Raw genomic sequence first — 421,996 nt, 5'->3', positions numbered from 1 at the left:
GGGAGCTCAGACACTCTTCAGAGGCCCGAGAGTAAGCCAGGGCAGGGTTTTTCCAGGGAAGGATGGCTGGGCTAACTGGAGGAGAGTGGATTGAAGAGGATGGACCGGGGGGCAGGGGGTTGGTGGGAGGGCCCCCTGATTACTCGTGTTGCTTTCTTCACTCTCTCGGAGAGTGCATCTTGAGGGCCTGCTCGTCTCTCACCACGCATCAGCTGGTCAGCCCCTCCTGGGGCTGGGCACTGGCTCAGGAGCGAGCTGCAAAGCGCAGGCCTGCACTCCACAAAGCTTCCTTTGTGATGAACCCGGGTCGCAGGGGCATGGTGCTCTGCTGCCCTCTAGCGAGGGCTGGGTATGCGCCCTGCGGGGCCCAGCCGGCTGCTAAGGTCCCTGCAGGCCTTCCATCTGTCCTATCCTCAATCGCGTCAGGAGAAGTGGAGACTTACTGCTCCTGAGGAAGGAATGCAGTCTGCAGACAAAAACAGGGTGAAGAGGAGAGGGGGTACACAGAGGAACTCAGCCCTAGCTGTGGGAACAGGGAGCACCGTGGTCAATGGGGGTGCCGCTGGCTGGGAGCCCAGTTTAACAGCTTTAGTTTCCTGGAATGAATAAGCCCAGACTCCGAAGGATGGAAGCGTGGTAATAGTGATGATGGTGGTGGTCACGGTAGAGATTTTGATGATGCTGGTGACAGTGGTTGCAGTGACCAAATGACTATGGCGTCTGCTGGTTACATAGGTATTGGTGGTGATGGTTGAGTTTTGGTAATGGTGGTGATGGCGTTATGGTGATAGTGGTGGTAATGATGAGGATGATGGAAGTAGAAACAGTGGTGGTGGTGATGAAGGAGGTGGCTAAACAGCTACTATGAACAGTCTCATATATGTCTTTTTTTCTTTTCTTTTTTCTTTTTTTAGACTGGATCTCACTCTGTTGCCTAGGCTGGAGTGCGGTGGTACCATCTCGGTTCACGGCAGCCTCAACGTCTGGGCTCAAGTGGTCTTCCCACTTCAGCCTCCTCACCCAGCTAATTTTTGTAATTTTTGTAGAGATGGGGTTTCACCGTGTTGCCCAGGCTGGTCTTGAACTCCTGGCTCAAGTGATCCTCCTGCCTCAGCCACCAAAAGTGCCGGGATTACAGATGAGAAGCACCATGCCCAGTCTCATATATGTCTTTTGTTGGATATTTGAACTCATTTCTCTTAGGCAGAGACCTAAGTGGAATTGCTAGATCATGGGATAGGGATTTGTTTAGCTTTAGTAGATACTGCAAAATTGTTTTCTGAAAATGGTTCACAAACAGTACTGCCTGTCTTTTTAATTGTATTCATTTCATTCTGGTATGTGTGTACTTGTATCTCACTATGGTTTTCATTTAATTTCCCTGGTGACTAATTATGTTGGGCAATTTTCATATGTTTATTAAATATTTGGATATCATATTTTGCAAAATGCCAGTTCAAATCTTTTGGTCAGTTTTAAGTTGAGTTGTTAGTCTTTTTCTTACTGGCTTGTAGAAGCTCTGTATATATTCTGGATAGAAGTCCTTTGTCAGATATGTGTATTGCAAATAACTTTTCCCAGTCTGGTTTGCTTTTTTACCTCTTAAATGCAATCTTCTGATGAACAGTTTTTCATTTCAATGTGGTCCAATACATCAATAGTTTTTATGTTTAGTGCTTTTTTGTGACTTGTTTAGGAAACTTTTGTCTACTGTCAATGTCAGGAAGATATTATCTAGATTTTCTTCTAAATGTAGATCCATCATTAATTTTAAATTAATATTGTGAATGATGTAAGGTATGAAATCAAGGATTTTTTTCTTTCCCTAAATGGATATCCAATTAATCCAGCCCAATTGATTGAAAAGAACAATATTCTCACAACTGAGGGCAGCGCTTCCTTTGTCATAAATCAAGTGATGCATATGGATGGATGCGTTGCTGGAGGCTGTTCTGTTCCATTTGCTGGTCTTTGCACCAATACCACACTGTCTTGATTATTGTAGCTTTACATTAAGTCTTGGTATCTGGTAGTATAAGTCCTCCAACTTTGCTCTTCTCCATTATTATCTTGGCTATTGTAGTCTTTCGCATTTTCATATAAATTTTAGAATCAGCTTGTCAATTTTCATTTTTAAAAGTTCCTGCTGGGATATTGATTGGGACTGCATTGAATCTACATATGTCAGTTGCAGAAAAGTAACATCTTCACAATACTCTATCTTCTAATTCATAAACATAGTAATTATCTCCTTTTATTCAGGTCTTCCTAAATAACAGCAATGTTTTGCTATTTTCACATTTTATTTCAAATGCCTTTTATTAAATTTATCTCTAAGACATTGTGTTTTTTGATGCTGCTCTAAATGTTAAAATTTTAATTTCCAATTGTGTATTTTATATGTAATTAGCAAGTAATATATAATATATGCATATTGACATTGTATCAGAGACTTTGGAGATTCTTAAGAATTTTCTATATACCTATACATCTGTGTATGTATGTATGCTGTGAAAAATGACAGTCTTATTAACTTAATTCTTTCTTTCCAGTTTCTACATACATTGCTGCCTTACTGTACTAGGATGATGGTAAGAGAAGAGGAAGTTATTTTTATTATTAAATATGATGTTACCTGTAAGCTTTTTTTGGTAAAGAACCTTTATTCAATTAATAAATTTCCATCGTATTTCTAGTTTGTTGAAAGCTTTTATTTTTATCATAAGCAAGTGTTAAATTTTACCAAATGTCTTTTCTGTATTTATTGAGATGACCATTTGATTTTCTCCTTTATTCTATCAATGTGTTGAATTACACTGATTGACTTTCAAATGTTCAAGCAACTTTTGAGTTACTGGACTAAATCCACATGTATTACGCATTTTCTGTATTGCTGAAATGATTGGCCAGTAATTATTTGGAATCTTAACAATTGTGCTCAGGAGAACTAATGGCCGGCAGTTTTCTTTTCTTATTATGTCATTGTAAGGATCAGATATCAGGGTTAGGCTGGCCTCATTTTTTTAAAAATGAATTTGGAAATTCTCCCTCTGGCTCTGTTGATGACATTTTGTCTAAGATTCATTTCATTACTTCCTTAAGTGTTTGGAAGATTCCCCGGTGAAGCCATCCATGCTAAGTGTTTCCTTTGCGGGGAGGTTTTTAATTACAAATTCAACTTGTTTAACAGATATAAAACGATTCAGATATCCTACTCTTTTCTCTTATGCATTTTAGGAGATTGAGATTTTTAAGTGATTTGTTCATGAATTCACAAACATGGTCAAGTTCAGGTTTATTGACATAAAGTTACTCATAATATCCTCTTATTATTCTTTTAATATCTGTAGGATCGGTAGGAAAGTCCCTTTTTTATTTCTGATATTTGTACTTGGCATTTTCTCTTTTTATTTTCTTTCTTAGTTTGTTAAGCATTTATACAAGTTATTGATCTCATCAAAGAAACAAGTTTTGGCTATTGTATGTCAGCTATGGGTTTCATTCATTTCTGCTATTAGCTGCATAATTTCTTTCCCTCTTTGTTTAGGTGTAATGTGCTATTCTTTTTCTGGTTTTCTAAGATGGAAACTTCAGTGACTGATTTTTCAATCTTTTTTTTCTTTTCTAATATAAGCAGAGCTTATGCATTTCTTCTCAGCGTTGCTTAACTACATAGTTTACTTCCCTTATTGTTAATTTCAAAATATTTTCTAATAACCATCATGATTTATTCTTTGATCCAGAGGTCATTTAGAAGTATTTTTGTTGGATTTCCAATTATTTGGCAGCGGGGGAGGGGGGCGGATTTTCTAGTTACCTTTCCCTCACTGATTCTAGGTTGATTCCTCTATGGTCAGAGAACATACTCAATATTATTTCGATCACTCGAAATTGTTGAGGCTGGCTTTACAGCCCAACATCTATTTTGGAAAATGTTTCATGTGCATTTGAACGTGTATTCTGCAATTATTGGGTATAGTATTTTGTCTATGTCATTTAGATCAAGTTGGGTAACAGTGTTGTTCAAATCTTCTATATTTTTACTAAATTTTTACCTGTTGTTCTTTAGTTACAGAGAAAGTTAGGTTGAGATTAGCATCTATGGTGGTGAATTTGTCTATTCCTTCTGGCAGTTCAGTTATTAGATGAATACAATTTAAGATTATTATGTCTTCCTGTTGAATCACATAATATAATAAAATGCTTCGCAGTGTCTCTATTGATGCTTCTTGCATTAGAGTCCATTTCGTCTGATGTTAATGTGGCTGTACTGCTTTCTTTTGGTTAGGGCTGGTGTGATATAACTTTCTATTCTTTCATTTTCAATTGTTTCTTTTCTTAAATTTGAAGTTGGCTTTCATTTTTTTCAATATAGAAACATTTTGTTTCTTGTATCCAGTCTGACAATGTTTGTCTTTTATTTGAAGTGTCCAGCCCATGTACAATTAATATACTTGCTGATATAATTGGGTTTAATTGTATCTTGTTATTTGTTTCTTATTTGTTCCATTTATTCTTTGTGACTTTCTTTCTTTCTTTGTTTTTTTTTTTTTTTTTTTTTTTTTTTTTTTGAGATGGGGTCTTACTCTGTTGCTCAGGCTGGAGTGCAGTGGCACGATCACGGCTCACTGCAGCCTTGACCTGGGCTCAGGCGATCCTCCCACCTCAGCCTCCCAAGTAGCTGGGACTACAGTCCTGTGCCACCATACTCAGCTGATTTTTGTATTTTTTGTAGAGATGGCTTTTTTCCATGTTGCCCAGGCTGCTCTTGAACTCCTGGGCTCAAGCAATCCACCTGTCTCAGCCTCCCAAAATGCTAGGATTACAGGTGTGAGCTACCGTACCCGACATCTTTGTGACTTTATATCTCATTTTTTGTCTTCTTTTGAATCAGTCAAGTAGTTTTAATTCATTTTTCTCTATTAGCTTCTTAGTTTTAACTCTTGTTTTTGTGATAGTTACCTTAAAGATGTCACTATACATCCCTGAACTACTACAGTCTACCTTAAGTTAGTACTTTTATCACTTCCCAAACAATTGAAGAACCAATGCTACAATTCTATGGTTTAACTCCATTCACTCCACTTATCCTTTATTCTAGTGTAATGTCTGTTTGCTTCTATATATATTATAATGGTAGCAAAAAGTTAGTGTTACTTTCTTTTAAACAGTCAAAATGATTCTTTTTTTTTGAGACAAAGCCTTACTCTGTCACCCGGACTGGAGTACAGTGGCATGATCTCGGCCCACAGCAACCTCCACCACCTGGGTTCAAGTAATTCTCCCGCCTCAGCCTCCCTAGTAGCTGGTATTCCAGGCGCCCACCACCATGCCCGGCTAATTTTTGTATTTTTAGTAGAGACAGGGTTTCACCATGTTGGCCAGACTGATCTTGAACTCCTGACCCCAGGTGATCCACCCCCCTCAGCCTCCCAAAGTGCTGGGATTACAGGCATGAGCCACCGTGCCTGGCCTCAAAATGATTTTATATACATCCTATATTTATTCTTTCTCATGCTCTTTATTTTTTCCTTGAGCTCTATCTCATTCAACATATAAAAATTTCCTTCAGTATTTCTTGTAGTGATGATCAACTGGAGGTGAATTTCTCAGCTTCTGTTTGTTCAAAAATGTCTATTTTACCTACATTTGTGAAGGATACTTTTGCTAGACATATAATTCCAGGTTGATTTTTGTTTTTTAATCTCAGCATTTTAAAGATACACTGTCTATTGTCTGTTGGCATCCATAGTTTCTATTCAAAAGTAGTTGTCAGTCTTCTTATTGCTACTTTGAAGGCTATGGTTTTTTCCCTAAGGCTGCTTTTATGGTTTCTTCTTTGTCTTTGGTTTTCAGCAGCTTAAGATGTGCTAGATATTTCTTTATATTTAATCTTTAAAGTGGGCTACAAGGTTGCACATAACCAGGCTCCTATTAACTTTATAATCTTTTTCTTTTTTTTTTTTTTTTTTGAGATGGAGTCTTGCTTTGTCACCCAGGCTGGAGTGCAGTGGTGCCATCTTGACTCACTGCAACTTCTGACTCCCAGGTTCAAGTGGTTCTTCTGACTCAGCCTCCTGAGTAGCTGGGATTACAGGCCTGTGCCACCATGCCTGGCTAATTTTGTATTTTTAGTAGAGACAGGATTTCACCACGTTGGTCAGGCTGGTCTCAAACTCCTGATCTCGTGATTTGCCCACTTCGGCCTCCCAAAGTGTTGGGATTATAGGCATGAGCCACTGCACCCAGCCACCTTTATGATCTTTTGTCTCCCACTCTTCCCTTGCTAACTGTGTTCCAACCACCCTGGCCTTCTTCCATTCCTTGAACACACACTGGTCATACTCCACCTCAGGACCTTTGCATCGGACAATTCTTCTGCCTAGGATAATCTTCCCCCAAATATTTGCATGACTAACTCACATTCGTCCTTGAAGTCTTTCCTCAAAAGTCACCTTCTCAATGAGGTATTCCATGACTATACTATATAAACAACAACCTGTTCGCCATCGCCAACACTGAGTGATACTATTTCCGTAGCACTTTTCAGCTTTTAACATACTATGTAAGTTATTTATATGCTTATTTTTATTATCTGCCTTTCCCACCTCACTAGAGGGTAAGCTCCATAAGGGCAAGAATTTTTATCTGTTTTGTTCACTAATGTATGCATCTCAAGTGCCTAGAAACCTGCCTGACACCTAGAGGAGGCTTAATAAAAACTTGCTCATGACTGTTCAATTTAAGGGTAGCAGATGTTTGCACTCACTGTTAGAGAACAGAACCAGGACTTTGCTCCTGCATTTGTGATTCAAAGGACATCAAATCATGTACACATTCTGACCCAGGTTGGGAAGCCTGGTGCACAAGCCCCCACTGACCAGCATGCAACATATCCCCTGTTTCTGCACTTTTATCAAAATCCTTTCAAGGTTGGGCATGGTGGCTCATGCCTGTAATCCCAGCACTTTGGGAGGTTGAGGTGGGTGGATCACCTGAGGTCAAGAGTTTGAGACCAGCCTGGCCAACATGGTGAAACCCTCCCTGTCTTTACTAAAAATACTAAAGTTAGCTGGGCGTAGTGGTGAGTACCTATAATCCCAGCTACTTGGGAGGCTGAGGCAGGAGAATCACTTGGATCCAGAAGGTGGAGGTTGCAGTGAGCCAGGATCGCAACATTGCATTCCAGCCTGGGTGATAAGAGAGAAACTGCATCTCCAAAACAAAACAAAACAAAACAAAAAAAACAAAAATCCCTTCAGCGTGGCTCATCTCAGTCCAGCCTGAGGAGGGCCAGCAATCTGACTAAACCAATGCACACTAAGATGCTAGTGATTGATAGTCTTTAACACTTTCAACAGCTTTTAAAGGAGCACCTTGTTCATTTACTGGGTTTACTCCTGACAAAAGCAACTTGCCATAGCAAGCAGCATCAGGATGTACAGCTCATAGTTCTGGGTTTAAACTCTCAGTTCTGCCATTTGTTGTTTTCTCCTTAGATAACTTTCCCTGCCTTTCGCTGTTTAGTTCAGTTTTTTTTCCTCTGAAAAACAGGGATAGTAATTTTTGTCTTATCCACCTCAAGGACTCAAAAAATAGATTAAGGAACTTCAGAGTTGAAAGGGAACTTAGAGATCATCTAGGAATTTTTATTTTTGTTTTTAGGTAATTATTTACAACTTTCACTTTCAATGACACATCTCATTGAAATCTCAGAACAACTATGTCAAATAGGAGAGAAGTCATTAATCTCTTTTTACAGGAAGGAAACAAGAGAAGCCAAGACTGTGGCAAGTTAGTGGCAGAGCTGGGGGCAGTGGTTATTAGTTCTACAGAACTTTCCCTGTGGCCCCTGCTAGAGGGTCCTATAACCAAAAGGTCAAATGGCTCTTTCTTATACATCTCCATTGCCTGGGGAGCTCACTGCCATCCAAGACAGCCCATTCTCCAGCAGGGTGGCTTTGATAGTTGGCTGTAATTTGTGGTGGTATAGAATGTGTCACATTGAGAAAAAGTGATTTTTAGGGCTTTCACCCTAATGTGTGTTTGGGGGCCGGAGAGTTTGCAGAAATATTCAGAGAACATACAAAGACAGCCAGAATGACAATAATAATAACAATGCCAACCTGATGGTGTCACATCCCTGTTTATAACCCTTCAATGGCTTCCTGGTTCCCTGAAGAGTGAGTCCAGACTCCTTGATGTGCCCACCATAAGCTAGATCCAGCCTCAAACTACCTCTCCATGCCACACTCATCTCCCCACCCCACCCTGGCCATCCTGACTCCTGTTTGCTTTGCCTGGAATACCCTCACCTCCTCCCCACCCCCACTGGCTCCTACAGGCCTCTGTACTCCCCCTAAAGGCCCTACACGCTGCTGGGTTGTACTTATCCATCTCCCCAGACACACTGTGAGCTGGGAAGGGTCAGGGGCTGCATGGGGTTCCTCTGCCCTGGTGCCCAGCATGGAGACTGGTACAGAATAAGTGATTGCCCCATCCCTGCACATTCACAGACATCTCTGCTGTTCTCATAAGCCAGACCAGGAGAGGGTTAAACAATCATGCTGGCCTAGGATTAACTTTGGCATTAGAGAGGCAGGTGCCCCAGTGTTTTACCAGATGCTTGGAAACCTGTTCTCAGGTCAGCTCAGAGATTCAATCCAGCCAGGTCGTCCCTAGAGCTGACTGAGACCTGTGCCACTCCTTGGGCCCTGAGCTGAGCTGCTGGGGGTGGGAGTGGGGGGTATGTGGAGAGGGTGGGAAAAGCTTGGTCCTGTGCAGGCTAGCTCTGTGGCCTTGGTTGAGTCCTTCCTATCTGCTTAGGTATCCCCAACTGGGCACAAAGGAGGCCGGTCTGGGTGGTCCCACGGGTTCCTCTTGTGAGGACTGGCCAAGAGCAAGGGATCCTCAGACTCCAGAACCCCCTAGCTAGGGGTCCCCTAGCTTGGGAGAGACTTTCTCCACCGCAGGGGTGAGGAAGGGTAAATCTTTAACGAGCTAGCCCTGGGCAGCTGGAGTCTTTCCGGATGGATGGCTGCCTGGGATGGGGGATGGGGTGGGAATGCAAGATGTGTGTAGACAGTCCCAGTGTTGTGGAGAAGGGAGGGTATTGGTGGGGGGTAAATAAAGGAGACGCGGGCGGAGCTAACTCCGTGTGCAGAGCAGGACATGGAAGAACGCGGGTCACCCGACGGGTAAGCAGATCTTCAGACAGGTTCGAGGAGTCCTGAACAGCCGCTAGGTGCAGGTATGATAAGTCGCATTGCTGCCCACAGGGATCTCGCGCGGAGCCTGGAGCAAGGGCCAGAGGGGCCGGAAACGCCCATCCAGGTGGTGCTCAGGTGGGTATAAATTGGCTAGGAGGCACCTGGGCGAGACAAGGATCGAGGAAGACATCAGGATGTACCATCTGCCCTTCTGTCGGACCCCAGGGTACGTCCCATGAGCGCGGCCGAGCTGCGTCGAGGGCAGCAGAGCGTGCTGCACTGCTCAGGGACCCGGACTCTGCAGGTGAGGAACCCCTCTCTCTATCTCCCCAATAAAAAATCCCGGGGACGCCAGATCCCTTCCCCCAGGCAACTTTGCCCTAGGCCCCGCGCTCCCCCGGAGTGGTCCTCTCCCAGGTGCCCCGCCCTCCCCAGAGTGCCCCTCCCTTCCAGGATGCCCAGCCCTCCGCCAGGGTGCGCCGCGCCAACCCCTGCGAGTGCCCCGCCCCTTCTGAGTGCCCGCCCACCCAAGGTGCCCGCCCCCCCCAGAATGCCCCGCCCCTCCAGGGTGTCCTACCCTCCCCAGAATGCCCCGGCCCTAGTGAGTGTCCCCCACCCCACCCCCAACCCAGGGTGCTCGCCCACCGAGTGCCTCACCGAGCGCCCTACCCTTCTCCAGGGTGCCCCGCCCTCCTCCAGAGTGCCCCGCCCTCCTCCCGCGTGCCCCGCCCTCCTCCACGGTGCCCCGCCCCTCCAGGGTGCCCCGCCCTCCTCCAGAGTGCCCCGCTCCTCCGCCCCACCCGCGCCAGGTGAGTCCTCCAGGCGGGGGTCCAGAAGTGGCGTTCCGCTTCGGTGCGGTGCTAGACGCGGCGCGCACGCAGGAGGACGTGTTCCGGGCGTGCGGCGTGCGGCGCCTGGGGGAGCTGGCGCTGCGCGGGTGAGTGAAGCTTCGCCTCCGCTCCGCGCCGGGCCTGGCGGGGCCCCGAAGCACCCCCAGCCCCCACCCCGGGTAGCCGCCGGAGTCCAGCCACGCCCTTGCCGCCCGCAGTTTCTCCTGCACTGTTTTCACCTTTGGCCAGACGGGCTCTGGGAAGACCTACACCCTGACTGGACCCCCTCCCCAGGTGAGCGAGCGCCGGCGGCGCCCCCGCGGGGCGGGGCTGGGTGGGCTGGAAGCCCTGGGGAGCCGCAGGCGGCGCAGACTCCCAGAGGGAAGGGGCTGGGACGACGCCGCCTGACCCGCTTGTTTGCAGACGAGGACGCTGAGGACCAAAGAGAAGGGACTTGCCCAATTTGGAGCATTTGGGCTTCAACTTTGGCCCCTTCCTAGCTCTCAGTTTTCTCATCTGTAAAATGGAAGTGACAGTACCGACTATGAATTAAATGAGCCATTGTTTGGGAACTTGGCACGTTTCCCGGCGCACGGTATCATACATGCGCTACAGAGGGTAGTTATTACTGTGGAGATGACGATGGCTCAGCTGGTTTTGCCCCTAGGGGGAGGGGGTGCCTGTACCCCCCAGCCTGGCTGGCATCATGCAGAGGACCTTCGCCTGGCTGTTGGACCGCGTGCAGCACCTGGGTGCCCCTGTCACCCTTCGCGCCTCTTATCTGGAGATCTACAATGAGCAGGTAAGGGAATGAGAGGAATAGAAAGACAGCCCATGAGGAAACGGAGCGCTTCTTTCCAGGGAGCCTGGATCAAAGGACAGAAGAGGCGGTGGGGACTGTTGTCAGTAAGATCTGGGGATGGGTGGACTCAGAAAGATCCCCTTCCCTCACCCTCCTCCCTCCCCTCCCAGGTTCGGGACTTGCTGAGCCTGGGGTCTCCCCGGCCCCTCCCTGTTCGCTGGAACAAGACTCGGGGCTTCTATGTGGAGCAGCTGCGGGTGGTGGAATTTGGGAGTCTGGAGGCCCTGATGGAACTTTTGCAAACGGGTGTGTGCTGACAGCGGGGAGTTTTGCGGGTAGGGGTGCCCATTCCTCAGTTGTTCACTGAGTGTGGACTTGGGGCCCAGACTGCAGCTGCAGCTTCAGAAATGATTCCTGGGGGAGGTGGGGAAGGACCAGTAAACCACAATTCAAAGGCATGGCCCAAGGGCCTCCCCGCACTGCCAACAAGGCCTGCTAATTCTGCCTTCCAAACTCCTTTCACACCCTCTCCTCTCTAGCCCAGGGCCTCGGCCTCCGCCAGGACTCATTCTTGCTCCCTGGTGGTCTCTGCACCTCAAGGCTCTCCCCTGCCCATCCATTCTCCTCTATGCTGCAAACCCCATCTCTCTTTGCCTCCAGACCCTCCACCCTTCCAGGGCCCTGAGGATCAAGGTCATACCTCTTAGCCTAGCCTAAAGGCCCTTTCAGCCTCATTCTTTTTTTTAAATCAAGTATTTATTGGGCACCCCTCCTTTGGCAGGCACTGGAGATGCTGACTGTGGATTCTGGCCCCAGCACTGTGCCACACCTCTCAGCTGATCTCCTGCCTCAGTTTCTCCCCTTCCTTTCACGAAGCAGTGGGAGAGATGTTTATAAAATGCAAATCTGACTGTCATTCTTCTGCTCAGTTTTCTCTATCCTCCATCCACCCATCTCTGCTAGAGCAGGGCCCAACATCCCATCGTTCCCTGAACAACACCCACTCTGTTGCCTCCCTGCCTTTGCATGAGGCTGACCCTTCCGCCAGGATTCCTTTGCTCCTTTTTCTTCATTGATGATGACCTGTTCTTCCTACCAGGTCCAGCTCCTGATGTTTTTCCCTTCCAGGTCTCAGCCGTCGAAGGAACTCAGCCCACACCCTGAACCAGGCCTCCAGCCGAAGCCATGCCCTGCTCACCCTTTACATCAGCCGTCAAACTGTGAGTGCTCCAGCCTGGGAAGGTGCTTACCCGGGGCCACCAAGCAAGGGTCTGTATCTGGACATATAAACCAACTTGGGTGTGCATGGGGGTTAATAATGGAAACTCTTGGTCCCATAACCTTGTGGCTTTGATGGGGACGGTCCCTCCCAAGTCCCCATGAAGCTCTGATCCCTCAGGCCCAGCAGATGCCTTCTGTGGACCCTGGGGAGCCCCCTGTTGGTGGGAAGCTGTGCTTTGTGGACCTGGCAGGCAGTGAGAAGGTAGCAGCCACGGGATCCCGTGGGGAGCTGATGCTTGAGGCTAACAGCATCAACCGAAGCCTGCTGGCCCTGGGTGAGACCTGGGGGCCACCGGTGTGATTTCCTGTCTCTCCTCTGTGCCTGGCTCACAGCTCTCCACAGTGGGGGATACCAGAGGAGTTGTAGTAAATAGAAGAGGGTTAAAGAGCTGCGATCCAGGAACCAAAGGCCCCATTCTGGCCCCAGCTCTGCTGTTGACTTCTCCCTTCGTAAAACACTGCTTATGAATGTATAAACTCTAAGGGTGTATAAAGTTCCATGCTAATTTGGGAAATAGAACCACTCAACTGCAGAAGATGAACCCTCAGAGACATTTGGCATGTCCCTTGTGCAGTTGGGAAGACTGAGGCCTAGTAAGGGGAAGGGACTTGAGCTTTCTCCCCAACCCCACCCCAGGGTATTGGACCTGGAGATCCTCAGGGGCTGTGCCCTCAGTATTCCTCTGTGGCATGCATGTGAGATGCCCGCGAAACTCCTTTGTGTACAATCCATTTGTTAGAAGTTTCCTTCTGAGTGCCTGAGTACCAGGCACTTTGCTGGGCATTGAGGGTCAGGGTATACAGGGCCTTCTCTGCCCTCAAAGAGTCCCAGTCTGGTGGTGGAGACCAATCTGACTGAGTCATGAGATCATGTGGAAAGATGGGTTTTTAGGGCAACACAGGCCTGGGTGGAGAGCCCAACTCTGCAGCATCCCAGCCTGATGGCCCTAGGCAAGTGATGTAACCTTCCTAACTCTTGCTCTCCCTCCCCAGGTCACTGCATCTCCCTGCTGCTGGACCCACAGCGGAAGCAGAGCCACATCCCTTTCCGGGACAGCAAGCTCACCAAGTTGCTGGCAGACTCACTGGGAGGGCGCGGGGTCACCCTCATGGTACTTAAGCGGGGCCTGGCAGGGAAGGTTGGGTCTTGAGGAAGGGGCCCTCAGAGAGGAGCGCTCAGGGGGAGTGCACTCCCCAGGTGGCCTGCGTGTCCCCCTCAGCCCAGTGCCTTCCTGAGACTCTCAGCACCCTGCGATATGCAAGCCGAGCTCAGCGGGTCACCACCCGACCACAGGCCCCCAAGGTGAGTATAGGCAGGCACAAGCTGAGGGACAGGCGTGGAGATGCTGGGGGATCAGGCAGGAGTTGGAGCCTGAGTCCCTTGATTGAAGTCTTGGACTGGGTCAAAGTTGGGATTAGGGTTGGAATCCTGGAATCGGTATCATGGTTGTATAGGATGGGGTCAGGGTCCCAGCCAGGGTCATGCCAGGTTTAGGGCAGGTCTAGGGTTGGAGTTTGAGTTGGGATATGATTCAGGGTCTAGCTCAGTTAGTATCATGGTTAAGTGGGAGTTGATGTGGGGCCTAATGTGGGGTCTCGTTTGGAACCATTATCTGGCCCAAGGTTTGGACAGAACTGAGTTTGGGATTGGACTCACAGCTGAGTCCAGCTCAGAGTGGGGCCCTCCAGGACAGTGCACTTAGGACAAGGTGCCCCTTCCAGGCAGATACAGCCTTGTGCCAAGATGCAAGGCTGACGAATGAAGCATGGGCTGGATTTTAGGCCCCAGTTACTTCCCACACCCGGAAGTTCTTGTGCAGTGCACGACTTATACAACCATAAAGGTGGCTCTGGGCCTCTTTCCCTACAGTCTCCTGTGGCAAAGCAGCCCCAGCGTTTGGAGACAGAGATGCTGCAGCTCCAGGAGGAGAACCGTCGCCTGCAGTTCCAGCTGGACCAAATGGACTGCAAGGGTATGGGCTTCCTGGAGGCAGAGTAGGATGGGGATAGGGTCTGGGGCTCCTGTGGATCCACCACCTCCTGCTTCCCTGCAGCCTCAGGGCTCAGTGGAGCCCGGGTGGCCTGGGCCCAGCGGAACCTGTACGGGATGCTACAGGAGTTCATGCTAGAGAATGAGAGGCTCAGGTAGGGCACAGCCCACAGCCAGAGGGATGCTGCTCCCCACCCATCACTGCTAGGCTGCTTCTGGCAAACTGCCTCCTCTCCCTGCCCCTGGCTCCCTTATGTCCCCACCTGCTTCCTGAACTGGTGCTATGCTGCAATGAGGAGGAGCTGACTGATGCCCCACCCCAGCCCCATTTCCTACCCCTTCCTGGCTTGTGATCTCCCCTAGGAAAGAAAAGAGCCAGCTGCAGAATAGCCGAGACCTGGCCCAGAATGAGCAGCGCATCCTGGCCCAGCAGGTCCATGCACTAGAGAGGTAAGCAGAGCCACCAGCTTGGAGCCAGGCCTCTGGACAGAGGGCAGCTGGGAAAAGGGATGGCTTAATGAACTGCTTGAGGCTGGCCTCTGGATTCAGACCAACTAGGTTCAGTTTCCAGCTCTGCCACCTACTAGCTGTGTCACCTGGGGCAAGTCATTTAACTTCTCACTGCCTGGGTTTCCTCTTCTGTAAGATGGGGTTCATCGTCGTGCCTACTTATAGGCTTGTTTTAAAAATCAGAGAGAATAAGTTAACATGTAAAACTTTGAGAATGGGGCCCGGTACCTGGTACGGGATCCAGGAGTATTAGCTGGGAAGGGGATTTGAAAGCCAGCTTGGTGGTAGGGTTGGAGGCTGCAGGCATAGACCCTGCTGTTCTTTCTAGGCGTCTCCTCTCTGCCTGCTACCATCACCAGCAGGGTCCTGGCCTGACCCCACCGTGTCCCTGCTTGATGGCCCCAGCTCCCCCTTGCCATGTGAGTCTCACGGCCCAGCCTGGAGGGGTGACAAGTAGGGATGTCATGGAGCCTCTGACGCACCTTTTTGCAGGCACTGCCACCCCTCTACTCCTGCCCCTGCTGCCACATCTGCCCACTGTGTCGAGTGCCCCTGGCCCACTGGGCCTGCCTGCCAGGGGAGCACCACCTGCCCCAGGTAGGAAAGGCCATGGTGGGAGTGAGGGAAGGCTGGGAGAACTGGAGACCTTGATCCAGGAGTCATCAATCCAGAGCCCCAGGGATTCCAGGGCTGCAGGCTAGATCATGGGGAGTGAATGGCTGGCCTAGGGCTCCCTCTGCCCTGGTTTGAAATAGCTGTTTGCCTCACCCTCCCCCCTCCTCACCCTGCCCTGTCAGGGCCAGGAATTCATTCTGTCATTCACTTATTCATTCACTCACATATCTACTCACTTATGGATTTACTGAATCATACATTCACTTACTCCTTCAGTAACTCCCCAAGCTCCTTGCTTTATACCAGCCTCTCTTCTGGGCTCTGAGGAGTCAGAAATAGACCAGACGTGGTTCCTGCTCTCAGGAGGCTTCTAGTCTCAGGAGAGGACGGTAGAAGAACCATCTGCTGCACACAGAAGGCGACCAAGACCCCACCCCTTTATGCCATCCTGACATTCTTGGTACCTTGTGGGGTAGGCATGGTGGGGTGTCATGGCTAGCACCAGGTAGGTGGGACACAGAGAGGCAGGACTGAGGTCACCCAGAGTGGACTCTGGTCTTTCCTACAGGTGTTGGACCCTGAGGCCTCAGGTGGCAGGCCCCCATCTGCCCGGCCCCCACCCTGGGCACCCCCATGCAGCCCTGGCTCTGCCAAGTGCCCAAGAGAGAGGTGGGTCTCTCCTGGGGCACTGAGGTCAGAGAGGGGTGGTCTGGGGAACTCAAAGGCTCACCTCCCATCTCCCAACTCACCCTGGCCCAGGAGTCACAGTGACTGGACTCAGACCCGAGTCCTGGCAGAGATGTTGACGGAGGAGGAGGTGGTACCTTCTGCACCTCCCCTGCCTGTGAGGCCCCCGAAGACATCACCAGGGCTCAGAGGTGAAGAAGGGAGAGAGGGAGGGGCCCCTAATGTTCTCTGTGATCTTGGGGTAGAACCCACCCTCTCCAGGCCTCAGTCTTATCTCTGAAATGGGGTGGGTGTTGAGAGGTGGCTTCTAAGATCTTTCTACTTCCCAAACTTGGAATTCTCTTTTTAGGAGCATCTGCGTGCCCAGATGTATGTTGGAGCCCATGGTGTATGGGGGTGGGGTGGGGGGAAGGGTGGAGGGTACCTACCCCCTGAGGCTTCTCCAGAGGGTGTTGGGACCCAGATGGACCTGGGTGAGGAAGGGCCCTGGAGAGGGCAGGCCTCGAGTCTCACTGCTCCTTAGGTGGGGCCGGGGTTCCAAACCTGGCCCAGAGACTGGAGGCCCTCAGAGACCAGATTGGCAGCTCCCTGCGACGTGGCCGCAGCCAGCCACCCTGCAGTGAGGGCGCACGGAGCCCAGGCCAAGTCCTCCCTCCCCATTGAAGGCCAAGTGGGAACCCAGGAGACTGCTGTGTGACCTCAGACTGGGCTCCACACTCTTGGGCTTCAGTCTGCCCATCTGCTGAATGGAGACAGCAGCTGCTACTCCACCTGCAGCTGGGCTAGGGGCGGGGACTGGGGGTGCTATTTAGGGGAACAAGGGGATTCAGGAGAAACCAGGCAGCAGGGGATGAAATACATGAATAAAGAGAGGCATCAGCTCCAAGTCTGGTTGGTTCTATCCTCTGGGGTTATCAGTTATTTCCCCGTGGGAAATTAGAGGGAGGAAGGGCTAGGACTCTTGGCACAGATGTGTGTCCCCTTCCAGTCTGGAATATCCCAAGCTTCCATCTCCCATCTCCTTTCATGGTTTTTTGTTTTGTTTTGTTTTGTTTTTTTGAGACGGAGTCTAGCTTTGTCACCAGGCTGGAGTGCAGTGATGCAATCTCAGCTCACTGCAACCTCCGCCTCCTGGGTTCAAGCGATTCTCCTGCCTCAGCCGCCCAAGTAGCTGGGATTACAGGCACACGCCACCACGCCCAGCTAATTTTTGTATTTTTTTTTTTTTTTTTAGTAGAGATGGGGTTTCACTATGTTACCCAGGATGGTCTCGATCTCCTGACCTTGTGATCCACCTGCCTCGGCCTCCCAAAGTGCTGGGATTCTAGGCGTGAGCCAGCCTCCTTTCACATATTATACAAGTTTTGATTAAGCAACTGCTATATGCCATTGGGTAGGCGGTGGGGGAGTTGAATGGCAAGCATCTCCATGAAGGAGGCATGAGGGAAACTGATTTGGCCTGGAGCACAGGGAGATGGGTGGTCAAGGGGCTCACTCTGTGTCACTATGGGTCCTGGCGCTGGTGGGGATCAGGAGGCCTGGCTTCTTGTGCCACAGATCTACGCTAGGACTCTGGGCAAGTCCTGTTCCCTCTCTGGACCACTCTGGTTTTCAGTCAATTAAGTGGGGGACACAGTTTCCTTCCCACTGAGTTCTAGTGAGGGTCAAGGCTGTGAGCAATATCTGATTCATGGCATAAGTGCCCAGTAAAATGCTGTATTAGTCTGTTCTCAGCACTGCTGTAAAGAACTACCTGAGACTGGGGCATTTATGAAGAAAAGTGGTTTGACTCACAGCCCTGCAGTCTGTATAGGAAGCATGACTGGGAGGCCTCAGGAAACTTACAATCATGGCAGAAGGGCGAAGGGGAAGCAAGCACATCTTACCATGGCGGAGCAGGAGAGAGAGAGAATGAAGGGGGAAGTGCTACACACTTTCAAACAACCAGATCTCGTGAAAACTCACTACCATAAGAACAGTAAGGGGGAAATCTTCCCCCATGATCCAATCACCTCCCACCAGGTCCCTCCCCCAATATTAGAGATTATAATTCAACATGAGATTTGGGTGGGGACACAGAGCCAAACCATATCAGATACAGTGGGTCTGTGGTTATGGAGAAGTCCAGTATGACATGAGGAATTACGGGAAGCAGAGAGAGGACCCATTATAGAAAGAGCTATGAGGCTAACCTAACTCTTCACTTATAGTTAGGGAAACAGACCCACATCATTTATTCATTTGTTCATTCATTCATTCAACAAACAACACTGATGGCTGGGTGCCTGTAATCCCAACACTTTGGGAGGCCAAGGTAGGAGGATTGCTTGAGCCCAGGAGTTCAGGACCAGGCTGGGAAACAGTAAGATCCTGTCTCTACAAAAAATAAAAAATTAGCTGGGCATGGCGGCACACACCTATAGTCCCAGCTACTCAGGGGGCTGAGGCAGATCACTTGAAAACAAGTGGCTGAGGCTGCAGTGAGCCATGATCACACCACTGCACTCCAGCCTTGAAAAACAACAAAGCAAAAACACTGGCATCAACTGCAAATCAAGCTAAAAGGTGACAATGGAGACAAGGGCCAAGGTGGCTTTTCCAGGGAGCTCAGAGTCTGGTGGGGGACAGACAGGCATTTACAACCTCACAGGGGCTGGGGGAAGCCCAAGGGACTGTGGAGGCACAAAGGAAGGTCACTTGATCAGTGATCATTGAGGGGGTCAGAGAAGGTTTCCCAAGGAGGCCATGACTAAGGCTTGTAGGAAGGTAGACAGCATTGGGTTCAAGGGAAGGTGGAGGGGCTGTGGACACAAAGGCTACAGACCCCTGAGGTTCCAGAGCTTGTCGGGGCCAGGAAGTGCAGGGCCTTCCAGGTCACAGCCAGAGTTTGGGCTTGTGCCAAGGGCAGAGGGGAGCCATGGAAGGGTCTTAAGGCATCACCAGCCTAGATTCGTATTTAGGTCACGCTGGCCACCTGTGGGAGGTGGCCTGACTGGCAAGGATGAGCTGGAGTTGGGGGACTATAAAGAGACCAGCACAGAGGAGATGAGACACCTCAGCCAGTAGTACCTGAGCTGGGCCTTGGGCTGGGCATCCCCTCAGACCCATGCCCTGGACTTAGGCAAGGTCCGGGCAGGCCAGCCTTAGCCACAGGCTTGGGGAGCCCTTGGGAGGCAGCAGACTGAGGCCAGAGGACCAGTCAGGGAGCAGCTGGGGTTGCTGGAGGGAGGTCACAGCCATCATCTGGAACAGAACTCAGACTGGCCACTGTGCTCCTCAGACCTGGCCTGAGGAAATCAGGATCCCTTTACCCCACCACACTCCCCGGCGCAGGACCAAGCAAGGAAAGACTCAGTGCTCTCCTTCCCATCATTCTGGAAACTAGCTTTGGGAATGTGCCCCCTTTTTCCCAGTGGCATGAGGACCCAAAGATAAGAGCAAGGTGTCTCAAGGATGCTTGAGTGTGCTGTGTGACTTGGGGCAGGCTGCTGGGCCTCTCTGGGTCTCCCCCACTGCAGGTCCTTGGCTCCTGAGTCTATGCAGGGCTGGTTCCTGAAGCTGGGACTGGTGGGGTCCATTGCGGTTGGAGCCCCCGTGGGCAGGAATTGTTAGACCACACTTGTGACTGGACATTAGAGGTTTTCAACAGTGGTGGCTTCCTGGAAGGCCAGAATCTGTGGAGGCAGAGCCCAGGGACAGAAGGTGACAGCCAGATACCACAGGCAACTGGACCAGGCAGAGCAGGCTGTGGTTAAGCCACAGACGGAGCCACCCAAGCTCAAACCCATGAGTGATCCTGGGCTAGTGACTCAACTGCTCTGAGCCCAAGTCACTTATACCCAGAATGAACGCAATAAGAGTACCCCCTTACAAAACTGTCTTGCGAATGAAATTCCCTGACACGTGGAAAGAGTGGAGCATGTAGCTTTGCCAGTTGCAGACAGTTTCGCCAAAAGCAACCTTTAGTCAACATGACGATTTGATGGAATTGACAATCAGGTTAAAAAAAATTCATTCAATATATATTGATCAGAATTATTTAGAACAGAGCCTGGCACGTGGTTAGTGCTAAATACATGCTAGTTGTCGTTGCTGTTATTATTATTCATGGATGCTTTCAGTGCAAACATTCTATGAGAACCTGCTTTCTATGGGCTAGCACTGAATAAAGCATAGGACTTTTACCCTCATGGAACACAGACAATAAACGAGAAAGAGGGCAAAATACGTGGCATGTCAGATGGTGATAATGCTATGGAGTAAAATAGAGCAGGAGAGTAGAGCTCTGTCAGGGCAGGGGTGCAGTCCTAAGCAGGGAGTTCCGTCGGAGGTGATGTTTGTACAGAGACCTGAACAGGGAGGTTGAGCCTGATGAGTGCCCTAAAGCCTTTATTTTCTAATATTGGTAATTTCAATGCCACGTTAGCTTGGGTGGCTCTGCAGGTTCCTGCCTGGGCTCCTCCCCACTCCCCAGAACCCTTATTTCACTGCATTGTGGGCTTGCTTGCTGGGAGGTCCTCAGCCCCAGGCAGGGGAGGCCCTGGCACCAAGCATGAGAGTGTGAGAGCTTTCCTTAATCGCCTTGGGAGGATGGAGGGGGACCACCCAGGGGGACCCTGGCCTCACTGGTTCATTCATGTTTGGATGATTCCCGCTGGAGCCAGCCACGATTTTCCAGTTTCCTGGTTCCAGTTCACACTCCAGCTCGGCAAAACCCCACATCCTTTTCCAGAGAGAGTCGTAGGACTCGAGGAGACTGGCCTTCACTACCCTTGTCTCATAAGTCATGCATCCATCTCTCAGTCAGTGACATAGTTTGGCTGTGTCCCCACCCAAATCTCATCTTGAATTGTAGCTCCTATAATTCCTTTGTATTGTGGGAGGGACCTGGTGGGAGGTAATTGAATCATGGGGCTGGGGTTTTTCCCGTGTTGTTCTCGTGATAGTGAATAAGTCTCACAAGATCTGATGGTTTTATAAAGGGCAGTTTCCCTGCACATGCTCTCTTGCCTGTCACCACGTAAGACGGGCCTTTGCTTCTTATTCACCTTTTGCCATGATTGTGAGACCTCCCCAGCCATGTGGAACTGTGAGTCCATTAAACCTCTTTTTCTTTATAAATCACTCAGTCCTGGGTATGTCTTTATTAGCAGCATGAGAACAGACTAATACAGTCAGCATCCTCCCTCTAGAACTGCCATAATTCTAGGATCCCTAAACCCTGAGGGAATTCCAAAGGATCCCAGTAATGTATCAAGACCCTTCAAATTCATTTGGTACTTACCGAGAACTTGTGGACTCAGAAGGACACTTCTGGAGCCCTGCAATCTACAGGCCTTCTGCAGATTGCTGGAACCTGGGGGCAGTTCTCTAGACCCCGAAACATGGTAGTAGTTCTCAAGAACTGTCAAAAGAAAGTCTCTGCTACTTCGGAACATTAGAATTGGGGGAAGCTCTTGGAAATCCTGAGACACTACAGGAATTTTCCAGGATTCCAAACCCCTAGAAGATCTTTCTGAAATTTTAAAACACTGTAGACAAGTCGGGAGGGATTCTCTGGAATCTTTGGCTGGGCAGGGATGTAGTGGGTAAGGGACATTCACCAGAGTTCTGAAGGCCACCCATGGGTTTCTAGAGTGCTGGCTGCCCAGATCCTTGGTTGAGTTTTCCAGATCCTTGGGGATCCCAACTCTCAGCCCCCTCTCATTGCACGATGAGGAGCATGGCAGAAAGCGTTGCAGTTGGATGGCACAAGCTTCTAGAAGAGCACTCCTGTGGACACTTGTACATAAAAGGCTGTGAGGCCTTGTCTGGGGGGCCAACTCCCAGATGGACCCCAAAACTTGGAGTCGTTATGAGAGTTTGTGAAGACCCTCTTGCCAAGAACATCCTGTTGCTTCAGCCATACCAGCCTTCTCTCAGCATCCCAAATGGGCCTGCTTTCCCTCCCACAAGGTCTTTCTTCTCTTTGCCTAATGACACATTTGCTCCAAATTCATATTCATTTCCAGCCCGTTTCTGATAGGATTCAGCCCCTTCATGGCATATTCTGTGTCCTCTTCAATGTCCTTTTTCCATTTCTATCTTCTTGTTTAGCATCCAGCGACTCATCTTCCTTTATTTTAGGCAAACAAGCATGGCAGGGCAGGTCGGGCAAGTAGGCGTGGTCTTGTTATGAACCACAGACTGGAAGCTACTGGAACTTGTAGATGGGTTAGTGCTGGGGTTGGAGACCATGACTGGAATCTGGAGACCTGGGTTCAAAGCCTGCCTTGACACAGACCTCTTGTGTATGTCAGACAAGTCCCTGGCTGTCACTGGCATCTACACGGGCCGGCAAAGAAGACCTTTGAGAGGACTTTTTTGAAAGTTGGGCAGACGTGTCTTTCTCAAGAACCCTCATCCAGTGTGTGGCTCTCCTGATTATCACATGTTCACCAAGCCCCTACTTGGAGGCCAGGCCGCCTCTGCTGGATACAAGTGACAGCAGCCTGACCCTGGGCCACTGCCCTCTTCTCAAGAAGCTTCCAACCAAGTGGGGGAAAGGACAAGCAAAGTGACAATCAGGAGGCAAGGGAACAAATAATAGCAATTAGCAAGTTTCTCTGGTGCCAGGCACTGCTCCCAGCGCTTGCCATGTGTTAGCTCGCTCATTTCTCACAACTCTGAGAAGTAGGTACTGTCAGTATTGTCATGTTGCAGTGAGGAAACCAAGGCAGGAAGGGCCTCAGAACTTGCCCAAGGTCACGCAGCCAGTGGGTGGCAGAAGCGGGATTTGAACCTGGCTGGCCTCAACCACCATGCCAGGTGCCACCCAGTGGGACCACAGAGGAAGGACAGGTAGAGGATCAGCTTCTGTCCAACTTAGGAACCCCTGAGGATAGTTGGGGTGCCTTCCTAGAGACATTGTTCTCCACCAAAGCCCGGCACGATCCAGCAAGGCCAGACCACGCAGAGGCACTTTGACGAGGCAGAGGAAGGGACTTTCTCAACCTCCCCGCCGGTGGTGGATCCTTCACCACCCCAATACCAAAGGGATTCTCTAAAAACTACCCGGTGCCTGAGCTGGAATCTAGACAATTAGAAGTGCAGCCCTGCAGCCCAGTCTTTCTCCATGGGGCAGGGCCCTGGGTGGAGGCAGGACATCTCTGTGGTCTCCAGGCTACAGAACTTTGGGCAAACCCTCTCCCTTTCTCACCCTCTGTCTGCCCAACATACCAGCTGTGGGAGGCTGGGCAAAAGAGTGAATCTCTTTGAACCCCAGTTTCCTCCTCTGTAAAGTGGGGATAAAATTGGTTTACCCTATGAGGAGTTAATACATGCTCACAGGGGATGATGTGAGAACTAGAAGTGAATTCGTATAAACTGTTCAGAACAGAGCCTGGCACATGGTTAGTGCTAAATAAATGCTAGTTGTTATTGCTGTTATTATTACTAACGGATGCTTTCAGCACAAACATTCTATCATTACTTGCGGGGGAGGAATTGTGTCAACTTCTGGACTCTCATTACTACAGACTCATGAACTTGTTGACATCCAGCTCGGCTGGCTCCTTCCTCCAGGGAGACCCTCCTAACACAGATTCTTCCAGGGAAAGGAGTGGAAAGAAGTACTCTGTCGCCCAAGGGCAAGAGCCAGGGAAGAGTTCCCACTGCCCTTCCAAGGCAACTGATTCAGAGAAATCCATTTGTCTTCACTGAAGAAAGGCCGGTGGGAATTTCCAGAGAGCTCAGCTTGCCTCGTGGTTTCAGGAAAGAGCAATTTTAGTCCTTCCAGAGATGCTGGGTTGCATCAACTCGGTCAGCCAGGAGTTGGGGCAGGTTCCTGGAGGTCCTGCTTCAATGGACAATAAGATTGGCCTGCAACAAGCAGGAATATGCCTGCGTCCCCTTCCTGGACACAGACAAGGCCTTTGGAAGTTTATTCTTTGGTAACCCTTTCCTCAGGGGTGCAAAAGGAGCTAGATCCTGGGCCACAAGCTCTGTCCCCAGGGCGCTCTGATCTCAAAGACACTCTGAGCTCCAAAGATTATAAGGGCAGGAGTGCTTCTCCAGGCTAAGCCACCCACTCCTGCAATCAGGAACCTGGATTGACAACATCTAAGGGCACCCCGACCCAGGGCCAACGTTTATTATTGACTAAGCTCTCTCCAAGGAGCAAGGACATGACATGCTTCTCATCATTTAATTCTCATACACCGCTATGAGCTCTTATTAACCCCATTTAACAGAAGAGAAAGAAAGGTGAAGTCACTTAGCTAAGATCAAACAGGCAGGAAAGGGTTGCAGTCATGACTAGAACCCAGGTCTGTCTGGATATAAAGTTCAGCAGCTTAATCATCACAGCATGTTGGACAATGCCTTGGGTGTACTCCAGGCCATAATACACAGACAAACTCAAATTTGATGACTCGAAGACAAGCCACCACAGAGCAAGGGGTCTTTGCTTTATAAATTTTGCCATTGAGAGCCCAGTCATTCCTTCCTTTGCTCATTCATTGGACATAAGGTTAAGGGGTTTTGGATGTGGTGAGTCCAATTTCCCAGTCTCCCTCAGCTGTCTTCTGCGTGGGTGGTCCTTCTTGGGATCCGACCTAAATCTCCCCCATGGTTCTGAGTAAGTCAGTCAGCACTGTTGGCTGAGCGCCTATTATGCACCCAGCACAGTGCTGGGCCCCAAGGAGGGAGAGAAGGTCTGGACTTGATATAGCAGACGCTGAGGTGACCCTTGGCTGGGGAAGGGAGAAATAGGCCTGACTTCGGCTGTGAAGAGTCCAATGAAGGGAGACTCATCAGCTCCAAGTGTCTAAAGAACGTGGCCTAAGATCTAGCCAAGAGACAAGAGATAGGGTCAGCAGAGTGCCTTAAGTGTTAACAGAGACAGATCTTGGTTTGAATTTAATGTCTGGGTGACCTTCAACGCATGATCACCTGATGTCTTAGCTTCAGTTTCCCTACCTGCAAAATAGGGCTACCAGCATAATAAGATTATTTTTTTCTTCAACTTTTTTTTTAAGTTCTGAGGTACATGTGCAGATCTGCAGGTTTGCCACATAGGTAAACAGGCACAATGATTGTTTGCTGCACAGATATACCCATCACCTAGGTATTAAGCCCAGCATCCATTAGCTCTTCTTCCTGATCCTCTCCCTCCCCACCACCCCACAAAAAGATCCTTTTTTTTTTTTTTTGAGATGGAGTTTCACTCTTGTTGCCCAGACTGGAGTGCAATGGAGTGATCTTGGCTCACTGCAACCTCCGCCTCCTGGGTTGAAATGATTCTTCTGCCTCAGGCTCCCGAGTAGCTGGGATTACAGTCGTGCGCGACCACGCCCAGCTAATTTTGTATTTTTAGTAGAGATGGGAGTTTCACTATGTTGGCCAGGCTGGTCTCCAACTCCTGACCTCAGGTGATCCGCCCCCTTCAGCCTCCCAAAGTGCTGGGATTACAGGCCTGAGCCACTCCACTCCAAAAAGATTCTTAATAGAGGATTTAGAACGACATGCTCTTGTAGTGCTCTGCGTGGACTTGGCAGACAGTAAGAACTTAGTACAGTTATAGTAGCCTTCGTGGTCTGCAACAACTGCACCCAATTCTGGTTCCCCAGCAAAACTATTTTTTTTAAGGGCCCCAACCAAGCATCAAGCTCTCTAGCAGGGTAGGGATGGGCAAGGTAGACGCTAAATGTTTTACACTCACCAGGGGATTTTAAGTAGGCTTGGGGCAAGGAAGCCTGGACACGAGCCCGCATTGTAGCTCTTTGAGCCTTTGCTCCTGGCCTCTGTCTCCATCTGTACAGAACAATCTGTGAGCAAACTCCGGTGGTTCTTTCGGGAAGTTCTCTGCTGCCCCCTGGTGGACAAGGGAAGTTCACACCTTAGTGCAGTTGCAGCTATGTATGGAGTCCTTAGCTGGAGCACATGCGGTACCAAGCGCCCATGATGACAGGGGTCCTACGTATCTACACACTTGGGGTGCATTTTCACAAGTGACCCTCATTCAGTTATTATGTCAGCTCTGAAGCCATGGAGGGAAATGACTGCCCCATTGTCCCGCAGCAAGCCACAAGGACTAGGACTCAAGTCTCTGGGTGGACTTGCTCTTTGGGTTGGAGGTGTAGGGATGAGTAACAATGCCTAGAAATCACAGGGCAGTGAGAACACCCCTCCACATCACCAGTCATGGAGTTATGGGTGCTGTGCACCTCCAGCTATGCCATGAGGACCCTGAGTGGACAGGCTGTGGCACGAGGCCATGGAAATTGAGCAAGGTCAGACATTGGAGGCAAGGCCTCCTGTCACGGAGAAAGTCACCTTATCATTCCACCATTGGCAGAGGAGGACTCAAAGGTTGACCACACCCTCTGGTCTGACTCCCAGTCAATGTCCCTGATGTCCCTGTGGGTCCAGTCACTGGGTCCTAGTGCCCTGGCCCGGCCCCTTCCTTCTTCCTGGAAAATCTCCTAAGGAGTTGCTTTCCTGGGTCTCCAGCTTACGTTACCTCCTGATTGATCTCTCCCGATTACTAATCTGGTTGACCTTGACTTCTGAAAACCCACCAGTGCCCCTGTGCACTCCCAAGCAACACCCCTTGGGACGGCAACACGATCCCACCTACTGGACCTCAGCCACCTCCCCAGCCTCACTCTCACCACTCCCTTCTGTCCCCAAGCTCCAGACCTGTGGATTTATTTGTATTTTTTGGATAAAAATAAAAATAATTTTCTATTTTCTTCCCTAAGCCTTTGCAATTGCTGTTCCCTGTGCATGGAACCCACTCCCCTCCCCCATGCACCCATCCCACTGCACTGTTGTCTAGCTCACTCCTACTCTTGGAGTCTGACTCCCCTGTCCCGGCCTCTGCTTCCCTGATCACTGCAGCAACCATCCTGTCTTATCACCTTCTCACCTCGTCTGTTCCCCAACCCCAGGCCTCAAGGGAGCTCTGGGAGGCCTGTCATATGCCCATCCTGTCCTCAGCACCAAGCATGGAGTGTGTATTTGGCAAAAGAACAAGTAGACACAAGAATAAATGATGAGGGGAGAGCCTGGGTGCCACAGTCAGGCCTATCTGGCCCCGACTCGGCCACACACTGGGTGACCTTGACCAAGTCCCATCCCCTCCCTGAGCCCCAGTATGTGCATCTGAAAATCGAGGCCTCTATTCCACATTGCACTGGGTACCCCTGAGGCTCTGAGGCCTCCTGTGAGGGGCAAGACCCTCCCCCACAACCAAATGGTTTCAGAACCTAGCAATTCCCATGGACTCTTAGACCCCTGGGCCCCCTAGGAGGGCAGGGACCCCAGAGCCTCCATCCTCCCACCCCAGCAGCCAGAAGGGGAGGAGGGGGCAGCAGCTGTCTGACCACTGTTGGTCTTGCAACTTGTGTCCCCAGGTTAATTTTTAAAAAGCAGTCAAAAGTCCAAGTGGCCCTTGGCAGCATTTACTCTCTCTGTTTGCTCTGGTTAATAATCTCAGGAGCACAAACATTCCTGGAGGCAGGAGAAGAAATCAACATCCTGGACTTATCCTCTGGGCCTCTCCCCACCCCCAGGAGAGGCTGTGCAACTGAATGAACAGCCCTGTCCAAGAGAGGCTAGGACTGGGGCTTCTCCACCCCTGCGCGTCTCAGGCTTCCCATCTGGACCATGGGGTTGATAACTGTAGTCACGCAGGCCCAACATGAAGGTCAGCGAGCCATCTTGGTGCACTGTAAGCGGGCTTAGTAGGATGATTTTATTCCTATTAATGATTCATTGTTATTTATTTATTCTTATACCAGGCCTGCCTCCTCCAATGGCAGACACCCCTGAGCCACCACACAGGTAAGGCAGTGGACAGTTTACAGTTCACTTCCTCACACATTGTCTCTCTTGGCCTCTTGACAGACAGAACAAGAACTGTTTTCTTCCGTTCACAGATACGGAAAGTGGTCTTTAGCGAGGGAAAGCCACCTCCAATATCATGCAGAACAAGGAGAAGTTGGGGGCTACCACCTCCTCATTACCATCATTAACTAAAACATCAAAGATTGAGAAACTTTGTGAACACAAGGAACACGAAGATAACTGTCCCAGAAAGCTAAACCAAGACAGTAACTGTGCTTAAACTTACATCATGGCTTTGAGCTTCCTAGCAGCCAAAGCAAGAAGGGAATATAATCACTGGCCAAGGTTAGGGTGACGGAGCAAAGGAAACACATTTATGAATAGAAGCACACTTGTTCTGGATACCAGTGAAAGAGGGATGTACTGACTGAATCTTACAGAAGGGACATGATACACCATTTGTTTCTGCACTGACTACATGGGGGAATCCTTTGATTCTCACATAAGCAGGGGTCTTAATCTTGGGACTGCCTGCCCGAAGGGGTCATTCCCAGCTCTAACAGAGAGGTGGCTGAGAGTATGGAATGTTCCATGCCAAGAGCAGGGAGGAAGTAAGGACAGTAGATTTAACCACTGGAGAAGGGAAATTCATAGAGAGGCCTTTGGTATTGCTGGCAAGAGTGTGAGCTCACAGACAACGGACCTGGGTTTTAAAAAATTCTCATTTAAAATCTTAAATTTAGGCTGAGCGCAGTGGCTTACGCCTGTAATCCCAGCACTTTGGGAGGCTGAGGTGAGAGGATCACCTGAGGTCAGGAGTTAGAGACCAGTCTGGCCAATATGGTGAAACGCTGTCTCTACTAAAAATACAAAAATTAGCCAGGCATGGTGGTGGGCACCTGTAATCTCAGCTACTCGGGAGGCTGAGGCACAAGAATCACTTCAGCCCAGAATGTGGAGGTTGCAGTGAGCCGAGATCGCACCACTGCACTCCAGCCTGGGCGACAAGAGTGAAACTCCGTCTCAAAATAATAAATAAATAAATAAAACCTTAAGTTTAATAACTACTGTATTAGTTTCCTAGGGCTGCTAGGAAATGTGTCTTCTCTCAGCACTGGAGGTCAGACACCTGAGACCAAATTTTCAGCAGAGCCATGTTCCCTTTGAAGATTCTGGGGAAAAGTCCTTCCTTGCCTTTTGCTAGCTTTTGGTGGCTGCCATCAATCCTTGGTGATTTTTGACGTGTCACTGCATCCCTCCCATCTCTGCCTTCGGCGTCACGCCACATCTTCCCCGTGCTTCTCTCTGTGTCCCTGTGTCTGAGTCTCCCTCACCATTCTCTTATAAAGATACCGGTCATTGGATTTAAAACCCCTGTCATCCAGTTCAACCTCATCTAACTAATCACATCTGCAAATCAGGTTCATTCTGCGGTTCGGGGTGCACATGGATTCTGGAGGGGGCACTGTTCAACCCACCACAAACACTCAGCTCTTACTCTATGCTGGGTACTGTCCTAGCGCATTGCAGGTGCTCACTCAACAATGCTAGGAGCTAGGAACTATTATTATCCCCATTTACAGATGAGGAAACCAAGGCACTGAAAGGTAAAGTGACTTGCCCAAGGTCACACAGCAGTGAGTGCCACTGTAGGCTGCCTGGCTCCCACGTCCATGGTCTCTACCACGCCTTTCCCAGCTACTCCACTCCCGGCTGAGGGATTCTGGGCAAGTCACTTCACTTCTTGGAGACTCAACTCCTCTGCCTGTAAAGGGGACAAATAGCACCTACTTCGTAAGCTTGTTGTGGGGATTTACTGGACACCTGTGGCACGTGTAAAGTGCCTGGTACACAGCCAGCACATAGCAGGTGCTCAGTGAACGGAAGCTCGTAACAGTCATCATTGTTAATGTCTCTATTATTTGCAAAGGCTAGGGCAAGCCTGGGGGCTGGAGAAGGAACTCTGGAGACAGGATACCTGGGTTCTGGTCTTGGCTCTGCCCATAGACTTCCCTGAGGTCTCTGGCAAGTCACTTCCTCTCCTTGGGCCTCAGTTTTTTCCTGTGAGAAATGGGCCCAATCAGGCTTGACCTGCTGGCTCACAGAGCTGTGAGGTCCAGATGGCATGACTCAGCAGAAAGGCCAGGTCGCTCCCCATCCTCGCATGCCCTCTGTGGGGGACTTTTGGGGGGCGGAGCCCAATCCTGGTGCTCCAGGGCCCTATTGTGCTTGGCCAATGCCTCTTCTGAAGCAGCCATCCCGGCCTCTTGGTACTGCTGACCCCAGCCAGGCTACAGGGATCGATTGGAGCTGTCCTTGGGGCTGTAATTGGCCCCAGCTGAGCAGGGCAAACACTGAGGTCAACTACAAGCCACAGGCCCCTTCCCCAGCCTCAGTTCACAGCTGCCCTGTTGCAGGGAGGCGGTGGCCCTTCTGTTGCTAGACCGAGCCTGTGGGATATACCAAGGCAGAGGAGCCCATAGCCATGAGGAGCCTCGGGGCCCTGCTCTTGCTGCTGAGCGCCTGCCTGGCGGTGAGCGCTGGCCCTGTGCCAACGCCGCCCGACAACATCCAAGTGCAGGAAAACTTCAATATCTCTCGGGTAAGGCTGCCGCTCTCTGTGGTAGGGTGGATGTGGTGATGGGGAGTCCAGGCAGATGGGCCCTGCTGGGCAAGTGCGGCCTGTCTCGGGGTCTCAGGCTTCCACTCAGATCATCTGGGATTATGGGATCCTTTGAAGGTACAGCTCTATCCCCTGCCATTCCGTGGGTCTCTTGGCTGACATTCTATGAGTCAAACATCCTCACCTTCTGCACTGTCCTCGTGGGCTCCAAGGGGAACCCTTGTGTTAATGGGAACCTGCTCCAGAGAAGGCTTTGTCCTGCCTGCCACTGCCCTGCAGCCCCCGTGCAGACACCTAGCTTTGCCCAGACCTCCCAGCCCTTCCTTCTCTAATGACTCCCCTCTCTCTGTGGCATCTTTCCCTTAGCTCTTCCTGTGTCCCCTGCCCACATCCTGGCCTGACTGTGGACAGACACCTGGGGTGGCACAGCGTGGGCATGTGGCCAGCAGCTTTTGGGTTGGGCATGTGGGGCTTATGGGAAGAGGTGAAGCAGGACAGAGATTAGGGTTGGGAGACATTCAGAGGCTTGGGCACAAGGAGAGACCTGGACTGGGGCAGGACACTCTCCTGTGAGTGTGGAGTGCCAGAGCTGCCTTCCAGCCCCCACTCTGCCCTAAATCCCGGGGTGGCTTTGAGAATACCCTTGCCCACCTGGGGCTGTCTCCATGTCTGTATGAAGGGTCTCAGAACCTTCTAGCTGTGGTGTCATGTGGGTTTTGTTTACTTTTAGGGACAAGGAAAGGTCGTGGCAGAGGGGCAATGAGGAGCAGGTCCCTGTGGCAGTCTGGGACGCAAAGGGTGTGGGGCACATTGGCCTGTTCCGTAGGAGCCTGAGGGCTCCTTCAGCTGTCCCGTGCACTTTCAGGAGGAAGAGGAAGCAGGCCTATCCTGAATGACCCCATCATGTTCATTATACTTTTGAAATAATTCCTAACATGGGGCTGTGGGCTGCCTTGCAAGGTGGGGAGCACCCCATCATTGGAGGAGTAAAAGACAGGACTCCAGCTCTTGGGGAGCAGTGGTTGATGGAGCTATGGACAGATCCCACATCTTGAGAGAGTTAGCCCTTCTGCAGGGCAGGTTGGGACCCCAGCCGCACACCTGCTTCCTGGGTTCGCTGTGATGCCTGAAACGCCACTCTTAGGGATCTGGCCTCCCTTGAAGGTGTGTGGCCTCTGATTAGTTGTAAGACATTATCCCTTAAAAGGATAAGTCATTTTGAGGAGAAGGAGGAGGAAGAGGAGGAGGTGGAGGGTGGGGAGCAGATGTCAGCCAGGTCTGCTTTGAGGTCTGAGACTGATGCAGACCCCCAGAGCTCACCTGCCTCCTAGATCTATGGGAAGTGGTACAACCTGGCCATCGGTTCCACCTGCCCCTGGCTGAAGAAGATCATGGACAGGATGACAGTGAGCACGCTGGTGCTGGGAGAGGGCGCTACAGAGGCGGAGATCAGCATGACCAGCACTCGTTGGCGGTGAGCACTAGGGTGGGGCTGGAAAGCTGAGAGAGACCCAGAGACCCACAACCTTCCCAGCCCCGTCCATCCTGGGAAGTTGCAGATCTCTGCTTCCAGTCAGGACCTTCCCGCTGAACCCCAGATCCCTCTACGCTCCTCCACCAGGACGGCCCTTTTCAGGTGTCCTATCTATTCCTCGAGGGCAGTGTCCCAGCACTGTGCCTGTTCTGCAAACTGCTCCTCCCCCTTGGGCATTCCTTAGCCCAGTGTGGGTACTTCAGCCCCCCAGGGACCCAACCTGGGAACTGGGCTCCTCTCTCCCCTGTCACCCATCATCAAGTCCTGCCCATTCTCCTCCTAAATCCCCCCCAACCTGTTCACTTCTCCCCTCTCCACTGCCACCATCCTGGTCCAAGCCACCTCCCTTTCTTTCCTGGTTGTCTGCCACAACCTCTCTACTCTTTCCTCACCTCTGACCTCCACCCTTCCACCCCATCCCCTCTTCACCCAGTAACCAGAAAGACCTTTTGAAAACTCACATCTGCTCGAGACCCTTCCATGACTCCCCAATGCCCTGGGAGTAAGATTCAAACTCTTGATGTGGCTTTCCAGGACCCTCCCAGCACCCAGAACTCCTGCCACACACTCTGCTATGTACTCTGAGTCCTACTCACGTGAACCTGCTTTCAGTTCTGGAACTCTCACGCCTCCAGGTCCTTGCACCTGATGTCCCTTTTACTGGGAGCACCTCTCCTCATTTCCCTGGGCTAATTAGTTCCTGTGGATTCTTCAGAACTCAGGTTTCATGTCACCTCCTCCAGGAAGCCCTCCCAGACACCCAGGTTCAGGTTACATGCCCTTCTTTGTGCCCGAAGAGGACCTCACACTTACCCCCATGTGGTACTTCTCACACTGATTGCATCTGCCTCTCACCTGCCTGCCTGACCCACGCAATTGCAAGCTCCAGGAACCCCAGGGAATGGGGTCTGTCTTGCTCTCTCATGTATCCCTGCCATGTAGCACAGGGCTTGCCACATAGGTGCTGCCCAATAAATATCCATTGGATAAATAGTGCTCATTGTAACAATAATAGCTAATTCGTATATAGTGCTTCCTCCAAGTTCTTTACATATGTGTCAGTTGACCCTCACACTAACCATGTGAGGTAGAAACTATCATGATCCCCATTTTATAAATGAGAAAACTGGGGCAAGAGAGACACAGAACAATACATGGATGACTGTAGGAATTCATCACTCCAGCTCCTCCTGCCTCAGTATAATGTGTAGATTTGATTAAGGAAGGCGGCATTAGTGCTGGCTTTGCCAGGAGGATGGCATGGATTTGTCTCTTCTTCTTTGTCCCTCCATCATATGGAAAATGGGGGTCTCTCAGGGCTAGTGTGAGGATTAAACAAGACATTTGGAAATGTTCATTTCCGAATTAAAAAGCAAACAAAAACACACAAACAAAAAAACCCCAAAACCAAGGCATTTGGAAAGAGCCCTGCAGGAGGGTTGAGTGTCAGGACCATGATCTCTACCAGGAGTGACCTTCCTTTTGATTTGTTCATTTCTAGGAAAGGTGTCTGTGAGGAGACGTCTGGAGCTTATGAGAAAACAGATACTGATGGGAAGTTTCTCTATCACAAATCCAGTAAGTGGAGTGGAAAGAGACACATGCATTCTCTCCTTTGCTTGAAAATACCTTGATGTCCTCAGCTCCCTCTGCCTCTGTAACCTTTCCTCCCATTTAGCTGAGATGTCATCTAGCCTTCCCCCAAACAACTCCTCCTCTTCCTCCTCCTCCTTCTCCTCCTCTCCTCCTCCCCTTCCCTCTCTCCTTCCCTGCCCCCACCCAGTGCCCATGCCCAGAGTAGGGTGATGGTGCTGATTTCGCCAGTCTTCATGTCTTCTTAGGCACCTGCTATCAGCTGATAAAAATTTACTAAGCATCTACCACGTACAGTGTGCATGATGCTAAGTGAGAGAGGGATTTGGACATTAATTTATTTGTTAGTTCAGAAAATGTTTATTGAATATGCTCTATGTGCCAAACAATTGTGTTACGGCTGAATATATGAATGTTTGGCTAGATAGATGGATGAATGAACAAATGATTGGTGACTGAATATATGTAAGGATAAATGAGTCAAAGAGTCAGTTACCTAATAGGTAAATTGATGGAGTGATAGGGGAAAGAAGGAAGGAAGGGAGAATTGATGTATGGAGAGGATAGATGGATTGAGTGATGGTGGATGAATTAATGTGAGTACATGGAGGAGATAGATGGGTGGATAGGGAGAGATTGAATATGGATGAATTGATAAATGGAGATATGGAAGGCATGGGTGGATAGATGGATGGATGAGGAGATGATGTGTGAGTAAACAGGTGACGGACCTCCAGCTAGAAGAGTCTACTGACCACTGATCCCTTTGGTCTGCCTGCACCTCCCATGCAGAATGGAACATAACCATGGAGTCCTATGTGGTCCACACCAACTATGATGAGTATGCCATTTTCCTGACCAAGAAATTCAGCCGCCATCATGGACCCACCATTACTGCCAAGCTCTACGGTAAAGGCTCATTACTAGATGTGCCCATTGGAGTTAAGGGTGGGAGGACATTGATTTATGGACAGTGGAGTGGGTAAGCACAGGGAGTTTTGCTTTTTCCTTCTGACAAAACTCCAATTTGGAGAAAGGTACAATCACTGAGTCTCCCTGGAGGAGGTGAAATTCTCTCTTTTTGATCTCTAAAATTCCAGGCCCAGAGAATTACAGAGCCTCCAGGCCCTTAAAAGAACCAGTGGGGACTGGGGGCTGTGGCTCACACCTGTAATCCCAACACTTTGAGAGGCCAAGGCAAGAGGATTGCTTGAGGCCAGGAGTTTGAGACCACCTTGGGCAATATACTGAGACAGCATCTCTACAAAAAATTAAAGAATTAGCTGGGCATAGTGCATGTGTGCTTGCAGTCCCAGCTACTCAGGAAGCTTAGGCAGGAGGGTCACTTGAGCCCAGGAGTATGAGGCTACAATGAGCCATGATTGTGCCACTGCATTTCAGCCTGGGCAACAGAGCAAGACCCTGTCTCAAAAAAAAAAAAAAAAAAAAAACAGGGATTGAGACCATCCTGGCTATTGAGACCATCCTGGCTAACATGGTGAAACCCCGTCTCTACTGAAAATACAAAACATTAGCTGGGCGTGGTGGCAGGTGCCTGAAGTCCCAGCTACTCAGGAGGCTGAGGCAGGAGAATGGCGGGAACCCGGGAGGCAGAGCTTGCAGTGAGCTGAGATCACGCCACTGCACTCCAGCCTAGGCGACAGAGTGAGACTCCGTCTCAAAAAAAAAAAAAAGGGGAAGAGTCCTTTGTGGGGACTCAGGAGACCTGGGTGGGAACCTGGGAGAGACCCCTCTTCCTCTTGGGAGCCTGTCTTTCCTTCAGTGTATCAAATAGATTAAACTGCATCAATAGTTTTCAAATTTTCCCTAAGTGAAAATCACTGGGCAAAATCATTTCAGGCCCTTCCACTCCAAGCACCTGGTGGTTCTAGGCGTCTCCTCTGCTTCCTCCTTGCAGGGCGGGCGCCGCAGCTGAGGGAAACTCTCCTGCAGGACTTCAGAGTGGTTGCCCAGGGTGTGGGCATCCCTGAGGACTCCATCTTCACCATGGCTGACCGAGGTACATAGCACCCCTCCGCCTCAAATTCCTGTCCCCTCTTCGTCCCTTGTGGGCGCCAGAGACCATCCCAGCCCCTGGGTCCTTACTATAACCCTCTGAGATAAAAAGGCGCCACAGCCTCCCCTCCATAGTGAATCAGGAAGCCAGTGGATTTGCTCCAAGTCTCACAGCTTATTCCTAGCAGAGCTTAGACTAGAACCCATTCAGTGTTCATTCTACTGCCATGTGTCTCAGGGAGGTTGTAGCCAGAATCCACAGATACCTCTTAGGAGGCAAAAGAGTTTTGGGATTAAGAAAGTGGGCTCAGGAATCAGAGTGTTACGGGATCTTTGGGGCATTGCTTTTCTGGCTGGAAACCTCTGTGGCCAGTGGTGCCTTTGCCTGAGTTTTGCTTGGGCCTGCTGGGCTTGTTCCACCCACTTGGCCTGGTAGACCGTGCTTGGCTCATGCTACTGGCCTGGATCCCACACCTCCAAGGGAGACTGCAACTCAGGCATGAAGCGGCAAGGGATGTGTGAGTGAGGGTGGGGTCCAGCCACTGCAGTCAAACATACTGGCTGCTGCCATGGGGTGGGCAGCTCCAGGTGCTGGCATGGTGCCAGCACTCTGTAAGGGTATGGCTGGACCAGGTGCACCACAAGCAGATTTCCCAGCTGGCGCCAGGGAATGGAGTGGTGCTTGGAAGCTCGGAGATGCCAAGAACTGCAGGGCCCCAAAGAGGGAGTTACAGTCCTGGCTGGTGGAGCTCCCAGGTCTGGGCTCCCCAAAGGGCTGCAGCTTTTCTCTCCTTCTCTTCACCTGCAATGTGGTGAGCAAAGGGCATGTTTCAGCCCTGTTTGTGTTACAGTTAGCCTTGCCATTTTGTGGGTCCCAAGTTCTTGTCCTGTGACCAGAAAGAATGAGGTACACAGACAAATGTAGGGTGAGCGAGATGAAGGGGAGCTTTACTGAGCAATAGAACAGCTTGGAGGGGACCTGCAGTGGGCAGCTCCTTTCTGCAGCCAGGGTGTTCTGATGAGTGTTCAGCTCCTAGCAGAGAGGAGACCCTGGAATGGGAAGCTCCTTTCTGCAGGCAGGTCATCTGCTGAGGCTGCAGCTCTCAGCAGAGAGGAGGCCCTAGAGTGTGTGTCTCCTCTCTGCAGGCAAGTCATCCCATTGTCTCCCCTTGTCTCTCTGTCCTCTGTTCGAATCTGGCTGAGTCTGGGGTTTTTATGGGTGCTCTGTACGCAAGTTTGTACTGACTGGCCCATGGGCGGCCATGGGTAGGCCCAGGGAAAAGCACCCCAACTTCCCCATCTGGTTCACAGGACTGGTGGCCCAGGCCCCAGGCTTCAGGCCCTCCCCAGCTTGAAAGTGGGGCTTCACTGGGGACCAGCCTCCTTCCACTCAGGAGCCTGTCAGCCTCCTGCTGCTATTCATGGCACCCAGGCTGTTCATGCCAAGGGGCGCCTGCAGGCCAGTGTCAGGCTGCCATCAGCCCCCACTCGGCCTCCCTTCCACGCTTGTTGGCACCCAAAGTCTGGAGGGGGCTGAGGCAGCTGGGAGCTGGCACGTCAGCACTGCCCTGAGCATGTGCATACCTGTCCAGGCTGCAACAGCACCCTGGCTCAGCCCTGATCTTGCTCCAAAATAAAGCAGGCACCAACAGCAGAGAGAAGCCAGGCAGTGGGAGCAGGCATCCTAGAGTCTGTGGTGGGCAGGGGACCTTCCTGGGCCCTGAGAGTGCAGAAATGCCTGGGTCCACAGCCACAGCAGGGCGGCTGCTGCTGCACCTGGGGAGCTCCTATCCCACCAATTCAGAAGGGGCAGGGCTCCCACTTGTGCCCAGCTCCCACCAGCTCAATGGGGTGTGCAGCCCCAGCCACACCCCTTTGCAGCCTGAGGCAGGGGCTGTGGGCCCTTGCTGGGCCCAGGCTGGTGTCTGGGGCTGGGGTGACATCGTGGCAAGCTCCCTCCATGGCCCCAGCACTCAGGGGTGGCCTGAGGCTCCCCTTGCCTGGCTCGCAGCCCTGCCCAAGGGGTGCTTCCAGGAATGGATTGCAGGCCCCAGGCCCAGCCATCCAGAGTATCAGGCTTGACAGTCACCCCAATGTGGGGTGGACCCTGGGGACATGGCCCCTGGTGGCTTCACACACAGCCTCCTCCCAAGGCACAGGAACCTGGTGCCCTTAGTGGGGTGGGCCTGGTGGCCATGCCACTGGCTGGGTCCCTGAAGCGGACGCCACTCCCATTTCCCACCCCAGGGTCCCAAGGCTACGCCCCAGCTCCACGCCCCAGGCCCAGCCCCATGCTCTGTGTGCAAGTGCAGCACTGCCCTGGGCCCAGCTCTGCCTCAGGGGCCCTCTCTGCCCAACTGTATTGCTCCCCTGCTGGCAGGTGACTCAGCCCAGCCCCATCGTGACGGCCGCCAGGGTGGCAGGCTCCAGGGGCTCCCAGAGGTGGGCTCCGGGGGCTGTCAGCCTCCTCCCCATGACCTCTCCGCAGTGATGGTGGGCGAGGATGGCAAGGTGGAGCCAGAGTGTGGAGCAACAGAGGCTCTGGGCCTGGGAGTGGGGTCTACCTGGCTGCATAAGGATGGGGGTGGCACAGTTGCCTGCCTCAGGGGTGGGAGCCACAGGGGTCCCAGCTCCACCACTGCCACTTCCGCAGTCACTGCTACCACCAGTGCTCGTGCCTCCCCACTGCAGCCAGTGTGATGGCCGCGGCCACTCCGGATGGCCCACTGCTGCCATCAAGAGCACCTGGGTTCGAACTGAGCTGTGTGGCCTCTGGCTAGTCAACTTCTCAGAGCCTCATTTCCCTCCTCTGTAAATTGGGCATAATAACACCTTCCTTAGAAGTTGCTGTAAAAGGCAATGCAATAAAACCATTAAGTACAATAGCACTGTGCTCATAAATGCTCAGTCAGTGTTAGCTATTGCTATTCTTTCCATGATGCTGATAAAATGATGCTAGTGGGGTGGGGTGGAGTGGATAGATGGTAATGATGGTGCAGCCACCAGTCTCTTGCTTTTCCAGTGAATGGCCTTGAGCAAGCCACACAGGCAGGACCATTCATGAAGTGGACTAAGGCACGACAAGTTCCCAGCACGATGCTCACCAAAGATACAAATCCGGGTCTAGGATGGCCCCTGGGCCTGGTCCTGTTATTCACTCCTCTCTCCTGCTCTGTGACCTAGGTGAATGTGTCCCTGGGGAGCAGGAACCAGAGCCCATCTTAATCCCGGTGAGTGCCTCATCCCCCGACCCCATCCCACCCCATCCCACCCCACTCTGCCCCAGGCACGCTGCACACTTGATCCTGCTGCGGGGGGAGGCAGAGTCATGGGGAGGGGGTGAGAGAAGGCAGCGATGGCCATGAGTGTTGAAGTCAGACTCACTGGGGCTCCATCTTGATTCTGCCACCTGGACTAGTTGCCAATCCATCTGGACCTCACTTGTCTCATCTTCAAAACAGGATAATCACAATTACCTTCTGGGCTTGTGGCAGAATTTAATGACATATAGAAAAGTTCTTAGCACAGTGCCTAAAAGCATCTAAAAGAAGTAAAACACTCAATAATGAAATAACAATCCTCAATAATGAAATAATGATATTCAGCATGAAAAGAAATCAATTGATTTCCCTAAAAATCAGCAAACCTGAGAACAAGCAGCTTCTCAAGCCTTCTCTTTTCCTATGTTGCCTTCTGATTTTGGGGCTTTCCTATGCTTCTCTTTTATTTTCTTGCATTTTGCCACATCAGTTACACTTTCTTCATTCTCTTGTCTCTGATTATTTGGAAAATTATATATCCTATTCTACTAATGTATGTATGTATGTACATGGGTATATATCTGTGTGTGTATATATATATGTGTATATATATAAATATATGTGATATTTATTTGGAAAAATATTCTTGAAAATTGCGAAACTATAAACCCCCCACAAAAGACAAAATGTCCTTGTTCCTATGTAGAATTAACAGTTAACACATTAGATATTTGCTCCTATATTTTAAAAGAAAATGACCATTGATCTTACAAAACTAATAAATGGTCATTATAAAGAATTAGAGGAACACAGAAAAGTATAAAGGTAAGTAAAGGTTTTTTTTTTTTTTTTTTTTTTTTAATCTCACCACCTCAAAACTATCAGCAGTCACACAGTTTCTGGAATCTTGCCACACATATGGATAAAAGGACTTATAGAAAAAAGGACAAATGGATGATCAAATTTAGATATACTGTTATTAAATGGGATTATATTACAAGTGCTATTTCTAATTTTTAAAAGCATTAATTGTGGTTTTACTTGAATTTTTTTTTTTTTAATTGAGACAGAGTCCCACTCTGTCACCCAGGCTGGAGTGCAGCTGCATGATCTTGGCTCACTTCAACCTCCGCCTCCCGGGTTCAAGTGATTCTCTTGCCTCAGCCTCCTGAGTAGCTGGGATTACAGGTGCCCACTACCACGCTTGGCTAATTTTTGTATTTTTTTTTTCAGTAGAGACAGAGTTTTGCCATGTTGGCCAGGCTGGTCTTGAACTCCTGACCTCAGAAGATCTACCCGCTTTGGTCTCCCAAAGTGCTGGGATTACAGGCGTGAGTCACTGTGCCTGGACTTTTGATTTTTTTTTTGTTTAAAGAAACTGAAGTGGACTTCTTGATCTTCAAATGAATATTTAGTCATGAGAGGATTTATGTCCTAAAGATTCTTCTAAAGTCAAGGTTGTGAAAAGACATTTAAGAGGCTGCCATCACTGTATATTTTTAAAGAGTATATTTATTATCTCCGTGACTTGAAAGACAGACAGGAGCACTCCCTTTGAGAGTGAAACTCTGTGGCAACTCTTCGAAAATTTCTTTTGTCTTTTAAATTGTCTAGATCGATACCATTCCCGTCTTCTCTGTCTCCATAATCCCATCTTTTAGAAGTAGTTCTATACTTTAGTGGATTCTGTTCTTACCTGTAGTGAATATAACCACAGCTTCTCCGTTCCCGAGTTATTTATTTCTATTATTCTCTTAATTAGTGCCATTTCTTTGCCAGGTGGTGTTTTTGAGGAGGGTTCATGGGTGTTTCAGTCCATGAATTCTCCCATGTTTGAGAAGGTCAGTCAGTTTCCTTCATATTTGATGCCATTTTGCTTGGGTGCAACAGTCTTGGGTCGCGTGTTCCTTCCCTTAGAACTTTGTATATGTTACTCCATTGTTCTCAAGCGCCGATTATTGCTATGAAAAAGCCCGAGACCCGTGTGATATTTCTTCTCTTTGTAGGCAATTTATTTCTTCTGTTCAGATGCCTGGGAAAACTTTATCATTAAAATCAACATCTTAACAAAACCTGTCTTGATGTTGAAAATTCTATTTAAAAATTTATTGGGGGTTGGGTGCAGTGGCTCATTCCTGTAATCTCAGCACTTTGGGAAGGTGAGGCAGAAGGATCACGTGAGGCCAGGAGTTTGAGACCAGTCTGGGCCACATAGTGAGATTCCATCTCTACAAAAAGTGTGTTTGTTTGTTTGTTTGTTTTAAATTAGCCAGCTCAGTGGGTGGCACTTGTAGTCCCAGCAAATCGGGAGGCTGAGGAGGAAGTATTGCTTGAGCCCAGGAGTTCTAGGTTACAGTGAGCTATGATTGTGCCACTGCACTCTAGCCTGGGCAACAGTGAGACCTTGTCTCTATTTAAAATATACATCCTGAGCCAGGCATAGTGGCTCACACCTGTAATCCCAGCACTTTGGGAGGTGAGGCGGGCAGATCAAGAGGTCAGGAGATCGAGACCATCCTGGCCAACATGGTGAAACCCCATCTCTACTAAAAATGCAAAAATTAGCTGGGTGTGGTGGCTGAGGCCTGTAGTCCCAGCTACTTGGAAGGCTGAGGCAGTAGAATCACTTGAACCCGGGAGGCAGAGGTTGCAGTGAGCCGTGATCGCGCCATTGCACTCCAGCCTGGGTGACAGGGCAAGACTCTGTCTCAAAATAATAATAATAATAATAACAACACATCCTGGAATTCAATGTTCTCTTTTCATATACAGATTACATTTCTTCTGTGTTTGAGGGAAATCTCTCTTGATATCATTGAGTTTATCTTCCTTCCTTTTGTTGGGTTTTGCTACCTCGGGAACACTTGTTCTCTCATCCAGGAGCATCTTTGCCTTCCACATCTATTAGTTTCTTCCCAGTCGCTTTCATCTCTTTGTCGTTTCCATCTGCATTCACTGGGATTATCACTAGTCTCTCTCCTATGACATTCATTGCATTTTTAGCAGTCATTCCTTTGTGCAGACCGTCATTTCATTCTGTTCCTTGCTATTTCTATTTCTAATTTATTTGCTGGTTCTGAATTATGTTGTTTTGGTTCTCAATTTGTTTCTGTAGGCTTGGATTTTCTCTTTTCATCTTATTCTGTTGTTTTTGCTCATGCGTATAATCCCAGCATTCTGCGGGGCTGAGGCAGTAAGACTGCTTGAGGCCAGGAGTTCAAGACCAGCCTGGGCAACATAGCAAGACCCCATCTCTACACACACACACACACACACACACACACACACACACGTGCACATAAATGCATGTTCTGATTAAGTAATTCTATAGCTTGAAGGCATTGAGGAATTTCCTTCTGTTTCTTGAGTTCTGTTTTCTTCTGGTATCACAGGTTGGGTTCCCCAGGACCAACACCTGTAGGGGAGAAGACATGAAGGCAGGATAGGGCAGAGGAAGCAGTCCAGCTGTGATGCAGTTACAATGCCTCAGCCAACACTACAGGGACCTCTGACATTTCAGAGACGTCCCAAGATGCTGCAAAGGGGCTGAGCCCTAATACCCCTGTGTTGATCAGTCTGGGAGGTGCGCATGACCTTGGGTAAGATGGCTCCTTTAGCTGCCACAGTCCCCAAAAGGGGCTGACCCCTGGGGGCTGTCTGACAGTAGCACTGCCAGCGACTGAGAAAGTACATCCATTGCTGAGGGAAATCCAGGTAGTTTATTAAGGTGTCCACCACAGCTGGGCTCTTTCTCTTATTCAGGTTATTTATTTTTTTATTCACTTCTGAGGTGGGTTTGGGTAGTTTCTGTACCATTTATCTTCATCTTGCTTCTTCTTCGTCAGCTTTATCCAGACTTTCTGTTTGTTCTGGTACAATGGGAGGTGTCATTTACTCCTTGGTCCTCTTCCCATCAAATTTGAGCCCAATCCCACCTCCCCCTAGCCCCATCCTACTTTAGTGTAAGATCTGGGTGTTTTATGTTCATCAACTTTTGTAAAGTCCAAGGGAATGGTGAGGGTGGGGGTGGGGGTGGGGTAATGAACTGCCCCGAGGTGCACATGCGGGTCTGAATACTGTCTGTGTGTTTCCGGGGGCTGCCGTAACAGAGAACCACAAGCTGGGGATTTAAACAACACAGATTTGCTGTCTCACAGTTCTGGAAGCCAGAAGTCCAAGATCAAGTTGTTGGTAGGGTTGGTTCCTTCTGTGGGCTTCGAGAAAGAATCTGTGCCGTGTCTCTCCCATGGCCTCTGGTGGTTTGCTGGCAGTCTCTGGTGTTCCTTGGCTTGTTAAAAACATCATCCCAATTCCCACCTTTATCTTCACAGGGAGTTCTCTATGTGTGCGAATCACCCGTTTATAAGGACACCACTCATATTGGATTAGGGTCCACCCTAATAACCTCATCTTAATTAATTGCATCTGAACAATCTGATTTCCAAATAAGGTCACATTCTGAGGTTCTGGGGGGTTAGGACCCCAGTATATGAATTTTGGGGGTCACAGTTCAATCCATAACATCCTTCCTCTGCTTCTGTTTGGAAGGACTGCTGAATGTTCTGGATGGGGCTCATTATCCCTAGGTGGGCTGGTGTGATATAATCCATCCTACGACAACATGTCCTGGAGCACTCAATTGTATAGCCCTGGAACTTTTACTACCATTCCTCCCATTCTGTGAACTCCATTTTTGCTTTTTACTCCTTTCTCTCCAAAAGGCATGTTCACTACTCCTCTGTCAGGAAAGGAAAGGGATGGGGTGCCCCTCAGTTTTCTCCTTCTGGATTTAGAAGTATTAGGAAGAATAATAAATCTGATGACATACCAGGCCTGGAGGTTGCAGGGCACAGCTGAGCCATTCTATTCGGTTCCAAAATGTCTTGTGTTTTTTTCCTTGGTTGCCAGTTTTAAAGTTTTTGGCTTTAAGTTGGGATCCTTTCCTTGAGTGACACTGATGACAATTTGGGGGCTGGGGCTATGCTTTTAAACTCATTTTTTTTTTTGCTAAATGTTAGGTATTGGGGGGAGAACTCTAGAGGAGAGTTTCAATCTGCTCTTTTAATCCAGATGTCAACTAAATCTGTATTTCTTTATCAATGTCAAGAATAAAACCAAAGCTAATGACTCCCCTTGCAAAAGAGTGAAATACAGCACACTTCTATTTCCCGTTTCTCACCATGTTCATCCTTTCAGATTTTTCCCCATACCTGTTTTTGTGGATATGATCTGAAATTGTTTACATTTTCTACCTTTATTTTTTTTAAAAAAAATTGTTTCTAAATATTCCCAGTAAATCACATAACCATGTTAGCAATTATTTATTGTAAAACTCTATATTTTATTGGCTTTATACCTTATCATTATTTCTTTGACATTACATCTTTAATTTCTGGCATTTAGATTCCCTTCTTAATTGGTGGGACTATTTCTACAAATAATTTTTTCAGGAAAGATACATGGGTGGCAAATGTCTGAATCCTTGCAAGGCTGAGAATGTCTTTCTGTGGTTATATCATACGGCCAGTGGCTTGGATGAGTGAAGGATCCCTGGGTTACAACCTTTTCCCTCTTAAAACCTTCAGATATTGCTCTGGGACTTCTGTCGTTAAATGCTGTCACTTACTCTGAGGGCCACCAGGCTCTTTATTCTTTGTCCCTAGGAATGTCCAAGAAGGAGCTCTTCCCTAATTTTGCCTGATTCCCTTTTTCCCTATAATTGGGCAACTCAAATCTTTCTTTAACTCAAAAAGTTTTCTTCTATTATTTCTGTATTGATTTTCTCTCCTGGAAATCCTATTATGTGGATTTATTTCCTGTAGCATGGAAACTGCACTTTATCATCTCTATGGTGTGGTTAAATTCAACATCATTTTAATGTTCAACAATTTTCTACTTTCACATATTCATTTCCATCACTGTTGGCTCCTGTTATATGGATGTATGTCATCTTTTTTTTGTTGTTTTTTTGGATGCATGTCATCTTGAATTTCAGGGAAGGTTTAAGTGTTCTTCTGTTTCTTACTGCCATCAACCTGAATTCCAGAAGATCCAGAATATCTCCCATTTAGTAAGGGTATTTCTTCATCCCAACCCAATTCTGGCAGCTGCAGTATTTAACTTGTCCCACGATTTTTCTCCATTTCTCTATCCTCATCAAGGAAAGCCTATATGCCACCAGCTTAAGACTGGTCTGGAAGACAGTGAAAGTCCCTGACAGTTTTCACAGTGTTTTGTTGCCCCTGAAAAGGAGATGGGAAATTTTGAGATTACTACAGCTACCTTCTCAAGTTCCAGGTCTCACCTGTGGGCAGGGCTGCTCATCTCTTCTATAATTGCCCTGGGATCCTGCCTCAAGGACTCTACACCCAGAGGCCCTCTTGGCAGCTTTGGCAGCCTGCCCTGCTCTGCAGTCCCCACCACCACAGCAAGGAGTTAGGATCAGTTTCAGGGTCCCTTCTTTCTCTCTGGATTTTTTTTTTTTTCTGCAAGCAGCTAATGATGATCTGGTCAGCCCTTCCTGTAAACCAGTTGCACCTGTGCTCTGTTGTGCAACAATGCCTTCACATCTTTAGTGTGAGGGTGCTGCTCTCCCCTGGTTTCCAACTCTGGGAGGTACCTTTTCATTACTATATTCCTTTAGGCACTTCAACTGGGAGTTGGATATGGGGCTATTGTCATACCTCATGGTTTTAAATTTCATTTCAGACCAGAAATCTGTCCTCTGATGCCTGTTCAGGAATTCAGGTTGACACTTTTGGGAAAACAGTCTCCTTTAACCAGTCTAAGAGCTGTGTTCCTACCTACCCTGATTCCCAAAGCAAGTTGTTCATTTATATATTCCAGGGGTACAGGAAAGCAATAGCGGCAAGGAGTCTGCAACTGCTTCTTCTCTTTCTCTCCCCCGCAGAGAGTCCGGAGGGCTGTGCTACCCCAAGAAGAGGAAGGATCAGGGGGTGGGCAACTGGTAACTGAAGTCACCAAGAAAGAAGGTAATGAACACCTGCCTTTTCACCCCCTCTGCCATACTCCAGAAAGGAAGGGCCCACAGTTGGCTCACCCTGGCTACTCTTATCAGTGCAGTCTCTTTATCTGTTAGAGACTCAAGGGCTGGACTGAGAAAAGGCAAATCAAGTACTCTGCACTCTGCCAGGGGTTGTGGGGGCAGAGAGAAGAGCATGAGGCATCGTCCTGGGCTTGAGAACTGTCAACTCCATGATGAGAAGCTGGTTCTTGCCCTGTCTGTATGACTGTGTGGCCTCCTAGCCTTGGTTTCCTCATCCATATTATGGGATAATAGCCTGTGGGGCTAAACATCAGGGCTCTTGTAGGAGGAAGTCGGGGAGGGACATGTGAATGCTTTGTGTAGTTGACAGTGTCCATGACATAACAACTTCCTCTCCAACTCGATCAGCAAACAAACACTGAACCCTGCTCCGCCCCAGGCCCTGTGCTGGGCACTAGGGTCACACAGACCACTTGTGTCATTTTGGAACTTCTGGTCTAGTGGGGAAGGCATCCAAGGGAGTAGGTGATGGGCCCAAAAGGAAGGGTCAGCTAAAGGGCAGGGGGAGCTGAGACGTTGGAGGGGTGAGGGGATCAGGAGGACTTCATGGATAAAGGGGAATTCACACTGTGTCCAGGCATCCAGGTAAAGTTTTATGGAGGGTGGCATTCCAGGGAGCAAGGAACAGTGGGAGCAAAGGCAGGGTGGGTGGGACTTGGTGAAAAGGTCAGGCTGGCCAGTGTGGGTGCTGGTACATATGTCATCAACTACTATTACAGAGTTTTGGGGCAGGCAAGACCAATACAGGGGGACAGTGGGCCTGTGGTTCACTGGTAACTCCCCATGACATGGAGTGGAATGGGCATTGGTTTTGGAGACAGGGTTTTGAATCTTAGCTCTATGTGACCCCGGCCAAGTTACTTCACCTCTCTGAGAGTCAGTTTGCTTATCTAAAAAGAATTGATAATCCTTTTAGTGAAAATTAAATGAGATGGCGCATATCAAGTGCCCAGCCTGATAATGGGTACACAGTCAACACTTGGTCAGTGCTGCTGGTCTGCCCCTCCCTAGATTCCTGCCAGCTGGGCTACTCGGCCGGTCCCTGCATGGGAATGACCAGCAGGTATTTCTATAATGGTACATCCATGGCCTGTGAGACTTTCCAGTACGGCGGCTGCATGGGCAACGGTAACAACTTCGTCACAGAAAAGGAGTGTCTGCAGACCTGCCGAACTGTGGGTGAGTGCGGGTCCCCACCCCTGTGCGCTCTGCACCCTCAAGACCCTGTCCCTCCAGTAAACCACCTGCGAATTGAAAAGGTAGCTAACAGAGGGCATTCCAGTGGTAGAACTCCAGGCGGTTTCCTGAAATCTTAGGAATTCCACCTTTGGATGTGGAGGACCTCGGGCAAATCATTTTCTTCCTGTGGGCCCCAGTTTCCCCATCTGTCAACGAGGGATGAGGTGTTCTAGATGAGCAGGGCCCTCTGGCTCAGCAGTCTCATGTATGTCTGATCAGCAGTCACAAGGGTTTCTCAAGTTCCATGCCTCTCTCCACTCCACAGCGGCCTGCAATCTCCCCATAGTCCGGGGCCCCTGCCGAGCCTTCATCCAGCTCTGGGCATTTGATGCTGTCAAGGGGAAGTGCGTCCTCTTCCCCTACGGGGGCTGCCAGGGCAACGGGAACAAGTTCTACTCAGAGAAGGAGTGCAGAGAGTACTGCGGTGTCCCTGGTGATGGTAGGCAGCCCTGCAGGGTGCCAGGCTGGGCCGAGGGGCTGTTGGAGTCGAGGTGGGAGAGCCCTGGGAGGAGTAGGGGTCTGGAGAGCTGAGTTCTGGACTCTGTACCTGGTAAGCAGCCCATCTACTCTCTGAAATGGGGCTGAGCCTGGGGCCTTACCCCAGCTGGAATTGGGCCTTGGGGAGTTATTAGCCAGGCACTGGCAGAGGGTATGCAGGGCTGACTGAGGAGTGGGGCAGAGCTGGGTTCTAATTTTGCACCTGCAACGTTGAGCAAGTGCCAATCTGAGTGTCAGTATTCTCTTGTAAAATGGGACAAAGCACCTGCCTCCCAGCCTTCCCAGTACCTGACGCGGAGTTAGTACTCAGCTAACAGCAACTGCTCCTAATAATAACGACAACGATACAATGGTAACAGTAATAGCATTCCAGGGAAGAGCAACCATTGAAGATGTCTGTGCCTTGATTTTCCCACTGGAAAATGGCACCTGCGGTAAACCAGAAGAGGAAAAAAAAATCTGATCATTTCATGGAATACCCTTTGGAGATAAATGATTCAGCAAGCAGAGGTTTCTGGCCCCAGGCGACAGCTGCTTTCCCTTCCCTGAGTGTCCCTGCCTACGGACCCCTCCCTGAGTCTCTCTGTGTCCACAGGTGATGAGGAGCTGCTGCGCTTCTCCAACTGACAACTGGCCGGTCTGCAAGTCAGAGGATGGCCAGTGTCTGTCCCGGGGTCCTGTGGCAGGCAGCGCCAAGCAACCTGGGTCCAAATAAAAACTAAATTGTAAACTCCTGAAATTCTGTGTCCTCATTGTTCATTGTCATCACAAGTGTAACTAACAGGGTGGCGGAGGGGAGAAAAAGCCAGGGTGGGGCCATATGCAACCCCAGCTTTCCCCAGAAGTGAAAACTGCGTTGGAAACATAATAGAACTATCTTCAGTACATGACGTTGGCTATGCAAATTTTGAAACAAATCAAAGTTCTATTTACAATAGTGTAAAATGGGATTATTTTGTTTTGTTGTAATAAGGCTAGGAAAGAAAGGAAGACACTCTGGGGACTTGTCTCTGGGAGAGGTTTGGTGGGTCATCAGTGACCCAGGCTCAGAAGAAATGATTGATTGTGCCCTGCTGTGCCCAAGGAGCTCAGGGCAGACAGCCCACAAATGCCTGAAATAATTCCCCTGTCCTTTGCTGTACAAAACATCTCCCCAGGGTTTTACTTCAGCTGCAGCCATATCCCCAGAACCAGCTGACCGGAGCTGGAAAGCCTCAGCTGTTTCTCTGCATGGCCCTGGGGAGCCCATCCCCTGGGACCTTCCCCTGGGCCTTTGTCCTGGAAGGAGAGTGCTCACTGGCCTTCACATTGTGTCCAGTGCAACTGCTGGGCCCTGGCCCAGGGCCAGAAGCCCTTGATTTGGGCTGGCTTCTCCTCACCCTTGGGAAAGGGAGTAGGTGGGCTGTCTAGAGCAGCTCAGGACAAACTTGGCCCAAGAACACAACTCCAGGATACTCCAGTGTAGACACACAGGCTTTACAAACGTCTGATTTATAAATATCTCTTGCTAACTGCATCCACCCACAGCCCCGATGGCTGCTGTGGCTGTGGAGGGATTGGAGGCCCCAGCTTTGTGTGTTCTGAAGTGGAGAGCTGACGCTGGCAGAAGAAACCCAGGCGGGGCCCTACCTCCTCTTCTCTGTGGGTGACCAGCGTCCTAAGGGCCGGTGGCTAGTTCAGTCCTGGGTTCGCCCCTTGTGCCCTTAGCTCATTGGCTTGAGGGACCAGGCAGGCAGGAAGGAGGGATTCCATACTTCTGGTTGAGGGGATGAACCTGGAGACAAGGATTTGAGGATTGAAAGCTTTGCAGTCCCCTGGGTCAGACACATCAAGACCCTCCCTTTGTCTCCCCCAACATCCAAAGTGTGGGGCTTACAGGTTCCAACAGAGAAGACTGCCCTGAGGGACAGCATCTGTGGTCACGGCCTGGACTTTCTGGGCAGAAGCAGGTGGGGTCAGGTGCAGGGAGACAGGCAATTGTCCAGGAGAAGTGAGAGGCCCTCCGGCCTGGGACTAACAAAGGTCCTCCCATCCTGTGTCCACATCCTGTTCCTTCCACACGTGCCTCCCATACCAGGGCCAGCCAGCCACGGCAGTTTGAAGGGGCCATGTTGAAGAGTGATATTTTGAAGTGACTTGAACTGAAAGATAAAATGTTTAAATTGGAGGGTGTGAGCTGCAGGTGTACAGGCCAGCTTCAGCTGGTGGAAGGAAACGTTGCTCACGAGGTATTTTTTTAAATTTTATTTTTTTGAGACAAGGTCTCGCTCTGTCACCCAGGCTGCAGTGCAGTGCCATGATCTTGGCTCCCTGAATCCTTGACTTCCTGGGCTCAAGCGATCCTCCCACCTCGGCCTCCTGAGTAGCTGGGACTACAGGCGCGTGCCACCATGCCTGGCTAATTTTTGTATTTTTGTTGTTGAGACGGGGTTTCACCATGTTGCCTGGGCTGGTCTTGAACTCCTGAGCTTAAGCGATCCTCCCATCTTGGCTTCACAAAGTCTTGGGATTACAGACATGAGCCACCACGCCTGGCCGAGGTATTTTTTCACAGCTCTGAATTCGTCACTCGAAAACTGAGTTTCCACATAAAAATCTGGGTTTCTCAGTTCTCTTAAAAATAATTGGCATCCTGATGCCAACGATGAGCTGGGGCTTAGCAGAGATGCCCCCCCCCTCCCCCCCACCGGAAGGGCCTCACCTTGTGTAACCAGCTCTGCTCACCGACCTGCCTGGTCCAGGGGCATTTGACTCTGTGACACTTGCTATAACTTTTCACTAAAAATAAATTTAAAAATCAATGCACCCTAGCTTTTAAACCCCAGGGGTCGGATGGGGGAGCGGCACCTTGTGACCCCGAGTCTGAGGAATTCACAATGCTCACCTCAGAAGGTGCCAGGAATCTTTCTCCGCACAGTGGACACACTTACCTTGACGATTCACTCCATTCTTAAATAGTCTCACCTCAAATTTCTCTTTCAAAGGTGCTGGGCACACTCATTTATTTCCATTACAAAATAAATGTAGCTGCAGCTGCTTAATAAAGAAACATCTTTCCCCCCCCCCTTTTGAAAGCATTTTTTTTCAATCCAGAGGCTGCTCCTTCAGCTGTGAGGGCTCCCGGGCCATGCCCTGGCCTTATTTGACTGCAATGTTCAAGAGTGTGGAGGAGGATTCCTTCGGCCACAGCAGGACTCCTGACTTCATTGTAGGCTACATAGAAACTCCTCTATTAAACTTCAATCATCGGCTCAGAACATCCACACAGTTCTCTTAGCATGAAACTCCTAAGGCAGGATGGTTTTGAGGGCAGGGCTGGTGCTCCAATGGGCTCTTTGTGCTGTTACACGTGCGGTTTGATGGAATTTTTCCAGGTGATCAAGTAACACATCCTCTACTTTGAAGCAGAGTTGCCCACACCTGGTAAAGATGGTGTCAAGCCAGGGCCTGGGGTGTCTGTCACTCACTCACCTTGATGGCAGGATGGCGGCTTCACCTCTTAAGGGGCTGTTCTAACAGTGGGCCCACTAGGAGGAGTGGTCACCCCCTCCTGCTCAGGCCCCAGCTTGCCTGCTGGTCTCTCTTCTCCCTTGACTGGCCTTTGGTTTGCTTCTATTCCAGAAGAACATTGGTGTCTGCACATCTGAACGGCATCAGGCTTGGTGAGCCCACCAGGGCTGGCCTCTAGCAGCTCATGGTGGAGGGCGCTGATTTCTAATTTGTTCAGAGTCCCTCATGCCATCAGGAATTTGGCAAAAGCCATGGACACTCTTCCCCAGCACATGGATGATACATACAACAGTTATAACACACACACACCATTTAGGGGGCCAAAGCCACTAGGTAAAGGGGCACAGGAGCCTCGCGATGACCGCAGGGCAGGGCCAACCTGCACATACGCCTGAGGCATTAGACCTGGAGGATGGAGACTAAATCCATCCCTTCCTCCATGGGACAATGCTCCACAAGCCCAGGAGGGTCACATCTTCCTCGACCATGTCCCTCCCTCATTTATCAAACACTGGCTGAGCCAGGTCTGGTGCAAGAGATGAGCTGCGAGCTCACAGGTAAGTCACTGATACCACCATCACCACAGTTAAGTCAACGATGCCAGCATCACACAGTGTCCCGCTGGGATGGATGTGTGCTGTCACCCCAGGTGCCCTGTCTCTGGCCCATCTCCACTCACCTGGGCCCTGCAGGTGCTCTGCTCCTAACTGGACAGTATGGCCCATCCTCAAACCCAAGAAAAAAAACACCATACGCTGCATCTTCCTAAAGGTTGTTTTATTGTAAAACCATAAATACAACACTGACATGAAATCATTTAAGCAACTGATCCTCTCTAACTGTTAAAAGTTATCTTTTTGCCTTGGCATCAACCAACTGGGAAATAGTGCTGCAAGAATTCGGGGGGCAGGGGAGGTACTGAATCCCGGGCTGGGGCTTTTGGCGACTTAAAGAACCGAGTGGAACCTTCCTCTTCTCCCTGGGAATGTTCCACTTTTGGACAAGAACAGACAGGTAAAAACAGCAACATTAAACAGCTCAGTTTTAAATTTTATTACTTTGTAAAAATCTTTTTTTCTGTTCCTTTCCTCCATTTGACATCAGTAAATGTTTTGAACATCATGAAACTGATTTGGCTGTAAATGGAGAAACGGCACCAAAACAAAGTGAAACAAAAACCCAAAGGACAAACAGAAAACCCTAAATAAACCCTCAAGTTTGGTCTCGGGGGTTTACATATCACAAGAACCGTCAACTCAACCCCCATGCAATGTGACTCCCTGGAGAGCTGTTGGATCCACACCGATACAGGAGACCGCACACAACATCTTTTGTTAATTAACACAGCAAGTGTGACAATAGGTAACTTTTTTTTTTTTTAAATACAGTACATGGTACACAGGGTCCCCAAGATGGCCCTGCCTAAACCCCTCGTGAAGACTTGAGCCAAGCACCGGCTGTTTATAAAAATATTGTGTTGCTACAAAAGTATAAATTAATGCTACCGGTATTAAGAAATATTAAACACATAAAACTTATAAGGATTAAGAAAAATATTCATTAATACCTGTAGAAAACTCTGGCCTAAAAAAGATATTTTTTTTGTGTTTGTTTTTTTGTAAATTTTTTTTGTATTTTTTTTTTTTTAAGATGACTTGAGTTTCTTGCACTCAAAGAGAGAGACACAGTCAGATGTGTCTATGGTATTGCCTAGAACGTCTTAACTACTGAGAAAGGATGCGGGGGTGCACGCACGTGGTTACTGAGTGGGGGGTGGGGAGGAGGGCACCAAGGCTTTCTCAAGATTTACCTGATGTGAACGACTCACTGGCGTGAAGTTGTGGGGAAAAGAAAAAGGCAGGATCAGAAAACAACTGAAAATAATTTACGCTTCTTAAAAAATATCTCTGCTTCGGGTGGTTGTACAAAATGATTTCCTGATGCTTGGGATCTGAATGGCCCTGGACGAGCTGCCTGGGCCAGCCCTGCCGTGCGGCCCTCGCTCTCTCCTGGCTGGCGAGGCCCAGCCCCGGGTCAGTCCATGAGCTCGTTTCACCGCGTAGGATGCCGCCCACCCTGGCTGGGCGGGAGGGAAGGTCCTAGGCGGAGACCGGCTGGCACCTGGGTTATGGCAGGAGCCCCTCCTTCCGGCTGGTCTCAGACCTCATCATCTGTGCCAACCTGGAATTCAGGAAGCGCCACAGGAATCCCAGGCCCCTGAGGTTGCGGACAAGGCTGGGCTGTGCCCCTTTAAGGAATTTTGGTTTGAAGAGTCAAGGTGCCCCATGGGACGCACGGTTGGGCAGGGCCCTCGTGGGTCGTGATGCTAACACCCAAATGCAAACCTAGCAAATCCTTCTCTGTACAAGAATTGACTCTTTAAAGCGACACCCGTGGTGGGTGGGCGGGGGGGTGGGGGGGGAAGGGACGGGGCATGAATATGTCAAACAGTGACCTGACAATCTTCACCCTCATTAAAGTGGGAGTGGGCGCCTCTTCCACAGAAACCACTGGGCTCCTTTGGTGAAAGCCAGGGCTCCCCCGACCACAATCCTCAAACCCAAATGAGAGAGGAAGAAAAGCAACTACTACAACAAAATCCCCCAGAAAACCCTGAAAAGGCAAAACCAGGAGGGGAACGTTAAGAGGGAAAACACTGTATCATTGGTTCACCATAACTGGCCTAGCAAACATTAGCCACAGTGAAAGGGAGGGGCTTCCTCCTTCCCAGTTCTTCCACTGGCCCAGCTGGACACGGGGGCTGGAGCAGGGCTGGCGGGGACAGGAGCTCCCACCTACTACTGGCTCCACGGGATAGCCGGACCTTACTTAGTCTCTTGTTCTGTCTAAATCATCGGCCTTGTTAGGAGCCCTCCTTAAGATGCATCCCAGAGATAGAGGCATTGCCGCTGTTGCCAAGGCGAGGGCAAAGCTATGAACTTCGGGCGGCTCACTGGGACACCTCCTCTTCCAGCATATCCATCGTGATGACAAGATGAGGGGAGTGTCCCCAATGGAGCCATCTCACAGGCTGTTCCAGCCACATCCCATCTTCATTTCAAACCTTCCCAATGACCCTGTGGCCCCCAGAGAGCATGTGCTATATTCCTAACATCTCTCCAGAAGCCCACTCTTCAAGGAGTCCAGCTCAAGTCCAGGGGAAGCAGGTGGCCTTGCTCAAATATAGGGGACTCCTAAAGGCAGAGGTTCAGCTTCAGTGGAAACACGCCTTGTAGATTTTTTCTCTGGTGTTTCTTTAAAAGTGCAGGAGATAAAGGGTCAAACTGAAAGAGATGTCTCTTCCCAGCCTGCACACCTGGTGGCTTCCTTGAATCCTGGAGACTCACAGCTTCTCATCTGTGTCACTGCACTGCTCTCCTGTCCTTGCCAGGAAACCCTGGTACCCTTTTTCCAGCCAAAAACCAATCCTCAGATGTCAAGTGTGAAGCTGCCAAGCAGGATGGTGGCAAAGCTTCCTCACTGGTGATGCGGCAGGTGGCCTCTGTGCAGCGAACCTCCAGAGATGAAGTGCAGGCAGTTTTGCTCAGGTGGCATGTGTTTTGTTTCCTGGTTACTAAATGCCATTAGAGGGAGGCCTGGCTGGCTGAGCCAGGAATCGGGAAGTGGAGAACTGTGCCAGAACAAAGGCATCCACCCGTGGCCCAGATGGTACCAATGCTCTTGGTGGACCTGAGATTCCTTGGGCTACTCCACTCCGAGGGACAACCCTCAACGCTGCAGTTCTTGGCTTGGGCTTTGTTGGTGAAGCAACTGACCTCAGATGAGGGAGAAAAACTTGCCAGGTGGAGGTGTGTTTTCTTCACCTCCCCTTTTGGGTCCATGTATGTCAAAACAAAGGCCATTTCTGTCCTGGGGACCACATGGCTCAAGGTGAGTAGTCTCCACATCAGCAGGCCACCACCTTAGGCTGCTGAGAATATGGTAGAAACGGCCCAAATTCCTGGTCCCAGATCCCCCAAAGGCTTGTGATGGAAAGACCTACAGTGGACCCAGAACTGGGAGGCAGACGACAAAATCCTTCCAGATGTGAAGGTCAGGCTGGACACCAGGAGATGAACTGGAAGAGCCTGTCTCAATCCTTTGGCTGAACTAGAATTTGGTGAGGTGGATATTGTTGGAGATAAAGGGGCCAGTGGCTGGACCTGTGAGATCTTTGGGTTTTATTAAGCTGTTAGTTGCAGCAGGATTTGCACTCTGAGAACAGCCTGTCTGAGAAGAGGGCACCTTGGTACAGCCTTTCCTGTTGGTGACACCAGTTTCCGGAGGGAACCAGAGGTTGCAAGAAACAATCATCTGCTATCTTGTTATCTAACTGGACAAGGCAGCCCCAGAGGACAGCTTTCTGAGTACCCAGTGGCATTCACATCAAACCTGCAGAGGCAAGCCAACCCCTAAGTATTGAATTGAGGTGGAAAAGAAGTGAAAGGGAGGTAACAACCTAAGATCAAATCTCTTCCTGGAGGACAGACATCCCATGCTTCAAAGAGAAGAATGCTGAGTGCTCTAAATGCACATCTGGGCTTAGTCCGATGGCTTTCCAAGAAAGTGAAATGCCTATTTTCTAATCAACTGGCCCAATAATGGGGCATCACCAGCACAACTTTGCTCCAAGTAGAGGGAGGATGGGCTCCCAGGCTCTGCTCTCACCTACCACACAAAGTAGGCAGCTCCTATCCTTGTGTGGGTCAAAGTGCCGGTCACTGTCCCTTCCCCAGCAGTCAAGCAACGCTAGAGGGACCTTTTGCTGTAGCATCTGTCAATCATCAGTGATGCTGAGGCCACCTTCCAGAATGCCTCCAAAGGCCCAACTGACATCATAAAGTCTGCTGATGTTTCTTCCCATATTCCCTAGGAAGTGACATGAGGTTCCTGTCTGGATTTCTCCCTGTTCCTGCTCCAGTGTGGATGGCGGCTCTTCTCTGATAAGTGGGCTCAGTCCCCCAGTTGGAAATGTTGTGGAGGTAATACCTAGAACTTCTCCAGGAGAGGAAATGGCATGGTAGTTCCTGAGACCACAGTTTGCTGGAGCAAATGTGGAAATGGCCCACTTTGATCCATTTCAGTGTGTCCAAGTTTCAAGGGGAGAGCTGGGTGAGTTCTCATGAGGCAAAGTGTGCAGGCTTGGCCCCCAAACACTATGTTCCAGGTCCATGATCCTAAGCCTTCATGAGGTTTGCAATCAACTTTACTCCCTGCTCCTGTCATGGACCCAGGGGGAGAGGGCTGTGGTACAGTGCTTTTTGTAGTCGAGGTATCTCACAGTTGAGTGATGCTTTATTATTGGGAAGGGGTGGAGTTGACTTAGCCAACCCCAGGATGACAGAAGGTGCCTTTGCAAACAGCCTCCCGCCATGATGGCCATTCTCAGCTTGAAGCCTTAGTGTAACCACCCCATCCCACGGCTAAGGGTCACCAGGGGAGTGAGACCACCAGCACTTCATTCACTGAGAGGTGTGGTGGGGGTGGAGTGCTGATTTGTGACAGAACCGCCTCTTGTGAAGGGAATGGGGTGTCACCCTTGGCATCCGAACTGTGTGTGTAGAACCTAATTTGCTCACAGCTGGGGGAACAGGAGAGAAAAGCCTGAAGACATCTTTCACAGCATCGAGTCGAACATGGCCAAACACCATCCCACCCTCGGAACATCAACTGTTGGGGCCACAAGGCACCATGCTCACTGCCGTCCTGGAAGTCGGAGGTGTGAGTGAGGACCCCGAGGGCTGTGGGCAGCAGAGCTCCTGGAAGCCTCAGGGTCCTGGGAAGTGAGGAGAGGCTGTGGCAGGTCTGAGGTGTGGTGGATGTGACTATGGGCTGACTTCGGAGTCGCTGTGGACTGCCAGGGTCCGGGAGGGGGTGAGTAGTGTGATGCACACTGGGTACCACGCACAGCGGACCAGGAGGGCAGCTCTGGCGCTTACATTCAGAACTCCCAAACCACTGCTTCCCCTACGGCCACCAAACCCCGCAGCTGTGGAACCCGTGAATCCTCCCCAACGCCTGGTCTCCAAATAGCACAGCCAAGAACCTGGTCTTGGCCGTTCGAATATGTGAAAACTGAACTGTACAGGGAAGGCCAAGAAAGACTGTAGGATACTGAGTACACCACAGAGATGAGCTAGTTTACAGTGTGACTTGAGGAACAAAAGGGGCAAGTAAAAAAACAAAACTCCAAAACATAAGTTATAGACATTCAGTGCCTCCTAGCAGAGTCTAAATCAAATCTGAAGAAACAAAATGAACCCCCAAACAAGGTAAAAATTGCTAAAATGTTAGGGAGAGAAATTATTAGGGAGTGGAGACAGTATCTATACTTCTCTGAAAAATGTCTTTTTCTCCTCTCTTATATTAAAAAGCAAAATGTCAGCTTTATACTCTTTAAGTCTCCTTTCCTGATTTGGGGAGATAGATAGGTGTGTTTCTAAGGCGGCTGCCCCGGGACACCCAAGGGGTATCTCAAAGGCAGCAGCTCAATGCCCTGAAGGTGAACAAGAAACAAAGTCCAGTGCAGAAACCGTCCATCTGATGCAGTGTGGAGAGTCCACAGCAGAGCAGCCGAGTGTGTGGGGGGGTGCACAATGGGATCAGGAGGGTAGGAGGGCTGGAAGAGGGTCAAAGAGGGAAAAGGAGGACCGGGGTGAAGGACAGAGAGCGTCAAGTCACTTCAGATCTCAGCTGCCTGAACATTTCACAACATCAGCTTTCTGCCAATCTGCACACCTGAAAGCGGAGTCTTCTAAAGCCCCCTTACTGAGAAAAGGAGGTGAAACATCTCCCTCTTTCCCAATCGCTCAGCTTTCCTGACACGCCCAGTTCAATGCACACCCGTCCAAGCACAGGCGTATGTACACGCACCAGGGTCGTGTGTGTGTGTGTGTGTGTGTGTGTGTGTGTGCGTGTGTGCAAAGTTTCTCTGGCCATGGAGATGAGCACAGAGACCCCCCCACACCCCCACAACCACAGCACGTGTTCAGACACGTGCACACACGTGTGGCTGTGTACATACACGCACACACACACATATAAAAAAAGCACTTAAGTTTCCAGGGGGCATTTATAATGAGGTCCACAGTGTTTAGAACTTAAATTCCTTTTCTTTGTGACAGTGTTGTGTGGTTTTTTTCTAATGTTATCTTCTCTTTTTCTTTTTTTTTCCCCCGAAGTCAAGTCTTAAAGCATGTTGGATTTCAGAAACATGAGTTTATTCATATCTTCTGGACTGAGCAGCCGCCTCCGTTTGATTAGAAGCGCTTGTTCACACATATTTACACACCCGCTTCTGGCGCCCACGGCCGGAACCGCCAGGAGCCAGAAGGCGAGCTTGGCGAGTTTTGTGTGCTTTTGGGTAACGCACGACCAGTACTGGAAGAGATCAGGGGTAGCCTGGAAGAGGGGCTCCTGCAGGTAATCGTACACTTCATTTTTGCCTAGCCGATCATCTTCCTGAGCTGCGGGGTTCTCGACGGCAGCAGAGCGGGGCTTCTTGGCAGCGGGCTCGAAGTCGGCCTCCTCGGCCCAGGACTCCTTCACCTCGTTGATGAGCTCACAGACCTTGCCGATGATCTCCTCGTGCTGGTAGGGTGGCACAGGCCGCAGCTTCTGCTGCGGGTCCAGGATCATGGCCACCTTGTGGGCCGGGTGCACCTTGAAGTTCTCCTTGAGCGCCTCCAGGAAGAGGTGGCAGAGCTTGCTGACAGTGCCTGCGTCGTTGGCCTTGGCCGTGAACAGCTTCTCCAGCCTGACGTAGGTGGGCAGCACCAGCTGCAGGGTGGGCTGGCTCTCGTTGCTCAGCTCGATGACTGCCTGCTTCACCGGCGTCAGGATGGCCGCCAGGTTGCTGAGCAGGTGCTTGTTGAGGCTCTGGATGAGGTTCATCTTCTTGGCCCGGCTGTAGAACTCGCAGATCTGCTCATAGCGCTCATGCACCAGCAACAGTGAGTCCGTCACCGAGTTCCAGCAGGGTGGTGGAGACGTCTCCTCCAGCGACCCGAAGGTCTCCTTGGCCAGGCCCGTGGAGCCCGCCAGGTCCTCGCACACGTTGAGCAGCTCGATGACCTCGTGCATGCTGCGGGCCTGCAGTGTCCGCTTGCTCAGCACGCTCTGCACCACCGAGTTCAAGGCACAGGCTGAGCAGCGAAGGCACATGCCGGCCTTGGAGAAGGCGGACGTGCTCACCCGGCAATCCGTCACGTACACTGTCCTGATCTCCGACATCACGAACTCCGACAGCACGTTCTGCACCCAGTGGTGCACAAGGTCACCGCTGTCGCGAATGTCCGCACCCTTCACACCAAGCACATAGCTCTTGATGTGGTTGCCCTCGGCCTGGTAGGCTGTGAGGATGTAGCAGGAGTCAGGGCCAACACTCTGGGAGTGGCAGGTGACACCGATGCCTAGGCAGGCATTGCTGCCCAAGGCACAGGTCACTTTCACCTTCACCTGGTTGTACATGCGTGGCAGGTGCTTCAGCGCCAGCGTGTTGAAGTTGCCCAGGATTTCAGTGACCGAGAAGGCCCCATAGCGGGCACCACTGTCTACTAAGGTCTGGGCCAACTTCAGGAACTCCTTCCCGCTGACCACGCTCAGTGCACCCAGGTCGGCACACATGACCCTCAACAGCCGCTCTGCGATGTTCTGCCGCTCCTTTTCGGGGATCATGCTGTTGGGTGTTAAACCACTGGTAGTGGCTGGCAGAGGACACAAAGACAGATGGGATTAATTCTGGCATTCAAGGCTGCTTGGAGTGGCAGTAGCCTAACACTCTAAACATCTAGTATTGGGAATGGCAAATATATTTCCTCTTGCACACACATGGGTGGTGCTGGCTGCCTTTAATATATGATGGTCTCACAGGGATAAAGTTCTATGATTGATTAGTAAGGCCTGCCATGAGCATGGGAATAGAATGTAGTGGTATGTATGCAACATAATTGCGGTCTATGTCATTCCCCTAGATCTTTGAAGCCAACTAGTCTAATTTCTTCCTCAATACAGGAATCTCCTCTAATATGGGAATCTTCAGGAAATAAGATACATGGGATCATCATGTCAGGAAAGAGCAACCAGCAGAAATTGTGGAGAGGTGGGTTCTAGTTCTGATTCTGCCACAAATTGGTGCTTTCTGACCACAAAAAAAGTCACCTCCTCTCCCTGGGCCTCCTTCTGCCCATCCCCTGAGTTAAGAACTCCTGCAAATAAGGTCTTAGGTGTAAAAGTGCTTTGGAAACTATCATGCATCATCTTACAACATCACAGGAAGCACAAATGGTGGGAATGGGGGGCAGAGAGGAACAACTGGAGCATAAGGGGACCCTCAGGTCCAGCCCTGCTTGGGGAGACCTACTGTTATTGGCACTGTTCCTCTGGGCCTGAGGTTTCCACTTCTCTTCTACAACAGCAGGTGGCGATCGGGACTGGTTGGAGGCAATGTTGTTTTCATTGTCAGCTGTGGGCACAAAGGGGACAGTGTGTTACCTGGAAGGGTAAGAGGCCTGTTGAGGAACGAGATGAGAACTAGAGTGTGGTGGGTAACAGCAGAATGTGGCCATTGGGACTCAGGCCTGGGTTAAAATCCTGGCTCCTCCTTAGACAACTATCTATGCTTGCAAAGCCTCATTTTCATCATTTAGAAAAACTAAGGTAATCATATGGACATTACACTATTGCTGGTAAGACTAACAAGAGCTAATCCAGGAAGAGCTGAGCACAGTGTGTGGTATGGAGCAAACTCTCTGGAAATGGGAAGCACTGGATCCCAAGCCTGGCTGGGAACCCCACACCTACTCCCTGCACACAACCACAGAGTTCTAGCTGATATGGAGGGAAGGGAGGGAGTACCAGCTACACCCCCCAAGTGGCCAAAAACTCCTCATACTCTCTCACTTTCGCAAAGTTTGCATTTTTTAAGTATATTTACTAGAAATTTTATGAAATGAACAAAACAAAACCAAAGCCATGTGTGACACAAAGTACCAAATTATCAAACCCCTCACTGTAAGACATGGAAACTGAAGCTCGGATATAAGAAAAGATTTGCCCAAGATCACAGAGAAAACAGCAGCAGGGCTGGACATAATCCCAGGTTCCCAGTTCCTGGATGTGTCCTCCACATACTTCTCTAGTTTTTTGTTAATTGCACATATGCAGTGGTATCCAGTTATAAGTAATTGGTATATGCCTATTCTCCTGGATGCATGGTTACTCCTTGACATGTTTATGGGATCATTTCTAAATAGGAAATGGTCTGAGTCACATTCTTGTCACTACCCATGGCCACATGCACTTCTATCATATACGATATATCACAGCTTGCTTAACCACACTCCCAAGTCCTAGGTTTCTGGCTCTGCTGTTTTCAATATTACTGTTCTGCTATGAACCTGGCTGCCTAATTGTGATCCTGTGATGTAATAATCCAGCAACATAGATAAAGGATTCCATACCATGACCAAGTGGGATTTACTCCAGGAATATAGTTGATTAAACATACACAAATAAATGTAATACACCACGCTAATAGAGTAAAAGACAAAAATCACATGGTCATCTCAATAGATGCGGAAAAAGCATTTGACAAAATCTAACACCTTTTTCATGATAAAAACACTCAATAAACTAGGAATCGAAGGGAAGTTTTCCAACCTAATAAAGAGCATCTACCAGAACCCCCACAGCGAACATCATGCTTAATGATGAAACACTGAAAGCTTTCTCCCTAAGATCAGGAACAAGGTAAGAATGTTCACTCTCACTCTCATTTCTTCTATTCAACATGTAGAGTCATGTTGGACATATATTCTGAGAAATGTGTTGTTAGGAGATTTTGTCATTGTGCAAACATCATAAAGTGTACTTACACAAACCTAGATGGTATATCCTATTATACACCTAGGCTATACGGTATAGCCTACTGCTTCTAGGCTACAAACCTGTACAGTGCGTTACTGTACTGAATACTTCAGGCAACTGTACCACAATGGTAAATATTTGTGTATCTGAACATAAAAAAGGTATAGTAAAGATAGGATATTATAGTTTTATGGGACCACTGTCATATATGCAGTCCATCATGTACATCATGTGGTGCATGACTGTATTAGAAGTTCTAGCTAGACGATTAGGTAAAAAAAGAAAAACATCCAGATTGGAATGGAAGAAGTAAAATGATCTCTAACTGCAGATGACATGATTGTGTATATAGAAAATCTTATGGAATCCACATACATACAAAACAATTAGAAGTAATAAATTCAGCGAGGGTGCAGGATACAAGATCAATATATAAAACAAAATGGCATTTTTCCATACTAGTGATAAACATTCCAAAAGTTAAGAAAACAATTCCATTTATAATAGCTTTGAAAATAATTACTTACCATTAAATTTTAAAGTGTAAGAATTAAACACTGAAAACTAAAAACACTGTTGAAAGAACTCAAATAAGACCTAAGTAAATGAAAAGATATTCCATGTTCATGGACTGGAAGACTTACTGTTAAAATATTAAGTCTTTCAGTCCATGAACATGGAATGTCCCAACTCATCTAGATTAAACACAATCCTTATCAAAATCCATATTGTTGTTGTTTTTCTGCAAAAACTGACAAGCTGATCCTGAAATTCATATGGAAATGCAAGAGATACAGAATAGCCAAAACAATTTAGAAAAAGGACAACGTTGGAGGAATATACTTCCTGATTTCCAAACTACTACAAAGCTATAGTAATTAAGACAGTGTAATACTGGCACAGGACGGACATATAGATCAAAGGAATACAACTGGAAATATAGAAATAAGCACCTACATTTATGGTCAACTGAGTTTTGACAAGGTTATCAGGACAATTCAATGGGGGAAAATAATAGTCTTTTCAACAAATGGTGCTGGGACAACTAGATACCCACATGTAAAAGAATGAAATTGGACTCCCGCCTCACACACATATAAAAATAAACTCAAAATGGAATACAGACCTAAACGTAAGAGCTAAAAGTATAAAATTCTTAGAGTTTTATAAGGAAACATATGAACTGATTAAGTCTTTGTGAACTTGGGTTAGGCAGTGGTTTCCTGACACCACTGCCTGGATATGACACCAAAAGCACAGAAAAAAATAGATGAATGGACTTCAAAATTAAAAACTTTCATACTTTGAAGGACATCAAGAAAGTAAAAAGACAACCGACAGAATGGGAAAGATATTTGCAAATAATCTATCTATAGGGATCTTGTATCTAGAGTATATAAAGAACTCTCACAACTCAATCATAAAAGGATCCAAAAAAAACCAATTAAAAATGGGCAAAGGCTGTTCACTGATGATATGATTATATACCTAGAAAACCCTAAAGACTTGTCCAAAAAGCTCCTAGAACTGATTAATGAATTCAGTAAAGTTTCAGGATACAAAATCAATGTACACAAATCAGTAGCACTGCTATACATCAACAGTGACCAAGCTGAGAACTAAATCAAGAATTCAACCCCTTTTACAAAAGTTGCCAAAAAACTGCCCCACCAAAAAAACAAAAACAAAAAAACAAACAAAAAAAACAACTTAGGAATATGCTTAATTAAGGAGGTGAAAGACCTCTACAGGGAAAACTGCAAAACGCTGCTGAAAGAAATCATAGATGACACAAACAAATGGAAACACATCCCGTGCTCATGGATGGGTAGAATCAATATTGTGAAAATGACCATACTGCCAACAGCATCTACAAATTCAATGCGATTCCCATCAAAACAACATCATTATTCTTCACAGAACTAGAAAAAACAATCCTAAAATTTATATGGTACCAAAAAAGAGCTTGCATAGCCAAAGCAAAGCTAAGAAAAAAGAACAAATCTGGGGGCAACACATTACCGGACTTCGAACTATACTACAAGGCTATATTCACCAAAATAGCATAGTACTGGCATAAAAATAGGCACATAGACCAATAGAACAGACTAGAGAATCCAGAAATAAACCCAAATACAGCCAAATGATCTTCAACAAAGCAAACAAAAACATAAAGTGGGGAAAGGACACCCTATTCAACAAATGGTGCGGGATAATTGGCTAGCCACATGTGGAAGAATAAAACTGGATCCTCATCTCTCACCTTACACAAAAAATCAACTCAAGATGGATCAAAGACTTAAATCTAAGGCCTGAAACCATAAAAATTCTAGAAGATAACATCAGAAAAACACTTCTAGACATTAGCTTAGGCAAAGAACTCATGACCAAGAACACCAAAGCAAATGCACCAAAAACAAAGAGATAGATGGGACTTAAACACAAAAGCTTCAGCACAGCAAAAGAAATAATCAGCAGAGTAAACAGATAACCCATAGAGTGGGATAAAATCTTTGCAAACTATGCATCTGACAAAGGACTAATATCCAGAATCTATGAAGAACTCAAACAAATCAGCAAGAACAAAATAAACAATCCCATCAAAAAGTGGCCTAAGGACATGAATAGACAAATCTCAAAAGAAGATATACAAATGACCAACAAACATATGAAAAAATGCTCAACATCACTAATGATCAGGGAAATGCAAATCAAAGCCACAGTGCCATACCACCTTACTCCTGCAAGAATGGCCATAATTTAAAAATCAAAAAATAATAGATGTTGGCATGGATGTGGTGGAAAGGGAATACTTTTACACTGCTGGTGGGAATGTGAACTAGCACAACCACTATGGAAAACAGCGTGGAGGTTCCTTAAAGACCTAAAAGTAGATCTACCACTTGATCCAGCAATCCCATTACTAGGTATATCTTTCTTTGGAGAAATGTCTATTCAGATCCTTTGCCAATGTGGTCAATGAGCACATGAACAGATGCTCAACATTATTAGCTGTCAGAAAAATGTAAATCAAAACCACAATGAAATGCCATTTCACATGCACTAGGATGGCTATTACCAAGAAGGAAGATGATAAAAGGTGTAGACAGGGATATGGAGAAATTAGAATCCTCATACACTGTTGGTAGAAATGTAAAAATGATGCAGCCACTTTAGGAAACAATCTGGCAATTCCTCACAGGATTAAACAGAATTACCTTACAGCTCAGAATCTCCACTTCCAGGTATATACCCAAAAGAGTTAAAAACATGTGTCTACACATATACATGACTTGTACATGAATGTTCATAGCAGCGTTATTCATAATAGCCCCGAACTGGAGATCTAAATGACCATCAGTTGGTGAATGGATAAACAAATTGTGATATATCTAGATAATGAAATACAACTCAGCAAAATAAAGGAATTATTGATAACACAGAACATGGACAAACCTCAAAAGTATGTTAAGTGAAAGAAGTTAGACACAAGAGGCTAAATACCGTAGAACTCCATATATAATAAAATCCACTAAAGGCAAAACTACAATGAAAGAAAGCAGGTGTTACCTGCCAGTGGCTAGGGTAGGAGAAAGGGAATGACTGCAAAGGGGCATGAAGGAACTTTCTGGGTTGATGGTAATATTATTTTTATATTTTAGAGATAGGGTCTTGCTCTGTCGCCCAGGCTGGAGTGCAGTGGCACCATCATAGCTCACTGCAGCCTCAACCTCCCAGGCTCAAGTGATCCTCCACCTGAGCCTCCTAAGTAGCTGGGACTACAGGGGCGTGCTACCATGCATGGCTTATTTTTAATTTTTTTGTAGAGACAGAGTATTGCTGTGGTGACCAGGGCTGGTCTCAAACTCCTGGCCTCAAACAATCCTCCTGCCTCAGCTTCCCAAAGTGTTGGGATTACAGGTGTGAACCACTGCACCTGCTCTAAATTTTTTTAATTTTAATTTTATTTTTTTAGACACAGGGTCATGCTATGTTGTCCCTGTCCAGGGACTGGTCTCAAATTCCTGGCCTCAAGCAATCCTCCCTCCTTAGCTTCCCAAAGTGTTGGGATTACAGGCATGAGCCACCAAGCCCAGCCACTGTTATGTATTTTTATTGTGATGGTAGTTAAACAACAGCACACATTTGTCCAAACCAATCAAACTGTACTCTTCAAATTGGTAAATTTTATTTGTCTAGTAAATTATATCTCTGTAAGTCATATTTTAAAATAAACTGTAAAGAAACCTATTAAGTTGGTAACAGCGATTAGCTTTGAATAGTGAAATTATGGTCGATTCTTTACTTTCTAACCTCTCTGCATTTTCCCAATGCAGAGAATGCATTTATTTTCATAGACAGACTTTACATTCACAAAGGGGAAACACAATTTCCAATGAAAACAAATAGCCTTGGTATTTCTAGGAATCCAACTTACAAGGGATGTGAAGGACCTCTTCAAGGAGAACTACAAATCACTGCTCAAGGAAATAAAAGAGGATACAAACAAATGGAAGAACATTCCATGCTCATGGATAGGAAGAATCAATATTGTGAAAATGGCCATACTGCCCAAAGTAATTTATAGATTCAATGCCATCCCCATCAAGCTACCGATGACTTTCTTCACAGAATTGGAAAAAACTACTTTAAAGTTTATATAGAACCAAAAAAGAGCCCGCATTGCCAAGACAATCCTAAGGCAAAAGAACAAAGCTGGAGGCCTCACACTACCTGACTTCAAACTATACTACAAGGCTACAGTAACCAAAACAGCATGGTACTGGCACCAAAACAGAGATATAGACCAATGGAACAGAACAGAGCCCTCAGAAATAATACCACACATCTACAACCATCCGATCTTTGACAAACCTGACAAAAACAAGAAATGGGGAAAGGATTCCCTATTTAATAAATGGTGCTGGGAAAACTGGCTAGCCATATGTAGAAAGCTGAAACTGGATCCCTTCCTTACACCTTATACAAAAATTAATTCAAGATGGGTTAAAGACTTAAATGTTAGACCTAAAACTATAAAAACCCTAGAAGGAAACCTAGGCAATACCATTCAGGACATAGGCATGGGCAAGGACTTCATGTCTAAAACACCAAAAGCAATGGCAACAAAAGCCAAAATTGACAAATGGCATCTAATTAAACTAAAGAGCTTCTGCACAGCAAAAGAAACTACCATCAGAGTGAATAGGCAACCTACAGAATGGGAGAAAATTTTTGCAATCTACTCATCTGACGAAGGGCTAATATCCAGAATCTACAAAGAACTCAAACAAACTTACAAGAAAAAAAACAACCCCATCAAAAAGGGGGCGAAGGATATGAACAGACACTTCTCAAAAGAAGACATTTATGCAACCAACAGACACATGAAAAAATGCTCATCATCACTGGCCATCAGAGAAATGCAAATCAAAACCACAATGAGATACCATCTCACACCAGTTAGAATGGCAATTATTAAAAAGTCAGGAAACAACAGGTGCTGGAGAGGATGTGGAGAAATAGGAACACTTTTACACTGTTGGTGGGACTGTAAACTAGTTCAACCATTGTGGAAGACAGTGTGGCGATTCCTCAAGGATCTAGAACTAGAAACACCATTTGACCCAGCCATCCCATTACTGGGTATATACCCAAAGGATTATAAATCATGCTGCTATAAAGACACATGCACACGTATGTTTATTGCGGCACTATTCACAATAGCAAAGACTTGGAACCAACCCAAATGTCCATCAATGATAGACTGGATTAAGAAAATGTGGCACATATACACCATGGAATACTATGCAGCCATAAAAAAGGATGAGTTCATGTCCTTTGTAGGGACATGGATGAAGCTGGAAACCATCATTCTCAGCAAACTATCACAAAGACAAAAAACCAAACACCGCATGTTCTCACTCATAGGTGGGAATTGAACAATGAGAACACTTGGACACAGGAAGGGGAACATCACACACCGGGGCCGGTTGTGGGGTGGGGGGAGGATAGCATTAGGAGATATACCTAATGTAAATGACGAGTTAATGGGTGCAGCACACCAACCTGGCACATGTATACATATGTAACAAACCTGCATGTTGTGCACGTGTACCCTAGAACTTAAAGTACAATAAAAAAAAAAAAAAGAAAGAAAACAAGTAGCCTTTCTTACTTTCTCTACTACAGTACAGAGATGTGAAAACCCTGGATATGAACCCAGTTCTGCGATGGTGTGACACTGAATTGGCTACTTCAACTCTCTGGGTCTCAGTTTTCTCTCTTCCATCCAAAGTGCTAGGGCAGGGTAAGCTGCAGGAATGATTCTTATTCTCTGCCCTTCCATAGGACTTAGAATTGAGATTCTTCAACTTGTATTAAATAACAATGTATAATATTGGTTGATTTAAGACTTTTTCTTCTCCATATGCCACAGGTACCACTCCCAATACAAATGAGTTAAAAGCTCTGTGAAAGGCTTGATTTATAGCTTGAGATGAAAATAAGGTTTCCTCGGTGTGGCTATCCTGTGTGTCCTCCCCCCTCCCCCACATGTACATTTGTAAAGGGCTGGATGCGAAGCTGGAATAAAGGTTGCTTCCCAGAGAGAGACCACTGCAGGCAGGAGAAAGCAGGTATTTCTGACAGGGATGGAAAAAGAGGCATCTGCTGTTGTTGGGTCTTAGAATGTGCCATGGCCCTTGATACTCTACATCCGTCATCTCTGGAACCCTCAACCCAGCCCTGCTGAGAATACCAATAAACCCACTTCACAGACAGAAAAACTGAGGTCCAGGGAGGTAAAGTGGCTCAAAGGGGTTAGAAACCAGGTGTGGTGCTAGGCATGGTGGCTCACGCCTGTAATCCCAGCACTTTGCGGGGCTGAGGTGGGCGGATCACTTGAGGCCAGGAGTTCAAGGCCAGCCTGGCCAACGTGGTGAAACCCTGTCTCTACTAAAAGTACAAAACTTAGCTGAGCATGGTGGTGTATGCCTGTAATCCCAGCTACTAGGGAGGCTGAGGCACAAGAATCGCTTGAGCCCAGAAGGTGGAAGTTGCAGGTATACAGCTGAGATTGTGCCACTGCACTCCAGCCTGGGCGACAGATCGAGACTCTGTCTCAAAGGAAAAAAAAAAAAAAAAAAACAAACAAGAAAGAAAGAAAGAAACCAGGTGTGGTCACCTCCAAAATCCTAAACCCATGAGCTGCCAGCTTGCTTGCTGTCTGGAAAGTCTCCCAATCCCTCTTAGCTGCGGTCCTCCTGGCTGTACTTTAACGCGGAGGCTGAAAGAGATGACCTCTGAGAGGGCTTCCATCTCTGCTAACCTTCCATCAGGGTCTACCTGAGGCTGCACAGGGTGGATGTTGAGAGCATGGGCTCTGGAGTTCACTGCGAGAACTGGAATCCTATCTATAGCCTGCCACAGTGACTGCATAGCCTTGGACAAGTTACTTAACCAGTTTGTGCCTCCGTTTCGTTAGCTATGAAGTGGAACTGTTATGGGCACTTAACTCTGAGGGTTGTTCCGAGAATTAAATAAGTGAATATATGTAAAAGTCTTAGAACAAGGCCTGGCGCCACGTAAAAGCTCAAATGCTATTGGATACTTTTTTTAGGAGCTGTGCAACTTTGGGCCAGTGATTATGTTCTCTGAGCCTCGGTTTCATCATCTGCATAATGGGGATGAAAACGTCAACTACCTAATCAGGAAGATCTGATGAAATAACCTGCGTAAAGCTCTCAGTGCCACAAGTGACGCATAGAAAGCACTCACAAAATTGTAGCTATCTTTGGTATTATTACTGCCAAAGCATGCTTCTCCAACGTCACCAAGGCACGCCAGGTTTTCCTACAGCACAGAAAGGAAGTTTATTAGCGGGAATTACCCTGTGCCATTCAGCAGCTCCATAATGAGATTGGTGTTATTCAAGGCTGATCCTCCTTATCGTCGGCGCTGTGAACTGCGCAGCTCATGATGCTTAATTTCTCTCTATGGAGCCAAGCCTTTAATCCCGATTCAGTGTGGCTGGGATTCAGCCTGGCTTTGCGCTGGATGGCCGGCCAGGCATTCTCTGGCTGCGCTGAACCAGAACAAAGCAGCCCACGGCTCCACTCCGAAAACAAGTCAAGATGCTTGGGAGAGGTGGGGCCACCTCAAAGCTCAGACCTGATTTGCATTTTAATGGCCTCCAGGGATGGGAAAGCACTGGCACCCAGGCTCTTCCCTAATCACAGCTCAGCTTCCAGAAGCTGGCAGGGCGCAGGCAGAGTGCCGAGGATTCAGAGGAGGAGTGCAGAAGGCTGTGCTGTGGGAGTCTCAGGACCAAGCGATATGTTCAGGCAGTGGTTCCCAAGCAGCCTGCCAACTGCTGTCCCTAGCCCGAGGATCCTGCTTCCCCATGGGGTCTAAACACCTTGAGCTGGCATTCAAGGCCTTCCCTGGTGAGGCACAGCTGACAGCAAAGGAAAGCAGGGGGCGGGAAGCGTGGTGTGGGGAAGGGGATTTTCAGGCCCTTGCTTTAGAGATGGAGACACAGCTTCCTGCAGGAGGTCACACAGCACCCAGACACACCAGTTAGAGCAGGTCTCCGAGGCAAGTGCCTTGGCTGCCACTCCAGAGCTCTGTCCTGATTTTAAGTTCATTAGAAATAAATAATAGGCTCCCCAAAAAGATCATCTGATTTCATGCCTAATATACAGCAGATACCCAATTAATATATGCTGGATGGATGAATGAATGATAGAGACTACGCTAACAGAACAGTACTTAGCCTAAAAGAGATTCTAGTCCTGTAATACTCTATGCCAGTCAGGCCAGACCTGGGAGATGATGTGAAAGATTTGTACAATAACAATAACAGGTGAAATAACAGCAGCTACCAATTACTGAGCACCATTATGTCAGGCACGTCTCACCCATTATTTCTAATGCCTCTAGAGAATTCCTCTGGGGAAAGGGGTGGAGGGACAGCTAACTGCCTCCCCAGACTCACGTTTCCCTTTGCAGAGTGGCCAACTGTCCCGGGACAGTGGCTCTGGACACGCTTCCACCCATGGGTTCAGGCTGGTCATGTGGCTAATTCTCCACACTGGAATTTGAGCATTTACAGGTGTCACTTGTGGTCTGAAATGGTAAAGAAGTGTGCTTGCCCCATAGTCTCTCTCCCCATCCACAAAGAGAGAGGATGCTGAAGATCTAGAGGAGGACGGAGCCAATAGAAAAAAGAGCCTTGATCCCTGAATCACCATGTGGAAGCCACCCAACTAGATCATGTGCATTGGGCTATAATGTGGGTGAGAAGTAAATGGTCTGTATGTTTAACCACTGAGAATTTGGAATTATTTACTTATTCCAGCACATACTGTCTCCCTGAGACTTGTGTTATGCCGTGGTGAAATGTAATAAAAAGGCTGCCTAGAGAGCAGATGACTGCACCTGTAGCTCTAGAGCAGTGGTTCTCAAAGGGCGGTCCCTGAACCAGTAGCATCAGCACTGTCTTAAGACTTACCAGAAATGCAAATCCTAGTCCCCACCTCTGCAGACCTACAGAATCAGAAATTCACAATGGAGCCTAGAAATCTGTGCTCAAGCAAGCCCTCCTGGTAATTCTGATGTGTCCTCAGGTTTGGGCGCAACTGCATTCTGGGACATAGGGTGTTAGTGAATGAGACTCTGCTCTGAGGTGGGCCTTAGCCCAGCTTGCCTTGGGCTGCATGTCTCTCCATCCCCACCTTCTGTCTCTGCTCACCTTGATCTCAAACCATGTTCCATTTCCACCTGCACATTTCGCTTCCAGGCTAGCTCCTACTTGGCCTTTAGGACCAGCCAAGAGGCCACCACCTCCAGGAAGTCTCTTCAACTCTGTCCCACCTCTCCGTGTTCCCACAGAGCCTGTGCTGCCTCCCCACCGCCCCCACCTGCAGAGCACAGACCAGCCTGTGTTAATAACTGACTGACTGGGGCTCCCTGCAAGCAGGTTCCATGTCCTGTGACCATTTTCCAGGAAAGAGCGGCCTTCTCCAGGGGCCTCAGGTCAGGCCCTAACCATCTCTTCAATTTGCAGGAACTGAGGAAGGAGAGGGGGAGAGAAGCCGTATCCTACTTACCTGCATGGGACTGCATGTGCTCCAACAGGTTGTTGTAGAACTGGAACTGGATCCCACAGGCGCCGCAGGTGTAGGGTTCTGGAGGGAGAAATGCGGCAGCCACGTGAGGGGTGGAACCGACGCAGACACCTTCTGCTGGGCTGCAGGCAGCTTTGCAAGTGGGAACCCAAACACACACCGGGTCTCTGTGCTCAGGGCTCCGGGCCCAGCCTGCCTGCCTCCCCCGTCACTAGACCCATGAGGGAGAAGCTGGGTGAAGGAATGATGGAGAGAGGAAGCCATGCAGAGAGAGACCATTAGCTCAATTGAGCAGCTATTTATTGAGTGCTTACTGCGTGCCAGCCACTGTTCGGCGCACTTGAGATGGGGGTAGGGAGGACAACATCAACATCAACAGACCAACGGCCCTCTTGGGGCAGAGACTGAGTCTCAGGGTGTCACAGCCCCAGCTCTCTCTCTGGAACCACATGAGGTCACTATTTGCCAAGTGAACAAATGAATGAATGTATGAATGAATAAAAACCAAGGTAACAGACATAAGGAAAACAAGAAGGAAAAGGGTAAGAAGTGGAAAAAGCCACAGAGAAGCAGGAGGAAGTGGGGATCTGATGCGGAAAGGGAGGAGAGGGAGGGAGGAGTGAGGGAGGGCACGCGTAGGAACAGGCACAAGGGGTGCAGGGGCCTGGATCACTCAGCTCTCTACTCTTAGCACTCACGTCAGTGCCTGGCAGAGAAGAGGGAGGAGGAGAGAAGGAAGAGGGAGAAGGACAGAAGGAAGAGGAAAAAGAAAGAGGGGTGGGAAGAAGAGCAAGGAAAAGAAGAAAAAGACGGCTGCGATGGGGCTCGGAAGAGGTGTCCTGAGGCTGCCCGACGACCGTGAATGGGAAGGCCTGAGCTCCTGCCAGGGCTGGGGCAGCAGAGCCAAGGCTGCTGCTGGTCAGGGCTCTGCCCCACCCCGTCCAAACTGCTCCACCCGCCCAGGGCTGGACCTCGGCCTGCCTCCACCAGCTGCCGGGTCTGCCCGGGAGGGCAGCCCAAGGCCCATCTCACACAGCCTGGAGGCTCCAGGAGCACGTGGCTGGCTGAGTTCCTTCCCTGCCCTGCCTTGCCCTCTCCAGCCCCCCAACGGGACCATCACTTACTCTGTAGGAGAGGGAAAGGGTTGGAAATCAGGGGACTTGCAGTTTCTGCAAAAGAGAAACAGTTTAGCCATCTCTTCTAGTTCTGCTGTTCTGTGCTGATAGTCATAATTTTTATTCTTAATAACCAGTGAGCCAGATGGGGCTTTCAGAGGAGTGGGGAGCATCCGAGAGGAAGGCTCACAATCTGGGGTGGGGTTGCAGGGAGGCTTGACACAGAGGCCATGCCTTTCAGAGGATCAAGGTTTACTGTGGGTGCTGGGGCCACCAGGCAGGGCAAGACAAGTCACTGCCATCCCTCCGGGACACCCTACACTCTGAAAGAGTGAGGACACATGAGTACTGGTGAGAAGACATCCTTGCATGGCAGCTCACTTCAGGACAGGGAGCTGGCAGCTACTTCTAGGTTCTGGCACCAGGGTGGGGATGTTTGGTACCAAACACCAGAGCAGCCACCAAGAGCGGCTGTGCTTTGGAGGGCTCCTGCTGGCTGGCATCTCTCCCTCACTTCCTGGCACTGCCAGAGGTTGGCAAGCCTCAAACGCAGCAGGCAGCACAGCGGGGCCAGATGGTCTAGATGGGGAATCCTGGCTCCACCACTTATAATCTGGGGGACCTAGGGCAGCAATCCACCTCTCCTGAGCCTCAGTTTCCCACTCCAAAAAGTGGGGATAACAATAACATTGACCCCCATGGGGCTGTGGAAAGGAGGAAGACAGATAAGACATATAAAGCTCTGAACACATGCCAGGCACACAGTAAGCGCTCAATCAATGGTGGCTGCCAACAGCAGCAGCAGCAGCAGCAGTGCTTGCGCTATCGTTCCCGATTGTGAATATTAGCTCTGGGGGCAGGGGACGCATGGGGGTGCAGCATGGCTTGGCTGGGAGCACAGGGCACATCTGGAGACCTCGGTTCCAGCCCGGCGCTACTACTTATTCCTGTGTGGCCTTGGGCAAGTCACTCCATCCCTTTCAGGCCCACCTCTTGGAGAGGTTGGGTGGATTACGTTGTTCAAAACCTCATTCCCTTCCGCAAAGCAGTCATCAAATCACTTGGTTTACTTAAAAAATAAAAATGACCAACTATCACCACCAAAAAACCCTAACACCTGAGTATGTAATCTGTGCCAGGGACTCACTGAATGTTCACAACCACCACGGGGCTGTGTGTGTTCATCAAGCCACTTTACAGCAGAGGAGGAATTCAGAGACTAGCCTAAGTCACCAGCTAGTAAGTGGTGGAGCTGGGGTTCATATGTGAGTAACAGCCCGAAGTGGAGCTCCTGTTACTAGGCAGATGCCTCCACACTCAAGTCTGCGCTCCTGGCTGTCTCAGAGGGTCCCCGACAGTTGTGATGTGTTCGTCACCTGTCCACACCCAGGCAGTAGTGCCCAGCCCAGTGCCTGGCACAGGCTGACACCTAATATGTAGTGAATTAAATTTCAACCATGCAAGAAAGTGAGTGGGTGCCTTCCCCTAATGTAACCACAATGTGAGAATTCCTCTCCCCTCCTGCCCTGCCTCTCAGGGTACAGAACAGCTTGCTGTGCCCTGCTCGGACAGAGGCTGCTGGTGACCAGCCAGGCACCCCCCAGGCTGACCCCGGGTCTGGTGGGAGAGGCCCCTTGGCTGCTGCTCTGGACATTCTAGGGCTCTGCCGCGGTCCTGGAAGAGGCAGGCGTCAGGGGGCGCCAGAGACCACCTAGAGCCTCAGTTTAAACCCACTTGAGCAGGTAGGGGCTGGAAGGGAATCTTCGTTCCAGTGGCTCCAGGGCCAAAATGAGACCAGAACTTGGAGCCTCTGGCTCTCACAGCTCTCTCTCTCTCTCTCTCTCTCTCTCTCTCTTTTTGAGACAGAGTCTCGCTCTGTCACCCAGGCTGGAGTGCAGTGGTGCAATCTTGGCTCATTCCAACCTCTGCCTCCTGGGTTCAAGTGATTCTCCTGCCTCAGCCTCCTGAGTAACTGGGACTACAGCTACTGTATTTTTAGTAGAGATGGGATTTCACCATGTTGGCCAGGTTGGTCTCGAACTCCTGACCTCAAGTGACCCACCCACCTTGGCCTCCCAAAGTGCTGGGATTACAGGTGTGAGCCACGGCGCCCGGCCTCTTAGAGCTCTCTCAACTGCACTTCCTTTGCTTCTCCTGTAAAGAAACTGGCTGAGACATCTACCCTAAAAACATAGCAGTGGCTCTCTCAGGCCCAATCATCTGGGGTCAGCTGAGTTGATGCCGCAGGCTATGGGGAGGGGTGTTGCTCTCTCCATGGGGGAGACAGAGAGGAGGCATTGTCCACTGATGCCCAAGGCTCAGAGGAATGTCCCTGGAAGAAAAGGCCCCTCCTGCCTCTGTGGTCTCCCTCTAATTCCCTGCTCCCAGCCTCCTCCCAACAAGATCCATAATGCACCACAAAGACCCCAGCCCACAGGATGCTGCCGCGGCTGCCAGGGGGGAGCGGGCGAAGCTGGCAGCTACCGCACAGGATGGCTGTCAAGGGGCACACTCACCGCTGGAGTTCTGCGAACTGCTGTTCGTCTCTTCAAAGTGGTTTTGTGCTTTGCCTTCTACTCTCCGACTGAAAGCGCTTTCTGCTGGGTGGGGGACAGGAGAGAGAAAGAAAACAATGGTGATTGGTCAGCACTAGGTCTCAAGGGAGGGGTAGGCTGGGTGAAGGCCAAGGACTCTGCTGGGCCAACTAGCTCTCGTGAGGGCTCCAGGACCTCAAGCCAGATCTCCCCAGGACCCTCTGAGTGGCCTAGTCCCTTGGCAGGGCCCCAAGAGACCCTCCTGGCAGGGCCCAGGAGGCCCAGGCACGGGGGCCGGGGGAGTGACATGCCCAAAAACACAAAGATGAAATCCAGCAGGAGAGCAGATGGCAAATGGGCCTGAGTCTCCCATCTTTGGCTCCTGGAGAGCCACAACCGTGACAGCAAATCATTGGATCTACCGCCCACCACTCCCTGTCAGATTCTGCTGCCACGGGCCCCACCGAAGTGCATAGATGATGACAGCATGTTTTCTGGTGATTCCAGCTCCATCAGCTAGGTGGTCCCTGGTGACAGGGAGGGTATCCTGCAACAGATGGCGTGACAGGGAGAGCAGGGGTAGCCCCACACCCCCAGAGGCCAAACCCAGGCAAAGTCTGGTCAGTTGTTCCCCCAGCGGAAGGGATGGGTTCCCCCTGAGTGACTACTGGGGTGTCTCTGCTTACAGGCTGCCATCTACCTGAGGGGCCCACCCTCTTCCAAGTGCTCTCTGGAAACCCTGCAATGCAGAGATAGGGTCCAACCAGGTGGAAAACCATGAATTTTTATCCCCCACCCCCACCTGCAGAAGGTATTGAAACAGATGATCCGAGCTGGAAGACAGCCCAGCTTTTCCAAGGTGCTCTAGGCATGAGGGGGATGCCGGACGATCCCAGAGATAAAGACCTCAGGGAACCAGTCAATTTGGGATGTGCAGCTGACCCAGTGCATTTCTTAAGGAGAAACAATTTGCCCAAAGATATCAAAGGCTCCGCAAAGTCTGCCCGCAAACAGACCCATTTAGATTTACTTAACCTGGCCTTCCCCAAACATAAGAGGGGTTCCCACAGAACCCCATTTTTAAAACATTAGATTCTGAAATATCTCACAAAATTGGTGATCTTGAGAATGCACTTTGGGAAATGCCACTCTCACCTGGTCCACCCTGCTCCGGAAGAGCAAGTGCTTAGTTTGTGGGTGCCAGGGTTGCGGATGGTCATGGGGACAATGGGAAAGGAAGCCAGAGGCAGTGCCTGCAGACCCTGCCCAATTCCCACCTCCCCCCGACCCCTGTCATCCCACTGTAACAACGTCTCCTGACACAGGCTCCTTCCTGCAGAGGCTGCAGCTAACATTACAAGGACAACCCTCCCTTCAAAATGTGCCTGTGAAATGCCTGGGCTGAGAGTCCCAGGGAGCATCTACAAATTGGCACAGAAGGCCCCTCTGTTCTCGGTCTAGGGAAAGGGGTGGGGGTGGGGGGCTCTCATTCGCTGAGCACCTCCTATGTACCAGGCACTGGACCAGATACTTTACATCCAAGTTCCCTCTAATTCTCCCAAAAGCCCTGTGAGGGCTGCACTGTCATTCCCATTTCACAGGTGAAAAAACAGAGGAAAGAGTGAGATTGTCAAGTTACTGGGGTTGGATGTACTCCTAACCCTCCAAGACGGCAGAATCAGACTTCACTTTAGGGGGAGGTGCTTCCTTTTGAAAAAGGCCTTGTGTGGAGAAGTGACTGCCTACTCCATCTTCATCCTTGTGTACGTTGGGTGACTGGTACTCATCTATGGAGGACTTCTGACCAGCATGCTGGTAAACTTACCACAATTGAGGCTGCAAACTCTTACACTGCTCAGCTGATAATGCACATTTTGAATAGCTTTCCTTGCCACAAGTACCTCTGGCTGAAAAATCAACATGCAGCACCAGAGGTGAAATCCCATACAGGGACGTGCCCATACACACATGAAGGGCCACTTATTCCAGGACCAGGAGGTGACTGACAGTTTCTTCCTCAACCACATACTATCTTATCTCCCATGCAGGCTCCTGCTCCCAACCGGATGCCCTCTGACCTGCTCAGCTGGTGAATCCAGAGGTGACCCCTACCCACAAGTCTTCCAAGGCACATGAAGGCAGCCTGAGGCCTGTCCCATAGCTTGCTGAATGCCTACTCAGAGACACTGAAGCTGGAGACCGGCCACGTACCACACCCTGTGGGCCGCCCTCTGCAGAAACCGCAGGCATAAAAACTCCCAGCCACAAAGTGCAAGAGAGAAAGCAAGATTTGAAAGCCACGATTCCATGATTTAGTGGAGCCGATATCTATCACCAATGAGACCGTGATGACCAATTTGCTTCTAACTAATTTATGCTACTGTTGAAAAACACAACGGCTACTGGCTTTTCTCAACACGGTACCTGAAAAACCATGACCTTCAAACCTTCAAGGCTGACTGACTACTCTCCTTTTGGGAGATCTAAGCACAATAAACATATCTTCGAAGAATCACGCCCTTGCCCAAAATTAGCCTCCTGAACTGAGGAGTAAAGGAAAGCACGGCTTAATCACTCGGCTGGGTTGTCAGTCACCGAATGAACCAAGTGGATCCTTTACCTGAGTTCTCACCTTGATCATCTATTTATTTAAGAAATGGCTTTGGTCTCCTGAGGACAACTGAAGGGCCCGCGGTCCCAGAGGCACCACATCATCACTCTGCCCTACAACCCACAAGTCCCGGCAGGTGGCCCAGGGCTGGTTCCATCCAAACGTGAATCTAAGAATTCCTGACTGCTGGTCCTCAGCACACAGTGTGTCTGGCCAGTTTTTCTGGAGGAAATAACTTCTCGGAACTTTTTATTGTCTGTTTACCCCTCTGGAGCCAGAGTCCTTTGCAGTGTGAACTGAGGAAATGGTGGCATCCACTGATTTCCTGCTGGGCCTGTATCTCATGGAGGAGTTTCACGGGTAGTGCTACAGAGGGGGAGGGCAAGAGACCAGAGATCTAGGTCAACCATCCGGCTTATCCTGCTTTGTTCAGAGCAGATCCTTGTTGAAATGACTTTTTTTTTTAAATTAAGTTTTCTGAAAGGTGGGAGATGCAAACTCATGCCAACAGGGTCCAGGCAGGCAACAGAAACAGATGAACTGGGTTGGATGTAAGACAGACAACAGTGTGATCACAATGAGAAATGACACCTGCCACATGGCCATTGTGTTGGGGAGGCAGTAAGGCGTGGTGAGGATGTGGAAAAGTGGAGAGCACACACTCTACTCAAGGAGGCAGCCAATCGTTGTCCTGTAGGAAAGTGGGTCCAGGACTGCCAGGTTTGACTTTTCAATGTCAGGTAGAAATCAAAAGTTTTACATAAAATTTGATGTTCAGAAGCTGGCAATTAACTAAAAAATTTTTTAAACCTTGTGAAGAATGTCAAAACAGGCCCCTCAGGCCATGATTTGGGAAAAAATATTCTACTACTTAAAAAAAAAAGTTTGCAAACCTCCTTGTACAACCCTCTGATTTAAGGTGAGAAGACTTGGCTCAGAAATGTGAGGTGGCTTGTCATGGTCACAGAGCCAGCCAGAGGCAGAGCTGGGACTCAGATTTGTCCCAGATCACTACGGGACTGCCACTCTTGCTCTTGCAAGGCAACAACAACCCCAGGCACAGCTGTGGCAGGTGGTGAGAAGGGCAGTGGGGGAGAAAGTGTGGGGGTCACATAGGCCATTGGTACCTGCGGTTGCCTTGCTCGCCGGAGATCCCGAATTTGGAGTGCGGAACGTCTGGGTTTGGGTGGCTGGAGGGGTGCGGTGTAAGAGGGTGGCACATCGGACCACGGAGGCCGGAGCTTTTTTCCCCGACTGGTTCGTCTGGGTCTTCGCTGCCACGAAGCGTGGAGATGGGGAGACCTCTGGATGTGAACACTCAGAGCCCGTGTCTGGATCATCCGGTGGCTCCCACCCGGGGGCAGTACCTGAGAGGGTCACGCTCTCAGTCCCCGAGGGCCCTCCCAGCCGGCAGAGTGAGTGGCCTCTCGGGCCACCAGCCCCACATTCCAGGGTTGGGACTGTCTCTGTCCAACCTCTTCTTGTGCCACAGAGAACAAGGATTCTCACTTAACTCAGAGCCAGAGAAAGTCCAGGAGTCTGGAACCTTCTGTCAGCTCACGCTTAGTTATCTGGAGGCCACCAACCAGCCCACTGTGTAGGTCACCCATAACCCTTGACCAGCCCAGTCTCTGGACTGACTGGCTCTTAGGGCATCTGAATTGGTTAACCCAGGCCCAAGTGCATCTTCTAGAATGTTGGTTTCTAAGCTCCTTTTCCTTTAAAGGAAGGCTGGCTTGGAAGTTACAATAGGAAGTAGACAGGCAGGGACATGCCGGGGCTGGGGGTGAGGCAGAGGGGCCTGATAGTCCCTCCAAGGTTTTAGGGCAAGGGGCTCTGTGGTGCCTTGTGGGCACTGACTGGGAACTGTTGCTCTCATGGGACACCTGACGCTTTAATTGAAATAAGTGTAGCAGTTCCTGGATGCTGTCTGGGGAACCCTGCATCACCATTACCCAGGCCCCCTGCCTCCCTCACCTGAAAAGTCCGTAGAAGCTGGAGTCACTGAGAACCGGGGGCTGGCTCTCCAGCAGTTTCCACCTCTGGTGGTCTTGGGAGAGCATCAGTTGGCCTCCTTCACCCTCCCCTGAACCCTTAGCAGTGGTGGCCAGCCCCTGAACCTGGCCACACTTCCACACTTCAACCTGGCCTCATTCTCATGAATGAGACTCAGAGATCATGCAAAATCCACAACTCTCCCTGAGGGCAGGAAGGGGGCTAGGCAGCAAGAGGAAGCAGGGGCCCTTTGGTACCGACCAGAGGCTCACAGAACCCCCGAGAATTAGTAACACCAGAGGGTACTGTCTTGACTCAGTGCCTGGCCACAGCCCTGACCTGCCTAGCGAAGGACCTGGCTGTTGCTCCCCTGGCCCAGGCAGGTGGAGGCAGGCCCCATTATCTCCCTGCTCCTAAGACAGCGTCCGTCCTGGGCACTGTATGCAGAGCCTAAATGAAAGGGCCCCCTGGCCCGCCACCTCTGCTCATTCCTGGCACAGAAGGCGAAGCTCAGCCCAAAGAAGCAGGATGCAGGGCCTTGTCCAAGGTCACAGAGGAACTGAGTGGCAAAAAGAAAAAGCCACTCTATGGTCCTTCATTTACCACACTGGTGCATGGGGTGAGCTGTGAGGACTGGGGCTGCCCATTCTCCCCCGTGGAGGGTCACCCACTCCTCGCCTACAGTGGTGGCCACGTGCTGGGAGCAGGGAGTTCTTTAGTCATGCCCCACTTAAACAAGCCCTCATCTGTCCGCCCCAGCCCCAGAAACAAATCCCAAGGCCTCAGTCTGCGGAAAACACTTGTGTCCCTTGTGACCTGAGCTGCCACTCTTGGGACTCTCCCTTCCTGAATCAGGAACTGAGAAGTCTTGGGTGGCAAAGGACACTTGTATACCTACTCTCCTGCTCTCTGTCTCTCTTTCTGAGCCGAGGGCCTCAGAGGCCCCTGAGTCCCACCAGGTGATTGCTTGTCTCATAATTTCCAATTTTTTTTTTTAACCCACAGAATGAACCGACACATTCAATGTTGCAATAGGCACCCAGAGTCCATTTCTAATATCACTGCTGGCTTCCTGTGTGAGGCAGAGTTTGGGGACCACAGCTGGTTATTCACTGTAATGGAACCAGCCTTGAGTCTGGAGTGAGGCAAATCCACCTCTGAAGCCCAGCTCTGTAACCCTCGGCCTCCACAATCTTGGAGACTATACCTCCCCTCTCTCGGCCTTTGTTTTCCCCCCTCGACTCCACCAACACTGGGATGACCCTCTCCACATAGCAAGTCTCACGGGGACTTTATGGGAATCCAAGAAAGTCTCAGAAGCATCCTGAATGATAAACTGCTCTTCAAATGTAAGTATCTATTACTGGTATTTTTCAGAGATTAAAAAAACCCAAGGCCCAAAGGCTTATTCTGGCCACAGACATAATAAGTTTGTTGATGGCAACACACAAAGTTAGTGCTGAGATGAGACAGGGCTCAAGTCTGCCGGCTGTGCAAGGAGGCCTTTGGCACAAGGCCGTGCACTCCTCTGCTCTCCATGGCAGTGACCCACACAGGAACAGAGTTTCTGAGCAACAGCCTGATCAAGCTGCTTTCCCTCTGAGGCTTCAGGCTCCATCCTTGCAGAATGACTCTAGGAGCCCCGTTGGATCAGCCCGTTACAGAGTCTACAATTCCTGCTGTAAAGATCCTGGCATTCTGAGGCACACAGCCCCCTCTTTCCCTGTGGCAGGGAGCTCAGGAACATGCATAAAGCACATGGTATCATAGGCCTGAGGGCATCACCTGTGTGCTCTGACCACCCCGCTTGGGACCGCTCCCCTCTCCAGCTTCCTCACAGGCCATTGAGCTCCTTGCCTTCTCATATCCTACAATATCCTTTCTCTTTCAAGCTCATAGCCTTTGTGCATGCTATTCCCTCTGCCTCGAACATTCTTCCCTCAAACTTTTGACTGTTGGTCCTACACACTGTACTTAAAAATCTCTTCCTTAGGGAGTCTGCCTCCCCCAAAACTCCCCATCTGGGACCATTTATTTGTCAGTCCCCTCTTGCCTTCCCTTTCAAGGACTGATCACCATCAGTAATGATACACAGTATGACCTTTGAACAATGGCTCTCTCCCCATTAGCGTGTATGCTCCAAGAGAGCAGGAACTCTGCCAGCCTTGCCCGCCATGCACAGAGTGTTTGGCACGTTCCCTGAAACACAGTGCTCAAGAGACATTGTGGAATCCATGTATCAATGCGTGAGCGGCCAGGAAATTTAAAGTCAGAACTGCTGAAGAAGAGCACATCAAAGATGGGATCCCAATGAGGGCACATAATGGTACCATGAAGCTATCTGACATGTTATCCTCCCAGTGGTCCCAAAGGTATAAGGCAGATGGGGCTACTCAAGCTCAGAGAGGTATGGCTATCAATTCTGGGTCACAGGGTGGGTTGGGCTGGGCCAGGATCAATGTCCCAGGCTCCTGACTCATTCTACTTAACAGTGTGCTCCCTCTGTTGACCTCACAGGGAACACTGTCATGCTGGAATTCCTACCTGAGCTCTTCCTGAGAAAGCATGAAAGAGTCTCAGACAGACTGGCTGACTTCCCCTGTAGGAAACACACATGCAGTATCTACACACAAGAGATATCTAAAAAATAACAGAGCACTGTGGTCTCCTTTCCAGAAAGCTGAAAATTTAACTGGACCAAAAAAATTTAGAGAATGCATGGAGCAAAGAAATTTAGAGAATGCAAGGATTCAAGAAAAGCAACCACACAATCAAGGGAGTGGAGAGGCCAGGGGGTTTCCCCGAAACTTCCACGAGGTAGAGGAGGATGAAACTGCATTGGAGGCAAATGGAATCACGTGCTCAAGGGCTGGAGGTGGAGATGAATGGGAGATGGGATGCAAGAGGAGTCAACCTGGGAACCCCTCCTCGTGAATCTTCATCTTAGAAAGAGAACTGGGGAACTCACACTTCTGGCCATGACGGAGTAACTGATACAAGACTAGCTTCCTGCCATATTCAACTATAAAGCTGGACAAAGGTGGTGCAGAACTGTGATTCAGGAGAGAAAACATGATGTGAGCCCCATGGTCACTCTAGCTCTCTGCTTGGGGAGCCCCTCTGGACCAGGGCAGAGAGAGGTGGAGCCCAAACATCTCAGTGAACAAAGGAGACAGTGATCTGAGTTCAGGGCTTTTGAGGTGGCTAGAATTTGCACGGCAAATTAACAAAGAAGAGAGAATTCTGCAACAAAAAGAACTCCAGAAATGTGCATATGGGCCCCCTTGAAATCTGGCTGAATACCAAACTATATTTGTGCAGATGAGTCTCCGCAAAGCCTAGCAAAAAAACAGCTAATGGGGGATGGGGGTGGGGGGGCTGTGTAGTGAGTGAAGATTCAAAAGTCACACAAGAGTAGGAGATATTTTGGAGTTCCCCCTAGCCAGAGAGGCGAGACCTTGCTCAATACTTCAGGCATTCAGCTAAGAAACGGCCAGAAAGGCCATGCCTTAGAAGAGCTGTTCTAACCCCAGAATAAGAACTATTCTAGACCTGTCCTAACACAGCTTAAAAACCAGCTTTTGAAGTATTGAGTTGATTTGGAAGTAATTAACTACCTGCCAGAACAAAACTCTTTTCAAAGGAAGACAAAATCAAGTCAACAACACAGCATTCCCAGGATGCAGCACGGAAGAAACAATTATTTTCCAGGCAACACAGGAAAATGTGACCAGTAATCAAGAGAAAAACCAATTAACAGAAACATACAGAAATGACAAGGAAAGATGAAAAATAATGAAGAGAAATAAAAATTATAAAAAGAAACCAAATGAAACTTAGATGAAAAATATGATAGCTGAAATAAAAAGTTCACTTAATGGATTTTTCTAATAAAGCAGATTAGACACCACAGAAGAGAAGATCAGTGAACTTGAAGACAGGGCAATAGAATCTATTCAAACCGAAGCACAGAAGGAAAACAAGGCTGAAAAAATGAACAGAGCTTCAGTTATCTGTAAACATTATTGATTATCAAATATCTATGTAATTAAAGTCTCAACAAGAGAGAAAAGAGAGATTAGGAAAGAAAAATATTTGAAGAAATACTGGCTGAGAATTTTCCAAATTTGATGAAAAATGTACACTCATGATCCAAGAAGCTCAATGAATCTCAAACAGGATAAACACAAATAATGAAATTGCTAAAAACTATTAACCCAAGAAATACTTAAAAGCATCCAGAGAAAAAATATACACTAAATATAGATGAATAACAATCAGAATGATCTCTGACTTTTCATCAGAAACAACTTAAGCCAGAAGACAAAGGAATGACATTTTTAAACATAAAAAAATTTATCAGCCTAGAATTCTATATCCAGAAAAAAAATCCTTCAAAAAAATATGTGAAATAAAAACATCTTCAGCTTAGAGAATCTTTCACCAATAGACCTACAATATAAGAAATGTTAAAGGAAGTTCTTCAAGAATTAAAGAAAATGATAATTGATGGAATTCAGATGTATACGAAGGAAAGAAAAGCAAACAAAATGGAAAATAAGTAAATATAAAAGGCATTTTCTAATTTCTCAGTTACTTTAACAAATTACTGTTTAAAGCTAAAAGAGTAATTGTTGGGTTTATAACACACATAGGCATAAATGTATGATAAAAATAGCACAAAGAACAGGAGGGCAGTAAATGGGAAGTATGCCATTGTAAAGCTTTTATATTATATGTAATGTGTTATGATATAAATTCGTGGTGGACTGTAACATATGAAACATGTATATTATAAATCATAGAGAAACCACTAAAGAAAAAGAGTTATGGCTAGAAAGCTAAGAGGCATTTTTAAAAAATACTTGATTAATACTAAAGAAGGCACGAAAATAAGAAAAAGATGAACAAGAACAAATGGGACAAATAGAAAAAATGCAAGATAGTAAACTTAAATCTAACCATATTAATATAGTATATTAAATGTAAATGAATTAAACATTTCAATTAAAAGGCAGGGATTACCAGACTGGATAAAGAAAGGCATAAGAACCAACTATATATACATACTTCAAATACAAAGATAAAGGTAGATTAAAATAAAATGATGAAAAGAGATATACTATGCAAATACTAATCCTAAGAAAGCTGTCATGGCTTACAGTAACAGACAAAGGAAATTTCGGGACAACAGGCATTACCAGAGATATAGAATGGCATTGCACTACTTTATAAAGGGTCAATTCATCAAGGCATAATGATGCTAACTGTGTGTACCTAATAACAAAGGTTCGAATTACATAAATTGAAGACTGACAAACCTAAAAGGGGAAATAGACAAATCCACCATTAGAGTTGAGAATTTTGATGCTTCTCTCTCAGAACTTGGTAAGACAAACTAATTAAAAAAGAAAGTGGGAAAGAGTATAGAGATTTGAACAGCATTATCAACCAACTTGGCCTAACTGACAATACGAGATGCCTTTTTTTTTTTTTTTTTTTTGGTCAAGTGGACATGAAACCGCAGCAGAAGAGACCATAAGGTAGGTCATAAAACTTATCTCAATGAATTTTGAAGACTGGAAAATACAGAATATGTTCTCTGACCACAATGGAATTAAGTTAGAAGTCAATAGCAACAAAAAATCTGGATAATTCCCAAATATTTGGAAATGGAATATATTTCTAAATAATCCTTCCTACAAAGAAAACTTCAGGCTCAAAAGCTTAACTGTTGAATTGTATAGAATACTTACATAAAATAATACCAATTCTATATAAACTCTTCAGAAAATTGAAGAGGAGGGAGTACTCTTCCCAATTCTATGAGGCCTGCAATACTCTGATACCCAACGAGACGAGAACATTACAAGAAAAGAAAATTGTACTGCTGGTTGGAATGTAAAATGGCACAACTACTTTGGAAAACAACATGGCTGTTGTTAAAAGTTAAACAACCATCTACCATATGATCCAGTCATTCCATTCTTAGGTAATTACCCAAGAGAAATAAAAGCATTTTTCCTTACAAAGGCTTGTACACAAATGTTCATAACTGCTTTATTTGTATTAGCTCCAGAACTCTAGCCAGAAATACTCTAAATATCCACCCATAAATGAACAAAGTAATTGTGGCATGTATATCTGGAAATGGAATACTACTCATCATCAGTTAAAAGAGAATGAACTACTGATACATGTAAGCATAGATGAATCTCAAAATAATTATGCAGAGTGAAAGAAGCCAGACCTCTCCCTTCAAAAATATATACTTACATACTGTAAGATTCCATATATGTAAAATTCTAGGAAACGCAAACTAATTTACAGTAATAGGAAGCAGATTAGTGTTTGCCTCGGGATGGGGAAGTGGTAAGCAAATTACAAAAGGGCATGAGAAAACTGTTGGGGGTGATGGGTATGTTAATTAGATTGTGGTGACCGTTTCATGGGTGCATGCATAGGTCAAAACTTATCAAACTGTACACTTTAAATAACAGGCACTTTATTATATGACAATATACTTCAATCAATATTTAAAAACTTCACCAGAAATATTCATTTTCTTAATTATGACCTTCATTAACACACCACTGATTAAATATAGGCATTCTGCTAATCCTAGGACTGTATTTCCCTGCCCTTGAGGAGACAGTTTTGGGAGTGATATCAAAAGGAAGTAAAATCCTGAAGAATTTTAGATAGAAGTGAGAGGAAAACATGTTCTTAAAAACAAATTACTCTATAAACTAACCTTGGATCGTTAAGTAATTTAGATGCCTAAGCAAGAACTTGATTGTGGGGTTATTCCACAATGTATACATATGAAATAATCAAGTTATACAACTTAAATATACCCTATTAAGAAAAAACAGAAGCTTCAAAGAAGGAAGTCATTTTATCTGGCAAAGAATAATCATCCCCAGGTTGTAACTTTCTTCAGTTCATTTTACAGTTTGACTTTCTGATATTCTTAACGTGTTTTAATAAAGTATAGGAATGGTGAATTTTTTTTAAGTCTATGTAATTCACCAGTACTAACAAAAGAGAATATAAGAATCCACAGAATCACCTCAAAAGATGGAGGAAAAAAACATGCAACATCAATTTATAAGAAAAACTTTTAATAAACTATAAATAAGAGGTAACTTATTCAACTGATAATGGGCATCTATAAAAACCTACTTTAGCTAACACAATGCTTAACAATAAAAAACTGAACTCTATGATTGGGAACATGGCAAAAAATATTCACTAATTTCTTCTATTCAACATTGTACTGGAGGGACCTAACCAGAATAGTGAGGAAGAAAAAAAATAAAAAGAATACAGATTGGAAGGAAAGAAATAAAGCTGTCTTTATTTGTGGATGACATCAATATGCAAAAGAAAATCCAAAAAAATCTAAAAAAATCTATTAGAACTAATAAGTAAATTTAGCTAATTTGCAATACACAAATTCAATACACAAAGATTGATTTTTTTATAGGCAATAGCAACAGACAATTGGAAAATTAAATTTAAAAGTCATGGTAGTGTCACAAACCATAAAATACTTGGAGATATGGAATGAAATATGTGCAAGACTTCTCTGAAAAGTACAAACTGCTCCTGAGAGAAACTAAACAAGCCCTAAATACTTGGGGAAATATACCATGTTCATGGATTGGGAGACCCAATATTATTGTAATGATGATTCTCCCCAAATTGATCTACAGATTCAATAGAATCCCAAACAAACTCCAAGTTGCATTTTTTTGGTAGAAATTAGAGAAGACTCTAACATGAATATGGAAGAATAAAGTTTCTAGAATAGCCAAATAGTCTTAAAAAATAACAATGCTGAAAAACTAAGAGCAGCTGATTTGAGACTTACTAGAGAGCTATAAGTAAAATCATGTGGAATAGGCATAAAGATAAACAAACAGGCCAACGGAAGAGAAAAATACTTACACATTCAAATAACTTTCCACAAAAGTACCAGTGCAATGCAATAGGGAAAGATAATCTTTTCAACACATGATGTTGTAACAACCAGGTATCTGTATGGAATAAAATGAGTCTCAACTCATACCTCACATCATTTGAAAAGTTAAGTTGAAATATATCACAGACATAAATGAAAAAGCTAAAATTACAAGGCTTCTAAAAGATAATAAAACAGGGTATCTTTACCATTTTGAGGTAGGCAAGGATATCCTTGAGGTAGAACCCAAAAAGCACTAACAATAGAAAAAAATGATAAACTGGACTTCATCAAAATGAAAGACATCTGTTCATCAAATGATGCTGTATGAAAATCAACTGGCATGCCAGAGACTAGGAGAAAAATCCACAGTACATGTATCTGGCAAAGAACCCAGGCCTACTGGAATATAGAAAGAACTCCTACAACTTAATAATAAAAAAGACAAACAGCCCAACCAAATAAATGGGCAGAAGACCTAAAGAGACAATTTCCAAAGTAAAATATGTAAGTGGCCAATAAGTAAATATAAAGATGTTCAACGTCATTAGTTATCAGGAAAATACAAATTAACACCACAGTGAGACTCCACTATCCCCTCACTAGAATAGCTGAATTAAACAGACCAATACCATCGAATGTTGGCAAGAACATGGAGCAAGTGGAACTCACAGGCACAGCTGGCAGGAGTGAAAGATGCTATGGTCATTTTGGAAAATGGTTTGTCACTTATTAAAAAGTTAAACATACTATTCCCCATGACCCAGTCATTCTACTCCTTGGTATTTATCCAAAGAAATGAACACATATGCCCACAAAATCCTCATATAAGCATTTTCATAGCAGCTTTATTTATAATAGCCTAAAGCTGGAAACAACCCAAATTAACAGGTAAATGGCTAACAAACGGTATTTTCATACAATAGAACATTGCTCAGAAGTAAAAAAGAATGAACAACTGATACATATGAGAATATGATAAAATATGAATCTTAAAAACATTCTGCTGAGCAAAAGAAGTCAGACATAAAAGAATATAGATTCTATGACACTAATTCTAAGAAATTCTTCCACAGTCAGTCTATGTCCTTATGGACACTCACCAGACCCAGAGTCTCAAGTCCCAGCCATGGATACCACCTGATGAAGCCCTCAAGTCCAGCCCCTGCCTCCACAAGAAGTCCATTGGCACACAAATCTCTAACACCAGAGGCCACTGCAGGAGCTATCTCTTGGACAGCCTTGGATAAATAATTCTCTCTTGAATCTAGGCTAAATCTCTCATGCTGTATTTTAAACACAGATGATCCCTGAGTCCCCAGACTTCAGTAGGTAACAGAGAGATTAATTCAACAAGCAGATACAGGAAGAAAGAAAGAGAGTTCATAATAGAAAGCAAAAGAAAGTGAGGAACACAGAAAGAAAAGTAGACAGCCCTTCAGGAGAGATGCACCAGGCTGTCAGGGAAAAACTTAGGGTGGAAGAGACACACCCCTTTCTGCTTTACCATCTGACATGGGATGTAGGATAGCTTCATGGTTGAGTGTGGGCCTGGAGCCTGCCTGCCGGAATTCAAAGCCAAGCTCCCCATCTTACTAACTCCATGGCCTTACTCAACTTGTCCCAGGAAGCACTGAAGATAGTCTCCAAAGGCTGAACTCAAGGTTATAGTCTGGCCTTGTAGCTAACACCTCACTGAAAGTGCATTCTGGGTAGCATCCAGCCTGGGCACCAGGGAGCAGGGCAGTTGCTGCTTCACTGGAGAACAAACATGGCTGCCCTGTACCTGCTTATGGAAAGCTGGATCTCCAGAGGGGCACAGGCCATGGTGTTCAAGCCCGACCACAGCCCTGCTGCCTGGGCATCAGCACCACAAGTGGGTCAACTGGACAGTCGGTGCCTACCCAGTGGAATCCTGCATCCTCTCTCTCCACACAAGATCTGGCTCTATGGCGGGTACTGAATGACCTATATAGCCCAGGCTGGGAAGTGGAATGGATTCTTCTAGTGGGGCCATAGCAGGTACCTCATGTCAGAGATGTCTATAATCCAGATCCTGGGCTGAAAAGACCTTAAACAGCTTTCACAGATGGGAAAAGAGCCCAGAGAAGGAAAGCAACAGGCACAAGGTCACAGAGCAGTGAGGGGCAAGCAGGGATGAGAATCTCAGCCCAGTGCTCGACCTCAGGACTGGAGTTCTCACCCACGGGAAGACCCCTCAGCCCCTGCCACTCTGCCCAGAGGGGAGGAATTCCTGGGGAAGCTACCTACACCACCCTCCAGGCTCTGAATACTTCTCCCTCCCTATCCAATACCCTTGGTATCCCAACAGCAGGGCTCTAGGAGGGACCTGGGCCTTCCCAGACTATAAGGGGCTTCAGCCCCCAGTGACCTTCTGTAAACCCTCCCTCTCTGTTTGGACCAAAGTCTTCCCATCCACAGAATGGGGAGAGGGATCCCCACAGCTCTGCTGTGAGAAACAAAACCAGCAACACTTCCAAAAACGCTGCTAAACATCCAGCCCTACTGCCCTGAGACTGCACAAGCCCCACCCCTGTCAGACTTTGGTTTCTGCACCTGCACATGAAAGAGAGGGAGGCTGATGGGCCCCCTAGCTCATATACTCGGGGATCTGAGGATGGAGACCCCTCAAATATCCAGAAAAGGAGCTGGGAAATCAGTAAGGTAGGCTCACGGGCACCAGGAGGATGGAAGGTGAGGATGTCACTGTGGGAAGGGCCCTTAGAGCCCCTTCCTTTCCCAGTCAGAGTGGGAGATGGTGGTCCAGGGTCAGGACGCAGCCTGCCCCAGGTCACAAGCAGGCCTGGGACTCAGCTGGGATTAACAGCCAGGGCTTGACTCCCAGCTCAGGGTTCCTGCCACCTCCTTAGCTTCCCACCATCAAGGACCAAGAGGGAGCTTTCCTGTCCAGTTAACCACGCCCCTAGCCCGGGCTCCTTCATGCATCTGTTCAGACTGAAGCTGCATCATGCGGAACTGGCTTTGGGGGTGGAGATTCATAAACCTTGTGATGTAGCGGTACCTAGAAGAGGGCCACAGCAGGACTTGGACAAGTGATGTCCACCCTCCTCACCCCAATCATGTGGGCACAGGACTCTGAGTCCACTAAGGGAGGGCTCGGACTCTGCTCTGGCTTAAGAGGGGGACTTCTCAGCTATGCCGGCCACTGTAGACAGGTGGCCCTGGGTCAGACATAATACCTAAAGACTGACCCAGAACTGAGCTCACCTTGCTTTCACCATTTCCTGGCCAAATTCCAGAGGCCTGGCCAACGGCTGGCCCACCCTGTCCCGGGTCCCCCAACCCCCATCCCTACCGGGAGGAGGTACTCACTGATGGGGGCGTGTAAGGCCACATGCTCCTGGTAGGGAGTGTAGTACTTGTACTGTTTGCCGCAGAATTCACAGGTGTAATTGCCAGTTTCTGTCCAGGAAGGAAACGAAGGTGTAAGAATGTGCAACTGGCCTCCACCAAGAAGCATCAGCGTGCTCCCACCCCCCAAAAAACTCCTCCCCATTCTGGGACCATCAACTAGAATCAATTCTGACTCTGGAGTTAGAAGACCCCTATTCAAATCCCAGCTCAGACATTTCGAGCTGGGTAACCTCGGGCAAGTCTCTTAACCTCTCTGTGCCTCAGTTTTCCTATCTATAAAACGGAGGTCATAATAGGACCACCTTGTAGGATTGCTGTGAGGATTAAATTTAGATGGCAAGTGCTTAGAACAGTACCTGGCACATCGCTCCACCCCAGACCCGGTGCTCAAGAAGTGTGCTGACCTCCAACACCAACCTCTTCGTCAGCCCCTTTGCAAGCCCTGCCCTCTGCAGTGGCCACACCCGGGGTCCCCTCATCTCCAGGACCTTCCCTGCCCCCAAGCACCCCCCACCCACTAGCAGCAGGGGTCACTTCTTCCTCTCAAGTCCCACCCGACTTTATCTTTACCTCTCTTTTGGCACTGCCTAACTTCTTTCTTCTTAAAAATGTCTGATGTAATATTGTTCACTGGGGGAAAATTATAAAATACTGATAAATACAAATACAGAATAAAAACTAAAGAGAAATTTCAATCATCTGTAACCCCCAAACAAAGAGCAGCATCTACCCCCTTGGGGGAGGGTGCCCTGGTCCCCACTCTTCATTCTGTCTCATCTGGGGTGCGCTTCTCTCACTGATAACACCTGTCTGGCTCCTGTGAGCCCTGAATTAGCCAGTCCTGATCAATATCCTCTTTGTAATCTGGTGTATTCAACCGACATTACTTTGTGGACATCTTGCCCAATCAATAAATATTGATCTCTACTGCATCTATTGGCTGCATGGTTCCCACTGGACTTTGGAATTTGCTGAGCCAGTCCCCTACACCAAGGGACATTGAAATTGTTTCAAAATTTTTTCCCTATTAAGAAAAATGCTGTGACTCATGTTTTTATAGAAATTTTTGCACATTCACCCATTAATTTTACACATTATCACAAAATAAAGGCTATTCCATATAATCTTTGCACATTATTTCCTGTGGAAAAATTCAAGAGAGGGAAAGGGTATGTATTTTTAAGGCCTTTGATAATCATAGCACCATCATCCCAACCAGAAAGGTATGAAAATGACTGTTTATGCATACTACAGCCAGCATTAAGTATTATCATCTTCTTACATTCTGCCTATCTGATGAGAAGAACTATATTACACTGATTTTACTTTCCATTTCTTTGATTTCTAAGGAAATTGATTATTTTTCATGTTTAATTAACTATTGTTTTTCTTTTGTGACTTTCCTTTTGTGTTTACAGCCAGCATTTCTACAGGCATATTGACATTTATGAAATGGCTAAACTCTTTGTAGATTAAGGATATCAACATTTTGTTATATGTGTTAAAATTAATTTGTTCTTAATTGGTTTATTAGTCTGTTTATGGTTTTTCTCTCCTGCTATAGAATTTTTAGTAGTTAAATAATTTTTGTAACTGATTCATAAACATTGGAAATGGTAAGTTACTTGCTCTCGGTAGGATTCAGTTATTACATCAACTGTATTAAATATATTATTTAAATTCTATACAACCTTGTTTGTCTACTTGCTCTGTCAAAGACTAAATATTGTGATAAATCTTTCCACTTCACTGTATTTCTAAATTTATTTTGTATATTTGGAAACAATGTTGTTTGATACCTAAAAGCTCATGGGATCAAAATCTTCACTGTGAACTATATTTAGTAACATAAAACTATTTTCCAACACAGTGCTTCTCAAAGTGCGGTCCCTGGACCAGCAACATCAGTATCACCTGGGAACCTGTTAGAAATCCAAATTCTTAGGACTCACCTAAGACCTACTGAAAAAAAAATTCTAGGTGTTGTGTCCTGCAATCCATGTTTTAACAAGCCCTCCAGAAAATTCTGATGTGTGGGAAAGCTTGCTGTAACATTTAATTATTCCGTTTTATTAGTTTGTCTGGCATAAATAATTTGATAATTTGTCAGACCCTGATCTATTTGTTTACATGTACCTGAAGACATGTCCCTATATTTTCTCGTACTGTCATTCATTAAACAGGTACTGTGCTAAGTGCTGGCACAAAATGCTAAGCAAAAACAGGCAAAGTTCTTGCCTTCAAGGAGTTTACAGTCTAACAAAAGGAGATCAAAAAATCAAAGAAACACTCAGACAAATTTAAAACTCCATCCACAGTAAGTGCTCTCAAGGAGACATATGCAGTGCTATAAAAACCCATGATAGGGAATTTAATCTAGTTCTGGAAGTAGGAAAGAGAAGCTCAAGTGCAGAGTAAAGATAAGGAATTAACCTTGTCTCTAATACACCATTAATAACTGGATTATTTTAAATCAACCTCACAAGCTTTGCCTTCTAATAAAGGAGATTATGCCATTTGCTTTTATTGCTATAATTGATTTGGTTTTACAAGTCTTGTTCATGCTCCACCTTTTCTGATTGCTGCCTTAATTCCCACTTGTTTGATATATGAACTCTATATTTTTCCATTATTCTCTGATATTCCATTATTTTCCAATTTTCTCTATTGTTTTAGACAATTAGACAGTATATAAGATATATTTCTCTAATTGTTAATAGTCAAGTGGGAAATAGCATTTTTCTGTCTATCACCATGGAGAAAGATAGTTTAAACCAGTGTTTCTCAAACTTTAGCATGTCAAAGAATCATCTGGAAAGACTGTTACAACATAGCTTGCTGGAGAAATTCTCATCCTGTAGGTCTGGAGTAGGGCCTAAGAATATACATTTCTAATAAGCTTCCAGGAATGCTGCTCTGCTGGTCTGGAGCCACACTATGAATAGGAAGGCTTAACCTACTTTACTGTAAGCCCTCCCCAATTCCTCCTTCCTTTTAAAAAAATAAAACCCTGGCTGGGTGTGGTGGCTCACGCCTGTAATCCCAGCACTTTGGGAGGCCGAGGCAGGTGGATCACAAGGTCAGGAGATCAAGACCATCCTGGCTAACACGGTGAAACCCCGTCTCTACTAAAAATATAAAAAAATTAGCCAGGCGTGGTGGCGGGCGCCTGTAGTCCCAGCTACTTGGGAGGCTGAGGCAGGAGAATGGTGTGAACCCAGGAGGCGGAGCTTGCAGTGAGCCGAGACTGCGCCACTGCACTCCAGCCTGGGCGACAGAGTGAGACTCTGTCTCAAAAAATAAAAAATAAAAAATAAATAAAACCCTCATTTTTAATATTTTAGAATAATCTGCCTTCTGCAATTTTATAATCAGATTTGGAACATTTTAAACTAACTTCTAGTTTATCTTGTTTTACTACTCACAGTTCCTCTTATACTATGAATTTCTCACAATTGAGTCTTTACATGTACTCTACAACTTAGTTCATCAGAGTATATCTTCAAATAATTTTGTGAAGATGGGTACACAGAAAAAAAATACGTTTTTAAGTCCTTGCTTTTCTCTTTACACACAAACCACAATTTGTCTAGATATAAAATTCTTAGATTACAACTTTTTCCCTTCAACACTTATCCATTATCTTCTAAGATTTAGTATTGCAGAGAAGTCTGAGGCAAGTCCACCTTGAATTCATGTATAGGTAACCTACTTTTTTATGCCTGAATGCTTATATAGGTTTTTTTTTTTTCCTATAGTTTTAAAAAGTCACTGAGATCTATGTAGGTACAGGTCTCTTTATATCGAATCTATCTGATACATGATGATTATGCAGATATTAAATCTGCATATACAGGTCTTCCTTTAGCTAAGCAAATTTTTCTTCTATTAGATCTTAGGAGCACTGTTTCTGGCCACTGGTACTATAACATCAATTATCTGAAACCGGCTCCCTGTTCTCCCCATTTATCATATTTTCCTCTCATTATCTTCATCTGTTCAAGTTCATCCTTCACATCACTAATTCCAATTTTGCAGATAAACTCGGCTCTTTACTACATAGAATGTAGGTTTTAATTCTGTTCTTACGTTTTCTGCTTCCCTGAAATCCTTCCTCGTCTCACTCCTCTCTCTTTGCTTTCTTATTCTGTTGCTTTTTCACCATACAACTTCTGGCTCCCTTTTCACAGGGGTCATGCTATGGACTGAACTGTGTCCCCATCCTCAAATTCATATGTTGAAACTCTAACTCCTAATGTGATAGCATGTGGAGATGGGGCCTTTGGGAGGTAGGCAGGGTTAGATGAGGTCATAAGGGTAGGGTCCCCACCATGGGATTAGTGCCCTTATTAGAAGAGAGGCCAGAAAGCTTGCTCTCTCTCTCTTTCACCATCATGTCCAGACATATGGTGACCATCTGCAAGCCAGGAGGAGAGCCCTCAACAGAAACCCGCCATGCTGGCACCCTGATCTCAGGCTTTCCAGCTTCCAGAACTGTAAGAGATAAATTGTTCAGACCACCCCGTCTGTAATATTTTGTTGTGGCAGCCTAAGTGGATGTGTAAGGTCATATTTTCTTACATGAGATGGAGGTTGTCAAACAGAATGGTCTTCTAGATTTTGTGGTAGATCATTTTCAGGTGTTCTCTTCTCTGAGTCTCTTAAATTCTCTTTTTCTTGTTATGTGGAATTTACATAGTTCTCTCTTTTTTTTTTTTTTAACTATTCAAGTGACTCTTCCTTATTCAGGCATAAAAATCAAGTAACCCATACATGACTCCAGACTTACTCTGTTTCAACAGACCACACAAATGAGTTTTCCTTGATTCTCCCTCTGCCCATTATCATGGAAGTAATTCTTGGATATGCAGATGAAGAGCGAGTTAACCCACAAGGCTTCTTGGACCAACTCTCTCTTTTCTAGCAGGATTCTCTGCTCTGTCATTGCCTGGGCTTCTTCCAACCTAAGTACCTAATTCTCTAATGTGCTCAGCTGATGCTGATGTGAAAGGTGTACTTCCCAGCACTCACTCCTGCCAGGGTGTTTCTTCTTCCTCTGACTACAGAGCTTTACTTGGGCAATCAGTCCCTTCAGAACACGTGTGCCTCTACTGGCTAATCGTTTTTCGCGTTCTGTGGCATTGGCCTGCTTATACGTAGCAGGAGCCGAAGAAGCAACGTTTTTGTCTCACAAGGCAGCTCCTGAGTGGCAGCAAGGGATGGTCTCACACCACACCAGCAATCTCAGCTCCATTCAGTCCAGCTGGGAGCACGCTGGCAGCCAGACCCAGTCTGATATTCTCAATGCAATTCTACACTCCTAATAATTTGATTAATTCCTCCCAGGTCCTGGCGTTGGCTGTCTGTCAGACTTAGTTACAGATACAGAGAACACACTTCATCTTGTTCTGCATCTTCCTGGGTAATTAAAGGTACCACTTATTTAATGCTTTGCATGCATGTGTAAGGACTATGCTAATTCTTTTACAAATATAATCTCATCTAAGCCCCATGACAATCCTGAAAGGTGAGTTTTATTGTCATCAGCCCATTTAGAGGTAGAGAAACTATGGATTAGACAGATTAGAAAACTGGTAGGACATCATGCAGCTATTAAGTGTCGAGCTGGGAGTCCTATTTCGGTTGGCTCTAAAACTCTTGCCCTTGACTCTTTCTCAGTAACAGGTCTCCCTACACCTTGGATATGAGCCAGGTGCTTGGTGAGACATTTTGTGTGTGTGTGCTCCAACAGCACTGGAAAATTCAGAGATGTGCTTGTCCGCAACTTATGGGATACTCACAAGGGGTAGGGAGCTAGTAAGCTGGTGACAACAGCATTCAAACCTAAGCCTGTCTGATTTCAAAGCCCATCTTCCTAAGGAAAATGACACGGTTGGAAGAGCAGCAGTACACTGGGACCACTGCCAGATCCTAGATAGATACTCAACGGGGAGGTCACAGATCCTCTGTTCCTGTCCTATATCTGCCTATGAATGTCTGTCATAGTCACCAAACTATGAATTCTTTGGAATTATTTTTTGAGATGGAGTCTTGCTCTGTCACCAGGCTGGAGTGCAGTGGTGCAATCTCGGCTCACTGCAAGCTCTACCTCCTGGGTTCAAGCGATTCTCCTGCCTCAGCCTCCCAAGTAGCTGGGACTACAGGCACATGCCACCACGCCCGGCTAATTTTTGTATTTTAGTGGAGATGGGGTTTCACCATGTTGGCCAGGATGGTCTCAATCTCCTGACCTTGTGATCCACCCGTCTCGGCCTCCCAAAGTGCTAGGATTACAGGCGAGAGCCACCACGCCCAGCCTGAATTCTTTGAATGCTGCAAATATGCCTGATTCACATCTGTGTTTCCCCTGTACCGTCTAACTTCTCGTATTTGAGCACTGAGGGTTTCATCATATTCTTCATCTTTTTTTTTTTTTTTTTTGAGACAGAGTCTCACTCTTGTCACCCAGGCTGGAGTGCAGTGGCACAATCTCAGCTCAATGCAACCTCCACCTCCCGGGTTCAAGTGATTCTCCTGCCTCAGCATCCCAAGTAGCTGGGGCTATAGGTGTGCGTCACCACACCTGGCTAATTTTAGTAGTGACGGGGTTTCGCCATATTGGCCAGGCTGGTCTTGAACTCCTGACCTCAGGTGATCCGCCCATCTTGGCCTCCCAAAGTGCTGGGATTACAGGTGTGAGCCACCGTGCCCGGCCATATTCTTCATCTTTAAGATGATTTTTATGCTCCTGCTTATCGAGTGTTTACTATGCATGTGACAGCACTGTGCTGACCACTTTATAGACATTATCTCATCTTCAGTTTCCTGAATGCTTTCAGAAGAGTTAAGAAGAAAGCAAAGAATCATCCCATGACCACAGACAAGGGATGAGGAAGAAAAAGCATTTGGGGGAGGGGGAGGGAACCCACCCAACCCCTTCCAAGAGCTGGGATCGAGCTCTGCCCTGAGGAACGTATCCAACTTAGTGTTTCAGCTCCTCTGATTTTCCTTCACTCAGATATCCTCATCTGCTTGTTCTGTTTTTGTGTATATTTTTACAAGCTGCCTTAGATCCTTATTGGAAGGAAGCAGAGACCATAAAGGTCTCTTCTTGCTGGGTAGTAAGTGAGGTACAGAAAACAGAGAGATAAATAGCAGGTATGGCAATTCCTGAACAGCTGGAAAGGACAAGTCTCACTCACTTGTGGTCCCACGGCACCTGCCCTGGGCTGGCCACCCAGCCCCTCCCAATCTATCTTCCTCCCAGCAGCAAAATGGGGCTTCCTAAAATGCAAATTGGATCAAGTCCCTTCTCCACTTAGTAAAAACTCTCTGGCTCATTCTCCTGAGGATGCTGCCTGCTGGCATTCAAGGCTCTGTAAGACCTGAAGCCATCATCGATTTTCGGGACCAGCAGGGCTCTCCAGCCTTGGCATGGGATGCTGGGGCTCATCCCCTACCCTCGTCCCCATCTGAAAGCTTCCAGCATTCCCTCAGGCCTCCCACAGCTCCCTGCAAGCTATGTTGGAACTATCTGTTCAATGATCTGCTGTCCCCACCCCCAAGCCCCATCTGAATTACCCAAGGGCAGGACCACATGTGTCCTGTTCTCAGCTGTGTGCCCACAACACTCAATACAAGTTTATCAAAAACAGGCCAGACGTGTGTGGCTCCTGCCCTCAAGGGGTGTCCTGGGACAGAGACAGAGAGTCTGCCTGTGGCTGCCCTGGACAGCTCATTCACTGATAGGCCCCTTCAGGTGACTACGACGTGTTATTTTCCGAGCACCTACTATGTACCAGGCACTGTGCTAACAAGTGGTTCACATCCAGGATCTCATTTAATCCCCCAACAAACCTGTGGGGAAATGTCATCCTCACTCCACAGGTGGGGAGGCTGAGGTTCAGGATGGCTAACAGACCATGAGGACACCAAGCCTGTAAGCAGTAGCGCCAGGACTCAGCCCCAGCCTGGCTGCCTTCACTGTCCTGACCTTGACCCTGTGCTGCCCTGCTGCTCCTCGAAAGCTCCAGTCCTAACACTGACTGGCCCAACTGACAGGTTGGGCACCATTGCTGCAGTTAAGTGATGCCACCCACTGCTACCCCTGCCCTAGCAGTGAGACTGAGCCCTGCCTCCCTTGGCCAGCCCCCACCCAGCCCTTGGCCCCAGAGGGAATCCCGCATACTTGGCCCGATTTTCTGGAATGGCTCCGGGGGCTCCTCCTTCACCTCGTCCGTGGCCACGACACCTTGGTCGAAGGGGTCTGTGGGAGAACACACGGCCCTTAGCACCCTGGTCCCCCAGGTCTCAGGAGCCCAGCCGGGGACAGGGGAGGTGACAAGCAGACACCAAGGACTTACCTGCCCGGTTCTCAGGGGCCCCTTCCACACTAAACACTGCGCCCGGGCAGGAGGCGGCAGCCGCAGAAGGAAAGAAACAAACAGGAGCCCTGTTAGTCCCTGCCCAGAGCTGCCTCTGCCACTGCTCCCAGCCCCTATCCCCATGGGTTTGCCTTGGGGCCCAGGAGGGCTGCCGTGGCCACTGTGGAAGCCCCCCAAAACCAGGACAACACGAGGATACATCCCAACCAGGACACAGCCTGGGCCTCAATCCCTCGTCCTCACTAGGATGGGCACCCATCCATGGTACAGGCAGACAGTTTGCCTGGATCTGTTTCTGATTGCCATCATGGGTTCAAGGGGCCAGGGCAGGAGAAAAGAGGAAGAGATTGGGAGGAGAGAGAAAGACGAGGTGAGAAAAGAGATGGGCCAGTGGTAACAGGTGGTGGGCCTGGTTGTCACAGCTCAAGATGGGCTGAAGGTGTGGGGCTAGACGGGGAACCCCTAAGGCCCTTCCAAGGTCTAAGACCCTCTTTCTAGGATTTTTGAGACTCAAATATGTGTTGGCTAAATGTATTATTCTAATTTCTAATTGTATAATCTAAGATGCTAAAAGGCCATCATTCGTTTTTTAAAACCGGTTTAATTTAATCAGAACATGCAAATGCTCAATATGAAACTACAAAATGACTCGATACGAAATTCCAATATTCTACTGATTTTGACCTATAAAAATGGCAATTTCACTTGGGTTAACCTAAATAGAAGTGTATGTGGAGTATGATGGTGACGTTCCCGCCCCCAGAATCCTCCAGGGCTGGTCATTCCCCTCATGGTTCCAGCTACTGCCTGGCCTTTTTCTGGGTAAGAGGGAGGAGGGAGGCGGGGAGGGCTGGGGGCTGGTGTCTCCAAGGAAGGGCGCCTCTTGGCATGACTCCAGGGAGTGAGGGGCCTGACTCACCATCCACTGCGTGCAGGTCTCGGTGCTCTTGGAAACAGCTGTAGTATTTGTACTTCTTCCCGCAGATATCACATGTGTACCTGAAATTGTCTGCATGGGATGAAAACACACACCTGGTTACCAGGGCTTCAGTCTTGTGGGGTGGGGTTTTTCTGGCCAGATCATCTCAGAAACCAAAGATGAAACTAGCCCAGTCTGGCTAGCGGAGGGAGGAAGCAGTCTCTCATTTTACACATGAGGAAACTGAGGATCAGAAGGGATTTGCCCCAAGGGCACAGCCGGGAGGGCCGGTGATGAGCAGCCTTGGGGACAGCACCCAGGGCTCCTTGCCTCTTGATGCTCATGCCCTACATCACCCCTTCCCTGTGAGTCTGGACTAGACCTGGTAACTGACTTCTAATGAACAGAATGCAGTAAAAGTGACAGAATATCACTTCTGAGGGTAGCTTACAAAAGACTGGGACTTCTGTCTCAAGCATACCTTCTCTGTCCAGGTCACACCTGCTGGCTGCTGGGTTGTGAGCTGCCCCATGAGAGACACAGGTGACCAGGAGCTGAGGGTGGCCTCTGGTGAACAGCCAGTGAGGCCTTCAGTCTAAGAGTGTGGGAAGGACAGAACCCTAGCAGGGTTGTTAAACCTGCTAGCAACCACATGAGTGAGTTTAAAAGCAGTTCTTTCCCCAGTTGAGCCTTGAGATGAGACCACAGCCCTGGCCAAGTCCATGCCTGCAGCCAGGGAAAGACCCAGCGCCAAAGGACCCAGCAAAGCCATATCCAAATTCTTGACCCTAGAAACTGAGGGATAATCAATGCTTGTTGCTTCCAGTCATTAAGTTTTAGGGACATCTGTTACACAGCAATAGGTAACTAACATGAGGTTGGAGTTTGGATGATCCCCTGGGTCTACCCAACATCTGAGGCTGAGGCTGGACACAGGACATTACCCCCTCCACAATGGCACACTCTAACGTTTGCACTGGCACGAACCTCATGTGTGTGTTCCTTGGGCTGATGTAGGGAGGGCCTATCAATCCCATCACCCCAGGCACAGGGAGGCTTGGTGATATGCTCAAGGCTGCCCGGTGTGGGGAGGGGAAGGGAGAGCTAGGATTCAAACATTCACTAACTCCAAGCTAAGGCTGAGTCAGGGCATGTGGCCCTTCTCTGTCTGAATAAGCTGCAAATCAGTACTGGGTTGGGGTACCTCTCTCCTGGTCCCCCTCCTGTCCCTCAGAACCCAAATACAGGATCTGATGCAATCCTCTACCACAAGGTTACGCTGCCAGGTAATTCCGTGGGAAGGTTTCTGGCCCCACCTTCTGAACTTAGGGACACAAATGGCATTAGCCACCTCTCCCTCCCACCACCAGCTTCACCTCTTCGTATTCTCTGAAAATGCCTTAGCAGGTGCCAGAGCCCCAGACACAAACTGGTCCCTGAGCAAGGAGCCACAGGTTCCTTGGAGACATTCTGAGGATGCTGGATACCAGAATCATCCAAGAAAGAGGTGGCAAGGTGTGGGGCAGGAGAGGCTGGTCCTGCTTCCTTGTTTTCCCCCATAATTTGGGGAGCTGGGAAAGGGATGTAGATGAGCTGATTCCTGGGGCCTCTCCCAGGATGGTGGTTCTAGGATTCTGTGCCTGGCCCAGGCTTTAATCCTTTCATGTAGCCAGCAATCAACTTAGACAACTTCCCCATCAGGTCCCGTCCAGACCATGGTCCCCAGTGTCTCTTTTGCAACCCTGCCTTCTGTGCAGGACACCTGCCCAGGAACAGAGACAGAGAAGTCAAGGCCACCTGGGGTCTGGTTCCAGACTGGGCTCTGCCTTGACATTCCTCTCCTAAGCTGACCACTGCTACCCGCCATCTGCCGCCACCTGCCCACTTGCTTGTCTCTACCCAGCCTCCCTGGCCAGCTGGGCCTGACCCCTCACTTCAGGGCCACATCTGTTACCTCCAATAAAACGTGAGCCCCCAGGTTTCTGCTGCTGAGAATACCCCCACCCTGCTCTGACACCGTGACATCTCTTTGACATGGATGGGGAGCCCGCTCCCAGGTCTTCGTCAGTCAGGAAATGATTAGGCCAAGAGGGTTATCCCCAAAAAGGAGAGCAGAATCATTTTTTTGTCAGTGAAAGCACGTTTTCAGAACCGCTGCATTTTCAGACACGAGAGCTCGGTGTCTCTTAGATGCCACTGTGAATCCGTTCAGGGAGGCAGGCTCTGGATTCATGCTGCCTAATCAAACCCAACTCTACCAGGTATAAGTGCGGCAGACCTCAGACATGCTGCCTAACCTCTGCACCTCGGTTTCCTCATCTGTAAAATGGGAATGAGAGGTTCTTCATTTCCTATAGTTATAATAAAGAATAAAGGAACACAAGGGACATCCAATAAATACTTGCCAAATGTAACCTAATACTGTCACAAATATCAATGTGACAGTAGCATGAGGGGCTAATCTTTTATTCCTTAGTGGACAGATGGATGAGTGAATATGTCTGTCTGCTTCTATGTATGACTGTACTATTTTCCTAATAAATAAATGAAAAGTCCTAGAACTGTTAATAGAATGTGTGAGACCTCATTTCATTTCTAGGCCCGCCTCCACTACTCACAACCTGTATGACTCCCTGTCCTCATCTGCAAAATGGGTGGGCTGGACTCAGTCTTCTCAGTTGGGCCCTTTTGGCTCCATGACTCCATGGCCAGGCTTCTGTAAGTGGAGGCCAGGCGTTCTAAGCAGGTGCTGCCAGTCTGGGTCAGGGCAGGGCTGCAGGACTGAGAATAAAATAGCGCGCAATGGCCGCAGGGAGGAAACTCCACAGGGAGGAAGGGAAAAGTGACGGAAGGACTAAAAATACCCCCGCTACAGAGCCGTCAGCAACCAGCAAGCCCGCGGACAACGGAAGCCAGACGGAACACAACAGATCATTGAGGGGCTGCTGGAGAGGCCAGGGGCCCAGAATAGCTGAGGAAGGAAAGATAAATAGGGAAGTTCTTTAAATGTGTGGCTGACCGCAGCCAGTCCATGGGAGCCGGAAAAGAATGGAACTATTGAAGGAGATGGGAGCCAAGGACCAGGCTGAGGCTGGGGCTGGGGCAGGAAAGGCGGGGCTGGAGGGGGAGGGCCCAGCTCCCACCTCCTCCCAGCTGGGGTCCTGTGGCAGGTGTCTAGCTGACCTGGGCCTCAGATTTCTCTCTGGAACATGCCGGCCTCTCCTTTGGCATAAGAATCCAAACGGAGTGGATGAGAAAGTGTCTTAGAAGAAATGCTACTGGGACCCAGGCCAGTTACAATCCTTTTTCAGCCATCGCCATCTCTTCAAACTGCTCTGGTTTGGGGTTTTGTTGGGCAGGGGGTGGTAATGTTTATTTATTATGTTAAGAATCTTTTTTTGTGATGGTGTGGTGTAACAAACCCATAGAACGGGGATTGGCAAGCAACAGTCTGTGGGCCAAATCCTGCCCACCATCTGTTTTGGTAAGGAATTCATTTACATATTATCTCTGTTCCTGGCATGTTCCCACTACAAGGGCAGGGCTGAATACTTGCGACGGAGACGTCTGGGCTATAAAGTCTAAAATACTTACCATCTGGCCCTCTGCAGAAAAATGTTGCTAACCCCTGGTGTAGAACAGTGTACAAATCCTAAGTGCACAGCTTGTTCAACTTCCACAAACTGAAACCACCCAGGTAACCAGCACCCAGCTCAAGAAACAGAACCCTGAAGCCCCTTCCCCAGGGGAACCGCTCTTCTGACTTCTACCGGCAATAATTAGTTTTAGCTGCTTTTGCCCTTTCTCTATGCAGAATCTTAGAGGCTGAACTCTGTTTACGCCTGGCCTCTTTTGCTCACCATTGTTTGTGAGTCATCCATGTTGCTGTGTGTAGCTATAAATTGTTCGTTCTCACTACTTTACAGTAGTCTTTTGTGTCACTAGACTTACTTCTCCATTCAATGAGCTCTGGGCATTTGGGGGCTTCTAGTTTGTTAGGAATGGTGTGCTAAGGACATTCTAGTTTGCATCTTGCAGCAGATATACACCCGTTTCTGTTGGCGACATACCTACACGTGGAACTGTGACTTCTGAAGCTTCAGATTATTGGGTGGGGAGATTCCATCCTAGTCTACACCAGCTTGGCTGCTCACTTACCAGGCGCTTGGGGCCTAGAACTGGAGGGATGGCAAGCAGGGCCTGTGAGCAGCAGTGCTGTCGCAGATGTCAAGGCCCTGTGCCGCCCCAGGTGCTGGGATATGGCACCTCAGGGCAAATCACCAATAAGCAATTAGTGCCCCTGGCTGTGGGGGCTCAGGAGAAAACTCTCCAAAGCAGCATTTCCCAAAAGTCAACTACGGAGCCCCAGAGTCATGAGTCAGAGTCAAAAGAACACAAGGACCCGCATATCCAGGGCACCCATGGGAGATGCACAGCTGTGTCTGTCAATGAAGGGCTGGAAATGTCCACAAGAAACCTGCTCCCCTTAGTGAAACTCAAGGTCTCCCAAAGTTACTTGGCCAGAGAAGTCGTCATGGACAGAACACCCACTAACCTTCCCAGAATGAGCCTGCCATGGAGCACGCTTTGGGAAGGGCTGCTCTGAGGTACCGCATTGCGGTTTTGTAAGGATGGTCTGGCCCCCAAGCTTGGACCCCAGCACTGTGTCTCTCAGAGGCCACCTGGAGCAGTTCTGGGGGAGGGGACAAGCAGCTCCTCTTCATCCCACCCCAAGCCCTCGCCCCTCAGCAGCCCACGAGGAGGAAAAAGTACTCACTGCTTTGGGAGGCTCCCTCCCCTGAGGTGGCTTCGGTGTCTGCAAAGAGAGAGAGAGAGGGATGGGGGTGGGGCTACCGGGCCAATGACAGGGCCAGTGCCAAGTGCAAAAGAGAACATGGAAGCCACAGGGGAAGAGCTCACAGTCCCGCACCGGGCCCCTGATGCCAGCCTCTCCTCCCTGTCTGCCAGGCTCCGGGAGGAACAGACGCCATCCCTCCTGTCTGCAACTCCCAAGCTTGTCATGAGGAACACACACACTGACCTCAGCAAGTGCCCTGTGGGGGCCACTGACACTGAGCAGTGATGAGATGTCCTGGGAGGCGTGAGGCCAGTGGGGAGCAGGGGGTGCCCTTGGGCGCAGGTCTGGTGTGTCCTGCAGAGTCCCCCTCCCACACCTGAGCTGTCCCGCATCAGGAGGCCTCCCTTCTCCTGCCTGGCACCCTGTCCTACTGATGAAAGTAGGAGGAGAATGGGAAAGGCTGGAGCTGTCAGGGCCTCTGGGGTCACCCACGAGGGGCCCAAGTGGGAAACAGGCAGACAGTGGGAGGTGCGGCCCCTGGGCTCTGCCCCAGGGACACTCCTCTCACCTCGGTGCGCCCGCACGTGGGTCTGGAAGCAGTTGTAATACTTGTACTTCTTGCCACAGATTCCGCATTCGTAAGACCCTGGAAAACAGAAGAGGAAAGGACTGGTCACCCAACCTCTGTGACCACAAGGTCCCAGGACCCACAGGCGATGCCTACAAGTGTGGCTAACTCTCTGTCCCAGGGGCAGAGATGGTCCCTGGCAAGGAGGCAGCACCGAGCTAGAAGTCACGAGGCCTGGGTCTAGATCCAGGTTTGCCCTCCACTCTGTGGGTGACCTTGGGCAAGGCACCCCCCCATCTCTGGGCCTCAGTTTCCAAATCTGTAAGATGGAGAAGGTAACTTCTTCAGCTAATTCTCAGCCCTACACCTTGAGGGGAAAAAGGAAATGAATGTTAAAAGTGCTCTGAAAGGAATAAATTGCATCCACATAAGGAAATCATTACTTCAACGCATTACAATAATTTCTAGCAACCCCTTTTCCTTGCCGGAATGGGACAGAGATTAAGACAGACAGACTGAATCAGACACACCTGGGTCCCTGTCCCTGTTCTGTCACTTACCAGCAGCATGACCTTGGTAATTTCCTTAGATGCATGAAGCCTCAGTCTGCTGATCTGCAGAATGGGACCACATGCACCTACCTCGTAGGGGTGGCCATATACTCCCTGTAGGAAGTGCCCAGCCCTACTCTAGACAGGCTCAGCAAGGAGAGGACCGCCCCCCACACCTGCTGAGGAGTTGTCTTGTTCCCTCAGACACACAGAGACCGACATGGTGTAAATGCCTGGCCCCCCCAGCCCCTTGCCAGGCCCTTCTCCCAGGAGCAGGGAGACTGAAATGGCCAAGCTCCTAGTGAGCACTGCAGAGAGGTTAAAAGATGAGCCTGCCCATGTAGAGGTCAGAGCAAAGGCCCATGGTAGGAAGCCAAGAAGAGCCCCTCAGATCCAGCCTGGCAGGGACCCCAGGGGCAGAAACCCTGCCTGCTCCCCATCTAAATCAGCCCTCATGAAGGCCTGATGCCACCTGGGCCCAGGCCTTGCTCTTCCTAACAGAATAGCCAGGGAGCGTGGACAAATGCAGAGGCCCCGGCCCACTCCAGGCTTAGCGATCTAGAGTGGCTGGGGTGGAGACCTGCCTATTCCAAGGTCCCCAGGGAATTCTGGTGCCCAGCATCTGGGGATGGGAGAGGCAGACCTGGGATAAGAGTCTTAACTCTGTCATTTACTGGCTGGGCCTCAATTTCCTCCTGGGAAAAATGCGGATGACTCAAGTGTGTTGGTGTGAAGACTGAGTTTGCATGAAGAGTGTTCCCAGCACAAGACCAGCCCCTCCGTGCAGGTGAAGATCATTAACTCCTACTCCCTTTGTCTTGCCTGGAAGCAGAGGCCCGTTTCCTGAGTGTGTACCTGAGGCATGAAGTGAAGCTGGAAGAGCACTGGATATGGAGTCTGAAGCCTAGTTCAGCTCTGCTATCCCTTAGCTCAGGGGGGTCCAACCTTTTGGTTTTCCTGGGTCACACTGGAAGAAGAATTGTCTTGGGCCACACATAAAATACACTAACGATGGCTAATGAGCTAAAAAAAAAATCACAAAAAGACTTACAATGTTTTAAGAAAATTTATGACTTTGTGTTGGGCCGCATTCAAAGCCATCCTGGTCCACATGCGGTCACGGGCCGTGGGCTGGACAAGTTTGTCTTATCTGTTTGATCTCGGACACATCCTTTTTTTGATCTCGGACACAACCTTTCACTTGTCCGAGCCTCTGTTTCCCCACCTGCAAAACCGGACTCTGATTCCTACAATTCATGACTGAGGTCTGTATCAACGAGGTTCATCATGTGAGTCGGCTGGCACACCACAGGTACTGAGGAACAGGAGCCGGTGCCACTGGTACTACTGTGGGTCACTCCAAGGGCCGCTGTCATCCTAACACCAGCGTGGGATTTAGGAGTCTGTTATTTAGTGGTTTGTATGTGTATTACCCTTGTCACACAGGGAAAAATACAATCACGTGGAGGACAAAGATGAGATTGCATATTTCTTTGTATTTAGCCCTGTGATTGGCACACAGCGAGGGCTCCATAAATCCATGGTGTCTTGCTGTTGTACTCATCTGTCACTGAGTAATAATGCCTCCAACTCTCTTCCTGCTGCCTCCACCCACTCTTCAGCAGTTTCTGCCAATTCCCCTTCAACCAGTGAAGAATTTACGAGTGCCTGCAATGTGCCGGGCACTGAGGCCCCAGCAATGAGCAAGGTGTGCTCCCTGTCCTCCATCTAATAGGAAGCAGACAGGCCAGCTGGCACAGGGACAACGCACGATGATGGCGTTAGGGCAGCAAGTGCAGGGCCTGGGGGCACAGAGGCAGGACCCTGGCCCAACTGCAGTGGGGGGCCCAAGTCAGTGGAGTAGATACTGTTTACAGCCAAGTCAAGGCCTGATTGGCAGGCAGTATGGAGTTCACCCCAAGCTGTGGGAGAGCTGTGGGCACATGCAGCCTTGCCTGCAGGTGTCACCCCACAGAAGGAGTCATGGGGGGCATGATGGCTCCTCAGCCTCTCCTCGGCTGGCTCCTGACCCCCAGTGCAGAGTGAGGCAGCCTGTCTGGCACACGGAGTCTCTGGACTGAGCACTGTGTGCTGGTAGGAGGGACCCTGAGCCTGCCCCTCATGCAGCGTAAAACCCAGGGCCCCGCCTGCGCCTCGCTCAGCCTAAAGCCCAGGGCCCCACCTGCCCCTCGCTCAGCCTAAAACCCAGGGCCCCGCCTGCCCCTAGCTCAGCCTAAAACCCAGGGCCCCGCCTGCCCCTCGATCAGCCTAAAACCCAGGGCCCCGCCTGCCCCTCGCACAGCCTAAAGCCCAGGGCCCCCACCTGCGCCTCGCTCAGCCCGACTCTGGGCTTCAGGTTCCCCTTTGTGATGGGGCCAGGGAGGTGAGAGGTGGGGCATGGGGAGAGTTCACTAGAGGGGCAGCCCTCAGTGCAGTGATGCCAGCAAACCTGGGTGCAAACCCTGGCTCACCACATCCCAGCAGAGGGAGCCCTGGACAAGTCATGGAACCACCCACACCTCAGGTTTCCTCCCTGTAACACTGTACACCCCTCAGGGGAACGGGTTGTGAGGGATAACGTGGTGGCTCCTTAGCACAGGGCCTGGTCCACAGCAGGCACACGATACAGGTCAGCTGCTGTTACTAGCAGCATTTTCCGAAGTTTATTCTTTGGAACCCAACTTCCTGAATGCACCCCAGCAAAAAGAGGACCATGGCCAAGAGTGCATGAGGGAGACCTCGTGGCGTGGCCTGTCCTGGGGAGGCCACTGCACAGGGGCAGCCGCAGGCCCTGCGAAGTCCTGCAGGGAGAGAGGTCAGCTACTGTTTAACCCAGGGTCTCCCAAACACATTTGGCTTGGAACCCTTTTGTCCCCTTGGCCTGTTTCAGAGTTGCGGCCCATAGGAAGTGCTGCCAAAATGCTCTGGACATTCTAGGCGTCCAGATTTCCACATGCTCTATCGTCCCTCCAGTAGTCCAGTACTTCCAGGGTCCCAGTCAGATTTGCTCACATGTAGCCAGGACAGGGGATGAAGAAGGTGGCCCCTCTTGACCCTGAGATGCTAACAGGGGCCTGCTTACTCAGGTCTGTAACTGATGGCTGTGTCCAGCTGTGCCCCCACCCATACTGGCCCCGGATCAGGCACTACCCCTTGGCCATCACGTACCAGATGCATATCTCAATGCTTGGTCAAAAATCCAGGTCCCTGAATACCGGCTTCGCACAGATCCACCGTGGGGGCTGCCTTCGGGCGCTTTTCCATCTGAATTACGTAAGAAATCAGAAAGAGCCCTTAAAGTTGGAGAATGCCTGGAAGGTTAGGGAAGGGGCGAAGTTGGCTGCACTTTGAGAAGCGTGGACAAGATCACACTGCCTACCTCTTCGTTAAAAACCTTGTGCTGGCCAAGGGGCATCCACATGTTCCCCAGGGAGGCTGGCACATGGCAGAATACAGCAGCCATGGGTCAACAGCTCCCTGAATTCAGTTTTGTGTTTTCTCTATATTCTGATTCAACATATGGTTAGAACACACAATTTCTACCCAAAAACCCTCCAGCAAAATCACCCTCCAAGGACATGTGCCCCACGGGTGCAGTGTCCATGCATCCCCCTGGCCTGTGGCCACCACAGACCCAGACTGATGCAGTGGTGCAAGGAGGGCCTTCTTGGGGACTCAGCTCAGGCAGTCCTCAGCCCCGACGCCTGGCTCCCTGCCCAGCACGCTCCCTCTTCTGTTCATCCCAGCCACTTTTTTCCTCTATGAACCATGGCTATCACCATCACCACCTGTCTGGGCTCACTTCATCTGCAATGTTTCCATGCAGACTGACCTCTGCCCCACTGCATGGGTGAGGAAGCAGAGGCTAGGGCAGCTGTGTGCAGCATTTCGCCCAGTTCATGCAGCCAGTTAGTGGGCTCGGGGTCCTGGCTCAGGGGTTTCTCACACCAGCTCAGTTCATCCTCACAATTCCAGCAGGTAAAGGTGATTATTATCCCCATTTTTCAGATGAGGAAAGTGAGGACCAGAGGGGCAACGAATAGCACCAGAGGTCGGTCAGATCTGATTTGCTCCCAAGCCACACAACTAGCTTCTTGGAAAGCACCAGGAAGAAATGGTGCTTGTGGGCTGTGCGCGGTGAATCTCAGCATTTTGGGAGGCCAAGGCAGGCAGATCACTTGAGTTCATGAGTTCAAGACCAGCCTGGGCAACACAGCAAGACCCCCATCTCTACAGAAAACACAAAAATTAGCTGGGCATGGTGGAGCACACCTGTAGTCCCAGCTACTTGGGAGGCTGAGGTGAGAGGAACACTTGAGCCCTGGAGGTCGAGGCTGCAGTGAGCTGTGATTATGCCACTGCACTCCAGCCTGGGCAACAGAGTAAGACCCTATCTCAAAAAAAAGAAAGAAAGAAGAAAAAAGAAGAAGAAGAAAGAAGAGGAAGAAGAAGAAAAAAAAAAGAAAGAGAGAGAGAGAACCTTTACCAGGTCTCATTTCCGTCCACCATCTTCCCAGAAGTCCTCATGAGGCTGGCAACTCAACATCCGTCGCAAGGATGAGCATCAGCTTGGCTAGTGGCTGGCAAGGAACTGGGCTCAAAGTAGGCCTTGGGGATCCAGAGCCATGCTACTGCCACCACCCCAGGTCACCTGCTGGATGTCAGGCAAGCTGTGTGTTCCTTTCAGTCATGGCACTTTCCTTAAATGCTACAGGGCAGCAGAGCCCCCCACTATGTCTGGTGCTGCCACAGGACTCCCCAGAGTGCCCTATTGAGAGCCCTGGGACTGCTCCCAGGGATGGCTGGCAGGGCTTGCCAGCACACAGGAGGCAGGAGCGGACTTTTCCTCTTCCCATTCCTGCTATCACAAGTGATGCAACAGTCGCCATCCCAACTAATCCGAGTTCACAGCTCCCACTGAGCACTTTCCCTAAACACCTGGCTTAGCTCCCTCCCAGAGCATCAGACAGACCAGGCGAGGACAGGGGGTCTAGTTCCTGAAGTCACAGAGGGGGACGCTGGGAAGATGCCTAGGAGAGGATGCAGGCTTCTGAGAAAGAATGTGGGGTAGCAACCCTTTGCACCCAGCCAGGTCTAGAGAAGCTCGGGCACCTTTCACAATACACAAAATGTGACAAGATAGAAATCCAAAGCTGGTGAATGAGAGAAGAAAAACGCAAGGGTAGGGACAGAAGGCTGGTTCCTTACAATGGACAGTCCCATATTTAGCTCAGAGCGTCTCAGGAGCCACTGTTCAGAGAACAAATGTTCAGGAGTGTGTCCAGCCCTCTCTGTTCAAACATGCAACAGGAGCTGGGTCCAGGGCTTGCCGAATGACAGGGGATCTGAACAGGGAAGTCATGGACAAGTGGGTTTCCTGAGGCTCTGGGGCTTGGCCTCAAACCAAATGTCCTCTGGAGCAGGGTCTTCTGAGTGAAGCACAAATCTCCTGGGGGTGTGTGGTGGCTGCCCAAGGGGTAAGTAGGTCCACACAGCCTTAAGAGAATCATCAGCTTCTAAATGTGTTCTTTCCTAAAATCAATGTGCCAGAGAATCTGGCAGGTGGGAGGCCCCACTCGCTGGTTCTTCCCACTCTCACCTTCACCCTTGTGCCACGTTACAAACAAAAGACGATCCTTTCACCCACCCCTAATCCTACCACGGTGCCTGCCCCAAGAGATGAAAACCCTGGGGCTCCAAGCAAAGAGGTGACCCTACAATACTGGTGTCGGGCTCAGAAAGTGAGTGGATCTAATGACCAGGAACAACTCCTTTTTTGAATCGGGTGACTTCCAACTCTCTGCTCTCAACAAAATTAGAGGAGGATATAATGGAGTTGTCAGCGAAGAGACCATTAAAAATATCATCTGATGATAGACCCCTGTGTGATTTCTGGCATACAACTTGGAAGGAATTCAAAGAATTGAGTGACACTGCTAAAACAAAACTCTATCCACTGCCAGCTACTTACATATGTGACTGAGCTTTCTAAGCACTTAGACCTACAAAAACCAAAAGATAGGAATTAAATTAATGTCGAATCTTGTCTCCTTCTAGCAATAAGAAATATTAATTCAGAGATACATGAGCCAATTGAGAAAGAAATGAAGCCCTATCCATTTCATTAAGAGATGCATTTTCAATAATTTTTTACTTTTACATTTACTATTTACCTAAATTTGTTTTTGATGAATTGTATGCTAATAACAACTCAATCTGGAAAAAAAAAATGTTGGAGAATGTAGAGCTTTATGATCCCAGGAAATTTTTTTTTTTTTTAGAAATTTCAATTTCAATTTATGTACATCTTGTTATGGTGATGAGTGTGAAACAGTGATCAATAAAAGACTTTCAAGCATAAAAAATATATTTTACATTAGGATAAAACCCTGTGGGGGCAGTGGACTGGAAATATGAGCTCAAGGAGAAAAAGGAAAGATGTAAAATTTCTGACTGTTAAAGATAGGCTTGTTCATATGTTTTTGAAGTGATGATGGTGGATATCAAATAGTGGTAGTGTTTGGATTCCCTTGGATACATTTTGAAAATTGGTTCACAGTTTTATTTCCAAAATGCCACCTTTTTTTTTTTTTTACACAATATCCTGGAAATTATATCCTTTGCAATGATTTAAACTTTGGATAAAAATGTTAGATGGCAACTCAAACATGTGAAAAAGAATATACAGTTTTCAAAATTCTTTTAGGAGGTATTGAGCAAAAACAAATGTTTGAAAACCTTGGCCTTTTAGGTTCCTGTCACTCTAGAGGTAACCCCAGAGGCATCAATGTCCTGAGGTTCCAGCTAATAGCAGTGGTACTGGTTTTACGTTTTTTGTCCCGTTAAAAACACTTCCATACCTATTACGTCACTCTGCCCCCAACAATTCTACTGGAAAGAGGGGCAGACTTTTATTCTACCTACTGACCATTCAAGACACGGTGGCTTAGAGAAGTTAAGGGGCTTATTCAAGTCCCCACAGTAGGGTAAACCCTGGGCTCTTGACTTACAGCCCAAGGGCCCTTTCTAACAGGGACCCTCTAACCCTTCAGACCCCAAGAGGAAGCGTCAGTAGCAGAGACAGGACGCGCCTGGGAGGGTGGCCAGAACTCCTCCTTTCCGAGTGGCTGCAGCAAAGAGCTGAGTGTTGGTTCTGGCAGGCTCTTGTGTGAGGCCCTGCCAACAACCTATTGAAACAGGAAACGAACTATCAGCTGGCACGATGAAGCAGGACCTGGCACCTACGCTGCCTGGGTCTGTCACAGGCTGAAACCCACGTGGCTGTGTCTGAATGACTGTCAAGCTCTTCTGCTGCTCCTTCCAGCGCCATAGCCTGGCTGCTGCCTCCTGGTTGGAGCTCCTTCCTCCTCTTTTCCTGGCTCTCTGGGCTGCCCTATGTGTGTGAGAACACCTCTGTACCTCGGTCCTGAAAGCTTGCTGCCTAGAAACATCCTTGCAGAATCCAGTCTCCCATCTATCTCATCCTTGACTCCCGCTCCTGCACTTTGTCCAGTGACCCTCCCTGATCACCTATGTCAGGACGGGGAACTCACTCCCTCACAGGCTTATGTCCAGTTACCAAACAGTTCCCATGATCACACGAAGTCCTTCCTTTTACTGAGTTGAAATCCCCTCCTGGAGACTTCTCCGTATTGGCTAGGACACCCTGGAATGTGTCTGCTCCATGCGCACCTTGCAAAATGCTGTAAGTTGTGAATATTTAGATTCCATTATCCCCCTCTTCAGGTCTCCACTATCGGGGAATAACCCAGTTGGTCCCTGTCCCTCATCTGAAGAGGGGTCAAGTCTGGGTCACTCATTCCCTCCACGGTCTCCTGCACTGCTACTGAGGAAACTCAGTTAAGTCTCGGGTCTCTGGGCCCCTACTGCTCTCCCTGGACTCCCTCATTAGTAAACACCTCAGGATTAAGGACCAGTGGTTTCACAGCATAGGAAAGAGTACCCACTGCTTAACAGTACACCTGGACCACCATAATGGGATGCGGGCATCCTTATCTCTCAGAGCCAGGAAATAGTCTAAGGGCTGGATGCTCTCACTGTTGTAAACCCAACTTGCCTTATCTTCATCAAGAAGAATGGCAAGTAGGTTTCCACTTCTAATTTTTCAATTCTAGCTGACTGGCAGAGACCTCTTGGCATACTGTGTTGAGAAGGATTCTGAGGTGCATCATTGGACAATGTACAGTAATCAATTCGCAGTGTCTGCCATGAACATGGGACTGCCATGAACCCGGAGCGAGGCTGGGTGAGCGAAGTCCTCAGGAGGCCCTTGGCACGGCAGGAGCAATGGTAGTGCCTTGTGTTTGCTCCTCCTCCTAGAGGAGCCCCTGAAACCTCAAGTGTGGTCTGCCCTTCCTTCTTGGGGCTGCTGTACAGAGCTGTTCCTGCAGCCTGTCAGATGGGTGCAGGCGTCTGTTAACTTCCTTTCTTTCATTTCTGCTTTTATCCAGCAAAGTTATTAAGTTTAGTATCTATCATCTCTGCTCTTCTTACTATAAAAGGAAGCTCTTGGTCTTGCCCCCAAACCCTGCACCAGCTCCAATGGCAGTGACTTTCTTTCTCGGAGTGAGAGACACCCTTCTCAGCACAGGGAATTCTCTGGGCAGCAGGGAAGCAGCAGCAACCATTGCGAACTTGGCAGCCAGCCTCCTGGGCACTGATGCCCCTCCTGACTCCAGCAGGAGAAGCTGCCAAATGCCATCTGTGTGTCCATGACCCGGGCTCCCCCACGGGAAGTGCCTTGGATGATGTTTGTGTCACTGGGAACATTGTTTGTCTGATGGCTATTAAAGGGCCAGTGTGGACTCGGGGAGGCTCCCTCATGGCGCAGCACTGGGTGACTGAACAGGAACACTCTTCTACTCAGCAACAGAGCCCGTCTCTGAGCCCGGAGCGAGGCTGGGTTAGCGAAGTACTCAGGAGGCCCTGGGCACCACAGCACCCAGCACTCCCCGCCAAGTGCCCCAGGAACACGTTAACTCCCCCATGCCCGGTGACCAGGACAACGAATGCACACTGCAGCAGGGGCTCACTTAAAAGCAAGCTCTAACCAGCACCCCACCCCAGCCAGGTCCCTGGGAGAGCTTTCCCTCCTTCATACACTTTCAGAAGCAGGTAGGAGGTAGGTGTTGTGGTAGGCCCTTCATAACACGAAAGAAAATGTCACCAACTTCCTGGGTGACCCTGGGCAACTCTCATCCTTTCCTCAGGCCTTGTCTGCCCCTCTATAAAATAAGGAGGTCATGGGTACCAAATTGACAGCATGCATAGCTCCACTGCCCACTTCTACATCCAGGGCAGACACCAACAATCAATCATGCCACCCTTTAGAATCCTCAACAGAGAACTCCTTACAGCCAGTAGCAACTGCTTGGACTTAACCCACAAAATCTACTTGCCATCTTGAGATGAGAGGAGTCCAAAAGGTTCAACTCTAACACTGATTTTGTTTTTAAATGCCTTTCTTTCCTGGTGATGAGGCCAAGCCAGCTTCCTCTGAGCCTGACCCTTGGAAGAAAACCCCCATCCCTAGGCAGAAAAGCCTGACTTCCAGCATGCAAGATGAGCTGCCGTGACAGCAGGGAGCACTCTGGCCCTGCTTCCGTAGGGCTACACCATGGCAGCTCCACACGTCCCTTGTCACTGGGGCTTCTACATCTTTTTCACAGGGGTCTGCCCAAAGCAGATTACAAGATCCTCAAAGTCCCTGAATTGGAGGGAAGCAGTACTAGAAGGAACACCAAGGTCCAGACAGGTTTCCCAGTCCAGTTCCCAGGGGAGAAAACTGAAGCCCACTTGGAATCCCTGTCTTCTAATACCTTATCCTGCACCGACTTTATTCCCCATCCCATCGTTTCAATATATCACAATAGCTTACTTCTTAGATGGGAAAAAGCAGAAACAATGACTATCCCTTCCTCTTGAAGAGGCATTTTATACTGTTAATATTAGTAGTACTGAGAATACTAGCTACTTGTTTACTAAGCACAATGTTGAGCACTTCACATACATTATCTCATTGAATACTCAGATAGCCTGATGATTTCATAATTGTAAGAACTGAGACAGACAGGGCCTGAGGTAGCACACCAGTTAAGTCATGGAGCCTGGATTCACTCCCAGTCCAAGGATCCCAGCTCATTCTCCTCAGGCAACACTGTTTCCTTCCACTGCCGCCTTGGATGGCCACGCCCATGAGGTGGCCGGGACAGGGGCCATGCCTCATGTAACACAGGAGGACACTAAGGTACAGTGAGGCCAAGGACCCTGCTGCTGAGCAGCAGCTCAGCTGGAATCAGCATCGGTGGCTGGCATGAGGCTCACGGGTCCTGGGGCTCTCACTGTGCAGGCAGCTGGCCTAAGGAAGATTCCCAGCATTTCCCTGGCCTAGCTGCCCAGAGCTTTCCCCACTGAATCCAGACTGCTGGCTCTATCCCAGGATTCAGATTCAACCATCCTTTCCTGGGCATCTCCTGGTGAAGGGCAGAAACAGCTACTGGGTCTAATGAGTCTTAACACACACAGATACCAAAGAGAGCAAGTGCAGGTCTTCTCCATTAACTAACAAATCCACCAGTGATTAACACAGTCCCTGGCCTCAGGGAGTGAATACTGATGGAGAAACGTCAGCGCAGGCCCCTGAAAAGACTCACTCTCTCATTCCACACTGGCCTAAGTCACTCCTGCGCCTCCCCAAACATTCCTGGTTCACCCCTATTCTGTCACATGGGAGGACGGCATTTCCCAGCCTCTTTGAGGTTGGGTGGGGCCGTGTGACTAGTTCCAACCAATGACTGTGAGCGGAATTAACACCTCTCTCTCTGGCTGCAGCAGTTAATTGCCAGCGTAAGTCTCTCCACAGCGTGCTTTCCCTCTGTCACTTGGCTGGCAGCATTCTACATGACAGCTTTTAGTCTGGGACCAGAGGGGAGCAGAGGTCCCTCTTGACCCACAATGGACGTGTAGTGTGAACAAGAAATAAACTGCTGTGGTTTTGAGCTACTAAGATATCTTGTACCTTTCAGGATCTTTTGTTACTGCAGCATAACCTGGCCCCACCTTGACAGCTGCAGCACCAGTGTCAACATTACCACTCCCAGAAACCAATACTTTGTTTGGTATTACAGAGTGGAAGCAGGGAACATGGAGACATAAATCAGGCAGGTCCTGGAGCCCCAATCTCTAGGGGTTTCCACTTTCATGGAAGAGGCAGGCACAGACAGGGCCCCTCTAATCTAAAAAGAAAGTAGAAAGTGCACCAACTGAGGAGCAGGGTAGAAACAGCCCACTCTCACCAGAAGAGATCAAGGAAGTCTTCTGGGAGGAGGTGGCACTGGAGTTGGCCTCGAAGGATAGGTTGGATTTGGGCAAGTGGAAATGGGGGAAGGCATTCCTGGGAGAGGCAACAGCATACACAAAGTACAGGAAGAGCAGACTACACTGGAATGAAAGGTCTGGGAAGACCAGAAGCAAGAAATGGGGCTAGAAGGTTCAGGTTATGGAGGCTCTTAATGCTCTGGCCTCGACTCTAGAGACAGTAGGGAGTCCCAGGGTATAAGCAGGGGAGCAACATGGTCGGTGTTCTGTTTTGGCCAAGGCCTCCTGGCAGCCAGGGCAGGGGGCAGGCAAGCTGCAAAAGCATGGCTGTTAGCAGGATGCTGCCATGACCCAGGTGGGGCTGAGATGGCCACAACCAGCAGGGAACAGCTGGCAAAGGGAGTTTAAGGATGATTCTCAACAACTGGGAAGAAAAGGCACCAGGACTTGAGTCTAAACTTGCAGAAACGAGGCCATGGTGCCGCATACAGGATGTGCGCCAGGAAGATGGAGGTGCTTGGAAGTCAGTAGGAGGTGAGCCAGAGCTGGACCAGGAAGGCAGCAGAGGCTTGGACAGCAGCAGCACTTCTAAGAACACACTGAGCCTTGGAAACATGGAGTAGGGAGTGGAGGGAAGCAGAAATCTGGAGCCAGACCAGGCAAGGCCTCCACGCCAGGAATGAGGACTTTATGTCACAGACCAGGGGTTGCAAACTTGTGCCCACAGGGACTCTGACCCACAGACATGTTTTGTTTGGCAGATTTCAAAAGGTCAATTGGTTGCAACATTTAAAGCCAAAAGAATTCCCATCAAAATGTTCATTTCTGGCGTGTGATTTGTCCAGAGATGTGGCAACGCTGAGCCGTATCCCCACCCAGCAACCGTCAGTGCAGCAGCTGAGCAGCAGCCGCCCTCCACACACGCGGCGTGCCTTCTCTAACTGGACATGGTCCCCACCACCTGTCCTGTTGGCTCATCTCTATTTATGCTAAATAAACATATTTGTTGGGCCTCATGGGCATTTGAGTCTGTGAACCTGGCAGCAGTGCAGGGGGCCCCTGAGGGGTATCCCTGGTGCATGCTGGAGACCGGAGGGAGAGAAATTGTTGCTAAGATGTGAGTTTCCACAGAGCTCCTCTGGGCCTGGCCCAGGCCAGAAGAGGCAGGGGAAGTGCCATCTGTCACTGATCCAATCCTGATGGGGTACTGCTCTGAGCAGCACCGGCACTGGGATCTCCAGCAGAGAGGCATTTAGGACACCGAGCAGTAAGGGCTGTGGGAGACCCCCCAGGGGTATGGGAGCCCTGAGACAGACAAAGGGATTCACTGGGCCCCCGGAAGGTTCCAGGCATTTGACTTAAACAGGGTATTGATGGATGGATAGGGTTCTGCTGCCCAGCAGAAACAGAAGCGCTCTCCAGCCGGAAACTGCACAAGCAAAGGCAAGTCTAAGAAGCTGAGATCTCTCCCTGAATGCAGAGGGAAGCCAGCAAAGGTTCTCTCAGCCAGGAAGGGGGCAGAGGCGCCAGGCCGCTTTTCCCCAGGACTCTGACTCCATGTTCCCACCCTGGTCTCCACCCTGACCACAGACGCTGGGCACTCACCAAGGGTCTGCTGGTTGCGGACGCCGCCGATCACCACGCAGATCTCGGCAGGCACGTCGCTGGTCCCATCCTTGCTGACCGCCTTCTTCTCCTCCTTGGCCTCGCCCTGCCAGATCACCTCCTGGATGTAGTCATCGGGCAGCTCTGTCTTCACCTTCACCTCCGTCATCGTTCCTTGCTCGGCACTCAGCGAGGCCTCGGCTGGCACTGGCTCTGGGCCCTCCACCTTGGTGCTCTTCTGGCTGCGCTTCAAGCGCTCCCTGGGAAAGAAGAAACTCCGTTCAATACCTTCTTCCTCCAGATCAACACAGGAGCCCACCAGCCCATGGCACCACAGGGACATGCCAGGCTGTGTGCATAGTGAATTCTAGGGCCCCCGGCCCCCTTAGCCTCCCACACAACCCCCACGGCTACCCCTGAGGCTCTTCCAGGGAACCCTGAGGCTTCAAGGAACACAGTTTGAAAACCATTGAGCAAGAAAGCCTCCAACTCCACCCATTTTACAGTTGGGGAAGCTGAGGTCTCAAGAGGTCTAGATGTGCCCAGTTGCCTCACTTGCCACTTATTTGTTTGCACTTATCATAACTGGAGTTACAAGTGACCTAAAAGGGCACCTCCAGCTGGCTGAAATCAGTACTTAGACCTCAGTGTGCATACAGATCAGCTGGGGGGGATCTTGAAAAAAAATGCAGATTCTGGCTCAGCTGTTCTGGGGTAGGGCCTGAGATTCTGCATTTCTTTTCCTTTTTAGAGATGGGTCTCACTATGTTGCGCAGGCAGAACACAAACAAACTCCTGGGCTCAAGCGACCCTCCCACCTCGGCCTCCCGAGTGGTTGGGACTCCAGGCACCATGCCACCATGCCTCACTCAGAGATTCTGCATTTCTAACAAGCTCTCTCAGGTGGGGCCAGGGCTGCTGGGCCTCAAACTACGCTTTGGGCGGTAAGGGTTTCGTGCTTTGATGTACGCGATATCCAGTGCTGTTCCCTTCGTTCCTAGGCAAGAAGGCTTGGGATCTTGTCCAGGCTCTTCCCCGCTCCTGCTTTACAAACGGGAAACTCCAATTCAAAAAGACTCACTAGGTTGAGATGTCATGGAGCCAACACTGTGGCATGGAGGGGGCTCTTTAAACATCGGAAAACATCCTCGAGGTAATGATGTCAGTTCTGAAGAGGGCAGGGCGTGGGTCACTCAACGTCCCTCATGAGGGGGACACTAAGGACTAAAGCAGAGCTGTGACTTGCTCAGGCCAGACATAAAATTGGGGACAGGCCAAGGCAGGAAGCCAGGTCCCTGCCATCCACTCCTGAAGCATCCTCCTTTCAACACAGCTGTCCATGTTATCATCCTAAGGGCCCCACATCCTTCTGACAAGGGAAGCATCCCCATGACTGTTGTCTGTGAGGTGGGGAAGCTGAGGCTTGCACATACTGGGAAATCGAGTCATGTTCCAGGCCCAGAGACACTGCCCTGGCCATGCTAGCCTCTCCACTGTGCCAGAGGAGAGCATGGTCTGTGAATTTCAAGGCCCAGACTCAAAACAGAGAATGCCAGCATTCCAACTGCAGCACAGCAGGGCCACTGGACTGGGACTCAGGGACCCAGGCTCCAGTCCTCCATCTACAATGGGCTTGCTGTGTGGCCTTGGGCAAGACTTTTCTCTTCTTTGGGTTTCAACAGCCCTGTTTATCACAGGAGCATGGGTTTAATCACATCTGCTGTCCTTCCCAGCTTCAGCTTTCATCCAAGGTGGAGAAAGGTTGGGAAACTGAGCAAAGATAGAGAGGGGAGCCCCCAGCTAATGAGGAGAGGACAGAGGAAGGCCATGGGGAGGTGCTATGGACTGAACTATGTGCCCCCAATTCAGATGGTGAAGCCCTAACCCCCAGTGTGACTGGATCTGAAGAAAGGGTCTTTGGGAGGTTAAGTGTGGTTAAATGAGGTCACACTGGAGGGGCCTTCATGAGGGGATTGGTGGCTTTGTAAGAAGGGAAAGAGATTGCTCTCTCCCCCACGTGAGGACACAGTGACAGGGCGACCCTCTACAGCCAGGAGGCAGCCCTCACCAGAACCCAACCGTGCTGGCAACCTAATCACAACCTCCAGCCTCCAGAACTGTGAGAAAATACATTTCTGTTGTTTAATTAAGCCTATGGCATTAGGCATGGCATCCCACAGCATTCTGTTAACAGCAGCCCAAGATGACTCATACAGGAGGCCAGGACTCAGATGGACGGAACACGAGTGCAAGGGCATGCTGGGAAAACCAGTCAGGAGCAAGGGCTATCGCGCCAACCACTTCCTCGCTGTGGGCCTCAAGCCAGCCACCTAACCTCTGAGCCTTGGTTTCGCCGTCTGCAAAATGGAGGTAACAGGGTTGTCATGCAGATTTTAATCAACGAACACATGGAAAGTACTCAGCACAGCGCCTGGCCTGGAACTGCTCTCAAGACATGGTCACCACGACCATTGTTAATAATGACACACTGTTAGAGCTTCTTTGGCACCCAGGGGCGCCTCCTCCTCATGTGTCTGTCCCATCAGGGCCACCAGACACTGTCTGAGCTTTTGCCCTTCTCCACGGTAAGAAAGTGTAAAACTGCATGATTCAATCGCCTCAGAATTCATTTCCTTAATTTACTTAAGAAACACTTAAACAGAGCCTCCTATGTGCCCGGCAGTGTTCTAACATACTAATTCCTTTCATCCTTAGCAATGACTCTAGGAACGAAATCTTGGTATTAGCTCCACTTTACAGTCTAGGAACTGTGGCACTGAGAGGTGAAATAACGTACCCAAAGTCATGTGGGTGGTACGAGGTGGGACGGGGACCTGATGCAGGCAGCCTGGACTGGGAGACAAACTCGCAGAGGGAAGCCTCCTCACCCACAGCCGAGGCTGCCCCACATCACCCACCTTTGACCTTCAGCATCCAGAACAGAGCCAAAACCAAGATGCTCGTGGGTGAGCAGGAGGACAGTAGGTTCCCTGGCTTTCCGGGCTGCTGCCACCTTTGTGGGGGATAATATCATGAGCAAGAGTCCCCCTGGCCCCCCAGAGGGGAGCACGGGCCCGCCTAGCTGCAGGACACCACAAGGCAAAGAAGTCTCAAGTTCTGTGAGGCCTAAGACATAACTAGAACTGGCAGGTCCAGCACGTCACAAGAGGACAGCTGTGGCTTTAGAGAGGGAGGTGATTCCTACTGCTGGCCAACAAGAAAAGGGGATCCCCTGGAGGTGGTGAGCTCCCCGTCAAGAGAAGCACTGGAGCAGACTGGCTGATGGCCTGGCTGGAGTGAAATGGGCCAAGCACCAGACTTGGAAGTTGGATCATCCTAGGGTCAAATCTCAAAACTGCCAGTTGCAGGTTCCTACATAAGTGACTTGACTCCTCCAAGCCTCAGTCTTCACATCCAAACAATGGGGACAAACACGGTACCTACCCCACAGTGCTGTGAGGCAAAACAAAGTAATGTCTACGTAGGACCTAGAACAGTAAGCTCCCAGTGGAGATGTTTCATTGTTATCTACCTTTGTCTTTTTTATGGCGGGCAGGGGAGGGGCATGTGCAGAAGATGCAAGTTTATGTGGCATAGGTGTTTAGCGCATGGGCTGTGGAGTTAGACCAACCAGGGTTTGAATGCCAGCTCTACCACTGTTCAGTAATGGGATACAGGCGGTGAGGGAGTAAGGACTTTGTCTAGTGCTGCAGAGGTGGTCATGCTGATGAAGCTGATAGTGAACGATGTGTATTCACATTCAAGCCGGGGGGTAAAGAAAGCAGCTGACATTCCCATTTCCTAGCTAAGACCTCATGGGTGCTAATGGTCAGGGCCCTGAGGCTCAGTAGGCAAAGAGATGGAAGGAGAGGAAACAGATGGGGCCCCCGGCCCAGAACTCCCTTACCTCGGCTTTCTTCACAGCCAGTGTTCTGAAACTCAGCCCGAGGCCTCAAGAGCACCTGACCATGCCACCTGAAAAGATTCAGTGTCCCTTCCTGCTCTCAAGTCCTCACCACCATCATGGCATCCTGGTAGGGGAAGGGAGGAGCTGTAGGAGCCAGGCAGGCTGGGTGGAACTCTCATCTGCCCACCCCTACACCCTGCAGCCCTGGGCAAGAGACTCCCTTCTCTGAGCCTCTGTTTCCTTGTCTGTTAAAGAAGGACCATGACTCTTGCTAGCTGCAGGGGTGGGCACAGAGTGCATTTCCATGAATGGCAGCTGCCATGATGATGACATTGGTTCATGATGACATCCTCACCTCTGGGAAGCCTTCCTGGCTTGCTTGAGGCAGAGTCAGACTCCCTCTCTGAATGCCACGTCTTCCTTGCACAGGTGACTCTGACAGCCATCCTCCCATTGTGTCCTAATGAACTCATCTTGACTCGCTCGTCCCCTTCCCGAAATTCCAGTGTAGCTTCTAGTTCATTGCCTTGTTTTATTTCCTTTGCAGCCCTGTTACCTGAAAATGCTTTGTACACTGGCTCACCAAACTGCACTTGTCCTAAGAGTAGGTGGGGCCCTCGGGAGTGTTGTGCGCCTCTTATACCCAGCATCCAGTAGGCCTATATTAGGTGCTCCATAAATATGGTATTTGCTGAATGACCAAAAGGATACCTGCCTTCTAGTAAGCAGGCACTGGGACATATGCCTCCTAAGACTCCCCGGGGCCCACTGGAACAGCAGAATATATCCTTGAGATGGGTTTCTAGAATGGATGGTCACCCATTTGCAACAGGGCCAGGCATGAATGCATCACAGGAGAGGCCCTATCCAAAGGCACAGGACGTGTAGCAGAGTCAAAACCAGAACTCGCATCTCCAGACTCCCCATCCTTTGTTCTTTCCACTGAACCACCAGAGTCTCAGGTCACCTGGAGTGCCCTTAACACCTGGAGCTGAGAGTCAGGCACAGGGGAATGTCTTTTTCCCATGAAAAGGCAGCCTCTCCCTAGTTCTTGTACCCACATCTCCCACCCCAAACAAATCAGAGTTCACACTGGCAAATACAGCTGCAGCTGCGTGACCAGCCAGATTCCTGACTGAGTTCACAGAAGATGGGGACCAGTGAGCCACCCTCTATCACCCACGGGCACAACAGCACATAACCATCCACTCCCTTAAACGTGATGCCCCCGAGTCCTTGCCGCGACAAAGGCATGGGCAACTTCCTTCTCTTCCCCTCGCCCCCGACTTCTAGGCTTTAGATTTACAAACCCAAATGTTGCTTTTCTCAAATGCTTTGCATTTAATTAGGTGTCCTAATAACAATGGAATCACATAAGTACTTATATCACTTTGAGTTAGTGGCGCAGCTCCTTCTAACTTCTTTAAAATTTTTTTTTCATATATCATTTTTTAAAATAGAGCTCATTATTTTAATTATATCCATTTAAATGTACAGTGGAGCCCTTGGATATTCTCAGCACGAATCATTAGGTATATTAGTGAAAAAGCACTCGGAATCTATCTACATGCTGACACTCCATAATCTATTCTATTTGTGTCGCTGTAAAATAGATTTATATATAGATAACTACAAAATAGTTGCTCAAGATATGCTATGAATTTTATATTTAACCCGAGTCACACTTCAACATAAAATCCAAAGTCAAACATTAAAAGGATATTTTTCAGTAAGTACCTGCTATCCGTGGTCACCGGTTACTAATTGTGCAAGCTGACCAGGAGAGAAGCCAGACCAAGGGGATCCCTGCCCAAGAAGTTCCCTAAGACAGCTGGCCTTTCTCTAAGGCAATGATTCTCAAAGTATGTTCCTTGAAGGTCTAGGGGTTCCATAGCAATGGCTCTTAGATGCACCCATGAGGCTGGAATGGGGATGGTAGTGTTGAGCAAGGCTCTAAGACTCCCCATCTTCAATACACACAGCTTTGCTTTTTGCCTGATGTATACAGATTTAGGCCTCTTTCTCTCTGTGGTGGGGTGAGCGGTAGCCCCCTAAAAGATATGTCCACATCCTAATCTCCTGATTCTGTGCATATGACCTTATTTGGAAAAAGGGTCTTTGCAGATGTAATTAAGTGAAGGATCTTGAGATTAGGCTCATCCTTGGATTATCTGAGTAGCCCCTAAATGCAGTAAGTGTCCTCATAAGACAAAGGGAGATTTAAGACAGACAGAAGAGAAGTTACAGAGGAGAGAAGGCAATGCGCCCCGAGAGGTAGAGCTGGAATGATGTGGCCACAAGTCGAGGAATGCCGATGGCCACCAGAAGCAGGCAGTGACAAAGATCAGATTTCCCCTGGGGCTTTCAGAGGGAATCTCACTCTTCCAACACCTTCATTTCAGACTTCTGACCCCAAGGAGTGTATAAACTGCTATTGTAGTGAAGCAACAGGAGCAAAAGCAGCCATAGGCAACCAATACATGGTGTAACATGAAATTTGAAGAAACAGCTCCAAAGCAGTGAAGTTTGTAAATTACTATCTTCCACTACCTTTGGTTTTCTTCTGCTTTGTTCCTGCTCAATCCTGCTACTGTGTCTGGCCAGGCCAATGTGCCTGCAGACTCTGCCCGGGGAGGTTTCAGAAACAAACAAATGTCTCTCTCTCTCTCTCTGGGTCTCACCTGACAGTTCTTCACAGAGCTCATGCCCACCTCATCATGCTTGGCATTGACAAGAGCTCCGTGGCCAGATGGGGAAACCAAGGCACAGAACGGGGCCCGGGTCTGTTTTATTCATGTCTATATCCCCAGCCCTAGCACAATGCCTGGCCCACAGAAAGAACTCAGTGCACACAGGTGAAGGAAAGGCATGGCCAAGGTCACACAATTTTTAGTGATGAGCTTAGTCTGAAAACTTTTTGGCTCCTGTTCTGGTACTGTTGTCACTAAAGCTTGCAGCCTAAGACAATGCAACCAAGTAACTTACCAGTGGATCTGAAGCCCAAAGAGATGCCATTTCAGGCATGTCAGAGGAGAGTCCGCCCTGATGCTAGGTGCCTGGGAGTATGGCGGCTTTGTTTCTGGGCACAGTTTCCACATCATTCTGCCAATAATGATGATGCTTAAGAGTTCTACCAAGTCATAGTAGACGTGAGCAATGCTCAGCACCCTGGCCTTCAGTCCTATTTCTGCTGTTGATTCCCTGGGCTGGCTGCCTACCCCAAGACTCAGTTTTCCAATGTGCACAATGAGTGAGCAGGGATCAGAGACATCTAAGGCCCTTACACAGGCCAGAACTTTACCCAGCAAGACATGTGTGTCTCCTTACACAGAGGGGGAGCAAGGCGTACATCTACGTCCCAAGACTCAGCCTGAGGACCCCTGCTCTTCCTCCAAAGGGTGCCATTTACTCTCACACCTCACCCACCTTTAACAATGTTAAGGGTGGAGAAAAAAGCCTCTAATTACAGTGTGTAAATAATGACTTGGTTAACTCCCCCTAGAATAAAACTCCACTCCTTAGGAATGAAGGTGAACTGCTCTCCAGCTGAGCTTAAATACACTCTCCATGAATGCATGCATGCATGGGATGTTAAATGCATTAACACACATCCAGACAGGACTCTGCCCACTGACCAAGTCCTCCAACTCTACCCACTTCCCACTCACTGACTATATGAGTGCAAGTGATTCTTATCTATTTGCTGATATTGGCAGGCCGGCTCCTTGGTAATAACTGTTAAGTCCAATGGGCTGTTGCCTCCACTACTCCACCACAGCTTCTCTTCAAGGTCTCCAGTGGCTGCCACTCTATTCAATCCAGTGGTCCCTTCTCAGTCCCCGTCGGACTCTGCCTCTAGCAGCAGCCTCTAACATGGCCTGCCTCTCCTCCATCCAGCTGGTTGCTCACTTTGCTCTGTGCTCCCCTGGTGGATCTCCGGCCTTCTGGACATTCTTATCTCTTGTGCTGAATCCTCTTCATCACTCCAGCTCTTACAACTTGATATGCCCCAAGGATCAGTTCTAGAACCTATTGTATTTTTATCCACACTCATTTCCTAAGCGATCTCATGGAGACTTGTACTTTTATTTCTTATTTATCTTTTTTAATTTTCATTTTTTAAAGAGAGTCTTTCTATGTTGCCCAGGCTGGTCTTGAACTCCTGGGCTCAAGCGGTCTTCCCACCTCAGCCTTCCAAGTAGCTGGGACTATACAGCTAGACTCTTTAGTTCTAAATATTAACTACATGGTGTTGAATCCCAAATTGTATCTCCAGCTTGGACTGGCCCCCCACCGAACTCCAGACCTGCATAAACCCCCAACTGCTTGAAACCTCCATCTGGATACCTAACAGGCACCTCGTATTTAACAAGTCCAAAACCCTGCTGCTACATCTCTTCTCCCAAGAGAGGAAAACAATTCTGCTTCCTAGCCCAGCACTCTTCTGGCTAAAACCTGCCATCTAAGACAATACAATCAAATAACCACCATCATCTCCACTTCAGCTAACAGTAATTCCAACCTTCCAGCTCCTGCTGCCCAGACTCTAGAACTATCTTTGACTCTTCCTCTTCTGTCACTCCCGACTATGAATATACCAGCAAATCCAGCCAGATCCGCCTTCAAAGTATGTCCAGAATCCAACCATTCCTTACCATACCACGACCACCACTTCAGTTCAAGCCACCCCCCCTTTCTCCTGTCTTGTAAACATCTCACAGCCAATCTCCCTTTCCCCTATACACTGCCCTGGAATCCACACTGGACAGAGCAACCAAGGTCATGTCACTCCTTGGCTGAAACTCATTTATGGTTCCCCAGTATTTACCCACTCGGTGTACTCTGTTACCTCTCTGTCCACTTTACTGTCTGTTTCCTCAACTAGAACGTGAGCTAGAGGACAAGATTTTGTCTCCTTGGTTCATGATACTCAGAGCAGTGGCTGGCACATGGGTGATGGTCAGCAAGAGGCTGTTTACCAAGTGAACCAAGGACCAAGCCCAGGAAAGGTCAATGCCAGCATGGCACTGGAGGCACCTGTAGCCTCTGATCCAGGCAAGACTTTTCTGTGATCAATCCATCAACATCACTGTAACTGTCGATGGTTTTCCTGCTTCACTGAATATTCAGAACTGAAGAATGACTCATTCATCTGGCCTTTATTATAACATAGGTTAGGGATGTTTCACAGAAGCCAATTTTCTGAATAAGTGAAGCTTATTTCTTGAGTGTCAAAGTTATATCTTTATCCTTTCTGATGAACTGATGAAAAATTTCTAAAATGTAACACACTCTTCCCACTTTCTGAAATGCCAAGATACAGCAGCCTGGTAATACCTTGACATTCTCTCTTGAGGGTGCAGGGTCGCCATCATGACCACCAATCAGCATACACTCAGGCCCTAAGGCGACAGGGTGGCTGCTCCCACTAACAGTTCAGGAGCCTTCATTCTCCCACCAGCGGTTCTGGAAACGCTCCTCTTTGCTTCTAACAGGCTCCTGCCCTGTTAGAACTCCAAATCTGCCCTCTAATTAATTCCATATGGTTCTGGAAGATTTCCAGAGACCAGGGCTCTACCCACTGCTTTTTGTATCCTTGTGCTTGGTCCTCTGGCAGGTGTCAGCTAAGGTCTGCTCAATGACACAAACAGAAAATGACCAGACAAAACACACCAGCATGCAGGGTGGAGGTGATGCTGGTGAGGACAGTCATGATGCAAATGGCACAAATAACACAGAGAGTGATGCCAAGGGCAGCTGTGGTGTAATGAGTGCTTATGACATGCTGGGGCGGTGCTCCGGGCCCACACCTACACCATCTCATCCTTCTGTGCAATGCCTGATATGGGATTTTTTGGTTTCTAGATAAGAAAACCAAGGACTGGAGAAACAGAGTGACTTTTCACAGTCTCCCTGCTTCCTAGTGACAGAATCAAAATTCCACCAGGTCTGTCTGACTCCAAAGTCTAGGCTTTTAACCATTTGGATAATTTTTGTTTTCTCTTCTCAAGAGAAAATAATAAAAACACCTGTTGAATGAATGAACACATACATGACTAAATGCCAGAAGTCCCAAGACACAGGGAATATACTCCCTTGTTTTTTGCTGTTTCCTGAGCATACAGACAGAACTGGGCACATTTTAGATGCTAAAAGTCACACCGACATGAAATAAAGGAAAGGAATGAAGGGTCCCACCTCTTCCACAGAGAAAGGCGCCTGGGCTCTGCGCTTGCCACCTGCCTCTCTCTCTCCCTGATGTGTTTTCAAATGCTGCTGTGCTCAAACATGTCCTTCAGACATAAAGAGTCTCCAGCTTTTAGTGACAAGGAGAGAAGCCATCGTGGGAAAAAGGTCATAGCTTCATCACTAGCCTGGGAGAGCTGAGAGAGAGAACATGGAGCAGAACCACAGTGTCCGCAAATGACAGGAGCGAGGCCCATGCCTGGTACTTACTATTCCGCCTAAGTTTCAAATCCTCACATCATCACCTGTTCCTTAATAACCCTCAAAATGATCTGTACTTCCATTTCTGTCATGTATCACTGATATATTTTAATAAATAGTCAAGTAGAAAAGATTAGATTAATAGATTAAAACTATTAACCTATTAAACAACTCTTAACAGTCTAGAAATTCAAAGTAACCTACAATGCATAAATATATCATTAGTTGGAGATAATTCTTAGGCACTTAATTTTCCTCATTGTACGGTGTCAGTCAGCCACAACGTTAGGTAATATTGGAGTTCACAAAGATGGTATATGATTTAAATATTAACAGTAAATTTCCTGGTTAAGTTAAACCTAGACTGGGGGAAAGCAAGAGTCTTGGGCAATCTTGTCAAGTCACAAACTCCAAAATTTAGCAGGGTGGGGTTCAACAGTTAAAGCTGGGAACTTCTTTTGAGGGTGCTGTGGCATGTGGAAGGTTGCCCAGGACGTTAAGGAGAAGCAGTGTTAATGGCATTTTAAACAGACACGCTACCTTCGTTTACCAATGGGTCTGGCAATGGTGCAATTCTGACCAATTAGCAATGTACACTGTTCTCTGAGGGGCCACCTCTCTGTCTCCCAGATAGAATATCCCCAACAGACAGGTATGGAGTAGAGGCCAATGAGGGGCCCATGCTGTCCTGCAGAGACCCACCACCCTGCAAAGACCATCCTGCACACATGAGGTCCTATGCAGACCCCAGAAGTCAGGGAGCTCAACCACTAAAGAGCGAGGCCATCCCTAAGCCCTCACACTGGACGTCTAAACAAAGGATAAACACACTCCCTCTGTTCACCATTACTTCATGCCAAGGCTATGACTTAGCAACTACTCCTTTTTCTAATTCTCCAAGGTCCAACTCCTCTGGCCATCTTCTCCTAGGAATGAAAGGATAAGGAAGCGCCCCAGCAGAACTGTGACCCCTCCACCTTCCTGCCCACGTCGCCAGCTGATGCCCAGTGCTGCCCAGCTGCTGACATAGCTTTGCTATCTCTCCATGGTGCTGTCCCCGTCCTGGCATTACAACTGCCCTCCTCCCCTCCACCCTGCAGTCTCTAGCACTAGGGGCGTGACAACCAACCAGCTCTTGCCCCAACACCCCAGAGTGAGAACTCAGCCCTGGTTTGCTCACTGCCTGGACGCACGCTGCCCTTGGACACACACACAGGACTCTTTTAACTACATGATCCAGTCCTTACAAGGTGCTTGGGGATGACAAAGCAGATGCAGGGATCGTTGCTAGGAGCCATACCCTGTCCACACTAAGGATACTCTGGAAGATTAAAGGATGGATGGATGTAAAGTGCCATATATCTAATAGGAACTCAATGCATATTAGTTAGTTCTTTTCTCCTACCCCTACTAAATACACCAGACAAAATGTGAAAAGTTAGGTTAACCATGAAAAAGATGAGCTCACAGGCTGTCAGTGGAGTACTCATAAATGGAAGTAGAGGAGGAATTTTTAGCTCCTATGAAAACAAAAGGAGTGGGGGACAAGGTCACCCTCCATGCAGCAGTGAGGAGGAGAGACGGGAGACCCACACTGCAGCCAAGTCCACTGCAGGACAGCCAGGCAGGAGTGATCAAGAAGGTGGGTTTGAGGTGTCCCGACACTGTTAACTGTCACACTCCACATGGAGTCTGGAAGGTGCTCCAGCCAAGGGTGAGCATGTTCTCTTTTGTCAGCAGAGCCAGACAGATGGTGAGGTTGTGCAAATTTCCTGGGTTGCCTTCTCAGATCAAGGGCCTCTGTTATTAAAGGCCTCAAGAAGCAACTAGGTCAGGTCCTCCTACTTCGCACTCTCAATATTGTGCTTCAGGACAAGGCAAGATTCTGAACACTCTGAACTAACAGCCACAGGTTCACAAGAAGAACTTTCTTACTTTGCTCAAGAAGCACATGTGGGGGGCATGTGCTGATTGGGAGGACTGAGTTCCCTAGAGACCCCCACCAATTCCCTTTGCTGGACCACCCAAAGTTCAAGTGCCCTTTGGCACAAACAACTCACGGATCTTGATGGACGTGAATTGTGGTTTGCATTTCTGTGGCTGTCTCCAGAGGGCAAACCTAAGACTGTATATGAATTTTCAAGAATCTCTCTTATTTACAGAGCCTAGGTTGAATGGTAAATGGTAACTAATTAAGCAGAGTGAACTCTGCCCACCAAAAAAGCAACCGGCCCCTTTGGAGTAAGTACATGGGCCCCCATTCAACCTGCAATTTAGGATTTTTTTGTGGACAAACTTTGCCCGAATTTTGGTAGGGTGAGAATATTTCTGGAAATACATTTCTAGAAATGAAATCTGAACTCCAGTAACAGGAACATAAATCTAGAGTCAAGATGAAGATACCTCCCAAAACATACCCCGTTCTCAAATAATTCACTCTGCTAATACCATACTGTTCATTGACTAGCACTGGGCTGGCTACAGGTTGAATACTCCTCATCTGAAACACTCAGGGCCAGAAGTATCTGGATTTTTAATTTATTTTTTTCAGTTTTTGGAATATTTCCACTACATGTGCCAGTTCAACATCCCTAATCCAAAACCCAGAAATCTGAAATGCTCCAATAAGCATTTCCTTTGAGCATCATGTTGGTGCTCAAAAAGTTTTGGATTTTGGAGCATTTTGGATTTCTGGATTAGGAATACTCAATCTGTATTGCTGTGAAATTTTGTGCAAAGGAAATTGCGTTGTTTAGGGCTACTTTTATTTTGCTGCTGAAAACCAAAATGGTAAACAAGAAGAAGATATAAATAATTATGCAGCCACACACATGTGGTTATCAGATAAAATGGTCCACCCGTGAAAAATCTTGGCTTAATTAAAGAACAAGACTTAGCTACATTGAAAGCCATTTTACCATCTGGGTGACTCCATATAAGTCTATTCCTCAATTCCCTCTGAACATGAGGGATGCCAATCACTATCTGAAAGGGCTGCTGGGAAGATCAAATAAGACACAAGACACATATTTGGATCATGGTAGGCCTTCAACAAATAAGAGCTCCATCACCGTCATCCCTCCCTCCAGCCCTCTCTCCAATGTCCAGGCTCTACAAGGAATCAATTGCCACCCCATGTTATCTCCTCCTAGGAACCAGAATCCACCATGGTAGTAATAAAAATAAATGTTTACTGAGCACCTGCTTTGAACTAGGAATTGTGCTAAGGGTATATATATTATTACACCTAATCGTCATTGACAACACTATGAAGGAGGTACTAATATAATCCCCAGTTTACAGATGAGGAAGCCAAAATGCAGGAAGGCTAGGTAAGGAGCCCAGGGTCACACAATCAGGCAATGGGCAGGGCCAGAATCTGAATCCAGGCAGTCTGGGCTCTTCCATTCTGCACTAGGCTGCTTGGCCCTTAGCAGGGCTGGAGAGGTGGTGAGGAAGATGCCTGACAGACCAGGCAGGGGGTGCAGGGGGGCATGGAGAATGGGGACCACAGGAGTACAGCTGCTCCACTCTGGGGCCATCCAAGAAACACACAGGAGGCTGTGCATTTTTGGATGCAGGCTACACATAATCCTTTGCTGAACTGAAGTCCTCAGGCCTGAAAAAAAAAATAGCCCTTAAGAAACTCAGCTCTAAGCCTACTGTGTAAGGTCCTGTCTGTCCTGAACCCTTGGCAACACCTATCATCACATCTCATCCTCCTGGCAGCCAGAATGATCCTTTTAAAACCAAATCATATTATGCCACTTCTCTGTTCAAACTCCCCAGTGGCTCCTGATCTCACGCAGAGGAATGGCCAAAGTCCTGACAACGGTCTCCAAGGGCCTCCGTGGCCACACCGGCCTCCTTGCTGCTACTCCAGCTCCAGGGCCTTTGCACCTGTTGTTCTCTCTGCCTGGAATGCACTTCTCCCAAATGACTGCCTGCTTCGGCCCCCACAACTCTTTCAGATCCTTCTTCATGACTCACCTTCCCTGAATGCTCAAATTAGAGAGGCAACACTGTCTCCGGCTCTCCCAATCTCTTCTGCTTTCCCCACCCCCAACACTTGTTACTATCTAACAAGCATATATTTTATGTATTTATTACAGCTGCTCTACTCCCACTACAACATCAGCTCTACAAGGGCAGGGATTCCTGTCTGTTTCATTCACTGCTGTGCCTCCAGCACCCAGGTCAGTGCCAAGCACTTAGCAGGCACTCAGTAAATATTTGTGGAATGCATGGATGAGATTTGATTTTTTCTTATTCTCCTCCCCAATCTCCTTGTCTACAAGATCCTGTTCACTTGTTGGGCAACCTATAACAAAATAATGAGCCCTTTAACCTCTTCTACCCCAGATTTCCTTATCTCTAAAATGAAAGGGCTGGACTAGATTTTCTACAGTCCTTCCAGCTCTGAAAATCCTCAGCTGACAAAAGAAAAATAGATATATTTACATACAATTATTTATTACACCAAGTCTGTAACTGCATTTACTTGATTACAAAAACTGCATTTCCTTCAGAATTTTCCAAACTTAAGGCCCCACAGCCTCCCTGACCCTTAGAATAAGTGGGGTTTGGCTGGAGTTATGCTACATGATTTGTAACCTGCACACCAGATCGACATTAACCTCAAGTGCTGGGATCACTGGTCTTGTAAAATCGACCCAGTTTGGGTTACAGGGAAGTAAACCAAACCACATTCGGTTGTTTCTTAAGATCAGAAACACAACCTCTCCTTGTCCCCCTCAATTTAACACTAATTCCGTAGCAGCCCATGCTGTTGATTTTGGGGTTTAGCCAGAGGCCCTCTGGAGAAATAACATTATGTGTTCCAGGCCAAGAGGAAGGCGCTGGGATGAAAGCGGACCCTGGCGTAGTAGCAGAGTGTGCCATAGCATAGCTGGGGGTAGAAGCCCACGTTGGAGGGCTGGGGGTCCTTCAAGGTCATTCTGCTCAGAGCCGTCTAATCTAATTCTGACTTTGGGGAACTTCAGGCCCTTCATTTCTCCATCTGAAGAAGGATTAAATGAGCTCTAATGCTCTACAAAGTGTCTACCCATCTAAATCCCACCTGGCCGTGGTCAAATCACCAGTGGTGTCAGCTAAGGCCACCACACTGACAATGTTCTCTCTTTTTTTTTGAGACAGAGTCTTACTCTATTGTCCAGGCTGGAGTGCAGTGGCATGATCTTGGCTCACTGCAACCCTGCAACCTCCACCTCCTGGGTTCAAGTGATTCTCCCGCCTCAGCCTCCTGAGTAGCTGGGATTACAGGTGTGTGCCACCATACCTGGCTAATTTTTGTATTTTTTAAGTTGAGACAGGGTTTCGCCATGTTGGCCAGGCTGGTCTCAAACTCCTGACCTCAAGTGATCCGCCCGCCTCGGCCTCCCAAAGTACTGGGGTTACAGGGGTGAGCCACCGCACTGGGCCCAACAACATTCTCTTGACGTTTAACATATAATTCACTTCTCAGACTGAACATCAAGTCACTATGTAAGTAATAGTGTGTTGGTCTTTCAAAGGATTAGTTTTCCTCACAGAGTCTATAAACTTGCCTGTGAGCTCCTCCAGAGTCCCACCTTCTTGATAGGCCTCCAGCCTACAGCACAGTCCCTGGTCCCAAACAGGCTCCTGTAACACGTGTTAACTGATCCCTTCCCACCAAGAAGCAGGAGGGCGTGGTGAGTAAGTGCATCACAGAAGTCAGACTCAGGTAGACTTCCTGGCTCTACTGCCTACCTCCACCTAGGCAGCCTTGGGCCAGTAAACCTCTCTGTGCCTCAGCTTTCTCATCTGTAAAGTGGGAATAATAAGAGTATCTCTCTCATGAGGTTGTTAAAAAGATTACATTAAATTAATAAATAAAGGGTGGGCATGGTGGCTCCTATCTGTAATCCCAGCACTTTGGGAGGCCAAGATGGGTGCATCACTAGAACTCAGGAGTTTGAGACCAGCCTGGGCAACACAGTGAAACCCCAGCTCTACAAAAAGATGCAAAAATTAGCCAGGGGTAGTGCTGCATGCCTGTAGTCCCAGCTACTTGGGAGGCTGAGATGGAAGGATTGCTTGAGCCCAAGAGGTAGAGGATGCAGTGAGCAGAGATTGCACCACTGCACTCCAGCCTGAGCAACAGAATGAGACCCTGTCTCCAAGAAAAGAAAAATTAATAAATTAATACACATAAATCACTTGGCTCAGAGCCTGACAAAGAAATGTTGACCAAATGGTAGTCTTTACTATTAGAAAGTCTGTTTTTACACCTTAAGCCACACACAACCCCAGGTTTGGGTGGCCCTTCCTGATGCATATTCCGGCGCCATGGTAGTAACACAGGGGCTCAGTCACTGAGTATGTGTGATGAAGAGCCTAGGCTAGCAGGGAGAACAAATCAATGTCTCACGTGCCACCCTACCCCTCCTCTGACTGGGCAGGCATCTCCAATCAATCTCAGCATTCTTCCACCAACTACAGCCTTAGGGGGATAATACTCAATTCAGAGATTCAGGCAGCCACCGTGGGAAAACCTGCCTGTTCTTCTCTGGCTACAATTACCAGGCAGAGATACTCGTGTAGGAGAGATTCATGCATTAGAGAGTGAGGGCAGACCGCATTCCCACAGGACTGACGAGGGGTGGGTGGTGCTTTGTCTCTTCATTCACGAAGTACTTCGAACAGTGCCTGCCATGCAGGAGACACTAGAATGTCTGGCTGGGTGAATAAATTAGCACCTAACCAGCCTGAGTTCACAGCATACAGCACTGGGCCTACCAGAGCAGGTGCTTAGTGAAAGTGGGAGGAAAGTGGGAGAGGCTGGCTAGACCCTCACTTGGGCATAGCACTGAGGAGTGGAGAAAGCACCAGCTTTGGCAGGTTCAAGGCCCAACACAGCCACTGACTCATTATACGCCCCTAAGCAGGGCCTTTCCTCCCAAAGGCCTCGATCTCCCCATTGCACAATGACAGGGTGGTCTAGACAAACTTAATGCCCCTTTCAGTCCTGATTTCCTGATCCAAGAAACACTTCCAGGCACCGGTCTGACAACTGCTACTGCCCCGCAGGCCACAACCTCACACATTGTTCTTACACAAATTCCACTCCTAGGGACCCAGGAGAGAAACACAAAACGCTGGGCAGCTGCTGGCTACTTGGGTCACCCCCAATGACCACAGGCCTAAGTGCACCGTCTCTGAGCTCTACCTGCTCCTCTCCCACACTCCCTGTCTCCACATCACTGGCACATCTTCTTCCATCTCATCTAGTGTGCCCATCCCATAAACACGTACTGAGAGCCTGCTAGGGGCCAGGCCCACAGCAGTGAACAAGACAGACATGTTCTCTGCCAATGGAGCTGGCATTCTCAGAGAGACAGAAAAAAAGGAACACAGGGAAGGGAATGAAATAACGAATAATGAAAATGAAATAATTAAAGAGCATAAACAGGCTATGAAGGCCACACACCACATACTGGGGTGCAGGTACCTTGATACGGAGGGTCAGGGAAAGCTTCCCTGAGGGTAGAACTGACTCCAGATCTGAAAGATGAAAGGGCATTCATCATGGGAAGATCAGAGAAAGAACATTCCAGACACAGGGAACAGCAGTTGCAGAAGCTCTCAGGTAGGGGTCAGTTTAGACTAGGGGTTGACAAACTATGGCCATTTATGGGCAAATTTAGGTATCACCATGGCTACTTCAGCATTATACTGGCAGAGTTGAGAAACTGCCACAAAGATCATACAGCCTGCAAAGTGTAAAATATTTGCCACACAATACAGGTCTCTGGGTTACAGAGACCTCCGGCCTGGTATAATGGCCTCTATTCTACTAGCCTCCAATCCACCCAACAAATGGCTGCCAGGGTGGTATTCCTGAAACACTAAGCCGAACACATTACTCTCCTGCTCAGAGAATGTCAATATCTTTCCATGGTTTCTCAAAGTATGTTCCAAGGAACACTTGCTCAATGCAATGAACGTCAAAAAAAAAGGGGTCCCATAGTTAAGAAGTTTGAGAAACATGATTCTCTCTCTCTCTCTCTGGCTCTCTCTTCTCAAGCACACACATTAGCATATTAAAAGATCTGGAAAGTCTCACAGCAAATAAACCTTTTTAATTTTGTTTAACCCACTGTCCTCTAACTTACTGGGCCACAGAAAGAACCTTTTTTTCCTCACACAAAAAAAATCCATTAACATTTTAAAGAACTAGTGTTCCACAGGCTAACAGGCAAATTCTTCTGCTTGGCATTCACAATCTGACCCTCAGCTCTAACAGGTAACCCTAGGATCGATTCTAGATTTTATGTATGTGTTCAGGGGAGCCATCTCTCTTGTCTGTCCCTTACCTTCTTTCTGCCTCCAAAGCCCCAAATACAGGTCATGTGGCCGTTCCAGCCTTGCTCTACCCAACGTAACAGCAGCAACAGCAGCGGCAGCATGGGTGTTAACATTACCAAGTACCTACCTGTGACACCTGTCATGATGTCCACAGCTTGGGCCTGTCTGATATCTCTCCCTTCTTTGGTAAAAACAGTCCAGTTCTCTATTGGGGACCACCCCTCTCCCCTCTCCTGCCATCCTTGAGGGTGAGGAAAGGCCGCCCCCTCTCCACCCTGGCTAATCAGAGTATCCCATCCCCTGCTTTGGCATGACTGGTGAAGAGAGAGGAGCACATGACACTAGCACATAGGCCAATGGATTCTGGACAAGGATGGGACTGGCTGCCCCAGGAGTTAGCCATGCAGCAGCCCAGATGGAATTCCAGCCCAGGTCTTTCTGCCTAGTCTTATGCTTCACTCCTAAGTTCTCAACTTGAGTGGCCAATGGCCAGTTCAGGAATGAACCATCCTTGGATTCTGGTCACAGGTAGCCACATGGAAAATGCTTTCTATGACCTCACATTCTTTGGGGAAGTCTGGATACTTCTTGCCAAGGAGGGCTGGCCTGGACCACCCATCCTTCCAGGGGGAAGATGAGGACCAGAGAGTGGTAACTGTTAGTCATGAAGACCTGAGTCGATGGGTGGACAAGCTGGGGGCGGGAGAGGGAGTGTACCTGCTCGCAGTGCTTTTCCTTCCGGCTGCACTGGCTCCGTCAGCCTGCAAAAGAAACCCAAAACACCTACATCAGCCAAGGCAGAAGATGCAGATTTGACCTGCTGCCACCCCATCAAGCTCCCACTGAATACCAGCCTTCACACTGTGGGGTGAGCTGGCCACAAGCCCCTGTCCCGCTCCTCCAGGCTGGACAAACTTGTGCCCAGTGGTAAGAGGGAGTCAGAACACCTCCCTGCAACCCCATTTGCTTGGCCCTTTAAATCCCACTGAGCACCCACTGCCAACACAAACTCAGCAACTGCACTGCCCTGGGGACTCAGTGAAAAGTAAGTAACCAGCTAAATCTGAGATTGAATTGCACCATTTTTATTTTCAGCTGGGATTTCCAATAAAACAGTAGCTGTAGATTTATTCCTACCAACCAGAGGGAAAAAATCCTATTATGTTAAAATATTCTTTCTCCCAACCCTATGAGCAGAAGGCAAGAGAGTGCCAGTTCTTAATCTCTTTTATTTGGGTGTGGGGGGAGGGGGACATAAAGCTGATCAAATGAAATTTTCAGAAATCATACAATTCTGATTCAGATGCAGAGACTGGGGCCTTGGGCACAGAGGGAGCTACCTGAAGTCTCATGAAAACAAACTCCAGGGGTCCTGACTCCTAGACCAGTGCTCAGGGGGACCTCAATGCAGAGGCTGACAGAGGTTGCAGACCTGGGAACAATACCTAGATCTTCACTACCGCCAGCTGAAGATACATTCCCGAGCTTTGTCAAAACACTTCTAATAAGAATCATAGGATAATACAGGTCTGAAATTCAGGTGCATATGTGTTTCCAAATTCAGAATTTTTCCAATTTTAGAAAGGTAATGTACCGCCCTATGTCTTATATTTTGAAACAACCCTGGCAGAGCCCCCGCTAATCAAACACATTGATATTTCTATTGTAAAACATATGCATAGGTAACCCTACATAGGATAAACGTCAACAAAACAACAATGAGGACTGTCACTAGCCTTTTCTCCCTTCAGGTCAAGTTCTGCTGCCTCATCAGTTATAAAAACTTTTTGAGTTTTTTTGAATTTCAGGATTGCGGATGAAGGACTGAGGACCTGAAATAAAACACCTTTTGATGAGTGCTTACGAGAAGTTGCAAACTGGCAAAATCAGATGGCGGACTTCGATTCAAACAAATCGGCAATGTATAAAAATAAAAGAATTGCACTGAAAAAAGGCGAGATCTCCACCTTCTCTTATTAAACTGGATAACCCCATGATACCTAGTCCTACATGGTGACAGGCAGCTAGAGCTGACATACTTGGCTCTCCACAGCCTCCATCCTCCACTCTTGCCTTATAATCACCCAGCCCGTCTGGTCCCAGCGGGCATCCACACTTGCTCCCCAGGGAGAACTTCCCATTAGGCGCTAGGATGTGGACATTAATGCCTTCTCTCATTTAATCCTCACCATAGGTCCTCCCCCCTCCACCCCATAATATCCCCACTTTACAGGCAAGAACACAGGTCAAAGAATGTATTTATCAAAAGTCCCACAGCTATAAGCTCAGGTCTGGGTCACTCCAAAGTCCAACATCCTCAGTTCTGGAGCATTTTACTTCCCACCGACATTCAGGAGAGCCAATTGGGAAATGGGGTGACATCAAACAGCTCCTGTTTCCCACACAAGGGAAAGGGCAAGGTTAAGGACGAATAGGGAGGGAGAAATGTGAGGTCGGGGAGGAAGAAATTAATGAGCTGCCCATGTATTATTTCAACAGAAGAAACAAGAAAGCAGAAAATGGTTTGCATATCATTTCACTGGGAGCAAAAGAACAGATCAATTACAGCCTCTTTCCAACATCTTGCATTCCTCAAAACTTGTATGCAAAGCAAACAGGCTGAATTTGTTTGAATGTTTGTATCATAAGCAGCAGAAGTGGTACGGGTGGAAATTCTGCCCCAGAGATCTTAAAAAAATGGTTAACTCCCAAATGGATCTCTCGCCTTTCAGACTTAATTCTGTGCGTGTATTTTTAGCTTGTCACACACACTTTTAAAGTTGTCATTTTTGTCCTTTTCCTTCACAATTTCACACAGAGTTGACCAGCTCAAGTGCAGCAAACACGTGACAGAGTGTGGGATAAGAGTCTCTGTTTTCAGCATGCCTAATAATCTCCACCTTTGTTTCTCTTTTATTGAGTGAATGATACTTCAGCTTCGTGTTACTGGTAGCTGCATGCATTTCTGTTTTCCACCCATTTTCATAAAACAAAGAGAAAGTGCTAAAAATATTCAAAGAATTGTCAAATACTTTTGCAGAGACTCAGGTGGTGCTGCTGGGAAACTGGGGCAACTAGAGGAGAGTTCTACCTGGGCAGGGTGTGGGATGTTCAGATGGTGGCAGATGAGAGTTGCTTCATTGGAATATGGATGGACAATGGATTCAGTGGGAGATGTCCAAGACACATGTGTCAGTATCACAGCACCTGGCAATCACAGCGTGTGGGCCTGGCCGAGTCCAGCTACACCATGACGACAGAGCCAAAGTCCACTGTGTTGGGAACACCAACTCCCAGGGTGGAGTTCCATACACGCCAGGCCGGTGTGGTCTGTCCTTACAAATACATCACAGCCATTCCTTCCAAGTGGATTAAGCTGAACCTCTGACATTGCCATGTGCTGAGGCCAAAATGTTCTAACACCAGCAGTTTCATATGATTCAACCTAAACAGCAAACTCATCTGTACCCTGTGCAAACTGACCTGAGTCTCAATTTGAACCGAAGCTTAAGAGAACAGAGTTTAGAGTTAGAACATCGGAGTTCAAGGCCTGGTTTTGCCGTTTTCTAGCTCTGCGATCTTCAGCAAGTCACACGTATTTCCAAGGCCTCGATTTCTCCCTCTGCAAAATGGCAAGATGCTCATCACAGGACCTACTTCACGGGACTGGCTTGGGACTTGAGATAGCTTAAATAAGGTAAAACATGTAATAGCATGTAAAAGTACTTAGTGAGTGCTTGGCTATAATAATGAAAATAATCACTGACAACCCTATAGTTATAGAGGCCACTATTTATTGGGTCTAGGAAACTGAGGCACAGAAAAACAGAATGATATGTATAAGATGAACGAGTCGCAGAGCCAGCCTGGGGTGGACCATGGGTCTTCTGCCTCAAGGCCTTCCCCGAATCCCAAGCTGCAAGTCGGCATCTCATGAGTGGCCACCAGACCACACAGCCCGAAGGCCTTCTCCAACGGTGCAGCCAGAATGACAGTAATGTCACTAAAGTACTAAGCGCAGCCCTGGTATACATAGTCATTACTCAGGTAATGGAAACTCCCACTGCAGCTGCTGTTGTTCCACCATCTTCCGCCACTGGACTGTGTGCTCCTTAAGGATGTAGCTTGTTTCCCTGGCTCTGAGTCTCATTTTGAACCTCAGACAAGCTCGTTCCTTTCTCTGCACCTGAGATTCTCCATAGGTAAAAAATGGGGGCGGAGAAGGAGGTTAAATCAGGTCATCTCCCCCACTCCATGTGGAGTTGACCCAACCTTAAAACCAGACTCCTCTATGACAAATAAAATAAGGAGGACCCCAGTGAGATCCTCCTTCTCACTCTCGTAAAGCTGGGGTGAAGGTGTATCTAAGCCCTCCAGCCCCGAATAAGGGTGCCTGTCCCCTCTTCCCAGCCCCACCCATTCCTTATTCACCAGTTTCCCCTCAGGACCTGGGCAAGGCTATTTTTGGTTTCATTCGACCCTCCTCTTCCCTCCCAAATGAATGTGAAGTTGTTCTTTTCCATTCTCTTATTAAGGGTTTTCTTGGAAAGAAAATATTATTCCAAACCCAGAAATTTTATTTCTAAATTTGTGCAAATGTAAGTTGTAAGACATTAGCTGCATTTCACATTTTGTGCAAATGGCAGAAACAGGCAATTCGTGTGCTCCAGGATGGGGGCTGGCCAACGATTTCGATAAAATAAACCCTTTTTTAATTTAAATGCTAATGCACTGAATTAAAATTTAATAACTGAGGAAATTGAAAAGCCGAGCAGGAATATTGGAAATAAATCCAAGCAGAAACAGCTGAAATTAAAAATTCTAGAGAGTGGGAGGATAGCAGCTAAGCTGTCTTATATGATTACATTTTTTTTTTTTTCAGAATGAAGCAAAAAAAAAAAAAAATCCTATCTCTCGCTGGCTCTAGGGCAGTAAATCCACAGTGCTGTGATTTATTGCTCAATTTTCCTGAGGGAAAAAGGCTTTCTTTCATGCTGAAATATTTCATAAATTTCAAGCCAGCATAAATTCTTAATTTAAAAGTTATGGAGGTCACATTTAGTGCACTGGTACGGTTCCAAAATCTTAAAGGAATAGCAGCAACCAAAAAAAAAAAAAAAAAAAAAAGCAGAAAGGAGGGGTAGAATTTGCTCTTTTCTTTTTTTCCTTTTTTTCATTTTGGTTTTAATTCTCACAAGTTGAAATTTCATTATTAAAGATTCCTCCTGGATGGATAGAACCCAAGCACGTGGGGAACCGCTGTGTGTTTGGAAAAACCTGCTGCAAAAGATGAAGAGATAAAGATTTAATTCAATTATAAAATGGCATTTTTTTTTTTAAGCCACTTGAGGAATTTCTGGTAAAAATTTCCTCCCTTCATTGCCCGGGAAGCGGTGAGGGTGGGGGAGGGTGGCCAATGTAATTGCTTCTCTTAGATCTCCAATCTTTTGTGCTCACTGATATATTCATTTGTTATACAGCTGTTCAGCGGCGGAAAGAATGCTGGGGCGCCCATAATTCTAAGCAAATCAATCAAAAATTAATGATTTGTCATGCTTGCACAATGGAGGAAAAACAGCTCCTTAGGTCCTGGCTGCCTGATCTCGAAGAATGAAATGCCTTTCTTCGATAAGAGAACCGAGCCTGAGGCTCGGGGAGGCTGAGGTGCTGCCACAAATGTGGGGGCCTCACAGTCCCCCTAGCTCTGTGAGGTTAGAAGGGGGCCGCCATCTTGGAGGGGGCATTTCCAAGATGGCGCCTCAGCTAGCCAAGCTCAAGATGGACCTGGCGCAGCACATTTTCACAGTGCTATAATTAGGATTTTGCCTTTTCCTCCCCCACCGCAACTCAAAAATTACTTGGTCTCTAGAGAATTGAATGGCTCCCTCCTCCCCCAGCTAGATTTAATTTGTCCCTGTTCATTGTTTTCCCAACACTGCTGACACGCAGACATCAACCAACTCTACGGGACTGGGACTGGGGCTGCAGTTCCTGAAGCGTCTGTCACCCCCCAGGGTGTGTGCTGCCCCTCCTCCAAAGGCCACATCCCACACATGACCATGTCACCAGCACCCAGCTCAGGGCCTGGCACAGGGCAAATACTCGGCAAATATAGTTGAATCTGTTAATTATGATTGTTTCTCAAAAAAATACTGACAATGAGGTTGCTTAGATGAATGGTGCATTGGCAATCATGCTTGAATGAAATATATCAATTGACCTCAAATAATTAATCATTCCTTTATTCACTCAGCAGATAGTTCTTGGAAACCTACTATGTGGCAAGTACTCTGCTGGGCTCTGGGTGGATGACGTCAAATCCACTAGGGGACAATTTTGAATGCCCAGTGGTCAGTATTTTTCAGGCTTCTCTGCACCCTTATGGAAGGGAAGCATGAACATGAACCCAGAGAGAAATGGGAGTTTCTCTGCATGCTCAAATGCCCTTTGAAGTCTTGTAGCTTACTAATTCTTACCAATACATTTGAATATTACATTCAAACTACCAAATACATACGACACCATAATACATATTTCATATATTTTTATATGTTAGTACAAACATCAACATTGTTTTAAACGACCAGCTGGTACAATTAACCTTGCAGGAAGATATGTGACCTCGGCAGTGGGTGCAACCAAGTGCATTTAACCTGGAGGCCTGCAGGGGGCACTGCGCTTGCAAGAAGCACCCACCAACCCAGGACCTGCCCAGAGGATGATTCTATGTCCCCTAATATTTAGAGGACAGTTGGTCTGAAACAACTCAAGCTTTATTTATATATCTATTTCCTTTCCAAAAGCCAGTGAATCCCCAAAACTTAACATGTAACTTTCTGTCTCCTCCACTGAGGCACAAGACTCAAATAAGGAAAATTCACTCATTCATCCAACAAACATTTATCAAGCTCCTTCTACATGCCAGACATCATTTTAGGCAGTTGGGATATATCTATACCCTTGTGGCAATTACATTCAAGTGGGGGGAGACGCTAACATTAGGCGTAATAAATAAGTAAAACATATAGCATGCTTGAAAGTAATCAGTTCTATGGTGTGTGGGGGAGGCGGGGGAGTCATGAACAGGGAAGGATAGGGTGGTCAGGAATGCTGGGGACAAGGGAGGAGCCACAGGCTGCAATTTTAAGTAGGGTAGTTGGGTAGGCATCATTGGGTGAACACTGTAAGAGGGTGAGAGAGTTGGCCATGTGGTGTCTGGGGCAAAGTGGATGCCAGTGCAAATGACCCCAGGACAGGAGCATGCCTGGTGTGCTTGGCAAACAGCAAGAATGTCAGGATACCTGGGGCAGAGTACATGAGGACAAGAGGAGGAGAGATCATGGGAGGTCAGCTCATGCAGAGCCTTGCAGGCCACCGAAGAGCCTTGGCTTCTACTCTGGAAAGCCACTAGAAGGTTTTGGCAAAGTGACATACTTTGACTTACATTTTAGAAAGATCACTCTGGTTGCTGTGTTGAAAGGAGACCATGAGGCCAGGGGGGAAACAGAAGGCTGGCAGGGCTACGGAGCAGTCCAGGGAAAAGATGATGGTGGCAGGGACTGAAGAGGGTGAGGAAAGGTTGAGTTCTGAATATACTGGTTGGTGCTGGTAAATTAGATGTGGGGTATGACATAAAGAAAGAGTCAAGGAAGATTCCAAAAATCATGGGCCTTAGCACCAAGAAAAATGGAGTTGCATCTCTCCCACACATGAGAATACTAACCATCAGCACAGTACTTTACAGATAAGTTACGCCGAATGAGATCCTCCCAGTAACCCTGCAGGGAAAACACTGTGGTTTAAATATCCCTCTTTGACCAAGAATTAACCAAGCACGTGGAGGGGCTAAGTGACTTATCCAAGGTCATACCACCGCCAGTGGCTTGGCCAAGGTTCACACATCTTCTCACCCCAAGTCCACAGCCATTTCCTCTATATATTTGGCCCTTCCCCTATGGAACCAATGGATAAAACTTAGCCCCAAACCATATGGATGAACTGTTTTTCTGTCTAGCTACAGAGCTCCAACTCAGGCACAGGCAGCTCCAGCATTTATTCACCAGGTGTCCCTAAAAAATGCCATTTAAAAGTGCCAGGGCCAATGCTGAAAAAGTTATAAAGAGCTTTGCAAGTTACAAAGAGGATTCTGTTCCTGGAAACCAAATATATGATAAATTCTCTAATTAGTCCTTGCCTCTTAGATCACATTCAGTGGTATGTATCTAACACATTGTACTTGGTTTTTGTGTTTTCTTTCCCAACTGAACACGGTAACTCAAAGCCACTGACTGCCCTAGGTTCCACGCTTGAGGAGTGGCAAGAGGCTGCCAGAGAAGACCCTGGCCTGAAAGAGCTGGAACTCACATGAGTTTGTGCCATTTTTCCATAAATATTTATGAAGTTCCTATTAGATGTTTGATTCTGGGCAAGGCCTTGGCCGGTGGAGGATACGAAGATGAATCAGACCTGGTTCCTTATTCATTCGCCCAAATACCACTATGTATTATGATGTAAATGCCTACTATGGGCTGGGAACTAAAATAATTACTGGGGACACAACAGCAACAAGAACAGTGAAGGGGACAGGCATTGATGACTTAATGGCTTCAATCAATCAGTTTATAATTACCACCTGAGATACGTGCTCTGAAGGGAAAAGTCTGGGTTCCGTCAGCATCTTTGACAAGAGGATCCAACAGACTTCAGGGTCAGGAAGAGCTTCTATGAAGAGGGATACTGGAATAGGAAGCACAGAGCTCACACTCGACAGGGGGAATAAAACTGTAGATGCAGGTAAAGCTAACACAGGCTGGATGGCAGGGAGCGACATGCACCTCGTGCAGGGCAGTGAAGAAAAGGGCACCACCTTGCCCAGCTGGGAAACCAAGGCCCGTGAACTTCGCTGGGTTGTAGCCTTCTCTGAAGGCTTCACCAATGAAGGAAGGGCCCAACCCACCCAACATGCACAGGCTCACACAAGGAGTTCCTGACTAGACCCCAAGGCCAGAGCCCACGCCTCCCTCTGGACTTGGTAGCTTCCAGCTCTGAAGGGGAAGGAACAATGGTTTGATCTTTCCCCTTTTCATTTGCTGCAGAGTGGCCACAATGCTCCATGGAACAGAAATGTGAAGACCGTCCCCAAACCAGGTCTAGGCATCTTCTCCGCAGGAGGCCCCAGAGACATTGTGATTGACTGGCCAAGTTTCCAACTACAAGGGAAAGCCAGGGAAAATGACCACTTTCTTTACGCCTCTCAGTTATGATACCTTTTATGTCTTTCTCAAGCCCTGGCTCTCTGAGGTCCAGTGTTAAAACATAAATCATTCCTGTCTGGAATGGAACCAGTGTGGGTCTTGTCTGCTTCTTGTGAGTTTCCAGGTACAGGTGGATTCTTCTCTCTCTGATAGGCAGCCATGCAGATTGGATCCAGACCCTAATACAGTCTTCATCATCATCATCGTTGTCTTTGACATCACTGTCAACAGTCAGGAATGAGTAAGTCCTGTAAGTCAGGCTAAGGGAGCTGGAAGCTTATGGACAGACTTGGAAGGCATATGCACCCCAAAAGCAATTGCGAGCTGCAGTATGCAGACTGGAGGTGGTAGCCAGCACAGAGAGCCCACTGTCCCCTTCCAGGGAAGAGATGATGGCGGTTTGGGGAAGGTGGTGGAGGAGAGAAAGCTGCAGGACTGAGAGCTACTGGGAGCAGCACAGATCAACTGAGATAATGTGAGGAAAACACCCAGCAAGACGCCGGCACATATTAGTTGCTCTGTGAACACAGATTTTTGTTGCTGTTGTTGTTTAAATAAACTGCAGCAGCTGTTGAGAAACCTCTGCCAGTCTTAGATTATGTGCAGAGGGCCTCGTTTCCTTCATGCACAGACCTGGGCCCCTGGGAGAGATGGAAGAATAGAAGAATTCACCTCCAAACCTGAGGCCTGAGTCACGACGTTTAAAGGAGAAGGGGGCCGGGCGTGGTGGCTCACGCCTGTAATCCCAGCACTTTGGGAGGCCGAGGCGGGTGGATCACCTGAGGTCAGGAGGTCGAGACCAGCCTGGCCAACATGGCGAAACGCTGTCTCTACTAAAAATACAAAAAATTAGCCAGGCATGGTGGTGGACTCCTGTAATCCCAGCTACTCAGGAAGCTGAGGCAGGAGAATCGCTTGAACTTGGGAGGCGGAGGTTGCAGTGAGCTGAGATCGTGTCACTGCACTCCAACTTGGGCAACGAGAGCAAAACTTCATCTCAAAATAAATAAAAATAAAAAAATAAAGGAAAAGGGGGAAATCCGCAGAGAGGTAAAGGCAGCAGCCTCCCCTGCAGGGCTATGTGGGACTCACCACCCAAGGCACAGTTTCGTTTCCATCCCAGGGTACCAGGTGCCACCACGGCTGGGGCCCTCAGTCTGCACATGAGTCCAACACGTACTATAACAGTTTCTGGTGGATTAATGTGTGTTCATTCTATTCCCCCAGCTGGGCAGGATCAGAAAGTGTTCTAAATGTTGTTTCAAAGAGTGAGGTTTTTCTTAGATCTGGCCCAGTGAGGTGTTGTTTTTATTTTTTAAAACACTTTTTTTTTTTTGAGACAGAGTTTCACTCTTGTTGCCCAGGCTGGAGTGCAATGGCGCAATCTCGGCTCACCGCAACCTCCACCTCCCAGGTTCAAGCAATTCCTGCCTCAGCCTCCTGAGTAGCTTGGATTACAGGCATGCGCCACGACGCCCGGCTAATTTTGTATTTTTAGTAGAGACGAGGTTTCACCATGTTGGTCAGGCTGGTCTCGAACTCCCGATCTCAGGTGATCGGCCTGCCTCGGCCTCCCAAAGTGCTGGGATTTACAGGCATGAGCCACCGCGCCCGGCCTAAAACACTTTTTATGTTGAAGAAATTTCACATTTACAAAAGAGTTTCTCAGGGATAGCAGGGAGCTCCCATATATCCTTCACCTGCCATCAGGGGCTCCAGGCAGGGCAGTAACATGGTCAGAATTCTGTCCTCCGATGGGCTGCTGGTTAGGGCAATGACAGACACCAAGACCAGTTGGGGGTAGATGTCAAAGTCCAGGGAGGGTTGGCTGAGGTCTGAGCTAAGGCAAGGCGAAGCCTGGTCTCCCTCCCAGGGACCAGCAAGCAAAATGCCCCCAGGCTCCAGCAGTACACCAGGAAGAAAGAAGCCAGCAGCAACAACAGGGTAGTGTTTACGGGAATCAGCCTGGGCACAAACGTGTGAATGGGACGCTGGATGCATCATGATCTCTCAGTGCCTCCGTTCCTTTATCTGTAAAATGGGGAGATCCCACTGCCCACCTCACAGAGCCATTGTGAGGATTAAATGAGCTAGTTGTGCTTGGAACAGGGTCTTTCCATCTATGTAGTGCCAGCTAGTATCATCAACTCAACATAAAGGGCTTCAAATGAAGGTAATCCTAGCAATCTAGAAGTGGCCAGCATCCACTGGGCACCTCCCGTGTGCCAGCCCTGGCTCAGGGTACAGCATGCATCATTTCATTTAATGTTCTCAACTACCATAAGAGGTGGGGATGTCACCAGTCCCCATGTGCAGGGGAGGACTTAGAGGCATGCTGGGTCCAGGGACCAGCTGGGAAAGACTCAGCCAGGACTCCAACCCAGATACTCCGAGTCCAAATCCACATTTTCAAATCCTATGCCATCCTGCCTCCAAGGCTGGTGGGGTGACCTTGGAGAGAGTGACTTGCCCCCTTGTCTTTCAGCATGGACACGCTCCTCTGGGTGCATAAATGCTGCTCTGCTTGTTTTCTTTTTTAAAAAGAAATGAATCTCAGTTCTTTCCAGTCACAGTTAATCTCTCAATTTACAAAAGAGTGAGTCATGTGACTGAATTCCACAAAAATTCTCTCTCCAGGTTTATGATTTTACAGAAAACTCTAGGGAAAACCGCCTGGAGCGAGTTAAAACCAGATCAGCCATAAACCATGTCCTGGTACAGCCTCACCAAGCTGAGACTCAGATTACTCATTAAATATGTGATAAATATTCACTTCAGATCAGCAGGAAGTGGGGGTTGGGGGTAAAAAAAAAAAAAAGGAAACTTTTGCTTCATGGAGAGAAAAACCTATTATAAATACAAAGGGTTGCAAACTCCAAATTAGGTGAACCCAGAATTCAGGGACAAGGCTTTAAGTCACCCCCTTAGGTATTTCTATGTATGGCAGTAGGGGAAGAGGCTGTCCTCAAATCTCTTCTAGTGAACCGAAGGCTTCAGCCTCCTTTGATATGGCCAGGGTAATGCTGGCATGTCTGGCATGTCTGGACGGCCTCACCAGGGAGGAGGAACTTTATACTCTAGGAGACCCCTGTTAGCACCAGGTCCTCCTCTGACTTGCTCGAGAGGCAGTCTCTGGCCCTCAGACTACCCATCTGTTCAATGAGGTTGCTGGACTGATGGCCTCTCAGAAACATTCCAACTCTGACATCTGGAGTCAGTCAGGCCTGAGTTCAAATTCTGCCTGGGCTACTTAGTAGCTCGATACATCCTGTCTCTCAGCCTTAGTTTCCTCTGATGTAAAATAGAGATAAAAATCCCCCCATCCCACGGCTGTTGGGTGGATGAAGTGATAGAGAGTCTATAATATTCTCAGCCAGTGCTAACAACACTACATGAGCCACAGATCTGGATGATGTCATTAAGATTACATTGATGGTGGTAAGTAAAATTAATATACTTTTTAAAAAGCCAAACACATTCTGATCTCTCCGGCCGGCGGGATTTATTTGGCACAGTAGTTCCCAGCATAGTATCTACAGGCAGATGGGTTGGGTTCAAGCCCTGGCTCCACCACTTACATACTATGTGTCACTGGGTAAGTCATTTAACCTTTGTGACTCAGTTTCTTCATCTGTCAAATGCAGATAATAACAGTACTGACCTCACAAGGTGACTGAGGACCAAATCAGTTCATAATACATAAAACTCTCAGAACTGCGTCTGACACTTACTAAGCAGTATATAAGTACTACCTATATAAATCATTACTTTTTATAAAATGATTTATTAGTAGTTAACTTTAGCTATAATTACTACCACTTATTAAAATTTGGGCAAGTCTTAATTCTGAAACTTGCTAAGGCTGTCTCACTGCCTAGACGACAGTCTACTCTAACCACCTCTAGGAAGCCTTCCCTGACCACAGGACAACATCCTAGAGCACCAAGAAGGTGCCTGAGCACACCTAAGAACATCGCCACTCTGCAGCCTTGCTCCCCACCAAACTGTAGTTTCCGTGAGGGTGGCCTGCTGTTTTCAGCTTCTCTGTGGCTCCATAGTACCTAGGCCTAAGGATGTGTTACGTCAAGATGAGGCTTCATAAAAGTCAGTCAACTGGTTTAAAACATAAAGGAATTGTAGTTCCAATAGTCAGAGAGCCAGAGTGGTGAATGGGGTCCAAGGAATCATTTCATCTAGTTTAAGAATGGCCTGTTCTAACCATTTAGTAGTGGCTGCCTGGGACCATGTGTTGAGAAAGATTCTGAGGTCACAGCAGAGCTCGGTTAGAAAGAGTGCTGTGATTGATTACTAATGTCTGCAGTGAGTATGGTAAAGTTGGGGATGGAAGCATGCTTGCCCCCTCTAATCTAGTCCAATGCTCTTCTTTTTTTTTTTTTTTTTTTTTTTTTTTTTTGAGACAGAGTTTAACTCTCGTTGCCCAGGCTGGTGTGCAGTGGCACAATTTTGGCTCACTGCAACCTCTGCCTCCCGGGTTCAAGCAATTCTCCTGCCTCAGCCTCCCGAGTAGCTGGGATTACAGGCGTGAGCCACCACTCCCAGCTATTTTTTTGTATTTAGTAGAGATGGGGTTTCACCATGTTGGTCAGGTTGGTCTCGAACTACTGACCTCAGGTGATCCACCCGCTTCGGCCTCCCAAAGTGCTGGGATGCTCCTCTTTTACAGACAGAGAAACTGAGGCCTCCTGACCCCCAAAGCACCCTTCTTCCGGTCACATTTTCATTTGCAAACCTATTCCCACATAGAAGAAAGAAGCTGAGGGCTTTTAAAATATGTAGTAAAAAGAGACATCAAAGAAGAAAGAAGACCAGAGACAGAAGAAATATACATAGAAAAAAATATGTGTAAAGTGCAGGGCTTACTTTTGCTGTGAAAGAGAAATAATTACAGAAGGGCAAAGTAGATGTTCTAAGTAAGACTTTTTTTTTTAAAGAGAGAAAAGTCTGGAACACATGCTCAAACTCAAAGTAGAAATCTTACAAATTCCTATTGCAAAATAACTCCTGGTCAGCCAACCACAATCTCTATAAATATATCACAAGATCAACAGCCCAGGAAAATAGGGGGAGGGGGAGAACAACTGCATGAATTTTTTTCAAAATCAAAATAGTATACGCAAAATAGTTCCTCTCACAGCTGGAAAGGAAGGAATCACTCATATTCCTACAAAATGAGAGGCCCATGAAGAAATGAAAGATTGTAATTCTGCACATCCCAATGGGTGCCTGCTGAGAAATCTAGACAACCAGACTATTTTGAAATTATTCTACAATTCTGTTTTCTTTGCAGTGTGGGGGTGGGGTGTGGAAATCTGGTACCTTGAATTCATTAGGGCAGTCATGAGCTTACAGTGACTTCCACGGGGTGAGTCAGGGTGGCAACAGCCAGTCAAACTCTCTAAGGGGTCTGATTTGGGAATAGCCTTCAGGGTCCAGGATAGACAAAAAAAAAAAAAAAAGAGAAGTCACTCTAGGCCCTTTAAATGGAGGCAATTTAATATAAGGATTTGAGAACACAGGTGATGAGTGAATAGAGAAGGCAAACAGGAGACAGATAGAAAACCAGGCATATCAGCATATGGGAGAGCTGCTGCTACCACCCATAGCCCTGGAGAGATAAAAGGGATGAAATGGTGTTATCAGAAACTGGGGCTGTCCAGCAAGAAGTAAAATTATGGAAAAGGCTGCCCACTGGGAGTGGACCATAGAGGGAAGGGCTGGAGCTAAACAGAAAACACCACCAGAGGGAGAGAATGGGTGAGAAGAAGTACCCCAGGCTTCTCCCTCCCTTTTCACATTCCAGTCTTCCTGATGAGCATCCTACTGGTTAAACTTTTGAAGGCCAGAGAGCAAGAGCACCTAGGAAATGCAATCCCTTGCAATACAGAGCACAGCAGGGAAAAGGAAGGCATGGAACTGAGGTCAAACCAACAGATCAGTTCAGATAGGAAACTCCAGAAGTGCAGGATCCACCTGAAGACACTGCCCTGCAGAGCTAACCAAAGAGTCCACCTGAGTCCAGTCCCCCATTTGGACTCCAGCCTCCTCATCAGCAAGAACTGCCTTGTCTTGAACTGCACCATGCTCTGCACTATCCAGTGGAATCACAGCTTGGAGTTTAAAGAACTCTGGAAGTCTGGGAAATGGATGCCTGGCCACACAGCCCAGTCCCCCAACATGTAGGTTGCTTGGGTATCCTTCTAGCATATTGTAACTCCAGTGTTGCTGAGAGAAGTACGGAAAACTCATCATGTGAAAGGGTAATGCTCTCCTCAACCCCCTGCCCAGAAGACCCAAGCACCCAGTGGACACTCTAGAAGCATCCCTTGACCAGACCTATAGGGATGACGATCAGAGGCTCTGGGGACCACAGTATGACACCAGCTGGGCTAGGGGAAACCCACTCCTAGAGCCCTAGAACTTTCCACATTCAAGGACACTCCAGAGGCACGCAGGACATCTTTGCTCTTTGCTGAACAGTATCATAAAAGGCAAATGCATTCCTACCCCACATAGACTCAACCCCCAGAACCTCTTTGTCCTAGTTGTTGCTAAAGGCTTCATTTAACTACATTCTGCAAAGAAAGGAAGGGCCCTTCCCCTTCCTTTTGGGTTCCATTCCCACCTCCTCCAGGCCACAGGGGCAATCTCCCTCCCCTGTTTTCTTAAAGCACTTATTGCCTGGACTATTCAAAAGATATTGATCAACTGGCTGCTATACTCAGTCATCTTTTTATTACCTGTCTTCACAGCTGGACATCCATCTTTCCCAGGCAGGGGCTGTGCCTCTGGATTCCCCAGTGCCCACCAGACAGCCCAGCACAGAGAGTGTGTCTACATAGCATCCTTAAAGGGGAAGATGACTCAGGTTCCCGGAAGCCTGAGTCTGGAGTGAGGCAGGAATAACATATTCTATCAATCCCCCACATACATTTGTTTAGTGATTTTTTATATCCATTACTTCATTTAATTCTTCACAAGGTAGGAGTCATGATTTCCGTTACAGAGAGGAAGAAGCAGAGGTTAACTGGCTGAAGTGACAAGAACAGAATCAAACTCTCTATATATAACTTTACATAAAGTTTACACTAACAAATACCACATGCACGTATACAATATCCCTAAAAGCACTTGGCCTGGATGGCTCAAAATTGAATGATACTTTCCTCTTTCCTGCTTCGCTTTCCATTATTACCACTTTTGAGGAAAAATTCATTATACTTTCAAATACTCATGCTGTACATCTATAGAGGCAGGTATTAGGATGAGGTGATTTCCTAGGGTTCCATGCTACTCCTGATTGAAGAAGACTGTGACTCTACAAAGACCTGCTTTTAACCATCTCTCCCGAGGATAGGCCTGGGTACACACCCCTTCAATGGGAAGTTCAACACTTAGGGCATCCAAGCTCCACCTGGGAGCCGAACAGGGTGACCTCGAAGTACGTTCACGTACTGAGATTTTCTCTTTCTAAGAGGCTCTTGGGGAAAGTCATCTTTAAGCCGATTGCCTTTTTAATACAGTAGACCCTGGGAGCAGAGTTTTTATATTGCATGTAGTTGCAACCACAATAGATATATGACTGCTAGTATGTATTAAGATACTATTATGTGCCAGCAACTCTAAAAGGCTCATTAAATGTGTCTGATCTCATCCAACATCCTCATTAACTAGAGATTATTCATCTACTTTCCAACAGGGGAAACTGATGTCCTGAGATGTGCCTTGCTGTTTTAGGGAATGGAATTCAATTGAGAATGTTTGTAGGTGAGCAGTCCAACTGCATGGCAAGTCTGGAATGTGAATGTGGGTCAGGCATCCTTAGTAAACCATTTTGTCCTCACCACTTAGTGTGTGGTAGAACATACTACTGTCACTTTCCTGAGACTTCTCAGAGTTCCTAAAACTACCATGATTTTATAGATTAAAAAAATAAGTTTCAGAGAGGTGAAGACATTTATCCAAAATCATACAGCTAGTTAGCAGCAGGGCCTGGACTTGAACCCAAGCTTATCTGGCCCCAAGGCCCATCACTCAACCATCATGCCATCCCTAACTCCCCCAAAAGGGAATGCAATGAGAGGACTATGAGGAGTCAGACTGCACCCCCAAACAAGGAAATACATTCAGAGTCACAGTCAGAGTTAGTCCTGAGGCGGTATGCTTCCCATGAGAGGCTGTCATCAGGGGGTGGACAGACACCCAGTGGGGAAAAAAATCAATCATTTTGAGCAAAAGGACAGATCAGCTACTCAGTGTGCAGGGAAGGGGTGGTAAAAGGTGGTATTCCTTGCCAGGATATTCCAATTCTGGATCCTTCTGGAAGATCCCAGCCCTTCCTAAATGCTTCTTCAAACCAGCCTTAATTATCCAGCTTTTCTCCTCCATATTTAAGGGCCACCATCTTTTAGTGAAATGCTGCGGACCAAATATTTCATTTCCTTTATTCCCCTCTTCCTGGCTTCACAAGTGTAGTAAAAAGTTAATGAATCTATAAATTGCTCACTGGCTTAAAAAAAGAAAAAACAGTTAATGGAAATTTTAATGAAACGCCCCGTCCACATAACTGATGGCAAACCCAGGGCCGGAATACCTGGCACCAAATGGCCCATATGGAGTGCCACGAAAGCCTCAAGGCAGTCACTGAAAGAAAGCGGGGCTCCAAGCTCATCAATGTCTGAATGATGACCAAGTCTCCACCCCAGGCTTTGCGGTGGCAACTTGAGTCCCATCTGCCCAAAGGGAAACGGTGTCAGCACATTCAATCATCAAACTGGGAAACCCAGTTTCTAAGAAAAGGAAAATGGCACAGAACCACACTTGTTCTCCTTAGCCATGAGGTCAAGGTTTGGGACACGACTCCAAGATGGGAAAAGTCATGATAACTGAAAAGCCACTATGTACTCAAGAGGCCCCTCAACATACAACTGCCTGAGTTCTCATCCTCTGGAAATACTAGAGTTAATGGGAGAGGAGTATATATACATATATATATATACATATATATACACACACACACACACACACATATACACACACACATATACACACACATATGTGTACATATGTACACACATATGTGTACATATACACACATATATGTGTACACATACACACATATATGTGTACACATACACACATATATGTATATATACACATATATGTATATATATACACACACACATATATGTGTGTATATATACGTATATATATAGGAAAAAGTGCTCCAAGCCATCCTGGTAAAAGGTCCCTATTCACAAATATTGTTTGGATGCCTATTCTATGTCAAACACTGAACTAGAACCTTTGCCTATTTCTGATATGTCCCCTAAAACACAGCAAGGTAAATATAAATACCCTCCCTTTAATCTGATGAGGAAAGGGAAGCACAGAGAGGTTAAGCGACCACCCCAAAGCCACACAGCTAGTCCAGCCCCATCACAGCAAGTTGTTATTCATGAAAAACCACCTAGGTTTCTTCAAAAGCCCTCCAACTGGCCTTCTAGCCTCCAATCAAGCCCCCTCCCATTCAACAATTTCCACTTGCAGCTCGTTTGGTCTTTGTAAGACACAAGTCTGATCCTGTCCCCCCCTCCCTTCCTCCTTTCCCCTCCCACTCCTCCTCCTCAGAGACATAGTCCCTGCTCTTCTCCAGCCTCAGCTCCCACCGAGGCCACCCTCACAGTAGACAGTCCGGCCACACCAGGGTTCCTGGACCTGCTTCCACACTCACTGCCTGGCCAACTCTCCTCCCCATCTTTTAACTCTCATCCTAGACATCCCTTCCACCAGGGAACCTCTCGAATGTCCCCACACTGCCCTACTCCACTTCCCATCTCACCCTGCCACCTGAGGCCGGGTTGGAGCCCCTCTGATGTCTACTCTTCCCAGCGGTCCCACCATTCAATGATTTGAATGCCTCTTTCCCCAGGCCGAGGGCAGCCTGGAGGCAGAGACCAAGGCTTATTCACAGAGTGCAGGCCTTGCTCAAAAAACAGACTCGGAAAATGCTGAGTATAGGCAGGTGGCGCAAGACGTCTCCCTGTGGCAGCCTCGTCACATAAGCCTGGCTGGGCTCAAACCCCAAGACCAGGTCCAGCTTGCCTGGCTTCCAATCTCCCCAAGACAGACTCACATGGATCATCAACCCATGGTTACTGGCGATGATGGAGTGCTAGCAAGAGCCAGAAGAAATGCTACTTCTTCCAACACCGGCAAGCTGACCACATCTAATAGGGTGAAAGTGGTTGAGACAGGGAGAGACAATGAGAGACACAGCCAGCAGAGCCAGGAACCCAGAGAAGGACAGAGGTGGGGGTGTCAACTAGCACATGCTCAGAAGAGGGGAACAGATACGGTGGTCCTTATGGCATTGGGCAAGCTACAGAGATGCCAGCCTGCCAGCAACCAGGGCTCTCAAAGAAACACACAGGGAAGAAAAATACCTGGAAACCATAACCGCTGCTTTTAGTTTCCAGAGATTTTGAAGCCTCTTTCTCTTTGTTTTTCCTCTAAACCAGTTACAATTAGAATTGAGGGATATAATTACGTTGTTAGTCTAATTGCCTGTTTGAAGCAGGATCTACGGGGGTTTAATGGAAGATTTGAGGGGGGCAGATAAAATAAAAAGTCAGGATAATCACAGAAGAGATGAGGTAGAGACAAGACCTGAACTGCACCAGAGGCCAGGGAATTGCCTCCCGTGCCAACTCCCTCGCCTGGCTGGGCAGGGAACGGCGCTACCAGGTGGCGCGACTTCGCTGGAAATTGATTTTGGAGATGCTGACCTAATTAATCAGGAAACGATCCTAGAAAGGCCCTCAGATTTGGAGGCTTCGCACTATTATTGGCAGTGACACACTTACACATCGGCGGGCAGGATTTTCCCAGGCGGAGCCAGTGTGGTGGCGGCTGACAGAGGTGGACCATGTAGGGCCAGAGACCTGCCCTTCAGTCCGGGAGGGGAGAGAGGAGCGGGGAGCATACAACCCCTGGGGACAGAAATCAGAAGGAGGCAGCTCTGAGCTCAGGATGAAGAGGAACATTCTCCTCCAGGGAAAGAGTCTGACTGAGGTAGTGAGCACCTTGACAACAGAGGCATTTAAGTTGGATGACCCAGTGGTAGGGATGCAGAGGAACCAGCCGTAAGGAAGAACCATACGCCTCCGAGGGACTGTAAGAACAACTCCTGTCTCGGACCACACAGAGGACAGGGGTCTGGAGGGATGGTGGGGGACAAAGGAACTCTTCACATCAGAGGACCATCTCTGCCACCGACCCCTTGAATTACAGGACTTGCACTGTGAACACCCAGCCCTTCATGTGGGACTGCAATGGAAATGCTCCTTCTCTAATTATATCTTTTCAAATGCATGCAGCAATTTGTAATAGCCAGCAGCCACCTCCATGTGGAAGATGTGAAGCTCCAATGCAGAAGTCAGACGCAAGGTGATGTCACGGGCAATTACAGCCATCCCATGGTGCACCAGCCTCACTCTTCCGTCACCCATTTCATCTAATTACAAGATCTGGACTGATGACCGGGAAGACATGCATTCAAGCTTCATCTCTGAAACTTACAGGCTGAGTAAATAGGCAGAGATCAACTGCCCACCGTCCTTGAGTTCCCCCTTTTGGGAAGAAGCGGGAGAACAGATGATCTCATAGCAAACTCCCAGTTTCAAAATGCAGCAAAGCAGGAACCTTCCCCACCAAGCTGGTAAGTGCAGAAATAATGCCATCAACAGATCTGACCCTGGGTATACATCTCATCTGTGGGGTGGGGGGCACTGCTTTCTTCCTGTTATTACCAGCGCTGCCTTCTGTAGCCACCACCACAACATCAGGGACTCCCACTGCTTCAACATCAGGGACTCCCACTGCTTCCCCAACACGGCTGGCTCCTCGCACAATGGCTGGCACATTTTGGGCCCTCAAAAATATGTGGATGGACGAGTGGCACAAAACAGGCACTTAACTGGCAGCTACCAGGCACATCCAGTTAAATAACACATGGCCTTTTAATCCACTAACTTTTGATTAAAAACATCTCAGCTTTACAGGGCCTCCAGAATCTTTCTAGAGCCTTCTAACTCCCATGGCTACAGGCTTCCTCTGATGCAACAACTGCAAAGCTGTGAGGCCCAAAGCCTTGCCCATTCTCTTGAAGGCCCTGATATATTCCACAGAAAAGTGTGAGGATCTGGATTTCCAGAGAAGACTCAGGGGCACGAGGTGGGAAATGTCATCTCTGCTTTCCTGCCCTATTCCGCCTTCTGACTAGCGAGTGCCTAGAAACTTAGAACTGTCATATTCCAGGTCTCAGGGCTGCCTGGGAGGAATCAGTTCTGCCTGGTTTTCTGCGTTTTACCCATCCAGGGTTGACAATGGCGATGGAGTATGCTTGAGGCCCTCAGTACAAAGGGAGTGAAAATTCCACCGCTCCATTTATGAGGTCGCACTGCATGTATGACCCACAGCAGAAAGACTCATTGAAATCCAATAAAGATGAGGGCGGGGGAGGCTGCTCTGTTCCCAGAGAGGCCAACAGCATCTCTTCCATGCAATCTACCCAGCTCTGCCATTGACTGAGGAAAAAACAAGCTGCCATTCTGATGCTCTTTGTCAAGAGTGGCAACATGGCGACCAAAGGGATGGCCTGGACCTCCCCTCTCCCTCCCATTCTTCTAGGCCTGCAACTTAAAAGGACTTCAAAGTCTGAGGCAGCTGTGGTTTTCTTGCACGGAGAAGAGGGGAAGAAAGAGAATAAAAATTTTATTTCCAATAAAACACAACAATAGAGCTGCGGCACTTGTTTTTCTAGTTGAGACTCTTATTGGCTGCTTTCACATTCTAAAAGGCTGGGGGAGACCTCGAACCAGCTCGGAAGCCTCCACACCAGGGCTGGTCTGGCCTCGGGGAAATACAGACAGCCTCATCCCAAGGGGTCTCCCGAAGGCCTGACTCTGAGCTTGTAAAACGCAGGACAGAACTCTCAATTCAGCTCAGTTCAGTTCAACAGTCATTAAGAATCAGAGGCACATGGCTGTAGGAGCTGGAAGGTTCCGGTAGGGGTCTGTGTGTCAGGCCCTGTGCAGGACTTTGGGGACTTCAGTAATAAGATGGACATCTCAAGGAACATGTTAGCAGGAGGACCTGGCTGGTGTCATATGTCATGAGTACATTATAATTATTCCCACCATCACATGTGCTCAGCAGTGTACTAAACACTCTACACGCATGCCTCTTCATGGTAATGCTGTGGAGTAAGTATTCTTATCTCAATTGTCCAGAGGAGGAAACTGAGAATTACTGAGATTAAATATCTTGCTCAGGTGAAGGAGCCCAGGTTCAAATCCAGCTCTGATTCCAAAATCCCCTGGACGATCCCAGCCAACCAGTGTAGAAAGGATTCACTAAAGAGCCCCAAGACAGATTCTTTGTCGAGAGCACCAAATTGCTTCATTCTGCAAACCTTCCCTGAGCCCCTCCTCTGCAGCAGGCTCCGCAAGCTCATGACTTCTGTCAATGGTGGTGCTGGATAACAACAGGCCTCCACTCAGAAGGGGACAGGGGAGATGCTGTCTGTGTCGTCCCCAAAACAGAACACAGATTTAAGAACCAAAGACAGTGAGGAGGAGGCAGGCTTTCCCAGAACCACCTCAAATGGAATGGGCTGCAGGGAACATGTGGGTGAGCCCAACTGGAAACAAGCAAACACCTGTCAGGAATTCTGTAGCAGAGATGGCATCAGGAAGGGTCCTGGGAATAACCAGCCACTAGGCTCCCTTGCAGCTCTGCAAGGACAGATGAGTCCAAGAACATGAGATCCCCAACTTGCCTGCTGCCATTTCCAGCACATAAACACACACACTCCCGTCTACATCCTGCGAGGGGTACTTTCACAGCCCCTCTCAGAGAGGAGGCAAAAGACGCACACAGACACTCACTCTTCAGCGGTGATGCTGATTAACATCGCAGCTTGCCCCCTACCTCGCACTGGTAATTACACGCTGGGTCAGGGCCGAGTCCCTTCCTCTAGGTGCGGTGTCTGCCATCAGGGGCATAAAGGTGGGATGTCTTGAAGGAGTGAAGGGCTGCCTGCCTCTGTGAACTCAAGAGAAGTCCCAGGACTCCCCATTTCCTTGGAAAATAGTTTCTAGACTTGTCACCAATAAATTGCCTGCATCTTTTTTTTTTTTTTTTTTGAAGACTTCCCCCACTTCACTAATTGCATTCACTGCCTTTTTCTCCATAAATTTAATTAACTTGCTATGTGACCTTGGGCTAGGCAAGCCACCGCCCCTCTTTAAACTCAGTTTCCCTCTCCATAAAATGAGAATGGGGCTGTAATTTCTTGAAGCCCCGAAAGCTTTAACACCCCAGGTTTCCGTGAGGGGGCTAAGCCTGTGGCCTTGATATTCCTGGCTGCTTTGGCCCAGGGGGCTCCGCAGAGCGCCAAGACCATCCTGCTCTGAACAGCTCTTGGCCCTGACAGTGGTGCTGGCTCTCAAGGCCTTGCATTATTCTAGAAGAAAAGGCAGGACAGCCTAACTTGGCGAGGTCCTCTTTGTCCCCGATGGAGCCTCAAAGCTCAAATTTGCCTCCAGCATTTCAGCAAAGCCGCCAGTCCCTGGGAGTAGCAGAGACTCCAGATCAGGGACTGGATCAAGAGCATAAGCGTGAGGCTGAAATTGTAATAATAATAACTGACATTTATATCACGCCTTTCATCCCCAAATCCCAAATTAATTAACTTTTTACGAGACATTTTTAAACTAGTGCCATTTAATAAAATTCTATTAGGAAAAGTCTTTTTTTCTCCCCCCAGCCCTATATTTTTATTAACAGCCACCAAAAATATAATTTACAGGCAACCAAAAGCCAGTCAAGGCAGGGACAGGGAGAGGCTGACTCTGCCAACGACAAAGCAGGAGACCCAGGACTGGCCACAGGGGCTGACGCCCTAGCCCCACTGTTAGGGGTCTGGATCCTCTGGAGGTCCCATGGGCCCAGATTACTCTACAAGACTGAATCTCAGCCCTGTGTCATTCATCCCATACTTACTGATCATCTATTTTCTGCAGCCACTATACAGGCTGCCATGGACAAAACGAGTGAACAAAGCAGTCATGGCCCCTGTACTCTTGACATGCAACACCTAATGCAGTAGAGAAATGTCAAGCCAAGATCTCACCAATAAATAGATAACTATCATTGTGTACATGCGGAGAAGGAACACACTCCTCTCTTTCCCCCATGACAGCATCCCACGGGGCAACAATCTAGTCTGGAGTTGGAAGCAAGGACATAAGGAAATGCCTTCCTGAAAAACTGGTATTTAACCTGAAAACATGGTTTGGCTTAAACCAAGCAAAGAGAGATGAGGGAAGGGGGCATAATCCACACAATGGGAACAGCATGTGTGAGGGCTCAGAGGCTGGAAGGTGTTGGGCACGTGGGAGGAAGGAACAGAAGGCCAGCCTGGCAGGACAGAGTGAGGTAGGGAGACAGGGGATGGGGCTGGAAAGGGAACTGGGCTGGTAGATTCACCCTGAGGAGAATGGAGAGCTGATCACGACACGATCAAATGAGTCATTCTCATTAACAGGTTCACAGGTGGCCTGCACACTGCTTCATATCTGCGGAATGTCACTTTTTTATGTGCATCTGTTACAGCCACACTGTCCAACATGGTTGCCACTAGCCCCCTGTGGCTACTGAGCTTTTGAAATGCGGCTAATCCAAACTGAGATGGGCTGTCACGAGGAAAACACACACTGATTTCAAAGACTTTGTAAAAAATCAAAAATGTGTAATACCTTAATAAGAATTTTTATTATAATTACATGTTGAATTGATAACATTTTTGATACAATGGGCTCAATAAAATATGTTATGAAAATTAATTTCACCTGTGTCTTTTTCCTTTTTTAACACGGATATCAGAAAATTTCAAGTTACACATGCGGCTTGCATGACATTTCTATTAGATAACTCTGTGTTATGTATTTAAGAATTTTAAGTATGGCCAGGCACAGTGGCTCATGCCTGTAATCCCAGCACATTGAGAGACAAGGTGGGCAGATCACTAGAGGCCAGGAGTTCAAGACCAGCCTGGCCAACATGGCAAAATCCCGTCTCAATGAAAAATACAAAAAATTTAGCTGGGTGTGGTGGTACACAACTGTAATCCCAGCTACTCGGGAGGCTGAGGCACAAGAATCGCTTGACCTGGGAGGCGGAGTTTGCAGTGAGCCAAGACCATGCCACTGCACTCCAGCCCAGGTAACAGAGCAAGACTCTGTCTCAAAAAAAATAGAAAGAATTTTAAACAAAAGATTTATTTTCATCTACTCTAGGGGGAAGACGAGCATTCATTGACTAGTGTGGCAGAAAAGCCCACATCAAGGGCTCGTTTAGGCCCAAGAGTGTATTTATCTGGCCCTCTCCCCGATCTTCAATAAAGCAGAAAAAGAAGGTAGAAAGAGGGGAAATTCCACATTGGATCAAACCGTGCAGGGCGAGGTGTGAGCAGGGGCAAAGGGAGCCTAATAGTTGTAAGAGGCAATCCAGCCTCAACTATCACCCATCACGTTCCCCATCCAGATTTAGTAAGGAAGGAAAAGGCATTAAAACGAGGAAACCTGAAAACCTAAGCCTCACTTGACTCTTACTCTCTGAATCACAGCAAAGCAAGGTTAGGGGAAGAGCAAAGTTCTCCAAAGTCACCTGCACTCTGTTTCAACACTGAAGTCCAAGCCCTCCACTATCCTGACCACCGGCACAGGGAAGGCTACACAGGGCACAGCCGAGGCCAGGGCAGGGAACCTCAGTCCCCCTCATCCCCTCTGCTTCTCTCTAGTCCCTAAACAGGTTTCATAAACCAATGGCCCGGAGTGGGACTTTCGGGTTTTATAAGACCTTTTTTTTTCAATTAGTGGTCATGATTTGAAATTTTGGGAGGTTTTACATAAAACTTCAGATTTACAGCTTTTCTTAAAAAAAAAAAAATCAGAAGATCTGGCCACACTGGGGCCTGTGTTCTGCCATGGCAACAATCGGTTGTAGCTGAGTGGCAACTGCTTTCCTGAGATGGGATACAGGAGCTCCCCAGCCCCACTGCACGTGGGTCTGCACCCTGCCCAGACACTCCCTAACAGAGCTCAGGATATAGAGCTGCCAAGTGCATCACACGTGGCTCCAGGCTTCTGTACACGCAGTCACTGCTGCCCAGCACTCTCCCTTCTCTTCCCTCTCTCCCCCTTGAGCCTCTCCTCACCCAACAATCTTCTCCCAGCCGCAAGCTTTCCTGACCCTCTGGCTTGCTTAAGCTAGGAGCAGAGTTCGCACTTACCGCAGGCTATCACAATGATCCATTCCCATGCCTGCTCTGAGCCACTGGAGAGCAAGGATGGCATCCTGCTTGTCTTACCAGTGCCAGACAGAAAAAAGATGCTCAAAAACATTTGCTCTGTAAACCACGCCAGGAGGAGTGAAGAGTTGTTGGAAATCACACCCCTACCCTATCTCCTTCCCAGTGGAGTTTCTTCTCTTCCTGGTGATGTTTCCAGATGCACCTGGGACAATCCTCAACTTGATGAAACCAACCCAAAACACTCCTCTAAATAAATTACACTTTCGCCAGTTACCTTAGAGGCTAAAAAAGTCATTAGAAGTTGAAAATTATATGGAGTTTGGGGGTGACTCTGAACCATGTAACCACCTAAATAGCTCTTTCTGTTGAGCAAACAAGCATTTCTTGATTGCCCTTTTTGAACTTGCCAGAGCCTGGTCTTGTTGCTATTAAAATGGAATTTCACAATGGTTCTAAACCAGTTTTTCTCATTTTCCTGAAAGAACTGACTGTCATTCAACCACAAATAAAATCTTTTATAAAACAGCAAATGCAAGGGAGACCTGCCCAGTGAAGTGAGATACAATCATTTCTCCATGTAGGAAAAATGAAGCACTGATTCATCGTCTGCTCCAAAATCACTTCTTGAGCACCTACTGCATGCAGTGCCTGGGGAAACACAGGTGAGCTTACAGCCCAGTAGAGTGGCTATGGATACAGAGAAGACTGGAGGGCATGCCAGATATAGATCAAGCTCAAAGACATCTACCTTTTCATTTACCATATCAAAACAGACTCAGGTAGGCCGCTCTTTCTCTATGGCAAAGTAAAAGCTTCTTTCAACTCCTGCGTCCTACCTTCAACAAAGTCACACTCACCAGAAAGACCAAACACCATGGAAAAAAAGAAGAGAGGGAAGAGGAAGGAAGACTTGAGATTCAGGAGTGAGAAATTATATCCCATGAAGCCACTCCTCTGTGTGAAATTTAAAAAAAAAAAAAAGGAGAACTATTACCTAAAAACCTATCAAGCTCCATCATTTTCAGTGGGGAGATTGAGGCTCAGAGAAGGTCTTACCTTGTCCACCTTCAAAGTCCTGCTCAAAAGCCCACTTCTTCCTCCGTCTCTGATACCCACGAGGAATTACAGAAAAAACAGTTCCCGTATTGACCACTTCCTCCATACCAGACATTGTCCTAAATGTTTTGTCCGTTGTGTCCTATTTCGTCTCCCAACAGCACTATGTGGTAGGAGCTGTTCACCTGCCTTTTCCAGAGGAGGAAAGTGAGTCTGGAGAGGGTTGACCAGCTGTCCAGCTGCACCTGGCATCCTAGGCAATCTGGCTGCCAGCGTCTCATGGTCTCTCTATCCTGAAGACCCAATATTCACTCAGCTCTGCATGGCAGAGAAAAGAACAGTACAAAAGGCTGAAATTTTCATTACAAAAGGTGCAAGTACTAAAGAAGAATAAAACAAGACATCTAGACACATCCTGATAAAAGTTTCCCAACTCCAAAAACAAAGAGGAAATCCTAAATGCTTTCATAGACGAAAAAAATCCCCTAGAGAAGTAAGACTCAGTCTAGTATTAGACTTCTCATCTGCAAGATCAAGAGGCAGAAGACAAGACTGCAGCAGCTACAAGATCCTGAGAAAGGGGACTCTGGATCTAGAATTCAAATGCAAACCAACTCATCACTCAAATGTGAGAAAAAAATAATGGCCTCTTCAGATATGCAGAGACATTCAGGTCACCTGGGCACATTTTCTGAAAAACATTAAGGAAAATAAATCCAAGAAAGAAGACATCAGACAGAATTTTTAAAGAAAGAGAAAGTAACCCAACAAAACAGATTAAGTCTAAACAGTAACTGGAAATAAGAGCTGTGAATCTCAAGGAAGCTCTTACATAACCCCCAAAAACAATGCAGAAAAAGAAGTTTTAAGTTGGAAATAAAATTCCATGTCATATTTACTAAAAACAAACTATGGAAGGAGAATGAGGAAAATGTAAATGCCCTTGGAGGTCAAATATTTGTGGTGGGGGAGGATTCCTTGGGGAAAATTAGAGATTTATTCTTGCCCAAGTTTAAATAAGTTTGTTAAAAACTTAAATGTCAGAAATGAGAAATACAATTATGACTTCCAAATCAATAAGTGCAAGGAATTGGGGAAGGGACAAGCAGAAAGGAGAGGAAGAAAAAGAAGATAAAGAAAGAAAAGAGGGGAATAAAGAAAACTTTGGCAGTTCAATGATAGGCTAGGAAAAAAAATCATGGAAAACCAAAACCAAAATTACGTGGCAGAAAGAAACTGACACTTAAACGAGAAATCACAATAAATATGAACGATATATAAATTCTCCTGTTAAAAGGCAGAATATCACAAATTGGGGGGCACAGGTAGGCCAGGAGCTAAAACAAAAAGAGTCAGAAAGGCTAAAATAAAGGGGATTACAGAGATGCCAGATGTTATCAATGACGAAAGCTGGATGAAGGGTGGGAACTCTCTGCATTGTACTTGCAACTACTTGTGAGTCTTACATTATTTTAAAACAAAAAGTTTTTTTACAAAAATAATGGACAAAACTACACCAGGCATATGTCAATAAAAAGCAGACGTGGTAAAAAACTCCAAGGCAAACAAAATAATTATCAAGAACCACCCCCCCAAAATTTTAACTGACATAAAATTAAACAAAAAGATATATAGTCATGAACTTTTACGTACCCATAAAATACAGAAAACAAAAACTTGAAAATAAAAGGAGAAACAGGAAGAAAAAAATCAGTTACAATAGGAGACTTAAGCATACTTTCCAGAAATGGACAGAACATGAGGATAAAAAACACACAGTAATAAGGGACTTGAAAAACACAATTAACCAGTTTGATGTATTTTTATATGTACTTATAAAACAATACACATCTTTTCAAAAATCCATGGAACAATTACAAACTGATCATGTGACAGGCCACAAAAAAAACCTCAATAACCTTTTTAAAATAAGAAATTATACAGGCCATATTCCCTGACCACAAAGCAATAAAACTAAACAAAAGCCACAAAAAGTTTAACCACTTGGAAATGTAACCTAAAGGTTATTTGGAGGAGTATTTTTTTTTTTGAGAAATTAAAAAGTGCAGACTATTTAAAAATGAACAATGAGAGCACTATATAGCAAAACCCATGGGATATTTCCAAAGCAGTCACTCAAAAAAGAAATGAACTGAGAAGAATAAAATCAAAATAAGCCAAAAGAAAGCAGAAAATGAATAAAAATAAACAGAAGTTAAAGAAATAGAAAACGAAACACTTGATATTAAACATAAGAGCATGTTCTTGGAAATTACTGATAAAATGGCTAATCCCACCTCCTACCATGTGTCTGCCTAAGAAACTAAAAAATAAACTTGAAATATTAAAAAATGAAAAAGTGGCTATGACTACGGAATCAGAGGGAGGGAAGGAGGGAAAGAGGGAAGAAGAAAGGAAGGAAGACTTTATATTAATATATCTTCAATTATACATGAAATAGACCATTTTGTAAATAATAAAAATTACCCAAAATTGACTCAAGAGGAAATAGAAAACAAATAGGCCAATAATTAGAGGAAGAAATTTGAATTATTAAAATACTGGGAATATTTAAATAATTTTACTGTGTCAAATTTTCAATAAGCGAATTATATCTATGTTTTCTAAATCGTGAGGTGTGAGGAGGAGACCATTCCAATTCTTGTTACAAAGCCAACATAATTCTCACATTAGAACTGGGAAAGATAATTTAAAAGAGAAAAGTATGGGTAAATCTTACATAAATATAGATCCAAAATTCCTATATAAATGTTAGCAAATAAAATATGGCACTAAATTACAAAAGTAATGCAACTCCAAAAGACATCATCCTAAGTCTTCTGAGATAGTATGAGGCAAAAACAACAACAACAACAACAAACAAACAACAAACAAAAAAACCACTGATCAATATAATTAGGAATTTCTTTACATCTCCATAAGGGGTATCTCTCAAAAACCTCCCTCAAATATTTAACAATATAATACCAGAACTACTCTAATTGAAGTCAGGAATAACCAAGAATGCCCAATATCACTACCATATTATTTAAATTTATTCTGGTGATGCTAGCTACCCAAGTTGAAGACAAGAAACAAGAAGCATAAATATTGGGAGGGAACAAACCAACATGCCATTAATGGCAGATACAATTGCCTGAAAAAAAAAATCCAAGAGAATCAACTGGAAAACTATTAAAACAAAAGGGAATTTGGCAAAGTAACCAGATACAGGATAAATATTCGCAAGTCAACAGCTTTCCTACATATCAACAATAATCAATCAGAAAATATAATGGGACGGAACGGATGTGGTGGCTCACACCTGTAATCCCAGCACTTCGGGAGGCTGAGGTGGCTGAATCACTTGAGGTCAGGAGTTCAAGACCAGCCTGGCCAACATGATGAAACCCCGTCTCTACTAAAAATACAAAACATTAGCCGGGCATGGTGGTACATGCCTGTAATTCCAGTTACTTGGGAGGCTGAGGCAGAAGAATAGCTTGAACCCAGAAGGCAGAGGTTGCAGTGAGCCAAGACTGCGCCACTGCACCCTAGCCTGGACGATAGAGCTAGACTCCATCTCAAAAAAAAAAAAAAGAAAAAAAGAAAATATAATGGGAGGAGGAATCACATCCTACAAATAACACTACAAAACACTAATAAGCAAACCTATTAAGAAATATGCATGGGTTGGGTGTGGTGGCTCACGCCTATAATCCCAATGCTTTGAGGCAGCCAACAAGGGAGAATCACTTGAAGCCAGGAGTTCAAGACAAAACCAGGCAACATAGTAAGACTCTGTCCTTACAAAACTTTTTTTTTTTTTTAATTAGCCAGGTGTGGTGATGTGTGCCTGTAGCCCCAGCTACTTGGGAGGCTGAGGCAGGAGAATCACTGGAGACCAGGAGTTTGATTGAGGCTGCAGTGAGCTATGATCATGGCACTGCACTCCAGCCTGGGCAACAGAGCAAGACCCTGTCTCAAAAAAAAAAAAAAAAAAAAAACAGGAGCCTGAAGCTTTCCTAAAAACATCAAAGACCTAAAGAGACACATTCCTGCATGGGAAGATATAATATCATAAATATGTCAGTTCTCTCAAAATTAATCTATAAATTCAATGTGATTCCAGTCAAAATCCCGATAGGACTTCTGAGAGACCTTGTGGAGTTGATATAAAGCTCATGTAGAAGAACAGATTTTTAGAGCCCCCTGGTACAAATCTGAAACACTTTTTAAAAGACTAACATATGCCATCACACTAGGAAGGCAAAGTAATAAAAACAACAAAAAAAAGGCACATAATTAGGTAAAACTGATCAATTTAAAAGACTAAAAAGCCCAATGGCAGATCCATGTATATATCAGAATTTAGAAAACTGTGATTGTGTCATTTCAAATCAGTGGGAAAAGGAATAGACTATTCAATAAGTAATACTGTCTCCTCATATGATGCACTGAGAAAGCCACATCACTTCTGGGCATTACTGCACAAAGTGCTTAACCTGAATATAATTGTAAGGAAACATCAGAGAGACCCAAATTGAGGGACAGTGTACAAAATAACTGGCCTGTACTCATAAGAAATGTCAAGGTCAGGAAAGACAAAGACCGAGGAGCTCTCCTAAATTGGAAGAGACGAAAGAGACAGGAAAACAATTTCACTCAGAATCCAGGGTTTTCTTTTCCTATAAAAAACATAGGAATATACAGTGAAATATGAGTAAGGTCTGTAGATTTGCTAAGAGTATTCTGTCAGTGTTAATTTCCTGATAAAGATTGTGGTTATATACGTAAATGTCCTTGTTTGTAGGAAACATTTCTGAAGTATTCAGGGGTAAAGGAGTATCATGCCTTCACTTCTGTCTCAAATGGTTTAGAAAAAGAATTTTATAAAGACAGTGGGGTGGGGGAAAGAGGAGGAGAGAGAGAAAGACACGAAAAAGTAAGTGTGGGAACAGTTAACATTTGAGGAATGTGGGTGAAGGGCAGGTGGGTATTCTTATTCTTAAAACTTCCTGAAATTATGTCGAAATAAGTTTTTCAAAAGGAAAATGTAAATTCTAAGATCTCTTGGGATAGTTATGGTTTCATCCATATATAGCATTATTATAAAACAGATCTGAGAATTATAAACACCAAATTAGATTAGATTGTTGTTACCTCTGGTGAGCGAGGGGAATGAGGTTGGGGAAGGAAGTTTCAACTCCCTCCATCAAGTTTTATAAAGAAAATCAGATATAGTAAAAAAACAAAGAGTTTATCAACAAATAGATAAGAGTGAGACACTTGGAAAAAACACACAAAAAGAAATCCCACATGGATTAAATAGCTAAACAAGAAAAAATGCTAAAAAAATAATAAATAGAGCACATTTTTAAAAATAATGTTGGAATGAAGAGGTATTTAAAAGCATCTTCAAAAAACAGAAAGTAAAACAATGACCAAGAAAATAATACCAGGTTCTGGTATTATTGCCGGGTTCTATTCCAAGCACTTTACATGTTATCTCAGCTGATTCTTATAACCCAGTGATGGTACTATTCTTACTGTAGTACACAGACGAGCTTCAGAGGGGACCTTTGGTCACAGGCCCAAGGCACCTTCCAGTCTCCAAATTCTGCACCAATTCCCAGCCTATGCTGCTCATGGCAGAAGGTCCCCACTCCTGTGCAACTCCTGAACAACAAACTGAAGCAAATAATCTGGGAGCAGACATATTCTAGAAAATTCTAGAAGATTCCCATTCATTCTTTCAACAAATATGTACTACTCGCTAAATAAATTACCTGTTTTTACTAGCACGATAGTGGGCACTTTACTTATTTTATTTAATCCTTATACCACCATCAGGGAGTAGCTTTTTTGTTCCTAGTTTTGAACTGAGGTAACAGGCTCAGATTCTGGGAGTGAGTGGCCCATGGTAACATAACTGGTCAGGCAGCACTGGGTTTTGGACCCAGGTCTGTCTGCCTCTGGAGCCTGGTCTCTGACCACCAAGCTGCACTGCCTTTGGCTTCCCCTGGAGAAGGACAAGGAATCCCAGCCTGTGGCACAGGACATGGAGGCTCGAGCCTATAATCCCAGTGACTTGGGAGGCTGAAGCAGGAGGATCACATGAGCCCAGGATTTCGAGGATGCAGTGAGCTACGACTGCACCACTGCACTCCAGCCTGGATGACAGAGTGAGACCCTATCTCAATAGAGAAAAAAAAGAATCCCAGCCTGTGATCTCAGATGACCCACGCTCCCCACTGGGATAAGCGCATTATCACACTAAAGATGCTGGGAGGAACGGGCCTGATCTCCTGCCCTAGGCCCCAAATCCGCCTTAGGAGCAAGTAAGCAGGCATGTGATCCACTCAAAACTTTCGCCGAGCAGGTCCTGAGTACACAGCACAGGGCAGGGTGCAGGGAGAGACTTCACCCACCCTCAAAGAGTTTGCAGTCCAGACAGTATCCATCATCACACCTAAAGATGGAGCCAATTAAGACTCATTGGGCTCGAAGGAGAAGAGTAGAGGTAAGGAGGCTTCACAGAGTCCCCAAGAGGACTGTTTATTCAGAGGTCAGCCAGCAGGAGGAACAAATTCAAAGTTGCCAATTCCAGCCCTGGGCAGTGCTCATTCTGTGGAGTGACACGACCCGCAACAAGGACACGCTCTGAGCACAGCACATGGTGTTTCCAGGGCCAGGTGGGGTGCAGGTGGTGCTTCCATCACTGCAAATAGCTCTCATCCCAATGTGCCTTTATGGAAGCTCAGAGGGCATCAGCTGTGCCCTCTCTAGGACCAGCCCCTGGGCTGGCAGCTGCGGCTTTACCTCCTGCAATGACACTTTTCACCTTGGTGAGATGCTCCTCTTAGTGAACCCGCTGCAGCTGGCCATGATGTAAAGTGGGGGGCAATGTCCATCTGCTCCCACAGGGGCACTACCCAGAGAGGTCATCAGGAGGGGGCCACTCTAAATGGCATGGTGAGCCTCTCCTTCCTAGGGCCTGGGCCATAAAGCAGCTTCCTGCCAGGTTAGGGGACCCTCGTCGGCAGCCCCATGCCAGCCCAGGGGCTTCAGCCAGGCCACTGAGGTCCCTCTCACCCCTGACCAGCCTTGTGGCCCTGCATTAAATCAGGCCCTGGGTCTTATGCCCCTTGGGCTTGCACCTGGGGACAGCCAGGCTTGTGAGGGACCCTGGGCATGACCTAACCATGCTGAGCCCCACGCCCCTCCTCATCCTGCACGGCTCCTTCATGGAGTTGCTGTAGCAAATGAGCTTAGAAAGCATAAAGGCTGTACAAATAGGATACTCTGGCGGTCCCCAGCCTCTCCATGCTCGGGCCACGGCCAGGCACATCCTCACGCCCAAGGCCTTCCCTGACTCCACACGTCTGCCTCGAGTCACACAGAGTTCCGGAATTAATTTAATCCAGTTTGTATCATTAGCTGTTTCTTCACGATGTGCCTAAAGACCAATGCTTAACCAACAGGCCAGAATGCTCATAACCAACCGGGTACATTTCTCTCAAAGTGCCCTTGGGAGGCTATATTCTCACTCCAACAATCCCATTTTGGGGAACACATTTGCAAATCTCTCTCTAGAAATGAATCTTCCCCATGTAAGGACAGATGTGCTTTGGTGAAAAGAGCGACCAGTCTGTGGTGCTTTCCATAAACCGAACACGGGCTTCAGCGCGTTCCATGTGTTTTGTCCATTTACTCCTCACAATCCACAGAGGAGGTTCGTGTAATTGTCATCTACACTCTGCAGATGAGGAAGAGTCACCTGCCCAAGATCAACCAGTGGGTGGCAGACCTGAGGCTGGGCCTGGGGCACCCCAGAGGGTGAGTATCCCCCTCACCACTCCTTGCCATCTCTACAGCATGGACCCTCTAACTTCCTTCCAAACAGCAGCAGCCTGAAGTCTAAGTCCATCAAGCCCAGCACACCCTCCACCAGACAACCCCTCCCACCAGCCTAGTGGCATCATCTAGACACCGTGTGCCCGTGAGTTGGGCCCCTGGCTCACTGACTTTCCTGCCGCCATTACTTCTGTCTTCAATTTTGGCTATACTAACAACTCATCTGACTCTGATCAATCAGTTCTTGGATCTCCTTTCTTTCAGTCCCCTTTCTCTCCCCTGTCCCCAGCCCACCAGCTCAACCCCTGCTCCCAGGTAACACCCTAGACCTTGTCCTTAGCAATGACACCACCATGCCATGATCTCAATTTCAAGCATCCTGTCTCCTGACTCCCAGACCCTTCCACCAATCCTGGCCCCCACAGGAGCTGCAATCCACCACCCTGTCACCCTTGCCCTGCCATGCCCCTCCCCCACTGCTATCCCTCCCCAGCCAAGACCAAGCCCATCACAATGATTGCCCCTTTGCCTAATCTTTCCATCTTTAGACCTCTCTCTCCTTTTATTCTCTGGCAAAACCCCAAGTCAACTCCTTGCCTACCCCACACTGGAAGAACACACAAAACCATGTGGATTGTCTGACTTTAAATGTGTGACCACAAACCTCCAGTGGGCCCTTAGTACAGCCCAACAATTTCCCTCCTCAATTCATGATCCTAGATGGGCATTTGAGACTTTCGCCTCTCTCCTCAAACCTCAAACAACCTGCTCTCCACTAACAGCTACTTTCCCTGAGAAAATAGAAGCAATCAGGAGAAAACTACTCATCTCCCCACCACCAGATCTAATGCACTCTAAAGTCACTCTTCCTGCGTGCTGCCCCAGTGGAATTGTACTTCTTTCTCTTGGCTTGGACCCGAGGTCACTGAGCTGGCAATTTCCCTGCTCTCCTGCAACATCAGTTTTCCCTTCCCGACCAGAGGCTTTCCACAGCATAGCAACAGACTGTGATGTCAGCACTAGGGAACATGCCCCTAACTCTGTTCCTCTTTAGAGCAAACTCAAAATGCACCTACGCTGACTGGCTCTACCTCAGTTCCCATTCTGTTGATTCCATTCCTCTCAAATTAGCCAGCTCTGCCCCAACAGGACTCCACTGAAGTCATCTTCCCAAAGTCACCAGTGCCCAGTGCTGCCAAACCCAGTGGACATTCCTCAGATCTCATCTTAGCTGACATGCTTGATCTCTCCTTTCTTCCTGGCTTTGAAGACCCCTCTGGCATCTTCCCACCTCGCTGGTTGCTCCTTGGTCCATTGACCGGTTCCTCCTCCTCTCCCCGAGTCTGAGGCTTATTCCCTAGGTGAGCTGTCAAGTCTCACTATTAAATGCCATCTATATGCAGATGATCCAGCAATTTAATATTCAGCCCTGACCACTGCTCGCCTGCGCTCCAGACTTACATCCAACAGCTTACATAACATCAGCACTGGGGCACCTCAGAGGCATCTTAAAATTCACCTAATGGCTCCCATTCCACACCTCCACCCCACTCCCCCTATACCTGGTCCTCAGAGTCTCACCCCATCTAGCAATGGTGCTCCCAATCACCCAGCGCTCAGGCCAATACCTAGACTGGGGTTAGCCTCAATTCCTTCATGCTCCACATCCAAGGAAGCCAGGAAGTCCTGCTGGTCTGACATCGACATTCATTCAACGTAGCCTCTCCTCACTCTCTCTCCACCACCTCTCTACTGTCCTCTCTTCCAAACCAGCATCACATTTCACCTGGGCTCCCTCTAAGTTTCCCAACCAGTCTTCTAATTTCCATTCTTTCCCTCATAGCAGCCAGGGGATCCTCTTAAAATGTAAATTGGATCCTGTCAACACCTCTGCTCAAAACCTTATAAAATCCTCCAACCCCTTCCCAGTGGCCTCCATGACCCTCCGTGACCTGGCTACCCCTGCCTAACCAGCCGCACCCCCTCATCTCCATCTAGCCACTGTGGCCTTTCTACTGCTCATTCCAACCTTTGCACTCACTGTTCCCTCACCTAGAATGCTGTTCCCCACCAATTGCAAGGTTTGCTTCCTCATTTCATGCACGCCTCTGTTTATCAGAGAGGTCTTTCCTGACTCCCAAACTCAAATAGCCCTCCACTCCATTACCTGCCCCTGTCTATCCCAAATCCGTTTCCTTTTTCTTCGCAGCACTTAACAGTATCTGAATTCCATTCATCATTTAGTTGTCAGGGCAGGAGTCTTATCTTATTCACTGCTATATTCCCAATGCCCACAACAGGCCCCAGCCCACAGCAGACGATCTATAAATACATGTTGAATAAATGAATTCACAAATGAATGAATCAATCACTACACTATACAGCCTTCCCTCAGCCCAAGGAGTAGAGAACAGCATTGTCCAACAGGAATAAAATATGAGCCACATATGCAATGTTAAATCTTCTAGTAGACACATTTAAAAAAGTAAAAAGAAACAGTGAAATTAATTTTACTATTGTATTTTTTAAACCGATGTATCAAAATGTTATTTCAACCTATCAATACTGAAATAATTATTAGTGATGTTTTACAATCTTTCATACTAAGTCTTCGGAATGTGGTACGTATTTTACACTTACAGCACATCTCGATTTGGACTAGCCAAGTTTCAAGGGCTCAACAGCCCCATGTGGCTTGTGGCTACTGTATCAGCCCAAATCTAAAACGTGAGCCTGATCTGGTCCTTCCCACACCTAAACCTTCCCCTGACACTTCATCACTCCCAAGATGAAATTCCAACCCAGCCAAGCATTAAACCTGCCCATCTGGAGTCGCAAGCCTCATCTCTCAACACGCCCCTGGTATCCAACACAACTTCAAATCTCTGTGCCCTCCACTCCCTGACTTTGAGCCTGGGGCACATGCTGTCCCTTCTGCCTCAAAGGCTCCTGTCCTATTCATCTGAAGACCTCCTACTCAATCTTCAACACTCCTGCCCCACGCTCCTAAACTGCCATCTCCCCGACACGAGTGTGCTCAGGGCAGGGACCACCTCATGCCTCTATGCTGAGTACACAGCAGGTGTTCCATGCTTATCACTGAATTAGTGACAGAAGGTGGCTCCTTGGCAATCAGGCCATCATTCACTCCCCACTTCTGCCCACTCCACAGCACCTCTCTGCCCTTACTCAACATACCATCCAGAAAAACAGTGAATGGTGTATTCCTGTGTCCAGTCTTTCCTATTTCTTCTATATCTAACTATTCTCCCTGAATTCTATCCTAAAAAAGTAAAACTCCAAGTAAATTTCAGTATTTCCCCCAGTATTCTAATGAAGGGGGAGTAATTATCACACAATTTAATGTAAAAATATTGTCAGGTGCTTATTGGCCTTTACTTCCTTTGCTGCCCCCGAATAAGGCTAAAATCCAGAAAAGAGAAATAGTTTTATGTGAAAAACTGATCCTGTTGGATCATCACAGTCCTGAGCCCAGAAAAGTGACAGTTCAATACCAACACCAGAGGCACCAACAGCTACCACTGTTGCCCCCAGCAGCAATGCCATTGATTCAAAAGAAAGACCACTGCTGAGCGAGGAAGGCAAGGAATCAGAGCCTCCTTCGCTTCTAGGCACCTTCTTGTCAAACTTTAAAGGACAGAAATGTGAGTACGTTACTGCACTGACTACTTCATTCAACAAACATTAATGAGCACTTCATCTTCACGGGGCACCAGGCCACATGCTGGGAAACAGCCTTAAAAATAGAAATTACACCTCTGAGTTTGTTTGCCTAAAATGGCAATAATTTCTTATCCATTCAAGGACAAGCCTGCTTTTTTTGAACAAGTTTAAAAAAAAATAGGCGCCCCCTAAACCTATGAAGTTTCCCATCATGAAGCTCAATGCATATCTACAACTAAACATTTTTAAGGGAATTCAAGTAGTAGAACTGGGACTATGATTTAAACTAACTAGTTTTAAATGTATAAACCCAACATGAAAGTTTTATGAGCAAACAAAGCATGTGCAACGCTTTTCCTGCCCCTAAATGACTTAAGTAACATCTAAGAAAATGAGTAAAAGGTAACCTTGACATACATTTCAGTTTCCCCAAAAAACTTGGGGGAAATTCCAGAAGCGAGGCAATTTCCCCATGTTTTGGCTTCAGAACCTACAGACAACGTGTAACACTAGGTCTCCTTTGCAAACAAGGAGGAATGAATGAGGGCCATTGGTTTATCACAACCTAGGACCACTCCACTCCTCCCAGAACACGTGAAAGCCCTATAGGCCAAGGCTGTTATCAGAGGAAATGCTTTTAAAAACACATTCATCATGGGGGAAAAAGCCAAGATAAACAAGCTCTGAGTTACTGGTTATTCATACAATGTCATGTGATGACTGCTATTTCCACTCTTCTTATTAGAAAGCCATTTTGTTATTTAAAGCAACAATAAAGACAAAGCTGGCATCGGGAAGTACTGCCATGAAACACCAACTCATTCCAAAACCATTTCCTTATCTCGGGTAACAAGTGAACTAAAGGTTATGTTATTGTCACTAAAGCATAGAGTACTGGAAGAGCTTTGGCCTTATCCCCACTATAAAGCTGGGAAAACTGAGGCCCAGAGAGCACATTTCAGACCTGAATTCAGGATTCCCAGCCCAGCTTGGTCCACCCAACATTTGTCCCTGACAAGAGGCAGGGATACTAAGCAAACCACAGCCCTTACTGTATCCCTGTCTCCCAGCTAATTTAAGGGTGCCACAGCCTCCAGCAGAGTTTTGAAATAGGAGAACATCAACACCTACCAGGTGAGGACTTTCAATTTCAGCCCTGATATGTACAGAGCTTGGAAGTCATCACTCCCATCCTTACAACAAGAAAAAAGCTGCAAAAACTGAAAATCAACAAGTTTTCTTAGATATATCAGAGGATTGAGGCCACAGAGCAAACCACCCTGAAATCTGCAGAGACAGTCAACTGCAGAGAAATACAGCTTACCAGGAGCTGCAGTGGCTGGGGCTGGTAACTGGTAGGAACGTTTAAACAGTAACTGACTTAGCTGCTAGAAGCTGAGTATGCACTAGCTTGAGAGTTAAAATCTGGGGTCCAGTCTTAGGGGAGTCATCACATTTTCATAGATTTTAACTCCAGGAGCTTGAACAGGTTCTCATGGTGGAGATTAGACAATAATCCCATTGTCCTTCAGTGAGATGAATGTGGAGTTGGGGGTGGAAAATAACCATTTAAAATACACCAGGGGAAAAGTGATCATTCTGAAATAGCATAGAGTGTGCTGTTCTCCAGAGCAAAGGCCTGCCCTTGAAAGAATCTACCTTACCACAGACTTATCTGACCTAAGGGAAGGACAACTGGACAACTCCAGCCTGTCGAGCCTTCCTATCTCACATAAAGGGAGAAGAAAAGGCTATGAAATTTTTCTGAAGATCACAGCCCAGGGATGCAGGCCCACTTAAAAAATAATAATAATTGAGATTGAATCATGAGAGTATAGACTACTTCCTCTCCCTAATACTTAACCACATCAAAAAGACTCCAATATAATAAGAGTGGATTACAAATGAGACAGCTGCAAGACACAGATTCTATTTAAGAAGGAGTTTCTAGGGAAATCTAAAGACAACAGGAAAAGGGAGAGAAAACAAAAAACAAAGAAAAGAGGAAATTGAAGCTTCTGGCATCTCCAGCTACAGCGAACATTAAACACAGAACAGTTCCTAGCCACATAAACATAAAACTTCACACTAATATCCTCATGACCTCTGTTTCTATTAATAGATACGTCAGGTCTGGCTTTCAACAAAAAAATTACATGGTATTCTAAAAGGCAAGGAAAGAAACACAACCTGAAGAGAGACAGCAGACATCAGAACTGGCTTAGATATGACACAGACTTTGGAACTGTCAGATAAGCAATTGTAAATAACTACGATTAATATGTTTAGGGTTCTAATGGAAAAATTAGACAACATCCAAAAACAGATGGTTAACATAAGCAAAGAGATGGAAACTATAGGAAAGAATGAAACGAAAACACAAGAAATCAGATACACAGCAACAGAAATGGAGAATGCCTTTAATGAGCTCATCAGTAGCTGGATATAGCTGATAAAAAACAAAAATCACTGCATTGGAAGAGTTCAATAGGAACTATCCAAACTGAAGTACAAAGAGATTTTCAAAAAGAGATGATACAAACTTCTGGTTTCCATTCCAACATGTAAAGAGCTTGGAGGCTGTCACTCCATGCCTCGTAACAAGAAAAAAACCTTAACAAACTGAAACTAAACAACTTTTTAGATCCATCAGAGAACTGAGGTCACAGAGCAAACCACTGCCCCTAAAAGTGGAGAGACAGCAAATAAAGAGAATTGCAACTTAAGACAAGCTGATGAACTCGCTTGAAAGACGAAAACTTCCATGAGCTTCACCAGCTTCTCAGAGTTAAGATGGAAGAAAAATCTCCTCATGGTGGGGTAGGGACAAAGTAACATTTTGAAATACCTGCAGAACATACTGTTCTATTCAACAAAAGCCTGCCCTCAAGGGAAACTATTTACTAGGGTCTAACCAAAGTGGGTTTTACCAGGGTCTGATTGATATGGGGGAAGGGAAATGTCCTTCTCCAACCCCTCTAGTTTTCAACACAAGGGAAAGGAAAATATCCAACTCCAGACTCCTCTAGCCTTCCTGTCTCACCTAAGGGGTTAAAGAAAAATTTCACAAGCACATGTAAAGGTCACGACACAGGGGCACAGGCCCACTAAAAGACTGAGAACCAATGAGAGGATTCTAGAACACTACCCCTCGCCCAGTCCTTAGCACCACATCAACAGGACTCCTGTATGCTAATGGGATCACAGCTGAAAGAACTACAAGGATTGGTCACTATTTAAGGAATCTCTAAAGAAACCCAAAGACAACAGGTGAGACAAAAACAAGGACCAGAGAGGAAATTTTAGCCTCTGACACTGACAGCTACAATAAATTGTAAACACAGCCTAATTCCTAGCCTGATAAACATAAAACCTCACACTAAAGGCCTATTTACCTCAGTTCCTTTTACCTAATACATCATGCAAGGCTTTAAACCTCACATTAAAATGCTGATTACCTCTGTACCTACTACTAGATACAACATGTCCAGCTTTCAACAAAAAATTATAAGGCATGTTAAAAGGCAAAAAACTGAACAGCTACAGTAAGAGGCATCAGAACCAGACTCGGATATGACATAGACTTGGGAATTTATTTACTTTTTATTTATTTATTTTTGAGACAGGGTCTCATTCTGTTGCCCAGGCTGGAGTGCAGGGGTGCGATCTCAGCTCATTGTAACATCTGCCTCCCAGGCTCAAGTGATCCTCCCACCTCAGCCTCCTGAGTAGCTGAGACTATAGGCACATGCCACCATACTCAGCTAATTTTTGTATTTTTTGTAAAGACAGGGTTTCACCATGTTGCACAGGCTGGTCTTGAACTCTTGAGCTCAAGCGATCCACCCATCTTGGCCTTCCAAAATGCTGGGATTACAAGCATGAGCTACAGTGCAGATTTGGGAATTTAAAATACCAGTAAAAAATACACAAAGTGCTCTAATGGAAAAGGTGGACAACATGCAAGAACTGCTGATAATATAAGCAGAGAGATGGAAACTAAGAGAGAATCAAAAGAAATTGCTAAAAACAGAAATTTCATAAATAGAAAAAACAGAGAAAAAAGAGTGTAAAAAATAGAGCCAAATATCCAAAAACTGTGAGATAACTACAAAAGGTATAGCATAAATGTAATGGTAATACCAGAAAGAAAAGAAAGAAAAAACAGAAGAAATATTTGAAGTAGCAATGGCTGAGAATTTTCCAAAATTAATGACAGACACAAAACCACAGATCCAGGAAGCTCAGAGAGCACCAAGCAGAACAAAAACCAAAAAAACTGTATCCCAGCGTATCATACTCAAATTGCAGAAAATAAAAGACAAAAAGAAAATATTGAAATATTTTTGCAAAAGGGGTCCAAAAAACCTTACTTATAAGAAGAATAAGGATAAGAATTACATTGGATTTCTCTCCAGAAATCATGCAAGCAAGAAGATAGGTGAAATACTGAAAGTCCTAAAAGAAAAAAAAAAAAAACAACACCAACCTAGAAATCTGATCCAGTGAAATTATCCTACCAACATGAAGGAGAAATAACAAAAAACAAAATTTGAGGGAATTTGTTGCCAGAAGATCTGCCTTGCAGGAAATATTTTTAAAAGTTCTTCAGAGAGAAGGTAAGTAATTTGGGTCAGAAACTCAAACAAACAGAAAGAGAAGGACAGTGTTAAAGAAGGAATAAATAAGAGTAAAATAAAATCTTTTATTTTTCTCATTCTTACCTAACAGATAACAGTTTGTTCAAAATAGTAACACCAACAGGATACTGGATGATTATACCATGTGGATAAATGAAATGAATGACAGCAATGTTATAAGGGAAGGGAGGGAAGAATTGGGACTACTCTGTTATAAGATATGTGGCACTAACCATGAAGCGTCAAAGTGTTACTTGAAAGTGGACTCAGATTAACTGTACATGTATACTGCACACTCTAAGGAAAATCACTATTTTTAAAAAATAATTGATATGTTGAAAGGGAAGAAAATAGAATCATATAAAATGCTGCAGAGAAGGGAGAAAAAGAATGGAAGACAAAAGAAGAAACAAAGAACAAGGGCAACAAATAGAAAACAATTATAAATGTGGTAATATTAATATACCATATCAATCACTTTAAATGTGAATGGTCTAAATGCCAATAAAAAGACAGAGATCATCAGAAAGGATTGAAAAAAAAAAAAAGACCCAACTAACTACATGCTGTCTATAAGAAACTCACTTTAAATATAAAAATGCAGATATATTTGGATTAAAAGTAAAGGTTTGGAGAAAGATATACCATACTAAGACTAATTAAAAAAACCTAGAGTAGCTATATTAATTTCAGACAAAGCAGAAGTCAGAGCAAGGAAAATTATCAGGGATAAAGAGGGGCATTACATAATGATAAAGGGGTCAATTCTCCAAGAAGACATAAGAATCTTTAATGTGTATGTACCTAACACAGAAACAAAATATGTGAAGCAAAAACAGAACTGCAAGGAGAAATAGACAAATCCACCATCAATATCCTCTAGCAACAACTGACAGATCCAGCAAGTAGAAAATCAGTATCTAGTTAAATTAAACAACATCATCAATCAACTGGATCTAATTGACATTATTATAGGGTATTGCATCCAACAACACCACAATACACATTCTTCTCAAGGACACACAGAACATTCACCAAGATAGTCACATTTTAGGCCCAAAAGAGCACCCTAACGAGATTAAAAGAACAGAAACCACACAAAATCTGCTCTAAGATCACAATGGAATTAAACCAGAAATCAATAAGAGAAAGACTGCCAGAAAATTCCAAAATATTTGGAGACTAAATAACACACTTCTAAATAACACACAGGTCAATGCAGAAATCTCAAGAGAAATTAAAAACTATTATGAACTAAGCGAAAATGAAAATACAATTATCAACATTTATGGGAAGCAGCAAGTGCAGTGATTAGAGGAAATTTTATAGCACTGAATGCAATATAAAATCAATAATCTGAGCATCTACCTTAGAAAACTAGAGAAAGAAGAACAATATAAACCAAAGGCAAGCAGAAGAAATCATAAAAATTAGAGCAGAAATCAATGAAATTTAAAACAGGAAATGAGTAGAGAAAATTAATGAAACTAATGGCTCATTATTTGAAAAGATCAATAAAATTGATAAGCCTCTAGCCAGGCTAACCAAGACCAAAAAAAAAAAAAAAGAAGAAGAAGAAGAAGAAGAAGAAGACACAAATTACTAACATCAGAAATCGAACGGGGTCATCACTACTGATCTCATGGACATTAAAAGGATGATCAAAGGAATGTTATATACAACTCCTTGCCCACAAATTTGGTAATTTAGATAAAATGGACCAATTCCTTGAAAGACACAGGCTACCAAAACTCAGATAAGGAGAAACATATCATCTAAAAATGCCTGTATCTATTAATATAAAGGAAACTGAATCCATAATTAATAAACTTTCAAAAAAGAAAGCCCTAAGTCCAAGTGGTGAATTGTACCAAACCCTTAAGGACAAAATGATACCAATTCTCTACAATCTCTTCCATGAAGTAGAAGCAGAGAGAAAACTTCCTAACTCATTCTACGACACTAACATTACTCTAATGCAAGTTTAGCATCCCTAATCCAAACATCTTAAATCCAAAGTGCTCCAAAATCTGAAACTTGTTGACTGCCAAGATGATACTCAAAGGAAATGCTCACTGAAGCATTTCAAATTTTGGATTTTTGGATTAAGGGTGCCCAATCAGTAAATATAATGCAAATATTCCAAAATCTGAAAAGAAGTCTGAAATCCAAAATACTTCAGGTCCCAGGCATTTCAGATAAGGGATACTCAATCTGTACCAAAACCAGATAAAGACATTACAAAAAAGGAAAACTACAGACCAATGTCTCTTCTGAACAAAGGTGGATAAATGATCAACAAAATAGTACAAAATTGAACCTAAAAATGTTTTAAAAAGTGTATGCCCTGACCAAATGGGATTTATTCTTAGAGTTCAAGACTGGTTTACCACTTGAAAATCAATAGTGTAACCCATCACATCAACAGGCTAAAAAAGAATAGTCACAGGATCATATCATAGATGTGCATTTAACAAGATTTGACACTCATTCATAATAAAAACTCTTAGCAAGCTAGGAAAAGAGGGTAACTTCCTCAACTTGATCAAGAACATCTACAAAAAACCTACAGCTAACATCATATTTAACGGAGAGAAACTAAATGTCTTCCCCCTAAGATCGGGAACAAGGCAAAGATGTCCTCTCTCATAATTCCTATTCAATGTCATAGTGGAAGTCGTAGCTAATGCAGTAAGACAAGAAAAGGAAATAAAAGGTATACAGATTGTAAAAACAAAACAAAACAAAAAAAATTTCTTTATTCACAGATAATATGATTGTCCATATAGAAAATCCCAAATAATCCATTTTAAAAACTGGAACTAATAAGTGATTATAGGAAGCTTGCAGGATACTAGAGTCAATTGCTTTCACATATCCCAGCAATGAAGAACTGGGATCTGAAATTAAAAACACAATGCCATTTTTATTAGTGCCAAAAAAATAAAAACGTAGGTATAAATACTTAACAAAACATGTACAGGATATCCACGGAAAACTACAAAACTCTGATGAAAAAAATCAAAGAAGATCTAAATAAATAAAGAGATATTCCATGTTCATGGAGGGAAGACTCCGTATTGTTAAGATTTCATTTCTTTCCAACTTTATCTAAAGATTTGATACAATCCCAATCACAAGTCCAGAAGTTGTTCTGTGCATATCAACAAACTGATTCTAAAGTGTATATACTGAAAGGCAAAAGACCCAGAATAGCCAATACAATCCCAAAGAACAACAATAAAGTTGGAGGATTGACACTACCCAGCTTCGAGACTTACTATAAAGGTACAGTAAACAAGACAGTGTAGTGTTGGTGAAAGAATAAACAAGTAGATCACAATAAACAGAACAGACAGAATAAGCAGAATAGAAAGCCCAAAAATATACCCAAACTAATATAGTCAACTGATATTTGACAAAGGCACAAAGGTAATTCAAAGGAGTAAGGATACTCTTTTCAACAAATGTTGCTGGAACTGGGCATCCGCATGCAAAAAAAAAAAAAAAAAAACAAACCAAAACAAAACCCTCTCCGGCCTGCCCCTGTCTGCCAGTGTACATAACTTAGGACACCAACCACAACCACTTTCTTTGGATAGAAGGTATTGGCCCTCTGGGCAGCTGCCAACTTATCTTCCCTCTGCCCCGTCCAGCCCTCCATTTCATACCTAACCACTCCACAGTGAGATCAAAACTCTCAGAGCCCATGACGACTTTCACTATCAGTTTCAGGCCTTTCCTCAGTCCCATTTCTGTTCCAATTTCTTCTCTTCCTTTTATCTGCATAAATTGTCCCCTGGAGAAATTGTGTTTATTTTTTGTTCCCTGGTTTATCCCCAGGATCACACACAGAGTAGGAGTTCAATAAATACTTCTTGAATGAACAAGCTTTTAAGTTATGTACATGTCATATGTGTTTTCAGTACATACATCAAAGTATCGATACATCAAAAATCAACATCCAAAGTGATTATCTCTGCATGGGAAAGTTATGGGTGATTTTGATTTTTTTATTCCTTTTTGCTCATTGGAACTTCCTAACTGTTCAACAGCGAACATGTATTGCTTTGGATAATACAAATAACAGGAAAAAAAAACCCTCCCTACAACATAAGAAAGGCCAGGTTTATACAAAGGAAGCATCCGAAGTGATGATTCACTTTATAGAAGGCATCTTTTGCTTTGTAGAAAGCTTTGTCATAAAAATATTTTATGTAAGGAGTAGTCAAAAAAAGGATTTGATCTGTGGGACACTTCAGAATGATGAAGTTCAGAAAGTCCCATTTCCCCTGAGAAGAACAGAAGCTGTTCCTTCTTCCTTCTTTCCAGATCATGTTCTGTTTCCCCATCTTCTCAAGGAAGACCACAGCACATTCCCAGCTGGTCAGTTCCAAGCTCAGTGACTCCTAACTCTGTTTGCCTCCGGGGTTTCATCTTCAGATGTGGGTGTTTCGAGACTCTGGAAAACCAGACTGGATTCTCTGCTGGGCCATAACCATGAAGAAGCCTTTCAAGGGACTGGCTAAAGAGAGAACACCCTCAGCCTAACATGTGGATGGCTAAATCAACTCTGAATCTCTGACCTCATGAAAACCCTTCCACTCAGTGAAACCAGACATCATACAGGCAGTCCCCAACAAATGCTACCCTGGGACAGGCTTGCCTGTGTGCTTTGCACTCATTCTCTCTGAAGTCCAGAGCAGAATCTAGGTGCATAACACTGGCCTGATTTTACAGATGGGGAAACGGACCAGAAAGGCGAGATAATTTGCCTAGGAACACCCAGGTATTAGGTGGGAGACACAGGACCCAGGATTCCAGCCTTGGTCTAATGGATGCCAAAGCTGCAAGATAAATGAATACATATGCTCAAGTAACTTTTTAAAATAGCAAAGGTATTCAACATCTGATCTGTGTCAGGTTCTAAGAGACACATGCTGAGCTGGAGCCACCAATAGGTCAGCCATTGCCCCTAACCTGATGGAGCGTGCATGCTAGCAAGGGAAACACACCACACAACTGACTTCCACTTGTGAAATGGGCTACCCAGGTAGCACTGTCACCCTCAGCTAGGTGGGACACAAATGTATGGCTTAGCAAAACTACAACTAGCCACATGGCAAACTGCACAAATCTCCAATGCTAAATCCTATTGATACTATCACAAACTGTCATTGATGTGGCTCTTCCCATGTGCTAGGTACTGTGCTTGCCACTTCATATCCATTCTTTCATTTAATCCTTACCACCACCTTATGATGTAAACTCATTAAAAATTGCGACTCTTGGCCTCGCACAGTGGCTCATGCCTGTAATCTCAACACTTTGGGAGGCCAAGGCAGGCAGATCAGCTGAGGTCAGGAGTTTGAGACCAATCTGGCCAACATGGTGAAACCCTGTCTCTACTAAAAATAAAAAAATTAGCCAGGCATGGTGGCGGGCGCCTGTAATCCCAGCTACGTGGGAGGCCGAGGCAGGACAATCGCTTGAACCTAGAAGGTGGAAGTTCCAATGAACCGAGATCACACCACTGAACTCCAGTCTGGGCAACAGAGTGAGACTATCTCAAAAAAAAAAAAAAAATTGTGACTCTGAAAATAAGTAAAAAATCAAGATCTACTTCTGTGTTACAGTACCTTCTCCCAAGCACTACAGCACACTACATGGACTGCACCCCGCAGGCTCCTCCCCACCATAAATCACCATTAAGGGGTCTCCTAGCCCCTAAAGGGCTCCACGCCAATAGCCTCACTTGAAACAAAAGTGTCAGAGATCAAGCAGGTGACTTCTGCATCGCCATGGCAACTGGCTGAATGAGGCCTGTCAGGAACTTGGGAGTACAAAGGCCCAAGGGAGAATGAACTTGGGATACCTGGGATCTCTTCCAACAGTGATTCCCCACTCTGGACCCAGGAGCTATAGAGGCCCTGACATTCAGGCCAGGGCCCTGGTGCTCCCCAGGTTCAAAGGTCCAACCAGGTGTCAGGCCCCTGTGTAGCCCAGGCTGGACCAGACCCTGGCTGCAGCCTTCAGCATCCCCACCCACGAGGATGGCATAAGAAGGTGAGCCTGGGGTGACGCGAAGGCTGTGCATCAGCTCTGCAGTTGACTGTGATACTTTTACAATGTTCATGACTTCCAGACTCATTAGACTACGAAGAGCCAGTCACTTCCCTTTTTTGGACCTCAGTTTCTCCATCTGCAAACTAGAGGCAACCCTCCTTGCCTGGCCCACTTCCCAGGACCACTGTGTAGAATCAGCAAGAACACAGGAGTCTGTCTGCTCTGCAAATCCAAACCGTGGAATCAAGGTGGCATGGGGACAGTTCCACCTCCTCACGGAGAGGGCTGGCCCCGCCGTTGGAGGACACCAGCAGCAGCCGGCCCAGGGGCCTGCCAGGCCTCTCCTGACTATGAAAAGGCTACCACTCGCCAAGTTCGCTCCTGGCATAACAGCCTGCCAGCACGGATGGCAAGCCCGCCAGCCAGTTTTCCTCCTCAGGGATGCACACACACATACAATTCAACTCATAAATAAAAATCTGATTATCACAGGCTTTCTCAAAGCCAATGTGGCTGAGTTTTAATCTTTTATAAAGAAAAATTCATTAAATATTCAAGCGAGGCCTGTGCATCTCGGGAGACTGCAAGAGGCTCTCAGCAGCCCCCAGCTACAGACACACCAGTGGGGGTCCCAGGACCTCTGCCATCAGCCACCAGAGCATCTCTCCCTGCCGCGGCTGCTGTTCAACCAAGTCATTAGCCACAAGCAGGTCCAGGCTCTGCCAGCCCTGTCTCACTTTCCTGCCAGCCTGCTCCCCTTGGCTGCTCACACTCTTGGCTCTTTCTGCTCTACGAGATGGGGGATGCCCTGGGATCCTTTTCAGACTGGATAAAACTGAAAACAAGCTGAAAGGGACAAAACGTGAGGAGATGAGGGAAAGCCCCTCCCCTCCTAAACTGCTAATTCAGACTAACTAGGGGAGGCTAGTGAGGATATGAATTATGGCCTCTGGAAGGTGGCCACTGAGTCTTCCTTTCCAGTTTTCATTCGTTCATTCACACCAAATTTATTTACTGTGACTCCACAACGTGCCAGACACCATGGGCACTAAGAATACAACAGTGAGTGATACAGACAAAAACCTTTGCTCTGTGCCATGGGGTAAGGGCTGATTCCAGGGCCGGGGTGCAAGATGAGCCTGGTACATCCTGAAGACTCAGAAAGTAAGAAATGCTCAAAGAATGACAGGGACTTGTTCAAAGGACAGAGGAGCTTGCGTGAAGGGGCTGCCACTGGCCAAATCTGGAATGATTTGAGCATCAGAAAAAAAAATAATGATGGTAATTGATTATAACCCATAAAATAGACATCCAGCAGTCTAAATTGATCTAAATAAGCAGGTAAATAAATAAATAAATGGAGGAGAAAGGAGAGATCTTTCTACAGTACAATTCCAATTAATAAATACAGAAGAAATGATGGAAATAGGAAATCACTATTTGGCAAACACCACAGTTATCACTGTTGTAGGCAAGAAGCAACAATAGATGCTAAAATTAGTGGATAGAAAAGCATGATGAAAAATGAGATATTTGCATAGTCTCAAAATATCGCCACACAAAACACTTATTAATGCAAAGAATAAAAGAGTAACTTTACAGAGAAGGAACCTGGCAGACACCACCTTAACTAAGTGTTCAACACTAACATCACCAGTAGTAAGTCATCAATACCCTAGGTCCCCGATGTCATACAGTGAGAAGAAAACAGCATCACTTCTGGGGTATTCTTGCCGGAAATGCATACCCTCCGTCATCCTACAAATGTCTCACAAATCCAGGAGGAGCATTCTATAAAACAACCGGTGGGGACTCTTTAAAGGACTCAAGGGCACAGAATTCAAAGACTGACCAAGGATCTGCCCCTGACTGCTGAAGACTAAAGAGGTAAGACAACTAAGTGCAATGTGGGATCCCGGATCGGCTCCTAGGCCAGAAAAAAGACCATTAATGGGGCCATTGGTGAAATGTGAATAGGTCTACAGGTTAGTTAACAGTATTATATTAATCCAATTTCTTGTGTAAATATTAATTTCATAGTATAATCTGAGCATTATACTATGGGCATAGAAGTTAACATTTGAGGAAGCTAGGTGAAAGTGTATGGAAACTCTTAGTATTTCTAGAGGTTTTTATGAGTCTGAAATCTTTCGAAATCAAAGTTTTTTAAAAAATGTGTTAAGCCCTTCCCTCACAAAACTTACCTTATTGGGAAAGAGAGGTGGGAAGATAGAGAGGAAGTATATACAAATTGTTTTTTAAACAGTAAAATAACCATTAGATGATTACCAGTACTATGAAGAAAAATGAAGCCAAAAAGGAGGATGGAATGGGGAGATGGTATAATTTTAAACAGTACTTAAGAGAAGGCTTGCCAGACACGGTGGCTCACGCCTATAACCCCAGCACTTTAGGAGGCCGGGACAGGTGGATTGCTTGAGCCTAGGAGTTCAAGACCAGCCTGGCCAACATGGCAAAATCCCGCCTCTACAAAAGATTTAAAAAAAAAAAAATAGACGAGTGTGGTGGCACACGCCTGTAGTCCCTCCCTACACGGGAGGCTGAGGTAGGAGGATCAGTTGAGCCCGGGAGGTAGTGAGTACAATGAGTGGAGACTTAGCCACTGCACTGCAGCCTGGGTGACAAAGCCAGACCCCTATCTCACAAAAAAAAAAAAAAAAAAAAAAAAAGGATAGAGAGAAGGCTTGCTAGGCAAAGAAGGATATATCCAGAGGGACGAGCCCAGAAAATAACTAGAAAAGAGCATTCTGGGCAAGGAAACAGCAAGTGCAAAGGCCCTGAGGCTGCAATGTCTGGTGTGACAGAGAAAAAACAAAGTCAGACTGAACTGTGGCAATATCTCAGCTCCATTCCTGCCTTGGTGGGAGCTGGCCACCCCATTCCACCCTCTCCATGCCCCTCTTCCTTCTGAACAAGATGCCAGATTAGCCGCCCAAAGGCTTGGCAGAGTAGCATCTTAGGAAAGATTCAGTCCTCGAGCCAGTAAATAAAGTTTAAATTTCACTTGAACAATCTCTTAAGAAGGTACCATTGCTGGAGACTGTCTTCCCAGTTTTCTAGAAGCCCAATAACCAGTTTGTCCTCCAGAATTGGGACAGAGCAATGTTTTTCTGATTGAGCACCAGACGAAGATGTGTTAAGGGACCATGTTGGGTGAAGGATACACACCTTGCAACACGAGAATCACAGTTAGGTGGGTGACATGTTCTCATTCTGAGAGGGACCAAAAGCTCATCAGTTCTCATCTTCTAGGCACGCTCACACCAGGGTAACTGCCACCTGCATGATTCTTAACTCTCCACGGTTAAGTGCCATGATACTCATTGATCAATCATGTCTCTGCTTCAAAACCTTCAGTGCCCTTCCCTTTCCACGGGACAGCTCCCAACCTAGACTGGTACACTTACCTCTACAACAGAACAACAGTGGGCATTTCCTAACTGCAAGAGAAGCTTATGAGGGGTCAAACTGAAATCAGTTTTAGGCTCTTCTTAAGTTTTTGGCTGAGACCTGTAACCTTATCATCAGGACCACGAAGGCACAAACAGCAAATGAACTCTAGCAGAAAGATGCGGAATCCACCGGTCCAGGCTACATCATCAGCTTGTTTCGTTTTCTGGGCCTGAGCTCATGGCTGTGATTTTTTATTGCAGCCATATAACACGGTCATATTTTCTGCTAGTAAAATTGTCCCTGGGTCATACAATGGAATCAAATTGATCAATATTTCACAGAGCTGTTGCAAAAAAAGCTTTCGGGTGTTCCTGCCCTTCTCTCCAACACTGCAATACACACACACAGTCACACAGACACACACACACACACACACACAGACACACGCGCATGTCTCAGAATGGCCCACCTTTGTCAGCACAAAGAGATAATACTATCTCCTTATATAGCTGCTGCCATAAAGATAAATGTGATAAATACTATAATTATCATTATTCATTCACTCAACGAATATTTAATAAGCATCTACTATGTCTAGCCCTTGCTGGGAACAGAGGACATAGTAATGAATAAAGCAAACACAGGCTGTGCCCTCATGGGGATTATTCATTTCCTTGGTTAGCAAAATTCTCTACCTGGTTTACAGGGTCGTCCACAAGAATAGCTAGTATCTGTCTGTCTGTCTATCTGTCCATCCATCTACCTCTCTCTATCCCTCCCTCCTTTCCTCCTTCCCCCAGAAACCCCACACACACCTTTTATGTCCCACCACTCCCCAAATACTCCCTGCTCAAGTAGACCACCTAATATTTTCAGCTTCCCTCAAAAGGTATTTTTAAGCATCTTGAAATGCCATTTGCATACAAAGCCTTGGCTAATTAGAATCTTTCTACCTTTTCCTTAGAGTCTCGGATGGCTTTATCTTTCCCCTTTACCAATCTCAGCATTAACTACCCACAAGCCTGCACACCTCCTCCAGCTGGTGTCCCTGACCCTCCTCAAGCCACCAGTCTCCCCCCAGTTCCTCCACCCCTTCACCTTGGCATCCACAAAGCTCAAAGGGAACCAACGGCCTGACTTCTCAGGGGCTCATCTAGTCCTTCATCTCATCTTTGACAGTAGCGGATGTCAACAGCAAGAACCACTTCCACTATTTCAGAATCTTCTGCTGAGGTCCACCATACGACAGGCAGGGCAGAAGCTTTGAGTGACACCTGGCTGGTGGCTAGAAAGCAACCTCAGATGCACTCAGTGATGCCGACCATAGCAGGCAGCAAGCTACATGGAGGCCAAACTCCAGCGCCTTGCACAAAGCCTGATGCATAGTAGGTGCTCAATAATGGTCAGTTGCTGCTAAAACTGTTTATCTTTGAAAGTTTTGCTAAGTAAGGTAGAAGATTTTCCCTCTATAGTTAAATGAAGAGAAAATGAGCAATTTTATGCTAACTGTGCCCTTAAAATATTAGAGAAAACTGTTCTTAGACAGGGGTGCAAATTTCAAAGGATCAGGGGCTATGCAGGTAAGTTTCATGAGCCAGTCAGGTTGGAGGCCAGTGCTGGGAAGATGAGGGGGCCAGTCAAGCTCGCTCCTACTGACTGTTACATCCAAGTTGTCAAAACAGGTGGGACATCAGAATTTTTAAAGATGAGCAACTATTGTGGCCAGATGGTGTTTGATCTCTGGTTCAACCTCTGTTTAAACACTCCTCCCTTCCCCTACCCAGCCCTCTCTATCTTGTTACACCCGTTTGGAACAGAAAAGATGTTTTTATAATTAGCATAGTGTTTATATTCCAATGGGAGCATTCAAAAGGCTTAAAAATAGAATGATTCCTTACACACCTTAGAGCTCTTCCCCTGAAGATCTTCTTTACACTAGCATTTTCCCTAGCAAATCTTTTGGAAAGGTCAACTGCAGTTTACAAAATCATAAACCGGCAACTCCGAATGATTGGGATTTTGTTGCATACACTGAGGCAACTTTAAAGTCCCACCCAATGGGTTCTTCTGCTTCAGTGCTTAGTGGCTCTGAGATTAATGGCTCTACAGAGAAGCGCACGTGAGGAGAGCCCCAAGGTGCCTATATCCTGCGTCTTGAAGGCCTGGCTGCCAGAGGGAACCAAAAGAGGCTCTTGGAATTTGGCAGGCCTCTGGGATCCTGGAACAAACATGGACTTTGGTTTAAGGAAACCCGACTTAGAAGACTTAGACACTACCTTGCTAAGGGCCAATTTATCCCATTTACAGAAAGGGTGTTCTCATCACAGAAAGAACCGGGGGAGCAACCGCCTTAAAAAGCAGCTCTCTCCTGGGGTAATAACTCAGTGTTCATGTCTCCTTATATTAGCCAGCAGCATGTTAAATAAAAAGTGTGCTTAGAGGGGGAAAGGGTGGTCCAGGTTGGGGGAGGCTGAATAAACAAAATTCATCTATTTTCTTTGCTGCAGGACTTTTCAGAGCCTTTAAAGACCCAATGGCCACTGTGAATTTCTAAGACACAGTGTGTTCCATTCACAGGTTTATCTAGCCCTCAATTCACCTCCACCTTCCTCTCCCATGTCCCCGTGGAGCATACAGCCTGAGCCACATTTCAGAAGTAAGGGCAACAAGCCTCAACTTCTAAGATTAGGAGAGAAAGGGACTTGCCAAAGATCCACAGCTCATTAAGTCTACCCTCAAACCCAAGACAACAGTCTTTCCACAGCACCCACCCTCCCTCCCTCAAGACCATTGCTGCCTGCCCTACTGGTTTAGCCAAACAAGATCTGACCAAAGATAGACACTGACTGCAGTGTTCAAGAACCAAGGAGTGATATCTGCCAAGTTCCCAAGCCTGGCATAAACTGCTGAAAAGTATGAAGCAACAGCTGGGCCCAGAGCTGCAGGATCTTGGCTCTAAGAGGCCTGCCTTAGTGGTCAGCCAGCAACTGCTTTCATACCTCCAAGGGTAGGGCTGTCGCCCCCTCCTGCAGGTTCCTCACAACTGGATACTGGCTAAAGAACATTGCTAGTGTTTTCTTTCCCGTGACTCCAATGCTGCACATTGCAGGGTTTGTCAGGGGGATGTAGCTTTATGTTAAATCTATCTGCAGAAGAAGGCGGTCAACCGCACAGACTTTGAGGGACAGCAATCCTGAATTCAAATCTCAACTCTACCACTTACCAGTTAACACTGAGATCGCTTCAACCCTGTGAGCCTCAGTATCCTCATCTGTAAAAGGGGGGAATACCACCTCCCTGCGTGTGGGCAGGTGGGCACTGAGTGAGATTCTAGGGGCAGCTTCCCTTCACTCAGCACAGGCGTTAGAGAAAGCAGCTCTTACACGTGGCAGCGGTTCCTGGTGAAATCCACTCTGCTCACTCTCCCGTTTCCAGAGTTTGAACCTCCCTTATAGATCACTTGCCCTGACAGCTGCCCCTGGAAACTGTCCAGATGAACTTGCTGTGAAGGAAGAGCAGAGACCAAGCAGAATGTCTGGAGTAACAGCCGCCTCTGACCTTGGAGGGTTTTCTTGAAGGCCCAAGGTTCCCTGGTACAAAACAGCCCAGGCCAGAAGAGATCAGAAAATCCTCGTAACTGTTGCTAAAGGGATGTTAAAGCGCTGGTCCATCACTTAACTGTACAGATGGGGAAAATGAGGCCAAGGGGGGTGGGATCTGTCTTGGCACCCACAGAGGTCAGTGGCAGCACCAGACAGGGCCTCTGACACCTTCCCATCCCTCCTTTGGTGCATCCCACGACAGGGGAGGAAGACGAGGGGAGGAACTCTAGGAAGGTGATGTGGCATCCCCAACCCTCATCACGTTCCACTGATTTTTTAATAGACTTTAACAATTTACTGACACCAGCAGAGCTTATAAAATAGTTTAATTGAATTAATTAGGCAGTCCCGACTTACTCCTGAGTTCCCCCTTTGGCTCCGGGGAGGCTGTGCCTGCTGCCTGCTTAACCCCTTGCATCCTAGAAAGACTGTCACTCACTCACATTTAAAATGATTCACCATATTCTCTGACAGTTTCTTTCCTAAACTGGCTCTTACCCTGGCCCCACCCATATCCCAGCACTAAGCACACGTCTGCTGCCTGCATCTGCCAGGCCTGAGTTGCTGAAATCCCATCCTAATCCCATCCTAATCAAATTTAAATGGAGGAGATCCCTTTGTGTAGATGAATGCTGCCTTCTCCTGTATGTTCTCAGGGGACAGGGGCAGCAAGAGTGGGATCAGTGCCCCAGCATGGGAGCCACTCACTGGTCTGGCTGGGAAATGGCCACTCCTCACCATTCCTCCAATCTCCTTAGCCTCAACTTCCCTTGAAGCAGAGGCTGGCTCCTGCCACACAAAGTGTGGTCGGTGGCAGTATCAGCACCAGCTGAGAGCTTATTAGAAATGAAGACTCTCAGGCCCCGCCCACACCTGCTGAATCAGAATCTCTGGGGGTGGGGCCCAGCAATCTGTGTTTCAGGCCCTCCTTCGCGTTCTAGGACAAGCTAACACTAAAGAAGTGGTCTGGGTGATCAACAAGACTCCTTCTAGATTGAAAAGTCTGAGAAACAATCTAAAACATGAAAATGAATTCACTTACAAGATATTCTTTTCAGCAATATTTACAATAAGGAAAACCTGTAAATAGCAAAACATCCCCCAAAACAGGCCACTGTTGGGCTGTCGAGGGTACAGCCACCTCATGGAATACCCGCAGTCAAAACCCTCAAGGCTTGCAATAACACTGGGAAACAGGAATCTTATAATGTTGAGCTTTTTTAAAAAAATCAGGAGAGAATTTGTATCCATCCCACCTATTAGTAAAGAAAAAACAATACCGGCCAGGCACGGTGGCTCACGCCTATGATCCCAGCACGTTGGGAGGCCAAGGCGGGCGGATCACCTGAGGTCAGGAGCTCGAGACCATCCTAGATAACACGGTGAAACCCCGTCTCTACTAAAAATACAATAATCAGCTGGGCATCGTGGCAGGTGCCTGTAATCCCAGCTACTCGGGAGGCTAAGACAGGAGAATCGTTTGAACCTGGGAGGCAGAGGTTGCAGTGAGCCGAGATTGCACCATTGTACTCTAGCCTGGGTGACTAGAGTGAAACTCCATCTCAAAAAAACAAAACAAAAACAATACTTGGAAAAAAGCTCAAAATGTCAAAAGTGTCAACATCTGAGTAGGGATCTCTAGGTGATTTTCTTTCTTCCTCATACTTTTCTGTGTTTTCTTTTTCTATAAAGAGCACTTGCTATTTGTTATAACAAAGAAAAACAAACTTGGTTTAATTGTGTTTTAAGACAGTGCTTAGAAAGCAGAAAGTTTCAGGCCGGGCGCGGTGGCTCACTCCTGTGATCCCAGCACTTTGGAAGGCCAAGGCAGGCGGATCACTTGAGGTCAGGAATTCAAGACCAGCCTGGCCAACATGGTGAACCTCCATCTCTACTAAAAATACAAAAAAAATTAGCCAGGCATAGTGGCAGGCACCTGTAATCCCAGCTACTCAGGGGGCTGAGGCAGGAGAATCACTTGGACCTGGGAGGCAGAGGCTGCAATGAGCTGAGATTGTGCCACTGCACTCCAGCCTAGTCGACAGAGCAAGACTCCATCTCAAAAAAAAAAAGAAAAAAAGAAAAAGCAGAAAGTTCCATGCTAACTTGGAATTCATTCAGATATGGGCTAGGCTGGGCTCTGAGCCTCTTGTCAGCTGGGACGGGAAGACGGGCCCTGAGCACAGGTGTGAAGGAAGGACAGGAGAGAGGATGGAGAAAAGGGCTTTCAGATGAACCACTTTAGGAAAGTGATATTGTCCCTGGTAGATAATTGGACAAATTACTGAAGTAAAAATGTAATGGTGGAAGAGGAAACAACCCTGAGGAGCCAGATCCAAGCGAAAGGAAAATAAATGCATGCCCATGAAGACGTCCTTCACAGCAGCCGCGCACACCTGAACACACCTGGCTGGCAGGAACACGCTCGTTATTAGGCCAATAATAAGTCACTGTTTCCAGGAACTTCTAAGCCCCGGAAGCTGATGCTGGGCTGCAGGTCCACCCCAGCTGGCTCGAGCTAAGTGGACTCGGCAGGAATCAATAATTACAGAGTGAAGAGCAGGAACCAGGTGAACAAACACAGACCTGGAATTAGAAGCTGGCTGGTCAGGAGGCTCCCCTACTTAGAGGCCAGAAATGGAGACTCATCCTGCACCCTACTCTCTTTCTGTGGTCTGGGAGGCCATGGCACCAACTGCCTCAGCAGGAGAGACAGCATGAGCAAAGTGGGGAGGTGGAAAATCAAGGTGTATCTAGGAGAGCCATTTAGTATAGCAGGGATAAGGGGCAGCCAGGCGGGGAGTGGTGAGTTCATAAAAATAGGCTAGGCTGGCCGCACTGGCTCATGCCTGTAATCCCAGCACTTCAGGAGGCCAAGGCGGGCAGATCCTGAGGTCAGGAGTTCGAGACCAGCCTGACCAACATGGTGAAATCCCATCTCTATTAAAAATACAAAAATTAGCCGAGCATAGTAACACACGCCTATAATCCCAGCTACTCGGGAGGCTGAGGCAGAAGAATCACTTGAACCCAGGAGGCAGAGGTTGCAGTGAGCTGAGACCGCGCCACCGCACTCCAGCCTGGGTGACAGAGCGAGACTCTGTCTCAAAAAAAAAAAAACAAACAAAAAAGGCTAGGCTGTGAGTATCGGGGAGCGGGATACAGCATGGGAGCATCCGCATGCAAGCACCAGAGGCCAGGAGGCGCTGGACTCGGGAGAAAGGAATGAACATTTCCACCCTGTGGAGCCACCACCCATCCCCAAGCAAGCCCAGGCCCTGAGACGGTGGCACCTTCAAGCTTGGGCTAGCAAGTCCCAGGGAGGAAAGCAAGTCACCACCCTCATTCCCCTCTCCCCAAACCTCAGTGGGCATCACATGACACCCCAAGGTTTCTGGACAGCTGCCCACTGAGCCCTGACAGACCCAAGTTTCCCTAAACAAATCTCAGGAAAAGTCCATCTGCAGCCTCGTAGCACATACAGAGCGCAGCCATGGTCTGAAGCCACCTGATTTTTCCCCTTCCTTATCCACATCTGTGGTCAAAGTCCCAGTCACGATACTCCACCCAGACCCAGGGGGACAGGGACACACAAGGCCTCTAGCCCCCAACCACCAAGCAAGAGCCACAAGTCCCAGAATGACCTGAGCTGCAGGTATCAGGCCGGGACATGCCTCGATCTTCCATTAGCATCACTGCATACAACTGCAACAGGCGACAGGACCATTCCCTCCAACCCATTCCTTTTCCAAATGAGGCACCTCAAGCTCAGAGAGAGAGAGAGTGTCCTTGCTCAGGTCCCACAGCAGCCGAGGGGCAGAGCTGCGCCTCGAACCCCAGACTCCTGGCTCCTATCCCAGCTCAGCAATGACTTGGCCACTAAGGGATTCACCGGCTTTGGGGTATAAATGGCGACTGACCCAGGAACTTACTGAAGCCCCATAGGAGACTAAAAAGGAGGACTAAAACAGAGTCATGAAATCACCGTCCCCAGAAGGGGCCCAAGCAGAGGCAGGAAAGATGATCATTTAGCAAGAATGGCACTTCAGAGATTGAAGGGCAAGACCTGTTTCTTGGAGGGTGAGGGTGGCTGGGGTATGAATGGCCTTGACATTCCATCCTTATTATGGTATCTTGTGATTCTGTGATCCTCACTCCCCAGTGAGGCAGAAGCAGAGCCTGAGAAGGGGCAAGAGATAACTCTGCACAGCGGTCTTCAAACTGGGTTCCTCCAGCTGCCTGAGGGGCCAACCAGAGAGGGGCCAAGCAGATAGGAACCTGCTGCCTCGGGGCTGACTTCCCCATCAGACACAGCACCCAGGGCCCGAGAAACTTTTAGAGACCCACAAAAATGCTTTCATTCCTTTTAAAATCAGAACTTAAAAGATGAACTTTCAGGTCAAAAAAAAATGTATAACATAGAATATTAATATATTCATGTCTACACCAATGCAGTCATACAAAATAATTTTTAATATTTTTGTATGGAGGAAGGAGCCCACGAAGACAAAAGTGCCTAAGGCCCACAAAAGTCATAATATGGTCCTCCCTCCTCCATTTTTTTAAACTGCTTTTATCTATGTATTTAACATCCTGAGCACCTGTGTGAGATTGCATTTATGAAAGAGTTCTTTAGCTAAAAAGGCTTTTGAAATCTCGTAGTGGGTAAAGATGATGTTTTTCTCTATAAATGTTAGGGTCTTAACTTACGAACAAGTGAAATGTGCTGTTACATCAGTCACTGAACTTTCCCAAGCCAAAGGCTCAAGACATGAAGATTCTTTTGACTGCCCGAGCCTCCCAGTTCTCAGGAGCCATCCTGCTGAGGCTCTGGGTGTCACTGTTTCATGGAAATGCAGGCACACTGTGCGTCATCCTTGTTTTTAACATTCCTCCCAATTTAAGTCTTGAGACCCACAAAGCACTAGATGGAAAATAATCATGCTGACCTCTTGAGAAAGGGATCCCACACTGCAGACTCAAGCTCTCACAGTGACACCCCCATGATTCTGAAGGGGGCAGCTCTCATGGGAAGGAGGGGAATCCTAAAATCAGGATAAATCAAACAACCCCATCGGAAGGAAAGAGAGTCCTTGAAAGAAAACCCCAGCTCATTTGAGGACAGTCATCTAACTGTGGCTCTCAACCTTCCGTGTGGAAGCATTGCCTGGGGAGTTGGTTAGACATTCAACTGTACCTCCCAGCGATGCAGAAACACCAGTCTACAGGTGGCCCCAGGGGCCTCTCATGCGGGGGGGTCCTGGACAACCCTCTGGAAAGCGCTTGCCTACTCATGATGAAAGAGGTGGTGTGGAGGTGTCCTCAGCCTGCTGGGCCTGGGTTTCTTGGTTCTGATTATTGGATAAGGATTCAGCAAAAGGGAACAAGATCCAGGAAGCCTCATTGCCTGGGAAAGTCCCTGCCCGGGGTGGCAAGAGAACAGTGAACGGCCAGCAAGTGGGAGGGCAGAATGCCACTGTCAAGCCAGGCGAGGAAAAAACTCACCAGGGCAGGGGCCAAGCAGACCTGTGAACACCATGAACAATTGGAGCTGCAAGGGCCAGAGTGGGTGAGCTTGCTCTAGAGGCCAAAGGGGATACAGTGGACAGTTTTGTTTCTGCCTCCTCAGCATCCCATCTTACAGTACAGAACTATCTCATCCCTTCAGGTCCCCACAACCTAAGTGGTGTCAATGGGCTATCCCCAGCCCCCAACTCCAACAAGAGAATCAAATAACCCAGGGCCATCCAATAATAACAACACACCATCCTCGCACTGTGATCGGCTTAGGGATGAGCCTATGGCCCTCATTGGGCCAATGAGAGCCTTCCTTGGGACTTCCGTTAAAGCCCTTGGAAAAGAGATGCTCTCTTTCCTCCAGGACTACTCCACTGGGGGTGAAAAATAAGCATGGTGCTGCTACAGCCATTTCTGCCACCACTTGGAGAGGGCCTGCCTGAAGAAGTCACCACAAGGAAACAAGAGCTGAGAGATGGAGAAGAGCACATTTCCGATGACATCATCTGCATATGTGGGCCAGCCATGCCTAAAATTGGCTAACCCCTGGACTTTTCAGTAGGCATGCCAATACACGTCCCCTTTTGGATTAAGCAAGTTTGAGATGAGTTTCTGTCACTTAAAACCTAAGGCGTCCTGACTATAATGGATGGTTTGTTGTATAAACTGGCAGGTTTGGTTTAAAGGCAGAAAGAATCCTCACTTTGCTAGGAATTAGCTGCTTAACCTTAAGCAAACCACACCAGCTCTCTCAGTTTCCATTTCATCTCAAACTCTCTAGCTTGTGGTGCAGAATTAAATTACATCACAATGACTCCACGGAGCACTTGGAACATTATGTGGCATTTGTAGGTTCAGTAGATGTCAGGAAAGAAAGCAGCAGTCTAAAGGAAGCCTCCTCCCCAGCCACCCCCACTTGCTAAGGAAATAACAGTCCTACATGATGGCAGTGACTAAAACGACCCTACAACCTGACTATAGCATGGAAGAGCGAAATGCCCATCAGAAACCCTAAGCCAAAGGAGGAACAGCCAGGAGAAGCCCTTTCTTCAGAGCCATAACCTCTGGCATCTTCCCAGCACTTTATGGAGCTCAAAGCAGTTTCATATTCATCATCTATCCCCACAACCCCTGCTAAGAGAATGAGACCCTCAGAAATATAAAACAGCGCAGCCTTGACAAGGGCCAATTTGGTAATATCTTTGAAATGCACAGAGTCTATGACCCCACAATGCCTCTTCTGGTATGCTATCTTCCAAAACTACTCTCATCAATGCAAAATAATACTGATACAAGAAGCACTGGTGGCTTCTAGTCATGACGGAGTAAGAAGGACCAGATTCACCACCCACCTTAAACAACTAAGAAACTGATCGAAATATATCAAACAATGATTTTTAGACACTGGATAACAGGCAACACTGGGCAAAACACCCTAAGAGAGGGAAGCAAACAAGGTGGGTCCTACGATTGTCCCATCTTGCTGCCTGGAGAATGATCAAGCTGCAGGGCAGGGAGGGGAAAACCAAGCAGAGCTCAGAGGTCTCCTGAAGTTGAGGAGGTATGAGTTTAGACTTTGGGAAGAGCAAGGAAGGTGAAACATGCAAGGGAGGGAATCAGAGAAGAGAATCATGCGGAGAATGAGCTGCAATTCTTCAACGGCTTCACCCAAGTGCTGATCAGCGCATGTGTATAAGGAAAGCACCTGAGGCTGGAGAAAGAACCAAGCAGAACCATTCTCAGAGCTCATCCAGGGCTACGAACAGTTCACACTCCCAATAGCCAAAGTGGAGAAATTTCACTTTGACTGTAGACTCCTGGTCTACAGGCTTTTCTATAAAGGGTCACAAAATAAATATTTTAGGTTTTATGGATTGTTGTGGAATGGAAGCAGCCACGGACAGTACACAAAAATGAGCATATCTGTGTTCCAATAAAATTTTATTTACAAAAACAGAAGGCAAGCCTGATTTGCCCCATATTTGGCCTGTAGTTTGCCAAACCCTGCTCTATTCTGAAGGTTGCTCTGGTCTTGCTGAACAAGGCTGAATAGCAAGCCTCAAAGATCAAACAGGCACTTTGGGAGGCAAAGGCAGATCACTTGAGTCAGGAGTTCAAGACCAGCCTGGCTAACATGGTGAAACCCCATCTCTACTAAAAATAAAAAATTAGCCAGGTGTGAGGGCGTGTGCCTCCAATAGGAGGCTGAGGCACAAGAATCGCTTGAACCAGGAGGCAGAGGTTACGGTAAGCCAAGACTATGCCACTGCACTCCAGCCTGGGTGACAGAGCGAGGCAGTCTTGGAAAAAAAAAATCAAACGGTTTCCAAGTAATTTAATGACTGTGATAGGCAGAATAATAGAATAATGCCCTCCCTGTACCCAACAAAGACATGTGCGTCCTAATCCCCAGAACTGTGAAGGTGTTAGGCTACAAGCAGATGCAATTAAGCTTGCTAATCAGATGACTTTGAGATAGAGAGATTATGCTGGATGGTTGGAGTGGGCTCAAGGCAAGGGTCCTTCTAAGTGGAAGAGGGAGGCAGAAGAGAGAGAGCCAGAGAGATGGGCAACGTGAGAAGAACTCTGCCCAATGTTGCTAGCTTTGAAGATGAAGAAGCCATGGGCCAAAGAGTGTAGGTAGCCTCTAAAGGTTGGAAAGGGAAACAGATTCTCCCCTAGGGCTTCTAGAACCTCGGCTGACACCTTGATTTTAATCCAGTGAGGCCCATTTCAGATTTCTGATCTCCAGAATTACAAGACAATAAATTTGTGTTGTTTTAGGCAACTAAGTGTGTGATAATTTGTTAGAGCAGTCAAAGGAAACAAATACAGCTAAGACTTCACCAATAACAGAGCAAAACACAGCACAAAAATACTTAAACCCCAAAACTGCCAGCACTAAAACAATCAGGAATGTAAAATTCAGAATCAAAATTCAGAATCAAAAATTGCTAGGCATGAAAGCAGCAGAAAAATTAACAGGAAGAGATACAAAAATGACATATGATAGACTTTATGGATGTTGAAACAGCCATCATAAATATACTCCATATGTCCAGGAAGGTAGAGGAAAAAAAACATAATCACCTTATAGGGACACAGGAGATATAAAAAGACCCAAACCAAACTTCTAGAGATGAAAAATACAATGCCTGGGATTAAAAAAATACACTGGGTAGTATTAAGAATAGGTTAGAAAAAAAAAAAGAAGAGGTTAGATATTAAAGAAGAAAAGATTGATGAACTTGAAGACAGCAATAATTATTAACAATGAAACAGAAAAATAAAAGATGGAAAAAATAGGGCATCAATGAGCTATGGGACAGATTCAAAAGGCTTAATATACATGCAATTGGAATCCTTGGAAAAAAAAAAAAAAGGAGGGGTGAAGAAGGGGAGAAGAGAAAGATATTTGAAGAAATAATGGCCGAAAGTTTTCTAGTTTGGTGTGAACCCAGAAGCTCAATAAATCCCAAGCAGAAGAAACAGACACATCATTAATCAAACTGCTTAAAATGAGAGATAAGGAGAAAATCCTAAAAGTAGTAAGAAAAAAATTTTGAAGACATTACACACAGAGGAACAAAGAATAACAGCCAACTTTCCATCAGAAACAAGCCAGGAAACAGTGAAGCAACATCTTTAAAGTACTGAAAGAAAGAAAGAAACAAACAAAAAACCCTGTCAACCTCGAATTCTATAGCTAGCAAAAATATCTTTCAAAAACAAAAGCAAAATAAAGACGTACAAAACCAAAAGGAATTCATCAGCAGCAGACCTACATAGGAAGCACTGGTTCTCCGGTTATAACAGCCAGAAAACTGGGAATATCAAAATACCCACCAGAAGACTAGTTACATAAACTATGATAGATGCTTACAATGAAATACTGAGTGTTGATTAAAAAAAAAAAACAGAGGCAGATTTATTGGGGCTAACATAGAATGACCTTGCGAACACCCTATTAAGTGAGAAAAGCTAAGCTGTAAAACAGTATGAATGGCTCCCAGTTGTATCTGTAAATGTATAAGAAAAAGACCTAGGGTGATATACTCCACTGTCACCAGGACTTACACACTGGAAATGGGGCTTAGGAGAATGGAAAGTAATGTCAAGGGGTCTTTTCCATTCTTATTCTTCATTCCACTTATTTCTGTGTCATCTGTATTGTTTTCAAAGAACATGTATTCGCTCATGCATTTCAAGTTAAAAATTGAAAAACCAAAAGAGGTCCTTAGATGGGATTCAAGGCAAGCCCAACAGGCAGTCAAATTCTTTATTGGCAAAGTGATTTTATGACTTACTCAGTTCAGGTCAGGAGTTCAAGACCAGCCTCCATTCCTTTTGCTTCTTTCAAATATTCTCTATTTCATTCTATCCTAAATTCCACACCTGGGTACACATCATAAAAAAGGCCTCCCAGGGGTCCATGTGGAAACATGTACAAGGATGTTCATTGCAGTTTTATTTGGGGTGAGGGGGGACAGTTAAGGCAAATGAGAAGTACACAAGCTAAGGAATTCATCACCAGCAGCCCTACACCACAAGCAGCACTGGTTCTCCAGTTATAATAGCCAGAAAACTAGGAACACCAAAACACCCATCAGAAAGGGGACTGGTTATATAAACTATGGTAGTTCCTTACAATGGGATACTGGGCGTTGATTAAAATGCTCGGAGGTGAATAGGTAAAATGTGGTGGCTGCACCAAGCAGCTGGAAGTAATGTGGACAGATCTCAAAAACAGAGCAGAGGCACAAAAGTGAGAAACAGAATGAGATTCAAACACTGTATTATTTATGTAAATTTTTAAAGCATGCACACAAAACAATAGTGCATGTCTCTAAAAACACATAAACAAAAAGATGCATGTTAAATACATTAGAATAAGCGGCTTGGAGGTAGGGGAGGAGCAGAGAAGTTGGAGAAAATGGGGATAAAAACTAAACAAAGCTAGAAAGGACCCTACACAAGCAAAGATAGCCACACACCCTAAACTGAGCAAAATTAACTTGTGGCACATGACTTTTAAAAGGGAGGGAAAGAAAACAGGTAGCATCTGAGTTCTTACTATGTGCTGAGTGTTTACATGTATTAATTCATTTAATCTTCATAACTAACTCCACATGGGGTTCTCTGAACCAGCCCCTGACCCTGCAATTTACAAAGACGAAACAGAGAGGTTTAGCAAACTGCTCAGAGCCACACAGGGAGGAAGGAGCAGAGGCAAGACTTGAATCCAGGCTGGCGAACTCCGGTGTCTGCACTCTCCACCCTCACGTAGGCAGCTTCTGATTGTTCTTACCCTACTTAGCTGAGAAAATGGAAGCACTGCCATTTCTTCTCAGAATCACAGAAAGTCAGAAAGAGAGTCTGTATTGCACTGCATTGGACCCCTTTATGCAGATGCAAAAACAGGCCCAAAAAGGCATGAAGAGGCACCTCAAGGCCACAGATGCTCAGCGCGATGTCCCCCCCACTGCGACACACTTAGTATCCCAGCTTCAAGACCAGTTAGACACGCAGAGGAAAAACAAAACAAAACAGAAATAGTCCGGAGAACAGGAGTTTGGAATAAAAGACTCAGAGGATTAGGGACCAAGGAGGCAGCAGGAGAGAGAACAAAACTTGCTTGCAGGTTTGGGACCCAGCCACCAGGCCACTTAAGAAGCTGTAAGCCTTAGTTCAGCCACGAAGCAGTGGCGTTTATGAGCTACGAGACCCCGTGATAACCCTGTCCCCTGGCTGGAGCTTCCACTCAGCTAGAATGGGGACTCTGGCCAGGGAACAAGGTCTTTTGCTGGGCCCGGGTTTAGCATGTCCCGGAAAAGCCCATGAGGCCCTGGCACGGGCGCTGATGTATCAGCTAATGTCTCGTTCAAGTTGTCAGCATTTTGTTAGAGCCAATTCAGTGGGTAATTAAGAAAAAAGTTGAGACCAGATGGGGAAGCAGATGCTAGCTCAGCCGCAAGAGCAGTTCCCTGCAAGTGTCTGGCAAAGCACCGGGCTGGCCAAGTCCGCACAGAGAAGGGCGAGAGCAACAGCTGCCTAGACAGGAGACGGGGCAAGGAGATGCCCGTTTTAAATGTTGGAGACGCTGAGGCCCAACGACGCAGGAGAACTTGAGGAAAAGGAGAGATTCTGCCCTGAGGAGAACTGGAGACAAAGTTTAGACCCTCAAGTGCAACAAACGCTCTCTCGCAGCAGCGGGAGAGGACAGTGCTAGGAGACAGGAGCTCGGGTTCGCGGGAGAAGACGGTGCTAGGAGACAGGAGGTCGGGTTTGCGGGAGAGGACGGTGCTAGGAGACAGGAGGTCGGGTTAGCGCGAGAGGACGGTGCTAGGAGACAGGAGGTCGGGTTAGCGCGAGAGGACGGTGCTAGGAGACAGGAGGTCGGGTTTGCGGGAGAGGACGGTGCTAGGAGACAGGAGGTCGGGTTCGCGGGAGAGGACGGTGCTAGGAGACAGGAGGTCGGGTTAGCGCGAGAGGACGGTGCTAGGAGACAGGAGGTCGGGTTTGCGGGAGAGGACGGTGCTAGGAGACAGGAGGTCGGGTTTGCGGGAGAGGACGGTGCTAGGAGACAGGAGGTCGGGTTTGCGGGAGAGGACGGTGCTAGGAGACAGGAGGTCGGGTTTGCGCGAGAGGACGGTGCTAGGAGACAGGAGGTCGGGTTTGCGGGAGAGGACGGTGCTAGGAGACAGCAGGTCGGGTTTGCGGGAGAGGACGGTGCTAGGAGACGGGAGCTCGGGTTCGCGGGAGAGGACGGTGCTAGGAGACGGGAGCTCGGGTTCGCGGGAGAGGACGGTGCTAGGAGACAGGAGCTCGGGTTCTGGCCTCAGCTCTGCCAGGTTCTCTTGGGTTGCTGCCTCACCTCAAAGAAGTCACTTTTCCCCTTCCTCTCTGTGCCTGTTTACTCATCTGTAAGATGAAGGAAAGAATCCCTGTACAGCCCACCCAAAGTAGTGATGAGGTTAACTACTGTGCAAAAAACTGTTAGGGTTAATCGCATTTAAAAGTGGCAGTTTGTCGGCCAGGCATGGTGGCTCACGCCTGTAATCCCAGCACTTTGGGAGGCCGAGGTGGGCAGATCACTTGAAGTCAGGAGTTCGAGAGCAGCCTGGCCAACGTGTTAAAACCCCATCTCTACCAAAAATACAAAAATTAGCCAGGTGTGCTGGTGCACACCTGTAGTTCCAGCCAGCTACTCAGCAAGCTGAGGCACGAGAATCACTTGAACCTGGGAGGCAGAGGTTGCAGTGAGCCGAGATAACACCACTGCACTCCAACCTGGGCAACACAGCAAGACTCGGTCTCAAAAAATAAAAAAATAAAAATAGAAATGGCAGTTTGTCAAAAAATTAAATGCAGAATTACCATATGATCCAGCAATTCCATTTCTAGGTACATACCAAAAAAAAATGAATGCAGAGTCTCAAAGAGCTGTTTGTCCACCCATGTTCATAGCAACATCATTCATAACAGCCAAAAGGTGGAAGCAACTGATATATCCATTAATAGACAAATGAATAAACAAAATGTGGTAGGTACATATGACAGTATTATTCAACCCTTAACAAAGAGGGAACCTGCCATGTGCTACAACACAGATGCACCTTGAGGACATTATGCTGAGTGAAACGAGCCAGCCACAAAAACACAAATGCTGTGTAAGTCCACTTCTATGAGGTACCTAGAGTCATCTAAGTCAGCGGTCCCCAGCCTTTTGGTACCAGGGACCAGTTACTTAGAAGACAGTTTTTCCATGGACAGAGGTGGGGGGAGTGATGGTTTCAGGATGGAACTGTCCCACCTCAGATCACCAGGCATTAGATTCTCCTAAGGAGCGCAACCAAGATCCCTCGTGTGCACAATTCACAATAGGGTTCGCGCTCCTATGAGAATCTAACGGTGTTGCTGATCTGCCAGGAGGCAGAGCTCAGGTAATGCTGGCTTACCTCCTGCTATACAGCCCAGTTCCCAACAGGCCACGGACCTGTACTGGTCTGCAGCCTGGAGGCTGGGGACCCCTGATCTAAGTCACACAGACAGAAAGTGGAATGGAGGCTACCAGGGACTGGGGGAAGGGGAAATGGGGAGTGGCTGTTTAATGGGCATAGAGTTTCAGCCTGGAATAATGAGAAGAGTTCTGGAGATTGGTAGCCCAACAATGTGAATGTACTTCATATTACTGAACTGTACTTTAAAATGGTTAAGATGGTAAATTTAATATGTGTACTTTACAAAAAAAAAAACTAGGGAAAAAAGGTCTTAAAATCTAGAAAAGGAGTCATGCACAAGCCACCTACTGAGGAATTTCCGCTAGATGTTACAGATGTGGGGACAAATCACGGGACATCATGAGGGACCATCTCACAGCCACCCTCCTGGAGACTCTGAGGCAGGCTGGTAAGAGGAAAACCAAGGTGACAGGACCTACAGGGAATGCCAAGAGAAGCTAAGCTACTTCCAGCTAGGGCTTTCAAACCCACCCCACAATCCTACCAGGAAAGAATCTTGAGCATAAACCACTGGGCACTTCCCAGCGCAGCTTCACCAAGCCAAAGGAAAGAACCACATATTGAGGTAACTACAGTCTCAGCCTCACCTCATTAACCCCGGGCTGCTGCATCGCTGATCTATAAATGTGTAACATCTAGCCCTCCTCTTTCCACTCAAGGTTTGAGGAAGCAGTCCCAGCTATTCCAGAGGCTGAGGCAGAAGGATTGCTTGAGGCCAGGAGTTTGAGACCAGCCTGGGCAACATAGCAAGACCCCGCCTCTACAAAAAATTTAAAAATTAGCTGGGCATGGTGGTGCACACCTGTAGTCCCAGCTCCTCAGGAGGCTGAGGCAGGAGGATTGCTTGTGCCCAGGAGTTCAAGGCTGCAGGGAGATATGATCCAGGCTGGGTGACAAGGCAAGACCCCATCTCTTAAAAAAAAAAAAAAAAAACGAAAAATCTGAGGAAGCAGCTACTGACATCATTTTAGGATATAGACCAGGCCAAGCCAAACATGCCAAACACGAGACTTCCCTTATTTTGAATGAATAAATGAGGCAAACAGGGGGAGGGCGAAGGAAACAAAATGGAGTGACAAAAATAGAGTTAAGCATCATGCTCAAGATTGAGAGAAGAAACATACAGAGCACAGTGTTACTCTGGAAAACAGAAAGACATCTAAGACACACTCCTTTGTGTGCTCAGTAAAATTAAAGACAAGAACAGAGTGAAACAGAAAGAGAAGCTCTAGGAATGAAAAGTGCAAGGAATCAAATAACACCATTAAACCAGTTAAGAGGCCAGGCACAGTGGCTCACGCCTGTAATGCCAGCACTTTGGGAGGCTGAGGCGGGTGGATCATCTGAGGTCAGGAGTTCAAGACCAGCCTGCCCAACATGGAAAAATCCTGTCTTTACTAAAAATACAAAAATTAGCTGGGCATGGTGGTGGGCACCTGTAATCCCAGCTACTCGGGAGGCTAATCAGGAGAATTGCTTGAACCTGGGAGGCAGAGGTTGCAGTGAGCCGAGATCGTGCCACCACACTCCAGCCAGCCTGGGCAACAAGGCAAGACTCCGTCTCAAAACAAAACAAAACAAAACAAAAAACGAAATCCAGTATCCAAAGCAGTAAAGGGCAGAACTGTCAGTGCAGAAAACCGAGTAAGTGATGCAAAGGAAAAGCTGGGGAAACACATATAAAACTAAAAAAAATTTAAAGAGATTAAAATAACCAAAAGTAAAGATAATTACGGAAGGCAAACAATAGGGGTATATGGATATATAGAGATAACTACCATTTTAAAAAGATGAGACCAATGGGACATATGGAACAAAACATTTCCTATTATTAAGAAAGAAATCTGTAGACTGAAAGTACATGCCATGTTCCCAGCAACTAATTAAAAGGCATTAAAACATAGAGGCTGGAATAAGCCTCAAATTTCAAGGGTGAAAAAAGAGTGATACAGGCATTCAGGAAGGCTGGGGATGGGAACAGAATTAAGCACAAAAGCAAAATATCGTGTATCCTCGAAATTATCTTCTAAAATATTAATAACATAAGACTACAGAACATCTCTTGAGTACTGAAGGATAAAATGCATAACCCAAAAATGTTATATTTATCCAAACTGCCATTCATATATGAAGGAATCAAAAACATCTTCTTAGTTGTACTAGTACATAGGGGGAAAAACTGTAATTAGATGAAACAAAACACATCAGTTATGATAATAAATATAAACGGGGGTAAGTTCCATATTAAAAAACACAGATCTCAAGACTCTGAGTTTTTAAGTATAAGAAAGCATGATATCCAAAAGAAATACATAGTAGCTATTTTTTAAGTACACAGAACAAGCAAAAGTAAAATAAACATGTAAATCTATACAAGGTAAATTCCAACAATAGAAAGCAGGAAGTGCTTTCATAAAAATCTCTAGAATTAAAGGTAAAAGCAGGAAATGAACTATAAAAATTAGAAAATCCAGAACTGAAAGTAGAAAGCATAAAACAGGTCAAGGAGGGCCTATTTTTACAGATTAAGGGTACAACCCATAATAAAATGTAGCAGGCAGGTATACTTCTGTTAAATGACCTAGTAATAAAATACATAAAGTAAAACATATAAAGCAAATGGTAAAATCAAAAGAAATATTATAATATTAGAAGACATTAACAGGCTCTCAATTTCTTGAAATAATTAGAAAAACTTAATAATATATCTAAGGCCCTATGGGGAATCTGAAAAATACAATTAATAAAGTCAATGATATATAAAAGTGGCTTATGTAATGTGTGAATACAAGCAAAAAATAAATCCTAAAAACAGAAATTACTTCTTTCGCAAGCAGATGAAACATTTCCACAAATTAATATTTAAAAGGAATCCAAAAATTTCAATAAATTACAAAAAGCAAAAACTATTATTGGTAATGTTTCTCATAACAGAATAAACTAAAAATGAATAAAAATAAGCACTTATTGAAAAGGAGTAACACAGAAATTTAAATTATACTTTTAAATAATCGTTAGGCTACACTTACACATCTGTAAGTGACCAAAGATGTACTCAGAGGAAAATTCATTGATTAACCCAGCACTTTTATTACTAAACAGAAAAATAAAGAGCCAAGCTTTCACTCAAGAATTTTTAAAAATCTAAAGAAAGCAGAACGGTGGGCTTACTTACCATAAAAGTATAATAACTTGGAAGTAGTTAGAATTGACAAGTAACTTTAAAAATTTAAGGGGGAAAGAATAAAACAATAGAAATCAACAAAATACTCCCTGAATACCAGTCATTCAACCAAGGAATAAAGAAAAAAAATAATACAACTACAAAAAAAATCAGTTTAGGAAATAGAACCATACAGAGGACATTCTTAAAATAACATTATATTCTGTTCTATGCAAATACAGTTCAAATTCTTGATGAAATGAATACATTTCTCAGAAAATATAAATGGTCAAAACGGGCATGAAAAGAGCAAAAGCCAAAATGTTATTGAAGAAAGGATTACAGTAGAAAATAATTATCTCCAAAAACCTGACAAGACAGAGTTTAATGGCAAGTTATTTTAAACTCTGAAAAGATAATTCCCGTGCAATATAAATCATTCCAAGCAGGGACTACAAATAAACATCTGGCATGCACACTTAAACCCTCATTTCCTACACTCTTACAAAACACTAAATTGTTTACACATGACAAGGCCTCAGAATCCTTCTCAACACAGCAATCTCAGCGACCACTACCAATAAGTACATAATCTTAAATGTATTTATCCTCCATGTTTCAGATCACTGGAAAGCTTTCTAATTTATAACCCCTATACTAGCATAACCCCCTTAAAAAATGACAAAAACAGCACACTAAAAATAAAACTGCAGGGCAATCTCACTAATGGATATAGACACAAAACGCTGCAAATTGGACCCAGGATGCATTAAAAGAATAAAAACACCATAAACAAAATGGGTTCCTTCCAGGATAGTTTAATATTAGAAAATCTATTAATATAATTCATCACATCGGCAGATCAAAGGGAAAAAACCATATGGCCATCTGGGTACATAATAAAAAGGCATTTGTTAAAAATTCATCATCCTTTTACCCCCTCTTATTACTAAATAGCTTTATAGTGGGGGAGGGGAATGATTCAACCTCCATTGCAAAAGAAAAATTCAAATACAGAAAATTGAAAATCACTCCTCTATCGTATCACTCACCTCCATCTTCACAAATTTTAAAAATAAAAAACTCTTAGCAACTCAGAAGGATGCTTAGTGATAAAAAATATACATTTCTGAAACCAAAATAAAATATCATACTTGATTACAAAACGCTAGAATCCTTCTCACTAAGAAAAGAAATAAGATAATACAAGAATACTTGTTATCCCTGTTATTATTCAAATTGTTCCAGGAGGTCTAGTCAATGCATAATATAAGAGAAAAAAGTACAATATTGTAAAAGATGAAGGGAAATGAATATTATTTGCATATGATATTATTGCCTACCTAGAAACCACAAGAAACTGTTGGAACTAAGAAGGTAATACAATAAATTATCCACTAACTTAACAATCACATAAAAATCAGTAGTTTTTCTATGTACCCACATTAATTAGGCAAAATATTCAATGAGGGCAATGATCTCAGTCACAACTGCGGTCAAAAATATCAAATATCTAGGAATAAACTTAAAAATAAGTGCTCAAAACTTATTTGGAAAACTCCAAAACTTGAGTCATATAAAGGAGCGTGAATGAATAAAGAAACAGACCATGTTACCGGGTGGAAAAAACATAATATTGTCCTATCCAAGTCATTTTATAAATTCAAGACATTTACAATTACAAATACAAAGCTAAGTGCAAATGACACTTCCCTCAAGAAGTTGCCTTGGATTCCCTTTACCAAGATTCATCTTTCCCTCCACCACCCTTGACAATCAGTCTGAGAGCGCTGAACTTTCTACAGCACATTCCAGAAGGCTGTGAACAAAATTCATATTGATTCAGCACCTTGGCACCTATTAAGGGTCACTGCCCATAGTTGGCACAAATATGTAATGGTCAGTCAGGTGGATGGATAAATTGAAAAGGTGTTTAAGATTTTGAAAGATGAAGAATCATCCTCCAAATACAAACTATGTTTAAGATTTTGAAAGATGAAGAATCATCCTCCAAATACAAACTATCAGCATAAATGCAGAAAAACTGGTTATTAGAGAATTCTGGCTAATAAAATGTGAGATTTAAAAATAATTTACTGAAAAACTATTATTTGTATAAAAAAATAATGCAAGGATAGATATGAAATTGACAAAATCATCTTGGAGCACTGTGGTATTATGACTCTTTTTTTGCATACATAGTCTAGTTCTCCTCATTGAACATAAACTCCTTTCATAATGATAAGTCAGCAAAGCCTTTTTAAAGAATATACTAAATTTATTTTCCAAATGAACAAAGCTTCCCAAAGCCTAGTATCAATAAATGCCAGAAAATGGGCAGGTGGAAATATGGAAATGTGTTAAACTAATATGTACCCTTAACCCAATAATCTCTCGTTGGGACTGTATCAAAAGGAGATGGTTTTAAAATATCAAAATATTTTTATATATAGAAGATGTTCATTACAGTATAATTTTATAAGTGGAAAATCAGAACCAACCTAAATGTTCAACAATAGAGTATGAGTTAAATAAATTATTTTCATTCTCATCTGTGAATATTATGTAGTCTTGAAAAATGGCTTTGTCATTAGGAAGACAAAGCAGCTTAACAGAGAAGATAGGGGAAGGAAAAGGCAGGAACAAAATTCTTAATACTTTATGACTTAAATAATAAAAATATGCTTACAAAATAACCAGAGGGAAAGGTGTCCAAATTTTAATGGTAAATGTAAGAGGGTTGACATTTATTTAGGATGATCTTTTTATTTTCTGATTTCTCTATAATATCACTAGATTGTTTAAAAATTAACTTATTAAAACAAATATTAGCATGCAACTAACTGCAGCCAGGGAAACATTTCAGATAAGCCACAACTATCATATTCCATCTGATTCAATAAGGTACTTATATAGTCCCTAGGGAAAGATACTGGCACGTCCATAGCATGTTTTGAACAGGACTCCATAGGCTTTGGGGTTGGACAGACTCAGGCTCCAATCTCTGCTCTGCTACTTCCTACAGCAAGTTTCTTAACCTCACTCAACCTCAGTTTCCTTATCTATAATGGCATTGATGCCAGTCTAGCTAACAAGGCGAGTCTGCCCAGTGAAGGAGTCCACCAGAAAGCGGCCCAACTTAGTGAGCACAGCAGGCAGTGCAGTAATTTATCTGCTATTTCGTAAGTCTGCTCTTAAGACATGATTCTAATGTTAACGTTTACTTTAAAGTGATAAACAGTGTGATACCTGTACATCTGTACATCAAGAGAACACAACAGACAGTCCAGAAACAGTCCTAAGTACATAGAAGTTTAACGTAAGATAAAGACAGCATTTCAAATCAGGCAGGAAAAGATGGATCATTCAATTATTGGCGTTATAGCAAGGGCTCACCATTTGGGAAAAAATAGAGCCTGATCCCTATGTCCCTCCTTTAAACCAAATATATTCCAAATAGATAAACCATTTAAGTACAACAAAACCTATATAAAAAAATAGAAGAAATGTATAATTTCTGTAAATGCTTTTCTGCTTGTTTCCAGTTATTTCATATTATTTATAAACCCAATTCTACTGTGACCACTTATGCATATATTGCATGGTATAAAGACATAAATATTTCTTGCATGTTCCTACAAGATAAACTGTTGATGTGTTAGGTTATGGACGTGTTTAACTTTTTTCTTTGACCATCTGAACCATTTTGAAATGTACAATCCAGCAGTGTTAAGTATACAGGCAGCCCTCTGTCTTCATGGGTTCCACATCCATGGATTCAACCAACCTTGGATTAAAATGAACTGCTGCATCCGTACAGAACATGTACAGACTTTTTCCTTGTCATATTCCCTAAATATACAGAACTCACACAGCATTTACATTGTATTAGGTACTATACATAATCTAGAGATAATCTGAAATATAGAGGAGGATGTTCGTAGTTCTATGCAAATACACCATTTGATGGCAGGGACTTGGGCATCCATGGATTTTTATATTGGGGGGGCGGGGCATGGAACCAATCCCCCACGGATACTAAGGGACAACCATGTTCACACTGTCGTGCAACAGATCTCTACAACTTTTTCATTTTACAAAACTGAAACTCTCACCTATTTAACAACTGCCCATTGTCCTTGCACCAGCTGCTGGCAACTACCATTTCACTTTCCATTTCTGCGTTTGACTTCAATTTCTCTTATGAGTGGGATCACACAGCATGTGTCTTTTTGTGACCACCTTATTTCACCAAGCAGAATGTCCTCAAGTTTCATCCATGTTGAAGAATGACAGGATTTCCTCCATTTTTAAGGCTGAATATTCTATCATATATTGTTGATTTGTTAGGTTATGTAAATATTTAACTTGTTTCTCTTACCATCTTAACCATTTTTAAATGTACAATCCAGTAGTGTTAATAACAGAATATTCTTCAGCCTTAAAAATGAAGGCTGAATACATCATATTTTGTTTATCCATTCATCTGTAGATGGACATTTCAGTTGCTTCCACCTTTGGGTATTGCAAATAATGCTGCAATAAACATGGGTGGAAAAACATCTCTTTGAGACCTTGCTTTGAATTTTTAGATATATACCCAGAAATGGAATTGCTGGATCATATGGTAATTCTATGTTTAATATTCTGAAGAAACACCCTACTGTTTTCCATAGCAGCTGCACCAACAGCACACAAGAGTTCCAATTTCTCCACATCCTCACCAACACTTTTTTAAAAAAAATAACAGCCATACTAATGGGTATGAGGTGATATCTCACTGTGGTTTTGAACTGATGAATGATGTTGGGCATCTCTTCATATGCTTACTGGCCATCTGTATATTTCTTCGGAGAAATGTCTATTCAACTTCTTCGCCCATTTTTTAATGGAGTTATTTTTTGTTGTTGTTGATTTATAGGATTTCTTTATATATTCTGGATATTAACCCCTTACCAAATACATATGATTTGCAAATATTTTCTGCCATTCTGTAGGTTGCCTTTTCACTATAAATTCTTAATATGGAGAAGTCTTTTTAAATGTGGCACACATATACACATACACACGAAGAATCCAAAACACACAAATATAAATATTTTTAAAAAGTAAACATTGCATTTAACCACCACTTCCACTAAATAACATCAACTAAGTTTTAAAAAGTCTGGGGAAAAAAATGGAATCTAAATAACAAAGTCAATATCTCCAAAATCCAAAGAGCTTTTCTTTAAAAATGTAAAGGAAAAGACAAACACCGCAAGAGAAAAATGGGCAAAAAGGTTGAACAGGCAATTCATAAAAGAAATGCAAGTAAAACATATCAACCAAAATATAATGCAAGTAAAACATACCAACTAAAATATAAAACTATACCAACAGATATTCAACCCCATTAGTTTGCCCATCAGGCCATCAAAGATATAAAATATAAGCACAAGGTGATGGCCAGGATGTGTAAAATGGGCACTCACAATCTCCTAATAGAAATGTAAACGGATACCACCTGGCTGGGAGACACTTGGCAAGTTCTGTCTACATGTAGAATAAAAATCCACCATGGTCCTGCAGTCAGCTTTCCAAACAGTGATGTTAAGGAGATGATCACACAAGTGAGAAGCTGTACGAAAAAGATGTTTCTCACAGAGTAGGTTATAACAATGACAAATTAGAAATAACCAAAATCTAATCGCACACTGAATTTTGGGCCATGCATACAGTGGAAACACAATGTAGTCAGTAAAATAATAATGAAGACCTATCTACATTTGCTGATGATGAAAAATATATCTATGAATTTAAAAAGAAAAAGACATCAGGCCTCAGAACAGCATGGAATATAATCCCATTTGCGTAAAATCATATGTACTTAAATATGTAGAGATGGCTTGAATAATGCTCATCAAAATGTGAAGGGCGGTTATCTCGGCATTTCAGGTGATTTTTTAAAAAGAATAATCTTCATTTTTTTGTACTGCTTGAATGTTTTTGTAATGAACATGTTATTTTTATAGTCAGGGAAGAAAAACTATTTTCGCTTGGGAAAAAAATGGAAGTGGAGAACTAACTCTTAGTAGACATTTAACACTCAGAAACCAAAAGAGAGCCTGTATCCTATGCAGAGACAGGGTAGTCAGGAAGTCCTGGAGTTCAAGTCCTGACCCTGACATTAGTTGGCTGAATGACCCTGGGCAAGTTATTTAGCTTGTGTCTTGGTTTCTTCCCAGGAAAATAAAGATGATAATTCTAAGTCATGGAGTTGTTTTGAAGATCAAGGGACTAACATTCACTAGGTTCTCAATCAACATTAGTCTCATTCTCCCTCCGAGCTCATTATTGAATGCACATAGCTGTGCCTGGCACACAGGTCCTCAAAATGTGTTAGGTGATTGGGATAGACAGAAGAACAGACAGTCACACAGAAGGACAGACGTCTGAAGGGTGGAAAGATGGAATGGGTGAGTGGGTAGAGAGAGAGATGCATGGAAAGGTAGATAGCTAGTCAGACAGATTGATGGGCACACTGATGGTATGGTGGCCCTTGTTTTCCAAAGATGGCCACATCAAGATATATCCCATCCTACATGCTCAATGTAAAGCTGACACGCCTCCATAGACAGATGGAGTTGATGTCCTGCCCTCTGAATGGCGCACACCTTTGTAACTGCCTCCATCAATACAATGTGGTGAAGTGATGCTGCATGACTTTGGAGGCTAAGTCATAACAGGTGAGGCTGCAGCTGCTTAGTGCTATCTATCTTGGCACATGCATCTTTGCAGCCTCAAGACGCCACGTAAGAAGTCTAGCCATATATGAAGCCTCTATGCTGGAGAGACCACACATGGAGAGGGAGGGAGAGAAAGAGAGAGAGAGAGAGAGAGAGAGAGAGATGGTAGCGGGGAGACAGGGCCAAGGAGATCAGCTGTTCAAGTCTTCAGAATCCTGGCACCAAATATGAGCATGGAGAACCCTTTTAAGATAACTCTGCCTCAGCCACCATATGACCACAACCACAGAAAGACCCTGAGCCAGAACTGACCAACTGAGCCACTGCCAAATTCCTAGCCCACAGAAACCATGAGACAATAAATGATCATTGTTGCGTTAAGCCACTGAATTTTGGGGTGATTTGTTGCACAGCAATAACCGTCTAATACAGACAGTGAGGTGAGTGTATGTGGGTGGGAAGATGAACTGGCGCTGATTGGAGGATTTTTGCATGTGGAACCCTGGCAATCAGCACTATCCTGCACTTAAATCAGACCTTACCTTGTAAATCTCTCTTGTCTGTTCCAAAGGCCTCCTGCTTACCTGGCTATTCCAAGCCTCTCTTACCTCAGCTGTTTATACTTCCAATTGCCCTCTGATTCTCTGATTAACTGCCCTCCTGCCCAAACTAACAGCACATGCCTTCTGAGACAACCTAGTCCAAGCCCTTATTGTACAGTAGGGAAAACTGAGGTCCAAAGAGAGCAAAGAATGTACCCGAGACTGGAAAGCGTCCAGGGCTATTTCTCCTCCAACAGCCTGTGGGCTCCAGGTATCCCTGGGGTTGAATCCTGACTCCACCTCTCACGGCCTGTTACTGTCCCATCAGGGCAGTGAGCGATGCTGCAGGCCCTGACTGGGACATGCCAGAGCTCTTGGCTCCAAGCATACCTTACATCTGTCTGGGCATAAATTTGCATTCTGAATCCGGGAGGCCCCGATTCCAAGTATGTCAAATGTAATTAATTACAGCAAACCTTCTGCAACTGTTTTCAAACGTGGTATTAAAGGCTTTGTGAGCATGGAACACAAAACCCGCTGGTCTGCTGAGGCTCATGGGGAGCTGGGGGCTGAAAGCCAGGGAGTCCCAGACCCAGGCCCCATGAAATGGGGAGAGCAGCTTCCCCAGACGCCATGGCTCAGAACAATCCACCACAGACAAATGGGTAGCCGTGTCTCAAGTCCCAGCCCATCCATCGACTCCACATCCTGGGCAAGTTACTGTGCTTTCCTCAGCTGTACAACGGGAATGGTAAGATTCAACACCTCAAAGTGGTGTTGTGAGCTTAGAATATGGTGGCCACCTAAATTTGAATCCAGCTGCCACTTACCAGCTGTGTAGCCTTGGGCAATTCCTTTCACCTCTGAATTTCCACTCTCTCATATTTAAAAAAAAAACAAACCCTACTTTACAAGGTGACTGTTTTAAATGAGATAATAGATATTGAATGCTTAGTCCAAGGCCAGTCATATAATAAGCACTCAGCAAATGTGCAATGATTGTATTTCAAGGCAGATAAATTCCATTGTGCAAAAATAATGTGAGATAAATAAGAATGCTAAACTTCAGTCCTTGAAAAGTTCCTAATTAAAAAAATAAAATTTTATAAAGCTGAATTTCCAACACATGGCTCAAACTTCCTTTCAAAACATGAAGAGCAGGAGTACTGAATTGGAAAACTACAGACTGCTGCTACCCGCCTGGGCCGCTCACCCACCTCCAGGTCTCTGATCCAGGCTGGAAGTCAAGGGAGATGACTCCCCACCCTGCCAGCTCTGCCCACTATAAAAGGATGCCCTCTGGGTCTTCTAGCAGCCTTCCTTCCCAAATCATTACAGGAAGCAGACACGACTTAGCAAAAGAATGGCTTCCAGTCCCCGCAGGACTCAAAGTCCACAGCCCCCAATGTGACCTGGGTCTCTATGCCCAAACAAGCCCAGAACTGCAACCTGATCCAAAAATACCCCAGTTCAAACTCAAAAACGAATTTGGAATCTTTTGGTAGGCAGAGAAATTGTCAGGGATTATCTTTTAGATTTGTTTTTGCTCATCTTGTTGGATTTGCTTTCTTTCAAAGTGTTCAACTAATGTTTAGGGGAGGGATAAGCAGAGTGGGAAACAACATAATTTTTTCCCTGAATTACTAATCTCTCTCTCTTTCTCTGTCTTATAAACTCTCATTACCTCCTCCATTTCAACCACCTACTTACACTAATGCCTACACCACTACATCACCATCCCATGCCAGGTTCTGAGTCCTACAGTCTGTCTAGGTATCTGATGACGGTGTTGTGTGACCCTGAGCAAGCCACTTGCCCTCTCCGGGGTTCCACTTCCTCTACTATAAAAGGAGCAGGTTGGCTTAGATCAGCACTGTCCAATAGAAATATAATATGAGCCATGGAGGGAATTTCAAATTTCCCTAGTAGCCACATTGTTAAAAAAAAAAAAAAAAAAAAAAAAAAAAGTAGAAAGTAAAAAGAAACCAATGAAATTAGTATTAATAATATATCTTATTTAATCTAATATGTAAAATATCATTTCAACCTGTAGTATTTTCAAATTATTACTTTTATAGTCTTTTTTTTCTACTAAGTCTTTGAAATCTTGTATGGATTAACTACCCACATTTCAACTACTCCTAGCTACATGCAGCTAGTGGATACCAATACATACTGGATGGCACAGGCTTAGATGCTATCTGTTACCCTTATAGCTCTAGACCCCTCTGACAAAACAAAGGCAGGCCTCACAACAAATTCCAACGAAGGCTAGTAGCACCCCAGGGAAGTTTCTCTTCCCTGAGGTCTCATTTCAGACTAGTTTCAGTTTTATTTCAGATCAGTTTCACTTTCTGCTTTTCCAGCATACATTTTAAGAAACACCCACATAAACACAATTAAATGTTTATAGTTATTTTTCCCAGTTGATGAAATTAAGGAAAAAAAAAATTCCCCAACATCCAAAAATGTCTTCGTCTATTCTTTTATTCTTTTTGAGTATTCTAAGTTCCCCGACTACATCTTCTTCGCTTGCAAAAACTCTGAGTCCAAAATAAAACAAAACACAAATTCTCTGCAAACTTTCACCTGACAAAAATTCCCACCCTTAGTCCCCCAATTTTCCACAAAAATGTTGGGACAGGCAGGAATTTGTATGGCACAGGCTCAAAGCTGAGAGGTAAGAATGGCTAGCTCCTCAGATATGCTGTCTTGGACAGTAACACATCCAGTAAGCAAGCCAAAAGCACTTTTGACTTTGAGTGCTACCAGCAAACTGCGAGCCAGGGACTTGCCAAGAGATACTCAGGCCTCCTCCACTTTGCAGGAGCCATTTCCACCCCTGGGGGAGACACCAGGTTTCATTCCTCCCTGGGTCCTCACCCAGGAACAGGGCTGACCCCTGGTAATCAAAGATTCACCCCTGACAAAGGGCTCACTTCACTAGAAAGCAATGTTTTTCCCTGTGTTTTCTATAGCAGACTGGGGGGCCAAGCATCACCTGACTCCATTTATTCGCTTTAGCTTATATAGAAAGCCTCATTCTGCTTTGTCAGCCAAAATATTTATATCACTTTTTTGTCGACTCAATACCATCCTCACCTCAGCCTTCCTCCTTTCCTTTTTAAGAAAGGAGTTGTCGCCAACATGTTTCTCCAGTTCTTTGCTGTTCATGAAGCACTTTCTAGTCCATTAACTCATACGATGCTTTCAAAAAGCCTGGAAGGGTTTAAGGATGGCCTGTCCTCCCACTAAACAGATGAACAAGTAGAGGCTGTGTCGGGGTCCCAGACCCCAAGGCCTTCCAGGGCTAGGCAGGCCACATACATGATTGAAACAGGATGAGGCTGGGGACAGATGCAAACAGGAAAGAATCTGTGAAAGACTCACAAACTCCAAACTTTCTGAACCCTGGGCTGGCAAAAAGATAAAATAACATACAAGAGAAGGGACCCACTCATCTTGTGGCCCTTAGTCTGTGACTCAGTTTACACAACTTACCCAGCATAGCACTAATAATTCGTACTAGTTATAAAAAGTAACGTGTATTTAAAAAGTAACATGTATGTCAAGAGTTTACAAAGCATTTTCAAACTTGTTATCTTATGTCATTCCTGTGAAGAATCATTACCAGCCCATTTCTCAGATGCAGAAATTAAGATACGGAAGGACTAAAGAACTTGTCTGTGGACTTGAAAGTGTGTAAGCAGCAAACCTGTCCCAAACCCAGGTCATCATCCAGGAACCCCAGGGCCTGCCTTGCCCCACTGCCACGTCACTTACACTGCTGAGAGACACCATCCAATCCAGCTGCCTAGCCACAGGCGTCTCCCCTTTGAAACCTGATCACTCCAGGATCAGGCAGAGAAGCAGGTCATCCAGCCCTGCTTTGATGACAACCCCAAGGGTATCTAATTATAACAGGGAAGGGAGGAGTCAGGATTCTCTCGCTATTTCTCAAGACCAAATTAATTTTAATTCCTTTTGATACAGTGTATACACACAGGGCAGGAAAAGCACTGGTTGAGGAGTGAAGAAATCTGAGGCTTTTAGTCCCACTTCCGCTTGTTCACTGAGGTCTTGGGTAAGTCACTCCACCTTCTTCCCAAGGCCTCAGTTTCTCTGTCTCTCTCTCTCTCTCTCTCTCTCTCTCTCTCTCTCTCTGTGTGTTTGTGTCTCGATAAGGAAGGAAAAACTGGCTTCATGTCCCATGGGGTGCGTGTGTGTGTGTGTCGATAAGGAAGGACAAACTGGCTTCATGTCCCATCTAAGCCCAACTGATGGGTAGCATTATATAATACTAAGGACTCTGAGGCCGCTGGCCATACTCAATGGAAAGGACTACCATGGTCAATTAGTGATGTCTGCCACAGGCTAGAGGATGGGGAATGGCAGCATGTATGCTACTTATTTACCATCCTTGGACTAGATGATGCACAAATAACATGCTGCAAGTGAAAAGAACTTTGCCCTTTACAAAACTTTTTTCTTACATCTCTCACAACTTTCACAAGAACCCTATGCATCATCATCTTCAATCATCATCATCAATATATTATCATCTCACCTTTACAGGTAAGGAAAATACGGTGCAAGGAAATGAAGTACTTTGGCAAACACCACAAAATGATTAACTGGTGGAGCAGAGAGGGGAGCCGTGCCTTGGCTCTCCGACTATGCTCTGCTCATTCTACCCTTGGAAATGTCAAACTGGTGCTCCGCTGTTGTCGGGCCAGCTCATGCATGTGGCTGTACTGAAGAGACCCCCCTCCCCCATTTACAGGACTTCACCTCCCTCCCACGGGCTACTTGCCCCTTTTAGAGAGGCCACAGCAAAATTACAAAACCTACACACAGACATGGCAGGAAAGTAGGACTAAGTCAGAGTTCCAGATGTTTCTTCCCAAGGTGAAGTCCTGCCTTCACTGTACAGGGCGGGGGGGGGGGGGGGGGGGGCCAAGCCCAGAGAAAAGTGAGGTAAACAGAGCATGGAGCCCCCACAGGTCATAGTCCTCCCCACCAGGAGGACAACAACACTCAATCCCAAGATGCTTTCAACTGATAGATGCACCATCGATTTTATAACAGCTTTTGGAGAAGAAATAAGAGGGAGAAAAAGTTCACTAGAAGAACAAATCTACTGTAAGGGGCATCCTGATTTCAGAAATATGGAAACGTGGGAATATGAACACTGAGGATCGATGTCTACCTTAACTTAGGATTCTATGCTTGCTTGCTGAAATTGGCCACAAAGTGTTAAAAATGACAGCATTTTATAAAACGTGCTGAAAAAAACTAAGCCAAGAAACAGAAGGTTCTGTTTTCTCCCATAAATTTTCCTTGAATCTTTGACATCTGCAAACCAAAATTCAACCAAAAATGGGGTCACATCACACATTTAGGTGCTTCAAGTTGAAGGAGCCCGTGTGCCTGGATATTCTGCAAACAGGCCCCTGGTGTTCAGTTCCAGGACACCTGGCTAAGAAGACCAGGCATAAATACAGGGCACTGCTATGCCCCATTCACCATACCTGCAAATCAGGCATCTGGGGGTCCCCCATCCACTTTAAAGAAATACTTTATACAAAAGGAGTGAGGAGGGCAGGGGTGAAAGTCATCAGACGAACATTTTAAAAATCCCCCAAGACATGTAAAGGAGCATTTCCCCAACTAAGGATCCCTGTTGGACTTATTATTCCAGGGGAGCCATGGCTTCAGAGCCAGCTGTAAGAAAATGTGCCTCGGGCTCCCTAATAAAACATTGGCTTTGACCAAATGGCCAAGCCCAAATTGGTCATCCACTCTTCACTAGACCCAAAGCCCACTGATCTGAGCTATTTCCAAAAATCAAATGAAGTCATCAAATATTTATGGAGCTGCTGCTCTGCGCCAGACCCTAAAATGAATAACCGGTGATCTCTACCCTCACAGATGTTACAAGTTGGCTGGAGAAGCAGAAATGCAAACAACCAACTCTGACCTGTGGGTCCACATTGTTTGGGAGGTACCATGGGGGCAGAGGGAGAGGAAGCCTACCTGGGGAAATTTGTTGGGGGAGCTCTACAGAAGAAGAAGTGCAGCTGATCTCGAGGAGGGTCTGGTTTCTCACGAAGCAGATATGAATGAGGGAAGGGGCACCAGAGGCAAGGGCCCCAGCATGAGCAGAAGCTCAAAGACATACAGGTCCACCCGCGATTGAGATGTATCCCTTTTAAAGCCTTGCCACAGGCTCAGAAACAAATCCAGAAACATTCCAAGGAGCTAGAGCAGCCCCGGAATGAAAGCATCCAGAATGCTTTAACAAGAAAGTCTCATGGATGGCAGGCTGTTTTAAAGCAACAGCCAAGAGTGTACATTCTCACTTGTCGCCTAACTTTGCCTGCTAACGATAAGCCACCAGGTTTCCAGGACTACCCCAAGTGTTGTCAGTGGGACTTAATCTCCCCAAATGGAGAATCCCTGGCCACTGGGTTGAGTCAACTCACATGCGTCGACCACCTACTCAGGCCCTCAGACCGGCTGAGAGTCTCCACATGTGACCCCTTCATTTAATCCTAAAACAACCCTGCAAGGCTGGGATCATTAACCCTCTTTTCCCAGATGTAGAAGCTGTGGTTCCAGAACCAGAGTGACTTTCCCGAAGTCACACAAAGCTAACCACACCATGAGGCTGGATTTCAAACTCTGGTCTGGCAGACCTCAAACCCAGCTTTCCATTTTCCCAATTGGGGTGGATTCGGAAAATCTCTATGCATCTGACCTAAGGCCTGGCCTGGGGGGATTTCCTGCTGATGCCATGTTTTTGGCTCAGAAATAGATTTCATTGCCAGGCCATCTTTTACCTCTGATCTCCTTCCTCTCCTCAGACCCCAGCCCTGGTCCTGGCCACCTGCTGCCTTTTTGCAACTTCATCCTTCTCTCTGGCAACACTTTATTTAAAATGCACTTCAAAAAGCAACAGCCTCCCGGACTCACACTCCTTGACTTCAACAGCTCACAGGCTGCAACACATCATCCCGGAGTTACTAGCCATCATTTGTCATTTTTAACTACAGCACAGTGGCCTAACCCTGGCAGAAGTCTGCGTTGGGACAAATAAAAGGGAAATGTGGGCTACTCTAGCCAGGAGAGCTATATGGATGGAACTCATCATCACTACAGGCTGAAATGCCTCAGAGCATGTGAGATTCTGATAGGAAGTCTCACCAACAAAACCAAGAGGTCTGAAAGGTGTTGCTACCCTTCTGGGGCCAGCCAGTGATGACGACAACTGGTCCAAACCTGAGCTGTCCAATATAGTAGCCACCAGCCACATGTGGCTGCTGAACAGGTGAAATGTGGCTGGTCAGAATTGAGATGTACTGTAGGAGTAAAATACATTAGATTTCAAAGACTCAATAGCACCCCCGCAAAAGACTGTAACTTGTCACATTAATAATTTTCATATGGATGGCTTGATGAAAGGATAGTATTATGGATATACTGAGTTAAATATGTTAAAATCAATGGCACCCGTTTCTTTTACTTTCCTTAATACACTGTGAGAAAATTAAAAATTATATATGTGGCTCGCAACGGGGGCTTGAATTATATTTCTATTAGCGCTGACCTGACACATTTAAAAGATGAGGAGACTAAGACAGAAATTCTGGGATTTTTAAGGAAGTGCACACACACAAAAATACAGACTGTGTTTTTGTCTGATTAAATTAAATATAGCACAAACACAGACTCTCTAACTCCAGAAAAATTTCTCTGGCAATTTAAACTAAAAGTGGGGAACAAAAGACAAGGACTCCACACACTTTAGATCTCCTCTCCAGCAAGAAGACCTTGCAAAGACGCTGCCTTCAAACTTGTATCTGCCTTTCCATATGTCCTTCCAGACTCATCCAAGGCCAACAAGCTGGGGTATGTGCCTGGGCTGCCCATGTGGCTGAGCTTTCTTCATATGTGGCCCTTGAAGTGGGCTCAACCAGGGCTCAAAATATGTGGCACAGGACACCTAACCCACAGGGTTCACCTAAAAGTTAATTGAGATAATAAATGCAAAAATAAAGTATAAGCAATAAAGTGCAGTATACCTGCAGCACATCATGGCGGTTCAGCTAGTCCAGTACCTTTCAAACTCTTTTGGCCGTGACCCACAGGAGGAAATCTATTTCAAATCACACACATACATCCACAAATATAAATACAAGTTTCATGAGAGGATACTCACCTGTACCCTGTGGTATGCCTCTGCTATTTTTTGTTCCCCTATATTCTAGTCTATTCTTGTTTTTAAAAAATTCTGATTGTGATTCACTAAATTGACTTCACAGGCCACTAATGGCCCATGATTCAAGGTCTCGCCTGGGAATGGTAACTAAGAGGTACACTCTCCACTCTGATTTACAATGCTGTTTGGCCACTGCACCCCTCTCTCTAGAATATGGGAGTCGGGATATGGCCTCAGAATCCTTCTCAACACAGTGATCCAGGCAGCCATAACCAATTCCTTGGAGTTACAATCAGAAATGAAACCTATTTATTATTATCCTTGATCTGATCCCAAGTGTTCATTTTATAAATGCAAAAATTGAGGCTCTGAAGGAAAAAGTGATTTGTCCAAGGTCACACAGCAAGACCTTGTGGGGGCTAGGGCTCCTGAAAAGAGCCACTTCATTTTACATCACCAGAAAGAAGGTACAACTGACCCAAAACATCACAAGAACATGGAAAAAATTCAAAATTTCCTCATGACCATGAGAAGTCGGCTTATATACATCAGTCATATATGGCAAGGAAGTTCTTATCACCCACCAAGGAGAAGACGTAAGGATTCTGAGGTCAGAGGAAGCAGCATGCCAAGAGCTGAGTCAAAAGTGAGAAAAATATTGTATCTGACACTGGAGGAGTTTTAAAACCCAGTTTCTCAAGTGAAACAAGCCATTGGCTGTTTATTTTCTAGGACGAGGGAGAGGTCAGCCTTATACTGACCAGCCATCTTTGTTGCTTTCGTTCTGCAAAAGCAAGAACCCTTGTTCAAGTTCACCTCTGTGCAGAGCTGGAAGTATAAGCAAACCTCTTTTCCTAGCTTGCTCCAAAGTCAAACTATAAAGCAGGCCCTTGAAATTTCAAACCTTGTTAGAAAAAATTAAAAAAAAAAAAAAACCTCCTTAGGCAGAAAAGCAAAACATTAAGTAATAAGAGTCTCCACTGTGAAACTGAATATAAACGATCTTTCGCCAAAATAATTCAGCCCATCATCAAATTACCACCCCCAAGTCCAATTTGCCAGATATTTTGCCCAATAATCTACGAGAATGTGGTGAACAGACAGGAGCTAATAAAAATTAGCTCACATGTCCATTTCTGGTCACACGTCCACCTAAAATAGGAGGTGAGAGAGCCAAGGCCAAGGTCAGATCTCAATCCAGAGAGAGACACCAATAGAAACAAAAGAAAACTGGCCCCGCCCCCAATAGAACCATCATGCACCTCTACTTCCTTTACAACAAACATGATCAGAATAACCAATTTAAAAAAAAAAAAAAAACAGAAAAAAAAAAAAAACAGTTCTACAAAACCAGAAATGATTTTCAACTTCTAGCCATAGACAACAGAACAAAATTTCAGCAGAATGGAATGAAGGAAGCTGAATTGTGTGTCAGGAGATCCAGGCCACACAAAGGGACGTGCTGCAATATTTTTATTCCTTGCACCAGAAATAACCTGTTATCTACAACCCTGACTTTTTCTCAGATGCCCCTACCCCCCTCCACCCCTCCCCAGCCCATCTCTCCTTCATCACTGCTAAACTCAGGCCTTCTGCCTCATGAGGCCTCCAAAGCCCCTTGGAAATTATAAATTCCTTGACCGTCCTACTCATCGGCCTAAATAATTCAACAGAAAAAAATTTTTTTAATTATGCTACTTAAAAAAAAAAAAGCTCATTCCAAATATGTCAGAATGTGACCAGTCAGCCCTGAAGGATTTCGTTACTAAAAAAATAAAATCTCCCAAATGCAATGGCGATGATGGGAAATGTCAAACCTCTGCCATTGTCAAATATATTTCACAGAGATAATATATTTGACTTATTCCACTTAAACATCCAAATTTCCACAAAACAGGGTTGGGAATCTATGGACTGGGGCCACCAGTTTTCCCAAGACCAGCTAGTGGCTGGCAAAAGGAGCAAAGGGTTTCCTTTCTTGCCCCAGGTGACCCACCATCAATTTCCAATCCAAGGTCCCTCCAAGATCCCGCCCTGCAAGTCCTAACAATATGCTGTTTTTGGACAGAAAAATTGTAACTTTTGGGGGATAGGCTCAAAATCCCCAGCAAGTTCAATTAGATACTAATTTATCACAAAACGCTTCATCTTTGGGTGGGTACTTTATTCTCATCTGTCAAATTTCAATTCGGTCAATATTTATTTGCCTTCTTAAATTTTTTTTTCTTTTTTGTTTCACCTTCATGTGATTCATTTTAAGGCCAAAACCTCCACATGAAATATTGTTTGCATATATGCTTTCATATTCCAAAGGCAAACCTTGGGTTTGGCTTTTGTTTGTATTTTGATTATTTTTCCTTTATTTTGTTGCTGCTAAAACCAGCTGAGTTGGTGTTATATCACATTTCTTCAGCAAAGTAAGTGTTCTACCAAGGAAGATGGATAAGAATCAGAATTTTCATCTCCTTTTTGCCCATCCCTCTTTTATCTTTTTCTTGTTAAGTCAGTAAAATTTGTGCATTTTTTTTTTTTGGTCACAAACCCCCCAAAATGATCAAGGCTAATGGATTTTTCCCCCTTTGAAAGTAATCAGGTTTTTGAAAAATAACAAATATTGATAAACTACCAACCCCACATCACAATCAAAGAGGCCTGAAACCAATCTAAATTTTTTTTAAGTAATAAATTTTTCAAATTGGAAGGGTGAACAAGACAGAAAAGGGAAAATTTTCTTCCTTACCAAGGATTCCTCAATCCTTGTCTTCATCAATTGATTCAGTTGCATGTCATAAAAAATGAGCTTCTGTGAATCCACTGTTAGTTTTTTCATAATAATGTTAATTATGCATATCTTATTTTAATGGCGGTCTCTCCTACAAATCTGTGGGCTACTCAATTTGTATAATGTATGAATTTACATTTTTTCCACTTAATATTGCTCAAAAAAGGTTCCTGACATTTTCTGGATAAAACAACAACAAAAAAGAAATGCCTAGACCTTTCAGGAAACAAAATCAGAAAACAGTCTTAATTATTCCATCAAAACAAAAAAAACACACACACACACAAAACCCAACAAATACAGAAAAAAAGAAAGAAAGGATTTCACTGTAACTTTTCTAGTTTCTGTTTTCTTTAGAATCTTAGGATTTAAATGCAGTAAAATGTAAATGCAAAATTAAAAAAAAAAAACTACAATTTTTGGGTGTGTCCAAAGCCAACATTTTAGGTTCTATTTTCTCTTTTAAATCCTTCGTTCGTGGAAATAGAAAAACTTTAAATATTGCCATATAGAGAAATTAGTCTTTTTTTGCCCGCTGAGCTAAACAAGTTCCAAATTACAATGAAGTACAATTTCTAATTGCTTCATAAAGCCAATTCTCTCAGTTTTCCCTAAACTCAACAATTTCCCTCCTTTCTTTATTCCAATTAGTTTTTTTCTCAAACTAAAATGAGTTGGGTACCCAAACTGACTTTGCTTTTAGGAGGTTTTTTGCTTTCTCCCCTCCAAGAACTAAATTCATTCAAATTCCAGCTTAATTTTCATTTACATATTATCTGGATTTGGCTTCAGAAATAAAAATTGTCTCCATGCTTCTGGAAAGATCAAAGTGAAAATTTTCACCCGAAAAAAGAAAAAAAAAGAATCTCTTACCCCTCCACTGCCTGGTAGTGCAAACTTTTGAAAAAATAAGAAATAAAAAATATTTCTTTTCAATTTTAATTTCTTTTTTATTTACAAAATAGTATCCTCTAGGTGGCGTCGTTTTAATGGGAAAAAACTACCGTTTGAAGAAAAATTAGAAAAAAAAAATTGAGAAAGGAAAATATGGCCTAAAAAAAAAGATTGTTGCAAAAATGGGGGACCTGGGGGGAAAGACCTCCCGGGGGGTCATCGGGGACCCCGAGCGCAGAGAGGGTCAGGGGAAAATTGCAAATTTGGGGGGGAGGGGGCAGAGCTGGAAGGGGTTGCATTTTTGCAAAATGTGAATTGTCCAAACTGAAATGGCTGCTCTGTTCTCTCGCCGCTTTGTTTTCTGGGCTCCGGTCCGAGCCCGGGGCCGGAGGGGGCGCTGGGTGGGGGCCCCAAAAGACCCCCTCGTCACCCCCACCCTCCTCGCACCCCGCAGCGCCCGGGGGGGTGCTCTCCGGACCCCGACCCTCCCGATTGCGCCCACAAAAAGCCCGCAAACGTGCCCAGGCACTTTGCATTTTGCAAATCTTGCAATGAAGTGGCGCAGCGCCCCGGGCCCCGGCCCCCCGGGGTCCCCCGCGCGGTGCATGCCCCCGGCCCCCCGTCGTACCTGCGGAGCCGCCGCGCCGCCCGGCTGGTTCATGGGTCCGTGCGGGAGGAGGCGGCCCCGGCGCGTCCTGCTCCTCCCGGGCCGGGCTGCTGGTGCGCGCACAATGCCGCCGCCGCCGCCGCCGCCGCCGCCGCCGCTCCCTCCTCCGCCCGCCCCGCTCAGGCCGGGGGGGCGGGGGCGCTGGGGGCGCGCGGGGGGGGCGCCGGCCCTCGCCCCCACCCCCGGCCCGCACCGGCCGCGCCGCGGCAGCCGCTGCCGCCGAGCCGCCCCTCGCGGGGCCGCCGCCGCCCCCCGCCGCCCTGCCCGCCCCCGGGCCGGCCTCGCCGTGCGGCCCGCGAGCTCGGGGCCTCGGCCTCGGCCTCCGCGCTGCCGGCCTCCGCGTGGCACACAAAGCCGGCCGGTCCAGGGGCGCGCCCGCCCTCCCGTCCGCCAGCCCCAGTGCCGCGGCACACCCGCCCCCCCAAACTTTCCCGCGCCGCGCCCTGCCCTCCCCGCGCCCCCCGCGCCCGCTCCCCGGCTCCCTTCTGCCCTCCCCCAGTCCCCCAGCCCCTCGGAAATGTCATTTTCACGCTGGAAAAAAAGTTCAGGGAGCCGGCTCTCGGCGGAACGCAAGAGGTTAATGGGAACTCTGTACCCCGCTGTACCCCCCCGCCAAAAAAAAACCAGATTGATTTTTGAAATAAAAGTTTTCAAGAGCTGGCTTGCTGGAAGACTGGAAGGCTTATTGGGAATATTCTATTGCCCTGCCACTCCTCCCAAAAAAACTAATGTAATAAAATAAAAGTTTGAAGGACTGGCCCCATGTCCGACAAGAGTGGTTAAGGGGACTCTAGCCCCCCAGCCAGACTGATTTTTAAAATAAATACTTGAGGAGCCGCTTTTATGTGAAATGCCAGTGAAGCGGCTGTTTCTGCCTATCCTTGCCAAATTAAAATATATATATGTATTTCTAAATAAAAGTTTGAAAAACTGGTCCTACAGTAAGACAAGAGGGGTTAAAGGTTAAGGGATATTAGCGCCCCCCACCCCCATATCCCCCAGTTAGGTTGATTTAGAGAAGGAAAATTTGAGAAACTTGCATGTGAAATAAAACGTGAACCAGGATATTTCTTTCCAACACCCCAAAATAGCCAGTTTTTTTGTTGTTGTTATTGTTGTTTTTTTTTTTTTAACTTGAGCAACTGCCTCCTTGTGACTTGGGAAAGTTTAAAAGGGATTTTTTTTTCTATTCTCTTCCCTATTCTCCTAAAAAATCCGATTTTTTAAAAATTGAAAGTATGAAGGACCTGCCCTATTATAGAGACAAGGAGGGATTACTGGATCCATCCTACATCTCCCACAACTGGTTGATTTTTGGAATAAAAATGTTAAGAATTGCTCTTCTATGAGATGCAAGGTGAACAGAAATCCTTCTTTGCCCCTCCCCAAAAGAAAACTGCAAGGGTACTTTTCAAAAATAAAAGCATTGGAAATTAAGAGTAACCAGGTATCTTCTCTCTGCCCCCACCTTCAAAAATCAAATGTTCTTTTTTGTAATGTTTAAAGAACTGGAGCAATATGAGACAGGAAAGGTTACAGAAATGTTTTCCCTACAATCCTCAAAAAAGTTATTTTTAAAATTTTAGGAAACGGAGGCACTGTGTAGAAGACACCTCCTTTCCCTAATAAGTTAAATTGGGAGTTTAGCCCTATATGGGAGACATGAAATTAAGAAACACAACTCTTGCCCCCCTTAACAAACACTCATAACACAAGACGTTAAAAGGAGTCTTCTGGCCGGGAGTGGTGGCTCACGCAAATAATCCTTTTGGGAGGCCAAGGCGGGTAGATCACGAGGTCAGGAATTGGAGACCAGCCTGGCCAACATAGTGAACCCCTTCTCCACTAAATATACAAAAATTAGCCAGGTGTGGTGGCACACACCAGCCAGTAGTCCCAGGTACTCAGGAGGCTGAGGCAGGAGAATTGCTTGAACCCGGGAGGCGGAGGTTGCAGTGAGCCGAGACCACGCCATTGCACTCCAGCCTGGGTGACAGAGTGGGACTCCGTCTCAAAAAAAAAAAAAAAAGAGGAGTCTTCTAACCACTTCCTCCCAGACCCCTAAAAGTTGGAGATTCCTTAAAAATTGAAATTGAAAGTGGCCATTTTTCTCCCCACCAACCTGGTAAGTATGTCCCTGCCAGAGGTTTGGCAGCCTCTGCCCAGGCTGGTGTGCAGCAGGCACCAAGGTGAGTAGGGGCAGCTTGCAGAGCATGGCAGAGTTGGGTCCTGTGAGCCCTGAGCATATGTGCTGGGCAGGCAGCCCCTAGTCCACCTGCCCCTCATCCACCAGGTGGTTGGGGCCTTGTTACCTGGAAAGATGCTCCCAGATTTGATGTCTGTCTGGCTCGATCCTTGTGTGAAGGTTTCTGGGCACCTGCCTCAAGGCCGGGTCCCCGCCTCTGCCTAGTAGAGCCAAGCCTGATCTTAGGCCTTAGAGTAGAAACTAGATCCAAAATGACATGGGGTCTCAGTCACCACAGCTGAAAGCTGTATGGTACCAAGGAAAAACTCCTGCCCTGGGAGTCGGGAAAACTTGATACGATAATTATTCATTTGAGCACTTACTATGTGCCAGGTGCCTTGTATCTAGTAGGACAGACACACACCATGAAGAGGAGAACTATTTGCAGCAGCTCTTCTCAAATGCAAGTGATCCTTGGAATCAGCAGGAGAGCCTATTCAGATTGCTGAGCCCACCCCAGAGTTTTGAATTCATTTGGTCTAGGTTAGGCACCAAGAGTTTGCATTTCTAATGCGTTTCCAGGTGATGCTGATGTTGCTGGTTTAAGGGCCACCTTCTTCAAACCTTTGCAGTACAGTGCCAACAGTGAGGTGCTCAGTGCAGCTCAAGGAAGGGTCCTACCCAGCCCGGGCGTGGGTCAGCGAAGATTCCAGGAGGGTCTTAATTAGATGGAAGTTTCTCTCTAGAGCAGGGATTCTTAAATGGGGACTTTGCATTGGTTTGGGGAACCAAGAACTACTCCTTAACCAAATGTATGTCTGTATGTGCATTTTGGGGGAGAAAATCTGTGGCTTTCACTCAAGAGCATCAGTGACCACCAACCTGAAATAATCCACAGCCTGTCTTCAGGCACCTCTGGCCTATAAAAGCTCATGGTCCTTCTCAGCCTTCTTTTTCTAGAATCACTGCAAGCCCTTTCCGTTTCTTCGCCACCCATGGGTCCCAGGAGCTGGGCCTTCTATCAGCACATCTCGACCATAGAGGCATCTCCTCCCCAGGGGTCTCGGCCTTGAAGAGTGCTTCCTTTCTTCATTCTGTATCAGATGGGCCATGAAGGGTATCCTCAGGGGACAATGGCTGAGCTTGAAGTCTTCCTGACAAAATCCAGCTTATAAATGAACCCACATATTTCCCAAACCACAGCAGAAACTATGCAATCACTCAGAGCTGTGGTTTGTCTCCATTCAGGAATTAACTGAGGGCATACTCACCTTGTGGAACTTTTGGAGTGTCCTGAGGACCTGCCCAAGAAAGTGGCTAGGTACTGTATGAGGTGGCTATGGTCCCATCAGGTGCACTGTGGTCATATCTTAGCCCCCTCACTTTCGAGAGCAATGACACTGTGACCAGTGTGGGGAAGCCAAGAGAAGGGGAGGACCCCTACAAACACCAGGCGAGCTCTGGGCAGAGCTTCAAGGGGGAGGGTGTGTGGGTGGAGGAGCCAACATATTTTGTGATCGCCCAGGGGACAAGACCAGACCTGCTCTATGATGGAGCAGGCTCTGTGATACAGCGTTGGAAAAATGACTGTTGGTCAGGGGTGTGGAAGAACAGATGCTCACATCGGTGGAAGCGTGGTCCGGGAGGGACACCCACAGGCTCTCCCATCTTCTGAGGGTCTGTGGTTCAACTCGGCGTGCCTGAGTTTATCAAATTCTGGAAACTTTTTACTCCTTCCATGCCTAGCCCACTGCCTCCAGGACTAGCATTACTACATCATTTTATGAGCCCAGCCTCTGGCGTCAGTTCCCAGGTTCACTGGCTCTGGTCCTCTTCCCCTGCGGTGTGGTCTCCAGCAGATGGCTCAACTTCTTGCCCCCACTTCTTCATCTTTAAAATGATAGGCCAGGCTCGGTGGCTCACGCCTGTAACCCCAGCACTTTGGGAGGCCAGGGCGGGTGGATCACAAGGTCCGGAGATTGATACCATCCTGGCTAACACGGTGAAACCCCATTTCTACTAAAAATACAAAAATTAGCCAGGTGTGGTGGCACACGCCTGTAGTCCCAGCTACTCAGGAGGCTGAGGCAAGAGAATCGCTTGAACCCGGGAGGCGGAGGTTGCAGTGAGCCAAGATCAAGCCACTGTGCTCCAGCCTGGGCGACAGAGCGAGACTCCATCTCAAAAAATAAAATAAAATAAAATAAAATAAAATAAAATAAAAAGAAATAAAATAAAGTAAAATAAATAAAATGATGCTAACAGTTTTATCTACCTCATGGGGTGCCCTGAGGATTAAATGATGTAATGTGTGAAGTCCTTAGAAAGTGTATTGTGTAGCGAGGTCAGGAGATCAAGACCATCCTGGCTAACACGGTGAAACCCCGTCTCTACTAAAAATATAAAAAAATTAGCCGGGTGCCTGTAGTCCCAGCTACTTGGGAGGATGAGGCAGGAGAATGGCGTGAACCCGGGAGGCGGAGCTTGCAGTGAGCCGAGATCGCGCCACTACACTCCAGCCTGGGCGACAGAGCGAGACTCTGTCTCAAAAAAAAAAAAGAAAGTGTCTCGTGTAGAGAAAGCGCACACGTCGGCAGGTGGAATTTCCGGTGCCCTCACTACCCGGGTGATCCTGGCCTCAGGGCTTCATCTCTGAGCTTTAGTGTCTGTCTTTGAAAAATGGGGATTCTAAAACCTACCAGTCTTATCAATACGCTTTCAGTTGTAACCAATAGAAAAGAAATCACGCTAAACAGACAAAAAATGGAAAATTAGAAGGTGGATCATGGTATCCAAGGGCAGGAAATGAAACAAAGCCTCAAGGGGATTCAGAGCCAGGAACTAGAAAAGTTTCAGGACCTGGGCTTTCTCTCTCCATCACTCTGGGCCACAGATCTCTTGACATCTCAGTCCTAACTTCTCCCTCCTTCCCACTCTCTCTCCGGGTTAGGGGTCGTCTCTGCTTCCCTGGACACGAAGTCAAAATGGTCAGCATACCATCCTCTCAGTGCAGCAAGTACTGACTGGAGTCTCTGCGCTCAATCCAAACTCAGAATAGAGAATGGAGTGAGTCAAGCTTGGCTTAGGTGCCACCAGGAGCTGATCCTCTATGGCCAAAGATGGCAGGGTCACAAAACACATAGAGCCTCTTGAGACCCAGCCTTGAGAGAAGGGACGTGGGGGGCTGAGCAGAACCTTCCAATGTTCCTCTTGGAGGACTGGTGAGGGTTCGCTGAGACTGAGGACGTGATGTGGAGATACACCAAAGTTGCATTTCTTTGTGCTAGAGTCTGGCAACATTTGGAAAACCCAGGAAGTTAAGATGCTGAGGCTTTTTCTAGTAGGTGATGGGCAGATGTCAAACTTGCGTCACAAGCAGGTGGTGGGAGTTGCCTCAGCAGAAGCCTTTGGGTCCCAGACAGAACCTGGGGGCTTGGCTAAGATCTGCTGGGTAGGTCTTGGTGGAGAAGTTGCCTTTATAGAGAAACAGTCGGCTCAAAAGGGCATGGAAAAGAATGAAGGCTAAGACTTCATGAAATGGTGTTTTCTTCCTCAAGCTGAGTTACTTTTCCTTAAGCCTAAAAAACAAGGGAAATGCTCTCTTGTAACAGCCCAGCCAGGGTGACTTGGGCTTTCAAGTCTCTACACAAAGGGGGGGGAAGAAATCACACGATCTGGTCTTAGAAAATTCCTTAGCAATTTATCAAACAAGTTGGCAGCATTTTCTCGTTTGATTGACTATTTCTCCAAAGTGGGCAGAGAAGGGACAGTCACCCCCATTTTAAGGCTCAAGTGTCTTGATCCGGTACAAAATTCCAACTTTTGCTCTGGAATTTTCTTCTTTTCTTCCATTCCTCTACCTCCCCATCCCCGCACAGGGAGAAGTTGGGAAGGAGTTGGGATCAACCAGCAGCAACGTACTTCCTCAAGGAGGGACCTTGCAGGTCATGGTGAAGTCTCCAGAGAAGCAGGTACCTTAGGCCTTGGCAGTCCCCCAGGGAGGTGAGTCCAGGAGCGAAAACGGAGAGAAAGAAGATCCAGGACAAGATACTGGCAAATAGAAAGAAAGAGATCAGGCTGGATGCGGTGGCTCAAGCCTGTAATCCTAGCACTTTGGGAGGCCGAGGCGGGCGGATCATGAGGTCAAGAGATCGAGACCATTCTGGCCAACATGGTGAAACCCCATCTCTACTAAAAGTACAAAAATTAGCTGCGCATGGTGGCGCTCGCCTGTAGTCCCAGCTACTCGGGAGGGTGAGGCAGGAGAATTGCTTGAACCCGGGAGGCGGAGGTTGCAGTGAGCCGAGATCGTGCCACTGCACTCCAGCCTGGCGACAGAGCGAGACTCTGTCTCCAAAAAAAGAAAGAAAGAGATCAAAGTGATCGCCCAGATAAAGAATCAGCATTGAGGCAAAAATCTATGTAGCCTGTCCCAGGAGTCAACAATAAATGCTCCTTATGTTTCATAAACCTGTTCCATGGAACCTGCCAGCCCATGAAGCCTAGAGAAAGCCTGGCATCCTAGTAAAGATCTCATCTAGTCTCTGCACTTAGACCTGTGCAGATTGTAACATTAGCCACTATAAAAACCTCAGTTTTTCTCATCTGTAAAATTGGGCAAAATAAGGTACGTAACACCACAGAGTTATTTAAAGCCTTAATTCATGTTATGCACTCAATGCATGGCAATTATGATTACCATTTCCAGCCCGTATCGACCTCAACATGTATAAGGAAACTCAGGCTCCGGGATGGGATGAGGGTGGAGTCACCTCATTTGAGCAGGGCTAGACAGCCGAGAATGGAGCAAAGTCAGCTTTGAAGGCAGCTTCCCCAAATCCAGTTGGCAGTGCCCCCCACTATGGCAGTAGTCCTGATTTTAATTCAGCTGGATCTCAGAATGGAGATGGGCCCAGGCCATGAGAAAAAAAGAAAAGGAATAAAGATGGCAAGAGCTTGTCCACCTCGTTTCCTCCTTCACCATCTGGTGCTCCCAAAGGAGGCTTTAATAATCCATCCTTTCTGCTGAGAAACACACTTGTGAATGCAATTACAATGTGTCATAGTACAGGGCTCAGGCTCTGTCTGGACTCAGACCCAACTGGGTTCCAATCCCAGTTGAGTCCCTTTCCAGCCGTGTTTTCCTGAGCACATCACACCACTGTCTCTGAGCCCCAGTTTCCTTAACTGTTAAATGGGGATGATAACACAGACGTGCATGTTTTACATGAGGGTTAGAAAAAGCAATAATGTCAGCACACAGTAGGTATCCTAGATAGTCGAGATGATGATATTAATGATGATGATGATCTCAACGGCTTCCATCTGCAAAACTATCCAGTGGGCGGGGCATGTCTGGAATGACAGCTCAGCCATGAAGCCATCCAACTATGTCCCTCAGTTATCTCCATTAGCAGATGAGGGGAGTGAGGCATAGAAAAGTAAAATGGAATGTTTCTTTCACCAGTAATTGGACAAACTGCCAGCATGTGACTCTTGATGGGATGCACCGACAACCAACAGTGCTTACACAGAATTCCTGCCAAAAATGCATAACCCAAATCTAATCATGAGGAAACATCAGACAAATCCAGATCAAGGGACATTCTACAGAACAACTGGCCTGTATTCTGCAAAAATGTCAATGTTATGAAAGACAAAGAAAGACCAAGGAACTGTTTCAAATTAAAGGAGACTAAAGAGATAAGTATGACAACTAAATGCAAAAAGTGATCTTGAACCATTTTTTTTTTTTGGCTCCTGGATCAGAGTGGGAAAAAAATTACTATAAAGGACATTTTGGGGACAATTGGTGAAATTTGAATATAGTTGTATATTAGAGAATAGTATGTATTCATTTTAAATTTCTGGATTGATCATCATTTTCTGGTTGTGTAAAATCTTCTCACTCTTAGAAAGTACACACTTTTGATGGAAAGGCACATGATTATCTGCAACTCTCGAAAAATATATATACATATGTATATGTCTGTATGCATACATATATTATATATATAAGATAAAGCAATTATATGTGACTGAATATGAATTGGCAAATTTGAACAAAGGGTATGCAAAAGGTCTTTGTCCTATTCTTGCAACTGTTCTATAATTTTGAAATTATTTCAAAATAACAAGTTAACAAAAGTGAAATATTTAATATGTTTGAAAAAGCTAGAAGCCTACACTGAAACTATTTTCATTGGAATGGAATCTTTTCATTGTATATTCAACGGAAAAAAATTTGATTCATTGATCAGTGGCTTGTCAACATCAAAATTTGCTGATTATCTTTCTTCGTAACATGAATATGTTCTTTTGTAGCTGTTATTCCCATGAGGTCCAATTTTCCTAGGCAAATTTTATGATCTCAATTTTGTCATGCAGATGTAGGGTCTTCCCATCCATGTTTAGTCAATATTTACTGGACGCAGTGTTAGTCTTTGTGTTTTATTTTCTGTTGCTTATTTCTACCAGGTAAAAGTTATTTTAAGTTTTGCAATTTCCAGTGTTCCCAGTAAGCTGTAATTCTTCAAACAGGTTTTTCCCCCCGTAAAATTAACTTTGTTGTGTATAGTTTAGAGGGATTCTCTAACCCTGGCTAGGCATCTGAATTTCCTGGGAGCTTTTGAAAAGTACAAGTTTTCCAGCTTCTCTTCAATCTCAAGATTCTGATCCAGGCGGAATCTGGATATTTGAAATTTTAAAAGCTCCCTGCCTCTCAGGTTCTGTGGTAGTCACTGGCCCATCACTTGGTGTGGTTACCACCTTGCCTTGTGTTATTGGTTCTTAAACTCTTTGGGCCTTGCTATTCTATTTTAACATTCCATTTTCCCAACTTAACTGTGAGGTCATTGAAGAAAGGGACTAAGCAAATGATTTCTTTCTGGCCAGCACAGCTCTCTACAATTATTAGGTAAGGCAGCAAAACAATATTAGTTGATTGATTGTTGGCGCAACCAAAACTTTGAATAGCAACATCAAGAGAAGGAACTTTAAAGAAAATTGTGAGACCGGGCACGATGGCTCACACCTGTAATCCCAACACTTTGGGAGGTTGAGGTGGGCAGATCACCTGAGGTCAGCAGTTCGAGACCCGCCTGGCCAATGTGGTGAAACCCCGTCTCTACTAAAAATACAAAAAAGTAGCTGGGTGTGGTGGCAGGCGCCTGTCATCCCAGCTACTAGGGAGGCTGAGGCAGGAGAACCCGGGAGGCAGAGGTTGCAGTGAGCCGAGATCGTGCCACTGCACTCCAGCTTGGGCAACAAGAGCGGAACTCTGTCTCGAAATAAAAAAAAAAAATTGTGCAAGAATATATATACATAAAATTTACCATTTTAAACATTGTAAGTGTACAGTTCAGTGATACAAAGTGCATTCACACTGTTGTGTAACCATCACCACTATTCATCTTCATAATTTTTCATCATCCCAAACGGAAATGCTACACCTATTAAACACTAACTTCCCATTCCTCCTACCTGCCCCTCGCAACCACTGTACTACTTTCTATCACTCTATGAATTTGACTATTCTAAGCACTCTCATATAAGGGGAACCACACCATATTTGTCCTTTTGTATCTGGCTCATTTCACTAGCACAGTGAATCTTAAAGATTCATTCATGTTGTAGTGTGTATCAGAATTTCATTCCCTTTTTTTTTTTGAGACGGAGTCTCGCTCTGTCACCCAGGCTGGAGTGCAGTGGCATGATCTCGGCTCACTGCAAGCTCCGCCTCCCGGGTTCACGCCATTCTTCTGCCTCAGCCTCCCGCGTAGCTGGGACTACAGGCGCCTGCCACCATGCCCACCTAATTTTTTGTATTTTTAGTAGAGACAGGGTTTCACCGTTTTAGCCAGGATGGTCTCGATCTCCTGACTTCGTGATCCACCTGCCTCGGCCTCCCAAAGTGCTGGGATTACAGGCGTGAGCCACTGCGCCTGGCAGACTTTCATTCCTTTTTAAGGCTGAATAATATTTCATTGTATGGCTATACCCCATGTCATTTATCCATTCATCCATTGATGGATACTTGGGTTGCTTCTACCTTTTACCTATTGTGAATAATGTTGCTATGAATATTCATGTATAAGTATCTGTTCAGTTCTCTGCTTTCAATTCTTTTGGGTAGATACTCAGAAGTTGAGTTGTGGGATCTTACAGTCATTCTATTTCTAATTTTTTGAGGAATCACCATAACATTTTCTACAGTGGCTAAAGAAAGCCTGTTTTTAAAAGCTGCTTTAAAAGAGGTAGAATGATGATTGATCCTTTCTGAATTTCATGCTAACTCTGTTGAGAAACAAAATCCATACATCTATCTTTAGCAACCTTAAAGAGCCATAAGAAGTTACCCTACCCTCTTTGTTTTGTGGGAAATTGACTGCATTAAAGGCACCGATTCTGCACACCTCCTGGAATCTAGCCCTTTTTGTCATGTGACTTTGCAGTTCTCACTAAAAACATAGACTCTATTTCCCGTTCCTTGAATCCCAGTTTGGCCATGTGACTTTGGACAGTGGGATGTTAGCCAATTTCACATAAGAAGAGACTTTAAAAGTGCTTGTGCAGGTCAAGCACAGTGGCTCACACTTGTAATCTCAACACTTTGAGAGACCAAGGCAAGAGAATTGCTTGAGGCCAGGAGTTCAAGACCAGCCTGGGCAACAGGGTGAGACCCTGTCTCTACAAAAAAATTAAAAATTAGCCAGGCATAGGGGTGCACACCTGTGGTCCCGGCTACTCAGGAGGCTGAGGTGGAAAGATGACTTTAGCCCGAGAGCTTGAGGCTGCAGTGAGCTGTGATCACACCACTGCACTCCAGCCTGGGCGACAGCATGAGACTCCATCTCCAAAAAAATAACCAAATAAAAATAAAAGTGCTTGTGCAACTGAATTTGCACTTGCTCGTGCACTTATGCCTTCACCGTGAGAATACAGTTGGCCTCGTATCCATGGGTTCCACATTTGTAGATTCAACCAACCATGGATTGAAAATATAGTTAGGCCTATGATGTTTGCATCTGTATGGGGCACGTACAGATTTTTTTCTTGTCATTATTCCCTAAACAATATAGAATAACAGCTACTTACATAGCATTACATTGTGTTAGGTATTGTAAGTAATCTGGAAACGATTTAAAATTTACAGGAGGATGTGCATAGGTTATAGGCAAATATGACAACATTTTATATAAGGGCCTTGAGCATCTGTAGATTTTGTTTTCTGTGGAGGTCCTGGAACCAATTCTTCATGAATACCCAGGGACAACTGTATACCCAAGCTAGTCTGCTGGAAGAATAGGAGAGAAAAGTGAAACAGAGTTATTCTAGCTGATCACCACATGTGTGACCCCTTCACCAAGAGCCAGCTACCCCCAGAGAGTGAGAGAGCTCAAAGGAGACTAGAGGAACTATCCAGATTAAATCTCCAACCCACAGACTCAAGAGCTAAGTAAATGCTTATTGTTTTTTGTAACTGAGTTTTGGAGGTGGTTTGTTACACAGCGTTATTGTGGCAATAGATAACTGATACATCTACCCTCTTCCTCTGCGAATATGCTGCATTTTCTGCACCTGTCAAAGGGTGATGAGACAACTAATTTTACTGACTTCCTAGTGCTGGCATGAGAAGTAAATGCCAGAATTGGCCAGGTCTAGCGTCTGGGCAATTATTATCTAAAGGTGGATTTCTCTCTTCCTCCTTGAAAGTTACCCTCTTTTTTAGTTTATTGGGAAAGAGGGCTATAGAGGGCATCTGTTCTCCATTCCCCCTGTTCTGGTGACAGTGTCTCAATTTTTCTTAGAGAAAAAGCCTTCTCTCATGCTCAGTCTATGTGTTCTGGGTGGACTTGCTCTACCCCTGAGTGCCATCAGCAAATGACCCAGGCCAGGCCATTCATATATGCCATTGACTTGGCAAGATGGTCATATGACAGGCCAAGCCAATGAGATCCAGATTTAAGAGTTTGAATGGAAAGTTTTCCTTTCCTTTGAGATGACTGTGAGGATATAGTTTAAGTTTAGGGGAGCCAAACGGTGCCATGTGGAAAGAGCTTGCCTGAATTCAGCTGACACAGAGGAAAGCAGACCCAGCTATGGGAAGACACAGTCCCAATGACATGGTTAGAACCCCTAGATCCAGCCAGACCTGAAGCTGTAGTTCCTTTGAACTTTTTAGTTATGTGAGTCAATCCATATTCTTTTTGCTTGCTTTGTTTTGTTTTGCTTGTGTTAAAATAATTTAAGGAAAGACTCTGTTGCTTGTAACTGAAAAAGTATTTGTCTTGCATTCCTCCTCAGTCACCTTCCTGACTGCATGTTCCTTCTCATAATGGGCTTCTCCACAGTGCTCTTAGCCCCACTGTTGTGAAGAACCACTGTGCTTATCCCTGCTGGATAACACTTGGGATTCCCAAGCTAAGTCCACCTGATAAAGTGACACTACTCCCACACAGCCTGTGGGAACAGATAGAATATTGGCAGATCTAGGCTAACCAGGCATCCTAGTTTGCCCTGGCCAGTTCTGGTTTATGCCTATTGTCTCAGCGTATTTACTAATAGCACCCCTTTCACTATCCATAGTGTCATTGTTTGAGTAATCATTTATATAGTCAACCTTAGCAGGTCATACTTCCTTTTATTGTGTCATCCTTTTATTGTCCACATAAAGTTGACTGGCAGAGAACAAAGATAGCTGGGACAACATCAGCCATTCCACATGCTCCTACAATGTAACCTCGTCTTTCTTCCTCAAGGGCTGCAATCTAATTCTCCTCCACTTGAATTTGGATGGACCTGCAACTGCTTCAACCCATAGACCACTGTGGAAGTGATAAGGATTAACTTCCTAGACTGTGGAAGTCTAGGAAAAGACAATGTTGCTTCCACTTTTTTCATTAGATTGCTCATACTTGGATCCCTGAGCTGTTCTATAAGAATCCAACTTCCCTGAGGCTGCCATGTTGTGAGGAAGCTAAGCCATGTTGAGAGGCCACGTGTAGCCACTCTGATGGGCATCTGTGGCAGAAGGACTCTAAGATGCCCCCCTCCCCTTATCCTCATCTCCTGGTATTCACCCTTGCATAATCCTCTCCTCTTAGTGAGGGTGAGACCGTAACTTGCTTCTAATCAGTGGAATACTGTTAAGGTGAGGGGATGTCCCTTTTGTGACTATGTTACATGAGATTATCCCTCCCATCTGCCTAGTGGACTCTGTCTTGCCACTTTTGATGAAACAAGTGGCCATACATGGGAGTTCCACATGTCAAGGAACTGAGGACAGCCTCTGCCCAACAGGCAACCAGGAACCTTAACCCTCAGTCCAGCAACCCAAAAGGAACTGAATCCTGCCCACAACTATGTAAGTGAGCTTAGAAGCATATCCTTCTCCTGTTGAGCCTGCAATGAAACACTAGCCCTTGATTGCAACCTCATGAGCAGAGTCCTCCCCATCCAAATTGTGGGATAATAAATGTGTATTGTTCTAAATCATCGTGTGTGATAATTTGCTACTAATTAGAGAACTAATTCACAGTCTTAGTCTTTGAGTCCTCCCTGCTAAGGCACTCAGTGAGTGAAGATATTCCAGATCATTCTAGTCCTCAGCTTTTGACTCACCTCCCAGCCATTAAGTCCCCTGGTCCCAAACATTGTGGAGCAGAGACAAGTCAGCTCCTCCACACCCTGTCCAAATTCCTGGCCAAGAATTCAGAAGCATAATAAAATGGTTATTATTTAAAGCCACTATATTTTGGGGTAGTTTTTAAGACAGCTATAAAGAATGAACCAGAGAGTCTCTTTTTTTGTTGTTTTGTATGAAATGGAGTTTCACTCTTGTTGCCCAGGCTGGAGTGCAATGGCGCAGTCTCCATTCACTGCAACCTCTGCCTCCCAGGTTCAAGTGATTCTCCTGCCTCAGTCTCCCGAATAGCTGGGATTACAGGCACCCGCCACCAGGCCCAGGTAATTTTTTTTTTTTTTTTGTATTTTTAGTACAGACAGGGTTTCACCATGTTGGCCAGGCTGGTCTCGAACTCCTGACCTCAGATGATCTGCTCACCTCGGCCTCCCAAAGTGCCGTCTCAATTTAAAACTGTACGTTAAATATGACCTTTTCATGATCCATGACATAAGTGACCCCCCAGTAGCTAACATCACAGCTGGGTCTTCAGGTCCTTCGTGTTCCTTAAGAGCATCCAGGCAGTTTCCATGGACCTTTTGTCAACTCTTGTGCCAAGGGTGTAGTCTTGCCCCTGGTTGCCCACCAACAGTAAATTTCTTAGCAATTTAGAGCTCCTATTAAAGATTTCATGTTATTGCTTACAAGGATTTAATTAAGTTCTAGACAATGGCTACTCCTCTTTCCATTATCTAGGTACATGGGGATGGTTACATTCTTCCAATTTTACTCAATTCAAATCTCTCTACCTTCTACCTGTTCCCAAAAGGCTCTGGTTAAGGACCTATGTCTACTGGGGAGAAGGAGGGGAGGGATGGAGGGAGAAAAGCGTGGTCAGAGAACTCAGCAGGAGGATGGAGGTTAAGCTCTTGTTCAAATCGCACAATCTCATTTTTCTCTCTGGGACAGCAGAGACTCTTATTCAGGAGAAAGGACCTCTCTGCACACACATGTACACACACACACTCCTTGTGCCTTCCCTCCCATAGCAGGACAATGAGATTTTGACTTGTATCTGTTACTTTTAAAAATAATGGAGTCTGGTGCGGTGGCTGATGCCTATAATCCCAATACTTTGGGAGGCCAAGGCGAGTGGATCACCTGAGGTCAGGAGTTGGAGACCAGTCTGGCCAACATGGTGAAACCCCGTCTCTACCAAAAATACAAAAATTAGCTGGGTATGGTGGCATGTGCCTGTAATCCCAGCTACTTGGGAGGCTGAGGCAGGAGAATCACACGAACCCGGGAAATGGAGGTTGCAGTGAGCTGAGATCACTGCCCTCCAGCCTTAGCAACAGAGCGAGACTCTGTCTCAAAATAATAATAATAATAATGCAATACAGTCATGGCTTTGGAGATTCTTCAAAGAAAGAAATATTTTTAGCTGAGTTTTTTCAAGTAGTTGAGGATTACCTCTCTAAGCATCAAAACTTTTATTTCAGTAATTTGGAATGGATATCTTTCTGAAATGTAGTGTACCCTTCCCTGCCTCTTAAAGAATGGATAACATTATTCCCCCTGCCTTTCCTGAAATCTCACATTGAGCACTGCCCCCAAACATATTAAGATGAATTAACTGAGCCCAGGATATTGATACAATAGCATGAGTTTTCAAAAGGAAAACATTGTCTTTCCCCAGATTTTTGAAAGCTATTGACTATGCATTCAGTTCTTCAGAAGTCAATGTTTGACTACATGAAATGAGAAACAGCCCCTCCATGATGCAAATATATCCTTCCTACCAAAAGACAAATGTAATCCAGACGTCCCCCAGTCTTGATCAGCCTGTGGATAGAAATGAGGTCACACTTTATTTATTTATTTAACAAAGACTTACCTAGGGCTTGCACTGAGCCATTCCAAGTGCATTAAGATCAACTGATGTTTGACCAAGATGCGAAGAACACACAATGGGGAAAGGACAGTCTCTTCAACAAATGGTGTCAGGAAAATGGATATCCACATACGTAAGGACATGAGACCCTTATCTCACACCGTATGCAAAAATCAACTCAGAATAGATTAAACATTTAAAAGTAGACCTGAAACTGTAAGACTACTAGAAGAAAACAAGAAACATTCCATGACATTGGTCTGGATAATAATTTTTTGGGGATATGAAACCAAAAGCATAGGCAACAAAAGCAAAAATAGACAAATGGGATGACATCAAACTAAAAGTTCCTTCACAGCAAAGGAAACAATCATCAGAATGATGATAACCTAAAAAATAGGAGAAAATATTTACAAACCAAACATCCAATGAGGGGTTAATACCCCAGATATGTAAGGAACTCAAATAACTCAATAGCTATAAAATAAATAACCCTATTAAAAAATGAGCAAGGGGGCTGGGCACAGTGGCTCACACCTGTAATCCCAGCACTTCGGGAGGCTGAGGCAGGCAGATCACGAGGTCAGGAGATCGAGACCATCCTGGCCAACACAGTGAAAACCCGTCTGTACTAAAAATACAAAAAATTAGCCAGGTGTCGTGGCACGCGCCTGTAGTCCCAGCTACTTGGCAGGCTGAGACAGAAGAATCACTTGAACCTGGGAGGTGGAGGTTGCAATGAGCTGAGATCACGCCACTGCACTCCAGCCTGGGCGCCAGAGCAAGACTCTGTCTCAAAAGAAAAAAAAAGGAAAAAAAAAAAGAGCAAAGGACCTAGGCATTTCTCAAAAGAAGACCCACAAATGGGCAACAGGTCCATGAAAAAATACTCGACATCACTAATCATCAGGGAAATGCAACTTAAAACCAGAATGAGATATCACCTCACATTTATTAGAATGGCTACTATAAAAACAAAAATGAAAGATAAGTGTTGGTGAGAATGTGGAGAAAAAGAAACCCTGGTACACTGTTGGAGGGAATGTAAATCAGTACAGCCATTATGGAAAACAGTATGGAGATTTATCAAAAAATTAATAATAGAACTATCATATGATCTAGCAATCCCACAACTGGACATAGATCCAAAAGAAATGAAATTAGTATGTCAAAGAGGTATCTGCACTTCCATGTTCACTGCTGCATTATCCATAATAACCAGGATATGGAATCAACCTAACTGTCCATCAACAAATGAATGGATAAAGAAAATGTGGTAAGAAAATCACCAAGAGAGTAGATTTTAAGTATTCTCACCACAAAAAAAGCATGTGAGATAATGCATATGTTAAATAGATCAATTTAGCCACTCCACATCATTTCAAAATATCATGCTGTATACCATAAATATATATACATGTTATTAAAAATAAATTGAAAAAAATTTTTAAATCTAATCCTTCTAACAACCTTATGACGTATCTATCTGTTTTACAAGGGAGGAAATGGAGACACAAAAAGGTAAAGTAACTTGCTGAAGAACATGAAGCTCATAAATGAATCTGGGTTTTGGACCCAGGAGCCCAACTCTGGAGCCTGTACTTCTATTTACGTTACTCTGCTGAATCTCACTGATGTGGATCCCCTACCTACACGGTGGAAGTGTTTGAGTCTCCTTAGTGAGGTTCCCTCCTTCTCTGTTTATCACTGTTTCCAGAGTCCCTGGGAGGTCTTGCGCATGGGCAGTGTTCCCTTGGATTCTGCTCTGGAAGGGCAGGTCTGCCACTGCGTATTCTAAGCCACTATCTGTTATCACAACAATGCTATATAACAAACAACCCCAAAACTCAGTGGCTTCAAATAATGAGCAAGAATTTGGTTCACGAGTCCACAGATCTGTTGAAAGGTTCTTTCTGTCTTAGCAGGGCTTGCTTACATATCTGGGCTTAGCTGGTTCTTAGCTAATCTAGTTTGACCGGGACAAGTAGGGCCACTTGATTCTGGTCCACATGTCTCTCAACCTCCAGCAGGCTAGCACAGGCACCTGCACTTGGTAATGGCAGAAGAACAAAAGCAGACAAGCTCAATTGTGCAGACACTTTTCAATCTCTGTTTAAATCACATTTGCTAGCATCCCATTGGTAAAGACAAGTCCCATAGCTGACCCTGAGTCAGATTGGTAGAATACCCACAATGACATGGTATCAGGCATGAATACAGGAAGAGATACAGAACTGGGACCATGAATACATTCAATCTACCACACTCATCACCGATTTTCATTCTTCTCAAAAATATCAGAATAAAATTAAATTTCAAAATAAGAAATCATTTAGATAAAGCTGCCAAGATTCTGTAAATTAAAACTGTGCTCTGAGAGATGGTAATGAACATACCCAAATAAGGGGCAATATAAACCAATGGTTTCTTTATAAAAGGAACACAGCGGCATTCTACTGTATCAGTAGGAAATGAAACTGAGAATTCAGAACTCAGCCTGCTGATGTGTCAGGGAGGCCCCGCATTCTGGTGGCAAAGTGGCAGTCAGCAGGGTAGCCATTGTGTGGGCCTGGTGTCTAAGCAATAACGTTAGCACAGAAGTTACATCAGAGCAGGCCGCCAGCAAAACTGACTCAGTTAGCAACTTCTTAGCATATCAATGTCTCATTTTGTTTCTCTGGCAAAAAGCTCAAATATTGGATTGCCTGATTCAAAACTGACCCCTAGGCAACCTCAGTTTTTCCAGGAGAGTACAGTGAATATCTGTTTATTCCCATTCCTGGAAAGCAGTAACTGTCATTTTCTGGGCTCACACAGCCTGCACATATAGCCTGGTTATAATTCTTTCTCTGAGAAATGGGGGAGCCCTGTTAAGACAGCCAAGCTGGTCTCCAGACTTAGAGATCCATGAGCCATTGCTTCTACCGCATGAATCAGTGGAAATATCAACCTCCCTGAGATGGTAAATGTCAAGACCTGTGGATAAATGTTGAAAAATCAGAAAAGCCTCAGTAGACAGTAAAATTTACCAAAACCAAAAACAAAACACCAAATGAAAAAAAAGGAGCCAAAGATTCTGGAGTACTCTGCTTTTCGTTACAGGGACACCAAGATGTTTATAATGGCAGCTCATTGCCTTAAAATACGACTTCGATGGAGGAACAGGTGATTCAGGGATCCCTGGGCCCCTTCCCAGAGTGTGTTAGAGTTGGGAGGAATCTTTTGAATCCTTTGAATCTGTTTTGAGCATTTGCCATATACCAGGTGCTTCATAAACAATATCTCACTTAACTCCTAAAGAATCCCCTATAAGGTAGAGCTGTATATATCTCCATTTTACACATAAGGAAACTGAGGCACGAAGCTTCAGTGAAGGAAGTTATCCAAGTCATACAGCACATCAATCTAACTCCAGAACTGGAAACTGAGGCACGAAGTTTCTGTGAAGGAAGTTGCCCAAGTCATTCAGGGCATCAGTCTAACTCCAGAACTGGCCCTCTGAGACATGACTCTGTGAAGCTACCCGTTCAGGGGTGCCCTTCAGACACCACCAAGCCCAGTGGCCTTCAAGATTAGGGGGCTTATCCACAGGGTTTACAATTTCCAAGGTAGAGTCACCACACACAGTTTTAAGATACTCCATTTCTAGATTCTCAGCTTCCATGTGTACAATTTCCTAAAACTTACCTGCCTTAGGCCAGGCGTGGTGGCTCATGCCTATAATCCCACACTTCGGGATGGCGAGGCAGGTGGAGCACCTGAACTTAGGAGTTAGAGACCAGCCTGGCCAACATTGTGAAACCCTGTCTCTACTAAAAATACAAAAATTAGCTGGCTGTGATCTCACACCAGTTAGAATGGCAATTATTAAAAAGTCGGGAAACAACAGATGCTAGAGAGGCTGTGGAGAAATAAGAATGCTTTTACACTGTTGGTGGGAGTGTAAATTAATTCAACCATTGTGGAAGACAGTGTGGTGATTCCTCAAGGATCTAGAACCAGAAATACCATTTGACCCAGCAATCCCATTACTGGGTATACACCCAAAGGATTATAAATCATTCCACTATAAAGACACATGCACACGTATGTTTATTGCAGCACTATTTACAATAGCAAGGACTTGGAACCAACCCAAATACCCATCAATGATAGACTGGATAAAGAAAATGTGGCACATATACGCCATGGAATACTACGCAGCCATAAAAAACGATGAGTTCATGTCCTTGGCAGGGACATGGATGAAGCTGGAAGCCATCATTCTCAGCAAAGTAACACAAGAAGAGAAAACCAAACACCGCATGTTCTCACTCATAAGTGGGAGTTGAACAATGAGAACACATGGACACAGGGAGGGGACCACCACACAATGGGACCTGTCAGGGGGTGGGGGCATAGGGGAGGGGTAGCATTAGGACAAATACCTAATGCATGTGGGACTTAAAACCTGGATGACGGGTTAATAGGTGCAGCAAACCACCACCGCACAGGTATACTTATGTAACAAACCTCCACGTTCTGCACATTTATCCCAGAACTTAAAGGAAAAAAAAAAAAAAGGAAAAAAAATAGCAGGGTATGGTGCCACATGCCTGTAATCCCAGCTACTCAGGAGGCTGAGGCAGGAGAATTGCTTGAACCCAGGAGGCAGAGGTTGCAGTGAACCAAGATCGTGCCATTGCACTTCAGCCTGGGTGATAGAGAAAGACTCTGTCTCAAAACATACACACACACACACAAAACAAAAACAAACAAACAAAAAAACTGACCGGCCTGAGAACTCCCATGTGAAGATGTGAACCTGGATTTCCTTTCTCACCTTCCCTTTCTCAGCTACCCTTCTCCCCTTTGATACAGTAAAGGTGTATGTCTTATCCATCCCAAACCTTACCACGAGACATTGCCTGGAGAGGAAAAAAACCTGAGTTGGGGGTGGGGGGAGAGAGAGCACCAAACAGAGGGCTGAGGGCAAATGTTGGAAAGTAAACGTTCTTTTAATCAAGACTCCCCAGACCCTTCCCCAGTCATCTCAGTGAGAGATGAATTCCCATTAATTTTACATTTTCTGTTTAACAATTATCTAAATTTTAATCAGTTGTATCCCAAAATTTATTGCATTGATATCTCAATTCAGAGAAATGTTTAACCCTTAAAGCCTTATTATCCCAGGAAATATAAAAATTCTGAAAATTTTGCCTACAAACATATTTTTGATTTAGACACTATGACATGATGATCCATATGAGACTTACCAGCAGAAAAAAGATATGACATTCCTATAAAATTCTATGGGGGAAGTAGAATGGAAATAATGACTTAAAAGAGGAAGAGGAACATTGTAAAATTTCTAACTGTTAAAGGAGAGTTTGTTCATCAATTTTTCAATGGATGATGGTGGGTATAAAATTACTGTGATATTTAAATTCCATTGGATATATTTAAAGGAGTGATGTTAGCAGTTTAATTTTAAACATTAATATTTACAATACATAGGATGTTACACCCTTTACAACTATTTAAAACCATGAGGAAAAATTTAAAAAATATTTGATTGTGTATTTTTTCAGAATGCGTTCGGTGGCACATGAGCAAAAAACTGTGCAAAGGCCTCTGGTTTTGTCCAACTGCTTTTTTTTTTTTTTTAGATGGAGTCTCACTCTGTCACCCAGGCTAGAGTGCAGTGGCAAGATCTCAGCTCACAGCAACCTCCACCTCCCGTGTTCAAGCGATTCTCCTGCCTCAGCCTCCCGAGTAGCTGGGACTACAAGTGTGTCTCCACACCCGGCTAATTTTTGTAGTTTTAGTAGAGATGGGGTTTCACCATGTTGACCTCAAACTGGTTGGTCTCAAACTCCTGAGCTCAGGTGATCTGCCCACCTCAGCCTCTCAGAATGCTGGGATTATAGGCATGAGCCACTGCGCCTGGCCCAGCTGCTCTTTTTACAGATGAGCCATTTGAAAGTCAGAGAGAAGAAAGGACTTACTCAAGGTCATATGGCAAAATAGTGCCTGAGCTAAGACCAAAGCTGGTCTCAGGACACCCTCTTGGGCCCTCTTCTTTTTTTTTTCTCTCCAAATGCTAGCTTGCTGTATCAGGCTGAGTCTAGCAGTTCCCAGCACTCAAACAGGATGAAAGGTATGCAAGTTCATCAAGTGTTTATTTACAGACCTGAGAGCAGGACTAGGGCAAAGCAACAGAGGCCGATCAAGCACCAAGGACTAGCAACAGTACAAAGCCATTTCCACCCTGGGCCAGAACAGGTAGAGGGAAAGAGCACTTACCTGGACCTGACGAGACCTGTAGCTGTAGGAGAAGGCCCCCAACAGGACCTGTGTCTTTAGGGGAGGCATCAGGGCACTGCCAAACCACGGCTAGCAGCAAGAGAGCTAGGGGAGCAAATCCACAGATCTCTCTCTCCTCCTATGCTGTTTTCCTGCTGGTACCTTCATTGGTCAAATCATCCAGAAGCCAAAGGGCAGGGGAGCTAATTGTTACAGTCCTTAGAGGTCACCTCTTTGGGCACAGAGTAAGGCAGAGAAGGGCAGAGAGTCTAGGGGGCAACCAGAGAATGTCCACCACACATTCCATTTTGAACTTGACATTTGTACTTAAACAAAAAGAATAAGTTTCCCCGTCAAAAAAAATTGCAGCAAAACAAAGAAATCTGCCCCCTAGAAGAATCAGAAAGCCCATATTTATGAAGCAGGAGGAATTTCAGAGCAGTTTGGAAGGATTTTTATTTTTCATTTTGTAACTACGATACACAGATATCTACTTATTTTAATACTATAATATTTTGTCATCTCCTTTCATTGAAAACTGATCATTTTTGCAAAAATTGCCTGATTAAATCCTCACTCATGAATGCTTCAACAGGCTGCTACAAACTACAACTAAAACTCAGGAGTTGAGGGAAAGTCCCTGAGAAAAAGCAATGTTAATGGACACTTTAAACAGAATTATATTATGAAAGATAATAATATAAATTATTCATAGCCATATACTAAAGACAGGTTAATCCAGCTAGAATTCGATTGAAAGAATGTATGCAATTGCCATAATCAAAAATGCTTTCACACTTAAATCACCTTTCTAGGCAACCTGTGTCCATGTTATAGAAAGAGTAGCACCCTCTAGGGGCAGGGAGTGCCAATGGTCTATTGCCCTTTGACTTGGGCTTTTTCCTCATACCAGTAAGGTCATGATGGAGGTGGGGTGGAGGAGGGATGAGGAATATTTTTATCCCCAGTCCTCTTCCAAAAGAAAGCAAGTGGGTGATGCACAAAGACCCTCAGCTGGGAAATGGAAGACCTAGGTTCCTATTCTGGCACAGTCGTTGATTCGTTTTACATTCTTGATTAATGTCCTTCTCTCCAAACTCAAGTTTTCTCTTTGTAAATATTTATCTCCAGTATCTCTTATACTTCAATAGCTTCAGCTCTAAAACTAGAAAAAACAAAAACAGAAACAAAAATGTTATGGAATTGTCCCGGGTACTAGGTAATACTTGTGAAAAAAAACTTTGTAAATTTTCAGATGCTAAAGCAACATAAGGGAGGCCACACGGCATAGTAAGAACACATGACCAGAGTTAGTTAACCTGGGTATAAAATTATAGCCTGAAATTTCAAACTTCTGGCTACGGTCTAGTAAGGAGACCAGCAAATATTTTCCCCAAAAAATACCCATAAAGCTGGACAAAATTGATAAAACAACCCTTTCACTCCTCTTGAAATCAACTAATGGCACACAACAATTCCAGAAGCATTTATGTTTGAAAAACTATTGAACTTTGGGTAAGAACAGTGGAAGTGTGGTGTCTTTACCTGGGGCTGATCCTAACTTCCACCTTCTTCCCAGCTTAGTTGGTGCTGAGATTCTGTCAGGATATGGCAGGTCCATGAGGACAGACAGCTACACTTATTCAATTTGGAGCAATAGGTACCCATATCCAGCAGCACTGGTGAAAGTGATTATCCTGGCATCAAGTGAGGAGGGAGGGCCAATGGCTCTTCTTGTCTGAGATTACAGTCATGGTTAAGGCAAGCATATTCCTGGCTGAGGGTGCGCATATGAGCAGCCGAGACCAAAGAGAGTACAAACTGTATACACAATCCTGGCTGACCCTGAGGCTGGACACATGTGCACAGGAGACCCAGAAGGGCCTAGCTGAAATTAAAATGCTGGAGTCGACTTAACAGTGGCTTAAACTTTGAATCTATTCCCTTACCCACACACAGATTTCAGCACAAGACAGAATCCTTACTTGCTTGAGGCACTTCAGCACAACCTCTGTCCTATCATTAGCTGACTAGTGGGCTACACAGACACAGGGATGAGCCTTAAGAAGTCAGTCTTAAAAAGGAAAACAAGAATTAAAAAAAAATCTGGGCAGAGATATCAGCAGCTCCATATCACTGGGGAGATAGATTTAACTCAGGTAGGTTACTAAACAATGAACAAATTTTAAAAAGAACAAACCTTCGGGGGGGAAATACAGAATCCAGAGTTGCTACAATATATAACTAGAATCCTCAGTTTTCAAAAACACCACCAACAAAAATGAGACATGCAAAGAAAGTATGACTCATGCTAAAGAAAAAGGGGAAATGATAGAAACTCCCTCTGAGTGATTCTAGGTTTATCAGACAGACATCAAAGCAGCTATTTAAATATGTTCAAAGGGCTAAAAAAAATCACATTTAAAAAATTAAAGGAAAGTATGGAAACATTGAATCAACAAATAGACAATCTCAATAAACAGACAGGAATTATTGAAAAGAACCAAAGAGAAATTCTGGAGTTGAAGATATAATAACTGAAATGAGAAATTCATCTAGAGGACTTTAACAGAAGATTCAAGATGGCAAAGGAATGAATCAGTGAACTTGAAGATAAAAATTGAAGAAAAATGAATAGAGCCTTAAAGACTTTTGGGACAACATCAAGTATATCAGCACACATACAATGGTAGTCCCAGAATGAGAGGAGAGAAGAAAAAGGAAGAAAAAATTTGAAGAACTAATGTTAGAGGGGCGGGCGGCCAGCGTGGCTGGGCGTGGCCGGGCGCGGCCGGGCTGCCGGGACCCGGACCCTGGCCTGCGCGCTGTGCGGCTGCCAGCTCTCCTTCCTGCTACAGGTGTACGCGCTGCTGCCCCGCCGCGCCGACGCCTTCCACCCCGGAATCTTCCTCTTCTGCTGCTGAGAGCCGCCGTGCTGTGCCGGCCTGCGAGTTTTTACCAATCAGCTACCCAGGAAAAATGATTTTTCCTCATATAGGCCACCTTCTGAGAATCCTCTCCCAGAAACAGGACAATCAGTGTGTCTCTAACTTGAGTCTGGTGCTCATCTCTGCAGAGTTTGTGGTTGTTTAGGACCCAAAACGTGCTCCAGATGCCACAAAGCGTATTACTGCAGCAAGGAGCATCAAGACCCTAGACCGGAGATTGGCACATAAGCAGGCTTGTACAGAACCAGATCATTTGGACCATATAATTCCAGACCACGACTTCCTTTTTCCAGAATTTGCAGTTGTAGTAGAAACAGAAGATGAAGATTACACCTGAGGTTGTGGAAAAGGAAGATTACTCAGAGATTATAGGGAGCATGGGTGAGGCACTTGAAGAAGAACTGGATTCCATGGCAAAACATGAATCCAGGGAAGATAAAATTTTTCAGAAGTTCAAAACTCAGATAGCCCTTGAACCAGAACAGATTCTCAGATATGGCAGAGGTATTGCCCCCACCTGGATTCTAGTGAAAATATTCCTCAAGAAAAGGATATTCCAGAGAATATCCTTTGTGATGCCAAGAAAATGTTTGAATTCCAGGTTATGCCTCAGCTCCTAAACTACCTGAAGGCTGACAGACTGAGCGAGAGCATTGACTGGGGCATCCTGGCTGTCTTCACCTGGGCTGAGAGCTGCATACCGGCTATACAGAATAATTTGTGTGGAAGCAGGATGTAACAGATACACTGTAAAGGCATCTTAGAGCCTTAAAAAAAGTTAATAATCTTTTATACCTTGCAATTCCATTTCTGGGACGTCATCCTAAGGAAATACTTATACCAAAAATAGAGGTGCAGAGATGTTGAGACATTGCTTACACAGTGTCTTCATATTAGTGAAACAAAAGTGTCCAGTGACAGGGAATTAAATACATTTTGGTACATCCACAGTGGAAGGCTACACAGTCTTAATTATACACACCTATATTGACAATCGAGATACCATTATATGTGGTATTCATGGTATGACCCTATTCTTGTAAAAATATTTGTATATGTATATGTGCACAGAAATAAATCTGCAAAGATGATAAAAAAGAAATAATGGTAGAAAACTCCAACTTCGAGAAAAAAATTAAGATAGCACAGAGGCACAACAAATTTCAAGTAGGATAAATACAAAAAGATCCACATCTAAGCATATCATAGTCAAAGTGTTCAAAGACAAAGAAAATCTTAAAAGCAGAAAGAGAAAAATGATTCACTTTGTACAGGGAAGTACAATACTTTTAATTCCTGATTTTCATCTAAAATAATGAAGACCAAAAGGACATATTAAAAATACTGGGAAAAAAAGGCTGGGCATTGTGGCTCACACCTATAATCCCAGCACTATGGGAGGCCAAGGCCAGCGGATCACAAGGTCAGGAGTTCGACACCAGCCTGACCAACACGGTGAAACCGTCTTCACTAAAAATACAAAAATTAGCCAGGCATGGTGGCTCATGCCTGTAATCCCAGCTACTCAGGAGGCTGAGGCAGGAGAATGACTTGAACCCAGGAGGCAGAGGTTGCAGTGAGCCAAGATCATGCCACTGCACTCCAGCCTGGGCAACGGAGCAAGACTCCGTCTCAAAAAAACAAAACAAAACATAACAAAACAAATATATGAGAAAAAAACTATTAAAGTATTCTATATTAAGCAAAACTGTCCTTCATAAATGAAAGCTAAATAAAGCTATTCCTAGATAAATAATAAATAGGCTGAGAGAATTTGTGGCTAGAAGATCTGCTTTACAAGATGCTACAAACAGTCCTTTGGGCCAAAAGGAATTGACACCAGGTTGTAATTTGAATCCACAGGAAGAAATGAAAACCACCAGAAATAGTAAATACATAAGTTAATTTAAGAGAGTCTTATAATAACCTGTAAATGCTATAAGAAAATATAGCACCATATGGCACTCACGCTATATATTTTTGTTTCTCTTACCTTCTTAAAAAGATAAAAAATTTCATAAAACAATAATATCAACATTATATTATTAGGTTTATAACCTGATAATATATATGTGTGTGTGTGTGTATATAATATATATATGTATACACATATATATACATTATATGTGTATATACATATACATATATAAGTATGTATGTATGTGAATGTGTGTATGTATATACATACATACACATACATAACAGCACAAAGGAGGAAAAGAAGGAATGGGGCTACATAGAAGCAAAGTTTCTATATTTTACTAGAATGGAGTTAGTATTATGAAGTACATAGTGGTAAGTTAACATGCATATTATAATCCTAGAGCTACCAACAAGAAAATAACTAAGAAATAAATAGGTGTTAAATGGTATACAAAAATATTTAATACAAAATGAGAAAGTAAAGAAAAAACAGGATAAAAAGATAGGAGATATATAGAAAAAATATGAAATGACAAATATAAATCCAACCTATCAACAATTACATTAAAAGTGAATAGTCTAATTATCCCAATCAAAAGGAAGACATGGTCAGATTCTATTTTTAAAAAAGCACAATTCAATTGCATGCTCTGTCTAAAAGACACACCTTAGATTCAAAGACACAGATAAGTTAAAATATAGAGGATAGAAAACAGATATGCTGGCCAGGCGCAGTGGCTCATGCCTGTAATCCCAGCACTTTGGGAGGCTGAAGTGGGTGGATCACCTGAGTTCAGGAGTTTGAGACCTGCATGGCCAACATGGAGAAACCCTGTCTCTATAAAAATATAAAAAGTAGCCAGGCATGGTGGTGCATGCCTGTAATCCCAGCTACTTGGGAGGCTAAGGCAGGAGAATCGCTTGAACCCAGGAGACGGAGGTTGGAGGTTGTAGTGAGCCGAGATCACGCCACTGCACTCCAGCCTGGGCAACAGAGTGAGACCCCATCTAAAAAAAAAAAAAAAAAAAAAGGAAGAAAGAAAAGAAAAGAAAAAATATATGCCCTACAAGCAGTGACCAAAAGAGAGCTAGAGTGGCCATAATAACATCACAAAAATAGACTATGAGACAAGAACTAAGCTGGGCATCATGGCATGTACCCATAGTCCTAGCTACTCATGAGGCTGAGGCAGGAGGATCACTCAGGCCCAGGAGTTTGAGGTTACAGTGAGCTATGACCATGCCACTGCACTCCAGCTTGGCCAACAGTGAGACCTTGTATCTAACAACAACAACAACAAATAGTACTACAGACAAAGAGGGATATTTCATAATAATATAAGAGAAAAAACACAAGGAAAATATAGCACTTATATGTGTACCTTATAACACAGGCCCAAAATGCATGAAATAAAAACTAAAGAATTGAAAAGAAAAACACAGTTCAATAACAATAACTGGAGAATACATACCATGCAAGCTCCAGCCTACACACTTGGGAACCCTCACTGCGTCCCCATCTTTTAATCACAGCATAAAACCCCAGCTCAGTCTCCTTTGCTTGCTCTCTTAAGCAGTTTTTTTGGTGGGGAGAAGTGGAGGGGGAGTGGGACCAGTGTGAGAACCTTTCCTGATCTCTCCAGAAAACTTCATTTGGAGAGTAATAAACCTTTTTCTACTCTCTTAGTATGTTATGGCATCATCAGACTCAATCCCCAAACCAAAGTTTGGGTGGCAGGTCCATGCCACATCTGGATTTAATGGACTGAAATCAGAAATTTCAATAATTTGTGTCTAGAGACAGAAATATGGGATTAGGTATATCCTTAAAGTGGCCCTGGGTTTGAGAGTGTTCACAACAGTAGGATTTACACAGCATTATCAACCAACTTGAAGTATTTAATATCTATAGAACACTCGCCCAAGAACAGCAGAATTCACATTCTTTTTGAACACACATGAAACATTTTTCAAGACAGACCACAGAACAAGTCTCAATAAGGTTAAGAGGATTGAAATTATACAAAATATGTTCTCTATCATAATATAATTAAATTAGAAATCAACAATAGAGGAAAATTTAGGAAACTAAACATTTCTAAATAACAAATTGGTTAAAGAAGAAATCACAAAGGCACTTAGAAAATATCTTTAACTTATTGAAAATGAAAGCATAATATACCAAAATTTATGAGATGCAGCTAAAAAAGTGCTTAGAGAGAAATTTAATGCTTTAAATGCCTATAACAGGTATGAAATTGAAGGGAATAAGGGGTGCATTAATAAGGCCTCACATTGTGATTATATCAATAACCTAAACTTTGATCCTACAAAACTAAGAAGAGTAAATAAAAACCAAACAAGCAGGAAAAAAGAAAATAACAAAGATCAGATAAAATGTAACATTTTAAAAGATTAAAAATAGAGAAAATGAAACCAAAATTTGGTTCTTTGAAAAGATCAACAAAATTGACAACCTTTAGCTGGACTGACCAAGAACAAAAGAGAGAAGGCACAGATTACCAAAATCAAGAATGAAAGAGGAGCCATTATTAGAGTCTTAACATAAATAAAAAAGATTATAAAGGAATATTATGAAAACTTTGTGTCAATCATAATGTAACTAAATGAAAAATTTTCCCATGAAGATCAGACCCAGATGACTTCACTGGTGAATTTGATCACATATTAAAGAAATAATATCAATTTTTCATAAACTCTTAAAAATACAGAAGAGAACACTTCCTAGCTCATTCTATAATAATAATATTATCCTGAAACCAAAACCAGACAAAAATATCACAAGAAAACTACAGACTACTATCTCTTATGAATGTACATGCAAAACCCCTCAACAAAATACTAGCAAAGTGAATCCAGCAGCATATTCAAAGGATCATACATCATGACCATATGAGTTTTGTCACAAGAATGCAAGGTTGGTTCAGCATACGAAAAGCAGTTAATGTAATACATCATATTAGTAATATAAAAAGAAAAAAACCCACATAATCATCTCAGTAGACTCGGAAAAAAACAAGACAAAATCCAACAACTAGTATTATTGATAAAATCCCAACAAATTAGGAAAAGAGTGGCATCTATAAAATAGCCATAGCTACCATCATTCTTAATGGTGAAAGACTGAATGCTTTACTGTTAAGATCAAGAACAAGGGAAGGATGTCTGCTTTCATCATTTCTATTCACCATTGTATGGAAGTTTTCACCAATACAATAAGGCAAACAAACAAAACAAACAAAGTCACACAAATTGGAAAGGAAACAGTAAAATTGCCTTTATTCAGAGATGACATGAACCCTTATGTACAAAATCCCTCAAGGAATCCACAGAAAAACTGCTAGCAATGAAAATACAAGAAGAATAGACAAAAATGAATTGTATTTCCTTATGTTAACAACACGCTACTCAGTTAAATTATTCCATTCACAATAAAATAACAAGATAATAAAAAACATTCCAGCCCAGTGCAGTGGTGTGCACCTGTAGTATCAGCTACTTGAAAGGCTGAGGTGCTAGGATGATTTGAGCCCAGGAGCTTGAGACCAGCCTGCACAGCATAGGGAGCTCCTGTCTCTATTTAAAACAAAAAAACATTTCATTCACAATAAAATAAAATAAAGAATAAACTATATTACATTTAACAAATGAAGTGCTAGACATGTATACTAACAACTACAGAACACTGCTAGCAGAAATTAAAGAAGATCTAAATAAACTAAAACACATCCTATGTTCACGGATTGGAAAACTCAGTATTGTCATCATGGCAATTCTCCCAAAATGGATCCATAAACCCATTCTCTTTCTGAGGAATTTGCTTAAATCCTTTGAATCTTCTTCCTCACCTACAAAATGAACACAATAATCTCTTTCTCACAAGGTCATTGTGAGGATTCATTGAGAAAAATATATGTCCAATGATTAGCATGATATCTGGCACAGAGTAAGTGCTGGTTAAATGAGAGGAGAAAGACAGGGATATCTAGATGTTACTTCCAATGGAAACATGAGCTATTTTAGAGAGTTGTCTGCACTTCTGTATTAATTTCTAATTTCACAGAGCTGATGTTAATTTGTGCAACCCAGTTAAAGTTACACCAATTGGCTTAGAAATTTATATCTGAGACAAAGGAATTATTCAAGACCACCATTTTTGTGACATCCATGAAAACTGAGTTCCAGGATGCTAAATTCTTTTGCAGGAATATTCATTTGTTCGACAGCGTCTATTTAGCACTTACTGTGTATCCGAAACTGGAAGTATAGCAGTGAAAAAGAAAATTTTCCATCATGGAGCTTACATTCTGAGAGGGAGATAAATGATAAACAGATAAATAAGCATAAAAACAAACATTGTGCCACATGTCAAAGTGCCATAAGGAAACAAAAAGCAGGGTGAAGACCCAAAGAGACACGAGGTCCTGTTTTGGCCAAAGGGACCAGGTAGATCCTCTCTGAGGGGATGACACTTCATTAGAGACCAGAGAGAAGTGAGGGAACCAACCATGTGATAATAACTATTTTGCCTTTTTAAAAAGTTATATTCTGTGATTACATAAATTTGCAAGATGTGAGATGACAAATCCCTTTCTGACTACTTTTCAGAGGTTATATTATGCTAATTTGCAAGGAGCATTTCCAAGAGGGAAATGTGGCTCGCACAACTTCCCAAACTTTTCTGCCCATGGTACCCTCTATCCCAGAGTGTTTTGCAGAAACACCATTCCACAGGGCAGGAAAACACTGAGCTGGCAACCTCAGAGAATGAGAAACATGCTGATCCTGGCCAGCTGGTGAGGCAGTTTTGTTAGGAGCAGGCACTGGCATTTTAATACCCCAGTGTGCTGTGCTCTGGATCCACAAGCCATACAAGGGTGATGGCAGACTTCCAACCAGAGGCATCTTTTCCCTGAAGAGAAGGGAAGCTTGGCTCTGCCAGCTCTTCTCAGTAAGCCTCTTCAGGGTAGACCAGTGTGTGGTGGCTGAGATGGAATTAGCAAATGTAAAACATGCATCAGAAAACACCAGCCCACCTTCACCACCCACCAATGATGCAAAGACAATTGTGCCAGGGAAACTCATGTCAAGGCAAGAAAATGGAGAAATCTCTTTCCTCCTAGAGGCTAAATTTCTTTTTTAAAGGCCCAATTCTTCCTCAGAGGGAACATGTGCCTTGATGGAAGGCATTTGCCTGGAAAGAAGACTTGGGTCTTGATGGTCATGATGACAGGCTTACTTGGTGACCTTGAGCAAGTCACATCTCCTCTGGGCCTCAGTAGCCTCATCTGTCATATGGGAGTTCTCCAGTCTCACCATGACCCAAGTCTAAGGGCATGGCAAACAGTGATGAGGTCCAGGTGATGTAGTTTGGATGTCCCCTCCAAATATCTTGTTGAATTGTAATCCCCAGTATTGGAGATGGGGCCTGGTGGGAGGTGTTTGGGTAATGCAGGTGGATCCCTCATGGCTTGGTACTGTCCTCACAATAGTGAGTGTGTTCTTATGAGATTTGGTTATTTAAAAGTGTGCGGCACCTCTCTCCCACTCTCTCTCTCTCTCTTGCTCCCCTTCACCTTTCACCATGATTGTAAGCTTCTTGAGGCCTCACCAGAAGCCAAGCAGATGCCCCCACCATGCTTCCTTGAAGCTTGCAGAACCATAAGTCAATTAAACTTCATTTCTTTATAAATGACCCAGCCTCAGAAGTTTTTTTATGGCAACACAAGGACAGCCTAACACACAAGGCAAGGTCCTTCAGTCTCACCAGAGTTAACTCATCTAATACATATCATCATCACCAGAATAAGAACAGCAACAACTAAAGCTCCACTTATTGACCTGAGGCTATGCACTTTACATACATTATTTCATATAATAATCAAAAGTGTTTCATAAGGTGTGCACTTATTAGTCTCAAGTTTACAATCAAAGAAACAGGATCAGAGAGGTGAAGTCAGTTGCTGAAGATGACACAGCTTCTAAGTGACCGAGCCATCATTTGATCCCCAAATTCTGTGCTCTTGGAATACTCTGTCCAAATCCTGGGCTTGCCCTTCCTTGTGAGGGGACCATGCGGAAGGAGAGGGAGGAAGGAATCCAGCTCTTTCTCAGCTTAGGCCAATACCCTGCCACTCTGTACTTCTCACTAATCACTGACAGATGTTTGTCAGTTGCTGGTGGGTGCTGTTTAGGCAGAAAAGCAGGTATTTATTAGGCACAGATGTTCCTCAATGACCGCTTGTTTGAATGTGTGAATGGTATTGGGGAACAGCAGGCAAAATGAAATTTCATCTCAAATTTCCGAGGATTAGCAACAGGTTTACTGCATCTGGCCAAATGCTAGAGCCGCAGATACAAACCAGGTGGGTTCTTGAGCTAGTGGAAGCAAAGTCTGATGACAGACACAGGCCTGTCAGTAGATAATAATGTGGGGTGCTATGTCACTTGGCTGAACAAGGAGCTTGGTGAGGCAGAAGATGGGAGCTGTGAGCTGAGCACGGTCATATTTACCCTTCTTGGTAACACCATTGGACATAAAGGAGAATGGTGGTTGTTCATCCCAGAAATCAATAAAGCCAGAATTAGAAAGGTGACTGGGACATGTGGAGCCCACACTCAGCAGGGACCGGTGTCTGATTCCCTGGCAGAGAGGACCAGAGCCACAGGCCCATGAGATGGGGCAACTCAACCCACAGAACACTCCCTGACTGTCTGGGAGTCTAGGGCACCTCAGATAGCTTTCCTTCCAGCCCGAGGTGGATGCTCGTGGGGCACCTGAGATAGCTTTCCTTCCAGCCCATGGTGGATGCTCGTGGACTCCACCTCTCCAGACACCCAGGCGGGTTGGCAGTCTTCTCTCACTGTACATTTTTACCATTTATATGAGCCAACAACATCAGTCTCCAGGAGACTGAGCCAGTCCTTCTGAGCCCAATTCTCCTCTTCCCCTTTGTATGAAGCCAACAGAGCACACTCCTTTGAAATATTAAGGACCATACTTAATGGGTGGCAACCTAAGCAATATTTAAAATATATATATTATTGTAGAAGTCATTCGTGTCTAAGTGTTGAAAAAATACAGATCAGCAAAAAGAGCGAAAAGTAAAATCATCTTTAAGCTTACCATTAAAGCTGATGAGTGTTAGTATTTTAGTATAAAGCTTGACAAATACTTTCTACGCTTACATATAATACAGATGTATGAGTAATAAGCTTTTAAAAACAATGACATCAAAGTTTATGTGCTGCTTGAAATGATGCTTTTATGAATCAAATTGTATCATGAACTCTTCTCCAAGTAAAATATAACATTTTGTGACAGTATATTTCATATGATTATACCATAACTTTATTATATAGTATATATGCTATGTGATATATAAGAACATAGTATACCTCTTCTTATATGAATATACCAAACCCATGTTTTGTCCATTTATGTCATTTTTGATTTTTTATCGATAGGTAATATTGTAAAAAGTATCTTGAGCATTCATTGTTATAAACATTCCTGAATATTTTCTTAAATATGGAATTACTGCATTAAAGATTATGAATATTTTAAGAACTTGACTAAGTACTTCCAAGTTGTTACTCCACTCCCACCTCAAGCGACTGCTCTAATTGAAACCTTTCTTTCTCCATACTCTAGCCAATAGACGGCATGGTTTTTTCTACTTGTGACCAACATGATGAGTGAAAACTGATATCTTGCTTTTATGTTCATTCTCTAATTATAGCTGAGTTAAGCATCTTTTCTTATGCTTACTGGCTGCCTGTGTTTATTCATAAGTATGCTCCTGTCCACTTTTCTATTGGAATGTTCAAATTTTTCTCATAGATTAGTTTATTTTTTACTTTACTCATTATTTTTATACAACTATTTTATAATGGTTAAAAGAGCCCTTTCTATTTCGAGATTATGTAAATATTCCTCTATATTTTTGTCTAATTGCTCTAAATGTCTCACTGATGTTTATGTCTTTCATGTTACTGGGATTTACTTTGGTGTATGATGTGAGTTAGGCATCCAACTTTCTTTTTTTAAAAATGGCTAGCCAGTTGTACCATCATTTATTGAATAGTTGTTCTTTTTCCTTTGATTTTGAGATGCTGTCCTTATAATATACTGAATTGCTGTACGCCTTGAGTCTTTTGAGGACTTTCTATTCTGTTTTGTTAGTGTCTTCATTTATTCTTGTCTTAGAACTATATTATTTTCATATTGCAAACTTTTAGCACATATTAACATTTAGTAAAGCAGATCCAATACACCCCACCTTATTTTTTTCCAGCTTTTTTCTATTCTTGCATTTTTTAAATAAAATTTAATACCTATATAAATACCTTTAAAATAATTGTATCAAGTATAAAAATAGCAAGATTTTGATAGAGATAGTGTTAACATACAGATTAATTTGAGGAGAGTTCCAATATTGAATCCTTCCATTTAGGATAATAATGTATCTTCTTTTATGTTCCCCAGTTAAGTTCTGTTCTTCACAATGTTATGCATATTTTTATTAAGTTGAAATTATCCTTGCTATATAGAAAAGCTAGTTATAGATGTAGATCTACATATAGCTATTCATATACACATACATTGTTGATATTTTTGCACTACAAATTCTTACTAAATGCTTTGAATATTTTTTCCTTTGATCTTCTTGGCTTTCATAGGTCAATACATCAGCTACGAAGAATGACAATTGTAACTCTCCCTTTTAAATATATACCTCTCAGCAGGGCTGGCATTCTGAGCTATTTACCAGTATGTCTTACCAGTCTTTAAATTTTAAAATACTTTAGCATTAGTTGATAGTATACCAGTAACAGCTAGGTACAGCAAAATCTGTTAATAATATGATAGGGTTTGGATTTGTGTCCATACCCAAATCTCATGTCGAATTGTAATCCTCAATGTTGGAGGAGGGACTTGGTCGGAGGTGATTTGATCATGGGGGCAGATTTCCACCCTTGCTATTCTTGTAATAGAGAGTGAGTTCTCACGAGATCTGGTTGTTTAAAAGTGTGTAGCACCACCCCCTTCACTCTCTCTTCTTCCTGCTCTGGCTGTGTAAGACGTGCCTCCTTCTTCCTTGGCCTTCTGCCATGATTGTAAGTTTCCTGAGGCCTTCCCCAACCATGCTTCCTGTACAGCCTGTGGAACTGTGAGCCAATTAAACCTCTTTTCTCTATAAACTACCCAGTCTCAGGTAGTTCTTTATTGTAATGTGAGAACGAACTAATACGTAATAAATATTCTAATATAAATTTGTCATTCAAGCTAATGGCTGTAGCACATGACAACAACTGCTGATAAATGGGCCTTCCATCGTAGTGACATCAGAACAATTTTCTGCAGCATTCTTCACCAGTTTGGTCCATTTCATAGAAGGCAGTGTGGCTTCATAGGATATGCTTTAGGAAATGCAAGATATTTAGGGAAACGGTTCTCAACATGTAGGTTGATGACCCCTGGGGATATCTTAGACCCTTTCAGGAGTCTGTGACAACGAAACTGTTTTTACAATAATACTAAGACTTATTTGCCTTTTTCACTGTCATTCTTTCATGAGTGTAAGTGGAGTTTTCCAGAGGCTGCAGAGATGTGTGATATCACAACAGATTTAACCCAGATCTGAGAATCCAGCTGACTTCTATTAAGCAACACATTAAAGAGATTTGCAAAAACTACAAAACTTTTCTCACTGTTTTTTTGATTTGGCAGATATAATTATTTTCATTAAAATGTTATTTATGTTAACATCCAATAAGTTTATTGTTGTTATTTTTAACTGAATAAATACAAAAATTTTAAAGTTATGTCTTTATTTCTAATATGGTAAGTATTGATACAACCCACATAAACAAAAGCTCTGTGGGTGTCCTAAGTAATTTTTAACACTGTAAAAGTATTCTGAGACCAAAAAGTTCAAGAAAGACTGCTTTAGGAGAATCCACAATTTATTATTATGCCCAAATCAGGTAATTGCTCCTGCTTCTTAATTGTTTAGTTTTTACTTTGGTTTTATTGTTAGTGTGCTATCATTCTTTGTTTAAATAGTAATTGTGCAGTGTTTTGATGTTTATAAATTCAAGACTTTATAATAAAATATTAAAAATGAAACCCAGATTGAAGATACAGCAGAGTTTGGATAAGTTTCTTAATGTTCTTTTTAAATATTATAAACATGAATCTTCTGACTGTGGAAGAACAAAGAAAAAATGATATTAATAATGAACAATGCTGGGAATAGCTTCTGATAGTGTGCAGAAACCAGAACCTGGCACATCTTTTGATACTGGGTAAGAGATGGTGCAAAATAAAACAAATAATATATATAAGTGGAATGAAAAACAACTGGATTATTTTAGTAAAAATAATACAAGTGGCTTTGTATCACTAGTGTGTGTTATTCAGATGATCAAAGACTGCTCAAAATTTTTATAATTAAAAGTGTTATACTTCCACATTTTGCTGGAATGACAATTATGTTCTGTTAAAACTCATGGCTTAAATAAAGAAAAACTTATCTCATCAATGATAAAATTATAAAAACATAAATCAGTTTCATATAAAAACAAAAACTTCTAAAATAATTTATGAGAATATCAATAAAGCAAATGAAAAACATCTAGGAAATATGATCTGTATGTTTAAAAATAATTGGGCATTCTCAGACATAAAATATTTAATAGAACTTCAAAAAAAGAACAATATCAATATGGGCTTATCATGGCAATCTAAATTATGAACTTGCTTGTTGCAAAAACATTTATCTACTAATATGAGAAAACAACTTTTTGGAAAATGTATAAATCAAGGAAGTAAAATTTCAATTATTGAGGAAGCTTCAAATGTTTCATTTAAAATAGTTTTAATAATTTACTTAAAATGTGAAATTGAAGACTTTGAAGATAATTTAATGGCTTTTGTTGATCTCACGAAGCAGGAAAAAAATAACATCTGAAGTAATTCATCAAAATTTATTGTTGACACATGAGAAAAATGGTTTCAATAAGAAATATTTCCACACAAACTTTATTAGATTTTTGTATAAGCAATGCCTGTGAAAAGCTAGGGAGAAAGTCTACAGTTTTAGCCAAAATTTTAGGAAAATGTCTAAATGTTTTAATGTGGTACTGTCCAATTCACTGAATTCAATTATCCCTGAATGATGCAGTAAATACATACAGCAAGTAAGTAATTATAAGTGTTTTAATGAAGTTTTTATTTATAATCATGCATCAGGAAATGTTTAATAACATATCTGAAGATTTGGGAATTGAAAGAAAGAAACTTAGAATACTTGGGCCATGATGGGCAGCCTATAATGCTATAATTACAAAAGTACTTTGAAAATTATATCAAGTTTATCAGTTTAACAAAATTAGAGTAATAGGAGCAAATATGTAGAAAAAGTACCTATTTAAAAAAGATTTCAGTTGATGTCAATTTAGAAAATAAAATATCAATATCTTCAATTTAATAAAAAGTTTTAATTGTAGCAGGTTAACGCATTAAAAATTAAAAATGTTTGAACATAGAAAGCTAAAGGAAAAGGGAGACTTTATAGAAAGAAAAAACATAATATACCCTTTTAAATAAGTTAAAGAATCAATTCAAAGAGAAAATATTTGACAAGTTATCAGAAATGTATTTGTTGTTTAAAGGCAAAAGTAAAAGAATATGTTTTCGTTTTCTTTATTATTCCTTGCTAAATTGTTTTTAAATTTGTAATTACAATTGCTTTGGCACTCCAAATGGATCAGAAGTAAATTAAAATTGATAAATAATTTTTGTAATTAAAAACAATATTATAGCAAACAATTTTGTGGTTTATTTGGTAATAGAGATTCAAAAACATAAAATCTGAGTATTTTAAAGGCTAGAAAAATTTTAGATTAATTGCTGTAAGTTCAGCAGAAGCCTGAGAGATGAGTCAGCACTATGAACAACATTGTTGACCTTAAAAGATGTGTGATATAATGAACATACGCGTGCATGTATCTTTACAATAGAATAATTTCTATTCCTTTGGGTATATACCCAGGAATGGGATTACTGGGTCAAATGGTATTTCTGCCTCAAGGTCTTTGAGGAATCGCCACACTGTCTTCCACAATGGTTGAACTAATTTACACTCCCACCAACAGTGTAAAAGCATTCCTTTTTCTCCACAATGTCACCAGAATCTGTTATTTTTTGACTTTTAAATAATAGCCATTCTGACTAGTGTGAGATGGTTGCCCATCAATGATAGACTAGATAAAGAAAATGTGGTACATATACACCATGGAATACTATGCAGCCATAAAAAGAAATGAGATCATGTCCTTTGCAGGGACATGGATGGAGGTGGAAGTCATTATCCTCAGCAAACTAACACAGGAACAGAAAAACAAACACCTCATGTTCTCACTCATAAGCGGGAGATGAACAATGAGAACACATGGACGCATTGGGAGGGAACAACACACATTGGGGCCTGTTGGAGTGTGGGGGATGGGAAGAGGGTGAGCATCAGGAAGAATAGCTAATGGATGCTGGGCTTAATACCTAGGTGACAGAATTATCTGTGTAGCAAACCACCATGGCACACATTTACCTATGTAACAAACCTGCACATCCTGCACATGTACCCCTCAACTTAAAATAAAAGTTGGAAAAAAAAGACGCAGGTTTACCAAGTCATCCACTGACCACCAATTAATGATAAATTTTTGGAAGAATTTGATGTGGTTTGTGTGTTAGGTTATAGCTCAGAGAGGAGCATCATTTAATTAGTGATAGCAGTATTGAAAAAAAATTGCACTAGCAATTTTTAAAAATCAACAAATGATTTGGAAATTATGAGAATAATTCGATGAACAATTTTAATTACAACCTCTATTAATGGGCAAGTGATTTTATCACATATTGATATAGATTTTTTTCCTTAAAGAGTAAAAGGGACTGAATTTTAATATTTTTAATGTATGTATTCATTTATATTACTAAACTTCTTGTTAAATATTTTAAATATCACTCATGCTTTTATTAAAGTTTATCACCTAATTGCATTGGCAGCCACTTACATGATGAAGTTAAATAACGCTGATGGTTGGGGGCCTTGTTGTCTTCTCCCTGATTTTAATTATGTTTTTATTTCTTTGCCATTAAGCATAATACTGACATTTGATTTTACGTAATTAAAAATATTAAGGCTGGGTGCATTGGCTCACACCTTTAGTCCCAGCGCTTTGGGAGGCCGAGGCAGGAGGATCACTGGAGGCCAGGAGTTCAATACCAGTTGGGCAACATAGCTATACTCTGTCTCTACAAAACATTAAAAAAAAAAATAGCCAAGAATAGTGGCATGCACCTGTGGTCCCAGCTACTCTGGAGGGTGAGGTGGGAGGATTGCTTGAGCCTAGAAGGCTGCAGTGAGCTATAATCATGCCACTGCACTCCAGCCTGGTCAACAGAATGTTACTCTGTCTCTAAAAAATAAAATAAATAAATAATCAAATTGCATAAGTGTTACCTCTGGTTTAAAGAGTTTTATATGGTTTTCCATTTTGACATATTAATATGATTTATAATATGATTTATAACAGTGAATTTTAATATTGAATTGACCTTCTATTCTTATAATAAGCCCTACTTGATGGTGATGTATTTTTTTAATGTACAGCTGGATTCAATCACCCTTTAATTTTTTAAAATAAATTTTATATCCATAATCCAAAGAATAATTGATTATTAGTTTTCTATGTATGTCTATAAATGTTATCAGACTTGGATTTGAAAGATTCGCCAATGAAATAACATGGACTTGATGTCTTTGATACCATTCTTTGACAATCATCTCAAATTCAGCTCAGGTTTTTAGTTTATGCAGATTTTCAATTTCTTTTTTTTCTCATCTATTATTTATTTATTTATTTTTGTAGTCTATTGCATGTGTTTTTCCTCCCAGCTTCTGTTTCTTTTTTTAGTTAATTTTAGGGAGATAGATTCTTATAAAATAATCTAGTTCATTAAAATGTCCAATATTTCTGCATAGTATTTTTGTAATTTTTGTGTAGTATGCACTTACAAATAACATTTTTTTCTCTAAATCTCAGGTTAAATCTGCTTTATCATTCTGAACAATGTAACTTTTATTGGGATATAATTCATATGCCATAAAATGTACCATTTTAAAGCGGTAAGATGGCAAATTTCATTGGCTGTTGATATATTCACAAGTTTTACAATCATCACCATTATCTAATTCTAGAATGTTTTCATCACTCCTAAAAGAAATCTGGCTCATTAAAGCTACTATTCCCCATTCCCTCTCCCTGCAGCCCCTGGCAAGCACTAATATTTCTGTATCTATGGATTTGTCTATTCTGGACATTTCATATAAATGAAATCATACAATATGTGGCCTTTTGTGTATGGCTTCTTTCACTCAGCATAACATTTTCAATATTCATCCATGTTGTAGCATGTATCAGTATTTAATTCCTTTTTGTGATTGAATAATATTCCATTGCACAGATATGTTACATTTTTTTTCTATCTATTTACCCTTACTGGACATTTTGTTGTTCCCACTTTTTGGCTATTTTGAATAATACTAAACATTCGTGTACAATTTTTTTTGTGTAAACACACTGAATTTTCTTGAAAATACAGCTAAAGGTAATACTGCTGGATCATATTGTAACACTATGTTCACTGTTTTGAGGGACTGCCAAACTGTTTTTCAAAGTGGCTGAACCATTGTATATTCCTTCCAGCAAAGTACGAAGGTTCTAATTCCTCCACATTCTTGCTAACACTTCTTATTGTCTATCTTTCTAATTATGGCTATCCTATAGTGGGTGTGAAGTGTATCTCATAGTTTTTATTTGCATTTCCCTAAAGACTAATAATGTTGGGCATCTTCTCAAGTGCTTATTCACAATTTTTATATCTTATTTGGAGAATTCCTATTTATATTCATTGCCTATGGAGTTATTTTAAATTGGGTAGTCTTTTTATTGTTGAGTTGTAAGAGTTCTGGATACAAGTCACATATCAGATATATGATTATCACATAAATGTTATTTGCAAATATTTTCTCCCACTCTGTGAGCTGTCTTTTCAATTTCTTGATAGTGTCCTTTGAAGCACAAAGATGTTAAATTTTGGTGAAGTCCAAATTATCTAGTTTTCCTTTGCTTGCTTGAATGTTAGGTGTTATATCTAAGAAGCTATTGCTTAATTGAAAATCACAAAGATTTACACTAATATTTTCTTCCAAGAGTTTTGTAGGTTTAGCCTTTATATTTTGTCTTTGATCCATTTTGAGTTAATTTTTGTACACAGTGTGAGGTAGGGATTCAACTTCATTTTTTGCATGTGGAGAGCTAATTATTCCTGTGCCATTTGTTGAAAAGAGTATTCTTTGCCCATTGAATTTTCTTGGCTCTCTTGTTAGAAACCAATTGACCATAGATGAATGGGTTTACTTCTGGACTCTCAATTCTATATCATATATATATATATACATACATATATCCTTATGCCACTACCACACTGTCATGATCATTGTAGCTTTGAAGTCTAAGTTCTGAAGTTGGGAATCATGAGTCCCTAATCTTCATTTCTCTTTTCAAAGTTGTTTTAGATATTCTTAGTCTTTTGAATTTTCATGTGAATTGTAGTATCAGCTTGTCAATTTCTGCAAAAATGAACGGCAGTTGAAGTTTTAATGTAATATCAGAGCCTTTCAAAGCCACTATGAACATCTCATTCCTCAGCTTCTCTTATTTTTTTTTGTTTTGTTTTGTCTATTGCTTGTTCCAACAGAAATCTACACCTCGGGAAACCAAGAAATTAAACAATTGCCTGTCATTGTTTTTGACAAACAGCTCTGGGCTTTTTGCAATGGACCAGCCACTCCATCAGGTCAAATAAATATACCCTTGAACATGAGGTCTTCTAGGGACTCACCAGACAGGTTAAATAATGAAAGTTCAGTGAGAATGAGGCTTTGAAGCAGCTACAGCTGTATTCTCCCTCTGGTAATTATCAGTATGCTAGTTTTCACCACATATGTAGGCTGTTTGTTTTCAAGGCTACTGTAGCATTGAAGAATGGGATATTGGACTGAAGCAATTAAAGCACCACGAAGCTCGATATTCTTAACAACATTCAGCCAGTTTGCTGGGTAAATGCTCCCCACATTGCTACAAGGCTTTAATTTATTTCCATGGTTCTGAAAAAGTTTTCATGAAGAAGATAATTTTTGGAAGTCTTTGCTTGGCCATTTTCCCTAACATCACTCAAAAATGTTAATCTACCTTTCCTTTCTTCTTTTTTTAATTGATTACTTTTACCAGAACTTTGTTTTCTCATGAATTTTTTTTAAATCATATCTAGTAATCCCAGAATTTGGGAGGCTGTGGTAGGCAGATTGTTTGAGCTCAGGAATTCGAGACCAGCCTAGGCAACATGGTGAAACCCCATCTCTACAAAACATAGAAAACTTAGCCAGGCATAGTGGCTTGCACCTGTAGTCTCAGCTACTAGGAGGCTGAGGTGGGAGGATCGCTTGAGTCCAGGAGGCAGAAATTGCAGTGTGCCAAGATTGTGCCACTGCACTCCAGCCTGGGCAACAAAGCGAGACCCTGTCTTTAAAAAAAAAAAGAAAGAAAGAAAGAAAAGAAAAAGAAAGAATTATATTTAGAATTCATTAATTATCTTGCTTTCATTTTTTCCAACGTACTGATTTTAATCTTATTCTTTCCTCCTTTAGCTAAGTTCATTTTATTTTTTTTACTTTTTGAAATAAATGCTTAGTTCCTTTATTTTGATTCTTCTTTGTTTCATAATAAACAACATTAAAATTATGAATTATCCTCTGAGCACTACTTTGGAGTCTCATAAGTCTTGTTACACAGTGTTATCATAATTATTTTCTAGCCTGTATTTGCAGTATGATTTTGCTTTTGACTTAAGCTTATTTATGAGGGCATTTTTAATTTTCCAAGTGATTTTTATTTATTATTTTGCAACACAGTCCTTATTTTACTGCATTGTACTACATTAATGTGTCAATGAAATCTTCCTTTTTAGGATTCATCTTTTCCATGTAACTCATGAAATCATTAATTTTTAAAATGTTCTATGAAAATTTGAGAATAATATATTCATAGACTATCTTGTTTCTCTCTCTCATATGTTGTAACTAAATATATTATTCAGTTCTTCTATTTTCTTATTTGATCTATCAGAGACTGAACATTCTTTAAGCCAACTTTATTGATTTAAACAAAAATTAATTTATATATACATTACATACATTAAAATGTACCAATTTTAAGTGTACATTTCAATTAGTGTGACCCAATCAAAATAGGGAAGATTTCCATCATACCAAAAAGTTCACTGCGCCCTTTACAAGCCAACTCCTCCCAACATCAGACTGAGCAGCAACTTTCCTGTTTCCTGTCACTATAAATTATATTTGCCTTTTTAGAATTTCATATAAAATAAATCATACAGATTGTACTCTTTAGTGCCTGGCTTCTTTGTTTGACACAATATTTTGGGATTGATCCATGTAGCTACTAATATCACTAGTTCATTCCTCTTTGTTGCTAAATTGTGCTTCATTATTGTGGTATACAATTTGTGTATCCACTCATCAGTTGATGAATGTTTGAATTTTTCCAGTTCAGGCTACTATGATTAAAGCTGATATAAATATTTGTGTACAGTCTTTGTGTGATGTACGGTTTCATTTCTATGGGTTGTGTCATAAGTGTATGTCTTAGTCCATTTTTGCTGCTACAGCAGGATATGTGAGACTGGGTTGTTCATAAGCAATAGAACTTTATTTGGTTCACAGTTCTGGAGACTGGGGAGTCCAAGAGCATGGTGCCAGCATCTGATGAGGGCTTTCATGCTGTATGATCCCATGGCAGAAGGCAGAAGGAAGGGCAAGTGAGGGTGAGAGTGTGAGACAGAGAAGGTAAAATTTCCCTTTATAACAACCCACTCTGGCAATGATGAATGCACTCCTGTGATAATTACATTAAGCTATTCATGAAGTCAGAGCACTCATGGCCTAATCAACTCTTACCCTCAAAATGGCAATTAAATTTCAACATGAGTTTTGGGGCCCAGTGTGGTGGCTCATGCCTGTAATCCCATCACTGTGGGAGGCTGAGGCAGGTGGATCACTTCAGGTCAGGAGTTTGAGACCAGCCTGGCCAACATGGTGAAACCCCATCTGTACTAAAAATACAAAAGTTAGCCAGGCATGGTGACATGGACTTGTAATCCCAGCTACTCAGGAGGCTGAGGAACAAGAATCACTTGAACCTGGGAAGGTAGAGGTTGCAGTGAGCCGAGATTGCACCAATGCACTCCAGCCTGAGTGACAGAGTGAGACTCTGTCTCAAAAAAAAAAAAAAAAAAATCAACATGACTTTTGGAGGGGACATTCAAACCATAGCAGCCTATGTTTAACTTTATAAGAAACTGTCAAAATTTTTTTCACAGTGGCTGTACATTTTACATTGTCACCAACAACACAGGCGTTTCAGTGGTTCCCTTCATTACTGATGTGAGTGGTTTAAATTTTGGCCATCAAGGTGAATGTATAATGGCATCTCATTATGCTTTTAATATACATTTCCCAGGCTGATGGTGCTTTCTTATTTTTATTTTATAAATCTTTTTTGTGCAATTATGTTTCAATTTGTGTCATTTAAAAAATTAGGTTGTTTTCCTTTTTATAACTGAGTTTTGAGAGTTTGTTGTTTACTCTTGATACAACTTCCTTATCTGATATACATCTTGTTACCCACATTGGTTTTGAAATCAGACTGATTCCTTCCCCTTTATTCTTCTTTTTCAAAATTGTTTTAATTATTCTAGTTTCTTGGCCTTTTCATATAATTTTTTAAAAATCTTATCTATATCTACAGAAAAATCTTTTAGGGATTTTGATAGAAATTTCATTAAACCTTTATATTAATTTGGGGGGAATTTATATCTTTACTCTTTTGAGTCTCCTAAAATATATGCATGTTATGTCTCTACACTTGTTTGGATCTTTTTTGATTTATTTCATCAGCATTTTTAGTTTTCAGCATACGTATATGTATATGTGTATGTACTGTTAGCTTTATACCTAAGTATATTATTTGTTTTGAACAGTTGTAAGTGGTATTGCATCTTAAATTTTGGTGTCCATGTGTTATTGTATTGAAGTACAATTGATTTTCAAAGTGTATCATATCCTGTGATGTTGCTGAACTCACTAGTTTCAGGATTTTTTTTTAGATTACTTAGTATTTTATACATAAACAATTATGGCATTTATACATAAACAATTATGACATTTATACATAAACAATTATGACATTTGCAACTAGGGACAGTTTTATTTCTTGCTTTATGCTCTGTATCCCTTCTATTTTGTTTTCTTGTCTTATTGCACTGGCTAGACCTTCTTACACTAAGTTGAATAAGAGCAATGAAGCAGATGTCGTTGTTTTTTCCCAGTCTTAGGGAAAAATCATTCAGTCTTTCACCATTAAGTATAATGTTAGCAGCAGATTTTTGTAAATGTGCTTTATCAAGCTGAGGAAGTTTCCCTTTATTTCTATTTTTCTGAAAGTTTTGTCATAAATTAGTGTGGAGTTTTGTCAAGTGATTTTTCTGCCTCACTCAAAAAATTATGTCATTTTTTTCTTTTACCTTTTAATATGGTGGATTATATTGATTGATTGTTAATTATTGAATCAGCTTTGCATCCCTGAAATAAATACCACTTGGTCATAGTGTATAATCCTTTTAATTCATTGCTAAATTCTATGTCCTAATGTATTTTAAGAAATTTTATATCTATATCGATGAGGGATATTGGTCTGTAGTTTTCTTGTTTGTACTGGCTTTTTCTAGCTTTGGTAGAAGAGTAGTACTACTTTCATAAAACACATTTGAAGACTTCCTAGAATCTCCGGAAGAGGTTGTGTTGCATTGGAGTTAATTCTTCTTTGAATGTTTGGTAGAATTTTTGAGTGAAATTATTTGGTCTTGGGGATTTCTTTTGGGGGAGTTTTCAAATTAAAAATTTAATTTCTAATAAATTATAAGATATTAATGTTATCTATTTAATATTGGGTGAGTTGTGGTAGTTGGCATTTTTCAAGAAATTGAGTCAATTTCATCTAAGTTTTCAAACTTACACATATGTAATTGTTTGTAGTACTTCCCTATTGTCCTTTTGATGTTGCAGGATCCGTAGTGATTCCCCATTTTATTACTGATATGAATAAATGTGCCTTCTATTTTTACTTTATTAGTATTACTAGAGGCTTGTCAACTTTATTGATATTTTGAAAGAATGAGTTGTTTCATTTATTTTCTCTATTGTTTTTTGTTTTAAAATTTCATTGATTTGTTTTTATATGTATTATTACCATTCTCCTCTTGTTTTGGGTTTATTTTTACTTTTTTTGGCGGGGAGGGGTGGGGGACAGAGTCTCACTCTGTCACCCAGGCTGGAGTGCAGTGGTACGATCCCGGCTCACTGCAACGTCTGCCTCCCAGGTTCAAGTTATTCTCCTGCCTCAGCCTCCTGACTAGCTGGGACTACGTGCATCACCACACCCAGTTAATTTTTGTGTTTTTAGTAGAGATGGGGTTTCACCATATTGGCCTGGCTGGTCTCAAACTCCTGACCTTGTGATCTGCCTGCCTCGGCCTCCCGAAGTGCTGGGATTACAGGTGTAAGCCACCCCACTCAGCCTTGCTTTTCTTTATCTAGGCTCTTAAGGTGGGAGCTTAGATTATTGATTTGAGACTTGCCTTCTTTTCTTTTCCTTTTTATTTTTAGAGACAGTTTTTGCTGTCACCCAGGCTGGTCTTGAGCTCCTGGGTGAAAGTGACTCTCTCATTCCAACCTCTTGAGTAGCTAGGACTATAGGCATGCACCATTACACACAACTCTTCTGTTTTCTAATGTATGCATTTAGGCTTACAAAGTTCCCTGTCCACATTTCTCTAGTTGTGTTCCAGAGATTTTGATATGTCATATTTTTACTTTCATTCTCATCAACATATTTTTAACTCCGCTTGAGACTTCCTGTCTGACTCATGGATTATTTAGAAGTTAAGTATTGTTTATTTTCCAAGTGTTTGGAGATTTTTCTGCTCTCTTTCTATAATTGATTTCTAGTTTAATTTCATGTGGTTGGAGAACACTCTTTACCATTCCAATCCTTTAAAATCTGTTAATGTTTCTTTTATGACCCAAAATGTGGTCCCTCTTGGTATATGTTCTCTGGGCACTTGAAAAGCATCTGTATTCATCGCTTGTTGAATGGAGTGTTCTATAAATGTTGATTAGATCCTGTTGATTGGTGCTGGTGTTGAGTTCTTCTATGCGCTTGCTGATTTTCTATCTAGTTGTTCTATCAGCTGTTGAAAGAGATGTATTGAAGTCTCCAACTATAATTGTGGATTTTTCCTTTAAATTCTTTAAATTTCCTTTAAATTCAGTTTTTGCTTCATATTTTGCAACTCTGTCTTTTTGCACATATACCTTAAGGATTGCTAAGTCTTCTTTAGGGTTTTAAAATTTTAAATTTAAAAAGTTTTAAAAGTTTATATAATTTTTATTTCTTTAAGGTCCACTTTGTCTGATAATATAGCCATTCCTGGTCTCCTTTGATTAATGTGTGCATGATGTATCTTTTTACATCCTTTTACTTTCAACCTATCTGTATCATTGTATTTGAAATAGGTTTATTGTAGTTGGGTTACGTCTTTTAACCTACTTTGCCAATATCTGTCTGTTAATTGGTGTATTTAGACCATTTACATTTAATTACATTAAATTTAATGTCATTATTGATATTTTAGGGATTGTCTCCCATTTTATTTTTTGTTTTCTGTTGTTCTCTGTTTTTATTTCTCTGTTTTCTACTTTCTACCTTCTGTGGGTTACTTGAACATTCTTTAGAATTCCATTTTTACTTATCTATGGTGTTATCTATACTGTATATCTCCACATAGCTTTTAGTGGATGTTCTAAGTATTAGTAGGTATCTCTACCTATACATATATAAACACACACATATATGTTATATATATATAATCTATAGATACCTAGGTAACACTAAAAAAATAAATTTTTATATGTGTATACATATATATACATATATGTATATGTACAGTTTAATACATAGACACACCACATGAAATTATATATATAAATTTTTATTATATATTTAATGTATTATATTATATGTTATATATTATATATGTTATATATTTTTATATAATATAGAAATATATACATATATTATGTTATATATCTTTATATGTTATTTATAGATATTATTTCTATATATACAAATTTATATATTTCTATATATATTATTTTTATGTATAATACATATATAAAAATTTATATATATAGTTTATATATTTATATTTTACATATGTGTGTATATGTATGTGTGTCTGTATAAATATATATATAAACCTTATCACACTATACTGGTGTTCTTATTTTACCAATTCAACACCTACTTCCCTCTATGTCCCTTTACCTTCCCCTGTTTATAATGTCATTGTCTTACATGTTGCCTCTACATACATTTCAAAGGATATCAGACAGTATTCCAATTTTACTTCAACCTTCAAACAAAATTAGAATATTCAACAGAAGGAAAGTCTATTGTACTTATCCATATTTTTGCTTACTGTGTTCTTTATTCCTTCCTGATATTCCAAGATTGTTTCCATTCTCTTTGTAGATCTTCCTTCAGAGATTCTTTTGAGGGTAGGTTTGCTGGCAACAAATTCTTTTAGTTTTTTCTTCATTTCAGAACGTCTTGATTTATGCTTCATTTCTGAAGGATGTAGGATTCTGAGTTGACATTTCTTTTCTTTGAGCACTTGAAAAATATTGTATCACTTCCTCTGGTTTCCATAGTTTCTAATGAGAAATCCTCTGCCATTCTAATTGTTTTTGCCGCTAGGTAAGGTATCATTTCTCTGTCACAGCTTTCAAGATTTGTTGTTTTGTTTTCTTTTAATTTTCAGAAATTTGACTATGATGTCTCTTGGTATAAATTTTTGGGGATTGTCCTGCTTGTGGTTCAGTAAATCTTCTTGAATCTGTAAACTTATATATTTCGTCGAACTTGAGAGTTGTTTTTAGCCATTTTAAAAAATACTTTTTTCTGTTCTGTCCCCTTTCCCTTCTCTTTCTGGGACTCTGATGACAAAACATTAGACCTTTCGTTAAAGTCCCACACACAGGTCCTTGAGATGTTGTTCATTTGCTTCTTTCAGTCTATTTTCTCTCTTTGTTCAGGTCAGATAAGTTCTATTGTTGCACCTTCTGGTTCACTGATTCTTTCCTCTGTCTTCTTTATCCTGCTCTTGAGCCCACCCATTGAGTCCTTTATTCTGGTTATTGTATTTCTTATTTTTAACATTCCCATTTGATTCTTCTTTATCTCTTATATTTCTTTGCTGAAACTTTCTGTTTTTTTAATTTATTTTATACATGTTTGTAATTGCTCACTGAAGCATTATTATGATGGCTGCCTTGAAATATTTGTCGGATAATTCTAGCAACTCTGCCATCTCAGTGTAGGCATCTATTGATCATGATTTTTCATTCAGCTTGAGATCTTCCTGGATTTGGTATAATGAGTGATTTTTCAAACTAAAACCTGGACATTTTGGGTATTATATTATGAGACTCTGGATGTTACTTAAACTTTCCATTTTACCTGGCTTACTCTGACTCTGCCTGGATATTGCCAGGTGGTGGCAGTAAGTCAAATTCCCCACTCAGCCTCTGTTGACACTCAGGGTGAAAATCTCCTCATTATTGTTGATCTGTTTGGGCATTCTGACTTTCCATCAGGCCTCCACTGATAACTTCCTATCTTGGAGGGTTAGGGGTGCCTTGTTACTCCTCCCCATGTGGCCTCCCTTCACACTATATGAAGTGGTACTTGGTATTGCTGAGTAGTGGTGAAAGTCCTCATTTTTCAATCAGGTTTCTCTGACACCACCCTAGTATAAGAGGGCATCTCATTTACTACGAGGGACGGGTGGAAGTCCTGGTTCCCATATAGTCTCCTTTGATGCTGTGGAGGGTGCCTCTTTACAGCTTAGTAGAGAAAGTTACAACTCAGCTTTCTCTGACACGACCCTGGTGGAAGGATTTGGAGTCTTACTACAGGCTGATGAAGATGGAAGTCTATGCTCTCCACTTGTCCTGCTCTAGACTGTGTTGAAGTGAAGCCATAGATTCTTCCTGTGGTGTTTGGACGCAGTAAAGCAGTCAGTTTCTAATAGGTTTCTGGCCTCCTAGGCTTCCCTCTTTCTGGTCCTTTGGCTAAATAAAGCAGGCTTTTGTTGGTGCCTTTTTTGCTTGCTTCTTGTCTTAACTTGAGTTGCTATAACAAATTACTGTAGACTGAGTGGTTGATATAGTTTCGCTATGTCCCCACCCAAATCTCATCTTGAATTGTAGCTCCCATAATTCCCACATGTTGTGGGAGGGACACAGTGGGAGGTAATTGAATAATGAGGATGAGACTTTCCCATGCTGTTCTTGTGATAATGAATATGTCTCACAAGATCTGATGGTTTTATAAAGGGGAGTTCTCCTGCACAAATTCTCTATTTTCCCTGCCACCACGTAAGATGTGACTTGCTCCTCCTTGCCTTCTGCCATGATTGCAAGGCCTCCTCAGCCATGTAGAATTGTGAGTCAATTAAACCTCTTTCCTTTATAATTATCTAGACTCGGGTATGCCTTTATTAGCAGCATGAGAACAGACTAATACAGTGGTTTAGACAACAAATTTTATTTCTTAAAGTTCTGTAGACTGGAAGTCAGAGATCAAGGTGCCTGCATGGTCAGGTTCTTGGTGAAGGCCCTCTTGCTGGTATACAGATGGCCATCTTCTCATTATATCCTCAAGTATCAGAGAGTGGAGAGAGAAAAGAAAGCTCCTTCATGGTTCTTATAAGGGCACTAATCCCATTCATGAAGGCTCCACCCTTATGACCCAATCACCCCCTAAAGTTTCACTTCCTAATACCATAACAGTTGGAGTTAGGATTTCAATATATGAGTTTTGGGAGGACATGAACATTCAGTCCACAACATTCTGCCCCTAGCTCCTCAAAATTCATGTCCTTCTTGTATGCAAAATGCATTCATTTCAATCTAACAACTCCAAAAGTCTCAACATTTTTTCAGCAGTAAGTCTAAATTCTCATCTAAATATCATCTAAGCTAGATATGGGTGAGATTCAAGGTATGATTCATCCTGAAACAAAATTCCCCAGCTGTGAAACTGTGAAAACAAATGATATGCTTCCAAAATATGATGGTGGAACAGGCATACGATAAACATTTCCAATCTAAAAGGGAAAATTAGTACAGAAAAAATGGGTGACAAGTCCCAAGCAAGCCCAAAACCTATCAAGGCAAACTCCATGAGATCTTAAACTTCAAGAGTAGTCTTCTTTGGCTTGATAATTTGTCTTCCTCACCCACTGTCGTGGCAATGTCACCCCCACAGCTCAGCAGGGCATTGCCCATGTATGTCTCTCTGTGGTGGCCCCACGTATGTCACGGTTCTGCTGTGTGGGGATCATGCCCCCTGAGCTGCTGGGCAGTCCTACCCGCATGGCTTCTGTTGGAGGCCATCTGCCCTGTTGATGATCTCTCAATTGCATTTGGAGTCCTTCTTCTTTTTGAAGGATATTCACATATATTCACAGCCTTCCTTCATTCCATTCCATTTTCTCCATTTCCTTTAGTTCCTGCTGGCAGTGTTTTTACTGGTACAGTCCCATTTCTATTTTTGGCATCTGTTGAGATGGCTGATAAGGTCTGTGGTCTGCATCCACACTAATCTCCTTATTAAATGATTGGCTGGCCCATTTATTGATGTTCTCTTCCAAACATGGTTTCTCATTTTTTGCAATATGGATAGACTGAGAATTTCCCAAATCTTAAGTTCTGGATCTTTTCTGCTTAACAATTCTATCTTCAACTTATTTCTCTCTTCTTGCATTTTACTGTTAGCAGTCAGGAGGCACCATACCACTCCAACACTTTGCTTAGAAATTTTCTTAGCTAAATATCTGGTGTCATCACTTACAATTTCTACCTTCCACAAAACACTAGATTTTAACAAGGATTACATTTTCTCCATTGTTCAATAACGTATTTCTTATTTCCACCTGAGACCTCATAGAATTTCCCTCAACAATCATATTTATACCAATTCTATATGTGATTATTCATGTATTCTCTATAAACCACAGAAGATTTATCTACAGCTCTTCTCTTTTCTTTTTGAGCCCTCAGCAGAATTGCCTTCAAAAGTCCCTTCATGGCAATGTCGGTTTTTTAAGGATGCACCTCAAAATGCTTCCAGCCTCTACCTGTTTCCCAGTTCCAAATCCTTTCACATTTTTCACATTTTTAGATATTTAGTACAGCAGCATCCCAGTTTTCAGTACCAATATTGGTGTTAGAGTTCTTCAGAGAAATAGATACAATAAAATATATAAAGAAATGTATTATAAGATATTGGTGTACATTATTATGCAGGCTGAGAATTCTTATAATCTGCTCTCTGTAAGTTGTAGACCCAGGAAAACCAATGGTGTAGTTGAAAGCCTGAAAACCAGAGAGTGAATGGTACAGATTCCAGCCTGGCCTGAGCTCTGAAAACCATGGTGCCAAGGTCAGGAGAAAATTGATATTCCAGCTCATTCCGTCAGCCAGAGAGTAAATTTAACCTTCTTCCATCTTTTTCTTCTATTTAGGCCCTCAACAGATTGGATTATGCCCACCCATACTGGATAGGGCCCTCTGCTTTACTCAGTTCACCAAGTCAAGTGCTAATCTTTTGCAAATACCCTCACAGACACACCCAGAAATAATGTTTAGTCAGCAACCTGGGTATCCCATAACCTACTCAAGTTGACACACAAAATCAACCATCACACTTTTATTGGTGTTTTCATGTTGCTACGTGATCTAGTACCCAGTGTGGGGTATATGAGGCAAAAAGAAAACCAAGAGAAATTGCTGCCATGTGGTTCTTTGAGTCTGAAGTCCCTTGTCAGTCTGGGACCTTTCAGAGTTCTTTTTATTTTAAAAACATACATTACATCCAGGGTGTCTAGTTGTACTTAATGGGAGCAATAGGGAAATCTACATCTACTCCATCTTCCCAGAGGTGGAATTCCATACTATTGACCTTTGTATATTGACTTTGTCTTCTGCAAATCTGTTACCCATTTATTAGATTTGAAGTGTTTTATTAGATTATTTGTTATGTACCTAATTAAGTCATTTGTGAACAAAGTCAGTTTTACTTCTTCCTTTACAATCTGTATATGTTTATGTATTTTCTTGCCTGATTGATCTGGCTAGAATCTCCAGTACAATGTTGATTAGCAGTGGTGAGAGATATTATTGGTCTTTGATATTAACAGAAAATATTAAAGAAAATATTCCTGTTTCATCATTAAGCATAATATTAACTGTACATTTTATATAGATCCCTTTCGTCAGCTTCTATTTAGGGTTTCTGAGAGCTTTATCATAGACGAATGTTGAATTTTGTCACAGGCTTTTCTGCATATATTGAGATTATCATATGATGTAATCATTTTCTTATCAGCTTAGCTAGAGATTTATAGAGCTTATTGATCTTCTAAAAGAACTTTTTATTTCATTGATTTTCTGTATCATTTTGCTTTTTCTAATTAAGTTCCATTGTGATCTTTATTATTTTCTTTCTACTGTGTACTTTGTTTCATTCTCTCTTCTTTCTAGTTTCTCAAGATGACAGGTTAGATAATGATTTGAGAACTTTCTTCTTTCCTAATAGGCGTTTAATGGTATAAATTTCTAAGTACAGCTTCAGCTGCATCCCACAAATTTTAATATGTCGTGTTTTTATTTTGACTCATTTCAAAATACTTTGTAATTTCCTCTTTTGTTTCTTTTGGGGTTATTTAGAAGTATATTATTTAGATTTCAAATATTTGGCAGTTTTCAAGATATATTTCTGTTATTGGTTCCTAATTTATTTACACTGTGGTCAAAGAGTATACTTTGTATGACTTGAATTCTTTTAAATTGAGATGTCTTTCATGGCCCATAATACGGTCTATTTTGGTAAATATTCTATGTACACTTAAAAAGAACGTATAGTCTGCTATTATTGGGTAGTATGTTTTCTAAGCGTCAAATAGGTCGTGTTGATTGAGAATGCTCTTTGACTCTTCTACATTCTGATTTTTTTGTCTACTTGTTCTGTCCATTGAGAAAGGAGTGTTGAAATCCTCAACTTTGGTTGTTGGTTTGTGTAACTATTGCAGTTGTATTAATTTTTGCTTCATAGGCTTTGAAGCTTTTTTAAAGGAACATAAGCCTTCAGGATTGTTGCATCCTGATGAATTGGCTCCTTTAGTGTTATGAAATGATCCTGTTTATCTCTGGTTATATTCTTTGCTCTCTGCAAAGAATTGAGAAATTTCCAAATCTTTATGGTCTGGGTATTTCTGCTTAACAATTCCATCGTCAATCTATTTCTCTCTTCTTGCATTTTACCATTAGCAGTCAGGAGGAACCACACCACCTCAACACTTTGCTTAGAAATTTTCTCAGTTACATATCCAATGTCATCACTCACAAGTTCCACTTTTCACAGAACATTAGGTTTTAACAAGGATTACCTTTTCTCCATTGTCCAATAACCTATCCCTCATTTCCATCTGAGACTTCATCAGTATCATCTAAAGTCTATTTTGTCTGACTTTAAACATACATTCTAGCTTTATTTTGATTAACATTAGCATGATTTATTGTTTTTGATACTTTAAAAGTATTTGTGTCTTTATATTTAGTGTGGGTGACTTTAAAAAGCATATAGTTGACTATTTTTAAAAAATACAATTTGATAATCTCTTACTTTTAATTGGGGAGTTTAGACAATTTACATTTAATGTTATTGATATGGTTAGGTTTGAATCTATTAGTTTTTTATATGTCTTCTTTTGGTTCTATCTGTTCTTTTTTTACCTTTTCTGTCTACTTCTACCTTCATTTGGATTAACTACGTTTTTAAACGATTCGATTTGATCTCTTTTATGGGATTATTAGTTATATATCTCCTACTTAAGTGATTACTTTAGGGCTTAGAGTATACATCTGTAATTTATCATAGTCTGCCATCAAGTGATAATTTAACACTTCACTACTCTATATACTGTATACTTCCATTTTTCCATCCCCAAACTTTGGGCTAATTTTTATCCTACATTTTATTTCTACATATGTTATAACCCCATTTCATTATTTTTCTTCAAATAGTCAATTATCTTTTGAAGACATTTAAATAGTAAGACATTTATTTATTTAGTTTATTTACCCAGATGGGTGCCTTTTCTGGGGATCTTTATTCCTTTTGTGGATTCACATTTTCATCTAACATCATTTTCTCTTTGTTTTTAAGACTTCCTTTAACATTTTTTGTGCCATGATCTGCAGGTGAACTTGTTCAGCTCTGTGTGTCGGAAGAAGTATTTTGCCTTTGTTTCTGAAAGATATTGGCATTGGATATAAAATTTATGGAGTCCTTTTCTTTCAGTACTTTAAAGATTTTGCTACAATTCTTCCAGCATGGATTGTTTCTAACAAGAATTCCTATGCCATCCTCACCTTTGTTTCTCTGTAAATAATATGTCTGTCTTTTCTAGATGCTTTAGAGAATTTCTCTGTATCACTATTTTTAACCAATTCTATGGTGATCTTGGTGTAGTTCTTTTTCTTATCTTTTGTTATTGTTTCTTGTGTTTGGAGTTTGTTAACTCTTTTAGAACTGTGGGTTTATAGATTTCACTTAGTTTGGAAAACTTTATGCTATTATTTTTTCAAATATGTTTTCTATTCTCTAATACTTTCAAAGACTCCAGTTACACTTGGATTGATTTGCTTGAAGTCTTCTCACAGCTCACTGATGCTCTGTTCATTATTTTCAATCTCTTTTCTCTTTGTATTTCATTTTGGATAGTTTCTATTCTGTCTTCAACTTCACATACAATGTTGAATCTGCTGTTAATTCCAACCATTGTATATTTTATTTCACATATTGTAATTTTCATGTTTAGAAAGTTGATTTGGATCTTTTTTTATATCTATCATGTCTTCACTTCCTCAACCTTCTTCTATTTTCTTGAACATACAAAACACAGTTACAGTAGGGTTTTAATGTTCTTGTCTACTCAAGGGTATCACTTCTGGGTCAGCTTCAATTGATTGAGTTTTCTCATTATAGGCTGTATTTTTCTGCTTCTTTATAAGGCTGATTAATTTTTTTATTTGATGTCAGACTTGCCTGAAGACAGTAATTTTTTTATTAGATGTCAGACTTGCCTGAAGACAGTTGCTTCATATACACTATCCAGTTTTCTAGATGTTTATGATAAGAGATCCCTCTTATTTCAGTTACTCCACTATGGTCAGTAGTGAAAGAGTGGATAAAGCAGTGTTTGTTAAGGCTCTAATGTTTTGTTGCTTTGTGTATTGTAATGTCATGTTATTTAGTGCCCAAAGTTAATGACTAATCATAAATGAGGATTTTATTTTTATCGAAATAATTTAGCCTCATTTTTCCATTAAAACTTTTGGCTTGAATCTAATTTTTATATTAATAATGTCCTTATATTCCTTTTTGCCAAACTAACAGTTACCTTATATGTTTTTGTCCATTTATTTTAAATATTATCATTTTTTGTTCAAGTAGAGTTTGCTTTTAGACTCAGTATGGTAGTCTTTGTCTTTTTATAGAGGTGTTTGATCTGTTTATATTTATTATGATCACTAACATCTTTCTTCTTAATTCTGTCATTTATTTTACGTTTCTTATTTAATTTCCCAATTATTGTTTATATTGTTCATGTATTCCACTTTCTTCCTTCTACTTTTTTAGAAGTTACTTTGGTTGACCCTATTTTTAAAATCAAAATCCTATTAATCTTTGACTCCCATCCATGTTTGACATTTGAAATTTTCATCAGGATGTGTCTAGATGTGACTTTTTAAAATTAATTTTACCTGCTCTTCGTGGGTGTTTTTTCCCTCAGACTGTTATTTCCACTTTCAGATTTACTGTGATGTTTTTGCTCATCTTATTTCATCTCACTATGCTTCTTTCTGAATTCTGGAAGTTTTTTTTTGAACAGACTATTTAAATTATTTATTCAGTGTTCTTCAATGTTTAATATGCTCCCCACTGCCCCTACTGCATTTTAAAATTCTGTAATTATGCTTTCCATCTTAAAGTAAAATTGCCTTATCACACATAATTATCTTTTCAGAAATGCAATATGTTCTGTAATCGCATAGAAAATATAAATTTGATATTAAATTTTTTTCCTTCTGTTTCTGGCATAGGTCTGTTTCGGGGGGAAACTTTTTTTTGGATCCTATATCTGATTTTGCTCCTTCTTTTGTACTGGTAAAATTTTCTCTGGTGACTGTCCTTCTACTTATTCTTTGGAGGCAGAGCTGGATTTGCAGATGAAGTCTATTAGAGAAGGTGCAAGTTCAGATATATTCAAATCAAACATAGAGAAAAAGAGAAGTCTTATGTTTCTGAAGGTTTGGTCGGCCATTCAGAGCATTCAATTTACCGTGTGGTATAGGTCGCAGCCATTTGTCAGGGAAGCTCAGTTCTTTGTGGAATGTGTCTTTTCACCCTCTCTATGTGTAGGTGTGGGCAGACACAGTTCTCCAGGTAATTCTTAGATTTGAGATTAGCTCACCTCTCACTGTTGTGGTTTTTTTTTTTTTAGACAGGGTCTCATTCTGTTGCCCAGCCTGGAGTGCAGTGGTGTAATCTTGGCTCACTGCAACTTCTGCCTCCTGGTGTCAAGCCATCCTCCCACCTCAGCCTCCCAAGTAGCTGGGACTACAGGCACAAGTCACCATGCCCTGCTCATTTTTCTATTTTTTGTAGAGGAGGAGTTTCACCATGTTGCCCAGGCTGGTTCATTGCTTTTTGGCTCACCTCCAATGCCAGTACCTGATCTTAAGTGTCTGGATGAATTCCAAGTTCCAGATGCCAATGGGAATTTAAAAATGTCTTCTCCACCAAAGGGCCCTACAGAGCAGGGACATTCAGGGTTCATTGAAGCATATTTTGCTCTTGTTACTTGGGTTAGCTGGGGACACTACTCTTCTCTAACCAGTCTGACTACCCATCCCAACTTAGTGCACCATCTCTTAGTGCATCTCAGGGAAAAATGGGCAAGTGCTGCAGCCAAGTGCTCTGAGTGTACACCTGTAGCAGTTCCTAAAATCGGTGGGCACGGTGGCTCATGCCTGTAATCCCATCACTTTGGGAGGCCGAGGGTGGCGCATCACCTGAGGTCAGGAGCTTGAGACCAGCCTGGCCAACATGGTGAAACCCTGTCTCTACTAAAAATACAAAAATTAGTCTGGGCATGGTGACATGTGCCTATAGTCCCAGTTACTCAGGAGGCTGAGGCAGGAGAATCTCTCGAACCCGGGAGAGGGAGGTTGCAGTGAGCCAAGATCACGCCACTGCACTCCACCCTGTGTAACAGACCGGGACTCCACCTCAGAAAATAAATAAAATAAAATAAAATAAAATAAAACAAAATAAAATAAAATAAAATAAAATTTTGATTTGTCCTCTCTTGATCACCCTGTGAACCTCCATAGCCATGATCTTCTCAAAGTTTTAGCATTTTCAGGCTTGCTTCTTTCTCCTTCTTAACTGGGTCTTCCTTTACCTTATTCATTTTTCCTCCCATCCATCCATCTGATGTTGATTGAGCCGTGAATATATGTCAAATACTATTCTGGATGCTAGTGATTCAGTGGCAGAAGAAGACATATGGAGCTTGCATTCTAGAGGAGGGTTGCAATGCATGGTGTAAGGATTTTATCTCCCTTAGTCTGAGCTCATCTGTATCACATCACTTTAAAATATCTTTGTATTCCAGCACTGGAATCCTTTGTGAGTTTGAAGGGATTGGTAGGCACAAATCATGACCACAAAGTGTAAGAACCACCCATTCCTCCAAAAAGAGAAAAAACAAACAGAAAGAAATAAAGAAAGGAAGGAAAGAAAAAAGAGAGGAGGGGAGGGAAGGAAACTCAGAGTTCATCACAGGAGTTTCCGGGGCCTTGTCTCAAATAGCTCATGCTTACAATTAGATTAAGTCAGGAGTCCTGGCTTTGAGTTGCAGCCCCATAAGCTATGATCCCTCTGTTTCTCAGACTCTATTACAGTACAATGTCCTCTTCATGCGTAGCATAAAATATAACTTCTTACATAAACATTAAGGAAAACTTTAAGAAAAATTCACCATTCACCACCATTGTTATAGTATTAACTACACAATTTTGTTTTACTTTTTTTACTAAGCATATTATCATTTTCTTATTTTCATGATTTTCATTTTAGTGCCAGCATAGCATTCCATTACGTTGACTCCCAAAATTGTTTAGCTGTCCCCCTGCCCTTTCTTTCAATATTTAGAGGGTTCTGCTTTTACATGAACACAATTCATAAACAGCGTGATGAAGGTCTGCAAGGAGCTTTGCTCCTCAAATTCATTTCATAAGAATGAATTCCCAGAAAAAGGACAATTAGGTCGAAAAGTATTGATGTTTTGGGGCTCCTGTCAGGTATTTTAAGTTACTTTTCAAAAGGACCAGCAATATGGCAATTTTCCTGAAACCTCATCAGCATTAGTTTGCTTTTAAAAATCAGTTTCATACCAATTTGATAATTTGTTAGACAAAAATTGGAACATATTTTATGCCTATTGATTGTCTTTGTGTTGACTGTTTCTGTTCCTTTTCAGTGAATTGTTTGGTCACGTCTTTTGCTCATTTATTTGTTTGGCCTTGGGATGTTCTTAAGTTATTTAATGTAAGCTATTCTTTCAAGATGAAGTATTCTTAACCTTGGGTCCCAGGAGAGGCATAGGGTACTCAACAGTCCTACAAAAGCATATGCGTCATTTATGTGTCTGTGTCTATGTATATGTCTGTCTGTGCCAATGTGAATGTATGTTGTGTGTATGCACATATATGTGTGTGTATGTTCCTGTATATATGTCTGTAGGTAAATGTGAAAGAGTTCTTAACTTTCTTTAGATTCCCAAAAAGGTCAAGTTAAAAAAATAGTTAAGAGCCGCCTATTCAATACAAATCTTCCCCCTACTGTATTATTTTTGCTTTCTATATTTGTGTATGCATGCATTTAACATTTTAACATAGCTTAATTTGTCCATTTTTCTTTTTGTAATTTCTTCCATTTCCTCTATCCTGAGCCTATTATTATTTCTCAGATGAGTTAACACTATAGCATTTCACTTCCACTGGGTTGTCTATGTTTTTCAATCAGTCCTTTCTAAATCTGAAGCTTATTTTTAGATGTAGACCTAAATTAATCTCCCTGCTTATCTACTGTTCAACTTCCCCAACTCCTTTATTACAAGGTATTTCCTTTCCCTATCATTTTGTGACACTCTTTTTATATATGAAGCTCTCTTATGTCACCAAGTCTGTTTCCGGACTTTTGGTTTCATCTAGTTCTCATTTGGCTCTAGTATCATACCATTGCAGTACTGTTCTTTAATGACTTATTTAAGTATTTCTATTATCATTGCTTTTTTAAAGACTATCCTTCACTATTTTAAAAATTTGTTTTTGTGCCTTAGAAACCCCTATCAGTTTTTGTTGTGGTGTTTTGTTGTTGTTGTTGTCATTTGAGACAGGGTCTTGCTCTGTCAGGCTGGACTACAGTGGCATGATCACGGCTCATTGCAGCCTCAACCTCCCAGGTTCAGGTGATCGATCCTCCCACCTCAGCCTCCCAAGTATATGGGACTACAGGTGCACACCAACAAACTGGGTTAATTTTTGTATTTTTTGTAGAGACGAGGTCTCACTATATTGCCCAGTCTGGTCTCAAACTCCTGGGCTCAAGCAATCTGCCCGCCTCAGCCTCCCAAAGTGCTGGGATTACACGCATGAACCACCACCCCCAGCTTCTTTGCTATTTTGACTGTTTTTTCCAAATTATTTTTAAATGCGCTTTTTCAAAATCTTTAAGAAATCCTTTTGTATTGAATTATAAAATTATAATATTTAGACACATTGAGAAACATGTTTTTCCATTATTCAAGTTTTCTATTATGCTTTCCAGGAGAGTTTTGAATTTTTCTGTATGTCATGTTTTTGTCTTAGTATTTCATTATATTTGATTGTGAATTGGATCTCATTTTTAATTTATTTCCTGTCTTTAATTGCATTTATTTAGGAAAGTTATTGATTTTTAAAATATTTATCATGTACCCATGATATAAAGCCAGTTATGAAACTATTGAACCTTTATATTATTGCTAATATTAGTTTACACAAGAACATCAGATTTTTAAAGTCTATGATCATATCATCTGCTTTGATCTTCTGGAGCTTTGTATCATCTGAAGCTTTCTTGCTACCTTTATAATAATTATTCCTATGGTTTATTTTTCGTGTCTTATTACATCAGCCAGAATCATCAATATAATATTAAATAATAATGGTGATACAGAACTTTCTTGTTTTGTTCTCTTTTCTAATGGGAAAATCTCTAATGTTTTTCCATTAAAAAGGATGCTGGCTTGGTTTTAAATAGATCCTTATTATGTTAAGGAAGTGTCATTCTCTTCCTATTTTTAAAAATATTTTGACATCTATTGAAATGCATTTTTTGGCATCCACTAAGATGATCATATGGTTCATATTATTTAATCTATTGATCTTATGTGTTATATTAATAGATACCCTTGTGCTGAACTTGCCTTGCCTTGCCATAGAAACCCTTTGTGGTCATGGTGTTTTAGTCTCTGAGTGTGCGCTGAACACTATTTTCTGGGACTGTGTTCTTAAATGATATTGGATCCTGTTCCCTTTAAAAAAAATTCTGTATCAGGACTTAAAATCAGGACCGTATTTGCCTTGCAAAATGAATAAGCAGATTTTTTTCCCACCATTCTTTTCCTATGTTAAAGAATAATTTATGTAACATTTATGTAACATGAAAATGTAGTGTTCTGTAAAATTTGGAAAGATTTCTCCAGAGACTCTAGGGTGGGTAAAAAAATGTGCTTTTTAGGGGTGGAGAGGGTTGTTCTTTAATAAATTTCTCACTCTTTCAGATTCTTCCTTGCCTGCTGATCTAATCTACATTTCTTGTATTGGTTGTATTATTTTATATTTTTGTAGGCTATCATCTGTTTGATAATTTCCAAAAAATTTGCCATAGAATCATGTTTGATGTTCCTCTCAATATTTCTTAATCTTTTTGATTTGTTGTGATAATCATGCTCTCATTCCTGATTTCATTTGGGTCTCTTCTTGTTTGTATTTGCCAGAGGTTAGTCTCTTTTATTAGCTCTTTCAAAGAAGCAGCGCTTGGTTTTATTTATTGATTCCACTGTTTTTGTGTTTCTTAATTTGTTTATTCCTGTTATTATCTTTCTTTCCTGGCTACTATCTTCCTTGGGGTTTGTGTGTGTGGTGAGGGGAGGGTAGGGAAAACTATCCTTCAAGATCTAAAGCAGTAAGTTTAGTTCATTGGGATTTTTTTGTTTTTCATTTTTAATTTTAAAAGCACCAAGAGCAGAATTTACCTCTGTAAACTAGCTCAGTTCCTTCTTACAGTCTTAAAATGCCATGTTTTGGATCCATTGTCCCTTGGTCCAATGTATTAATGTGGTGTGGACTTGAAGAAGGGTGTAGTGTCAGAGGGATCACTGGGGAATATCTGACCCAATGTGCTCACTTGTAGGAATTCTTTTATGCCACAAGACCCTCCCTGTCCCTAGCCCTTCCTTGTCTTCTGTCCCTTCCATCACCTCAGGTTCCACAGGTGATTGAGTCTTTGTGTTCATGCATTTATAAAGGAGAAATATCTACCCAAAAGACACAGTGGCTGTATTATGGGCCAATTCATTATTAGTGAACAGTTTCAAAAACCTGCAGGGACTCTTGAGTTGTACAGTTAGAATTTAGGGGGTCTGCAAACTTGGATGTGGGCAAAAATGACATCTTTATTTTTCTTAATTTTCACTAATCTCCTAACTGAAATTTAGCATTTTCTTTCACTTTGAATGTAGGCAACAAAACAGTCACATTAGCAATGCTGTGGCGTGCACCAATAAAAATCGCTAGTGCTTTCCTATCACAATTCTGTTGTTACAGATATTTCAAAACATCATTTAAGTTCATCGCTATTTCAAAATTATGTTAGCCATTAGATCTACTGCTAGAGCTTGTTTATTTACTTATATTTTTATTTATTTTTTTTGAGACAGGGTCTTGGTGTGTCAGCCAGGCTGGAGTGCAGTTGCGCGAACACAGCTTACTGCAGCCTCGACCTCCTGGGCTCAAATGATCCTCCTGCCTCAGGCTCTCAAAGTGCTGGGATTAGAGGAATAAGCCACTGAGCCTGATGAGCTTGTTTAATTCACTATTAGGAAACATATCAATTACAATTTTACATAGTTTTAATAATATTGAAAACTACATTTCAATGTAAAATATTTCAATCAAAAATACATATGCACTTAAATATATATGTATTATTTCCATTTAAAAACATTATTCTGAGAAGGGGTATACGGGCATCCGCAGACTGTCACAGAGGTCAATAGCACAAAAAAGGTTAGGAACTCTGCTCTCATGCATGGTTGTAACCAGGCCTTCCTGGACCTCTGTGAGGTTTCATGAAGATTCAAAGACTTTGTTAACTTTTCAAAGAGATCTACGATGCAAAAGGAAGGTGGGGGCGGCCAGGCACAGTGGCTCACACCTGTAATCCCAGCACTTTGGGAGGCCGAGGCGGGCGGATCACCTGAGGTCAGAAGTTTGAGACCAGCCTGGCCAACATGGTGAAACGTTGTCTCTACTAAAAATACAAAAAGTTAGCCATGCATGGTGGCGCGCACCTGTAATTCCAGCTACTCATGAGGCTGAGGCAGGAGAATCACTCGAGCCCAAGAGGCAGAGGTTGCAGTGAGCCGCAATTGTGCCACTGTGCTCCAGCCTGTGTGGTAGGGTTCCTCCTAAATCTGATTTTGAAAATACCGTTGTTATTTTCATTCTTTCTTTCAAAATGGAGTGCCTGCCATGTGCCTTGCACAGACAAAGTCCCTTCCCTTATGGAGCTAACAGGGCAGCAGGCAGTGACCTGGGCCACTCCACTTCCCACCCCTTCCCCCAACCTCTTCAATTAAGTCAGGTTTCTAATAATCAAAAGTAGTCACTTTTATTTCAGATTGGTCTCGTCCCCCCATTTTATAGACAAAATGAGGCATCTCCACGTTTCTGTATCTCCTTTGTCTAAGGCAGAGTGCTTCACTTGCAGTAAGAAAATTATGTATCAGGAAATGGACCTTCTAAAAGGTTGGCTTTCCGTCCCCATGGTTTCATACGAAACCCTGGTATTTGTATAGACCTTTACAAAACTCTGTCACTTACATCATCTCACTTGATCAGCTCCTTGAGGAATCAGTCCCCATCCAACAGAGGAGGAAACTGAGGCTCTGAGATGTTAGGATGACTGTCTCAAGGCCACACTGCCAGTTTATGGAAGAGCTGGGAGTTCAGCTTAGCTCCCCTGACTCCAGTTAATTGCTTTGCCTACTTTGCTACAATGCTTTCTGTAAATGCTAATTTCCTCTAATCACACTGTAACACTATGACTGTGGGAATTTTTCTTCATTTTCCATATTATTTTACTCTTATTTTAAATGGGACACCCAAATATGCTTGAGGCTTTTTTAGGTAATGGAGATGGCATCCACCAATCTTCTGCTTTAACCCAATGTGTCTCTTCTGAGCTCCAGGGAAAATCAGAAAATCTGGAAAATTCTCCCTTTGAGCTATCTTTGTCCACAGTCTCAACCTTTCTAGTACCACTGAAACTTTTCTTTAATTAAAAACAAAACAAAACAAACAAAGCTTGTTGCTCTTCATGGATTTATTCAAAAATTTTAATTGAACACCTACTATGTGCCAGGCACTTTAGCTGTAATAATGTGTTCATTGTAGAAAAATTAGAAACTACACATAAACAACCAGATGTCCACCAACAGTAGAACAGGTAGATACATTGTGGTATAGACATAGAATGTATTACTACACAACATCAAAAAATGCACAAACTGGCCAGGCGAGGTGGCTCACACCTGTAATCCCACCACCTTGGGAGGCTGAGGTGGGCAGATCACCTGAGGTCAGTAGTTCGACACCAGCCTGGTCAATATGGTGAAACCCCGTCTCTACTAAAAATACAAAAATTAGGTGTGGTGGCGTATGCCTGTAGTCCCAGCTACTAAAGGAGGCTGAGGCAGGAGAATCACTTGAACCCAGAAGGTGGAGGTTGCAGTGAGCCGAGATCATGCCATGTACTCCAGCCTGGGCAACAGAGCAAGACTCTATCTCAAAAAAAAAAAAAAATGCACCAACTATAGTCACATGCAACAAAAATGCATTTTAAAACCGTAATGTTAACTTTAAAGATACATACACACCCCCACAAAATACATCCAGTACGATTTCATTTACATACATTTCAAAAATAGGCAAACTCAAACTATTCTTTAGGGATGCCTACTTAGGTAGTAAAACCATGAAAAATAAAAAGAGATGATAGGAAAAAGCTGCCTTCCAGGGAGTGGAAAAGGTTTCGGTGAGAGGCTTCTAAGGATCGCTTCTTGGCCTTTTGGCTAAGATCAAGTGAGAGGCTTCTAAGGAACGGCAATGAGGGTAGTTACATAAATATCCACTTCATCATTAAATGCTACATTTATAGCTCATTCACCCATCTGTGTGTTTTCATCTTTTAAAAAAAAAGTTTAGAAAATCCAGATAAAAATCAGGAGGAAAATAAATTCTGCCCCTGAATGTGAACATTTTGGGCACATTCACCCAGCCACTTCTTTTCTGTGCGTGCCTCGTTTTTATTAACCAAAGTAAAATCTCACTTTAATTTTTATTTTTTCATTTTATTTCCTCATCAAAGATGTTACCCTCCGTCCTGCCCAGAGGCACTTGCACCAGCCTTACACGTGTGCGGGGCTCGGATAGAGGAACTGTCCTTTATCATCATTCAGCCAGTAAAGGGAAATGACATGGACTTCCAGGCAGCTTATTTTGCTGTCAATCTTCCACCTTTGAAATTCTGATAAGAGCATGAGCCTCCTTCTACAATTTACAAAACAACATCTTTGGGCCATTGCCCCATTTTACAGATGGAGGAACTGAGGATCAGAGAGGTAAAGTCACTTTTTACCCAAGGCCATAGAGCAAGCAGCTCACTGGCAGCCTTGGCTTCTACTTCTCCCATCTTGCTGACCCTCCATTTCCCACCCCTGTCCACCCATCCTAATCTAAAAGACCTGTTCTGAGTCCTTGGCCTAAGTAACATGACCCCATCTCCACCTAGTCTTGCTCCTTTCGGGGAGTGTGGTGGCTTTCTTAGGGCCTGAGTCACACAGCCATCACTCAAGGGAGGGAGCAGGATGGCTCCCGGCTCCCAGCAGAACTTATTGCATCATCACTCATGCCTTGCCAAGTCTTATTGCTCCAACATCCCCTAAATGATAAAGTTGGATTCATTAAGTGTAAATTCAATCAAACTTGAAAGAGAGAGAGAAAATAAAAGTGACTTGGAATAAGAGAAATGGAAGCACCCGTAAGCGGTTGTTTCTTTTCCTAGGAGAAGTGGCCTCTGGGCCCTGTGTGTTCAAGGCAGCAGGAGTCAGTGGAGTCAGCAACTTCCCAGGGTGAGGCTGACCCTGAGAGGCAAGTCCTGCCTCTAGCACATGCTGGCTGTGGGACCTAAGACTCAGTTTTCTCATCTGTAGATGGGGGAATATCTACCCTGCGTGACTGCACTGAGGATAAGATGGTATCTTGTGCATCATCAGCTTATAAGAACTTTCCCACTGCTGAAGCAGCGAACTGTAGGAATATACCCAGATAGGGATTCCTGGGCAGCTTGGGGTCGGCTTGTAGATGTGAAGATGGGGGAGAGGAGACGTTGGATCTCAGGATGCAGAATTTGAGTCTCTCACACGTTGTTCCCAGAACTATGAGACTGTGGTGCACAAGGTGAAATGCCTTTTATATCAGGGTGTGTGTGTGTGCATAAAAGCAGAATTAAAAAAAATGTTTACCTGTACTGTGGCAGATACAGAGAGATATGCTAGTATTTTTTAAATTCCTTTTCTCCCCAATTCAACATCCACTAAATTGATTTCATGACCTACTAATGAGGGCCTTGGCCAACGTCACAGAGCAAGCTAGAGGTGAAACGGGTTAGAACTAGATCTCCTGGTCGCTAATCCATCTGCTGCCCATTACCTCCCGCTGGCAGGTGTCCAGCTTTGGTTGAGTTTTGTGTGAGTGCTCATCCCCGTGAGTGAGGGCCAGGAAGCAATGGGGGACTCTAGGTGTGGAGGTCCAATGGCCTGTAAACCCCCCAGGCTGGAGCAGACCTTCCCCCTTCACAGGAAGGTCTAACGTGAGTCTCTGCGCCGCCTAGGAACCTAATAAATAGGGGTTGAATGAAGGGAGACATGCAGAGACCACCCCAACCAGAGTCTGATCCTGCCTCTGCCACTGTGTCGTCGTGGAACCTTGGAAGTGGCACTTCTGCAATCTGAGCTTCACGATGACCTTTACCGGGGTGTGCTGGGGGTTGGGGGCTAAGGTTCTATCCGCCTAATGAGGAAGGGTTAATAGGAAGTTCCTTCTGGGATCCCACAGGCTGCTTTGAAGCACTGCCACCTACTGGTCACTCTCTCTCATTACACCTCGTCACTTGGAAGAGGGCTCTGTTTTCGGAGTATCTCCTAAATGCATGATCCTTTCCATGGTTCAAAATCCACCCATGACAGGCAAGTTCTCTTAATCCTCAGAACAACCGTGAGAGAAAAGCAAGTATTCTTAAATCCATCTTACATATGAGAAAATTGAGGGCCAGAGAGGTTAAGCCACTCACTCAAGGACACACAGGATTTTCACATGGATGCCCAGATTCCCAATCCAGTGCTCCTTCTGCCCATTACAAGTAGCAATCCCCAGCAGGCTGGATTTAGCCACAGGCTTTACCTCCAGCAGGCTAAAGGCTGAAAGAGTGGATTGGAGATGCACATCTTAGACTGGTCAGAGGGAAGTGGGGTGGGGTAGCTTGTTTGGATGTCGCCAAGAAATACTGTCAGGTGCAGCACGTTTCTTACTGGTTAATCAGTGCTGCTTCGGGCACTCCAGAAGACCTAGGTAGAGGACTGATTTCGAGAAATGATGTGGCTAGGAGCAGTGGCTCAAGCGTGTAATCCCAGCACTTTGGGAGGCTGAGGCCAGCGGATCACCTGAAGTCAGGAGTTCGAGACCAGCCTGACCAACATGGTGAAATCCCAGCTCTACTAAAAATACAAAATTAGCTGGGTGTGGTGGCACATACCTGTAATCACAACTACTCAGGAGGTGGAGGCTGCAGTGAGCCAAGATCATGCCACTGCGCTCCAGCCTGGGCAAAAAGAGTGAAACTCCATCTAAAAAAAAATAAGTAAATATTATATGACCATTATGAAGTGCTTGGGGGATGTGACAATAACCAGGCTAACTTGGTCCATGTAGACAGCCAAACTGTCTTGCTTAGATCTGGCAAGACCCTTGCTTAGACCTGTTTTCTTTCACAAAGCAATAAACAAATAGAGATGGAATGGGTGGTGGCTGAGAGGCTGGTTGTAGTGTCCTACTCCAAGGGGTTCAAATTCCATCTCTGCCATCTTACTCGCCCTGTGACCTTGGGCAAATTACTTAAGCCAAGCTTGTCCAACCCCCGGCCCACAGGCTGCACATGGCCCAGGACGGCTCTGAATGCAGCCCAACACAAATTCATAAACTTTCTTAAAACATTATGAGATATTTTTGTGATTTTTTTTTCAGCTCATCAGTTATCGTTAGGGTTAGTGTATTTTATCTGTGGCCCAAGACAATTCTTCTTCTTCCAGTGTGGCCCAGGAAAGCCAAACGGTTGGACACCCCAATAAGCTGCCTATAAAATGGGGATTCTCTGTTTCTTCATCTGTAAAACAAAAACATCCATAATTGTTTCTTGTTGGCTGTTGTATAAATTAAATGGGCTAATATACATAAAGCATTAGAGAGTGCCTGGAACGTGGTAAGCACTTAATAAATATTAAACATTTTTTTAAATAGGAATTGAGAGGAGAAGTCTGAGTTGCACCGACCTGGATTAAAATCCTAATTTTGTCACTGATTCATTTCCCAACCTTGGGCAATCCTCCCCTTTTCTGGGCCTTCCCCACTCAGATGGCTGGAGCATTCTGCTGGGCCATTCTCTGCTCCTTCCTGTTCCTGCTGCATGATGACCATGTCACCATCCGCACCCACATTCAAGGTCAGCGGGGTGGGTAGGTTTGGCTGGTGTGAGGCAGGGTGGGCAAGCTGGGACACATCTGTTCCCTTGGTTAGAATTGCGCTCTTATATTTTTCCCCTTAGAAACTATTTTATGCAGCAAGGTCAAGCGATCAGGACTGCAAATCAATTTAAACAAAGGCGCTGAGACAGATACCCTTGAACTTCAATGACTTAAAATAGCCTCGTTGTCATCCTTAGCCAAACGCTCAGTACCTGAGTTCACTTCACCTGTCATCACCGACTAATAAACCATCCCTTTTGTGGAAACTGATCAGAATGAAGCCTTTGAATCAAAGTGGATGTGAGGCCTGCTTGGATTAATAGAGCTGCATTAGCCCCCTCCCATGTTTCCAGGATGGCTACAGAGGTTGATGCATTCTTAGGGAAATGAATATCTTATTAATATTAGGAAGACCAGACTAGCCATCTTAAGAATGACCCTGGCTGCTCTGTGGGTAGCCAAGTGCAGCACAGCCTTCTTTATGGAATGCCTCAAAGTTCTGCCTTAGAAACCAGGGTGGAATTGCTGAAAAAGGGTTGGTGATGGTGGAGGAGAGGCAGGGGAGTTAGGGAGTTTTTATTTGGAAAGGAAAGAAAACTAAGACTTACTCAGTACTTACTGTGTGCCTCAAACTGTGCCAGGGGCTTTAGACGAAGTAATTCACATCAGCCCCACAATGACTCTGTGTGGTAGGTGTTTGACACTACTTTAAAAAATAAGAGCCTTGCCAGGCGCAGTGGCTCACGCCTGTAATCCCAGCACTTTGGGAGGCTGAGGCAGGCAGATCACCTGAGGTTGGGAGTTCGAGACCAGCCTGACCAACATGGAGAAACCCCGCTTCTACTAAAAATAATCAACCGGGCGTGGTGGCGCATGCCTGTAATCCCAGCTACTCGGGAGGCTGAGGCAGAAGAATCACTTGAACCCAGGAGGCGGAGGTTGCAGTGAGCCGAGATTGCGCCATTGCACTCCAGCCTGGGCAACAAGAGCAAAACTCCTTCTCAAAAAAATAAATAAATAAATAAAAAATAAGAGCCTTATTGAGATATAATGCACATACCATCAATTCACCTTTTTAAAGTGTATAAGTCAGTGGTTTTAGTATATTTGTTTCCGGAGGGCTCAGGAGGGTCCCTGAATGCCAGTGAGACCCCAGCCTCCGCTAGTGTCGAGAAAAATTTCAGGGATAAGTCAGAATGAATCGAAAGGCAAGAAGCTTTTATTGCAAAGGGAAAGTACACACTTAAGAGAGAAGTGCAGGTGGACGTGTGAGAACAAGTCATGAGCAATGGCGTTGGGTTTTTTAATTTTATGGGTGTTTCTTTAATTAGAGGATGGAATAATTATTAGGTATTCTAGAAAACAAGGGAATGTCAGGAACCCCGTTTTCCTCTCCGTTTCTCCCTTATTTGGGTTTGCCCAGAAGAGTTATGCCCATTTTCTCTCCTTTATTTTGTGTTTTCTGTTATCCTGTGGTTTCTTTGCCTAGTTCCTGTTTTAGCTGTTGTCTGGGTTTTTACACCCTCCTGTGACTATCTAGTGCCATTCCTGTCTCATATTCACTAAGTTTTGTTTTTGTTTTTTTTTTTTTTAGAGACGGGTCTTGCTCTGTCACCCAGGCTGGAGTGCAGTGGCACAATCATAGCTCACTGTAACCTCAAACTCCTGGGGTCAAGTGATCCTCCTGCCTCAGCCTCCTGAGTAGCTAGGACTATAGGTATGTGCCACCACACCCGGCTTTTTTTTTTTTTTTTTTTGTATTTTTTTGTAGAGATGGAGTCTTGCTATGTTGCCCATGCTGGTCTTGAACTCCTGGCCTCAAGCCATCCTCCTGCCTTGCCCTCCCAAAGAATTGGGACTGCAGACACGAGCCACAGTGCCTGGCCTGTATAGTCACCAAGTTGTGCAATCATACCATTATCTAATTTCAGGATATTTTCATCACCCATGAAGAAACTTTACATACCTGAACAGTCACTCCCAATTCCCCATTCTCCCAACCCCTGGCTACCGCTAATCCACTTTCTGTCTATATAGAGATTTCAAATCTAGACATTGCATATAAATGGAATCGTATAATATGTGGCCTTTCGTGACTGGTTTCTTTCATATAACATGATGTTTTCAAGGTGTATCCGTGTCGTAGCATGTGATCAGTACTTTATTGCATTTTATGGCTGAATAGTATTCAATCATGTGGATAAAATACGTCTTGCTTTATCCAATGATCAGTCGATGGACATTTGAGGTTTTCCTTTTTTTTTTTTTTTTTTTGTCTATTATGAACAGCGCTGTTATGAACATTTATGGAGATGTTTTTGTGTACACATATGGTTTAAATTCTTTTGAAATGGGGAGTGGAATTGCTGGGTTATGTAGTAACTCTATGCATAGCCTTTTGAAGAACTGTGATACCGTTTTCCAAAGTGACTGCGACATTGTACCTACCGGCAACCAATGAAGCTTCCAATTTCTTCACGTCTTTGCCAATGCCTGTTAATGACCATCTTCTGGACTATGGCCATCCTAGTGGACATGAAGTGCTATCTCCTTGTGGTTTTGATTTGCATTTCCTGAGTGATTAATGATGAATGTCTTTTCACGTACTTATCAGTCATTTGTATATCTTCCATGGAGAAATGCACATTTAAATCTTTTGATATTTGATTATAAATCCAATTTTTAATTATTTGTTTTTTGATTGAATTGTAATATTTCTTTATATATTCTGTATAAAAGTCTCTTATCAGATATATGATTTGTAAATATTTTCTCCCATTCTCTTTATTACTTTCTTGATAGTGCCCTTTTAAGTAAAAATTAGAAGTTTCAAAAAACTAAATGTTTTTAATGTTTGATGAAGTTCAATTTACCCACTTTTTGGTCACTTATGTTTTGGTGCCATATCTAAGAAACCCATTGCCTAGTCCAACCTCCGCCTTCTGGGTTCAAGTGATTCTCCTGCCTCAGCCTCCCGAGTAACTGGGACTACAGGTGTGCACCACCACACCCAGCTAATTTTTTTTTGTATTTTTAGTAGAGACAGGGTTTCACCGTGTTGGCCAGGATGGTCTCCATCTCCTGACCTCGTGATCCCCCTGCCTTGGCCTCCCAAATTGCTGGGACTACAAGCATGAGCCACTGCACCCAGCCCCTTTTAAGAGTTTTATAGTTTTCGCTAGAAGATCTACGATCCTTTTTCAGTTAATTTTTAACTAATTTGTGAGGTAAGGGTCCAACTTCCTTCTTTCACATGTGGATGGCCAATTGTTGCAGTGCCATATATTCAAAAAACTATTCTCTCCCTATTTAATTGTCTCAGCATCCTTGTTGAAAATCAGTTGACCATAGATATATGGGTTTAGTTCTGTACTCTCAAGTCAGTGCCATTGACCCTATGTCTATCCTAGGCCAGTATCACACTGTCTTGATCACTGTAGTTTTGAGAAAGTTTTGAAATCAGAAAGTGTGAGTTCTCCAATTTTGTTTTTCAAGATTGTTTTGGCTATTCTTGGTCCCTTGTACTTCCATGTGAATTTTAGGATCAGCTTATCCATTTCTGAAGAAAATAATTTGGAATTTTGCATGGATGGCACTGAATATGTAGAGCAGGACAAAAAGCAATCATAGAGCAATCTGATGAGTCCTGCCTTCTTAACAATGTGAAATCTTCCATGAACACAGGTTGTCTTTATATTTATTTAGGTCTTTAATTTGTTTCAACAATGTTTTGTAGCTTTTGTGTGCAAGTGTTGCACTTCTTTTGTTAAATTTATTTCTAAGTATTTTATTCCTTTTGAAGCTATTATACATTGAATTGTTTTTCTTAATTTGTTCTCAGATTGTTTATTGCTAGTGTATGGAAATACAATAGACTTTGATATATTACTCTTTTATTCTGCAATATGGTTTTCGATCCTGTTGTAAAGATAGGAAGACAGAGGATCACACAGCGTGCGTGATTAGCTTGGGATGACCTGGCTTTTTGTCCTGCCAATCTCCCTTTCTTTGCAGAACCACTCTTCTCAGCTGCAAGGGAATCCTGCTCAGTCTATGTAGTGAGCTTATTCCGCCTTCTCTCCCTCACCCCAGGGATGAGGTACCACCATCTTTTCCCACCACTGGTGAAATCCTGCTATAGAAAGAAGTCGGCTGGGCGCAGCGGCTCATGCCTGTAATCCCAGCACTTTGGGAGGCCAAGGTGGGCAGGTCACCTGAGGTCAGGAGTTTGATACCAGCCTGGCCAACGTGGTGAAACCCCATCTCTACTAAAAATACGAAAAATTAGCTGGGTGTGTTGGTGGGCGCCTGTAATCCCAGCTACATGGGAGGCTGAGGCAGAAGAATCACTTGAACATGGGAGGTGGAGGTTGCAGTGAGCCAAGATGGCACCACTGCACTCCAGCCTGGGCAACAGAGTGAGAATCCATCTCAAAAAAAAAAAAAAAAAAAGAATGAAGTAAACATAGAAAAAAATCACAATAAGAGCTGAAGCAAGAAAGAGGGGTCTGTCACCATCATTGAGCACCTGGATCCAGCCCTACCTAAAGCTAGTAACTCTAGAGTTTCCGGATACATTAGCTAATATTTCTCTTTAGCTTAAGGTTATTAGAACTGGGTTTCTGTCCCATGAAACCCAAAGAATCCTGATGTATACAGCTAGTAAAGGGCAGAGTGTGAGTTTTAAATCAGGCCTATGTGATTCCAAAGTTGTCCTCACTCCACGGTCCCTGCATGACCCCTTTCTTGTACTCGCACTGGCTGGGTGGATGTTTGAGAGGCTTCAGGGGATAAGTGAAGCTTGCAGCAGGTAAGCAATAGGGAGACTGGGTCTAAGACCCCAAAGATCTGCAGATGTAAGGAAAGATCAGGAAACCGGGTACAAGGCCAACTGAGGTCAAAGGCGGACCCCCAACTCTTACTGCCTGTGGGTCTTGGCCAGTCTCAGTCTCTCTGAGACCTTGTTTCCTGGGTTGGGACACCTTTTTCTGGCTGTGTTTTGGGCCCATTCCAGGCACACAGGCCCTAAAATAATCATGACAGCTCCTGAAATGTACTTGCCCAGTCATCTGTGTAATTCCCAGGAGATCTCTGAGAGCCCAGCAGGGCAGGGATGATCCTGGTCATTGTATAGCTGGGGAAACTGAGGCAAGGCAGTGTTCAGTGACTTATTTAAAGATCCCTAGCTCCTGAAAGACTGCGTGGAACCCAGGTCTCGTGTCTTTGTGTCTAATATTCTCATAGTAAACCAGGGGAGGCAGCAGCGCCTCTTTGGGATTTGCCTGGGGCCTGAGACTTCCCATAATCCAATTAATAAATTGTCCAAGATGGAGGGCCAGCTACCAATTAGTTCTCTTTCCTCCCTGGTGCCTCTTTGAGCTTTGTGGATAGCAACTCCCTGGAAAGGGAAGAGAGGCCCCCACTCTACACTCCCTCCTTGGGAATCAGGGGTCTAGAAATTAGCTGATTCTTGATAAGCCCTAATTATAAATTAGGTCTTATTATCTGTGGCTCCTGAAACTACGCTGGATGAATTAAAACTCTAGGAAAAGGAATATTTCAATTAACCATATGAACTCAGGTAATTGCCTGCCAAGGAAAAGCCCCTTACAGAACAAGTCCTGGGGCAGTTACGAGGACATCAGAAGGGGAAGGCAGGGGCCAAAGCGTGGGTGGTCTGCGTGAGACGGAAGTGAGGAGTGGGCCCCTCCACAGCTGCTGTTTTCTGAGGATAGGGTCTTAGAAGTGGCAGGACTTGGAAATGCATAGTTGCCAGTGGCTCTGTCTGGGGATTGGAGGACCAGAATTGGGGTCCTCTCTCTATTACCTACTGCTCCAGAGACTCTGTGTTTCCTAAACCTTGCAATGGACAGGTCAGATGAGATGATGAAAAAAGGGCCTTATCAGCTGGAAAGTGTGGCAAGCACACCAGATAATTATGGTTCAGTGCAATTAGATGCTTTTTTTTTTGTCTGAGACAGAGTCTTGCTCTGTAGCCCAGGCTAGAGAGCAGTGGCACGATCTCGGCTTGCTGCAGGCTCTGCCTCCCAGGCTCAAGAGATTCTTCTGCCTCAGCCTCCTGAGTAGCTGAGACTACAGGTGTGCACCACCACACCCACCTAGGTTTTGTATTTTTAGTAGAGAAGGGGTTCCACCATGTTGGTCAGGCTGATCTTGAACTCCTGACCTCGTGATCCACCCACCTCGGCCTCCCAAAGTGCTGGGATTACAGGCGTGAGCCACCGCGCCCAGCTAGATGCTCTTAAACGAGGGAGGGAGAGGAGAAGAAAGGGATTGAAGGCTCTGTTTTCGCTGATTTCAGGAGGCAAAGGGGAGTGGTTGTCATTCATTCATTCATTCATTTCACAAACATTTCACTGATGCTTCTGAGTGCCAGGCACTGAGCTGGGCAGCATAGGGCATGAAGAGTGGAAGAGAGAAGCCACAGTCTAGCAGGAGAAAGACAGGGAAGCAAATAGACTCACCACAAGGACAGGGCCTGCATCTTCCTTGTTCACCAGCTTGGGCTCTCCCAGCTGTGGCCCTCTGTGGGCATATGTTGGATGAAGGCCCTCTAAGCCTAGAATGGCACTGTGACCCCTTGCACAAAGGTCAGCATGGGGCTTTGCTTTTCTTTTTTCTTTTTCAAATGAGACAGGATCTCGCTGTGTCACCCAAGCTCGAGTTCGGTGGGACAATCACAGCTCACTGCAGCCTTGACCTCCCCAGCTCAAGCCATCTTCCTACCTCAGCCTCCTGAGTAGCTGGGATTATAGGTGCAGGCCATTATGTCTAGATAACTTAAAAAAAATAGAGATGGGGTCTCCCTGTGTTGCCCAGGCTGGTCTTGAACTCCTGGGCTCAAGTGATCCTCTGCCTCTGCCTCCCAAAGTGCTGGGATTACAGACGTGAGCCACCATGCCTGGCCTAGCTTGGGGCTTTTCTAAAAACTGAAACCCACTTTTTTCCGCAGTTCATTCATGCAGCCAGGGAGTGACTGATAGTCCTGAAGTTTGCATGAAGAATTCCAGAAATCCCTGCAGTAGTTCTAAAACAATACAACATTGGCTCGAAGTTGGCTGCTGACATATAGAAGGAGGTGGAGATGCCACTCCAGAGGTGAGGTCCCTGTGCAGTAAATGAAGAGGGAACATCCTGCACTGAGTCCTTCTTAACTCTCTGGTCCATGCCCCTTTGCGCTCTCTCTGGAGGCTCTTCTTTGAAACACAGGAAAATTGCTGCCAAACCTCACGGAGCTTGAGAAGGCTGATCAGAAGAGCAACAAGCCTGAAGTTTAGAATTAGGTTAAAGAAGATTTAGCTTTATTACCCTGAAATATATACAATGACTCAGAAAACATCATATTGCCAGGCCTGCAGGAATTAACAACTGGAAAAGAACAGAATGAATGAGTCACCTAAGAGGAGCACATTATTGTCACCAGGCAGGTGCCACTAAAGTCCTGTAAATTGGTGAAAAATTCCCCATAGAACCTTCCTTGCAGCTCATGCTAAAAGATGTTTCTGTGGGTCTCATCCACAAAACCCCACACCCTGACAATAAGAAACCCTTCTCGAGGCTGAGCGTCATGGCTCGCACCTGTAATTCCCACACTTTGAGAGGCAGAGGCAGGCGGATCACTTGAGGCCAGGAGTTCAAGACCAGCCTAATCAACATAACAAAACCCCATCTCTACTAAAAGACAAAAACTTAGCCAGACGTGGTGGTGCATGCCTGTGGTCTCAGCTACTTGGGAAGATATATCAGGAATGAGAATCGCTTGAACCCAGAAGGCAGAGATTGCAGTCAGCCGAGATCGTGCCACTGTACTCCAGCCTGGGCAACAGAGCAAGATTCTGACTCAAAAAACAAAACAAAACAAAACAAAAACAAAACGCTTCTCTAATGCAAGAATCCCCTCTACAGCTTATCAGTTCATAGGCTACACTTGAATACCACCAGCAATGGGGAACTCACTACCTCAAAAAGGAGTTTGGTCTATCGCCAGATTATTGTAATCATCCTAAAACGCCTCTGTTCCTCTTTGTAATGGACTGAAATCTGACTCTCACTACATCTGTGGGTAAAGCAATAGTAACTGCCTGTGTTTTCAGGGCCAGAATTGTTGCTGGATGAATATAGGAAGGCTTTTCCTTTCCATGGAAGGAAACTTCCTTCCTCTTATTTGCTGGTGCAACCAAACATTTAATTATAAAAGCTTCTCCAAGGCAATAGATGTTAAAAATTAAGATGAATACACTCATTGTTGCCAATAGCACAGACTGCTATTACTCCGAAAGTCCCAATTCATTACTGTATATTGTAACTGAACATTAACACTTGCATAACGACCTCAAGACCTGTCTCGCATGCACAATCAGTAGTCCTGACCAGGCTCCTTTATACCCAGGAAAGAAAGAGGGGGAAAAAAATACAAAACAGACGACGTGGGAAAATTGCCTTTCCAGTGGAAACATTGACAAACCTTTCATTACAATCATTCACTATACCTCACCTGATGCCACAATTGAATTCCTGAGCCCGGTCAAACGACAATGGGATGCGGTGGGAAGCAGGGGAGGAACTGGGGGCCCCAGTTTCCCCAAAACTCTCAACCTACCTGATCACTCTCCAGCGGCACCTCCTTCGTCCACTAGGGGATACCTGTCTCTCCCACCCCAGAATACCTGGGAGAGTTGGCTGAAAGGAAGGCAGGCACCCAGGAACCATTCTCCATGGACCCCGCTCCCCCACCAGGGACATCCAGGCACACTGGAGTCAAAGAGCAACTCTCAAATGGACCACGTCACCCCTGCTCAAAACCCTTCAATGGCTCCCATTGGCCTGGGGATAAAATCCCAAGTCCTGTGATCAAGTCCAGCCTAGCTCTCCGGTCTCCTCCCTGCCTCACACTTCCCTTCCCACCACCCTGGACTGTCTTTTCTCTGTCTCTCTGAACTCCTTCCTGACGCAGTGCCCTTGCACATCCTGCTGTTCCCTCCACACCACCCCATTCCCTCCTGGGCTGGCTGGTGCCCCCTCCTTTGTCAGGCCCCAGCTCAGAAGTCTGTCTAGAGCTGAGGGCCTTCCTGTCGGCTCTCGTCCTCTTCCCACCTACGCTTGGCACGAGGGGTCACTGTCTATTTGTTGGTTGCCACTTGCTGATTGTCTTGTTTCTTGACCATCCCATTCTGAATCATTCCCCTCTGCATCCCCAGCATCTGGCACAATGCCTGGTCCCAAGGAGACAAGCAATAATGATTTCTTGAATGAATAAATGAGAGTGTTACATAAAATTTCAGACAGTTCATGGAGCTCCTGAAATCCAAGGATGTCCCAGACTGACTTTGGCTTTCTAATTCTGGCCCGAGTTTCACATACATCCACAGGTTTTTGGAAGAAACCAGGATAGGGGTCTATCCTGCAGTCATCCTCATCTTTCAGATAAGGACTGGGAGCTGCTGAGAGGTGGTGGGTATATCAGTCAGGGCTCTCTAGAGAAACTGAACCAACAGGAGAGAGAGAGAGAGAGAGAGAGAGATGAAAGATAGATAGATAGATAGATAGATAGACAGATAGATAGATAGATAGACAGACAGACTAGATAAATGATAGATTAGATAGATGATAGATTGATGGTAGATTAGACAGATGACTAGATAGATAACAGATAAATTAGACAGACAGACTAGATAGATAGATGATAAATAGAGAGATGATAGATTAGACAGACTAGATAGGTGGATAGATGATAAATTAGATGATAGATTGATGATAGATTATGATAATAATCTATAACAGACAATAACAGATAACAGACTAGATAGATGATAGATTGATGATAGATTAGACAGATGACTAGGTAGATAGACGATAGATTAGACAGACTAGATAGGTAGATGTTAGATTAGACAGACGACTAGATAGATAGATAGATTAGACAGACAGACTAGATAGATGATAAATACATAGAGGATAGATTAGACAGACAGACTAGATAGGTGGATAGATGATAGATTAGATAGATGATAGATGATAGACAGACTAGATAGATAGAAAAATAGATAGATAGATAGGTAAATAGATAGACAGATAGATAAAGATACAGCACATATAGACAGAGACAGAGAGAAAGAGAGATTTTAATCAATTGTGGAGGCTGGGAAGTCCCAAGTCTGCAGGGTGGGCTGGCAGACTGGAGACACTTACTGAGCCTTCAGTGCTACGCCCTGTTCTGTGCACTCCCTCTGGCATTAACCCACTTAACCCTTCAACGATACTCTGGCCCATAGTACACATTCACTCCAACAATAACAAGGCCACTGTTATTATGATCTCCATTTTAAAGTAGGGGACACTGAACCCCTGGAGTGACTTACCCATGATTGTACCACCAGCAAGCATCAGAGCTGGGATTTGAACACTCTGGTTCTAGAACCAAGGCTGGGAACCACCACACTGCATTCCACACCCAGTCCCTCAGGCTCACCTTTCTACTGGGAGGCCCCGTGCAGAGACAAGGCAGAGCCTAGCATTCAATCTCATCTCTGCCACTTAGTAGCCATGTGACCTGGAAAAATCACCCTGTTCTATGCCCCAGTTTACCACTGCAACATGGAAAACATAACTCCTAGTTCTTAGGGGTGTTATGAGAATTCAGAGTGATCTTGGATGTAAAGCACTTAGAATATATAATTCACTTTTAATAAATAGTGGCTATTAATAATAATAGCAACAGTATTAATGGATGTAAAGGCCCTTTGTAAACTCTGAAGTGCCTCTAGACACGGCAATGGAGTCACTCAGGCCTGGGTTGAAAATAGGGTGACCAACTGCCCTGGTTTATCTGGGACTGTCCTGGTTTTAGCACTGAAAGTCCCATGTCCCCAGAAATCCCTCCGTCCCAAGCAAACCAGGTCAGTCGATCACACCACAGGCCCTGCTCCTTTCTAGCTGTGTGAATGCACTAGTCACTTTACCTCGCGGAGCCTCAGTTTCCTCACCTGTAAAATGGGGTTAAAGTTCTAAGCCAGTGGTCCCTGAACCAGCAACATCAGTATTGCCTGGGAACTTGTTGCAAATGCAGATTCTCAGACCCCACCTCAGACCCCACCTCAGATCTACTGAAACACCTTAGGGGTGTTTCCCAAACCCTCCTGGTGAGTCTGATGCCTGCCAACGTTTGAGAGCCTTGATATAAAGTACCTCCCTGGGGGCATTTCACAGGTTGTAGAGGGCTAAAGCCAGACCAGGTAAGCACCTGGCACGCTGTGAACATTCAGCTGCCAGTGGCCATCACTACCAACATTACAAGGTTGGTGGCGACATATTTACCGTGAAGGTGGAAACTGGGGTGAACGATAGGGTCCTCCAGTCCCAAGACTTCTCTCCAAACTGGAGCCTGACATTTGTTTTTTGCATCTAAAAGCTGGGCTAACTTCCTGCTTTCAGAAAGCTTAATTCCCTCATTCTTGTTTTGAAGATGAGACCTCTCAAGGCTGATATTGCCTCGCTATTGTTATGCACGTGTTGGTTAAAGTTTTAATTCAGTGCCTCCTAGTTGAGGGCAGAGGGAGTTTGGGGATCTGGGGCCACCTGGGTGGTGTTGCTTCTGGGCCCTGTTTTGACCCATTGGGTTAAGGCAGGTGCGATGATAATGATGACAACTCCCGTTTAATCGTCCCATACCCATGTTCCGGGTCCTGTGAAGTCACTGTGGGGCCTGGGTCTGCCTCTGTGTTCTGCGTTGCCCAGAACACTGCCTGGCATCAAATCAGTGCTTAGTAAGTACTTGTTAAATAAACGACTGCGTGTTCTGAGTGCATGATACACGTTGTCTTATTTAATTCTCATGACGCCTTCACGAGTTAGGTACAATCATCATTCTCCATTCTGCAGATGTAGAAACTGAGTCCAGAAAGCTTAGACGACTTGCTTAAAGCCCCCGACCATAAGAAGCAGGCCAGGGATTGAAAACCTAATTTTCTTTTCACGGAGGAGGGACTGCAGATGTGCTGGGCTCAGCCCCAATACTGCCGCCTCTGAGAAGCCTCCCTTGAGTCCCTGCCCCCTTCCTTCCTGCCCTCATCACACATTTTGCAGCCCGCTCTTTGGACCTCTCAAGGCTGACATTGCCTCGCTGTTTATACACGTGTCGGGCTGCGTGTCTCCAACACTGACCTGTTTATCTGTGCAGCTGAGTGTAGGCCTCCTGGTCCCAAGAGCCCTCCATGAAACCTGGGTGAATGACAAATGAACTCGCAGGCTCTGAGAAGGAGCCTGAGTTTGGCCAGTAAGACCAGAAAGTGAACACTCACTATCGAACTGAAATGAAGGGAAGGTGAGTGGAAACCTGGCCAGATGAGCCCTCTGGTTTCCGCAGCTGAAGGTCATGAGGCATTAAATGCCCAAGTCCACCTTTGGATCTTCTCAGAAACCACAGTCCACCCAAGGTGCCTCAATGCCCTTTGTGGGCTTGGCCCTTCCAGAAGACATCAGGGCTGAGTATAAAATTGGCTTCACCGGGTAACGCTGCATGCGTGTGTTGTGTTCCTGGTAATATAATGCTTTGTCTATGACTTTTTAAAACAATGAAAACGTAAAAGTGAAGGGCCCAGCCGCGAGGAGAGAGGTGACGAGTGGAACTGATAAGTTTGATTTCGTATACCTTTCTTAGCAAGTGGGGGAATGCTGACATCACCCAGAGCACCCCGAGAACAGATTCTTCTTCATCCCCAGGGCTGCCGGGAGTAAAGGGGCTGAACAGCCTCCACCAGCCCTCGGGTGACTTAAAGGATTTCCAATTTGTAAACAAATAGATTTAGAACAAGACTCCCCAATGGGAGAACTAAGTCAAATTCATTTTGTCAAGGAAATCATTGTCAGATATAATTTTCCCTAAATTTCCACAGCCAAACTCAACCTTGGCTATCAAGGCAAGTAGCTACAGGCTGGGCCCGTGGTGGTGCACGTCTGTGCTCCCAGCTACTTGGGAGGCTGAAGTGGGCAGATCACTTGAGCCCAGGAGGTTGAGGCTGCAATGAGCCACGATCATGCCACTGCACTCCAGCTTGGGTGACAGAGTGAGACCCTGTCTCAAAAAAAAAAAAAGTAGTTATAAAGGAACGTGAATGTTAATTTTTTAAAATCCCCACCTTACTATCCTTGAGGAAGATGGATCTGCCAGAATCACTTTCTCCCTTGTGTGATGCTTGTTACTATTCATCTGTTTCTTTCTTCCTAGATTGTCAGCCCCTTGAGGGAAGAATCCATGAAAAACTCTATCTTTGACCTCCATGTTCTCTGGTGCTCCCTGAGTTCTGTAGGCAGTAGCATCAAAATTGTGGCCCCTTGCTGAGTACGGTGGTTGTAAGGGGTAAATGAGAGAATCTTCCCCACATACGTGGCAGTATGCCTGGCAAATAAAGATTAGCTCACACGTATTATTTTAGTGATGAGGATAGTTAGGGTGACCAACTGTCTTGGTTTGCCTGGGACTGAGGGGGTTCCCAGGATGGACAGTCCTGGGTAAACTGGCACAAGTCGGTCGCCTTAGGGATGGGTGGTCATTGAGTGCCTGTGACTTGTCAGGCATGGTTGGTGCTGGGTAAATTAGATGGATTATTTCATTTAAACCTCACAACAGCCCTGTGAGCTATTTGTGATTATCTGCATTTTACAGAGTAATACATTAAAACTTTAAGTCATATCTTCCCAGCTGCTAGCTCCTTCTCCATCAAATACTGATTTTTTCAAACAAGAAAATGACTTCATTGCTGTTTTATTCCACTGCGGTAAATTGAATGCCCTTGTCTCCCAATTCTTAACCCTCCCTGCATACACACACTTGCCATATGACTTGGGCTTGGCCATGTGACTTGGCAAATGGCATGTGGACAGAAGTGACAGACCCAAGCCCAGGCCTTTTTTGCATGTTTCTGCTTATACTTTTTTTTTTTTTTTGAGACAGAGTCTCGCTCCATTGCCCAGGCTGAAGTGCAGTGGCATGATCTCGGCTCACTGCAACCTCTGCCGCCCAGGTTCAAGTGATTCTCCTGCCTCAGCCTCCCAAGTAGCTGGGATTACAGGGGTGCACCACCACACCTGGCTAGTTTTTGTATTTTTAGTAGAGACGGGGTTTCACCGTGTTGGCCGGGCCAGTCTTGAACTCCTAACCTCCAGTGATCTGCCCACCACAGCCTCCCAAAGTGCTGGGATTTCAGGCGAGCCACGGTGCCCAGCCTTGCTTACACTCTTAAGCCTCTACCAGATCCATGAAAGGACTGTGCCCCAGCCAACCTGCTGGTCCAAGAAGACTGAGAGACACGTGGAGCAGAGCTGTCTGCTGAGTCACAGACCTGCAGCAAGAAGAAGGGGCACCCAGCAAAGCTCAGCCCAGATTAAGCCCCAGCTGACCAGTAGATGGGGAAGGGATAATACATCATTGTTTTTAAGCTCCTGAGTTTTTAGGAGGTTTGTTACACAGCAGTAGCTAACTGATACATTCACCAACTTGACATAGGCTTTGGGGTGGGTAGATTTTACTGCTAAAGTCCTTTGATGAACTAAGCTTGTATATTATATCTGGCCAAGTATTCCTAATTGCTGGGTTCCTAATTTACGGGATGGTTGCTATTCCTTGCAGCGGGCATTTCTAAAGGTTAAAAGAAGGGGAGAGAAAGGAAAATGTTCACTGTGTGACCAGTGCAATGTTTGCTGGTTTCACATGTTCTCTTTGCTTGTTTATGTTGTGTGGCATCTATTGACCCTGAAGCCACCCCAGGCCTCTCTCTTCCTGGGAACAAGGACCTCAGACCTACAAGGCAGATCTAGGGCAGATGGTCTTACCAGAAGGGACCTTCATTGGTAGCTTTCCACAGGCATCATTTTCTGTACATACTCTAGGGCACAGAGGAGAGGGCCAATGATGAGCAACCTGGGATCCTGGCCACACTCTGCCATGAACTTGCTGCAAGACCTGGGGCAAACCCCTTCCTCTCTGAGCCTTTGCCTCCCCCCATTTGCTAGTCTTTGGGAGTGGACGTGAGAGCTCTTTCAGGTGGCACAGACAGAAGCAATGTGCAAGGTGGATTTTGCACGACGGTTTTGGGGTCAGACCCGGGTTTATACCCTGCTGCCTGCCTTGTGAGCTGTGTGACCTTGGGAAGCTTCTTCACCTCCCTGACCTCAGTTCCCCGTCTCTGTGAGACAGTCATCGTGAAACCCAGATGCAAGAAAGTCCATAATGGGCCTGGCACAAGGGAAGCCTTCAGCATGTGTGTTTGTTATTACTAATATGGCACAACTAGTTAGTCTCCTGAAATCAGTCATCTCAAAATAGCAATCACTTACTTTCAACAGAGTAAATATTTCTCATCTGCATCATTTCAAGCCTTCCCTCTTTAATTTTACAGTTGCATTTACAAAGGAGTTATTTACAGTGCAAAGGGACAAGATGGGCTGCCTCCTTGAAATGGTTTCACAAATTTCCTCTCTTCCTGTTAAGATATTAGCGCCCAGTAATTGTCGCTCTATATAAATGTGGAGCGTCGGCTGCGAATGTGCACCCTGTAGTAATTGTGAGTTGTCTTGACGCTAATTACATAGGGGAGCCTGTTTAATTGCCAGTTAAATTGACTGTGTGTGTTTTCTCTAATCTGTGTTTCCGGGCAAGTTGGATGGCATCCGCTCCTCGTTGGACTAAGCATGAATTTGGAAGACCTCAAGAGGCTCTGCTGCAGGAGAAAGTGAGGCTGGAGGAGGGGAGGTGGGGTATGACAGCCGATGATGACACGATTGTGTCCATACACAACGAGTGGCCATTGCGAGATCCAACCCGGGGTCTCCTGGAGGTTGAGGAAAGTAAGACTTCTCTTCTGCCCATGTTCAGAGCTGACTTGGATGAGACTTGAGGGCTGCACAGGGCAGGAATGATAGCTTGGGCCTGTCATCAGGACTGAGTCCCAGCCGATGGCACCCAGCCCTGCCACAGCATCCCTAAACTGTCTACTCCCCGCTCCAGACCTTTGCTCATGCTGGTCCTTCTATCTGGTCCCAGTTCCCCCCACCCTCATAACTCTATGTTATGTCACTGTAGCTGTGTCATTCAACGCCCAGCTACAAAACCACATTTTCCATGCAGCCTTTCTGGATGTCGCCTCTGGAAGAAGGGGTCCTCTCTGGTCCAAGCCCATAGCTCTTTTTGTGTTATCCTGAGGCCTTACTCATTCCCTGCTTGTATTTGAACTGATTGAGCACCAGACTGTGAGTCTCTGAAGACAGGTCATGCCTCATACAGAGTGAGTGCTTAGTAACAGGAGGTAGGAGTCAGAAGACAGGAGGGGAGAGAGAAGAAGAAGGAGGAGGGGAAGAGAGAGGAGGAGAAGAGAGAGGAGAGGAGGGAAAGAAGGGAAAGGGAGAGGGGTTGGAGGAAGGAGAGGAGGCAGAGGCAAAGGAAGGAAGAGAGGAAGGAAAAATGGAGGGCTAACAATACCAACTAACACTTCTTGAGTATTGGGGTGTGTATGCGTGTGTGCACATGCACACGCCAAGCACACGCCAAGTATGTCATCCTCGTCAATTTGTTTAATCTGCCTCACAATCTTGAGGCAGATCATCCCCATTTCACTGATGAAGAAACTGAGGACACTGAGAGACCAAGGAACTTGTTAACGCAGCCTTAAGTGGCAGATCCAGGAGTCCAAGTTTTCAACCATCGGACTAAGCTGTCTCAAAGGAAGGAAGGGAGGGTGGGAGGAGGTAGTGAGGGAGGGAGGGAAGGAGGAGGAGAGCTGAATTCCATGGCATGAGTTCTCCTGATGTTTAAAAACCTCTCCAGCCTTCCACACACGCTTTCTCCTTAGCTCAAAAGCTAAATTAGAGCGGATTGCTCTCTCCTCACTTTAGTAATTTAGATAAAAGTAAAATTTTGTCTGAGAGCAGAAGCAATTATAGCACGGGTTTTGTGATTAACTTGATTAACACTGTTTCACTCTAAAAGTGATCCCCCCCCTTTGGCTGGCGACTGTAATCAGAGCCACGTCTTTCAACTATGCTACAGCTGCTCTCTCTCCCCCCACTCCCCAAAAAAGATTTTGACATAAATACTTATTAGGGAGGACTCTAGTCTCTGGCTGGAACAGTTGAGCAAAGAGGAGGAAAATGTCTCTCTCTACATTAGCATCTGTAGCCGATTAAAAGGCTGTCGCTTGCTACCCCAGTTACTGACAAAGATCCCAATTATGCAGCAATGAAATATACATACACGATACAGGAGGGTTTATACATTTTTAATTTTTTTCAAAGAGAAAACGTTCAGAGGAAACTCTAATTAGAGATTGCGTTTCTTTAAGAGGAAAATGATATGTGGTTTCAAGAGAGATTATTTGGGGTTATCGCTGGGCAATTGAGAATCTTTTCCAAACCCAGGTTTCTGCTCCTGAGCAAGGGCCCAGAGCCCACTGGCACTTGTAGGAATGCTGTGGTTTTCTGTCCTGTGAAGCTTTGAAATTTGAATCCCTGGGGAAGGAGGGAGTTGGGGTCCTAGCCAGCACCCCATTGTCTCCTCTCCTGGGACACTCCCCGGGATTCTGGTGTTTCTGTTCTCCTCTCTTCCCTCTGTCCTTGCCCAGGCCTACCTGGCCATCGAGACGGCAGCTGCTACTTCTGTCATCCCCTCTCGTAGCTAGGCACTCTACAGAATCCTCTTGTTTAACCAAACCTACTAGCCTAGAGGTAGGAATTACTGCTCCCCTGTTGGGGCAGATAAAGAAATGAGTGCCGAGGAGTCAGGTCACCTGCCCAAGGTCACACAGCTGCTCAGTGATGGAGCGGATTAGGATCCAAGCTGACTTGCCCCAGAGCCCCTGCCGGCTCTCCTTGGCTGTGCAAATGCATGGAGATTGCAGGATGGTGATTACAGGATGGTACAGCTCAGAGGGACTGTGGAGAGAGGCCACCCACCAACTCAGCAGCAGAGGAAACTGAGGCCCCAGGAAGGAAAGTGAGGCCGGCTTCCCGGGCCCCACCTCTCACCTCTGCGTTTAGACCAGCTCTGTCCTAGGTCCTGTGTACTGGCCTCTAAGACTTGCAGGCTTCCATATCTGGTGCTCAGCAAGCCAAAGAGGCATCTTTTCCTAAAATCCAGAGCCTTTTCTAGAGATGTGATTGCTGTGGCTGGCTTCTAGATCTCTCTAGAACATTTCTGGGAGCCTCCAACACCTCTGCCTATGCAAAAGTTCCAGACACTCTGATTCCCCACTTTTGAAGTCTCTGTAAATTATCTAGATTCTCACTGAAATCAAGTTCTTGCAAATTTCATGTCACTGATGGGCTCAGATTTTGCAGTTTATCTCCTTTGTATATCATTTACCCTCCACATAGGCCATCCACTCTGGAAATCTAGAGCCTTTTCTAGCCTTTTCCAGTGACAATGTCCTCCCAGGGAAGGTGAAGCAGAAGTGACATCATGGTATATCATTGACAGGAGTTCTTAGGCTAGACTGTGTTCATATCCCAGCTCAGCCCTCTGTCAACTAGATGACCTTCAGCAGGCTCCTGACCTCTCTGGGCCTCAGTTTCCCTACCTATAAAATGAGGATGAAAATAATGGTATAGACCTTGTAGGACTGAAGTTTAAAGAAGGTTATTTGTTGGAAGCATATAGATTAGAGCATCTAGAAAGCTCTCAATGTTAGTGCTTCTAATTATCATCACTCCATGCCTACATAGGTTGAGTCATATGAAATGGTCCTTTTGTAGGTTAAAGCTGGTCACCTATCAGTTTAATATGTTCCAATGTAGTATGGAGGTGAACACTCGAAACCTAGTATCACCTAGTAGCATCTCGATACTAGCAACCTAGTATCGAGGTAAGCACTTGAAACTAGTATCACCTCAATACTAGCAACCTAGTATCAAGGTGAGCACTCACTGTGGGCAGATCCTGGGCTTCCCAAGCACCCTCTGGGCAAGTGCATATGGAAGCAGATGGCAGAGTGGAGCAGGGATTCAAACCCAGGTCCGCTTGGTTCTCAGACTCCTGGACATGCGGGTGGTCACTTCGCAGTTCTAAGCCACATTTTCAAACCCCAATTCAGCCCTCTCTCCACTGTACCTCCCTTTTTATGTCCAGAGGAAGGCAAAAAGCCTACAGGTGGAGAGACAGAGGCTGATGGAGCTCATCTTCTTCCTCAACGACCCACCAACCTGGAGGGGCTTATAGGGGTCCATCTCCACCACAAGGGCCCTCCAGCCTCATCGGCCCCCTCCCATCCAGCCCTCAGCTGGCCTCTGATTTCCCATCCTGTGCCACCAGCCTCTTTCCTGCCTTTCCTGGGGCTGGCTCAGGCCTGGCACCACTCCAGAACGGCTTAATCAGAATAAATCCTGAGAAAGCACATGTATTATTTATTCCAGCAAAGGTTAAATAATTTGATGAATTTCTCAGGACGCTGCCAGAATGCTGATGGCCTCTTAGGAAAAAAACACAAACAAACAAAAAACCCGACACAACAAATCTCTCTTCTCTACACACACACGCTTACAGCAGCTATAGCCACTTGCCCCACCCTGGCTCATGCAAGAGACCAAGTGGGCAGCCCTCAGTGACACTAGCACCAGGGCCCAAGAGAAGACATAGATTTTCCTGCTCGTGGAGTGGAGATGACAGCTCCCAGCCCCTGGCCTCTCTAGCATGATGTATTATCTGGAGCTGACTATGCCTTTGATTCTGCAAATGGCCATGGAAAGCCTATTGATTTACAGGCCCAAAGGGTGACCTTGCCTTCAATGGATTTGTTTATGGGGCTTCTTATACTTGGGGCTTTGGGAGCTGCTGGGATCAAGGAAGGGGCTGTCAGGGGGAAATGCGGGAGAGAAGCCCCCTGCATGGGAACTGTGGGTGACTGGGCCCTTCTTGCCTTTGGCTGACATGGCAGATTGGCTCATCTAAGCCAAGGGAGAGGCCGGAAATAACAAGTCTGAGTAGGCAGTGGGTGTCCACGTTCCCCTCCTCCTCTTTCTCTTCTTTCTCTGCTTCCTTTTCTTCTCCCTCTTCCTTTTCCTCCACCTCCTCCTTTTCTTCCTCCTCTTCCTTCTCCTTTTTTTTCCTCCTCCTCCTCACCATCATAGCTGCTGCCATTCATTTAGCCCTTACATGTGCCAGGCATGGAACTGAGTGTTTTGCCTACATCACGTCCCAAAATCCTCCTGATAGGCCCAGTGAGCTGGGTGCTTGCATTTAAATCTCCATTTTAGAGATAAATAGTCCCAGAGAGTTTCAGTGAGTTGCAAAAGGCACAGAACTATTAGGCTGAGCCAGGCTTCTCACCGCCTATCTGGCACCAGGCCTGCGTTTCTGCTGTGCCATGCAGCCTGGAGTGGGGAAGAGCTTGGGCCTTGAGGCAGATGGCCAAGTGTGGGAGCTGGTTCTGCGGGTGCAGCCGTGGGACACTGGGAAGGTTACCTAATGCCCTGTGCCTCTGGTTCCCTGTAAAATGAAGATGATCATAGTTCCCCCACTCTTAGGGATGAGGTGAGGATTGAATGGGTTCATATCATGAACGGTACTCAGAGCAGTGCCTGGCATATACTAAGAGCTATACCAATGTTTCCTGCCCTTGTTTCCTCCCTTCGCTGCCTCTAACTAGCAGCCACACCCCACAAACTTGCATAATGCACCCCACTTGACAAATACTTCTTCGTCACACTGATTCCTTCAACCCTGAATCCCTAGACAACCCATTTTTCAGACAAGGAAATTGATGTTGACCCAGAGATGTTGGTGGATGTTGTCAGTTTCAGAGCTCTAATTGGAAGGTAGCAAAACTAGGGGTGAAGGGCACAGCCCTTGGATCATACAGACCTAGGCAGGAATTGTGGCTCTGGCCCATTTGTGGTAGGACCAAGGGCTTGAAACTCTAGTTCTCTGACCTTTAATATATTATTTTAAATGAAAAAAGAGGAAAGATACAGCCCATTCCATAGGATTGTTCTTTCCCTGGGCCTGGCACTGGGCTAAAAGATTTACCAGCATTTTTGGACTTCATCTTACACGTGTGGCGTGCCACAGTGGCCGGGTGCATGGTGCTCAGCAAATCGCCGTGGTTACCACTCTCTGTCTCAATGGTCCTCCCTGCCTGCCCCACGTCTCTGGTGCTCTGAAGAGTGGCTCACTCTGTCTGCCTGCTTGCTTCTTTGGGCCCTGCCTTCTGTTTAAGCTTCTTGTCTCTACCCAACCAATACCTTGCCCCACACTACTCCTCCCCAGAAACTAAAAGTTACTCTAGCTTCCTGATCCAGTGTTGCTCCTTCTCTTCCTCTTACTCAGCCCTTTGGACATGGCCCTTGAGCATTCTTTGTTTTGAAGTCTGCTGTCCTCCTGGACACTGCCTTCCCTTCCCCTTTGTTTGGTGCTCTGTTCCCTGTGCAAGGAGGGAATTGTCTTCCTGCAGTTTGCTTAGGTGAGGTGGGGGTGGGAGGTGAGGGTCAACAGGGACATTTATGAGCCTACTGAGCCTCTGAGGATTGAGGGAGGAGGCTTCATAAATCACTCCCAGACTTAGCACTCCTCCAGTGTGATATGGGGTCCTGTTCACCTCTGTCCCCAGTACCCCTCTCAGAACCAGTGCACAATAGGTGTACAGAATATTTGCCAAGCCTTCAGGTAAGCCTGGATCCAGAACCCCCAGCATGATTCCCACAGCTGTTAATCTTCCCAAACAACATCCTGCTCTGAACTCAGGGGATGTGATTTGTAGAATTGAAAGCATACATTGGAGTAATTTCAGGATGCGGCTGTTCTGCGTATTTGTGTTAGTCAGAGCTGCCTGGTGGGGATGGGACTGATGTTAATCCACTGATCATGCAATCTGAGCAACAGCTTATGGAGAAACATCCAGATTCTTTGACACCCATGAAGACTCTTCTCCATGCTCTCAGTCATCCATGAAAATTGAGAGGCAATTGTGGGAAAAGCTACCAAGATGGATTTGGAATAGTCCCCAGAGCAGTGTTGATCCAGGGGCATTGCCCCTAACTCTGGGTGAATAACAAGTATACCCAGCTTTCCATCTGTCTGTCCGTCCATCCATCCATCCATCCACATCTATCCACCCATTCATCTGTCCATCTGTTTATCTGTTCATCCATCTGCCCATCTACCTGTCCATCCATCCACTCACTCAATCATCCATCATCCATCTATTCATCTATCCATCCATCTCCCTATTCATCTATTTATCTGTTTACCCATCTACTCATCTACCTATCCATCCACCCACTGAAACAACCAGCCATCTCTCATCCATCCAATCAACCCATCCACCCATCCATCCACCCATTCATGCATCCATCTATCCAACCATAGAACGGATGATGGCTCAGCCATATTCCTTGCTTGCCACCATACATTGGCCTTAATGCTTCAGAAATACCCCTGGATTAGTCAGCTCCGCTGCCATAACAGCATACCATAGACTGGGTTGCTAAACAACAGAAATGTGTTTTCTTACATTTCTGGAGGCTGGAAGTTCAAGATCAAGATCAGGGTACCAGAATGGTTCTGATGAGGGCTTTCTTTCTAGCTTGCACATGTCTACCTTCTGGCTGCGTGCTCACATGGTCTTTCTTTGGTGGGTGTACATGGAGACAGAAAGAGAGAGATGAAGATCTCTCTCTCTCTCTCTTCTTATAGGGCCACTAATCCTACTGCATTAGAGCCCTACCCTTATGACCTTAATTACCTCCTAAAATTCCTATTTCTAAATTCAGTCACATTGGGGATTAGGGCTTCAAAGTATGAATTTGGTGGGGGGTGGGGGAACATAAATCAGTCTATAGCAACCCTCAAGGACAGGAGCATCTTACTGTGTCCTCTCTTCCCACACCGATATCCTACCAACAAACAAATGGAAAATACCTGTTAGTCCACTATTTGGCTTTCCAATACTCACAGGTGGGAGTAAGAAATGCAGGATGGAATATTTGGAGTTGCAGATATGGATTTGATTCCAGGCCCTGTCACTTAGCTAGGTGAGGAATGGCACTTAATCTCCAAGAGCCTCAGTTTCCCCACCTGTAAAATGGAGATAATTACAGAACATACTTCATAAGATGAGATCCTCCACAGGAAGTACACAGCACAGTTTCTGGAACACAGTAAGTGTTTAAAAAATGGTAAAGCTGACTATTAGGAGGGCCAGGGCCAGGAAAGAGCATTTCAGAAAGTAAGAGGCAAATTAATTACGGTGCTTAAGGGTGGGCTTTAGAGCCAGTCTGTCAGTGTTTAAATACAGGCTCTGCCTCTTCTTAGCTGAAAGACCTTGCGCTTGTGCCTCAGTTTCCTCATCTGGAAAAATAGAGCTAATAATGGTAGCTGTGTCATGGGGTTGTTATGACTTAATGCCTGGAACATAGTAAAAATAAAAGATATTGACTATGGTTATTTGAGAACCAAGACACTGTGACTAATCTCTGGGGTCAATGGTTTTCTCCTTAGGTACACTTGGTTAATTTAGAAAAAAAAAATTTATTAACTTACACCGCTTGCTGGTGTGAGAGATGGGTCACTAGCTGAGGTCAAGGCCCATGTGTCCATGTCTTCTCTCTCTCCCCACTTCACCCTGGGCAAGCTCTGGCCAGAGCAGGGGCACAGGCCCCAGCAAAGATCCCCCATAAGTCCCCTAGATTCTGCCCGTCAGCGGCCCAGGCCTCAGTGGGAAAATACGATCGGAGAGACTGCATGCTGTTCCCCCTTTTTAATTACTGCTTCCTTAATTGAGTCACAAGTGGTGTTTGTGTTGCCATCAAACCCACGAGGACCTCGTTGTTTATGTGAATGACTCTCAGTGGAGTGACAGCTCTGAAATGTGAGATGTTCTGTTTGTACCAACTTTAACAAAGTGGCTACAGATTTCCTTCTTAATGCATGGTCTGGGAGCTAATAAAAGGGACTGGTGTTTCCTTTGCAAAGAATGACATGAAATATAGAATGGAACTCTAGTGTCACGGGACCTGGAGCCATGGGACGTTGGAGACACAGAGGGCCTCCCATCTGCTGCTCTGAAGCTCCTAGGGGCGGTGAACCTTGTATCTTATAAGGCAGCTCATTCTGTGATGAGACCACTGGCTATTGGGAAAATGTTCCTTGTATCTGAAGCTCCACTCTCCATTTCACTGATGCTAGCTGAGTCCTCTGGAGTAGTCATCTGGAGAGGTGGCTGGAATGGGAGAGAGTAGGAGGGGCTGTGACACACTGAGACTTCAGGCTGTCTACCATTTGGCCAACATAGGTAAATAGCTGTATAGCAGGACCTTCCTGGGGGCCAGGGCTTGTGCCGGCGGTGACACAGAGGACAAGACAAAGTTCCAAAGAGGCTTTGTCCTTGAGCTATTAGCACCCAAGTTGGAAGGGCCACCTGCATAGAGCAACAGGAGTTTCACTCAAGAGAACCAAAAGCCAAGACTGGTGGAAACCAGGAAGGGATGCTGTCAAGGAAGGCTTCCTGAAGGAGGAGGGTTCACATGAGCTGGGCCCAGAGGAAAGAGCATAATGTGGAAGGATGGGAGGAGTAGGAACAGAGAGAACAGATATCTCCTGACCTCAGTGGGTCAAATGCAGCCACAGCCCGGCCACTCTCCTCTCATGCACCTCCCCTAAGACCCAGCCAGGCACAAGCCCAGGAGGAGGCTGTGTCTGGGGCGCTTCCCTGTTATTTATTTATTTTTTCAGTTTATGGAAAAGTAATTCAGGAGACATTATTTCAATCAGACCCCTACGCAGTTTAGGAATGCTAATACTTCCTCTATTTAAAAGGTGTGGAATAATTAGGATGCTGATGAAGACCGAGGCAAACCATTTTCTAGTGCTCCACGCTTTTCCCATCCCTTCCGTATCCCCAGTGACAAATTAACACATAAAAGAACGACGGCTGCTAACACTTAGGGCACATTTAGCTCAGATTGGAAGCTAGGTTTTTAAGTACAGGAAGGTTTTCATGGCTCAACCTTGGAACCATTTGGGAACGCAGAAAGGAGCCAAAGAAAAAGAGTGTGGGCAGCGTGCGGAATGTTCAGGGGAGGCCTGGGGCAGGGCGGGTGGTGGAGGGCAGTGGAACCAGTGCTGGATTCAGGGAAGAGGTCTGGGGTTTAATGCTGTGGACTTGCGGTGTGACCTGGGGATGCCCCAGCCTCCTATCTGGGGACAGCAAAAGAGTGAGACTCATTGGATGGGAAGAAAAGAAGGAGAACTTCAAAAAACATAAAAATAATAGTAAAGAATCTTCACTGAACAATTTTGAGCCAGATACTATTCAGAGGGTTTTGTTTGCATAAATTCGTTTAACCCTCCAAATAATTGCCCTGGGGTGGGTATTATTTTTATTCCCATTTTAAAGATGAAGAAATTGAGGCACAGAGCAGGTAAGTGACCTAATAGGTTGCGGAAGAGAAATTTGAACTCAAACATAAATAACGATGCCTGATGATGTTGGAGCCAGAATTGTGAAGGCACAGGGATTGTTCCAGGGTGGAGAGTGCGGGCTCAGCCTACGAAGGGCCTTAAGACACAGTTGCTATGGGCGCAATTGTGTCCCTCCGCAAAAGATGTTGAAGTTCTGTGCCCCACCCCCAGTACCTGTGAATATGACCTTATTTGGAAATAGGGTCTTTGAAAATCATCAAGTTAAAATAACATTAGACTGGATGTGGTGGCTCATGCCTGTAATCTCATGCTTTGGGAGGCTGAGGTGGGAGGACTGCTTGAGCCCAGGAATTTGAGACCAGCCTGGGCAACATAGGGAGACTTCGTCTTTACAAAAAATAAATTAAAAAAAAAAATTAACAGGGAGGCTGAGGCAGGAAGATTGCTTGAGCCTCAGAGTTCCAGTGAGCTATGATTGGGCCACTGTACTTCAGCCTGGGCAACGTAGCAAGACCTTGACTCTACAAAAAATTTTTAAAATTAGCTGAGCATTGTGGTACACACTTGTAGTCCCAGCTAGTTGGGAGACTGAGGCGGGAGGATCACTTGAGCCCAGGAGTTCAAGGCTGCAGTGAGCTATGATCGTGCCATTGCAGAGTGAGACCCAGTCTCTTAAAAACAAAAAAAAAACATGAGGTTATTAGGGCAGGCCCTAATCCGATATGACTGAGTCCTATGATGAGAAGGACACAGAGATAGACAAAGCTGAAGTGACAACATAGGGAGACTGCCATCTATAAGCCAAGGAATGCCTAAGGACTAGAAGAGAGATGGAGAATTGATCCTCCCAGCCTCAGAGCTGGATCCAGCTCTGCTGACACCCTGGTTTCAGACTCCAGAATGTGAGACCTTGAATTATCTGTTGTTTAAGCCACCCAGTTTGCGGGATTTTGCTGTAGCAAGAAACAAAGACAACAGGGAAAGGAGATGGGTCTCTGTGGCCTAGGCAATAGGGAGCTATTGCAGATTTTGGAGCAGGGGAATTACATGGTTCAGCATTTTAAAAGATCACTCTGGTCATCATGTGAATACACAGGGTCCTGGAGGACAGAAGAACTGTTACCATGTGTGAGATCATGTGACAACTGTCCAGGGGCTGTGTGGCGATGGTGGCAGGCAATTCCCTGCAATTGCCAACAGAAAAGGGACAGTGCCCCCCTTTTAGGGCTGCAAAGATAATGAAGTTAAATAACTTTATTCCCTAAATCAACTGCCCCCTTTCATCACTTCATACCCAGGGGAGACTGAAATGCTCTGAGTTAATATCTAAAAAGAAAAAAAAAACAGAATTCAAGGATCAAACAACTTTTTTGATGAGGGAAGTGTTATTTCTACTCAGCCAAGACATCAAAGCCTGTGAATCGTGCTTTTTAGGTAATATTAAAGTGGGCTCTAAATAAGGCTTGAATATTTCTTTGCTTTTCCCAGGGATCACAGTCACCTTTCCTAGAGAAAGAACACCAGTGATGTCCCCAGCCAGCCTCCGCTCCAGGAGGACCTGCAGGATCTTCAGGGAACACAGCACTTGTGTAAATATGGCTTACATTTCTTTTTGCATTTAGCAGCCTAAGCATTAAAATTCATTGTTCTGGACATAACATGCATTTCTGTAGATTAAATTGGCTAAAAGCCTGACAGACAATTCAACTATGTTTCAGACATTTCTACTCACACAGATGGCCCTTGTGTCAAGAGATATATCTACATTATGGCAAAGTCACCTAACCAATGAGTTTCTGAAAAGCAAATTCCATTTACTCGTTGATCTCAATTATTTCTAATTAGATACTTTTTTGACTCTACTTGTAATAGTTAGCTTTTGCTGCATAACAAACCACCCCAAAACCAGTGACTGAAAACAAGAATTATTTTGTTATTGTTCCAGAGTCTCTGGGTCAACCAGATAGTTCTACAGTCAGGTAGTGGGTCAGCTGGGGGCTGAGAGGTCTGGGATGGCCTCACTCACATATTGGCTAGAGTGAGTGGGAGAATCTGTCATTTGGCTCTCCCCATATCAAGGAGGCTAGATCAGACTCGCTCACATGGTCAGTTTCAGGGTTCCCAAGCGTCCTTTCTAAGCCTCTGCTTGTGCCACATTTGCCAAGGCCTCAGTGACCAATTCAAATGACTGCACCCAAAGCCCCCAGGGGAGAGACTCTACCTCTAGATGAGAGGCGAGTTAACGTCATGTTGCAAATGCATACGATTTTAGGGATGGGAGGAATTTGGGGTCAATTTTGCAATCTACTATACTCTTCCTCCTCTTATAAGCACAAATAAAAGAGGCTAACATGGTTTAACATACTCTCTGTCAGGCACTGTGCTAGATTCGTTATGATGTATATCTCATGTAATCAAAGAAGTTATGTTACTTCCTCAAGTCACACAGCTATCCAATACTAGAGCCAAGATTCAGTCTCAGGACTGTCTAAGCCTAAATCTTCTGCTATTTTCCACTACTCATTCTATTTACCAGTTGTGGAGTTGAATTTGTCATTTCTCTGTTCCTAGATCATGTTGCTGGACTTTTCACTGTATTCTAGTCATTATTTCCTGTTCTATTTTCCTCTTTGGTAGTCATCCAACTTCTACTTGCCTACCTCCAGGAATGGACAGATTACCACCTATCTTGATATCCTAGTTCACAGTTGAAAGCTCAATCTATTAAAAACTTCTTTTAAGTCAAAATGAGATTCTAAAAAATCTGGATGGGAATCAAGGGGAGTTGACAGGCAAAGTTTTGTTTGAGTTTTTTTTTTTTTTTTTTGCCCTGAAATATAAAGTTTGTCTTTTTGAGATGCCTGGTTTTGTGATCATGGTTATCTTTGTTCTACATCATTTGGAAATTGCTATTTATACTGAAAGAACCAATGCAAGAAACTTTTTTTTTTTTTTTTGAGACGGAGTCTTGCTGTCACCCAGGCTGGAGTGCAGTGGTGCACCTCAGCTCACTGCAACCTCCACCTCCTGGATCCAAGTGATTCTCCTGCCTCAGCCTCCCACGTACCTGGGATTACAGGCACACACCACTACACCCAGCTAATTTTTTTGTATTTTTAGTAGAGAAGGGGCATCACCATGTTGGCCAGGCTGGTCTTGAACTCCTGACCTTGGGTGATCCACCCACCTTGGCCTCCCGAAGTGCTGGGATTACAGGCGTGAGCCACTGCGCCCAGCCGCAAGACTTTTGATTAGCTAGGTGAGTATCTTTTTTTTTTCCTTAAAGAAAATGAAGTTAAGCAAATAAATGTTTAAAAGTCTTATAAAACAGAAGCAATGATAATGCAACAATAATAATTTCCCTGGAACCCCAGGGCTATTCACATGTGGTTGTCTCAGTTATGCCATGACAGTACCCATTCTGGGAAGTCAGTGGCTATATTCAGGGAATGGTATTCATGAATTCACCCACTCATTCATTCATTCACCATTCACCAAACACTAAAAAGAGTTTCTATACTCAAAACACTCTACTGGATAAACGAGGGGGTCCAATATTACAATGAATGATACACATCACAATGAATGATACAGCATCACAATGAATGATACAAAGTCTTCACTCAAGGCTTTCAGAGTCCAGTAGGGGAATAAGGCAGATGAACGTGACCTGAGGGAGGAAGTGCCAGGGGTCTGGTAAAGATACAAAATGCAATACGAACTCAGAGGATGGAATGATCACTCCCAGAAGGATGAATTATGCATCCTTTCCCTTCATCTGAAAGCAGGAAACAGGGACTCTGTCCCTTCTGCCTGTGCTCCCTAGTAATGTTGCACTGGAAATCATTAATCCTAGCTCTTTAGGGCTCTGTCTCTCTCTGAAACCCCTTGCAACAAAAAAAGCACACAATATGAAATCTCAAAAGTTAAGGCTGTTCCTATTATTCCAAATTCAAAACTCAAAAGGACTCAGAGATGAGCAACCCTGTGGTCAGCCTCCCGTGGATGGAAGGAGCCGTTCTGGGTGGTAAAGATGTCAGGAAAATCAGTAACAGAGCTGGGGCACTCCAAGAGCTTCTTCAACTTCCTCCCTGCAGATGGTTTCAGATGTTCCCTCAATAAAAATTACCACTGGGCAAACACAAATAAACTTAACGGATTTAACTGACAGAGTTAAACAAGCAGAAGATAGGATTTCTCTTAATGAGAATAAACTGCTTGCATATGAAAAAGATTTAAAACTAAGGATCCAATAACTTCCAGAAACTTGGAACAGATTCCTAGACTTTTGGGGAAAAAAATCACTGGGCAAGAAAATGCCATCTGGAAGCTGGACTTGGCTGAAGGGTGAGGCCAAGGCAGTAGGAGGCAGTGGGAAAGGTGAACGATATGGGAATGCCCCCACGATGCAATCCAGCCTCTGCAACTGACTGCAGCAGACCAATAGCAACTAGTAAAGGACTAAAGCAGGAGGTGATTGAATTAGGTCTGTGCTTTTGCAATCACCCTGGTTCTCCACATGAGTACGGTTAAGGAGAGCAGTTGGAAAGGAGCTGTCAGACTGGGAGGTGATACAGCATCAGGCTTAAGAATCTTGTCAGAAACTAACCTCTGCCACTTTCCAGCTGGGTGAACTTGAGCCCTTATTTGAGCATTGGGAACTTCTGATAGTAACACCTCCTTATCAGGGTTTGTACACTAATTCTGTGATGTAACACTTAAGTACTATTTATTCATTTAACAAGTATTTCCTGAAAAACGATTATGGAACAGGGTCTGTTCCTAGCACTAGATATACAATGGTGAACAGCACTGATATGGCCTGCCCTTGCACTGTTAGATTTTAGTGAATCTTAGATTCTGAGGTCATTCTCTAAGTTTCTGAATTTTTTGGTTGTAAGCAACAGAAACCCAACTTGCTGAAGGGATAACAAGGGATCAATTGGTTCCTATGGTTCAGTGGATAATAAGGTAGCCCACTGAAACTGAGGAATAACTGCAGGGACAAGTGCTTCACATCTGGAACTGAGGGCCAAATACTGAGCCACTAAATACTGACTCTTTCTCTGCATTTATCTTGTCTCTGCCTTTCTGCATGCTGGCTTCTTTCCCTCCTACTGCAGAGAGGCCTTCCCCATGTTGGGGACATGGCCACAGCAGCCCCAGCTTAGCAATGCCAAGAAAATGCTTCTTTATCTCAGCATCTGCTTGGCAATCCCAGATAAATTCCCTCTATCCTCTGCAAAGGTCACCTGCCCACCTCTTGAACTAATTCATTCTTGTTGCCAGGAAGATGGGGAACTGTGATTGGCCAGGCTCGGGTCATGTGGCCAATGGCTGAGGTTTGCTGTGTACTATGATAAATGGCTCCACCAGAAACACATGGAGAGGAGAAGTATTCCTCAATAGGAGGGAAAAAAAGAAACCAAAGACAGCAGATGTCCCACCATGAAAGGCACTGAGCCTAGTGCTGTGATAAGGGTAGTAAGTGTGCAATAAGGGATAGCTTAAGTAATGATGGTACTCCATAAACCCTGGGAAAAACAGTCCACCCCATCATTTGCCACCTTCATTGTTGCTCTTGACTCCAATGCCATGCCCAGCAAGAAAACCAGGCTCATTCTCAAAGCCAGGAAACACTCTTCCTGACTGATGTAAGAACTGTGAGCTGCCTTTCTTCTAACTTGGGGTGAATTTCAAGAGCTTTAATGGTGCCTGCAATCCTATCAAACCTCAGAGTGGATGCTGTCTGTATTTCTAAGTCACTTAGTGATAAATGTATCAAGAGGGTTATTTGGGAGTGAAGTTGGGCTTCCTTTCTTCCCCTTGCTTGAGCCAATAGCCACTAGAGAAATAACACTCCATGTTTATCATCAGAGCCACCCACCCACTGGCCTAAGATCCTAACCATGTACAGACCCCCAGAAATGAAGAGTTTTTGGTTTTGTTTTCTTTTGTTCTGAGATGGAGTCTCACTCTGTAACCCAGACTGGAGTGCAATGGCATAATCTCGGCTCACTGCAGCCTCCACCTGCTGGGTTCAACCAATTCTGCCTCAGCCTCCAGAGTAGTTGGGACTACAGGCATGCGCCACCATGCTCAGCTAGTTTTTTGTGTTTTTTTAGTAGAGATGGGGTTTCACCATGCTGGCCAGGCTGGTCTCGAACTCCTGACCTTGTGATCCCCTTGCCTCGGCCTCCCAAAGGGCTGGGATTACAGGTGTGAGCCACCACGCCCTGCCAAAGAGAATTCTTAATAATTCAACCTGATGAAGGTCTTCACAGAAATGGGTATGGATGCAAGTAGTGGGGTCCCAGTCACAGCAGTAATTCTTTGTGGTCCATTATTCTTTTATTCTCAAAGTGTTCTAAAATTCGACCAAAGTTTTGGACCCAGCTCTAAATATGACTTTGAGTGTTGTGGTTTTCTTTCTTCCTTCCTTTTTCCTTCCTTCCTCTTTTTCTTTGTTTCTTTTTCTCTCTCTCTCTCTTTTCCTTCCTTCCTCTTTTTCTTTGTTTCTTTTTCTTTCTCTCTCTCTTTTCCTCTCTCCCTCCCTCTTCCCTCCCTCTCTTCCTTCCTTTAAATTATTTTTAAAAAGCAAAAAAAAATAGAAAACAATTTTTTAAAACCCATGTACTCACTATCTAAAATTAACAGATGTTAACATTTTGTTGCATTTGCTTCAGATTTTTTTAAAAAAGAAACTGTACATTGCAGATAAAGTTGAAGCTTCTTTGTACTCCACCTGAGCCTGTCCCCCTCCCTTCCTACCCAGAAGCAATCTTTATCATAAATTGAGGGTGCATCTTCGCCCTCTCATATCTATATACTTTTTTTTTTTTTTTTTTTGAGACGGAGTCTTGCTTTGTCGCCCAAGCTGGAGTGCAGTGGCGTGATCTCCGCTCACCGCAAGCTCCGCCTCCTGGGTTCACGCCATTCTCCTGTCTCAGCCTCCCGAGTAGCTGGGACTACTACAGTTTCCCGCCACCAGGCTTGGCTAATGTTTTATATTTTTAGTGGAGACGGGGTTTCACCGTGTTAGCCAGGATGCATATCTATATACTTTAATATATAAGTAGGTATCCGTGAACAATGCAGAGTTTGGGGTGAGTTTTAAAAATTTACTTAAATGTCATTATGCTATGCTTATTCTGCCAATTTATTTTGTCATTCAGTATTGCTTTCCAGATCATGTTGTATTTTTACACACTCACAGTTAATTCTTTTTAAATGTCACATAATATTTCAACTGAGGATTACATACTCTGTTTATCCATTCCTTTATCAATGGGTATTTAAGTCATTTCCAATTTCTTGCTATTGCAAACAATGCTTCGGGTTTATTGCCTAGCCTGTAAGTTAAAAACTAGTCTAAAATGTGCCAATTCTCCTTCGGCAGAAAAGGATTCAAAGAAGCATGTACTGTTTACTATTATTACGATTACATGGTGATAAGAGCCCTTCACGTGGGCCTACATCAAACTTCAAGTTTGTGAGGTACTTCCCATTCATAATTTCATAATCTTCACAATAGCCCAAAGTTGTACACAGGGTGTTTCTGTGTTTTTAACCTGTTTTGCTAATGGGGAAACTGAAGCCCAGAGTGGAACAAAGGACCTATCTCAGAAACAGGGGTATAGCCTTCTTTGGAGAATCCAGTTTATAATCTCAGATTTTTCTCTTTAACCAGTTACCTGCAGTGAGCTGCCACCCTCTGAGCTGGTTTTTTAATCTCATCCTTAGATGGGGGCGTTGATAAGAACTCAATGTTACTCACACGGCCACCACTGGATTAAGTAAAAACGATGACTACAGTACATAAATATCAGGCAGAAATTGAGTACTGGCAGCTGTGGCTGAGTCTGGTCCACAGATGTTTTGTTTGGCTCAGCCAATGTTTTCAAAGAATTGAGCCAACATTTAATAATTGGGACATTTTACATGTTTAAAATGCAGATTTCTGGCCTTTCTTGAGAAAATCAGGAGAGCTGACAACCCCAGATCTGAGTTTTCACATGGCAATCATCAGTTAAACTGAGTGGCAACCACACCTTCAGACAGGGCCTGGGCTCTCCCGTGTACCACAGTCCCCACCACTCTCTATTGTCCTAACACTGAGGCCAAGGTACAGTCACCATCTATCACTGGGTGTGCACTGTTGTTTTTCCTAGAGTGGAGAAATATTTCCCTGTGTTTCTCTTTCAAAACGGAAAATCAAATAAGAGTTGAGGGAGTCACACAATTCTTCTTACGCCCTGCTCACTTCTACCCAACCCCTCTAGGCATTTCAGTTTATGAGTATTGTTGTATGGGATTATTTTTATTAGAACATTATTTCCCAACCAAGAGAACAATAGGCAGGCATGACAGTGAGCTTTCTGGAGATAACAGGACCAAGTGATTTCCCAGCACTGGCACTCTATCAGATAGTGTTTGAAGCCCTTTACGTATAGACATTTAGAAAAGGTTCAAAACTATGAAGTAGGTACTACTATATTTTTTATAAATGAGGAAACTGAGGCACAGAGAGGTTAAGTGACTTGCCCAAGATTAGCATTATAGGGATTTGAACCCAGGTAGTGTGACTCCAGAGTCCAGGCTCTCAATCATTATACTCTACCAAGATTGCTGGCACATGTATGTGTCTGGGTGTACACAGACAAGCACACTTGTGTACACACAGGCATGCAAGCCATAATGCTGTGCTTTGTAAGCATAGGCTCACAGGATGACTGAATAGGAAGGGCCGAGACATAGGAAGGGTTGAGGACTAGACTCTGCTCTGGAAGGCAGAATGGCTGCGTCTTAGTCGTGACTCACCTAGGCAATCTCTCCACACCTGTGGGACTCAGTTTCCCTTATTGAAAATCAGGAGAAGGGGTTGGGACTAGATGATCTCTAAATTGCTTCCCAGCTCTACTGTTCTGGGGGTCTCTACTTTCTGTCCTCTCTTTCAAACTGCCACCCTGAGATGAACCATGGCCAAGTCAGAGCCATGTGTCAGCTTGCACAACGCAGGGAAGCTCTGCCCAAGATAGTCTCTCCATTTAGGTCGTGCCAGTGACCATGTGACATGCACTATAGGGGAGGTCAGCCAGGGCAAATTCCCAGCAGCTGGGGTCCAGCGATAGCCTGCCAATCTTCCTCTGTCTTGCCAGCTTCCCTCTTGAGGTTCTCTTAGACACCTGGAAAATATGTTCCTTAGCTGCTTGGCTTCTGGTCATAGAGAATTTTCCAGATTTGGAAAGAGCGATGGCCTGACAGTCTGAAGACTTGCAACCTACTTCTCGCCCACACTGGCGACCTCATGCCCTATCAATGCTGTCATTCCCCAAGTAGCTTGCCCGCTTTGAGGCTGTTTTCTCACCTGCCTTGCTTTAGAAATTGCAAAGTGCTATACAAAAAGAAGAGACAACTGGCATTACTTGCACAGAAGCCAATTTCCTATTAAACTGTGACTGGAACCAGAGACCTCAGGGAGAGCTCCACAAAATGAGGAAAGGTGAAGCTAGATGGGTGAAACTCTGGGCCCATCCCAGAGCTCGCAGGAGCGCCAGCAGTGAGGAAGCCCTGAATTCCTGCCATCACCTCCTTACTCTACCCTCCCGGATGTCCACACCCTAGTCCCTGGACTATGTAATAATGTTAGGCTACAAGGCAAAAGGGATTTTGAGAATGTAATTAAGGTTGCAAACCTTAAAACAGTGAGATTATCCTGAATTGTTCAGGTAGCCCAGTCGATCCGTGTGAGCTCTTAAAAGCAGAGAACTTTCTCCAGCTGGAGTTCAAATGATGCAGCAGAAAAAGAGATATCACAAGCATGAGACAGACTTGACCCACCATTGCTGGAGGGCACCATGTGGAAAACAGCAAAAATGAATGCACGCAGCCTCTGGCAGCAAAAGACAGGGCCCTGGATGATAGCCAGCAAGGGAAGAGAGGCCTTAGTCCTACAATCAAGAGGAACTGAATTCCGCCAACAACCTGGATGGGCTTATAAGCAGAACCTGCCCCAGAGCTTCCAGATAAACACTTAGCCCAGCTAACACCATACAAGACCTCAGACAGAGAGGCCCAGCTGGGTATCGTGCCCCCAGATTCTGACCCAAGGAGCTGTGAGATTAAAAAAAAAAATGGGGATTCTTTTACACCACATAGTTTGTGGTGATTTGTTGTAGCAGCAACAGTAAATAAATACAGACCTCTTGGGCCAGCCACGGTGGCTCATGCCTGTAATCCCAGCACTTTGGAAAGCCAAGGTGGGTGGATCACATAAGGTCAGGAGTTCGAGATTAGCCTGGCCAACACGATGAAGCCCCGTCTCTACTAAAAATACAAAAAAAAATTAGCCAGGTGCGGTGGTACACACCTGTAGTCCCAGCTACTTGGGAGGCTGAGGCAGGAGAATTGCTTGAACCCGGGAGGCAGAGGTTGCTGTGAGCCGAGATTGCACCACTGCACACCAGCCTGGGCAACCGAGCGAGACCCTGTCTCAATCAATCAATCAATCAATCAATACCTCCTGTTGCAGGTTCAGATCACTGAGAGAAAATGGCAGTATATGACATCATGAGGTTCTACATTGTGTGCAGAAGTAGGTTCAGAAAGAAAAGCCATTGGTGCTGGCTTAAGGGGGGTTGTTACTTGAGAAGGGACCTCGAAGCATTGGTTAGATTTGGAGATGGAGGAGGGAGAGCTCCTTCTGGGTGGGGGGTGGGGGATCTTTTCTGGTCCCCAGAGATCACTCATATTAGTGCCAAGAAGAGCATCTGGGGCTTGAGATGACCCTGCTGAGTAGAGAGGGGATATGTCCAGGGGGAGCAATCATTACATTCTGGAAGCAGCCCTAGGTTCATGAGCATTCCAGAGAATCAATACCTCTCTTCAATGAAAATGATAAATGATTATACTAGTATTTCACATTTTCATCCCATTACATATTTCCTCGTCTTCTGAAAAGCCATAGAATCCAAACTGATAATGTAAATGGCCAGAAAAGGGATGTTTGTAGGATGAAATTCTTTCTTCATAATCACAAAACTGTGATAAATCAAGCTCCTCTGTCACTTTCTCCTTTGTTGCATTTTTATCCTACACGTCTAGGCGAAAGGGCTTTGAGGGAGCAACAGAGTTATAGACATCTCTGCTGACTCAGTTCAGTCCAGCATTTACGACATACCTACTGTGTGCCACGTGCTATATGAGGAAAAAGGAAGCAGAATAAGGGCATTTAGAAAATCATGGGGGAGCAGAGGTTTTGTGCCTGAACAGGAGACAGTTCCCCCCACTGACTTGATCTCATCATGACCAGTATGGACTGAAACGATGTTCTGCTTGTCTCTAGAATAGCAATACTGAAACACACCCTCTATTTCTGCTCTCATACCTTCATTTATGCCGTGCCCATCCTCCAGCATGCATTTCTATCACTCTGACCTTCAGCTCCAGTTAAAATCTCATCTGTTGGAACTTGACAGCCTACAGTCTTTATTTTCTTTTTCCTTCCTTGTTTCTTTCTCTTTCTTTTTGGTGGGGGTTGTTGGAAAAACAGTCTATGGTCTTTAAAAGTCTTAACATAGTATATGTCCTAGGAGTCTGCAATTTGCCTTCCAGGAACTGATCCTTTTGTAGTAACTGTGGACATGCATAATGACACATGTCTAACGTTACTCATCCCAATGTTGGAAGCCACCTGAGTATACACCAATAGAACAATTGGTTACACAAATTATCATGTATCCAAACAGAATATCTAGGTCACAATTCAAAATAACATAGATGCATGTTTATTGTTATGGAGTCAACTTATAATGCTAGAAGGAATCCAGTTTACAAAATAACATAATAATATCACAGTTTTATAAAATAGTCTACATATAGGAAGTGTCCAGAATGGTATACTCCAAATTATTAACATTTTTCTCCCTCAGATATAATTTTCTATAGTGAAATTGGATTATTTAAAAATTATTAACAATGAAACTAAATTTGAAAACTCTTCTCCATCCTTCAATGTCCATCCAGAGACATTTCAATGTTACCCACTCCCTGGAAGCTGTCCCTGCTGCCTTGACTGTGGTTACCCTGGCACAGACCTCACATAGCATTCTTGGATCTCTATTTTGGCAGTGATCATGGTTTGCCTTATATTTGGTTTTATTTTTCTCCCTGGCAAGACTGCGGTATCCTTCAATGTGGTACCCACATCCATTCTGTTGGAAGAAAACAAGCATAGCTATAGTCTATCACACATTTACCATGGAGAGATATCTGTGAAATTGTTGATTGGAGCCAGGGAAATCACTGCTTCTACACCCCACGGTGTCCTAGGGCTGGTCCAGATCACAGTGTCCTAAGGACTGAGCTATGGTCATGGACCAGGCCAGGAGGTCTGCAGAGAAAAGAAGCATCCTGGTTTCTCTATCCTTACATAGTCAATTTGAGCCAAAGATCTGACTTCCAGGCACCTTTCCTGGAAACCAGTTTCTAGGCCCCACAAACAAGGATAGTACAGGGCTGAGCATTTCTCCAATAAATTGAAACAGTGTGGGTGGTCAGGAAGAAAGCAAACAAACAAAAACCCCACATGCTATGTACTTATTTACCAAGTATTAAGTTACTACCTTATCCTTTAAGGTTTAAGTAAACTTCAGTTCAAACCACAGCCAAGATAGAATGTGTGGTAGGGTGTGTGTCTGTTCACCATGGTTGGTACCTCTTCTGGTGGCACTGAGCACATTCCACCCTGTTAAACTCAGGCATGGCCAGGTGTCTTTCTTTAACCAATTAAACACGATTAGAAGTGAGATTGCTGAAAGGAAACTTTAAAAGTCAATGTGTGGTTCATCACCTTCTTTTTCGCCTCTGCCTTATTGATCAGCAATGTCCCAGATAAGAGCTACTCCATCAGCCTGAATCCCAAAGTGCAGAGAGGTTGATGACAGCATAGTGAGAAATAAACATTTGTGGTTGTGGCTCACTTAGATTGGCAGTGGGGAGGTTCTTTATTACTGCAGCATAAAGTTTCCTATTCTGACTGATACTCAGAGTAAAACCCAGTGCCCCTCCCAATATCTCCAAAGGTTTTTAGATGCTTCCTCCTCTGGTTCTGTATTTCTGCCTCTTCCAACTAATCTTATCTTGAGTGGCAATCAGCTCCATTTTCTTGAAGTCCCCCAGATCACCCACACAGGTCATTTATGTAAATAGAAGACTATGACTTGTGGTTTAGGTGTGAAGGAGGGCATTTACACTACAACATCACAGTAACTTCACACTGAAAACTGACATCCCTGGTCACTTGAAGTCTTTTGGCCACTTCACCACTAGAAATTTTTCATGGGTCACTCTCCTCCAGTTTCCAGCCTGTATTAGTCCATTTTCATGCTGCTGATAAAGACATACCTGAGACTGGGTAATTTATAAAGAAAAAGAGGGTTAATGGACTCACAGTTCCACGTGGCTGGGGAGGCCTCACAATCATGGCAGAAGGTGAAAGGCACATCTTACATGGTGGCAGGCAAGAGAGAATGAGAATCAAGCAAAAGAGGAAACCCCTATAAAAACATTAGATCTCATGAGACTTATTCACCACCATGAGAATGGCATAGGGGAAACCACCACCATGATTCAATTATCTCCCATTAGGTCCCTCCCACAACATGTGGGAATTATGGAAGCTACAGTTCAAGATGAGGTTTGGGTGGGGACACAGCCAAACCATATTACAGCCTCTTGCCATGATGCCAGGTTTCCATCTTTCTTTTTCTTTTCTCTCTTTACTCTTTTTCCCCTTCTCTATTCTCTGCCAACTCAAAATTCTTGTTTGTTCCTTATGAAGAATTTTTAGCTTGTTTTGAGGTCTCCTTCCAGCTAATGTTCTTATGGACTCAATTTCCTCCTCTAAGAGGCTTTCCCAAGCAGTTTTCAAAATACAGTTCCTTCTCTGCTATTAAAATTATTTTTCCCAACACACACGTAAATAGAATGATCCTTGCTTTCAAGATACTCCAGGTCTAGAGGGAACACACTTTTTTTTTTTTTTTTAGCTTTTATTTTAGGTTCAGGGGTATACGTGCAGCTTTGTTGTATAGCTAAACTTGTGTCATCATGGGGGTTGTTGTACAGATTATTTAGTCACCTAGGTACTAAGCCTAGTACCCAATGGTTATTTTTTCTGATCCTCTCCCTCCTCCCACCCTTCACCCTTAAGTAGGTCCCAGTGTCTGTTATTCCTCAATTTGTGTCCATGGGAGCACACATTTTCTAGGACCCAGTGTACTTTATAAGAATATCTCCAAAGTAGTGAACCAGAAGCTTTTCGTCCATGAAGAAACTCTGTAAGTTATTTCTGATTCAGACTATCAAATGTGTGTCTTGACCCTGAGCACCTGGAATTTGTACTTCTCTCAGAATTTCAAAGACATCTAATACTCAGATAATTTTAAAGAATCCTGTCTCAAACATTTAAAGGAAGCCTTTAAGCTGAGTCTTCAGGGCAAATCCAGGGCCAGACAAGAGTACAGCCACAGATAGCGCTGTGAATATGAGAGAGAGGAGTTGCCTTCCCTATGGCTTCAGAATTTATCAATGAGTAGAAGAGAAAGGAAAAGGGTGGTGGGATTTCTGGTAGAGGAAAAGCCACAGATGAGAGGTCCCCAGACTAAGTGTGTCTTTGGGGAAGACAATAGACTCACTTAAGAACTAGAGTCATAAAAGAATGCAGATCTCCCAAACAAAACATAATTGAGCAGAGAGATGAGACCTGATCCCATAAATAACCGGCCATAATTAGAACATATCAACAGTTCCCATTAAAGAAACATCAGGCAGTCAAGTACTGGAAGTCTGGGAAAATTGAGTTCTTAATTAAATCCTCATCAGAATTACTAGTACCCATATCCTCCACATCCCATTTCCCCAAGTCTCAAGTGTAGGTGTATCAGGAAATGGCTTGGTTCTATGTAATCACACGAAATGAATTCTTCCCCTGCTCAATCTTCAGGACTGATAGAGCCACTGGGTCCTAGTTCTTAAAACACTAATCTTCAAAGAAACCTGGGAAAATCTCAGTTTTCCCAGACATGAGCCATGCAGGCAGTCTTCTTTTAAAGAAATGTTTATCTTCTCTTAATTACACTTCTGTGCTCAACATCTGCCTTGGTTCCCTAATGTCTACAGAATATAATCCAACCTCCTGAAACTGGAATTCCTCCTGGAATTGGAATTTCTCCAACTCTCTCTTCTCCATTCCCTAGACATGGTTTATTCTGTGCTGGGTCACTTTTTATGCTGATTCAGTCCCCTCAGCCTGGAATATCCTTTCTCTCGTTCTCTGATCACCAAAATCTCACTAGAATCCCACTATTTCACCAGAAATATTCTCATCAAGATCACCAGGCATATTCACTCATCAGCCCTTCTCAGCAGCATTCAATCTGTGGACCTGTTTCTTTTCTACAAAGACTCTGTCCCTAGATTCGGTGACTCCATACTATTCTCTTGGTTTTCTTCCTAATTCTCTGACCACCTCTCCTTAGTCTCCTTTCAATTCTTCCCCTCACTCCATCTAAAGAGCTGTGATTTTCCTGGGATCGTCTCTTCTCACTGCCTCAATGATCTCCTTCATGCCCCACCTCTAAGCCAATGACTCCCAATTCTGAATCTCCAGCTCTGATCCCTCTCAATGACTCCAGATCCACATAACAAAATGCCTAATGACATCATTAATTGGACATCCCATGGCATCTCAAACTCAAAACACTTAGAATCTTCTAGAGCTACTTCCTTGCCTCCCCACCCCTCCCACTACAATTGTCTGCCTCCTGTATGCCCTAGCTCAGTGAGCATCTTCCAACCATTTCAGTTCATAACTCAAACTCAAAGCCTGGCCATCTTTCTTGACATTTTTCTTACCCTCGTCTCTCATATCCACATCCTTCTAAGTCAGGGGTTGGCAAGCCTTTTTCTAAAGAGCCAGATAGTAAATATTTTCAGTTTTGAGGGCCGTGCAATCTCTCTCATGACTGCTGGACACCATACTCTCTCCTGTTTTAAATACCAGTGCTGGTGAGCTGGTGTAGAGTGGCTGGATGATGAGATTTCTCACCAAGTCAACAGAAGACAATAGGCCATTTTCAAGCGTTTTATTTATTTATTTTATTTTGGAGACGGAGTCTCACTCTGTCACCCAGACTGGAGTGCAGTGGTGTGATTTTGGCTCACTGCGACCTCTGCCTCCCTGGTTCAAGCAATTCTCCTGCCTCAGCCTCCCGAGTAGCGGGGACTACAGGCGTATGCCCTCACGCCCGGCTAATTTTTTGTATTTTAGTAGAGACGGGGTTTCACCGTGTTTCCCAGGCTGGTCTCGAACTCCCAAGCTCAGGCAATCTGCCCACCTCGGCCTCCCAAAGTGCTAAGATTACAGGCATGAGCCACTGCAGACGGCCTATTTTATTTTTTAAGAATAGATAATAGATGCCTATGGTACAAAATTCAAAAGACATAAAAACATATCTAAAAATGCTGCCCCATCCACTGAGCCCCCTTGTCCAAAAGATCCACTATTAACAGTTTCATGTGTATCTTTCCAGAGATAATTTAAACAAACACAACCATATAGAAATGCTAGCATATTATATGCGTGGTTTTAAAACTTGCTTTAAATGTATTTCTCTCATTTTTTTCTAACTACATTGCAGCCTCATGTGAACAATCTATTTTATTAATAAACTTTGAGTTTTTTCTTTATTTAAAATTTAAAATGTATATGCAATATCCAAAACCTACAAGAAGGTTTAAAAATAATACCATGTATACTTATACATCTTCCACCTTAAGAAATTAAATATTGCCAACACAGCTAAATCCTCTTTTTATATATCCTGGAATCACTTCACCTTGTTCCCTCCTAGAGGTAACCACTATTCTAGATTTCATATTTATCATTCCCAAACATTTCTTCATAAATTTGTTATATATATTTTGTGTTTCTGGGCAGTAATTAGTATTGTTTTTTATGTTTTAAAGCTTTATAGTACCATTCTTTGTGTGTTCTTTTGCTATTTGTTCTTGTTACCTTAAAAATGTGAGTCAAGTCCAACAGAGCTTAAAAATAATAAAAAATAAAAATAACGTTAGTGAGATTCATCCATGTCAATACATATTAATATAACTCCTGGTTCACTAATATTCACTATGGAATAGCATTACATTATGTGGCCATTCTAGTATTTATCCTTTTCCTCTTGATAGATGTTTACATTATCTCTAACTTTTTGCTATTAGCAACATTACTGTGAAGATAATTCTTATGTTTCCTAACATGCAGAGATCGTTTTTCTCAGCTTAAATAATGGAATAGCTGGTTTATGAAGTATGCACATCTCCAAGTTTCTAAATATTGTCTAATTGTTCTCTAAGGTGCTTGCACCAATTCACACTCTCATAGTGGTATATGGGTTCTTATTGTTTCACCTTCTTGCCACTACTTAGTATATTAAGCAGTCTTGATAGGAAAGATGACACACTCAGATGGGATAATTAAAGAGAGTTTAAGGAAGGGATTTTTTTTCAGAGCTGTGAACTGAGGTAAAGCAACCAACAAGAGTTGGTAAAGCATCCACAATGGGGAGTCATTGACACTCCCAGGCCTGAATTGGAAGGCATGGGAGTGTTACTCGAATTTAAGAGACATGCACCTGTGGGAACGGATGTTTAACAAGAGCTATAGTTTTCAGTAGAGCATCACAGCCATCATCAGCCCTAGGCAGAGCAGGGAGGGAACCAGGGAAATAAATCCCAAACTCATGGTCCTCTCATTTTCCATTTTCTGTACAGAGAAGGGTGGAGAGTGGATCTGGAGGGGCAAATAGACAATACCTGGCACTTGATATTGTTGGACTTTTAAATTATTGCCAAGCTGACAGGGTAAAATGGTCTCTTATTGTAGTCTTGTTTTGCGTTTTTCTGATATCTAATAAAGTTGAGCATCTTTTCATGTATTTATTGTCCATTTAATAGCCTCCTTGGTAAATTGCCTCTTCCTATGCTTCACAATTTTTTTTTCATATTGGGTTATATTGACAAATGTTGTATAGATATTCTTTATATATTTTGTGTACTAATTCTTTTATGGGCATACATGCATTGTCTTTACTTTTTTACAGTGTTTTTGATGAATAAGAGTTTTAAATTTTAATGTAGTTGAATCACTCAGTTCTTTCATAGATGATGCCTTGTTCTTTCTTGTTTAAGAAGCCCTCTTTTATACTATCACATTTGGGATTAAGTTAAAAAAAAACAGGAAGCCCTCCCTTATTCTGAGTTCATAAAAATATTCTACATTTTCTTATAATGCTTTCAATTTTTCTTTTTTTATGTTAGGTTTTTAATCCCCCTAAAATTTAGTTTTTGTTTGTGGTGCAAGATAGAAATCAGATTCTTTTCATTGCATTACCAATTGTCCTAGCACCATTTGTTAAATTATTACCCTATTATTCCCTGCTGACCTGCACTGTCAACTCTGTTACATAGTAAGTTTTCGTGTAAGCATTGGTCTGTTTCTGAGTTCTCAATTTTGTTCACTAATTTATTCATACCTGCCAGAAAATACACTCTTAATTACTGTAGCCATGTAAGAAGACTGGATACCTACCAGAACAAATCCCTTCAAACTTGCTCTTCTTTAAACTCATCTTATCATGGCTCTTTGATTTTTGCTATAAATTTTTAGAATCAATGTGTCAAGCTCCACAAAATACTATAAAGCTTTTAATTGGAAGTACATTAAATTTATGAATTAATTTATAGAGTATTTACAATATTATAATATTGAGTCTTCTTATCTATGTACATGGTATATATCTCCCTTTATTTAGACTTATCTCTAACTTTTTTCAATAAAGGATTAAACATTTCTTCACAAATCCTATGCTCATATTTGGTTAGATTTATTCTTATGCTTCTTATGTCCCTTAAGATATCACAAACCTTTAAAATTTCATTTTCTAGTATCTGTGACTGGTGCACAGAAAGTGAATGATTTTAAAGTTTTGACCTCTATATCCAGAAACCTTGCAAAATTTGTTAATTATAATATTTGAAGAGTCTCTTATGTTGTCTTAATCTATAATAATTTACTCCACAAATTTTATTTTTCATCCTTTCCAAACCTTTTACCTTTTTTTTGCCTGTCTTAGAGGTTCGGTTAGAGTCTTCAGTACAATGCTGAATGGAAGCTGTGCTGTTGGATCCCTTGCCTTTTCCTGAATTTAAATCAATTGCTTCTAACATTTTCCTATTAAATATAATGTTTGCTGTATATTTTTGTATGTTTTTTATCCCTTTATCAAGTTAAGAAAATTCTGTTTCTTCTTTCCCAATTTTTTTTAAATACAAATGACCGTTAGATGTTTTCAAATGATTTCTGCATGTGCTGATGACCATGAGTTTTTCTCCTTTAATGTGAACCATCTTTGGATTCCCGAGATATAACCAATTTAATAATGATTATATGCATTTATATACATATACACATATGGTTTGCAAATATTTTTGTTTCTGCATCTATATTAATGAATGAGAATGGTGTGTAACTTACATTCCTCATGGTGTGCATGTCTATTTTGCATCAAGGACTTAGTACCTTCATAAAATGAATTGATGAGCGTTTCTTAATCTATTAGCTTCTGGAAGAGTTTGTGGAAGGTTGAAATTGTTTGTTACTTGACAGACTGTTAGAACTCATTGCTTAAATTGTGTAGGATGGGTGTTTTGAAGGTAAATATATTTTAAACTACTGATCCCCTTTCTTCAGATGGAATAAACTACTCAAGTTTTCTATTCTTCTTGATTCAATGATAATAAATAACACTTTAATAGGAAGTTGTCCATTGCATTTAAGCACTCAATTTTCTTTGCATAAAGTTATTTGTGGTACTGTCTGTTACATCTGTGGCTATCGTTCTTTTATATTTATAATATTTCATATTTGTGTCTTCCCTTTCCTTACTTCATCGGTTGCCAGAGGTTTTCTTAGTCTCTTCAATCTTTATTATATATTTCTTCTCAATTTTATTAATTTTTGTGCTTGGATTATTTCCTCCTTTACTTGCTTTTTATTATTTTTAGTATTTCTTATTTTCTATATAAACATTAAAGTAATAAATTGCCACCTGCCAATACATATATACATTTTCAGCAGTTTTACTATGCTATGCATAGATGTGCTTTTCTTCATATTCATAATTAGAATACACTGAGATTTTTAAATCTGTAAATTTATATCTTTCACCAAATTTTTGAAAATTTCAGCCATTATTTCTTCAATTTTTGTTTTGCCTTATTCTCTCTTTCTTCTGTTTCTGAGACTCAAATTATACATATGTTAGACCTTATGCTCTGGTGCCCTAGGTCCCTGAAGCTGTGTTCAATTTTTTTAAATAAAATTTAGCTTTTCAAATAGTTTTAGGCTTGTAGAAAAATTGTGATGATAACACTGAGAGTTGCCATATACTCCATACCCAGTGTTCCCTATTATTTTATATATTATGATACATTTGTTAGAATTAATGAACCAATTTGATACATTACTTTAAACTGAAGTCCCTACTTTGTTCAGATTTCTTTGGTTTTTATCTTCTTCTGTTCCAGGATCTCATCCAGAATCCCACATTACATTTATTTACCATGTCTCCTTAGGTTCCTCTGGGCTTTGATGATTTCTAAAACTTTCCTTGTTTTTTTCTTTTTTTTTTTTTTTTTTTTTGGCCTCGACAGTGTTGAGTACTAGTCAGGTATTTTATGGAATGTCTCTCAATTAGGATTTATATAACTTTCCCCCTCACAATTAGAATAAAGCTTGGGGGAAGAAAAGCACAGAGTCAAAGTGACATTTTCATCACATCACATTAAGGGTACATACTATTAACATGACTGATATGGTTTGGATCAGTGTCCCCACCCAAATCTCATATCAAATTGTAATCCCTAGAAGCTGCAGCAGTAGTTGGAATCTAAGGACTCTTGTGACAATCTCCAGGTGCCTTCTGAGGGAAAAGGGGAGGATGCCACTGGAGTCATCTTCCCTTTCAACGCCACTATCTTTCCCTTCTCTTTTACCCTCAGTACCAGACGATATTAGTTCTTCCCCTTCTCCAATGTCTTACATCACTTCCCAGGAGATGAAGTGTATTCTTCACTGATTTGCCAATTAGTCAGGTCCCCAGTGTGAACGTTTCCTGGAGGACCTGGTAGCTAAGGCAGTGCCAGGAAAAGTACAGCCACTGCCAAATAGTCTGGTGCAGCTTAGTGTGTCCGGGGCAAATGGACCACCTTGTATCTTTGAGTGCCAGCTATGTCTTTGGGATCAGTGGTCTCAAGGCTGGGCTGAGCAGGAGTGCAATGCACTTGTCAGGCAGCTGGAGTTCCATGAGCCAGACTTCGTGGCAAAGTTTGACCAAGCAGTGGCTGCTACAGCTGGTAAGGACTGATAGGTATTCAGACCAAAGAAGATAACCACAGCTGATGGAGTCAAGGCCATGACTCTACAATGAGAACTCAATTCAAACATGTCACCTAAAGGTCTGGAACTGGTATTCCAACCAGGATACTGAACTCACTGACCAGTACAGGCATGATTATTTCAACACTAATAGCATGTCAACTAGGATCCTACTATAAATGTTATCATTCTAAGCAATCCAGATCATTGGTCCATCTTCTAGTTTGCTTCTTTCCAGGAGATGTCAAACCCTCAAGAATTTAATAGCTTCTTCTGCAACTATAACCAAAAGGAATCTACATATTATAACTCAAGCCCACTGCTGGCTCAGTGTGGAAAGTAGAACCCTTTTCCCCAGAAATAGGACAACAAAAGTTCATATTTTTACACTAAAAAAAAAAAAAAAGTTAATCCCTAATGTTGGAGGTAGGGCCTCGTGGGAAGTGATTGGATCGTGGGGGTGGTTTCTCATGAATGATCTGGCACCATCCTCCTAGTGCTGTTCCCATGATAGAGCTCATTCTCACGGGATCTGTTAAAAAGCGTAGCACCTTCCCCCTCTCCCTCTTCCTCTTGCTCTGGCCATGTAAGATGTGCCTGCTTCCCCTTCTGTCACGATTGTAAGTTTCCTGAGACCTCCCCTGATGTGGAAGCCACTATGCTTCCAGTACAGCCTACAGAATCGTGAGTGAACCAAATCTCTTTTCTCTATAAATTACCCAGTCTCAGGTATTTCTTTATAGCAATGTGAGGACAGACTAATACAATGACTTATCACTATTGACGTTGACCTTGATCACCTAGCTGAGGTGGTGCTTTTCAGGTTTCTCCACTACAAAGTTACTCATTTCCCCTTCCCCTTTGCCTACTGTACTCGTTGGAAGGCAGTCACTATGCATAGCCCACACTCCCGGAGTGGGGAGTTACGTTTCACCTTCTTGAGAAAGGAATAGCTACATAAATTATTTAGAGTTCTGCATGGGAGATTTTTCAATCCTTCCATTTATTTTCTTATTCATTCACTTGTATCAGAATGGATTCATAGATTTTTATTTTATACTTTAGGTTATAATACAATATTACTTTTTTTTTTAGTTCAGATTATCCAACTTTGGTCACTGGAGGCTCCTGTGTCCCTTTGACATACCCTATTATTGGGGGGCATTGCTTTATTGTTTTTATTTTTGTTTTTCAGTATTTACAAGATGCTCCAGGACACAGCAGGAAGGTGTCATCTGTGAGTCAGAAAATGGGCCCTGACCAGACATTGAATCTGCCCTGATCTTGGCCTTCCCAGCCTCCGGAACTGTGAGAAATAAATTTCTATTGTTTCCAAGCTACCTAGCTTATGGTATTTTGTTACAGCAGCCTGAAGGGACTAAGACAACCCCCTTGGACAGCTGGTACAAAAACTGAGAATATTTAGTCTCTCTAGCTTCAGTTTCCTTATCTATAAAATGGGGATAGACTTGTAAGTATTAAATGAAATACTATGTACTTAGCTTGGGACCTGACTCTAGTACACGTTCAATAAAACTTTTAGAAACTATCATTATTTATTTACCATACATTTGGGTAAAACAGGTGTTAATAATTTGGCCATTTGATACATCCTTGATTGTTTTACTAATAATGGTTTTGGATAACATTTCTGGATGGTAAAATAATGTTGAAGAATATTTAACATTACCTGACATTATTTTTTAATCAAGTACAGTGTCAACTTGAAAAAATTATAGTATATTTGTGAAAATGGGTTCAATTCTACAGTCATTGAAGCTTAAGTGAGAGAGCTCTTATCAAAGCCCCTGCAAAATATGAGGCCTTCATTAGTTATCACATCATTCACTAATGATATTTGCCTGGAAGTGCTTTTTACTCAATTTTTTTCAGTGTGTTGGGGAGGCCAAAAGAAAAAAAAAAGACAACTTTTGCTAAAAATAGCATAGCTTGATTCATCATCATTTTAGACAAATATGTAATGAAACAGGAAGTAACTTTGAAAGCCCTCTTAACTACACTGATATACATGTGTTTTAACTATGGTGGGGGAGGATGCTAGATCTGAGAAGAGAAACATCAGGGATATTAGGTCCAAAAAGGAGAGTAGAAAGAGGCATCCCAGAAGCAGACTTTGGCTCTCTTCTCCCAAGCTCTGATGCTTGAGCAAGGGGGAGAGAGAAGAGAGAATCACATCTGCCCACTGCAGTCCCACCAACCACAGGTCTGGCCTGCTGTGAGAGGGGAAAAGCGCTGACTCAAGTGGGCTTGGACCAGGACTGGACTTCCAACACCCACAAGGGGGACTTTCTGAGATGTCAGTAAGACACCTGCTACTGGGGGTCATCATAAGGGAGAAAAGAAAGTCCTTCGCATCTGTAGCCCCACAGAACCACACTGCTCCATGAACCAGTTATACAGCGGAAGGGCAGGATGCTGGACAGCAAAAATGAATGAAAACTGAGAAATGTGGTTCACAGATACTTAACATCTAAAAGTATTTAGCAGTTTTCAAGGCTGGCCACTCTTGGACAACCACTGCAAGGCAAACCGAATTATCCACTGCCCAAGGCAAGTCTGAGGATGTGGTGAAAGTTGAAGGTGGGAAGGGAGATGGTGCAATGAAAATGATAGCATTCATGGGGAAAATCGAGGCTCTTAGCAGCAGTCAGCTCTCTTCACTGAAGTCACTGAAGCTGAGAATTTCCCTGAGACAGAAAAGAAGGACCAGAGCTCAATGAGGGAGTAACTGACCTCCCAGCAGGATGGGGCCCTCATGGAAATTTTTTTCCAAGATCATCCTGAGAATGCTACAGCACGGCACCTCTTTAGTGACTTTCTGAGCCTCTCCTCTTACAAATCATGAATGAGGCTCATAAAACAATAACTTGGAAAATAAATCCTGAATGCACATATTCAAGTAAGTCTGAATTCTTAATATATATGTGTGTGTGTGTGTGTGTGTGTGTGTGTATATATATATATATATATTTTTTTTTTTTTTTGAGATAAGATCTCTGTCAGCCAGGCTGGAGTGCAGTGGTGCTCACTGCAGCCTTGAACTGTTGGACTCCTGTGATCCTCCCTCCTCAGCCTCCCAAGCAGCATGTGACTGCAGGCACCCACCAGCACACCTGGCTAAAGGATTTTTAAAATATTATGACTCTAAGACAGAGAAGGAAAATGGCCTGGCTGCCAACCTGATGGGATGTCATTGCTCTTCACTTTTACCTCCTTCCCTGTCACTGGTAAACTCAGTGCTATAAAGTGGGCAGTTTACATGCCTGGGCTGCGGAGTCACACAAGCTTGATTTTGAGTCCTATTTGCAACTTTCTAGCCACGTGACCTTGGGCAATTTATTTAATCTGACTAAATAAATCCTTGGCAAACTCTTGGCATGATACCTGTTATAAAGGAAGTGTTCAGTGTCGGCTATTGTTTTTATCAAGAGCAGCTCCCCGTGATCTCAGTAGCCAGATAGGAAATCTTCTGTTCATTTTTGTTTTTCCCCAGTTGGGAATCATTTCAAGCTGTTTTACCCTAATGACAGAGTATTATGGAGTAGGATACAGATCACATTAATTTTTAGCCTCAAGTGCAAGACTTCAAAGACATTTTCTGCTTTGGAATAAGCATTCTGGGCATTACTTCCCACTTCCAGGTGAAGGGTGGGGAGTGCATCCGTGTAGGTCAAGTTCTTGCCCACTTTCCTCTACCATTAGGGAGAATTGGAAAGGCAAGTTTGCGGAGCACAGATAGAATCCTTATCATGCTCCATTTTTAACAATCTGGAAGAAGAGGCACAGAAAGGTTAAGATCATCCAGCAAGCAGTCAAGCCAGGATTGTGTGTCCTACTTTGCAATTTTCTAGCCATGTGACCTTGGGCAATTTACTTTATCTTACTAAATAAAAAATATATATTTGGCAAATTCTTGGCATGATACCTGTTATAAAGAAGGGTTCAGTGTCAGCTATTGTTCCCAAACAATAGGATTGCAAATCCTTTCAGTCTGTCCCCAAACACAGTGCCTTCCCCTCCATACTGTGTGTGGATCCTCTGCCTGCCCCGACAGGACCAGCTCCAAAATCTGCAGGGTCAAAGATGATTCTTTGGTTGACATATGCTTTCCTTTGCAAGTTGGAGATTTTAAACCACAGCCCCTTCCCTCTCTTGAACATTCATTTCTTTCCTGCAAATAAGCAAAACATACTGTTTTCCTTGAAATTCTGCATGTTCAGCGGGATATTTTTGGGCATTGAGGTGGATTGTAATGCAAATGCCCTTGATTTTCTTGGGACTCTCTTTCTCCTGTGAATTTCAGTGAGTGATAGGCTCCCTTGAAATAAATGTGCTTTTGATAGATGAAAATTCTCTTTTCCCATGTGAAATGTGCTTGGTGGCAGATACTTCCATTTGGCAGAATTTGTTTAATAACTCAGCGTCGTGTGGGCTTAGCTGGGCAGAACCTGAAAGATGAAGCGAGAATCTGGGCCTGGGACCCAGAGAGGGCCCAGGTTGGGTCAGGGTAGGGACCAAGATACAGAAAGCTAACAACTGGGGTCTCCACATCAACCAAGAACCAGGAACTGGAGTGACTGGCAGGTGACTAAGAGGTGCAAAGAACACAAATGTGGAGTGGGTAAGCAAGGGTGGGGGGATGGGGACAGATGGACAGAACTCAGGAGTGAGAACAATATCAGAGCAGCTGTGGTTTATTCTGTCCCTTGTGTTAGAGCAGCTGCATTTAGAGCCGTGCTTTTAGCTCATTATATGGAAGAATTCTCTTCTTATCAGAGCAATCTAGCAAGATAGGCAATCCAGAGAGATGAGCTTCCTGTCACTAGAGGTGAGGTGTGCAACTTCCAGCAGAGCTTCCTAAGCTGAGAGGGTGGTGGGACTGGATCACAGGTGAGGTCCCTTCTGCACTCAGATGCTGTGATTTGTGTCACTCCTCAGAGGAACCCCCTGTCATGGCTCCCCATTGACCTCCAGGTCACAGCCTGACTCCTGGCACAGCCTCCAGGTCCTTCTCTGACCTGGCCCCAGCCTCCTCTCTGGTCATTCCACCACACTGCCAATTGGCTGGGTTCCAACTTGACGCCTCTGGAATCATCTCAGTGTGTTCTGTTCCCTCTTGCGTCTGGGCTCTTCTTTAGCGCTTTACCTGTTGCACTTATCTCTTCTTTGTCCTTCATCTGGTTAACTCTTGCTCATCCTTCAAGTCCCTTCCTCCTGGAAGCCCTCTTTCCTGAGCCCTGAGAATGGCCTAGTGTCTCCTCTGGGCTTCCACTGCCCCTGGTCCTTCCCATTCACAGCGCTCGATGTGCTGCTCTGGAATTCTGACTGCACTGGGAGCAACCAGAGGCAGGGAAATGTCTGTCTTGTTTATTTTTCAATCCCCAGTGCCCAGTGCCCTACCTGGCAGCTAATAAATGCCCAATACAGTCCTGTTGCTTTTGAAGTGGCTGAATATCTACAGCCACTGGACCACAGCTGCCCTGTCCCCTGAGCCCTTCTGGTCAGTCCCTTAGGCTGCCGGCTGAGCACAGAGATTGGGTTTCGTGGCTAACTTCAGAAAACTGTGGTCTGACGTTAATTAACTTTTAAAATCAGGTTTTCCCCATACTCATTGAGTACGGAGATTTTTTAGAAGGTTAAATGAGGCAAAAATGAGAGAGAACATCTGTCTTTTATCCCCAGAGAGAGGATGGCATCCTCCATGAAGAGGCAACGTCGCTAATGAATGAACCACTTAGCTTGGAGGGACCAGGATTCTAATTCTGGATCCTCCGTTAACCTGCTGTGTGACCTTGGGCTAACTGCCTATCCTCTCTGGGCATCATTCATTTGGCAAATATTTGTTGCAGTCCTACATGTTCCTAGCACTTTGACGTGGCTGAACCCAGACAAGATTGAACACAGGTGTGATTTCTGTCCTCACAGAATTTACAGTTTAATGGAGAGACAGACAATACATCAGCAAACAGCCAAATATCTATGTATCTCAATACAAATTGTGACAAGAGCTACAAAGGAACTGAACAATGTATAGTAACAACAAATAATGGAGGTGAGTGTGGAAGAAAATAATGAAGCGGTAATATTAAAGTCGGAAGGTTACAAAAAAAGTCAGTGATAGAGTGCTCCAGGCAGATAAATAATGGCTGTGCAATGGTCCTGGGGCATAAATCATTCAGAAATTGGGAGAAGGCCAATGTGCCTGCAGAATAATTGGTGAGGGAAAATCTCATGTGTGAAATGGGGATGATAAGGTACGTCTGCATTAGCTCCCTCCCAGGGTCTTAACAAGTAGCAAGTGGTAGATCAGATTTTGCCTAATACAAGCACATAATTGCTGCTCAGTAAATAGTTAGTTAAATGAATGATACGGTGATTCCTTTGAGGGAATAAAAATATTTGCACTGGTAATTATTATCCAATTAAGACCAATTATTACCTTCATTAATACATTTCAAAGACTCAGGTTTGGCCTTCAGGATTACTAAGGATAACAGCAGCCACTTAGATTCAAATTTGTCCATACATCCTCCTGAAAGTCTTACAGAACAGAAAAGCAGAGCAAATAAAATTACTCTTGGCCCACGCCTATAGCATAGCTAGGAGTCAGAAAACATTAGAAGCTTCCATTTACATTTAAGTGGGAAAACAAACATCTGAAGCCAGTGAGGTTGATTCTGAATGCACAGCACAGCAGAAGGTGAGGCAAAGACTGCGGCAAGGTCCTAGAGTGGTAGAATTCAGGTGACACTAACCAAATCTCATCCCAAGAAAGAGAGGTATTTCTCCAGCCTGAGTAAAAGAGCACCACAAAGAACAGATCTGAGACCTGGGAGATTAAATATTTCCTACGGGGAGTCGAAAATAAGATTGCTATAAAGAGGTTCTCCTACTACAGGTAGGAGACAGCCTTGAGACTGTGCTGCTTCCAGGAAGAGGGAAGATTCTTAGAAAGGGGGGGATCCCTTGAGGGCTTGAAGATGAAAAGAAAGAAAAACATGACCCCTCCCCACAAAATCCCTCAAACAAGGGAGTATCAAAGAATCAGAAAAAGTCACATTAAAGCCCTATTTCTTAAAGAATTGTTCTTTTCTGTAGCAACAAAAGAAAGAGATTTTGAACTTAGAACCAAGTAAGCCACTCAAACCCATTCCTCCTATCTCTATGCTTATCTGTTAGGAAAGTCCAGCTGAAATAGATAATAATAAACATTAAAATAACCCAACATCCACCCAAAGTTAGTTTAAAAAGAAAATGGAAAATGAGAATCAAAACATTACAGCAGATGAAAACATACACAAACAAAGACATGACACAGGAAAACTATAACACAAAATTCCAATAGGGGCAAAAATACTTAAAAAATAAAATTTAGATATTAAAGATCGACACTTTCTGACAAGTTCAAAACTCAAAAAATAAATAGTGTAAACAACAGGAAGGCATGAAATAGGAGCTGGCTGGACTCGAGAAATGGAAAGAAACATAAAAGCATACGAAAAATAAAGACTAAATTACGAAATACCCCAAGGGAGAACAGTTACAACCAAGAAGATAGAAATGAAAAGAGCCGAGAAAACAAAGCCAAAAGAAAAGGTTATAAGGATTGGAGAGAACATGATAGCTATTGAAGACAGGCAAGGAAGGTTAACATATGTATCATCAGAGTTCTTGAATTAAAAAAGAAAAACAATGGAACAGGATCCTTAATTAAAACTATAATTCAAGAACTTTCCTGAAATAAAAGAAGACATGAATTTACACATTGAAAAGGCTGCTCAGAATGGTCAACTCCAAGTCATACCCTAGTGAAAATATTAGATACTTAAGTAGAAGAAAATACTTTCTGAGCTTTCAAACATAAAGACCAAGGAAATAAAATAATCTTGGCACAACTTTTATTAATAGCAACTGTCTTAGTGAGTTTGTATTGCTATAACAGAGTACCTAAGACTGAGTAATTTTATACACAGAAATTTATTTCCCATGATCATGAAGGCTAAGAAGTCCAAGATTAAGGTGCTGACATTGGTGCCACTCAGGGCTGCTCTCTGCTTTCAAGAAGGTGCCTTGTCTCTGTGTCTTCACATGGTGGCAGGTGGAAGGACAAGAAAGGGATGAACTCTGTGTCCTCACATGGCAGAAGAGAGTGAACCCACTCTGGAAAGCCCTTTTATAACAACTTTGATCCATTCATGAGGACCCTTCCTGGGACCTAAATACCTCCCAAGGGCCCCAGCTCCCAACATTGTTGCACTGGGGATTAAGTTTCTAGCACATAAATTTTGGGGCACACATTCAGACTATAGCAGCAACACATAAAGCTAGTCATCAATAGAGTAACGTTTCCAAGAAACTCAAGTTAAAATAAACCTGGAAGGAAGGAATTTTATGTCCATTGATCTGTCTTTCAATATCAAGACTAAGAAAAATAGTTTAAATATAAAAAATTTATAGAATATTGCATTCATGAGTCCCTTCTGAGAAATCTACAAGAACTTTTTCCAACCAGGAGATGATTGGAGAAATGTTGACAGAACAGATTTTGATCATTGGATGTATTTAATCATAGATGTATGACTAAAATTTAGATTTCCACAAAGATGGAAGAATAGTATGTAGATATCATATTCTGAGAAAGTTGAAATCATATGACTAAAAAGGAGGAAGGGAGAGAAAAAGTGAAAAGTAAAATAAGCTAATTATTGCTACATAGGTGAGAATCAAAGAATATCATTTAAGGTCAAAAAAGCAAATAGTAGTTAATATAAGTAAGGAAAGGAGACTAACAGCATTAAGTAAAGCTGTTAGCTGAACATAACCACTAAAGCAAATATTCAAACCTTTCTACACACCAAATGAAATAAAAACACAAAACAAAAAAAATTTTAATGGCAAATGACAGAACTAAGACTAAAATCATATCAATAAATGTAAATAGGCTTAACTTACCTACTGGAATAAAAAGATTTTCAGATTGGCTTATGAGACAAAACTCAAATCTATCCTGTTTTTCAAGATACATATCAGAAACTAAGTGAGTAGATAAGGCTAAAAATAAAGGATTGAACCAAAATATGCAAGGTGAAAAGAAATCTGATACCTTGACCTATCACAGGGTAAAATTCAGGCCAGAAAAATCAAGTGAGACAAAGCAGAACACTTAATAATTTCAGGCTGCAATTCACAATGAAGATGTAACAATATGGATATCAACACAGCAAATAACATAGAGCAGTCCCCAACCTTTTTGGCACCAGAGACCAGTTTTGTGGAAGACAATTCTTCCACACATGGCAGTGGGAGTGGGGATGGTTTCAGGGTGAAATTGTTCCATGTCAGATCATCAGACATTAGATTCTCATAAGGAGTGTGCAATCTAGATCCCTCACATGCACAGTTCACAATACAATTCAAGCTCCTATGAGAATCTAATGGCACCACTGATCTGACAGGTGGTGGAGCTCAGGTGGTAATGCTCACTCAGCCACCATTCACCCCTTGCTATGTGGCCTGGTTCCTAACAGGCCACGGACCAGGGACTGGGGACCCCTGACACAGAGCAATCTTCAGAAAGCAGAAACTACAGGAAATGCAAACAGAAATGTATAGAAAGCACTAATGACGAGAGATTTTAAATACCACTCTCACTCCAAAAAGGTGAAGTAGACAAAAGATAAAAATGGACAACATTTCTAAACAACAGAATCAGTAAGATAATTCTCATGTATAGCTATCAAAACTTACACCCTGATAGTAGAGAATACATCTTTTATCCAAGTGCACATGAAACATTCATAAAAATTAATGATACACTGCATTACAGTGGAAACTTTTATAAGTTCTAGGAAAAAAAAATATAGACAGACTGAATAGAGTTAACTTCGTCATGAAAAATAATCAGAAGGAATACACAAAATAAGAAATGACAAGGAAGAAATAACCATTGAAACAGAAGAAATTAGTAAGATCACTTTGTACAATCAAGTGTATGTAAATTTTAAAGCCTAGATGGAATGATTTTCTAGGAAAAATATAATTTACCAGAATTGACACAAAAGGAGATAGCTTATATAGATCAATATCCATAATAGAGAAAGTTATGGAATAACTAACCAACCATAAAACTACTGGGTCCACATGGTTTAAGAGGGGAATTATACTATTCCTTCAAAAATCAGATAATCCCAATGCCATTTAAACTGTCCCAAATAACAGAAAAATAATGCAAATTTTGAATGTCATTTATATAATGAAAATAATATTAATACCTTAACCCAATAAATATTGTGCAAAAAAGTTACAGACCAATCTCACTTATCAATAACTATACAAAAATTGTATCAAAAAATCCAATAGCACATTGAAAAACTACATATGGCCAAGTTTTATTACAACAATTCAAGGATGGTTCAATATTAGGAAATTAATGTAATTCTAAAAATTAACAATTCTAAGAAGAAAAATAATACAATTATCTTCATAAATACTCTTAAGATAATACAACTCAATATATCCCCAAAATAATAAACAAATAATAAATTTAGGCCAATTGCAGTAAAAATACCAACACTTTTTTTCTGAAACTAGACAACTTGATTCTAAAGTTCATATGAAAACAAACAAGAACAGCCAGGAAGACATCAAGAATGTAGAGCAATAGCCAGAGGAGCTAGTTCTCTCAGATACTAAAATATATAAGAAAACCTCTAAAATTATAATGATATAGTATTAACACATAATTTAACAGATATATCAATAGAACAGGATAAAAAGACCAGAAATAGACCCACTACACATGGAAATTTGATGTTACTGAAGGAGGAATCTCAAATCTTTGGAGAAATATGAACTTTAACACAAATGATATAGGACAACTAGTCACTTGGGAAATCATAAAATTGGATCGTTACATCATACCTAGATGAATTTATGGATGGATAGAGGGATGGATAGAAGAAAAAAAGATCCAAGAGATCTTAGTGAATACTTTAAAAGAGAGAAAAACAGAGAGAAAAAGAGACAGAGAAGAGGGAAACTCGGAGGCCAGCACCAAAGGGACTGTTACCCCAACTCCTTACTCTGAAACTTGGTAATGAAAGAATGAAGTCTTTACCTGGCCATTTTAGGGGGATCTATAATCTATGCCAATTAGTTGATGAAAAATACAAGAGATGGGGGTAAAATGTTAAAAGATGTGACAAGGAAACAAGCAGGAAACTCCAAAATGTGAAACATTCTACAAGACAGTAGTAGCCTAATATTTTCAAAAGTCAATAAAGGCCTAGGTGAGAGATGTTCAAGATTAAAGGAGACAGAGGAAATATAACAACCAAATGCAATATGTGAACCTTAATTGGATCTTGGTTAGGGGCAAACTATAAAAACATTTTGGGGACAATTGGGAAATTTTAATGAGGACTTGATATTAGATAATATAGGATTATTGTGAATGTTCTTAGATTCAAAGTGGCATTTGGTTGTGTAAGAGAATGTTCTTATTTTTAGATGCATGAGTGTTGAAGAATTATATCTGCAACTTCTTTCAAGTACTACAGCCCGCCCCCCAAAGAAAAGAGAGAGAGATGGTTACATAGCTCTAAATTGATAGAAGACGGACAGATAGATATGTAGATAATGGATGGCTAGATGAATAGATATAGATAGATAAAGCATATATGACCAAATGTTAACAACTGTTGAATCTAGGTGGTGAGCATACAGGTGTTTCAAACATACTTGAGCAGTTGGATATACAAATATTGCCTAAGACCCAGATTTCATAATTTTTGAGCTCTTCCTATGTACCAGGCCCATTACTCCATAGTTTTACATAAGCAATAGTATTCTATTCTTATAACTGATCTGTTGGGTGGGCATTACTCTCTCCATTTTATGAATAGATGAATGAAGCTATCAATTCTTGACCAATGCCACAGAGTGTAATTCAAACACAGATCTGTCTGATCTTCAAGTCCAGACTCTATTAAACTATAGCCATATCTACAAGGGAACTAGGCAAATCTAGCATGTCAGAAACTGAAACATAACTCACAGAGAACCATACAGAAACATGTTAAATCAAAATCACTCCAGGTCTTTTCAGGCACTCCCAATAGAGGACGTGGGGTGAGCACAGGGAGGAAGACTGTAAGGTGGAACACGGCCTGGAACAGCAGTTGTTCCTGGCTTCTGGGGTGTGTTGGGAGAATGATGGGAGGAACTGAGCTAGAAAAGATGGTTAGGCCAGGTCATGGCATGCCTTGAGTGCTACGTGGAGAAGTCTGGGCTTGCTCTGACTGGCATAGGGAGCCATGGAAAGTCTGTATATGGGGGAGGACACAGGCAGACAGTGATGTGTTCACCACTTTCTTCCTTCTCAATAGGAGACCATTTTTAAACAAACGCAAACAAAGCCTACAGAAAGAATTGGAGCAAATTTTTGATGTGTTATTTATAAACTGAGGACTGGTCAAGTGGAAAAAGAAACCTTAACAAGATTAAAAATTGATGCACAAAGAACCACTCAGTGGCTTGTAAAAGCCCTTGGTAAAGAAAGAAGAAACGAAAAGCTGTTTCATAAAAGATTGAAGCTCCAGCGTACTCAAGGCTTGAGCACAGGCAGAAAGCTCTCTTGGCATCATAGTTCTGTAATCAACTGGAGTATTGCTATGGTGGGAAGGCTTCGTTGGGAGCAGGCACTTTCTGTACTTGTTGGAGCACTGGCTATTGTCCAAGGGCTTGGGAACCACCAAACCTGGAGTGGACCTTTCCACTCTGTCATCATACCACACAGCCAGAGGTCAAAGTTGGGGGCATCACAGAACTAGAGTCTCTGGACTTAGAGAGACTAGAATGGTCACAGCATCCTCTGTGCCCTCTCATCCCCATCAAGAGATCATCTGTATTTTCTTCTCCATAAAATAAACAGAGCATTTGTCATTCGTTTCTGACCACAAAACTAACAGATGTTCAATAGTAATTTCAAAAATATAAAAAAGCTCAAAGAAGAACATTTTAAAAATCACTCATTTTATCATCCGGAGATAGACAGTTATATACTTTTTTACAAAGTCATATTGAATATGCTATTTTATAATATGCTTTCTTCATCTAATACTACAAAATTTTACCCATGTGAATGAACAATATCCTATAACATTAAAAACCCCAACTTAACTGATCCCCTTTTCGTGGACATTCAGGTTGCTTCCAATTTTATTTTAACGACAAATAATACTATAGTGAACACCCCCAAACACAAATATTCTTATACACTTTGGTTATTCCATAGAAAACAACTTTTTAAGATAGAAAATCAAGTTTTTCCTTCCACGAGTCATATGTCCTGTGGCTTTCCATTCACTCAATGATCTTTATTTCTTCAGAAACAGATGTGTGTACCACCTAGCGTTTAGGCCAAAAAAGTCATTGTTCTACTTTAAATCAGACTAGAGTTTTGAGGCAATAGCTTAAAAGATAGGCTTTGTTGAGAAAGATTAAAGTTCTTTAAATTCTAAATGCTTCTTTACCATCAAGAACAGAGGCTGATGATCTCAGATTGTGCAATTTTTCTATAAAGTCGCATTATAGAGAAGATGATGATTGATAAGGTAAGTTCCCATCAGACAGAAAGGGGAAGGAAAGGAAAAATGAGGAGAGAGGAGGAAATATGCCAAGAAGAGACTCAAGTGTCCTGGCTCTCTTTTACAGTGGAAATCCCAGGATGGGGCAGGGAAGGAATAGGTGGCAGAAAGGTCTTGTGGATATCATAGGTGGAAAGTTGAAGGGAGAATACACTTATGCTCCATTGTATCTTTCATTACTCTGGGAGGCAGAACCTTTAAGAGCACTCCTGCACCAACATGGGCAGCTGAAAGGAATTCAGGTGTGGTATAATTAGGCTGAGAGAGAGCCCAGTTCCTTTCTCTCCATCACATAGAGGAGCTGGAAGTTCCCATATGCCCTAGCAGGAAACACGGCTGAAGTTGCCAGGGTGTAGGCTCACCACAGACACCCATAGTCACTGGCAAAAGGGCCCTGGGGCAGGGGTGCTACGAGATGAACCGCTGAACCTGGACATTAAGTAGTATATGAGCCAAAATCCAAGGAATGTAGTACTGGCAAGAGCTGTTGACATTGGGACCTGGTTAGCAGGGGAAAATGGCAGAACTTCCTGGGAGCAATCAGGAAGCATTTCCAGGGCACCGTTCACTGCATTGAAGGGCCTTGTGCCTGCTGTTTTTGAGCACTAATCACTATCCTTAGCTGTTAAGGCGCTTTGTTAGATATAACTACAGGTCTGAGCTCTCAACACTGGAAATGCGTCCCGTGTACCAATGAGAGCTCAGATGCCAACCTTGTCACTGGACACCATCATGGGAAGGAAGGGAGAGAAACAACCTCTTCTTAAACAATAATGGTCTAGAAACTCACTGCCCCCCCATCCCATCCCAGGATACTCCATCTTCGCGTCTAGCAAAATGTGTTTTTCTTAATGTTAACGAGCTCTCAATCATTGTTCTAGGCAAAGTATCACAATTTTATTTTACCTTGTGTGTTCGTTCAATTTGGGTGAGGGAGTTTGGGACACTGTGTTGAGAAGGGTTCTGAGACTTGGTCTGGCTTTATGGGAAAGTATTTATGATTGATTAATGATGTTTGCCACTGGGTTGGAAGTGGCACGTGGTGGCACTTGGATTGGTTACCAGCAATCCCTGTTCTAAAGCCATATTAAAGTAATCCAGCTTTCACGTGCTGGTCCTGCAGTTACTAAAGACGGGGCCTATTCTCACCCTGCCTTCTGTTATTCAGGTTAAACTTCCCTTTGTTTTTTTCATTGTCCCTTCGGTGGTATGGTTTTCAGGCCCCCTGTTAGCTCTGGACAATTTATTATTGCATCCCCATAAAATGGGGCACACAGAAACAAATATATTCATGTGTTAATTCAGAGCTTAACTCATCGAGCATTTAATGAAAACTACCTCCCCACCACGCCATGTTCCATTTTATCTTTGGCACCAATGTAAACCGCAGAACTGACTTGATTCTAGGTGGTTGGACCAGTGAGGGTTAGTATGAGATTGCTACCTGTCTTATTTTTGTCATGAGGAATCTATTCAAACAGCCTGAATTCCCATCTGCTGAGACCCTTGAGGTTTTTGCATGCGTGTGCCTGTGGAACCCCCATCACCCACACCCTGCACCTGCACACTGGGGTTGGAGCCCGGAACAAGGCTTCCTTTTCACCTCTGTCAATTCCATCTCACTCCATTTGGCCCAGCTCTCCTGGCTGTTGAGATTTCTCTGACTCCAGACACTGCCACCAAGAATGTGTGTACTCAGGCTAGCTCTCATCGGAATAAAGGAACTTGATGAGGCTCCAATTTCTAACAGGATGAAAAAGCAAAGCCAGCCCCACCAACAGAGGACCTCGCTGCAGTGAATGCACACTTAGTCGTCCCTGGTCATCGGTCTCACACACTGGGGTTCCTCCCTTAGTGTCCAGCAACATTGGGAATCTACAAGCATGTGATAAATTCCACATTTATCAGAGTTATTGCATATCGGCTACGTGCCGGGCATGTCAATGAGTCTACCAGGATCCCAGCTCTCAGACGTACATTCCAACAGGGGTGGGAGGGGTGGGGGTGAGAGACACAGACAAGAAACAATAGTGTGTCAGAAGGCAGTGAGGACATAGAGAAAGAAAACATAGATTGGGGTGCTGATGCAGAGTTTGCAGGGTTCGATATGGTGGTCAGGGTAGGCATTGCTGAAGGTGACCTTCGAGCAAAGACTTGAAAGAGGGAAGGAGGTGAGTCATGTGGACACATGGGATGGGGGTGGGGACAATCCAGGCAGAGGGAACAGCAAGCACATGCCTGCAGTGTCCCAGGAACAGCAAGGAGGTCAGTGTTGCTGAAGGGAAGCAAGTGACAGGAAAGATGGTAGAAGATAAGGTCAGAGAGGCAATGGAGGCAGGTGACACAGGGGGTGTGGTCCATGTAGGAATACGGCCCCTTCTCTGGGTGAAACGCACAACGTTGTTGGGAATGACATGACCACGCTTATGAGTTTCAGGGCCATGCTGGCTCCTGGGTAGAGAATGGACTCTATAAAAGGGGCAAGGGTGGAAGCAGGGAACAAAAATCAGAAAACCCAGAAACTGAACCCAGAGGAAGGCATGACGTCTCCGAAGGAACCCAGGAAGTTAGCAACAGAAGCAGGAAGAGGCTGGTTTTCCTGACTGCTACTCAGCCATCTCACTCTCCCCCTGGCCACATGGGGTGCCCCAACCTTCAGATCAACAGGCTGCCCTGTCAGAGGCTTCCAGCCCATCCCGAAACCCCAAGTGAGGCTTTCATGAAGAAACGGTGGGGGCAGCTCTGGGATTACAGCCTTAATTTTGCTCTGATTCAACACAGCTCTCCCCTCCGGCATGATTAGTCAGGTACCATTACCATTTTGTAATGAGATTAATGAGAGAATTCATTCAGAAGTCATTATCTTACCTAATAATGACCTTACTGATTACTGTATCTCCTTCAACTAGGTTACTGATTTTGATGAAAATATAATAAATATAGCTTGCAGCACCTGGAAATTTGTTCTCTGCCTGGAATAGTTCTGAGGTGAAGACTTATTTTTAAGAATTTCTTGAAAGTGATTAAATATTTTGGTTCTCCTGAGGCGGTATTTCTGTGTTTTCACAGATGACATTTTTGAAATGTATGAAATATTTGATGATAAAATATTTAATAAGCCTGGCGTTCATATTTTTCAGACATCTGTTTCTACTTTGAGACTGTCTGAATGTGATTTTACATGAAATTTCTATTTGCATGTTGTGTTGGTTTAAGAAAAGGGCTTGTGCTATGCATGACATATGCGTCTCATAAAATAATGAATGCCCGCGCCTCGCAGTCCAGAAGATATTGTACAAGAAGCATTGTGGTCTGCATATTAAAATGCATCTAAGCAAATCATTAAATAAAAACAGAACCATTTCCATGGGGGAATAATGCAGCTCAACTCCTATTAATTGAGAACCTACTGTGCGCCTGTAATCCCAGCTACTTGGGAGGCTGAGGCAGGAGAATCTCGTGAACCCGGGAGGCGGAGGTTGCAATGAGCCAAAATCACACCACTGTACTCCAGCCCGGGTGACACTGTGAGACTCTGTCTCAAAAATAATAATAATAATAAGGATTGATAAGATATGGGCTTCATCCTCAAGACTCAGATTCAGTAAAGGTATATTAAGCTCCTATCCAGTATCTGGTGCTTTTAGACTCACCATCTCATTTATGAGATAGAGTGGTACAAGGATATAGGTTTCTGGACTCATATATAGGGGTGTCAAGCCCTGCTTCATTCCTTGGTGGTCTTATCACCTTGAGCAAGTCACTTACTCTCTCTGTGCCTCAGTTTCCACATCTGTGAAGTGGGGATAATAACTCACTCTTTGGTCTGTTTGAAGGATGAACAATAAAACGAGAAAACAGATTCTTAGGGGTTAAAGGGCTTGCTGGTGATCAAAAGTCTAGCAAATAGTGAAGCTGGGAGTCCCAGCCCTTCAGACTTCAAGCTTCAAGGCCTTTCTATTATGACATTCTGTCTCTTATCCCTGAAGTTTAACCATGCCGTGAAAACAGAGCAAGCTTCCATTTGGGGACTTGGTGTAAGCTCTGACACGATTTTCATAAATCTAAATAGTTATTCTATGATACCCACTTCACTCCACGTTCATCTTAATCCATGTGTCACCTGAAAAGATGGATGAGTAATTTGGAGACTTGATTGATGTGGGTTTTGCCTTATGACTTTCCTCGAAGTTAATGGGAGCCATGCGGTCCCAGATCCATGAATCACCCCAGCTGGAAATGCTCCATTAGAAGGAAAGAGAAAACAAAAGATCAGCAGGATGCCTGGAAAACAGTCACACTCAGGGTTGTGAGTTGATGGTAATGAAACTCCGTGTTTGGAAGCACAGAGAGGGTGCAGTGAGCACCGGGATTGGAGTCAGGGTTGGGAGAGGGTGCAGTGAGCACTGGGCTTGGAGTCAGGGTTGGTGGAGAGGGTGCAATGAGCACTGGGATTGGAGTCAGGGTTGGTGGAGAGGGTGCAGTGAGCACTGGGATTGGAGTCAGGGTTGGGAGAGGGTGCAGTGAGTACTGGGATTGGAGTCAGGGTTGGGAGAGGGTGCAGTGAGCACTGGGATTGGAGTCAGGGTTGGGAGAAGGTGCAGTGAGCACTGGGACTGGAGTCAGGGTTGGTGGAGAGGGTGCAGTGAGCACTGGGATTGGAGTCAGGGTTGGGAGGGGGTGCAGTGAGCACTGGGATTGGAGTCAGGGTTGGTGGAATGGGTGCAGTGAGCACTGGGATTGGAGTCAGGGTTGGGAGAGGATGCAGTGAGCACTGAGATTGGAGTCAGGGTTGGTGGAGAGGGTGCAGTGAGCACTGGGATTGGAGTCAGGGTTGGGAGAGGGTGCAGTGAGTACTGGGATTGGAGTTAGTGTTGGGAGAGGGTGCAGTGAGCACTGGGATTGGAGTCAGGGTTGGGAAAAGGTGCAGTGAGCACTGGGACTGGAGTCAGGGTTGGTGGAGAGGGTGCAGTGAGCACTGGGATTGGAGTCAGTGTTGGTGGAGCGGGTGCACTGAGCACTGGGATTGGAGTCAGGGTTGGTGGAGAGGGTGCAGTGAGCACTGGGATTGGAGTCAGGGTTGGTGGAATGGGTGCAGTGAGCACTGGGATTGGAGTCAGGGTTGGGAGAGGATGCAGTGAGCACTGGGATTGGAGTCAGGGTTGGGAGGGGGTGCAGTGAGCACTGGGATTGGAGTCAGGGTTGGGAGAGGGTTCAGTGAGCACTGGGATTGGAGTCAGGGTTAGGAGGGGGTGCAGTGAGCACTGGGATTGGAGTCAGGGTTGGGAGAGGGTGCAGTGAGCACTGGGATTGGAGTCAGGGTTGGTGGAGAGGATGCAGTGAGCACTGGGACTGGAGTCAGGGTTGGGAGAGGGTGCAGTGAGCACTGGGATTGGAGTCAGGGTTGGGAGAGGATGCAGTGAGCACTGGGATTGGAGTCAGGGTTGGGAGAGGGTGCAGTGAGCACTGGGGTTGGAGTCAGGGTTGGTGGAGAGGGTGCAGTGAGCACTGGGATTGGAGTTGGTGGAGGGGGTACAGTGAGCACTGGGATTGGAGTCAGGGTTCGGAGAGGGTGCAGTGAGCACTGGGATTACAGTCAGGGTTGGGAGAGGGTGCAGTGAGCACTGGGATTGGAGTCAGGGTTGGTGGGGAGGGTACAGTGAGCACTGGGATTGGAGTCAGGGTTGGGAGAGGGTACAGTGAGCACTGGATTGGAGTCAGGGTTGGGAGAGGGTACAGTGAGCACTGGGTTGGAGTCAGGGTTGGTCCCTGCTGTGCTGCTGTTCTTATTGTGGGCTCTTGAGTGCAAGTCATTTCTCCTCATTGGGCCTCAAGGTCCTCGTCTTTAAAATGGAAGTAATAATTCACCTTTCTCACAGGATAAAGGAATCATAACATTCCTGACCATAATTGAGTGCCTACTGTGTGTCAGGCCTATTCTAGATGCTTCACATACATTATCTTATTTAATCTTTACAAGGACCTCATAAAGCAGCATCGCCACATTTTGAAAATTAGGAAACTAAGACACAGAGAGGTTAAGTAACTAAGCCTAGGCCACCCAGCTGGGAAGCGGCAGAGATAGGATTTGAACACAGGCAGGCCGACTGTGGAGCCCTAGCCCATAGTCTCGACCAGTACTGCCTTGTGGGTATAAAAGCACTTTATGCACAGGTGACATCTGTCATTACCATTATGCTATCGTTTGTTGTGTCCTGATTCAGGCTCTCAATGAAAAGGCAAGATCAGAGAAAATGAAAAGAAGTTACTCTGCATGATAGTGAAAGACCACTCAGGGGACAGATGTGGCAGACACAATCACCAACACAATGCTTCATGCTTGCTCAACTAGGGAAAGAGGAATAGATGAGATGGAGCAAAGCTAGGGAGAGGGGCCCTGCAGGAGCAATTGATGAGAACAAAGTAAGAGGCGAAGCTCCAAATAGATATTGACCAGCCTCCATCCTTGAGTTTATAGGGGCGGGGGGGACCTTCTATATGCAAAAACGAGTGGGACAATGACAGGATGGGATAAATAGGTAAAGTCTTGACGTTTGAAAAGTGGTACATTAACCGGTAGTGACACCACCCAGGGCCTGTTAGAAATGCAGGATCTCAGGCCCCACTGCCAAGGCCTATTGAATCAGAATCTGCATTTCACTGGATACCAGACATTTCCTTTGCACGTTAAAGTTGGAGAAGCCCTACTTTAAAGCCATGTGCTGACAACTTGGGAGACTGTGCGGCAGTGGATCCAGAGGGAGAGTCATGACCTAGGGAGCAGATCCTATTTGAAAGATGCCGAGGCCGGGCACCTTGGCTCATGCCTGTAATCCCAGCTACTCAGGAGGCTGAGGAAGGACAATCGGTTGAACCCAGGAGACGGAGGTTGCAGTGAGTGGAGATCGCGCCACTGCACTGCAGCCTGGGTGACAGAGTGAGACAAAGAAAGAAAAAGAGAAAGAGAGAGAGAGAGGGAAAGAGAGAGAGAGAGGGAGAGAGAGAGAGAGAAAGAGAGAGAAAAAGAAAGGAAGAAAGAAAGGAGGGAAGAAGGGAGGGAGGGAGGGAGGGAGGGAGGAAGGGAAGGAAGGGAAGAAAGGAAGGAAGGAAGGAAGGAAAGAAGGAAAGAAAGAAAGAAGGAAAGGAAGAAATAAAGAAAGAAAGAGAAAGGAAGGAAGGGAAGGAAGAAAGGAAGGAAGGAAAGAAAGAAAAGAAGGAAAGAAAGAAGGAAAGGAAGAAAGAGAGGAGAGAAAGAGAGAAAAAGAGAGAGAGGAGAGAGAGAGAGAGAAAGAAAGAGAGAGAAAGAGAGAGAGAGAGAGAAAGAAAGAGAAAAGAAAAGAAAGATGCCCAGTTTATATTTTTGCAAAGGCAAAGGATGCAAAGTCATGGAAATTGAGTCACAGACAGTATAGGAATGGGTAACAGATACACACATATGGGATGAGGCTGCGGTATGCTCTGAAAAGCCTTCTTTTCAAAGACAAGAACTCTTAGAGTTCAGTGGCCCAGCTCAGTAGAAATGACACTGATTGGGGTCTCATCCGAGCCCTGACTACTGCCCTGTGGGACCTTGGAAAAAGCCAGATTAAGGAGTAGACTGCTGGACAACTGCCCAAGGCACAAATTCACCAGGTGAGCTGAAACACTGCTAGAATAAATTGGTGGAATCGATGGTTCCACTTCCACCAAAGTAGACAGCGCCCTCCAGTGGAAGATAAAAATACAGCGTTTCTCCCAAGCATAGCCCTCTGTTCTTCAGGAGGCACCAGAAGTTCTGTAAAGATGTGTTCCATGGAGCGGGGCTGTTTACTGGGAACAAGTGACTTCTTTCATTATCTAAATATAAAATCATTTAATATATCTGCCAAAAAGCTGTACAGTTTAGCAAGTTGCAAAAGAAAACTATATAGAGTATAAAGACCACAGAAAAGTGGGAAATGCTGGGCAGGCCTTTTTCTTGACGTAAACACCACCACTTCTGCCCAAGATTCATTAGTAAGAGAATCCCTTTTTCTGTGCAATTTCTATTAACAGCCAGTCTCTCTCTATCCTCTTGAAATACATGTTGGCATGGTGGCTCACGCCTGTAATCCCAGCACTTTGGGAGGCCAAGGCGGGTGGATCACAAGCTCAAGAGATCGAGGCTATCCTGGCCAACATGGTGAAACTCTGTATCTACTAAAAATACAAAGATTAGCGGGGCGTGGTGGCGGGCACCTGTAGTCCCGGCTACTCGGGAGGCTGAGGCAGGAGAATTGCTTGAACCCAGGAGGTGGAGGTTGTGGTGAGCCGAGATTGGGCCACTGCACTCCAGCCTGGTGACAGAGCGAGACTCCATCCCCCCCGCAAAAAAAAATACAATAAAATTAAAAAAAAAGAAAGAAATACATCCTGGGCAAATATTTAAGGCTATTTATTTGAAGGGTTACGAACTAAACTACCAGCCTGGACCACCCATGGTCCTTAATCCCACATTGCCCTTAATCTCTTCACCACCCTTTTCTTCCCTCCTCAGGAGTAGTAGGAGGCTCAACGGAGAAAGTGGATTTCAAAAAAATGCAACAAAGTGCCTCAAACTATAAACCCAGCAAGGGACTCTTCAGAGGCAGCAGCGTTGACAAGGTCCCCAGGTAGCATCACTGCTTCCTGCTCTGACGTGAAACGTCCTGGTAAAGAGATTGACTGAACATGAGACGAGGACAAAGAGGCAACATATGTGGACCAGAACCCGGGCCCTTTATACCAGACTCTGCTGTGAGTCTTTTAATGAACAGACATTTTGCTAGCTGCTGCTGGGAAAGTAGAGATGTTTGATTGTAATGCTTCCTTCAAAGAGCTTATAAGCTACTACAGATAGTGACTAATGACCAAGGCTAGATAGATTTGGTTCCAAAATTCTCTGCCATCTAATACCTGGATGACATCTCAGTGACCCTAGCAAGTCACAGCCCTTCTCGCAGTGCTGATTTCCTCGCCTATAACATGGGCAAAGCAATTCCTCTCATTAGGGATTGTTATGGCAGAAATTTCGTTCCTCTTGCCTCCCGTTTCCCCATGGACAGAACGCAAAAAGAGTAACACTCCTGGCCTCTTGCCCCGCCCCTTCCCCTCTACCCCTCAGAGGGGAAGTGAATGAGTTACCTGATGTGGGGCCACAGCCTTGGGACCACAGTTCTTGGTGGGTAGAGCTAAGTTATTAAAAGACTGTAAGACTAGGGATGTTTCCTCTTTTCATCCCTTTTCTCCATACCAGGGCTAGGCAGGAATCCTCAGTAGATGAGTGACTCTGAAGCCCAAACTTCCCCCAGCAGGCCTTTCCAAGTTCTCTATGGGGGACCCTGTATGGGATCCTGTATGGGTGCAAAGAGGGTTATGAGCCAGCCCTTTGACCACAAATAGGAAGTCATGCTCTCCAATCAGTTTATCAATAAAAAGCTAACATTGATGTCCATTCGCCAGTCTCCTGGATTTTATTTCCCAATTGATCCTCATTTCAGAAGGGGAGAGAGAAGTGATTTTTCGCCGAGCCTCTTAAAGTCTAACAAGGGGCCAGGTGCAGTGACTCACACCTGTAATGTCAGAGCTCAGGTAAGAATCGCGCTTGAGGCCAGGAGGTGGAGACCAGCCTGGGTGACAGAGTGAAACCCTGTCTCTTTAAAAAATAAAAAATAAAAAAATAATAATAAAAGTCTCATAAAGGCATGGTGAGAAGAAAATGAGATATGTATATGTATATAAATTACCTGTTTCATAAGAGGCATCAATAAAAGATGATTATAATCATGTTGGCCCAGTTAGTAACCCAGACAGAGACTTTTTATCTAGGCCCGGGAAAGACTGAAGTTGTCAGTAGAGGCCTCCATGAGGAAATCAAGCATAAATTGGGCCTGGAGAAATGAGGAAGGAAATGGGAGGGCATTTCAGACAGGAAGATGTACATGGGTAAAGGTATGGATTTCCTCAACATTTCTTGCCATTTGTCCATCTTTGACGTCACCCTCTCCCTTATTGGGGTGGTTAAGTCTTCCTTAAGAAGGAAGGGTGACATCACCCTCTCCCTTGTTGGAGTGGTTAAGTCTTCATCTTCATTCCTTCTGGGTGGTCCTTCTGTTCTCACAGCTCTCATCCACATACAGCCATTCTCCAATGTCAGCCTTCCCCTTTTCTCTCATAATAACAGAGGCTTCCCAGAATAAAAGCTATACTCCCCCACCTTCCTTGCAGCTGGGTTTTGTGCCCATGTGAGTCAGTTCTGGCTAATGGGGAGTGCGTGCCAGTGATGCGTATAACTTCCAGGCCATGCCTTTGAAAGAGAGGACACCTGCCCTTCCTGCTTGCATGTCCTTTCCGTGTTGGAGGACTCATTTCTGCCCTTCTTCCCAGAAGCCTTTCCTCATAACAGTGACAAATGAAAGCCACCTTGGATCATGTGGATAAAGAATACATCCCAGACCAACACAGAAGGAATCTGCATTATAGGCAGCTTTGTAAGGCAGAGCCTTCCTAATAACTAGGTGAGAAACAAATTAACTAGTATTTTATGTGAACTACTGTTATTTGGTCTCTGTCATATGCTGCCAGAATTATCCTAGCCAATACTAGCTGCTTATCACTGTTATAGGAGTGAAGGCTTCCTGGAAGAGGGAAGGGCAGGGATGTACCTCCAGGTATACAGCACAGCATAGATACAGGTATAGAAGCTGGATGAATTCATAGACCTGCAAGCAGCTGGGTATGTCTGGGGCCAAGTCTAGGGTGGAAGGAGAGTGGTGAAAGAGACTGGCAGGGTCCAGACCAGACAGGGTGTTTTATGGAAGTGACAGAATTTGGACTTTATCCTGCCTTAACCACTCCAACAAGGGAGAGGGTGACGTCAAAGATGGACAAATGGCAAGAAACGTTGAGGAAATCCATACCTTTACCCATGTACGTCTTCCTGTCTGAAATGGCCTCCCATTTCCTTCCTCATGGAAAGTCATGGAAGTGTTTGGGACATGTGAATGGACTGTGTAAAACAGCGGTCCCCAACCTTTTTGGGACCAGGAACCAGTTTTGTGGAAGATAATTTTTCCATGGACAGGGGGTTGGGGAGATGATTTGGGGATGAAATTGTTCCACCTCAGATCATCAGGCATTAGATTCTCATAAGGAGTCTACAACCTAGCTCCCTCGCACACACAGTTCACAATAGGGTCCAAGCTCCTGTGAGAAGCTAATAACACTGCTGATCTGACAGGAGGCAGAGCTCAGACAATAATGCTCGCTCGCCCACTGCCCACTGCTCGCTGCCTGCTGTGTGGCCCAATTCCAAATAGGCCACAGACCAGTTCCAGTCCAGGTCCCGGGGGTTGTGGACCCCTGATCTAAAACACAGAGTTAAACTGTGCTCTATAAAGACAATGCTGGCCTCAGTATTCACAGGGTTGGAAGAGCCAGATTAGGGATAGCTTATGAGAACCTAGCTGGTCTCCTGATTCCCAGGCTGGTGTCCCCCATCTGCCCCTGCAGGCACATCCCACACTCTTCTCCAGGATCTCACCCCTTAACTTAAGAGAACTCACACTCAAGAGAATGTTTGATTTTATGTTTGTTAGAAAGAGGTTTCTCTGGAACTACGTCTATCCCCACCTCTAGATCTCAACATTTAAAATAACTGAACTTTGGTACCCTTCAGAGCTGCGTCCTTAGCCAATTAATATTAGTTCCATTTTTGGAGAACTGAGTTGATCCAAAGTCAATGGGACCATGTTGAGAAAAAGTCAATAGGAAAATTTCAAATAAAGCCACTAATTGTCTCCTCATGGTGAGGGCTTCAACAGGATGGTGAGATTTGTTCTTAAATATCCAGGTGCCATAGGAGTTGCCTGGTCCTCAGGCCTGCACTCAGAAACAACTTCGCTGAAGGACGTCAAGCCCGCGTAGACCACACTATGAGCCCTCAAGTTATTTTACTTCCCTTCTCATCTCCTAGAGAACAGAAATGGTCTTTGCTCACTTCTACATCCTCTCAATGCCTAACACCAGTTATACCTTGTAAAAATTCAATAAAGCTTTGTCAAATTGGATTGGGCTCATCTATTCCTTACACTTCTAGTTAGTGAAATTTTACTCAGTTGGACGTCACAGTTTTTCATCAAGGTTCATAGGTATGCATGTAAGTATTGTAATTAGATGAAATCATGGTTTTTCTAGGATTTACTTCTTTCCTCCACAGAGCCACCTCTTCACCCTCATAAAATGTGGTTGACAAGAGAAAAGGAAAATTTCCTTGTTATGGTGATTGGTGCCTTATTTCTACGTTTTCCTAGAATGCAAAATCAAGATAGATGTCTGGCATATTTATACAACTTTGAAAGCAGCTGGAGTAGTTTTGTCAGAGAAATATACTCAGGAGTACTGCCCCCAATATGTAAGCATGACCTAGATATGTATTATCATTTTTAATCATCTTAGGTTAATTTCCTCATCTATCAGAGCAGAGAATCAATAGATACTGTCTCAGGCTAACAAATAACTTAAAAATTTAAATGACAGAAGATTTTATACAATGCATAGTCAAGATAACAGTGATCGCTTGTGTTTTGCCTACTCCTATACCCCCCAGCCCTCTTGCTCCAAACACACAGCAACAATAAATAAAATGTAAAGAGGGAAAATTAAAAACACATAGGCATGCTTAAAACAAGAGAAGAATCTCTATGAACCGGAAATAAAAAGTGGGAAGAGGAAGGTGTAACCATGAGCCTCCTAGGCTCAAGGTTGGGAAGCAAACATTAAGAGTGGGAATTCGGATTCTGGGGTGTAACCAGAAGTAACAACCTTCAACATGAGGTGGGGCACCTGAGTCGGGCTCACTGTTCCAAACCAGGGAAGCACTGGTACCTTTTGCTCTTGAAAGGAAGCTAGAAATGTCTGCCGACAGCTCCCAGTTACATCCCATATGAAACTGCAAGCTTAGGGAGACGGGGAGGACAGATCCTTACCACCAGGACATCAATCAAGCTGCTGACTCGATGAAAGTATCTGCAGTAACCCCAGTGTGATCACTGGGCTAGAGCTCCAGCCTGCTAATGTAAAACATGGCTCTGAACTAAGGGTCCCGAGGGGCAGGGTGGAGATGGCCACATAACTGCTAGACAGGGAGGAATGCAGGGAGAAAGAGCTCTCCCATTCAAAATGAACTTGTACACCAAAATTTAAAAACACCTGAAAAGCTGATACCAGTGAAAATGGAAGCGTTAATGCTTCGAATATGTCATGTGAATACTGGCAAAAAATTTTTAGAATCAACTTTTTTAGAAGTCTGGAAGTTAATCAAATTCTTGTAGCAATCTAGGGAGCAATTATTAAAGAAAAACAGCTAAATCTTAGCAAAGACAGCAAGTGTTGTGGCATTTTAATTTGCCCTGTTTCCATCTCATGCTCTCCAGCTCCACAGTAGCCTTGAAAATTAACAGCCTAAAATCATAGTAAAAATCAGCAGCCTGCCAGCCACCATGGGGGCTTAACAGGGTTGCTGTTCCTTCAAAGCTTCATTTCCAGAAAATTGTCATCATTCGATGTGTCTAACAGTTGTCTGGAAGCCCTCACTTTAAAGAGCTGTCTTTATTTGACCTGACTCAAAGCTCACACAGTACAAAAAGCCTTTTCCCTGGGGGGTGTTTGTTATAAACAATTAGAGGCAATTGATTACATTTGTAGCTTCCCAAGGCAGTTAGATAATTGGGGTAAACAATAGGCTAAACAAAAAGCTTAAAAGGAAAAGCTGAGGCATGAGATGTCCACAGGGGCTTTAAGAAGTTTTGACATGTTCCTGGGACTCTAGAAGGCCACACACATGCATAGGGCTATACACATACCTAGGGCTATGCACATATGCAGGAAAAACCTGAGAAGGTCCTAAGCTCCCACCTTGGGCTGACCTTGAGATCTTGCACAAGTAAGAAGTGAAGAGTTAGAGTTGCTAACAGCCTGGCTGAGTTTGGAAAGCATGCACACACACATACAAACACACACACACACGGTCCTTTGGCAAAGAGAGGGAGATTTACTGATTGCAAGAGTTTAAGGAAATCTCTATCCAATCATTTGCTCACCACTAAGGTAAGAGACTTAGATGGCTAAACAGAACTAGGAATTCAGACTTTACTCAATTAGTTCAGAAAAGTCACTAAAGAAATTAACAAAAGCAACAAACAGTAACAACAAATCCTGGATAATCTTATTTCCAGAGTTGCCAAATTTAAAATTTCCAATTTTCCACAAAATATTAAGAGACATTTAAAGAAACAAAGTATTTCATTTTCAGGGGGACTTAAGAGAAAATAATTAATAATAATAAAGAAACAAGAAATTATGGCCCATATACAGGAAGAAAAGCCGTCAATAAAAACTGTTCCTGAGGAACAGCAGACACTGGTCTTACTAGACAAGGACTTTATTTTTATTTATTTATTTATTTATTCATTCATTCATTCTTCTTTTGTGTGTGAAACAGGGTCTCGCTCTGTTGTGCTGGCTGGAGTGTAATGGCAGAAACATGATTCACTGTAGCCTCTACCTCCCAGACCCAAACAATCCTTCTGCTTCAACCTCCTGAGTAGCTAGGACCACAAGTGCAAACCACCATGCCTGGCTAATTTTTTTTTTTTCTTGGTAGAGACAGGGTCTTGCCATGTTGCTCAGGCTGGTCTCGAACTCCTTAGGCTCAAGCAATCCTCCCGCCTCAGCCACCAATAGACAAAGACTTTAAATCATCTATTGAAATTATGTTCAATGAGCTAAGGAAACTATGTCCAAAGAACTAAAGGAGAGTATGAGAATGATGGCTCACCATATAGAGAATATCAGTAAAAATGTAGAAAATTATTAAAAGGAACCAATTAGATATTCTGGCATAGAAAAATATAATAACTGAAATAAAAACTTCATTTCCAGATATGGCTTAAGTGCAATATTTTAGCAGGCAGAAGAAACATATATCCACACAAAAATTTGTATACAATTTTCATAGCAGCATTCATGACATCCCAAAAGTATAAACAACCCAAATGCCCATCAATTGATTGATGAATAGTTAAATAACATGTGGTCCGTTCATACAATGGAATATTATTCAGCCCTAAAAAGGATGAAGTAACTGATTCATCCTGTAAGATGAAACATTATGTTAGGTGAACTATAAGATGAAACATTGTGCTAGGTGGAAAAACCCAGAGACAAAAGACCACATATCATATGATTCTGCTTACATGAAATGTTCAGAATAGGCAAATCTTGGAGATAAAAAGTAGATAAGTGGTTTCTAGGGATAAGGCGGAGGGGGACATAGGGAGTGACTACTAATGAATATGAGGTTTCTTTGGGAGGTGATCAAAGTGTTTTTAATTAGATAGTGGTAATAGTTGCACAGTCTTGTGAGTTTATTAAAAACCAGTTAATTATATACTTTAAAGAGGTGAATTTTATGGTATGTGATTTATATCTCAACAACAAAAAACACATATGAAATAAACTAATCCTAAGAAAGTTAACAAAATTAATAATTGGGTATATTAATTGCAATCAAAATTAATATAATGAGCCAGTCTGGAAAAGACTTTAAAATAAGAATGTTTAAGGCTCTCAATGAGATAATGAAAGCTGTCATTTGTCAAAAGGAAACAAGAATTTATGAAACAAATTCTGATGTAAATAAAACAACAGCAGGTGGATATAAAAAAGAACCAATTATAAATCTTAGAAATAAAAATCTTACCATTTTGATTATAAACATTGGGCATGGTGGCTCACACCTGTAATCCCAATACTTTCAGGGGCCACAGTGGGAGGATCACTTGAGCCCATGAGTTCGAGACCAGCCTAGGCAATATGAGACCCTGTCTCTATAAACAAGGTGAAAAAACAAAAAAGATTAGCTGGGCATGCTGGCATGTACCTGTAGTCCCAGCTATTTGCGGGGGCTGAAGTGGAAGGATCGCTTCAGCCTGGGAAGTCAAGACTGCAGCCATAATCACACTACTGCACACCAGTCTGGACAACAGAGCAAAACCTTGTCTCAAAAATAAAATAAAAATAAATTATAATCACAATGGAGAGAATAAATTCTACAGTGGATACAATAGGAGAGAGAATTAATAAATTGGAAGATAGTATTGAGGAATTCATCTAGAATACAGCACAAGGTAGATACATATATATACACATATATACATGTGCACACATACACACACATATACATATATATGTATACACACACAGAAGAATGAAGAGTTAAGGGAGAAAGGATAGTTTAGAGGATCCAACACACTTTTTTTTTCTTTTGAGACAGAGTCTTGCTCTGTCGCCCAGGCTGGAGTGCAGTGGCACGATCTCAGCTCACTACCACCTCTGCCTCCTGGGTTCAAGCAATTCTCATGCCTCAGCATCCTGAATAGCTGGGACAACAAGCATGCACCACCATACCTGGCTAATTTTTGTATTTTTAGTAGAGATGGGGTTTTGCCATGTTGCCCAGGCTGGTCTTGAACTCCTGACCTCAGGTGATCCACCTGCCTCAGCCTCCAAAGTGCTGGCCTAGAGGATTCAGCATACTTCTAAGAGAATAGCCAAAACAGGAAAAAAGAAAGAATAGTGAGCTGGGTGCGGTGGCTCACGCCTGTAATCCAAGCACTTTGGGAGGCCGAGGCGGGTGGATCACCTGAGGTCAGGAGTTCAAGACCAGCCTGGCCAACGTGGTAAAACCCCGTCTCTACTAAAAATACAAAAATTAGCCAGGCATGGTGACAGGTGCCTGTAATCCCCGCTGCTCAGGAAGCTGCGGCAGGAGAATTGCTTGAACCTGAGAGGCGGAGGTTGCAGTGAGCCAAGATCACACCATTGCACTCCAGCCTGGGCAACAAGAGCAAAACTCCATCTCAAAAAAAAGAAAAGAAAAAAAGAAAGAATAGTGAAGAAACAATACTTAGTGAGATAATGACTGAGAATTTTTCACTATTAAAGAAAGATATAAGTCCTAACCTTGAAAGTACATGATACTGGACAGAAGAAATAAATTCACACCTAGATGCATTATAAAGAAGTGTCGGTAAATGAAGGATATAGAGAAAATCTTAAAAGCTGCCAGAAAACAAATAAATTATGCTAAAAGCCAGCCCTCATTAGCCAAATTAAAAGGTGAAAGAAAATTAAAGAATTAACTTAAAAGTGCTAAGGAAAAGTGCTACTAACCTAGACTTTCATACTTTAAGTATAAAAGTTAACAATCATTCCAGAGGGAAGGTAAAATAAAAATTTTCCCCCCAAGATGTACCATTTACTACTTAATGACTTTTCATCAAGAAGAAGTTTGAAATCAAAGAGAATAGAATACAAAGAAAATGACTACGGTCTGAATTTTTGTGTGCCCCAACTCACCCCCACCCCCACCAGTTCATATATTGTAATCCTAAACTCCACGGTGATGGTATTAGGAGGTGGAGCCTTGGGAGGTAATTGGATCATGAAGGTAGAGCCCTTAGTACCCCAGAGAGCAAGCTAGCCCCTGCCACCATGAAAGGACACAGCTAGAAAGTGCTATCTGTGAACCCAGAAATGGGCCCGAATCTGTTGGTGCCTTGATCTCGAATTTCCCCTTATTCAGAACGATGAGAAATTTCTGTTGTGTATAAGCTACTCAGTCTATGGTACTTTGTTATAGCAGCCTGAGTGGACTAAGAAAATGATGAACGCAGAAATTGATAAAATTGATAAAATTTAATTAACTGTTGACTGCATGTAATAATCACATCATCTTTTATAATTTAAACAGAAATGGAACTAAATACCTAGACTGCAGTAACAAGGATAATTGGTTATGAAATGTGATAAAAAGTATGTCAAGATTGCTCAAAAGATGACTAGAAGTATTGAATAACTTTAGATTGTATTTGCGAAACTGATCACTAAATACATATGTTAAATTTTTAATTGTAACCACTAAAGAAATATAAATAAAAGCTAAGCTTCCAATAAGCAGGGGCAAAAAGGGGGAATATATATATAGAAAACTTTATTAACGCAAAAGAAGGAAGGAAAGCAAAGAAAAAAAAAGGAAACAAATAAAAGAGCAATTTGAAAATAAGTCCAAACATCAGGGATCAAATAAATATAAATAGATTAAACTGGCATTAGCAGTAGAGACTATCAGATTTAATTGAAAGAAAATAACAATGGTTCTGACCAATTAAAGTTTTTCATGTTTCTTCTTTTAACTTTAAAGGGGTCTTAACCAACCAATTTCACTTGTTTGAAGAAACATTTATCTAAAGTTCCATTCCATTTTTTTCAGTTGCTAAATTTAAATATAACTAAATCTAATGATTTCAATTTTAAACTGGGGAAGGACAGATAGGCTGTTCTTATAAATTGTTCTATTTCTATCTTTTCTCTCTTTCCTCCTCTCTTTCTTGGTATATTCACATGCAGATGCTAAAGTAGGAAGCTGCAACTGAAGCCTTGATTTCTGCACTGGGCCGATCTTGAAGTAGTACCCAAAAGTTCTTCAGGTTCATCATGAAGAATCCCACTTATGGCCAGGTGCAGTGGCTCACACCTGCAATCCTAGCCCTTTGGGAGGCCAAGGCGGGCAGATTTCTTGAGCCCAGGAGTTCCAGACCAGCCTGGGCAACATAGCAAAACTCCATAGAAAACATACAAAAATTAGCTGGGCATGGTGGTGTGCAACTATAGTTTCAGCTACTCGGGAGGCTGAGGTGGAGGATCATTGGAGCCCGAGAGGAGGCCAAACTGCAGTGAGTTGTGATTGCACCACTGCACTCCAGCCTGGCAGACAGAGCAAGACCCTGCCACTCACAAACACACACACACACATGCACACGCACAAAAAAAAAAAAAAGAGAGAGAGAGAGATTTAGTATTTCTAACAAACTTTACAATGGTGCCCAAGATATTAAGGACAATCAATTATAAAGGCTCCTTCTGTCCTGAGCCTTCACTGGCATCTGTCACCAGAGTTATAGAGCAAGCAAGACATGGATGGATGTTCTAATGTCCTAAAAAATAGAACATGCCACTGCCACCATGCCCAGATTTTTTTTTTTTTCTTACAAATGAGGTCTCACTATGTTGCCCAGGCTGGTCTCAAACTCCTGGGATCAAGTGATCTGCCCACCTCGGCCACCCAAAGTGCTGGGATTATGGGCTTGAGCCACCATGACCAGCAAAACACTAAATCTTAAAGAAAGGGTTTTTAGCAAACAGGCGCACAACTTATTAAATTATTCCAAAGTAGATTAAAAATGAACAATTACACACAAAAGGATAAAAACAATCCCATAATCAAGGGGTGGTGCATATGTTTAAAAGAACTCTTAGAAATATATAATCAAGGCCAGGCGCAGTGGCTCACGCCTGTAATCCCAGCACTTTGGGAGGCCGAAGTGGGCGGATCACCTGAGGTCGGGAATTCGAGACCAGCCTGACCAACACGGAGAAACCCTGTCTCTACTAAAAATACAAAATTAGCCAGGCGTGGTGGTACATGCCTGTAATCCCAGCTACTCAGGAGGCTGAGGCAGGAGAATCACTTGAACCTGGGAGGTGGGGGTTGTGGTGAGCCGAGATCACACCATTGCACTCTAGCCTGGGCAACAAGAGTGAAACTCCATCTCAAAAAAAAAAAAAAAAAAAGAAATATAAAATCAGAAGTACCCTTAGACAATTTATTTAAAATACTTAACATGTCAAAAGATGGCAAAATGAAAAAAGAATATAATTGAATAGACACAAAAACACCTATAGGCAGGGTGGTAAATTTTTAGAGAATTGGTTATTAAATGGATTGATAATTAGCAAAGTGATTTTCAGGGATTTGGTCTGTTGCCATTTCAACCTAGGTGCAGCCTGAGTATTCATTTCATCTTCATTTCATTTCCTTCTCATTTCACATTATAACTTAACTATTTTCTTCTTTGTCACTTACTCTTTATAAAATTAATTGCTACTTCAATGACAGTAGTTTTTTATAAAAGTCATATGTGTTCATTATGGAACATTTGAAATATACATGAAAGCATAAAGAAGAAAACAAAAATGAACCATAATTCCATCTAGAAATAACCACTGTTTCGTTTTAATGAGCATTATGCCAGTCTTACTGGTGTTGAGAGAGAAGGAATATATATATATATGGCAATTACTATTTTTAATGTCAATTTATTATTCTGCCACAAGTGTTTCTATAATTCTATCATCTATTTCCAATTCATGGGATATTTTTATTGCTTCTGCTTTTTTGCCTTTATAGATAACATTGCATTGAACAGTTTTAAACATATAACTTACTGCTTTTGTTAAATTTTTTCCTTCAGGAACATTTTCTAAGTGTGGAACTGCAGGATCAAAAGTTTTTATGTAAAAATTCAACCCCTAGGCTGAATTTGAGAAAATTGAAGGCCTAGAGGGGAAAAGGGACGCACCTACAGTCATCTAGCCTTTGAGTAGCCTAGGACCCAGGTCTCCCAACTCCCAGCTACCAGTCTTGTACCATCCAGCCTATGTAGGATGCCAAGATATTCCAGATATGGGAAATCCATTGTTGTTGGAAGGCCTTCAATTTGTTATTCTTCTGGATTAAATTTAAGAGACTATAAAAGTTTTCTAATAACCAAATCCTTCAAAATGAACTGTTCGAAGGTTCTAAAGTCTCACCCTAGAGCAAGATATTTACTAGGCTAAAATAAATCTCTGCAATGCCTTTATAGGATCCTTAAAACCCAATTTCACAACAAAATGCTTGTTTTTACTATAAATTGAGTTTTCATTATCAGCATGAATGCAAAGAGTGCTGCTGAGACACGGTAAACACAAAGCATGTGCACAGTCGTAAATATGCACATACCTTTGGCAGAAGTAATTGTGACCTAGAGCAACAGTTCTAGCCAAATTCTGATGGGCACTCCCAGTGAAACGGAGGATTTAAAATGTAAGACAATTCCCATCCCCTTCAGAACGTATGTTTATTGCGGCACTATTCACAATAGCAAAGACTTGGAACCAACCCAAATGTCCAACAATGATAGGCTGGATTAAGAAAATGTGGCACATATACGCCATGGAATACTATGCAGCCATAAAAAATGATGAGTTCATGTCCTTTGTAGGGACATGGATGAAATTGGAAATCATCATTCTCAGTAAACTATCGCAAGAACAAAAAACCAAACACCGCATATTCTCACTCATAGGTGGGAATTGAACAATGAGAACATATGGACACAGGAAGGGGAACATCACACTCTGGGGACTGTTGTGGGGTTGGGGGAGGGGGGAGGGATAGCACTGAGAGATATACCTAATGCTAGATGACGAGTTAGTGGGTGCAGCACACCAGCATGGCACATGTATACATATGTAACTAACCTGCACATTGTGCACATGTACCCTAAAACTTAAAGTATAATAATAAAAAAAAAAGGGGCAGAGATGAGCAAGATCACAGTGGCCCCACCTCTGAAGACCCAGGCAGCTGGTCTTTGGAAATCATGAGAGGCAGGGACAGAGGGGTCTCTGTCTGTGTACCACTCATGTGCCACTGCAAGGCAGGATGGAAGACTGGAGTAGCTGGATACCACAAGCTGATCCACTTGTTTTTTTGTTTGTTTAAGACAGGGTCTAGCTCTGTCGGTCAGGCTGAGTGCAGTGGCAAAATCTTGGCTCACTACAGCCTCTGCCTCCTGGGCCCAAGCAATCCTCCCACCTCAGCCTCCCAAGTAGCTGGGATTACAGGCATGTGCCACCATGCCTGGCTAATTTTTGTATTTTTGTTGTAGAGATGGGGTTTTGCCGTGTAGCCCAGGCTGGTCTTGAACTCTTGGACTCAAGCGATCTGCCCTCCTTGGCCTCCCAAAATGCTAAGATTACAGGTGTGAGCCACCACGCCTGACCTTTCTTGTTTTTATTGGGGTAAAACTGATATAACATAAAATTCACCATTTTAAAGTGTACAGTTCAGTTGCATTAATACATTCACAATTTTGTGCAACCATTAGCTCTATCTAGTTCCAAAACATTTCCATAACCCCAAAGGGAAACCCTGTACCCATTAAGCAGTCACCCCCAATCTTCCCTCTCCCAGCCCCTGGTAACCATCAGTCTGTTTTCTGACACTGTGGGCTTCCCTGTTCTGGATAGTTAATATAGATGGAATCATACAATATGTGACCTTTTGTGTCTGGCTTGGTTCACTTAGCACAATGTTTTCGTGATTCATCAAAGTTGTAGCATGTATCAGAACTTCATTCTTTTGCACGGCTGAATAATATTTCTTTTGGGGATAGACCATATGTTGCTTACTCATTCATTCAGTGATGGACATTTGAGTTGTTTCCACCTTTTGGCAATTGTGGCTAGTGCTGCTATCAACATATATACAAGTTTTGGTTTGAATTAATTTTTCAGTTATTTTGGGTGTATGTCTAGGAGTGGAATTGCTGGGTCATATGGTAATTTTGTGTTTGACTTTTTAAAAAACAGCCAAACATTTCCACAGTGGCTGCACGATTTTACACTTCAACAAGCAATGTACAAGGATTCCAGTTTATTTACATCTTTGCCAATGCTTGTTATTTTCCATTAATTATTATTATTATTACAGCAATCCTAGTGGGTGTAAAGTGGTATCTCATTGTTTTGATTTGCATGCTCTGATGACTATGATATTGAAAATCTTTTCAAGTCCCTTGCCCATTTTTAAATTGGGTTGTCTTCTTGTTACGTTATAGGAGTTCTTTATTCTGGATACAATTTCCTTATCAGATATACAACTTGTAAATATCTTCTCCCAGTATGTATGTTGTCTTTTCATTTTTTTGATATTGTCCTTTGGTATACAAAGGTTTTTAATTTTGATGAAGTCCAGTTCATCTATTTTTTTTTCTGGCTCCTGCTTTTAATGTCATATCTAAGAATCCATTACCAAATCCAAGCTCATGAAGATTTACCCGTTTTCTTCTAACAGTTATAGTTTTAGCTCTTATGTTTAGGTCTTTGACCCACTGTGAGTTAATTTTCATATATAATGTGACAGAGGGTTTTTTTTTTGTATCCTTGTGGAAAATTAATTGACAGTTATATGGGTTTGTGTACTCTCAATTATATTCCATTGATCCACATATCTACCCTTCTGTTGGTAACACACTATTTGGATTACTGTAGCTTTGTAGTGAGTTTCGAAATTAGGAAGCATGAGTTCTCCAACTTTGTTCCTCTTTTACAAAATTGTTTTAGGTATTCAGGATCCTTTGCAATTTCATATGAATCTGGGAATCAGCTTTTCCACTTCTGCAAAAAGGCCATTGGGATTTTGATAGGAAATGCATTGAATCTGTGGATTGCTTTGAGGAGTACTGACATCTTACAATATTAAATCTTCTAATCCATGAACATGGGATATCTTTCCTTGATTTAGGTTTTAATTATTTTCAGTAATATTTTGTAGCTTTCAGTGCACAAGTTTTGTACCTCTTTAAATTTATTCATATGTATTTTTATTCTTTTTGATGGTATTTTAAATGGAATTATTGTCTTCATTTCCTTTTTGGACTGTTCATTGCTAGTATATAGAAATATAACTATTTTTGCATATTTATCTTTTATCCCATAACTTTGATGAATTTGTTTATCAGCTTGAATAGTCTTTTGTTGATTCTTTAGAATTTCCTATATATCAGATTATGTCAACTTTGAATATAAACAATTTAACTTCTTCCTTTCCAATTTGGATGTCTTTTATTTCATTTAAGAAATTGTCCAAAATTAGTCAGGTGTGGTAGTGTGTGACAGTACTCCCAGCCACTCAGCAGGCTGAGGTGGGAGGATTGCTTGAGCCCAGGAGTTCACAGTTACAATGAGCCATGATGGTGCCATGGCAACTCCAGCCTGGGTGACAGAGAGAGACCTTGTCCCTACAAAATTAATTAATTTAAAATAAATAAACAAATTACCCTTTCAAGAGATCTATCATACAACATGGTGACTATAGTTAATAATAATCTATTGTATACTTGCAAATCGCCAAGAGAGTAGATTTTAAGTGTTCTCATCACAAATAAATGATACGTATGTGAGGTAATGCATATTTTGTTTGATTTAGCAATTCCACAATGTATACTTATTTCAAAACAATATCTTGTATACAATATGTAAATTTGTCAATTTAAGAAATAAAGAAAAAAATCAGTCCTTTTCATACTGAAAAGTGGCCTGATCTCAGCTCATTGCAACCTCTGTCTCCAGAGTTCAAGTGATTATTTTGCCTGTCCCCTGAGTAGCTGGGATTACAGGCATGCACCACCATGCCTGGCTAATTTTTGTATTTTTAGTAGAGACAGGGTTTCACCATGTTGGCCAGGCTGGTCTCAAACTACTGACCTCAAGTGATCTGCTCACCTTGGCCTCCCAAAGTACTGAGATTACAGCGCCCAGCCCCCAGTACGATGCTGAATAGAAGTGGCAAGAGTGAACATCCTTGTCTTGTTCCTGATCTTAGGGGGAAAGCTTTCAGTTATTCAGCATTATGATGTCAGCTGTGGGTTTTTAACACATGCCCTTTATCATGTTGAGGAAGTTCTCTGCTGTTCCCAGTGTGTTGTTTTTGTCGTGAACACCCTACTTCTCATTCACTTATTCCACAACACCTACTGAGGTTCCTGCTGCATGCCACATCCTGTGCTGTGTGCTGGGAATAGGACAGCCAGGTCGCTTCTCTTTTCTAGCTCACACTGAAGTTGGGGAGGGGGACACCTAGACAGAAAAATAGAACAAAGAATTGTACCTGGCTTAAGGAGGGATAATAGAAGGGGACCTACTCCTGTTTGGATGAAAGGAGAGGTGTCTTGATTTGGGTTCCCTGAAAGCCCAACCTGAGGCAAGGACATGGGAGCAGGGGGTTTATCTGGGCAATGATCTCGGGGCACAGAGCCGAGGAGTGCAGAGCAGAAGAAGGGAAAGAAGCAAAGCCAATGCAGGTGTGGAACCCAGCTGGATATACTTAGGGCCACCCAGGGCTCAATTCAAGGAGACTGAAGAATTGTTCAGAATATGCCTCAGAATTGTCCTTCCAAAGGAAGGAAGGAAGGGTGGAGCCAAAAGCTTCAGCAGGTACTTGGAGTGGAAGCCTGGTGGTAGGACACAGGTGATGTGCATGAGAACTGCCTGTTCCAGCTCCAGCTGCAGATGGAGGCGGGAGTGCCAGGAGGTGGCACAGACACTAATGGCATTTCCTAGAAGGGGCCAGGGAAGCTTTCCAGGAAGAGCAGCTCTGTGATAGCCTGAAAATGGAGAGAAATGAGCTGGATAGAGTAGGCAGGGGACAGACCCTGCAGGGTACATTAGTTGGCTCAGCCACACTAACAAAATATCTCAAATTGGGAAGCTTAAACAATAGAAATGCATTTTCTCACAGTTCTGGAGACTGGGAAGTCTAGGATCGAGGTTCCAACCAATTCAGATTTTAGTGAGGACTCTTCCTGGCTGATACATGGCCGCCTTCTCGCTGTGTCCTCACATGGCAGAGAGTGAACTCCCTGGTGTCTCCTCTTCCTCTTTTTAGGACACTGATCCCATCAGATCAGGACTCTACCCTTACAAGCTCATTAAACTTTTATTACTTCTTAAAGACCCTATATCCAAATAGTCACACTGGGGTTTGGACTTCAACATATAAGTTCTAGGGAGAGACACAATTCGGTCCACAGCACAGGACTTTGGACACTGTCCTTGGGGCAGGAGGGGAAGCAGTGAAGGATTTTAAGCCTAGAAACAGCACTGTGAAACTTGCTTTCAGTTGACGCCTCTGGTCATGGTGCAGAGAATGTTCAGAAGGGAGGGGAGAGTGAAAGCACAGATACTATAGAGGTCCAGGCCAGAGCTGATGGGCCCACAGTTGAGGCAGGGGAGAGGAGAACAGCAGCCAGATCTGAGAGCCATCAGAGGGCAGCTCAATGGGAGGCATCGATGACTGAACGTGGGCCGTGAGGGAGAGAGAAATCAGAGATATTGCCCAGTTTTCCAGCTTAAGCAGTTAGGTGTCTGGTGGTGTCATTGACAGAGACAGGGAATCCAAAAGGAGGAGATGAACAGCATGAGGTCAGTTTTGGACCTGGGGAAGAGAGGTCCTGCAAGATAGCTCTAGCATTATTTTGCCACCGCTTGGAGCCAAGCTGACATGCTTTCCTTCCTGTAAAATTTTCTGGCTTCAGTAGGTACTCAAGAAGTGTTTGTTGATTGAATAAATGACTGATTGTTGGCCCACATAGATCCATTGCTCACTTTGTTCTTTGTTCTTTTATTTCTTCTCTTTATCAATTTAAATCTTGCCCTTCCCATCAAGAGCCTCCTTCTCCAGGAGCCACCAACTCTATGGCCAATCTGTAGACCCCAGGACACAGGCCACAAGAAACCTTGTGGGAGGGGATTGGGGTAACATACATTTGGCTGCATCATCTGGAGACAGCCCCCAGGGTTCAGAACAGTTGTATCTTCTGCCCTGACATACATACAGGGACATTGGAGGGCCTCCAGGGCAGGGCCCAGGCTCAGAGGAAGCCTTCGTAGTGGAACTTGGTCAGTTGAGGAGCACAGAGCTCTCTGGCCCAGATTGTTTCCTGTCTGCTCACCCAAGTGAAGGACTCAGTGAAAGCAGCCATGAAGCCCAAAGGTACTGCCAAGGAGGCTAGAATGGAGCATGCACTTGCTTGTGGTATGGGTCAGTGTGGCAGATGTCAGTGGCCAGGAAGGAGCTAAGGAGGAGAAAACATTCCTCCTCTCTTCCAAGGCTAAGGAACAAGCAGTGATAGACATGCTGGGGAGGGCAGCTCTGGCGCTTTTCCAAGTGCTTGTTCGGGTGCATTGCCATGTTCTTGGGACAGTCATGTGCCTGCTGCACCCACTGGCTTGCTTTTCTCATTGTACCCAGTGCACTGTATATTCAAGTTTCACCTCCCTGCCTTCGCTTCTGCAGTACAATCATCCATAACACTCTCTCCAGTTCTCCCTCCCCATTACATCCTAGCCAACATGCAGAGCCTGAATCAAGGAGACACTCAATCCTTCTCAACGGGTTTTTTTTGTTTTTTTTTTTTGAGATGGAATCTTGCTCTGTCGCCCAGGCTAGAGTGCAGTGGCACGACCTCGGCTCACTGCAAGCTCCACCTCCTGGGTTCATGCCATTCCCCTGTCTCAGCCTCCCGAGTAGCTGACTACAGGCGCCCACGACCACGCCCAGCTAATTTTTTGTATTTTTAGTAAAGACAGGGTTTCACCATGTTAGCCAGGATGGTCTCGATCTCCCGACCTCGTGATCCACCCATCTCGGCCTCCCAAACTGCTGGGATCACAGGCGTGAGCCCCCGCACCCAGCATTTCAGCGGTTACTTTTCTGATTAAGTGACACTTCCCCCAGGAAGACTTCCCTGCATCTTCCAGCCCCTTCCACTCTCTCCCCACTGAGTACCTATAATCCTTCATCTGAGGCGGCCGGTAGAGTTTACAGGTTCAAAGCCCAGACTCTGAATTCAGCTGGTCTAGATTCAAAGTCTGATTCTACCACTTAACAGCAGCAAGAGTCTGGGCAAATTATTTAACATCTCTATGCTGCAGTTTTCTCACCTGTCAACTAGTGTTAATAATAGTTTCTACCCCACAGAGCCCTTGGAGGGATTAAGTGAAACAATAGCTGTGAAGTATTAGCTGTCTGTGTCCCTAAGCCCAGCTGCCAAACATGGCATCCCCTGTCCAACCAGTGAGAAGAATAGAAATCCATCACTTGGGGATCTTTGTTACAGGAAAACCGAAAACAAAGGTCCAAATCTTGGAGCTGAGTTATTGAACAGCTTAGACTAATTTGGAGCCCATCAAGCTTGGATTTGAATCCTGGCTCTGCCAGCCCTGTGAGCTTTTGCAAGTTATTCCATTGGTCTTAGCTTCAGTTTCTTCATCTGTAAAATGGGCATAATCATGCCCACTTTACAACATTCTAGAAGGGATAAAATGAGATGATGTTTGCATAGTGGAACTGTGGTGCATCAACAAACACCCTCCTTCATGTTGGAGGAGCTCATGCCCCAGAGTACTGTGAGAACAGGTAACATAACTCTCAATTCAGACACCCTGTCTTTGTCCATTTGTGCTGCTGTAACAAACTACCTCAGACTGGATAACCTAGAAAGAACAGGAATTTATTTCTCACAGTTCTGGAGACTGGGAAGTCCAAAATCAAGGTGCCAGTGGATTCCATGTCTGGTGAGGACTGCTCTCTGCTACCAAGATGGTACTTTGTAGCTGTGTCCTCGCATGGCAGAATACGAGTAAATGAATCCAATCCCTCAAGCCCTTTTATAAGGGTGTAATCCCATTTATGAGGGGATTAGTGATAGTGTGTTACATCAAGACCTAATCACCAATGTGACAGTATTAAGCGGTGGAGCCTTTAGGCAGTGATGAAGTCCTCGTGACTTAATCTAGTGCTGGCCCATGCAGGGAGATAATGGCCCAGCCTCCCTGCCTTAATTCAACTGGAACAAGAGCCAACCCAGCTTCCAAGCTCCCAGTGGAATCAACTGAGGCCTCTGCTGCAACCGCATTGCAGCCTGACTTTTCTCTGTGCCCCGACCTGTTTCCCTCACTCCCCTAAGATGCTGTTTCCAAGAACACTTGCCTACACATTATCTGCATGCACCTGTCTGGCTCAGAGTGGCAGTTACATTTTATGTGTCAACTTGGCCGCATTACCCAGATATTTAGTCAAACATCAATCTGAATGTTGCTGTGAAAGTATTTTTTAGATAAAATTCACATTTAAGTCAATAGACTTTAAGTAAAGCAGATTACCCTCTATAATGGGGGTGGGCCTTATTCAGTTAGTTGAAGCCCTTAAGGAAAAACAGACTGAGGGCCCCTGAAGAAGATGGAATTCTGCCTTCACCCTATCTTCAGACTCAAGCTGCAACATCATCACTTCCCTAGATCTCCAGCTTGCCAGTCTAACCTGTAGGTTTTGGACTTGCCAGCCTCCAGAATCGTGTGAGCTGATTTCTTATAAAAATTTTTTCTCTCTCACATACACGCATGCACACACACCCCATCAGTTCTGTTTCTCTGGAGAACCCAATACACCCAACAATCAACCTAAGGCCTGCAAAGTGCCTGTGGGAAGCACTCCCAGGTTGGTGGTTTGTATTAATTCATTGAAGAGTTGAGTGGGTTTCTGTCTTCTGATCTATACATCACAGATGTATCCTCAGAGTCTCTATCAGCTCCCACGCCCTGTGGATCCATGCAGGTGCCCCTGGTTAGGCTGAAACGTGGGGTTGGAATAACACATGAGATTCTTAACTCAGATGCCCTGGAATTAATGGAGCTTTGGGGGAGGAGGTTAAACCTGACATCCTTATGATTCCCCTTTGATTTCCTTCTGGGTACGGCATGTTGAAATGTCTTTGTTATGTAAAAATGGTTTATGACCTATTATTCTTTCTCTTCCAACAAGTACAGCGTGGTAGGCAGTAGTCTACATACTTAGGTAACATCTGATCACCATCACTGGGCTTTGGTGTCTGCAATAGTTTCCTGTAAATAGACATTTAAAAAGACCTACTTTAAGACTTACTCTTCAGTGATGATTATGAACATATGCTCATGTTTACAGAGAGATTAAGTTAGAAAATGTCAGAACAAAGAACGTGCAAGGAAACACCAAGACCTTTCAGGTTTCACTTTTATCCACAAACATGACAAGATACTCAGGGCCCAGGTTCATGGCCATCAAAGCATGAAGCCCATATATCCAAGGAGCCCATTCTACTAGGATCCTCAAAGCAGGATCCATGAGAAGTAGGTGTGGTTTTAAAGGCTGGCACTTGACCAGAAGTTGAATGTTCCTACATACACAAGCTTCACCTCAAAGCACGCTCCAAGGTGTGAAGCCTCGCCAAGCGAAAGAGGCCATGCATGACCTAAGAGGCCCTGCAGAAACCGTTCAGCCGGTTTGTGACTTGGAAGAAAATCACAGGCTTTGTCAAATGATGTCATCTCACCCAGCAGCCATGACTTGCCTTAAAAACATTTGAGGCCAATCTTGACATGGAGCCACTGGCAGAGGTTTCCCTTGCTATTCATTTATTTAATTTTCATTTTGTCATGAGGAAAGAAGGCTGACTCTCAGAATACTTTGATGGAAGGACTTCCTTCTGCTTGGACTCCCTTGATGGCTGATTTTTGTCACACAAATGAGGTACATATTTCGAGGCCTTTGGGAGTTTGTAGAGTTGTTGAAAATTATCCATTTAGATTAAGGTGTTTCTGATGTATGACCATGAAACTGTGCGTTGGTTCGTCCTTATCTGCGTTAATCTCTTTCGTATCGGTGGTTACGCCCTGTTTCTCATTTTGTTCATGAGTTCTTTTTTTCCCTGTGGTTGGATTTGCCAGAAGTTTGTATATTTCATTAGTCCTTTTAAGGAGCTAGCTCTTGGTTTCATTTATAAATTCCACTGAGTTATTTTGTTGTTGTTGTCCTCTAATTTATTTGCTTCAGCTTTCATCTTTATTATAGTATTCTTACCATTTTCCTCTGGCTTATTTTTGTTCCTTTTCTAGTACACAAAGTTGGTTGTCTTATTAGTACATAAAGTTGGTTGTCTTATCATTTTGAAGATAACATTGTATAAAGTTGTGAATTTCCCTGTAAGTACTGCTATGTCTGCATCCTGCAAAATCACTCTATTGTTTTGATTGGTCTATGTATGTTTTTTATAGACCAATGAGATGTTTCAAAGGAAAAATAGCAATAAGCAAAACAAAAACAAAAGCAAAGATAAAAAACAAATCACCAGAAATCCCACTTCCCAGTTATATTGATATTTTAATATCTTCTAGATTTTTTCTTTGCAGATTTGTGTCTATTTTCACATATTTTTTACAACATGAGGTCACACTTTACACTATTTTGTAATGTACTTTATCTAAAGAATAAAATTAGAAATTTCTTGTTATTATGACTGGATCTACACTGTCAAATTTTGTGGTTGTTGAGGATTTATTCTGTTATGTAGATTCCCCATAATTTACCAGCTACTTATTATTAAACATTTAGGTTGTTTTCAATTTATTTTCTCATTAAAAAAATATTGCAATGTATATTCTGGTTGCTAAATAGTTGCATACATCCATGATTACTTTCTCAGGATGAAATTGTAGAAGTAGAATTGCTAGCAGAGGCAGGTGTAGTTTTAAGACTTTTGATACATTTTGTTTTTGTTTTTTTGAGACAGAGTCTTGGTCTGTTGTTCAGGCTGGAGTGCAGTGGTGTGATCTTGGCTCACGGCAACTTCTGCCTCCCAAGTTCAAGTCATTCTCCTGCCTTAGCCTCCTCAGTAGCTAGAATTACAGATGTGCACCACCATGCCTGGCTAATTTTTGTATTTTTAGTAGAAACAGGGTTTTGCCATGTTGCCCAGCCTGGTCTCAAACACCTGGCCTCATGTAATCCACCTGCCTTAGCCTCCCAAAGTGCTAGGGTTACAGGCGTGAGCCACTGTGCCCGGCCACATCATGTTTTACTTATCCACAGAGTAGTTGTACCAGTGATTTTCCCTTAGCCTAAAAGCTCCCATTTCTAACTACACTCACCAATACTGAGTATTTTCAATGTTGGACTATTGGTGAGTGCTATGGTTTGAATGTGTCCCCCAAAGTTTGTATGTTGGAAGGCTAACCCCAATGCAACTCTCAATGCAACCGTGTTGAGAGATGGCACCTTGAAGAGATGATTGGGGCATGAGGGCTCTGCCCTCATAAATGGATTAATGCTGTTATTGTGGGAGTAGGAATGGATTTGTGATGGTGGAGTGACTTTCTTATAAAAGCATGAGTTCGGCCCCCTTCTCTCTCTCAGGAGTGTTCTCTTGCCCTTTTGCCATAGGTGATGCTGGCACCTTGATATTGGACTTTCCGGCCTCCAGAATCATGAGAAATAAATTTCTGTTCTTTATAAATTAGTCTGTGGTATTTTGTTAAAGCATCACCAAACAGACTGTCAGTGAGAGAGGAAATGATTATTTTAATTCGAATTTATTTTATTATTGGCAAAGGTGAAGACTTTTATACATTTATTAGTCACATATTTTCGGACTGCATTTTCACTTCCCTTACCCTTTCATCTTTATTCTTATTAATTCACAGGAGCTCTTGGCTCTTTGCCATCTATATTCCAAATATTTTGATCATTCTATTATCAGACTTTTCAAATCTGTCTAAGTATTCTTGCCTTATGGAATTTTCAAAATTTTATTCAGTTAAAAACATCAATCTTTTTTCTCCCATGGCCTTTGTCTTTATGCATATGTTTAGAATGCTCTTACAGAGTGAAGATCAAATTCTTTTTAGGGAGTAGGTGTGTCTATCACCCAGGCTGGAATGCAGTGGTGTGATCTCAGCTTCTCAAGGGATTCTCTCGCCTAAGCCTCCCAATTAGCTGGGACTACAGGCACATGCCACCACACCTGGTTAGCTTTTTGTATTTTTAGTAGAGATGGGGTTTCACCATGTTGCCAGGTTGATCTTGAACTCCTGAGCTCAAGCAATCTGTAAACCTTGGCTTTCCACAGTGCTGGGATTACAGGCGTGAGCCACTGCGCCCAAAGATCAAATTATTCTACATTTATGATTATCTGTTTATATATAAATCTTATAAACATCTGGGATTCGTTTTAGCATGTGATATAAACTGATTTGATTTTCCCAGTAGCCTGTTGGTTTCAGTAATACCCTATCCTTTGAAATGGTAGTTATTATATACAAATTGTATATAGATATGTATGAAATCACACCTTCACACCTGTTTCTGGCTTTCTGTTTTTGTACCATTGACTATCTAGTCATTCACAGACCTGGCTCAAGTTCACTGTCATGCCTAAGAGGGCCAGCTCTGAAGTCATTTTGGCAACACTTGAACCTGTTCTCTCTACTGACATGTTCTATGACTCAGACAAGTTATTTAAACTCTGGACTTCGTTTTTCATGAGGTTCACTCTGAGCATTAAGTAGAAGGATACATGTAGAGTTCTTGGCTCAATGCCTGGCACGTTCAAGGATTTGATTACATAGATATGATTGTTATTACTGTGGATATTCCAGTGTAACTCAGAGGTCAGATGGGTACTCCCTTCTTCCTTGGAGTAAACTTGGTTTTACCATTGAAAGGAGGTGAAGGGGGGAGCTGCACAAGCCCAAAGCCTGGCTCAAGATTCAGTGACCTTCCAGGGTCAGGGCCATCTCTGCTGTTTCTGACCTTCACCACTTAAGCCAGCTGTGAGGGTCTGTCCCAGCTTGGAGATCCAACCCACTGCCCCACCCCCATCAAAGTCTACCCCTAAAGCACTGATGACCACCGTAGGCATTCCTCAATCCAGGAAGTGCAGGGAACAGAGAAGGCCCCTATGTTGAGGGCAGGTAAGCAATGTCAAGGTGGAACAGGAGGCTTCCCCAATGGGATGCTGCTCCAGGTGCCCCTGATACTCCCAACAGTGAGTTTTACCCACCTTTCCCCTGTCTTTGCACCTCTCCTTCTCTGTGTACCCTTTCTTTTCTCACCTCTTCACTTTTTTTTCCCAAAAACAGAACCTAAAGTGCCTCCTTGTGCCTCAGACAGAGCAACTCCTCCACCCTCTGACATCTCGGCTCCTGCCAAGCCCATGCCCTCCTCCTCCCCAAGGGACCTCACAGGGTGTTTCCCCAAAGACAGCTCCTTCCTGAAGCAGGATTCTACCAGCTGTTCAGATGCAAAAGTAGTCTTCAAAGTGCCACATTACCAATAATATTAATAGCACCCACAATTATGAAATGCTTAGCATAACTCAGACCACATACTCTGTATGATGTCTGATAAACTTTACAACAATTTTACAAGGCAGTCACTGGGGGAGGAAAATTTTGAGGTGAATATGACTGGGACTCAAAGATCTGGTGTAAGTATTAGAGGAGGGTTTTGAGAATAGGGGGACCTTCCTCCAAAACCTGAGCTCTTAACTAGCCCCTCATAGCTGCCTTTTTAAGACTTCATAAATGTTTCTAACTTGGCCTGAAAGACTCTACTAGTCTTTTGGTTTCAGGATGGTGAATGACAGTAGCCAATGTGCATATTAGAAAAGTCCCTCTAGCTACAGTGAAGAGTGTGGATGGACCTCCTTGCCCGTCATTATGCTGGGCCCAGGACTCTGTATGTAATAAAGGTTCAGAGAGCATGTCTCAAACAGTATTGCTTATCTTCTGCCATGAGTTTCCATTTCTGTAATATGGGGATTTGGTCTCTGCTTTCATACCACTACATCTCATCGGTGACCTTAAAATTAAATGCATATCCTGTATAACAGCCGCAGAAGAAAGCTAGACAGGTACAGTTATATCCACTTTATAATTGGGGGAATTATGAGGTCCAGAGAGGTTAAGAAACCAGGCTAAATTCATACCAGAAGTCTCTGGCAGAGCTGGAGCTAAAATCCAGACCCCTCAAACTTGTTCTGGCAGTACTCCACTCATCCATGCGGCTCCCTGCCACCTGCCCCTTGGGACCCCCAGGCTCTACTTCCAAGCCTCCATCTCTCCTTTCTGCCAGGGATGCTGATCTTGTTTTTCTCAGTTATACTGAGTCTCTGTTTAGGTTTCTGTTTAGGTCCTTGGGTGCTGAACTGCCCAAACCCACCACAGCCCTTACAGTCAGGATCTGGTCTCATGAGTTATATCTACTGGCTCATTGGATTCTCGAGAGGAAATTAACATCTTCTGCACTAGGGCTGCCCTACCCAACAGTCAAGCCTCCCTGGCTTTTCTATGTTAAGGGAGCCACTGATTGGTTCAGGAAGGCACTTGACCCACAGAGGACCCACCCATAGGCTGGCCACTGAAAACGTGGTGGGCCCAAAGGGCTCTGCCCAGTAGGGTTCTAATTCTTCTCCCTCCCTTGGGACCAAACCAGTGGTAGTGAGGGGACAAAGGAGCTGACCTCCCTAGAGAACAGGAGAGCTTGTTAACCAGAAGCACATTCCCAGAGCCTCTCCTAAGCCTGGTGCCCTCCCCATCCACGCACATCCTTACAGTAAACCTTCTTTTCTCAAGACAGCACAGGGGGCATCCAGTCTTTGCAACTGAGATTCCAATGCATTTTATAGAGGAGGTGACACAAGCTCTGGGAGATTTCAGAACAGGGTCACCCATTTAAAAAGTGCCAGAACTGCGATACAAGCCCAGAACTCCCTGATTCCAGAAGGCTTGATCTTTCCAGAGCTCAACACACAGGGTTTACCAGCGACTCAAAGATGCCACTGCCAACTGGAAGACACCAGCTCCTCCTCTCATGTGTCATCTAGTCTCCCGGACCAGGCCACCATCCTTAGCTACCCTTCATGGGGTAAAAACCACATGTACTCAGGCCTTTACCTACTACACATCGTCTTATCCTCACAACCCTCTAAGGTACATATTATTATCCCAATTTTACAGGTGAACGAACCAGAGTTCAGAGAAGTAGAGTCACTCGTCCACAGTCACAGAACAAGAAGTGATGGTGCCAGGACTTAAAAGCTACCCAGAGCATCTGCTCTTAACGCCTATGGGATATCTCAGCAGTAGAGGCAGGGATAACACTGTTGCTCCTCCTCCAGCACAGCCAGGCCAGTCTCTTTGCTGTTCCCTGTGCACATCAGTGTGCTGTCAACACATTTTCTCATGCTGTTCTGTTTTCCTGTGAACATTCTACCCACCTCTACAACTACATCTCCTCCAGGAAGTCCTCCTTGATTCCCCTGCTGACAGTTCTCTCTCCCTCCACCATTCTACAGCTGTCACTCTCCTATCTTGAGTGGTGGGTCATCTCGTTATTTGACTAGCTCCCTAGCAGAGGCCGGGATCTCTGCTGTGTTCACCTCTGCATATCTGGCACCTGGCAGTTTATAGTTTACAAAGCACCCTTAAGTCCATTCTCTCTCTCTCTTTCTCTCTCTCTCTCTCTCTCAACCTTTAACATTGACCAAGAGTCAGCAGGACAGAGACAACTATTTCACTTCAAAAATGAGGAAAGTGATTTCCTCTGGCTGATCAAAAAGCTTTGTTCTCTGAACTTGGCTTTGTGACGCAGATTTCACAGAAAGACTGGGCAGTGGCGACTCCAAACGCATATTTACAGGTTTGTCAAGTGTTGCAAGAGCCTGCAGATCCCTAGCTTCTGCATAAAGAGGCCTCATGAAATCCAATGAAGTCACACCTCCACACCCAGAGCCCTGCCTGCTGGCACAGTGCAGTCCTTCTCTGGGTGAGATCCCACTGAATATATTCACATCACCTGAGGGCCAGCAGCAGGCTGGGGCCACCTGCGCATGCTCCTAGGAAAGAGCCAGTGAACCCCCATGTGGCCATTGAGGAAACTGAGGAAGAGGGGCCAGGGACGTTCCTGGGTCTCGAAGCAAGTTTGTAGCAGAACCTTTCTCCCTAACTGGGGAGAACTGGAATTGAGGTATGAGCAGGTGGCAACTGCAGCCCTTCCCAGCACCTTTCCCTCACTCTGTATTTTTGTCACGATGTGGCTGATGCAGGAACAAACAATCCCCAAATCTCTGTACCTTACCACTATAAAATTAATTTATTTCTCATGAAAATCCACAGTGATTCCAGTGAAGTGACTCATGATACAGGCTGCTTTGGTCTTGTGACTCCCATCTCCACCTGAGGTGTCCTCCGCAACCACTGTGGCAGGGGAAGAGAGAAACTGTGAGAGTGCACTGGAATGACACTGCCATGGCCTGAGAGTGCCACCTGGCATTTCTTATCGTATTTCACGAGCCAGAAATATGTATGTGGCCCTGACTAACTTGAGGGCTGGAAAGTTTCCCATATGCTGAGGGAAAAAGGAGACCTGGGGATCAGTAATGTCTATTGCATGCTTTCCAGGGACTCAAACATCATAGTTCTCTCCACGTCCCTCCATTTGAGCCATTTTAAAAAGATACCCTTTTAGGGAAGTGTATTGGTCAGCAATTGCTGCGCCAATGCTGCGTAACAAACCACTCCAACACTCGGTGGCTTACAACAATAAGCATTTATTTTTCTTCCTTGTGAGTCTGTAGATTGAGTGGCTTGGCTGTGTTCCAGGTTGCAGTTTGGCCTGGGTTGACTGCAGGCTTTGACTTGGACTCAATCTGCTCCTAAGACCAACAGCTGTTCTGGGCATGTTTTCATGGCAGATCAGAGGGCACAGAAGGCCAAGTCAAACCATGCCACACATTTAAGGCCTCCCTCTGCACACATCACATGTGCTAACATTTCTTTAGGCAAAGCAAGTCAGATAGTCAAGCCCAAAGTCAAAGGATGGGGAGGTAACCCCTGCCCACCCCAAAGCCACAATAAGTGTAACGATGTACAATTCTATTAATGGAGAAAGTAGAGATTTGGGAGCAATGAGCCAATCAGCCATGAGAAGTTGTATTAGTCTGTTTTCACACTGCTGATAAAGACATACCCGAGACGGGGTAAATTATAAAGAAAAAGAGGCTTAATGGACTCACAGTTCCACTTGGCTGGGGAGGCCTCCCAATCATGGCAGAAGGTGAAAGGCATGTCTCACATGGTGGCAAACAAGAGAATGAGAGCCAAGCAAAAAGGGTTTCCCTTTATAAAACTATCAGATCTTGTGGGTCTTAATCACTACCATGAGAAAAGGACAGGGGAAACCGAAACCGCCCTGATGATTCAATTATCTCCCACTGGGTCCCTCCCACAACACAAGGGAATTATGGGAGCTACAATTCAAGAAGAGATTTGGATGGGGACACAGCCAAACCATATCAGAGTTCTTCAGGAAAGGCATGGGGTTTGGAATCCCACAGATAAGTGGTTTGAATCCCAGCTCTACCACTTACGGGTTGTGTGCCCCTGGGTAACCTCTCTACCCCTCTGAGCTTCAGCAGCCACTTCTATAAAACGAGACACATAGCTTTCTCTTCAATTCCTGTGCCATTCAAAAATCACAAATAACAGTTACTAAGTTCCCACCACGTTAAGCACCAGGAGAATGTTTTACATCATCATTAATTAGCTCTTCACCCCCTGAAGGTACTTGTTCCCTCATTACACCCACATTAGTGTGGATTAGCAGATTTGGGAGTTAGGAGCCAAAAGACCCACCACGGCAAAGGAAAGGATACTGAAAGGAAAGTAAAAACAAGAAAAGGCCCAATGCTAATGTCACCAAGATCATAGTGGCTGGCACTAGGAAGCATCCTCCAGAGAAAAAGACCCAATAGAATATATATATGCATATACACAAGCATGCATATGTATAAACACATTATATGTATGTGTTTATGTGTAATAAACATATTACATGTTTGTGTGTGTATAGATTGTTATAAAGAACTGACTCACAAAATTGTGGAGGTTGAGAAGTCCTAAGATCTGCAGCCAGCAAGCTGGAGACCCAGGAGACCTAATGGTGGAGTTTCAGTCCAGGTCCAAAGGCCTGGTATAAGTTCCTGTCTGAAGGCCGGCAGGATTGAGAACCAAGAACTAATGTTTCGGTTCAAGTCTAAAGGCAGGAAAAGACTGATGCCCCAGCTCAAGGTAGTCAGGCAGGAAGAGTTTCCTGTTACCAGTTGGAGGGTCAACATTTCTGTTCTTTTTGGGCCTTCAACTATTGAGTGAGGCCTACTCACATTGGGGAGGGCCATTGGCTTTACTCTGTCTACCCATTCAGATGTGAATGGCAGAGGCCAGCTTGGAAGCCAGGCAGCCTGATCCCCAGGGTCTCTGCCCTCCCACCAAGCTGGCATCTCGCCTGGTTTCATCCAATCAGAATGTCAATATTTGTTTCTAAACAGACAGCCAGTTAACCTGTGTCCTCCAGAGGATTCACTTTTGAGGGACCTTCTGAAATGTATTGGGTAAATTATGTAGCAATCTAAATCATTCAGCCGTCCATTTCCTTATGCAGTCAGCCCAGTGCTGAACACACAAACATGTAACAGAGGTCTCTGCCTTCAAGGACTCCCCAGATTCCTGAAATTCCACACCTCCAGGTTCCTTCCTTTGGCTGAAGGGTTCCTTCCTGTGAAAAGTCCACTTTAAATGGAAAGTGTTTATTTGCCTAACTAGCTACAGGTAGATGACCCCAAACCAGAGGCTCAGCCATTGCTCCATTTTGCATCTGAGCACCTACTGCAGTTTTACTGCAACAGAAATGGGCCCAAGGTCATCTTGGTTGTGGGTAAACCAATATTTGCTCTTGATTTTGAAAAAGGGAGGGGATTATATCAGCCTGTCCCAGTCATGCCTGGCAGAGCTTATGAGAAGGTGACTTTTCCATTAAAAGCCCAGCTTATGTCTTATGTATTTCTAAAGAGCCACAGTTTGAACTTAATTCCTCCTTTAAGACAAGAGCCCCAAAGTTAGTATTTAAAATGTCACACACAGCCAGAGGCTTCCGGTGGGTCATGGAGGGCGGGACAACTTAGACTGAGCAGTAATAAAATTGACACCGAATGACTTCAAGACTCAGAGAGGTGCCCTAAGAGTTCAAGAATAGAACATCTGAAGCCAAACCATGAATAAATCTTAGGAAAGTTGATAGCAGAGCTTTACAAAAAAAGGAAACTGGTAAATAAGCTAAGCTTAAGCTTTGAATTCGCATGATGAGGGTTAAAGAAAGTGACACCTAGGGTGACAGTGAATTGTGGAGAGTTGTGTGCAGGAAGTGGGCGCCTCACCAAGGTCACCTCCTTTCAAGCAGTCTCCTTATTTACCAAGGGACACTCAGAGAAGGGAGGGAGTGCCCTCCCTTGGGACCTAAAGCTAGTAAGTGGCAAAACTAGGATCTGAACCCAAGCCTGCCTGGATTCGTATATGTGAAGGACTCAAAAACAGTGCTGGGCACACAGCACCATATCTCCATTGACTATTATTGTTACTATATTTCAAAGCCTAAGACAAGTCCAGCTTTTTTTTTTTTTTTTTTTTGAGATAGAGTCTCACCCTGTCACCCAGGCTGGAATGCAGTGGTACAATCTCAGCTCACTGCAGCCTCGACCTCCAGGGCTCAAGTGATCCTCCTACCTCACCACCTCAGCTTCCCAAGTAGCTGGGACTACAGGCGCATGCCACCACGCCTGGCTAATTTTTATATTTTTAGTAGAGATGGGGTTTCACCATGTTGGCCAGGCTGGTCTTGAACTCCCGACCTCAAGTGATCCACTCACCTCAGCCTCCCACCGTGCTGGGATTACAAGCGTGAGACATAGTGTCCGGCAAGTTCAGCTTTCTTTATTGAGAGTCTCACAGTGTAATCCCTTCAAAGATCCTTCATGGTGTCACCTGAAAGTTACCTCAATTATTCCGGAAACTCAAATTAATGTGTTGCCAAAAGTGGATCATGGCAGAAACTGTTAGCCATCATGACTAATTCCCCTGCCCACTGCTGCTCCAAAACACTATGTGTAAGGATAGCTTTTATCACCCACCCTATCTTGCAATTTGCTTTCTTTACTATGCTAACATACGTGTACATCTTTCCACTTGGGTACACAGAGCTTACACATTGTTGGCAATGGTTGTTCAGCCTCCATTACAGGGCTGTATTACTGTTTATGTAACCATTCCCTCATATTGTTGTTCACTTTCGTTCTTTTCAGTTTTTCACTATTAAAAACAATACTGTGCTGAGCACCTGGTATAATCTTGTGTATTCATGTTAGTATTTCTATAGAACAGATTCCTAGAAGTAGAATTACTAGGTCAAGGGTGGGTGCATTTACAATTTTGATAATTAATGCAAAATGGTCCTCCCCGAAAGTCATATTTACGCTTTCACCAACAACATTTGAGATTTCCCATTTCCCCTCAACCCTAACAATATAGATCATATCAATATTTTTTTAACCAGGTGGGTAAAAATAGCTGTATTAGTCCGTTTTCATGACACTGTAAAGAACTGCCTGAGACTAACTTATAAAGGAAAGAGAATTAATGGACTCACAGTTAGCATGGCTGAGGAGGCCTCAGGAAGCTTACAATCATGGCAGGAAGCCAAAGCAAGACACCTTCTTCCCAAGGCAGCAGGAAGCCGAAAGGCTGAGAGAAAGGGGAAGAGCCCCTTATAAAACCATCAGATCTCGTGAGAACTCATTCACCATCAAGAGAACAACCTGGGGGAAACTGCCCCCATGATTCAATTACCTCCACCTGGTCTCTCCCTTAACAAGCGGGGATTACAGAGACTACAATTCAAGATGAGATTTCAGTGGGGACACAAAGCCTAACCATATTAATAGTTATATCTAATTTATGTTTATATGATTATTAATGAAGTTGAACATCTTTTTATATATTTACTGACATATCAATCTATAATTTTCTGTATGTATTTCTTCTTCTGATAATTACCTCTTTTATCATTTGCCCATTTTTAATAGGTTGTTGTCTTTTTCTTATTAATTTGTAAGCACAGTTAATACCTTATGGATACTAACCCTTGGTCTGTTATATAGGTTGCAAATATTTGCTCCTAGCATATCATGCATTTTTTATCTTTGTTTATGGCTTAGTTAACCAAATAGAGTTTTAAATTTAAAGGGCAGCCAATTTGTCAATCTTTTCTTTGTGGCTTCTGCAATTTGTTATGTTTTGAAAGGACTTCCTCATCCCAAAATTATGAAAATATTTCTGTATATGGAATTTTATTTTATCCCTTGAATGTATATTTTTAATCCATATGAAATTTATTGTTTGCAACATGAAGAAAGATCTAGTTGAATTTATTTCCAAATGTACAGTTGACTCAGCCTTATTAATGAAAATTTACCCTTTCCTCTCCAATCTTAAAGTTTCACTTTTATCACATACTCAATTCCCACATATACCTGAGTCTGTTTCTAGATTCCCTAATCCAATGGTTCTCAAACTTTGCTGCATATTGGAATCACCTGGGAAGTTTTTAAAACTCCACATACCTGGTTCACACCCCCGACTAATTAAATCTCCCCGACTAATTAATCTCTGGGAGTTCAACAAAGGTGACAATATTTTTTAACTCCTCAAGTTTGAGAATACTATAATGCACTGGTTCTTCAACCTTGGTTAACATACAGAGGCTCAGGTTCTGTTCTCCTTCTTTTTTTGAGTCAGGGTCTTTCTCTGTCCCGCAGGCTGGAGTGCAGTAGTACATGGCTGGTGCAAACATGGCTCGCTGCAGCCTGGAAGCCCTGGACTCAAGCAATCCTCCCACCTCAGCCTCTTTCATAGCTGGTATCACAGGTACACACTTTATTTTTTGTAGAGATGGGGTCTCACCATGTTGCCCAGGCTGGTCTCGAACTCCTGGGCTTGAGCAATCCTCTTACCTCAACCTTCCATAATGCTGGGATTACAGATATGAGCCACTGCTCCTGGACTTGTTCTCTTGCAATGAGCCCCTGTCTTAACTCATTGCGCTCCAGGTGATTCTGACACACCAGTGTCTGATAGCCACCGCTCTGATCTGCTCGGAGGCTTCCGGAGAAACAGAATTCAAAAAGAACCCCACTGCTCCACCAGTAACCAAAGGCATCTGAATCCTGAATCCCAAATCTCAGGTGTTGGGGCTGAGAGGGTGGGGGGTGTTGAGATCTGTTCTCAAAGGCCCCCCTGTGGTTTGAAGGTGCAGCCCGGCTGAAGGCTTGAGAACCACTGTGCTGGGTCACACAGTGCATGGCTTGCATGGCACCTTCCTTCCCTGAAAACCCAGAGAAAGTCTCTGGGGTCACCAATTGCTGCACCTGCTTCATAAGGAAGCCCAGACGCCTCCAGTTGCCAGGGCTAGCTGCAGGTTGGGGATCCCAGCAAAGCTCAGGACTAGGAAAGGCCGTTCCTGTGTGGAGAGGGATTTTGCACTGCATAGCATTTCTCCCTGTAAGCAGACCTAATTATTACCATCCCTCAAATGAATTCCTTCTGAGATTGAGCAACCTGGCCATGAGGATTGAGCATTTCTGTGAACCAATTCAATAAGCACACCAGGGCACAGAAGGCAGGGCCACCCCTTTTTGTTTTGTTCTGTTTTGTTTTGCTTAGTTTAAGCATCTACACCCCCAAAGCAATTCTTTTTCAGGTTTTTCCATACAAATCATCGGCTTCAGCCCTGCCTTGGCTCACGCTGCTCCTGGAGCACAGCCCACTCCGTCTCTCCAGCCTTCCACTGCCAGCGGAATCCTGGTCCCCCATCGAGCGCTGGCTCTCCACCTTAGCTGGGCATTTGAACCACCTAGGGGGCTTTTTAAAAGTCCTGAAGCCCACGCCCTGCCCCAGGCCAATCAAAACAGCACCTCTGGGCGGGACCCAGGCATCGGGACTTCTAAAGCTCTGCGGGTGATTCCAGAGTATGACCGGGGTGGGAACCACTGAATTCCAAGCCTAGCCCAAATGCTGCTGTTCTGTGAAGCAGCCTTTCATTTCATCCACTCCCACCCTGACCTACACACATACCACAATTATTTTCTTGAAAATAAGAATGTTACCTTTATTTGTTCATTTTGGAATAGGCAATAGATTCCAAACATAGAAGGTACAAAAGAATGCAGAGAAGACTTCTACTATTTCCTGCTGTAGATGCCATCCCCAGAGGGAGGGCCTCAGCAGAATCAAAGGCTCCACTCCTGCCCTCTAACAGTACCATGACTGAGGGAACTGGCAAAGTCTTGGGGTCACAGAGGGCTGGGTTTGATTTTTTTTTTTTTCAATAGAGATAGGCCTCGCCATGTTGCCCAGGCTGGTCTCGAACTCCTGGGTTTAGGTGATCCTCCTGCCTCAGGCTCCCAAAGTGCTGGGATTACAGGCGTGAGCCATTGCACCCAGCCGGAGGCCTGGGTTTGAATCCACTTCAGCCATTGACTTCCCATATGATGTTGAACTAGCCATTTAACCTATCCAATCCTGTTTCCTTACCTATAGAGATAACAGCACCTGCCTCTCGGGGCTATGTAGGAGAATTAAAGAGGTATTTTGGTTCTTTATTGCAGCCTAGCAAACTGCCCCAACTTATTGGCTTATAAAATAACCATTTTATGTGTTCATAATTCTGTGAGTTCGAGATTCAGGCCTTGGAGATTCTGGTCCTCAAGGTATCTCCTGGGGTCATTCTCCTGGCTGGTGGATGGTCCAACCAAGATAGCTTCACTCACAAAACTGATAGACTGGGGCTCTACTACATCCCCTCTGGCCTCATGATAGCTTGGGCTTCCTCACAGCATGGTCTCTGGTGGTCAAGAAAGAGCACTTAGAGCAGGAAAGTAGACATGCTGTCAGTGTCTTGAGGCCCAGTCTTAGAAGTTGTACAGTCAACCCAGATTCAAGGGGACGAGAAATATATACCAGCTTTTGATGGAAAGTGGTATGGTCACATTGCAAAAGAGCAGATGGGATGGGATAGTGTCACAGGCATCTTCGGAAACACAATCCACCACAACAGAAATGAATGCAAAGTGTCTGGCACACACAGTGTGCCCAACAAATGTTAGCTCCCATCTTTCTTCTTGGCACACAGTTATTTTGCCTTTTATTGTAGTTCAATGTTTATAATGCCTTCGGTGTTCCTTCCTAGTGCCTGGGCCAAGAGCCTGGCACAGAATAAATGACCAGTGAATGTTCATATAAAATCTCAGAGGTGGCCATGAGGCCAGCATTCGCCCAGTCCTGTGATTCTAATGTGCTGAATTCCTAAAATGCCAAGCCATGAGATTCTCCCTCCCTGACCTCCACCCTCATTATCCTCTCTTGCATGCCAGTCACTCTGGCCTGCTAGGTCTACAACCTGAAATATCCTCCTTCTCCCTTGTTATCACCTGGCTCCCACCTGGCTGGCCACAAAGTGAGTGAGAAGGGGAGATTTGGCAACCAGATCAAGCAAGGTCTTAAGCGCTCTATGATGAGTAGAAGTTTCATTCTCCAGGCACAAGGGAACCATTGCAGGGACTTTTAGGAAAAGTGAGACATCATTAGACACGCAGGCAGTTGTGCAGGCACCAGATGCACAGAGAGCGAAGAAATGACGTTTCCTCATGCGCCATCTTAGCACTCAGAGTTCTGAAACCTGGACAGTCTGAGCAAAGCTATCCACCGCAAATTCCCCTCCCTACTGAAGGAAGGGAGACTGAGGCCTGGCAGGGGAAAGGGACTGCCCACGGTGGGGGCCATGGGCCTCTGGCCATGCAGCTGGATTCCAGAGACTATGTCTGCGAAGTATGTGTCTGACATTGAGCAATGTCTCAGCAGCATAGGCAGTAATGATTGATGGGTCTGATGAATGCAACCCCATTATTATTGAAATTTATACACGTACCACTGATCGAAGAATCTCAGTGCATGTGCCTCATTTAATATTCACAGCTGTTGTTTTTCAACTAGGAACCCAAGAGTCGGGCCCTGGGATTGACAAAGATGAAATCTGGGGGCACTTTCCAGAAAGCCACTTCTGGACATAAAGACCCCAGGTAGAAACTGCCCTTTGCCACTCACTTGCATGTGACCTAGGCAAGGTGTCTACTGACACAGAACCATGCTCTGGGCAGATGCACCAGGTCACGAAAAGAGGATCCAGCTCGGCTCCTCTCATAAGCTGGAAGGCTCCAGTTCCCTTGGCCATTCTCCAGATAGCAGATATGTTTGAAGGCTTGCTACTTACCAGGTGCCATAGTAGGTGCTAAGGATGCAGCAAAACCACTGTAGACAGGCCCCTGCTCTCCTGCAGCTTATTGTCATGTGGAGTAGACAGGCTATAAAGTAAGCAAATTAAAAAGCAGAATAAAAAGCAATACAGCTTGTGAGAAGGGCCATGCCTCCAGACCAACAGGGTGATGTGACAGACACCCGGCAGAAAGTGACTTGGTTAGGGGCTGTCACCTGATGAAAGCTCCTGAGCCCTAAGGCACAGTGGGCACCAGACTAGGCCCTTATGCTCCATTAGATAGAGTCGGTCCAAAATGACAAAGGGAGAAGTGACCCACGCAACCAGGCATGGCATGTAGGCAGGCATCAGCATCAGCCACTCTGCACGCACACTGAGGTCTTGTCTTCATAAACTCAGCTGTTACCTCTACCATGTTCCAACTGCAGTCCTTTCTTTTTTTTTTTTTTTTTTTTTTTTTTGAGACAGAGTCTTGCTCTGTTGCCTGGGTTGGAGTGCAGTGGTGGGATCTCGGCTTACTTCAACCTCCGCCTCCCAGGTTCAAGCGATTCTCCTGCCTCAGCCTCCTGAGTAGCTGGGACTACAGGTGTGTGCTACCACGCCTGGCTAATTTTTTGTATTTTTAGTAGAGACGGGATTTCACCATGTTGGCCAGGCTGTTCTCAAGCTCCTGACCTCAGGTGATCCGCCCGCCTCGGCCTCCCAAAGTGCTGGGATTAGAGGCATGAGCCACCATGTCCAACTCAACTCCATTACTTTCTACCTGTCAGGCCTAAAACAAAGTGCTTAGTCCTTCTATGCCTCAGTTTCCTCGGTTTCCTCATCTGTACCATGATGGTAATCATAGGACTCTCTGAGGAGGGTCCCTCTAATCTGTGAGACTTGGGTGAGTTAGTACAGGTGAAATGCTTAGAATGGTATGTGGTGCTGAGTCTTCGCTAGTATTATTCCCCACATCCTCAGATGGGGTTCCCACTGAAGTTGGGCTTTGAGGGTTTGTTATGTGGAGTTGGCTAAGAGAAAATGTTCCAGGACAGACCTGTCTTGGTTTGGGTTCCCCTAGAAGCACCCCCTGAGGTAAGGATTTGCAGGCAAGTCATTTATTTGGGAGGCGAAGAGACACCTTAAGAAGTGGGGAAGTGAGAGAGAAGAGTGTGTTCCCAAGCCCACTAGTGCTGTTGGTGCCTTCATCTCTTTATTAGTCTGTTCTCACACTGCTATAAAGAACTACCTGAGACTGGGTAATTATAAAGGAAAGGGATTTAATTGACTCACAGTTCTGCAGGCTTAGCAGGAAGCATGGCTAGGAGGCCTCAGGAAACTTACAATCGTGGTGGAAGGTGAAGGGGAGAGCAGGCACCTTATTAGCAAGGCTGCAGGAGGGAGTGTGTGTGAGAATGAGGATGTGCCATACCCTAAAACCATCAGCTCTCATGAGAATTCACACACTTTCATGAGAACAGCATGGGGGAAACAGCCCCCATGATGGAATCACCTCCCACCTGGTCCCTCCCCTGACATGTGGGGGTTACAATCTGAGATGAGATTTGGGTAGGGACACAGAGCCAAACCATATCAATCTCCCTGGAGAACTCTGGAGCCAGTGTGGTGCACAGCCTCAGATTTGTCTCATGAAAGGGCGAAGGAACTGCGGTATTTACCATCAACCCTCCTCAGTTATTGATTGAGGACTATGGTGGTGGTAGGGAGACGTGCTCATTTTCTCAAGCCTGGTGGGCAACACGGGCCCTGGCAAGCTCAGAAAGCCCTCAGGCAAGCAGTGCAGGTTCCAGGAGGCAGGACACCACAGTGGTCCAGGTGAGGAGAATGGGCTCAACAGGGCTGGGAACGGCTCCAGAGTGAGCAGAGAACATCGAGGCAAGTAGGGCAGCAGGTCTTTAACCTCCAGGCGCTCAAGAGGATAAGTAGGAGATTGATGTTATGCTGATACCAGGTTAGAAGGGCCTGGAAAGTTAAGGGACTAGGACTTTATTCTGCAGGCAGTAGGCAGCTGCCAGAGGTGTCTGAGGAGGGGAAGGACACAGAAAAGAAACAATCACATCAGTAAGGTGTGGACCTACCTTAAGCCCCAACATCTAGCTCTGTTCCCGCTAACACCACTCTGCAGCCTGAGCCTGATTAAAAGGCAGGCCAGCCAGGAGGTTTCCTAAAGACACAAACTCTAAGGGAACTGTTCTCTCACTGCTATAAAGAATTACCTGAGACTGGGTAATTTATCAAGAAAAGAGGTTTAAAGGCTGGGCGCAGTGGCTCACACCTATAATCCCAGCATTTTGGGAGACAGAGGTGGGCAGATCACTTGAGGCCAGGAGTTTGAGGCCAGCCTGGCCAACATTCATGTAGAAACCCCAGCTCTACAAAAAATACAAAACTTAGCTGGGCATGGTAACACATGCCTGTAATCCCAGCTACTCGAGAGGCTGAGGCATGAGAATCGTTTGAACCCAGGAGGCAGAGGCTGCAGTGAATTGAGATCATGCCACTGCACTCAAGCATGGGCAACAGAGCTAGGCTCTGTCTCAGAAAAAAAAAAAAGAGAAATAAACAAAACAGATTTAATTGACTCACAGTTCCACATGCTATACAGGAACATGGCTGGGGAAGCCTCAGGAAACTTACAATCATGGCAGAAGGTGAAAGGGAAGCAGGCACGTCTTACATGGCCAGAGAAGGAGAAATAGAGAGAAGGGGGAGGTGCTATAGACTTTTCTTTTTTCTTTTTTTTCTTTTTGATGGAGTCTCACTCTGTCACCCAGACTGGAGTGCAGTGGCATGATCTCGGCTCACTGCAACCTTCACCTCCCAGGTTCAAGCAATTCTCCTATTTCAGCCTCCCAAGTAGCTGGGACTACAGGCACATGCCACCACACCTGACTAATTTTAGTATTTTTAGTAGAGACGAAGTTTCACCATATTGGTCAGGCTGGTCTAAAACTCCTGACCTCAGGTGATCCACCTGCCTCAGCCTCCCAAAGTGCTGGGATTACAGGCATAAGCCACTGCGCCCGACCTAGACTTTTAAACAACCAGATCTCCTGAGAACTCACTCACTATCATGAGAATAGCAAGGGGGAAGTCCGCCCGCATGATCCAATCACCTCCCACCCAGCCCCTCCTCCAACACTGGGGATTACAATTCAACATGAGATTTGGGCAGGGACACAAATCCGGACCATATCAGGAAGCTTGGAATGAATGCTCAAAGTAGCCACTTGGGTGAAGAATGACACCCCAGGGAACTTCTCAAGTAATAGCTTGGTCATTCACCACCTCCCTAGATTGGTGATGGCTAATAATGAGTCAGATATGCAAGTTTGGGGCAGAGCTGAATTCCTTAGCATGGTAGTCCAAGGGCTTCTACCAGAGCACCTTCCCTACCCCTCACCCCAATGCCTTCTCTGAGTCACACAAATATTAAAGACTGTTGTTTGAAAGGATGGCCACACTGCTAGCATTCACGTGGTGTTTATGTGTCTCAGCCCTGCCTTAGCATACCAAAGCAGGGACAGATGGGGGAAGAGAACAACAGTCCCTTTGAGCAACTGCAGGTACTGTACTGGCATGTTCACTATGCCACATCCTGTCTAATTAACTCAATGACCCAGCAGGATGAAGGGTTTCCTCTCCATCGTCCAGAGGTGAAAACTCAGACTACAAGAGGTTAGATGTTTGTCCCAATAGCAGAGCTGGGATTATAACTGGAGGACTCTGAGTAGTCCAGATTAAGGAGTTCAGACTTACCAAAGGCCTGTGGTCAAGTGTCAAGATGATTCCATCAGAGCTGGGAACCCCTACAGAAGGAGGTGCTGCCATCAGCTGGGTCTTGAGGTGAAAGAGGGAAAGGAAATAAGCCCAGAAATTAAATGACATCTGAGTATTTGCTTCACCACAATTTATAGATAAGACACCAAATTGGGAGAAAAAAAGCAAGAGACAAACCACATTAGAAAGAAATGTAATGCACATGAATCACACACCAGTTTGCAGTAACACCCAGAAGAAAATGCAGAATGCCAACGCTGTTATTAAAAGCAATATTTTGCTGACGTGAGTAAATCAGAGCTGAGAAAGAGTGACAGAAGGGGAAGCCAGTGGATGAGGAGTGGGCTTGTTGTTCTGGAAGCTGCAGGTTCCCAGGCATCCCTGCAGAGCTCCCAGAGGCAGAGAAAGGGAGCCTGTGTTCTATTCTGGAGGTCTGTGTATGTGCATGAGTGTGTTTGCATGCACATGTGTGCATGTGGATGCCTGTGTGTCTGTGTATGTACGTGTGTGCATGTGTGAAAGCTTTGTGCTTATATGCATGTATATGTCCATGTGAATGTGTGTGCACATGCATATGAATGTGTGTGTGCGTTTGTGCTTTTATTCCATGAATGTGTATATTGTGCATGCATGAGTGTATCCATGTGTGCATTTGTGCAATTGTGTGCATATCTGTGAGTGCTCATTGTATGCATGTGTATGTTAGTGAGCACATGCTCATATGCATGCATGTACAAATGTGTGTGTGCATGTGTGTGTGTGTGTGTGTGTGTGTGTGTTTGGGAAGTCTTGCTATCACGTTGGTCATCCCTGCCCCTGCCAATGTCAGCGGCAAATCAGGTTTCAGGAGCAGTACACCACTTGAAATTTGGGCTTCTTACAGCACTTAGTAGGTGTTAATATTTAAGTCAAGCCTACTAACTTGGGTTCTTGCCCAGGGTACTCACTGTCTGATTCCCCACAAAAGGAAGAGTTTAGGACCAGGGATTGAAAGTGGGGTTCCATTTTTCACCAGTAGAATGGGAATTTCTTTCCTTCCTTTGTCTGTCTTTCCTGCCCATGATTCTTCTCCCTCCTCATTCCTAGCTCTGTTGCTTCATTCCAGCCACATTGCCCTTCCTTCAGCTCCAGGGGTCATTCTCCCCACTTGGGACCTTTGCCCAGGTGTTCTTCCATGATGAAGCACTCATTTTCCAAATCTCTTCCTATGTGCCCCCACGACCCAAATATCACCTCCCTCTGCTTATACCATGGGTCTCTGCTTAGACTATCATCTGCTGGAAACCTTCCCTGCTCACTCGTAGCTTTTATTTTTGTAACAGCTTTATTGAGACATAACTCACATATCATACAATTCACCCATTTAAAGTATACAATTCAATGATTTTTCACGGGGTTGTGCTACCATCACTACAATCTAATTTTATAACATTTTCATTCTCCAAAAGAAACACCATAACCATTAACAGTCCCTATACCCGCCTCCCGCAGCCACCCACCTGTTTCTGTCTCCACAGATTTGCCTGTTCTGGACATTTCATACAAATGGAATTATACTGTAGGTGGTCTTTTGCAATTGGCTCCTTTCATTTAGAATAACTTTTTCAAAGTTCATCCATCTTGTAGCATATATCGGTACTCTACTCCTTTTTATTGACAAATCACATTCCATTGAATAGATATACAGCATTTTATTTATCCTTTCATCAGCTGGTGGCCACTGGGGCTCTTTGCACCAAACTTTTTGGCTATTACAAAAAATGCTGCTATGAACATTTGTCTACAGGTCCTAGTGTGGAGATATATTTTTCTTTCACTTGGGTTTATACCTAGGCATGGAATCTCTGGGTCATATGGGAACTGTTTAACCCTTTGAGGAACCACCAAACTGTTTTCCAAAGTGGTTGTACCATTCTACACTCCCACCAGCAATCTATTGAGTTCCAATTTCTCTACGTTCTTGGTTTTCTAGTAAAATCATCCTAATGGGTGTGAGGTAGTGATTTTGATTTGCATTTCTCCAATGACTAATGATGTTGAGCATCTTTTCACATGCTTATTGGCCATGTGTATCTCTTTAGAGAAACATTTATTCAAATCTTTTCCCCATTTTTTATAATTGTCTTTTTGTTGTTGAGTTGTAAGAATTCTTTTTGTATTTCTGGGTATAGACCTGTAGAAGACTTATGATTTGAAAATATTTTCTCCTATGAGTTGTCTTTTCATTTTCTTGGCAGTGGTTTTTGAAGCTCAAAATTTTAAATTTGATAAAGTTCAATTTATCTATTTTTTCTTTTGTCATTTGTGCTTTTGGTGTCATATCTAAGAAATCATTACCTAACTCAAAGTCACAAAAATATATTCCTATGGTTTCTTCTAAAAACTTTATAGCTGTAGCCCTTATATTTAGGTGTATGATCCATTTTGAGCCATTCAAATATTTATTGGGCAGTTACTATGTGCTGGGCATCAATTTAGGGGTGGGTATATATACTTTAATATACCAGTGAGCAAAATGAACAACCTTAAAGAGCCAACATTCCAGTGGAAGAAACAGATAATAACCAAAAAAAACAAACACACAGGATAAGGACAATTTGAGCTGGTGTTGGTGCCCTGAGGAATGAAACCACGTGGGACATTCAGGAAACAGTTTCTGTACTGTACTGGAGCTCTGGAGCAAATGTTAGGGGCGGCAGTGAGAGACAAGGTCACAGGAGGTGGCTAAAGGATCCTTCTAAATCTACCCAGTTTATTTATCATAATTAATTATTACAACATTTATTTTAATGTTTAATTATTGTAATTTTGATCCTTTGTCATTTCTCTTATTACTTGTCTCATCAGTACTATTTATCTCATTTTACTGTGGGATGCTGCCCCTTCCCACTCCTGGACCCCTAACAGACATGAAAAATCAATCCAGGGTTCTCACCCACTAAGCCTCTTGGTGTCCCTGGCTAGCAACTTTCCTAACAGCAATACAGTCTTATTAAATTAAATGGAAAGGCTCAAGGAGGAAGCACCCAAACAAAGCCTCTGGGTTCCCAGGCTTCAACTTCTCCTACCACCCATCTGAGGTTGGCAGCCAGGCCATTGCTGGAGGAATGCGATACATTTTCTGCACAATTAGGTTTGTGACCAGTAGGAAGCAGTAGAAAGTACTCTGACAGTACCTGAGCAGTGCCTTGTGTTACTTACTAAAACCCTCTTAGATTAGATAATCCACATGATGATTTTTATGGGCAATCCCCTAACTGTCTCTCTGAAAGGCTCTGCTCTTAGATAGCTATTTCTGCCTTCCGTTTGGATAAGATAACGTCTCAGTTAATCCATTTCTGTTTGCCTCTGCTAAAACTTCTCCCTTAATCTTCATTATCTCCTATCATGTGCTTTTGTTGGGACTTTACTGAACCAGATTCACCCCAAGGGCCTCCACACAGCTCTAAGAAGAGGAGATAAAATTCAGAGCAACTTGGAGCTTTGCTGGTTTGGGAACTAGGTTGGTTGTCATTTACCTGAAGTTTTATCAACTGGACCCTCAGGTTCCCAGGTCATAGGAAAATCCCTCAGCCTGACACATCTTCCCTTTGGGGGGTCTGTGGCTACTTTGTGGGATTCTCTCGGCAATAGAAAAGGACAGAAATGCAGGCCGGGCGTGGTGGCTCACGCCTGTAATCCCAGCACTTTGGGAGGCCAAGGCGGGCAGATCACGAGGTCAGGAGATCGAGACCATCCTGGCTAACACAGTGAAACCCCGTCTTACTAAAAATACAAAAAATTAGCCGGGCGTGTTGGTGGGCACCTGTAGTCCCAGCTACTCGGGAGGTTGAGGCAGGAGAATGGCATGAACCCGGGAGGCGGAGCTTGCAGTGAGCCAAGATCGCGCCACTGCACTCCAGCCTCGGCGACAGAGCGAGACTCCATCTCAAAAAAAGAAAAGGAAAGGACAAAAATGCAACTATTAGTCTGCCACAAGGGCTCTTATGTCAGGAATCAGCATTTCAGAATTTTAATAGTAATTAGAGTCATCTCCTTCTGAGATAGCAGACAGAGTTCATCTTGCAGATTATCACCAACTCTGTCCCTCGGAAGAAGGAGAATCCATTAGTCTACCTTGGCTGAGTATGAAAGAGGGGCCTCTCTGCTGGTGGAGATAGCACTCCACCAGGAATCAGGAGACCTGGGTCATGTACCATTGGGCAAGTCTCTGGGTCTCAGCTTCTTCCAGATAAAAAATGGCAAATTTGGCTTGAACGGTCTCTAAGATTCCTGGAGAACTAAGCTGGCTTCCAAACGCATGCACACTTCAGCCACAGTGCTTGGTGGCAACGTGTTCACTTTGGTAAGGAGGAAGAAGAAATTTACTTTCTAACAAGATCACTGCTGTAGGTTTAGATCTGCTAAGCCCACTCCAGTTGCCACTTGCCACATGTACCTATTGAAATTTCAGTTGGTTTAGGGATGGGCATGGTGGCTCACGCCTGTAATCCCAACACTTTGGGAGGCTGAGGTTGGCGGATCACCTGAGGTTGGGAGTTCGAGACAAGCCTGACCAACACGGAGAAACCCCATCTCTACTAAAAGTACAAAATTAGCTGGGCGTGGTGGCACATGCCTGTAATCCCAGCTACTCGGGAGGCTGAGGCAGGAGAATCACTTGAACCCAGGAGGAGAAGGTTGCGGTGAGCCGATATCGTGCCATTGCACTCCAGCCTGGGCAACAAGAGTGAAACTCCTTCTCAAAAAAAGAAAAAGAAAAAGAAATTTCAGTTGGTTTAAACTAAATACAATTCAAAATACAGTGCTTCAGTACATCAGCCATATTTCAGGTGTTCAACAGCCACACATGGCTAGTTGCAACCGTATCGGACGGTGCAGATAAAAAACATTTTCATTCTCCAAGAAAGTTCTAACTGACATTGCTGGTGTAGATAGCATTTTCTCATCACTCTCTTGTGACCTTCTGTTACAATTCAGGGAGATGAGGGGAAGGGGGCTAAGATTAAGGCATTTCATTCCTACTCTGCTTTCACATACCCATCGAGCACAATCCACTCGACATCTTGTCAAAGAAAACATCATTATTTCTTTTTCCTAGATAGACAAACTGTGGTCGGTGAAGCACAGGAATTTGCTGAAAGTTACTCAGCTGGTAACCCACTGCGCGGCACAGCAGCAGCAGAGGAGGCCCAGGCATTTGCCTGTTGCAAATAAGGAGACCAAGGCTCAGGAAGTCACGTGGCTCCAGCCAGGCATCCCTGCCCCGCAGTGGCTCAGCAAGGCCTCTCGCCACTCCGGGCAGCAGGGACCCATGAAATAGAGGCTTCCAGGGGCTTCCTGCAGGTGGTCCTGCGCTCCAGGAGGAACATTTTTCTGTGTGGAAAGTGACAAATTAACAGAAAATTCATGCTTTTTCAGTGATGAAAATGAAAATGTCTAATTTGCTAGTCAAAAGCATTTCCCTGTTTAGAGATGAGTAAATTTGAGTCTTTGTTATCAGTGATTCATACAGCACAGTGCAGAGCTTCCTGGAGATCTCTGGCTCCATTCTGTGGTCCAGGAATGGTGTACCTGGCTGTCGCAACTGGCCAATCCCCAAATTCAGTCTTGCCTGATCTCATTGCCAACACTGCTGGGTAATTTTTTCTTTTTTAAAGGAAAGTCTGCCATGGAGGAAGGACTTGTGTGTGTTTGCCTGTTTCACAGTGTCTGGAGCTGTCTCATTAGGTCAGAGAAATGGGAGAACCTTTGAAGGAAGGAGGCTTCTAAGTGATGTTTGCATGCAGAACACTGGATTGGGTGGGTGTCAGGAAATCCAGGCCCTGAGCCTAGCTTGCCTCTTCCTCCTTGAGCCTTTCAAGTTAATTTAATAAGAATTTATTGCCTTTAGGATAGTTGCTAGCCAGGGAAGCAAAACAGGTCTCAGCTGTCATAACAACTTCAATTGATTGGTGGTGACTACCTAGAGTGCTTGATGGAGAAGCATTCTGAAGACACGAAGAGACAAGAACCCCTGATTGATTGCTCATGTCTGGGGGGCCCAGGAATAGGAAGAGGCAGCATCCCACAGTAAAACGAGATAAATAGTAATGATAGAAATAATAATAACAGTAATTACAATAAGGCTTTCCTGGTCAAGTCATTGGGAACATCAAGTAAAATCATGGATGTGAAGGTGCTTTGGGAACTGGGCAGAAAGACTCATGATGTCTGGACTCAATTATTAAGGGCTTTGGTTGTGAATCATGAGTTCCTTGTTCATGCGACTTAAACATTTTTCCCAGAGTATTGCCCGGCCTTGTCATGAGCCTGGAGGCAGCAGCGATGTGGAAGGAGACTCGTGGGTGAACGCACATTTGCGCATTCATTTCTGCAGTCACTCTTCACAGCTCTGTTCATTTGTTAAGACACATGTCAAAGGGCCTTTAAAGGTCCAGGTACTGACACCAAGACAGGCCTTCCTGACCCCTCCCTCCTCAGAGCTCCTGGAATACAAGCAAGTTTCGGCAAGTTTTGATCCATCGTAGCATTTAAAGTTCATTGGAATAGCCACTTTATTACCAGGATGGGGAAAATGAGAGAAGGTAAGAGACATGTACAGGTTCACATAGCAAGTTCCTACCAATGGTACCCTGACCCTAATGCCAGCTCCCTGGGAGTGGCTTTGCATAATTACCTCTAAGCCTTGTCATCACCCCACAAGGCAGGGGTTATGGTTCCATTTTATGGTTTTAAAAAACTGGACTCTGGGAGGGGAGGTATTGACCAAAAGCATAAGCAGCAGAGGCAGATTTCAAGCCAGATCTGTCTGACTCCATAACCTCGGGTCTTTTGACCATTGTACAGAGCCAGCAGGAGCTACCAGCAAAGGCTCAGAGCCTGGGGTTCTGTCCAATGCGTCACACAGTCAAGGCAGGGGGGACCTCCTGGGTCAAGGCCCTCAACCTGGCAGGCTCTTTTAAACTCCTTCAAGAGCTTGAAGCTAGTCCACTGCTGGGTATCTCTGTACTGAGGGTGGCACCTCATCCTCAGAGGAATAGCCTGAAAAGGAGGTGGGAGAGAGTTGGGAGCCAAGACCCTTAGGAGAGGTCAATGGGGACATCTCAGTGTACTTGACACCATGAAGGAGCTATGGAGGGAGCCTGCAGACCCGGACTTTCCTGCTTATCAGTTGTGTACCCTAAAGAAAGGCACCCAGAGCCCAAAGCCTCAGTATCCCCACCTGCAAAATGGGGCAATTAAAACAACAGCCAGCACTTACCGGGGAGCACGTTGAATTCTCAAACTAACTACGGAAAGTAGGTGTTACTAATATCATCCCTACTTCACATAGGAGGAAACTGAGGTGCAGAAACGCTGCATGACTCTCTCAAGGTCATTCAGCACTGAGGTTAGAACCCCGGCAGCTGGATTCCAAAGCCTCACCCTTCCAGCGCCAGGAAAGACTACATGGTGAGCCTCCCCCACCCACGCAGCAAGTACACAACCCTTGCTTACGAAGTGGTTTTGATAAACACGCTTGTGTTCTCTGGGGCAGTATGCATCTCCATGGTTTCCTAAAGAGGAAACAGATCGGAGAGGGGCCAAAGTCAAGGCAGCTGCAACGCAGGGTGCGAACCTCCCCTACCGGCTCTCCAGGGTTCCCGCGGGTGAGGGGAGGACGGGAAGGGGTTATCTGGGCTCCAAACCGGGGAGTGTAGGCCTGAGTGTGCGGGCTGCAGGGTGAGATCGCCCGCTCCCTCCCCTGACCCCCACCCCCAGCTGGTCCTCAGGGGCTGCGCTGGGAGCTCGACAGAAGCGCTGACTCCGCAGTTTCCGACCCTCCGTACCCCGGAGCGCGAGGCACCGCGCAGCCTGGAAAAGTCCCCAATTACACTCGCCCGCGACGGCGACGCCAGGCCCCTCGGGGAGCGTTTATGGAGAGCCCAGGGCAGGAGAGATCACCGTGGAGGGAAGGAAGGGGGAAGAGGGCCGAGGACAGGGCACAGAATTACTAGAAGCCGAGAAGGTGACAATGATCCACCTTGTGCGGGTGGCTGCTGAACAGAGCAGTTGACTCCCGAACCTCCACAGCAGCGCCTCACTCTGCCTACACACCCCTCAACGCACGCAGAGCGAGAAATTCTGCAGATGGGAAATGGAAAGGGGTGGGTGGTGGGAGGAGGAGAGAGAAAGCCACTAGAAAGGGCACCTATACACTTCCTGCTCAGAAGGAGAAACTGAGGCCCCAGGAAGGAGAGATCCAGGAGTCTTCATTCCCTGGAGAGGGTGGGATTCCTTCCTTTAAAAGGTGATGCAAGACCAATATCCACATTCCCTCTTCCTTCCTCCCCACTTCCTCCTCCACCCTCCTCCCTCCCTTCCCCATCCTCCTCCCTGCTCTCTGCCTTCCTCCTCACTCCCCTCTGCCTCCCTCTTCCCTCCTTTCCCCACCTTCATCCCTTCCCTACCCTCCTCTCTACTCTCTTCCTTCCTCCTCCCTCTTCCCTCCTCTCTGCCTACCTCCTTCCTCGTCTCTGCTTCCCTCCTCCCTCTTCTCTGCCTTCCTCCTCCCTCCCTTCCCCACCCTCCTCTCTGCCTTCCTCTTTCTTCCTCCTCCTTCCTCTCCCCACCCTCCTCCCTGTCTTCCTCTTCCTTCCTCCTCCCTCTTCCCTCCCTTCCCCACCCTCCTCCTCCCTCCTTTCCTCTTCTCTGCCTTCCTCCTCCTTCTTCCCTCCTCCCTTCTCTCTTCCTTCTCTTCCCTCCTCCCTCCTCCCTTCCTTCCTCTTCCCTCCTCCCTACTTTCCCCTTCTCCTCCGCAGCATTTACAGAGGCTTCAAGAGGAATTATCCCAGTGTCTGCCTTTGAAGGGGTCCCAGTTTTCCCAATAGCCTTGAGAAGTGCTCCCGTGTCAAATCCTGGCCTTGTCCTTTGCAGAGAGGGGTGGCCCTGCGGCTTCACAAGGCTTGGGGGGAGCAGGAGAGAATGGAAAGAACCTGACAGGGTCTGCGCTGGGCCCCCCTTCCCTCAGAGCCTGTGCCTCCCCAGCCCACTGGGAGACCTGGCTTCCAGCCTCAGCCCTGCAAGACAAGTCACTGTGCCGCAGGATGCTTCATTCCCTCCTCTATATATGGGAACAGCCACAACAACCACCCCCCACTGCTTCAGGGGAGTCCAGGGCCCCAGAAGAGCCTGCAGGATCTAGCTCCTGTCTCCCTCAGTGCACTCGCCCTGTCCCTCATATCCATTGCTCCTGCCACATCCCTTCTCTGCAGGTCCCCTAATTTCCATGCTGTCTCCTGACTGCAGGTATCGAACCTGCTCATATCCTCCACCTGGAATGCCCTC

At 44.5% G+C, this 421,996-nt stretch overlaps 3 protein-coding genes, 2 long non-coding RNA genes and 3 pseudogenes across 63 annotated transcripts, besides 17 other annotated features; 6 read left to right on the top strand and 2 right to left on the bottom strand.

Moving 5' to 3' along the window:
* Positions 320-409: a silencer, noted in NCBI's record as "silent region_20208". NCBI's record gives its function as "represses an Ori minimal core promoter by ATAC-STARR-seq in GM12878 lymphoblastoid cells {active_cell/tissue: GM12878}" and the evidence as "EXISTENCE:reporter gene assay evidence [ECO:0000049][PMID:35858748]".
* Positions 7,629-10,093, bottom strand: LOC124902251 (uncharacterized). Its single transcript, XR_007061740.1, has 2 exons — positions 10,010-10,093; positions 7,629-9,370 (listed from the first exon to the last, which is right to left on the bottom strand). It is a non-coding gene; the product is annotated as an uncharacterized LOC124902251 (long non-coding RNA).
* Positions 8,832-9,367: an enhancer, noted in NCBI's record as "H3K4me1 hESC enhancer chr9:116861361-116861896 (GRCh37/hg19 assembly coordinates)". NCBI's record gives its function as "activates a minimal SCP1, AML or CMV promoter by ChIP-STARR-seq in naive H9 embryonic stem cells {active_cell/tissue: H9 hESC(naive)}" and the evidence as "EXISTENCE:reporter gene assay evidence [ECO:0000049][PMID:30033119]".
* On the top strand, positions 9,156-16,810 carry KIF12 (kinesin family member 12). Of its 10 annotated transcripts, none has more exons than XM_005251683.6 (20): positions 9,156-9,197; positions 9,279-9,344; positions 9,435-9,513; positions 10,019-10,146; positions 10,258-10,333; positions 10,707-10,841; positions 11,012-11,147; positions 11,970-12,061; positions 12,241-12,397; positions 13,116-13,234; positions 13,321-13,425; positions 13,993-14,095; positions 14,177-14,267; positions 14,476-14,562; positions 14,951-15,041; positions 15,115-15,219; positions 15,806-15,906; positions 15,997-16,115; positions 16,274-16,293; positions 16,448-16,810. In XM_005251683.6, exons 1-20 carry the CDS (start codon positions 9,172-9,174, stop codon positions 16,619-16,621), a joined length of 2,010 nt encoding a protein of 669 aa, XP_005251740.1. In that variant the 5' UTR covers positions 9,156-9,171; the 3' UTR covers positions 16,622-16,810. The 10 variants fall into 10 exon arrangements, 8 of the variants coding, with proteins under 8 accessions (XP_005251740.1, XP_047278665.1, NP_001375237.1 ...); XM_047422709.1 differs by having other exon boundaries at positions 9,987-10,146; NM_001388308.1 differs by lacking the exon at positions 16,274-16,293.
* Positions 27,379-28,508, top strand: LOC107987120 (uncharacterized). The gene is made up of 3 exons (XR_001746905.1): positions 27,379-27,613; positions 27,708-27,750; positions 27,846-28,508. It is a non-coding gene; the product is annotated as an uncharacterized LOC107987120 (long non-coding RNA).
* A 1,639-nt stretch (positions 28,509-30,147) lies between these two features.
* AMBP (alpha-1-microglobulin/bikunin precursor) lies at positions 30,148-48,321 on the top strand. The gene is made up of 10 exons (NM_001633.4): positions 30,148-30,355; positions 31,708-31,850; positions 33,412-33,488; positions 34,296-34,412; positions 35,422-35,523; positions 38,703-38,749; positions 45,690-45,771; positions 46,857-47,024; positions 47,350-47,523; positions 48,178-48,321. Exons 1-10 carry the CDS (start codon positions 30,239-30,241, stop codon positions 48,207-48,209), a joined length of 1,059 nt encoding a protein of 352 aa, NP_001624.1. The 5' UTR covers positions 30,148-30,238; the 3' UTR covers positions 48,210-48,321.
* A 3,533-nt stretch (positions 48,322-51,854) lies between these two features.
* ZNF618 (zinc finger protein 618) lies at positions 51,855-232,139 on the bottom strand. Of its 50 annotated transcripts, none has more exons than XM_005251692.4 (17): positions 232,035-232,139; positions 139,288-139,331; positions 119,868-120,127; positions 110,094-110,189; positions 106,375-106,452; positions 105,786-105,824; positions 101,009-101,098; positions 100,069-100,104; positions 99,894-99,971; positions 92,276-92,335; positions 91,664-91,753; positions 79,476-79,715; positions 75,720-75,803; positions 73,213-73,257; positions 72,071-72,148; positions 60,454-60,555; positions 51,855-59,797 (listed from the first exon to the last, which is right to left on the bottom strand). In XM_005251692.4, exons 1-17 carry the CDS (start codon positions 232,065-232,067, stop codon positions 58,281-58,283), a joined length of 2,970 nt encoding a protein of 989 aa, XP_005251749.1. In that variant the 5' UTR covers positions 232,068-232,139; the 3' UTR covers positions 51,855-58,280. The 50 variants fall into 50 exon arrangements, with proteins under 50 accessions (XP_005251749.1, XP_016869730.1, XP_016869731.1 ...); XM_017014241.3 differs by having other exon boundaries at positions 75,720-75,800; XM_017014242.3 differs by lacking the exon at positions 73,213-73,257.
* Positions 99,924-100,424: an enhancer, noted in NCBI's record as "H3K4me1 hESC enhancer chr9:116770304-116770804 (GRCh37/hg19 assembly coordinates)". NCBI's record gives its function as "activates a minimal SCP1, AML or CMV promoter by ChIP-STARR-seq in naive H9 embryonic stem cells {active_cell/tissue: H9 hESC(naive)}" and the evidence as "EXISTENCE:reporter gene assay evidence [ECO:0000049][PMID:30033119]".
* Positions 101,834-102,333: an enhancer, noted in NCBI's record as "H3K27ac hESC enhancer chr9:116768395-116768894 (GRCh37/hg19 assembly coordinates)". NCBI's record gives its function as "activates a minimal SCP1, AML or CMV promoter by ChIP-STARR-seq in primed H9 embryonic stem cells {active_cell/tissue: H9 hESC(primed)}" and the evidence as "EXISTENCE:reporter gene assay evidence [ECO:0000049][PMID:30033119]".
* Positions 118,690-119,190: an enhancer, noted in NCBI's record as "H3K27ac hESC enhancer chr9:116751538-116752038 (GRCh37/hg19 assembly coordinates)". NCBI's record gives its function as "activates a minimal SCP1, AML or CMV promoter by ChIP-STARR-seq in naive H9 embryonic stem cells {active_cell/tissue: H9 hESC(naive)}" and the evidence as "EXISTENCE:reporter gene assay evidence [ECO:0000049][PMID:30033119]".
* Positions 122,005-122,299: an enhancer, noted in NCBI's record as "tiled region #15709; HepG2 Activating non-DNase unmatched - State 22:ReprW, and K562 Activating non-DNase unmatched - State 10:DNaseD". NCBI's record gives its function as "activates a minimal TATA promoter and a strong SV40 promoter by Sharpr-MPRA in HepG2 and K562 cells {active_cell/tissue: HepG2 | K562}" and the evidence as "EXISTENCE:reporter gene assay evidence [ECO:0000049][PMID:27701403]".
* Positions 142,915-144,292: an enhancer, noted in NCBI's record as "VISTA enhancer hs641". NCBI's record gives its function as "enhancer in: forebrain[8/11] | limb[5/11] | other[8/11]" and the evidence as "EXISTENCE:transgenic organism evidence [ECO:0001131][PMID:17130149]".
* Positions 142,915-144,431: a biological region, named in NCBI's record as "VISTA enhancer hs641".
* Positions 143,931-144,431: an enhancer, noted in NCBI's record as "H3K4me1 hESC enhancer chr9:116726297-116726797 (GRCh37/hg19 assembly coordinates)". NCBI's record gives its function as "activates a minimal SCP1, AML or CMV promoter by ChIP-STARR-seq in primed H9 embryonic stem cells {active_cell/tissue: H9 hESC(primed)}" and the evidence as "EXISTENCE:reporter gene assay evidence [ECO:0000049][PMID:30033119]".
* Positions 172,807-173,307: an enhancer, noted in NCBI's record as "H3K4me1 hESC enhancer chr9:116697421-116697921 (GRCh37/hg19 assembly coordinates)". NCBI's record gives its function as "activates a minimal SCP1, AML or CMV promoter by ChIP-STARR-seq in naive H9 embryonic stem cells {active_cell/tissue: H9 hESC(naive)}" and the evidence as "EXISTENCE:reporter gene assay evidence [ECO:0000049][PMID:30033119]".
* Positions 233,715-234,215: an enhancer, noted in NCBI's record as "H3K4me1 hESC enhancer chr9:116636513-116637013 (GRCh37/hg19 assembly coordinates)". NCBI's record gives its function as "activates a minimal SCP1, AML or CMV promoter by ChIP-STARR-seq in naive H9 embryonic stem cells {active_cell/tissue: H9 hESC(naive)}" and the evidence as "EXISTENCE:reporter gene assay evidence [ECO:0000049][PMID:30033119]".
* Positions 234,216-234,716: an enhancer, noted in NCBI's record as "H3K4me1 hESC enhancer chr9:116636012-116636512 (GRCh37/hg19 assembly coordinates)". NCBI's record gives its function as "activates a minimal SCP1, AML or CMV promoter by ChIP-STARR-seq in naive H9 embryonic stem cells {active_cell/tissue: H9 hESC(naive)}" and the evidence as "EXISTENCE:reporter gene assay evidence [ECO:0000049][PMID:30033119]".
* Positions 250,351-250,420: an enhancer, noted in NCBI's record as "active region_28854". NCBI's record gives its function as "activates an Ori minimal core promoter by ATAC-STARR-seq in GM12878 lymphoblastoid cells {active_cell/tissue: GM12878}" and the evidence as "EXISTENCE:reporter gene assay evidence [ECO:0000049][PMID:35858748]".
* PDCD2P1 (PDCD2 pseudogene 1) lies at positions 256,813-257,612 on the top strand (annotated as a pseudogene).
* LOC100418705 (KIAA1586 pseudogene) lies at positions 269,304-270,920 on the top strand (annotated as a pseudogene).
* Positions 309,173-309,387: a silencer, noted in NCBI's record as "fragment chr9:116561341-116561555 (GRCh37/hg19 assembly coordinates)". NCBI's record gives its function as "represses an EF-1alpha promoter that drives an FKBP-Casp9 reporter gene in an ReSE screen in HepG2 liver carcinoma cells and K562 erythroleukemia cells {active_cell/tissue: HepG2 | K562}" and the evidence as "EXISTENCE:reporter gene assay evidence [ECO:0000049][PMID:32094911]".
* Positions 313,311-314,199: an enhancer, noted in NCBI's record as "H3K4me1 hESC enhancer chr9:116556529-116557417 (GRCh37/hg19 assembly coordinates)". NCBI's record gives its function as "activates a minimal SCP1, AML or CMV promoter by ChIP-STARR-seq in primed H9 embryonic stem cells {active_cell/tissue: H9 hESC(primed)}" and the evidence as "EXISTENCE:reporter gene assay evidence [ECO:0000049][PMID:30033119]".
* Positions 316,070-316,280: a silencer, noted in NCBI's record as "fragment chr9:116554448-116554658 (GRCh37/hg19 assembly coordinates)". NCBI's record gives its function as "represses an EF-1alpha promoter that drives an FKBP-Casp9 reporter gene in an ReSE screen in phorbol 12-myristate 13-acetate-treated (for megakaryocytic differentiation) K562 erythroleukemia cells {active_cell/tissue: K562(+PMA)}" and the evidence as "EXISTENCE:reporter gene assay evidence [ECO:0000049][PMID:32094911]".
* C14orf119P1 (C14orf119 pseudogene 1) lies at positions 348,953-349,651 on the top strand (annotated as a pseudogene).
* Positions 369,105-369,653: an enhancer, noted in NCBI's record as "NANOG hESC enhancer chr9:116501075-116501623 (GRCh37/hg19 assembly coordinates)". NCBI's record gives its function as "activates a minimal SCP1, AML or CMV promoter by ChIP-STARR-seq in naive H9 embryonic stem cells {active_cell/tissue: H9 hESC(naive)}" and the evidence as "EXISTENCE:reporter gene assay evidence [ECO:0000049][PMID:30033119]".

This window comes from Homo sapiens, chromosome 9 (genome assembly GCF_000001405.40).
Source record: "Homo sapiens chromosome 9, GRCh38.p14 Primary Assembly".
Taxonomy (NCBI): Eukaryota; Metazoa; Chordata; class Mammalia; order Primates; family Hominidae; genus Homo; species Homo sapiens.
The sequence above is the reverse complement of the archived record's forward strand: the minus strand, read 5'-3'. Positions and strand labels throughout refer to the sequence as shown.

What these genes read in the sequence shown, in the direction of transcription:
- ZNF618 (XM_005251692.4), bottom strand. Translation starts at nt 232,067, where the DNA reads ATGAACCAGCCGGGCGGCGCGGCGGCTCCGCAG. An exon ending in AGACCTGCACGCAGTGGATG is followed by an intron (nt 100,105 to 101,008) that starts GTGAGTCAGGCC and finishes GCCCGGGCGCAG; the next exon opens with TGTTTAGTGTGGAAGGGGCC. An exon ending in ATTCCAGAAAATCGGGCCAA is followed by an intron (nt 92,336 to 99,893) that starts GTATGCGGGATT and finishes ATTTTCCCCCAG; the next exon opens with TGAACAATATTACATCAGAC.
- AMBP (NM_001633.4), top strand. Translation starts at nt 30,239, where the DNA reads ATGAGGAGCCTCGGGGCCCTGCTCTTGCTGCTGAGCGCCTGCCTGGCG. An exon ending in ATGACCAGCACTCGTTGGCG is followed by an intron (nt 31,851 to 33,411) that starts GTGAGCACTAGG and finishes GTTCATTTCTAG; the next exon opens with GAAAGGTGTCTGTGAGGAGA. An exon ending in GCAGACCTGCCGAACTGTGG is followed by an intron (nt 47,025 to 47,349) that starts GTGAGTGCGGGT and finishes TCCACTCCACAG; the next exon opens with CGGCCTGCAATCTCCCCATA.
- KIF12 (XM_005251683.6), top strand. Translation starts at nt 9,172, where the DNA reads ATGGAAGAACGCGGGTCACCCGACGG. An exon ending in GGCGCGGGGTCACCCTCATG is followed by an intron (nt 13,235 to 13,320) that starts GTACTTAAGCGG and finishes TGCACTCCCCAG; the next exon opens with GTGGCCTGCGTGTCCCCCTC. An exon ending in CTAGAGAATGAGAGGCTCAG is followed by an intron (nt 14,268 to 14,475) that starts GTAGGGCACAGC and finishes GATCTCCCCTAG; the next exon opens with GAAAGAAAAGAGCCAGCTGC.